The sequence below is a fragment of the Ciconia boyciana genome, chromosome 3 (assembly GCF_034638445.1).
Source record: "Ciconia boyciana chromosome 3, ASM3463844v1, whole genome shotgun sequence".
In the NCBI taxonomy this organism is placed as follows: Eukaryota; Metazoa; Chordata; class Aves; order Ciconiiformes; family Ciconiidae; genus Ciconia; species Ciconia boyciana.
Genome location: NC_132936.1, coordinates 37,809,073 through 38,385,788, shown reverse-complemented (window position 1 = coordinate 38,385,788; position 576,716 = coordinate 37,809,073). Strand labels below are relative to the sequence as shown.

The window sequence follows — 576,716 nt, the reverse complement described above, 5'->3', positions numbered from 1 at the left end:
CGGGAGAAGAGACCGACCCCCACCTCTCTACAACCTCCTACAACTACCTGAAAGGAGGTTGTAGAGAGGTGGGGGTCGGTCTCTTCTCCCGGGTAACAAGTGATAGGACAAGAGGAAATGGCTTCAAGTTGCGCCAGGGGAGGTTTAGATTGGATATTAGGAAATTTTACTTCACTGAAAGGGTTATCAAGCACTGGAACAGGCTGCCCAGGGCAGTGGTTGAGTCGCCATCCCTGGAGGTATTTAAAAGACGTTTGGATGTGGTGCTTAGGGACATGGTGTAGTGGTGGACTTGGTAGTGTTAGGTTTATGGTTGGACTCGATGATCTTAAAGGTCTTTTCCAACCTATACGATTCTGTGATTCTGTGAAAAGTCAATTAAGTAATATTTTTTTCAGTTCAGTCTCACATTCCCAGTTATAAAGCCAGGACAAATAGCCCTGCACACTGGTGTGGAAACCAGAATAGGATTCTTTTGCCAAAAACTGAGAAGAATCACTGAAAACTTTTGTTAAAGTTTATATTTGTTAAAAGACAACTTGGCTGTAAGCCAGAAAAACTAGGAAAGGCAAAGTAAAAAAAGTGCACGTGGAGTATTTTTTCAATATATCTCCACATTCTGTATATACACCTTGCATATAGAATGGCATACTGGATTAGTGATTCTTGCTTTACAAGTTAGGTAGCTTTCACATCTCTGTAAAAGTTACCTGTGGCTCAGATAGCCACATTTAAATGAAAAAAAGACTCTTTTTTTTTTAAAAACAAGTGAATGATCTAAACCAAAACAGGTCAGTTTCATGGGTGGTAGATTATTAATTACTGAATATGTCTTATTAAACAAGATTTTAAATTATAATAACATTGATTTTTTAAGAACACTTTTCTTCTACAAGAATGCAGCATCTTACCCTACTGTTTACCCTACTGAAAACTGTTTAAATCCTTTTTTCCTCATACCTTAGGCAGGAGAAGGGAAGGGAAGGGAAGGGAAGGGAAGGGAAGGGAAGGGAAGGGAAGGGAAGGGAAGGGAAGGGAAGGGAAGGCAAGGCAAGGCAAGGCAAGGCAAGGCAAGGCAAGGCAAGGCAAGGCAAGGCAAGGCAAGGCAAGGCAAGCCGAACGACTTTGTTTATATCATGAAGACAGCTGCAGACAAACATCATATAAAATGAGGAGAGACCTTTAATTAATGTTGATAGTTTGCATGAAGATCACTGGTCTTTTTTTACATAAGCTTTAACAGATTTACTCTCTGCTAAGACAGGCCATCAGAGAATTAATTTGTACTTGTTTAACATTTACATACTTCGTGAAAACTACAGACCAGGAAATTGGAAAATGTGTTTCAAAGCTTAAAATAATCTCTTCCCCTAGCAACTGCTTAGGAAAATGAGACCTTTGACTTTGATTCAGAAATTGTTTATGCTCCTAATTGTAATTACATCAGCATTTGATGAAGGTTCCCCATTATGTAAAGGATAACTATAAAGCATATGAAGTATCAGAACAAGCTCAGAAAAACCACAAAAGGTTCAATTCACAAATGAGATTTACAATGTTTGAGGCACATTCTGTGATTACGTCTAGATTAAAGGTAAACCAGAACTGTATTTTTATATTATGGCGATATGTCACCTGCAAAAAGCCTAGATAGCATGCACCCAACTATGGACTGAATTCAGCCCATAGGAACAATCACCTACCCCACACACCCTTCCTGGTTAGCTTTTCGACAAGGCATCAGTGCACAAGTCTGATCCCTGATACTGTTTCATAAATGTCTAGTACCCCCCTTTCTCTCTCATGTGTAGTACAAAATTCTATGTACTCATTGAGGATGTATTCTGTACAGTTCTTCTTCTTAACCCCATCTTCCCTTCCTGTCTTGTAAGCATTAAATTATATTGTTAGTAAAACTATTATATGTAATGTAACCTGATTTTTCGTAAAGATGTAGTCATTATGACTAACAAGGTAACATACAATCAAAGAATAACGTAGATTGAAAGGGATCTCTGGAGATTATCTGGCCAATCCCTTATTCAAAGCAGGGACAACTTAAAAATTACAGTAAATTGCTCAGAGCTGTGTCCCATTGAGTTCTGAATGCCTGTAGGTATGGAGATGCCCCACATCTCTTCAGGCAACCTGTTACAGTTTGACCACCTTCATGGTGAACAATTTTTTCCTTATACTGAGTCAAAATTTTGCTTGCTTCTACTTGGGTCTGCTGCTGTCCCTTGTCCTTTTGCTTTGCACCTCCAAGAGCAGCCTGGCTCTGACTTCTCTATACCTCCCAATTCAGGCTGTGGAAGACTGCAATGAAATCTCCTCTGAACCTTTTTTGCCAGTCTGAACAAACCAACTTTTCTCAGTGTCTCCTCATGCATCATGTGCTCCAGTGTCCCAACTTCTGGATGGCCCTCCACTGAACTACCTCCAGTATGTCCATGTCTCTCTTGCACTGGGGACCCCAGACCTGGATGCAGCACTCCAGATGTATCTCATCAGTGCTGACCAGAGGGGAAGGATCCCCTCCCTCAACTGGCAGGAATTGGTCTCCCCTCTGCAGCCTGATATGCAGTTGGCTTTCAGCACTTGAAAGGGCACATTGCTGGCTCATGGTCAACTGGTTGTCCACCAGGACTCCCAGGTCCTTTTCTGCCAAACTGCTTTCCAGCTGGTTGGCCCAGAGCCTGTACTGGTGCTTATGGTTATTCCTCCCCAGGGGCAGGATTTTGCACTTCCCTTCATTGATCTTCATGAGGTTCCTGTCAGTTCATTTTTCCAGCGTGATGAAATTCCTCTGAGTTGCAGCCCTGCCATCCAGTTTACTGACAGTTCCATTCATCTGGATTTTGTTTGTGAATTAACTTACTGAGGATGCACTTAAACGTTTATAGGCCCCAGATCATTCCCTGAGGAACACCACCAGTACCCACCTATCACTTGGACTTTGTACCACTGACATCTACCCTTCGAGCTCAGTGGCTCACCTTGTCTGTTTTCAAGTGTCATTGCTGTAACTTTTCCCAGCCCTTAATATTATTTTTTTTATTTTAAAAAAAAGCAAAACTAAGAAGAAACACAAGCATGTCATTCATTACTTAGTTCTGAAAATCCCAACTCCCCATGCTCAACTTTCTCACACATGCTTTTCTGTTTTCCAGAAAACATTAAAAATAATGTTTTCACATTCTAACATCTAGGGAAAAACAAAGAGAGGACAGATAACTTTTCTTTTGAAGTTAGGTCTTAAAAATGGATCTTCCAAAGGGTTATCTGAGTTCATGACGCCTGGATGCAAATTGCAGGAATTTTCTGAGCACTTCTACTCTTTCTTTTTTTTTAAAGGAAATTGGCAAAGCAAAAATGCTCAGAGCTGTTCTTCCTTTCTTCACAAGCTACTCCTGAAAAAGCCCTCTTGAACTAATATGTAAATGTGTATTGCTGCATAATTAAGGATTAGAAAAATGAGGCCAAACTCATCCAGTTTACTTTTTCCAGCCATCCTTGTCAAAATGAGGTGACAATCTAGAAGAAGTTGGTCTTTTCATTTAAACTGGGACTGTTCCAGAAGACCATGTATGAATAGAAATATTTATTGAAGGTGAAATGTTCCAGCCTTAAACAGTGGGTAGGAACAGCAAATTCCTGAATAGAAATTAGTATTTAATTGTATAATATTTGCTTTTTTTCATACCATTTTCCTTAAATCATAAATATAACTATTTCAAAAAACAGAAGCTATGTTGCTGCTTTGGTGGTTTTGGAAAATTTATTTTAGACATTTATTAATCATCAATTAGATAGCTTATAATAAAATTTTCTAATTTATCTTCCCACCATTCTGCATTAAAAAGTAGCACATCTTTTTCTCTGAGAGTAGTTTGGTGCATGGGCACATGCCCATGTTCATGAGTCGAATAACATTCAGAACTGACCTAACATTCAAATATATGTCCTTATTTTGGCTTCCGGTGACTATCAAAGTTCATCTTAGTCCCAGTCCAAAAGCTAACAGCAGAATTCCCTTAATATAGGTCTGCCTCATGACAAAATTCAACAATAAAACCCCTGTTGAAGAAAGGTAGAGGTAAGGACAAGACATGCAAAGAGGCTTAGAGACATTCAAAAAGACATGGTTGCCTCGAGTTCAAATCTTGGTCCTGAGGAACCTTTCTTGATCAAAAAAACCCAGAACTGTTAAAATCCTGGTAAAAAACAGTTTGTCAAAGAATTTCTGACCAGCTACTATTTCAGTATCACAAACAATTTCAAATAACAGCTACCTGACGCAGCAGTGGTGATAATAAATGATTAATTGCATTTCACTTTCCGTCATTCCTGCAGTCCCTTAACTCATGACAATAAACAGGCAAGCAAAATGCCACCTTCCTCTAACCTAGGATAGGCAAGGTCTGAGTATTAGCTTCCTAACGGATTTTTACACAAGGGGACACTTCAAGGTAAGCACTCTGCAGAGGTGTTTGCAAACTGGGTGAATATCAGCAAGTGAGCAAATGCCCTGCTCTAGCAGCGGTGGTCTGCCAAATCTAATCCTGAAGATCCTCTGACATCGTTAACCTCCAGCATCCTTTATATAACTGCTGTGGCTGCTGAGGAGGTCCCAGGGGGACTGGCAACAGACGTTGGTGAGGCTCACATGCTCTCCCTGACTAGCTTCCTCTACTGCCACTGATGGACCTTTGGTAAGGTCAAGGTATCACAGAGATTTTTTTTTCTCTTTTAAATGGAAATATCTTCAGTGCTGCTTGATTTCTCTCTACCTATGTGGCATTTGGTTTGTGTGCCCTTGCTGTGAGCAGAACCTGCTCAGAAATGGTACTTGGCTGGTTGGACTGGTGGGAGGGGGGAAGGTCAATCAATAAAGCTTGGGCATCTGCTTTCAGGGTATAAAACTGCATCAGGTACCAGTGAACCCAGCAGAGCAGACTGCCTGGGTTTGCTGTGGAAGGAGCCCATGTATGAGATTTTTTTGTACCTCGTTGTTAGGCAGGCTGGCTTTGCTGGCAAACTGGATATGGTGTTCAGTTGGAAACACCTGAGCAAGAGTCATAGGTCATTCTCTGGTGAAGGTCGGGGGTACAGCCCTTGTGCAGGGCCTGGAGCCCCTTTCCAGGGTTGTTGAAACAGCAGCAGGTTGGCTGTCATGGCTTGGAGGATACAGTGGTACTGGGGACATGGTGGAGCCAGGCGCAGGGGTAGCGGGGGCCATGCCTTGGAAGAGCCGTGCCCTCCTGGTGGGGCACTCATGGGTGGTGCACACCAGGCAGTGCTGCAAGGGCCACGTGGGCACAAATGTACCAGTGAATACACGAGGTCCAAAGATCCTGGCACCTGCATTTGAGCACCTACACCATCAAATCATTACATCTCTGACATAGCTCCTGGCCCAAACCAACAAGCACTGTCCCAAACTATTTCTAGACATGTTTTCAGAGTTAGCGCAGGCCAGAGGCCATTTCCAATCAGCAGTTTGTGTGTGGCTACCTTATTTTTGTGGATAAGGGTGTTTAATAGTATGGCTGTGGCCAGCTGGCCTCAGGGCTAGGGGCAGTAGTTGATTACTGATATAGATGGAGCCCAGGTTTCCCTAGGGACCTTCTCACAACTCACCCGAGGGCACACTAAGGCTAAACCACGGCAGACGGTGAGGAGTGTTGACCCCAAGATACCACCAATGGACCTGTCCCAGGACAGTTTCCATGATGACGGGGAAGACCGGTTTTTATGGAATGTGAAATACAATGCTCTCATTGCCATAAAAACCAAGCCCTAGCTTTGTCTTTCTGTAGGACACTATGTTACAGTTCTGCTATGAGGATACCCTCCAGCTCCCTTTTCTGGCCAAGGTGGCTACCTGAAACTCATGGTGGTAAATCCTCACACAGGGCTTCCTGAACTACTGCTGCTCAGGGACCACCACAGGTGGCTGCAGATGCACTCCCTGGTGGTGGCACTCCCTGGATCTGTGCTGGGCCATTTTCACATGCAGGGAATGGAGTGAATTTATCCTTTTCTCCCTCACGCGCCACCTCCTCAGGAAAAGATTCCAACCCTAGCCTTCATCACCTTTCCCCTGTTCTTGCACACTAGCAGCTCCCTCGCTGTCCACACTGCAATCAAAACCAGCTTTCTTCCTCTTTGGGAAGTCGCGATTTCAGATGAAATATAGATTGTGCCTGAGGATCTACTATACAATCATGTATTACTGATTTATGGCATTGCTTCGTACTGCTAGCCAGTTACATGCTCCCCCCCCAATTATAGTCAAACTCTGTCAGATTCTTTTCCTGAGACAGACATTAATTCTGGAATATATTTACAAGGTTTGAAATTCTGCTTGTCATTTCATAAAGCAACATAGTGCAAAATGCACACCAAATATCTCCCCTGGCAGCAGACATGAACCCTAGTCCTTGGAATTTGTATGAATTCCAGTTTAAGGAGATAACGAATTTAAACAGTACAGACCCACAGACATTAACAGGATTTACTAGATATGGAGCAGTTATAGTGATGCACATAAGCCGAATTTTATGGTTTCATAAACTGAAAATTGGCAGACTGTGCTAGCTAGCCCTCAGTAATAGTGATCCTGACTTAAGCGTAGAGCTCCTCGTTACGTTTAGTAAACCACACACTTGCCTTTTAATTGGTCCTGTGAAAGTTGCAGGGGTTGGGGGTCACCATGAGAAGGGTACTTAGGGAGTGATAAGAAATTAAGAAAGAAAGAAAATGCTCTGAAATTTGTGACTGTGAAATTAACAGTAATACAGGGGGGAATGGGAAAAGGCCTTCTGCATGTTTATTGTTGTCTTGAGGCTGCAGCAAAAAAGGTCCATCAACTTATATATTGCAGTAATTAGCAATTTCCAGTCTCCACACAGTGATTATCTTCAGACTCGGGCTTAGAGCTCCCCTATTCCTGCATGTGAAAGCGCAGGCGTCTGCCAAGTCTGCACACAGTTCCCTCACTGTAAAAGTGGAGGAACTCCAGATTTTCTATAGTGCAACTGGCAGCTCCTTCTGAATCCCTTTATAATTTCCATAGCTGAGTATATCAGGTTAACCTTATACTTCTAGAAGTCACTATGTGTGCCCCCTTTCTCCTCCAGCATGTCATACAGTGGCACATCTGTGTTCAGTCAATGGTGTGGGTGGCAGGGGGGTTGTCTCCAAGTTGTGGCTAACTGGCTGTGTGCTGTCATTCTCTCTCTCCAGATGAAAAGCAGATGACGCTTTGAGTCTCTGTACCGTTACTGTCAGGTGATGCAAAAAAGAATGAAGTGAAATATTGGGAGGGGAGGATATGTCCTCGTCATCCTGTAAGTCATCTTAACCTTGCATCGTAGTTTCAAAACAAACTGTGCAAAAACCATTTATTTCTTATATAACAGCTTACTAATGTTACTAGTTACTTTACTGATATATAAATAATTGCTGCAGGCAAAGCCCCAGCTCCATTGCACTTAAATTTAAAACTGGAATATCTTTGTACTTCTATCAGATGCCAAACAACTGTTCAGTAGTTTGAAGTTAAAAGAACTCCTTTTTATTATATCTTCTGCTTATGATGTTTTCAAAAGTAAAAATACAGTCAGGCCAATCTCAAGTAGTAGAAAATTTAACTCTTTTTCTGTGTAAGATTAACATGGCTACCCAGTGGGTAACCAGTAATGTGGTATTATCTGGAGTTATCTCGTTGAGTTTCAAAATGCCCTTGCAAACTGGATTCCCTTCCAACAGCCAAGTGCTTTTCAGCCATGCTGAAGAGTTTTGCTGTTATTTTTATATTTGCCCCTAGCTTTGGTAGATAAGCTACTAATACACATTCTTGCATTTTTCTTGCAAAGTTTCTGAATGGCTTGCATGGCAATTTCTCCCATCAGGGACCACTGTTTATCAATACCTTGTCAGATACAGATTTGACAGGTTTAAGCTTCCAGGCTTTGACATCGCTCTTGGACAATGATTCCTCAGCACATCCTTCACAAGAAGCTTTTTCTCACCAAGGAGGATGAGTCCTAAACTTAGAAGCAGGTATGGTACAGACAGATGGAGGAAGACAGTGAAAGAAATGTATGGAGGTTTTATTTTGTTTTACTTTTGTTTTATCTGAAGCCTGTTATGGTTATCATAACAAGACCTTAGTCTTACTTTAGAGGAAGTAAAGATTTTCTGAGGAAAAAGCAGGAATTGGTGGAATAAGCCAAAAAATACAAGTTTCCTGGTCTGTTTGAGCTCTTAAAAATCAGGAGTCCTGTCATGCTCCAGCGTGGGTAAAGGAAGACAGTGGATCAGAGACAAGGAAAGAGATGGGAGAATCTGCTCCAAGAAGTTTATGCATCCACCAAAGCTCCAGGAGTGCATGCACCAGGTCAACCCTTTGGCTGCCTCTTCCCCCTCCCCTTGACCCCCCTCCCAGTCTGGTGACTTAAGGCAAACGAGAGTCATGGGTGCCAGCAGCAAGATGAAGGGAGAGCAGCAGATTTCATGTTGTTCCAGCACTGAGAAAGTTGCTCAGGTTGCTGACATATGTTGTGGAGACAGATTTCCGCAGTATGCAGACTGAAATGCATAATCTGAACAAGGTTATGAGCCAAACATCTACAGTGTTTATTGAAAACATCCCTGATGTTTAAAATTCTGTGGTCTTCTGAAACCCAGAAATCCAGCCCTGCAGTTATTTCTCCCTTTCAGAGAGAATGAGACACATACAGGCTTTGGGAACACGTGGGTCGCTTTTTTCCCCTCCCTCCTAGCAGGAGAGACAGTTTAGCCTGCTTTTCCTGGTTCACATCCTGGGATGAATCACTGCAGACAAACAGCTCCAGCAGAGACGCGGCTGAGGCCCATACAGGAGGAGAAGAGGAGCTGTCTGTCGCTCTGGACAGGGATCACTGCGCAGAGACAGGGAGAGGAGAGGAGAGTGATTTATGTGGGTCCCTTTATGAGGGTGTCTGGCTTTCAGATACTGTGTGGGATTTTTCTTTGCAAAACAAACAAACACTAGTTATATTTCTCTTAATTGTCTGGAAAAACTCACTCCTTCAGCCAGTCACTCTCCTCTTTGCTCATTCTTTTAACTCTTACTCATACTAGCTGCTTTAGAGTTATTTTTGGAGATATTCAGGTTTGGAACGCTGTGTTCCTCCTAGCTGTTTTCAAACTTTCTTGCATGACGTTCCTTTCCACAGCACTGGTCTTTAGACCAGCCAGAAATAAGGATATTGCTGAGCACAAAAAAAGCCTTGTGTGTCTTCCTCAATAACTACTTTAAAGGCTGTAACATATCTGCAGAGGGATTTTAGCATATTTTAAAATGCCAAAGGACATTTAAAGACAGTGTCTGGTGACATTATGCATGACACCTCTTCCCTGCAAAGGTGGGAAGTGAAAAGAAATAAAAGCTAGACAGGATTATTTGTTCAAATGTACCCAGACTTGGCACTGCGTAAAGGGGTACTGTAACCTCTCAGCTCTTGTAAAACTGACCCTTGTGCCTGGGTTTGCATGTGTGCGTATGCATAAGAGAAAAAGATGGAGCAAGTGAGAATATTCTTGTGGCAGTACGCAGAGCTGTTGCCATCCCTGAGGTGTGGGTTTTCTGGAATTAATATCTTGAAAATTCAGAAGTCCTGCAAATACAAGAGAGTAAGGCTTTTGCATAGGAGGAGAGAACTGCTAAATTTCCCCAACTCCAGAGATCTGTGCTCGTTTCTTTAATATTTTAGTGCCAGATATTTTGTTTGTACCTTGCTTTCTGTTAGGTATCATCCCAGCAATCTATCGGCCTGCTTGAGACTGTTTCATGTATTGCAGGCTAGATAAGAACTAGAACGGATTTCATCCTTGTGTGGATAAAATATATGAGATATCGCTTAAGGTAGTTTTTTAGAGCATAACTGCAAATGTAAGCTGGATTCCTGCCACGTGCACGAAGAGTACATATTAGCACCTCTTCCAAAGTTCCCCTGCAGTTTGTGTTCTGAAAAGCACATTTCCTAGCTGCCGCCCTGGACGTTGCTACAAGTGATCTGTGTCACCACTGCTGGTGGTAACACACGGAGGGAGAAAAGCCTGGGATCCCCTGGACTAAAGCATATCATTACTTTCTCAAGTAAAATTTTCTTATTATTTCTCTTTTCACTGTTGCCATGTACCATTATATCAGTCACACTGGTTACATGTCTGTCATCACACTTTTCATTTCTGTGAAACACATTAGATTTTTCATGGAAGGGATTGGAGCACTTAGACTTTTAGACACTTACTTGCACCTGCACGTAATGATTTTTGGTGTATATAAAATATGTGGAATGTGTATACACACACACAAATGTACAAAATCCCATGGTTATTTATTTTATTGACAGCTGTTTGATTGTATTGAGAGCAAAGGTATGCATTAGACTTCATTTGATTTCTACTCAGTTTAAAACTGAGTGCTATAAGCAATCATCCTATAGTTAAAATAAATTAAACCCATACTGTTCCTAAGTCTTCTGTGCTTTAAAAACCCACACAGATTTCACATTAAGCAAGCAGTGAGGAGAACACAGGTTTTCTATCTAAACAGAGCATACCCATTATCATGGATATGCTGAATAGATAGCTATTCTCTCTTCCTTCCAGGTGCCTAGGTAGAATCAGTTGTAATCTTGGCTTCAGTAATTTTGAGGGCAAAATGGCTTTATCCTGAATGTTTCCTAATCCCACAATACTCTCATGGCATGCAACTGAATGTGCAGTTACTCATAGCATGACAATTTCTGCGGTGTGCATTACAAAGAATGGTTTAATTTCTCTAACTAATCTTTTTGTGGAAGGTATTCCCTACTGCGCTTTGGGAAGGGTTTTAATCATAAAGAAAAAATCCCTGAGAAAAATATTCTATGAAAGGTGATTTTCATTGGTAGATGAAAACATTCATTAATGTTTTAGTATACTCTTCTCTGGCTTGTCACAGAGTAGCGTGAGGGTGGACCTAAAAGGACCCCCACTGAGCACTTTGCTTTGACATAACCCAGTGACAGCTGCCTATACCACTGTGCAGAGTGCTTAACGTCTGACTTTCAGAATAATTTATGTCATTCAGCATGCTAATAGGTCCCTCCAAAGGTGCTTTTTCACTACTTCTATAACAAATTTGTTTGAAGTAAGATACTCATGACTATACCACGCAGAGAAAACACACATTGCTACCATGAGGGTTATTTTATTTTCTACCATCAGCATCACAATAGTGCATATATTTTGGGAAGTGGCAAGGCTGAGAGACAGTACTAAGTTTGAGTTTCTACCTATACCCTCATAGACAAGAGCAAAAACTAAAAAAAAAGAAAGCAACACTAAATGGCAACTGCATTTACTTTTGGTGAGGATCAAACAATTTGGTGGCAGTTCTTAAATTTTGGGTGTATTGATTGTGCTATTATCAAGCTGTGCTTTCCCAACTCGTTTCTTATCTTTCTTCTTTTCCACAGGCTTGTGTCCAGAGAAGCTACTCTCCTGACTCAGACAAGACTGCACGTGAATGGTAGCAGCCGCCTTGGAAATGCCTTTGTTATTCATCAGAGACCGTTTGAATGTATGCCAGCTTCTTTGATGCGGCCTCATTCAGAAGCCATCAGAATCAATGGAAAAACTCCAGTTAATAAGGCCTTGATGCCAGTCCAGATCTGATTTCAAAGTTCTCCCAAGAAGGATCTGCGTATGGTAACACAGAGTACAGTACTTGATAATTCTTGTGCATGGGCACATTTTTCATATGAAAGAAAATGTATTTGCTTCCATTCCACTACAGAAAAGCTTGCATGTGTCCTTGGGTTTTTGGCAGATGTTGAAAACAGATCAGGAGCAGATGATGTGAGAGCAACAATATGTCCCTGAGCAACAGCAAAGCAGCAGGTGCAGGAGGAGCATATGCCAGATTCCCATCAGCAGAAGCAGCCGCGTGGAGGGCTCTCTGAGACTGCATGTGAGGTGCATGCTCCACTTTTCTTCTGGCACTGGGGAATATTAAGTCTGCATCAGGCCAAGCAAATAATTTACAAACTTAACTTTCAATTATGTAATAATTCACAAAGCAAACACACAGAGACTGTAGTGCAAGAGAATTTCTCAGGCAAAACAACCTGGGTCTATTAAAAAAGTATCATATTTTACTTTTAAAAATTGAATGTCCAGAAACAATAATGAAGGAAATTAGAAACCTTAACTCTGACCCTGTCCCAAAACCTTTCCCACACATCTAGGAACATGAAAAGTTTCCACTCTATTTTTTAATAAAAGACACTAGTTTCAAAAAATACTCTATAAAGTTAACTCGAAATGTTTTGTTCAGAGCACTTCTGAGACATTCTTAAAAAATAAAAATAAAAAAAAGAAAGAAAAGCAATGCTTCAGTGACTGAAAGCTTTTTTCTGCTGTTCAGCCCTGGTATGCTACATTGCTTTGAATGGACTAAATAGAAATATGTCTATTATGATCAAAATTGAGGCATTCTGGATACAAGTTATCCATTTTCCTCCAGTGTCACATTATGGTCTTCTGAGTAGAGCTGGACAAAAGTCTGGTTTATAAAATATGTATGCATATGTACGCATTTTACCTCAAGACAAAGCCAAGATTTTTCTAAAACAAAAAGAGACACACCCTTCACATAAGAGCCATCAAAAAGCAGCCAGTGCACCAGAGTATAAACTTTCTTGCACTGTGCAGGATCTGTTTCTAAACTCCTGATGTGGTCTTTCTTGCTAGTGACTTGAAATTCAGCTTGGGGAATAGGGGTCCTTTCTCTCTTTCTTTCTGGCTTAGGTGGAAACTTTCTTATTAAAACCTATAGGAAGTTTGGGGGTTGATATTTTTTCTTTTAAGAAAAATTTCCTCAGAAATCTCCAGTCCTTCTCTTGAACCATATGATTACATTTAATGAACCAGTTAGAAATCTACATAAATAGATTTTAAAAACCCAACACCTATTTTATGCATGTTCAGGTAGTATTGAAAGGCCACAGGACAATATCTAAAAGGGAGAAACAAAGCATCTCCACTGACCTAAGTTTTTATCACTTAGTGGTCTCTAAAGCACTAAAAGCATAACAAGGATTTTGTGAATTATGCGTTTTGGAATAACTTGCATTGTCACCAATGAAATCAAATGCAAAAGATCTGGAGCAAGTGTTAACAAGATCAGGAATTCACTTTGAGATGACCAGTAAAAAATTAAGTTCTAAGTAATTCACAGCACTATACTGATAGATTTCCCAGTTATAGCTGATCCCAAGAATCAGGTTATAGCTAACTTTGAATTTTAATCAGAAATTATTGAAGAGGCTGGAATGGGAATTCATGGACTGTCTGACATGCTTAGCTATATCAACTTGTTTGATAAATGACATGTGGATGGAACAAATGTTTGAAGTGGTGATTTAAATCAACCCACCTGACTTTGCACAGAATTCATAACCACCTGTGTGAGGTCCCCCAAACCACATCTGTCTATGCCCTGAGCTCCTAAATACCATAGAGGTACAAGGCTATAAACCTAATCCTCATACAGATATTAGGAAACTGAACCTTGTATGACTGGCAGTGCCACACCGACATTACATTTAGATCTTGGTAAGAACATTGCAGTTATCTTTAAGAGAATTGCCTGTGCAGTAGGAAATGAACAAATCAGTCATTCCAGACAAACTACAGGAATTTCCTGGAGCTAAAGGGGAATTAGAAGGCTTGTGAGGAGCTGAAATATCTCAGCATTTGTTAGGAAATCCTAGAATGCCTATCCAGAAACGTCTGCTGGTTACATACCCATGCAAGACAGGCTGGGTAAAAACAATAACTAGCATGGAAGTCCTCCTCCCGACAGATAAAAGGGGCAAATTTCACTTTGGAGGAACTTTTGAAACTTTTGAAAGGAACTTTTGAAAGTCTTCTGCTTTATATTGGCAAAGAGGTGTTCCTGCTATAGCATTAGCAGGAAGGACAGTATAGGACTTCATGAATAACAAGCTGGAAAATCTACAGAAAGATAAAATGTTGTAGCTTTGAAAGAACAGATTATGAACCCATGTCCTAAAAAAAAGTTCTTCATCTTCTCTTCTTTTTCCCCATTTGAATCCAGAAGGCACACAGGTTGACGTCATTCTGTAATAGTATCTATAATTCAGAAATTATTCACAATCATAATATTTAATTCTTTTTATGTGTGAGTTCACTGAGTTGTCCCAAATAAATTATGCTTTTCCAAAATAAATACATATTTATTTATCCAAATTAATATGAAACATACTTAAAATTAACTTTGTGACAGCTGGCAATAGGTCCATTGGAACCAGATGCCAGCTGGGGATAGGCAAAGAGCATCATTTTCCAGCCACTCTCCTGCCCCCCGGATCTCCTCCTGCATCAGAGACTCTGCACAAACAGGAATAAGAGCCAGTTATGCTAATCCTAGTCACACACCATATCTCTAGAGAAAATCCCTGCAGAGGATCTGCAAGACATAATTGCTTCCATTTACAGAGAGTAGAGCAGAGCAGTGAATCTGACTTGAAATGCTGAGTTTTGTTCCTTTGGGAAAGGGGAGCTGAAGATGAAAAGCTGGACATGACTGAAATAAAAGAAAGTATTTTGGGGCTTTTGCACACATCAAATTAAGACAAGCAGCTTGGCTGCCATTTAAGTTGCCGATCCAGCTAGTTTTTTTGAGAGACTTCTGCCTGCAGAGTCTCAGCCTCTGGCCAATTTGAATCCTCTCACAGTCTCAGGAAAGAGCATTTTGTAGCTTCCTCTGGCTTGTGGTATAGCTACTCTGCTCAGCTAGCCTTCTGGATAACTGAAATAATTTTGTAGATTCTCAGATACGAGGAGAGGTTTTCCACAACATAGATGGGAGCTAGGCACCTTGCTGTCAGATGTGCCCTTGAAAATGTCCCTGCAGATGTGCAAAATAATTCTTCTACTGTCCTGCCCTCGTCCCCTGCCCTTCCACTGCAGCACTGCCAGAGCCTACAAACAGGATAAAGACATTTAAGAGAATCCAGAACCATAACATTTTGTAAAGGTGGTCTAGAAATTCTTATTAATTTCTCTTTCTTTCCAGTTTAGTTTTGTTATCTCTTTTTTTGTTTGTTTTTTTTTTTTTTCCCTCCTGTTGGTCTGATTACAGTATGCAGTTGTTTTCTGTCAGCAGGGCACATATGCAAAAAGGTTTGGAAATTTGTATTCTGAAGCTCTGTAGTCTCTTGCAATCCCAGCAAGGGCTGGATTTTATTCCTTTAAATATCAGGATTTCATTAAAGTTTTTTTCCCCCTTCGAATTCTCAGTATGAATCACAACTGAACTGAGCATTAGGCTGCTTAAACAGTAAAGCATTTACACAGAGGAACTCCAGCTGTAGTGTAAATACTATTTAACAAGAATTTTTAAAAGACATAGTCCTGGAAAAGTCATTATAGCTATTTGTTTGCCAGAAACTATAGGAATAAGAGAAAAATCCTTTGTGTGTCATTTATTATTGTCACTTTATAGGTCAGGGAATTATAAACAGCTTTAAGTATTTTGCAATAACAATTTTTTACCGAAAGCTCTTCTTTTTAAAATGCAATGTCTGGTTTTTAGCTGCTACAGTTCTTCAACGTATAGTTTCAGTCACTTCATCTGAGTTGCCTACATTTTTTTACAATTATGTATGCCAAGAAGATTTTATAGCCACATGTTAATGCTACCAGTTTTGCTTACTATATATATAAATCTTGTACCAGCATTGTGACTGTCAGTCAGAAAATGTCTTTTACAAGTATGGCTGCTAGATGGTTTACTTAATCTAATAGCTTCCAATTCACATAAAGTTAGTTAAGAGTTCCTGCTATAACCTTTCATGGCAAACTTACATAAAACTCACATAAATCCTATAAATATATACTACTTCTCATCAACTTTCATTCCTTCTCTTGACATATAATCCATAGTAAATTTAGTATAACATATTGATAGGCTCCATATGAGTCTAAGGGCTTTTTTTAACAGGATTCAATACCCTGAAACTCCCTAAAACACACACAGAAAAATGTTTTGACTGTCCAGCTGTTTTAAAGCCAAACTTGTCCTTCCCTTTTTATGGGTATAACAAGGGACTCCAAGGACCAAGTAACCTCCTTGCAATGCAACACGAGTTGCTTACTATAATTCTGAGATATTGTATCCACCGGGTTTTAACACACCTAAGAAGCAACTTTATATTCTCACTTACCCAAAAACATTGGTGAAAGACCAGACTTTAAAAGTATATTAAAACTTCATTGGGATTACTTAGGTGGTGAGGTACACCCTTACTGAATTTGCAGGTTCGTCCTCAGTCCTTACATTTTGAAAAGAAAAGAAAACCTTTGCATTTACATAGCACTTGAAAACAGGACCAAGAGACAAATACCCTGTGTTCAAATTATGGTAAAAAAATAAGAATGCAGCTGTACTGGTGCAACTGAAGATGATACATAAAAACATTTTCATCAAAGTAGTACAATCTTTTTGGCAAGGAAAAATTAATAATCCAAGAAAATATATGAAATGACTATTCATTTTAATTTTCCTCACCATTGTATTCTTAGAAGACGGGAATTACCTGTACCAAGGAATGCCAAAGCAGATAAAGAAGTAACTAAGCACAAAAGCCTAAGAAAAACAGCTGCTGTGAAGTAATCATGATCGTCAAAAAGGCCTTATCATACTTTTCTAACATTTCACAGCTTAGGCCAAAAATAAAATATGGTATGTGAATAAAAGCCTGCAGTGGGAGTTCATACAATGTAGGAAATCAGAGAGTACTTAGGAAAAGAGGAAGGTTGATAACAATTTTAAAAAAACCCGAACTCTCCTGAATATACCCAGAGTTTTCCAACCATGATATCTTTACAGATTTATGTAAGGATAGCATGCTAATCCGAGGTTAAAATCAGAACAAAGTCTGCTATGCTTGTGTCATATGTGCTTCCCTTTCAGAATGTTAAATTACCTGGGGCAGTAGCTCAGTATGGGAGCCAGACCAAGGAGATTAGATCCATATTCCACCCCCAGATATTAATGTTTGGCTCTAGCCAAGCAACAGAAGATGCATTCTTCATGTATCTACAATGATAGACAGTTGCAACCTCTTTTCCAAAGTAAGGATACTTTTGACCTAAGCATCAGTCCCCTACGTGTTCTTATCAAAGAAGTCCATACAGTGGACCTCACATTGCCGTGAAAAAAAACAGGATTTACAAGAACATCTTCTTGTTCAGGGTCCTCTTTCTACCATAATTTCCTCCCTGCTTCTCCCACTATGTATTTTTAGTCCTTCCCTTACTCTTTTTCACTCCTTCTCCAATTGCTTGCTTTCCTCCATCTCAGAAGAAGGGTCAGCTCCTGAGCAGTCAGTAAGCTCACTCACACAGATGATAACAAGCTCAGTGCATCATCCCTCTTGGTGATACTATGTTGATGAACTTACAATATAAAAGTGCCAAGAGAAACTGGTTGAAGAGCCAATTGTTTAGGACTGAATGTAAAACCATAATGCAAGCCCAACTCTTAGATGCATTGCTATCCAGCCAAATCCTGAGACATAATCAACCACCAACGATACCTATTTTCCAAGAGACTGGCTGCCCTAGCAACAAGGAATCCTGGGGCAAGCCTTCCTTTTGCTGATTCTGCTTTATCTAGAATAGATCAGAGAGAGGTGTAAACCATGCCTCCCAACAACCTTATACTACATATGGAAGGGATGATCTGCAGCAGTGAACCACAAAAAGGTAGGGCTTGGTACACATGTAGTGGATGCTCTCAGCCTTCAGCTCCAGAAGTGCCCTGTGTGGTTCCTTGATGTGTTTTCTGATATCAGGTATTGTTATTTCAGTATTTAATTTTTAACGGTAAATGCCGTTTGTTCTCAGAAAAAAAGTGAGTATATGACATGGTGCAAACCTGGACTAAATGTGAGTTATATGTAACTGTTACACGTAAGTTGTAGATGTATCTACCTGTTATTAACGCACTTGATTAATTATAAGGAACATTAGAAGTAGGAGGACTATCATTCTTAGAAGCACTGTGAGAGAAAGTTGCAGAGTTTCAAACACACTTTCATGTTCTTACATATATTATTGCTTTACTTTTAAAAACTTTGGAGTGTTTTCCACTCAGTCACCTTCCCTACCTCTCTCCTTAACAACATTTTACATTTTTCAATAATTTATGTATCAAATGTGCTCATCTCAAAAGTCTGCTTCTGCCTCTTCCCAGACCTGCAGTGACTTGCAGTACTCAGGCTACATGCTTTCTTTCTTGTACATCGTTGCTGCTGTTAAGACTTCTCCACGCCAAGTTGTGCCTGCATTAACAGATCTGCGAGCCCAGTGTTTCACATTTCACAGTGATATCGGCTCCTTTATGGAAGTCCAGTCTCTAAAACCAGTTATCCATTTGTCAGGATATGAAAGCACAAATGTCACTGCTGGCAGTGCATAGAATGGAAGGAAACCTATCTATCTCAAGCCCTATTTACACTGCAACTGTTTACTGTCCACTTACAAGGTAAGGATACGATTAGTTAAAAATTTCACAGAGCACCTGGTTCACATTCCATTGTAAGCAAATTAATTACACTGTTGACAAATTTTGTGTCCACTCCTACAGATGTTTTCTTAGCTGTGAAGCTGCTGCCAGTTCCACATATGGAAGGTCAAAAGTACTTGAACATCTACAGTCATTTTGTGTGACAGCTACAGCACTGTCCCGTCAGTAGCTACAGCTTGGCTTAGTCCAGAGCAGTGTCTCTTGGTGTTCACATTGGCAATACAGAAAGATATAAACTTTCATCCTTTCCCATGTAGTATTCACAGTACTCCAAGGAGGTGTTATCATTCGCTTTCATGCTGTCGAGGAGAGACTTCCAGAAACTTACAACACCACTACCTAAAATCCAAGGAAGGCTCCACAGTAAGAGTTGCTGTTATTCTTGATGCTGAGGATTACATGATGCTGACCCTACAGAGATGAGGGAAGAAGCTCCAAAAGAAGCCCTATGGATGGGTGTCAGGACTGCATTGATACAGCACAGATGACCCAGGGGGTAAATCTAAGTTTTGCCCTGTAACTGTGATGGCAGAAAAGATTCCTTCTGGTCAATGGTAAAATGTTCCCAGCACAAGGGCACTGCCAGCTATAATAAGCCTTAAAAGCAGTTAGGTCTCAGCCATAAAAGATGTAGAATACTCGACTTTATAAAGTGGAAAAAAATACTTATTTATAAAAAAATAACAAAATTAACAAGATCAGAAGAGCCTATGACTCCATGTAGTTGGACCTTCTGCATTACTGCAGGCTTGCCCACTTCACCTGAAACCAAGCTCTGTGACCTTAAACAAGGAATATGAATTATTATGGGGCCAAACTGTGAACCACAAACCCAAACCAGGAGACACCAGAATCAGTCTAGGCTCACATCTTTCCCAGGGAACAGGCTGAAATAATCCCAGCCCATGAAATATGTTCTGTGCTTGAAGAAGAGGGTAAAAGGGCCACAGCTTCCCTGAGAACTTGGCCTTCCCTCCTAATTCCAGTTCTAAAGGTCCATATGCTTCTCACCACTTCATCAAAACACAGTTATTAGGACATAAACACAAGGCACAGGGTTCTCTGCAGCACGTCTGAACACCTTCCAGGCTATCTACTTGGCGTCTTCAATCCTTGCCAATAAGGGCTGCAGGAAGCTGTAAAACTAATCTGCATAAAATATATTTGATAAGTTTTTTTAAAGAGAGATAGGAGGGATAGTGGACCAAAAAGGAAGATAAATAATTAAAAATACAATGGGAGAAATCTTATTTAGAAAGATTATTCTGTTTCTACTTATTCTTTTTTTCTGGTGTTTGGAAACCTGCAGAAACCAAGAGCTACATCAAGTCAGTTTTGATCATCCAGCATGCTTAATTTGATTAATGTTATGTGTCTCTGACATTATACACAGCTTAAAAGAATTTGTTTTCAGTACAGCAGCACATTATTAATCCCATTAGCTATGTGAAATTAACGAGTGAAACCAAAAATAATGTGGTTATAGAATTTCTGGTTTGTTGGCCCAGTGACACAGCAGCACAACTTTTATATCACAAAAGAAACAGCACATTGAGTACAGAAATCACTAAACGATGCACACCATTGACTGCCATATCAGGTAAGATTTCAGAAAGACTTGCCCCGCCTGTCAAACCAAAAGAGCTGCAGTGTGCCAAAGAGAGAGGTACCCTGCTTTGCAGTAGGCTAGTAATAACTTCATACCCATGCCATTTCTCCAGGCACAGAACAAACTGGAGCACAGCATTAACAAATGTTTTAGATTGCTAGTCTCCAGACTGATTTGCAGGTTAAATGGACAAAATTGATGGGAACCAAGCAAGATCTGTGGACAGAGCCATAACTTCACTTTGTGCTTTGGTGTTTTGTGTCCTGATGTTCCTTATTTCAGAAGTTCATGTAAGCTTCAGGCATCTGTGAAGAGCTAACAAATTGCAGCTCCCATTTAATGCTGAGAAGGAGATATTTTGGGAAGGAAAAAAAAATCCATATTCAATAAGGTTTGGTCATAAAAACAGAGTCTTCTAACAGTTATGACTTCAGCTGACTGTGTATAAGAAATGAATCTCAGAAGAGTGAAAGTACATCTGTAAGACAGCAAGAATATTTTCCAGAACCATTACTCCCATTTTGTTGCAGGAATAAGAATAAAGCGTTTGTGATAACAAGCCTTCCCTCAGGTTCCCATTGGCTTGTTGCTCAGATATTGCTCCATGAGGTACAAAAACATATTGACTGGTGCTGAGTGAGGGATTCATCTGCCCAAGCATAAACGAAAAGTTAACTCCAAGTCCAAGCTAAACATGCTTTGGGTCTTTTTATAGTCCCTTAATGCAATAGACACCTCCGGATAACAAATCAGATCAATTTATCCTAAAATAAATACCTAATACATGCCAGAATAAAAGTCCTTTGAAGGTGCCTGTTGATCAGTATAAAGGGAGTGACTACCTTAGACTTTAGTGTTAAACTTTAAGACACCTAAAATTAGGTGACATAAATTCCACCCTAAATGCTTCCCTTTGTCATTGTATATTTACAGTTATAAGAGTATTTAAAAAAAAAATTAGTTTTTTTGCAGTGACAATATATAGAGCTTTTCAATTCCAGTTATCAAACTGAATCTAGCCTGAGCCTGAGCTATATTATTCTGCAATAGGCTGCAATGTAGGATCACATACAAGTCATTCTTCCAGGCATAAAGACTAACAAACAGAAAAATGTAAAAGTACTGGTTTTTTTCTAATCTTCAGGGTGATTCATAAAAGTAATGGGAACATTCTAAAAAAGCTGACTGTCATTAACATTCTCTTAAAGGAAAAATAAATCCTATTTTACAACAGAGATATTGCAAGAAGAGAAGTTGCCCTCAAGCATGATAGTTGTCATGTGAAAGAAAGGCTTAAGAAATCCAAATGAATTTCACAGTTCTTAAGTACCTTCTTTCTTCCTTTGCTTTGAAGGAAAGTTAGGTTTTGTGGTTCTCTATGGCACCAGAAACAAAGGACACGAATACTTAACAAATGAACACAACTAAAATCTGAAAAATTTTACCACAGAAGTTTTTTGGCTGAATTACTTCTATCAACTGTCTGTTCAGCCCAAAGTTTAATTTGGCAGCACTCAAGGGTTCTCAGTGAAGTTAGCATGGCTGATTACTTTCACGTCCAGCCATCCACAAATATCTCAACACGTTGAAAGTCACAGAAATTTGCTGAAAACATGAATCCCGTGGAATTCATAGCTCCCAAGACAGCTGTGAGAAAATGCAAGTAGGGGTCCTGACCTTGCAAATGCTCAGTTCATTAGGTTTATTCAGGAGAATAAGTAGTTGAAGTATCAGCCCTTTGGCTAAACTCTCAATACACTAGCAGCTGGTGTGTTGTGACATTCATTAAAAACCTGTTCATCATGATTTTGTTCTTTCTAATGCTATTTTCTTTATCTCTGACTGTTGTTTCTTCCCACATCTTTAGATGGGAACTCTTTGAGACCTGAATTGCCCAATTTCATGTATGTTACCTAAACACAACTATAATGTGCTTGCTGACATGTGTCTTTAAACAACATGGCAACACAAAATGTAAATAATTGTAGGTCATGATGAGTGTGACAGTCATCATAATCTAGACTGTGATGAGGATGGTAATGATATAGAACATGGTATTCCAGCAGAAGCTTCCTTGTCTTAGTATCAACATTTGAGTAAGAGCAATAGCTTTAAAAAGTACATTAAAGAGAAATGTTAAAATCAGGTACACTCTTTACTGTTTTATGATATATTCATTCAGCATGTAAATCAATCCTGAGCAGGGGTACTGGGCTACTCTGTAAAATGGAGATTATATGAGGTGCAATAGTTAAAGCAGGATGCCATGACTCTGTAAATCCAATTCCAGGAGAATGGGTTAAACCTCTGAACAATCCTGTCTAAAACATGATGTGGGGGAGAGAAGTTGTCTGATTTTGCAACTTTATTGGCACATCTGTATCTAATAAGAATGGTCCCTGGCATGGGTATGCCTGGCAATCAAGCATCTCCCAAACTACTCCTAGGCATGACTCATGAGCAAGCATGTGCCAAGGACAATTTCTAATAGGTAGTCTGAACGTGGCCACCCTGTTCTGGAAGACAGGACAATTTAATAGTACAAATGACATCAAGCTGTGCTGCTGGCCTCAGGATCCTTAAAATGTTTAGCTTACCATTATAGCCTGTGTCTCCAATGATGCTAAGGGGTCCAAAGGTATCAGAATTATATATCTATATGTATGTATTATATTGACATTATATTATAATATTATTGTATTATTATTTTCTATACTTTATACAATTATACTTTATATAATTATACCTTTTAGAGTAACTTTTTCATTATTATATTAAATTATAAAACACAATGATCTAAGATATATCATTAAAATACTGTAAAACTATTATAAAATATTATTATGGTATGTTATATTTGTTATATTGTAACCACATGAGCATAAAGTGATATGGTTACTGTTACAGTTTAGTGTAGAAGATCAGCTGTGCATATAAGCTCCATCTTTTATGGATTAATTTTTAGTCAGCTTCTGTTCAGCCAGATGATTATTTTTGCTGGGAAGAGAAGTCCCTCACTTCTGACACAATGAGGATATGGAAATGCATATCACTTGTATGTGGCTATCTCTTAAGTCTCGTTGTTGCAGCTGACTGCTACTGTATTGGGTGTTGAGCACTGAGGAGCAGTTTCCTCAGCATTGGTATTGAAGTTGTGGATGACACCATGACAGAAGAACACACATACTGGTGTAGTATTCAAAAAGGAAATGGGCTGCAGAAAGCACATTGTTCAATATTGTATCTTTAGGCCAGGTGGAAGCTCTCCAGAAAAGAATCTGGGGACTATAGGGAATCATAATCTGAATATGAAATTCATTGTGTGTAAAAAAATAAATGCATGAGCAGACATTCAACCAATCAGATGCATGATTGATCCTTCCTCTTTACTCAGCGCTGTTAAGACTGCAGCTGAACTGTTGTGTCCAGGTATCTACCAGATATTCTAGGTAGACACAAACCAATGAGAAGAAATTCTGCAGGGAGCAACGGGGTTAGTAAAAGTCTGGAAAGCATGACCAATAAGGAAAAATGAAAGAACTGAGGCTGTTTAGTCTAGAGTTTGAGAGGAGAAGTGAAAATAGTGTTTGAGTATCTGAAAGAATACTGCAGAGAGGGGAATAATGTGCATCCATATCTATGATGAATAGCACAAAGAATAATAGTTTTTAAGTTGTAGTAAAGGACATGTAGGTGAGATATTAGGGGGAAAAAAGCCTGTTTAGTGGTAAGGATAATCTAACATAGAACCAGACTATCTGGGGAGTCTGCAGTATCTCCAATACTCCTGGAAGTTTTTAAGAACAGGTTAGACAAACATCTGCAAAATGTTTAGGTATCACTTACCTTGCCTTGGGGCTAAGAAGTTGATTAGATAACTTGAGGTCCTTCCCAGCCCCATTTCTGATGATGCTATAATTGTAGGGTGTTTCCCTTTTCTAAAAGGTGTGCTCCATTCTTAACAGTGATCAAACTCCACTGGATTATGAGAGGGTCTGACTTTGAGAAGAGACTTTAGGCCACTTTTACTACTCTCATTAAACTTGGACGGTGGGACATGAATATGAGTGAGGCTGAAGCTGAGAAAACTGCTGGAGCAGAGGTGAAAATGTCTGAGGATTTAAATCACAACAGACAAACATGAAGGAGAGTCACTTTCAGGTGAGAACAGACCAACAGCTGTGGCATACTGTTATGGGCATATTTATCGGCATGGTATTTGCATAGATGCAGATGTCCCAACAGAGTACTAGAACACAAAATGACAACTTCAAATGAAGCTAGTCATTTTACAAATCAGCATATTTTCTTGAATCATTGGAATACATGCCCTCTTCTTGCCTACTTGTTTGCTTATCTTCTTTCATAAATGCTGTGAACCTTCTCACCCTTCCCAAAGCAGACCGGCTTGTGATAATTATAATCATCTAATAAAACATAATACTTCCACCCTTACTTAAGTCCATCTTGCTCTGTGACAATATTCAATATTCAGTCAACATTCATATTATACTGTTCATACTTTTATGACATTGAATATTTGTCTTCTTTTTTCTGTACAAGGAGAAAGTAGGCAAGAGTGGATTCCAAATAGTCTAAGCTTGGAAAGGGAGGCAGGACAAAACCAAGAAAAATAGTGTCTTCTAGATCTTAAGGTTCATTCTTGCTGCACTTTCTGTAAGGCTGGACAACATCAGAGCCTGAAAGGAAGTAGACTTCTTCATGTATTTTTTTTATTGTTGTAATGTGTCACACAGTTCATTTTTTCAGTTCATATCAGCATTGGTTTTTAATTTTAAAACAGTTAATATTTTTTTCAAAAAGCCATTATTATATAGATAACAGTTTATGGAACAGGTATGTAATAAAAGTCAGCAGGAGGCCATGCTCACCTGAGTTTTACTTTCATTTTACCTTTAAAATTTTACTTCCTGCCCTTGGGATTGTTCACAGGATCCTGCCATCTCATTCATGAAACCTTGATTTGCTTACAGGATTGCTGAATGCGAAAGTGAAATCTGCCCCTTGGTCTGTCGAGATGAGTTTCTGTTTGGGTTTCTGGAGGGTTGCATGACAGCAAACAGGCAAAACCATATTCATCTTTAGAAATCCTGATAGCCTTCAAAGGAAATCTTGCAAATATATTCACTTAGTTACTACACAATTATTATATTACTGTGCCTTGAATTGACTTGTTGTGCAATTATAACTTTTAGGAAAATTGTACCTAAAACAAAATAAATAGATAAAACCCAGTAAAGTAATAATGATGATGGAAAATGATTAGTTGCAAAACAAACTGAAGAAAAATTAGGTCATGACAAAGATAATATTAATACCATCTATTACGTACCCTTTAGTTTACATGTTAATGGTATCATAACACTGACTACTCTGTAAAATATCTGTTGTGTGACTCAGGATGCAAGAGTGCTGAATTCTCTAAGGAGTACGATAATGTAATAATTTCACAATTTTTTTTATTGAAGTTAAACCTGCCACAGGGACTGAGAGATGAAAAGTGGTAAAGAGAATTATAATGTTAAGCATGTTGAAAATGACAAAACTTTGTGAATTTTCTCAACAGATCTCAAGGTACTTACAGATGTGAGTTAATATTTCCTTATTTAGCTGATAGATGGAGAGTTAGGGAAAGTTATAAACAGATAAGTACATCTTTTATGTCCCAGCTGCCACACAGCCACCAGGTTGCTATTGAGACCTGGTCATCAGAACAAAAATCCACACTTAAGACACCTATTACATTCTTATGTGATTGAGCTTATTTCTATGGGAACAAGCAGTACGTCTACAGACTTGCAACACTTTTTAGGGCATTAAAAATATCTCTGTGTCGTCATCTCTTCTTTCCTAAATAGCTGAAGGGAAATAAAAATCAGACCCTTTAGGAACCAATTGTTTTTTAAGGACATATTCCTGCTCACTTACAAACTCTATTAGGTAGTCTTATTTTCATTTAAATCACTACTTTGCTAATATCAAAGAGCCTACTTATGAACGAGATGTTTGTGAACCTGAAATGAAATTAAGAAGAGGGTTTTCAGGAATAATCTTGCTTCCAGCAATGGATAAACCCATAAATGAAGCAGTGCCTGGGAGTGCTCCTGGGCGATGGAAGAGGATTGCGCACACTATGAACCTGCTGGGGCAGTCCTGGGCACATTTCTGGCCCAGGCCTACAAGAAGTTTCCCAAACCTTTCCCACCCCCATTTCAGGTATTAAAACATTCATTAAAACAAGAGACCATTTTCAACAGGTGGCTTAGGTACAGCCTCCTGTTTTGGATGGTAAGAAAAGTCAATAGTATAGGTGTTGGCAACTCTGAGTCGGTTTGCCTAAGTGCCTGGAAAAGTTATAAATTTAATTTATTTCTTTTAATTAGCTACTATAGACTTAGCTGGTGTATACTGGGCTTTATTTCTGAAACAATTGTATATGACTTCTGCCTTTTTTTCCCAGAGTAAGATGCCCTAGACTTTAAAGGCATCATCAGCCCAAATGTTCTGCATGTATTGTTATTGACAAGAACAATGTTATTCTCCATTTCATTTCATTTATTGACCATTTTCATTGTTTATACTCAGAATACTTTTTTTCTAATTTTATATTTGATGGAAAATTCCTTTTCTAGAGTATTGGTTTTTATTATTTTGCCCAGATTATAAATTCAGGTGACAAATAATATTTCAATTTCTTTATTAATCTCTAGAGAAGAGAAATTCTTAAGTAGCAAAATTCCCAGTGATGTTAGGATTAAAAGTATCTTTAGTAATATAATATGTAGCATATAACAAATATTCAGGTAAATCTGTTAATAGCTCATGAACCAGGTAGTGTAGTTTAATATAAGAAAATATGAAATTATGCCTTTTGGATATCTAAGCATTGCCAAATAAAACACTAAAATTAAAAGGCTTGTACAGAGTCAAGGAGACCAAAAGGGCTTGAGTAAATGGCTTATATCCTCAGATCGTAATTTCTTAGAATTTTAAAAAGTTCAGTTTCCTGAAGCAAACAGAAATATAAGCAAAATAAAATGTAAGGGAATATTTATGTATATAAAATGTAAAATAGTAACTGGGAATCTGGAAGTGTTAGAAATACTTGACAAGATAATTAAATCTTCCATAATTCTTCATTCATATTTGAAGACATGGCATTATAAAAGAACCTCAGTTGAGTAGGAAGATAATAACATCAGTGATAAAACAAACAGTGAAATTGAGAGTAACTTATACAAACAGGGAGATAAAGAATTTACAGTTGGTAAAAAAACCTAAAGATATTGATGAAAAATTCCATGACTATGAAGGTTAAATACAAGATGAGGATACTCTTTAGATTCAGCAGAAGGAAACATTCTGAGGAATAGCAAGGATAGTTAAGGAAAGTAAAGTTATCACTTGTATTGTATAAAAGCAAGAGACATTTAATAAATGTTTTCTTCTGTATTACGTATATCCATATCATTCAGTGGCAACACAATGCTTTTGATACTGTCCACGTCTACAGTATATATAAACTTTTTAAAGTTAATCTTGATAACTGGCATCTTACTGTTTAGAAAAAATAGGGAAATTAATTTTTTTCATGACTGTTTATTTAGGGGGTCAGGAAATAATAGCTCAGCACTGGTTTCAAGGAAACATCATCATGCTGGATGAGTTTATAAAGAATTAAAAGATGGAACCATAGTGAATGCCAGTCATCATGGTGAGGTGGAAACAGGGACTATCACATAAACACATCCTTGTCTTTTGATTTCTAAAATTAAAGTTCTTGTGTTGATACAAAACACCTTATTTATACATTCTATTTTTATAAAACAAGACAAAATCTGGAACTATAACTAATCAACGAAAACCATCTAAAAAGTATATAAACCACAAATACATGCAAGAGAAACAGACCTGAATAGTCTGTTTAGTCTGAATAGACCTGACTTTTTAACATATCAAAAAAACATTAGAAGAATAACCAGTGACGGAATGCTGAAGCTAGATAATTCTGAAACAAGAATTACTCATAATAATTTATTGGTACACTTTAGTTTGAAATGGTTGTAGTGGTCTTTTGTAATCTCATCTTGAATCCAAGAACTGAGATTCTTGTGGTTCTTCTGGAATCGCTAAGTTCCTTCCTAATCAGACAGCATTCGCACATATAAAATGGTACTTCTGGCACAGCTCTGACTCTGTTACATTCTCTCTGACCTGCAATCATATTCCCACAGACACATTTTCAAGTCTTTCAAAACAGAAAAGTTTTTCATCCTGAGGAAAAACATGGCCATAAAGATTATGTCCTAGAAGAGGACTGCCGCTCTGCTAAAGTTAAATCTTACCCAGGCTATACTTCAACATTTAAACACAGAAAACCCTGTAAGTAAGAGAAAGTATAATAAAAAATAAAGAGTCAAGCTAAGGTTTGGTGGGCTTTTTTTTTCATTTCACTTTTCTTTTTCACAGAATGAAGGTTAAATTATAAAATCATTTGCCTGTGAAACAATGCAAGTTATAACTAGCATATGCTAGTCTACTCAGCTGCAAAAGTAAAATTAATTAATAAAAGTAATTAGCTGTCTTCAGTCTAATTGCTTGAGTATTAATAACATTTGTTTTCTAAAAGTTTTGGAGAAACTTATTTCTTTGTCTGATAAGTAACACCCTTTGTTAAATTCAGATTTTTTAAGAGCTGTTCACTTACCTTAGTTTTCATTATCATTTATCTGTTGCTAATTTAAGCAAATAAATAATACATAATTGCTTAAGTATGAATCCTGTCAACTCATTTGGCATCCTCACTATATTTGCCATTTATTCAGAGGCAAAAACCTACAAATTGGAACTGTTACTGGAGTTGATGGGTTATGTTTGTTCTGTCAGTTTTAGATTTTAAATATTGCTAAATACAAACATTCAAAATCATGAGGAAGTTGTGCATTTCAAAAACTTAAGGGATAAAACTGGGGAAAATTAATTATATTTGTAAAATAATGCATTCTGCTATCTTTTATCTATCTTCTAGTTTTAGTGTGTAAGCCTTACTTTTTTTAATCCATAGCTATAAAGATTTTATCTTTCCTTGCCTTTCCTTGCCTTCCTTTTCCCAGCCTTGCCTTGTCTTTTCTGCTCTTTGCCTTTCTTCCTCCTTCTTTCTCCTGCATCTTCCCAGTGTAGGTGAGTTTCACAAGTACTGAAGTGCTGGAATAGCTGAGCTGTTCAGAATTCTCACAAGATACTGTGGAAGCTGGCAAGCCATTCCTATACAAGTTCTTTTGGTGGGTGAAATCGCCTGAAAACAACCCAAAATGTAGCACCATGTGTGGTGTTTCTTAGTCAGCCAAATGACAGCAAAGGTTTTGTTTTTCCTAATGAGCCAAGTGACACATCATATCTTCTCTATTCAGTTCCAATGAACTGTGTCATGAGCACTTCAGTAAGCCAGCTTCAACACTTAGGAGATTTTGACCTTATATAATAAAAGTAAAATGTGACTTTGGCAGCATGAATTTGTGAGCACCTGATTTGAAGGATGAAAGGATTTTTTTCCCAGCACTGGCTGAGCTGTTCCTCTCTGAGAACAAAGGCAATTTAAGACCTCCCAGGCTGGACAGACAGGAAAAAAAAAAAAAAAAGAAAAAAAAAGAAAAAAGAAAAAAGGAAAAAGGAAAAAAGAGCCACTCAAAATCTCTCTAGTCACTTTGGAAATTTTAGACCTTTGCCTGCAAATTACACTTCCTGAAACAGAAATGCAGCACTGCCCATCCAGCCTGTCAACTGCTACAGACTTTCCAGAAGCACCACTCTCTAAAGTTGTCAACAGTGTATTTTACAAAGATATACGGTTAGCAAGGAAGCAGGTAACACAGAGATAGCCTTTATTTGGTGCAAAAGGCACGCACAACCCTTCTCCAAATTGTTAGACACTTACAGCCGTTCATCAGCAAACCAAATTGTTAGCAATGAAACCATGGAAGAACAGGGTGTTGCAAATTTCCAGACCAAGCCTGCAAAAGACATTGTGAGACTGCAGCATGGAAAGTAAGGCCTTTGGAGACTTCTATGCATGCAAACAATCACTGGACTACACGAACTTCAGAAGTAAATTATTGGAGTTGGACGAATAAAAAAGACACTCCAATTTCAGGGTTTCCCTACCATAATTCTGGGATTAGAGGTCCAGGCTTTAACATCATCACCATATGTCAGGCTGTCTCACATTTTGCTCATTAAAATATAACCTATTATTTTTATATTTGTTGAATAAACAGTAGCCAGGAAATTCTTCTAAACTTCTATTACTCATGCAGTATTTCCTTCTCCTCAGATATTTAAGAGACTTGCTCTTAAACAAGCAGAGAATGGTTCTTCTGTTCATGTTTTGTCTGTTCCAAGTAGTGCAAGCTTTATTGATTTCTCTTTCTGACATCTGGGACAGAGGAGTTGAATTCTGCATTAAGTGATGAGTGCACTTTGGCCTGGAAGTGTTCAGGCTACTGATTCAGTGAATATATTCAGGCTAGGGAGATTAGTAGATCTCTAGCTTCAAATACTTGGTTTTAAAAATGAAATAAATGAAAAAAATCATATTTTTACAAAACTTATTTACAGCAGAATGGTTTTTATTGGTTTTAAAGACTTCTCTTATTTTTGGAAAGTAGACAAAAGTCTAAACCAGAAGCCTCCTTTAGCACTAGATATGTATTCAGGCGCAATCAAAGACTCTACCCTTCCTGTCTACCTGCCTATCATGTGCTATGATAACCTAATTTTTCAATATTTTCACTCAATAAATAAATTAAATCATACAGATTATTAGCCTGGTCCCAGTCCTAATGTATTAATAAAACTTGTTTTCCCCATGGCACAACAACTACATACCTTTAGCTGTTCACTAGGTTTTCCAAAGTTGATTAAACAACCACTATTCCTCAGAATATATTTTTTGCTACAAGTGCAGATGTTAACTGGCACACAATACAGAGGTGCTAGTGAAGTATTTGTAGAAATCAGGCAGGTTTCTCTTATCACATAGAATATTTTCTGTCTGCATTTTAAAGAAAATGGTTCACAAGGTCATATTGGCCAAGCATTGCAGGAATCAACAAGGAGAGATTCAGGGGCTTGTGTTTCCTCAAATATGTTTTTTTAAAAAAACATGCAGCTTCTGTTTCTCTGCATTTTTCAGTGTTGATATAAGCAGTGAATAGGTATTAATTATTCTGTTTTTTACCTGGAGGATCTTTAAAAAATGACGGTATTTTTCACCAAAAAAACCCCAAAACCAAAACAAAGCAGCCTGGTTAGCTGGTGTAGGAGAACAGTTTCATAAATATCCAAATTTGGCAAAATCATGTCTGTAATTTGCATGCAACCTTGGCTTCTCATGTCTCTAGCACTGCCTTCATCAGTACAAGTCAAAAAGCATACATGTGCATCTATGAAAAACATTCATTTGCCTTTAGAAGCAATCAATCATGTTGAGATTAATGAGTATCCATTGCAGGCCCTTAGTCTCTATTAATTTCCATCGAGAGGAAATGAAGCACAGGTGCATTTCTGCTTTCAAGCTCTACCCTGTACTAAAAGCAGCTCCCCTCCCTTCTTCTCTGTGTAGGTAATTGGGGTTAATTAGTGCCTCTGCTGCCATCCTCAACATCTCAAAAGGGATGGGAAGGAGTTTACTGGTGACTGTTAGAAAAGAGTCACCAGCATCTACTTCTGTTTTCTTCTGTGGCTGCAAACAGATCACTAGAGGAGCTGTCCCTACTGTGAACAGTCTCTTTCCATGGGGCTTTCCTCATTGCATGTTATTCTTCGTATGCAACTTCTTCCTACTTGTTCTAGCACTAGAAAGAAAGGACTTAGTGCAAGGGAAGAGGGAATGTCATTTCCAGGGCTGACACACACACACACACAAAAAAAGGGTGTGGTGGGGTGTGTGCTAAAGGATGAGAGATTAGGAGGTGAATAGAAACCTGCAGAGGTAAAGCTGAAATGTGGTTAGTGAAGGAGTAGGCAGTGACTACAGAGACCATGCAGCTCTGTAGGAGCATCAACAGTTAGCAGAAAGTTAGGCAGCTCTGAAAGATGAGGTAGAAGGAGGTGTGTGTATGAGAAAGGTGCCCACAGCTGGAAGGGCCAGGGTCAAGGAGACAGCTGAGCTCCTAGTGTTGTCTGCAGAACTGGTTGTGAAGATAAGACTGAGGAATCTCCAGAAAATTGATCTGGATCTGGCCCTGAGCAGCCTGGATTACCATTGCATCTGGGCCTAATTTGGAAGTTGGTCCTGCTTTGAATGGGGTTTGGATTGGATGATCTCCAGAGGTCCCTTCTAACCTAAATTATTATGCATTACTGTGATTTTAATAGGCACTGCCATCTAGTTGGGCTATATATCCTAGAGTCAGAATCTAGAAAAAACGTCCATTCCCTCTTAAAAGAGTGAAACAGGGAGCAGCATCTCAAGTTACCTGTCTTCATAGGTGTCTGAGGACCCTTTGCTACTCCTCATTCCTTCCATGCATGACTCATGGCTTTCACATCATTCCCCACCTCCTCCTCATTCCATGATCTAGAAATGTCCTTTCTATCCCTGTCCATCTCCACCCTCTGATGAGAGCTTTAGGAAGCCTCCAAATGGAAAATCTTGGTTTTTGTGTCCGTTGTGGAGTTGAACAACTTGGACTCATGGGGACACTGGGTGCAGTCTTTGACCTATCTGAATTGCGAGTATCAGGAAGGCTTCTAAGCTCCTAGGTTCAGATGTGCTCCCTGGACATGTCCCAGCCTTTCACAAGTTTCCAATTCATTGCTTCTGTGGCTATAGCTTGTGTGGTAGAGAAAATTTGGAAAGCAGCAGCTACATTTGTAAAGAAGTATGTGAATAATTGTTATAGTTTCTTATTCTTCAGTACAGAAATGTTGATTCTTTATCCTCTGCTGGGCTTTGTTTATCTAATTATCTTAATGACACAGAAGAAGTAATACAAAACATCGGGTTTTTTCTCTGGATTTAAAGAAGGGGTAATCCAAGGAGCTTTTTCTGGGTCTCTTCTCCAGGCAACAAAAAGGTCAGCTGGATGGGAACAGTGAGAAATTAGTGCAGCTGCTTCAGATTTTCAGTATGCTATTGTGCATGCAAGTGGTTTTCTGACCCAGAACCTGTCAAATTTAATCAGATTTTAGTATATCTTTGAAAATTTGATGAAGAGCAGTCATGGCTTGGACCTTAAAAAGGCAATAGCAATTGGAGGGGGGAAAAACCAAGCAAATGGGAAACACATTTGATGCTCTGTTGACCTGTCCCAAGATTTCAGCATTCCCTGCTTGTCCTAATAGTGATAGCTCAGATGTTATTAAGGATATTAAAGGTTCTTGGGGACCAACCTGCTCTATGTTACAGTGCCTAATCCTTGTAGCTTGCTGCCTAGGGACTTTTTACCCCCAAATCATGCATCCCCCCTCTTCATAGAGTATCCAGAAAACAATAAGATGAAAAGGAGGCTCCTGAGCAATCCTGGGGGAGAGAAGTAGACCTACATAACCTGAGAGGATTTGGCTGAGAGCTTGAGATAAACACTTTCTTTCTCCCCTACCTGTATTTCAGGGAGATATATCATCTTCTTATAGCTCAGCAGCCGATTTGACTTAGGTGTCGCGTATTCATGTCCTAGCTTCCAAAGCTGCCCCTAGGACTGTCTCACACTTCATGCATGTGTCATGGTCATTTGTGTCCCTGCCATCTTTGGGCAGGTAACCTGCTTTCAGCACTCCTAAAACAACAGGTGGCAAAATTTGTCCCAGTATTGATGAAAAACATTCCTTTTCATCCCCATAGAAGTACTGTAGGGCCTGGGCTCTGAGCAGTTAGATAGCTGTAGGTGAGGGCCAGGATACTACACAAACTTGGGGGAGAGCAGTACCTGAACTAGCCCTAAGCACATTGTCCCTGGATGCATGGTGGGATATAATACCTTACAGGACCTTCAGCTCAGACTCCAGGGTGAGCATGGGTGTGCTAGTAGCGCTACCTAGCATGGAGCATAGGACTACACTCACAGTACTTTATTGCTTCTGGCTTCTTTGCAGCTACGTCAGGGATTTCCACAAGACACTGTGTGGTTCCTAGTACCTGTTTAAATGCTGTAAGAGTGTATGAGCATAGGAGGATAGGGAGGCAGTATATTGCAGATTTGCAAATGTCAGGGGCATTTGGATTTCAGCTTCAAAGCAGATATGCTCTCATATGCCTCCAAGGATTGATCTCACATTCTAGTAAAGCCATTTAGTCAGGTGCCTAGATGCCTCTACAAAATCTGGGTCATTTTACTTCTGTCTTGTATTTAATCTTAACCTTTCAGTGACAATCCAGGACCTTTTTTTCCCTAACTAGCCATAGGATTCTGCAGACATAGCTTTTCACAGAAATGGGATTTTTTTCTCACGTAACCACGCACAAACTTGACAAATTAGGTCAGACTTGTAGACAGATCTTTTCCTCTGTTGGAATGAAGGTGCTTAAAATGAGAGAAAAATATGGTAAGCGATATAAAACATATTGCTTGCTAATGACTAGAGGATATATGCAATCATGGCACACTGCAAGTAGGTGCTACAATAATATTGCTTTCCTCCATGGGAGGAAATGGAGTTCATGAAAGAGTTACAGTAAATTCCCATAGACTAAGACTTCTTCCGTAATCAGTGCATTCATAGGATGGCATGTTTATATATGTTGCCCTTTGCCATGATCTGTGGCAAACGTTCGTAATGTTTTCTGTGTAGTGTCAATATTTCCATGTTCAAACATGACCTGAGGCTGGTAGGAGAACTGAACTAGCAGTATCCAAACTGCAGATTCTCTTTCCCTCTCCTCAGTTGCTTTTGTAGGTAGTGACATTTGAAGACTTTAAGCTCACTTGCCCAGGTTTTGTGTTACAATTGTTCCAAAGGTTAAGGATTATAAATCTGAAGCATGAGCACTATATTTTTGGAATTAATTTCCTGTGTCAGGTGATAGAAGACTACTGAAAAGCTTTGTATTAATTTCTGCTCTGGCAGCTCTAAATATGACTGGAGTATGTTTCTAATTATTGTACATACCTCCCTCCCCTTCTCCCCTTCCCCCTGCCTCCCACTCCCCCCAGAAAAAAAAAAAGTTACTTTGCTTGGATCGCTCACTCAACAACACTGAAAATTTTTCAGGCCACTGCATAGCTATCTAATGAAAATGCAAGTGCTCGATGAACCCAAAGTGAACTTCCTGGTTTTGGAGCTGGATGTTAAACAAAACAACTTCTTACAGGCAAATCAGTAAATTACAAAAATATATATGAAGAAATTCTTACTATGCCTTTGAAAGGCAGGTAAACTGTGTAGAGAAGTGAATTGATGGGGATACTTGTTTCCAAGGAAAAGATGCAGTAACTATTGAGTTGGGAGGGGTGCTGGGGGGGGGTGCCTATATGGGTGTGTGAGCATGTTTCTCCTAACAAAACCAGGAAAAATGTGTACTCTGCTCTTCCCAAGGGAAAGTAACCTCCCAGTTAGATCCAGCAGAAAACTGAAATTAACAAATAAAATAACTATATAGATGACACTATAGCTTCCTCCAATTTCCTCATCTCTTCTCTATTGCTTTTACACAATCATAATTTTACCCAAAAGCAAGTGGTGTTTACTTTCTGCTCCTTCACTTAATGTCTTGCTTTTGTTTTAACAATGTTAAACTTGATAGTTTACTTCACTAGTTTTCCAGTTTTATTCTCTTTATTTTCATACAGTTTAGATTAGCATTCATTTAACTTTTGACTTTGTAACTTATACATTACTTGTGATTAACCTATCAAACATTTCTGATGCCATCTTCAACCTCAGCTGTAGCACTATGCTATAGTATTGCTCTGACATGGTAGCATGCATAAAATACCCTCTATACATTCATACAATATGCTTCAGTGGAAGAGTTTGGTTCTGTTAGGTCTCCTTTGGGTTGGGTGAGGCTGAAGATCATGAAGAGAGAAAAAATCGCCTTGATGAAAAACATGTACAGATTTTAGTGCTTCTTGAACTGGGGAAATATGATGCCATGTTCTTATCTTTCAAAGGTGTGATAGGCCTTCTCCTAAAGCTCCTCACATCTGTGGTCCTATCTGTGCTTACTCCCTGGTTTGAAATGCCATCAGCATTGGCCTACCCTTCACACCCATTCTGCCCCAGCAGCACAAGACCAGAAAAAACCTCGTGTCTCCTTTCCTGCATGGGTGAGCGGGTGTCAAGGCAGGATTTCCTTCTCTGTCTCCTTACTAATTTGCACCTACCACAGTGTCTGGCCCTCAGTAGTTCTGGCTACCTTGATTTGAACAGAACATCTCACTATCCCATTTCATGGTGGTGTGATTGCCAGCAGAAAAGAGGGATTCCTGTGCTCAGGATACTTGGTTTGACCTTCCCTTTCCATTAATGTTAGTGACTTTCCTTCTAACCTTGGGCAGGTCATTCTCTATCTCTGGATTCTTTTTTGCTTGTTTCTGTCTGATGACACCTTCCCAGGACTATTGAGTATGACTGCATAGGTCAAAAGTGTTGTGGAATACAAGTGTGAAAGGCTGTGTAAGTGAAAGGTTTGGGTTTTTTTCTTGAACGATTTTCATTGGGAAGGGTCCTAAATTCCTCCAGTCTCAGAAATTGAACTATTTTCCAAGTTTCTTTTCTATTCTGAAAAATTCTTTTATTTTCAAAAATACTGTAACTGTTTCAAGCTACCTTCCACTAAATAATTAATGTCTTTACATGAACTATATTTCCTCCAAGATAAATACATCAAAGTGTTTTCAGTGAGACTTAGCTCTCTCACTAAGTCCCTACAGTGCTATAAAAGTTCTTTTGCCACCTGTCCTTTTCCAGTGAAATACACCTAGAATGGCTCACAACTCTGGCCACCACTCCAGTTTTTGTTGGAAGTTTTTTCTCTCCTTCTTTCTGTTTTCTTCAGCATCTTAATAAAATAGTGGATAAAGGTGATGAGGGATATATATAGCTTCATTATATTTTTGTTAAGATTTACATTCGAACTCTCAAATCCATTATGGGAAATAAAATTTAAAAAAATTAGGATAAGAACATTTTGAACAATTACTTGATTTGCAGAGAATGTCATTCTCTTCTCACTTACATTGTTTTATTTTGGTGTAAATTTCACTGGAACAAAAAGCATTGCACCATGAATTCAAGTTGTCCTATTAATTCTCAAAAGTAACACTTCTACACACTGTTTTCAAGGAGAGTTATGTAGTGCATCCTAGCAAAAGTTAATTTCTTCACAGCAGAATAGTGAGACAGAGCCACAATAACTAGCTGTGTCTGTAGGACTTGACCTGAAGGCTCAAGTTTTAGTCAGCTACATCTGACCTAGTCATTCTTACTTCTCCTTATAATTAAAAAATAGGCTTGCAGGATTTGTTAGGTTTAATTCATGCCATTTTATAGTAGATATACAAAATAGATCAAAAATACCCGAAAAGCATCTATTTCTCTCTACAGAATAGAGGGAGCTTGGGCTGACCATCCCAATGTAGATGTCTGCAGTGTGGAGTTATGCAAGACATATTTCACCACAAATGTCAAAACACTTGAGGCAAAGTAAGGAATTGTATATTACCTTTAGTTGCCACCAGCAGTTCAGTTCTTCCAAGGCACACAGGAGATATGTACAATTACAGGCAGTAATTGTGACTGCCTCTTGCTCTGTGCTTGGAGGAATTGATGTGGTGCTCAGGGGATTGCATGAAGACATCTGGGAATCCTCTCTCCAAGAGCTTGAGAAACAGAGCTCTAGAGCAGTGAATGGACATTAGTGGAGAAGGTTTGTACAAAATGATAAGAATAATAGTAAACATCAGAGGCAAAAATCACATTTTCAAAATTCTCTAAGGCACCTATTAACCTAATTTGCCTCTCTCAGCAGTAACTTATGCCTACTAGGTTCTTACGGATCTTTGAGAGGCATTGTGCTGTAAATGCCTAAATCTCTCAAGTATATTTAAGAATGTGGTATCCTCTACCAACATATGTAAGATGATCATGCAGCAGAAAAGAGGGAGGTCATGTAAAAAAAGATCAGGACATCAACCAAAAACCTGTGAGATTTTCTTATACATTGGTTTATATTGAGTTAAATTATGCAAGTTATACAAAACATGCTTGTGTGATTTTTTTTTTTTTTTAATGTGTAACACTTCCATCTGTGAGACCACACACCAGTGTATGCAATCTCCCACTTACCCATTGCTGACAAAAGCAGCAGTGGGTAAATCCATACATTTATTCCACAAGAATGGAGTGGCATCAGTCACAAACATACTATAAAAATCTGGGTTTTGAAAATGTCTCTAGCCTTTCATCATTACTATTGCCAGCAGGATGCAACATAAAACCTTCTGAAAAAGAGTGTAATCATAAAAATGCACAGAAGATTATACTAACAATTCAGAATGAATAGGCTCTTGCCATGAAAATCACGCTGGTGCTGAAAGAACATGTTCTTTTACAATAAGTTGGTGATGATTCATTATTTTACAAGAGCAACTGGAATAGGGATTACAATAATGGAATCCATGACAAAAACTGTTCAGTTTACATATTTATGTTTCGGCTTTTTTTAATCAGCAGTGGAACAATATAACCCTGGGGTTAAGTCTGGTGCCAGAGGAGCTCCTGAAGTCTCCAGTTGATCACATTATGTGAGATGACAACAAAGACTGTGAGTGAAGTTTTCAAGAAGCAAGTATGGATACATTTTTGAAAAAGTGGACATTCGGTTAGCTTTGCTGGAAGGTTACAGAAATATAGAAATTACCAGCTCTCCCTCAGGATTCTGGCAGATAGGTCACATACAGATCACATGGATACCTTAAAGGAGCTCCCCAAAAGCACTTGCTGTTATTCCTGTGCACGCTGTACTTTAGAAACATTCATTTGGGTGATGGCAAAGAAGGTAAATGATGTGTGCACAACCTCGCGGTACACCACAGAACTCTTGAGTGGAGTGAGCTGAACAGTTTTAACTTCCTGAGCTTTCAAGTCATCAAAACTCTTTTTAAAAATCTGCTACTTTGTGTGTTTCAAGTTAAGCAACTTGCTCAGATGTGGCTCAGAATTCTTCCAAATAGCATTTTCCTCTTACTTATCTTTCTTTATTTATGCTATTAATAAACATATTCTGATATATTACAATATACAAACAAACCTATTGATTTAATAGAACTTTGTTATAGTGCTAGTGGGGCTACTGAACCATTAGAAATGTGAGGAAAAGGGGTCTATGCATAAAGTCAATGCTGTTTTGCTTAGAAAATAAGGTAAGAATGACTGTACATCATTAGTCTAAAGGCTGACTTCAACAGAGGCCAGTAGTGGATGCTTCTGGGAACACCAAAACCCTGGCAAGTACGGAGTGACCCTTTCACTAGCTCATTGTGCTAAATTCCAGCAATCTGGTTCAGGACCTTTATAAGCCAAAACTTTATCTGGACCATCATGTTTAATATCTACCAATTGATATCTTTCAAGGTTATATCTAATCTTTTTTGAATACATTGGTAGTTTTGACATTCACAGAACCTTTTGGAAATAAGCTGCACAATTTAAAAACTATTTCATTCTCTTAGTGTGCACATCCCAAGGATTTAATGTATTTATAGGGTGCATAAATGTGTTTGTTGCTTGAGGTGCAACAAAGCTTGGGAACAGCTGAATGCAGGTAAAGCAAATATAACTTGTATTAGTGCTAGTAAGGTTAGATCCTTGTAATGTAAACAAAGTGCCTACTGTTTGCTTCTTGTGAGATTGTGACGAGCTTGAGGAAAATCAGCTTGACAAGCAATCTCACTACATAGTTCAAGGTAGGTTTTCAGTTACTGCAGCTTTGGCCTGATGAGGACTAAGTTAAGCTGAGAAAACAATATTTTAAAATGTGCTGTAGATTATTTTTTTATTTAAACAAGAATTCCCACTTTTTAAAAATATTTGTATGTTTTGGAATATGTTTATGGCCAAATTGATTCACAATCCCTTGTTGGCTTTCCACCTCCAGAGTTTCAAAAGCTTTGTGGGGGGAAGCAAAGGTCTAACACTTGGCTACCACAATCTTTCCCTCTGCCACTGACATGTAAGAGGTAATCTGGTTAGCATCATCTCTAGCCTGGTTTGACCACTGAGGACAAAAAACATCTGGGTTACCCTAGGAGGCCTTTGGTCAGAGTCCAGTAATAGATTCATGGCCACATGCCTTAGCTATGTCATAGACCATGACTAATGAATGGCCATATAAATGTTAAGCTTCAGCCTCAGTGGGTTCAACTGTTCCCAATCAGCTGGAGGATGCTACCAAAAACTTTGTTCACACTAAATATTTGATGACACTCAAAGGCTGACTTATTTTTTCCTCACTAGGAAACATGCACAAGAGAAGATCACTGAGTGTACATAAGGGATAAAAGCTGTGATAGCCTTGTTGCACAGTGCTTAGCTGTGGTCATCGGTTCCTAACACAGACAGGCAGAAGGCTCAGACTGAAAACTAGTGCTGTTCTGAATGACCACGCATAGTAGTTCTATCTACGCCAGGAAATTAAAAAGCACGAGGGAGTGCTCCCCATCACTGGATCTCAACTCTGTACTTATTCAGTTGTCCTGGTACAGTTTTGGCTTAGGCCAATTAGCAGCCTCGCACGTAATTCCTGGGCATAGTTTGTCAGCTAGCAATCACCAGAAACCATTCCTAATAGCGGTCTACATGTATCCATTGTATTTGGCAGGGTAGGACTGTTTAATACACAACACACAAGGTCATTCTGTACCTTAGTATCAGAGAGAAATCAAAGGTGAATTCAATTTTCTAATACAGATGGAGCTTTCTCATGGCAGCTTGCAACCTGAACTTATTCAGGGCTCCCCCTCAGACTATTAATGCCTTCAGAAAAAAATTCTGGAGGAATCAGTTATTTTTTGTGAGTGCTGGAGAGTGATTCAGCTCACTATGAAACTGGCACCTGGTGACTGGTTGACTAGCTAGTTAGCACCTGGCTGTATTGACTAGATCTTCACAGACTACAATGGGGGCAGGAAGATCTACATATAGATATGTACATTTAGATATGTCATCTACATTTAGATATGTCAATCAGGATCTGAATCTTGTCTTCCTGTCTACTACAACTTGGTGACACCTTTATGGTGATTTTCCTCTGACCCTTGCTAATCTTAACCTTCAGTTCTGCCTGTTGCTATTATGCTGAGGAGTCCAAATTTCTGTGTGTTTCAACATGACACACTTGCTACCTTTTGAAGAAATTCCTAAACAATTTTAGCTTTTCATCACAGCCACTCTTGTTAACTTTGTAGCTGCATATTTAGCTCAGCAGAGAGATTCCAGGTTGCGCAGTAGCTGTTCAAAATGTCTGGTTTTCCAAATAAATAGAAAATTAAAATGGTTGCCAATATATTTCTGCAAGAGGGATTACTTGAGAGATCAACTGCATTAAAGGCTAATATTCTTAATAGCATTCTCATGTCACAGCTAATTAAATTTAAAAAAATGTTTCATGCTCTAAGGAACACAAGCATTAAAATTTCTGGTTTGTGGTGCAGGTGGAAAGAACTCCTATTTCATACTTTCCACATACAGCACAGACTGTAACGCAAATGGTGCAATATTATCCTGGAACAGTGAAAGGAATTCCATGGGAAATATAACTTCACGAGGCATTTTACCTGAGGCCGAACTAATAATCTCCTCCACTGATACAAACTGTTCTCATTTGTACTGTTTCATCTGAAGCATCTAATCTGAATTTCCAGTGCTTTTCTCAGGGGAAGCCCTGAACTCTGATATACCAAAATGTAAAACAAAACAGAGCTGAAACATATAATCTGTCTGTAGAGCTAATGAAAGTATTTTTCTTGATGTGACTGCCATAAGACATTAAAGCCTCCTCATTTGTCTAACCTTCTATACCAGAAGCTTCCCAGATGTGTTGCTCCCACTAGAAAGAGGGAGTTTAAAGCCTCTAAAGTGCAAATAAAATGTGAATCCAGTGAGTAGATACACATTTCTTTTATTAGGTGAAAATTGGTCCTTCTAGCTATAATATTCTTTGTTTTTTTCTCATTTTAAACCAGCAGTATTTTCATCCTAAGCAATGGTAACTGAAATCTGCAGTTAATCCATATATAATTTAAAATATGATCTTCATAGAACAATTTTCCCTATTACCATCATGTCACCGTGTACCAGTCCTGAGGAAAGGTATCATCGTTACAGGTGAAAAGCATGTTTATTATTACTGGCCAATTTTCACCCAAGTCTCAGCTCCCAAAAGATCATGTTTCTTCTGATTGTTTTCACACTATGATTAGGAGAAAATAAGTAAGTATGTACGAGACCTCTGAGCTGGACACATACAAGGTGGGAGTAGACTGTTTATCTGATGGCTGGTAATTTATCTGATAATTGTGGGTAAATCTAAATCTGAAAGTAGAATTTGTAGATGCATATATGATGAATTTATAAAAATGTAAATGCATAACTGTTAAGGTGGAAAACTATGCACACTTGTGGTGGGTTGACCCTGGCTGGATGCCAGGTGCCCACCAAAGCCGCTCTATCGCTCCCCCTCCTCAGCTGGACAGGGGAGAGAAAATATAACGAAAGGCTCATGGGTCGAGATAAGGACAGGGAGAGATCACTCACCAATTACCCTCATGGGCAAAACAGACTTGACTCGGGGAAATTAATTTCATTTATTACCAATCAAAATAGAGTAGGATAATGACAAATAAAAAACTAAATCTTAAAACACCTTCCCCCCACCCCTCCCTTCTTCCCAGGCTCAGCTTCACTCCTGATTTCTCTGCCTCTTCCCCCCAAGCAGCACAGGGGGATGGGGAATGGGGGTTGTGGTCAGTTCATCACACGTCTCTGCCGCTCCTTCCTCCTCACACTCTTCCCCTGCTCCAGCGTGGGGTCCCTCCCATGGGAGACAGTCCTCCATGAACTTCTCCAACGTGAGTCCTTCCCATGGGCTGCAGTTCTTCATGAACTGCTCCAGCGTGGGTCCTTTCCACGGGGTGCAGTCCTTCAGGAACAGACTGCTCCAGCGTGGGTCCCCCACAGGGTCACAAGTCCTGCCAGCAAACCTGCTCCAGCATGGGCTCCTCTCTCCCCACGGGTCCACAGGCCCTGCCAAGGAGCCTGCTCCAGTGCGGGCTTCCCATGGGGTCATGGCCTCCTTTGGGCATCCACCTGCTTCGGCATGGGGTCCTCCACGGGCTGCAGGTGGATATCTGCTCCACCATGGACCTCCATGGGCTGCAGGGGAACAGCCTGCCTCACCATGGTCTTCACCATGGGCTGCAGGGGAATCTCTGCTCCTGTGCCTGGAGCACCTCATCCCCCTCCTTCTTCACTGACCTTGGTGCCTGCAGAGCTGTTCCTCTCACATATTCTCACTCCTCTCTCTGGCTGCAGTTGCTGTTGCGCAGCAACTTTTTTTCCCTTCTTAAATATGTTATCCCAGAGGTGCTACCACCGTTGCTGATGGGCTCGGCCTTGGCCAGTGGCAGGTTCGTCTTGGAGCCAGCTGGCATTGGCTCTGTTGGACATAGGGGAAGCTTCTAGCAGCTTCTCACAGAAGCCACCCCTGTAGCCATCCCCACTACCAAAACCTGGCCACGCAAACCCAATACAACACTTCAATTTTTCACAAGCTCATCTGGCTCTGTGAATAAAAATTTACATGAGCTTTAGTTTTTATACTCAATCTTTTTTTTGCTTTTCATACTCCTGGAAGCCTTTATAGGATTTTAAACACAATGACAGCAGGCCCATTGGCCACAGCTGCCACAGCTATGGAGGAGATGCATTTCATTACGGAGTGCTGCAGCACCCTAGCAAGTTAACAATATATTTCCAAGAATTATGGACTGAATAGCTGTTTACATAGGACCTGATTCTGACTGCAATCATACAAATATAAGCTTAGAGTAATTCCACTGAAGTAAATGAGCTGAAAGGCATCTTTTCTGATCTGATTTAAAATAGTTATACACTAAAAAAATTTTGGATTTACACCCAGGCAAGAGAATTAGTCCTGTTCAGTCTTTGAAGTGTTTTTAACCTTCGGACATCAATTACCACAGTGCGAGGTGGATGCCGGAGACTTGTGTTCTGACACAATAGGGTGATATGGCTCTCTATCGCTTGGCATTAGAAATGCACTAAAGAATAGATGCTTTTGGGAGCTGTACCTGCCCTGACTGGGTCAATGGCTAGGTTTGCCAGTTGTGCCATGCACACCCTCTCAAAAGACGCAGGGTCAGGTCTTTGGGTCTAACTTTTGACATTTTCTTCTGCCACAGAGCTGTATCAACCAGGTTAAACTCAGCACCTGCAACATAATAAGGTACTTGAGGATGTTCCTGTGTACAGTGGTATGCCAAAGGATCACTGCATCCTCAGTATTCTCCGGTTATCATATGTGTCACTTCTGGAGCGCCAAATAAACTCTCCATGTGAAAAGACCATACCCTTATGTTACAGTTTTGACACATTAATCCATAGTTCATATGGAGAATTAACTATTCATGGGCAGAAAAATGCCTTCTGCAAACCTGTGTGCTTGAAACAGAGCAGTTTTAAAACACAGCTTGGTTTTAGTATTCATTATATGTATATGAAACTAAAGGTTAAAAAAAAACAGTCCCAGATATATGCTGACAAGATTTGTTGTTCTTGGCTTTCACTCACCTGTGATCATGAATTACAGCAGAGCTATTCATGGACTGTACCTCAGCAGTCCCATTATTAATCTCCCACTTTGGAACAGTTTCTAACTTACCTGGTTTTGACCAAAAGACAGAATGGCGGTGTGCTTAATATCATCTCTGTGGACAACTTTTTCAATTGTATTGATCTTATTACAATTCATGTTAAAAATCTGGACAATCAGGTCCTTCTTTATTTTTCTCAGCCACCAGCCTTCAAGAACTAGCAGAGGTGTTACTTCTTACTGCCGTGATGGGGGAGGAGGGGACCAGATGCTGCCACCACTGAGAGGACCTCCTTGGGCCAGGACAAGTGCACTGTGGAGGAGCCAGCCTCCCCAGACGGAGGTTTTTAGCCTCTCCATCCCATTAACTAACTGTGTGGTCTGTGGAAGAACAACAGCGTAGGAAGCCAGCAGGGTGGCCCAAAGACATGGGAGCTAACAGCAGGGAGACTCTCAGTGACACTCCAATGTTTTCTTCAAAGAAAAAAAGGTCTCTGGAAAAAATAACCGTTTTGGTCAAAATCCAATTTCTTTTTTTTAAAAAGCGTTCTAATGATACACTTTCAAACAGCAGGAGCTGAAAGTGATCTCAGCAGGTTCAGCAGCAAGGACTAAAAAGTCCTGATGTGTCATTACAGTGCTGGCTGCAGTTTAAGCTCCCTCGTGCTAACAAGCTGTTTCCTCCATTCTTCCTACTGTTTCTCCCCTCACAGGAGCTTCACAGCGATCTCAGTGCTTTTGCCCTTCTCCCCTCCTTGTGCTTCTGTGCCTGGACACCCTTGACACTGCCTTTTTCAACTGCGCTCCCAGTTAGCTCACTGCTGCCTAAGCATAAGGTCAACAGATAGAAAAAAAAGAAATTGATTCACTGATGTTCTACCCCACAACACATGGCAATAAAATAATAAAAATAAAATAATTGCATCATGTTTTTGCTTTGTGATTTCCCTAAAGTTGTGCAGAATCATCATGCCTGGAGAAAACCCAGGCGGGGCTAACACTGCATTCTTTGCTGGCCACATACTTCACAGGCTAACAGCCCGTAACTACCTGGTTATTAGACCAAGAAGAAACCTTTCAAATATAAATGCTCCTTCACCTGTTATTTCATGTTCTGTGTAAACCATATAAGCTACACAGAGGATTGTGTTTCCACTGCAGGTGTGTAAAGAACTTAACTGAATGGTGTCATAACTCACAAGCAGGCCAGAATCTAAGGAATAGAAATAGGAAGCATAGAGTTGCCTGTAGGCTGTTACAGTAGTCTGTCGAGACATAAATATATTTAACTTGGAAGAGAAGACATTTCATCCTTTTCCATGACTGAGATCACTCAGCACAGCTATGTTATAAATAGCAATGCAGAAAAATATGTGGAAAAGTACATGCTCATGGTTTTGTTCAGGCATACACAAAAATGGTAACACATTTTAAAATTCAAGGACTTTTTAATGCAGTGATAAAAGAAGATATCTAGGGCCAAAAGCTGAAGTCAGTAAACTCTTGTTACGATGACAGCTAGAGTGGATCCTCCAATCCTTTCTAAGCCCATGCTCAGACCATCTGAACTGAAGACACAGCTGCCTTGGCCAGGCAGATCTGCTAACTAAGACAATGCAAACAACCTGATGTCCCAGCCAATTTCTTTCTGTAGTAAGACAGAGGCTGGGCAGGCAAAACTACTGTTGACTTCACATTTGAGATGCTTCCTTGCCTAAGAACTGCAATTTCAGGCCTATGTGAATGAAAACAAAGATAAATTGTTCTGCAAGTTATGAGTTTATCCGAAAAAAATTCCATAGTGCATAAGATTTGCACAGTTTGGATGAAGCCTCTGCAAAATCATTAGGCTATGGCTTGGTTAAAATGGCTGAAGAGACCTTTGCAGATTCTCACACGGCCTATATATCTGTACAAGCCCAACCCCTGTAATTTAAATTTGGTATAAGCTCTGGAAGTATATCACTTTGACAAAATGGACAGCAAATATTTAATAAAGATTACAGAATTTATGTTCTGACTGCTTTTTGTTCTACTTCATATACCTCTCATTGTAACCATGCTATACTGCCCTCTATATCTTACCCAAGAGCCACACTGTTTTCTGCCCTACAATTAGTGGCTTCATTTGTTTCAAGTGTGTTCCCTCCATCTGTTGCTGATTGCTCCACATGTCTGTGGACTGCCACGTCTCTTGAGTTATGTTATTTTTGCGGTCAGTTTTCATTGAGGTAATGGAAAATGACTGTGCTCATAAGCCCTTTCAATCATAGTTGTAAATCATGACTCAAGCTCTCCAGAACACCTGTCTGTACATCTGTGGCTAATCCCTCTCTGGTTTTAGATCTAGCTTCTTAAACCAAAATGTTATATAGTGCCAGCAGAACCTACCTGCAGCCAGAATTGTACACAGAGGATAGACAATTAGAATGACCTGCAAACAAGTGCATCTGTCACTCTTCACAGTGCTACTTGATTTCCTCATTTCAAATAACAGACTTGATCTTTTCCCCAGATTTATGGTCTTCTTGTGTGATATTAGTAGACTTCACAAGAGAGAAAAGCTGGGAAACATATTGCTGTGGATATCTGTCTGTCTACCTATCCATTTACAATGCATCAGGGAGCCATATATTTAGAAGCTAGAAAAGAAAACCAAGATTTTGAGGAAAAACTTCACTTCTAACCGATGACAGTTTAGACACTGGGATAGCATTTGCTAATTTTGGATGAAATTTGCACTTGTCATCTGTGATGATGTGTTGGTTGACCAGGGCATGAATTACAAATACTTTCCAATTGTCCTAGGATTATTGCAATAACCTTCTAAAAAGCCAAATGACTGAGAAAAAGGAAACCAGAAATCAACACAGAAATTTCTTAGAAAGAAACAACAGAAAAAATAACTGCTAACTGTGGAGATGCAACAGAACAAATAAAAGCAAAATTAATAAAAAAGGTACAAGTTTACCTACAAAACTATTGACAGAACTTCATGAAAGAGTAAACTTTTTGATAGAAGTATTGTGTGAATGGATGACATGCAGATTCCAAGACAGAAAGTTATACACAGGGCCTCTGACCTTGCACCTTCAGCAGTGCATTCAGTCAGCAACGTTACTTGGTGCTCCACTGATATCAGTGCAGTTTGTGTAGGCACCACGGTCTTGTCCTTGTGCAGGGAAAAAAAAAGTGAGAGCAAAGTCAGCTACATGAAATAAGAGTTCAGAACGAGTGGAAGACTTGCTGCTCTCATGTCCGTCCATCTCCTCTCCTGACAAGAATGCTTGAGTGCTATGCAAATGCCACTCTGACATATTCTGAAGTATCCATTTGGAAATTATACTGTGAGAGTGACAGAGTAAAAGGTAAAGCTGATTGTAATATGTAACACCTTCTGCTGAATTTCTTTTAAAAAAAAAAAATCTCCTGTGAATATATCAAGAATGTAGGTGTTCTTTTGTCTTCAGCAAAGAAAATGATCTACATTTTCTCTTTCTGTCTAAAAATCCCACTATTTGGTAGTCTTTGGAGATGCAAATGAGGGGATTTTTTTATTATTATTTGTGTAAATTGCAATATTAAATACACAAAAGACTTTTGTGAGCTATGAGGTACTGGGACTCCTAACTACATTCTTGTTTGCAATAAGATAAAATGAGAATAATATCATTGACTTTAATTCAGCTTTACCAGATTGATACAGCATAATTAGCTTTCTGTGGAATCTCTCTCCTTTTATGATGAGCTTTGTCTGTACATCAGGAGAGCTGACCTCCAGTGGTGTGCCTTTCAGTTCTGTCTGCCTGTTGGCCCATGTGTCTGTGTTTTCTCTGTTCGGAAGCCAACCAATCTGTAGCCTTGGGCAGATATGTATGCCCATTTCTCACCTTGACAAAGAGAGAAAATATGGCCGAGACACAAGGAATCAGAAACTGGGAGCATTCCTGAGTCCCACAGTATAGATGTTGCCATGGTGACCCGAGACTCCAATATATAAAGTAGCTTTTTGCAATGTTCATTGTCAAAAAAAAGAAAAAAAAAAAAAGAAGAAAAAAAACACATTGAAAAGCCTTTGCTAATTTCTCTTTTTAGGCCAGAATATCATATACTGTACCCTTCATTAACTGTAGTGAGGAAACTGAGTGCAATGTTCCTTTATTTTTTTTTCCTAAAAATGGAAGCACAGCCATGATTCCTTTATTGTCCTCTACCCTTATCCAAACTTCAACAAAGCTATCTGAAACTCAATGCTTTAACCATTTGAATTGACCTTCTCTTTTCATTTCACCATGTTCCTCTTGAACTACTTTTATTCTTTCATTCTCTGCTGCATATCTCCTTCCATTTTCAGGTTCTTGCCAAATGCCCTTATATGTGAACTATAGTTCTAATTCTATATAGATCTCTGTCAGAGTTGAAGATAAAGTATCAAGGATAGGTTGGATTTATATGAATTAATTTTCACTTCTAAAATGTTTATGTGAAAACTAATCAGTTTTATTAAAAGCAATTTTTTTTTTCAAGCACAGCAGTAATTGCTTCATTACTACTGTTCCTGACATTATCATTACTAAAATCAGTATATACATAGCTGAGGAACACAGAAAAAGAAATGGTTTTTAACATTACTGGGATGGGAAAAACATTACATTACATACAAAATGCAAGGCTTCTGAGGAAACCTAAGTCTAAAACCTGATGCAAATGAAACTTAAGAGAAAAAAGAACTACATTCCTTGGGAATATTGGTTAAAATGTGCAATAAATACAAATCAAATAAATGTACAGACTGTGTCTATGCTAGCAAATTGAACAGCATGAGGGAACCAGGCTGAGCTCTGGCACCTCTGTCTTCCCATACTCCCTGGCATGGTTTTGGTCCAAGAGAGCTAGCAGAACCAGAGACAGTGCCTGGGCATGGGTTGGGAACAAGTATGGGCTAGAGACTGTTAATAAATAAGCAGCTTGGATTCAGCATGTGGTGTTGGGTGCTAAAAGATCTCAGCTGGGTGCACATGTGCCAGGAAACAGTCCCTGTCCTGCTTTATTTACTAGGAGAAATATAACTTGGGTTCACCTGTTGTGGAAATTCCCTTTTGAAATCCTGTAACGACTGTAGCAAATGATTTTACAGATGTGAAAGTTCATTGAGACAAGAAGGTCGAAGAAATATTCTACCACACATACAGAAAGAGGTTGCCAGACACAAAGACATGAGCAGTTGACTCTGAGGATGGTTCCTCTTTAAGAGACAGAATCATGACACATAACCCACACGAACAGTTAATATGCTGAGATCTAGGCTATTTACATTGTTCAGTGAACTACTTTTGTCTATTTTACAGCAGGTAATTATTTGGAGAGAAGTTTCAGGTTTTAAAATAATAAATTCACAAAGGGAGAATTTAACATCAGTTTACAAAGTCAGAAAATTTGGTCTTGTGCATTGCCCTTGGTTCCTTAATACATATTATTCCTTCCCTAGACTGGAAGATGACAGACAGGACAGCATTTAGCACTTCTAAGGATAATCTAGAAAGTTATATTGAACTTATATTGAATAAGGTACTTATACAATAATACAATAAACTTATATTGAATAAGTTATTTCTTCCTAGGAATTGGTGACAGACACCTGATAAAAACAAACTACTGACTTTTACATTGCCTATATCTCAAAAGCAGATGGATAATTTGGTCCAGATGATCTCTTGGTGGGTGTGGTTGCAAGGCCAAAGCAATAGAAGGGAATTCTTCTGGTTTCTCAGTTAGAATAGTTCTAGACCTGTACAATGCTATTTAAAAATTATATCAAGAGTTGCATTAGCACAATCAATTGGAAAAGAAACATTTCTTAGTATGAATATCTCAGCAGAGGTGGAGAAGGCGAAGGAAAGAAAGATGATGTGTCAGTCTACAAGCTTAGCATATGAACTGTTTATCATACTCTACTAAAACGTATACTTCAGCTATGGGGTGCTAGTCCTCCAAGGACTCAGTAACTAGACACTGCAAAAGAATCATCCTTCTAATGCATTGAAAGTTGTCATAGAAATAATAATGAATTTATCCTTTACTTTGGTTGTTAAATGTGAGATGCCTCACCCTTGATCACTATCTTTCTTGCAGCAACTCAAGTTTGAACTTAGCTTGATGAAAAAGAAAAGAAGTTCAGATCTACTTTTAGTTTGTCTGAACTTAATGATGTGGTAAGAGTGATATCTATCCCTCCCACAGGCAGCTGATCTGAAGTCATTGAGTAAACATGAGAATTTGGAAGCAAGGAGGGAAAGGTTCTGCATGCTCCCTTATTATCTGCAGGCATCAGATCTCTAGCAGAGCTGTCTAAGCTGTACTGCTTTCTTTCATTTCTGTCCTGGCAATTTCATTGCAGGATAATTTAGGTGATTGCTTCCCAGGTGGTTTATTGCTAAAACGTTCTTCCCACCAGTGAAAAACTGAACATTTGACTCAGGGTTAAAAAGACTACTAGGCATCAGGCCACTGAGGATTAAGTGTTGCAACACGGAATAATATGAAAGACTTCCAAGGATCTGGGACTAAATAGCATCCAAACTATCACCGCTGGAAATAATAGGGAATGCTGAAACAAAATCTTGGGATAAGTCCAAAAAGCATCAAGTTGCCTCTTGGTTTAATACAGAGAACAAGCAATTTCATTATGTTTCCATTTATTTTCATTTATGGTTTAGAAATGTATTAAAACCTGATTGAATTTGACACATTCTGGTGCAGGAAACTATTTGCACACAGGTTGGTATAGTGAAAATAAGCCATGGCTGCACTGATTTTTCAGAGCAACGAAAAGATTCATTTGATGGGAATGGTAGAATGAGATGGGACTAAGAAAACGTTTTTGAGATTACACTTTATCTGCTTTTAATAAAACTGTATTTTGTATAATTAATTCCTTAGTATTTGTTAACTGGAAATATAATACAGTATTTTCTGACTTGAATAACAAAAAACTGTGATCAGTGATAGAAAAAGTTCTCTAGCATATTTTCTCCCTTTATGATACATATCCATTAAAATGTGTTTTTCTTTTTTTCATAACAATTGAATTGGTTACCTCAGAATTAGGTTGAACTTGATTTTATATTGCTTTTAGTTTTCATATGTTATATTAAATTAATTCTTCAATATTGTCATTAATTTCTTAAAAATGCAAGAAATAAAATAAATTAATACCTTGCTCTTCACTGAATAGGGTTAGCTGCACAGAAGAAAAAAGTCAGTAACAATGTCATCTTCCTCCTTTTCCCCTTTCGTATTTTGATATGTTTCTATCAGTCCCCTATAAGTCAGATCTTCTGGTTTGTATAACAGCCTAGGCAATAGCTCACCATCTGTACTGATTTCTTGTATCTTGGTAATCAGTTTTCTTTCATTGTTTCTTTCCTAACATCATTTCTGAGAAAGTACTTTGGACTACATGAAGCTTATTACATGATGCTATTACCTTCAAACAAAACAACCAAACCTGAGTCAAACATTCAGTGGTTGAATAATGACAGGAGGATTAAAAATTAAATTTCAACCATAGTTTTGGTCTGCCAACTATTGAGAAACCTCCCAATTTCCTCAGAGAGTTCTTTTTATTCACCTCTCAAAGATGTCCTTGCTAACGCTAGACTTTTCTTTTTCTTCTCCTTGAAGCGGGGAACTGAAAGGTGCTAGAGAGGAAGTTCAGGCACTAAGAGGGCTTATTCCACCCCACTAAACCCGTGTGCACACCAAGGACATTCAGACTTGCAAATTTAAAGAGTCAGGGGAAGTTTAGAGATGAGCCTATTGCTCCAGACACAGATGGCTCCAAAAGTGATGGGTAAAGAAATGCAAGTTCCTAGTGACTAAGGCAGTCTGTGAGATAAGTTTTGGATAAACTATTTTTTATATTAATCCTCGGTACCAGCCATAGCTGATACTTTCCCAAATCATCTTGGAATGTCACCTAGTGATCTCCCGCCAGGTTTCCTTTATAGATTCCACTCAGGAGCTAAAGTATACATTTGAAATTGTACTACAATAAATATTTTACTAGTACCTTATTTAGACACTGAAGGAGATGCCAAAGTGGCCAGCTTGCTCTCAGGGATATTGTATCCCCTGATCCTCCTACTGCTTTACAAATCAGTTCAATCACCTTTCTTCTATGAGTACTATGAACAAACCTCTGAAGCATCCTCAGAGGTTACATTTCCTTAACAGTGTTGATAATACCAGCAAAACATTGCTCCAAGAGTCAGTGAACACTGAGAAAACAATATCTGTGAATGTCACAAGAGATCATTTTACATTTTCAAGATGCTGGCAAAAAATTCATTGGGAGACTGTGGATGCTGCAGTGCATTGAAATTACAAGTCAACAGAAGAAAAATATCAGCACAAGTCTTTAGAAAACATATTACTCTGGCCGGTGATAAATGTAAAACAACGCTGCCTCAAATCTATGGTTATTACAAAAGGATACAAAGACAATGTGACGATGATAATGAGAAAACAAGCTAAAACATAATCCTGCAATAATTAGGGAAAGCAACCATATAATCTGATGTTCAGCCACTGCTTAGATGCCAAAATCCTTGCCCATCACCACGACTGTTTACTCTTTAACACCGGCCAAACATTTGATAATTTTAAACTTTTCAAGGTTGCTGTTAAAATTCCACGAATGTCTAAACTTCAATACTGAACAGTTTAAAAGCCCCCAGTATAGGGAGACGATTGCCTCCATCCTCCAAAAGGCTGAGTTCAGTTGTAGCGTCTTGAGGTCAGTGGCAGTGACGTTAATTACAAACTCTCCGTGGCAGGGTACGTGGCAGGGTATGAGCACCTTTTGTCAGAGGTCCTGCCTGAGGCATTTTAACCCTGGGCTCTCGATGCTCTGCCCACCCCAGCACAGGAGGACCAGAGTCCAAATTTGTTTTAACCCTCGTGCAGTCAGGTATTCTGGATAGGCACATTCTCCAGCTTTCTGTTGAAGCAAAGCTTTGTTTTACCTTGATTATTTAAATCACCAGGCTAGAAGGAGAAGAAGCAAAAAAGATACAGATATTTTATTACAGAGAGTACTTGGCTTAAAGTCATTGGGACTCCATTCCTGTTGACTAATCTAAAAAACATAAATTTTCCAAGCATAAATCCTCCCACCTGCATGCCCAAACCATGAGGACAGAGGCCTAGAGCCTTTGGTGACTCTCCTAGCGCCATGACTCAAGTGTCCCTTGCGACACCAATGCCCTTCATTAGGAGGGAACAGAATGCCTCTCGGAGACCGCCTCACTACCCCATCCTGGGGCTCATGGGATTAGGACAACTGAAGCTGCAGTTAGCAAAGGATGCATTTACTCCCTGCCTAGTGAGCACCTGAATGGTTGAAGTTATTTAACAAAAAGAGATTTCCTGAGACATGGGTCCTCAGAAATCAGCTAAACACTCTGGAGCCCAAATGGATGGGCAGGTTTAATTTTTGGTCTGTAACAGGAACTCATGTCCCAGGGAAGGAAGGGAGCTCGTGCTTCTGGACCAGCTTCACACTCTTTTACCTCTCCTCACTAACAGTCTGTGCAACTCAGGCCCTCGACACAGGTCTGACCTCTCTGCTGGGATAAACGCACAGCTTAGGTTTTGCAGTGCCTGGAGACTCTGTGTGTGTGTATATATATGTGCACTGTGCATGACACCGTTTCATACAGAGCCTTTTTGAAAATCTTAAGTGTTGTAAAATCTGTTCTAAAAGTATGGAAAATACTTGAAGTTAATAATTTGTTTTTCATAAGGATCATCTTAGCAGGTCATAGCGAAACAGGCCAATATATAAATCAAAGCAAATACATGGAAAAACAAATTGTTTTTTTTGAAAACCTGCTTTAAATATGTGCATATTTTCAGATGCCTGTATGGAATTAATTCTGCAGTGATTTTACATAAACAAGCAGCAATTGCAGTTAGTGTTAATTCTAGAGTTCTTTTATGCAATATTAGCATGTCCATGGGAAAAATTTGAACAGCAAACAAATATGCTTTCTTGAATGTTTAGCAAATAAAGAAAAAATGCATTTGTTCATGGTTTTCTGTTCTCACAGAAGATAAGTATATCTGCTCAGAATTAAGTAAGAAAGAAAAAGATTAATCACAAATAGAAGCAATATATAAATCACTTCACCTGCTGTTCTCTTTCTGGTTCGCTACAATTCTTGGCTGCTTCCATGTTATTCAGCTTGTTCTGAATGCCAGTTAGTGCATTATAAAATCTCATTCTCCTAAGAGACTGAGCATCCACAGAGCAGATGGAAAGAACAGAGGAAAAGAGGGAAAGAGAAAGTATGTGGGCTCCAATCTGTAATGCACAATCAAAACTACCAAGAGGCAATTGTTGTCTTGGAAAATTATTACAATATTTGTTCAAAAGTTAATAGCTCCTGTCAAAATCAAGTACATTTTTTTCTTTTTTTCTTTTTTTTTTAAATGATACAGTGCATTGTTTCTGCCATCTCAGTTTCAGGATTTTCTTCTGCACTCTGTTGGGATTTTTTACTTTTACATTGATCAGACTTTTAGGTGCAAAGTAACCAGGTGCAAAAACCTTCTATGGTGTAATCCCTTCTATGGGACAGGAAGTTTTTATGAGATAACGTTAGCCATCAGCACACAGTTACAATTTCCTCATACTGTTGTTGCTTATGGACCTTGCTGGGGACTAGTGAGTGCATAGCATAAAAAGTCACTGTGTATCCATGTGAAGTATTTGGAAAGGAGCTTGGAGTTGCTTCATGGGTGACAAGGTAAAACCGTCCAAGCTTTTCAGCTGCTTTCTGCCTTATTAGTGGCTTCTTGAAATAGAATTGGGTACTGTGGAAACAAAAAATCCTTCCTGATTCTAGATCTTTGGGAATTGTGGTTATTCAATGTCTTATGAGCAATTAGCCATTTACATGGATATTGTAAATATTTATTACTTTGAAGTTCCTGGGTTCCTGGTTAGCAGAGTACTGGTATTTCTTCCTTGCTAAGTAGATGGATAAGTTTTGATAAAAGAGAAAGTATCTCTATCTTCAATGTACTAATTTCTATGTGCTTATAGCAATACTCCAAGCTTTATGAAGTCTGCAGATACCTAACATATTCACTTTACTCAGATGTCAGGACTTAAACTCTGCCAATTCAAAGTTCATATCCTAGGGCAGCCATGAAACAGAAGAGAAGTCATTCTTTCACAAAGAAAATTTAGGTTTTTTCATGAAATTTTATAGCTGAAATGTAATGGGGGAGGGAGGGGTGCTGAGGAAAAACAGGAGAAGACTCTGGCCTTCAAAGTTCAGCCCCAGAAGCTACTGGGCAATCTACTACTACTACTACTGGGCAATCCTCAAATTGTTTGCCCTTGTGAATAGTGCTTATAACATAGTATGTAAAATGGTCTAAATTTTTTTGCTTCTTTGTACTGACTAATTTGAAGTTTGTACCCATTGAACTGATATCATTAAAAAGGACAGCTTTTTCAGCTGTTTCTCAGCATGTTTTTCAGTATGTTTTCAGCTTTGGAGAGATGTCACCTTTTACACGTACTTGATCAATTTTGATCTCAATATGCTATCTCTGGAAACAAGAAAGGCCATGAAGAATTCTGTGTGGGTGAAGAGGAAAGAATACTGGACTCAAGATCTGCCATCAGGAATGCAATGTGAAATTTACCTTCAGAATTCCAAGAAGAGAAAAATAGCTAGCCTTGAAAATAGAAAGTAAATCAAAGTGTTTTGCAATGCTTGCTCATATTTTTCCTTCCCTTCTCTCAGAAATGGTAGTTATACTTTAACTTCATCAGTAACAAGAGAACATTGAGGACTGGTTGTTTGGTCTTTTTCATTTTCTTTCCTATTTAAAACAAACACACTTTGTTTACTGTAGCAAGTAAACATCAATAACTGATGTACATACAAATGTAGACTTACTCTATTTCCTCTCCATCTCAAATATCTTTTGGCTCTTTACAGCAGGCTCTGGGCCAACAGTAGAAACCCAAGAGAAAATGTTGGCTGGGAATGGCGAGAGGGTAAGTTTCTACAGGGAAAAAAAATCTTTAATTCAATGCAGTCATGTTTAATTTTTTCCTCAAAAAAATGCTGCTATTACTGTCATGAGTTAACAGAACTCCATGATTACAAGTATATTCTCTGGTTGTAATGGCAGTCATGAAACTCAAGTGAGGAGATATATTATGTCTAGAGACTACTGGTGTACCCTTGAAATAAGCTGTTAGTATCAATGTAGTTTAGTGCTCTTGAAAAGCAGTAGGTTGATAGCCCAAGAAGGTCTTCTAGCTTTTCATAGTTCAGTTTTGCACAAGACTTGACCCGCTGAGTATGATTCGAGGATACATGCCAGGATATGCAAGTCAGGTAGCTGTATGTATCATATCTGTAACACTGACAGAGGTTTATGCACTGAGTTTTAGTTGATTTCTTCTACGCCCAGCATGAAAAGCTTAGACACCAAGACAACTCCAAGGCTGGGATGCTAAAGCAGATTCTGGGATCTTCCAGAGTTCAGCTCCTGGACATTTAAGTACCTTAGGAATCTAAATCTAGTCTGTTTTCCTTTCTCTAATCATGGTTTTATTTTGGTTTGTATTTTCTACTTGTCCTGCTATGATGTGACATGGTAAGTTGCCCTCATAACCCAACACTGCAAGTCAGGTCAAGATTCAAGCAAGTAAAATTCAATGTCTCCTGCTGAGTTCCCACACACTCATACCCCTTCTGAAAATGAATAAATTTATGTTGATAGGTTTGGATGCCTTTTTTTAATTTATTTTCCCCAAACTCAACTTCTATGTGGTGAAATGACAGGAGCATTTCAGTCTGCAAGGGCCCTTTTAAATACATATTTTATTACGACTGCCTGACTGCAGTGAGGGAACAATGACCTTTTCCTTTCTTTCAGCACTGTGAGCAGCAAGCACCTTTCAAATACTCTAGCATCCAAATACTGTGCTGCCTCATTTCAAGTTAAGCATGTGCTTAAATATATTACTGTACTGAGATTCAAATGATTCAAACAGCTATTTTAGCATAGCTGTTCCTGAGCCAAGTTATTTATGAGCCAATAATATCCATGGAACAGCACAAGGCCTAGAATAAAGTCCATGTAATGAAGCGTTTATAAAGTAGACACAAGCAAAGCTAAGAAAAGATACACACACAAAAAAATTATTACCACTGTCAGTCACGGATGACAAGTTCTCTTGAATCACTGGGTAGGACTTGAATGTAGACTAAATTTTAGAAAAGTTAGCTGAAATTATCTATGAGTTTTGTAAATTATTTCTCCTTAGAACGCAGTTCTATCCATGGTACCACAATGCACTATTTTTGGTCACTTCTTGGAAACAAGCAGCTTTCTGAAGTGTTTTGTCTCTATTTGAAATATTTATTTCTTTTTTAATCCTTACTTTCTAGTAACTGCATATGGCTTAGATGCCATTGTGCTTGATATTGTGCTGAAGACAAAGATGACTCGTGTCCCCATGTGCTGATGCTGTCAGGCAGGTTGCATCTGAGCTGCTGACAGGCAGAGGGGAAACATGATGATCTGGGATTCACAGACAGCTACAGCCTCATCACTAAGAAACCCCACAAATGCCTAATCTCAATATCAGGAGAACCATGAATGCTATTTAACCTGTATCATTCAATTTCCCTCTCACCTAAAGTAAAGGTAAACCCTGTCTCCATGTTAGAGTTGATATGGAAAGATTGGAGCGCTGATACGGGAAGGTTCAGGAGGAGCTTATAGCATGTGGACAGTAAACGTGCTGGCTCATGTCCGGCCAGGAGCTTAAGGAACAAATGTTTCCAGGAAATATTCACTGCATTGCCATTTGTGGGTAACAAAGGCTTTTAAAAATGGGAGTTGGGTCCTTATAGTAAGATATGTCCTCCAATTTCTCATTCATTTCCAGCTGCTTGGATCCATATGACACTCTCAAAACACGTCCTGCCCTGATCTAGGTCTGACCATTGCCAGCGATCTCAGCCCCACCATCAGGTTCTTTATTTGTAGACATGGTACAGCACCTAACTGATGAAGTGAAGCACTTGCCGGAATCAGTCAGGTGATTTCTCTGCCAGGGACACAACAAACACAGCCCAGCACAGATAAAACACTGCACTTAACTATGCAAGCGAATGGAGTCTGGGTTGCTATGTTACAGGAAAAGTGATTTGGTGCCATCCCAATAAAGGCTGATTTTCAACTTTTTAAAGGCATGTTTGGCTACTGCAGTAAAACACGCTAGCCTGAATGCTGCAATGTTTCAATCAAATCACTCACTAGGGTGAACCTAGAATTCTGGGTTTTATAGCTTGCCTGAAAGCTGCACTCTCCTCCAGAGATAAAAACATTGACAGTAAAAAACCTGTTTGCAAATTCCCAGGCAAGCACACAGGTGAATGAGGAAGGGAAGATTGTAAGCAGCCAATGGGAAAACTTGCAAACGAGTGTTGTGGCAGTTCTGAGGAAGTCCAAATGTTAGGCAGCCAGGAAATTCAAGGTTAAGGTTACTCTTTCAAACTCCCCCAGGCTTCTGCAAGTATGAAATGCAGAGATGAGGCAGCTTAAGCAGTTCTAACTTTGCCTCAGTTATGAAGCCCAAAGCAAACAACACGTGATACAACACATAGTATTACGGAAGTTGTAACTAACTGACTGGTATGTTTTCAAAACTCTTAACAATAACAGGTAGTGCTTTGTATGCATAGATCAGATATCCCATCATACTGTGAGTGAAGACCCTTTAAGTCTATGCTGTCATTTTGGCTTCAAACTGCTGAAACAGGCTCTGTGTACTCTCCTTTGAGGACCAGATGCTCTAGGGAAAGCACATGGTCCCTGGAGCCTGGAAGGGGACGTGGTGGCACTATCAGTTTGCATTCGTGGGTGGTGGTTGCCTGGCAGTTCCCCTGCTGTCCCATAACAGATACTACCCCCAGGGACCAGAGTCAGGCTGAGTAGGGGTTCACTTAACTTTTCTGTCTGGTACTGCATGCACGTTGCTGCCACCTATCTGAAACTTTTACCAACATTGTTTGTGGTAAGGAAATGTTAATTTTTTAGGAAGTTTTTTTCAACAGATATCTGGGTGGAGAGCTCATCTCTCATTTGAGATAGAGTGAGTGATAGCAACCTCATCTAATGTTAGACATCTACAGCATAGCTGCTGAGACATCTGCGTTGGGATAGTCATCCAGGTTTGATGTATAGGCATTGGGAAGACATGGATGCTTCTGGGGAATGAATCATCCTATCTGGAAGTAAACAGCTAAAGTAGGTCAGATGAGTCACAGACTGGAACGCCTGCTTTCTCCCTGCTGAGCATAAAGAGTCTTCGATGAATAGCTCAGATGTAGACATCTGCACTGCACACATCTAGCCTTAGGTGAGGTGAAACCTACTCCTGTTATTATGAGTCTGCAAACAGTGTCAGGGCTGGATTTTCCAGTCTGTGAGATGTTTTGTGAAGTTCTGTTTTGATCCAAAACACAATCCAGTCCTGAAATTCGCTGGTTATTTCTCTGAACTTTAGAAGAGAGGTTCTGCCAGCCCCAGTATTCAGCATGATACAAAACTCAGGGCATCCTCACCTCGAGCTTCTGCCTGCCTAAAATGGAAGAGCAACAGCCAGGTAAATAAAACATGTTTTGTAAACATTTCTGTTATCATTATTTTCTATTATTTGTACTGTAATAATCTTTAAATACCTTGGCTCTATTTAGCTAGGCAATGCCCAAACATGGCAGAGAAATAGTTCCTACCCTGAAAAATATCCAAGCAAAGTTTACAGCAGCAGAGATATCAGGAGTAATGAGGGAACCCACAGAAATAAGGGGATCAAACACCCAGACAAGCAGGGAGTGTACACCCAGCTGCAAGAAAGTGTACATCTAATGTAGGTTTTCTGCACATGAAAATTTGAATTGTGCATTGTTGTTTAGTTTCAGGGGGACTCTGTAGCTGCATCCAGACGTGTCTATACATCACTGCTTCTACAGAATCAGCACAAGCCCTGTGATTCTGGGATACCAACTATACCTTCCATAGTTATAGTTCAGCAAAACTTTCCATTTAACAAGCCATTTATTACGTATTTGAAAATTCAGTAGAGGCATCTCACTCTATCATGCTGAATTACTAAAATAAGCAATAATGTCATCATAGACTGCTAATACAGCCAGCCTGCTGGGTTCCAGCTGGTTGGTTACTGAGACAAAGAAAGACTGAACATTACCAGACACTTTACTGAGCTGAAGCTTTAGAGAGAGATTTGACTTTGACAAATATCTCCTTTACATCAATAGCCTGGAATATTTTCAAAGACCCAAGGAAAAGTAAGAAATGAACAAGGAGTTACAAAGTACTGGATTGAGTTATGTTTGCTCAGATGCAGCCACATTTCACAATCCCTGATATTTGCTGGGAATGATTTGTGAAAAAAACTTCTCGGCATATTTCTATGCTTTATTTCTCTGCAAGGCCATCTTTTCATCTCCCACCTACACCCCTATCTCAATGTCTTGTTACTTTTCAGCACACCAACAAGATCTGTATGAAGAAGATCTGAAGAAGATAATTTTATTTTACTCATTTACAGTTCATTACACTGTCATGTTTTGGGAGCATATTAATCTTTTTGCCAAGTCCACAACGCAGGAACTTTGTGTTTCTGCTAGGTATATCAGCTTTGTATAAAAAACAAGAGTGGGCACAGGCTATTCTAGTTGATAATTATTTCAGATTTTCTCTGTCAGAAACAGCATCATTAGAGAGAAAAAGAATAGGACAGTCAGTAACAGTAGCCTCTTTTTTTGGCCTGTGTATAGATAGCATAGGGTTCTGCCAACTTTCTATAGAAAAACGTATGGCTTTGCGAATTTTATGAACTTATAGAGAATAATGAACATATACCAGTACTTTTAAAAAAATCTGTAAACCACTAATAAAATCAAAAGTTGTATGAAAATATGAAGGTTGCAAAGTTTACCACGTTGCAGAAAGATACTTCTGACACATTGCTCCTATTAAATTTCTATAATATTTAATTAGAAAGCTCTGTTTCATGCTTTTTATAACAAAGCAGAAGTTACATCACTGAATGTGCAATGCAAAAGTAACAGGAAAAGATCCAGTAAGATAGCCTAAGGAAACTATTAACTGTATTGTTATTTGTAATAATTTGTGACCAACACTGTCTCACAAATAAGTGTAAACTGGAAAGTAATTTAGCAGGACCTATTGCAGTCTTTGCTTTGGTAGTAACTGTGAGCTGGAGCCAACAGGAGCACTGGAGTAGACTCAGTAAAAGCAGTAATCACCTAACACAAAACTAAATCCACTAGTATCCCTCCTTACAGGTACCTCCACCCTGTACATGCTGCCATGGCATTTGGGTTAGATTATCAGATTTACAGAACTTCCAAACCATTCAGAATCCTAGTCCCCAAATTCGCATCCTTACGCTGACATATTACAGAGATGAGCACAAAACTGACACCTGGTTTCCAGCAGTGTTAAATGTCATCATATAAAAAGCGGTCCTGGAAGTAGGAATCAAAATCTTTTCCATCCCTTCCAAGTAACTTCACTGTTAGGCCAAACAACCATGCCATCTCATCAGATAAATCTTATCTGCTGTTGTTTATGTTGAACAACTTGGATAGAGGTGACAGCAGACATGCTCATCTCATAGACCAGACTGGTGATTTGGATACATTCATGAGAAACATGAGTCTGCATCTGAGTCTGCCACTCCTTATTCTCATCAGCAGCCTATTATACCAAAGGACCAGGTTTCATCCAGTACCAGAACCACCACAGATCTGTATTTTTATGCATGACTGCTGGGCTATGTGTCCAGAGTAGATGGAGGAGTCTGTACACCAGATGCACTACTGTCAGTACAGTTTCCAACAAGACAGTTTTAGAAAGTTGGAAAGTAGCTTGAGGCTGCTCATTTAACTGCCTGTTCATGAGTACCTAAGTTTGACCGTGAGCTCCATATGGTAGCCAGATATTTTGTGTAGGATTCTGGATTCTGCTCCAGACACCTGACATCTAAAATGTAGTTATTGGCAGCATGTATCTTCTTGTTTGGATCTTGTTTCTACAGATATTATATATGCATAGAAATAGGGTTACTATACATGAATAAAGATCAAGGATTTGTTCTTGCTAGTCATAGGTAGGAATCCTATTTGTTTCAAGGAGAGAGGGCAGAGATTGAGGAGCACTGCTTGTACTGAAAATAAATGTACTTCTCCAATTTGCTAGAATTCTTCTGGCATGTTGTTAAAATACTTGATATTAAAATAGTAGATCATTGTAATTTGTTCAATAAGTGGCTAAGACCTTTGTAAGAAGCTGTCATGGAAATTAAGAAATACAGGATCAAACAAAGAGAACTAAAGCGAAATACTACAAAACAGATTGGAAAAATATGTTTTCAAGGATCAGTTTCTAATTGCTACATCCTAAAAATTTAATCCTAGAAGACAGAATAGTACTGTGCCTTTTCTGACAATGTGTGAAGACTGTAAAAGCACTGAAAGAGGACGATAGGGCTAATAACAATCTAGTGTGACCTGCCTTGAATTTTATGCCTAATGCTCTGAGAACAGGAACTCTGAGACATTGATTTCCTGAAGAGAGGATTTCCAAAGCTGTGCCTTTATGCTACTCCTCTCTTCACTTTTTTGAAAAGTAAAGCAGAGAGAACAAAATATAGAAGTGGTGGATGCAAAGGTTGAACTTATGATGAAAATATATTTTGGTATATCTTGTCTCTGCTGCTTCCACAGGTGAAGAAATAACCTTACACATGTGCTTTTAAGTTTGTGAATAAAATATCCTTATATTAAAAAAAAAAAAAAAAAAGAGAGAAAAAAAAGATTTGTTAGCTCTGGCTTTATGCAATTCCAGATAGCCAGTCACCTATGTGGTTTCACAAATTCTGGATGTGGAGGAAATTCCTGAATGAACATTTCAAAGACAGAAATTTCTGGGGTGACAGAGGATGCTCTGGGGCTTGTACACTGACTTAAAAGCTGTATTTCCATTAAAAAAAAACCCAAAATAAACATTTTCCTTTATTTTATTTCCATTTACAGGAACAAGTTGTCATTGTAAAGTAAAAGAGTAGAACTTGAAATTCTCTGAAAGTCACTAGAATAAAAAAAAAGCACTCTAATTTTTGAAAAGGTATTTGTCTATCAGCTGGAAATGTCACATTTTATTCAAGACTGACAGTCATCTTGTGAAAACTGTAAGTATCATAGAAGATGATACAAAGCAAACATCCATTTTCTTTATTCTTGTCTCTGTCCAACATAAGACAGGAGAAAGCAAAAACACAGCAGAGGAATCTGACAGTAGACAGAGTGAATCATTACAGAATAATAGAACTCAGAGTTAAAAAGATGTTAAATTATCCAATCTGCTTGTTTGCCAGAATCGGATCATTTTCTAGCATGTATTCCCTGCAGTTATTTCCAGGCTAGTTTTAGATTTCCATTGCAGGGCCACAGGCTTCAAAGTTGTCATTTAGAAAGACTGCACATTTGTCTGAAAAAGAATACTTAGTAACAGTAAGAAATAAAGCACTAAAAATCCAGAAGACATTTGAAATGGTGCAAAACTTTTATGTTTCACTACAGAAAAAAAGCAAAAAGAGGTGGAGGAATCCCTTTCTTTGAAATTCACAATGGCTTAGGGCTGAGATCAGCATAACTTTATCTGCACTTAGGCACTTTAAAAAGCTTATCCAAAGCTCTTCAAATGCCTGAAGAATTTGAACACTGGCCATTCTGAGATATCTCTGTATCTCACATGCACCAATACCTAGGTAGCATTTCATCAGGGCTTTTCAAAGCTTACATCTTGGAAATATGCTGACTACAGTTGCCATTGATGCTTAAATCCTCCCACAGATCTTCCCTCTCAACCATAACTGAAGCAAGAGAGAAACTATATTAGAGGCTGATTATTCCATTATACCCTCTTGTTCAACGTTCCTTTGAAAATGTGGATACTGGCCACCACTGGATACTAAAAGATAGTAGAAAAGTAGTTCCTACCCCCATAACTGCTGCATTTCTCTTCCTAGGCATCCTCCTCTATTGCAATGCTGAGTGTAAGGATGCAAATGCATGAGAAACTGAAGACCCACGGGACCTTATTAACAGACGTCCATCACACTGACGTCACTGGGTATTGAAAGGATGAGTTAGGTGCAACTGTGCAATTCTTTGTTAAAGGAGTAAAAGCATCTTACCTCATACAACCTCTAGATGAAGAATGGAAAAAGCCTCCATGAGATTCTTACCTTCTCTGTCCTTATCTATCACATGTCCATCCACTTGCAACAAAGAAGATGACCTTGAGCATTCATGATGCTCAAGATTCATGATTCATGACTATTGCAACAAAAATAAGGACTGCAATACATTGCAGACTAGACCAATAGGTAAAATCAGGAAGACAGATCTGTCAAATACAACTATTTTGGAAACTCCAAAAGATTAAAAAATACAACAGATTAAAAAATATTTGGACCTATTTTAACACTGTAAACAACAACAAGAAGCTGTAGCATCCTTTTGAGAATTGCAGGCATTTAAACCTTCCAGTGGTGAGGAGAGTTAGACCTTTGCTATTGGTCAGCTCTGTTCAACTGAAATATTTCCAACAATAAAATATATTACCTCTGACTTTATAGAATACATATTAGTTCATCTTGAAATGTGTAATTTGGGAGTGAGAACTAAAAACTGCTGTGTTACCAAGGCAGAATGGTTTGATTAAGATTATTCTCCCCAGGAAAAATGGTGGCCAGCAGGAAGAGTGAGCTGTAACTGTTTGCCAGTGAGGTTAATCTCTCTGTGAGCATGATATATTATCAGGATGTGCTCCAAGAAAAGATGAATCAGAAATTTTATAAAAAATGCATTAAGTAGGCAATGACACCTTTAATAAAAGAAAAGTCTGTTTCTTGGTTAATGGTAACTGGAAAAATCTCCTTTATTTTACAGAACCTGTAATTCCAAATTACCATTTTTTTTCTAAATCTGTATTTTTTATTTTATTTTTCTAAATAAAGTTAACCTGAGACCTGAAAGTTGGTTCTCAGACCTGAAAACAGTCTGGCTGTCTCCTACATAACCCCTTCCTCTTGCTTCCTCTTTCAGATGTTTCTGCCAGATGGATGAAGAGATGCAAGGTTTGGCAGGGGGGTTAGGTCCTGGACTGCTGAGTGTAGCTGGAGAGCAAGCAGCCCAGGCAACAAAACTCCTCCAGACCCCTTGTACTATTCAAGGGATGGCTACAGTCAGGCCCTGGCTACTCAGACAGGTCAGTGTTACTCTCTGTGTCCTGGTCAATCACAGAGCAATATTAGTCATCGTAGAAGTACTTCCTTTATGTTTTGAAAGCAGAAATCCTAAATTAAAGATTATTACAATATTACTCAGGATTAAATAGTAATGCACACACTGTCGAGTTCTTCAGGTGGTGTAAATTAGCACAGCTCACTGGCCTTCAGTATTGCAATAGGGACTCTATCAGATCAGTATTTAAAGCTTCTGCAAGTGCCCTACATTACACCACAAGATCAGCATTTCCACCAACTGTATTAAAGGCTACCTGAAATCATATTTCTTTTATCATTAAGTATTCAGGAAAATAAACTGAGTTCTGAAATAGGAGAAAATTTAATGATGATGAATTTGTTGCAAAGAACATAAGATAAAAGAAATACCTTTGTAACCGCATTTGCTTACATCATCTCTGAGACTAATTGACATATTAAAGATAGCTGTTGAAGCAAGCAAGGCTTGTTAGTACAAAATTATTTCCTTAATGAAAAGGTGCCAGCGTGAACATTTTCCATAAAAGTAACATGTGATAAAAGATAGCTGTGTATAACAACTTCAATACCTTTTATTTTGGGGCTGTAAGAGTACGTATTTCCTGGGGAAGAAAGAATACCTGTATAGAGTAAACCTGGCTACAGCCAGCCTATGCAGAATACAACTGACAAGTGGTGATGAAGATTCACCATGTCTAGGCAATTACATTGAAATGACTTAGGAAGAAGTTATGAATTCTCCATGCGATAACTAAAAATCACTGAGATGTTTTCTTAAATTGCCTAAGATTAATCTCTTTTCTATATTAAACACAAGGCTTACCAGATAGAAACGAACAGAAGAGGTGTTTATTGCTGTGTGGAGTAATAAAAGGGCTATCAGAGGAACTTCCATCCTTGTACAGCTCTCTGTTGTCATGATTTTTTTAATAAAGATTGAGGTATATTTCTTTATCTGAAGAGTTTACAGAAATATTACTATACTTCAGATTTGGCATTTCCTAGGCTAATTTCTCTTCAAGGTTTGAAAAACTTTAAATAAAGAGCGGTAAAAAAAACCCCTATGATTTTGGGCTCTTCTCCTCCCCCAGAATGCTATCACCAAGTGCCTGAAGTATGCCATAGAAGTATCAGCCTTGCACCGAGTCAGATGGAGCCCTGATTCATACCACCAGATCTGCACAGCTAATCATATCACGAGGGGGTGCGCTGTGCTATATGTCAGGTTGGAGGAAGGGAGAACCAGGTGCTCCAAACAACAGAACCCAGAGACTCACATCCTGTGCCCATTTTCCGTCTCATTCTTGCTGGTGGTCATATCCAAAGGGGACATCTGTAACCTCTTCTTGGGTCAGAGAATTTGAAATTTATAGTTTTAAATGTAATTAACCACCTAAAATAAGGACACGAGCTATTTTCAAAAGCACCTAGATATTTGACTTTCACTGAAAGTCAAAAGACTTAGGTTTGTGAAGCCAGAGACCTTATGCGACACTGGTATTCATTTAAATCAAAGGGCATCAAGTGTGGAAATACCCTGAAGCCCTCCTAAAGCTCCACAAGCTTTGTTGACCTCACAGATTTTTTTTCATTTATGCCAGTTGTTAATTTGACCCCTTTGTATGCATGCAACCTCCACGTTACAGGGACAGTTTTTTAATGTGGCATACTACCTACAGCTTAGGATTAGAACAGCAGCTGAAATGCTAGGTGCTATGAAATCAGTGAGAGCTTTGGTTTCAATGGGGCAAGAATATTGCTGCTGCACATTTTCACTGCAGTAATACACACTGCATAATAGAGTGGCCTTTTGTAGCACACTTTTTCTCATGTACTACAGGGACGTTCTCAAAATCATTAAGCTCTGCTTAAGTAGGGACGTTCTCAAAATCATTAAGCTCTGCTTAAGTAGAATCCTACAACAATTACCAGAAAAGCTCCAGGTAACACACTATTAAATGTTCTTCCTTCATAACAGTATCTCTTTTGCTCAACTTACCTTCCTCGCTTTTACTGCCTGAAGATTACACACCTAAATCATCCCCTGTGCTCAAGGGAAAAACACAGGCAGTTCCAGAGGCTAAGTCATCATACCATCTAAAATGCTGAGTTTAGGATTAGCTGAATCACCATCAGGAAGTGCCTGTTTCTCTCCATTAATTCAGTAGTTACTTACACGGCCTGCTTAGACTCAGACATCCATCTTTTAGTCACTTAAGTTAGGGCAGATAAATTCTGTCCTAAGCAAATGTGCCTCCCTCAGTCTGTGCCACATGCTCTTTGTTACCATCCTTCATTGCATTGTGCTGCTAAAGCTTCAGCAGTGGTCTGGATATTGTTTTGACAACACTGACCCCACACACGTGTTTTACATAGCCAGTTCTCATTAGTTTAACTTCTATTCGCTTTGAAACTATGTTACAAACCATCTACAGTTTATTAGAATTGGTCTCCAAATAATTAAGTTTTTCCATACTAAATTCCCCACCAGCGGACAAGGAGAAAATACATAATAAGCAGAGACATTTAACTGTTGGCACCTCCCATAATCCCAGACTCAGACGCCTGAGAAACTTTTCATCACTTTTATTATGTTCCTGTAATTTCTTTTCCTCTAACGTTCTGTAATACAAAACAGCATTAAGACACCCAATAGACTTGAAAATAAGTGAAAATCTATCTTTTGCATGCACAGTTGGAGATAAAGTCCATAGGTCCATCAAAGTCTACAACCCCATACAGATTTATCCTGGACCTGAACTTTGGATCTGAATCTGAACTCAATGCCTGGACCTTTTCTGCTTGAACAGACAAGACCAAGCTCTGAATCTAAATACATTCAGACCTGAATCATACCTGGTCATCTGTTTTGAATGGTCAGTCTAGATAGAAAGAAAACAATTCAGCAACAACAGAAAATCTTGTCTGTTTTTCATAAACTATTCTCTAAGAGATTTCAGCTAACAAGTTATGCATAAGGATATGTCTGGATTGCATACTGGAAAGCAGTATGGAGGTATTGAGCTTGCTTTAAAAAGCTATCTCAGTGTCAAAGCAGAGTGGAGGCAGCACCACAGAGATGAGTGCAAACTAATTTACCCTGCAGTTACTCTAAAAGGTGAATTAGCCCATGCTGAGCTCAGTCTTGTCACAACTTGGATGCTTCTAGCATGGCAGCTTGTTTGGGTTTCTATGCATAACACTGTGGTTGAGTATTAGCAATGCTTGGGTTTCCCGATGGGTGAGGCAGAAAAGAGAAACGAGGCAAGACTGACACCAGACTCAGGCTTGTAGCAGACAGAGGTGGGAAAGCTCAAAGTAGTCATTCAGTTCACATAAGGTAATTTGTAATGATGCAAACACTTCCAGTGGCTCAAATGAGATCTGTACAGTGCTTTGCAAAGGAATATCCAGCTCCTGAATATGCTAAAAGTTATGGTAGCTATAAAAAAAAAAGAGAATTCTACAGTGGAAGGGTACAATAACATAAAAAAGGATAATTGTTAGGTTGAAATAGAACGTGTCAGGGAAAAAATAGTTAAACAGATTCTAAATTGGATGAGTGTCTTCCAGCAGTGCCTCACTTAAATTGCAATTACAAATATGAAAAGATATTTGAACTCAGTTTAATTACTGTAACATAGAAGATCTGGCAAGGCAGGGCCTTTTTCTGGTAGATAATTAAACATGAAATGTGAGAAAGCTTAACAAAAATATAAATATTAAGCTAGCATAATTTTTGTGTTTTGATCTCATTTCTCCCTCTCAGAAGCATTTTTTATGTGTCACCCCCTAAGGCAGGCTATTCAGAGTGCTCAGTGCAAGACTCAGCTTTGTTGTTTTAAAGAGATTTTTTTTTCCCACGATTTGCTATTCTTCTGTTTACACAGAAAAGATAATGCTTTCAATCATGAAAAAAATGTTCTCACTGCCTCGGGATAGATTGTAGTAAGAAATATTTGCACGGGGAAAGGCTTGTTTGCCTTTTTAGAGGGTTGGGTCAGCTCCCTGCGGGGCCATGCTGGGGTGCTGAGCAGGTGCAAGGGAGAAGCTGGCACATTTGCACCTCTTCATCTATCCTTGTTGAGTCCCAGCCTTCTCACTGCTCCTGGTCACCGTTCCCACCACTTTCACCTAGGCACACCACTGTCTGCTGAGTAGTGGCATAGACTTGTGTTAATTTACTTTTCTTTGGTGCTTCTCTTGTCAGTGTCAGGAAAGTGGAGATTTCGCTCCTGTCCCAACCTGTAGAGCATGGCAAATGCTTTATCTTTGTCCAAACAGAGGCTGAATGCTCACGCCACCATCCAACACAACAGTGTGTTCACAGACACGGCGCACAGCACCATGGAAGGTTTACCTTTATTCTTGCTTTTCATTTCTTAACAACATCATACAAATAGGTTCAGCAGCCCACACTCAGCTTCCTTTTAAGCTTCTTATGACTGTAACTGATATTTAGTCTTTCCACATTTGAGAGTGATTAATTTCCTACAGCCCACCTGCAGACCAAGGATTAACACTGTGCACAGTACATATCTGGCATTGCTCCGACGGATTATGAAATAGGGGATAGGACGCAACTGGTTAGACTTGGACATTTTCTTCTTACGTGAGTTTGGGAACAGGGACTTGGTAATGGGTGGTTTGTGCCCCACAGACAGACCAAGGAGTAGGTTGCTTTTGAGGCTGGCACCCTATCTTCACTATCTGCCTAACACAAAAGAGGGGCCTCCAGTCTTCTGGGACAAGATGTTTGAACAGGCTCTCAGATGTAACGCTATGGCTAATGAGGAAAAGCTCACTACAGTTCTCCATGCACCTTTTCAAGGAGCATATAGCCAGTACACAAATGTTTATGAAGGTTGTAGAGCACATACAGATAAGAGAAAAACTTCTGATTGTCCATTTTCATGGCAGGTTTCATTGCACACTTAACACCACCGAGAGAAAGACCTTAGCCAAACTTCCTATATTGTTCCTTAATCAAGCACTTCAGCATATATACCAGCAGGAGTGTAAGCATTATCCAAAATTAACTTAGCTAGCCAATGCCACTTGATGCAGCTATATCAGCTCCGCATCAGGCCTGTGTCCCAGCAAGCAGTACAATTTCTTACTTGTCCACTTAGCCTCTGGGTTTTTCATTGACATTGAATATCTTAGGCTTCATTAGTGTTTCCCTTTCATAACACTTTCTTCAGCTGCAGAAAGGGAAACCCACTAAACAAGGTAATTTAGAAATGTCCAAGGCATTTCTAGGACATTTTAAACAAATTTTTCTGCTCTGTAGGTGACCAGAGCAATCCTAAAAACCAGAAAACCATCAAAGGGCCATTCTGATTTCATATTCAGCAGCCATGCCCAGAGCAGGCTCCGTGAAGGCTTGCTACAATGACTGCCATACGACTGCGTGGTGGGGCGTGCATATCCATTTGTCACTCAATTCTTAACTAATAAGTGTTAATCAACACCCAAATGCCACAGCACACTCCCCATGAAAGTACTGTAATGACTGTGTTTGGTTCCTGACCATGAATAGCTCTCCTTTTGCATGTGAATATGGTTGTTCAACAACACACTACATAATGAGCAGTCCACAGCAGAGATGTAATATGTCCATCCACCTCCAGATGGATGTTGGTGACAACCACCATGTAAAATTAACAGCTTGAGATTTTGCTCTTGCCTATGTAGTGCCCCATCACACCTCTTTAAAGCACCTTGGTGTGCATCTTGTGAAGTTAGTTTTGAGAAGTAAGAAGGGGGTAGGGCCAATTAAAGACTCATGCCAGGTTTATCTATAAACGTAGTTTCACATACAGCAGGTGTTAACACGTAAATAGTAAAAACATTTTCAAATGGACTAGTACTTATTATGGCTCTTTTAAAAATTAGGTCATTTTGTAATATATTGACATTCCAAAGCCAGTAGTCAGAAGTAAAATATCTGTAAAACAAGTCAGCTTTGAATCTGCAGAAAACTAGGCAAGTCACATCAACAATCTCCCTGAAGAGTAACTTTTCACTTCTTTAAACAACAGTCAGTGCCAGAACCAGCTCCCTTTGAAAAGCTGTACAACCTCACCATGAAGGAAAGAAGTGTTAATAAAAATGATTTCTTGATTTGTTGCTAGAGACTATGCTGGGATTGTTGTTATTACTTGGTAACTTAAAAGTTCAGAAATTACACCTTGGAATAAATGACTTTCATATAATAATATATACAACAGAGATTTTAATTTGTAAAGTGAAGCACATCAGAGATCATTGAACCAGCAGCAAAGACGAAGAGGCATTGCAGTAAAGAGTTTGATGCTTCCAGAAGGCCACAAGACGTGACTCCTGTTCCTTTCCTGTACAGCAACAAGGTAAGAAAATTAACAAGGTAAGAAAATGAAGGAAATACCTGTTCCTTTCCTGCACAGCAAGGTAAGAAAAGCAAGGTAAGAAAATGAACTCAACTCATGTTCATCATATTAGATTTATCTTTTGCTAATCATATACAATTGAAAAACCTATGTAAATATCTTTAAAGAAAACTTCAGACTTTATCCAAAAGCCAGTCTGGTTGAGTGTTGAAACAGAGACCTTTCTGACTCTTCTGCATTGGTTACTGGCAGTCCCAGGGCCTGCGCAGAGCGAGAATAGCCTGAAGCAAGCGTGACCACCACCGGCATATTGCAGAGCCCCAGCAGGGCTGGGTGAGTCCCACTGCAGCTCCCCCTTGCGCGCCAGGAGCTCGGCTCAACACCTCTGCTGGGGGGGCTGGCACAGCACCAGCTTCATCCTGCACAGTGTCCTCTTCTCTCATATCCCTTGCCTCTAAGTACCTCTTTGTTTCCCTGGTGGTTGCTTACTCTGTGCAATGACGCTACCTACCATTTCTTCTGGGTCTGAATGGCCAGCTGACTTCAGGGCCCTGCAAGTGTTAATGGAAGCAGTAACCTACTGGCAATACTTTACCATGAATATACGTAGCCTTGTTCCCCCAGACTTTGGAAGACAAAACCAAAAGACAATGTTTTGACTCATAGTTCAAATTCCTTTGCTTCTCCCAGTGCTGAAAGCTGTTTTTCTAACCTTTCTGCATTGGCCATCATTTTCGTAGCTCTTTTCTACACACTCAGTCAGGGGAAACCACTCTGTCTGAAGGAGGTCACAGTTATTTGAAGAGAGACTCCATGATTTATTTGCAAATATTTTGTGTGACTGTCGTGGTTTAGCCCCAGCTGGCAACTAACACAGCCGCTCTCTCACTCCCCCCCGGTGGGATGGGGGAGAGAATCAGAAGAGCAAAAGTAAGAAAACTCGTGGGTTGAGATAAGAACAGTTTAATAATTGGAACAAAATAATAATAATAATAATAATAATAATAATAATAACAACAATAATGAATTATAATGAGAAGGAATACAATGAGAGAGAGAAAGAGGAACAAAACCCAAGGGAGGGGAAAAAAAGGGAAAAAAAATAATTAATAAAATAAAATAAAATTATACAACCGCTCACCACCTGCCGACTGACGCCCAGCCAGTCCCCGAGCAGCGATCGCAACCCCCCGGCCAACTCCCCCAGTTTATATACTGGGCATGACATCATATGGTATGGAATAGCCCTTTGGTCAGTTTGGATCAACTATCCTGGATGTGCCCCCTCCCATTTCTTGGGCACCTGGCAGAGCATGGGAAGCTGGGGAAAAAAAAAAAAAGAAAGGTCCTTGACCAATGTAAATACCGCTTAGCGACAGCCAAAACATCAGCGTGTTATCAATATCATTCTCATACTAAAATCCAAAGCACCGCACTATACCAGCTACTAGGAAGAAAATTAACTCTATCCCAGCCGAAACCAGGACAGTGACAAGCAGTGGGTCCAACTCCTTAGTTCCAATTCTTAGCAGTATTTCTTTTCTATAGGATTTTCCACAAACAAATGAATGCAAGTATTGCATGAAGACCTTGAAAATTAAAACAAAATTAAATCTCCACTCTTGTCAATCCTATTTATATGAGCTAATTTGAGACAGTAAATGAATGAGAAAAAATCCTACCAAAAAAAACCCCTGGCATTTACTTAAGGGGCCTGCATGGAAGTAACCTGGCTTTCTAGCAATAAAGAACTTAAGAAGCAAAGAGTTTTTCAATTCTTTTACATCCTTACAGGACCATTTATTTTTGTTGTCAGCTTGGAATGATGAAAGAGGTCTCATTTCTATTTTCAATGAATTAAAAAAACCATTGAGTTTCTATGTGCAACTATGTAACTGTTGTGCTTTAGTTTTCTGTGCATTGCACCTTTACTTCTGAAAGTTCTCTGCCATCATCAAACACAGGCAGCTAGGAAAAGAACTAGAACAGAGATAAAAACTATCCAAATGCTGTTCACTGCAAACTGTCGGAAAGCAGTGTAACAGAGACATGCTCTCTTGGGGAGCACTGGACTGCCTTTTTCTCTCAGGCTAAAATTAAAGTTAATTCTTACTGAAAGTGGGGTTATTTTTGTGCACAGATAAACATAACAGCCAGCCTCTCATAGGATTTTACCTCAAGCATCTGCAGGGCAGTGTCATGTCATATGGAGGTAGTCCAGGCAGAAGGCTCTCCAGATTATCTGAAAAGGCAGTTATGCTTTTTAAAATTATGTTAATTTGGATGTTGTCAAACATAAAAAAGACAGAAAAGATTAAACCCAAATGATGAAAAGCTAGCAGGAAAAAATCCCCGAGTGTGAGAACTCTCAGGATTTATAACGTTCCTTCAAGAACTGCTGCTACTAGCTAAGGGGTAGAGCTCCAAGCTGTCTGGCTGCAATCTCACTTCCAGACCAGCCCCCACTTTGAAGGCACCCTACTGAAGCTGCATTTCCAGCTAGCTGAGAAGCCCACTCACAACTGCTTACTTTGGGAATTATTGATTTCCAGACTGGACAGAGAATTTAGGAACCCGCAGCCAGAGCTCCTGAAGGTCCAAATCAGGAACGGTATAACAGCATTGTTGTCACTGTGTCAAAGACAGCTCCTTTTTAGCACATCTGTCTTAATCCAGTCCTCATCCAACAGCAGCTTAGCTCCTCCAGGCTGGGTGAGGAAGAAGCAGCTGTACATGCTGGCTGCAGGTGCAAACAGCCACTTCCAGCCCTGGAGGGACAGAGCCCTTACAAGCACTTAAAGGCAGCCTGATTTTCTCTTCCTAACGTGATCCCTTCAACTGCTTCTGATGCCTTCCCTGCTGGAGGGACTGAGCTGCTGACTACTAACAAACACATAGCATCCCTATGCTCACTTTTGAGTCTTCGGGGGCTCATGACACACAGTTCAGTGACCCATTGTGAAAGAGCAATTGTATCAAATTTTTGGATAATTACTTCATTTTAACACCCACCACATTTTAGGGGAGCCAATTTATACATGCATTGTAATAAGTGTCCTTCTGGAGAATATTGTCAGTCATTTAGTCACAGCTGTCTTTCTCACACCTGTGCAGAAAGGTGCACACACAACTTAAACCTTCTACTGATTGATTCTCCAGTACATCCCAAAAACTTGCTGTAGTATTTCTTAGATGCAAAAGTTGTGTGGAATTTTTTTTCAAAACGTATGATAAATACATTTTCCACATTCTACCTTCCACTTGTTTCAGTACTGCTAAAAATTAACGGGAATCTGAGCAAATCAAAACAATTGTCACCATGAGCCACTACTTTGACATGAATCACTACTTTGAGCCTGATTTTCAGTCGCCTTAAGTCTCCCATTACTTCATTTGAAGTTATGAGGTTGGAGGAGTCTTAGAAATAGAGCTGTGAATGACTGGCAGGAGCTCAGAGACACAAGTAACTAGAGATGCTCTTATAAAGGCTCTCTTCAGTAGAGGTTTCTGATATTTCCAAATATTCTGATTCAGAACACAGTCCCAAATTTCTAAGATTTTTGGTGAAACAAGTAATGAAGTTTGCCCCAGTTTTATGGGATAGGCTGTGGGACCACACCAAAACAAGGGGCCCTGGTAAAACTTGGACTCAGAGTAGCCTGCACAAAGCCACCCTCTCGAGTAGTGCTGGGGTCCTGGGGTTGTTGTTTCTTTGACAGCCTGGGAGCTGGGGGAGCAAGGAGAGCAAACAAGAACAGCTCCCTAAAAGCCTTTCCTATATTACTGAAGGATTCATGAACAGTGAGTATAATTTTTCAGGTTTAACAAACTGTCAATTATATTTCCCTGAAATCTTCCTGACCTGATCTAAAAATGATTGTTGCAATGCAAATTTGTTGTAGAAGGCTGGAAGCAATCCTGTAGTTCAACTACCATATTTTTTTAACCACATCTTATCCGATCTCTTATTCAATTCCTATAAATGTTCATATCTGCAGCCAACACATTAGCTGGTAGGGCTCCTTTTTACCACAGAGGTAATCACAGAGACAGGCTAGGGGATGCAAAAAAAAAATTTAAAAATGATTTAACTTATAATTAAAATGAAACCATGTCTACTCACAGAAATGTCTGTGTATAATAGAAACAGCATTTTCTTCTTCTAACAAAACACAAAATGGTACAGGCTACTTGCATAGCAATGCCAGCAACATTGGTTGCAACATGTAACTTGGCCAGTGCCACAGCAGAGAGGAATTTGCTCAATGCGTGTTCAGCCGCTGGGCTCAGACCAGTTGTAGCAATGTGCTCTCGGTCTCACACAAATACCTCACCTGTGAAAGGTGCCAAGATGTTCACCCAGTCATGAGGATCAGTCGGTACCAGGAATGGATTGTGAAATGATTAGTTATACAATACACTTTTCATTCTCCTAAGTGAGAAAACTGTGATATTGATATTTGTAAAGGAGGAAGTATTACAGGCTTGTAGTTTCAACAACTGCAAAGAACATCCCTTCTCTGGAGTTCTTTGTTTCTAGTCTACCTTGTTAAATACTCTGATTTTTTTTCTCCCAGAAATGAATGCCCACTCCCTTAAAGCCCTTAAAATACCTTGAAATTCTGCGCTGCAGGTCTGTTGTTATTTCTTGTTGGTACCAACCTGCCTTGTGTAGTGTGCCTGATCCCACCTCTCAAGTACTCAACCTGCCAAATCCTTATTCTGATTCTTTATTCAATGAATATTTCAGAATGTTACACAAAATGCAATGATTTAAGTGAAGGAACAGAGGGGACACTTAAAAGATGCTTTAAGCTCAAATACATTGTTTTGAGGAGGAATGCACCCAAGATTCCTGCTTTCTTGGGTAAATGTTCTTAGCATGAGGCACTCTACCTGGAACTGGTCCACTTTCTAATGGGGTACTTTGTCTGTAAGAGGCGGGTGACTGCTAGCCTGTGGGCTGGGACATCACCAGGGAGGTGTGATACCTGGCTTCCAATCCCCAGCCCAGAGAACATTTCCTTATCTACACAAAGTGGAGAGTGCAGGTACACGCCTCCGCTCTGGCTTGATACTGAGCCATTCTCCAATGAACTGGGAGTTCAGATCTACTCAGGCAAAAGTATCTACATTATTTTAGATAGCTGTTGCAACAACCGAACTGCTAGAGTAAGAAACAGTAAATTCCTGTTCAGAAGCTCTGCGAGTCTGCACTCCAATCCTCTTCAAAAGTTGTTTGGCAAATTCCTGCTTATATAAGCTAATAGATTTAAAATTACAAAAATTGCATCTCCTATGCAGAAGTTCATTAAAACTCACAGGCCCCATGGAGAGGTATTTTACAGCAACATTATTATCATTAAATAATTATTTTAAAAAATATTCTTTTCTCAAAAAACATCTCGTGTGAAATATGAGTTTTCAAAAGCAGCAACATTTTCATAATGAATGCATTCTTCATTTTTTCATGTTGGTATGTTGCTTATAAAGCCTAGGTGTTGGTATCTTGCTTAGAAAGCTTAGGCGTCCCTAAGCACTTACAGGGGAAAGAATCAAAAGCATACATGCAAGAAGCTAGCTCATTATGAAAAAAAAAGAGGAAAACCCATAAGATTGGGAAGCAGACAATACGACATCACATAAACTACAGTTGAAAAGACTTTATTTAAGTTGCCTTAGAAAATGGTATTTTCCAAAGCAATATTTGTTTTTCCCATTTCTTCCTCCACAGAGAAAAACTTGCTTTCTGAAAAAATAAAACCAAAAAAGCCCACAACTTTTATTCTGAAAAAATATCTTCATCCTATGGGCACTGCCCTAAAGCCAATATATATATATCGATTATAGTTGAAGTCCAGTATTGAAATGACTGAATTTCCAAGATTATATTTTAAAAATGTCAGTTTTAGAAAAAGGCAAACAAAGTACTTCGAAGAGTAAGTCACATCAGTGGAAAGTAGAGTTGCAGCTATTACCAAATGCTTCTTTCTGCTTGCCTTTAACTGCAAGGACATTTAGCCATATTTAAGAAGTTTGCCAAGTAGTTATTTTCCTTTCAGATCAGATGAAAAAATTCTGGTTTTGAACAAAGCCATTTAGGTGAGCTTATGTATTTGTTCAATAGAGATTTTTTGTGAAAGGCTTCTAGCTATAACTGCTTGTATTTAGTTTTAACTACTGAATTATGTTTTCTTTTTTTTTGTTGTTTTCTTAACTTTCTCCCTCCTGCAAAGTGCTGGCATAAGTGACTGGTAGACTGAACTTGGCTGGCAGGTGTTTTTCACATAACTCCAATGCCCAGCATAAGAAACATATATTTTTACTATGAGATCATGGGTGTTCTGTGTACCTTTCGTAACTATGTAACTTACTTGGGCAATGCTATACAGTATTTTTTTGCCTTTACCCTTTCCACGGGGCAGCTTCTTTTTTTACCTTTCTTTTCAGTGGAAGGATCAGTATATTCAGAATTGGACTCATCTAAAGGATATCTGGCATTCATTTGAGTACAAGTCTGCAAATGCTGAACTTTTCTTGTTGTCAAAGGTAATGAGTGTATCAGACTGACTGCAGTGTTTCAGGGATGTTACTGGCCCTCTCAAAGGTCTGATATTCCTTTAATTATTATTTATTTTGCCATTTAAATCTCATTTGCTGGGTCAACATCAAGTGGCTATGTGCCACGTGGTAAGTTATTCTGTCTGCTGTTTCCAACTAAACTTTTATTTTTCCTCTCAGATATTCTTGAACTTGTTGTTCCTGGTGTCTTAAAAGGTATGGCTTAGCAGGCTTCTGGGGTTTCTTTGAGCTTCAGGCTGTTCTTTAATTCTTTGTTAAATTCCTTTTAGATATTTAACATCTCATAGAATCACAGAATTTTGGAAATCCTCTTATCTAACTCCCAGTTTTAAGGAGTTAAGTTATGCTTTCCCTAGAGCTCTCAGAAAACTTACTTTACTTTGTCCCCCCCACCCTTTCCCCTTCTAGCCTTTCTATTCCATTTTAAAAGCTCTATGGACATTCTTCTGGTATATATCTACATCTACCATGCCCAGCATCAGGAATGTGACCTTATGGTGATTAACTTGTTTTATCACTAAAGCATTGCAGGCTCCACGTTTTTGCCTTTCTTTTACCCTAATTTTGCTCTTTGGATTGCTTCTATAGGAACGAGCTTCTCAGAGGCTAGATGGCAAATTCTGGGGAAGACTGCACAAAAATAAATGGCAACATGTGAAAACTAAACTTCAAAGTAACTGCACAATTAAGTGTTTTTGCACTTTTCTACCTAGAGTACCTTAGCCCACATACAAGTCACAGCAACTCTCAACCCATTCCACCCTACAAACATTCAAGAAAAAGTGATCTCTGCTTCAACAATGTGGTACATGCCTTCAGAAAAATATTTTCCGGAGTGTTTCCCTTCCTTTACACAACACAATCCACAGGATATACTAAGGAACTCCCCATGTTGCAGTTTGTATTGTGGGAGGTGTTATGAGTTAGTAGTGCCAACAATTGTCTGTGAATGATTGGTGTAATAAGACCTGAGTAATGTTTAAAGAACATGTGCCAGCTAAGTAAAAATTGTCTTTTGTTCTATTTAGGCAGCCACATACAATGTTGCATAAGCTAAGTGTGATAACTGTATTTGTAAATCATAGGTTTGAAAGGAGCACAAAGGAGCAACTCAGATGACAAAAGAAGTAGAAGGTGAAATGGAATGTGGTCAGTCTAGAGTTAGATAGGAGGCTAGAAAAGCATCTGCAAACTACTGGATATCAGTTCAAATCTCCACTGCAATTTTCTATTCTACTTGCAACATACAATGCATTCACAGTGGCATAAAACCGGCATTACGTGAGACCAGTCAATCTCTGTCATTTTTTCTTCATTTTAGGGGTTGCAAAAAATCAATTTTCTCATAAAGAATCTTCAAAGTTCATCTTGTTAAGAGAAATGAAAAAAAAATAACTTCACGAAATACTGTTGACTTAGTAAATGTTGTCTCATTTATCTGTGAATAACAGCTGGGCAAAGCTTTCATTGCAAAACTCCAAATCATATGAAACATCTGTTTTTTAATTCTATTAAAATCCAAAACTCAGCCCAGGTTCTTCGAAAGTTTTGCTGAACTTCACCAGCATTTTTGTATTATGAAACATAGTTCTGAGGAAAGCTGTCCTGATTTGTGGTTTGAAATGGATACCATGCAAAATCTCTGGATTTTTCACAAGATTAGGTGAAACTTGGTGATTTTGACAGGAGCTTTTATTTGAATTTCTGGGTTTTGACATCAGGAAAGACAGAAAAGGCATCATTTATATGGATTATATGGATTACAATAAAAAGCAAGGTTGAATAGAAAGACAAAAATCCTTTGAACCCTGGTAAAAGAAGATTAGGAAAATATTTGTTATCCACAGATTTTATGAGACAATATCAAGCTAAAGTATATTAACTGTGAACAGTTTTAAATCTGGGGCTGGTTTAGGGTACAGTTTATGAAAAGTAAATAAAAATATCAGAAAGTTCTGGGGTCACAATATCAGATGTACACCTGTGAATGTAAATGTTGATTAACTCTGCCTAAATGAGTCATAAGAACTCATTTCAAGTTTTCTGATTCTGCCTTTTTCCACAGTTTGTCCTGGGAAAAACCCACTGGGAAGAAAGAGAAGAAAAAAAAAATCCCAGCAGTAAAACATTAAGAGCTACTGGGAAAAGGTTTTGCCCAGTTCTTATCCACAGCTTAGGTATTTAAAAATCCCTACAGTAATGATTATCTGCAGATCCGTAAAAGTTAGGTTTTAAAAAGGCTAAAATACCCCCCAGCTCTTACTCTGGTCAAATAAGTATACCCACATTTATTTACATCTAAGTTGAATTAACTTATGTATGTGCGTTATTGATTTACTTTGAACTTCATGTACAGTGTCTATTTCTCACTATATACACCATGTTTGTGTTTACTTATGTTTCTCAGCATTCAAATACCAGCCCAGGAAACTGCTGTACATACAAATCCCATAGTTTCCCAGAGCCATTTCCAAACTCCATGGATACTGCTGTCTACGATAGAACAGGTCACATCAAGACACTACTGTCACCAGAGTGAGACAAAACATCTGCCACCAGTTGAGATCTTATGTATACTTGTTCTTGCGTGATGCCTGGTTTTTAGCAGTCTGTTTGCCAGTCATAGCACAGCACTCCTGTACCAATTTCAACTGCATTTATACAAGTAAGTTTTTTAATTTTTTTTTTTTTTCATCAGCTCAAGAGAAAGTTCGCCATACTAAATGGAATACGAATAATGGCATTGTCTTGCAGAATAAGTATTCTGCCAGGAGGAAACAGAACCAAGACGTGTTTGACAGCAAACATTTCCTTCCACTTTTACCACACCCTAACCCATACAAAAGTACCTTGATCTGGATATCAGAAAATGTCTAATGTGAATATTGCTCTCAGGTTTGACACAAAAATATTTTCCATGTAGTATGATATACTCTGCTGTGCCAAGTTGCTTTTATACTGCAGAAATATTTTTTTTTTTATTAAATCTCTTTTCTGTTTTTTCTCTAAACCTCCTTTTGAATCAAGCCTGTACTGAGGATGGTACTGTAGTCTCAGACACAGTTTGGCTGTATGTCTTTACACAGGAATAACAACACCTTGACCTGACCTTCCTCTGTCTCTCCTTTCTCGCCTTTTGTCAGCCCAGCAACTAGGCAGTGACAGGTACACCTTCCCACAAGTGCAGAGCACATAATTCAGAATTCCAAATTTTAAAAAAGGTGCTGCAAGAGGTTCCAAACAAAGGATGCTGATCGTTTTTCTGATCTCCCTGATGAAAGACAGTGTTCAGGATGCAGCATTTGGTCTGAAACATCAGTTAGTAAGCCAGGAGGAGAGCAGAGAGAAAAACCACAGAATTTGCCTCTTTGGGAATTCTAATATTTTTATGTTTAATTTCACCCCGATTAAAAAAGTTAAATATTTAAAGTCACTGTTTTAGCAGTTAAAAAAAACAGTGTCCCAAGCAAAATTAATCATTTTGACAGTTCAATTTTGTTTGGATCTGACATGAATTTAGCTCTGCCTGAGATGCACAAGTACCTCATAAGGAACCGTTTGGTTTAATAAACAAAACACAAAACTGTTCCACTCCTGGTCACAAAACCTTTACATTCAAACCCCCACTCTTCTTTTCTTTTTTCTTTTCTTTTTTTTTTTTTTTTAAATAAAAAACATTCTGAGAGGAGAAATCCATGCATTCAGCAACAGGAAGCTACTGCCAGATGCAGCTCCCAACCCCAGTAATCCCCAATACTGAGATCATTGCACAGAGTCAGTAGGTTTATTTAACACAGAATCACAGAATTGTATAGGTTGGAAAAGACCTTTACGATCATCAAGTCCAACCATAAACCTAACACTACCGAGTCCATCACTATACCATGTCCCTAAGCACCTCATCCAAACGTCTTTTAAATACCTCCAGAGATGGTGACTCAACCACTTCCCTGGGCAGCCTGTTCCAGTGCTGGACAACCCTTTCAGTGAAGTAAAATTTCCTAATATCCAATCTCAACCTCCCCTGGCGCAACTTGAGGCCATTTCCTCTCGTCCTATCACTTGTTACTTGGGAGAAGAGACCAACACCCACCTCTCTACAACCTCCTTTCAGGTAGCTGTAGAGAGCGATAAGGTCTCCCCTCAGCCTCTGCTTCCCCAGGCTAAACAACCCCAGTTCCCTCAGCCGCTCCTCATCAGACTTGTGCTCTAGACCCTTCACCAGCTTTGTTGCCCTTCTCTGGACACGCTCCAGCACCTCAATGTCTTTCTTGTAGTGAGGGGAACAAAACTGAACACAGTAGTCAAGGTGCAGCCTCACCAGTGCTGAGTACAGGGGTACGATCACTTCCCTACTCCTGCTGGCCACACTATTCCTGATACAAGCCAGGATGCCATTGGCCTTCTTGGCCACCTGGGCACACTGCTGGCTCATATTGCTGTCAACCAACACCCCCAGGTCCTTCTTTGCTGGGGAGCTTTCCAGCCACTCTTCCCCAAGCCTGTAGCGTTGCATGAGGTTGCTGTGGCCCAAGTGCAGGACCTGACACTTGGCCTTGTTGAACCTCATACAGTTGGCCTTAGCCCATCGATCCAGCCTGTCCAGGTCCCTCTGAAGAGCCTTCCTACCCTCAAGCACATCAACACTCCCACACAACTTGGTGTCATCTGCAAACTTACTGAGGGTGCACTCAATCCCCTCGTCCAGATCATTGATAAAGATATTAAACAGAACTGGCCCCAGTACAGAGCCCTGGGGAACACCACTTGTGACCAGCCGCCAACTGGAGTAAACTCCATTCACCACCACTCTTTGGGCCCGGCCATCTAGCCAGTTCTTTACCCAGCGAAGAGTACACCCGTCCAAGCCATGAGCAGCCAGTTTCTCCAGGAGAATGCTGTGGGAAACTATGTCAAAGGCTTTACTGAAATCTAGGTAGACAACATCCACAGCCTTTCCCTCATCAATTAGGCGGGTCACCTTGTCGTAGAAGGGGATCAGGTTGGTCAAGCAGGACCTGCCTTTCCTAAACCCATGATGGCTGGGCTTGATCCCTTGGTTATCCTCTACATGCCATGTGAGGATGATCTGCTCCATCAGCTTCCCCTGTACCGAGGTCAGGCTGACAGGCCTGTAGTTCCCCGCATCCTCCTTCCGGCCCTTCTTGAAGATGGGTGCCACATTAGCTAATCTCCAGTCAGCTGGGACCTCCCCAGTTAGCCAGGACTGCTGGTAAATGATGGAAAGGGGCTTGGTGAGCACATCTGCCAGTTCCTTCAGTACTCTCGGGTGGATCTCATCAGGCCCCATAGACTTGTGTGTCTAAGTGGTGTAGCAGGTCACTAACCATTTCCCCCTGGATTATGGGGGCTCCATTCTGGTCCCCGTTCCTATCTTCCAACTCAGGGGGTTGCATACCCAGAGAACAATTGGTCTTACTATTAAAGACTGAGGCGAAGAAGGTGGTAAGTACCTCAGTCTTTTCCTCATCCTTTGTCACTATGTTCCCTCCCCCATCTAATAGAGGCTGGAGATTCTCCTTAGCTCTCCTTTTGTTGCTAATGTATTTGAAGAAGTATTTTTTATTGTCTTTTACAGCAGTAGCCAGATTGAGCTCTAGCTCAGCTTTTTCTCATTAACCTTTTTTTCTCTCTTAACCTTTTTCTCATTTTGCTGGTAATGTTACAATGATCTTTAGGGTACTTTAATCTGAAGTCCCTTGCAAAGGGAATTTTGAATTCCTTTGCAAGGGACTTCAGATTAATGGAATAATGAATTACAGGAGGATTTCATAACACTGGATGTGAGATGATACAAATGACAAATGAAATTCACTATAAATAAATGTAAAAGAATGGCTGTGGAAAATTTGCTTTATATGTGCACAGTGAGGGATTTTTCTTTATTATTGTTATTCAAGAAGAAAGTTTTGGAGACATAAGATAGTTGTCAGACAGCTCAGAAGTGACAAAAAGACAAAGGAAAAAATCTGAATTACTAGAAAGAAACAAAGAAAAAAAGAAAAAAAGCAGCATTATGCAGGAATCCAACTCTAGCATTCACTAAATACAAAGCTAGGGCTCCAGACTGAGTGAGCCATTTTGAATATCCTGTGCAGACTCACTCTTTCTCTTGGCGATCCAAGAACTGCTGACATCCGTTTAAATTACCAGGCATAATTTTCAAACAAGGAGGTTTGGTTTTTTTTCCACATAGAGTCTACTGGAATTATGAAAGACATCACTGTACGATACTGTGGAGTCCAGCTATATTAATGGTTTAAATATCAGATCTCCCAAACTGATAGAAGATAGGCTATTAGATACAATGGTCAGGATGCAATCTCTGTGGTAGGATATCACTAAATCTTTGATAGATAGAGGAGCTATTTGAAGAGCTATCCTATTTTCACTACTTTTCCCATAAACATCCACTAGTGACCAGTGTTACAGACATGGTACCACATACAAACTACTTGTTTGATCGGTACAAGTTCAGTTAATGTTTCTGCTGGCAGCTAGTGGTTAAAATTCCATTTACTGCAACAGGAGTAGAGCCAAGCCAATGTCAATGCCAAGCATTTCTGAAAACCCACGTGTAAGTGCAATACAAAGTGATTTTTAGTAACCCAGGACCAATTTGGTAGCAGTGACTGTAGACCCTTACTTCATTATTTAAGTGAGCACCAGGTTTTCACTATGTATATGTTAGGCTTTGCTTAAGCACAGCCAGCTGTGGTGCAGCCTGAATTTCACCTTTGCTGACGCTTCTAGTACAAAGAGTCCTGTAACACTACAACCTGTAGATTTGGTGATGTATTTGTTTTGATTATACTGTGATGTTGTTTTCTTTTTCTATTTAATTGTAAGAGTAACTTTGACATGTATTAGAACTGTTTAAATATTTTCTTTAATCTTGTATTTCAGTCTTCCACTTTCTCTGCTTGGCTAATCATGCCAAGAGTTGCTTTAAGAAATTACAATTGTTTTTTCAATTCTTATCTCACTCTGAGTTTTATGTGACCTTTGACAACAACAAAACCTTTACGAGAGATGGAAAGTTTTGTGAGCTTGTTATTTCCCACATTTCTGTCAGGGCTTCTTGAGCCAGAGGGGAAAAAAAGCTCACAATAAAGTGCTAGGTTTATAGGATGATCCTGAAGTGGAAAGATAATCAAGCCTGGCTTGTTTGTTTGTTTGGTTTTTTACAGAGCATCTTCTTTTGCAATGAACTGTGGCAAGAGTTTTGAAAATGAAGTGAAAAAAAAAATAAACAAACCACCTTGGGCTTAGGCATTTTATTCTCTGTCCAAGTCTTCCAATTCAGTGCCACTGACAACTTCAGAACTGCCTTTAGATACCTAAATTCCTGTAGATAAATAAATGCAAATTACAATGACTTTGGGAACAGAAAAGGGTTTCTGAACTGGTGGGAGCCCATATTTGTTCCATGTCCCAAGAGGCTACAAAGCAAAATTACCAGTCTCCAAAAACATTGAAGTTAGCAAACAAGACCCAAAGCTCAGTGTGTGCTCCCTACGAATATGAGGGACACAGGTTCAAACCTGTCCTTCAAGCAGGGAATTAGACCTCACTGTTCACACTGTAGGCCTGTGTAGCATTCAGTATCATGATCCCTTTCCTTTGGCATTGAATTCCAAAGGAAGGTTCAGAGCTGAGGCTTCAGACAGAAGACCAGTGTCAGGTCCCTATCCAGCTCTGCTGTGTCACTCCATGTTAGGTGTCTAAACCTCACCCCTTTCCTCTGCATTTCACCTCAATGTATCTTCGAAGTTTACTGGTGAGAAGGCTTCTGAGGGTCCCTCTGTCAGGTAAAAACTCAGCTCTGGTTCTGCATTGCTCTGGCTGGACACCAAAAGCTGGGAGCTGTGGTGTGGAAATGCCTTTGGTGAACTTTCTCATCTCTTCTCATTTTCATCCATTTTATAATGCCAGGTAACTTCTCAACAAACAGTTCTTGAACAGAAGAGAGTAATACGATAATGACAAAGGTGTAATACTCCACTTTTTAGTAAAGTAACAGATTATTCCTCCACAATGTATTGTTGCGGACAATTCTCTTCCCACACAATATGGCTGAGTGAATCAGTCTAGATTCAGAAAATGTGAATCTTAAGCATTCAGTTTATTAGGAAAGTTGCAACAGTTTAAACATATTGCATCTGTAAAATCCATTTAAACTTCTGTGCATTTAACCTCCACTCAGTGAGTTAACCTTTGCTTGTATCACTTTCATTTGCGTTGCTAAGTTTCAAAGGTAAATCAAGATGATTTAAGGAAAGACTGAAGAGCTTTAAGTATATGTATGTACAAAATTTGTGTTAGTTAACTAACTCTGTGTTAACTAGTCTATTCTTCTACATTATTATCAAAACCAGTGAGGTTTTGGAAGGATGGACAACTATACAATTTTGCCATCAATCTACAGATTTCTGAAGACAAAGTTCAAAGCACTTAAGTATTAGTGAAAAAGCTATTAGTATTCCAGTCCTTCCAGGCTCTGGAAACAAGAAATCTCCTGCAAAAACCTAAACTTAGGAGCAACGAGATTCAAGTAAAGAATGTTTTGCATGTTTTTCAGCTGGATGCCACCAACTGAATTCTGCTTAAATTTTTTTCAGTTCTCAGTAATAGTATAAAGTATACCATAAAGGCCTCTTACTGTTTAATTTGTTTCCTTTAGAAAATCTAGGTGCTAATTAAAACCAGAAAAAAATAAACAAACAGTCATTTGCAGAGAAGACTTCACTCTATAATCATAGCATAACACAGCAATTCAGTATGAAGACCTAAAGGAATGTTCCCAGTCTCCTGGCATCCATGAAAATCTTTCTCTTTGTCTCAGTAAATTCTGCCTAAGGAAAACAATCCATAGATGTCAGGTACAGGAACATCTGCAGAATGTCTATCAAGAACAGTAATAGCACTGAAATCTGGAAGTTGTTTCTGAACACTGTTTGGAAACACAAAGCAAAACTGAGACAGAATTAGAAAATTATATGGCCCAGCCCAGAAAGTCAATGGTACCAGCTACGAACATATGCTTATTATCACTGCTGACAGCAGCTGGCAGGGAACCCAACTTAATAAAGTGACAAAAATGCAGCAAAATGTACACACTTCAATTTTAACACTCTGCATCATTTTTATCTGATAATAAGGCCAATACTGATGAAGGATTTTAATGTAATGACAGCTGTGCAGAGCTGACAACTTTGCATACCCTTTCAGGACAGTAAATCAGAAAGAAAATTTCTTGCACTAAGGAATCTGACTAACAGTAAATGGGAAAGTGGGTAAATTTACTTGTATCTGGTATATATTTGAGGAGAGGGGAAATGCTGTACTGCCCTAATTTGAAGTGACTAAATGGTATCTTCCCAAGTTTATCCTACAGCACTGACTGTTAAGCAATATTGACAATATTCTTGGAGAGTAGAGTGCATCTAAAAATTAATGCCCTATCAAAAAGATTTCTTTGGAGCCAGCACTTCTGAAACCTAATCAGCAAGGAATCCTGTCATGTAGCAGTATTCAATTTGACTATTAGTAACTAATTTTAGTTGTTAAATAATCACCAAAGTTGTTAAATATTCAACAAATTTCACCAGCAAAGCAACCTCTAGTTTAAAAAATAATTGCAAGAAATCTAAGTCAAGCAACTATAACCTCTTCTGCTGAGTTTTGAGAATCCTACCAAAATATTCATGCAGATTTCCTCAAAAAGAATCCAAGAAACTGGTGCCATCCATGTTTCTTAGGAAAAAAAAATCACTTATGATTTGTGCTTGAGAAAATTAACTGCATCTTTGGTCAAATCAATATTATATACAGACACATTTTTTCTCATTTCTGAGAAATTGCTGTTACATAAAAAGGTCATACTTAAATGAAGAGAATCTGGATTCTTTTCCAGTTTAAAATTATGGCTTGTTCCAAAATGGAAGCTACTTATAATTTAAAAAAAAAATTTGAAAGGCAAATGATAAGTTTTTTATAAAACTAAAAATAAACATTCAATTACTTGGAACCTAAAATTTGGCTGGAGACTGAGAAAAGGTCAAGTGCTTTAGATGATTTCCTGAGCTGAAAAAACACTGTCCTCCTTGCTCTATACCTTTAATATTTTACAATCATAGAATCGTTTAGGTTGGAAAAGACCTGTAAGATCAAGTCCACCTGTTAACCTAACACTGCCAAGTCCACAACTAAACCATGTCCCTAAGTGCCACATCTAAATGTCTTTTAAATACCTCCAGGGATGGTGACTCAACCACTTCCCTCGGCAGCCTGTTCCAGTGCTTGATAACACTTTCGGTAAAGAAATTTTTCCTAATATCCAATCTCAACCTCCCCTGGTGCAACTTGAGGCCATTTCCTCTCGTCCTATCACTTGTTACTTGGGAGAAGAGACCAACACCCACCTCTCTACAACCTCCTTTCAGGTAGTTGTAGAGAGCGATAAGGTCTCCCCTCAGCCTCTGCTTCCCCAGGCTAAACAACCCCAGTTCCCTCAGCCGCTCCCCATAAGACTTGTGCTCCAGACCCTTCACCAGCTTTGTTGCCCTTCTTTGGCCACGCTCCAGCACCTCAATGTCTTTCTTGTAGTGAGGGGACCAAAACTGAACACAGTAGTCAAGGTGCAGCCTCACCAGTGCTGAGTATAGGGGTACGATCACTTCCCTACTCCTGCTGGCCACACTATTCCTGATACAAGCCAGGATGCCATAGGCCTTCTTGGCCACCTGGGCACACTGCTGGCTCATATTGCTGTCAACCAACACCCCCAGGTCCTTCTTTGCTGGGGAGCTTTCCAGCCACTCTTCCCCAAGCCTGTAGCGTTGCATGGGATTGTTGTGACCCAAGTGCAGGACCCGACACTTAGCCTTGTTGAACCTCATACAATTGACCTCGGCCCATCGATCCAGCCTTTCCAGATCCCTCTGAAGAGCCTTCCTACCCTCAAGCAGATCAACACTCCCACCCGACTTGGCATCATCTACAAACTTACTGAGGGTGCACTCGATCTCCTCATCCAGATCATTGATAAAGATATTAAACAGAACTGGCCGCAACACAGAGCCCTGGGGAACACTGCTTGTGACTGGCCACCAAATGGATTTAACTCCATTCACCACAACTCTTCAGGCCTGGCCATCTAGCCAGTCTTTTACCCAGTGAACAGTACGCCCATCCAAGCCATGAGCGGCCAGTTTCTCCAGGAGAATGCTGGATAAGTCATCTTGCCTCTGTACATTTCCATCTTTCCAATATCTGTTTTTGCTATTTTCCTTTCCATTTTGCCTGAATTTACCAATTTACCAAACATTAGCCTGAAGTGGTGGCTGCAGATGGGGGTGAAAGGCTTGAACAAACTTAACAAATTAGGGGAGTCCTCCACCTTGTGGCTGAGCACTCAGGACTGATACCCTGTACATTTGTGCAGCCAGGTCATGACTGCATGGGAATTCCATTACTCTTATCCATAAGTACTTCCTGCTGAGATGAGATGGGATTTTACCCCATGTTAGGTCCTTAGGAGCTGCACGAAACTTCTCCGAGCTGGAAATCATTCATTCCAGAGGCCCCTTAAGCATCAGAGGGTATGATGCTCGTTCAGGACCTGACTAATTAATTCTTAGATATTATGCACATCTATTTCTAAAAGCATTTAACATGTACCTGCTTTTCTTTATTTCTAAAAGCATTTAGCGTGTACCTGCTGAAAACTGCCTCATACTCTGACACTAAATGCTGATAAGGCACAGCTAGTAAAGGCCAAGAAAAACTGTGTTAACGGGAAGAAAAAGGGTGATGATTTCATACACAAAAGACTATAAATTTACATGGTTTTCTAATGATGGTTTTGAATGCTGGATCTTTTTAGTATTGCTTTGGTTTTAGTGGTTTCAACATGATGAGGGGGATTTCTCTGGCCAAATATACCCACACCCACATCTGAATAAGTTGTCTGGACTCCTTTTTTCATCAATGAAAGAGAGAGGGTCTTCTAGGAAGACATAACAAAGTCATTTAAAGTGGGTGAGGTGGACTGTGGCCAGTTTTTGCCATTGACTACACAAGGTGCCTGAGGAGACTTGATTGCTGTAGACATCAAAAGTAGGTGAGGTGGCTCCCAGGCACTGTTTTCTGAGTGTCTGCAATGAACTTGAGTTAAATTTTCTTGTTCGCATAGATACTCCCCATGATACTATGACTAGTGGGTGGTACAAGAAGGTGTCAGAATAAGCAGGATCAGGCCCAGAGTTAATCCACAGCCTCTCCATCAACCAGGACTGCCTGTGCAAGGCATCCAGTACCCTCTTCAGGAGAAAACCAAAAGGCACTTTGGAGCTGACCAGCTTCTCCACATAATTCACATCTGAGGTGGTTCAATCTCCTTTTCTTTCTCTCCATTTCCTTCTAAAAGAGACCATAGGCATCTATACTACAGTAACGGTTTCTTTGTTTAAGGGCCTACCATTCAGTGGGATGAATCCAGGCTGTATCTTACACCGTTTTGGAGTCTGCAACAGATACATGGTGGTCATGTGAGATCTTGGCTTCTGTTTACAGTATCCATACAGTAGGACTGCTCTAACATAGGAGGGTTTTCAGTGGAGTGATATTTGTGTTAAGGGCTTCCAATCCCTAGTTTTAAGCAAAGTTTCTCTTAGTAAGGATTTTTCTCCCTTAAAAACAGAAGGGCAAAGTGATTGATTTCTTCAATTGTCTAATTGAGAAATAATGTGGCTGTAACAATATTTTCCTAGCATTAGAGAAACAGTGCAGATATCACTTCATTCTCACTACATGAATTTCAAGTTAACCCTTTGCATATTATCTACTGATGTGTATTCTTAAGGTCAGCTCACATTGTTGTGGTCTCTTTTGTCCCCAGCTATTTTTTGATACAATTCCTTCCTCCCTGTCTTTGGCACTGCGTATTTTTTCTGCTTGTCAGTTGGTCATCATGATGCTTAGTGTTTTTCTTAACCCCTCCAAAGTATTTCAATAATAGCTATCCAACAACCAAAATGTCAGATATAGTGGCGAAACTATGCCTGTGTGTACACATGCACAAATACACACTAGAATGAAAGGTCACTAGTTACCCCGTTGCAACCCAGTGGAGTACAGTGCCAAGAGGGGGGGAGCTGAAACAGCCAAACAGAACAGGCCTGGCTCACTGCGATCATGGGATGAAACACAATCTAAATTATAAAGACAATTCTTATAATTAGTCTCCAGGGAAACTATTAAATATAGCAGCAAATCCTGACCATGGCTACACTACAAGTATGGGGCACTTGAACTGCCTGTACGACCTATAACTCCAGACCCAGAAGCCTGGAGAATATCTGAGCCATGTGATCTTCCCATGGACCTCCTTACCTCCAGGGCAGGGCCAAGAGCTAGTTAGGTTAGCACTAGACTAGTTTGCTTGGTTGCCTCATGCAGTCTCTTATGCTTCCAGCCATCACATTTAAATCAGTGGGAACATCTGCAGAGAACAGAACAAATTAAGGAATTGCTTAATTTAGAGTTTAGCATAGACAGCATTACTATGCAATCCTAAGTATTTTGCATTTAGTTTTCACTTCCTATTAGCATACATTATTGCACATGGAAATAGCTTTAAGAGACTGATAAATGAAAAAATACAAATAGATTCTTCTTCCATCTTGAACTCAAACACAGTTGTTCTATTTCAGCAGAATTTTTAAAAACAGAGTTTTTGTATTAGCAGCAGTCTTATCTTACATTATCATCTGCTGGAATGAGACAAATGTAGACAAAACAACCGGCTTCTGTAAGAGGGCACAACATAAGTAGATTAACAAAAGGTCAGTTATATAATCTTTCTAGTTTTGAGATATGTGAGAAAGGATGGTACTTTCTGTGTTCCACAAATAATTAAATATTGAAAAAATATCATTACCTCTGCTTTTTATTTTGCAATATTTATAAAAATATTTGTTAAAAACTTGGAAACTAGTTTAGATTCTTAGCATTTGTTTTTAATGACTTCAACTGCAGTGAGCTTCAGTTGCAAAGTTGCAGTATCTAAATACCCTGCTAGTCAATACAATGTAATCTGTGTGAGCTTTAGTCATATGAGTTATCTAATTCCAATTTTAATAAAAGGGTCAGGTTTCAAGTATAAACATAAAAAAAATGCCCCACATGGGATTAAAGAGTCATCTGTTGTGCTACTGAATACCTGGAACAACAGCCCCCGATAGCAGTCACATCAAGATCTTTCCATTCCCCCTGCTCAGGTGTTCATTAAACAAATTCACATCCTGCTACAATAACAACAAACTCTTTGAGCATTTTGTTGGTGTTATTACTGATTTTAAAGCATACTTGTTGCCTTTGCCTATGTGAAAGAAATGCAAAGGAAGTTCACTTTAACTTCCTTGCCTTTTTAGTCAGGCTTTGAAAAATTACTTAAATGTCACGGTCATGCAGAAGTGCCCTATAGCTCCAGTCTGGAGTGCTCATATGCACCCTACAAGCTGGAGCTAGCCTGTAAAGAGGGAGGCTCAGCCCAGTCCAGTGTGACAGCACAGCCAGGCCACACACGGGCTCAGGGACCCAGAAGTGAGGGGAGTTGCTGAGAAGTGATTCTGGCTCCCCAGGGAACACATTACTCAAACTTACCTCTGAAGAGGGAGCAAGGAGCTCGGAAGAACTCACAAGTTCTGCATATGTTAGTGGCTTTCTGTGCTGTTTGTTAAATTCTGTAGATCATCTTTGGAGGAAATGATACCTCCCACTGACTATATAAGAAGAGTGGGCAAACAGTACAATTTATTTGTTTCACTTATGCAGAGACAGAAAACTAATTTTATGCTTTGCAAAACCTTAACTGGAGGTGCCTATGTTACTTTTCTGGATCTCACCATAAGCCCCTGATTTGAAACAAATTCAGGTTGATAAATAGTTAATACTGACATCAGGAAGCTGTAGGCTAGACCATAAAATCTCCAGCCTTTGAGAATATTCAAAATCCTTTACCCTTATCTGCAGGAATCACTTAGGTAAGGAAAAGATGTGCTGTTTATCTTTTTGTAAAAAGAAGTCCAAAGGAAACCTTAGGAAACATACAACAGGCCAAAGACTGATCTTCTTCCCCAACAGACTTGGCGTTCTCATCCTGCCATCCCAAACTGGTTTAGAAAAGATCACTCCACCTTTGAAACAGAAGCTCTTGCTAAGAAAATATTCTTGAATAAATTTTTCAATGTTGACTGTACTTTCTGTGCTTCCTATGCTAAAATGAATGTCCTCATACATATTTCAGTGAGTTTTTTTATGGAGTTAGCAGGTCTCTGTGAAAATTTCTTTTTATATATGATTAATGTAACTTTTTAACGTGTGTCTGAGTTCACTGACATAATATAATCCTTGCAAACTCAAAATCCAGAGGAGCTGGCAGAGGAAATTGTGCCTGTAGGAGCATATTTCTATTCTTTTGGTACTAGCCAAAAGTCAAAGATACGTCATTAATTGGCTCAAGTAAAAAAAGAATGGCTTTGAATTCTAAAGTACCTCTGATTTTGAATTTGGTTTGAATAATATGGCATTGTTTTGAACTCACAAACCAATCTTCCCATCCTAAACTACACCCTTTCCAAAGGAAAATCCTTGCAGCATTTCTGCCTTTAGCATAGTACCAGAGAGTTCTAGAAAATGACATTGGGAAGGAAAAGTTTGGAGAAGCAGATGTTTCTCCAACACAGGCAGGATCCACTATCCCCTGTAAGTGCTCATAAATGTTTATCCAAACTGCTTTTAAAAACCTTTGGTGATGAGAACTTCCCCAGACCACATAAGCCAGTGCTTAATCAAACCCTTACATAGCTAAAAAGTTTCCATAATATTCAAGTTGAATTTTCCTACTGTGATTTAATCTCTTCCCATCCTGTCCAAGAGTGATCTGAAGAACAGATCCCATTCTCTCTACGAGTGATTTATAAACCTGTAGACTGCCATTATTTCCCTATTCCATCATCTTTTTTAAACCATCCAGTTGCTTTTAAGCCATGTTCACAGGTCATTATTTCTATGTCTTTATTTCTAGACTTCTCAAGATTGTGATAGACTTTATGATTGGGATGGGATGAAGGTCTTGGGAGAGGAAGGGAGGAAAAAGTGAGAGGTTGGGTTTTCTCTTGTAGTGAACTCAGGATACAACCCAGGACTTCAAGCCAGCCTTGGCAGGAAGGCACAGCATGGAAATCCCAGGTCATTCACAGGGAACAGGATTTAGTCAGGATGAGCTAGGGACAAGGAGTAAGTTCTTGACACTGATTTCTAGGTGTCTTCTTTGGCCTTTCTAGTTCTTTTCTTTCTAAATGTGCAGTGAACAAAACTGGTGACAGTATTCTGGCAGAGACCTCTCAAAAGTTGAAAAGAATGGTAGGATAATTTAATCTTTTGTGTAATTGAAACTTCTTTTTATACATCTCTTGAGTTTTCTTCATATATCCCCGGATGATGGTTGCCTCTTTTTGTAAGAGCATGATGTTGTTGACTTGTGTTCAGCGTGTCATCTTCTATAAGCACTTAGTTTCTCTTTCACAGGTCTGCTGTAGCTCTTTCTACATTTATGTCCTCCTAAACATGGATCCTTTCATTCATCCTTGTAGTATTTAATCCTAATTTTTTTTTCAGATCATTTCTCCAACTGGTCAAAATCATTGTGAATTCTAACTCTGTCCTGCAGCAGTCTTGCAGTTCCTTCCAACTTCATTTTATCACTAGGCCATGTTAATTGTAAATGTAGTGAGTATCCTCTCCAGCCAAGGATATCCTGGGCTGCATTAGGAACAGCACTACCATGTGGTTTATCCTTTCTCTCTACTAAGCCCTGGTGAGACTACATGTGGAGTGCTGGATCCAGTTCTGCATGCCCCAGTACAAGGAAGATATGGACTTACCGGAGCAAGTCCATCACAGGGCCAAAAAGATGATGGACTGGAGCATCTTTCATATGGGTAGAGGCTAATAGCTGCGACTGTTCCAGCCTGGAGGAGAGAAGTCTCCCTTGCTGAGGTCACTTTGTCCTGACGGCCTGCATGGCATCACTGCCAACCCTGGCCACCAATCCATTTACTTTCCCAGACCATGTCATCCGATCCTCCTGTGCTGCCAAAGGTACCCATTGACGCTGCTCTGCCTTCAGGGATATCACAGCCACATGGCATTGGTTTTCCCTGGATTGTGGGGCCATGTTGTTGATCTCCTGTTTCTCCTTACAGACTCCAGCGTGCAGTCAGAGCAGGCCAGCCCCAGCATACCAGACAGGTAGACTTGTCCTACAGCTCCCTGGCTCCTGAGAGCAGCAGCTGATCAGGCCAGACAGCACCAGACTGAAGGCTTGTTGTAACTGCTCATGGTCCCACACCTGTGTGAACTCCCCCCACTCCAAACATGTTAGGGCTGGTTCAGTAGCCTTGTAAAGTGGTGGACCCCAAATTTGCCTTTTATTTTTCTTTAACTACTTCATATTTACGTTTAAACTTTCATTATTTATTTCATTAGGTCTTATTAAAGAACACTTTATACATTATATACCTACACTTCTGTGGATATATATATTCAATTTCTGTATCTTTATATTTGTGTATAAATGTGCATATATAAATATATATAAAATGTATATGTAACAATATATTTATGCATATTTGTACACTCCTTTCTAGAAATAGAGAAAAAATATAAAAATGTATATAAAAGTATATGTTTTTATATAACAGCACTTCCTGGGCCAAAGGAAACAGGCAGCCGATCAGAGGGTGCTTTGAGATCACATGGATATGACAGGTTCAAAAAATGGAATCGCAGCGAATACCAGCGAATCGCAGAGCAGTATGAAAACCTGTGAGGTATGATGTTTTCAAAAATGGTGGCCTTGGTGTATGTGGTAGCCAGGGCCTTCTCGTTCTGCTGTACTTCTGAGTAAACTGGAAGGGGCCACTGGTGCTGCCAGCCAGTCACAGGCTGCCTGCCAACACGTGGGCATGACGTTGTACCCAAAGGGGCAGAAGGAGGTGGAGCAAAGAGACTGCATGACTGGAGGAGGGGTGGGACTTCCAGGGCAAGTGGGACATGTGACAGCCAGGAGGGGTGGGACTTCCCTGGAAGGTGAGGGACACCCACCATTGCTTATGTTGGATCAAAGGTCTCCTTACCCTCCTGCCCAGGATGGTGGAAGAGGATGTCCAAGGGGAACAGCAGCCACTCTTCAGTGTGAGCGGGTAGGACAATGCAAAATTCAGCTGTTGTTTGAGGGGGCCAGTGCAACATGACTGCTCTTACTGTGTCCGGCCCACAGAGATTCACCAGATGCACGCCCTTCAGGGAGGGTTTGTAGAAAAAAAAAGCAAGTCACAGCAGCTCAAGTCTGGAGAAGAAAAAGAAATTAAAATCATTAAAATGAGGCAAGTAGCTTAAAGAGTAGAATTTGTGGGTTTGACTTCTGTAATTGGTACATCAGTAAAATTTATGTATTGAGGAGTCTCTTTAAAACACGGTATTTTATCACTTTCCATTCTTTAGTGAAGCTGATATGACAATATAAAGTTATATTAGCTGAGTTTGGAACATCTGCATTCTCTAAGTACCTTAATTGTAATGTATGTTCTGCATCCTGATGTCTGCTGGCTGTATAAAGTGAACTTTTTGTTGAAGTAAATCAATCCCGAATAAAAGCAGCAAATAGAAGTTTGCAATAGATAAAAGTGATACACAGCAAAGACTCTTTGCATATTTCTTGGCTAAACTTATTTATTAGAGGGTTGCTCAGTTCTCTAAATCTTTTGTAGTAGGAACACATATAAATACACAAATGTTTTGTATGTGTTCATGTTTGCATTTTGTCTCACATTGTTATATCCTAGGATCATTTTTAGACCTCGTTTTTGGGATGTCCAAACTAAGACTCCTGAAAGATTATTAACCACAGAGCTGAGCACTTTAGATAGCATAGGTAATCAACATACAAGTATTAAAAAGACCTAACTTTATGCGTAAAACTTCAAGTGAATAAATGCCAGTTAATCAATTGGTTTTAATATCTCTGTATCATCTATAAAAGTGAATAAAAGAACAATACCAACAAGATACTTTAGTCTGGGGCGGGGGGGGGGCGGGCACTGTACTGTTTTTAAACCTTTGCTTGGCTTCACATCGAATTAGGAACTTGGTAGAACTAGGTTGGATGTACATTGCAAAATTGGATTTTATCTTAGATGCAAAAAGTCAGTTGGAATTGATACACAGAGATATAAAATACCATGTTAAATAGATAGAACAAAGCTAAAGAAAGGTCAGAGCTTCATGATGAGGCTTGTTCATAAACAAGATAGATCTAAAATGAATTGTTGACAATCAGTTGATGTGAAATCTGAACTTCACCTGAATTAGGTACTGAGAGTGTAAATCATCACTGGCTAATCCAAAACTTCTTTGGGATGCTATATGCTTGCAAAACAAGAAAATTCAGTACAGGCAGATACGTAACAGTGCATGACAGGACAGCTTTCTTCATGTGCATATAGTTTTACTGTCTTTCTCTTTCCAGAAAATCTTATCAGTTGCAGCAGCTCAACATGCAAGACTCCTTGAGAAGAGAGAAAGGATTAAACCTTTCTTCCTGTGCAGTATCTTGCCCTTATCAAGACTGACCTGTTTGTTGATCTTGTTTACTCACCTACTGTGGTTAGTTTGCCCTGCAGTTTTTCACTAGTAATTTTCTTGAGTGCTTTCATAGCAGTGTCTCATATGCATCTCTCTCTCTTAATACTCCTCTTTTCAGATCACTAACGTGATGAAAATTGAGCGCTCTAGGATGATAAGGAAGCAATTCATGCTAATTTTCCTACTGCTTCCCACATAGTTTCTGATATTTTCTCGACTGCTTTTTTATTAACCTTTTCTGAGATATTTTCTCAATAGTTTGTTGTAGTTAATCAGCATTTCATTTTTCACTTGACTAATGGTAAACATGATCAGTTCCCAACACAGCTAATTTGAGGTTATAGTTTTTATGCTATCATTGTTTTCACAACTGTGCAATGGTTTTGCTGAGCAGTTTCACATGGGAAAAAAAATTGCTCATCTGAATTTCAGGCAAAGGCCAATTAGTTTTTGAATATTTTAATTGTGGTTCCTAAGAGCTAAGAACTAAACATCAGGAACATTTGCAGCAAAAAACAAAACAGACCCTGTTTCTGTCTCATTAGACAAAAAAAAAAAAAACCAAACTGTATTTTTCCCAGTACCTATAATGGTGGAGTAAAGAGGGTAGTTTGGATATGCATTTTTAATATATGTTCTCGTATTGATTATCTTGCCTTACTGCTTAACAAGTCTTAAGGCTGCTGGAATTTGCAGGCAAATATGCAATATGAATTCTCTTTTTTCCCCTATTTTCTTCAGATTCAGGTTGTTCCCCAAGCTTGTATTATTATTATTATTATTATTATTATTATTATTATTATTATTACGTTTGTTGATTTTCAGATGTTGAATGCAGAATATACTTTCTGCACTGCTTGTGGCTAGAGCAAGTTTTCACACTTTCTAAATACAGAGTTGTTTCTGCGTAGAGGTGCAAGGTCAAATGTCTAGTCAAGGCACATTAGATTAGGGAATATTGGCCTGTAAATCAGGGAAGAAAACTTACTCAGGAGCAGCCATCACTTAGTTTTTACAGCTGTTCATATTCGTATCTAATCAAGTAAGTGCCACCAAGATAGTCTTACCTAATAGAAGGGGTAAGGCCAAAATGCCAAAACGATAAAGACTATTTGCAGAAGATAAGTACTTACTTTCAAATTCCTATCATCTGCAACAATTTATTTTCTACTTCCTATGCTCCAAATACAAAGGCCTCAACCCCTACAGAGGCTTGGTTGTCACCACATCTCTTCCTTCTCTTTGTTTTCTGTACTGCTATCAGCCCAGGTCCTTTTGTGTTATCAACTCTTTCTCCCAGTCTTGCCTTTATGTTCTCTGCCAGGCCACTTGCTAAGAAGTCCTTGAAATAATGTCTGTTCTCATGCCACATCTCAGATCGACAGTCTCCTTCCACATTCAGATGTCTCTTTAAATCCTGCTTCCTTCCTATCTGGCTTCCACTCAGCATCAGTAACCTTGACAGCCAGTCTCATCCAAGGTGTGATGCCATGTCTTGCTTTCCCCATTTCCTGACAGGAAGTAAATCCCAGAATTGAGGCCCCAGCTCTTTCCAGCACTTCCAAGCAATGGACCGGCAGAGTATATCAAGTTCCTATGCCAGAGAGCACACTTCAATGCATAGCAAATGTGGGTGCCATCTTTGCATTCCTGGACACAACCTTCACCTCTTCAAAAGTCCTGGGCTGAAGAAAGCATGACTGGTTGTGCCCAACAGCACAGCCCATTGTGATCCTCTTTTTTCCCAAAGAAGAATGGATTTCTTTGTAGGAGAAATACAACATTAATCTTCTGACACTATAAAAGCACTATTACTGTCAGTGATAACCTTTCCTTAGCTTTTACAGTTATTAATATTCCAATCTTAAAAAGTAAATGCCATAAATCTTCCCCAAAGTATTTTTAACATGGCAGGACTTTTTTATCAGTTCTGAAGCTCTGTCACTAGATTAATCAATCCAGCTTTCCTTTTTTTCCCCTTCCTCCTCTGTCTAGACTTGTATTATGTTTTAACAGTTTTATACACAGATGGATGGATAGGTGGGTGTCAATGTGCCATCACATACATGCAGAAATATTTACAAATACAAGTTCAAACTTACACATTAAATAAGACACAAAATAGCTCCCAGTCCCAGTACTGTTGTGATTTTGACCAGTATCACAGTAGTAATGACACTCACCTTTCTCTACAACATTAATGCAAAAATGCTCAGTCACGTTAGAGGTGCGCACAGCCAAAATCCCAACTTGCATGACTCCACCAGCAGCAATGGATCTTTGTCCTTCAAGGATTTTCTCTGTACTTACCACCCTAATAGTCTGTCTTCTAAATATAATTTTAACAACATAAACATTTTAAATATTAAACATAAACACAACCAATTTTGCATCACTCTTACAAATGTATTGAGTATTGTATTGACTCTGCTGGTGCACCACTCCTTGGATCAAATAGCATTTCTGGATTTTTTTGTTTCTAATTATGCTAAAAAGTTCATGGCATATCAGAGAGGTAATGAGCCTTTGAATTCTTACCTGGGAACTAAATAGTGTGAAGCATGGAAGATATTATAAAATTGTAGAGAGTTTGGGAGTCTACTGTAATCACAGTTTGGCATATCATCTCTGTGTGAAGTGTGTGAACGTGTTTTGATACTTTAAGGGAATAGAAAGCAGTCCTAAAAAAAAACACCCCCCCCAAAAAAAACCCAAACCAGTGAAGGTCTGGGACTTTAGGTAGGGCTAATATCTTGACTTTTATCCAGAAGCAAGTGGAAAGTTAGAGAAAAATAAAAAGAATTCAGAGCTGCTTGTGTTGGTTAAAAACAAACATGCCAACATGTTAACAAAGCTGGAGTTTATGCACAAATCTTGAGTGATGGACATTCAAGGGGATATATAATATGCTAACTTTTAAATGATCCATAGCTGCACAGTCTTTTCTACAAGACATATGTTGCTTGTTGTCAATGGCAAGATGGTAGAAAGTATTTCCTCCTACTCCTATCTAGTTATCAAGGAGTAAAACTGAAACTTGGTCCTTATGGCTTCCCAATATTTTGACAGAGCCAAGGACACAAAATGCTTTTTCTTTTAACATCTTACTTTCACAGAGGCTGTGGTGTTTCATCTTAGTTTCTCTGTGTTCCCAGTAGCATTCACCTACCTTATGGTGTGACAGTATAAGAGCAGTTAAATTAAAAGGCAAACATTTTCCTTCAATGACAAATTCATTTCCCACTTTCAGTGAAGTCACTGGATGAATGACTTTGAACAAGCACCTCTGTGTGCCTCTTGGCTTACATCCCTGACTTTATAGCACTCACTGCAGCCCATCCTATTCATTTATGGGAGCAAGCAGCAACCAGCCCATCAAGGAGAGAAAAGAACAAAGGAAGCTACAGTGTATTTCTAAGAGGAAGTGACTTTCTAGTATAGGTTATAGTGTCCCATAGCTTTTGGCAAGCCATTGGTGGGATGTCAAAACCAAAACAATGTTGGAAGGTTAGATTTAGTTCCTGGACAGGTTTTAATGAGCTATTGGAATGAGAGTGTAATTTAACAACTTTTCTTCTAAAACCATCTATCCCCTGTATTGCTGTAGGAGAGACTAACTTTTATAAGCAGAAAGGAAAAAAGGGCGATCTAGTTCAGATTTAAGATTCTTGATCTTCATTAGTATAGCTGTTTAAAAACACCACTTGAATGAAAACTTTATATGGAAACCTGATTGCAGTGTTTGGTTCCAGAAGAATTAGTTAATAATTTTACATTTGCTTATTTATAAATTACTGTGATGAACTGTGATTTAAAGCAAGCAGGATTCATCAGTCCTTAAATGAAAATACTTCCTCACCTATAAACACTCATCATTATTGACTGTGCTTTTAAAATCCCATTCAACGGTGGGCCTTCAAGAGTTTCTTTCCAAGAAACTCTGCCTAGAAAAATCTGAAAAAATGGGATTGAAAAGACTGTTAAGTGCTCTCTCCTTTTCCTCATATTTTGGTTCATCAATATTAAAATGCTGTGATTTGCTCTTCTAGAGTATGAATTGTTACTTTTTCATATAAGATTAATTCATGCTTTATCCTTTGAATTAGGCAACTGCACAACTTCATAGCTCTTTTTACAACCCTGACAGCCTTCCATTTTCCATAACTCCTGCTTGTCTACAAATGGGGCAAAGAAAGAAATTATGTATCTCAGACAATGACAGGGACACTGGGAATTTCTTCTTTGCAGCAGCTAGCTGAAATAAAGCTTAAGTGAAATTAGGTGATTCAAACACTGAGATCCAGCTTTCTGCCTTGGAAAACTATTAGGCATTGGTGGGCCAGGGTTCCCTCTGTTTTTACACCTTTGCTAAATTGCAGGACAATAGTGAGGATGCAGCCCACATCTTTAAACTGATTTATAAAGGAGCATTTTAAATTACTTTAATGGCAAAGAAAAAAAGAGGCAATTCAAATAATTAAAATATAATTGTTTGTTACTCCTGTGAATTCTCTGTAACTCGTATTAGGGCAAAGCTAGTTGCACTTTGATACTAGCAAGGTCTCAAGCTCATGCTCCATTACATTAGTCTAGGCACTATAATCCAATCTACTTCACTGGAGTTGCAATAGCTTACACTGGAATACAACAAACCCACTGTATCAGAGAGAAGATTCTGTATGTGTATTGTGCTTTTACGTCTATAGAAAAATATGGCAATCAAACGACGAATTTAATGAGTCGGGGGGATCTCCAAGTATAATCCTGACCATGCTTCCTTTTTGTAAGGTACTATTTTACTAAAGTAAATGGGGTCAACAGCTGTTTAAAATAAAAAACACAAGTTCTGAATCAGGCAATCTACCTGGCAATGATATTAAAGTAACAATTACTGTAATTTCAAAATTATTTCAAAATTCAGAACCTCTTTAGATAAGAATCATTGCACACATTCTATTCTGAATTAATGTTGCTTTTGAGAGCTGAAGACTGAATCACCACACAAAGAAGCTTTGGTGTCAGTCCCCAGTATGTACAGACAGTGCTGTCATGCCATGAAAACTGTGTTTTTAAATATAGAAACAGTGCATCTGTATGACTTACTTTAAAGTAGAGCTGTGTTTTCAGTCACTGGCATCTGCCAGATTGTGGGTGATGCTACATCATGGCAATATGGTTAAGTTTGTGAGTTTGTATATAATTACATTACAGGGGAAAAGAATGTGCTTCAGTGCCAGAAAAGGAGGAGAGAATGAAAGAGTGAAAAGAGCTATTCAGTGAAGAGAAATTCTGCAACACAAAGCTGGAGCAACTTCCATATTCACAGTTTGGGTGGTAGGAAGTAGTGAAGACAATGTTTATTGTAGCTTTTCATCTGGACCTCATTCTTCTGGTTTTATGTGATTCAACCAGACATCTTAAAAGTTGCACATTTTCTAGTTTACCATAAGAATGTCTTTAAGCCTTGTTATTAGTCCAAATATTAAATTTCAGCTTCACAAATTTTCAATGCGTTAAAATTCTCTTATATTATGTTGGAACTAATGGTCTTTAAGATGATATAGATACTATTGGTTTATAGTGTTGTTTCATTGCAAAGAGGGAACTGAAAATTTAGCCTAAAAGGAACAATTAGCAGTTTATCCTCTCTTTTTTCCTAGGTGAGTTTTTTCTGCATGCTCCCTTTTCCCTTTCCCCTTTCCCCCATCCTTGCTGCATTCTCTCAGTGCTCCATACACCCCAGTTCTCTTCACACAAAGGAGCAGGAGCCCTCCTTACAAAGTTTCTGCTTTGAAAAAATGCTGGTTACTGTACTGCCTGGGGCTACCTCCCCTATCACACTATTCTTTGAATAGTGTGATGGGGGAGGCTGCAGGAGGTTTCTTTCAGAAGCAGAGAAGACTTCTCACTTTCTTTGCTAAAATGGGGGCCAAAATAAGCTCTTCGTTTCTGTAAAAAGACACGTGGATAGAGGAAAGCTCACATGCCAGTCATAGCACCCAGGACTTGCCTGATAGGCAAGAGCAGTAACAGCAGAACACCTATTTCCTCATCCTATGTTGGCTCCCAATATAGAAACACTGCCAAGTTTTGATAAGTTTGTACAATTTTCCAGAGACGTAGGCATTGTAGATGGTAGGATTGTTTAACCCTGGTTAAAGGTTCCTGTGAAGCTTAAGTTTCATATAACTTCGCTTTCTAATTTTAATGTTTTTAATTTACAGTATTCTCCTGAGACATTTCTCACTGAAGGAATGAAAACAGTATTGGTAACTTTAGCTCTCTGACTCACCCACCAGTGATGAGGGTGAGAACGTAGCCTTCTAACTCATTCACTTTCTGTGGTCTAGTGTTCAGCCACGACGTCTTGGCTTGTGCCTAGTGTATCTGGGACTTCCAGATGGTCTCTTATCCAAGTACAGGACAAGCCCAGGAATGCTTAGCCTGCAAGATCATTTGCATGAGATGCAATGCAATTGGAATTGCCTTTACTCTAGCTCCATCTTCAGTGGAGTTCAGACCATCCAAGCATGTCTGTCCCTTGATGTACAGTAAGCTAAGCTGAAATATTAAAATAGTTTGCTTATTGTGCATTGCATTTACTGGAGAAGACTGGAGCAGGTAATACAAATTTCAGTGTTTTTAATGGAGCACTGGCAATTTACATTAATCAATGATCCTCGTAACTTTTAAAATATATATACAAACCATGTGAAAGCTAATTGCACAGCTAATGAATAATACAGGGAAGGGACAACTCCAGTTTTACTAATGTCCTACTACTAGAAGTCAAAACACTTACCAGTGATGATAATGCAATGTCAGTCTTCAAAGGACCATTCTCACCGTACCAGTAATTCTGTGAAATATAATGTTCAGGCAAATAACAGCTAACAACCTGAAAGAAGGTTAAAAAATATACCAGGTTATACATAGTTCATGAAAAAATATCTCTTGGAGAATCCAGACTGCTTTCACCCTGCTGGTATCAACTATATGAATGCCAGTTAAAGGTCAGACATGGAAGAAATCCAATTCTACCTCAGGATTTGCCTTCACAAAGGAGAGTCTTCCTGTGTTTTATGGCTAAAGAGAACCATGCTGTATACACTTCTGACAGAGAAAAGGAAAACAAATTTTTTTGCTTTCCAGGGAGGCATTTGCAAAATGACCTCTAGAAGGGTTTCTTCCTCATTTTTTTACTTCTTCATTTAGTGATAATTTGATCTTACTCATTTGCAATACGTATCTTGAACCAGCATGAAATCTTCTTGAGAGGTTTAGATGGGAATTGTAGAAACAATACTTGGAAACAAGCTGAGAATTTTTTCAAAGATTTTCAGAGATACAATCTTGTGCTTTTTCTCTCTCTGACAAGAGAGGCTTGTTGTTGCTCTTCAACACCAGAAAGCTCCTAGTTTAATTCATCAGTATCTGCTCTAGTTATGCAGGTGATGAGAGGTGATTTGTCAGACACATTTATGACTTCTCATTTAGAAGCACATCAGACATTGCATCAACCTCCCACACAGATATAAAAATATGAAAATTGGAGGTATAAAGTGAGAAAAAAAAGCAATATAATGGCTCATGTGTCCTTCGACTGGTTGCAGCATAGTTAGGGTAAGGTGACAGACTTCAGTATGTCCAGAAATGTGAAAATAAAATTACAGCTCCCTAAGAACAAGAATTGAGAATTAATCAACCTAGAAATATTCAAGAATATTTCTTCCTGACCTTGTCCTTAGTCTCAAAGCATAAGATCACAACATTAGGAAAAGAGCTGGACAGAGTTCTTGTCTGGAAATTAAAATACTGGAAAAAAAAGCTCACATACTCCAGCGCAAAAACTCTTTGCCACAGGCCACATTCGCTCCTACCTAGCAAAGGGTGATACTGTTGACATCATTAACAAATTTTACGGTCTGTCCAGTGCTAAGGCTGGACAGCGCTGTGTTAAAGAATAGAGCAGCTGTCCACATGTAGGAGGTGATGAGAGAAGCAGCATTGATTTTATCAGTTCTGTGAAAAAGCAAAAGCAAAATAAAATCAACCCTTTATTACTCCTCTTCCTCTGCCTTCCCCCATCTCATTCCCATCCTCAAGAAAGTGGAGAAAAGGTTCTGAAAGTAAAAGACGTGTGAAATAAGTTACTGTGGTGGTCTGGGACTGGCAAGAGACTGAACTAAGGCAGAAAATGGCTTCTTTTAGCTTAAAAAGGATCAATTGATGAGTGCTTTAGGCTTCTGGCAACAGGAGAGTATAGGAATGGATTTGTTTAGTCCTGTCATTTGACTATACCCACTGTAGCTCGTTAGGAAACAGTATCATTTATAATCATTTTCCATTTGCTGAAAACAAACAGAAAATGTGCCATGAAAAGCTCCCAGAATATCTGTTTCTTATTTAAAAGAGAAAAAAGAAAAAGTAACAGTCTCAAAAGTGAGGACTTGTGTGTCAACAGATTCTGTCAGCAGGGAAAAACAGATTTGCCCCATAATAATCATTAGGTACTTCTGAAGGATGTGGAAACTGGTCCTGTGCTGAGAGGAAGAGAAATGCAATATATAAGTGCAATGTGGCCATTATAGATTCAAAACTATATATAGCATCACATGTAGTGTATGTAATTTCAGAGAGATTCCAGAAGGATTTTATATATAAAGAAAAACGTATTTTGCTAGTGTGCTAGGATTTGTATAAAAGAAAAACATTCTTTTTTTCATACTGTTAAGTGGAAAAATAGCTTACTGGAATGAACAACCCTAGAACCTGGAAAAACTTCTTAATGTGCCCAAGTGGTCAGAAGACCACAACGTAAATATGTGCTCTAGATGGGAAAGATGATATTTTAAAATTATACCCTTATACCGGATTTGGTTACATTAAAAATTTTGCATTCTCACTGGTGAAAACATTCTGACCAAGCCTTGTGCTTGATCTCCAGGCTCAGTGTAGCATAGAATGGCCAGGCACGTTCTATTGAATAACTGCAAATTAAAAGATAATTCATGCAATTTAATTACTTACGCAACTGCAAATTAAATCTCTTCATTGATTGTAAAAACATAGCTTAGTAGATAAAAGACATCTATGTCAAAACCGGTGGTACTGCACACTGGGTCTGACACCACACAGATGAGCATTGCCACTGTGAGATTGGTCATAAGTGGCACTCCTCAGGGGTCAATACTGTTTAACGTTTTCATGAATAACCTGCATGATGAAGCAGAATGTTCCCTCAGTAATTTTGCTGACAACAGCAAGATGGGGAAGCAGTTTATACACTGGGATGTCAACTGGCTGTAGAGATCAACTGACAGCAACTCATGAAGTTCAAAGACAACAATCCTCCACCTGAAGTAGAATACCCTATGCATCAGTAGGGTTTGGTGTCTGACTGTCTGGGGAGCTGTACTGTAGAAAAAGAGCTAGGGGTCATGGTGGACAACAAGCTGAGCATAAGCCAGCAGCATGCCCTGGCACACTGAAAAGCCAGCTGCATACTGGGCTGTATTACTATGAGCATAGTCAACAGGTCTAGAAAAGTGTTCCTTCCCCTTCGTTCAGTGCTTGTGAGAAAATCTAGAGTACTGTGTCCAGTGCAAGGAAGACATTGGCATTATGACAAATCCAACAGAGAAGTACGAAGTTCATCAGGGGACTGGAGCTCAGGATGCATGCAGAGAGGCTGAGACTCCTGGATTTGTTATGCCTGGAGAAGGCTTGAGGGATCAACTGACTGTTTTTACTTCATGGGAGAGTGTAGAGAAGATAGAGGTCCACAGCAAAACAGACAATTGCTGTGCCATGCCAGTGCAGGAGAAGCAGTCCAGAGATGGTATCTGACACTTGGATTAACAAGGTACCATGCTGCACTGTGTGTAGAAGTGGGTCAGTGTGCTCACACCTTCTCTTCTTCCCCCACCTTCCACTTTTCATTAATCTGCCCTGTCTAGGGAAAGCAAGGAAAAACAGTCCCCATGCTCCCAGCAGATCCTCACAATATGGCCTGCTAAGGTGTAAGGGAAGCATCTCTTTCCATCTTACAAGAGTAGGATGTCAAAAGATCATGTAGAGAATGGCTGCTGCAATTTCTTCCAGCTTTTAAATTCAGCAGCAAGCAGTTGAAAACTGAAGACTTTGTGAATACTGAAATCTTATCAGAGCAGGATGTTTTTAAACGTTTAAAAGTCTGAAGAACAAATGAAACCATTTGAGACACATACACACACTGAAAGAGCTTTTCTGCTACAGAAGTTATTTTTCTTGCTCCTACTTTCTCTTTAACCCCAAGGGATTTCAGCAGTTCTGAGCTTAAAGGTTTCTCTGGATCAGAAAGAATGGTTTCTTTCTTTTTCCTGGTCATTCACCTTGCTGTAGAAACAGCAATCAAACATTTGAGACTCTTTAAAACAAAGGTTTTATTTATCTAAGCACTAAAAAGGCTCAAACACATAGAAGTCAGTAGAGCAAGGAATAGGTTACCACTGGAAAGCTTTTGGGTGAAAGATGCTTTTCCATCTCTGTGGAAGGTACCAAAGAAGCGGTTGGAATAAAGTAGCCTAAAGTACCAGCCTGCACCAAGATATGAGAGAGAGGCCTTAAATCTATAGGCAGGCACTGGGAAGTGAAGTGTCTCTAGTACTATAGACACTGTAGTACTACAGACACTATAGTATACTATAGTGGTGAAGTGTCTCATATATAACTATTGGAATTTCAAAGGATGTAAAGTGTTGCTGTAACGTTGGAAGCAGTGCTCCACAGTGTCTATTATTTAACTCCTCATTGCTATGGCATGCATGACCATGGTGCTGGTGCTGATTTACAAAGATGAAACAGCAAATTCAAAGGGTTATTCATAAAAGTAATCCTGATCAAGATCAGTGTGCTAAAAAACTATATCTTATGTCATGTCATTAGGACCCTGTACTATTGACCTACCTACTCTAAATTGCAAGAGCAAGAGCTTAGGAATTATTTGTTATCTAGGCAGCAGATACAGCATGCAAGCTAGCACTTCAAAAGGCAATATAACACAGTCCCTTCTCACAAAGCTGGTTTGCAACCCACTGTGGATAAGAAATCAGCTCAGAAATATCTGAATTGTGGTGGACCACTAAGCACTGTGGAAGTCAGATTTTGAGAAGTAGTTTTGAAAGGATGTAAGAGGAAAACTGAACAACAGAAAAAACAGCTAAGATGTGAGTGACTGAGTTCATTGAGCAAAAGTCATAGAAGGAAATGAGATCACTCGGAGGCTGAAGTCTGCATGGACTGAGCACAAAGAATAGCAAGAACTGAAGGATAAGAGGGTGTTGGAGAGGAGTTTCAGAAGGGAAAGCAGCGTGGGCTTTGACAGTGACAGAAGAGGAATATTTCATTATCTTATGAGGTGGAGGAGGGTGAAAAGAGACACAGAAATCAAGAAGGTTATACATTACAGAAATACACAGGGGTTAATTTTACTTCCATAGATTTGTCATCTGAAAGTCTCCTGAATCACTTGAGCCATTTCATTGAATTTAATCTTCCCAAATTTAAGACTGCTGGAAACAAATAAGGAAAGCACCTCAGCCACTTTGAGCCCCATACTGCCACAACTACAGCAGTAGATGGGCCTTGGGGATGTCTTGAGAAGTAGCCATGTAGACATATGAGCTGTCTTAATTTAAGGACATAAAGTTTGCCAAATGTATCTGTTGCTGCCAAAAACACATCCCATATTATGACCATCAGGCAATACCTGAAGCAAGAATTTTGTCCAGTCTATACACAAAAACTGTATTTCAGTCCAATCTAGAGAAATCGTGAACACTTCGAAGGATGAATTCTGAACCAAAGGTCAGAGTAAGTACAAAGCCCGCTGTATTTGTGGTAAACAGCAAACCAGCTCTGATAATACAACATTCTATACTGAACAGGGCAAACAATGTAGCCTTTTATTTGAGCACATGTGCTCAACCAGGAAGTTTATAGCACTCACCCATAAAAACCAGCTTTTTTACTTCAGGTAAATAGAAAAAGCTCTCTCAGTATTCCTTTATCTCCTCTATGGTGTATATGGTGCAAACATTGGGCTAGTGGGCTGGGACTACACCTGCTGGAAATGGGAACCATTCCATTGACGTCAAAGGCGCTAACCCCCAGCAGCACCAAGTGAGAACCTGGCCCAGAGTATCTTTTGACATTTGCTAAATGTTACATTTTTAAAACTTCTCTTCACTTTTTCAAGCAAAACTCTCTCTGCCCCAGTTGCTGCTGAGCTCATATACACATGTGAAATAGTCTGAAATCCAGGGTTGTACTTAAAAAAAGAGAAAAAATAAATTGGTCTTTTTTGCCACCTACTCAGAAGAAGGATCATTTAATAAACAACAAAAACAAAATTCCACTTAGCCTTTCCCTGCCTTTAATTGACTTATTGTCTTTCGATTCTCTTTAATTTTAGTCACTTTTATAATTAACATTCTGCTAATAGTTCAGACTCGGGCTGACAATGGCAACTGTTGAATGATTTATGGTACACTGTTTAAAAGGGCTTCTCAGTTTAAAAAAGCACCTCAGAAATAAGAAAGCACCGAGACAACAAGAATCCCATTCCTATTTTGCAGAGCCTTTTTTAAGGATAGGACATGGACCCTAACTTTCCAAGATCCCCAAAACTACTAACTTCTGCTCAGATACCGGCTACATGGAACTTTTGCACATGCACCCTGTATTGATCTGTCCAAGTGCAAAGTGACTCTGCACAGCCTCAGCGGCAAGATTGAAGTTGCTAGCATGCAGTGAAAATACTGTGCACATATAGACAATGTGCACAGGGTCCCCCAAATCCTCCACATGGCTGTTGTAGTATTCTAACAAGCAATAACTGTCAATTGCCTTGAACTGCCAGAAAGTATTTCCAAAGTGATCTGCATAAAACTATTTTTCTGAAAGTGCTTTCCAAGGTGGGCCTTTCTTATCTGGGCTTTGAAATAAAACCAAGTTTTAGACAAAATCTTTTAAAAGCAAAGGCAATTTAATTTAGTGTACATGTAAACAGAAAAAAAAAGTTAAACCTGTGTTTGTTTAAAGGAAAACCTGTCTATTCCCTTAGTTATATGTTATTATTGAAGGAGATACCTGCTTTTGAGATTATAAAGAAGGAGGAAAAGTATATTTTCATGTAAAATTGCTAACATCTAGAGTAGGAAATTCCAAAGATTAATTTCTCACAACTCACCTTTATAATGCCTACCCAAATACCGTGATAAAAAGATACTATTTACCTAATTAGAGCAAATACGATTTACTTTTTACCAGATGTATTCTGTTCAGGCAATATCTTCTTAATTCATTTTAACTATTACATCAAATTAGTCACTGCAGTGCTTTGATAAGCTTGAAGCTTGTGACCCTGCAATACCTGAACTTCTTATTCATTTTTCCTTTTCTATTAGATTTTCAGCATTTTCAGCATAGCCAAGGAAAGAGGGGCAACAGATAGTTCACACTGCTCTTTTTTCTGGACACGTTTGCACTCAAACCACCATACCTAAAGATTATCTACCCTCCTCAAAAACAAATCAGCCCCCCTGTATCTGATAACTAAGCTTCCGGTAACTTCCTCATCAGATGTAAAACTCCTGCAAGAGTTTTATTTGCTTTTGTCTGTATCACTTTTAAAGTAAAAGATGTGGGAAGAACATGAAGAAAGCACAGACTGGCTGAAGATGTTCAGTTTAGTCCTGAAGGATTTGGGTTTTATTAGCACTGTTCGATATTTCACTGGAAATCACACTCTAAAATGGAATAAAATAAAGCATTCTGGATTTCCCACAATTAAAAAAAAAAGCTTGAATCAAGTGATTATTTTTTCTTGTTTTGATAAAGTTGAGTAATTTTATTCTAATTTTGATCTCTCATGGTATGTGTATAAACATGAAAACCCAAAACGTTAAACTAAAAGTTACTTTGAAAGGTGAAGTTAAAGCATTTCATTCGAACACAAATGATCAGTTCTTTACTTTCATAGCTGATATGTTGACAACTGCCCTTGGAAGGTTACAATTTAAATTAAATGTCATTGTCTGTTACAAATAGGAGCCATTAGAAGATGTTCAGCCCTATTTACTGTCAGCTCCAGGCTCTCCAGTATGTTGTCTAGGATGCAGATACTGACCTGCCATTAGACATCTGCAGGAGGCAAGAGTTTGTGACAGAGCTATTTCTTTAGACTCCCTTTACAGTCAAGGGAGAGAAACAAGGCTGGGATGACTTCTTGGGGCCTGTACCTTTGAAGAGGATTATCTTAAAAGCATGTATTTTCTGCAGCGAACTGCATAACTGGAGTAATTATTTCAGAACAGATATTAACATTAGAGACAATGCAAACTGAGGTGTTTGCAGTAGCACAATTACATCATGCACAACTAAAAATAAAATAAATTTAAAAAAAAAAAGAAAAAAAAGATTCCAGTCAGTGCTGGTCTCAAATGTTTAGAGTAGTAAATAGTAAAACTCTTACAAATTGTTTCTTTTCTGCTTGAATCATTTAGCATTCTTGATATTTGAAATCTCCCTGAACTCTATCAGAGCAGACTGAAATACATGTTTTCAGTGAAATATATTATTTCAGTGAAAGATATGATTTCAGTGATCAGTTGTCATCATCTAGCCCTCTCACAGCTTCTTCATGCAGCCTACTTCCAGTATACAGTGTTTGAAGAAACTGCTTTGGAGCTGTACTGTCACGAAGATGTGAGGATGGCTCTACCAGCTCAGAGGACCATGTGGCAGGAAGCAGTGATGATAGCCAATGCTAAGAAACAGAAACCAGGGTGTGTGCAGAGGGGAGTCTGTCCCCCAATATCTCCCTTATCCCCTCCCTGTCTCCCCAGCCTTGAACACTCTGTAGGCTAGGGGCTTCCTCAGGCAGATGTTGACCAAAGAGTCAACATCAATCACCAATTAATTTCTCAATTTCTTTTTTTTTTTTTATTTTGCACTTATTTTATATACTTTTGGCCTCCACAGCAATATTTAACCATGACTTCTGCAATCTCAATATGCATTTCATTCTTTGAAAGCTCAAGGATTTTTCTTCAGGACAGTAAGTTGGAGTTCTTTGGAAGTGTGTATCTGTTTTGATGGTTTAATTTCAACTCGGAGACCACCTGTGCGCCCTGCAGTTACACGTGGTATACCTAAACATGCGCAGGATTGAGCGTTGTTTCAGCTCAAGGAAATTATTAGGGTAGTGATTTAAAGCTTAGGAATGAGCTTATCTGCAGCTGTAAATCAATATTACTCTGTTTATGTTAGGAAAGGCTTTGACATACCCGTTTATACATTTTTCTTGTCACAGATTTTTGTAAAGCATCCCTCAATTTTGGCTTACTGTAGTCTGAAAACATTCTAAACATTTTTTGTCTTTGGACTTGTTTAGGATGTCAGGTGCCTTTTTAGAGTGTTTGGGGAGATTCCTTTGGGAGTTACAATGATATATGATATAATGTAAACAGCTTTATATATTGGATCTAAAAAATTGTCTTTACTTCAATGCACACGAGATTATGTACCTATTGGGGGGGCTGTAGGGCACTGCACTGTGGAGCAAGACCAGTATATTACAGGTGACTTGAAAGCCATAGTGTTACCAAATTTGCACACATGAGCCACCATTATATTATTTCACCCTTAGCAGCCTGATCTCAGACACGCGCTGGCATTGTGTCAAAGAGCCTTTTGTCTCCAAGGCCTCATTCTGAATGCAACGTAAATTGGTAGCAAGTAAAGTAGGTACCTAGCTGCTGGCACTCACTGGCTTGTATAAAATTAATTGCATGCTGTCACATATTTTTAATGATGTGGTGTGAAAACATCGTGCTGCCTGAATCTGTTCTGTCAGCTCTTGTGCCTGGTTGACCATGAAACCATTTCAAAATACTTTCTTATGGAGTTTAAGGCCAGAAGAGACCAATAGAAGACATACACTGACCTCCTCTTGTCACATGTGATTGCATTGCAGTTAGTTATCCTTGTATTGAGTTCAGTGACCCAGGAGCAACATAAGCATTTTGGTCCCAAAAGCTTAGACAGTTTCAAACCAGTGATGAACGAAAACCAGAAGAACCTCTAATGCTAAAGGCCTTCTGCTGGAAAGGAACTGGCAGGTGGGAATTATTTGCTCCAGCAAAACATATCACACTGTGCACAAGTGGAGAGAGGTGGTGCAGGAGGAAGAGACACTCTTGAAAAATTTCTGGAGAACATGGAGCAGAGGAAAATTTTTTCCCGGTCCCAAACTCCACTTAGGTCTTCAGTCATCAGTAAGATTATTTTTAAGGTTAGCATTAGCTATGCTTATCATAAACTCCTGGCCACAGTCCCTAGCAGTATTTTTCCTGGGCCTTGGAGGCTCCCCTTGTTGCGCGGTCTCAGAGTAGATCCGGCAGCATCTTGCCTCCTACAGTTCTGGGGAGGGACCTGCACAGGCCAGGCCTGGATCACAGGGCAAGCTGACCACAGGACTTCAACAGGCTCCTCATTTTGCCTTTCAGGCCATTCTGCATCGTTTCCTCTACCGTTGAGCAGAAAAGATCAGCATGAAAGTGTATCAGTTGTAGGTGCCCCGGTGCTGGTGACCGGGGCTGCAGGGCAGCCCTGGCCATCCCTCACAGACCCACTGCAGGGCACAGCTGAGCCCTGCAGCCACAACAGTGGCACCTCGGGGAAAGCATGTTTAGGAAAGGGCAAAATGCCGCTTGGCAGAGGAGGGTGAGGAAAAATGTGAGAGAAACAGCCCTGCAGACACCAAGGTCCATGGAGAAGGAGAGGGAGGAGGTCCTCCAGGTGCCAGACCAGATATTCCTGCTATCCCTGGAGAAGACCATAGCGATGCACATTGTTGCCCTGAAGCCCGTGAGGTCCACAGTGGAGCAGGTGTCCACACAGCAACCCGTGGAGGACCCCACGCTTGAGTAGGTGGACGTGCCCTGAAGGAAGTTGCAGCCTGTGGAAGGCCCACACAGGATCAGGCCCCTGGCGGGAACTCCGGCCTGTGGAGAGGAGCCCACGCAGGGGCAGGTTTTCTGGCAGGAATGGTGACCTTGCAAGGGACCCACACTGGAGCAAGGGAAAAGTGTGAGGAGGAAGGAGCAGCAGAGGCAAGTTGTTATGGACTGACCACAACCCTCATTCCCCATCGCCCTGCACTGCTGAGGGAAGGGGGATTATAGGAATCGGGAATGGAGGAATGAAGCTGAGCCTGGGAAAAGGAAAGGAAAAGGGCTACAGGTTGTCTCAGAAAAAAGCAACCACAGCCATTCAGATGCTATTGGTATTAAACCAAATGTTTACAGAGATCGAATTTAGTTTTAAAGAATCCAAACAGTGTCTTTCCACCATCACCCCAGGAAGCCCTTTCAAGGTTTTCCTACCCTTATCAGTAGGAAATTGTACCTTATTATTAGGGTAAACTTGTCAAAAATCAGCTTTCAGACACCAGGTCCTGGATGGTTTTGCAAACTAGACTGAAAAGACGTAAGACTTGTTTTCTACCTGCCAGTGACTACGTACAGTGACTGGTTTGCCTCTCAATATTCTCTTTGATTAATCCAAAAAGAGCCATCTTAAGCCACCTAGGCTTCACAGCAGAAGGGTTTTTCTCCCAGACTCTTGATTACTTTGTAGCCCTTTCCTGAACTCTGAAGTATTCCACATCCTTCAACAAGTCTGGCCATCAGCACAAGACTACAGCGTGTTACTAATGCTATGTTTACAGGCAAGAACATGGTGCTTCAACAGGTATTTTTATTCTCTTTTTCGTACGTCCAGAAAATTGTACCGATTGTATCTGGCCCAGCATTGCATGGAGTCATTTATCTAAAATACAAATCTTTGGTACCCAGGAGAAGGTCTCCAAACTCTTGACTCTACCTGCATATTTGATTCTCATGTGATGCTTGTATCTGCCTGTATTTATTCATATTGTATGGAGTCATTCACTTAAAGTGTTAGAGAAGTGTCTTGTATCTCAGTTTGTAATGATGTGGGGAGAAAATTAGAAGTGTAAGGGGACATTTTTTCTTAATTTCTTTTGCTGAGCTGCATGAACATCTGCTACTATCCTGGAATGAGTCATAACTTTAAAAGCATAATTCTACAGCACATAGTGTAACTTTATTCACAAAATTTAAGTGGGTGCGTGATTCCCGTGCAAAATATTGGAGCTATTTTTATTATACAGAAATGCCTGTTTGCCTCAGTTTGCACAACTTCCTTTCACTACTAAGCTGATCCTAGCAGTGTAGAGAAGCAAGGGAAGGCATCTTTTAAAGAGAAATGAGGGAAGCAGGGCTCCCGCCTTGCTCTCGGGGTGCACCCAGAGCAGGGAGCTGAAGCTGGGGCCGAGTGGCACTCAGTCCCATGTGCTACCACTGTATCTGCAGGTGATGCGTGACTCACTCTCACAGGACCAGCAAGCGACTGCCAGAATTAGCATCCCGCCTGCAGTTTTGAAGAGAGCTGGGCCCTCTTGACAGTGATAATTTGTATTGCATCCTGGGATCCCTTACAAAGTAATATTTTTATTTGCCTCAGTAAATCTCCCATCAACAGTGACTGTTTTTTTCAAGTGCAAAAAAAGCACTTTTTAGCAGAGATTGTTCTCCCTCTCACACTTCTGATAAGAGTTTATAGGTTTCCTGCTCACAAATGAACTTAACTGAAACTGATACAAATGAGGGATGTTTCAGGCTGAAGTTCAAGAAGTACAGCTACTGAAAGAGCTGGATTTGCCTTATTTTTGTTTTTACTCCTGTTGGCTTACAGAATTTAAAACTCATGTTAGGAGGAATAGCCAAATCCTAATTCCATCAAAAAAAGCCACGCTTGTATTAACAGGAAACACTGACCTTCATCTCAGCTGATTTTGATTTTTAGAATATTATTTACTATGCTACAGCAGAGAGCACTCTGGCTTTACAAGCAGATACTTTATGGATTTATTCAGGTGACAAATACCATGGCATGATTTTATCAGGATGATAAAAGAAATATGTGTACCTTACTCTGATGTAATTTCAGGTTTACTTTAAAGCACTATAAAAGCTAATTGAACCAACACAACTATTTGTGCTTCATTTCTGTTTCACTCAGAAAATTATTTTCGTATAAATTATAGGAAAGTACTTCCTAGACAATTTCACCATGTGAGCTGTGGAGACCCGTCTTAGGTGGCTATGATCTCCTGATCCTAGTATTTCTGTATGAAATCACTGGTGTTAAGTGTTGACTTAAGCTATTGAGCACTAACACTTTCTAAAAATAGCCAAAACTACATTCAGACAGAAATTGATGTCTCTAGGCATTTAGAAACATGGCAGTTCACCTGCACAATGCACTCCATGGTAATTCAAAATCCTACTGGATTTTCATGTATAAACTAACTATTCTAGCCAGTTATTACTGTGGTTGAGTATTTTTGCAGGTTTTAGAGCCTTGCAACAGAAACAAGTAGAGTCTAAAGAAACACAGAATATTCCTTACATTTAAACTCTTTTTAGACTTTCCAGTCAGGAGAGCTCATGGTCCAGCTATATCCTGACTTGTGGGTTGCCAAAAATATAAGTTGTCAGGGCAAAAAAAAAAAGAGAGAGAAAGAAAGAGAGAAAGAAGGAAAAGATAAGTCATGTCATAATTAATTTCTTTATATCACAGGTAATTAATAAGCAAAGTGGATCATCTCTACCTTCTGAAGCCACATGTCTGCTATCTAGTTCTTGACTAGCTTGTATGTTTTTAATTAATTACGTGTTTGGATTGGAAGAATCTTACCCCAAATGTCAACTTTTTCCTTTTGCATTAGCAGATTTTTAATGCTCTAGTGCTACTGCCAAGAAAGTTTGACAAAAATGATTATAAGGTAACCTGAAATGGCCCAGTTCATTAGCCCTTCTGGATGTGAAGTATTCTTTTCCACAGGCAACCTCTAACAACATAGACACAGTGCGTATGGAAAGATCTGGAAATATCAATTAGAAATACACTAAACAGATCTCAGCATTTCTAATAAAATACCATATTTGTTCCACTGGCAGAGACTATAGGTTTTGGTCCAAATTACCTTAATGGCATTCAATCAAAAGAGTTTCCCAAAGTCTGGTGTAAAATAGAATGAGTAACCTAGTGCTATGTAGAAATAATATTATTTATTCTCCTTCCTTAAATTCTTTGCAAATACTTGGTAATCTATAAAAGGGAAAGAAAGTTGGCACACTTTCAAGTGTTTCAGGCCACCTTTGTAATATGGTCATGTCTCACCAAGCAAGTAAAAAATGAAACAGTTTACTGTAGCATCCATAAGCTTAACAAAGCTTTTATCTATTCTCAGCAATGCAGCAAAGAAAAGCTATTTTTTATAAAGTGTATGCCCTAGCCATGACAAGATGATTCCAGGCCATGGCTCATAAGCAAAAACTGTGTTTACCAAGGCCATTCTCTACTATGTCCATCTAATAAAACAAAAGAGATGAAAAATATGCTCAACCTTTCCTGAGAAATAATAAAACAATTTTTTTTGTGCAATCGTTTTCCTCAAGAGAAATTTTTCCTTCTACTCATTGAGAAAAAAAAAAAAAAAGAAAAAAAAGAAGATAGAAAAGATGTGAAAAGTATTTAACTTCAAAGTCTTCCACAACAAATCAGGAACTGGGAAGTTTTGGGTGAGACCATTGTCTCATGGAAATCAGGTTGGCTCATGTCTTTTAGGGGCTCTGTGCCAATTTTTACCAAGTATAGTTTTGGCCCATAAATGTATCCAACACATTTTAGGCTTGTGTCAAGCACTGTCTTGTCAGTGGTATATTTTATTGCAAATAAATCTACTATTAATTACCCCACATGGGGACTTAGAAACACAGTTTTATTTAGCTCAGTTGGTTTAAGGATGTTGATTATAACACACATAGCCTTAAATTGCCAGCGTTGGCTTTATCCAGGGGGGAATCCTCTTCCCGTGTCAGATTTCCCAGCAATTGGTCAGCAGGGTGCTTGAGATGGATCCTCTTCTGCACAAAGAAGGAGGTTGTGTCTGGCAGAGCCTTCTCTGTGAGCGCTCCAAGACTTGGAGCTTATTCATTCCCTTAGTCCAAAATAGCCTGAATTTGGGGACCTTCCAGGGCTGCTACAAAAAACATCTGGTTGGGGAGGGGGGTTGGAAAAGGCTGAAGATATATTTGCTACAACAGGGAAGGGGCAGAAATGAGCTTTTGTGAATAGCTGTCTAACTGATACTTTGTTGGACTAGTCCTCTTGTTGCCAAGTCTACATTGCATTGCTAATGCTGTTTTCAGGTTTTTATATCTTGGAAAGAGGACTTTTCAGTTATTCTTAAAATTAAAAGTGCGGTAATTAACTGTAGAAACTTGTGGATATGAAATAAGAAAGTCCAACCTTGCATATTACCCACCATTTCTGTGCCTTATAATGCATGAAAAAAAGTGCTTGAAAACTTTTAAAATTATTATTATGGAAACATTGTCAAACACAAATAACTAAAAAACCTACTGAAAGCAGCATTGAATGTTATTGATTCATTCTCCCTCTTGACTTTATTGTCACTGGATCTGTCTGGACACTTATGTCATCCTAATGCTGCATTGAGATGCATGAGGGCTAATTTTCTTTGCATTACTATTAAACATAATAGTGGTCATAATAAATGTAGAGTGGTTTACAATACAGCATTTCTAAATCTAAATATGGAAGACACTCTGAATGTATTTCTGCCACAAGAGCTAAAAAGCAGTGAAAAAAACATGATCCAAATTCTTTGTTTTGGAATTGGCATCCTAAGCTTGTCATCAATATAAGAACGTTTTACAGTATCTCTATAGAGCATCTCTGCAGACCTCTATATAACAAACATTATACTCAACATACAATTGTCAACCAGATTCAGTACTCTTTGGTTCTTAATGGAGCAAATTCGTTGGAATTATTTTATAAATCTGACAGAAAAAATTTCTTGCTGTGTTTGTCTGCTCTGTTGTGTAAATGTAGGTGTAGTGCCATATGAAAATAATGTCATAAGGAATCCTCCTGAGGTTCCAGATGCTTCTCCTGAAAAGGATTTCCTTTTGGTTGCATTTCTAAGCCTTTTACAGATGCCTCAAATACCATCAGACACCTAAAATAGCACTAGATGCGTAAGCTGAGGTACCTGAATTCCTGCCTCTGACAGCTGGTTAGCTGCAAGTCTCTTGAGAGTCCACTGATAGAACAGAGTTATTGACTTTTATGGGAGCTTAGGCACTTCAGTTGCCAACAGCTATGCTTAGGTGTCTTGACCTGGAGCTGAATCTTACATTTGAGATAATAATCAAGAAATTATTTGGAGAATTTGTCAAAGAAATCCCCAACAAAATAGACACCGGTGGAGTTTTTTCAAGCCTTTCCTATGCCATGCTGCTATAAATTGATGGGGGGTGGGGGTGGGGGTGGCGGGAGGAACGAACAAAATAAACAAAACCAAACCCAAACAACTATTGCTGGAAAAAAGCACTGGATATATCTCATCAAGAAGAGTATGGGATTCAAGGAATGCATTTACTTTTATTTCATGTCTCTCTCATTCCAGAAACATGGATTTTAATCTCCAAAAACGTCTGGGTTTTGTTATCATTTCCATGATTTTGTAATCAGAATTGGAATTTGACTACACCAAGCTGCCAAGATTGCCAAGTATGCCTAGAGATTTCAAGGCTGTATTTTTAAATGTACACTGCTGACACAAGCTGTGTCTGGAACAGGACCCCTGTTTTCTTTATGCTGCTGTTCATACCCATCCCCACTGCAGTAAAATCAGAAGAGTCAGCAATGTCCTTCATGTGCTGGTGCATGTCCAGCCAGTGCACAACTGTCAGCGAATACTAGCATCATTAGGACCAGTGTGTTAAAAATTCTACCCTACCATCTGTGGAAAGTAGATTAGGATTGACTATTGTCATCTTTAGTTGCACCAAACGCTTATTTAAAAAGTGTTATACAAGAGCAGTGTTTGGACAATAGTAAATTCCAATATTCCTTCTCAACTGAAGACTATCGCATAACCTGACGTTTGTGAAATGACTGAATCCTATTCACAAACATGTCCAGACAGCTAAATTTGCAAATAAATTACCAAGGATGGTCATAGATGAGAGTGTTAAACAATATTTGAGTTAGATCAACTACAGATACGTGTACTTCTTCATTATCCTCTCTGCACTTTTCTTAAGTTTGCCTGGTTGCAAAAATTACATCAGCTTTACAATGAGCATGCTGCAAACCAGACTGACTTTTCCAACGGATCTTTTCGGCAGCTTCTTTAGAAAGTCTGGTGAACATTATTCCAGCAAAAAAAACATTGAGAGAAGCAAGATATCATGGTCATTGTCATAACATGTACTATCACTTTTCTGTTTGCAGTGGTGAATTATATTTGCATTCTTGAATCTCCGAAGAGCTGTGTCCTTCTCCTCTCTGAAAGTTAGCAGATGTACATGACTTCTAAGTCAAGACTCTCATGTTTTCACATTCCAGGAGGCATGGTCTGGGCGTGTGCTGCCATGTCCTGTGAAATTGGTTTGACAGCTTTAAGAGTTTCTGCTGTATTTATTAGGAAATCATTGAACAAATCATGGTACAAGAGAAGAAAAATGGAGCTTGTATTTAGCCCCATTGCCTCACTGTGTACTTCCAAATACAAAATACACTGAAAGATGTAGTAATTTTGAAAAAGTGAACATTAAAATTGTTAAATATGCTTCAGCGTGTATTCAGCACAAATAAGAGTTAAGCTGGAGTAAGAGTCAATCAGCCAACATACTAACACTAGGAAGAAACTGTGGTCTACTCAACCTCCTTGGAGCTGGGAAAAATGCTGGTATTTATTACTAATTCTGACACTAGTATTGTAGATGACTTACTCAGCTGTACCCAGGATTATATTTTCATAGTTCACTATTAATTTTGAGTGCTTTACATTTGTGCACACTTTTGTGTGTTGGGTTTAGCTTTCCATAGTACCATCTACCTACAATCCTTACTGATGTTAGTGGATCAGTGGATGCTGAGCATCTATGAAAATCATATCCAAAATATTCCTATTTGGAAGGTGAAAAAGCACTGAAGTTGTTCTCTCTATTATAAAATGTGTATCTTAAATGTTCTTCTTTGATTCAATTTGCAAATCGGGGAGATATAGGTAGAATTATAATGAGGGATCTGTAAGCATTTAGGCAGCATATAGCAGCTATGAAACACTCATTAGCATGGAGGAATCCTAGTACCGCAGTGCTATGAAACAGACAATAGATAACAGTTTATGTAAAGTACTTAGGAAGAGAAAAAGAGATCACGGTAGCATTAAATATCAGGGTTTACCCAGGTATAATTCTGCAGTGAAATATGGATCTATGGGAGATTAGGGGAATTAACAGCTTTCATCAGGGTAGAGCAGATGTATATTACACCATAGATTTTAAATGGGACCAGTAATAAAACCATTCAAACAAAATGCTAAGGGAAAAGATGGATTTACTGTCCCTCAGGCTGGGTTTTCTCTGCCCTAAATTAAGCACCCAAGGTGTAATTACATGCTCTCCCAAACTGCATTATTCAGTTGCCCTGGATCAGCCAGCTAATTCTTTCCTAAGGACAGTGGACGGCACTCTAGAGGCGTAGGACCTACCCCAAGCAGTATATATCCTCTGTAAGCACCTGGACACAAGGCAGGTGGGTTTTGTTGTGGCTGTGATTAGGGTATGCATACTTACTGTGTGGTACGTGGTGCCCCTGCTCCAGCCTCTATTTCTGCACAGACACCCTTCACTTCTGCTGTCAAGGCCCCCTGCAGCAAACAGGCTTTGGAGGAACAGAGGTTTCTCTGCCGTTACAGACCCTGAGTGTAACATCAGGCCAAGGAAAGCTGAGAGGCATTCAGACTCATCTCCTTGTGGACACAGAAAGCAAATTAATTCCCGGCTTTCAAGCATGGTTTCTTTCTACCCCTTTACTCTTTCCCAAACGAATTGCAACCTCTGTCTCCTAGCCAGTTGTCTCTGGCCCCTCACCAACTCTTTAACAGGCTGCTGCAGCCAGGGCTGCCTGTATTTTGGAATACATGAGTCTCTCACTTCTTCCACATCACTGGCTCCAGTGCATGGCCTCTGCTAAACCTAAGATTTGGAATATTGTAGGTTCCTGAGTGAATTAAGCGGGGCAAAAGAAAAAGCAGACTAGTCTCTATTCAAGAGGAAAGGCTTCTCTTCCAAAGTCGAGTTGTGGTCTCCAGCCCACAGTCACACAACAGGAGGGTCCCAGGAGAGCGCTCTTTCGATCATCCAAGGATTCACCCCAAAGTGCAGGACTATCTGCACTTTCCCCAGATGTGGAATTAGCAGAAATAAAGCCCATCAGTTCCTCACAGTTACCAAGCTGAGAAGTAAGAGGTGAAGTTATAACTTAGAGGGAAAAGGTGTTGGGGGAGGGGGGCTGATCCTGCATGATCTTTAACTTCAAAACAATGTGTGGGTAAATACAAAAAAACACTCTCCTCAGATGCTAAAAAATTCAGAAGTATTTAGGAACCTGAATCAAGTTTTGCTCACTTCCGTACAAATGTGATTTTTTAATGAAAGTATGGCACAGTTCTACATACAACATCATTTTGATTGGTTGTTAATCTTTAGGGATGGATGCTTAAGCAGGTATCCCACAAGTGAAAGACATATTTTTTCCACTATAGAAATTGCAACAGAAGTACTGAACACCTCAGCAGCTGGATCAGGACACAATGAGCACTTTGTCTACATTGCAAAAGGAGAGGATATCACCTTTCAATAATATTTACATAAAATCCCTTTACTTCTTCAACTAGAAGCTGGGCAAATAATACCAGATATTTCTACTGACATTTTTTAAGATTGATTTAATTAGCTTTAGTTATGTTCATGCTCCTTTTGGATTTACTTCCTGTGAATATGCAAGTGATTGCATTTCATGTTCAAGGAAAGTGGATTTCAAAGTTACATTCATAAGTAATTTCAAAAACCAAATTTAAATGTAAGGTAAGAAGGCATTGAGATTGGAAGTCTGTGCATGCTCGTCTAATCAGGGAACAGGACAAGTACCATATGTCTTATCAGCACTGTCATGTAATCTAAGCAGTATCACTTCAATTTGTAAAGTTGTGGTCCATCAATAGAGTAACATATTCAGGGATCATTATAGAATAGACTTGAATTACAGATAATTTAGAGAGAAACTGATCTGTTCAGAGATGTTCTCTGAACATAAAACAAAGCTAAATTCTTTAGAAACAATTAATCTTAAGAATTATTCATTCACTTCTCCTTCTGAGTATGGAATATGGTCTATTAAAACCCAGCTATACTTCCCTGTGCAATACAAATATCTAGGAACATCGAGATAAATGTCAGCTAGAAGGAATCCCTCTTGCATTTAACTGAAATAGAAGCTTGATATAAACACTTGTTTAAAACAGTTCATTTTTAATAATAAGACAAAACCTTAAATCTAGACTGACATCTCAAATTTAGGCAGGGGATTTCTGCAAATCCGAATGTTAGTTCAGTGCCATAGTCATTTCTATTTGGCATCAGACCAGGTCTTGTTTCTACTATTTTTGAAATCACAGACAAAACCACAGGCAACTGGATCTCTCCTAGGAAAAAATTGGATAAGAAGCAAAAAGAGTTTAATATTCTTCCATCCTTTAGTCACAAAAGAACATTATTTTTATTTCTGTTCTCCTCATTTTCACTGTGCAATGGTTGTAGTACTTAGAAAGAAAAAGGAAATATATTTTTACTACGCAGATACAGTATTATGCTAAATACTCAACATATTTTAACTATATTGGAACTGTTAATAAAAAAGGCAAGTGAAGCAGCATCCATCCTCTCTTTTCAAGATGAAGAAATGACCGCTTCAAAGAAGGTGAGATTGGGAAGAATCCCTCATTAAACCAGTGACAGAGGCAAATTCTGAGACAGTTGGAGTTGAAATGTAGCTAACGGGGACACACTTGTCATTATCTCCCCAAATATTTTTCCTTGTATTATCTTCCCACATCCCAAACACTGTTTTTAACACAAAATGTCCTAACACTCTTTTTGTGCCTAATTATGGTCATTGTAGTTTTAAGTTCTGCCAAATGAATAAAATACCTTCTATGAGTCTGAATGACTGAGTAAACTGGATTCAGTCTGGAAAAGAGAGAGCTGGGGAGGTGAGGGAGGAGTAGAAGTCTACAAAATTACAGTGGCCTGGGCAGGGTGGATAAGGCTTGACTGCTCATTCTTTCTCCCAATACAAAAAGGTACAGGATAGCAAAGAAAAGAAGTAGTGAGATTCAAAGAAAACAAAATGTCTGACACCAGACACCTGGCCATCAGAACTTCTTGCCAAAGGATGCTGTGAGTGGAAAGTTTATGGACAGCTAAGGACAGGCTGGACAAACAGATGGAAAAGACATTCTCTGATGGTCACTGAATCCCCAAAAACCACATATAACTCAGGAAATTCCCTGAACCGAAAACAGCTGAAGCCTAGGAGAGGACTATTCTGTACTTTTCTTACCCTCTTCTTGCACAGCTGGAGTCTGCTGCTGGAGACATATACTGAGCTACCTGTACAGTTACTGACTCAGTATGGGCCTGCTTATTTTCTCATATGGGTCTATGAATAACGGTACGTCTATTAATAATGAGTGGCTTTACTAATTTTCTTCACAGCATTTTTTTTAATTAATTAATGCAGTTTTTTAAAAATATAGATTTCAAGGTATTCATTTGGGTGTGAAATTATCTTTAAAATGTGTCATGATCTGCAGAACTAGGCTCCAGAAATGTAATATTTGCTGTTGCTGTATTTTATTTTTTGAATGAATGAATGTATGAATGAATAAATGAGTTGACATTAACTACTTCTTTAAATCTAACCAGTATACAGAGCAAATTAAGCAGAATAATTCTGTGCTTTAAACAGATTCGGAAGCTCAGATTTTAAAGAACTTACTTCCATTGATCCTTGGAAACAAGTTCTACAGAAATTTTAATCCATACCACTTAGTGCAAATCATAAATAAACTGCTTGATATTTGAAACTGAAAAACTGACCTCCAAATAATCTTCGATATTCATAACACCTGAACTATTACTGTCAATGAAGATCACCAAATGGAGATGGATAAAAATAATACTTTACATTCTCTAAAGTTCAAATATGAGAGAGGTCGGGCCCAAATATCAGTACCTAACTTTCCATTAATTTTCTGTGTTGGACCACATGGCCCAATCACATATGAAAGCCTGTAGGGCATGTGGATGAGGAATAGTCCTTTCAACCTCTCTCAAGCTGCTACTGTCCACACTGACTCATTAACTTTAAAAGCTGCTGACATCTGCCTGGATGGTTTTTCCATTGCTGGTCCTCAAGCACATCGAAATAAAGTGGCTTTGTTTTGCTTTCTGACTATTAAAGTCTCACTGAGACTATGGACCTGATTAACCTGTCAAGAAATGTCAAGCTGACATGATTATAAATAGCCTCAGACAAATGATGTAAACACTGAAGGCTATTTAGCTCCATCCCCAAAATAGCAAATTTCCCCTGGGTAAATCAGAGCTAAATTTGTCAATTGGTCAGATGCCTTCTTACCAAATCTTGCCTTCCTTTTTTTGCTTTTCAAATGCACAGACTGCTCATACGTATACATCTGCCACAGCACAATTTGCTGCACCTTTATGTCTTGCACTCCAGGTTTGTATTGTAGTTTCTGTAGCCTAGATTGGGTGTCACAGACTCTTGGAAAGAACTGATAATTTCTCTGCTGTTCAGGTGATTCTCGTACCTTTGAATGAATTCATACATTGTACAATAATGATCCCACCTTTCCAATTATACATGATGTGCCTATTACCAGATCTACATGTAGATCGACATGACCCAGATTGGTTCTACTTGTATTCGAAGCTATGCTATAGTCACTGGGCTTGTATCATTACTACAGACTTCTTGCATCTCCAAATAATAAATTAAGGTGTATACAATCCACTGGATATACTCCTTTCTTGATATATATATATTTATAACCTATCGGATTTGACAATTACAACAAAGTGTTGGGTTTTAAAAAGTGCCCAGAAGCAGGACTTGGACAGTATTTAGTGACCTGAATCCCAAACCACTATCCTAAAAACCTCTACTCAGGCAGTAATTCTACTAACTACCCCAACCCTGTAGATGCATACACTTGATAGCTGTCCTTTGACAGTGAGTACTCAGCTCATACCCATGCTCTGATCTGCCTAAGTGTGAGCAGCTTAGCACTTACTCCTTAGCCAGTCAGTATTCAAAGATGAAGCATCCTTTTGCATAAGTAGGGCCTCATCTGATAGGGACAGAACCCTAAAATTCAGTGAGGAACTCTTCTTTGTTTTGCAGTAGAACTTCTGGAAGAGGAAGGTGTAAGATGTGAAACACCTTTTACATTTTAGCTCGGTAGTTAGAGTACTGATACAGGAAAATGCCTTTCTTTGCCTGATGGGATTCAGATCCCCATTTTCTTACGCCTTAAGCCATGATTTGGTAGGCAGAGCACTATCAGGATTGTTCCTGTGAAAGCTGATGCACTCTGAAGACCAGATGTCTGATGAACAGAGAGAATGACTTTAAATCAGTGGTTACAGCAGTTTCTTTTGAGAAGGTATGCAGGTTTCTGGTCTCTCTTCCCATTGTCCTTTTAGCCTTATATTTCAAATCTGCCTAATGTAAAATACATTAAAAGCCTTAAATTCTAAAACCAGAATCTAGCTTACCTTTCCAGCCTCGATGCCCCATGCTGTGTTGTGTCTTTTTCGCCTGATCAGTCTTGAGCTACCTTCTAAATAATTCAACTTGAGGAAGAGGCATCATTTCAAGAGAAAAAAAGAGCAAGTTCTTTCTCACGTTGCTAGCAATGATGCTATTGTCTAGGGTTTGATGTGTCTGAGATCTTTCTGCTTTCCAAGGGTGCTAAATTCAGAGTACCTGTGGGAGATTGTCCTGGATGCACAGATTTTGAATAAAGAGGGTCAGCGTCACTCCTCTTGATGAGTCTCCCAGAGCCTTTCCCATGTCTTCCTTTCTGTCTCCATCTGCTCTTACCTCAGGAATTGGGTTCTCAGAGGGAGGAGGGAGCCCTGCTCTGCCGGGGATGGCAGGCGGTAGCTGTCCACTCCTTCAGCAGACTCCAGCCCCACATTCCCAGCAGGCACCAGCACCTCCCTGCAGTCCTCAGCGAGATACTTGATCCAGATTTCACCATATCACCAATACCTCGGTTTCCCATCAGCTTGTTTCAGAAAGCTCTTTGCCCAAGGTGGTGATGCTTTAGATGTCTCCAGCACTCTGTCTAGAGCTGAGCTTCCTAACTGGGTTTTAAGTTGTGCAGGAGAAGCTAGGGACTTCGAAGCTAGCACATCAATTGGCAGGACACCGGCCATATCGAAGAGATCATTCTTTGTCTGTAGGTGTCTGGAGCAGATCCAGGGTCTGGATATGAACTCAGTATTAGACTGGAGCAGTCAGGGAAATATGCCTGGGACCTGCTGAGCTGACCAGAGTTGTTTGAATTCACTGGGCAAAGTATTTCAGTGAAGACTGACAGTAAGGTCAGCTGAATCTGAGAGCAAAGAAGGGCCTTATTTTGCTCTTGAACTTTTGTTGTATATTCACTGGAGTTGTGCACAGAACCAAAATAGTACTAACCTTATGGGATTGATTTTAGATTTATATCTTATTTTGCTTCTGGCCCTGAGAGGCTTGAAACAGGCTTTTAACCTTGTTGAGTGGTTTACCTCATTGACTAGACAGAGAACCAGCCAAAACTTCAGGTCTGATACTAAGACTAAAGATGCAGTTTAGTCTCAATCTAATCCCAAATGAGTAAGAACTCAGAGGACAGAAACCACCACCATGCAACCAGAGCCATTAGAAAAAGTCTCAGCTGAGAAGCTAGGTACAGTCATAAACCCTATTGCCCAGAAATGGCCTTTCTCAGACCTGCTGCACCGTGGCTGTTTAGCAGCTTATCCACATGGCATATTGTAAAACCTGATAAGAAGGCAAGCTATACAGTCTCTGCACCATAGGCTTATACCATTAGGGTCAGGAATGGCTTGTATGACACCAACAGACCATTCAGTTTAAGCTGATCATTCTGTAATACATAGCTGTAAATACATATTTCACTAAGAAATACCATTCAGAAAGGTATCTTCTCTTAAACACAGCCCAAAGGCAGAAATCCATCTTTCCTTTGGCAATCCCTTCCAATGGTCGGCTGCTCTCCATCTTCAAGTTGAAGTGACAAAGCATAATTGTTCATATAAGCACACCTTCTTATTAATAACTGCAGAATTTAGCAGAAACTACTGTGGTATACTTTCAATAAATTATGAAGAGATATAAAATTAGAGGCCCACATTCCACTTCTGATCTTCACCAGTGAAAACTCATTAAAGTCATTACCTCAATTGAATTCTAAATGACGCACAAAAATAAAAAAAAATCTATCTTTCAGCTGAATGTCGCATGTCGTGTTTGCTAACTTACTGATAGATGTTATTTCTTCATTTTCTACAGGAAGAGTAACTGAGCCTCCAGAGCCTGCTGTAAAACAAGTGAAATATATTAAGATGATATGCCTTATAAGGAGAATATAAGCTGTTATTTAGGCAATTCAGTTTCTTATGCTGAATCATCTTTTATATTCCTGCACAAACAATTAATGACTAAGTGTTGTATAAATATTGAAACAGTCATTTATAGAAATAAATCAATATAGTGTCTGTGTTTTCCCTCTCTTGAGGAGCCTAACTATAACAGCTATGCTAAAATACCTTCAAGACCACATCTTTGGAAGGGCAACATATTATATGAACTGACATCTAGGTCAAAGCCAAAGAACTATTTTACAAAGAAAACAAACCAGTCATTTCAATCACTGAACGAAGAAGCAGCAAGCCTAACTGTCTGGACTGTATGGGGAATTGAAGGAAAATTGTGCTGTATTACATCACAAATTGCAGTGTTAGGAAGAGGAAAGATGCCTACAAAGATTTCTCCCTTTGTGGGCCACCTTGCTTGTGTCTGCACTGGTGGGGCTGGGATGTGTGGCTCATGCTGCACATGCTGCACAAATGAGTCTTATAGAAAGGGAGCTGTATGTAAATCTAGGAAAGGAAACACAGAAGCTTTTTTCCTCCCCTAAATACATTCTGCATGTACCAGGAAAATACCAACTTAGACCATGTGAGAAGTTAAATCTCATAGAGGAAAAGCATAGTATTATTTCTGCTTACCCTAACTGATCACCATGTTCGACACATTAAGTCAGATCCCCAGTTTGCATAATCAGAGAAAGTCAATGAAGCTGTATTGATTCACACAAGCTTTTTTTTTAACCCAGTGGTATTTCAGACTGTATAACTATGATTTAAAATAGAGCACAATCTAGATTCCTAAAAGAAAAAGGTGGCAAAGCAATACAATGAATCAGAGTAAACTGAAATATGTGTAACCACGTACCAACAGTAGCCAAAAGTAACACTTCATTATTGCACTTGGGGTTGCAGTTATTAAGTTTGCTCTTTTTCCTGTTTCTTTTATTACTTTGCAATTATATGAAAATAAGATCCTCTGGGAGAGTCAGGCTTGCAGAGAACACAGGACTTTCCACATGTCCCAGACTAGAACACTACATATTTTGGTACAAAAATCCCAGCTGCAGAATTTAATCTGAGGGAGGTAGAGCTGACACTTCTGAATTTTTTCCCTTTGTGTCTCTTTCTGTCAATACAAATTCAGAAATATAAAAACTCTTAATGCTTTGAAATAACTACAGCTGTGTGTAATTAGTCCATTCTTTTTTAATATATTCTCTCTCCTGAGTTCTAACTCCTTGATATTCAAGTTAAAGCGACATTCAGTTGAGAAATATGAGTTTCACTGAGAAAGCTGGTTAAAATGCACATGTGAAATTATTTGAGCACCAAAATATGGATCAGGCCAGGAGAAGCTGACTGAATAATAGTAAGGGAATTATTTACCAGCTGGAAAGCAAAAGTTGTCAGTTTTCCTCAAGCCATATTGTCTGCTTGTGACTTTTATATGTTTGACTCAAAAATGTAATAATTAAGCTGTTAAAAATGTAGTTCAGCTAAAATGTGCCTGGTTCACAGAAGAAACCTGTGGATATTCAGTAAAATATTCAGTTAGCCTGGGGTAATTTTTATCTGTTATATTGAGCTTGTATAAAAACTCACACTGCAAGCAATTGAATAATTTCATATTGTGAGGGTCTGAATTCATGAAGGCTAAATGGAATAGGGCATACTATACTAAGCAAGAAACTGTATCAGACCAAGGCCCTGCAGGTATCACTGTGAAAGGTGAAGGTAAAGAAGGAGTGATCTAATAAACTTTAAAGCGGAGCAATAAAGTGAATGGTATCAAAGTGAGATACCTTATGGTATTTATCCAAGAACTCAGAAAAAGACCTCATATGTGGAAATGTTGAACTACTAACCACAGCATGTAACCTATAGGTTAAATCACCAGAAGGATCAGAGGACCAACAGTGACAACAATTCTTAAAATAAACTTCAGGTGTGATCCTGGAAACTGTGAGCCAGCCTGAAAGCTAAGCTAGGTAAACTGGTAAAAAAACCCAACCAAACCAATAAATAATAGAAATAGTGGATAAATATGGCCTATTCAGGCTTAACCTTTTGAAGGGAAATAATACCTCATAGGACATCTTTGAAGGAGCCAAGAACATAACTCTGTTGGTAAAACCACTTGGACATTCATAAAACTGTGAGGACCCTCATTAAACTATTAAAGAGATGCAGTTGCCATTGGATAAGGGCTAAAGTGAATCCAAGATGGAAAAAGACAGCGGAAATAAGTCATTTCACAGTGCAGACAGATCTGCAGAGGTATCCCTGAGGACACTATCTGTAGGGATAGTGAGGTGCAAATACTGCTGGTGAGACACACTTAGTTGGGGCAGTTAAACCTGAAGCATTTTGCAAAGCACTGCAAAATGTATAATATTGAGGACCTGAATGATAGATGGTAGATGAAATTCACTGTTAATGTACATGGAGTCATGATCAAGGGGGAAAAGTCCTCTCAGGCTACATGAGGACTCCATACATGTTGTTGGACTCTTATTTAACAGCTGCTAATCAGCAAAAGGATCTATGAGACACCATCGACAGCTCTCTGAACATGTTGCCTGAGCAGTGATGAGAAAGATAAAAAGAAGAGCAGGATTATTGGGGAAGGAATGGAGAATAAAGCAGAGGACCATTTTCCATATGCATGGTCTGGCCACCCTCTGAGTAATGCATGCAGTTATAATCATCCAGTTTCAAAAGGAGTCTAATACAGAAGAAAGATAAGAAGAATGGTGACAAAAATGATCTGAGGAATAAAGCAGCTTCTGTCCAAAGAGATGTAACGCAGATTAGGACTCAGACTGGAAAAGCAACAACTGGGGCGGAGAGGGAGCGTGATGCTATATAAAGTCACAAAGGGAATGAAGAGGGGTGACTGGGAATGATGATTCATTATTTCTCATGGTCACATCTGGCCCAGTGATTGTTCAGTGAATTTATTGTGCAGCAAGAGAAAGGGGGAACAAAAGGGATGGAAAGAATGCTGGGGGGACTATTACTCAGTCTTGTCCCAGATTTTATTCTCTTTCTCTGATGGAGCTAGGCTTTCAGGCTAGATTGATCTTTGGTGTGTTCCAGGCAGGCAGTCCTTATGGCCTTATGTTCAATGTGCCTGAGCAATTCAGAAAAGTAACCGGATATAACAGCAAAGAAGAACATGTAAGTCTGCGTTCAGAAAAGACTGGAAACAAACAGGTTAAATTCTATTGCAGCTTTCATTTTTAAACAAAACCCTTTCCCCATCACAGAGTTATTTATTCAACAGTACAGTTTGTTACATTGCTTTTTTTCCTATATTGTGCATGTGAATGTAATTTTCACCCTCAATGCATTTCTAATGTAATTTTTCTAATGAATATTATTGTGTATTTGATTAATAATGCTTTATCATTTGTCTTAAGAATTGTGTCAAGATCATTAAAATACCAAAATGGAAAACTACAATTGGAGTGTCTTTTTCCTTCTGTGCTGAAAATGAAATATCCATTGCACCACATAATCATTTTGACAAAATAAATTTACTATATTTTATATTCCCACAGTACTACTACTGCAATCTTGAATTCTATTAGTTCAGTTAATATCATGCATTCTTCAAACTGTAAATTATGGTCACCTTTTGCCTTTGTACCACATTGCTCTCTGCCAAAGCACTTTTCTAACACGAGCCAAAACTATTCCTACCACTAAAAAGAATCACTATTGGACTATCTATCTTAAGAATAGTTAATGTTTAAAGTCAACATTTTCAATGATGTGCCAGAAAGGCATTTTTGGATATAACTGTGTGGTTGACAGTGCCTCCAATGGAAAACGTTGGCTTCAATTAGTAAGACCAAGGAGTTCCAAAGGAGTTAATCTGAACTCTGAATGTATAAGAATGACAGGAATTCAGTTGCTTCAGTAGACACAACCATACACGTAATGCTAGGCTGCAGGATCCCACTAACTTCTTTGAAATTTGGAAGATTACTCCCTTTGCATTATTCTTTCAGATACAGCCATAAGCAAATAGAGTAAAACAGAAATATCCCTGGGACTAGCTGTAATCCTGCAACATATTTAAGCACAAGCTCAATTTTAATCATGTAAATAATCCCATTTATACAAAAGACAATGCATATATTTAATACGATGCATGCTTACATGTTTCAATGATTTGGAACATCAGCAAGATAACAGCTCAGTGGAACTATGTATGAACTTAGGTAAAAGGTTTGGATTTAAGGCAGTAATTAAATTAATTGCTGGATGAAAACTTAAACTTTACTGTTTTACCTCCAAACTATATCATACGTTCCAAATAAAAATTGGAAGAGCGAGGAAAACCACGATCGGGTGGCAGAACTGCATTACTTTCATAAACATGTGAGTGGTGCTGCTATTCTGTTAATCCCAAGGAGCCATACAACCTGACTCATGATTTTGCCTTGAGTATGGTAACAGAAATCTTGATGCAACTGAAACTGCAAGTGGAAAATATTTTCCACATTTTTTGAAATGAGGTAGAATAATGCAGCCAACACTTCTCTAAATACCTCAGCAGGACTTCTGCTGTAGGACACTATAATCTGGTCATCTAGTTCATTTTGACCGCTGTCTCTTAATTAAATGCTAATAATAATGGCCAAAGAAAGTGACGGTAGAATTTATTCATTACCAGACAAAAGCATAAGTAGAGGTGTTGTGCCTGATGGCGTGTAATACATGGGCTTAGCTTTTCTCGGTTTTGTTTCCCTCTTTCATTTTCAGTATTAAAGAACAACGAAATCCAATAATGTGTTCTTTCTTCTTAGCACTTTCACTGCAGGAAAAGAACAATTTCTGAATAACTCTTCCAAGTCAACTTGCCTCAGAAAAGAAAGAAAAAAAAGTCTTGAATCAATGAGGTTATAAATGTAAATTTAATCCATTCTTAATGGCCCACGGACTTGGTTCACTGAGGTTCCCTGCCAGCAATTTTCTGCTGTTCCTTTGGAAAAAAAGTAATTAATGAAACAAGTTGAAGCTTGTGTAATCCTCTCCTGAAAGCTGTATTCGTACATTTTTCAATAAGAATCAGCAGCTGATTAAAAATGTACCTGTCTGAATGCTTAGAGCTGTTGGAACAGAACCTGCTGCTTAATATGAGGTTTATTAATACTTCATTGGACTTTTTCTTTTTTTTTTTTTTTTTGCCTCTCGTGGTAGAATGTGATTTGCTTTCAGCAAAGACATCCTTGGATGAACTAAAGTTCATTAGACAGAAAATGTATATCAGCGAAATCTATTAAATGTGATTACAGTCAGAGAGTTTACATCTAGTTTGGATCCAAGTTTTCAGAGAATAAAAATGTCTCTCCTGGGAGACGTGGACATGAATCCTTTTGGCCCGAGGAAATAACAGAAGCCAAAGATACCATGTCACTAGCAGGTGCATTGGTTGAGAAGTCATGGTAGCTGAATGCACACACACCCCACCTCCCCTGCCCATGTGGCTCGCTCTCCCCTCCTGAGTTGCTCACAGCCCTGTGGGAAGTAGAGCCACACTGCTTCCTCCACTCCCGGGGAGGAGGAGACATACCTGGAAATGCAGGCAAGCACTGAGCACAAAGACGAGACCTGTGTTGCTGTTGCCTCTGCTACTCATCCCGCTGCCTGGCTGACCCAGGCCCTGGCATTCCCCGCTGTCCTGCCACAATTAAAAGAAAAGAGCAAGACCTGCTTGGATTTTGTGAAAGAAAAGCGACAGTATCTACCCACAGAGGACTAGCATAGCCCCTCGATTCAAAATGAAGAGACCCATCACCAACATCTCCGAGTCATGTCTTTAAGCCTTGAACTAGGAGAAGAATTTAATATATTTAGGATCTCAGTTCCTGTATGATTGTAATCTAAGATTGTAATTAAGCCCCTCTGGAGCCAGAGCTGTGCTAGTGGTTCTACTGGGAGACTGGGCTATATACATCTTTTTTGCTTGTTAAATTAAAGAAATGCAATGCCAGCGAAAAGAGGGATTATTTTAGTTAAGTTTTCCCTTCACCTCCACTGCCTTGAAAATCCTTAAATGGAGAAGACTACTGCTGGCACAGCTATGACAGTAACATTTTAAAAGGACAGAAATGCCAGTCCAGGTTGAGAATTTATATATATGACAGGTTGGCTTTTTTCCACCTTTGCTGGTGTTAGGAGATATTTCTTTCCAGCACCAGCTGCCTTGTCAAAGACTTCTGCAAGATTCTTCTCTCTGATCCATTTGGCTTCCTTCTTAGAAGGATTCAGTTCTTGATTTCCACTGTGCACTGTTTTATTTTACATGAAAGACCTGATGGGAAAAAAAAAAAGTCAGAAATCCCTTCCAAAGAGCTTGTAGCTGCTGCTGATCTGCGAAGGTTCATATATTCCAGGTCATCATTAAATCTTGTAGTGAGAGTTTCTGGAAACTTGAAAAAGCCAAAAGCTCAGCAGGGTTTTCTTCCCCCTGTCCCCCTGCCCCCTGCTTCCCAGCACCTACTCAGTCTGCACTAGTATTCATTTTCCTCCTCCTTCCCATGACCTAAACATAAGTGCCATGGATACACAAACCTCTCTGTCAATGCTGTAATAAGCAGTAGCACAATACTGACAAGGAGAGATGTAGAGTTGATTTAGGGCTCGGTTTTGCAGCTGCTCAAATTTGGAATTACCATTGCCTTCAACAGGAATTCTCAAAAGGGAGTGGCTGCAAATTCAGGCCCAAAGAAAGCAGTAGCACATCGACAGCTCACCCGTCCAGCCAGCCTCTCCCTCCTCTCCGCGACCTGACCTGACCCGGCTCAGGGGATCCAGGCAGAAAAAACAAACCGTGTCTGGAAGGTGATATACTGGAGATGGAGTTTGTCAGCCATCTTCCTGTGCCACCAGCATCGCCACGGTCTGTAAGAGCAGCACTGAAGATTGGGAAGAGACAGCTGGACAAAATAATCCTGAAATAAACTTTCATTCCAACTTCAGTAATTATGAGGCATTAGAATTTTATTTCATGTCCTTTTTCTCTCCCCCACCTCCAGTCATTTCTCCTGTTTGCCTCTTTCTGCAGCTGTATTTTATAGTTTGGAGCAAACATTAAGATTCTTGAACGTACAAATTTGAAAGGACATCAAATGTAAGACTAGCAAAAATGCAACACATGCACCAAGGATTCATACAGAGAGACCCTCTTAAGTTTTTTATCCATGTAGTGCAAACATGCTGTGCTAATTTCAGGGCTTGGACACATAGGGATTCATGTCAGAAAAATCACTGGATTTTTGCTGTGTTTAGATTCTGTTATGACCTCAGAGCTGATAGTGGTAACTGATAGGACTGTCATAATTCACACAAATCATTGGAAGGGTCATTGTGCACCATTTTTGGTTGACAAAACTGACCTCGTTTCTTCAAAATGGGAATAGAGCTCTGTCTTGAAACTCAGAGCTGTTTCAAACACACCAGGTTAAGGTGTGTTATGAACAGTGGTGCTAAGACTGGGCTTGTTTCAGGAGATCTGGTGCAAAACTTCAGCCCAGAGGTTTGCTCAGTCTTCCACAAAATTCAGAAGTTCCAGGCTTCTGTAATTCTCCAAATTCTGCAACTTAACTACCAGCAAGCACACTCTCTCTAAGGTACATCAAGACACCCTTAAATGTTTCGGTCTTCTTGATTTTCTTCTCTTTGCTGTACCCCTTAGGAGGAATAAAGTTAAAGAACATTGTTTGAAACCCTCTCTAAGGTACATCAAGACACCTTTAAATGTTTCAATCTTCTTAATTTTCTTCTCTTTGTTGTACCCCTTAGGAGGAATAAAGTTAAAGAGTGTTGTTTGAAAGCAGAAAGTCCTCTGTAAACCCAGCAATACTGTCTACTCTAGACCACTTCATGAAGAGATTATGATTCCTGCCAGTGTGACCACTGTTAAGACAACTCTTTGGCACCACCCTGTGACAGGGGAGTTTATATTTAGCAAGACTGTACATGGAATACAGCTACTCAGCTGTGTGGCATAAATCTTCAAGTGCCAGCAGAAGAAAAAAAGTCTTCCAGTGAAAAAATCCTGGGCTATTGCAGCAAGACAGACATAATAATGATAAATTAAATATGCGGTTGGAAAATGTAGCAGATTTAATCTCATTTTCTAACTGTCTGTGCTTTTTACTAGCTGGTTTAGAGTACTTTTTTTGGTATATATTTTTGTGATCAAATTTCAGCCTATCAATTGTGAATAAACTGTCTGTAATTTTTTCGCATCCACCTGAACTGTGCTATTGGTCACTCAAAATCCACAGAGCTTCACAGATTTATGTCTGTTGATAATTGAGCAGATTGTTTAGTTTGAGTTTCCTGACAGATGGCCTAAAATCTCTTTTTTAATAAATAAACTACTTCTGTTTCTGCCCAGAACTAATTTATTTTGCTCATGAACTAAATTTTATTTTCTGATTAGCCAATGCTTGCTCATAGGCTTAACTTCATTTCACAAACATTCATACAAATATTTTTATGAAAGTTCTTCAAAAGCAAAAATGTTTATATCAAAGAATGGTCAAAGTGAAGATTTCCTTAGAAGCCTTTCAACAAACCACAAGTAAAATTCTTATTGTACACAAATTTCAATCCCCTCTGCACTCAGCCGGAGTCTTTCCATGGACTTCAGGGGGAATTAAACTGGATTATGTGATTCTAGTTCCAATGATCACTGTAAAACCTCAGGAGATCATGCACGTTTTTTTGGGGGGCTTTTCTCTAAGCCTTTACCTCCTCGATCTCTAGGTTTTCACGTCCCGTGTACATACCTTAATTGCCAGTGGGTAAGCAGCTCACCTCTGAGGCAGCTGTTGCTCCTTTGCATTGGATACTTCCATATTCAGATATCAGAATCTGTATTTGCCCAGTTGTAGCCACTCTAGCAGAGGTTGCTCATTCACCCCATTCATGGAGGAGGAAAAGTGAGGAGCTCCCAGAGAGGTCTCCACCATTGCCTCCTCAGTGCCCAGCTGAAGCATCCCAGTGCTTTCTTTCTACACTGCCTCCAGGCTTCCCATACCTCCTCTCCTGCTTGCTGATTGACCCCAGCCTTGTGAAATCACCCCAAGCTATTTTTTTTCCTGCTCTAAGCAATGGCACTTCACTACCATCACAGACAGGAGCTGTGTACAAAGCAGGTGCCTGAAGTCTGCATGAGGTTCCTATAGAAAATACCGTGCCTGTCCCCAGGCACAGCGCTATAGCCATACCCCTCTGACACAGGCAGTGGCCAGCATTTTACTGTAAATGCATGTGTCCCTTCCCTTGTGTGGGTGACAGCAGAGGAGCTGGGCTGAACACAGATTATACTTTTTTCTGCCTATTTTTGAGGATTGACTTCTCACCTGAAATTATGATCAGTGCTAGCTGTCATCCTGTGCAATACAGCAAGAATTTCCTCCCATCCAGCCGAATGATGTATGTCAACATGTTTTTAACAACCACCTGCTTCCCAGTAAATATTAAGAAAGGTGTAAAACTGAAATGAATGAAGACAACAAAGCACTGTACTTCTAGGCCTTAATATGTCTGTTTAATTGCACAAAGTATGCGAGATGACACTGTTTTACTGTCACAACTTAATTATTTACACTTATTTAGACAGGCTAACTGTAACTAAGTTATGTCTGTTTTGAAATACATCTTTTTTCCTTAGCGGGCCTTAATTTAATTTAATGCTATGTTTTAATTTACAACTGTTTTAATGTAATAGAAAACAAGTTGGGATGACAAATAAAGGGCTAATGTGCAGATACGATTCATTTGCACATAAATCAGTTAATGTTTTTTAATGGAACTCCTTTAAATAATGCCTTTTTTTTATCAGCTGTATTTCTGCTCTTTATACTCCTGTTGTTAAGGAACCAACATTTTGCCAATGACGCACCAATACTGGCAGGAAGCACATCTTAAGTGTATTTTGTGACTCATTTCAATTTGCTCTTTAGTGCATTTGCAGTTTGCTCATTAACATCAGCATTGGTGGCTAATGGATACTCAGTAGGAAGTCTTTTTTTTTTCCATGAATGTTTCACAGAGCAACAGAAATGAAGGTGAGGAAGGATTTCACTGGTGACAAAGTGGACTTGTGGCTGGATGGTGGGCCATGGTCCAGGGCTCACCAGGACCGGGCAGTGGCTGAGCACCACTGCCTCCCATGCCAGGAGCCCCACCATGGCTGGCGTCTGCTGCAGCACCTATGCTCCCCACCTCTTGCATGCACACAGCTCATATGCATTGGCAGCAGAGAAAGGGGAATGATCTCTAGGCTGAAGGAAAATGATATCTTTATACACCGACATTACTCCACAATTGAGGTTTCTGAATACCATGGTTGTTATAAACCTGAATATAGAACAATATTTTGGGCTGAATAATTTTGCTGTACTTTGCTTGGCTCATTTTTTTCTTAGCTTTTCCTCTTTTTTTTTTTCCTTTCTCTTCTTTTTAAAGACAACGCTGGAAGAGATACTGCTCTTTGTGTTACCCATTCAACACAGAAACCACTAATCATTTTTCACCCAGGTCTTCTGGCTCTGTTGGAGACAAAAAACAGAAAAAAATCATTCCCTTCCCCCGTACACCAAAAAAAAAAAATCTGAAACTGTAGCTCATTTTTTGTCGCAAATTCCCACTATGTGGGTTAGCTGAACTGGTCATAGTGTTCAGCTATGAATGAGTCAGGTTTCTGACAGATACTATCCCCTGGAAATCCTATTAAAGGCAAACATCTTCTCTCTGTGTTTATCTTCAGTTGAAGTTGTGGAGACTTGAGAATGGCAGCCACAATCTGTTTGCATGAATTGGACTGATGTTATGTGTATGATAATTTCCCTCACTCAGAATGCTTCATCGGGGCATTCCAGTGACACAAATACATGTCTGTAGGCTCAGGCTCCTGCAGAGCATGCAATACATGCAAAACACATGTAAAACACATGTAAAGCATGTAACAAAGAGCATATGAGGAAGTCTGAAGGCAGAAGGAGGGGGAGATGCTAAATGCAAGCTCAGGAAACGCCTGAAGTGCTCCACTGTGCACACCAGGAACCATACACAACTGGGTCAGCAAATTTTCAAGCATTTTCAAGAAAAGCAGAGGTTTACATTATAGTTATTACTATTTATTTCATCATACCAGGAACAATAACAAAGTCAGTATGCTCTTTGAGGTGCACAGTGACCTTTATTATGCTCTCATAAGGTTTTCCTAGCCTCAAGTTGTTTCCTCAGCTTTAAAAACAATGGTGTCACCAGATAGAGCAAAAAGGATTGCATTGTATGAGGTGGCAGGAGAAAAAAAAAATTTAAGTCCAAAGGCAGAGGATGGGCTGAGTGCACAAAAGATACATATACAAGAACTCATGTTCTGAATACTCCACAGTTTAATAGGCACGTTTAATATTAGTTCCAAAACAGTTGCATGGTCACTTAAAAACAAAAAGCAGATGCTGAAACAAATGGGAAGAAACACTCGGGTGCCATTGATAAAGTCAAAATGCTCCATATCCTGTTTCATTCATTCCTTACACGCACACATAAACAAAAGGATACTTTTGACCATATGTGTAGTGCAATTGACCTGGTACAGAAATGGAAACACAGGAAGAATAGGGACACAAGAGCTCAAAGAATATTTAGATAAACTAGTATTATGACCTGATAAATTTACCCTGAAGTACTTAAAACTTCAAGAACAAAATGAAGTAATTATTAAACTGTTGGATACTACTGGGAAGTCATGGAGGACAAATGGCATCACAAAGACTGGAGATGAATGAGTGCAATATCTCTTCTTACGGGGAAAAGGCAAATGCAGGGTAATAATGGCAGTTAGGCCAGGCTGGGTAAGGGGAGATGTACTAGAAACTCTTTGAAAGCCCGAAGAGAGTGACAAGATAATGAAATGGTCAACACGGATATCTCAAGAACAAGTTGTACCAACCTGATCCTTCCTTGACAAGATAATGAGCCAGGGTCCCAGCTAGGATAAGCTATAACCGTACTGCAATAAAGGCTGGACATCACCCCACGTGACATATAATAACTTGGGGAGATGCTGGCTGAATAAAATCACTATAAAGAAGTACAGATTGTCATAAGTCAAGCTCAAAGAGCATGTGTCAGTAATGTGTTATGAAATTGGCAGGGCAGATCAAGCAGTGTCCTAGAGGAGTCCATTATAAATCCACTATTAAGCAATCTTTTCAGTTAGATGCTGGAACAGAAGTTGTTTATGCAATTAAACATATAAAATGTGCAGATCAAAGCAACCTGGAAGGGCCTGCATGTATTTTTGTGGACAAGACTGAAATTCAAAGTGCCCCTGACCATCTGGACAAAGCATATGCCCTCTGCGAGGTGGACAATGAAAGTGAGCAAAAGAAAGGTTGAATGCCTGTGTACAAAACAGGGAATAATGGCTACAAGGGAGGTTTAGGTTAGATATTACAGAAGGCAGCCTGGGGAGAAGAAAACAAACATTTTACTGCAAGTATAGAAAGCAACTGGAACTAGGCTGTCTTCAGAGACTGAAAAAATCCCTTGCTTTTGTGTAGTTTTAAGAAAATGCTAAACAAATATCTGTTGGATGATGGTCTAAGTGGATCTGGTTCTGTCTCAGACTGGCGAGGTAGGCTTTACCTCCATCACTGCTATGATTTTGTCAGCCCTCAGGCTGCATCGATAAGGTATTCTTTGTTCCTCATTCACTTTCTCCCCTTGTCTTTTCCAGAGTTGCCTGCGCTGTGGGACAATTTGCTATAAGATTGGCCAGTTACTAGAAGCCAAGCGGGACATTCACAAATTGTTCCTTTTGCCAGATCTGAACACAGAAGAAACTCAGTGAATAAACATAACTTTAGCACACCGTCAGCTATGTTTTTCTCCCTTCTCGCTTCAGTATCACAGGTTATGTTACAACACATTTTCCACAGCTCTTGTTTCCCCCTCAGCTTGCTTTATAATGTTCAGCTTTGTACACATGTGTCGTGGCAGCACGTGTCCAAAGCAGAAGCAGGGGATCCATCTGTGAGGCTTTGGAAAAAGTCCATCCAGGACCAACGTTGTCTCCTAAAAAGTAAGGCGGAGGGGGAGTAATGAAAGGAAGATGTCCCCAACACCGCAAACTTGAGGGATAAGAGAGGGCCATTAGAGTCCCAGCTGCTATGGAGAAGCATGCAGAGGGGTGGAATTATTGCTCTCACTTCCTCTGTCACTAGTACTCTCACTCCCTCTGCATCTCTCTAATCAGCTTGATCTCACACAAAACAAACAGGAAGAAGATAAGTAATTGTTGGAACAAACCATGTAAAATGGAGATTTTTCAACAGAGGGCACTTTGGATGCAGTATCTGCCACCCCATTTCTAATATTTGTAGTACTATAAGCTTCCCAAAAGCTCTCTGGCTTGGTTTCTAAGTCTCATGAAGTTATGACAAAACTAATAGTTACCTGGCAGTAAATTCTTGTATTTGGATAGGAGAAACACCAGGGTCATAGTAATGGTTTTTAAAGGACACTATCTAGATTTGTCTGTGGATCAAAGAGTCAGACACAGCTACATGAAGGACCTGGTTTTGTGGTTGCAGTTCATCCCTATTTCAATTTATTTATGTGGAAAAAAAAATGTGCTTTTATGACATGGATTTTTAATAGGGACATATATTCACATATTTTAAAAATGCAGAATTCTCTTATTTGGTTCATTTTGTTTGATTTCTGCTTTCAATGAAAATATCTTTGGAGCTGGAAGAGGAAATTTAGTTATGAATTTCAATACAGGTTGCATGTAACTTTCTAGGGTTTTCAGTAAGCAGGAGGAAATATAATGGAAGCATTGCACCTCAACAGGCTGGAGAACTGGGCAAAGAGGAATCTCATGAAGTTCAACAAAGGGATATACGAAGTCCTGCGTCTGGGGAGGAATACCCCCAGGCACCAGCACGTGCAAGGTGCCAACTGGCTGGAAAGCAGCTCTACAGAGAAGAACTTTGAAAATTCCATGTGAACACAAGAAAACACTTTTTTTACCATGAGGGTGGTCAAACACTGGAATGGGTTGCCCAGAGAGGTTGTAGAGTCTCCATCTGTGGTGATATTCAAAACTCAACCAAACAGCCCTGAGCAACCTGCTCTATGTGACCCTGCTTTAGCAGGTGGATGGATTACATGATCTCAAGAGGACCTTTCCAACCTCAGCGATTCTGAGATTCTGTTATTGTGTGAACAACAGAGGCAATGGGAAAGAGAAGCAGTCATGCATTAATGATAAGTGAGTACCTCATACCACCTCATCTGCTCTCAATGGAAAAGGCAGATTCCTGACTTAAAAAAATGGATCGTCTGGATCACCTCTTGGAGGTGATTGTGTTTCCATTATATGGAATGTAGAGAAGGAAGCACCACCTCCCTTTCAGTGATTTCATCCCAGTAGAGAAGCAGCAGCTCTACTCACCATGAGGAGAAAGAAAGGATACCAAATAGACATTCTTCCCCAGAAAATCCTTCTGTACCCCTCTTTAGGGAGCCAAATTCAGTTTGGACAGGGGTGTTGAAGAACTTTGATCTGTCAGAGCATGGAAAACAAACAGGTCCTGAGTCAGTGTTGGAATCATCATGCCCCCCAACACCTGGTGCTCTGCAGAGGTAAGGGAAGGATCCAAAACAGGTGTGACACAGTGGCTTTACCTCAGACTCAGGGACTGTTCAATGGTTTATATCAACTGAATACCAGCTCACATGTTTCCCTCCCTCCAATTGTCTTTGTTTGGACTATAAGAGTAAATAAAGGATGAACAAGCAACCCTTACTACATACTAGAAAAAAGTGACATGTGAAAGTACATGGTATGACATATCTACTGTGAAGTGCCCATCTTGCAAGAATTAAATGAGTTAAATATTTTAGGGTTTATTTTAAGGGGATATAATTTTCAGAGGGCACATTTTGCAAGTCATATTTCTAGGTTTGAAGAGCAAATTTAAGTCATTCAAATTCCGGATTTTTAACACACTTCTATGTGACTAGTAGAAAAACTACAGTGGTACAATAGAAAGCTGCTAATATCTCCAGTTAGCATTTCAGAAAGTTTTCTGTTTAACAACAGGGTGAAGAAAGATTAGCTCCTCATGGGGTCAGAGGAGTTAACATCACACAGCTTCAAATCCCCCATGTCCTAAGGACCTCCCATAGCCCAGCTCCTACCTTGTTCTAAGAAACTAATCCCTAGTATCATGCAGTGATGTATTTGTGCCCCAGCCAGACTGCCAGACCATAATTTTCTTCCAGGTGATAGCAACCTGTAAGCTTATCTCTCCCAGGCTGCATTTCCAGAACAGGGCTCCAAACAGATTTCAGCTGCAAGCAAATACCAATGGTCTGGAACAGAATCAACAGCAACAGCAGCATTCTTTAGCTATTGAAAAATGGAAAAATATTTGCTTGGAAAGGGAACCAATTATTAATGTAACAATTTAGTCTGCTCCTTTCCCAGCCTCTGTAGGAATTACTACACTCTCACCCTAATAGCTACAACAGATCCATAGCTAATCATTACAGGCAGCATGGTGCTCTTCCTCATGCAACTTAACCAATCTTCAACAGAGTCCATGTGCCATGTTTCAAGGCCATCATCATCCTTATGTTGTTCCAGCAGGTTATGCTTATCACATAAGAGTGAGACTGGAGGTATTCTGGACTAATTTCATGCCATAAAATCTTCAGAGTGCTCTGTTGGACCCTATTCACACTACTGGAGTCCCATTACCTCATTCTGACAAATCCTTACACACATGAGGAATCATGTACCCAATCAGTGGAAGCACTGAAGTTTGATAGTAAGATGCAGTACTAATTGTTAAAATCCTGAACTTCTAGGTTTTCTCTTCAGAATGTTCATCTTAAATCCCTTTTTAAGTGGTTATTTTAAATTATAAAGTTAAAAAAAGACATGAAAGAATTTAACATTTACTCACCAATTATTTTTTTTTCACTAGTAATGACAACATAATGAAGTGTTCGTTACCCATTTTAATGTATGTATGTGTAATGTATTAATGTGTAAACACCTCCCTCTGAATCTGCCACAGTGAAATGTCATTTCTGGAAGTACTATTTATATGGTATTCAGAGTAAAATTGTCCACTGCAGGTGCAGAAGAAAAAAAAAGTAGTGTTTTTCTTTTTTCCTCTGGGCTGACACATCTCTTTCATCATTCATTTCATTATTAATTTATCACACAATATCATGTTCTTGTGGCATTGACTTGAATCAGGTTTAGCATGGACAGGTGCTGTTTAAACATTCCCTGCCCACACACAACTCTGCCAATAAGAGATGATCCTTATCTGGAGCATTCCTCTGCTTTTGCAGCTCAGGGCAAACTCTGGAGCAGAAATCATCAGTGACACTTAAGTGCCATTACAGAGTTTGGTGATTTTTTTTTTTTTAAAGTAGGGATTCATGGAGATTAGAGTGTCCTATGAAGAATGGTCCATTTTTTCGGGTGTCAGTCAAGGACCGTCATTAAACTCCTTCCTCTGCCACGTGCTTTTCATAGGACCTTGTAAATGTCACATTGACAAAACTATCAGAAGCAGTTTGATACTTAGCACCCACGTAGCTAATCCTTTTCTGTGCTCTTTGCAGCTAATGGATAAATAGACATTTCTAGAATGCAGATGATCTCATCCTAAAGAAGATGTCTAGAATGGACTGACAAATCCCACCCTCAAAATGCCTACTTAGCTCTACTGTCTATCGAGGGATCCCCTAGAGTGTCTCAGACATGTCTACAGCGTGGGTATCTAAAGCCAGGTGAGCTCAGTCCCATCCTTTGTGCCTGACTTCCTCCTCTATTCAAAGGGGTACAAAACATTTACCTTCAGATAATATAGATAAGAGAAAATAATATTTCCCTTGTATAATATGTAAAATTCTGTTCTGATATACATTTACTCCACATACTGTGAAATAAACATGCTCCACACTGTGGAGCGCTGTCCCAGGCGCTGGCAGAGACCTGGTCAGGACTATGAGTCACCCACTGTGGCTCACCCCCTGCAGAACACAGTCGTCCTCTCACCAGGAGGGTCCCTGCACCGGCTATGCTGCATGAAGGGGTCTGCTGCAGATATGACAGCTCACAAGAGTTGTGTGGATCGACCCATTATCACGGATATTTTCCTGACCCAACACGTCAACATGGCTGCTGGCCCGGACCTGGCTGCTGCTTGCCAGCCTGACCATGGGCAGAGCTGACCTGAGAGTCAGCAGCGTGGAAACACTCTCCAACAGGCTCAAACCAAGCTATTTGTAACCTCCACAAACGAGGGGGGCAAGGCAGTATTCTACTGCCTGTCCTCTTAGCAATTGAACTCCTCATTCAGACAAAACTCCCATTCATTTAACCTGCATCACTGCTTAACAGATTTCAACATCAGCTTTTTTCTGCTATTGAAGAGCCCAAACCCCAAACCTTATGTAAATGGAAAATACTTGTGCTGACATAAACAAGCTTTGGATCAGTCCCTGTTTTGTGCATTTTTTATCTGAAAAAGAAATGAGAAAAATATTTCATGGAAGAATACTTTAACATCCTGAATATGTGAAAGGCAGCAGGAGTCCACAAGGGTACATCTTGAAGAACTCTTGATAAAACCGCAGAACAGCCTAAAAAGCTATGAAAAAGAAGTGAAAACAGAACGGAATTAGGAAGACTTAGAGTTCTGTAAAAGGCAATGAGAATTTCGCCACAGATTTCCAGCTTATTTGTATTTCACTGTTGCTGAAATCCAAGTGACATAAGAATACCCTCTCATGCCTTTAATAACCATTCCTTTAAAATTCTGAAGAGGTTTTAGCAGGTTACAAAACTGTTTTCAAGATTTATGTGAACTGCGCTCTCATTTCACTTTGATAATGGTCTTATCCCAGGATGTGTTATAGAGTAGGTCTGTTAAAGATGAATGTACTTTACTTTAAGCTCTCATTCCCCCCATTTTCTCTACTTAGCACTGATCAGGAGCTCTTATTTTTTCAAATGTGAATTCTATGTTTCAGGACCAGATCTAGCCTTCTGGGATGCACAAAATTAAAGCTGTGATTCTTCTACTTTGTATCTTGCAAAGTCGTTGAAAGATTTCCCACAGTTAAAACTTCTTTTGACACCAAAAATCTGAAAAGATTTCTTGAATCTAGTATTTAGAACGTACATTGTGGACTGTGTTAATCAGCTGTCTGTGAGTCTGATAAGGTCAGCTGAGATGTCCCATTGAGCTAAGCTGAGGCAACCTCTGAAATTCAGTGACTGAAATCTCGCTGCTACGTTGGCAGCACAGCCTCCCTCCCTCTTCCAGCACCTGCAGTGCACTTCCAGCACCTGCAGGCCTGACCAAGACAGGGACAGCCCTTTAAAAGCATGGGAATCCACTGCCAGTCTTCTATGCAAATGCGTCAAAATGTAGACATTTACTGTTCGCCCTCGATATTTATGATGTTGACTGAAGAGGTGGACTAGCTTACGGAAATGATAAATAAAAAGTGAGGTAGACTTGTCTTCTGTGGAATTTTTTCCAGTTTAGTCAAATGGAGCTCCCTGCCTCTTCTTGGCATCTGTCAGGAAATTACAAGCCAAGGTAAATTGGGACTCTGTTTTAGCACTTCATTGTGATGCATCATTTAAAAGGTATGACAGCTTTGCAGTTTTCCAGTAATACCAAGAAAATGGGGAAAGGTTATACTTAGGCTTAGTAAACAGGATTTTGTTTCACCATTTGTTCTCCAAACCAAAACAGAAAAAAGAGAAGGAATTTTGAACAGCACTCCAATATAGGAAGCTGTTTAGCTTCCACAGATGACTTTTAGGTGGTACATTGCACAGTATCAGGGGGAGCAGGGGGGAGGAAGTGAAGAGAAAGAAATAATTTACCATTGTGTGAGACCCAGATCACTGAAGAAAACCATAAAACATAGGAAAAATACTAGTGCTCATACACAGAGACACAAGGGACCTCAGCAGAGCCTCTTACAGCAATGGTGCTCATTCGCACTCAGTGGAGCTCACCAACATCCATGTGAGAGGCAGGTAATAGTAACAGCTGAATCACCAAAGCACACTCTTAATGAAGAAACAGAGAGGCAAACCATAAATCCTTCCCTCCACCCATAAGAGAGTTTAGAGTGCTTTCTGGAAGGTAGTGGAGTGGTCAACTTGCTCAGCCAGCCACACACCCCTGTCACATGGCAAATATGCATCCGTCAGGCAGATGTGTCCTCAGAGTGTGGTCCAGCATGAGGCCCATCTCACAATGAGAAACACGAGCCCACAAACACTGGGTTAGGAAAACTTCAAGAGGCTGGCTCTGTCAAGGCTCAGTAGGGCAAGTGAGGCAGACTTGGAACGTATGTCTGAGACTTGCACGAAATATCCCGGTGAACCTTATTTGGCACATGGGCTGAGGTTTGCCACTGTTTCAGGGAACATCACTTTACAATACATAGTGTCACTAATAGGTCTATAGCATATAAAGAACTCAGGGAATCCTTGTCTCAAAAAATCTTTCAATCCCACAGCTGAGCAAATTAAATATTACATTGCCTATATAGAGACATATTTAATAATGACATAGAAAAGCAGATTTAACAGATATGTACAGTCCAATTAAATATTTAATCCTTATCATTAGACTACGAAATAATGCAAGAGAGAGTTCATAGTTTTACTTAATGAACAAAGTATACTTTCATTGTGACACATACCCCCACTTCATTATACTAGGCAAATGGGATGAACCTTTCCTTCAAAGAATGACTTTTTAAGTAGAAGAACATTGGTAATAAATGAAGGTCCTTTGACTCCCACTTCACTGCTGCATTGAATTTGCATTTCTCATCTTCTTACTCAAGTTCCCACACAAGTCCTCCCCTCTCTGTTTATCCAGCTTTGCTCCTTGCCTGATGGTGATGTCTCTACTAAACCAATGTTAGACTTGATGCCCTATTGTCTGCTTTCTACAGCCATGCTGTTCTCCATTAACACCCTTTAACTCGATGGATAGTGTGCTCTTGCTTAGATGGTTTGCCAAGTCAAGGTTCCCTCCTCATTCGTCTCCCCTCTTGAGATATGATTCTATCATGAAGACTATGAGAAATTACTCTGTTTTCACTTATGTAAACATCATTCAAGGACAGAACTAATTACTAGAACTTTTTTATGTTTTAAAAACCCAGCATATAGAAAGAATGACCTAGAGAGATTAATAAATTCCTGAAAAAACTGTAAAATTCACAGCTGCTCACTGAGCAAGAAAGTATACTTCTAAGGTAGATGAGGTCTTCATACAAGTTTGAAATCCTCTCTAGACCCATCTGACCATTTCAGTACTGCATGAGGATGCCAAGACATACTACCTATCCTTCTGCAATACCATTTTCATTTGTCTTCTCTTTGACCCAAGGAAAATGGTTACCATTAATTTGTTTGACAGCTGACAAAGTAAGTCTGAATTGTTTTGGTCACTCGTTACATGAGTAATCCATCAACAAAGACTACATAGCTGTTTCTGTGATCCTAATCTCATTCAGGTCCATAGGTTTCTTCCAGCTCATTTCAGCAAGTAATGGATTCAGACCAATTAGAAATGTACACATTTTTATTTGTTTATGAAGCAACAAAATGCATGGTGTATCCATAACATTTCTTATGTGGTAAAACTGTTATGTATAGAGCATAAGACCTGTAGTGAACTAACGTCTTGTAATTATAGTACTGCATAAATTGGGGTCCTATAATTCGATAAGCTTGAGTGTGATTTTTTAAAATTTAATGCCAACAGTGGTTATATGAGTCTTGTTTTCAAAAACATTGACTCTCTACAGTGCCTATTGACTTTAGCAGTGTTTTAGGGGCAGAACAGTTCTGAGATTAAACTGAGTTAACATCCAATGACATCTTGCTTCCTCTCTTGTTGCCAATAAGAATATAAATAAGGCACATTGTGAGTAGAACAACTGTTTGTTCAATTTCTCAGTGACCAACTTGTAAGTTTTTTTTAAAGTATTGAGTAGGTCAAACATTCATGCTAAACTGGTTATGATGGTCCTCTCACAAAACTGAAGTCTTAATGAGACTCAGTGTTCTCCATTCAGGGAATTATCACACTTGCCTTTCCCCAGTGAACCACTGTGCCCAATTAACCATGGTTGACTGAGAACAGATCTTTTCAGTTTACAGACTCTGCTTTACAACTGATTCATTGTATTTGGGTTGTTCATTTTTATCCCTGAGAACTGTGCATTCACGTTCTATTCTTAATTCATACTCTCCCTCTCTTTTTTTGATAATACATTGCAGCTTATTAAATATAAGATTTTAAAACAAGAGAATGAAGCAAAATTAGCATCATCTTTGTGGCTGGTGAAGAGAGAAATGTGATTTTGTATGTGACTGTCAGGGTATACACAATTTCTATAGCATTCAGATGGGACAGATGAAGAAAAATGGTATTTATTTGCAGTGACATGGGAAAGATTCTGGGATATGTTTGCATAATTTTTATGGTTAGCATTAGCCCATAAGCGGTGGAAAATCAGATCCACAAAGTTGTCATACCTGATGAAGGAGTAGCAGTGCGTTTAAGTGTGTTTTTCAAGGAGAAATAAAACATTACTATTGATGACAGTAGTATTTGTATGGTGTCACAGTTCGAGTGACATGCATGTCTCCTGCTTTTAGCTATCAGAAGTTAGTTTAAGTTAGTCTATGCTTCTGCCCTAATTTCTTGAGACACTCCAAACAGCAGTTCATGCCATGCAAATATACAGGGGAACACGTGTCTACTGGTAGTGGTTATATTTCTGGACTAACTATTGAGGGAACCTGGACAATGAGATTGGCCCAGGATCCAGATTCATCTCACCTAACATCAGTTATCTTACATTTGTGCATTTGGTCTATTCTAGTCATCTACCTCCCCTTATAGTCACTGCAGAGAGATAAAATACATTCAGCAGATTATTCATCCCATGTTAATTTAAGTGCCTGAAACAGATGGGACAAATCCACCTCTGGATTTGCCTGTTTCTCTCAATTGTCAACAGAGGAAATATAGAACACCCCTCTTAGCCCAGATACCTAACTTTTAAATGGCTGAAGTTACATAAATGTAGCCCTACCCTCAGGAACAAACAGTACATTTATATGACAAAGTAATGAGCCTAGACAACGAAATGGAAGAACTTGAACGCCAGGTACAGAATATGAAAGGCGATGGGATGGGGATGATAGAAACTGAGGAGTAACAGTTGCTGTTGTAACACAGCACCAAAGGGCATACAGGAATGCATGAAATACGGGAATGCAGGTCATAAGACAGCAATATATATTGCTGATTTGATAAGACTCTAAAATTATGAAAGAGAGCATGGACAAAACAGAAATGGTTTTGCTCAAAATCTCTTGTTAACAATCTTAAAGAAATCATGCAAGGCCTAACTACTAGACAGCCCCAGGGATGTAACCATCTGATTACATGCACAGAGAACTTCAATGCTACTAGAGAATTGCCCAATAAGGCCTTTGAAAACCATGACACTATGGGAAAAATTATCTTTCAGATATGAAACAGAGAACAAATGTTCATTATCATGATAGGGGTCCAGTTAGTATGACAGCCAGTAGGTTTCTAGGCCAAATACACAGAGAGCAATATTCAGACTACTTACTGTGGCACTTCAACAAACTCTGTGTGTATTGCAGCATCTCAGTTCTAGAGTTAAACAAGTAATTCAGCACACTGCTACCCAGAGCTTCCAAAAACCTGCTGCCCCTCCAAGTCAATGAAAAGAAACAGGTTGTGCAGTCAGACAGTTTGCTGTCAATGCCAAACACATGGTGTGCTCTTACCTGGATTTTGCATCTTCACTGCTTCCAGTTCCCAGTCTAGCTGATTAACCTGATTAACCAGGTTAACCTTCAGGTTAACCTGAAGATCTCTGCACTTCACTGTATTGTGTAGTACGGGTACGTCCTTCTACACGAGAGTGCAGTTTAAGTCCCTTTACATACTGAGACTTCCAAGCCTTTTTCAGCACATCACCGTTGGAACATGCTTTGTATAATCAGTGGGAGGCACCTCTGTCCATACAGCAATGTGGGCCAGAGAGTTGCCACGTGAGGAACTAAGGAAAAAGCTGACGTGTAGCGAAGAATGGATTACTTGCTTGTTAACCCAACTCAATGATAACATATGCTACTTTCAGGTGTTAGAAGACCACAGCAAGTAGGTGAACATGTGAAATTAAGCTCAGCCATCTGTGGTGGACATGATTGTCCCTGAGGAGGTGGAACAGAGCAGTTCTGCATAGCACCTAGGAGCCTTGGAAGGACTGACTGAAAAAGCAGAGCAGAGAAGAAAGCAGGAAGAAGAAAACGTGACTTCACAACATCAAGGAACAGCACAAGGATCTTTGTGTGCCCTGTTCTGGTGGCACATAAGAGCTGACACAATCTTGCTTACCTCTAGCCGTGCTAGTTTATAGCAGTTGCTGAATTAGTGTACTGTATAGTTGTTGATAATAAAGTCGCCCCCCTCCTGACTAGTGGCATAGAGTGCTGCTCTATTTGCCTTTCAGGTGCCATGATAAGTCAGAAGAGGTCTTTTCTCCCACTGTAAGGAACCCCTTGCCAACCTCCTCTAAGAACCAGCTAGTGAATGAATCAAAAGCATTGCCTCAGCCAAGGCTGGTGCACAGTTCCACAGTCCATAAGCAGACTAGGGAGGACATCATCTTTCCCCAGAGGAACAGACAGCAGAGCAGACTGCCAAAGTCAGCACCAGGGCCTTAGTGTCAATGTGCAGGGCAAGGGGATTAGAAATTAAAGGGAACTTTGGTTAACGCACCTTTAAAATCAAAGGAAACTAAAGGACAGAGACTTGAGACTTGACTTGAGACATATTTAATTGTCTGAAATTAGGGTCTACTGCCTACTTTCCCTTCACCCAGAAATAAAAAATTAAAACTTGTGGGTTTTGCAACTGGGATGGAAATGAGAGAAAGCATGTTTCGCTAGGGCAATCAGTATTTGGATATAGGTCTTTTTCATATCTACATTCAAACCTGGTTCAGGCCATCAGGGACTGGAACTCACCACTGCCTGGCACCTCTTTGGCAGTTCATATGGAAAGAAATGGTGATCTCAAGTGGGCTGCTGATGGACAATTGTCCCCACCAGAGGATCCATAACCACAGTTAAAATTAACTGAGGTCATTTTGGACAGTTCCCGGGGGCACACAGCACCCTGAATGGGGGTGAAATGGAAGTCTACTTGTCCTTGTTAGGATAGTCCCTCCATACCTCCTCTGTGTACCTGGACAAGGTAGATCAAACTACTAGTTCTCATTAGGGACATCATCATGATCACCATCAAATTGTAGGGGTACACTGGTGGGGTAATAAAAAGGTTTGTTGCTGATACAACTATTTTCTAAGTAGGCTGAAGTCTGCCTCCAACTAACTGGGACCTGTGACAGGCAATAAACAGAAAAAAACACTAGAAGTCATTCTTGATATCTATATACATATATATTCAACACTGCTGTATGCAGTCAGACCATTGCCTAGAGGTGCCAGTATTAAGTCTAGTTGTTTTTTGTCATTATGAGCGCCTGAAATGCTCTTCTATTTTTAGTCTGCCTAGTGTACCACATATTCTATCACAGCTATTCCAAAAATTTTTTTGGTGTTATTCTGGTTTTGTAGCTTTGAAAGGAAGGAAATCTTCTACTCCTTTAATGGGAAATCTCCTGCAGGAGAAAAAAGCCAGCAGTATCTGTTCCTCTGCATCCCCAGCTGAACTAGGCATTCCAAGGTCATCTAAAAATTCTTCCTTATCCGAAGATGTAGGATCAGACATACAAAAAATTATGGTACAGCCAAAATATAATTTCTTTGCAGGAACACCAAATGAAATGTCTATGAAATGAAAAGGTATCTATCTGAAACTTTCTGAATCTGGCCTTGTTGTTATGCTTATATAAAAGTTATTGACTAAGTACTTCTAGCACAGCAAAATGGATTAAGACACATATTAGAAACTGTATTAGTCAAAAGTAAAAAAGCACTTTGTGCCATTTCCCAGTCTCTTTGTAAATGTAAAGAAATTTGGCACAGTCATCCAAACTCTCCCTGGTTTACATTTTGGTCAGTGATTGTGATAACTGTTCTGACAGTGTCAAAGAGAAACTGGGATCTACACTTAAATGATAAGAACAACTCCCAAAATGCTGTATGACACACTTGTCTACCAACGTAGACATTCCCACCTGAACCTGAAGCCGTAGGCTCCCTTTACAGTTGGTTCTGTGTCTCTGCTTTAGGATTACACTAAATGGTCAAATTGATTCACTTATAAAAAAGGATGCAGAGCTTTCAGCATACTGGGAGAAGAGTTTGGCAACTGGAAAGAACAAACCTTCTTAATTTACAGGAAAAATAACTGGGGTCACTTAAAAAGGTGAAAGAAAAATTGTATATGACCATTGATCATTTAGGTCTACATCCTTTTTTTTTCCCGCAGGCTATTCACAAATTCCTTTAATTCATGTTTAGCACTTCTTCTTTGAACATTGATTCCTGCTTTCTTTAATACCAAACATAACAAATAGGCAGGATTAAAGAGAATAATAATGTTCTTTTTTTAGTATGTCACATGGCCCTTACTCTTTCCAAACCAAACCATATTAAACTTAGCTGTTCTAGAGGAGGTGGCCAAACACTACCTCACATAATCAAGCTATATTATTTTTTCTCTTGCTGTTATCACGTTTCCTCCAAATGTAATTAAAAATGGATATAAGCATGTAATCCAATATGACTTAGTAGACTGCTTCCTCAAACAGAGCTGCAGATAGTCTGAGGGAAGAGCATTCAGATTAATTAATAAAGCAAATGCTTTTAGCTTTACATAGGATGTTTTCATTTCATTATAAATGGCCTGTCTGTTGAGTAGTCAAGAAATACTGTATTTTCCCTCCACCATGAAAGATTTGGTACTAATTGCTCAAAAGTGCATTGGTGGGAATAAAATCCATCATGTTTGAACAAGGAATTTGTACCATTTAACATGCAAAAAGCATAAGATGGTATTAGCTTCTAATATGAAAAATAATTACTCTTACTGATATTATGAAAACAATTTCCCTTTTGCACAGAACATGAAATTTATAGGCTGGTAGCTTGGAAAGCACAATGGTAGTGTGTGGCTGAATTGATTTACTCTAATGTGGATAGGTAGAAGTTATATAGAGAAAAAAGCAAGGTCTTTTTTCCCAAGGATTCTGTGCTCAAAGCTTGTTTAAATAGACCAGTTTCATCCTAGTACTGAGAAGTTCGAGCACCATGGGAAGATCTGGGACAAAATCAGCCGTAGAATAGACAGCCCTGTAAATTGACCTTCATGGATAAGTTAGTTATATGATATCTTCTGGGCAGAATCACATAGTTCCCACATAAATATTAGGTATTTCCTACTTTGCAAGTAGCTCAGAAACCGTCCTAGCCATGGGCCACATACAGTCTGTGATTAGACCACCTGATGAAAGAAGAAAAAGACACATTTGTTAAATTCAGATGTTTGTTGGTCTTAATAGTAAAAGTGGTCATCAGTCTATCTGCTGACAAAGAACAGTGATTTACAGGCATCATGATAAAAGGAGTGTTTAAGGAAATATTTAAATGAGAAAAAGATAAGAAATATGCACATTTTTGATTGAGGGCTCTTCCCAAACATAGGAAACATACTATCACAACACAACTAACCATCTGACAGCACATATTGATGGCACAGGGATTTAAAAGTCATATTTAAAAGTATAAATTACCTGCCATGAGAGAGAAAACAAGGAATGGGGTAAAACAAAAGAAACAACTAATTTTAAAATAGATGGTAGGTACATTGGTTAAATGTTTCCCCTTCTTCCTGTACTACTGTCAACAAGATCAGGGCAAACTACAGTGAAACTATTGAAAGCTTGCTGTTAAAGGTATATCCTAAACCTACTAAACGCGCTCTCTTTAACTGTTTGTTGGCAGACAAAATAGCTGAAAGGCTAAAGAGCTGAAAAGAGGATGCACCACAGAAATCCTGGTGATTCCACAAAGTCAGGAATTTGTTACATTTGTTGAGATTATTTTCTTGCTTTTAAGGATTGCTATTGCACCTGACCAGTTAGTGAAAGAAGATGATCTTAGATCTGCAACTCAGTCAAATCCTCACAAGACCAAAAAGCCTTTCAGCCTTATAATACGAGAAGATGTTATCTGACAGTCTGGGGGGGTCCTAGGAGTTTCTCATCTCATGGGTTTTTTGATCTTTTATGGGAATGACTCCAAAAGTATTTCATCTGGTCTTCTTATTTATTGATTAATCTGCCTAGTGCAATATTGCTCTGCTTCCTTTAATCCATTATTCTTAAACATCTTAGTTCTGGGAGATGCTTTGGACAATGGGCTAAACCCAAATTTTAATTGGTCTTTGAACATAAATGTTTTACTTCACTCAGTAGGCTTAAAAATGGGAGGGGGGGGGGGGATGGGGATGAGGGGGGGCATGGGGGGAGTGTCTGTCTTGCATCATCCTTGTCCTTAGAATGCTCAGTGAAATCATAGAATCATAAAATCGTTAAGGTTGGAAAAGACCTCTAAGACCATCTGGTCCACCCATCAACCCAACACCTCCATACCTACTAAACCATGTCCTGAAGCGCCATGTCTACGTGTTTTTTGAACTCCTCCAGGGATGGTGACTCAACCACTCCCCTGGGCAGCCTGTTCCAATGTTTGACAACACTTTCAGTAAAGAAATTTTTCCTAATGTCCAATCTAAACCTGCCCTGGTGCAACCTGAGGCCATTTCCTTTTGTCCTGTCACTTGTTACTTGGGAGAAGAGACCAACACCCACCTCACTACAACCTCCTTTCAGGTAGTTGTAGAGAGCGATAAGGTCTCCCCTGAGCCTCCACTTCTCCAGATTAATCAATCCCAGTTCCCTCAGCCACTCCCCATAAGACTTGTTTTCCAGACCCTTCACCAGCTTCGTTGCCCTTCTCTGCACACGCTCCAGCACCTCAATGTCTCTCTTGTAGTGAGGGGCCCAAAACCGAACACAGTAGTCGAGGTGCAGCCTCACCAGTGCCGAGTACAGGGGCACGATCACTTCCCTAGTCCTGCTGGCCACACTATTCCTGATACAAGCCAGGATGCTGTTGGCTTTCTTGGCCACCTGGGCACACTGCTGGCTCATGTTCAGCCAGCTGTCAACCAGCACCCCCAGGTCCTTTTCCAACAGGCAGCTTTCCAGCCACTCTTCCCCAAGCCTGTAGCGTTGCATGGGGTTGTTGTGACCCAAGTGCAGGACCTTGCACTTGGCCTTGTTAAACCTCATACAATTGACCTCGGCCCATCAATCCAGCCTGTCCAGGTCCCTCTGCAGAGCCTTCCTACCCTCAAGCAGATCAACACTCCCACCCAGTTTGGTGTCATCTGCAAACTTACTGAGGGTGCACTCGATCCCTTCATCCAGGTCATTGATAAAGATATTAAACAAGACTGGCCCCAAAACTGAGCCCAGTTTTTTACCCAGCAAAGGGTACACCCCCCTAAGCCATGAGCCACCAGCTTCTCCAGGAGAATGCTGTGGGAAACTATGTCAAAGGCTTTACTGAAATCTAGGTAGACAACATCCACAGCCTTTCCCTCATCCACTAGGCGGGTCACCTGGTCGTAGAAGGAGATCAGGTTGGTCAAGCAGGACCTGCCTTTCATGAACCCGTGCTGGCTGGGCCTGATCCCCTGTGTGACCTGCACATGCCTGTTGAGCACACTCAGGGTGATCTGCTCCATAACCTTCCCTGGTACCAAGGTCAGGCTGACAGGCCTGTAGTTCCCCGGATCCTCCTTCTGGCCCTTCTTGTAGATGGGCATCACATTGGCAAGCCTCCAGTCATCTGGGACCTCCCCAGTTAGCCAGGACTGCTGATAAATGATGGAGAGTGGCTTGGCAAGCTCCTCCGCCAGCTCCCTCAGTACTCTTGGGTGGATCCCATCCAGCCCCATAGACTTGTGAGTGTCCAGGTGGTGTAGCAGGTCGTTAACTGCTTCCTCCTGGATTATGGGGGGTTATTCTGCTCTCCATCCCTGTCTTCCAGCTCAGGGGACTGAGCACCCTGGGGATAACTGGTCTGACTATTAAGACTGAGGCAAAGAAGGCATTACATACCTCAGCCTTTGAACTTCCAAGTTTATTAACACCCATAAATTGTCTCCTTTCTGAGCTAACAATAAAGCAAAAATGGAAGACCTGGCAGTGCTGTTTCTCAGGTCCATAGCTCCATAGCAGCCCAAGCTCTAAAGGTTTTCTGAGACATACAATCCAGGGTGGCTCCTGAGGTACATCTAAATCATGCAATTGTAAAATACTCACAGCTCTACACCCCATATTAGATACTGACTTGGTGTCAGGACAAGATCTGAGTGGACCCTCTTCATTCGATGCATTCTGGTTCCTACCAGAAGTAAAACTAGACAGAGAAGCAGTGAGGAGGGTAGCTGTGTACTCAAATGGACCCCTGCATCTGCATGCTCTGAAGACCAAGAGTGCTGGGTTCCTTTTTATTTTACAAAAGCTTTCAAAAATGTAGGAGGTTTAGATTTACCTGATCACATTTTGAAGTACTGAAAAGCAAGTATTTTCCTTTTCTCATTTTCAGTTAGGATAACCATTTAGGATCGCTCTCAGATAGAAAAAGCTCCATGAGAGCTTTCCAAAAAAAAGCCAAACAGCCTATAAGCATAGCTGAGGGATGATTAACTATTTTATGAAATATTCTGTCTTATTTTCCTTTATGAAAAGCCTGTAAGAACAGTGCATCCTTATCCGTGATAACCTGGCATCTGTGGTTACAGTCTCCCATATTACCTCAATAACAATCAGTAGCTGTGTACAAAGCTGTTGTTTACAATTAATATTTCCAACGGGACTTGAAGGAAACCACAAGATCTGACAGTCCTCTGTGCCTTCATGTTATTTACTGGAGCTGGCTGAGAAAACTGGAGGGTGTTGGAGTGTCCAGTAGCTGTATAAATGGTTCCCCGGCTGCTGTGGAGATTAAAAAAATTAAAAACTACAGAACAAACTGTGTTAGAAGAAAACATGTCAAATAAAATCACTAGGATTTTTCCATTTAAAAATCGGAACCATCACGGATTTCTCAGGTTGGAAAATGTGACCGGCTCTATTTCTTAGTCAGGCTTCAATTTCAGCATCATTGTCTCAAAGATCAAGCAAGTAGCTCCAGTGCTTGATACCAATTCATTCTGCTCCAGCTGAAGTGAGCTGTATTGCAACACCACAAGTAAAGAACCCACATAATTCAGGTACTTCCATACTTTTTTAAAATATGCATTCTGGCCTTTCATATCATACCCCCAACACCACCACTGACGTAATTTTCTCAAGATCTTTCTTTCTTAATTAAATATTTTTTTTCCTTGAGTGAGTAATTAGTTAACACATTGGTTTTGGGCAATGTATCATTTCAGTGTAGGGCAGAGAAGTACAGCAGCTGCAGGTATTAGCACAGCATGGCAACAGCAATACCTATCTGCAGCAAAACATCTGCCAGAGCATTTCACAAAGAAAAGAGCAGCCCACATAAATGAGACACCGAGCAAGCATACCAGCTGTACCCTGAGGCACTGTTCACCGAAGTTTGGAAGGAGGGGAGCTGTTAGGTTTGCTGTGGTTTGGTTTTCCAGAAACTAAGCACAATGGGCGAACTTGAGTCCTGTCACAAGCTGAAACATTCTGCAGCTGAGTTTCCTTATGTCTCATTTAGATTTCTCCCAATAAAACAGGAAAGTATAGCTCTGGAATTTGTCCCAGCAGTTAGACCACTATATGATACGGAAAGAGCCCCACTTTTGCTCAGAGCACGTATTTCAATAATACAAGCAGCAACAGGATAAATTTGAGTCTGTTATTATGTCTCTATTGAAAGGGAAAGCTAAGGTAACCAGGTTTATAGGCAGAGAAAAGAGAAATGGAAGGAGCGAGATAATTCCATAGTAAAGAACACAGCAAAGGAGTATCTCATGAAAGATGGGTGTATGTGGGATGGTATCCCTACTTTCACTTAACAGTGATTTCCTGCGAAACTATCTGTTGATGATAGAGGAGGAAATGCCTGTGGAAATTTGAACTAAATACTTCATTGTCACCCAAGCCTGAACTAACCTACAAGTGAAATATCTTGAGTAGTGAAAATAAAGTAAATCAGACTTTGTGTACTTTATCATAATTTAATAACAGAAGTTAAAAATGTGATTACAGAGGTAGATAATGAGAGCCTCAACAAAAATCTGGGCCAAAAACTGAGATCCTTTCTAACAATTTCTGAACCAAAAGGTCCCAATTTTAGGGTCCACTAAAGCCCAGCTTAGTGAAAGACAAAATCAAAATCAACCTTTGTGTTCATTTTAATTGGAGTATTCATTGCCCCAGGGAGGTTTGCAGTCCCAGGAAAAGTGAAAGGCCATGCAGAGCACCCCCAGCTGCAGTTTGCCGTTGTTTGCTGGTCTCTGATCAAATGGGTCTGCGGGCAGACAGGAAGAGGTCCAGCTGTACCCCGCTGCTCTGATAACCCCCACTGGGCACAGGTATACCTGTAATCCCTCTTTCTCATTGCCAGTGGTGAAGCCCTGCAGAGGATTGGGGTGGCTGGAAACAGGGGGCTTTGGGGGACGCAAAGTGTGCTCACAGCTTCTGCCCTCACCCCCTTCCTCTAGCACGGGCACGGGCTGACCGATGGGAGGGGGCTTGAGCTGCTCCTCCCATTTCCCTTTCCATACCCCTGTAGGCCTCTTCTTAAAACCCAAATGTCACCAGTTCCCACCAGAGTAAATAGCAAAGTCTAAATTAACACCTCATTGAGAAAGGCAGTGTTGTTTTTTAATTAAGGAAACACTTTGGCTCTATCACTGGTAGTTTTATCAGCTAGGTATATTCTCCTAAAAGAAGTGTTCAGTGGAGTATCAGTCTGTCCATTTCTTTTCAGTTATCAACAAGGAGAAAAGCTTGTCAGGAGAGGCAATATCTTCTGACATAAAAAGAAGATCAGCTGGTCTGCTAGGAGATATCCTCCCTTGTCTCACTCATGCCTGTGAGCTTCCTCATTTATAAATCCCAACATACTACAACTTTTTGTTTTAAGCAGTTCTGTGATTCCTGGATTTTTAAAACCAGCCACTTCCAGTGGAGGGAGGTGGGAGGAAAGGCATCAGCTGTTACACTGAAAATCCTTACCTCTTTTACTGTATCTTTTTTGCTTTGGACTGTGACGGAGGCATAATTAAAAGTCATAATCAAAAGGATAAAAGCAAGAGCGTTTCCTCACTTTTTCAAAGAAATCTTGCAGGAATCTTTTCCATACAGGAGTCACTTACCTGTTTGAGTGCACAAGGAGAAGAGGGACGAGGAATGGAACACCTCTCCTATGAAGAAAGGCTGAAAGAGTTGGGGTTGTTCAGCCTGGAGAAGAGAAGGCTCCGGGGAGACCTTATTGCGGCCTTTCAGTACGTAAAGGGGGCTTATAAGAAAGATGGGGACAGACTTTTTAGCAGGGCCTGTTGCAATACGACAAGGGGTAACGGTTTTAAACAAAAAGTGGGTAGCTTTAGACTAGATATAAGGAAGACATTTTTTACAATGAGGGTGGTGAGGCACTGGAACAGGTTGCCCAGAGAGGCAGTGGAGGCCCCATCCCTGGAAACATTCAAGGTCAGGTTGGACGGGGCTCTGAGCAACCCGATCTAGTTGAAGATGTCCCTGCTGATTGCAGGGGGGTTGGACTAGATGACCTGTAAATGTCCCTTCCAACCCAAACTATTCTATGATTCTATGATTCTATGATTCTATCATAGCAATAGTTGAAGCGAAGGAAATGGAAAGGAGTGGTCTGGCAGTACCACCATACTTTTTAATATCTTTCAAGTCTTTAATTACCTTTGTCATTTGGCGCCCATCAGTGTAAAATGGAAGTGTTACACTCCCACAGAACAGACTTTATTAACCCAGCCTTCAGCTTGTACATGTGCGTGCAAACATGCTCCTCTCCTTTACCTTTGCAGTTCAGAGCCAAGTGTGCCCGTGTATTAGGTAGCTATCGACTGAATGCTGCAACAGTCTGCTGGACCTTTAGTTATGTATTTATCAAGGACTGTGGTGCTTGAATTTGAATTAGAAGTAATTACTTAGTCACAGACTGAATGAATTTACAAGACAAATTGGTGCTGACAATCCCATGATTCAGACAATATTTTATAATTATTGATTTAAGATAGGTTCTAATTTGTTTTAAAAAGATAATGGCTTGAGTATGAAATAAATGTAATTATATTTATTAACTCCTGAACTCTCTTTGTTAAAATATCATTTCTTCTTTTGGCTTTGGCCAATAAAACACCCTATTCTTTATTTACTTCGTGGCGGTAGGCATAGGTGAGTTTAGAGGAAAACACTTGTGGCTTCCTGCTTCATTTTCTAGATGCTGGGTTCAGGTGAGGTTAATATAGGCTACATTACATCACTCATGTGATGTGAATTGGTGCTCATTCTTTAAGGATTTTTCCCCACACAACACCACTTTGGGTTTTTGAGGCAGTCTCCTTGATAGACAGCATGACACGTCTTCCTCTGCTCCCTGACCTTCATGAAAGAAGAATAAAGGACAGTTTGAGGAAATGAAGGAAAGAGTTTATGGACACAGTTGGCTTCATTTGCACTTTATGACACATTTTGCACTTTTTTTCAGGCCATTTCAACTCCTTAAAATATGTTACCCTATTCGTTTCTATTCTGGTAGAGTTCTTTTCAAACTAGTTGGTATATACAGAGAAAACCTGATACCCTTGAAGAGGGGTTTTATGGGTTTTGTATCAACTTAGATGAGTTTTGTTGACTGGGCTTTGGAAAACACAAGTTGTTTCCTATCTGGAGAAGTTTAGATCTCCAAATCCAGGGCTCAGAGGTAGCTCTCTTGATTTACAACATAGAGGGAAAAACTTGAAATGTAATGTCAGAAGTGAACAAAATAAAAGCATAGTAAGGAGGATAGTAGTAATGCCAGAATTCTTCCCCTGCTGCCCAGTTTCTTAACTTGTGAAATAAATTTAGTCCTGGCATGAGGGAATGTAACACCCACTGAAGTCAATAGCATGTCTGCCATTTACACCAGGACTCTGCTGATAGTTTATGCTTCTTTGTCATTTGCATTTTTCACCTGCAGTAGATTAAAATAGAAGGGGAAGGGGAAGGGGAAGGGGAAGGGGAAGGGGAAGGGAAGGGAAGGGAAGGGAAGGGAAGGGAAGGGAAGGGAAGGGAAGGGAAGGGAAGGGAAGGGAAGGGAAGGGAGAGGATGTAAAATGACAAGTATAGTACAAAGTTATAAAATTTGAATAGACAAATATGCTAAAACTTTTTAGGATTTGAACCCGAGAACTTGGGAAAACACTGAAATGGCCTAGTTATATTAATGATTAAAAAATGCATGTTCCCAAAGCAACTTCAGGCAGGACTCCATGAACTCTACTTACCTGTGTGACTTTTAATTACTACTACTAAATCATCTTTCCATTTGCTAAACCTCACTCGGTTTATACTGGAGTCCTACAGTGCACAAGAATTTCCTGAGCAGTGTGATCAGCTCTTGTTCCCTCATTACACAAGCCTACACTCAGTTTGGCTGAAGTTCTTCATCACATAATGGTCAAATTAAAAGGGAGAAAAATAAGCAGAAAAAATGTAAAAGTTTAATTACAAATTTATCCCTTACCAGAGAAACATAGGAGTTCTGTTACTTTCATTTTATTTCCGTTACCAAAAAATTTGCAATTTGTTTATTACTTTGAGAAAAGATTATGCAAATCAAATTTGGGTTTGGATGTAATTGTGTATGTTTGCCAGCAAATTGGAGTGGGGAATTGCTTAACCTTGAGCACTTCTTGCCACAGGAATTCTCATCTGTTTATAGTTTTGAGTACCAATTTAAAATCCCATTTAAAAAGTACTCCATCAATATTAAAAACCAAGAAAATCTTTAAAAACTTATAAAATTTTAGTGGTATAGTGCATATCCATAGTCAGGCACCACTTCACATCTCAGGAAGGCATTCTGATGAGCAGGATGTGTTATCATCTCAGCAAAGAAACAACATAGAATACCAGTTTGGGCTGGAAGAGGAACATTTCTTTCCTCGCTTTCCCATGGAAAAAGCTCCACCGCAAACTACTTCTCCACTCTGAATGCCTGAAAACAATGAGCAGACCTTGTCCCTCCATCGCCCAATACAACTCTGCTGTTGTTGATTGCATAATTATGAATTACAAAAAGAAAAAAAGAAGTACAGAGAAGGCAAGGGTAGCTTTCTTGCCACTATGAATTCATACCAGAGCACAGGAGCCACCCAAACATCTTCAATCTGCTCCCACCCTTCCAGCCTGGGTCTGTTATGAGGCCAGGGTTGTCTCTGACTACCTACAGTTCCCTCGCACAGTTCATCTGTAATACTCCTCCAGGTGTTAGGATGTTCCCGTCACATAAGGGTAAGAAAAATATGAACAAAACCGAGTCTACAAAAACTAACTTAGCTGGATTTTGTTAGTACGGCAAGATCTGCACGTAATTTTCATAAGGGAAGAACAAATACAAAAGACACATAATTTAACTTTGTTTTTTATATCTGAAAATAAGTCCAAAAAAGCTTCTTTCCTTTGTTTAATAGGTACATGCTATTTACGTCTCTCATGGCGTATTGACACTGTGGCAAATTTAGACCAGTGCTGACTTTATTGGAACTGGAGATTTGGATGCTCCACCTCTGCTAGTTTAATTTGCTTCACTCCGCAACTGCCTTGCAAATACGGCATGAAAGTTTCCGAAGAAGTAAAGCAAATCTGCTAATGGCTGATCCCAGAGGAAAAAAAGGACTCCCTGCTCTTGCTCACTTATAGATTTATCTTCTAAGCTCTGTTATTTTACCAACCAGAAGACACTGCGCTGCTTTGAGTTTCAGTAAAAGTAGATGCAAGTGCATAACATATAGTTCATCCCATGATGTATTATTTTTGGATTGCTCCCAGAGAGGAGGAAGAAGAGGTAGTACAGAAATAAAGTTATTTTTTCTTTCAGGATAAAAATAAAAATATCTTTCCACTGCCACCAGGCTTATAAAAAATATTTTGCAAAAGAAAGCTTAGCCAAAATAACATACAAGAGAAGGTTTTACAACGATGGTATCTAATTAACTCCTAACCCTAAACAGAGCACAAGAATCTCCCGGAGTCAATCGTGTTCCAGTAGAAATCCAGAAATGGTCCAGAAATGCACTCAGGACAACTTCATTCGCTGAGAGGTTAAGAGGTATTTGGTTTTGTGACTTTGAGTTACTGATAAACTTAACATCCCAAGCATGTATTACTTCATTTTTGAAAGTCACCATGCTCAGCCAAGCTCCATGCTCTCCACCCAGGGTGGATCTCCCTGGGTGCAGTTGAGAGCATGCTATGTAATACAGGATAATGCTATATTATTACCGTACTTACTATATACAGCCAGACAAATCAAATTACAAATGTATTTATCCATACCACATTTTCTAGTAAGCCATGTAACCAATTCCTTATACGTCTGAGGTTTGAAGTAAAAGAGTGTGAGAACTTGGTGTACAGTGGACTGCCACTTTATACTACATATTGAGCCAAATTTTTAAGGGGCTTAGCTCTCTTTAAGCCTGATTTTTTCCACCTTTTCAGAGCCTTGCAGGTATGTCTGGATGCCAGATGGGTGGTAGAGATGAAACATAGGCCGGAACATGAGGCTCCTCCTCTGGGGGAGGTTTTCTCATAGTTTTGCCAGAACAACAAATAATAAAACACCCAGATTCAACAGTGTGTGCAACTCACTGTTCCTCCCAAACTTTCTCTGGAGTCGGTAGAGACTGCTAGAGCTGAAAAGCGCAAAATGAGTCTTAAGCTTCATTGCACAAGATGTTAGACATATACAAGAAAGAAATTTGACTAGAGCATGTCTGGGAGGAAAAATGACAGAGAAGGGTGAGCCAGCACAGCACTCTGGCTGTTTTATATTCCCAAAATGTATGCAGTCTCAGGGAATGTACCTTTCAAGCACATTTTCCATTCCTGGTGAAATGACTTTCCCAATACTGAACAGCAGCTAGACTTCTGGATGGGTAATGATCGAGGCTCATATTCATAAAAACTTTTAAATTCCACAAGCAGAATCTCACAGTCCCGGTCCAGGGCTAGTGACAGCACTTTGCTAGCCTCAGCTGTTAGGGTATGGGTCTTGATTCCAGTGTTAGTAGCTACTTATTTGCTAGGTTCAGACATCTAACGTGAATGTCCCATGTTCCCAGTGAAATACTGCAAAGACCAGTACTGCAAAGAACAGTTACCTCATTTGATCTCCCTCTTACATAGACTCCTCAGAATAAGTGTTTGCCTTATTATTGGGTTCAAACTTTGGTTACTCTGGTCATTTTCAGTGTGGATGGATTGTTGGAGGCTTTTTTTTTTTTTAATACATCTTGAAGTGAAGTCAGTCTCTGTGAAGCTATCTTCTAGTTTTGTCAAATTTCCAACCTGGTTTACTGTCTTTTCTGTTCCACAACTTTGTATGTCATAAGCTACTGTCAGATGGGTTAAACGGTAGTCTTTCTGCTGAAAATCTTAGATAGAGGTCATGTTCTTAGTTACCCTTTTTTGTCTCTTAGCAATAATGAGCTTCAAATGGTTCTGTCAAGTTAATGAAGCATAGTCTTCCCTTGCTGAAGTAGCAATTCCCCCTTCAAACACTGTTTTTACAAGCATTTCTCCATTTGACCTCCTTAAAACACTTCCTTACACTTTTCTTATATATCAGTTAGTCTCTATCATATTTCATATATTCCTATGCTTTTTGAAGGTTATCCACTTCTCATGACCCGTCCTCAGGAATGTCTCCTGAACTGAGTGAACTTGTGAAAATATCTGTGAAAACATCTCCTCTTTCTGTTTCCGCTTCCTTGAGATCTCAGTATTATTTTCTCTAGACAGAACGTCATGTCAAATTTACAAGCTTATAACGTTCGTAAGTATTTTTGCTGTTGCCGACACAGTTCTGAATCCCTCATCCCAGGAAAAAAAGCAGACTTACGCAAACAGTCATCATTCTTCCCTGAAAATCGGATGCCAAATGATTCTTGCTACGATTTTGCTACTCCTCTCATGCCAGTCTCTGTTTCTCTGTTGTAATCCTTGAAAGTGCTAGTGCTTGTTTACCAACTGCATATTTTATTTAAAAATTGCATGAGTTATTGAAAATTTTCCTAAAGATACCCAAGACAAGTTTGCACATGTCTTTTTTCATCCCCTTTCTATTTTATTTTAGACTTCTTAATAATCTCATTCACATATGCAAAGCTCTTTGTACCTTTAAATCACATCAGCATTTATGTTTGATACATAATAATAATGGAATGTTGTTTTTCTGTTTCCATTTTCTATTAAAAAGCATTCAGCAGAAAATAACCCGTACTGATGCATGTGAAAGCGGAAGGGTCCTGATTATTCCATCAAGTTCACAAATACTTTCACTGTTGAGAACCAAAAGAAACAATGCAATAATCTCACTTCCCATCTAACAAAGAACAAAGAACCTAACTCAGCTATTTCTGCAAAGGCCTTACTGTTTACCTTTCAACTATATCATACCTTATAAAACAAAGAGAGATTTCTGCCTTTAGACCAAGACAGATAATCTTGATTTAAAGGCAGAGAATCCACCATGTTTCAAGGTACTATTTTTTTCAGAATTTGATCACCTTCACTTCCAAGTTTACCTTCAGTCTCTAGCCTATGGATCATGTTAAGCCTTCTGCTGTGGAAATCAATATTGTCTTATTATCAGAAAAGACTTCCCTGTGTAGCTGTTTCTAAATTGCAATCATATTATTCCTTAAGGCATTTTAGAAGAAACAGACAGCTTCTTAGGAGCTTTAATATACAAGCATCTTTTTCAAACTCAGATAACTCAAGGTCTATCCACTGTACCTTGTCTAATGTCTCTATATATTTTATGAAGGGTGGATGCCAGAATAGCATAGGACATTTACGCCTGTACCTTCATTTTGGTTCACTCCCTGTTTCACTATAGAGCTCTGGTCCCTCGGAGCTTGGCACTGAACACAAGTTAGTTCATTCCTGTGCTATGATCTGCAGAGAACCGCAAACTTCTGTCTTCAGGGAAGCTAGAATAAAGAAAAGGTCATGGTTTTGTCCAGTCTGAGTAGCCTACAAGCAGCACAGTTGCAGACTTTGCTAAATTTTGCTTCTTCTACTTGAGACAGTCCTCCAACACAACTCCAGTAGGATCACACACACTAAAACATCACACTGTGCTGCTGTTTGAGAAGAATGCACCCTCCACAATACAGTATGTCCTGGTTTTGGCTGGGGTAGAGTTAATTTTCTTCATAGTAGCTAGTATGGGGCTATGTTTTGGAGTTGTGCTGAAAACAGTGTTGATAACACAGGGGTGTTTTCATTACTGCTGAGCAGTGCTCACAGAGTCAAGGCTTTTTCTGCTTCTCACCCCACTCCACCAGCGAGTAGGCTGGGGGTGCACAAGAAGCTGGAAGGGGACACAGCTGGGACAGCTGACCCCAACTCACCAAAGGGATATTCCACACCATATGGCGTCATGCTCAACGTATAAAGCTGGGGGAAGAAGAAGGAAGTGGGGGGACTTTTGGACTGATGGCGTTTGTGTTCCCAAGGAACTGTTACACGTAATGGAGCCCTGCTTTCCTGGAGACGGCTGAACACCTGCCTGAAGTAGTGAATTAATTCCACGTTTTCCTTTGCTTGTGCACACAGCTGTTGCTTTCCCTATTAAACTGTCTTGATCTCAACCCACAAGTTTTCTCACTTTTACTCTTCCGATTCTCTCCCCCATCCCACTGGGGGGGAGTGAGCGAGCGGCTGTGTGGTGCTTAGTTGACAGCTGAGGTTAAACCACGACACAGTATCAAAGCAAAAGGCATCTGGGCTATGAAGCAATCTTTTCCTTATTTTGCCACAAATCCAAACTCTGGGGGGAAAAAAATTCTGCAGAGCTGAAAGTGACAGTGTGATGCACAACAGAAATGATCATTCTGGTCAATGTCTGTAGGGAAACCAGCCCACACCCAGCATCCTGCTCCGTGAAAGACGTCATGGAAACAATACCAGGAAGATAAAGGCCTGAGATGCACCTTGATACAGCTGCATTTGCATATACAGCCCATAACATACCACTTGAATGGGTTAAATAGCATGTCACCACTGACAAAATGGCACCAGATACCCAAGGAACACACACTCTTGATGCACTTCCACGGAAACAACAATGGCTCTTCGGGCTTAATTTTTTCTCCTGCCCACCGCTACTCCGTTATGTACACTTTCCCTTCACCCCTGCATTGAAGTACCACCTTCGCTGTCCAGTCCCAGCAAACATCCACCCATGGCCCAGGAGATGCTCTCCCTGCCCACATCAGAGGGTACTGCACAGCAGACACAGTCATGGGGAAAGTGGGAGGAATTAAGTTACACCCCTGAATTTGCTCTTGCAGGGCAGCCTCTAGATACAAGGATCATGGAAGGGGTCTCTTCCACTTACGATCCTCAGAACCCCTTGGGACTTTCACCCTTTCTTGGGTTTCTTCATCCATGGTATGCTGGGTATGGAGGCACTCGGGATATGTGTTGCAGACAGACTTCTGCAGCAGGCACTCCAGACAGCTGTGCATTTGCAGGAGCAAACCACAAAACCAGAGTTTTCCAGTAACATGACATCAGTCTGTTCCTGACTGGGAAACAGCTTAAGGCGTGCAGTAGCAGCATGTCATGCAGGGATGACAGTGTCCTGCAAGGCTACCTCTGCCTTGCAGGAGGACACACAGAGAAGCACACAGCTCGCGATATGCTCACAGCAAGCTGCAAAGACATTGCACAGAAACACTGCTGTCATGGTAGATGCAAGCTGTTTTCTCCCCTCTCCCCAGCTGTTATGCACACTGGCAGGATTTCCCTCCTCCAATAATCTCCACGGAGATTCCCAGAACACTAAGGATGCCACTGTGATGCCATCTCCTTCAATGTTTCAGACATTTACCAGTAGCAGGTGTGCTCTGAGCTACCTTCTGGGAATATAGTCTGCCACAGAATGAGGTCAGCCCAGATGTCTTCACATCAAATCCATGTAGCCTTGGGATACAGTCAAGCAACACTGAAGAATATTACGTTTTCCAAATATCACTGTGCGCTGCTACACTTGCTAAATCAGTCTCCAGACATACCCCTGAGGAATAAGAAACTTTTTAGCACTTGCCAAGAATAACACCCACTGGTCAGCCACGTGGCTACAGCAGATTGCTTGGCACAATACACTGGAGGCAGTTCTGGACTAACAGCCCTGTAGTCATTTACCTGAGAAAAGAACCGAGATGGTATTAAAAGGGCAGCTCCATTGGGTGTTGCAGAGCAGGGAGCTCTTTGCTGTTACTGCTACAATAACGCCACTGCTGCCATCCATCTGCCATCCACTAGTGCTGCTCTGACCTTCACTCTCAGCCATCTGCCTTTGCATGCTTTGGCACTACTAAAATACATATTGTTCACAGGAGCTGATGAGATGCAAACCTGTAAGGAAATAAACACCCCCTTTGCAATTCCTTTTTGAACAGCTTTTAATTCATTTTCTCTGTTGCTAAGCTTTTGGTAAGAATATCATTTGTGGTTAAATTAAACTTCTTACAGGAGTCTCCAGTTAGGTACATGTGCTTGACTCTGACTGAATATGGAAGTTTAAGTTACCAACCATAAGATGAGCTACTATAACTGCTTCATGCTTTCTATCTCCAGTTGTGAGGTACTCTGATATATCCTAAACTTTAAGCCAAACTTTCCCTCAAAACTGGAATGGGCTGAGAGAACATGAATTATTCCAGCAGTGAGACGATCACTTACGTTAATCAAGTTAAAAGATGAGCTTATATTTTAAGCATATTTATCTACTACTGTTTCAATCTAACTTGTAAGCACCTCATTAAAAACTTTATGTCCAAAAAAATCATAGAGATTAATTATCCATGCTGTGACCCTTTAATTTTTTATTTACTTTGTTCTGTAACTGCCTTTCTATAACTCTGTCAAGGGCAAATATCAAGTTACCTGTTTTCTACTTATATGGGTGATACCCTTTGCCCATCTTACGTAAGGACACATCATTGACTTTTTTCTAATTTTCAGAACTCCCACAATATCTCGTGGTATGTTAATGAAAGAGTTTCCAGCCCTATTCTTCCAGAAATTTTAAAAGTAATTTACCTACTCCTAGGCATTCACAAATATGCTAAAATATCTCATACGTTTAACTCATCTACATATTCACATGCAGCTCTCTCATTTCTTTGGAATTGTAAATACTTATATGATATAAATGTACAAACCCACTTGCCACGGCTATTTTGTCACTTGGTGATCCATAATTTAGTCCTTGAATTGCAAATATGGTCAGAAAAATAACCATACAAATTATTCTTTAATAGGATCATAGAATCGTAGAATCATTTACGTTGGAAAGGACCTCTAAGATCATCAAGTTCAACCATAAACCTAACACTGCCAAGTCCACCACTAAACCATGTCCCTAAGCGCCACATCTATGTGTCTTTTAAATACCTCCAGGGATGGTGACTCAACCACTGCCCTGGGCAGCCTGTTCCAATGCTTGATAACCCTTTCAGTGAAGAAATTTTTCCTAATATCCAATCTAACCCTCCCCTGGCACAACTTGAGGCCGTTTCCTCTCGTCCTATGGCTTGTTACTTGGGAGAAGAGACCGACACCCACTTCACTACAACCTCCTTTCAGGTAGTTGTAGAGAGCGATAAGGTCTCCCCTCAGCCTCCGCTTCTCCAGGCTAAACAACCCCAGTTCCCTCAGCTGCTCCTCATCAGACTTGTGCTCTAGACCCTTCACCAGCTTCGTTGCTCTTCTTTGGACACGCCATTGGACTTTACCTCAACATGTTGATTTCCTGGCTCTAATTCCAATTTGATTTATACCAGAGTCACACTAGTGTCAGTGCATTGGCCCTACTGATTTTGACCCTATCTGAACACTTACGCACTAGAGGAAAAATACTGTTTCAAATTCATGTTTGCTTTCACCCAGCCCACCTTATTCTTGCAGATAAAAACAATTTTATCACTTTTAATGATGCGAATCCAATATGCTCAGGAACAAGCAATTGGTATGTTATTCTGCCTCATGTATTATTGAAAAAATTGTCAGTCAAAGTTCTCATTACAGGTTATTTATCATCACCACTGGAGATAATAAGAAGCTCATGTGTTTTGAACCCATTTCCTCAATGGACTTTGTAGTTCCAGTAGTTGGAAAAATATTAAATTTTAACTTGTGAACCCAACACAAGTTATAAATTGATCCTTGACTGCTTTTCACAGGTCAAAATGGATGTAAATTTGGCATTATGATGATCTCTTGGTGTTTTGCATTCTCTTTCCATGCAGATCACTGCTTATATAAGGACAGAGTACTTAATGATTAGAATATATTTGTGTCTATATGTATGTGTATTTTTTTGTATGTATCTACATTCACTTGATTTGAGATGTATGTCAGCACAATGCCAGCTGAAAGTATTAGACGTTTTTCTCTGGATTTTCTTCTCATCCAAGAATCAATGTAGCTCCTTTACAGTAATATATAAACTTCTGTGTGTGGCTCTGGCCAAGTCCTGCTCGAATCATTACAGAGACACTTTCAGTTAAGTCCGCTGAATAAAGATTTCATTCTGTTGCTTGAAGTGGCTGATGTATTGTAATTGCTAAATGACTTCCAGCAAGTGCATGCCTCTGCCTCAGCTAAGGCATATATTATGGAGTGAGGGATTTTTTTTCCCAGAATCTGTGGTCACTCACCTAAAATGAAAGAATTTTTTAAAAACTGCTCATGAGGTTACAAAATGGCATATTCGAGGGGAGCACTTGTTTGCCTAGCACCCTTCTTCTTTAAAGTATCTAATGCTATGGGATCTTACTGCTAACCACAATGAGGAAAAAAATTAACTCTAGTTAGTTCTTTAAAGAAATGTTCTCCAAATTGAGTAAGAGAGACTGATGCTGAAGAATCACTATATCCTTTGTTTTTTCTATATTTCACTGGTTCCCACATGCTGGCCACTGTCAGAAAGAGGACACTGGGCCCTTCACACCAATTCATTAGAGCCACTCTTCTGTTCTTATTTTTTGTTCTGAGTTTTAACCAAACTTTCAAATTCATTCATACTTGCTGTGTCCTCTTACTACAGAATCTGGCAAACAACTATTTCCAGCACACACTGCCCCTTTATTTGACCCCACTTCATGTAAAATGGGATAAATCTGAGGATATGCACCCAGTTCACAGGAATAGACATCAGAAGAGAAACGGGTTTTTCTGGTGCTTTTGATCTAGCTATGATTTAACTTTCTGACTGAACCTCATTTCAGTATAAAATATTACTTGTTCAGCACGTTCAAACAGTGTGGAGACTGAAGAGCCATGGAAAGAAGCCACACATTGGTTAGAGGAAGGCTATTGGTACAAGGCAGGAGGGCGAATGATTATAATGCTAAATTAACATATATTGCCACTGCGTTGGAAAAGGAGAAGCATGCTCCTGTCTCCAAACAAAATTGCAAGCAACAGCTTACATTACAATTACCAGAGAATGCGCTTAGAAAATAGAGGTTAAATGCTACCAGATGACATGAACAGGAAAAACAATATTTCCACTTGAACCTCTTCTGGTGGGTCAGATGGATGTTTCTGGCTCCAGTGAGCCCTGGTGGAGAGGTGCCCCGCAGCAAGCCCCAGAGGCTGCCTACCACAGCCCAAGCTGCCCAGAGGTCCCTGCCGAACAGCTCAGGGTGGTGCAGGCAGAGTGTATAGGGCTTAGAGAGAACGTACACATGATGCTGGGCTTCCCGCTGCTCTTGTACGGACTGTTCTGGTGTTGCTGCAAAGTCTCATAGCTCTGGGTTAATGCAGTCAGATGACAGGCAGCCTGATCACCACCTCACTTTTGTATAGAGGGACTTTCCCACTTTTTTTGAGCTTAAACGACTACCAGAATATGGTTGTGCCTGGAGTTATATGAATGGCTAAGAAAAAATTACACCAGAAGGTTTTACTGATGATCAGAGGAGAAGTATAGATATCTCCAGAGGATCATTCATTTCATCTTAAAAAAGGGAGAGTTTGTCACCCTGCAAAATGCTGTTTTCATCCACTGTGCCATTAGACACTATGCTGAAGTTCTGCCATCTACAGGAGGCCATGATCCATTTCCAGCTACAAGGGGAATAAAATAAACTCTAATAATAAGATTTTATTTTAGAGCAATATGCAAACAACCTTCATGTCTTTGTTTCCAGATTTTTTTCTACAGCGCTCATCTACCTAAAAAGCAGCTTCTACAGTTATTTCTTTGGTTCCCTCCAGCAGCCAAAATGCAACCTGTCCTCCAGAAAATTCTCTTTCAATTTAAACCTGCAATGCAGTTTTACCATATGTTCTGAGAAATTATGAAGTCAGCAATGTTTTCTTTGCTAGCTTCACTTCATTCCATATAAATCAAAATGCTATAGTCAAATAGCTGGTTTTACATTAGTTGTTATTAATCACCCAAATATGTATTGTGCAAAAAGGTTAACATGTCTGCATTAGGTTATTTAAATGGATGTTGCAGCACTGTGCATGGTCTAATTTGCTAGAACTTTACAAATACATGCAAAACTCCTCTTACTCTTGTGGGAACAACAGCTTTAGAAGCCACTATCTTTAAATGCATGTGGCACTAATTCAGGGGTTTGCTGCACATATTTTATAGCTGCTAATTGACAGGTTGTTTAGCTTGAGGGCTCACACGACTCTGTAGATGAAGCAATTTTGCCAGATGTCAAAATTCAAAAGTTATTTTACTATAGCAAACAATTTTATAATTAAGGTAGGGTGAGATGTTGGAGTAGTGCAGTGGACATACATCAGTGCACAACATCAGAAGATGTTGGTTTATGTCTTTTGCAAATATTAAACATCCATGTGTCAAAGAAGTATTTGTTACATTTACTACATCCTGGCTTTAGGAACTTTTCATGTCTACTTACCTTTTCTCTGACCCTTTTGTTCTGTTATTATCAGGTGAACTGAACTGTTTAGGGCTGCCTGAATTAAAACTGAAGTGAAACAAACAGAAAAGTTGCTAAGTGTCCACGAAGGTTATTTCAATGGAAAATTTTCATCTATTTTAAAATACCAAGATCCCTTTCATAGTTGAATAACACTCTGAAATATAACCAACAGCAAATCAACCCTTTGAATGGGGGGCTGTCATTGGATGAAAAGGCAGAGAAAAGGAAAACATTTCTTTTGCTGTGTTTGGCATTTCTTGGGCCAGGCCATGTTTTCATTTAGGGTTGGATATTTTTTTCTTCATCAAGGTAAGATCAAAGAAAACAGAAGCTCCAAAACTCAAATTATTAGAGTCAAGGATGAGGAACAGTCATTATTATGGTAACTTACTTGACTTTTGTTCTTTTTTGTTAAATACCACTATGCTGGGTAGAAAAGAGTGCAGGAGAATGATCTCGCTGTTATCTGCCAAAACAGCTTGCTTTCAGATCAGTAATTGTAGAGGACGGAACTAATCTCTACTACAGAAACCCTCTATCATGAAAGCACATTTTCCTTGCAATAGCATGAGACAAAGTAATATGATTCAGTAACTGTTCATGAACAAGAGGCAAGTCTTATAGTCTCTCCTGCTTATGGAGCTATAAGCCAAAGGAAGAAATCTTACAAGAGCTCAGGCAAAGCTGAAGGCAATACATGACTGAAAACAACCTGTTCAAAGGCACTGCAATGGATGCAGATGCTTTTTCACTAGCTTAATTCTGAAAAACCTTATTTTCTTATTCATTCTTTGACCTTAGTGTTGGTTTTATTTGAGTAAACACTGGTTAGGACTTCCTGTCTTAGGTTTAATAAGTTAGGAACACTAGCCAAAACATGATGGGGCGCAACGAGATCTGAAAGGTCAAATTAAAAATAGAGAGCATAAAGATGTGGGCAATTGAAGCTGAAGTCAGACAGCCCACAAGACATGGATGACCTGGGCGTTGTGCCTGCTTCTCTCCTTTGGCCCCATAAGGGAGCAGGGTCTAGCACCTCTGGCAGGTGGATGGTCTGAGGCACTCATTGCTCAAACCTATTTCTGGGTGCTAAATCTGGCTCCCGCAGATACTTTGCATATGGCCTACTTTTTGGCAGCTCTGCCAAACCAGCTCTTTCACTTATTTGTCACATGGCTAGTTTTTTATGTGACTTCTGCCCATCAGTTCTAATTCAGACAGGAACAAGTTTCAAAGTTCAGACTCTTACATTGTCAAACTCTCAGGGACAGATGGATGAGCCAGAAAATGATCAAAAGAAGTGTAAGAGATGGAAAACAGCATGAGACCCAGACTGTTTTGTAAGTGACCCCATGTGGTTAAGTATATCACATACATGTACCTATGCTGAAAGGAAATTTCTACTTTAAAGAAAACGTTGCAGAAATGCTTTGTTCAGGAGACAGATTTGATAAAACTACTTTACTCTAACACTCTCATCCAGCTCAGTAGACCTGCTTACCATTGCAAACTATTTCTTTAGCATTGAAAGTTATTTTTCTCTTTTATTTGCAGTACAAAAGAGCAGTTCTGTGGTTTTCCTGAACTATATGAATGAGTTGAGTCATCTATGACTCTGATAAAGAATGAAGGTAATATGTGAAGAAGCAGCACACTGAATAGAAATTCCTGCTTGCTCTGAATGATGCATGAAGGTTCTCTTCTAGAAGAAAAATATGAAACTACTGTAAAGTCTCTACTTAATACTAGAGTAAGTTCAAACATTTTTCTAAAGGCATCTTTGTCTTTTCTTTCATTATTAGTAGTCAAGCCATTCATTTTCCCCCTCATAAAAGATATTACATGTCATTATGGATAAAGCAGAATATTTTTATTTCTCTCCAGTGATCTCAGAAAAAATATAATCCAAACCAAAATAAAATCAATTCTTTTTCTTTCCAGCAGAAAGTGGATCGCAACACAAAATCATAGTTCTATGTGGGTCATCAGTGAAGTAATTTTCAACAATAAAAATTGTTTTTCTGCCAGATAACATAAAACTCACACCCAGAAAAAAGTAATACAAGATCCAAAGGCTCCCAGTCCCTGTATTTCTTGACATAATATCCAAAAAAATTTTAATACGATCTCAGATGTCAGTGCAAATAAACACTGGTCTGTTACTTTAGGCCTCTTCGCTCCCTCTCCTTGCCATGCTGATTAATTTTTAAAAAAATGAAAATATTTGGAGCTGGCAGTTGCACAGTAACAAGGACAATTTACAAATGTGATCAGACTTTGTGTTTCCAGACATGGAGCAGTCACCAGCATGTTTCCTTACACACACAACATGAAGATTAATAGTAGGGCAAAATAAATAAGCCAGGATGGGGAGTTTTACAGCCCCCTGCAGCAACAGGTGACAGAAAGTGGGGATTAGAACAACCACTTGAGATGTCCTGGCCGTAAGAAAGGCTGTCCCTGCTCTTAGGCACCCTTAGCAAGCTCTTTTCCATATGCAAACATACATATTCTGCTGGTCCTCACTACTCATGTTAACCATTTACTATCTGTATTCATGACCCAGGAGCCCTCCAGAAACCGTCTTTTTTAAGGCTAACAGTTGCAACAAACCCCTGCTCTAAATATGCCCAATATGAAATTATCAGTAGGACTCTTCTATCAAATAAATCCTTTGTCAAATAGATATTTCTGAATAAGGTGTTCTTCCTGTATTGGTAGGAAACATCTGCTAAGCCATTCCAATTTTGAAATGAAGGTTCAAGCAACAAAAGTGAGGGAAGCCCTGCTGTAAGCCAGTGCAACGGGTAAGGCATTGCTCTGTCCATTCGACAGAACTAACAAGTCCCACCAGCCCTCTAAGGCTCCCTTGCAGCACAGAGAGCCAGAAAACCTGGTGAGTTATGTCACATTAGGCTCAACCTTCTTCCAGGTCACTAAACTCCCATGCCTTTCGTGACGAGGGTGCTAGCACAATTCTGGGCAAACATGTAACTATCCAGAGTGCAGTGGGTGTGACCAGGTCAGAAATACTCTCCCTCTCAGTTCCCTGACCCAAAAAACATTGAGCATTCGGTTTCTGCCAGAAATAAGTCTTCACACCCTCATGGGTTCAGTCTCTATGTCTAGGTCAGCTTCTGCTAGGACAGCCCTGAACCATGCTGCAAGGCAGAGTCGGCAACGCATGGCAATGGCAGCAGGAGGGAGTTGGGGCTTTAGTCCAGGAGATAACCCTGGTAAGCACGGCATTAACATTCACAGCAAATGGCAGTGGGCAAGACAGTCCTCATCTGAGATAATGGGCTTTTTCCAGTGATTGCTCCTTGTCACTTAGGAACACATCAATCCCACCGTCTGCTACCACAGACTGTCATGTCATATATTCCCTTCCCTGGGCTCAATTTTGTAAAAAATAGTTAATGTCTACTTCTTCTACCGGCAGGCTGCTCCAGAGCCTCGCTGCGATGATGAGAAAATTGTTTCTGGCTTCCAGTTTCAATTTATTCATGACCAGTTTATAACCATTTCCTCCTGAGCCAATATTGTCCTTCAGCTTAACCAGCTCTTTTCCCTTCCTGATGTTTATCCTCCTGATATATTTACACAGGACAGACGTATCCCCTGTTAGCCTTTACTGAACAAGGCAAGCTCTGGCAGTTCCACTCATGGGATTAACCAAATGACTTCTCCTCCCACCCAGCACTCAGCTTTCTTAAAGACATGTCTATTTGCTGTTCTGTATTTGCTGTTCTTCAGACAGGTGGTGCCATCCCTGTCTTGATAGAGTTATTGCAATCTGGAGACTAACGACCCTCATCTGATTATATCTCCTTCTAGTTCTCCCAAAACACAGTTTTTCTATGACGGGAATGAATTAGTTTGGGAAATCAGTGCATGGTACAGAACCCTGGAGCCCAGAAGCTCATGTCTCTACATGTGGTACCCCCAGGAAAACCAGAAACCCAGAGACTTTGGATGTGAATTTAGTTGCCTTGAAGCTCCCTTGTTCCTCCTAATTCTCTACAGCTCTGAGCATAGCCTGTAGTATCTGAATCTTTTACCAGTGTGACAAAAAGAATAAATAAAAATGGGTCTTTTCATCCCATGAGGAAATGTAGTGACGTTTTGGATTTAAGAAGACAAATCTTCACCCTCCTTCATGCATATTTCCCTTTCCTTTCTCCCCATACCTCTACCTACACATACATGGATGCTTCAAATTCAGCCTGTTGCTTTGAAACCTAAAAACAGCTGTATTTACTGGGATTCTGGATTCTGGCTGAACTGAGCCAGCAGAGTTCAACAAATATAACAATTTTCAGCTAAATGAAAACTCGTGTCATGCTATAGTTGTGAACTGTTATCTTTGGACTTTTGAAGCTCAACATATCCATCAGAAAGTCCTGAGCTGCTAGGACTGACACATGACTCGGGGAGTTAGTAACCATACACCTGGGGCCAGAGTGAGCCAAGCTGGTTAATGTTTTCACAAGCGGGATAGAGGACCCTTCTCCCTTGCAATTCCTTCCTGCTAGCAGGCACACGTGGGCACGGTCTCTGGGCCCAAAGCAGCCCAGAAGGGACACTGTGACTCTGCTTCTCCCACTCCCAATCACAGTCCATGGGACATACCAGGATTTCAGCACCAAACTTGCTTATTCTGGCTGGTTTGGGAAAATTATGACAGTGAGGAGCTATTGCTTTCCAGGAGGCCCTTGGAAGAGACTACTCCTGCTCTTGGTATCTAGACTTCTTCCCACATTTGCCTCAGAAGAGTTGGTTGGCAGTCAGGGAAGCAGCTGTGCAGGAGGACCAGGCTTTGCCTTCATCATTCGGCATTCAGCTTCTTTGCCACAGCTTCACTGCCACCAGTTGTCCAAAGGAAAGGTAAAGCAATGTTAACATCCTGTCTGGAAGAATAGAAATAGGGAATAAAATGTCTGTTTTGGTTGAGAGATGCTTCAGGAAGCATTTGCCTGTTACTCGTGATGCTTTGCCAGCATACCTTTATAATCTCCACAGCCAAAGCATGTCGGTATCAGAAGCAGGACCCAGAGGAGTGCCAAACTGAGGCACGTCATCCTTCTTTCCTGTTCATTGTGGTTTCAGGAACTTCAGTCCTTTCATTAGCCATTTAATTGTCCTGCAAAGGTCTTGAGTCAATATTTTTATTTCCTGATTTTACCTGCCAGTGGTGAACAATCTGCTCCCCTTTTCAGAGCATCTAACTAAATTTAACAGGCAGGACAAGGAGGAACACTCCCATGCCTGCTGGACTGGAAAATTGTAAGTATATTTAACAATTTAAAGTATGCATGCAGACCTTGAAAACAACCACTTCGTTCTGAATAGGACTACTGTTCTGCTGAGAATTTTTTTTATGTTGTGGAAGTAAAAGGATTTGGATTATACTGAAAATATGTAAAGACAAGAATGCTGCAGCTCCATGGATAGACTAAAAGTCTAAAACTAAATTACTAAAGTATTAAAATGAATATTTGGAGGGTATCTTGTATTTTATAGTTTCTGAAGCATGTTCAGAACCAAATTGGTTCTTAGCTGCTGGCCAATGATAGCTGGAGATAAGTGGGGGGTTTTTAACTCTATCTTTCATTCTCTTTCATATAACCTACAAAAAGTTGATCTGAACTAGCGACTCATCCAAAAAATCCTGACTCATTATAAAAGGCCCATCAATTCTCCTGAGGAGGAGATCTCCATTTAGGAGATGATGATTGTTCCTCAAAAATTCATGATACAAGAAATAACAGTGTAGCAGAGCCATATCGTAACTAACATGCACTCCATGGAAGTACTCACCCTTCTGCATTCAGTCTTTCTGACAGGATCTATGAAAAGGTAAGCTAATACAATGTTGACATCTTGTCTGTAACAATAAATTTGGGGTATAGAGTTAGCTTTGTTGGATGCAAAACAAAAACAAACTAAAGAACTTTTCCTTAAAACTCCTAGTCCAAAACCTAGGTGAGAATGCACTTTAAGGATTCTGGGGGGAGGCACATTGGCATTGTTATTAGTGAAGACTGGGAAAGAAAAGGGCTATGAGCATGCTATAATGCCCTGATTCAACACTTCTATCAACAAAATTGGTCCATTGTTCATTTTTGGTGGAAACTGAGCCTTTTAGAAAGCAGAGCTGCAGAAAACAGCTGGATTTATACTCAAAGAAAAAAGAAAAGGTGATTTACTGTATCTTTGTTTTGGAGGGTTTAGAGGAATTCAACAGGCAGGCTCTGTGGTTCATAACGAGAAGCCAGCCCGGCCAATTCTGAATTAAACCCAACAAAAATGGGGGCTGTACATCTTAGTAAGACAGCCATCATATAAAAATACAGGTCAGATTGTTTTCCCTTGATGTACATCCAATTTTAACAATCCCAACTTTTTATTATTGTTATTTCAAAAATCCCAGCTGCATAGTGTTTTCAGGAAAAGGGGAACAGAGACAGCAGAAGCAGGTATGGCTGAGTCCTTTGCCCTTTTAAATCTTGTATGTCGGCACCTCTTTGCTGTACAGTTACATAGATTATTTTCTGGAGCTGCTGGAAGCTCCCTTGCATAATCCAAGCAAGGCAGAAAGGATGCTGTTGACCTTCAAACATGCTAGTAGCATGTTTCATGCTACTTACATCCTTCAAACAAAATCTGGAGCTTGGATGTTCAGATATGCAAGTGGGATCTAAGGAACCAAGCCTTCCACTGGATCGGTGGCACGGAGTACAAATACCATACGAAGGGTGCTTGTCTGACTGCTGTTTTCCACTGAGCCAAGCAAAACACTATCGGCAAATTACAAAACAGATGAACATGCTCCTATTTTTTAACACATAAAAGGAAACCTGCCTTACCCAGCCACATCTGTTTCTTTGGTTTAACTCCATGCTCATTCCTGTTAGCAGTGGATGAGTGGTTGGCAAGTGCATTGCAGCCCGCTTCACTGAAAAAAGGGCCTCGTGATGAAATAAGCCCCTTTACGAGACTTTGATATGAACATATTTAGCAAATTATTTTATTAACCCCTTCTCCTCATTAGAGACTACATTCTGGGATGGAGCGCAAACCTTATATTAAAGGGCCTGGTTTTTTACAGATAAATTGAAGAGGAGACCTCTCCCTCCAGTCACCCTAGATGCTCTCACAGCAGGACTGTGACTGTTCATAAGGTGCTTGCAGAGAAGTAGCAGATCTATCCTGCTGATTTGTAATGTAATTCCAGTGCAAGAGGTAAGGCTGCAATGTAACGCAATTCATTAATCTCTAAACTGTGAAACTACACAAGTTGCAAGAGAATTATAACTTCTGGAGAGAGCGCTCAGAAAAGGGAAAAGAGAGAAGCAGAGAGAAAATTAGAGTTTCAGAACATAGAGACTACTAACTTGGAGCAGAAAACCATAGCTAAAAGTAGAATAACTGTACACAGGGTGCACATACCACACATGCTTTTTAAGGAGAGATTAAACAGATCATAAGAGATATTTATAAACTTTGCATTTATCTTGTGCTCATGACCTGGAGCTTGTCAGTCAATCAGCTAACGGCTAAAGATATGCAGCATTGCTCACAACATTTTGATGCTAAATGGACCGTCACCAGAGACCAACTAACATGTAAATTGCTGGGTGTGTCTGAAATTATAACAGGCACTTTGAAGAGTCATTATTTGTACACAGGCTTCATTTTCAAGAATACACTTACAGCATCAAGCACGGGGCAGGGGGAGGATTTTTCCATGATTAAAAAAAAGTGACTATGATCACTCTGTCAGTAAATATTCAGCCCAACTCTCTGCCTGAGAGCCAGCGGCCAGGCCCCACCACACTGCACTCGTCCACCAGAACTGCACTGGACTGTGAGAAAATAAAGCATGCCAAGAAACGGCAGGCAATTATCATAAATTCACACTGATCCAGGTTAATGAGAGTACTGCCCCATATGTGCACGGCTGGTGAACACTGGTGGGAATGCAGTTTTAGTAACAGAAACAGAGAATCCCGCAAATATGCCTATAAATATGATATGGGTCAGGGAACTCTTTTAAACATACTTTATGGCTTGAGGTGTCACCCAGTCAGAAGGCACAAACAGCAAATAGCAGGCTCCTGAGCTTGAGGAATTTAAGACTTGCAAATGATTGAAGTCTTAAAAACGGGATTTAAGCAGAATTTCAACAACGTGCAGGCCTTGAGCAAGAGTTCTGCATAAGGTTAAACTCCGTATTTTCCTCAAAAGCTAACACAACCTAAAGCCAATACCTGAGGAACAATCTGTGACAGATGCAAGCTCCATTAGATAGATAGATAGATAGATAGATAGATAGATAGATAGATAGATAGCTGGATAGATAGATAGAAAGGAACAGCCAACTAGTAAACACTGGAGCTGATAGCATCTAAAACATGAGCTTGAAACATCCTTTCCTTGGATTCACATCCACTCCTTAGTCACCCTTTACTTTTAGTCTCTGAATACATTTTTCTGTCCCCTTCCTATCTATCAGCACTCACTGCAGCCAAAATATAGGGGGTTGGACCTTCAGCGTTGCACAGCCCTTCGGCTTTCACTGTTCCTTGAATCCATTCCCTGTCTGCCTTCCCCTTTGCTCTGCCACCAAGGACCGAACCCTGGCATCCCTCTGCTCTTTTGTCTTATTTGAGTCTGGTGGCTTTTTATGCCCTTTTTTCTTTAGAAAGTGCCTTCTCCCACTGGCAACTTCATGCTCTTTTCCTGCTTTCCTATACATTTAAAACACCCTTCCTTTTATTCACCTGACAAATGCTCCCTTTGCCTTCAAATTCCTCTTTAAAACCTAGGAAGGCTGCCTGTATTCAGCTACTCACTGGTGATTATCTTGAGCATACTTAGAGTATAGGCGTTCTGGGGCAGTAGCTTTGCTTATCTGTGTAATTTATAGGCAGCATGTAGATTTACACTGCAGGACAAATAAATAATGTAGAAAAATAAGTCTGATGGAAGGACTTACCTTTCTTTCTGTTTTCATAAGCCAAGGGCTACTTTGAGTCTTCAGTATGCTGCTACTCCTCTACTTTATGTTTTAAATTATCCAAGTGCATTACTGAAAATAAAGAAAGTTGAGATAAGCCTTAAAAATAAAGCAAAATTTTACTTAAAAATATTATTTAATCAGATCACCATTGGAACTAGCATCCTGTTCCACAAGACCTTGTCTTCATGATCTAACAACTTACACTGCAAATGTGCTGATTTTTCAAGCTAACATTAGAAACATATTTTTCCAAGTACCCACCCACTGATACTCTCCACCTTGACATAATGAGATCACTTTTCTCTCCCCTAATATCATGTATAACAAAATATTGACAGCCAGACCCTGGGTCTCTACAGTTGTCAAGGGCTTTGGAAAGGTGTCAGTGAGGATGTTCTGAAAATTTTGTTTTCATTAATGAATTGATGCTATCAGCTTCTTCAAGGATGCTGTGCCATTGAAAAAAAAAAAAATGCACAAAGTCTAGTTTCCCTGAACATAGCAGGAATCAAAAAGGAGGAGGCAATTACTACCTACAGTTACTGGTCTCCCTCCAACTTGCATGTTGCTCTGATTGTTTTCTTTTTCTCTCACACAGATACCTGGTTTTCTGGTTGCTTCCAGCTCTCTCTCTGTTCCCTGTCTGCTTCTGTTGTTAACACTCATGCACACACTTTTTCATTTCCCCCAAACAGAGAAATCCTGAAGTATCTTTGCATTACATTCCCTGCAAATACTCTCTGACCTAATCTCTGACTAGTCTTGGATGGCCCCTGCGTTTCTGAAAGTCTCTCCTCTTGTTTCAGCTACCTGAAGCTCTGAATTTTATTTTTTTCCCCCATTTATCCTAAAGGACAGGTGGCAAATGTGTACTGTTTAGATACTCCAGTGTTCAAAGTGAGCATTTTTCAACTTCTATATTTTTTACCATTGTACTCCCCATTTCCACTCAACTTAGTTTAAGTCAATCTTTCTGTTTCTATTTTGTTTTTTTTTTAATTCAGATTATTTTCTTAGTTCATTTTGTCTGTGGAAATGTGCTGTTCTGCAGCTTCCTCGAAAACAGGGACTGGGAGGGGAAGCTGTGCAAGTGATACCAGTTGCTGTTTTGGAGTTAACTTCTAGATAGACAGAGTACTGGTCTGCTTCAAAGTTTCATCTTGAGTGGTAGTTTTAGTGATATTTCTGTTCAGGATGAAGTCCTTATCCCAGTGGTCAAATTACTGATTAAATTCCGATTGCTAGGAGTACGGGCAAGATTTTGTTTCTAAACCTTTGCAATAATATTTTGATGACTTAAAAATATCATAAACATAAGCAAAATCAAAAAAATTAAGCTAAGTACAAAACAAAAGTTAGGTTTCATTGGTCTCTTTTCTTGCAGAAACGGAGAACTGAGGTACAAGGGGGCAGATGACTGAAATGTTGCAGGAAATCTGCCACAGGTCCAGGAGCTGGATCTTTGAGTCCTTTTCCAGTTCCTTGAAAACAAACTTCCATGATTTATGTACAGAAAAATGTTCTTGGTGTTCAGTTCTAACTTACACAACTAAAATGGCAATAATGACCTCATTTAACTTTGCCATCAGCAGTATTTAAGCAAGTTTTTATTAAAGAGAAAATGCATCTGAGCAATTGCCCAGGCGCTTTCTAGGGGAAAGCTTGCTTTGTAGTTTCATCCAGTATAAAACATTCCCACGTCCTTGCCTATTGGGTCAGAAACTACCAGGAGAAACACTGATCTATGGCATGGTATGGGAGCTCCTCCCTGCCCCTCCAGCTGTGCTCCTTTTTTACCTCTGCCCAGGGACATTGCTGCTGCCCGAGCGAGCAGAGCCCCTCACCAGGTAGCAGTCTGTATTTTCAGAGCTGGCAATGAGCCATGCGTGAAGCTGGCTGACAACCCATGCTGTCTGTATGTATGCAGCCATGGATTGTTACACAGCAATAAAGTACAATATCTGGTTCAAAACCTGTCTCATTTTGTTTGGATCCCAGATAACTTTGCTGGCACTGAGCCATGGCTGGTGTTTACTGACCTTTCAGAGCAGCACTGTTGGCTGTAGGAATAAAAATAGCTTCTTTTCGAGGTTGTGCACAGACACAGAAGCTGTAGGGTGCACATGCAGCCACGTGCACAGCAGCCTTCAGACCTGCCTGTAGGCCATGGGGAAGGATCAGGACAGCCAGCCAGCACCGTTCCTGCTGGAGAGGTTGCCTTGGTTTGAGCAGTCAGCCCACCCCAAACATCTGCGTGCTGATAACACACCTCCTGGTCCCACGTGGCAATGTGTAACGTCTGCTCAGCTTTCAAGGGATAACACTTCCAGGCTGTGCCTGTGCTATGAGGCAGAGGCGATCCCACAGTGCTCCCTGAAGTCCTGGCTCAAAAACATCTGCTGGGGCTGTTAATAGGACCACACTGCATCTCCATGCCCAGGTATGCAGCAGGGCACGCTGGAGAGTGGCACTCACCACGTTCACGGAGCTAGACCATGCCCAGGGTGGCTGGGTGGATGCAGCAAGTGCCCCTACGCACAATACAGCCTCCCAGCATCTTCCCCAGGTGCCTTTGAAGACACATTGGTTGCTGCAATAAAGGCAATGTAAACCACATTTTTGCTGAGCCACCAGGCTGTTACAGCGTCTGCTGGATGAAAAATAGAGAAGCCAGTTAGCCAAAGTCCCATGGCAAGGGGTAATGTGATCTTCCTAATGAGCAGACCTGAAGTTTGGGGTTTTTGAGCCCTTAGGTTAGGAAGGTTTGATTGCACCCCTAAAGGGAGAGGGCTCTGGCCGCACTGGGGATCTTGCTCAAGTTGGCTTAGATGAGACATGCAGAAGTTGAGGGACCCCAACTCAGTCAATATATTGGGACCACTCTTAATTTTCTTTTCATGTGAATGTGGTGTGCTGTTTATACACTCCAGTTTTCAAATAAAGCATTTTTCGAGTACTAGCAAGATTTCTACCTGGACGTGGTGTGCCTGCATGTTGCAGGGGCTTGCCAATAGTCTCTGCAGAGACACACTGACACTACAAAACCACTGGTGAGTGCACATGCAGAGCTAGGTTTAACTAAAACAAAACAAAGGAAGCCCTGTGCTTTTATGTAAGAACACAGCTATTACCTTGGTAGTTTATGATGGTCACTCTGTCTCAGAGAAGGAGTTGCAGTATGTGGGCCACATTTGCTGGTTTGTGCTGAAAGGCCAAGCTAACAGGGGATTAGCAGGAAGATAGTTCCAGGATGGATTATCTCTGCACATGATGGTAAAGAAATTTCATTTATAGCAACACGAACTGACACCACGTTTGGAAGGCTGCCTCTGGCAGTGTATTCTTAGGGTTAGGACGGTGGTGTCCTTCCAGGCCTGCAAAAACTTGCATGTGATTTTGTCCCAGGCATCAAATGCCTTGTCTGACCTGCTTGTGCCCTTGCAGTCTCATCAAAACTTCCCAAACTGTCATTGTTTCAGAAGCTGGTTTTCCCTCTTGAAAATCCACAACAGCTTCAAGGGACACTTCAACTCCATTTCTGTAAGATTTGGTTAGCTCATGGTACCCCCACTCCATGCCACTTCTCATGAGCATCGACCTGATATTGTCAGACAGACAAGCAGATAGATAGCAAGAATAACCAAGATAAATCTAATTGTTTGAGACATCTGAGATGTGTGGTATTTAATTTGTTCATACCATGGAACATGACAAAATAAATTAGCAGCAGAGGAAAATACTACATAGTGCCATTACAGGGTGAACATTTTTGTGTGTTTAGTCAAAGCACTGCCTGAGAAGATATATGAGTGTCAGGGAATATCCACATTAGCTATGCACTTAATTCTGGGTATTCAGTATACCAGTAATTTAGATGCCTTCATTTAAATTCTTCTAACACTTTTATCAAAGTAACAGTTTCTGTTTGTTTCTCTCTTCTTTTAAAGAATACAGCACTTGCTTTTGGCACACTGCTGATGCTTATTTTATTTTTTCTCTTTGGGGATACAAGCTGTATTACAAGCTGTATTAATGTTCCTGTCATAACCAGAATAAAGTCAAGAGACAAGAACCCAGTATTTGTATTCCTTTGTCAGTTAAATACTCCACTATAAAAAGGAGACAGTAAATTACAGCAAGAAACCAACACTATGACCACAGAATTCTAGTATTTATTCCTATATCAAGAGACCTACACACAGTAACTGAAATTCCTCTTTTTTGATTCAAAAGGGAGTTTTGCATGTTTGGTGATCAAATACTGTGAAGGAAGTTACATGTTTTTCAGCTGGTCATAAGCAAGCCACAGGATGAATGAGAAGCAGTTAGAAGAGGAACTGACTGATGTGTAACCTGTTTTCACTGTAATCATGCCGTATGGAGAGAATAAAGCAATGTTTTCCATCTCTCCTTCTGTGAATGAATGAAAATGTTTTTTAATATTTGTGCACTGGATTCAACAGAGGCATCTTCACTCATGTCCCACCGGAGAGTATCCTTGCAGAGGGCAGTCCACCTTTGGCTGCTACGGATGCCTGAAGTCTGGAGGAACTATATTTTTGCCTCTTGAGTGGAGGAACTTTATTTTTGCTCCCTGAGTAGCAGCATAGAAGGCTTTACCCATGAGAGAGCTCCTCCCTCCCCATCGCAGACTGTGCTGCCATATTCACCTTCTGTACGTGACTGGGAAATGTAAATGACAAGATCTTTATGTGCTCAGAGAAAAATGATCCAAGCTCTAAGACACATGAACAGGATGATAAATAGTGCTCATTTTCAACAGTGACATAGCTGTTACAAGTGCTAAGCATCTTTGCTGTACTAATTCCTCTGACAGTAACCTATATAGGTAGCTACAAAAATTATATGGACACCTGTCAATACAGAATGCAGTCCAGCTAATCGGTGGCACTGTGTCAACATTCAGATTTACATGCTTGCCACAAATTATCACCCAGAGATGTGTGAAATACTGTGGTTTCCTACTTAAAAAACACACAGCGTCAAAGTCACCATGGTGGTACAGATAGATAGAATAGCTTGAAAATATTCCTCAAAATCTTTCAAAAAAATTGTAAAAGTCATAGACCTTTCCACTGGCTCTAGTGGCAGCTCTCCCATCCTTTCATTTTCAAAATCATCTGCTGTATTTACTCAAATGTATATTCTGGTTGTCAGTTCTCTCCCACTAACCTTGATACATGCAGTGAGAGGGAGAAAACGGTAAAACAGAAGTATTTTAACCTGAACTCATAGTGTTTACTTAACTGCATTTTGAGGTGAACCTTAAGACCATTTTCAAGAGCATCTTGATAGTCTGTGTGGAGAAGAAATTTACAAATGCAGAGCAGGTATGTGCAAGGCTGCTGTCTGCAGCACACATGTTCCCCAATGCTCAGGCAGACGCAAAAGTTGGCATTTCATTAGGTGAGTTCATACCTGTAAAATGGAAATGTGCACAGAAATTGCAGCAGGTGATCTGAATGCTGGGGGAAAATAGTCCTGTCTTCCCCTTAGGATGGATATAAACATATCCTAGGAGCTTCCTACCTTGATCTTTCTCAGGAGGCCACTTAGGAACTGTTCGAAGGGCACACGGTGAGCTCTGTAGGGACTATAGCTTACTGGGAGATGGTTTCACTAAAAGTGGCTGATGCCCATTCCCCTGCACAGGGAATTCCTAATTCTACCACTCAAAGGTAGGCCTCCACATAGATGCGGACCTAGACAAAGCAGTCTGAGCTCATTGCCTGTTACAGAACCTCTGTGTGCTAGCTAGGAAATTAATTCATCATCACAACACAGCTTCATTAGTTTCCACAAATGGTATAAAAATATCGCTACAGATCAGAGAGAGGTAAGTTTTGAAGAAGTCGTGCAAGCAAAAGGTCCACCTATTGCAGAATCTGCAAGTTACTGCACTAGGAGACATTTAAAGAGGTTGGTCTTGCTAACTGCTATGCCTGCTTCTGTGAAAAGCACCTATACCCAGCAAATACATGGCAGAATTTGCTAGATCTCACTTCAGTGTAAGCATGAGGGGATGGCAGGACCTCTCTGCAGGAGAAAATGCTTTCTCTCAAAACACTAACATAGCACAGAGGCCAGATGCTGGTGCTAATATGAGGAGAAAAGACAAAAAGAAGTTTAGAAACCCAGGGAAAGCAGAGAAAAAAGCAGGCAGGACAAAGAAAACTCCAGTGGCAGAACAGCTCCATCAAGGTCCTGGGCTTCAGGCCATACCCAGCACAGCTGCAGCAATGAAACCAAGATACCACAGAAACAGGAAAGGAGGGTCTACCTCCCCAGAAACAGGGAGAGGAGAAACAAGTCCCTAGGAAGCTGGGGAAGCAGCAGGGGAAACATCTTGAAGCAGAGACTTGCTTTGATCCTGATGATAAATCAGCTTCGCCAAAATGGATGAGCCATTTGGACCCATTCCCTGCTGTTTAAGGATTTGTCCTTGAAGTGATGAGCGCGTGTGAAAACCCACATATGCACTGAGGAAGGGAAGGCAGATGACATCAGGCTTGAATTCAGATGAGAAGAATGTGCATGAAAGAGCAAAAAAACCCCAAAGACAACCTCACATTGCAGCATGGGAAAGTTTGGTGTTCCTTTTCAGTCCTCTTCCGACAGATGGGATCTTCGACTCCAAATGGCGAACACCACATTTTGTTACAGATCAGCTGCCTCTCTGGGTACCCGGGCTGTCTTAGATAACCATCTTGTAGGAAGGTTGAAACTAATTTGTAGGACTGGTACTCCACAGTGCTTCAGCTGTAGGCAGCTGCCCGTCTGTCAGGGCTGTCAGAGGCAGCTGCCCTGCGCTCGGCTGCTGCTCTGGGTCCATCACACAGACCACAGCACTCATTTCCTGGGTGTTCAGGGGAGACGGACAAAACCAGGGCTGCTGGTGCTGTATCATACAGGAAAAAAAGTAAGAAAGACCTCCAAACCATGTAAATGGTCTTGAAAGACCGAGACTCTTCAAAACATTTGCCTTCAGAGGTAAGTGTTCACATTTTGTTTTTGTTTTGTTTCTCTACTAGGGAGAGTGAATTGCAAGGACTGCACACACCAGGGCCATCTTCACCCAAAGAGGAATTTGCAAAATTAATAGCAAAACAGGTACAAAACAAGTAATTTATGACTTCGGCCCCTGACATTTTCCAGCATCTGATGGATGCTACTATTATGTCATATTAATATCTAAAATCGGCATTTTAAAGGTTCACATAGGCTTTTTAAAAATTATTTCATCCATTTTAAAGAACTCATTAAAAATAATTCTCAAGACAAGACCATCTCATTTTTACACTTTTGTGCTAATATCATCACCATTTATGACACACATAACAGGGCATTTTTGTTTCGTCTTCATAGCATGCACAGTTTTCTTCTGATGGTATATAAAAACATAACCTAGGAGTGCTGATTTTGCAGCTTATTTTGGATGGTTTGATGCTTCGAATTATTAAATACATGAGCTGTGATGGCAACACTGCATGTATTTTAACTAGGAAGAAATTAGGAGACAAAATGCCGAGAATACAGCCTGTATGCATCCAAATCACCCTACTCCCAGGGAAATAAAACACATCTGTGTGAAAATTGACAATTATGACAATATCCTTGTCATAATTTTCATTTCCAACAGTCAATGGGGTAATGACATCAGAGTATATACAACTTATTATTTTGAATGTTGCAGGACTATTAAATAAACATAGTACTGTTTTAGGATATTCTGAATGTGTTCAGCATCTCAAACAAATTCATTCTTCTAAAGCTTGAACACACCTGACTACCAAAAATCCGGGTCAGCAAGGATACTTGTGTTCACAGGGTATTTATAGCCTTCATTTGAAGCATCCCCTCTCTAGTCAATCTGGTCGAAGTCCTTTTACTTTGAATTTAAATTAGAGGTAAATGCTGGGGAGTTGCTTGCAGCCTCCAGTCAGTCCTTCCTGTCCTACATTTAAGATAAAGAGAAGTGTAGAGCATGTGTGGACCCAAGAGCTGCCCATGGCCGCTGTACATTAGAGGAGGTCTGAGCGTGCCCTGCGTGACTCCATAGCCTGCTGCACCTCAGCCAGCTCCAGATCTGGATGCAACAAGGATGGTTGACAGCTGCTTCAGGCCCATAGGCTTTCTACAAAATCTGGACACACAAAAAAATGCTTTTGTTGTTGTCGCGGTTTAACCTCAGTCAGCAACTAAGTACCACACAGCTGCTCACTCACCCTCCCCACCCCCTGGTGGGATGGGGGAGAGAATCGGAAAAAAAAGTAAAACCCGTGGGTTGAGATAAAGACAGTTTAATAGGCCAGCAGAGGAAGAGAAAATAATAATAATAATAATAATAGAATGTACAGTACAAGTGATGCATAATGCAATTTCTCACCACCCGCTGACCGATGCCCGGCCAGTCCCTGAGCAGCGATCACTGCCCCCCGGCCAACTCCCCCCAGTTTCTATACTGAGCATGATATCGTATGGTATGGAATAGCCCTTTGGCCAGTTGGGGTCAGCTGTCCTGGCTGTGCCCCCTCCCAGCTTCTTGTGCAGCTGGCAGAGCACAGGAAGCTGAAAAGTCCTTGACCAGTGTAAACACCACTTAGCAACAACTAAAACATCAGTGTGTTATCAACATTATTCTTATACTAAATCTGAAACACAGCACTATACCAGCTAGTAGGGAGAAAATTAACTCTATCCCAGCCAAAACCAGGACAGTTGTTTATTAAACATAATGATTTTTTTTAAAATGAGTGGTCTCTCAATTGGTTTGCATTTCAGTGTTTAGATCTCACAGATTCCTATTGAAAATCTGCCATAAAAATTTGAACCTGAAGCAGGCTAGGTTGTGCACTGTTGAAGATTACAGAAATGTGTGTTGAAACTGATATAAATAATGAGAAGTAACTATTTTTTTCTATTTTATTCTAAGTCTTTGTGTCTATATAATTTAAAACATATGCAGATTTTTTTAAAGATATGTCTATCTAATCCTAACATAATTAATATCCTGTAAAACTCAGCTGTCCTTATAGAGCCTGACATATAATGTTATGTTTTCATTATCTTAATCACTGTGAAGACAAGCTGCCTAGCAAGTGAACAGTGGCCATGGCAAACAAAGATCATAATGAGATCTTGAAGATCTGCACAACAGAGTAAATTAGAGAAGTTCCATGTATGATTTCATTATGCACATCTCAGTAATGGCAGCAAACGAATCTGGCTTATTTAGCACAGACTGTATTAAAGACACATTTTTCAGTTACCCCAGAACACTGCGCAACTAGATAGCCATGTTTTATAAAAACATATATAAAGCAAAACCTCAAACTTAGCCACTATGGACTCCACTGTGGTGACCTACTGCATAGATTTACATTGGCAATACCATAGAAGTCATGCACACTGAAAGAATTTATTTCTGAGTCTAATTTTTCTCTGTGGATTTTGCCATTTGATTAACATTTTTTCTTTATCTTTTTACAGGGTCTTTGAAGGTGGTGTAAATTGCATCCAGCTCTGATTAATGGTAAGATTCACGCTAGAAAATAAAACCTTCACTCTAGCTGGAATGTAAATGAAACCTTTCAAACTAGCATAGAGTTTTTAATAGAAACAGAATGAATTAACTTAACCTGGAATCTTACATATGCACACAAAATATCAGGTACCTAAATAATGTCAGTTTTTCTCTGCCACAAATCTTCATAAAAGGCAAAGGTTATATCAAATACAGTTTGTGGTGCTCCCAAGATAATACTCTTGTTTTTCAAAGTTACTTGTAAAGTAGACAGCACTAGCACTGTGTCACTACTGTGCAATCTAAGGCATGAGCTGTTAGCAATTCCTGCCAGGTGTATGCCACGTAAAGGCAGTTTTCAAACCCGTGAAGAGAAATCAGATGCCCAGCCATCACTGGCTGTCCAGAGGGGCTGGGTGCTCAACAGCCCCTTGCATCGAGTTTTCCCTTACTATGGTAAGGGAAAACCCAATTGCTCCCCCACTTGGAGGTAGCTGACTCCACTTAGAGTCACAGCAGCTACAACGGAGGTTGCAAGCCTGACAAACACAATCATTAATATGATTATTTGGGGTGGCATAGTGAAAGAAGTGGGGGTTATATCTGGAAGTCAAGTCATAATCAGAGAGTTTAAGAATCGCTCTTCCAAGGTATCATTTTGGAGTTGGTACTAAATTGTTTGAGAACAAGGAGACTCCTATCTCTAAAGTTAATCCATCTTTGCAGAAGGGGTAAGGCTAGGAGAGGAAGCTGCGCTTCAGGGCATATTATAAGCAAGTGTCAGGTGAATACTGGATTACCTAGAGCATGAAATTAGTAATTAGCTCCTAAAAATGCCTCTTTCAACAAAAGAGAAACTTGTCCAGAACAAGATAGAAAAAGCGTAAGTTCTCTGTGCAAAGCACAGAATGAATGAATGGGAAGAGAACGGGGATGGAGACCATACCCACCTCTTCCCCGTGCACACCAGGAGAATAAGAACTGTGCCACCCTTGACTCTTCTCAAAGGTCCCTGAAGTCAAAGTTAGGGAGCAAATATGAGAAAACTAACATTTCAGACCCCGTTCCCTGCATAAGGAAGTGACTCCCACCTCCAGGCCTGTCCATCTGGTATCTCTCACTGGTGCCCAAGGGCAGGAATGTTCTTTGCTTTTGTTTCTGAGGAGGATCCCATGGCAACAAAATGAGGCAAGGTCCAAGAGCATGTAGGAGTAACCTACCCATTGAAACACTTGGCTGAAGTGTAAAGGCCCCCACTTCAGCTGAGTTGGTTTGTTTCATGTTAGCTTATTTGTCATGAGAAGTCTGAGACTGCACACAAACCCCCTTTCCTTCATTCCCACTGCCCTCCCTCACTTATACATCCATCTACAGTGCTATTACGCTGAGGAGCAGGCATTTTCTTTGACCACCCTAGCGTTGCACCAAGTGCGGGGCGTGCATGCATTTGCACACCTCAAGATCAGGGTGTGAGGAGCAGTACAGTACGTATGATTTCTCTACCTCACACCTGCCTCCATGCACTGCAAAAGCCCTTCCTTCCAGCACACGCAGGAGGGTATTGTGGAGCCAGACACACCTGAAGGGAAAGTGGACAGCAGAATGGGGATGCTGGATCCTCCCATCCATGTAGCTGATAGATTAAGGCTTGGAGGCATGTTTCCCAGGACATGGGCATGTCTTTACACATCAAAGCTCAAGTTTATTTCATTGCATGGAAAACAGAAATTAATTTTAGCTTTGGGTGTCAAAAAAATTGTTGTGGTAATGGGCCAGATTAATTTCTGGCACAAACAGACACAATTGTCATTTATTTTGATGATTTATGGAAGCAATTTATCCTCAGTGTAACTCCACTGACTTTGCTGCAGTTACATCAAGGCTTAATTTAGCCTGATATTTTTATCAAGGGAAGGAACAGAATTAAAAGAGCGCGTGTCTTGGTTCAGGCATTTGTTTTCTACTTTCCCATTTCACACAAACTGCATTTCTTTAAACTATGTATCCTCCAGCCCTCTGTTTACTGGTATTGCGATAGCCTTAGGGTTTTTTTTTCCTCTGCCTAGTATTTGCATGTGGGCTTATTGACAAATTGTCACCTGTGATGTGTTTGCTGTCTTACAAGATTACAGATGACTGCTTCCTTGCACTGCTTCTCTTCTCCCTATACCTCTTGCATACTGAGTGGGTTGTTTTCTGGCCAGTGAACACCACCAAAGAATTTATATTAAATGCTTTTTATGCATTCCTCAGCCTAGAACTTTTCTTCTTTTAATGACTTCACAGATAATGTCCTGAACAAGTGCAGGGCAAAGATCTTCATGTAAATTGTTAACAACTTCAAAATACATTCATAATACATTCAAAATATATTTCATACATGCTATATAATTGATGATAAAATATCTCTTCTTCTTTTTAAAAACTTCACTCTTTGGTCATCTGCAAAATTATCATTAGAGTGAAGAACAAGCACAATACTCAAAATGGATGCCATGTGCAAGGACAGGAATATCTGTTCCCTTTGTAAGCCAGATTCTTGTAACCGCATAGTTGCCAAATCCAACAGCTTGAACTGTTTTATCACGTCTGATTAATTCATATTCTGGGCATCCGCTGGCATAAGTGTTTGACAAACACTGATATTCTATTTCACAGCAATGGCACTGGTATGGGTACCCCCAGGAAGCTCTCATTTCTGCCAGGTTGGGCATAGAGTCATTAAGAAGAACCCAAAGCTACGAAAAATGTTGGCAAGCTGTATAGCTGGGCTGCTAGAGACAAATGAACAAGTGAAGGCCCCTGAAAGCACTTTAAAGACACTCTGAAATCCTCTCTTCAAGCTTGTCAGAGCAATACTGAACCTGTTAGAACCACCAAGAGAAATCTGCGATAAGGCTGCAGCAGACCTTGGAGCAAAGCACGCAGCCCCACGGGAGGCTGGCAGAGCAACGAGGAAGCTCCGAGGCACTTGCCGGTCATCAGAAATGTGTGAAATCAACCTGCAGCCATACCTGCTCCTCAGGGGTTTGTCTGCCCCCACGTGCTTGAGCGCGTGGGCACTGAGGGCCATTAGCTACAGCGCACAGAAGAAAGTTGTCACTGAGCAAGATGGAAAACTACAAGCAGCACTGAAAGAGTAGGTGTGCATGCACAGCTACCTGTGTTCTGCTCTTTGTCTTCTCTGTGTATTCATACTTAATTTCCACCACAGAGGCCCTATTGCAGTAATTAACTGAGGTGTGACAACATTTTGATGTCTTCATACACAAACGATCCCATTCAGCAAGCGTAATGAGTCATGTGAAATCTTCCTCAAAGCGGCGTGATGAGACCTTGAACAGAGCGTGCGAGGATTTGTATCACCCTGTCTGACAGGAGACCATCGAAGAGGTACACCGTCTGTTCCTCTGGATCTGTTTACTCATTCCCTCTGCTGCTTAGGCTCTACAGTGGAGGAGTTTCAGACCTTTCTAATTATATTTGCATTTAGCAACATTCTGCTGCATTCTACTGTTCAAAAAACAGCCACAACAAATAAATAAACAAACCCAGGGCTGCCAGGTCAGACAGCTGGTGTGCTCGCTCTGAGGACATCTGCCCTTTCCCTAGCATCAAGATCACAGATTGTCGGCAGTGGCCTTTCAACTCATAGTAGCCTTCTTGCATTAGGCTTGTATGTCCTTGGCTCCCGAAAAAACCAAAAGACCGTAGCGACTTCTTTTGGTTTTCTCTTTCTTTTTTTTTCTTCTTTATTGGGCTTTGCACAGCCCTGGAAAAATGTCTGCAATATCTTTCATAAACATCATCATTTATTAATGTACTGCAAGTCTGAAACAGCCCAGTTGTTTGGGTGCTTGGTAACGTCTGAGGTTAGCTCATTTACAAAGAGGAGCAACACTGGAAAGTGTTTCTCTTCAGAGAACCATGCTGATGAAAAGTTGCTTAGAGCTCATCCAAAATTCTGTCTCACACCAGATCTTTAATATAGTTTCTTTTGGATGAACTTACAGCATGTGTAGTTTTTTTCCTCTAATAATCACCAGTATATTTGTATGCATTATTTTAATGCAGAGATTGTATTTTGCTGTTATGTGAGAGATGTGGAAACTGCACCTGGGAAATTTGGCTGGCATTTCTGTAGAAATGTAACAACAGTGTGACACCCCCCTTAAGTGGGTACTGGTATTTAACTTGGTGTGATGGATGCACTCAACTCCTTAACCAAACTAGCGGTAGTTTGGTACAGGCTCCAAAGGAGGTAAAGGCATGAGCTGTAGCTGGGCCAAGAACTCCTCTAGTTTCGATCTGTTCTCTGAAAACCCACAGAAGAACAGAGTGACACAGTAAACATCAATACATATGAATTTGGAACACCGATCATGTGATTAATGCATAAATAACAGGTGGCTTTTCCAAGACTCATTTATCAAGGAACAAAGAAAGTTGTGGGTACAAGGAGTCTCATGCCTACCTTTCTATCGCATGTGATTTGACTACGAGCCAACCACTTTATCTCATAAATATGACAGCCAAAGTGAGCCGTCTTTGAGCTCTCCCTGCTAGGCAGCGTGGCTGCATGGCGGTGATCTCCCCTTGAGCTGGGACACCTCTCAAGGCTGCCTCTCGAGGCAGAGACCTTTTACCAACAGCAGATCTGTGGTAAGCAACTGATATCACGCATAACCTTGTAGTATGGTAACTTTGATTTTGTCTCGGTAACTTTGATTGCATGCTGAATTGATAGATTTTGCATATATAATCCCTTAGACATAAACCGTTGCCCAAGTCTGAGACTAAGATTGGACCTAGCCTCACCTAAGCTCCATCAGGAGTTTAGAAAACAAGGGGGTCTATTCTGAACCTCGTGACTCAACAGGAAGGTCCTCCATACCCTTTTGTATCCCCAGTCTCTCTGTGAATCACTAACTCGAGTGTAACCCAATTTTCCTTTGTATGTTTCTTCCATGCAGTAATTAATAGAGTGAAACTCTATTAATCAAACTTTGTTAAGTCGCACTTTTACAACATCATATTAAAAACACTTTTGCTAATAGCTTTGATGGTGATTTTTTTTTTAAGCAATCTAAATCACTCATCTGCGACACTGGGTTTTCTTTTCATCTAGTAATTTCAAATGTAATTTGAATATTCATAAGATAAAAAGACAGTGATTCATTACAAGATGTATCATGTTCTATAGAGTGAAATGCTGTGGAAATAAGCAGTACGTTTTCAGGCTGAACAGATCAAATACAGCAGAGGCCGGAAGGGAAAGACACACAAAAAACCATCACCTTTCTCTTTTCTGAATGTGTGCATAAAGCAAGGATTAGGATCATCATGTAATATTCAGGAGAGTTGCATGGGAAATATATTTCCCATAGCAACAGCTGTTTTAGACATTAGAGCAAGATTAAAGAGAACCTATTTCATCTATCTTTTGTTTTAAATGAATGGTTATCTGCCAAACCAGGAGGTCAAAACAGGCACTTCTGTTAAGACAAACATCTCTCTGCAAAAATTATACTCTTTCTGTGGATTTGGTTTTCTTATCTGATAATGGGCAATCATGCGCCATACTCCAGGTCTCTGTGTAATTACTAATTCACCATTTCAGTTCTACATGGTTAGCCAAAAAGGCCCTTAAGTATGTAAAAAGAAATGAAAAAATGTTAATAAATTCAAGATGTTAAACTCTGATTTGTACCTAATTCCGTTAATACATACAGTTCAAATTAAAATGTAACATCACACTTTCTGGATTTGTTGGCTTTAAAAAATCCAATAAAAGACAAGACTGTATTATAAAAATGTTATAACCCAGTTTTGCTCTTATCTCTAGCTCTGTTAAAAGAAAACTAGATGGAAGTAATAACTTCTATAAATGAGTCATTATCAGAGATTACTATTTTTAAATAGCATCCAAAAATTTGTCAGGCATTAAAGAGCAAATAGAAAAGATTTGACCTCGCTGCTTCTACAAAGAGATTAGGCACAAATCCTCAAAGGCTTAGATACTCAAGTCCTATTGAGGGCCCAGGCTCATTTCATCTAACCAAAGGATCCTAACTTAGGAGTCAAGTCAACACAGACTCCCTCTAAAAATCCTCAAAGAAAAAGGAGGGTTACCAGATGACGACTCAGCTTCCCTAAAAGCTAAATAGCCTTCTGAGGCAGTCTGCCTCTTGCTCTTGGGGTGCTTGCAGGGGCCAATGCTCCGACTGAAGGCAACTGAAGGCAAAATGCAAGCACCTCGCTGGAAGTGCCGTGGCTTGTTAATAGTTCAGTGCTTCGACACTTTTGACAAGTTAGATGTGTGGGATGTGCCAGGTGCCACTGATAAACAAAGGAAGGGACAGAGAGAAACTGGATAAAATTTATGGCAAACGACTATGTACTCATGAATTTTTTACATAGGCATGTCCTGATGGTACTTGCAAATTTATTAACTGATTGATTTTACTTATGTTAATCAGATCACATACTGCAGGCAGCATGGAAGAAGCATTTGTTTTTGAAGTAACTTAAGTAAAGAGCAGATGGTGGCTTGGTGAGCAGGGCCTGGATTTGTTCTCAGTTCCAGGTTCACAGTCACAACCTATTTGTGAGACTCTAAATCAGAATATATCATATTTGAGCCAATATTCACAAAAATCTGCATGGAAAAGCCTACATTTGATAGTTGAGAGCCAGCATGTTGATTAATTTTTGATAGAAGGAACTTAAATGTTCTGGCTACTTGGGCCATTGCATATATGATTTACATCTGTGAAAAAAACAGTTATGGGGCCACACAGAGGCAGAGTGAAGGCCTTGATTGCCCACCAAAAAAGGCATCTGCTGGGATGTGGGATACTCAGGTTTAACTCCCTGTTTCAAATATTTCACAGTCCACCTCTCCAAGAGAAGACCTTGAAAGCACCAATCTCTCAGAGGAGCTAGCAGCAGGGTGTTTGGGATATCTGCCTGGATTGTAGGATAGCAAAGCTTCCAGTTCTCTGCCAGACTTTCTTCGGCTCCTTTGGTACCCATTAGTCCCTCTGATGGTGCCACAGATGCAGCTGACGCTTGCTCTCCTATGGGACATGTCCAAGACACCCTTCTCTCTCTACCTTTGGTTATGGTGGTACAGGCTGCAGACGCTGATCTCTTTGGAGCACCAAAGAAATGGCACAGCTTCAGTCAGGTACACATTGTCTGAGGGAAAGCATCTGGCACTGCATACCTCTTGAGGTTAGCATGCAATGCCCTCTCTCACTTGCCCCCTCCAACTTTGCTCATCTTCCCAAAAACTGAGTTCAAGACCGGAAGCAGGGCCAGCTTGAAGCACATAGAAAACCAAAAGAGAATTAAAGTCCTTTGGAAAGATCCTCTGCTACAGCACATCCTCATGAACAGGCCGGAACTTCATGTCTGATTATTTTTCGGTGGCACAGGGGTACGTCATGTGCTTGCACCAGTCCAGGGAGGGCATTTATATATTCCCCACTAAAAGGGCTGAATTCCTCAGGCAGAGGAAGAAGCTGTTCAGTCTGTCCCTCAGGCTTGCCAAACCTCTCTCATCTCAAGGGAGAGTCTCATTACAAAGAGGGTTTCTCCCTTCTTTCACAGAGCACTTTCAGTCATTTCAATGTGAGCTCTCTCTTTGGATCTTGTTGTTAGAAATGCATACCTTTCTTGGAGCTAAAATGGCCATTGTTAGAAACAAAACAAAAACATTTCTGTGTGGGGGAAAGTAGGAACTAGCACAAATAGTCACAACTGCAAATGGACACTGCTTTGCTTTCCAAGTGACCATGACCCCAGATGGTAGGACATTACTGTATGCTGGCAGCCCTTAAAGTACTAAAATAAATTCCCATTTCAAGTACATATGCCTCTATAAATAGAAAATTATGTTATATTAGTGGTTGGTTTTGGAAGTTTTGCCTAAAGTTGTCCAGAAATCAAAAAAAAAAAAAAAAAAGTTTTGCATGAATCATCCATGTTACTGTCTTCATAAATCTACATCATTACCAAAGTATGTCCCAAATTGCTGCATGAATACCAGACTTGAAACACTGGTGGAAACAGGAGGGTATAAAATTATGTCAGAGTACAACCAGTACTAATATGATGGCAACGTAATATCATTCTGTTAGTCTACGAAATTTCTGTGGTGATACTCTAACTTTAAGACATATGCCTTTGATACAATAGCAGATGTGGTAATGCTCTGTTTTACATACGATGTTATGCCTCCATCAGTCTGTGGCAATGTAACCTCAAACCATAAGAGCAAAATAAGGCTGAACTTATAACTTTTTTAATACTTATTATACAGTGCAGCATTGCAATGGCAATACTCACTACAGGTCTGATTGAGGGAGCCTCTGAAGAGAAGCTTGCTGACACACTAAGATTCTTCTGATGGCATCTTAAAATTAAGACTAATTTATTGAAGGCGGTTGTACTGATCTTTCACAGCTATCTCATGGAATGGTTTATAATTTTTTTCATGATCTCTTAGTTATAAAAAGAAAGTTTATGAACATTTGCTAGTGGACACATTAAATTGTCACCCACAAAATGACGATGAGCATGTCCATTCCTTCTAACTCTTTTTTCCTTGTTTACTGTTAACCATAAGAAGGTGAGAACAGTCAAGCATGGCAAGAGATTGCCCAGAGAGGCTATGCAGTCTCCACCCTTGGAGGTTTTCAAAACCCGTGTGGACAAAGGCCTGAACAATCTGGTCTGATCTCACAGCTGCCCTTGCTTTGAGATGGAGGTAGTCTTCCTGAGGTCCCTTTGCACCTGAACTATGCTATGATCCTATGATCCTAAGATTTATTATTTAAAATTTTATACCTGAAATAATCTGAACTAGAGTCTCTCTCATCAGTCAGCATTGTATTTCCACCACAGCAGTAATTCAATTGTACAGAAATCTCTGGATCACAGACCTTGGATCTCAAGGGGGACTTCAACCTCCCTGACAGCTGCCGGAAGGATGAGACAGTGGGACACAGAGATTCAAGAGGATTTGAAGAAGGGGATAACTTCTTGTCTCAGGTATAGGATGGGCAACTAAGGGTGATGCACAGTTAGCTCCACTATTTACTAATAAGGAAGAGCTGATCAGAGATGTGATAATCAGTGGCAATGTTGGCTGCAGTGACCATGAAATAGTGGAGTTTGAGATCCAGAGGGGAGCAAGGAAGGAGACAACAGACCATAGGAAAGCAGACTTCACACTATTCAAGGAACTGGTAGGTGGCATCATTGCATCTCTGAAGGGTAAAAGGAGCTCAGGGAAGTTGGCAGGTCTTTAAAGAACAGTTCATCACAATCCTTAGGAAACCAAGAAGACTTATCAGGATATTGGTTTCGCTGAGCAGGAAAGTCATGAAAGCGCTCCAATGCAAAAAGGCAACGTCAAGGGGAGGCAGGGCCAGGCTACAAAGGAGGAATTTGGAAACATTGCCAGGGCACACAGAGATGGTGTCACTGTGCTGGTTTTGGCTGAGATAGAGTTCATTTTCTTCATAGTCGCTAGTATGGGGCTACGGTTTGGATTTGTGCTGAAAACAGTGTTGGTAATACAGGGATGTTTTCGTTATTGCTGAGCAGTGCTTACACAGAGTCAAGGCCTTTGCTGCTTCTCACCCCACCCCACCAGCGAGTAGGCTGGGGGTGCACAAGAAGTTGGGAGGGGACACAGCTGGGACAGCTGACCCCAACTGACCAAAGGGATATCCCATACCATATGACGTCATGCTCAGCATGGAAAGCTGGGGGAAGAAGAAGGAAGGGGGGGACGTTCAGAGTGATGGCGTTTGTCTTCCCAAGTAACCGTTATGTGTGATGGAGCCCTGCTTTCCTGGAGATGGCTGAACACCTACCTGCCAATGGAAAGTAGTGAACAAATTCCTTGTTTTGCTTTGCTTGCGTGCGCGGCTTTTGCTTTACCTATTAAACTGTCTTGATCTCAACCCACGAGTTTTCTCACTTTTACCCTTCTGATTCTCTCCCCCATCCCACCAGGGGGGAGTGAGTGAGTGGCTGTGTGGTGCTTAGTTGCTGGCTGGGGTTAAACCACAACAGTCCTTTTTGGCACCCAACATGGGACTCAAAGGGTTCGAGATAACGACAGGTTTGATTGTAATGTGCTAGATTGAATTTATAGCTGTTTTTGCCAATTAGCTATTACTTGGCAGGCCCCAGTGCTTGCCATGGGGCTTGCTTGCCTTATTGTGTATTAGAATCTAGTGATAGTTAGTAGCTGTTTTTTGCACATGCTGCTTGCCATGCTGCTGTACTGCTGATCATCTTACCCTGCTGTGCCTGGGAACATTTTGATAACGGCAATGGTGATGCGCCTCGGCTGGCAGATGGCCAGGGCATCGCTTGTCTTTCTGTGCTGCTGTACTGGACAGGCTGGAACTCCAATGTGAACTTGAGTCAAAGGGACTGTGACCTGTGGATGAGTCCACACAGGAGCAGGACACCCTGAAGTGTCTGTGGCCCAAGGATAAGTCCACACCAGAGCAGGTATATCTTGAAGCATCTGTGGCTGTGGTTATGTCTGTGCCGCCGCCAGTGTACCTTGAAGCATCAGTGCATGAGGTCATGCTGGAGCACTTCAAAGCATGTGGCCATGGATAAGTCCACGACAGAGCAGGTACACCCTTGGAGAGACTGCAGCCATGGGTAAGGCCATGTTGGAGCAGGTTTACTCCTGAAGGGACTGTGGCTGTGGGTAAGGCCACGCTGGAGCAGGTGTATCTCTGAAGGCATTGTGGCCCATGGAGAAGGCCACGCTGGAACAGGTGCACCTCAAAGCAACTGTGGCTGTGGATAAGTCTATGCCACAGCAGGTATACCCCTGGAAACACTGTGGTACATAGATAGGACTCCACTTGGAGCAGGTACACCCCTAAGGGACTGCAGTCTATGGATAAGTCCAAGCCAGAGCAGGGCCAAGGGGAGGAGTTCATTGCAATGTTAAACCCTACAGTCTGGTCCAAAGGGGCCGGGGGGGTGGAGATTGCAATGGATATACCTTTAAATTGTTGTAACCCGGGATTTGAGTTGCATGTTATAGGAATTACCATAGTAGGAACCACCTGAACCAATGGAGGACAAGTCTTAGAAGAAGCAGCACAAGTGCAGCAGCCACCCAACCTGAGCTGGCTTTGGCGCCCAATAACTCCACGCAACACACCATGTCTCCTGTCCTGAGCGACCACCATAAGAGATGGAGCCCAAAGTCATGGACTAAATTAACTCAATGGACATTTTGTGGACATTTTATGGACATTTCACAGGGGTGGTCCATAGACTAAGGGAATGATATTGGTGTATTATATCAATGGATGGGAAGGGGGTTGGAGGTTAATGAGGTTGTATAGGATAGTGTAGTACCTGAGCATGACGTAAATGCTATGGAATAAGGGGTGGAGAATGTGCTGGTTTGGACTGGGTTAGAGTTAATTTTCTTCATAGTAGCTAGTATGGGGCTACGGTTTGGATTTGTGCTGGAAACAGTGTTGGTAATACAGAGATGTTTTCATTATTGCTGAGCAGTGCTTACACAGAGTCAGGACCTTTTCTGCTTCTCACACCACCCCACCAGCAAGTAGGCTGGGGGTGCACAAGAAGTTGGGAGGGGACACAGCTGGGACAGCTGACCCCAACTGACCAAAGGGATATCCCATACCATATAACGTCATGCTCAGCATAGAAAGCTGGGGGAAGAAGAAGGAAGGGGGGGACGTTCAGAGTGATGGCGTTTGTCTTCCCAAGTAACCGTTATGTGTGATGGAGCCCTGCTTTCCTGGAGATGGCTGAACACCTGCCTGCCCATGGGAAGGAGTGAATGAATTCCTTGCTTTGCTTTGCTTGCGCGCGTGGATTTTGCTTTACCTATTACTGTCTTTATCTCAACCCACGAGTTTTCTCACTTTTACTCTTCTGATTCTCTCCCCCATCCCACCAGGGGGGAGTGAGCGAGTGGCTGTGTGGTGCTTAGTTGCCGGCTGGCTTAAACCACGACAGTCACAAAAGCCAAAGGCCAGCTGGAGTTAAGACTTTCAAGAAATGTCAAGGGCAACAAGAAGAGCTTCTATGACCAAATTAATAGTAAAATGCTGAACAAGGAAAATGTGAGGTGGTTGCTAAATGGAATGGAGCAGTAGTTTAGTGATAGCAGACAAGTTGATGTACTGTATGCCTTCTTTGCCGCTGTTCACCAACGAGGTCTCCCAGGCCTCTCTGCTAAGTGAAAGGGTTCAGAGAGGAGAGCAGCTAACAGCACAGGATGAGGACCAAGTCAGGGATTACAGACAAAAACTTGATCCAGACAAAAAACTTGTCCTGGGCACATGGAGAAGCAAATGCAGATTGCCAGCATGGGTTTACCAGAGGTAAATCATGCTTCACCAACCTGATATCCTTTTATGACAAATTTCCTGGATTTCTAGCTGAGAGGAGAGTATGGGTGTCATTTACCTTGACTTTAATGAGGCTTTCGACATTGTCTCCCACAATAATCTTGTATCCATGTTAAGTCATTAAAGTCTGGATGGGTGGAAAAACAAGGGAGTAAAAAACTGTCTGGACAATTGGAGTCACAGGATAGTAGTTAATGGGTTGTACTCTACCTGGTGGCCAGTGACAAACCAGCATTGCAGGGGTCTATACTGGAACTTGTCTTGTTTAGCATCCTTATCAGTGACCTGAAGGAGGTGATAGAGTGCACCCTCCTCAAGTTTGCAGTTGACATCAAACTGGGGGGACTAGTCAGTATGCTCAAGGGCAGGGCTACCATCCAGCTACCATCTAGGCTACCTAGACAGGCTGGAGGGATGGGCCAATCTTGTGAAATTCAAAGAAGAATTGCTGGACTCCCCAGATGAGAGTGGCTGTGATCAACACCACAGTTGCAGAGCTGCAGATCCTCAGGGCTGGCTCTTTCCCTCGTCAACAGGGAAAAGACCTCTGCTTTGTGCCCTTCCACATGCATGTAATGAGAACCAAGATTAGACTCTCCCCACCATGTAGCAATGCTGCTGAAAATCTACCAATGTGTTCTCACTGCCCAATTGCATTACAAGTCACTCCTTAGTCTTTCCACGAACTATCAGTCTGTGGGCCTGATCCATAGCTCATTGACTTTGCTGCAAATCTTTCAGCAGATTATAACAGACTTTGGATCAAGACCTCTTGAAAGCTATGACTCTCCTTTGTGCCAATATATTAGTAACTAGTTCATTCCTTGCCCTATTTATACCCTTGCATTTTTTCATTTTTTTGAGATTTGATCCTTTTACCTGAATGTCTAAAGTCAACTCAGTTCTTTTATCTCTGATGTTTTTTTCATCACCCTTCAGAACTTTGTAGCTGACCCTGCTTTGATCAGGAAGCTGGACTGGAGACCTCTGAGGTCCCTTCACACCTGCATCATCCTATGATGCTACGGACTGCTCTTCTCTGCTTAGGAGTTTCATTTTCAGGCTGTTTTAAGGAAGAAATTAAATGCAGCTGTAGCACTAACTGGACTCCCTTTCTCTCACCTTCAGCTTTCCCCACACTCTTTGCTAATAGATCATTAGGCATGTTTATGCTGCTTTCAGTTGATGAATTGTTTATGCAACCTTTCATGACATAACTGTAGCAAATGTTTCTAAAACAAACAGACGAAGAGACAAAGAGTTTGGCTCTACTAGTACGGACTAGAATGTGGCTTTGTTCCAAGACCCAAGACCCATACCCAGAGAGGTATTCAGTTGTGCTACGCTCAGCAGTAGCAAAAAAAAAAGAATTATCTTTCTAAAAGATTCACATTCATCATACTGCTGCTGTGGGAGAAAGAGGAAGAAAGGGGAACGGAAGCAGGAGCACGTGAAAATTGTTACTGTCCTATGCCAGCATCAACTGATGTACATGTACACACCCCCTTAGATTCCCAGCCAAGCCCTTTTTCAGTTTTTGTCCACCTGCTGGGGAGGGGGGGGGTGTCACATACAGATGAATTAAATTTATCTTGCTCCTCAGCCAAGGTATTGTAATAGGAATTTCAGTCTTCAGTGCTCTAGCCAAAGACAGCCTAAGAGCTTTCTTAAGCATCCTCAGTCATACACATTCTTCATACCGGGAGCTAAAAATATTAAAGTCATTGGCACAGCAAACTGACATAACAGCTAAAACCTTTGGTCTGCTAAACATATTAAAATGGGAAAAAAACTATTCTACAGACATCGTCAGTACATTTGAGTAGCTCTAGTGGAGTCTAGAGAAGGAAATTTAACACAAGACAGATGCAAAAAATATTTGAGTTCCTCAGATATAAAAGTTGCTTTACCTACCAAAATAAGAGGCAGGAAGGAAGAGAAGAGTGGAGAAATTTGACAAGACTCATAAAAATCTCCAAAATTTAAATATCCATGTGGTAGGAATCTTACAGTTAGGAACTTGCAGGAAATACCCATGGCCAGATTTCCAAGGGTACTAAGAAGTCTGTGAGCCAGGCTTGAGGCCCTTTGGAAAAAAAATCAGCATAGGACCAGAAGGACTTAAGGAGACCTATGACCTGACTTACCATGTTAGGTACTCATGCTAAAATCGTTGACCCACAAAAGCATTGCATAGCTCTTCTCAATTCTGGTAGATACCTATTGTCCTGGTTTCAGCTGGGATAGAGTTAATTCTCTTTCTAGTAGCTGGTAAGGTGCTGTGTTTTGGATTTAGAATGAGAATAATGTTGATAACACACTGATGTTTTCGTTACTGCTGAGCTATGCTTACAGAGTCAAGGCCTTTTCTGTTTCTCACCCCACCCCACCAGCGAGTAGGCTGGGGTTGCACAAGAAGTTGGGAGGGGACACAGCTGGGACAGCTGACCCCAACTGACCAAAGGGATATCCCATACCATATGGCGTCATGCTCAGCATAGAAAGCTGGGGGGGAGGTTGGTGGGGGGGACGCTGCTCGGGAACTGGATGGGCATTGGTCAGTGGATGGTGAGCAATTGCATTGTGCATCACTTGTTTGTATATTCTTTTATCATTATTATTATTTTCCCTTTCTTTTCTGCCCTATTAAATTATCTTTATCTCAACCCACCCTTTTTTTTCCAATTCTCCCCCCATCCCACTGAGGGGGGAGTGAGCTAATGGCTGTGCGGTGTTTAGCTGCCTGCCGGGTTAAACCACAACCGTCTTTTTGGCACCCAACGTGGGGCTCAAAGGGTTGAGATAATGACAGATCTGACCAGAGCGTGTTAAAACGAATTTGTTATAACCATTCACTATTAGTCGCTGGTTGCAATGTTGATTTATTTGCTCTCAGAGTTGTGTTATGTAACACCTTGCTTGCTGTCTGTGTTCCCTGTTGTGCTGTTTATCACCTCTGGGGGCTGGATGAAGGTTATCATTTTGCTGTACTGTGTAACACTGGCTTACGTTATGATACATTTACCGGTCAAGAGACTAATCTGGCATTTGTACTCAGCATTGCCATCATCTCCATACTTCAGGAACCATCTCTTGGAAACTATTAATAATGATACTCTTTACCTTTTCTCCTCGGAGACCCAATCTATGCGGGAGACAAAGGGGGGCACTTTCCCCCACTCCTTCATCTTCCTCTTCTCCTCCAGGCTAGTTACAACAGCTCTTGAGAATTTTGAATATCCTTGGAATGTTCAAACTAGCATGTTCCTATTGCTATGTCTCCTGAATGTGTTTCAAAAGGACCTGGGCGTGTTGGTTGACAGCCGCCTGAATATGAGCCAGTAGTGTGCCCAGGTGGCCAAGAAAGCCAATGGCTTTCTGGCTTGTATCAAAAATAGTGTGGCCAGCAGGAGTAGGGAAGTGATCGTGCCCCTGTACTCGGCACTGGTAAGGCCGCACCTCGACTACTGTGTTCAGTTTTGGGCCCCTCACTACAAGAGAGACATTGAGGTGCTGGAGCGTGTCCAGAGAAGGGCAATGAAGCTGGTGAAGGGTCTAGAGCTCAAGTCTGATGAGGAGCAGCTGAAGGAACTGGGGTTTAGCCTGGAAAAAAGGAGACTGAGGGGAGACCTTATCACTCTCTACAACTACCTGAAAGGAGGTTGTAGAGAGGTGGGGGTCGGTCTCTTCTCCCAGGTAACAAGTGATAGGACAAGAGGAAATGGCCTCAAGTTGCACCAGGGGAGGTTTAGACTGGATATTAGGAAGTTTTACTTCACTGAAAGGGTTGTCAAGCACTGGAACAGGCTGCCCAGGGCAGTGGTTGAGTCGCCATCCCTGGAGGTATTTAAAAGACGTTTGGATGAGGTGCTTAGGGACATGGTATAGTGGTGGTCTTGGTAGTGTTAGGTTTACAGTTGGACTCGATGATCTTAAAGGTCTTTTCCAACCTATACGATTCTGTGATTCTGTGATTCTGTAACTGATATCACTAATGCGTTTTTCTCAATCCCTTTGGCAGCAGGGTGCAGGCCACAGTTTGCTTTCACCTGGAGCGGTGTTCAGTAGCCCTGGAATCAACTGCCCCAGGGGTGGAAACACAGCCCGACCATTTGCCATGGACTGATCCAGACTGCACTGGAACAGGGTGCAGCTCCAGAACATCTGCAATATACTGATGACATCATCGTGTGGGGCAATACAGCAAAAGAAGTTTTTGAGAAAGGGAGGAAAATAGTCCAAATCCTCCTGAAAGCTGGTTTTGCCATAAAACAAAGTAAGGTCAAGGGACCTGCACAGGATGTTCAGTTTTTAGGAATAAAATGGCAAGATGGACATAATCAGATCCCAATGGATGTGATTAACAAAATAACAGCCATGTCTCCACCAACTAGCAAAAAGGAAACAGCAGCTTTCTTAGGCATTGTGGGTTTTCGGAGAATGCCTATTCCAAATTACAGTCTGATCGTAAGCCCTCTCTGTCAAGTGACCCAGAAGAACGATGTCAAATGGGGCCCTGAGCAACAACAAGCCTTTGAACAAATTAAACGGGAGATGATTCATGCAGTAGCCCTTGGGCCAGTCTGGGCAGGGCAAGATGTAAAGAACGTGCTCTACACCGCAGCCGGGGAGAATGGCCCTACCTGGAGTCTCTGGCAGAAAGGACCAGGGGAGACTCAAGGTCGACCCTTAGGGTTTTGGAGTCGGGGATACAGAGGATCTGAGGCCCGCTATGTTCCAACTGAAAAAGAGATATTGGCAGCATATGAAGGGGTTCAAGCTGCTTCAGAAATGGTTGGTACTGAAGCACAGCTCCTCCTGGCACCCCAGCTGGCGGTGCTGGGCTGGATGTTCAAAGGGAGGGTCCCCTCTACACATCATGCAACTGATGCTACACGGAGTAAGTGGGTTGCACTGATCACACAACCCACTTCTATATTTTCAAATAGGAAACCCCAGTCGCCCAGGAATCTTGGAATTAATTATGGACTGGCCAGAAGGCAAAGATTTCAGAATATCACCAGAGGAGGAGGCGCTGTGTGCTGAGGAGGCCCCGCTGTATAATAAACTACCAGAAGATGAGAAGCAATATGCCCTGTTCACTGGTGGGTCCTGTCGTATTGTAGGAAAGCATTGGAGGTGGAAAGCTGCTGTATGGAGTCCTATACGACAAGTCGCAGAAACTGTGGAAGGAGAAGGTGAATTGAGTCAGTTTGCAGAGGTGAAAGCCATCCAGTTGGCTTTGGATATTGCTGAATGAATGAGAAAAGTGGCCAGTACTTTATGCTGACTCATGGATGGTGGCAAATGCCCTGTGGGGGTGGTTACAGCAATGGAAGCAGGGCAACTGGCAGTGCAGAGGTAAACTCATCTGGGCTGCCATGTTGTGGCAAGATATTGCTGCCCGGGTAGAGAACCTCTTTGTAAAAGTACGTCATGTAGATGCTCACGTTCCCAAGGGTCAGGCCAATGAAGAACATCAAAACAACCAGCAGGTGGATCAGGCTGCTAAGATTGAAGTGGCTCAGGTGGATCTGGACTGGCAACATAAGGGTCAATTATTTATAGCTCAGTGGGCCCATGACACCTCAGGCCATCAAGGAAGAGATGCAACATATAGATGGGCTCGTGATCAAGGGGTGGAGTTGACTATGGACACTATTGCAGAGGTTATCCATAAATGTGAAATATGCGCTGCAATCAAGCAAGCCAAGCAGTTAAAGCCTCTGTGGTATGGAAGGCGATGGCTGAAATATAACTATGGGGAAGCCTGGCAGATCGATTGCATCACACTCCCACAAACCCGCCAAGGCAAGTACCATGTGCTCACCGTGGTGGAAGCAACCACTGGATGGCTGGGGCACATATCCCGTGCCCCATGCCACCACCCAGAACACTATCTTGGGCCTTGAAAAGCAAGTCCTATGGGGACATGGCACCCCAGAGAGAACTGAGTCAGACAACAGGACTCATTTCCGAAACAACCTCATAGACACCTGGGCCAAAGAGCATGGCACTGAGTGGGTATATCACACCCCTTGTCATGCACCAGCCTCTGGGAAAATCAAACGGTGCAATGGACTGTTAAAGACTACACTGAGAGCAATGGGTGCTGGGACCCTCAAACATTGGGATACACATTTAGGAACAGCCACCTGGTTAGTCAGCATTAGGGGATCTGCTGATTGAGCTGGCCCTGCCCAGTCAAAACTTTTATGTACTGTAGAAGGGGATAAAGTCCTTGTACTGCACATAAAAAACATGCTGGGGAAGACAGTCTGGGTTACTCCTGCTTTGGGCAAAGGCAAACCCATCTGTGGGACTGCTTTTGCTCAAGGACCTGGGTGCACTTGGTGGGTAATGTGAAAGGATGGGGAATTCCGATGTCTACCTCAAGGGGATTTGATTTTGGGTGAGAATAGCCAATGATTGGCATTGTATGATGTTAATTGCTATATAATACTGTATGTCATCACTACTATGGTCACTATATGCCATATCAACGGTATTATAGTAAGAATCACCCAGATTAATGAAGAATGAACTTTGACGAAACGAGCAAAGTGGAGTGATGATAGAACTGGACAAGCGCAGCAATAATGGAACCAGAACTGGCTTCAGCATGCAACAATCCAACATCACACACCATCTCTCCTGCCCTGAAGGACTGTTATGATAGATATCATAGTCATGGGCTAAATGAACTCAACGGACATTTTAGAGGGATGGCCCATAGACTAAGGAAATGATATCTCTGTGTATATATTGAAATACAGGAAAGGTGGTGGTGATTGATTAGAATGTATTGGAAAGTGTAGGACCTGGGCATGACATAGATGGGATAGAATAATATAGAATGGGACATTGTCCTGGTTTTGGCTGGGGTAGAGTTAATTTTCTTCCTAGTAGCTGGTATATTGCTGTGTTTTGGATTTAGAATGAGAATAATGTTGATAACACACTGATGTTTTCGTTACTGCTGAGCAGTGTTTACACAGAGTCGAGGCCTTTCCTGCTTCTCACACCACCCCACCCGCGAGTAGGCTGGGGGTGCACAAGAAGTTGGGAGGGGACACAGCTGGGACAGCTGACCCCAACTGACCAAGGGGATATCCCATTCCATATGACGTCATGCTCAGCATAGAAAGCTGAGGGAAGGTTGGTGGGGGGGATGCTGCTCGGGAACTGGCTGGGTATTGGTCAGCGGATGGTGAGCAATTGCATTGTGATCACTTGTTTTATTTATTCTTTTATCATTATTATTATTTTCCCTTTTTTCTCTGTCCTATTAAATTGCCTTTATCTCAACCCATGTGTTTTACCTTTTTTTTCCGATTGTCTACCCCATCCCACTGAGGGGGAGTGAGCAAATGGCTGTGTGGTGTTTAGCTGCCTGCTGGGTTAAACCACAACACCTATTTATCTATTTCTTTGGTACCAGAATATATTGGGCATTTCAAGTTCTGTCCTGGAGTGTCTCCAGAAGTGTCTCAATCCTGGCAATGCCAATCATTGCTTCGGGACGAGGCAATGCAAGGCAGCATCGCAAACCGGTGTTCCTCCTGCCGGCCTCATGCCAAGCTAGGTCCCAGAGCTCAACACAAAAGAGGGAGGAGGGAGGCTTCATATTTAATCTTCAATTGAAGCTGTGAGATATCTGGATCTAGCATCTAAACCCACACCTCATGAGCACATTAATTACAGAGCCAGAGGGCATGCTACCAAGGTGGAGGAGAGCAGGGAGCTGGGAGGAGGTGCTACCATTCCTGTCAGTTGAAGCTGTTTAACTTTTCATTAAATTAATTAATTTACCACTCCCTCCAGCTAATGCCGCAACTTGTGGGATAGGGACCTGCACAGCTACCTGCTCTGCTTCATCGACACTGGCCTAGTTCCATAAAGAGGGGTGCTCTGGAAGAGAAGAGGTGAGAACATCCTCACAGCTCTGGGTGTGCCAGAGAGGGGTTGGGATCTGGATTTGGGACTGGGGCACTGTCTTGAGTGTCACCATCTCTTTGAATCCTCACGGTCTCCTACCTGCCAAGAGAGTGCTTCACCTGCTTAGCAACTGCACAAAGATAGACAGCCTCTTCTGTCAGTCATGTCCCAAAAGTGACTGCCTCACTTTTGGGAAGTACCCTGCATGTAGGAGAGCAATTTTCTGACATCTTGGATAAGGTGCCAAACACAGGGGCAGAGTATAAACATTATTTCTTCTCTTGAGTGTTTCCCGTTGTATTCCTACCCAGCCAGAACTCTGTGTGGGCTCAGGTCACAGCTGGGTTCTCAAAATCCCCCTGAAGCGCTCCAGATGGAGCTAGCATACCCAGCTTACACTGTATGAATCCTTGCAGATGAATAGATGCCTAAACACCCACCTTGCAAATCCAGCCTGAAGAGTGATTGGGACCCTGGAAACTTTTTGTAACACTGTTATTTTCACGTACCACAATAAAGAGAGCCCTGAAAATAGACAGAATCATCTCTTGGTACTGAAGGCTTTAGACCCCTCAAGAAAATATGTGGGCACAACCTATTTTCAATGCAAATAGGGACAAAATTCCAATCTTGGTTTTATTTTAAAGAAGAAAGCTGAATTCAGTTACAGTGAAGGTCAGACAGATGTTCCACCCAAGGAGCCAAAGCATTACTAAGTATTATATTTGTGTTCTCTTACAAAGCCTCAGAACCATAGTCGTGGGCCAGGACCCCACTGTAATGGATGCTATATAAAAACAGAACTAATATCCTTCCTGACATAAGTCTGAGAAACCCACTGGCTTCAGTGTGATTACTCACACTGCAAAGAAGCAGTTAATCTGCCCTAACGAATAAACCATCTATACATTTTTACACACACAAAAAAAAAAACAAAACAAAACAGGAAAGTATCCAATATCAGGCTGTAAAACTTAGGTTCACCATGAAAATGAATATATGCATTTGTAACAAACAACAATGTGCCTTCCTTCTTGGAAACAAAGAACATCAGGAGAGCCCTCTTTTTTTTTTGCTTTGGCATTTTTTTGTGTTGGTGATTTCCAAAGAGCCAGGCTGGCCCTATACCTAGAATAGCAAATTTAGGCAATGTAAAAGTTGATTATAAAACTACTTGAATGCAACATTGCATCTCTTGTTTGCAGATATAATTAAATAGTACATAAAAACCTGCTAGTAAGTAACTCTTAAAATATGACTATGCTCAGACCAAAGTGTTTTAGCCTGTAGACAAGTTCTATTAGCCACACACACTAACTTATTTTGCTGATGACCATGACTGGGCTTTACCTGGCCAAAACATTTTACTGGCCAAACCATTTACTGGCCAAAACATGCCACAAAATTGGAGATGTCCTAGAAGTTGCATGAGAAAACTACTTTCCTGCCTTCTTTCAATCTTAAATAAATAGCAGGGTACTGTGTGTGCTGAAAGGGAATCATTTATGTTGGACTAAAACAGAGAAGGAAAAAAAGATGCAAAGGCCAGAATAAAAGTAGGCTGGATGCCTGGAAATAAATATGAATATATTAGAAAAATATTTCAAACTAAGGATGTGAAAAATGGAAAGCCCAAACCAAAACTAGGGAAGGAACTTAATAGAATTTGGTTTTACAACTAAGTGGCATAATACCAATCCAAAGCAGGGCAAGATTGTTTCTGAGATCTGGAAAAACAGGGGAAATTTCTACTCCTTAGCTGCTCTGATGTGAACCTCGAACAACTCTTTTGGTTTCTGCAGATTTGCTCCACAATTAGTCCCAAATATTTTGCCTAAAACTCCTGCAAACACAGGGTGATCATAATGCAACCTCCTTGTGGAAGCACAGATTACCTTTCAATTGACTTGCAGGATCACAGGTTTTATCTGTCTGAAATGAGAGTAGAATCTAGGCCCACAGAAATACGCCTTCACCATCATCAAGGACTTTCATTGGCAACAGCACAAACTTCTCATGCTTTAGCCAGAGGAATACTCTTACCTGTCTGGGTATGCCAGACAAACACCACCACCCTCTGTGGCAAAGGCACAGAGAGCGAGGCAACAGCATGCATCAGATGGCAATTAATTAAAACTCTCCTTATTTGCTTCCTACCACAGAATCTGGGAAGACTTTTTCTTCTCGCACTTGCCATATCTTTACCATTGAGAAAATGAAGAAATATCAGACTAAAGCTATTAGGTGGTACATGGCCAGATGGTGATAAAAGGCTAAACACTGCTATGAAACCATGACTGAAATTAGGATCTTTCTGATATTCTGCCTCTGTTTTGCAATATATACTATAAGATAATTTTTTGCTGCTTTTGCTGTTTCATGATGAGCAATGTCTCTTTTGTGGCTGCAAAATAAAGAACAACTAGGTCATTGTGTTTATTATAATGCACCAGAAAAATAGTGGTCTCTTAAATACAATGGAGTCTGAAAAGGTTAATGACAGAAGGACCAAGAGGCTTTATTGAGAAATTATCTGTAAAGGCAAAAATAGAATGACTGCAGAAATAGATCAAAAGTAAGAGCATGGACAAGAGGAACACAGGAAGGCCCAGGGAACAGAAAACGTACTGAAATGTAAATACTCAACCAAGGAAAATAAAATTATCTACAAATGGAAAAGGTAAGAGTGGAGGAGAGCTGACACGTAAAATATTATAAATAAAATATATTCAAAATATGATATTTTAAAATAGCACATAATAAAGAGGCTTTTGAGAAAAGATGCATTAAAAAAAAACAAACACTGAATGAGCAAGAAAACCCATCAAACTGGAGGCCAGAGAAAGACAGAGAAATAGGCATGTCTGAAGCAATGAATAGTGAGAAAAGATATAAGATAGGTTAATAGAGAGAGTGAAAACAGGATTTTAGACAAATACTGGAGGACTTGTACTGTATATAGGGCAAATTACATGACAGGCAAAGGAGCAATTAGTAGAAAATAAGCCTGTCATTTAATCCTAGGAGCTGGTTAGAACCCAAGCGGATGAGAAATGTGGTTTAAGTGGTTTCTCTAAGATCAGCGTCCCAGCAGCCCAACTAAAGAACATAAACAGAAAGATGGTGTCAATCATGCTTGTTGGAAACGAAATGGCACAGAAATGGTTTAACTTCATCCCTGAGGGTTAAATGTTGATTCCAACTTTGTTTTCAGGTTTCAGCCTATATTTAAGAAAATCCCTCTGTTCCATTTGCTGCCCAGAGCCTTTGACATACCACTTCTTAACTTTCTTCCTTTTTTTCATAACTAAAAGGATCACCGATCAAACCAAATTCAACAAATGTCAAAGGCATTCTTTCAAAGCCAGTATGCGGTCTCAAAACATCTCACTTCTTGGCAATGACTGAGAGCAAGAAGATTGGGCCTCAGACAAGATGATCATTATTATTTTTAAGGGAAGGTATTCATATTTAGTCATACATTCCATCTAAAACATCCTATTCGAAGGTTGTTTGTAATTCCAGTCGTCTCTGCATCATTAGCTCCCATGGGAACCCCAGAGTTTAAGTGTCATGTTTAGTCACTGGAAAACTCTCTTCCACACAGGCATCTGGTGGCCCATGCAACTAAACAAAGGCATAGCTTTTTACTTTTAGGGGAGATATTGCCCCAGAGCTTCAGGCTACAGAACATGTCAGGATACTGTGGGCTCTCATTGGTAAGGATCACCACAGATACAGGGCACAAATGCCTTGATGCCATCTACTGCTCTGTGAAGTCCAACTGTGTTTCATAAAAGCAATTAAAAGCATTTAGTTATAAATTAAAAATAAACAGGAAGACCCTTATCTGAAAAGACAATCACAAATAAGTGTGCATGTACGTAAGAGCACATATACACATATATACATGCACAGTTGTATGTACATCTAGATGTCTTAGATACGCTACGGCATCAGTCAGCACAGTTGTGTCACCACATAGAATTAGCAATTTTGTAGTGCTCAGAGCTGTTTATAACCAGTGGTAATCTTCAGGATCAAGAAAAGCAGGAGAAAAAGTTTCTTCTCTTTGGAGGGACACTTTCTTAGAGGTGGGGTTAGCTTAATGTAGCTGCATACTGCACTTTATGCCGATTTAGGAGCATATGCAAGACTAGACCAAAACCAATTTTAACAGGATACATGTAAACTATCAATGTGACCTTTCCTCTCAGCACTTAAGAAAACACTTTGTGGGAGTGACGAAGACAGAATAACCCTCCAAAGTCATTTTGGGTCAGGTGTGTTGAAGAACCTTTTGTGTCCCTGTGTTACTGCAGGGACCTGGGCCATCTGGCCCTAACTGCTTCATTACAGAGCTTTGGCCAGCACTGTTCCCTGTAGTGACTGCCTTTTTCATATCACTAAGGACGGCAAGAAAATTAGCTGTACACTCCTTATACACATCAATCTTTCCATGCCCAGACAAGGTCCAAAAGCCTGACTGCCTGCTGCACCGCAGTGCCACACGCTGTTTCCCACATGTGCAACAGTGCACCCCGGGTAGTTCAGACCCACCGCATGAACGCCCAAGCTTTGCCTGCAGTGAGCACCAAGAGCCTGAAACACCCCGACTCCCGGTCCTGGACCTCCACACATCCGGATGGGTAGGTGGGCTGGCGTCTGCTCCCAAAATCAAAAGAATGAGGAGGCCTGGTCCTGCAGGTAGACTCCTATCTGCATCTCAACTAATACAAGGGAGTGATTTTGAGATGTTGGTATATTGTAAACAAGTCAGTGCAATTAAAACTGAGACACATTTTTTTCACCTTTTCTTATTTCCAGATTTCTGTCTCCCACTGCCAGTGTTGCAGTTGTGAACAGTGTCTGCTTTCCTGTACATGGATAGTACCACAAAATCCCTTTGTCTGTACATTTGTTTCTGTAGGCTCACAGAGCTATTTTTTTGTACGCATCAGTGACAAATGTAATTTACAAAATGTTTTCCTTTTTTTTTGCTTTATTTATTTCCTAAGTCATTAGTGGATCTTACTTAACTCCACCACCTTAGTAACAACACAACTGAAGTTGACATAGGAAGAGATGGGCAGAAATACTGCTCTTACCACACAACTTTATTGATATTTCTGCACCAACTGTGATTCTTGGCAATCCAGACCAGCCTTTCCCAGCCTTGGTCGATGAAGTCATAGCCACGACATCAACAAAGATATTCAACTTCTCACTCACATTAGGTGGGCTCTTCAATGTGCTCTTAAGAGAAGGTGATGCCTCCAGATACCCTGTGAGAAACAGCTCGAGTTTATTTCCCCTGTCATTGCTAGCATCCGTGTGCCATGAGAAGTGTCCCTGAAGAGAAGGCAAAGCACTGCTTGGGAACTTGGGATCCCAAGGGTAGATGTGTTTTGCATTTCTCGAGTTCACTGAATACCGCATGACTAGTGCCGATGGTTAGGTTTCCTGGGTAAGTGTGGGAAGCAGGGCTCAGTGCCTTTGTCACCTCCATCTGCTTTCCCAGAAAAGCAAGGGGGAAGATGGCTGGGATTTCCATGTTGCAAGTTTATATCTTAAGACTTTTAACACCTCAGTAAGTTTACTATGACAGTTGACAGGCATTGCAACACATAGCAAAGAAAAAAAGTAATCACAAAATGTTCTTCTCTGTGTTTATTTTACAGCCAACTTGCATGCACTGTGTGCATGTATGTTTGTCTGTCTGGTCAGGGACCCACCAGGCAATTCTCCCCCAGTCCAGCAGATTTGAAGCTGTTGGATGATCTCAGTTAAATTTGACAGAAGACTGGAGCTCCCAGATCTCTCTTGAGTGTTTCCACAACACATAGGCGAAGCCCTGGTCCCTGGACCAAGTGGTACAGGATAACTCACATCTGCTCTTACTATAGGGCATGGTCCTCAACGCCACTTCCTCCCTTCTACATCTCAATTTCTCCTGACCTCTTTGTCCTGAACTGGAGCCTGGTAGTGGATAGAGCACTTTAATGTACAGGTGGGTGCCCAGTTACTCAGTTCCTACCAGCTTCCCAGGAGGTGGGTGGAGAGACGTGGTTGGTGTCCCCAGGGAGAGAAAGGCTGCAGGCAATCGCACTTCTTCCTGCACCGGGGCACTCAGCTCTCCTAGCTGCAGGCCATCTGCTTCAGAGTCTATTCCTGTTGCCAGCTTCCCCTCACTTTCACCAATGGCCTCTGTCACTGTAAAATATTAATATGTATTCATTTCCCCTTCCTTTCTAAGATGCACAGAAAAAAAGTGAGTCCTGCCTTAATATTTTTTTAATGCTGCTGGGATTTTCACAGACCACAGCAGATCAACATTATGCTGTTGTAGGTACAAACTTTCAGTGGTATTCAAAAAAATGTTCATTCTTCCAGCAAAACCTGTATTTTTATCAAGTATGAAACATTTGGGAGTTGTGTTAACTTTGACAGCTTACAATGGGAGACAATAAAAATTAATAGTACCCACTCTTCTTTTCTTTTCAGGTGTCAACAAAATTTATCTTATTATGGCAAAATTTTGCCTTTCAACAGTTTTTCCATTATTTCATTTTAACTTCTAGGTCATAATTTTAGTATTATATTCCTATACATATTTCATTTCTTATATTGCAGTTTTGACGTTATCCAAGTGAAATATTTCAATGGCTCTAAACATAATTTTTTTCTGGAACAACAGACCTATAACTCACTTAGATTCTCTTTATAAACTACATTCTGTAGAGCTCAGCAAATAATAGAGTTTGTAGTCTGGGACTGAACCAAAAAAAAATTTAAAAAGAAATTTCATTCAAGCCAAATCAAAACAGAAATTGACATTACAAAAATAAATGAAAAATGGGGTAGGTTATTAGCAGAAATGAAGTTTTTCTTTTTCTTTTAAGGATGTTAATGTCTCTGCCCTTAGATATCTTATTAGCCATTGATTTGACATGTTCACCCCAGCATCATAAATGATTTCTGTCCATGTGAAACCTCATTTTTGGTGGACATAATGGGAAAAGACCTTCCTGGCTCAGACTCTCTTCTCCAGGAGAGGATTTGTCCTGTGCCTCCCTTGCCAAGCAAGACTTCTGGTCTTCGGAGGCATTCAAGCATGGGCTAGGATGCTCCTGCTTCCTTTTTTTTTCTCATGTTTAAAATTACCTGGGAACACTGAGCAGCACTGGTTTCATCTAAGCTTCTGGCCTGCCACTACCTTCATTGCTGTCACCATCCTTGGCCAGAAAAGCCACATCTGCTTAACTCAAAATGACAGATTTTGTGAGTGGGGACACAAGGGGTAGTTATCAGCCATCAGATCCTGTAAAAAAAAGGTTTAGGAGCTCCCCAGGTCCTAAAGTGACTTGCCCACCACCAGAAATCCTTTTGGTCTCTGCAGAGATCAACATGGCAGCTTGCTTCAGTTACTAACATTGCTCGGACCAGCTGAAGAGTGGGACTTGCACGAAAATGAAGTTCTCAAGGGAAAAATAAAAAACAGAGGCAAAAATTAAAATGTAAGAGATTTGCCCTCACAGGACAATGTTGCCAATACAACAAAAACAAGTAATTCCCTAGGCACCGGTGCTAACAAACCCCCGTTTCCCATGTTCTTTTGTCTCAGGACTGAATTCTCTGTTGTCCCCCAAATTCTAAATGCCCCATTAAAATACTGTCCAGTTTGGAAGAGCTGTAATGTTGCTTTCTTGTGTGGGCCTCTGGTGTCTAATAAACACAGGTCAACAGGAAGGTCGAGGGGTCTTGCTTTCTCCTCCACCCGGCTGCTTATCTTTCGGAAGGTCACAGGAATGTTTTGGAGTTTCCATTACGTTTTGTGAAACTAGCTAGGGAACTGGGCTAAAACCAGCAGCAGATGCCAGAAGCCCTAATTCTGTCCTTTCCTCTGTTTCCTTTGTTGGTTAGGCTGCAACATAATACTGAGCATTAAACAAGAGCTTGAACAACATCTGTTTGATTCAGGCAGTCCTTTTCTTGGTGGATATGAAGTCTAATCCTCTTTACTTTGATGTTCTCCATTTCTGGCTTTTCTGGTTCAGATTCTCTGCCTTATACAAGATAAATTATCTTTCTTCCATTGACCTGCTGGCTGAACTCCTCATAACTGAAATTCAGGCTTTCACATTTGCCATTATCTTATGTGAGAACTTTACTAAAACTAGGAAGAATTTGGTCTTTCCTGGGATGCTGAAATCAAGGGTTGCGGTCTATCTTCTGCAAGACATTCAGATTCAATTCAGATTTTCTTGAATGCTCTCCTTTCTCCTGAGACCCATCTGAACATTGCTCTGAAAAACACCTGCTTCGAATGGTCCTTAAAGTGAAAAAACAAGTTCACCATTGTGCTCCTCTAGCAACCAGGTTCTGTTCCCACCAACATTATTGTAACTTTTTATTGCTTATTTGACAATGCCCAGGAGGGAGCAAGGTGCTTTAAAATATGGATAAGAAAAGCCAGATTACTGCCTGCAGCAGTTTGCAAATGTGATGTGGTGGTGGGGATGACAACAGAATAGGGAAACTCAGTGGGAAGGAAAAATCAAGTATGAACAGTGAGACTGCACTGCTGTTCCCTGAGACTTACTGTGCAGCATGAAGGGGTAGAAAATCAAGCATTTCTAAACAATTATGAAATATAGTATCCCGTTTTCTTGGAAGCATCATCATAAAATCTTGATTTTTAAAGAAGTCTAATTAAAAAGAGAGCAGAGCTCTTGTCACCAGCTCAGAGAAGTATTTTGATTTAGCATTGACTTCAATGGCAGCTTGATCACATTAACTCTTATTTTTTTGCCAGAATGGTAATAGGTATGGAATAAAGTCTGAGCCAATGACTACTCTGGAAATACTGGCATCAGATACATTTTATTTCTCAAACATTTTGCCATTTTGAAATTTAATGACAGCATTGCATTTCTAGAATATGAATTAATTACTGAAGTTTTTTGCCCCAATTAATTTTTCTAAAGATACAATTTTCAAATGGAGCTGTTGTTGCTGCTTAGCACACTGTGGACAGAGCAAAATAAGAGCACCTTTTTGAAGAAAAATGTTGTGGTTTCAATAGATTTTAACATTATTCTACTAACAAAAGAAGTGTTTGACTGCAGAAACTACTTTAGGCTGGTCATGCCCCTAGCCTGACTTGGGAAAACAAATCTAGGAAGCTCTTTATTTTCATCTATTTTTCTAAGCGAAAACTGCACCATTGACTCCATAAGATTTAAAACTTCTGTGGTGTGAGCCACAAGACTTTCTGCAGCTAGTTATAGTGTTATTTCAGTCTGAAACATCACCAAAAATAACTAGTATAAACTCATTATTTTTAAAGAAAACAAACTTATTTTTGTAGAAATTCAGAATACATACATTTTTGCATGGACTTGTAATATCAGCTGAAGCCAGTGCTAAAAATTAAACATCCTTTAAAAATATATGCTTTGTTCCTGTAAAGAATTTGATGAGTCCATGAAGCAAGCCAGCTTGGATTTCTCCAAAGAATAGTATTCTAATTGTTATTATTCATATAGCAATAGCATCTAAATGCGTCAGTGATTTTCAAGCCTCAGGGTGTTAAGTAATGTGCAAGGGAGACAGACACTGCTCCAAAGCATTCATGTTTGAGATGAACAAGCAGCACAAAGGATAGGTGATGGGGAAAACAAAAGACACAGAGGGAGGAGTGACCTACACAAGACATGCAACTGAGACAAGATGAAATTAAAGTCTTAACCCTCACTGCAATGCCTTGCCCAAGCAGATGTATTGTCTGTATCGTGATGGCACAATAGCAAGGCTGAAATCCTAGCCCAGTAAAATCAATGGCAGAATTTCTCACCAGTTTCAGACTAAGAATTAAAATATCTTGTGAGACCCCACCTGGAGTACTGTGTTCAGCTCTGGGGCCCCCCCAGCATAAGAGACATGGACCTGCTTGAGCAGGTCCAGAAGAGGACCACAAAGATGATCAGGGAGAACCTCCCTTGTGAGGACAAGCTGAGAGTTGACGTTGTTTAACCTAGAGAAGCCTATCAGGCCTTCCAGGACCACTACCTACCGGAAAGATGGGGAGGGACTCTTTATCAGGGAGTGTAGTGATAGGAAAAGGGGTAATGGTTTTAAACTGAAAGAGGGTAGATTTAATTAGATATTAGGAAGAAATTCTTCACTGTGAGGGTGATAAGATACTGGAACAGGTTGCCCAGAGAAGTTGTGGATGCCCCATCCCTGGAAGTGTTCAAGGTCAGGTTGGATGGGGCTTTGTGCAACCTGATCTAGTGGAAGGTGTCCCTGACCATGGCAGTGGGGGTTGGAACTAGATGATCTTTAAGGTCCTTTCCAGGCCAAACCATTCTATGATTCTAAAAGGAATTTTACGACTATGACACTTCATCCAAAGTCATCATCAAAGTTCCTATTGACTGAGTGACCGAAGTCTTGTATTTCAACTGTATGCAGCATGTGCCTGCTCCCAGCACTTCCTTAATAACTCTTTTTGCAGTTTTCTTCAACAGAGTTACTGAAGAACTTTTATCAATACTCAGTGAGTCTCTCTAATCTCTCAAGTTCTCTGCATTTGGAGTTATTGAAAGTCGTGAATACACAGAAGGAAATCTTGTAAGAAGTATGCCTAGTCAGGCTTTCCTAAATATTCAATTCCTGTGAATTCAACTTCTTCTTAAATTTATTACACACTTTAACATGTGTACAATTATTTTTCACTATCCTAAACTGTTTGTTTTATTCTGAAGTCTGTGAGATGTATTCTAAACACACCAACACAAATTTTCTAATTCTTTTTTAGTGATGCACTGTTTGTGAATACAATATATAACAAAATCTAAACACAGGTTTAAAATCTCTTGCCAGAGACTGCCTTCAGATTCCAGCTTCAGAGAGATGGAGATTCCAGCAGAGCGAAAAGCTTGTTATAACCAGAAGTATGTTAAATTTGAACTGATTCAATTATTCATTTGAAATAATATTGATTGCATATGTAATTATTTCTTTTCACTGTGAACAGCTTATGGACTAATGGACTAGCTCATTTTTAAATTGTTTTTTACTCATAAATATTCATAGAATAATCAGGATAATCTCCAGATTCAGAATGCTCACCAGATGTTCACTCTGACCACTTTTCATTGTTATTTGTGCTGTGTGACTGGCCACTTGAACCATATGGCATTGTTCTAATCCCTGAATCTGTGACAAATGCTTAAATCTGGATACTGATGAAAAACAAAAGTTCACTTCCATTATGAATCTTCAAATGAAAAAATCACATCCCAAAAATCTTTCCTTTTTCATGAATTGTGAATATTTCCATTCATTCCATGTGGACATCCAAATAATGATGAATAACATAATACATACCTAAATCCTATGGCATTGCTTTTTCTCACAGTTTGCACAGAACAGTCTTTTCTCATTTGACAAGCTCTAACTTTTCCCCAGGGTCTAAATTTGAATGACAGCTACATTGTTTGGACTTTTGTTGCCATCATCATCATCATCATTGTTATTAGCCTTTGGACTTTACATTTCTTCAATTAATTCAATGTATTGATTCAATCAGCATATTTACTTTTCAAAACATGCTTTCAAATAAATATTTCTGGGCAAGGCAGACATATTGGCTCTTTTCTTTAAGAAAATAAATACCATTTTAGGAATATTAGGCGAAAAGACATATAAATTGGCACTTTTCTTAAAGATTTCTGCACATAGCAGCACATTTTTTCACAGTTATATAAAAGTCAACTTTACTTGAACATTTCTGAGAAAACTAACACTTTTCTTCAATATCTGGAAATGATTCCTACATAAAACAGCATGTCTTAAACTTCCAAAGTTTAAGACTATTAAAAACATTGTCCACACGGCATATTTCATAATACTAGGCTGTTCTATTCATACCCTTACATCAGTCATCACCTTGGTATCTCAATGCACAAAGTTAAAAAAAAAAATGTTTTTCCTATTAAAAAAATTAAAAACTGGCTTCTCAGAGGTCACAGAAAGTTATTCCAGATAATAAGCAAGAATTTGCTCTAGTCTCAGCTTTAATCTGTATCCTTAAACATGAACTGAGAGAAAACAGAAAAATAAGGCTACTGTTTAAATTTATAATTTTGCTATCTGCAAAATGACAAATAATTTGGGGGGCACAACAGCTAGATCAGTTTGAATCAAAACACACTTTAACCCAGACAAATGAAGGTGATATGCACAGGAAGAATGACACAATTCACAGCAATCAAATGAGAGCTGTTTCCCTGAAAATCAGTGACGGGTAGGGTCTTAGGGTATATGATGTGGAAGAGCTGATTGATGGTCATGGTTGTCCCTTGCTTATGTAAAATTCTGTGAAGCTGCAAAATGCAGAAGATCCAATCTGGGCAGCAAACAGCAACAAAATCTGGAGTTTGATCAGCCCTTCCACAGGCAGTAGATTTCTGACATTATTCATTCATGAAAAGCTCAGCCTTTTTCTTCCATCATTCCAGTGTTTCATAACCAAGATGACATTTCATCATGAGAAACATTTCTGAACAGAAATAGTATAAGGGAGTCCTGCTCTTCAGCAGTATTTTTGCTTCTTGAATTAGGACCTTGATGTTACGCTGTAGTCACATATTTAGAAGGGTTGCAGTAGCTACAGTAACTGAGGACTACTTCGGGAATTATCTGCTGTGATTGACAAATCTCAGACCATGCTTTGCATGCATGGCTTCTGGAAAATAAAGCAAAGAGTTTCACATCCTTCTGTTCTGTGTTTTCCAGGATTATGAAGAACATCTTGCCACTTAACAAGGTTTCCATTATATCACCAAGTGGTGCATTTGTGTAACACATACGCACAGACAGCCTGTCATATCCCACCAGAACTAGATTTACTGGGCATGAACAATACATGCTGATCCATGCATGCATTATGAACTTAACTATGGTTTCTACATATACAGCAGCTGGGCTAGAGCTACTTTACCTGCACAGTAGCATCCAACCTGCTAGAAGCTACCAAACATCCGGAGGATCCTAGGCAAGAGTAAAGTATCTCCAAAATTGACTTAGACCGAACTTCTGAGTGGAAAAAAAGGATTCAACTAGGAAAACCAGACATATACTACCTCTAATGTAGAGTGCATATTTTGCTGAATTAAGGTCTTCATGCCTTTAAGAGAAGTGATTAATTCCTAAAAGAAGAAGGAGAATACAGCTCCCCTTCTTCCCTGCTTGTGGGAACAACACTTTAACCAGGCATTAGTTTGAGTGTGGAAACAACAATTGCAAGGGTAATGTAGAGATGCCCCCTGGTCCAGGATGTCCAGGAAACACTTCAGGCAAGAAAGGAAATTACTGAGTTCTGGTCAAGTTATTCTCTGCTAACTCTTGTAAAGAAGAGGTATAGAAGAGGATCTGGGTTGGGGCTCCGAGGCAGTTGGAGGTACTTCCTTAGAGCATTGTTTTGGAAGCCCAGTTCTTTCATTAGCTTCAGCCAGCTCTTCACTGGTTATGAACAGTCCTACATTCAACCATGGTCATTTTAGATCATGTTTTCTCTTCTCTATGGTTTTTCCCAAACATTGGATAGCGAGTCTTGATTCCTCACTGGCAGTTCTGAATTGGGCTCCAAGGATCAGCTGCCCATGAGTAAGGCAAAGCTAATACATCTGCATTCTTCCCTGCTCCCCCCCACCCCCCCAAAAAAAATATTGCAAAATTGTAGGATTGGACACTTTAATGTATAAGAGACACTGATTACTCTGAGCTTTCAGAAAACTTTCTAGTCTGCCAATGATAAGGACAGAGAAAAAAAGAAAAGAAAAGAAAAAAAATACTAGTCCTGCACCATAAAACAGATCTTTTCAGGATGGGTGAAAATGGATGATGACATTGTTCATCTGGAAGAACTGTTTCTCATTAGATCCCAGAGCATTTCTCCTACCACTTCCAATGCTGATTCAACTTGGTCACTTCACTCTGGAGAGAACCATATGTTTCGGATAAAAAGTCCACAGTGTTCTTACTGTGCTTTTCACCACTTCTGCAGTACACCAATCATTTGTTTGTGTTCTCATTTAACTGGCTTCATTCTTCTAGGCCCACTCAGTGCTGTCATAAACCTTTGTTGCATTTAAAATGTATTTTGAATACTTCAAATAGATGAAGAGACTGAGATGAGGCAGTCCAACCTATCTGTCAATAGCACGAAACAAACTTCTTGGTCCCACTGCTGGATCTCTCCTTGTCTTCCAACTCTTCCAGCCTTTGAGCAGGATATTAATCATACACCTCCTGACTGATCATCATCCAGCTTCAGCCCTTGTGGAAGCTCAAGTTTTTATGAAATTGCACCAGAGGATGAAGTTGGCCTGCTGTGCAGAGAACATAGAACGAATGAAGCCAAGAAAAAAACTGGTAAAGAAATGTAATGTGATGTAAGAAAAAACTCCTTAGTGTATACAGTAACATCTATAACTTCATTGCCTATTAGAGTTATGGACATATATAGTACAGAAGGATGGTTATTCGTCACTTCTATTGACAGCAATTTTCGTGCTACTACATCTGCAGTGGCACCAGCCATACTCAGACAGGAGAATATTCAGGTCTCGCAGCATCAGGCAGGAGGAAGAGCCAGGGAATGTGCATACATATGAATCTGTAAAATTAAACTAAAGGAGGCAATGGTGCAGGAGCCTATTGCCTAGATGCATTATTAGGAATACTAGATATGAATACTCTGCTGAAAATGAAAGGTGATATTTTTTTCTTCCAAACCTTGAAGATTCCTAACAACATCTTATTCTTCAGATTAAACTGGAGGGCTTCTGCTTAGGAGCTGAATTTCACCCACAAGATCTGCTTTAAACTAAGGGAGTGGAAGGGATATATTTTTCTGATTTTATGTGTGCCTCTAAACTCAGCTTTAGATGGAAACAGAAAATACTCATAAATAAATAACTGTAATTTATTTGAATTTGTGTTGCATCATAGAATTTTTTTAGGAATCACTATCTCATCACTATCTAGTTATATAGATTTCTAAGACAGGAAACTTCCTAGACCAAGGCAACCTAGATTCCAGGTTTGGGGGGTGGGGGAGTTGGCATCCTCATCCATTAGAAAATTATTTAATTTGCAGAAAGACCTCTAAACAATATTTTATGAAATATTATTGTTTTTTAAAAGGGTCTTTTTATTTTAATGGAAATCCATTTATTAATTGTTTTTATTTTCTGCAGGGCACCATGTCAATGACTTGACACCACAAGACAAATCTACCAACATAGCCACACAAATTTCAAGTGCTTAGCTAGAAACGCCTTAAAACCATTTCAGAGTTTTGATTTCAATTATATCCTTTGGGATTGTCAGCTATCATTGTACATTTTAATAAATGAAACTAGGAACTGGAACCCAGCCCTTCCATCTCTGTTTACACAATTCAAAAAACAAGAGCAACAAAATTTTTCCAAAAATTTCATCCTTTTCAGGATGGAAAGGGAAAAGGAAAATGACATAAATGAGGCTGAAGAGAATAACAAAACAAAATCTAACATATCAGAAAAAAGAAGAGCAGGAAGCCAAGTTTATATCTTCAGCTTTGCAAAGGATTATTTCCTGATGCATAGTTTCCCACAGAAGTGATTCTGAAAAGTGAGAATACCCAGGGCAGTCATTCAGTTCTATAAAGTAAAATCAAAAAGCCACCATGTGTTTCTATCTTTACAAGATAAAGAATTTTCTATTTGTTGAAGGTGCAAACCAAAAAATTTGAAACTCTGAAAAGTTTCAAATAAAAATAATTATTTCTGGTATCCTGTTTTAAAACAGATGTCAGCCTAAAACAAGGTTCAGTTTACTTGTCTTTTCTTCAAGGGTCTCACTGTTTTGCTGCCAGAAAACATCTTCTCATTTCTATTCTGTGGCCATTCTATTCTGTGGCCATTCATGATGAAGCATTCCACCCTAACACACTTCGATGGCATATCATAGAAAAGGTGTTAGCTGGTCCATACCAACAACCAACAACAGTGCAACAGCAGCAAAACTCCTGGCTGGCAGTAACAAGGAACGTGAAGACAACATGAAGACATTGGGACAGATGTTGTCCCAATGGGGCAGGCTCAGACAGACTCAGACAACAGCAATGAGACCTCCAATGTCTGTCAGTCAGGATGCAAGCCAACCCTGAGCATAAGGAGACAGGACTGCTAATCCAGATTATAAAATTTCTTGTGATCAAAGGGAGAAGGTATGTTCCTCCCATCTACTTATATTATGCAGGACAAAGCTGTACTGACTCTGCTCTGGAGTGGTTTCACTTCAGAAAGAAAGCTCGTGTTGCATCCAAACCAAGGCAATCACCAAAGTTTCACAACGCATGATTTCTTAAAAAACAATATCCCCTTAATATTTGCAACAGTTAAAAATAAAGTTTTCCTTCTTAAAAATGAACTCATGGAATAGCTGTATTCAGCAAGTGCACAAATGCCCCAGACATGGACCACGCAGTCTCATATCTGCAACACTGTGCTTGGTACACAACAGGGTTTGCTGCAGGGCACTGTTATTGTTTCCACTAAATTACCAAGGCACAATTAGTTTTGTGACAGTTTGGTAAACTTGGTGATGTGGGATATTTAGGCAGGATTTGGAGTTTTCTGTTGGACATTTCATACTGTACTGCTATTATTGGCATATTTGGTGTTTAGACATTTTTTACTGCCTTCTGTACACCAGTAAGTCTAAATAATTTAATTTTCTGCTGGAATTTTATTTCCAGTGAAACCGACCCATGTGCACTCCATCTGATTAAAAAAAACCCCAAGCTTTTAACAAAAATAAAGCACCAGACTTAAAAGGGGGAAAAAAATTGCTGGCAATTTTCCTGCTTTGAGGTCTTGTCTGTCTCATGCAAACCCCTTTTCTTCCCCAAGACTTTTGCCTTCCCCACCAAAGAAAGATTTGGACTTTTTTTTTTCTTTTGAATTGGAAAACTATCCTAAGAAATGGACTGCCTTATCTTCCCACTTACCTCTTACACTTTTCACAGCATGTAATTCCTGAGAACAGACTCAGTGCCTTGGGAAACAGAGCAGAGCTCAGGGTCTAACCCCAGTCCATTGCAGTCAATGGGCTTTGAGGCTGGTCAAAACCCAGAATCAGTCATCAACCGCTGCATAAGCGAAAGACAGACCAGTTTTCATCACAAAGCAGCCCTCTCATGTCAGGAATCCCTCTGTTGAAACACCGATTGCTAACCACGTTGTCTGGAACACAGTCTCTGATTTTAGGAAAGCTCCGGACAAAACAAAGACATTTATCTTCCAGACGCTGGACAACCCAAACCACTAGAAGGAAGCAGTACTGTGGTTTCATGTTGCATGCTTGTAATTAGAGTGCAGATTGATAGTTACTTCATTATCATCCTTCAAATCCTTCCTTAAGCTGTCTTTTGCCAACACAAAAAAAAAAAAGTGGCAACGCTATTATAACTGCTTATAAAGCTAAGGCATATCTTTTCATTCCTGCTCAGACTGTATCCATCTATTGCCTCATACTTAGAAGCTCTTTATTCTATATTTGTAAAGTGCTTATTAAAATTGGATCCAGACCCATGACTGGCTGTCCTGAGCATCACAACAAGATGAAGACAAGTCAGCATCAGGCTTCCCAGGCTCAAGAGGATTATAACCTGAATGCATCTTTTAAGTTCATCTTGAGAAGTAACCCAACCAAGTCTATAAAATAAGTGGGTTTATGTTCTCATGGAACAAAAAGAGTGCATGATCCACTGTACTGTTTTTGATGCATTCAGCAAACCAAATTCATTATCCCAAATGCGTGATACGTCATCATCCATGTCAGGGCTGTCTGTGTTAGCGGATTCTACCATACATAGGTTCCCCCTCTTTTCTACTACCACCACACCCACGATGAAAGGAGGTAGTCAGAGTACCTCAGGTGGCCATCCGCTGGGACAAGACAACAGCAGAGTCAGTGGAACAAGACCTACATCCTCAGGGCTGCAACACAAGTTGCCCCCAAAACCTCCAGACAGAACATCACCATTTTCCCTGTCAGGTGCATTTTACCCACATCAAGAGAAGGAAGAAGAGCTTGAGCACAGGTTTTGCCCATATAATTAGCAAAAATTGAGAAGAACTTGTGAAGCAAAGGATTTAGCACTCAAGCAACACTAAGGAGGATCACAGGATGATTTTCTATGATGTTTGTTAACAGGAAAAAGCTCATCAATAACCCTATTAGGAGTAGGAAAGCCTACCCTACACTGCTGGTAGTCATCCTGAGTTTGTCCTTCACACCCACTGAAGGAAAAATACGATGCTGTGGACCTGGTGCTGCTGATACATCATTATCAGCCCTTCCCAATAGAAAGCACTGTTAGCAGCGGCTGACGATGGGAATGCTTTGCTTTATTATATTGTGCTTCCCTAACAAACATACTGCTCTCAGAAATGAATTTTCTTCAGTCTCCACAGATTTCTTCTCCCTGGGAGGTGTGGATTTGTGACTAGCCACAGGAGGAGCTATCGCAGTCGGTAGAACGCCATGTTCTCAAGGTCTAAACCAGTGTAACCCAGTGAAAAACAACTCAGCATCTGGGAAAGGTCTTTCTCTTCCAGTGCTGGCTTTTCGTTCCATTTGATTCTTTTCTGGAAACCACGGTCTCTCGTATATTTTTAAATCCCAGGGAAAAGCAATCCAGATTGTTCCTGAAATAACTCCAACTCTATTATGGCAAGGCAAGAAGTCAGGGATTTGTTTTTCTTTCTCTCCTGGTTTGGTGTTTAGTGCTTTTTATGAGACATGCAGGTGGCAAACATCAAATTAAAATACAATCAGTCTCGACACTATATTGACAGCGAAGACAATGCTTTCCTTCATACTCATTTGAAAAGTGCTTATGTCTGTAACAATATATGTCTGTCACCTCACTGCATGCAGAACTGCATGCACTGCCTTTTAAAGTGTATAGGGAAAGGGAATAAAACACTTGTAATCAAGTTTAGTTTCCTCCAAAACGTAAAAATAACATTGGATCAGATGTAACTATGTGTATTCAGATGTAGATGTATACAATTAAGCACTAAAAGAATCTTTTAATGAAAAAAGTTGTGGTCGAATACAACAACAGAGGTTTGGAAAACACTGGAGGTCACACATAATAGACGAATTAGAAATGGTATCTATACCTGAGTTACTCTGTGAAAATTTAGTCCTTTGTTGAAAAGTTCTAGCTTTGCCTCCCATTCTTGTATCAAAGGCTTGAAATTTGGCAGAAAGGCTGCACTAACACTGGGCACAAATGATATGCCCAAGAAAAGCTGCCCAAATCTGGCTAAGGTTCTGAATGAAAAAAAAAAAAATGCAAATACTTGTTAGTGTTTGGCAGCAAAACTATCCCAAAATGTATTTCAATGAACATACTCCATTGTGGATTGATGGGGCTTGGCCAGGACTTTACATGCAACTGCTCTTACCTCTTGCTGGAGGCCACTGTGGGAACAGACACAAGGAATGACCAGAGGGAGTTGCTCCCTCCTGTTTTGACTCTGGACACTTATTTTTGCCCTTATCATGCCATTCAGATTTGTTAAAGAAATTAAAACAACCAAATAACCTGAGCCCTGTTCCATCCTACTAAAGCCTCAGTTTTCCAGCAAACAAAAGAAATTGCTGTCTGACTATATTCTGGTAAGAACATGGTTTCAAGTAATCTAACCCCAAATTACAAAGGTATTACCTCCACAACCCATTCTTCTAACAGAAATTGTATTTGGCTAATGACTCACAGTAAAACCCTCCTTATTTTAACGCATTTACAAAATATGTTCCTGAAGTAAGAATATCATTTTGCACTCCTTGAAACACGAAACATGGCTCCTAGGGAGGTTTTGTCCGTGACATAAAAGATTAAAAAATGTTATGTTGTTTTGAATCCTTCAAAATTTGACTTTAGCATAGAAAGACTGAGAAGATAACTTGCACAAATGTATTTGTTTTTAATTTAAGTACTCTTTTTCTGATGGGAAGGTGGTGTTGTCTTTTTTTTTCTCTTTTTTTTTTTTATGCTAGCTAAGTGTACGTTTGCACTGTGCCAACAGTAAGGATACATATTTGCTTTACTTCTTGAAATAGCAGGGGAATTTTTTATTTCTTGAAGATGGCAGTTGAGCTGAGAAATGGCGTTTCCTAAGAGCTGAGCTGTAGCTGAACACCAGAACTCTGCTCTGTTCCGGTTCAAGGCAGGCTGCAATTGGAATCAGAGCAAATGTATTAGAAAGAGTTTTTTCAGACTTTCTTAGTGAGAACAAGTACCTGGCAAGATTATTCGTTGTATTGCAATTTATTATTAAAATTTTTCTTTAACTTTTCAAGATTCTATGGCAACTTCAACTCATCCAGGACAGATGGAATATGATTGATAAAGGGGATGAAGGGGAACGTATGCCAAGATACTCCACATAAGCTGGTCCCCAGTTATTTTTCCCAGTAAAGATGACTCAGTTATTTTATATTAAAGGCAGAGCGAAGTATGCACAGGTGCTATAGAGCAGATGACATGCACTGAAAGCCCATATTGTCATACCCCAGGGTAATGCACCCGTGTTCCCAAAACTCACATACACGTGCTGCCTCTTGAGCTGTGTGGATTGCTGCAGTTCAGGGAAAGCCCTCAGAAGAGCAATAATTGACTAGAGACAAATCTCTGTCTCTTCCTCTTCCTTCACTGTTGCAGCAGGTAGGAACCTGTTTGTTTTCCTTGCCCCAGGCACCTACATTTCCTTAGACCAGCTCCCCTGGATGACAGACAGTACTCCAAATGGCAACACTGAAGAATAAACATTCCCCTTACTGACTGATGAAAATGCCTGCATATGAAGTTAATAATTAAACCAGAATAATAGAAGCACACTGTATTAAATCTGAAGTGCCCCCATCCTTGGATTTCTTAAGACACTGCCAAACACAGCTGGCCAGTACTTATTAGCTGATGAGAGATTAGCCAGTGCAGCTTCAGATGGTTTCCAAAGTGAAATTGATTGTCCTAATTATTTATTTAGCCAAATAGTACCTATCAATATTTATGAGTGACAGGAAAGTAATGCAGACTTACTTTTAAATAAATTAGAGATGCACTAATCTAGAGTAGTCACATAATACAGAAATAACCTGCTTAACCTTTACTTAGGGTTCCTAAACCACTTCCCCAGAGTGAGTAGTCTGTACAGAGAGAGAAAGGAAAATAGGCAGACCTGTAGAACAGTGTACTTTTCCATTATATGTAAGTAATATAATATAAAATACCCGTTTAAACTGAACAAAATAGTGTAGTCCATATGAGCTCATGGTCATTTCATTTAATAAATTAATTTCAGTCCAAAATGCAACCTAAATTGCTGTGTCTTATATCCCCTTTGCACACAGTGCATTTCAGCAGGAGATGTGATGAAGCAGGGGGAAAGGATCAAACAGCCGCCAAGTTTGCTGCCTGCAGACCCGCAGCCTGTGGGCACATTGAGGCTCAACAGGCACTGACTGTAAACAGAATAACCAAGATGTGTGTGTGTGGTGGAAGTCATCTCAATGACTTCTTGAAATCTGAACATTCTTAAGATGCGTTCATGCTTCTGGGAATGTTGCTGAAACTGATATTGTTATCAAAAATTTAGTAGAACAGAATGTTAACGACTCTTTTATGTTTAAACCTTCTCAATAGCTGCTGATTATTCTCTCCACACTTGATAAATTTTTTGCATCTCTTCCAATAGATGAACTGAGGAGCATCAGCTGAGAGGAGAAAGGGGCAGGCTGAAGCTAAATAAAAGAAAATGTTTCTTTGTACAACAGGTCATTCAGCTGCAGAAGTCCCTTCTGCAATATGTTGAGCGTGCTGAAGCACAAGTGAGCTTGGCCATGCTGGGCCAGGCCAAGGGTCTATATGGTACAGTACCCTGTCTCCAGCAGGGTCTCCAGCCTGAGAAAGCAGTCAGATCCTATATGGCTGTTCTTACCTTCTTACACAACCCTTCCCCATGGCCTGAGTCCTTTTATGTGGACGCTTTCATTGAAAATATCTCCAAAGGAGACTTTAGTATGATCTCCTGTATACCTGTCATGGTTTAGCTTCAGTCGGCGACTAAGCACCACACAGCCACTCACTCACCCTCCCTGCCCGGTGGGATGGGGGAGAGAATCGGAAAGGGCCAAAGTAAGAAAACTTGTGGGTTGAGATAAGAACAGTTTAATAATTGAGAAAATAATAATAATAAATTGTGATGAAAAGGAAAACAATAAGAGAGAGAGAGAGACAAACGAAACCCAGGGAAAAAAAACAGTGATGCAACTGCTCACCACCCACCGACCGATGCCCAGCCTGTCCCGAGCAGCGATCGCTGCGCCCTGGCCAACTCCCCCCAGTTTCTATACTGAGCATGATGTCGTATGGTATGGAATAGCCCTTTGTCAAGTTTGGATCAACTATCTTGGCTGTGTCCCCTCCCAGCTTCCTGTGCAGCTGGCAGAGCATGGGAAGCTGAAAAGTCCGTGACCAGTGTAAATACCTCTTAGCAACAACTAAAACATCAGCGTGTTATCATCAACGTTATTCTCATCCTAAACCCAAAACACAGCACTATACCAGCTACTAGGAAGAAAATTAACTCTATCCCAGCCAAAACCAGGACAATATCCAAGTCATCACAAATCACCCAGATGTCTTTATTAAATCCAGCAACTGCAACTAAGTCATTTCCTTCTTCAAGAAATTAAAAGTAAGATGCATGCAGAAAGTGGGAAAGAGCTTGGAGCCACTGATACACAAGCCCTCTACAAAGACAAAAAAACTGATCACAGAAAAGAACAGATCATAATACAAGCTATGTTATACCTTTAGCTACTAAAGAGGTGGAAAATCACATCAAGATCCCTGCCAATGTGCTGAAGAGAAGGCCAGGAGGTAAAATGGCCTGTCAGCTTTGGGTGATGAGAAGATGGAGGTGCATCAGTCAGACAGCAAAGCCAAGAGGATTTGCTGCACAGTCTCAGAGGCTTCATGAATCCTGTGCGGCAGCCAGACCTCGGTACTCTGGAGAAACATAAAATAGAAAAATAAAACAAAAAAGTCAACAAAGAGAGAACATGTCAACACAACTAGGGCTTCTTGGAGAACAGCTCTTCCTTAATCTGCTTAAGAAGACCTGAAACTGCTACTTTGCTTCTCTGCACGATTAAAGTCTGCCCTGTGAAACTGTTATTGCTTGACCACCTGCGATAAACGGTTGCAAACATTATGACCACAGGCATGTCAGATTTCTGAAACCAAGGACAAACCCTCTCTCACGCTGGATTTAATAGCCAAGACTTGTTATCATTCTCCAGCAACAGCCAACACAACAGATTTTTTTAATAATATTTGTCTGATTTAAACTTTGCACAACATATGCTCAATCCTTCAGTCCTGAGAGAGGGTGGAAGAGGAATATTCCAGATGCTATGGTTTAGCCCCCATTGAACTGAGAAAAAAATCATCTCTTATTTATTTTTTGGGACCTGGCTTGAAACCTTGGCTATGTTAAATCAATGAAAACACTGCCGTTGGCTTGAGAGAGGTTAGCGTCTATGAATATACTATTCAAAGCTGGGGTTGGGGAAAAAGGCTGTAAAATACAGACAGCGAGGAGCTCTGCAGTATAACTGGACCTGGCCCTCCTAGAAAAAAGAAGTGCGTGTTTGCCAGCCTCATAGGGTCCATGAGACCAGGGTTCGCCAAGGTGCTTAGACCTCGCTCCATACAGCAGCCCAGAGCTGGATCTCAGCCCTCCTCCTCCCAGCCCCTGGCTCTCTCTTGCCCCTCCTGCACCATCTCTCACCCAGCCTGTAGCACTGCGACCATCCCAAATGTATGGCCCTCATTCAAGGGAAAGGGCACAAGATTTCACCCCCCACATCCCTCTGGTAAATCAGTATATTTTCCTCTAGCCTCCTTCCTGGAAATTATTGCCCAGGAATCACGTCAAATTGCTGAAATTTCCAGTTCTTCCTTCACCCTCCTATGAAAACAGACAAAAAAACAAACCAAAAAGCTTGAGGCCAATGCCCAGGATGGAAAATGTCAGACCAAATGGTTAGAATTTAACAAAATTATTGGTGCCTAACAACAGGACCTCGTAAGAGAGAGTACTAAGGAGCCTCACACACCACTAAAGTGTGCCCAGGTTTGAGCTGCACTGGAAAAGTCATTTTGAATTGCCAGCACTATGCAATGGCTTGCAAAGCAAAGGAAGAAGGACTGTCATTTCTGCACGTGAAAATGGTCTATCGGGATAACCTTCATTTGGCAGGGGGCAGCCATGAAACGCCTGACCTTGCCAGAAATTTGGTGACATAACTGGAGCCAAGTTCAAAGACTCTTCCAGGAGAGAAGGGGAATATAATCTGCATCAGGTACCTTGGCTTGGATCAAGCCCTTATTGACCACACATCAAAATCTCCTGCTGAGATTTACAGAGGCTGCTGAATTGATTCATTGCCGGCTGACGGGAGTATGACACCCTTCAGTCCCGCAAACTCCTTCAGCACTCCTGACTTGTGTGCTTGGTGGTATTTTGGCATAATCTGGGAGGCAACTGGGATCTGGGCAAAGATCTGAGCAGTTTTCACACCTGCTGAGTGTGGTGAATGATGGCATTTCTCCATTTCTCTTTTGCCTTCACACACACACGCAGAGAAAGAGTTTGCTCTTGCACACACGCATTTCAGTTTCATCTGAATGTCTTTTATACCGTTATCTGCACTTTAAAACACATTCAGGTGAAACAAAGAATGCAAAGCCTACATAAGAGACTATAGAATACATCTCCTGTGTAATGGATGCATCCAGATTGCATAAAATATATCCTGCCATCAAGTCTTTTCAGCATTCTTAGAAATTTTAAAGAGGCATCTGTGCAACAAAAGAATAACAAATACAGCCTATTTTATTACATAGCAGAAAACAACAAACTTCTAGACACACATAAGTCAGTAGCAGAGAGGATTTTTTTTTTTTTAAAGAAGCAGCTTTTCACTTTTAAAATTCAGGATAAAAAAGTTCTTTAGAGTATCAACATGCTTTGTGATCTCAGACTAAGAAAAATGTTCTCTTCTGGGCAATTATTGATAAATATCCATTTTGGCACTCACTTCTGCAGCTACCCAGCCTACCTAGTCAGCTTCACCCATTTTGATGGTGGAAAGGGCTTGTTTCTACATGGAAATGTCTCTTCTCACTCCAGACCTGAGTCAGAGGTTGACCTCTGAGCCAGTGTGAACACCCCAATTCCTGGCAGCCCAGAAAGAAGTGAGGATGTAAAGGACTCAGAGACACACCATGATCCTCTCTTGGTCATGATTTGCCCAGATCAGTCAGGCATGAAACCAAGTTCAGTGCACAAATGACTCCCCCAACGCAACCAGTCGTGCCCTCTGAGGTCTCAGATGCCCCGACACCCAGCTTTGCTTGCAGCACTTTGCTTTCCAGAGCTGTCCTCCTCCTCCTCCCCAGCTCTGGGATGCCATAACTTACCTCCTCAGAAGGGGGGAGCAAGGATGGAGAGGGAGAGGAGTGGTGGTGTGCCACAACCAAAGCCCATGCTGGAAGGACACCTTTGGTGAGCATTGCACCCAAAGGGAAAAGCCCAGGCTGCGAGGGGCAGGGAAGCTCTGTTTGCTGGTGCTGTTAGCCCCTGCCCCTGCCGGAGCCAGAGCCGGGGTAGGGGGAGAGGCAGCGAACGCTGCCTGGAAGTGTTTTAATTTGCTGTCGGAGAGCAACAGGCCGGCTGCTGCCGAGGATAGAACATCATCCGCCACTTGGAAAGAATTAATGTGCAGTAAGATGCAAGCTCTGGATGCAAACCTGTGGTGCCTGACCTCGCGCCAAGGCAGAGCCTGGGCTCCATGGGTTATAGGCACGTCTGTGTGGACAGAACGACGATAGGTGAGCTGCTGGCTGCAGTCGGTGTGGCAGTCCCTATGGCCCTGTGTTTTCCTAGCTAATATTTAGTTGAGAGGCCTCCAAGGAAAACCCATGGGACGCTGGTGCTGGTGATTCAATAAGTGTCATTCTTCCCTCTGACTCAGTGCGCAACCATTTCCCATAAATGGGGTTAACAAGTACTCGATGGCGGGAGAGATTTGTCTTTTAGGCCAGACATAAAAAACAGAAGTCCTGAACAGTAGTGTGAAAAACATTTGTAACTACAGCAAAGTAAAGGGATTTTCCTAGCTCAGTATAAACAAATGGGTTCACTTCTGCACATTTTGTTAAAGCAGTATCAGGCCCATTTTCCATTGAGACCATGCCAGCTTTAGAGCAAAACTAGTCCTGGTTTAGGGTGAAAATGACTTTTTTATTATGTACGAACAAGGTGATATTTTCGTCTGGGTTTTGTCCTGCTGTGAGGGATGTGAGGTTAGGCAGCAAAGAGGAGCCGTCGCACCCAGTGCACGAAGGAAGCGATGGTGAGGGGGAAGGACCACCACGATGGGGCTCCATCCAGTGGCTGCCTTAGCCTGGGGTTGTTTTAAACCATGGCAGATGTTTTAAACCATGCCCCGGCAAATGCCACCAGTGCCTCCAGCTGCCACCAAGCTGAGCAGTGGTCTGGAGCCAGCATGCCGAGCCAGCGTGCCGAGGTCCCCGGCAGCCGGGGACGTGCACAGCCGCACTGGGCTGTCCCAGCAGAGCTGTGCTTCGCTGGCAATAAGCAGAGGTAACATGCAGCCCTGGAGTTTCACTATTGTTAAGGATGCAGATTCTTCCTGCTGGCAAAAAAATACATAGTTATAAGGCAGGGTTTAGTGTAAAAAAAGTAATTTGGGGTCTATCTAAATCAGAAAGTTATAGTGAAGACATCTCATAAAAACCAAGTTAAAGGCGAGTACAAGCCGCACTGTGCAGTGCTGGCCAGGACTCAGGCACTCACTCACCGCACCGCGCACGGGGGAACAGTCATTTACATCGGTTCCACTACTCAGGTCAGGTAGGTGAAATAGATACCTCGTATGGCACAAAACTACAGAGCCAGAGAGGTGTGGAAGTTTCTGAAGGTGGTACAAGGTGCCGTGGGGAGGTGGGCTGTCGGCCACGAGCAGCAGAGGAGCTCTCCATTGAGGGAGTTAATCACAGCAGCAGTCACTGCTGTCAGGAGAGGAGGGACAAGGACACTCCCTGCACCTGCCCAAACCAAGTAACTGCAGGAACTTATTGCTGTAACCCTGATGTTCCATACCCTTTCCTCCCGTTTCTCTGCTCTTGCTGTGTCCCATGTACAGTATAATTTCAGTATAAGCTCGTCAGAAGCACAGCTCATCATTTCACTTTTATTGCCATGTGTGGCTATGGCTATTACTGTTTGTTTAAGGATCCTTAAACATGCAATGATAAGAAAATGGACAGCTAATGCGTATCTATCAGAAGCCAGAACCTGTCCCAGTCCCATATGACAGATGAAGGACCTGGTGCTCTGACTGAAGAGATGCTGTGACATTACTCAACTCACTCTGCACCACAGCATTGGTAATACTCTGTGCTGGTTTTGGCTGGGATAGAGTTAATTTTCTTCACAGAAGCTAGTATGGGGCTACGTTTCGGATTTGTGCTGAAAACAGTGTTGATAATACAGGGATGTTTTCATTATTGCTGAGCAGTGCTTACACAGAGTCAAGGCCTTTTCTGCTTCTCACCCCACCTCACCAGCGAGTAGGCTGGGGGTGCACAAGAAGTTGGGAGGGGACACAGCTGGGACAGCTGACCCCAACTGACCAAAGGGATATCCCATACCATATGGCGGCATGCTCAGCATAGAAAGCTGGGGAAGAAGAAGAAAGGGGGGGACATTCGGAGTGATGGCGTTTGTCTTCCCAAGTAACCGTTATGTGTGATGGAGCCCTGCTTTCCTGAAGATGGCTGAACACCTGCCTGCCAGTGGGAAATAGTGAACGAATTCCTTGTTTAGCTTTGCTTGCATGCGCAGCTTTTGCTTTACCTATTAAACTGTTCTTATCTGAACCCTTGAGTTTTCTCACTTTTACTCTTCCGATTCTCTCCCCCATCCCACCAGGAGGAGTGAGCGGGTGGCTGTGTGGTGCTTAGTTGCCAGCTGGGGTTAAACCATGACATACTCACTTCTAGTAATGTGCTAGCAGGCTACACAAAAACATGACTGTTACCCACTATCCACTGGACTTCACGTGGCATAGAAACAACAGCCCTGGTGAGATGCAAACTCTCCAGCCACGTGTGGTACCAGTCAAAATCAGTGCAGGTGCTCAGTGCCTCTGGAAAGCCGGTTCTTTGTTTTCTCCTTGCAATCTGAAAACCACCAATCCCTTCTTCTAATCTCACATTGTACAGCAGCTTAGAAACCCTCATTGGTTTTTTTTGAAACGTTTAGAGGTTCCTTTATTTCTGTTCTCACTTCTTGTGAAGGGAGCCTTGGACAGCCGCACTGGAGAGTTTGAAAGGAACTGGTCCGCTCAGAGAGGCTAAATTATTTGGTTACAGGCAGTCATTAGAAGTCATTGTTCATCACAATTATTTCTTCCTGTTGGGCTTTATTTAATTTCTATTTGATTTCACCCTTGGGTGAGCTCAAAGGCATTTTAAAGAGACTGGGAAAAAAAATCTCACTTGCAAGAAGCTGTTGTTTCTCCCACAGGGAATCTTTAGGCTGGGGTGCAGTTCAAGGTTAAGACACCTAAATTTAAGTGCCTTCTTGTGAAGTAGGTGCCTGAAATCCCATTAGAGATGGAGCTTGGAGGGTGACTCAGCTTACTGTAAACATCCTGCAGGAGCTCATTGCCTAGTTTAACCAGTGCTGTACAGAGTGGGGTTGTTGATCGTAGCGCAATTGGGAGGTTAAGTTTAATCAGAGCGCTACAGCCTTTTCCATGTATTTCACAGATGATACCTAAACACCTCTTCTGTTCTCTCCCATTTCTGCCTGTGCTGACGGCCGCTGCCCCTCAGGTAGATCTGCACCATGCACACACATGAATGGTGTTGCAGTCCCCACAGAACAGTGTTGCAATCCCCACACGTTTTTAGGAAAGGCAGTTTTTGCTGAAGGCGTGAATGCTTCACCAGGTAATGCAGATTGTTTCTGTACAAAGACGTACTAATGAGGAGCTGCTGATAGGTCTCCCCATTCTGTGCCTGGTGTTTCTCTTCCAACAAAACTGTGAGAGCCATCGAAGGTGAATGTCTAATTTCCCTGTGAAGTATTAAACAAGGACCACATCCAAACATTTACACTAATGAGCACGTTCTCAGAATTTCCTGATTAAAACTTTATTTTTTTTCTAATTACATGCTCAAAATGCTCCAGGATGCACTTGAAAATATAGCAGGGATTCAAATGAGAGAGATGGGGGGCTATGGAGACACTTTGGAAATAAACAGCTTGAGAGAGAGTGATGCCGAGAGCCGTCCTCCCTCCCGTTTTGCTGAACTCCACCTTTCCCATTACGCCGTGTGGCAGCGGGGCTCTGAGGAGCAATGGCAGCTCTGGGCTGAGCCCCGTGAGACTGCTCCACCGTGGAGCCGCAGGCAGGGATGCTGGGCAGGTGCCCCTGCATCCTTTGGCACTGGCAAATGCTGTAGGAGCCCTTTGTCCCAGCTGGGCTTCAAACTCGTCCCTCCACCCCTCCACAAAGTGCAGCCCCAGGGACAGGGGTGCAGTCGGCACTTCCTCGGATGGAGATTTTTGATATCAGGTGACTGTCTGGACTGTGTTCATAAATGTACATTCATACATCCAAAACCATTTCATTAGATTTCAGGCTCATCAGACCCAGAATTAAAGCTTCGTTTTATAGGAATGTTTGGTTGTTACACATTTAACTAAGCAGTAGTGATATCTTTGGGTAGATTTACAAGCAAACACATGAAGCACTTCTATAGTTGAAGACATTAATGAAATCCGAGATGCTGGCAAGAAGCATAAACACAATGAAATCATTGGGGAAAGAAAAGACATTTCTGGAGTATCGCTCTGACAGCAGTAAAATGCCCATAAATGTAATCAAAGTTTAGTAGCCTGTTGTTTCCCAGATCGCACATGCAAATGCCACTGAAGCTCGCAGTCTGCAGGTAGGCTTTGTACCCATTCCTCCCAGCTGTGGCAAGGCAGAGCCCCAGAAACTGGGACCCCATAAAGTAACCCCACGTGCATTGCATGCAGAGGGTCCAGTTTCAACCAGCCTCATAAACAACAGGCAGAGGAACGTATTTACGAGCAAGAGAAACATACAAAAAGTGCTGCAGCAGCTGAGTGCATGTAGATAAAACAGTGACAACCAGGCAAATAGTCATTACCTTTGACATTTGGCTCCATAAAGACCTTCCTAAATAGCCAAGAGCTCTGCTTTAACTAAAAACTGCAAACAAGGCTGTGTGCTGACGAAATCTGCCTGTAAAGGATATTTATTTAGTTTATGCCTCAGGTAAATTGCGCAACATCCCTCATTGTATTCTAGTAATTAAGCCAGCATGGTTATGACATTTCCATTTTGCAACACCGAAGTCATGATTGTTTAATAGGAAGTAATGGGATATTTTACTTTGCAACACAATGTTGCCAGCGCTGATTTTATAACACACTTACTTCAGGTATTATTTTCTTGTTTAGCAAAGGGGAAAAAATGGACTGAATTTGGCTTGAAATCTGCATTGGCTCCTTAATTTTGAAAAACGCCTAGGAGAGACTCAGCAGAGATTCCCAGTCCGTTTCTGCTTGTGACACTATACAAACATGGATCTCAATCCAGAACTGACAACCTCACAGTTATCACTAAAACACTGACTGTCTCCCCTGGGACCAGGCGTTCAGCCCAGGGTGACAATGCTACCGTGGTAATCGCAGTGACGCATACATACAATACTTTGCCATGCCCTCTATCATTTCTTTTCATCCTGAAAAACAATCAGCCTTGCAGCAGCTCCTCAGAACACCAGCCCAGCCAGATGTTTTGATTTAACCCTCGGTACCCAAAACAGTGCCAACTTCACAAAACGTCTACTGACACCAACAAGCCCCTTTCACTTAAAAACAGAAATGAAACAAAAGTTAATGGGTTTGTTACCTACACAATCCCTTATCAAAATTAAACACAATAAATAGCCCCCCAGTTGCAGAAAGCCCACTAGGGTAGTGAGTCTATGTCCTAACTCATGAAGACCAGGTGTGTACATGTGCAACGAATTTGGCTGTGATAAACACCTCCCAAAAAGCAGCTCTGGAGGTGACACTCGCAGCATCCCTCCCACTGACAGGCAGGCTCCAAATCCTGGCTCCTCCTTTGGAACCCAGAACAAGGGATGGGGGATGAAGGACAGGGAATGGGGACAGGGGACGAAACATGCTCCACTTCCATCATACCGGCAGCATTTAAACCCACAGGGACATCTCCCACAGCAAACCTACCTTTTATTGACTATATTCACTTAGGGTAGGATTAGAAAAATCAGTGAGTAAGTTAGTAAGATGACAGATTTCCCTGATGGCAACAACAGCACTAAGGCATCACTGGAGCTGGTCTGACTCTGTGACTGTTCAGCACATACTGAAACCACAGTAAGCTTCCTTAAACCATCAAGCACCCAAGCTCTGCTGCTGTTGACTTTCCTGTTGATGCAGAATTATAGATCTCTCTTGCTGCCTACAGTTATTGTAACTTTCTCTTTTAAACATGCAGAAAAGAAAGTCATAACTCTTTTTGCGAAAATCTAAGTTACAATGCTTACAATGCCACTACAACCTTTAGCATAATTTTTGTAACATCATCATGAAGTCTGATGGATAGATAGGGATGACTTCGGAAAGGAAAAGGTAATCAGGATACTGATCATAACATTTTTAAAACATATACTTGATATTTCTTCAACAAATTGAACCTGGAGCTGAAAATCATAAATGTGTCATGAGAGTCCCCAGCTCAGTATTATTTTCTGATGATATCTGTAAATGAAAGATAAAGTATGTTTTATTACCATGTGAGTACAATCTTCTAAAATGCCCCAGCTCAATAATAAATTACAGATTATTTTTGTAGGTAAGGAATTGCATGAACATGTAGAAATCTCAGGAAAAAAATGTTTCCAGAATAAATAATGTTTTGCAACTATTCATTTAGCTATACAATGTTTTCCTTTTTAAATTAAAATCCTGTCTAAACTACATTTTTAGACAAAACCAGTTATACGCTGCTGTTCCTACAGAGTTAATTCTAAAGTGCAGATTTTAATGATTTGAAAAAATATACACCTTTCTTTTAGTTAAACCTGCAAGAAATAAAATACAGACCAGAATTTTTTATTTTATAGGCTTTGGGGGGAGGGGGGAGCTTCAGCAGGAGAAACTGTACTTACATTTTGAATAAAGTGATTTGGTGATTTTTTCTATTGGGAAAACAATTGGGAAAAAGCCAATTAGTGCATCATTAAAACTTCATGGAGGAAATCATGCTATGTCACAAGTTACTTTGCAAAAGAAAAACTGACTAAGAAATGCAGCGTAAGCTGTGTGAGCCATATGGCTACACCCGGTGCGATGCAGCATGACCCCAGTTCATTAGAGAACAGAAGCAGCTGGTAAAGTCCTTCCACATACAAAAGAATTTAGCGCATGTGTAACACCCCTTAAATCATAAGGGTCATAGTATATGGGTCATATCAAACATGCTTATGTCATGCTTATGACCTCAGCACGTTTCACAGAATAGGACTTTTCAGCAGCTTCACGTCCAGCGGGGGTAGGTAGGTGCTGGCAGTGCATGAGAAATGTGGGTGGCCATGGAGAGGTTAAGGCCTGGGAACAGCTTTTTTTTTGTTTTCAGCAGAGCTATTTGGGCCTCGTGACTCACTTAAGGACTATTTTATGGCTTGATGGTCTTCCACATTTCTTAAGTATATTCTACATTAAACATGAACTAAAATAGACAGAGAAGCAACTTACCATAGAAATGGTGAGGGCTGCAAGCTGAAAGTAGAAGAAAAGTTATTTTTAATCATGCCAAATCCTGCCTACAGCTCTGGAGTTTACCTGAGTTCAAGCTAAATGAGGCTCACAAACCATTGCTGAGGAATAAAAAACCCTGCAGAAAAAAAGCCTTCCACATGGGCTTTTTTAACATTTCCACAGGGACCAGTTTCTCAGGTGTGAATTCAGGGCCTGGGAAGGGGCCATAGCAATAGCCCCTTACAAATGAAATTGTGGGAAGGGTATAGATAGGCACCACAAGTTCTGGGGAGAGAGATGAGAAGGCAGAGGCAGGAACCTCAGGTAAGAAGATGCCCATGAGGACAGGAACATGTTGGGCAACCAAGAGCTGGAGAGGGTGGGGATGCGCTCAGAAATCTTCAGCTGGGCTGGTTTCACGGTGAGGGCACTGTGGACTGTCATGTCAGACTGAGATTAAATGAGACTTAATTAACAGTTGCTTGTGGCTGAACAGAACACAACTGCCCTACAAAGCCATAGTTTCATTCAAACATACATCAAGAGGTGAGATTAATGTTTCCTATAGCTAAAATCAGTGCTGTTGTTTGCCTTGATTATTTTCACACAGCTTAGGAAAAGCAAGATAGCATGATGTCCAGAAATGAGACTGGGGACAATCACTGAAGAACTAGGTCTTTAAACATGTTGCTATATTTTGTTGCATTTTTACACGTTCTTTAAGCACTTCTTCACCACACTGATCAATGTGTTACAGTAATGTCCTTATTGGTTACAAAAATCATATCCACCAACATGACAATGACACGATAACCAAGACAACAAGATATAGTTACAGTTAGCCTTGGGTCTCATAACTAATTAAAAATAATTAATCAGGCACTACAGACATTCTGACTTGAAAAAAAAAAACCAACTTTGTTATTCTTGCCATCCAGTTCAGAGGGTCCCAGAAGCTGATGAAAGGAATGAAGTACAACCTACTAGCTGTCTCCTCCAAATATTAGTCCAAAGTGTCCTCAAAAGGAAGAAAAATGGTCTTGTGCTGTTGAATGGCCTGGGAGGGAAAGAAGCCAGAGCTGCCTGAGAGCATCTTGTATCTTCTGCAGGATGTTCGTTGCAGCCCCAGGTATTCATAAACTGCTCATTTTATGGAGTTCTATTGAAATATGAGCCTGCAGCTCCTTCAGGGAACCCATTGTTCTGCTGTTTCTGAGGCTCTATCAGGAATGAAATCTGACCACTGGTCTCCTCACACCAGACTGTGTGTCCATGTTACATCCAATGCAACTGCAACGAAAGAGCGCAGCAGAGTTGTGGGGTCTGAGTTAAGGCTTTGGGAGAGGTGTGTGTCATTGTGGGGGAGTGAGGGGGGCTCTCGTATTTCCCAGCAGATAACTGGGGTCCATGGGGCAAAAGAGCAATTTGTTCTTGCATTTGAAAGCCTTCAGCAGGGAGTAATGGCATGTGTGTGCAAATAAATACATACTTCATGTTGCTGTTGTGATCCCAGGAAAGAGGGAAAGGTGAGTTCTGCAGCTGATGCATTCTTTGTTCACGTCCAAGACAAAGTGAATGGGAATTTAATCTCCAGGTACTTCTCTCAGAAGTGATCAAAGAAGTAATTGAATTAAGCAGACAAACAGCAACGACAACCCTCTAAGCCCAAACTTGATCAAAGAGCAAGTGCTGATAATGCATGACCTGTGATAAAACTGATTAGGCTGTTGAATGGGAGGAAATTGGTCTTTTTGTTGTTGTTGTTATATTGACCAGATCCTCTAAATCTATTAATTTCTTAGAGCTGTGCTTTGGTAACACTTAGAGCACCACAGGACCTATTCTTTGAGAAATAACCTCAGTAAAGCCACAGATGCAACACATGCAGAGATAAACGAAACAGGAATCAGAGCCACACAAGCAGGCTGTGTTTCTTCTGTCAAAAGTGAGGTGAAAATCATTAACTAGTTCTGAGAGCGAAACTTAAGCAGAAAGCCCAAGGGGGCGGGTAGGGAAAGAGGAGTTCTTTCTAGGCTTGTTCCCCTCACACCGCAGAGATAGGAGAGCAGCAGTGTAGTGCTGCCTTTTTCAGCTAGCTGAAGACCTGTCCCAGCTAGTTTGCTCTGTTTTTCATTTGGGAATGATTTAGTTTTGATCCTTTGCTTTCCTTTCCTCGTACCTCCTAATTACCACCAAATATGAGCTGTGATCAGTGTAATCTCCACATAGGTGTTTGACAGAAACACGCAGGTGACATCCTGAAGACAGTCACCAGATTGAAGCAATCGTCATTCCACTCCTGCTTGCCCGTGGTTCTTTAGTAGCCCTCAGGAGTCCTGCAAACAATATCCAAACTACACAAACGCCGTGTCACTTTTCTTTCCTGTTTACATGAAAGTATACATTTGTACGGATAAACTTAGATCAGCTGATTACTGTGGGACTGACCTCCAGCCAGAGGGAGGGAACATCTGGAGGATAATAATTTTAGCTTCAGCTGCCTTCACTGGGAATGGGAAGAGGCTTTAATGCACTCTTCCAAAAGGCAGAGGACAGAAATTAGCTTTGTTTTGCAGGCATCGGCTTTCTAAGCAGCATGTGCTGCAAGCAGCTCTGCAAGACCACAGACAAACAAAAATCTGAGCAGAAGTAGTTGGATGCTGAAGGGCAGAGCGAGGGAATGGAGTGTACAGCAGAGCAATATAGAAATGCAAGAGAACTGCTCAGTGCGCGCTAACCACCGGCCGGGTAGTGCATCCGCTCTCTCTTCTTCCCACTAAACTTTCAGAGGAGCGGTTGCAAATAAATGGCGTTTCTTTGCCGTCAGAGCAAAGGATTTTCAAAAGTTCCCCAGGGAGACAGGAATAAAGGTGTCACTGGCTTTCAGCAGAGTTTCCTCTAAGTTTTTGAAATCCCAGCCTGCTTGCCTCCTGTACTCACTTGACCTTTATGACTGCAGCATCTGAGCACTTCACCATCTTTCACGCATTAATCTTCCCAGCACCTCTGCTAAGCAGCCCAGCTGTAACAGCTCTGGTTTATAGCAAGTGGTGAGCGGCAGTACAGGGACCAAAGGCTAGAGCCACAAAAAGACTCAGGCATTGTGTTGCCCAGCACTACGAAATGTAACATGGGTCTGGCAGCACATGCAGCCCGAGGCCAGGTGCTGTTACAATATATGAGGAGGCTCAGGGGTGTGCAGGGACAAGCAACCCTCCTTCCAGTGCCGCACAGGGACTGCAATACACGGGGCAGCAGGAGGCATGTCACCACACTGGGAGGGTTCAAGGACATCTGAGGGATGTGAAGGCTCATCCCCAGTGTCACACAAACTTTTCCGTACACATAGCGAAGTCCTTCTGAAGCCATCTCAACTCCTCATGGCTCCATTTTGTTAGAAAACTCCTTCCAGATGCCATTCTTTGGGCGACCAGACAATTTCTCACTTCTGACCTAATTTGCTTCATCACTGATTGTCTTCTACTATCAGCACTGCCATTTAACCTAAATAGTTCTTTACTCTCCCTATGATTTCACATCATTATGTTTTCACGAAGGTCCTGCTTTCTTTGTATCATTAAGCCAAACAAGTCACTCTCAGTCTCCATGTGGAAGATAGAGTTCCCACTGCCTTGATCACCCTTAGAGCCTTTCACCACATCTGTTCCAGTTTATCTTTTATTAAAACACATCTGATCAGAGCTGGAAATAGTTTTCTAAACAAAATCATACATAAAGCCTTGCACAGTTGTGCTAATGCTCCCCATCTCTACTAGGAAGATGTTGTCTGTCTCATCCTAAGACATGACTACATCTTTTTAGCCCACATTTAGTCTGCAGCTGGTAGCTCTCCTGCAGCTGGGCTCAGAGGCTGTGACTGCTCAAGAGGTGCAAGGAGTCTGGCCTGCCTCACGCCTCGCTTCGTGTTGTATGTTTAGCAGTCCCATGATCAGCATCTACTTCATACTTAACTTTTGGGGCTTTACCCACTGGGGTCTTTTGTGAAAAGTGTCCATGGGCACCATGGGAAGGAACGGGAGGGAAAGCCACCCCCTCTCTTTTGACTATCTTGCCTATCACCAGGAGCCCAAAATAGTGAAGAGGCTCAAACCTGACTCCCCCAAGTCTGAGGCTTTTGCTTACAGGTGCCCTTCCTTTCTAAAGGCACAAAAGATTTTCTGAAGGCTTGGGGACATCAGAGCTACTTTGCTGCTCCGTGAGACCCCATCCCCTCTTCTCTGTCCTCACTTGCTAAGGAACGTGCTGGGAGGGACTATATGCTTGGCCTTGCTGATTCACTGGACCATGGTGCTGAAACCAGTGTCTCTCCATATTTTCGGCAGGTTGCACTGAAGGAGACAAGACAGCCAAGACAGACAGCCCTACTTGCTTTTTTTTTTTCTTAACCAGTGTTATCAGAGCTTTCTGACTAATTAGCAGATAGCAAAGGACAGTCTTGTGCTTTTGAAGTGCATATGGTCTGACACTCAGAGCAATTTCTAGGGCGTAGAGGCAATTACTCCAAGGAATACGCCCAAGTGCGGTAAGAAACAGCTCCCTGGAGCTCCCCATCGCCTGCTGCATCCACCTGGCTGGGCACTTAGTCTCTTGTTTCATTAATATAACTCTCTATGGGAGCCCAGAATCCAGTTTTAAATACCTGTCATAACCTTATGGAATATGTACCCAAGCACTTTATGAAACTTAAAAAAAACTAAGAAAAGGGCTGTATTACAACAGGAATACCGAAGGTACTGCGGTGTCTGGCACCAGCCTTCCTGTGCTTCTGAGGTTAAAAGAAAACAAACAAAAAGTAAACACAGCAGAGAGAGCACAAAGTAAAAAGTAATGAACACACAAAAGGTACCGTTTGATAGAGGTATCAAGTAAGCACACTGTAATTGTTTGGCTTAGTTCTTAATGTAAGAAACTTCTAACACTGAGAAGTGTCTTTGATCTGAACAAGGGAACAAGCATCTTTGATATGGAGAAAAATAAGTGTGCTTGGAGAGAGACATATCCCGTGCCTCTTGCATAATTACAAAAATGTAAGCAAAATTGAGCTCTTTGGTGAGCTACGGGCATCTTTGATGGGATTTGCGCAAGGAAGTGACTGGACAGACTCTGGGAAGTTGCAGGCCGGGAGCTTACTGCACTTGTAAAGAGATGTACTGTGGTCTCTGAACTGCCATCAGCGTTTTGGAAAAAAAAGGTCTAGGTCTAAGCAGAGATAATTATGCAGAAAACACATTTAGAACTTATTTTGAAGTCGGTCCAAGTCATAGCATTTCTCGACCACATTCCTAGCATTGCTTTGGAATGACAATTGAAAAGGACCTTTTCTAGTGAAAAGCCAAACTTCTGTTCAGCTGAACTATTTGAAATGACCTGTGAAGGAACCATGTGCCTTGTATTTCTGGGACTGCAGTCACCAGGAACATCCCATGACTGACTGTGTCAAAGTGTCATTCAGGATAAAAATAGATCTGACCTCTTCCTATAGGTAAAAGATGTTTTGACAAGACTTTCTCTTCTGTCTGCTGGGGGAAATCATGAATTTGTCAACTAGAGCTGTAGAAACTGAGCCCAGGTAGATCACCGTTACTGTTTCTTCTTCCACTGGTCTTCCTATGTGTACCGTAGGCTTACCGTGGTTGGTGCTGTTATTAGAAATGACAATCACAAGATGTGATATGCCACTATCTACACAAACAGGAGGAAAACACTAGCACGTCAGAGACCTCCCCCTTTAAGTCAATGAGCATCAGGAGCGATGGAAAACACCAGATCCATCAGTCATGCTGGCGTCCCCATCCGCCAGGCACCATGAAGCTATTAGTGACTGAGAAACAGTCAGTATCACATACTTAAACTACTGTGTCATGGTGGCCTTCAGTAACACCCTGTAAAAGGCCCTCAGAAATCTCTCCCCAAACTCTCAGGAATGTGACAGAAAAGGCTTGTCCTCAGCCAGGCTCCAAGCAAGCCCAGCACATCGTAAAAAACGCAGTTCATAACTTGCTGCATCCCATTCTGTTACAGATACAGATGCAGCCACGCGCACACATCTGGCCATGAGTGCATGAGAGCTGTCGCCTCTCCAGCTATTGTCCTGGGACAGAAAGCTCTGCACCGCAGCGTGCAGGAGTCCACGGCTTCATGGGAAAGGAAAGCAGTTGGAGCTGCAATGCAGTGGGATCCAGAAAAAGCAACCTGGTGTTGCAATGCTCATCACCACTTCCAGTGTCTCACCATAAGCATAGTAAATAGATGAAATGAAAGCAAGGGAACAGCCCAAGGTTCCCACGTACACTTAAAATTGCTGGCCACCAGATTCACAGAAGCGGCGATACAAGTGGTATGAATTAAGCTCACAAGCATTACTCATTTTTCTGGGTGTAAAAAGCCCTATTTTTAAATTAAAATATGGAGGGAATGAGCAATACAGTACATGCAAAATAGATTAGTGGTTCATCCCCAGACCCAGCAGGCTGTAACTGTGACTGCCCAGTTCTTGTTCCTATCTGGTTTTGGTCTCCGTGACTCATAAACCCAGCAGATGATTTCTCCAAAACCGCAGCCATTGGCCCTTTCATCTACTTCTTCCCAGCTGATCTTCAGCTAATTTAGGTCTTTGTTAACGTTTTCTTGACACAATGCTCTTGGTCATCCATGGCCTCTCTTCCCAAACATTTTCTGGACCCGTGTTGGCCACAGGACCCTGTGAGCTTTCCACTTCGCTTTGTGCTTGACCTAAACCAGCTTTCCTACCATAGCTTACTGGCTGTGGTCCAGCTCTCTCAGACATTTCCAGACCCGTAACCCAGCGTGTTCTCTCAGCTCTTATTCTCTGTCAATATTATGAGACAAAGTGAACGGTTTTAACTCTTACCATCCATATTTATTTCCACCAGAAAGCACAGTGTTGGTACTTCGCTGCTTCAATGTTTTACCTGTTGAAGGGTTTTCACCAGCTTCTCTCCTCGACCTTTCCTCTGGCCTTTCCATTGTTGCCGTACCAGTGCTGGCTCACCAAGGAAACGAAATTCCTCCGCACCACTGACCTTTATTGCCTTTTGTTGAGCTGCATCTGCTGTTCTCCTCCAGTGAAAAGCAAACAAGACTTATCCAGGCCTCCTTCCTGTGTTGGACGCTGCTTGGTACCTTTGCCTGCATGCCGAGAGCAGGTGCTGCAAGGCGTCTGCTCATCCGCACAGCCAGGGCTCCTGCCATCAGCCAACACCACCCCAGCGCTGCTGCCTGAGGCATCCCTTAGCCCACCCAAAAAAGAAGAGGCATTTGCCATCACCTTTGCTCAATTCCCGTCCTTACCTTAAACCAACCTGCTGGGTTTGGGATGGGGTTTTACACCACATTCACTGTTGGCGTAGAGTTGCAGTATTGTTTGTCTGTTTCTTCTGGCATCTCCCAGGTGCTATAACCTTCCCTGGGCTCTCTCCAAACCACCACAACTATGAGGAGACCATTGCCAAGGCCGTACGGCTCGTGGTTGGCCCTGGCTCTCCAGTGCGTTTTCTGGAGTCTCTGCCAGCATCCGTGTTTGCTCCATATGCAACCTCCCATCTCTGAAGCCTTCTCATCTACCCCCATCGACAGCCACTGTCCCTTCCTATAGAGCCAAGCTTGTCTTGCTGCTTGGAGATCTCACTGGAATTAAGCATGTAACCAAGACATTCCCAATTATTATTATTGCAGTTAGCATTTGTGCCTCTGGCCTGGCCCAGAGTGCTCTCCACTGCAGAAGACACCCCTCTGGGACCGACTGTTGTTCTCTTGTTAACTTGCACCACGTTTCCACGAACATGATTTTGCCCAAAGGAGGTCTCAAGAGCAAAAGCTGATATGTTTTGTATAGGACAGCTCACCTCAGCAAACATTTGCGGTGAGGATCATGCCCAGAGCACCAGTGGGATTGTGGGAGAACACAGTGAAAAATAATACTTAAAAAAAATTTCAGTGTGAAAAGGTTGCTACATGTTTCTGGCACAGGGATCTGAATTAGAAAACTTCAAATATGTAAACAACCCCAAAATGCTACAAAAGATCAGCCCAATCATATCTGCCACATGACTGACTTTATTATAACTGGAAGACATACAGGTACGGAACTTGGATTTTTTTAATACTTTGATATTTTGTGAGCTTCAGGAGGGAATGCTTGGCATAAATACTTCTTGCAAAAGGACTTTTCAGCAAATGTATTAATCTTATGAGATCTGCCAAAATGAAAAATCCATCTATCTTTCCATGGATTTCCTGTATCTTTTGGCATGTTCATGCAATAGGAGAAATTTTGGGGTTTTTAATTATGATTATTATTTTGGAAGTTCAGTAGACTTTAGTCTCGACGCTCTCGAGACTTTAATCCTGGTAGCTGAATTGTGCAGTGTAACCACTGACCTGTGTACTAGTTGCAAACTAGAAAACTTACAAAGGGCTTGATAGAAGTTATTTCTCCCTGCAAAGCCCTGAAGGTGCCAGTAGGTTTGGGTCCAGGTGCTGGCTCACGGCTTCCCCTTGGGGACACGGAAAACAAGGAACCGGCTCTGATTTTCACACTGGGACCCTTCCCGCACCGGGAGCTGCAGCCGGGGCAGGGGGAGGCTGAGGCTCCCTCGGGCCAAGCAAGGAGCAAGCTCCTCTGGGTCAAGCATCCCCGTCGGATCCTGTCCCATCCCCACCACCACCTCCAGAGCCGACACACTGCAAACCCCCTTGGCTGGGCTCGTGGCACTGGTTTCCTCCGGTGTGCAAGAGGCGATGCCTGAAGTTTCGTTTCTCAGCAGGCCCCGCTCAGTTCAGTGGTAATAACATGTTTGCTGCAGGATGTAAAAATAGAAATGTATGGATATGGTAATCCTGCCCTGAAAGCCCGGCCAGTGTTGCTTAGGGAATGGCTAAACATGCAAGCTAACCCCCATCACACTTTCTTGCATGTTTTTCATCGTCTTTAGCTGTACCTATGCTGCAAGCTGAGGGCAGCCAAGTCTGAGAGGCAGGGGTGAGAAAAAAATAAATCAAGGGCTTTGTTTAAACATTTTTTCCTGTTAAAGAAATTGTGTCAATTTGGAAATCTTACATCTGCATGAAAGTATTTTTAGCTGCCATTGCTACAAGCCCTGCCTTAAGTCTCTGGAGCTAAAACCAGATCCCAGCAAACAAACCAAAGCATAATCCTTCTCTTCCAATGCATTTACCTGGGTGAATCTCTGGCATCGGGCACACTGGCAGAACTTGGCACTTTTCTCTCAGGTGTATTTTTTCACACAAGTAAAAGGAAGAGAACAAAAAAACATTTACAAAAGCAAAAAAACATGATGGTGAAAAAAATGATTAGGGGTGTTCAGCCTGATATAGCAGAACTTAAACCCACTTCATTCTTTTAAACACAGGTTTAGGTGTCAAGTCCACATCAAAGTATTAATTTAGTTCATTGCTGGCCAGATTTTTAGCTGTTCTCCACATAAATCACTGGAGAAGCCTCTTGGCCATTTTTTCCCTTCCAACAATGACATTATAAGCAAGGAAAGGGGAAGCAAAGGAATGAAGTTGAATGTTGGTAATATGTGCAGACTCCATCCCAGTAAAAAATATCATCAGTCTGATAGTATATACCAGGCCGAGTATACATAATGCAGACATATATCAGTATACATCTACTGACAATACCATGGTAAGCTTGAAGTAGAAATGCAAGTGGTGAAGTACTTTTTAAGGTGATCATGCAGACAGCGCTGGGGAGAAGCTCCTCAGCTGTTCCCTGGGGTACCCGTGCCTCCCCCCATGACGGAGCGCTGGCTGTGGGGGTAGGTGAGGATCTCATCCTGCTCATTGCATGTCCCGCGACATTTCCAGTGGCATTGCACCAGCAACAGCAAGTAACCCGGAGACCGTGGTTTGGGCTGGATAACGGCCTTTTGTGCCCAGCCCCGAGGCAGAACAGGGCTGCTGCCTGCTCTTGGCTCCGCAGCACGGCGTTGCCTGCCTGCTCAGCACCAGCCCCTGCCCGTCGGCCGCGCAAACAAGAGCTACTGCAGGCACCAGCACGTCCGTGTCACCCCTCCCGAAACACATTCCCCGTGTGCCAGCAATGCTCTGGGCGAGCTGATAGTGCCCCAGTCACAGCCCTCCGTACCCCTGAGCCCCCCCCACCGCCTTCAGGGAGGTTTCACTCTTTCACGGGCTGGCAGCTCTTCCCGGGTGCGTGCCAGAACCGGGGCCCCTGTGCCCCCCCATGGCCAGTTTATTTCCATGTTTAACATCTCAGCCCTGTGAGGTCCCGCACCAAACCCTGACGTTCTCCGATCCAGGAGAAGCCAGACATACAGCCCCATGGTCCATCTGTCCATCTCACAGCTGCCATCACTGGGCTCTCCCTGGTTTGAAGATAACAGGACAAAAAAGGTTTCCAGGACTTTCTCCCGTTTATACTGCCTGAAACACCGTTTTTCTCATAGAAACGTGACATCCCCAGACCTCAGCAGTCAAAAGGCAGAGCTGCAGTTACGCTGGGGACAAGAGGAGCCGAACAAGGAGGAAAACAGAGCAGTCTTGAAAACAGGAGTCCAGAAGGAAGCCGGGGCACCGGGTGGGCGGCAGCTTGCTCGGGGATCTGTCCGCACACGCCTGCATCCGCTGCGCTGCAAACGCCTCTCTGCCTGGGGCTGGCTCTGCCGGCACTCAGACGGGCAACGGAGGGAACCGTGGCTGGCACTTTGGAGAAGGATAATTACAATCTGGGCTCTGCAAGTGTGGGTTAGCTTTCACTGAAATAAACTGCTCGAATCTATGATGAATATCAACATTGTAGGCACAAGGGGCAAGGAAGTAAATTGTAGTAGGATGAAATACCTACATTTAATTATGTGAAATTATATAGAATTTGAGAGAGTTTTTCTGATGCGTGCTATTTAAAGTTACGCCTAAGTGCACTTCCTTGCCCGAATAAAGCAGCTTTTCTTGCAAAATGTGGGCTCGCTTTGTAGTTTATGATTTATAGTCTTCACCACATTTTGTCACTTTCTTGTTTCTTGACTGAGATCTCTCTGAACATCTCATTTCAGATAATGGGATGCAGCTAGACTGCCGTACTATATACAGCCTCTTAAAAATGTATGAGCAGTGGTTTTTTTTTTTCTCCAAGATACTCAAGTATCTTGAGTATACTCTTCACCAAAGTGTCTATATAACACACACACACGCAGCCAGTAGTCATTGCTCCACCAGCCTAAAATTCATGCACTTCTACACCAGCTGGATGGGGCCAACCCCACCGATCTCCATTGCCGATAATTTTTGATCAAACCAATCAGGAGCGTATAAATAGCCCCGGACCGGCCCAGCTGAGCTCACCCTTCGGCTCCATGTCATTAGCAGCCTCCAGGGTCGAGCACCGGTTTGGGACGCTGCCTCGGGAGCCCTGTGCCGCACGGCCAGGCCTGGCCCGCTCCCGTCGTGGTGGGGCTGGCAAATTACAAAGCGAGGAGCCTCTGTCTCAGGGCAGAGGGACACCTAATTGTTTCCACTGTGGCCAGAGGAAACGACCGGCTGGTGAAGCCGAAAGGGTTGCCACCCACACAGTTCAATGGCCCTGGAAAGAAAAGAGGGTTTACGTGCAAATGAGAGCCTGAAATCTTCCTGCCCGATGGGCTCAGTGCACGGGGACCGTGCAGAGAGCACGCCTACAGCCGGTAAGGATGCACAGCATGCGGGCAGAGCAGCTGAAATTTTGTTCAGCCTCGGTAAGCACATTTAGCTGGTGGTGGTGGCCCGGACCTGAACCACTTATTTGCACGCAAACGCACATGGGAACATTTCTGATCTGGTGCTCCTGCCAGCGCACAGCCCTCGGCACCTTCCCCGCGCTGGAGGGATGCGTTGAGGGGTGGCCGGTCCTGCACAAGCCCTCTCGTCATCTCAGCTCGCACGGCCGGGGCCTGGTGATGGGGCAGCAAGCGGTGATGTTCTCCAGGTGTACAGGACACAGGACAATATAGTCGTGGCTTTATTTCTCAGATACAGCATCAGGTCTCTACGTACCCTGGCAGTGAATGGGGAGTGTTCACAGCCATAACTCACCTGGTTGCAAGGGACTGCGGCGAGGCTTGCTTAGCAGATTTCTCAGCATAGCATCAGAGTTAATGAAAGGATTAAAGAGCTTCATAAATAAGTAATAAAAGAACAAAGCCCACTTGAATTTAACTATTCCCCCTGGTTGAAAAATAAGCAAATAAATCCAAAGAACCCGCTTAGAAAATGGCCCCATATTTCATACCAAGATGAAGGATCATAAGGTTTCATCTATGGATAAGGACAGATGTTACCAACACAGCGGAAGAAAATGACTGGAACCCAAGGACTGTTTGTCCTTAAAAATAATCAAACTAATTCGGAAATATACTTTAAACATCAGTCTCAGGGAGCCAGATACATTCAAGAGCAGCCTCACTCATTTCAGTGAGCATGTATAGATACAGACACACACAAATATCAGTTTGCTTTTGCAGCTATGCTCCACCGACATGATTTTAACCATATCAATAACGTGAACATCCTCCTCCCCAAAACAGCAGGCTGAACACAGGCAGTTTCTGCACTGCCGCAAAACGGCTTTGCAAGAGCGGAGGTAGCATCAACCTGAGGAGCGTGAGCTGGTGCGGCAACAACAGAAACACAGACAAATTTGTGCCAGGCTTCACTTAACCCACAGCACTATGGCAGCTAAGGGCTCGGTTAGCGAAGCCGACAGCAAAACTCTCAGCGATGTCACTGCTCGTCGTAACACAAGATGAATCACAGGTTCTCTGCTGAAAGCTAATTAGATAAAGCACCATCTCCCGAAGGCTCACGCTGTGCCGATGACAACACCCCTATCGCTGCCTGAGTGGGCGTCACAGCCTCTTAATGGTCCTGAGCAGCGAGTAGCTGCAAGTCACCAAAACTGCCTCCACCGGGGGGGGGGAGTAACAAGACCGAAGGACGAGGGGTGACACGGGGTGGCTGCAGGCAGGGCACTGCTGGAAGGTAACGGCTGCACAGCCCATGATGGCCAGGCTGGCTCCCTCTCCCGAGAGGCCAGGGCTGGGACTGGCAGTGGAGGGGAAGCCCAGGGAAGCTGGGATCACTGGTTGAGAGCGGACAGGGCTATGACCCTGCTGCGAAACGCTAGTGCCCACCTCCCACGTCTTCGCCGTCTCACCCTCATCGCCCAGCAGCGGCAGCAGCCACCGCTGGTACCCGCTCCGCTGCCTCCGCCGGCTCAGCCCTGGCCCCTGCCTGGGGGCAGCGAAGTCTCCCCCCACAGCCGGGGAAGCCGTGGGTTGGTTGTGGCATGGGGCAAAGCCGGGAAGGAAAGGGCCGAGGGAGAAGGCAAGGGATTCAGACCGCCTCTGCTCTGCAAGGCAGTTCAACACCCACTTGCCTTTGCTTCAGCCACCTCTAACTGAAGTGTAACAAACACCAACTGAGGAACAGCTCAATAACCTCTACTTTGGTTTTATTACAAGCAAGTGAGACAAAAGTCACTTTAAAAGTTTAAAAGTGTTGTAGCTGAAAAAGTAGCTAGGTTGTTGGCAAAAAGGGAGGGGGAAAACTTTACTGAAGAGATGGGTGGGAGGGTGACAAGAAAAAATCATTGGAAATGACTAAGTTGTGGTTACTCTAACCTTGTCCTTAGTCCTTTTTGTTCTCCATGTATTAACATTTGAATAGCAACCTGCTCACACTTTCCTTCCCAAGTTCAATTCTGTTTTTGTGAATAAAACACAGGACCAGTGGGGTTACAACATGAGATGCCATGAAGCCATTGGAGCTGCACTTGAACAAGGCTGCGCTTCGTTCCTCCGCTGCCTCGCTGCTCTCTCAAGAGGCATCTTTGAAAATCTCTGAGGTCAAGCCAGTAGGCATTAGAGCTTTACTGTCACTGCAGAGACAATCTTCCTGGTTTTTATGAGATAAATAATTACCCAAAACCACTCTAATATGTGACACATACCTCTCAAGCCTCTTCTGCTTTGACTTGAGGCACTGCCCTGCACCAGGCTGGGTGGTAGAGGAAAGCCTACAGCACTACGTTGCAGCCGTGGGTCCTGCTGGAGGCACCCTCCCCCCATCTTCTGCACAAACCAGCCCAAAATTTTAAACATATCTAGGTTGACCCCTTCCTGCAAAATGCTGGATTAGCAAATAAAGAGTGTGAGAGAGCTGGGCTACCCGAGCACGTGGAAAGCCGAGGTGCTGCACTGCAAATGCTGCAGGCTTGGAGTCACACACTGCCTGTCAGGACCCAGGTCACCACTGAACAACCGTCTCTCTCTGATGTCTCCTCTGGGCAGCCGCCACCGAGACCGACCGCCTGGATGTGCTGCTCCAGGCCAGGCAGACCCTGTCCCCCAGCTCGCAGGGGTGAGCCAGCCCCTCCATTTGTGTCCCGTCATGGCTCGTGTCCTGCCTGTCAGGTACCAAACCGCTCCGGCTCAGCTGCCGGAGGGAGGCACCACCGGTTCTGCACACCGACTGCTGCCTGCGCTGCCATCGCCTGCCCTCGTGCAGGTCGTTTCTGCAGCCCCTTGAAGGTCACAGTCCCCACGTTGCCTACACGGTCCCGCTGCCGCAGCTCGGGCAGAGGCAGGGTTCGTGTGAGCGCTCCTGCCCTCGCCCCAGGCCAAACCAAAGGTACTCAGGATCCTGGCATTGCTACACACACCCATGGTGTCCTCCACCTGTCATACCCTTGGCAAGGGCTGCTTCGAGGTCCTCAGCACAGCCTAAACTGGCAGGGCAGCACAGGGGAAAGGGGGTGCATCAGCTTTACTACCCATGCGACTTATGCCAGAGCCCTGGGAAGCCAAGCAAACAGCGTTTGTACGCAGGGGGCTCCCACTGACCTGCAGGTTTGCGGGTGGAGGTGGCAGCGGGGACTGCTCTCCCTGTGAGCCCCCGTCAGCAACCGGAGCAGCCCTGCACCTCCACCACCTCCCCTGTCCTCCAGGTTTCCCCCTGGGAAAGGTGGGAGAAGTCCAAGTCAGGCGTGAGCGGCCCGAATTCATAGGGAGAGCTAACCAGAAAGGCTTTGCCCACAGGGGGAACAACTGTGCTCATCTGCGCTGCTCCATGGCCTGGGCTAAGGGGTGTGCTGGCAAGGGCTGTGGTGGAAAGACTGGAAAGAAACCATCTGCCTGCAGCCCGGGTTGCTTACCTCAAAACTGCCCGAGATTGCACAAAACTGGAACTAGCAGTGGCTCAGGCGTGGCAGAGCTCGCAAACACTGCAAGAAGAGTGCAACCACAAGCGTCATAAATTCAGACAATTTCTGTTTTCAGCAAGTACTCAGCTGCAAGCAAACAGAGTGCAAGTAAACAGGAATGATTTAATTAGCATATAAAACTAATTAATTAGAGGCAGGAATCGACAGGGAATCCTTCTCGAATACTGGTGGTACATTACTGTCAGTTGTAGAACAGTTATCCACAGACCTACATGAGCAAGAACAGACACTAGTTTCTACTCTTAATGTAGCACAATCATTTTGGCTTATCTTTGTTCCTCCAAGACAGACAAAAATGGGTTTTAAAAATGTAACCAAAGGCCATAAAACAATTTCAAAGCAAGTAACATAAACCCAAAGCTGGGGTTAATTCGATTCAGTGTTGCGCTTGTAATATGAAATAGGCTAATGATCAAATTAATCAGTATTGTTAATCAGAAGGCTTAGTTCTTTCTGTTAGAGGGCTGGGGACAACTAACATGATGTTAAGCACAGGTTAGGCCATCGCTCCTTGCAGCAGTTGGACTGAGGGACAGACCATCTTCTCCCAGCTTCTTGCACCAGTTAGTGCATGGCCCCAGCATCCACCTAACACTTTGTGTGCTGCTTCTCTGCTCTCTTTCCCTTCTGTCAAAAGCATGGAATGGGCAATTTCATCTGAAGTTAAGCATCTCGTGTCCACATTTGGGCTGTGATCCCATGACAGCCACAGCCACTGGAGAATTAGATGCTGTTGCCCACGCAAGCATCTAGCAGATGCCCGGGATGACTTAGGGCATGAAAGATATACCTGAGCTAGCAGGTATGACTGAGGACCGATGGGAGATCTGAACCCTTCTAGACTAGCAGTCGAAGGCCAGGCAGGATACCTTACAGCATCTCATGTGGCACTATGCATAGACAACTTAACTGAGGCAGTCAGTAGAGCCAGTTCAGCCTACAGAATGAGTCAGCTTACCCTAAAGGCACTTACTAGCTAGCTCAACTGCTCTGCTCAGCCATACGCACCTATATCTCAACACTTAAATTTAGGTGGCTTAATCCTGAGCTGAATCCCACACACAGCTCCTGCAGGAAGCAAGGGGACTGCAGCTCCCTCATCTCCCATTAACTCACCACTGTTGCTCACGGCTTTGCTGAACTTGAACCAGGTCCTGCCCACATGTTATCTTCAGATATTCATCAGAAGCCTTGTGAGTTACAGCAACCAACTCCAGCCAGGGGACATTTATAAGGCTGGGGGTTGCTCTAAATTATTCGCCTCAAGGAACTAACTGCCCAGTTCGGCATCAGCCCATCACCCAGGAGACAATCCTTTCTTCCACACGCACAACGTGTCATGTATCCCACCTTATGTACTTATTGGGGATTTGAGCAACTTATTTTGAAAACTGAGGCGTGCACCAATCTCAGCGCTAGCATTTTATGCAAGGTCACAGAAAAATAGTCAGACATCAGCTACCCAAGTCCCAGAAAACAAAGGGCTCCATTTAGATGCCTGAACACAGGCAGCTAGTGCCATCTGAGATGCCCTAAGGCACCCAAGACACACACGGGGTTGGCAGATATCACGTAGGACCTATGGAAGCAGCAGCTGGAGACATGGAGACCATGCAGGATACCCCAGGGTGTCTCAAATGATACTCGATGCCAAAGCATAAGCAACCAAATTAAGTTCTAAAAATCTTGTTTATACTGAAATCAGATGTACATCTCCCATATCTAAGAAACATATATCTTGCAGAGCAGCTAAGCAGCAAAAGAGCTACAAAAGAATTGCATCCTTATTTCAGGTCTACTGAAATCTGGCAGAGCTTACAGACTGTGTCAGCTTATTTTGTTATGAGCAAATAATGCTCACTGAACCCCATGAGCTGCTGTGATAACAATCTCTGCCAGCTTGCTGAATGGATTCCTTTCAGTTGCTGCCTCTGAAGTTATGTGGCTAGAACAGAGCTTCTGCAATATACCAGTGCACTGGGAACACTGTTTTTTAGCTACAAGAGCAAGAGAGCTGTCTGAAAAGATTCATGAGCTCAGAATTGATTATCAGACCGTAGGAGCAGAAGGTCATTGTGTCAAGGCTCCTGGCTACTGCAGTGAGAACGTACTCCTGGCTAATCCTCTTATAAACACGTGCACTTCCACGAGGGAGAATACCTCTAATGATTTAAATCCAATTTTTATTAATTGGTGCACTGTTTATTACGACGAGGTTGTTACGGCACTACAGTCTTAACTGAGCTAGATGACAGAAGAAGAGTATACAAGTCTTTCATCTGCAGTTAATAAATCTGGGATCCCATGAAGGCTGTGTATGTCTTTCTTGAATTCCAGTCTCAGGATCCAGTATTAAACTACATACCATAAGTATTCCAGCAATTAGTGTTAAATGAGCATGACTAGATAGATTACTAATTTTCTGGACTACCAGCAAGGAGTATGGACATGATTTTTGCTTTAGAAGGAGTTACTTACAGTGAAACAATCCCTGCCCAGGTTAAATCTGAGAATATTCCTCCACACATTTTTTGCATAATCTAATTAATCTAATTAAGAGACCTAAGTGGTTAAAAACCAGAAAATATGACTTGTCTTTGGATTTTATTATTAAGGAATTTAATGAGAAACAGTTATTTGTATGTAACAGCATAGACCCTCCTGTCCAATTTAGAACTATATGCCATTTTTCCATAACACGCACTTTAAACAGCTGCCATCCTTGAGCACAGGTTATGTGAGTGGATACTGCCATCTAGGCAGACTTTTGGAAGCAGCACCTATTTTAGAACATTAATTGTCTTTGCCAGGGAAAAATATTCTATTATCCAAAACAGAGGAGAAAGGAACATTTTTTATACTATTAAAAAATGACACATCACCACTCACTGAAAATACAAAACCTGCCCCTCAACCCGGCTGTAGAAGTCCACATTAACAGCAAATATTTTCTACACATTTATTACGAAATATATTATTCTGTATTTCCATACATGCAACTTAAAGTTAAGCTCTGCACTATATTACAAACTGCTTTTATCTATGAAAACCACAAATACAAATATGTAGTATTAAGGATATTAATTACCAAAGCACATTTTACTATGGCAGTACTATAATTGTATCTATTTTATATGCTTTGAAATACAGTAACCGTACATTTTTAGAAGACAGTTATTAAAATATCTATTGATTTTCTACAAAGAGAGAAATATTTTTAAAAACCTTTTTTCTTCATAAAACCAAAATAGTTTCCATCCAGCACAAAAAACATAAAATACATAATGCATCTATTTTATTTAAAACAATAAACAAATTCTACACATGGCATATACAGGAGACTTACACACAGTAGACTTGACTGATCATGTCATTTTGATTAGAAACATTAAAAAATAGCTTCATTAGCAGTTGTGAGATTCTGCAGGGAGTGTATGAACTACGAATGCAGAATCTTACACAAAATGGTAGTAAGACCTGAAAAGATAATAATTTGGCACCTTCCATCTGTACAAGCCCTTTGAACATGGCTTTTTGAGTTGAGTTCTGCTGGAGAACCCAGCAGAAATCGCCCCACGTTACAAACAACGAACCACGCTACAAGGATTGCTCCTGGGGTGTGGGACAGTGAGATGAGAGTTGCCTAGGAGCCCTGAGAAGCACACCACTTTGAGATGCGGGCGCGTGCACTCTGGCACCCATAATCAAGGACATTGTCCAAAGGCCAGATTTCCCCTGGATTTCAGTGGATCTGCTCGACTAACAACCTCCCAGATCATTAGAATGGGTGACAGAGGGGCATGGGGGGGGCAATATCCACTGACATGCAGAGTGAAGTTATCCCCCTTGAGCTTCCTCCCTGGCATGTTTCAGCCATCACCTTGAGGTCTGCCCTGAGCAGGTTTGTGTACAAAGGTATTCTTCTTTCTCCCTGAAAGACCCCCCTGAATAGTAATGGAAATGTGGTTATCTGGCTACTGGCATACATCTTCCCAACCCCTCCCCTCCCTCCCCCATATAATAAGAAGCAACACAGCATGAGATGGATTTGTACAGAGAGCAAAGCAACCAAAAAGACTAGGAACTGCTGAATTCACACTTAATTTAGGTGGTGGAAAAATGAGCAGAGCTGGTACCAAAGGAATTCAGTAATAAGCTTTGAAACTACTGTGCTGGAAGAAGATCTGCTGCCCTTTGAGCAGTCCTGGAATGTGGGACAAGAGAGGATAATTTTCACAACATCCTTGCTGTGTCCTTGGCTTGGCATATGGAAAAGAAGGGCATTATTAAAAATTAAGCAAACCTCCACTGAGCTCAGAAGCTCTCAGTCTGAAAGGCTGGACTCCTTTTTGCACTTAGGGATGTTCAGTGCCCTTTATATTAGCACAGGAAAAATAAACATTCAGGTTTAATTTTATACTATTTTTGGTAATTTTGTATTCCTGTGTCCTCACCAGCAGAAAATGGTATGTGCTGCCTCTTCTCCCACCACTAGCATGAATATGTCAGGGTACTGTTACCTTTTCTCGACAAATTGGCACATTTTGCACAACTGCTTAGCAGCAGACACATTCCCTATCTAGAGGAAAAATAATTAAACAAAGATATTGGAGCAAAGATGTACCAATGGAGCCTCTCACCTATAGCAACAAAGCAAAAAAAAATGCCTCCTCCCTTCTCAAGAAAAATGTAGTTTTCATTTCCCTTGCAGAAAGGAAAACCAGTATTTGGGACTGTTTTATATGAAGCCACTCAACTGAAAGACAGCTAATGACACTAGTTAAAGGAGGTCTCCATCAGACCAGACGCACAAGCTGGTCTGGCTGTCTAAGGTTTATTTTGTTGAAAATACAGTCACATTCAAATAAACTCTTTGGGTTTTCCCAAAACAATAACAAAACCAAGAGACAACATGTGCATAATATGCTTTATTGAATAAAATCCTGCTTCTAATATTTACACAGTGAAGTTTAGAGACGTAACCTAGTGAAGCATGGCAATGTGTAACATTCATATGACATCTGGAATATTTTTAAATGCACCTGAAACTACTTATTACAGCAATCACCTGCGCATCACTGATTTCATAATTACGGAAGATTTGAACTTTCTGAAGAATAGCCAATATGAATATTAACGATAGTTCAGTTCAGAGAAAACAGTCTGCTATGTGAATTCCAAACCCAAAAGATCTGAGTAAAGTGTCAAGAGTTTTGAAGGCAGTTTCTGTATTTCCCTGTTGTTCTTCTCATCTCTGCAGAAGAAGCTGACAAAATAAATTACAAATCTTAAGGTTGAAAGTAATATCCACAACTTAAACACATAGCACTCTCCATGGTAATCTTACTTTTTAAATTTATGTCGTCTTAACCTCAGGGTCTGTGAACTATAACAAAATACTTATTATGTATTAAAAACTATATTAAATTTTTAAAGCTGCCAAGGTAGACACGCAGAAATTAGAAATGCTGCAACTGATATCTAGTGTCAAGACAACGCTAATTACCACCATTTAGTCAAAAGCTTTACGATGAAATGTCTTCCATCCCACTCTAGCACGTTAAGCAAAGTGTTATGTGTTGATTTTTTAAAGCTTTACTAGATATACTATTGATCTACTATTACAGTGAAGAAGGGTCTTGTAAAAAAACTATAGTCAATACCTTTACAGGTTTTTTTAAAGATAATTTCATTATTCCTGATCTTGCATGAATTCTCAGCAAGGTTTGAATGCAAGTATAGACTTGCAACAGCCACCCTAACAGACTAACTCATAGCGCTAATAGACTGTTATCTTATATTTGGACTACTCACTGGTTGTGAATAAGACATGATTCACTGGCCATTTGTATGATTTTTGCCATCCAGCAGGAAAACATTATGAACCAAGAATGTTGCGTCCTGCTCAAGCCTCTGGAGGTTGTTTATTCTAGTGAGTTACAGACAGCGCATTATAAAAGGCAGGCAGCCTAGCCTGCCACATTTGGGATTCTGTGTTGAAAAAAACCTGGTTGTTAGTCTCAGGTTAAAAAGAAATGATCTTGCACAGTCTCTCATATTTTATTTACCAAACAGGGAGAGGAATTATATTTTTCCTGTGCCTCAAGTTAACCTGTACGAAGCCCTGCCTAATAACCAGGAGTGCAAAGAACAGACAATTGCTAACTGAAGTATCTACCAGGTCCCCTCCTGTTTCCCAGCACAACTTACTGGTTGAGAAAGGCAAAGCATTGCTGTCATTTGCAAGTCTCTCCCAACTGGAGGACTGGTTCTGAGCAAACTGTATTCGATGTTGAAATACAACTTCAAATACATGCTTGGAAAGAAAAATAAATTTAAATCAACCCCCCATCATCCCTTAACATCGCCTAACTTTAAGCACCAAGATTAAACTTTCCATAAAATAGTTCCATAATGAAGTTCAGTGTGATTAACTTTGTATTTTTAGAGACTAAATTTGTAATAGTAATGGTGTCTCTACATACACACACACACTCTCTCATGGAGGTAAGCTGTCACCCGGCAGGGACAGCTTTAAAATTCAGAATTTGACAAGAAAACAGAACATGCAAATGTGGCAGAAAAAGCTGCAAAAGGTAACAGAAAAGCAATTGGCTATTTGCCATTTCTATGCTACAGCCACCCCTCAATATATTTGTGTATCACAAGAGTATATTTTATAAAATTTGTGGCTGTTTTCTTCTATTTCTTCTTTCTTTTATCCCCCCCTCTTCCCCCCCGCAATGAACAGCCAGGCACCGTTCCATTTATCCAGAAAATGTATATCCATCCTAATCTCACTGCTTCTTTTCTCTTTATCTTTTTTTTCCAACTACAAAGAGTTATCTAGAACACAGCTGCCTACCTGGAAGCTATTTCTCTTATAGCTAACATAGCTATAAATTTTAATAACTAAGAAGCTGCTGAAAGATAACAGATTTTGCTCTTGCCTGTCTCATCAGTGAGGTATACAGAATGCATTGTCAAACGCTGTCTTTGAGCAGGGAAACCACCTGTACTGTCAATCTCGAGATAAGCAACTATGCGTGTGTGAGACACTGTCAACACAGGTTGAATAAAACCAAATGTACATTAAGATAATACAGCTAAGTTTAGAAATGACTGACTGTAGCATCCACCTTGCGACCCTGCATTAGCCTCAGACACAAAGTAGTAAGTTAATTCAGGTGCCTGAGAGGAACCTGTCTGGGTATGAGGTACATTTGTACACACAGCTAAACATATTTCAGGGAGGGGTTTGTTTGTTTGTTTTTTAAAAGAAGATGAAGATTTATTCTTTGTTAAGTGAGAAATACTCACTTGCATGAATAAGGACAGAAAGATTTCAACACGCCAGTAACTTAAAGAAAAGCATACTGTAACTAGTAAAAATAAGTTTGGAGTTAGCATCCCCACGCTTTAATATCGAACCTGTTTCCAGGCCTGAAGAGGACTTTCAAACAGTGGTAGACCATGAAACATTATACAACTTGGTGTTATCCAGTAACAAGGGGAGGGAATCATATTGCTGCAGACTTCATGAAATGAAGTTGCAGGTAACTTCTCACTCAAACTACAGAGATTTCAGGCCATGTTAGAAAGGAAAATCTGATATATACCATTGATGTATTTGACAATTCCCACTTGTGCCTGCCTGAAAGCAATAGATGAAGCAATTTTGAGTAAGTTGTCAATTAAGAGGGGAAAAGAAGAAGGTAGCCAGCCATGCCACCAGGTTGTATCTAACAGAAATGACTTGAAACATAAGCCAAGCAACAACTTAGCCAGCTTGGCCATTTCTGTAACTCAAAAGCCAACCCTACATCCCTCTTCACTACGGGGAGCTGCTAGCTCCTCTGTCTTTCCAGCAGTAGGACAAGAAGGGCCCCAACTTTTCTAACATCCAGAAGACTATGGCTGTGCTCAAATCCACACAAACACCATTTCTTAGAAAAGATATCCCTGTCTCCCTATGCGTGAGGTGGTTTGGAACACATTAACCTCATCGGTCCGGACCGATGGCAAATAACGTCACTAATAAATGTTACAGTGAGTACAAAAAGAGCAAATATAAAGCAATCCTTCCATTTTGCAGAAACATAAGCGCACTACCTTATATGCAGACTCTGTGGAGTAGATGGAAGGATGGAGATCTACTACAACTGCTGTGTCAAACACTTAAGATCAATTACCTACTATAGCACATAGAAAAAAAAGGGAATACTCCCCTGAAATGTGCCTTACAACAAGGCACATTAAGGTTCTCTCTTAGAAAAACCTTTGAGCAGCTCATTCTATAAGACTGATATCTAGCCACACCAACCAAAAGACATGGTGTTATGGGCCCCACCATCCAGATGTTTTCTTAGACAAACCAAAAAGCAGAGTTTTCTGTGTCTTTACACTGTTTTCCAGACAGCCCCTAATAAACCTGCTCCTTCATATGCTAAATCCATGTTTCCAGCTGGCCAACAACCTCCTCTGGTATTTGTGTGTGGTGCAGCCCACAGAAGAAATGTAAATATGAATACAGATGACTTTTCCACATTGTAGTCCATATTACCTTCACAGCAAGGTTTAGTGTGGACTTCCAGTGTGGAAACTGGTTTGTGTGTGAATTCAATGCAATCTCAGAACCCCCTTTTTTCTCCTCATACCTCCCTCACTTTACCATCCTATGGAGGAATGGGGGTTAAGTCTCTGAACCACCAAATGTCCTTGGTTTGTCTCCCTTTCCGTACACAGAGGTAAGATTATTTGGTCCTTTGGTTTCCTTTGGAAAGGAACAGATTAGAGGTTACCTAGCATGGCCCAGTAACTCGCCTCAAAGAGCAGATACAACCCATTCTCTTTAGGAAAGCTTCACTGACTTTATTACAGAGGTGCCAAACAAAAAAGAAAGTAGGTCTTTAATAAATTCACTTCAACTCAGAGAAAAGGCAAGGACAACTGTCATGAAAAAGAGAGCGTTTACCACATACTCTACAAAAAAGATCACAACATTCTTCAGTTTTAATCCTAAGGAAATGTGCTGATATGTCAATAACAGGTGATTTTGGAGAAATATTGTAAGCAGAACTACATTATTTTTCGGAGACACTGCCTCACTAGTAGCGTTCCCATTTCACATACAGGCACTCCATTATCAGCTATCAAGGGAAACAAAGAAGGTGAAATGCAAAAAGTCATCCTGAAAGTAAGTATGCATATAAACGAGATTAACATCAAGGTATTAACAACCTTCTGTCCCTGGCCCTAAATTTAATTCCCAGCTTACCGTACAGGTAAAATGGACACAAGAGGGCGCCCCAAATATAGGGCCCACCTTGGCCCTCCTGCCTTCGGGAGCTAAAAATCCCCTAGATCTCCTTATTCCAAAGGAAAACAGGCCTGCTGTTTTCTTCTTTTCCTTTTAGTTCAGATGTACAAGGCCCGTCAAGACTCACTACCGAAAACTAGGCTACTTGTTTCACTTAATTAAAGGACGTGGAGAATACAACGCGTTGACACATTTCCTAACTATTAAACTTAGGTCATTAAACACCAGAATTTCTCCCACAGCAACACACGATACTAAGTCCTGGCTGGCCACTGCACAGTCTAATGCTCCTTAGTATTATATTACAATGAAACAAAGACAAACGATGTTACAGACTGTGATTAATAGACATGTAATAGAAATATACATTACTTCACAGACTTGGTGCCTGAAGGGCTCTGCAAACAGAAATCTTCAAGCATGACCAAATTACATAAAAGATTATGAAGAAAAATTATTTTTAGAATAAATATTAAATGTAAGCCTATATAATTATATTGGAACAGAACTGTAAGATACTACAGATACTTCATGTATTTTCAATGCTCTGTGTATGTTTGCAATGCAGTGCCTATATTTGGTGTAAATTGGGCCTTATTAGTACCTCACAGGATGACAATCCACCCTGAAGAGTGAAAAATTATAAAATTTAACACTATGGTTTGCCTATGAAATAATGGTAAGCCTTCTAATATAGGATAAAATATATTCTGTGTGTTACTATTCCTTTCACCTTTCACTTTACGTTCTTTTCACTTCTTCAGGATACAAGACATTTAATTTTCAGATTGATTAAGCACGGCAATTAATTTTAAACACTGATTTCAATGGCACTACTTAAAAATATTCAGATGCCTTTAAGACTGAAGGCCCAAAGCCGTAAGAGGCAATTCTTGTCATAAATAAATAACTAAATAAAAGAGTAGTACTTTAGCCCCAAATCTTGCAATCACTCTGTCAGAATCCTTACAGGCAAACTGTCAGTATAAGACATTGTTTCTCACCTGTACTACTGCTCAGTAGTTAATCATTTTTCGAAGAGCATCATAGCATTTCCACTTGTCTGGGATGTAGAAAGGCTCAAAGATGTGAGGGAAAGGAGTGTCATAGCCACATACTCTTGAAATAGGAGCTTCTAAATTCAAAAAGCATTCCTCCTATTAACAGAAATACAGAATAAATGTTAGCGAGGCCATTATTTTCAGGAGTCTTGCATCACAAATTGAGGTCGAATGAACTCTGCCAGGCTGACAGTCCTGGAAACTCAAACCTTCTATTTATATCACAGCATAAGTAGTCCAGACCAGAACAGTGCTTCCTTTTGCCCAAAGGTCCATATTAAAATAACAACTTGTATTAATGTTATTTTCATTTTCTACATGTGTGCTGCATTAAATCATAGGCAGGTTTGATTTAGTACATCTGCTATACATCCAGACAAGTGCTGCCAAGAAACAAATATTTTAGGAACAAAGGAGTAAGAGTTTCTTTCCTGTGCACTTTTAAACATATAGAAAAATTACATAATCTAAGAGTGTGTATTATTTGTTGGATACATGAACATCATATTCAAAGTTCTTTGAACCCTTAGATTAACAACTCTGTCTGAGAAGCATTGAGCAGTTATGGAAATTATTAATTTGAACTCAAGTGGATTTGCATATCTCCAACCCTTGAGTCAAATCCATGCTCTACACAAAACCCTACAACTTGCGTTCTATTCGGAGATCAGATTTGGCAATGACTGTGAGAGTTTCATTGCTCGACCTAGTAGGGCACAAAATATTACAAATACACCATATTAATCTGAAAGCAACCTGTGGAAACATGTGTAACGTTACCAGCTTTAATAACCAAATAAATAGTGGGGTTTCAATCTTCCTACTCTCAAGTACCAGAGTGATGGCATGGACCATGGAAATCTGCAAGAAGTAGATGCAGAAAAAATTTGGCAGATCAAACTGATGTTGATGCTAATTATCAGCTCCCTTTCTCCCCACATCTTTAGCCTATGTATTTGCTTTCCAGAGCAGACAAATGAAGAGACAAAACATGTCTTCTCCTGGCCTCTCCTTTATGGACTGCAGCAACTGAGACATCCTGGCCAACTCCCCCTGTACTTGGCTCAGCAAAAGGGAAGGTGAAGGATTACCTACCAGTCCTTTTCCAACAGGTCCACAAGGAAAACAGTCAAAGAGCTATGCTGTTCTGCAGCGAAGTGCTAAGTATTTTCTCAGACTGATGAACTGTTTTGAATGCACGTTGCCTTGCAGTCCATGGCAGCCTAACTCTAACTTACTGTGCTTTCTGTACATCACGATATTTGGCAGCATAGAAGGTACTCACAACACACTGAGATTATAACCTTTTGCTCCAGCTACCACTTTGTTGCATTGTGAAGTGGCATATTTCTGGAAGATAGATGGAAGTAAAAAGTCAAAGAGGTTGTGTGATTCCATACAGAGTCATTATATTTAATAGCGAACCAATTCACCTAGAAAACTTCAGAGTCTGAACAGGTCTGAGGTAAAAATATATGCAAACAATATAAAGATTTTCTGAGCTCCGTTTTCAGGCACTCCTTGGCTTTTCTTTGTAAAGTGAAAGATTTACATTAGTACAAAATGCGGGGAAGGAGAGTGTATTGAATCCTTTACCTGTCCATGAGGTAGATCATGATGTCCTACCCCAACCTGCTGGCAAGGATTTTTTTGATACTAATTAGTCCTTGGTTCCCATGTAGTGACTGCCCAAAAAGACAAAGCAATAGCTTTTGGACCATCCCAAAACTGACTGCCCAGACCACCTGTGAAACTGCATGACACTAAAACATACAAGTATATTCTAGACCCACAGCCTTCCAGTCGTGCATTGCTGTTTCAGGACCACAGGACCACTACCTAGGAGAGACCTCTGGTTTACGTCATAACCAGCTCTGTGATAACGGCTCATCCCAAACGAAGCTTGGAGAGAAAGTTCAATAGTTTCACTGAAAATATTTACTGCAATATTCCCCATACATTGGGCATCCGTGCAGCAGACAGAGATGTTAGCTGCGATTGGCAGGCAGGGTGCTATCCTCCCCTGAATGAGCCCCCAGGCTTGGCTGTAAATATAAATAAATCCAAGCCATATAGAATAGTTGCAAGCATGCATATTTATTAATGCTATTGCTATTATATTTAACTCAGAATAAAAATTAAGTCATAAGACTTTCCAAAACTCCACTTTTTTTTTTTTCCCCTCAGGAAGAACCCAAAACAGCTGTTACAAGCACCCCTTCTGGGGTTTTAAAAAACTCAGCAATTGCTTTCAGTTTGAGCATACACCTATTGCTTTGAAACTTGTACAGCTTCCAAAAAGTCATGTGGACTCCCTTGCCTCAGTGAGGAATTCAGAGAGTGAAGCTGAGATGAGCAGTGTTGTACTGCCAGATACAATCCAAGAATGACAACCCAAGAAAGGTGAAGAAGTCTTTATTCTGAGCTACTCTCTGTGTGTATGTGTATATACAAAATTACTCTTACTATTATTTTTCTGGAGGTAAGGGTGTGTGCAGATTTTTAACTAAGTTATTGCACTGTATGAGTAAAATACTTCAGAGGCAGAAAAAACAGACCCAAGCCACCAGTCAAATCCATGAGGGAAACTCTCTACTTAACACGTTATCTGACTGAAGTCAACACAGTTTCACAAAGGTTCACACCCAGGTGGCTCTGACTGTAGTAGTGTCACACACATAGAATTTCACATTGTAACAGTTTATCACGGAAAAAGTAATTTCCCTAGCAAACCGATACAATTTGTATAAAGATACACTGAATATACTGCTTATAGTTTTTAGAGTATGGTTTGGGTTGGAAGGGACTGCCAAAGACCATCTAGTCCACCTCCTCATTGTAAGATCATCTTACAATGTATTTTTTACCTTACCAGCCATACCTAAGGTCATAGGTAAATCCTATACGCATGTATATGTTATTATGCAGAGGATTGTTAGATTATTGACGCGTATATTTTACAGGTGCCGGTTTGGATCAAGTGATGTGTTGGTTATGGAACTCACTGGAGTAAGTCTCTCAATGCCAATGACCACAGTAACAACAGAAATGCTGCAGACCTAGCAAAACGAAGATGATTCAGTTGATGTTACTTAATTTACAGATTTACTGAAAATATTTGCAAGAATATTGATAAGAGCAAATTGCAAAGAAGAAAAGCTTTTAAGATTTTTTTTTTTTAATAGAGTGGAAATAAAATCATAATCCAGAAGGTGGAGTATAAAGTTATCATCAGAATAAGGTATTTGAAAACAATCAAGAAAATGCAGTTTTATTTTACAATGTAGAAGTATTGCAGGGACAAGAGTCTTGATCTTGCTAAGAGCTAGGCAAACACTTGACCTTGGCATCAGGGTTCTCATTCAAAATGTAATACAGCTAATGTTTTTATGAAATTCACCATGCTCACAGTAGGATAGCTAGATTTACTCACAGAATCACCGTAATACTGCTGACATATGCTAAGTATTTGGTCCTAAAAAAAAAAATAATTCACAAATCCACACGTTTTACACATAAGCAGTCATAGAAAACAAGCTTAAGGAAATATCTTAATATGATGATTTAGAGGGAAATTGTACCTTTCCTTACAAACATGTAAAGTGGTTTGATAGAAGATACTACTACTTTACCAGCTGTGCTTTGGATACATCTAGGTACGCAGCAAGTCTTTTGTAGGACTGAGGTCTTTGAGTATAACGATCTATAATTAGGTTTGGAGCCAGTTTTGTTTAAAATACAACTAATAAAGTTATCAGTTCATGGGGTTTTGATTTATCTCTGGAATCAGTTCTAATTTATGGGATAATATATTCACTTGTGTCCTTTAAATCCAAATCAAACCAAACTTTTTCACAAAGTTATAGAATATGAAACCATCTGCTTGATGGCATTAACTTAGTAACTGTAATGTGAGCAAATGAGATTTGACATTCTTCATTAGATGGCATTACACTTTGAAAAATCATAGTGTTAGTAAGATTTATATCCTAATACAAAAAAAATTATATAGTCTATGGACGTATTTCTAACTCATCTTCCCTTTTGAGCATGCAGAGCACTTAAATCAAGTGATCAGCCCATCAAATAGCCTGTCTTATATGGATTCTTGTTCACACCTGCTGCTAAAAGTTAGCCTGTAGGAGAAACAAGAGTCCACCTCATCCCGAAAATGATACTGTCACATCTGCTGTACATATTGCTGTGCCACATTTTTTGCACCTGTGCAGCCACATTGTAGAGCAACACGACTGAGAATATTAAATACACAACACCCAGCTCTTTTTAAGACTAATTAGCAGACATCCATTTTACACGCCTATCAGAACAAGTCTACCACAGTACTTAAAAAAGCAACAGAAGATCAAAATTTTAAATTAAGTTTATTTACTCCATACTACTTGGGCATATAAGGGCTGGTACTGGCCCAAAACGCTCTTGCACAATAGGGGAATGCAAGCTTACAGTCTTCAATAAGTCCCTGCGTATTTCAAGAGACTGTTTAAACAATCTGACATCTTTCAAGGAAAGACCTTAGGAAAAAACTTAAAAATTAAATGGGTTTGGTAGTAAAGTAGTAGGCATGAGATTTTTGATTCAGTGTAAAATGTTCTAAATTCAGTTTTGAAGATCAGTATGAAAAAGTCATACTTAGTTAGCAGAATATCCACTAACTTCCAAATGGAACTGAAGTAAAAAATTATTGGTTTTAGAAAAAAAATGCTTATAAGGGAACAGATATAGTTATTAGTCTAATATATCCAAATTGTCTTAATTTAAAAAAAATCAGACAAAACATTAAATCATTGTTCTTCCTGCTTCCTAACTGCAGAGGTCAAATTCTGGCCTCAGTTATTCAATATGACCTTTGCCCATTACCTTCATTTGGCTGAATTTCACTCAAAGCCTCCTGGAAAATACATTATTATATTCTACAAAGGCACTTTAACTGGTCGCATTATTTCATCTCGACATTTGATGTTTAATACACATTTAGGAAGACTTTTCAAAACAACTTAAGAGCACAGGTCCCACTAAAAATCTGTTCTTGAAATTCATAGCAATCAGTCGAATGTATCACACACACCGCTTTAAAACAATCTTATGCCGTGACTTTTAGAATAGATGCTAAACCTAAGGACTTGCTAGATGTTGCATGATCGTATTTGAAATGCATCCTCTAGTACTGGGTACACCCCCTCTATTTCCCCAAATTATAACATTCTAGTATACCAATATGGAAAACTTTATCCAAGTTTATTTTAGCTTTATTTAAGTGTATATTTTACTCTTATCAGAGATTCAGGTACTCATTGCTAAATCAGGGTTCTGAGTGTAAAACTCTTAATTGCAGGCATTTATAGAGATCTACAATTGTACACAAAAGATAAAATAAGAAAACAAATCCATTACTGGGCATTACTGAAAGAAAACATTACTCATCCTTCTGCAACGTATAGAAAAATAAAGCAATCTGGTCCGCAGTTTAGGGGAAGTGCTTTTAGGCATCTGGCCAATAAGAAAATAGTTACAGAGTTTATTGCTCCAAACCTTCCTTCCTCTGAAGGGAATCTCTATCATTCTATACTCATAGTAAACAAACCTCCATATGCAAACACTTTGGTAAGTACCAGTAAATGAGGCTATTTCGTGTGTAGCTAGCAAGACAGACAATTCTAAACTGATACTTTTCCCTTTAATTATCCTGTTTTGGTCTTATTCTCTTTACTTCCATATCTTTTGGATCTATTTCATTTTTCCCCTCTGACTGACATGGATTAAATCAGTAAAAAGAAAATATTTTCTTATTTTTAAATTCTACTACTCTGTAGAATATTCTCTAAGGTGAGAAAACTTTCCTTTAAAAATCAATTATTTCTGCAACATTTTATGTCCCAGTGGTCTCTCCCATGCTATTCTTACTTTGCAAACTACAGGTACTCAAAAAAATTAAGAGCCACAAGAATATCACATGACTACAGAGTTGTTATATGAGAACACTGATTTTACAACTCCTTTTTTCAGTACAGGAATTTACTTTCTGCAGGACAACAAACAAAAAGTTGATTTTGAAGACTAATATGAAAAGGCAGAGTTTGATAGAAATTTTAATATTTCTTTTGGTATTATAGCTATTATAATAGAAAGAAGACTAAACATAAGGTTGAAGTCCATTATGCAACGCAAACTGTAGGAACATTTTTCATGCAAGACTACTTATTTTTCTGCTAACAATAACTACAAAATTCAGACCCAGGAACTCAGTGACTAGTTGCAAAGGTTTAATTCAATTGTGGTTTCTGGCAATTAGAACTCTGAATTTTGCCATCTCATCTATAGATTATAAAATTTTAAAAACCACATATATATTCAAAGAACTTTTCAGAGAGAAAACTCTTATCACATTAGAGTTTCACTTCCTGTTCTGATATTTTTATTCTGATTTATTTATGCTGTTGTCATAAATTAAAGTGTGGGGCTCAGTTGAGAAAACTTATTCCGTATCACTTCATAGATGATTGTTACATTTATATTATCTATTACTTCCCCATATGGATTTTGAACTGTAAATTACCTACTATTGTAAGAATGAGATTAATCTGACTATAGGTTAAATATTGAGCATGATGAGCTCATTTACCACAAAAACTATTTTTTACCTCAAAGCTTAGATAAAGATTTTCAAAAGAAGCTTTCCAAAGAGGTATTCGATCAAACCCCATTTTATAAGAGGAGCATTTCATGTAATAAAGCTGACACTAAATATAGATTAAAGGTCTTTTTCTTTGGTTTCTGCTTAAAAAAAAAAAGTCCAATTTGAACAGCTAACTTTCAATAACAGAAAAACAAAGCATCTGCGTTTTTCCTATGTCTCACAATTATAGCACAGTACTTTCCTTGACAGCTGCAAGCACCAAATGCTACAAATTTTAAACAGAATTTGTTTTGACAACATATATATGTTCCATTCTTATGAACAGTCACTTCTATGGGCTACATGAGTACTATACACCCATGAGATGTTTTCAAGTTGAGAGACATATGTATGTATATGTATATGAGTGTGTATATATATATATATCTATATGTATTTTTTTTAGAGGGAGCATTTTTTCTAACAGCTTAGCCATATTTGTCTTAAAATACTTTTATAAATCTCTTCCTGATAGTTACAATAGCAGTACAATTTTTCCTCAGAGAACTCTGCAGTTATATGTTGTAAACGTTTAACTTCTATCAAAGAGAGAAGTTAATCAAAGTTTTCTCCTTTTTGAGACCACTTTAAAACAATCCTTTTATAACTTAGCTTGTAATGATTCATGTTATTTGTTACCAATTCTTTGAATTTACGTAATTAATACCTTGTCAAATACAGAGAAATAGTTCCCTGGTAAAATTATTTATCTTATGATTGCCAAACATAATATTTTTACTTACAAAATACACAAGCAATTAAAAAATAAAGAAGCACTTAGGGGAAAAAACGTCCCCTGTGTAATCCATTGGCTTGTTACCATTAAAAAGCAATGAATGTCAAATATTGTCTTTATAGAACTTAATCACATAAACAAATATTTATACATGAAGTCAGATTTACTACAGAAAAGATAAAGTATTGTAACATAAAATGAACAAAATTATTTCCAAATACTTCACATCCCTCTTAAATCCATCATGCTAAAATAAGAATTTACTTCAGCTATTTTTAATCACGAGCATTGAATCTATTAGCAGTGAATAAATTTCTGACCACAGCACTTTTAGAATCCGGACATATACAACATAATGCAACATTTTAAGAGTAATAATTAATCCTGTTTTAATATTTAAATACTTTATTACTTAAACCTTTTTAAAATTTTCTATGAGATGTTGCATTATGATACTCATCTCAAACAAAAAAAGTTTGATACATGAATCCTCTGTATTAATATCTTTATTAGAAAAGAAAGGGAGTACATGTGTGCTTTAAATGTTGTCTTCATCAAAAGAAACACATAGGATCAGCTGGGGAAGATGGCGACAGTTAATATAAATTCCTTCTATATGACACACACACTTTTAGAAAACATATTTCTACTATATACCATATATTAAAAGGTTTCTCAATAAATATTCAAGGAATTTGAACAAAAAGATATTTAAATTGCAAGCAATGTAAAATGAAAATAATGCAAGTGGAAGTAACCCAGACTTTTAAGAATACAACCATTCCTACGCACTGAATAAAGTATTTTTGAAACTGGTTTCTTCAGGCAGGATAGAAGTTTTGGTGCTATGGCCATAACTGCAATCCTATAAGATGATGTTAGGTCACTATAGCAACTATGGGGTGGCTACACACCAGCAGCAGTCTGCGAGCCAATGCTGTTAATACGGGCTCTTTTTCTGTCATGTGGAAGTAAAGAATCCACAAGTTGACCGAAATATTAAATGCACTTTTTTCTGAAAAATCAGTATCTAGAGCATCCCATATGCTATTTTTCTGTAATCCTGGATACTCTGTTGACTTTCATTGCAGATATATATGTGCGTGTTTTGTTCCTGGCACATCATTAGCTGATGAAACCAATGACACTGAAAGGATGTTTTAATTCAAGTCACTGGAAAATGTTTATGTTGCATATTTTTCCAGACCACTTGCAATTTCTTTATATTAAAAAATAACCAATTTACTCTGTTAAGCTCATTACTTCCATTTCACAGAAAAGAATGGGCATAATTAGACAAGTAAAACGAATGAGGATAATGTTGTCTTCGTTGTCACTTGTACCTCGGGGAGTTGTAAACACTCTGAAAGAGGATTTAACCAGAAATTCAGAACAGACTCCTTGCTATGAGCTGGATTTCATTTTTAAAATCCATATGCATTATTTTTGGGGAGTCATACCTTTTGTATCTCATTTACACTGCAAAGAACTGCTTACAGGTAGAACAACATTACTGCTTATGAAATACTCACTGTGAATTTAAAAGGTTCTGCAATTTGCAAGAGGGAGAACTGAAACTAACTTCTCTAGCTTCAATGTTTTGTTGCTGACAGGAGACACCAAGTGACGTATTTATCTATATTAGATTTTACAGAGGGTCTCATCGCTATTCATTTATATAACATAACCCTGTAACACACAGAAGACTTTACACAGACTCAAGAGTATTTTATTTCTTACTTATTTTACATCTCTCTTGAGCTTCATTATTCGCATTGCTTAAGACAACACCAGTGATCTCAGCAACAGCTGCCTGATGCAGTTAAGTTCTCATTCATACACTGGTTTGAAGATTGCCTTCAAATTTCATTTCAGCTAGCTTCACAAATGAACAGTAACCATCTTTAATAACCCAATGCAAGACTGGTATTTTTCGTTATATCAAGTTCACAACACAACCACTCCAAAAAACATTCATGGCAACAGCATTAACTTGAAACTGTTGGGATTAGAGCCTTGGTCAGTGGCTTAGTTGTCTTGGTGGTAGAAACTGCACAAAAAAATCAGCACTGCATTCCCAAGGTATTTACAAAACAAAAAACCCCCACAAAACAAACACCCCCCCCTTCTGTTTATGTCAAACAGCTTATCCTTCCCACAAGAGGCGGCAAATGAATAAAAAGTAATTTTCATTTCTTCCCATCCCATTCTATGTTTTATGCAAAAAAGGCTAAGACTTCCCATGAAAATTTTACACAATTTAAATCCAACCTGGTGGAGTCTAGGACTAGAATTGCAATATATTCAATTCCTAATGACACACTGACAGAAATTATGTTCTTCTCAGTAAATGTATGATGTGCGTTGTTTAGGGCATGAGGTGCAGCAGCCAGCATGATTCTTCTCCACAAAATAAATGGCACAAGACAGATGCACTCGAGAGGATGTAACAGGACTTCCAGATTGCTGGAATATGCTACTGCCTTAAATGAACCATAAGAATGCTCTTTGGCAAGTAGATTTTTTTGATATTTAATTGTAGTCCACCAGATGATCACTTCCCATCTTTTTGCTGCAAGTACTAGAAATACTACTTTTTCCTAGGCAATTATTGCTACACCATATCTGATACAATCTAAGGTCTTTCCTGCAAATTACATATGCTATACAGTAAATAACCAAAATATGACAAAATTCTTCAAATAGAAGTTACTTATTCTGTAGAGTAGCAAACAACCTTACAGTGTCTTCACTACAAATTATGTTATTCTATAGGATATTCCAAGTTTACTGTGCACTTTCTTGAAGTGGCAATTATGAAAATTTGCACCGGGACCCACATAAAAGCAAGCCCTAAGCCCCACAGACAGTTAGAATGACTTCCCAGGCCCATGAATATCTGAAGATACTTGCTTTATTTAGTTACTTGGCATTACTAATTCAGCTGTTCAGTCAATGATCCTGCAAACTGTTACACATAAGTTAACACAGGTGAATAATCCAAGTGAAATCAATGGAGCTGAAGTGCCCGTGTAAAATTATTCATATGTGAAAATGTGTGCAGATCACAAGTAATTTTTCTGCATGAATGAGCAAAATAATAAACATTTGTTAAACTTTTAAAGTGAGGATCATTCTCCTTCTAATTACACCCTACACCTTTTAATCACAAAGCTAGAAATATCCCACCAATATAATCAGATTTTATACTTTTAGATCATCATTTATCACCTACCATTCTAATTACTTATTTAACTATTTTGCAAAAACATCTCCTGGTTAATTTCAGCATGCCAGAAGTGACTGGAAGGATTTGCTGCTAAGAGTTTTAATAGCCAGCGAGTGGTATTTTTATTTTTACAGCTGTTTAGGCAGCGGAGAGATTCTTGCAAAGACAGCCTTGTCAATCTGCATATCTGGCACAGTAAAATCCTCATGGAAGTACTTCACTCAACACACACTAATGAAATTCAAAGGAAATGCAATTTCAACTGCTGTTATTAAATAATTTAAAACAGCAGATTTCCCATTTTATGCTTCCCAAAGCATTTGCATTTTGGGACAGCACAATGAGAGCGATGCTGTCACTCTGACTGTCACCGAACCCTTCTCCAGGGCAAACCCAGCGCTTGGCCAGGCAGCCAGGGAGGAAGAAGTACAAAGGAAATCTCTCGTCCACCCGTGAAAAGGTTGGGGCTTACCTAGTATTTTTCCACAGCGTTTTTTAACATATGTAAAATGTCTTTGTAAAAAGGACTCGGAGCAGGGGGGAAATATCAGATTACTTAAAACAGATGTATGCAGAATTTTATAGCGTATTCTCTAAACCTAGCTGCCATTTTACTTACGTATTTAATTTACAAGAAGCTGCTTGATGATTCAAACCCACAGGTAGAAGTATTATAGTACAAACTTCAACTCATGTATTAAATATCCTTTCATATAATGGCAAAAGTAATGTTAGGAAAGCTGACTGGTAAGTATAGAGAGCTAATTTTTATTCTACAGAAGATGTGTAAAAAATTGAATGGAGAGAAATTCAATGAGGTCTTACAGAAAATATAAAGGATTAGGCAGAAAAATACTCAGAAACGCTGAATGAACCATACTGGCGACTCAGCTGTTGGTTACAGGCTGACTTAAAAAGCATGAAAGAATTATTTTATCATAAAGACTTCGAATTTGTATACCAAGTTATGCCCAACATTCTTACAATAATTAGCTTTTCTTCTTTCCTAGAGAGATGGGGGTTTTTTTCATAGTTTTGATCATTTTTCACTACATTTCCTAAATTACTCTTCACATGAACAGGCTACATTGCTGTTCCACTGTAAAGAAAAATTGGTATTACTATCCTTGGTCCAGATAACAAAACAAAACAAACAAACAAACAAACAAAAAAACCAAAAAAAACCCCCTAAAACCAAAAATAAACCAAAACCTCTAAGAAAATAAAAAATTAATACTTTATTAATTTTTCCAGCTATAAAAAGTTAACGCAACTCTGTTACAAAAGACCAAGAACTGTGCTGCAAATTAAACACTTTCATTTTAAAATGTTGAATAAAACTATTAAAACAGTCAGCATCACATCTCTTCATTTAAAAACTGGTCTAAAACTGAAGACCAGGAATAAAATATTTCAGATTGAATTTTAGTTTACCTTTATCCCAGAATTAGCAGTTCAAAATTATTGACCTGATTTTGAAGTGTCAATGAACTGCATGTATAAAAACAAATGCATGGGACCTGTGAAATATCCAGCAACATTTAAGAACAGAAATACAGATAACATAATTATTTTTATACAATAGAGAAACATAATGGTAGAGGTTAACTGTATATTCTAGGAGTCTCGCTGAAGTTTTCATTGGATTAAGCCCAAGTATTTAACTTGGTCTATGTTTTAGAACTGACTGTTTAAATAAATTTCATACTTAAAATTACTATGCAAACTTTACTTTTACAATAAATCAATTATGAAATTTGAATTTTCACTCCACTAATGAACTCTCTGCTTTACAGCCAAAACTATAAATCTTTTACGTAACCTAATCTATCTCTTCCACCAACAATGTTACCAATTGCATAGCGAATTTCTTAATGAAGAAACAGAGTAAAAAGTAAAATACCTACACAGCTGCTTCAGTTACCATGAAGCACCTGGCATAATTTTCTTCTTTTCAGTTACACACAGTTAGTACTCAAAGTACAGTTGCCATGAATGAAATGCAAAACTATGCTATTGATAATATTGCAAAAAGGAAATTGCAACCCCATTCAAGCTGAGATTTTCTTTTCCCTCTATATGACTGCTAAACAGTAAAAATCAAAATGTTTCCCTCATGTAAGTATGTTATGAAGTTCTTTCTCAGTTTATTCAGTAACTAAAATTTTGCTGAGATTAATCTATCAACACAAGCTGCATTCTACAGGAGTGCAGATCACTAAAAATGGCATTCAAGATCACAAATATAAAATAGAACTACAGTACGAATGGAGATTATTTTACTATTTACAAGGTCTGATTCTGTGAAGCTAATTAGTAAACAGCAAACCTAATCTCCCTCCCCTGGGAAAAAAAATCCACAGCTATTACATTAAAGCAGGATCATTTAAGAATTAAAGGTCTCTATGTTAACTGATTTTTTCAATATTTAACATATTTTTTGAAGCACATTGGGCTTCTTGTTTCACCCTGTATCCAGAACTGTAATTATACAGTAGCATAAACTCTAGCCACTTGCAATCACAGAGACTGCAATATATGATATACAAGACGACACATAAAGAGAGAAACCAAAAAGCAGAATTCTGTGGAAGTCTGAGCTTTAATTTAGGTCCGTTTCCTTTGCTGGTGGCCAAACCCACTGTTGTTCAGATCAGATTTCCCATCACATAAAGTCACTACTGATGGCAGAAGTCAGGGATTAGGTGCACTGACACCGATGTGCTCTTCCAGCTGTGCAAGCACAAAAGCAAAAGTCATTTTTAAACAACAGTTATCCGGTCAGGGAAATTCCTGCACCCACCAGCCCATGTGTTTGATCTCCTCTCAAGCTAAAGTTTTTCTTTCCCGAACTTCTGAGAAAGCATAAGGACACAAGACTTCACGAGGTCTCAGAATCGAAGTCCAGCCTCTGCCATCACAGAAGGCCATAGTTTCTATCATAAATTGATCATATTTGACTGTATTGTACTGTACTGTGGTGATACTGCAGCTACTGGGGTTTTTTTATTCCCACTCCTTCTGTATGACAGATGAGCTTAAAACCTTTTTCTAATTTCTAGCCATTCATTTCAAATTCATTCATATATTATTTTTCCGCAGCATTACTTTAGTAAAATAGGTCCTTTTCTGCTGGTTACCTTTCCTCATTTTCCCAGTAAATTTATAAACAGGACTTACATTCCTGTAGCCTTCATTTTGATAGTGGGAAGAAGGCAGGCACTGTTAAGCTACTTTCATAGAGCAGGCTCTCCACAGCTTCCCATTACCCTAGCAGCTCCTCACTCACATTGTCTCGTTTCAGTGCTTTTTTCTTAAAACTAGTTGACCACACTTACATACAATATTCCACATGAGTTCCTACCACTATCTTCTACAACAAAAGAAGTACTTACTATTTCTACTGTAAGGGCCTTTCCAAACACACTTGCCTTTTTATCCAACTGCATGATGTTGGTGGTACACAACTGAGCAGAAGGTAACTAGCTCTTCCTCTTTTGCCCAACTAATAAGCTAAAAGCTTAGGTTAAAAAAAAGGTTATTAGTTCCTAGCTATGTAACCTTGTACTTTACTCAATTAGACTGTACTCTGTTTCTGCTTCTGAGACCCTCAACATCATCCAGGTTCATTACAGGACTCTAATTTTTACTGTATTAACATTAGACCGACTTTATGACTCAAAAAATCTATTTTTTGTAACTAAGAAACTAAAGAGAGTCTTAAGTTCTAGCCAAGTCTTAAGAAATGCTACTAGTAGCCTCTCACAACTTGGTAACATTTTTGAGAGCCCAACATACTACAATCTCCTCATCATCTACCTTGCAGTTCTTGTACCGTCAAGATTTGGTAATGTCAGGATCTAATCTGTCAGCTTGATCTGGCACAACATGCACTTGCTACATAAAGCCCAGAAAATTCAGTAACAAATTAAGTTTCAGAAAACATCAGCCTGACAAAAATTTTTATCAGAATACAATAACTGAAGAAAATTAGTACTTTATGCTTTTAGAAGGGAATTCAGAGCTATGAAGATGGAAAACCAGTGTTGAGAAAAATGCAGCTGGTACAGAAGTTGTTAAGGGGCTTTTCTCCCTGTATTTGGTGACTACATTAATTCTGGATTTTTCACGTGTCAGCTGGTAGAAATACAGTCAACCAGTTCTGCTAACAACTATAAGAAAGAATCCTGCAGACACTGCAGGCATGGGTTTATATCACTGAAGATCCACCTTTAAGTGTTTGACATTGTACTTTGTCTTGATCAAGACAAGAAACATGCTCTCAAATGTCTTCTTTTGTGGTTGGTAAAAAAAAAAAGCCACAGAAATAAAGCTCACATGTAACACATTATTTTCATGGTTTGTATCTGCTATGAATTCAGGGATACTCCAGAAATTATGGGGTTTGTTGGCTGCATAGTTTCCTATCCATCGTAAAATCAATATTATTTTGAATGCTCTACAAAAATAGAGGTTTAAGCAGCTTTCTCTGAACAGTATATAATTTTTCAAGATATTTCTACTTATTTTAGTGGTCACCACAAATTATATAGAGAAAGAAAAGCTTAGCTTTTAGTGGTTAATAAACAACTTCAGCCTAGAAGACCCTCTGATCAAACAAAGCAAGGGCTGAGGTTTACTGTAGCATGGTGACCAAAGCATGCTGACCAAAGCATGCTGAAACTCAAGTTGCTGCTTTGCAGTTTTCTTACTGTGTACAATGGTTTCCAATAGTGAAACATCTTTTGAAGGATTTCTTCCTTATTTGATACAACTTTTCTAAATGACTACCATTTGCATCTTGAAACAGCTGTTTTCAAGACCTCTTTCCTTCTGCTTTATTTCCCCCCAAATTGGGAATATGAAATACATATCTGAATTTTTCAGCTCTAATCAACCAGTGTTTAGATACTTTTCTCTGTGCTGTTACATGTCATGTTAAGTTTCTCAGCTTCTTTAAGAACAGAAACAAAACTATTAAGACAGGGGGTTTTTTCCTTTACTCTGGGATTTTCCTTTGGGATGGGTCACTTCAGAGCGTGTGAGGGGTTTTAATTAAGTAAACTGCAGAATATTACTATAGTAATGGACAATTAATAAATCTGAACAACAGAAAAAAGCTATAAGCTGTTTAAAATTAAAAAGTAATTACTTTGGGGGGTGAAGAGACTTAACTGACAAAACCTCAAAATATTTCATACTAAAAACAAAAGCAAATCAAAACTTTAATACTGTTCTTAAAAAATACATAAAACCTATGGTGGTTTAGAATACAGTTTGCAAGACAACTGCAATCTACCTTGCAGATAACACTGCAAAGCAGCTGACCAGCTTTAAGGTGGATATTCTCAATTACCATATATCTGCATTGACAGATCAGAGGCTGGATGTCCAGTGCTATTTATGTTCTTGTAAGGGAGATAGTTACTTTAGGAGACTTTCAACAGGATCTTTAATTCTCAGTTGCTGTTAAAACATTTCAAATCTTTCCATAGGGAGATTTACTCTACAATGAAATGTGCCACCCTTTGAAGACGTTTACTTTTATTGACTAGGAAGGAGGCCTGGAGTGAATGGGTTAGAGATGCAACTTTTGTATTAGTCCTGAGTAATTATGAAGAAAAATTCAAATCCATGCCATCTCACTGCAGTGGCTGTCTTTACACAGATAGCTGCAGAGATGAGACAAATGTCCACAGTTAAAAGGAATTTTTGTGGAAGCCATTTAATACCAAACTGGACCAATACAAAGTCTGTAGTACCTAGTGAGAGTGTCCATCGATAACAGTAAAAGAGACAATATCACTTTAAAAATCCATCTATATTTCTCTCTCTTTTTCAGTCCTTATCAACTGCCAAAGGTGATAAAATCTTTATGGACATAAAATACAGGACTACATTTTTGTATGTTGTCAGTGCACAGATAGTGAAAGGTCTTCAGATCTTTCAAGTTTCTTGGCTACCTGCTGGAATTCAAAGTTGGCGTAATATTCAGCTTTAAAGGTGATTGAAGATTGCAGGTAATCAAACTGCAGGTAAACAATTATAGAAGACAAAAAAATGCCATTCATTAGGTGACTTGATAACTTCTGAAGTAGTTCCTATAAATTCATTTCAGCATGTTTTAGGTTAACCCATTGGCTTCTCAAATGAGGCTGCTAATGGAAATTACCATTTCCTAAGAACAGAATCCAGTTAGGCAGTATTTCTTAACCTTATACAAGTAATGAATGCATTCAAATATATAAACTGATAAGGAAGGATGTCTAACAGAATACACTGATCCACACACATTACACTGTGCACTTCTAAACCTGTAGGTAATGTTACACGTAGTATTTAGAAACAGATGTTCCCCTCTAGTAGCTCAAAACTCCATATGAAAATGGGAGAAGTTCAGATCTTCCTACACAAAGTTAAATCAGAGAACTTCTATCATATAAAGAATTGTAGGAGATTCTTTATAATTTTTGCAAAGATGATAACATCCACATTTAGTCACTTAATCCTGTCACGCTTTTTTATATGAGAAATCCTTTTCTTAGCATTCTGAATTAGACAGTGATTAAATACATAAAGATTAGAAGATTTTGCTTCAAAGGAAATTAGATTTCTCAATTTTGGTTTAGCCAAGGAGGATTCCTCTGACGGGAATTTGTTGAAATGGTCTTGGAAATGCAACACTGATGATGTAGTTTCAGTTTTGAATAACATTGGATTGCTTCTTCTGTATTACTTACCAACTTCCTTGCTCATCTGAAGCATTCTCAATACATTCTGAAGATAAATTGCTTATCTGAAGCATTCTGAATAAATGGGAAGAACTTGCTGACTCAAGGCATAGCAATGCATGATGTTACAACTGCTATTTCCAAAGACATTTTCTCTCCTTTCATTTCTGCCCTTTGAGACTGAATACAGCATAACCCCATCAATATATTTATTAGCATATAATCACATGAATTCCCTCAACATCAATATATATTGCAGTTGACTCATACACATGCGTATACTGCGGAGCTGATCTTGTATATCTACAGTATACACAAGAATATTCAATGTTAGGTTTTTATATTCAATATTTCTTACTCTCAGCCAAATAGCATTCATAAATGCAAGGTTCACTCATATGATCACAGCAGAACAGAGGAATAAATTGGGTCATAACAAGATGTAGCAGTCGCACAGGACATATCCAGGCAGGATTCTTGCTAAGATGACACTGAAGTCTTGCATTACTGTGCTAGTGAAAGGAGTATCCTTCTGCAACGTATCCTTTGCAAAGATTTTTGGTTACTTTTAACTTCCCATTGGTAGTAACACACAGACTTGGTCACTTGTATTACTGAATGTTTTGTTTGTCAATCTGTTGCAGGGAAAAATCCATGATCAATATAGTTTTGTAGACAACAATTCTGTTTTGCTGTGAATGGGATACTTCTCTCATAACAAAAAAAAGAAACACAACTCATGGTTTTCCTAGCCTACATAAAGACTTGAATACAGTACCATGAAGTTTTATACATAACGTTAGAAATGCTCATAACTCCAAGGCATGACAGAGATGAATGGCAGGCACACCTGGGGACCGTGGCCGCTAGCACCAAAGTCCAGCAACTGCGAGTGGTGGGACAGCAGAAGCAAGCCTGACTTTTGGCCTGAGGGTCCTGGGCCAGCAGAGATCTCCCTGCTAGGGAGGGGAATTGAGAGCAAGTGAATGCAGCACTGCGGGGGGACAAGCAACTGATGTGTGAGATATTCGAGTAGGGGAAAAGCTCGGAACTCCTTCGTTCTTATACAAGCCCCAGTACCCAGATCCACTACGGGTGGTTGTTTACTCTGGCCACCCCCTTACGGATTTTTCCTTTCCTCCCTGAAGCAGAAGCACAGTGAGTCAGAGAAACAGCATGAGTGAGGGACCTCCTGAAAGTTAACCTCATCCTCATACTTCCACAGTGAGTTTAAAACCAGCATTATAATGGTAGACAATGTAAAATTAAACACACATTTAAGCTACACTCAGTTTTACTATCAGAGTGCTCCAAAGACGCTTTCTTCAATCTGTAAGGTGACAAGCCTATTAATTTCTGATCCAGAAACACAAGCCTCAGGTACAAACAGAAGAACAAACCAGACCAAGAGTAAAATCAAAAGGTCCTGAATTCTGGAAACCCAGGTTCAAAAAGGTCTCAGGGACCTTAGAGAAATATTACACAGATTCCCCATCTCTAGAGCACCCGGCATGTCTGAGATGCCTGCATGTTGCCTGCGTTACAGGTGGTGCAGTGACTGAAAGCTCTGCTTCTCTGCACTCAAAGAGCCATTCCCATTTTAGCAGCGCTCTCCCTGTCCCCTGCCTGATCCTGCTCAGAACCCACAACCTAAACGCTCTGCAGCCCAGATCTCTCAAGGAGTTGTGCTCTGGGCAAGGCCAGTGAATGGCCCTGCATGAACACCAGAAAGTAGCTCGCAGACACCTTTGTTCAAGGTTGCTTGGTGGTGGCCAGGCCAGTGAGAATCCGACGTTCGGAACCTAATCCCCAGGTAGGGTAGGTGCAGCTGTTCTGCAACAAACAAAAAATAAACAAACAAGAAAGACCACCCTGTTCACTACAGAAAGACTAATTTTTTAGGTACTCACATTAATATGGAACTCCCCTAATAACTAGCTACAGAGAGAGGTAAAATTGGAAAGAGGAGCGTTCTCCTTGTGGCACCCCAAAAGCTGCCGGGCCACCGAACAGCAAAGAAGGGAGCACACGTGTGACACTCCTGCCCCGTGGCCAGGGTGCTCAGGGGTGGCAGCTCCTGAATTCCTGTTCCTCCTCATATGTACATTTTATCCAATGGCTGCGAACGCAAAACAGAGGAACAGCCCAGGGAAGAAACTCAAACTTTCAATCAAGAACATCAAGTTTGTCAGAAATTCCACCTGGAAAGACAGAACTACTCCCTGACAAACTGCCTGGTAAAACTGCAAAAACGTTTGACACTGGCATTTCCTGACAGGACAATATTTTGTCAAAAAATCCACAGCCATTCCTAAAATAGAGGCACTTTCTCTTTTTCGCTAAAGGATGAAAGTGTTGCATGTCATTAGCTTCCTGCCTGATTGAAATAATAGGTTTGCAGGGACTAAATCCTAGCAGCCCCAAAACAGTGGAATTGGACGGTCCTTCCAGGTCCTCGGCGACTTTTGTCTGTCTTCTTCTTTCCCTACCGTTATTGCCTTGGATCTAGCCATGACTTACAGACACATTCAAATGTAAGAGTCTGCACACCCTTTACAGTTCATCTTAAAAGAAAAATATTGAAACTATGTTAGGCAAAGGGACAGATACATTATATTTCTACTCGAGTATTTCATAAATGAAATGCGATGCTTGTTTCTCTTGAATAACACCAGTCAATGCTAGCCACCCAAGGGTCCTTCCAGGATTTAATTACCGAAACTTGGGCTTGCAGATAACTTCTTTTCTGTGACAATGCTGAACACTAAGTTTGACTGTATTCAGAGCAGCAGCCAATCTTAAAATACTTTAGGATTCATCCATCTCAGCTGTCCAACAAAAGCATGGAGCTTTCACATTATAATGCGGGATTTAAGGAGTGGGTTTTTCTGCTCGTTTTTTTTTTTCCCCTTAAGTTTTTGCAGGAACACCATGTGAGTTGTCTTTGGACTCATAAACCCAAAAGCTGTTTCTTGTATGCTTTTTGGATTTCACTGTTACCAGTATTTCTGCCTCCCTGACGGAACATCTTAGATCTGAGGTTTCATGATTCAAGGCAATTATATTATAAAAATTGAATGTTAAAACAATTCATTTACACATATGTTTATATTGCTCCAAAGATTTTATACACTGAGATCAGATTATAAAGCACATGGAACTAGACTTGCGTTGCAGTTTCAGCTAACAGACGATTCACAGTCAGTAAATTGTTTCAAAATAAGATGATTGCACTTCACTTTACAGTTTGTGTATTTTTATAATTATAATATTATACCCTAACGTATTTTTTGCACTGAATTAATTACATTATTTGGCAAAAGTACAAATGTAGCCCCATGAAGTTTCCATTGTATTATTCAAAACTGTTCTTGACTGTAAAACCTATGAACAGCTGTAGAAAGGAAAATTTTTACTTTAGGTGTAAAAACTTTAGGTTTATAAAAAAATTAAACATACAGCATTCCAGATAAAATATCATAATTAGCATCATAATTTTTACATATGGAAAACTTAGGTTTCAGGTTTACAATGTACTGATCAGTGGTTTTTTAAAATAAAAAATTATGGGTTTTTTCTGAACAGCTAATACTAATAATATGTTCAACATTTTTCTGATCTTTATAATTAAATTTAATAATGTGTTAAAAAGCAATAAATGATAAACAGATCAATTTAGTGTAGAAAGAATATATTTAAAATTACAGTCCTGTATTTAAGTTCTGTATTTATGTTCCATAATCTACCATAAAATCTCATGCTATGAAATAGGCATGAGAATGGCTTTCAGATTTTAAAGCTGTAGTGCTACTACAAACCAGAGCACACGGAAGCAATTAACTCTAATTGCAATCATCTTATGCTATGTTTATAGAAAATAAAGCTTTAAAAATACTAATTTGAAATGGTCATACTTTGCAAATATCCTTGTTGTATACATAAAGAGAATTAGATGTAATTTATTATCTTTTAGTGTCAAGCTATGCAAAGAAATACACTATCTGAGGTGATAACAAAAACATACATTTTTCTCTGGAATATATTTCGTAATTGTTACTAATATTTATATAGAAAGACACCCTAAATTCTTTCATTTTTACTTTCACTAATTACCATTCTGAATTCTTTCTACTATGTAAACAAAAGGGCTGGCTCAAAATTGTCAACAAAAGGTTAACGCTGCACAGAGATTAACAACTCCAGTCCTGTGAGCTGTGAAATGCTTCCAGTGGTTACTTAAAACTCTCACACCTCAGTGACAGATGACAGCAACAAACAACACAAGGGTTAGGTCTGAACTTTTTTGTGAAGGAAACAGTACAAAACATGTTAATGCACTAAACTGTCTTATTTTTATTTATTTTACTGATCGAACATGTTACAGCCCACTAAACTGTGGATTTAAAGCAAGAAACGTTTCATTTGTAAAACAACTCTCCGGTTTGGTTTTTGTGTCATCGGGCAGGACTCCAGTTCAACTCCATGGGTATTTTGTCTATACAGGACAATAGGCATCCACACTGTCAAATGCTCCAATTTCTGTGATATCTGGTCAAAAACTGTAAAAGCTAAGACAACTGATTTTGCTTTATACTTATTGTAATTCAATTGATTCAAATATTATAGCGACCAGTCTGCTTCGACCGCTGGCCTGCAAGTAAGCCCCTGAGAAAAGCGATGGTAGCGCGTTCCATTCATCACAAGTTTGCTTCAATAGAATCAATTTTGTGTGTCCTCTTCCACATTTATTTCTGAATTCCACTGACAAACACCTTCTACGAATTCTCTAGGCAAGCGACTTCCCAACCCAAAACTTCCAGCTCGCTCAGGACACGTTTCAAGAACAAAGCGCCCACCGCGGTGACTGGCCCAGCTCCCAGCGCGGAGCGCCCCGGCCGAGGGGGCATCTCCCACCTCTCCGAGGGGACAGTCCCCTCCTCTCCTCCCAGCAGGCAAGAGTGGCACAACGACCACCCTCCAGCCTCCGGCAGCACAATTCAGCCCCTGAAGTCACAAAGCAAGCGCTGCACCCCCAGTTTGGCAGGTTTAAGACACCTAAAAGCAGGTTTTGTTACTCAGAAGCCACTGAATAAATTTGTGTTACCGTATTACCCAGAGGGAAACCGCAGCAACCGCAGCTGAGTACTACCTGAAAGAATTTCAAAATGCATTTTGGACAGTAAAATATTTAATTTAAAACTGTTTTGTCAACAAAATGTCTGAAAGTGGTCCATTAGAGTGGGCAGTTTCTAACCTCAGTTGGCTATTTTAGAGCCAGATCTGGTTTAAGCCAGTTGTCTGAAACCTCCTCACAATTTGAGGGAGAAGACGGCCTCCCTCCGGGGCAAGGCAGTCCCCGGGAGCTCTGCGTCACCCAGACTTCGGCTTTGCGACTGCAGCGGGAGCTTATGGCAGCAAAACTTCCCAGCCCCTTCAGTTAATCTGGCCCAGGTAATTGTCCAGTCAACCAACAATTAAATCAAAAATTAAGTCCTATTTTTATAAAAAAATTATCAACACCAAGTTTAAGTTATTCAAGCCATAAAGAACATACAGAACTACATACAGAATGTACACAACTACCATGAGCCCTGGTCATCCCGATGGTTGCTTACATAGTGAAGTGATATCTTTATTTTTCATACAGTGCAATAAATCAATACATGCTGGTAGATGTCACCATAGAGCATGTCTTAAATCAAGAGAGCCACTGAGGAATAGCTAAAAACTGTCCAGCCAAAGAACTGCAAAGAACCAGAACTAAAAACTCCCACATGCCAAAAAGCGCTACAGCGTAAAAGGAAAGTATAAAAATACTTTTGTGGTATTGAAATGTTCAGCAGTTTATCCACTGTAACACACTTGACTATCAGCATGCTTATCTGCACGGCAGTGTCTTTAACTAATTTGTTTTATATCAAAGATCAAATCTTTTCCCACTTCTCTAGTGTCAGACGCTGGCTGCAGCACTTCACCATTTTATGGCATCGCTCAGTGCTTAGATGAAATAAGTCAGCCTATCTTGGATTAATGGCTCTGGCCTCGCTCAGTTTAAAACATAAAGACCCACGTTTTGCAGCTGAAAATCCTAGTTGTCGACTCTCTTTCTATAAATATTTAGCACTCCTGAGCTGAGAAGAAATTTCCTCTCCTTAATATTAAAGGGTGAAGACTTGCAGGAGAAACATGAGTAATGGGTCGCTCATCATTTCCCAGCTACGGAATCAAAACCGCCAGCGGTTCCAACCGGCTCGAACGTTTTGCTCTGCTAAGTCTGCATCAGCTTTTCCAGCGAACTGAGTAGTTACAGAGGCTACAGTACATGGTCAAATCAAAGCACCAACAGCATTCGCAGAGCAAATTATTGCACATATCTTGATTTTCAAAAATTCAGATACAAAAGATCATTCTTAAGTCTGTTGAATACTGCTCACTTCTAAAATATGGCACACACGTAGCAATTTGGATCGCGTGAACCTGAGCAAAAAATTAAGAACAGCCTTTACAGTTTTAATCAAGTATGTTTTATTCTTATTCTCCAGAGACTGTGTTTCTTAATGAAGAAAAAAAAATTTGAAAGTCCAGAAAAGTATCAACATAATTAAATAATTATAAGCATGTGAAACAATTCTCAATAACAGAATATTTGTGAAAAAGCCTGACTGACATGAAAGAATACCTCTCAACAATAGAATATATTTTCCTGATATAGTCCTCTTCCATTTTTAAATACAATCTGTGAATATTTTTATGTATGTAATCCTCTCAGTCTACACAATTACCAAAGCTAGTAAGTCAAGGGAAGAGCCAGTTTTATATCACAGCTTCAATCACACTTATTTTGTTGTGCTTCATATGCTTGTCCTCCAGAATTAATGTAATCTGTTCTTTTCAAGACTATCATCTTGATTGTGTGTCCCCTCCTTTTCTCCTTATGAATTCTGAACTTTGCAAACATTCCTGAGTTCCCCTGAACTCAGTTCTCCTTTTGCACTCCACTCTCAACTCCAATACTATTTCTTTCCAGTAATATTAGTGAAAGAACTAGAATTAGAGTAATTGCTTTGCACAGAAATTCAGATTTCTAAGTCATTGTTTCAGGATATCTGAAAACTCAGGCATCCGGAAAAGCTCATGTTGTTAATGTATTTCTTACTAATATTTAAAGATTTCAAGCAGTAGCTGCTTACTTTCATTTAGTAAAGTGTCATTTTGTCTATAACATTACAGTAAATTAGTGTATTGACAGACTTATTGCAACTTCTTGTATTATCATTTCTGAGCGAATTATTATTTAATTCATTTTCAAAAACCTTTAATCCCCACATTTCTCAGCTGCATTGTGTAAAACGCTACTGCTTATTCTTCATGAATGACTTCTAAACTGTCATTCATCAAGTGAGTAATGTTTGAAAGGGTAGGCTATCCCTTCTGTGAGAATAATTTAAGGTTGGGATTTGAAAATTTAGTTTTATTTTGCTTACAAACTTCTCACTGAATATTTGCTATTATAGGGTAAGGGGCTAATTTGCAGTCATCTTCAGAAAATAAGTTTATCTTTAGCCTCTAATTCCTCCTTTTCAGAGACACCATTGCAAGGTGCTCCTACAAGCCAGTGAGCTGTAAGCATATAAAACTAAAGCTTCTAGATACTTAGGAAACTGTATCTTGCTAGATCATGCAGGATGTAACATTGTTGAAGATGCTATGGTAGACTAAACAGTAATTTTGATTGGGTTTTGGTCCCATAAATACCTATTCACACACTAATCATATGTGAGAGCATTTTCCCTCGCTGAGATTTATAACTGTAAGTCCTTATTTTATAGCAATCTAGAGGTAAATAGATAAATTCAAAGGTATATATAGTTAAAGGGTAGCTGCTCCTTGTGCTTCATTTGCATTTTATTAAGAGGTTCCTCATGTTACAGCTCATGTCATACTACTATTAGATATTGCCCTCAGTGCAAAATTCTTAATCGTCTCCATATTTTAAAGGTAATCTCCTCCTCCGAAAATAGCACAATAGTCCTCCTTTGTTTGGCAACGAATGTCTACTCTGGAGATAAATTGTTTGACTCTAAATTGACAAACCTGAGTGTCTCCAAGTGCTAATTACAAATAATTTACTATTACCATGTCTCCTTTCAACAATAAAACTGAGCAAAATACTTCTGAAGACAATGTGTTGTCTTTTAAATGCTTATGAATTGTCTGAATAGGTGCCATTAGCACTTCTTACTCAAAATTAGAGATTTTCAGCGTGTAATTCTTACCAGACATGGATTTCGTAAATCATCTTTTGTGAATGATGTGGTTTGTTCTGTGCTGTTTGTTTACTTCAGCTGTCTGTTATTTCTCCCCTCTAAAGGTGGAACTTCTCCCTAACTTCAGGTTAAGTCAGACATCTTAACTAACCTAGCATCAAAGATCTTTAGATAGGAAATATAAGACACAACAGAGATTATACATCCTCTGCATATGTCCGTCTATTTTAGAAAAGGATCAGCTATTCTCCGTAAAAGTCTGTTTCATCTGCTATAAAAAAAAAATTAGACGAGACAAATCTGATCTTAATCGATAAAAACTCTGACAAAGTAGTTTGTATTAAGAAATGGAATATCCACAATACAACTTTAAACTATTGGCTAATATTCAATTACAGAAGCAGCACATTTGCCGTTGGAGAACATTCACATTCAAGCATAGATATATGTAGTGTATGAATATAAAATATTCACAAATGTAATCAATTCAACATTTGCTTTGAATGTTATTAAACAATTTTATTTCCATTTTAAGTAATGCAACATGAGCAAATATACTAATCACATCAACACGTCTCTGAGCTGAACTATAAAGATCATATGTTGTTATCATTTGTAAGGGAAGCTAGCAGGCTTTGTACAACAGCTGAAAGTTTAAATAACTTATTTTCAATTGTTGAAATTTTTACTGATTACATCGATGAGGAGTGGAGGTAAATTACATGAGCAGTGGAGCTCAGCTATACAGTAATTCAATACAAGTACACAATAACTGTTGATGAGCACCCACCTCAATTAGCTGCTTGCCGATACTGCCAAGGTTTAGGGGACATATCCTCCATTCTAAGCCACAGCCCCTCTGTGACTTCCAGAAACATTTTGTGCTGCATTCTGCAAAATCCCTTATGGAGTGCACTTGCTTACTCTGCAATTCATCTTAAGACAATAACAAGTTTACCTGCAACTTCAAAACGCTTCTCTAATTATTTTTTATGGCCTGAGTTAAAAACAAATTAGTTTACCATTATAAGTTTTCCTTAGATCATTTTAAAGTATTTTCTTCTAAGTGAGACCATATGATTGCTTCCCTTCCAAGAACATTTGAAAGAGCTGCTAACGTAAGTGAATAGTGCTGAATTTGAGAAAAGGCAAAAATGAAAATAAGAAAGGTACATTAAAAACAAAGAGTAAGAAAACAAAATAAAAGCAAATTTTTAATTATGTAACATGCCCATATAACTTGATAGTGTGGAGATCTGAAGCATTCTTCAGAACATCTAGTCCATTGCCCCATAAAGAACAAGCAATTATGTTTCACCCAGATAGCTTCCAGTAATCCCAAATATAAAATGGATTCAAACACTAAAACTCCACAGAAACTATTTGACACCAAAAAGCAAGAGACAAAGTGAAAGCTGTTTGTCAACAGCAGCCAAGGCTCATCCAGCATCAAGGAACTGCTCAGGAGAAATATGTACAAGTAATCCCAGATAACAGATGAACACCCAGGCTGCAACACTGTGGTTTTGATGCTAATTATTCCCATGCAAACACATCACAGACTTCCATACTTTCCAAACTAAAGTTCAGTTTTATCTAAATCAGCCAGCAGTATACAAAACAGGAATCTAGGAGAGAAAATTTTCCAAAGTTTCTTCAGAGAACTGTTCCATTTGTCCACTTTCTGAGGCCAGTTCCAGCTGTTGCAAAGGAATGCAACACAAAAAACCTTCAGAGTAATCTGATGCTGTAGACTATGCATCCCTTCAGGATACGAAGCTCACTGGACTTCCAAAATAAATACCTTCCTTCTCTCAAAAACAATAAAATATTCATTTAGCTTATCTGTTCCAAATATCTCAAGGTGTCACTGCTTGAGCCTTAAAGATAAGTATGTCAGGAGAATGTTCAAACAAAACCCAAATTGACCTGTTTGATGACAACTGGGCTTGACAGACCAGATGAGAGGTAATTTAGGCAGTGAGAGATGTTAACACAGTATATAGCAAAAGCATTGCGGTCTCACACGGTCACTGCAGCTTTTCATATTGACACAATAGCTGCTAGGCACTAGCAGGGTTTTTTTTCAGAAATGCTACCATTACTTTTCCTTTCTTTCCACCATAATATTCTAAATTAATTAGGAAAATTAGTTATGTAAGAACAGACTAGCCAATGCACTTCTGCCAATCCATTCCATTCAGGCCACTGGGTACTGCATAAACAAAACCCAGCACGACCTTTAAACTAAATCAGGTGGCTGACACAAGGTTAATTTTTTTGCTTAGAGGTACTCTCTGGTACCAGATAAAGCTTTATAATAGCTGATTTCTTCCTCAAATCCAGTATAATTGCAGGAACAAGACACAGCAGGGACATGATCTGCATAGTAACATAATTAATTCACATTTTTAGGCAGGGCAAGAAGGAGGATCTACAGAAATGTGATTCTGCAGCTGTAAGCCAGTCAGCCTAACATCAAGTTCCTAGAAAGATGGAGCAAGCCATCCTCAATGCCATGTCCAAGAACGCCAAGGACCACAAGTTGTTTGGGAACGGCCAACATACACTTAACAAGGGCAAATCTTGCCTGATCAACCTGATTGCCTTCTAAGAAGAGATGTCACAATGGACAACGGGAGAACAGCAGATAGTGTTTTACCAGGACTTTAGCAAGGCTATCAACAGCCTCCCATAGTCTCCCTTTAGCCAAGCTGGTGAAACACAGGTTGAAAAAGCAAGCATGGGTGGAAAACTGGCTGGATTAGTCAGGCTCAAAGGGTGGTTATCAGCAGGACAAAATCCAATTGGCAGCTGGTGACTAGACACGTTCCTCATGATCAACATTCATCAACATCTTTCTTAACAATCTTGACAATGGGATGGAGCAGAGTCTCAGGAAGATTGCAGGTGACACCAAACTAGGGGGAAACGACTGATAAGCTGGAACCTGGAGCAGCTATTCAGTGGTACCTCGGCAGCCAGAGAAACAGACTGACAAGCACCTCACGAAGCACAACAAGTCCTGCACGCAGGCTCCAAGCACCCTGTGCATGAGTGCAAGCTGGGTGCAGCTGGCTGGAAAGCAGCTCTGCAGAAAAGAAGCCGGGAATCCTGCTGGGCAATGAGCCGCACGTCAGGCAGCAGCAGGCACTTCCAGCAAAGGCAGCGAATGGCATACTGAGCTGTGTTAGTAAGTCCAAGATCAGCCTGGTTTTAAAGACTTTGCTTTCAATGTCTGTCTTTTGTGGTTTTCTAAATCATATTCCTTACATGACTCAAATGTAATCCTTGTGAGTTAATACTGCAACTGGTAGTAGTTTTCAGCTAATGACTTTTTCCTCAGCTCTCACTGACAACTATAAGTTCATACATTTAAACTTTTCATGGATTTTCATTTAAAAAAATAAGTAAAAAAGGTCAGGAAAGAAAATGGATACGACAAAGTCAGACAGATATTTGTCTGATTTTTGTTTCTGAAGGAACACTCTTGTGCTAAAGAATCATAACACATAACCCCTGTTCATACTATATTAGTTCAAAAGAATAAAAGCCAGAAATAATTGGCATGGGCAAGGATTTCATATTTTAAAAGAGTGAGCACAATACATTCCTTGTGTTATTCCACTGTACTGTACTAGGAACTCTGTAATATTCCATCATTACAAAATGTGCTTGTGAAAGAATATAAAAATAGGCAAACAAAATAAAGACCAAAACACTCAAGCTCAGAACACACAGTGCACAAAGTACATTCCCATTGTATTTACTCAGTCATTAGCTATCTGTTTGCATTGTATATGGGGAAGTGCAAAGTAAACTAGAAAGCCTGCTTGCGTAGTCACTGACATCAGTATTGTAGGGTTATTAGACACTGAACAACCTTTTGCAAAAAGCTTTTACGATTTGAAATCTTTCTAAAATAATAGATATGGATTTACTGTGAGAACTGAGATAGTTCTAAGCCCTCGTTACCCTGCTTTCCCTAATTAATACTCTTCGCTATGGTGGGCACGCTCCCTGGCGTTGCATGACAGAGGTAGCAAATGTTCACGCCTTCTGCTAACATAACACCCTTGAATTTCAATGTATGATAATTTAAAACCCATAAACACAGAATACAAGAAGAGGCATTTCTCTGTTAATAAAGAGCCATTATTTGCCTCCCATGTCCATCCCTCTCAAGGCATGCAAAAATGGAAGGAAGAGTGGCCATGGCTGTGCAAATGTCCCTAAGATCTGTTAATGACCTTCTAGAGAGCTGCAGCTCACGTTGCCCAGTGCGGATGAGAAAGTGGAGCAAATGGTTCAATGGGCCATTTGTTTCTTCAGTAGCCTGAAGAAACAGTAGCATGAAAAAATCCTTTTCAGCCCCAAAGAAACTCTATAGGAATAATTCAATATGATCTAGGGATAATTCAATATGATCTTTAGCACCAAACACGGACATGAATCTGTAGCAGAACGGCTACACTAAACCTGTGTTTTTTGCAAGCATGATAATAAGAGAACAGGATGAAGGCAGCATGCTTCTTCCAAAAAAATTAGTTTTTCCTATTATTTCTTGTTATCTAAAAAAAGTTTTGTCAAAATGTACAGGGAAAAAAATCACCTATATGCAGCTTAATGCAATGACTGTCATGATTTTCCATGATCAACGGATACCAGCAGTTCAGCACCACGCATATGACTTAATCCAGCTTGAAATCTTGGGAAGAACAAAACCTTCTCAAAAAGAATGAGGATTCTTTTTACAGTTAAAAAAAAAAATTAAGAGGAGTTCTTCCATTTTGGAAACACATCAAAACAATATTTATTTTACTGTTTATTTTCAAACTTGAAAATTGCCAGTAAAATCTGCAGCCATACTTCTCCATTCTTTTTCCTTCCGATTTATATACCCTAAGGTTCCAGAAAGCACAAACATTGCCACTTCATTCAGAGCAGAAAAAAGGCATGTTGCAATATGATTGATTTTAATTGCTTCAGCTGTAAAGCCAAAATTAATAGTAATTTGAAAACTCTTTATATCAGCTATCTTCCTCAACTGCTTTGTGTTTTTAATATACTTACTGCTAATAAATTGTGGCAAAATTAAAAGTGAACGCAGATTAGAAAATTTTGCAACTGACTGGGGAAAGCAATGATGAATGTGTAAGGCTCCTAAGCAGTGGGGCTGCCTGGAATACAGCCAGGAATTTGCCTTTATGCCTTTACATAAATTGTCAGTTACAAGGAACAAAACTATTGCACAATGCAGCCATTTCCAATAAAATTATTAAGGCTCCAGCATTTGAAGTGGGTGTAAATGACAGTTCTTATAGAAAACCAAGGGATTTCCTTCTAGCCCTCAACAGATATCAAAGGGGCAGAGGGAGAAGATACCACCTTTGGTTTTTGTTCAAAATGATGCTGTTACGCTCTATTCAAGTTAACACATTTGTAAGCTTAATATCCAGAGTGACTCCATTCTAGCCAATGGATTTGTACGGGAGGAGATTTTACTTCTGACAGAAGAAAAGTTTGGGGTGTTTTGATACTTTGAACAACCTTTTTTGTCCTGTCATTTGCAGCTGTTCAGGTTGTACTTTCTCTCTCAGGAAGCAGATCCTTGGTATCATTCCCTATGGATATATTACACATGGATTGAATAAACTTACAGCTATTTGAAGAGGCTTTCCTCCCTTTGCTTGTGATGACAGGGAAAGTAAAGGAAATGCATGTGTGTTTAACTCGACCACCACAACTCAATAGCTTGCCACCAGCAAAAAGAGCTGTACATCCATTAAACCATGAAACGCCATTAGCCTTTCCTAATGTTATCCCACGCTTTCAGAGCTTTTCAGTCATTCTTCCTGATAGTTTCAGAGCGGTGTTTTAAGAGCTTGCTTTCACTGCGACCCTGGCTGTGGTATTAGCGTTGTCACATTCAGTCAAGAATAGAAGTAACCCATACATTGGTCCTCACATATTTCACAATTTACTTCAGTCTTGTTTTGAAACACTGCAATCACCGGCACTATTTATACGTCTCTCAGTGCTACTCAACTTAACTGCTGCAGAAGCAGGACTGGATTAAGATCCCCATTAGGCAAAGTCTGATAATTAGCACTCATTCCACTGACTTTTTAAAGTGCCAGACAACTCATAACGCAGCAAGTGCTGGGCTCCCGACCGAAGCCGGCACAATACCTGTTAGCTTGCAAATAGAGGACTGGGACTGCAGACTTGAAATACATTTTTAATACTGCAAAGGGCTTTTCAAGTCAGATAAAGCTGAACTACTTCCACAGGTGTAAGTGATCTTCTCATATTTTTAGCAGAACTCCCAGCTAATGACTTACAGCAGGACTAACAGTACACAGAACCACATCCCACAGTAACACACTGGAACATAAGCAACCAAACAGGGTTTTTTCCCAAAAATATTTTAAAATGTCAGTGAGGACTTATTTTTAGTAGTATAAAATATACACATAATTAATATTTTAAGGGCTGATTAAAGAAAAACTACCTATTAATTATAAAACTATGTAGTCTGTAAACTTCAATAACAAACCAAAACTCCATTTTATTTAACACTGTAAAACTGTTGTATTTAAGATATTCTGCAATTTTATTTAACTACTGGGCTGCAGTCAGATTAGTGAAGAGATTTGCTTTTGCAATACATGTTTGTATATTTAGAAATACTTTTTGTTCTGATCATAGTGTCAGTTACTAGCACTGGAACACAAGTTTCAATAGCAGATTTTTCTTTCTTCTTTAATTCAAATAGTAGCACATACTACCACAACTCAGACCAGAAATTCACTTTTGCAATATGAATTTGCTTGGCTGCAAGAGTTTCAACAGTTTTCATAGTACAACTCTAGTATGTATCACTATAATTCTGTATTCCACTTTAAAACCAGTATGTGGTATTTTCCTTGAAATTACTAGCAGCTAATTTTATTATGCCATGTAGAGTGTATTTAGCTGTGGTGTTCAGAAGAAGCAATAATGAGTAATAGCCTCACCATGGGATCAGAGTGGAGCTTTAATTATTTCTGCTTACTTTTTATAAGACTTTTCCAACACATTAAATAGGAAATATATGATCAGTTTAACAGAAAAAGCATTATTTTACCATAGTGGATATTCCACTGTCCAACAAATGTTATGTGCCTGGTAGGGATTATTATATCTGCATCTTTTAACTAAATCAATTCCTGAAAAAGCAATGTTTTTAATCATAGGAGGCCAAAATTACATACTCACATAATCACAGAAGTCAGACAACTTTCTTTAAGTTTAGTCATTAAAAGGTGCACATTGCTGACATATGAAAACTCAATTTCATACAGAAAGATGCCTGAAACAGGCATAATTCTCAGCTAGCCTTTTTCGCAAGCCATCCCACCTATTAATAATGATTGCTCTGGGGCAAGTTCAGCCCATGGATGTGGAAATAAGTCAGAGAGAAGGAAATTAAAAGTAATTTTTATTCCAAATGTTAATTTTATTCTTATTTCAAAAGAAAATCTCAATATATTAGCATAATTGATTTCTGTACATATTAGCATAATACATGTGCAAGCCAAGTATCAACCTCTGTCCCTGGGAAGCCTAATTTGATCATTTAATTTGTAAACCATGAAACACTGTTAACCATGAAAGTGCTGCTGTCTCAGAAGAAATAAGATACTCCCCAAACTACAATCCATATTAAGAGAATCTTTTAAACAACACAATTTCTTATTTTCAAAGCACTCTAAATTTAAAAGATGTTCTCAAACCAGTAAATAAATGGGCATATATGCACACAAAACCTAACACCTCTTCAGTCACACAGCTATGAGTGCAAAGCTGCTGCATAAAAACCTGATCTCTCCCAATAGGTACCAGTTAGTCTAGAAAAGCTTCTTCATACAGTTTTGAAATGTTGTCTCTGCCAAAGTTAATTAATGACGTGTTGGTCTCAGTGGTTCAATTACCCCTCAACAGAAAACTTCAATACAGATAAATTAATACCAGTTACTAATGTCACTGGCATTAAGTCATGATGCTTCTTTCCTTTTTCTTTCAGCACCTTCCTATGAAAAATTATCACTGTGATTATGTCCTTTTTATTTTATTTCTTAAGCAGATGATTTATGGAATATCAACTTTAAAAGTAAGAACCAGGAGATACTTAGATTACCTTTTTCATATACCCAGTACTCACTCTGTTTTTCATGAATGACAAGCTCCTACTAAGAGAAAGAAGCCAGCAGGAATGTTTCAGTAAGCTTCAGGACAGATGTGGGGTTTTTAAGTCAGGCCATATATTTAGGTAACCAAATACAGACTTCTCAGTCTAACTACATGTACCATATAAATTAAAAAACAGACCCCTTTAAAAAGAAAGCTATGTAGGAGAAGGACTGAAAAAAGGAAAACTGCATAGTCTCACAAATGACTTAAGATCAAAGGTTAAAAAAAAATAAAATTACCTTTTCTGATTCTCCACAACAGACCCACCGTAACTGTGGCCTATTTTTCAGAGGGTTGTGTGATGTCCTTAAATGCATTGCAGTGCCTTGCATAACTTCCAGCAAGGCAAGACACACTTGTAATAGTTAACTTGCATTTTTGAAGGACTAATGGATAATGCGTATCCTACTTTCTGCATGTAATGCAAAACCAGGATTCCTTCTTTACCGCTGCTTTTACCTTTTGATAGGGCATGGGTGCAATTTTGAACTGAATCATTGTGTTGAGGAAATGGAGCCCTGAAAAAATGCACAACATTTTGACTGATACAGCTTAAGATTTATCTCTCCTAATATACAATAAACTCTGGTTATTCATGTAATATAAAGAACAAAGCCATATAAGATTCTGATGCAATATTGCTGAAATCAACAAAACTAGAGAGAGCAAAACCATGAGACATTTCCTTTCTAGAAGACCTGGTGACATTCATTTTTTTATAATATATCAATAATATTATTCATAACACTGTAATATTAGAGTACTTTCTTGGCATTTTCTTTGCTCAAAGCCACTGCACTTTTCAGAGATTTACTTATTGCAAGATTATTCATCAGTGTGCAGTACAACTAATGTTATTGGTTAAACAAAAGAAGGTACAAAAAGGCAAAGCACTGTAGTTTTTGCTGTAAAGAAGTCGAGCTTTCCAATTCTACACATGTGCAATCAGTTAAAGAAAAAAATTAACAGGTGACATTTAGGGCCAACCATCCCTTCCACACACTGACTTGTAAAAGAAATGGAATACTAAAAAAAAAAAAAAAGGCATAAAGGCATTCAGAATGAAATCTTAATTCCACTGACTTCATCGCCTGGGCCTAGGTTTTCACGCTTGGTGACTTAGAGCCAAGCCCATAGTGCCAGACACACATGGGGAGGGGAGAGGATACAGTATCCAGACAATGGCTCTGAAATCTCAGCAGCCTGCATTTCCTACTACCCCCCTGCCTAAGAGTCAAGTATTTTTTAATGCTACCTTTACTAGAAAGCCACATTTTATCTATATTCCCTCCTAGTCTGCAATACCCTAAACCTAGGAAAGCACCTTCTTTAAAATGTACAGGAGAAATGGTACTTCTTCACCAAGTGATGGGAGAGAGCGAAACGCTTCTGTCCCCAGCTTCTGACTTCCATCCAAGAGGATACTTACATTCCTCGGACGTCAAACTTACTGCACTGCTAGTCATTTGTTCATGCTTAGTGCTTCAGCAAAACGCAGTTGAGTGATCAGAACTTCACTTGCCATAACACAGACAAAAGGCACTTATTCAGTGATGACAGGGAGCAAAATATTATTTCCAAGCCAATGTATCTTAGGAACAATTCCAGCTACACGGATCAACTTTTCCAGAGTCAGAAACTTCCATATATAGATTAAAAAAAGATGGTTTTGGCTCTTTGTAGAGAAACTTATTCAGTTTTGAAGGGTGTTTTATAAAATGACCGCTTCAACGTTTGGTACAGTAGAAGCAGACCTTCCTTCCTCACTCAGTCACGTCTAACATTAAATCCTCATTGATTTTTCCTCCTTGTGAGATAAACTGTCAGTAGCATGATCTGCACTATGTGTGCCTATAACTTCATTTCCTGCTTAGATGTTCACTGTTAAGCGTGGTAACAGTAACAAACATTTCCAGTGGGATGTAGACAGATGCCTGTATTGCTCTTTCAATAAAGCTGTCTTTCAAAATCCCACTGTGATAGCAAACACAGCACAACTACATAAAGCATCACAGGCACTGCCTATATACAGCATATGAATCATATCTACAAGCAGGACTGTAACTCATGTTCATTCTCTTATGCTGGTGTTAGAGTATATAGTAGAACTTTCTCTAGAGGTCTAAAGCATCGTCGCAGATAAGGCCATAGAACAGAGGGACATGCAGGGCTCTCCCTCCCACTGTTGTTATTCTGCTCATGTAACTGACTGAAATTAGCAATTTTCTTTTTCTCAGGAACTAATTCTGGGTTTACATCTGCTACTCAGGAATTCTTAATTGATTTTAATGGCTTTTGTAGCTTTTTAATTGTAGCTTTTTAACTGTTACAACCCTACATGATAGCGATGAACATGTGCCCACTGACATTCCAAAGGACTACTGGTCAAAAGACAACTATTCCAAAATTTCTTCCTCTGTGCCTATCTAAACTATCACATGGAAACTCAGCAGTGTCATAACTTATCCTTCAATCATATGTTCAGATTTAAGACTTTAAACCAGGGTGACACTTGGGCACTGACAAGCTGTGTCTGTCCCCAGGGAGAGCAGGCAGTTCCCTTTCTCAAGGACGCAGCAGAAGCTGCTAGACTAGTTTTTTCAGGCAGTAAAACAGCAGATTCCATTTTCTCTTCTGTATTAAAGATCTTAACATAGCCAACAGCAACAGTATAAAATTCACGGCACTCTGGAAGGACACAGAAATGCAGAAGAGTTCAAGAGGCTCTTTTTACATCCTCTCCTATGAATACATTCAGCACGGAACTGAAATAATTTGATCTTGTGTGTGTACATAAAACATCAATAAATACACAGTTTTACAAGCCTTTTATGTATTAAAGTAAACCTGTAAGAAAAGAAAAAAGCAATGTTCCTTATATACAGTATTTTAAAAACTTCAGTGAGCCATTATTAACATGCAAGCACAGATTTTTCTGGTTTGTACTACATTTTTTTCCTCTATTCTGCATAGATTTTTATATGCCACAGACCACTCTTCTCCAGTCATGCTACCCTGAACTATGTCTGTTGCTCTAAACTGATGGTCTAGCCAGACCATTTCTAGTGGCCACATCAAAATATGAAAGGCCAGGAAGAAAACAGAACAATATGCTTTGTGAATCAACACTTTACAACCCCAAACCAACCCACTAAAGTACATTTTTAAGTAAATAAGACAAGCTACTGAGTGTCTGCTCCAAAGAAGTAAACCTGACATACAGTGCAACTAAAAAAATCCACATTATTCTTTACCCTGGCTTGCCAGGGTGCCTTAGTAGGTACTAAGTTGCTATACCTGTGGCTAATAAAGGATTCTAGCATCCCATTGATGTGTTTTGAGAAATGATGCCAAAGGCTGAGTGACTTCAACCACCCAAGAAGTTTTTTATAGCTCTAAAGCACTGGAAATTGGAAGAACGGTCATTACCACACTTTTACGGGGGACTCCTGGGCATGCCATCGTAAATTGCGGTTCAAAGCTCCACTGACTTGGAGTTCTAAAGCAACTCATAACTCATTCGGAAGAAAAGATAATGCCAAACAAAATAAAGCAAGTTAAACACAGTATTGTTAGGTTTTCAAGCAGAAGATAAGTTAAATATCCTTGAATTAGTAATTACTTTGCTGAGTTGCCTTGTTCTAGAGTCCTGAGACAGATCATCTTTATCAGACTAGAGTCAGAGTTTCAAAGCACTGTAAAGCCTATTAAAATGGAAAGGATTTTTTTAATATTAATTTGAATTAAGCAACAAGTTGACAATTTGACATGGTGTAATATAAAGGCCTGTTCTCAGCAACAGCTTTAACATTTACTCAAAATTGCTGTAGGAAAGTTCATAGTTTTGATGTCCTCCTAAATCATTATTAGTTCTGTTTACATACCAGTTAAAATGCTGATGTTACTGAACTCTAATATTGTATTAGAGATAAAAATTGAAAAATATCACCACATCACAAAGCAGAAAATGAAAACATAGGATATACAGTCCATGGAAGGTTTTTTGCCCTCCTCACTATTTAGAGCAAAACCTTCTCACTTCTATCAGCTCCATGGGCTATCAGAAATGTAATGTCAGAATCACAACATGGTTCTACTCAAAGAAGTTTGAATTAAAATTGTTATTTCTGAAAATGCAAACTGTAGCTTAGATTAAGTATAAACACAAATTATTTCCTTCCCCTAGGAGAATGTCCTGGTTTTGACTGGGATAGATTTAATTTTTTTTTTTCCTAGTAGCTGGTATAGTGCTGTGTTTTGGATTTAGGATGAGAATAACGTTGATAACACAGGGGTGTTTTCGTTATTGCTGAGCAGTGCTTACACAGAGTCAAGGCCTTTGCTGCTTCTCACCCCACCCCACCAGCGAGTAGGCTGGGGGTGCACAAGAAGTTGGGAGGGGACACAGCTGGGACAGCTGACCCCAACTGACCAAAGGGATATCCCATACCATACGACAGCACGCTCAGCACAGAAAGCTGGGGGAAGAAGGAGGAAGGGGGGGATGTTTGGCGTGATGGCGTTTGTCTTCCCAAGTAACCGTTATGTGTGATGGAGCCCTGCTTTCCTGGAGATGGCTGAACACCTGCCTGCCCATGGGAAGTAGTGAATGGATTCCTTGTTTTGCTTTGCTTGCGTGCGTGGATTTTGCTTTACCTATTAAACTGTCTTGATCTCAACCCACGAGTTTTCTCACTTTTACCCTTCCAATTCTCTCCCCCATCCCACCAGGAGGAGTGAGCGAGCGGCTGTGTGGGGCTTAGTTGCCAGCTGGGGTTAAACCATGACAGAGAAGGATTTCTAACAGCTAGACATATGCACATGCAAACAGGAGGGGAGTGCACAGCAAAGAAAATTTTAATTCCGTCTCAGTGCCCATATTTTTGATCTTTTTCAGAATTAGTGTATGGAAGGCCAAACACATTGTTCAAAGTTATAAATCACAATGAACGAACACAGACACATTAGCAGGACAATGATGCTGGAGTTCAGGCTCAGGCATATGAACATTTGCATGCCAAATTAAATATCAGAATGTGGAAAAAATGTCCTCTGTAAACACTAAGAGCATACCTAACACTATACACTCAACTGATTAAGGTGAATCCAACACTGAACTTGTTCAGTAGCCAAAACTTTTGATTTCACTGAACCACAATGACTCTCAGTGTGTTCTGCCCCTTTCCCACTTTTTATTGTCCTGGGATAAACTCCTTGTGCCTTTTCAAGAATTTGCATAAGAAACAAAAAAGTACTCGGCTGCACACTTGCCTCCCCCACCAATACAGGAAAACCAGTTCAGACAGGAGAAGACAAATGGGTTTGATGCATCTGGAAGAAATGCTGTCCCCTGCCTAACAGACAGCACAGCTGACGATGGACAGGAGAGGGCTATTTTGCTTCAGTGGCAAAAGCAGTTATTCAATATATAACTTGAAAATAAGTAACTCTATAGAAAGCACACAAGTTAATGCCAAGCTTTAAAAATATTCTTTTCTCAGTTGAATGCTTTCCTAAAAAGTGCCTGATCTTGCCAGGTACTGCCTGCCACAAATGTCTGGAGAAGCAGGCAGTCTCAAGCTGCCCGCTATCTTGAGCTTTCTTTCCCTGCTCCATCCACCGCGAGCTGTTTATTGATGCACGCCTGTCGTCCTACCCACCGTCTCCATCTGTGAACCACGATCCCATAGCAGCAAAGCTGGCCATGTGTAGCATACTGCAAGAGGGCAGGCATTTATTCTCATTCACTGGGAACGGCCCCTCAAAACCTTACTGGTGGCCTTGTGTTCTCACTTATTAAAGACTCCTAATGAGGCAGGGCTTACTGTCCCTCTCCTTTCAGTGCCTATGGAAACTGCCAAGCTCCTGTCTCATTCTTGCCTCTACATCTCTAGAGAAAAAAAAAAGAAACCACTTTAGCTCCTGCCAGCAGTGAGGATACTCCCACGGTGCGTGGGAAAAGCTTACTCCAACTCATAATTTTTAGGCAGGACAGATCCAAAGCCGAGTAGGCAAGGCACACTCTCACTGTGTAGAAACCCAAGTCCAGCTCAGCTCCAGTGGGATTCAAGCTTGGGTTAATCATTGCCATCAGAAGGATGTGCCCCAAGTGGCTGGCTGAAACACTGCCTGCAGGCAGGGCAGCCAGGGCAACGGCTTGTGTTCCCTCTCATGCAGGGAGTGAGACTGTCCCCAAAAACAAGAGGAGCGAGTGTGCATGAGCAACCTCATGGCTGGGACATCTCTTAGCACGCGTGCCCACTCCTGCATGGACCTTTTCATGAAGTGTTTCACAGAAGCTGTACGGACTTCAAGCTGAGCTGCAGATGAATAAGACATTTGGATTTTTGTTGCGTCTAGACACTGGACTAATTGCACATGTAAACACTCTGTGTTTACAACTTTAGGGAGTGCGTTTTGGGGAGGATTTTATAAAAATCCACCACAATCTTTGAGCACTTCATTTTCCAACTTGAATGTTATTTTAGGATTTGGGGGTTGTTTGCTTATTTTAAGAAATGTAGCTAGGAGTTTTACACAGTACAGACAGATTACTGTGTGTCATATTTAATATTTGGCTATATTCAATTCATTAAACCATTTTTCTCTCCTCAGTACTGAATTTATTCCAACCTAGAGGAGCACAACACTCCCTTGTAGCCTGAACTGATAACACAGGCTGCTATTATAATGATTTTTCTGGTTGCATTTTAGAGAGATTTGTTCCTCCCTATGCCTACCAAAAATAAAATAAGCATGCATAAAGTCTCATGAGTAAATTGGACTTTATGACATGATAACACCAAAGAAAGCTTCTTAGAAGTCCACTCATCTTTTGCTGCATTTCTTATAGTTACGAAACAAGACTTCTGTACAGGTCATAGGCATCAGAACATGAAACAAGATGAAAATTAAAATACTTCCACACAGCAAGTCAAACTGTATAATAAGAGACTTCAGTGTAACATCCAGAACAATTTTGGCCTCAGAGTTAGCGTGGAGAAAATACAGGCACTACGCTGAGAACATTCATTGCTTGTTGGATTTTGGTCCCCTTTTGAAAGTGATACAGGTTCAGAAAAATATCATCTCTGCCAGACAAACACAACCACCAAATCCCTACAGCTGGGCTCGCAAGCCCCAGGTACTGTGCAGGCACTGTAGCAGAGAATCTCACAAGCCATGAGGGGCAAAGGTCTAGAAGAGGGCACGCAGTGGAGTACAAGGCACAAAGCTTGGTCTTCTATTTACAAAAGAAAACAGAAAATCTCAAATGTTTATTGCTGTATCCAATCTCTTTAGAAAGCTCTTCAAGATACAGAATAACTCTTAGTTTGATAAATAGTATAAAAGATTCACATTAAATTCATAAGTCAAATTCTTAATATGAAAGAGCATCTTTTTATATTGATTTTACTGAACTTTTCAGTATCACTGGTGAATCTTACTTTTCAAACATTTTTTGTAGTATATAAAGTTCAGGTTTTGTTGATGAAATAATACAGCTTTATTTCCTTTGAAAAATCTTGGTTTTGTAACATTTTGTCTATTCACTTTTATTTTCTACATTGCTTATCAAAATATGCTGATGACATTCAATGCTATGCAAGTCTGAAGTCTTGCATAGCAAAAATTGCTTCTAGTTCATGCTGCATCATAAATTGGGGGTTTACTGAACTGCCTATATTCATATTTTATAAACACAAGGAACATCTTCATGCACCTTTCACATACACCTTTGACTCCAGTCACTGAATGGCAACTTTATGTTGATGATATTTCCCTTACTACTCCCTACTCCTTACTTAGGAAATAACATTATTCTTCTCCATTATTCTGGCATATTTCTATATGTTTTGATTTTCTTTTCCTTCAAATCACTGCCCTTTTTCTATGACATTATTATACATTTTATACCCAACTTGAATTTACTTCCCTGTGTTTATTCCAGCCTTTCTTTATACTCTATACCAGCATTTCCTAGATCATACTCCTAGTGACAGAAACTGGCGTTGTGGTCTATAAAACCAGGCTTTTATAGCTCGTGATTCCTGCTAGATGGGCTAAAAGAGCGAAAGTGTCAAAGTTAAATAGGATAGTAAATGAAGGACTACATTGTGTCAATATTTCATCTCTTCCAATTTTACTGCCTATTGTGACTGTGTCAAAGCAAAGTTAAAGAACATGAATTCAGATTTAATAATTTTCTTATGTCAGCTGAACGACCATACTCCTGTGCCTGCATCTTTTAGCATGCCTTTTTCTTAGGTATCCATGTTACATTTAGTCCAGAGCCTCTTTGTTTAGCCATTCCATGAAATGGTACTCAACAGTGAAAAAAGTCTATGTCCTACAAAAAGCTGTCCAGGCTGGCCTGTGCTCAATTATCTTTCTAATGAACTTGGAAAAACATGTTTGAGTCTTCTTTTATTATTTCTCCAACTGAATAGAGAATCATTTCAAATGCCCTTCGTTTCTATAATTAAGTAGTTCTAACAATTTGTACCTCAAGCTTCTCCAACTTCTTAAGATGTATACATTCCATTATATCTCAATGGTCAGTTCAAAAGGCAATTTGCTTGAACACATACCGTGAGAATGAAATTGTTTAAATATAAATGAATAACAATTACACTGGAAGCATTGCTTTCAATAAAGACAGACTTTAATACAGGTTTACAGCCTGTTCATTACAATTAGATTTTAAGTGGCACCAGCACAAGATTTGATGTTACTCACCATAATTTCAAAATAAACCCCACAACAGACCACTTCAAGTTACTCAAGTCACTCCTATTACACTAAGTACAGACACACAGATGCGTAATCTGAAACTCAAACCTGGTCTCGCAAATATTTTGGATTACTTCATTGCAATAGCTTCCTCAAAGCACCACAAAGAGCATTGGAGGACTGTCACAGCTTCAGTGGGAATAACTACAATAACTTCAGCTCATGAGATGAATAAGACTGTTAAATGATAAGACTGTTTGGAATATCTCAACATCTCAAATTCTAAAGACACATAACGCAATAGTATGAGAAATTATTCAGTTCAAACATTCTGAAAGCATTTTGTCGGAAAGGTGAAATTTTTTTGTTAGGACTCTGTAAAATAATAGTTATTTAAGACAGTTCCTGTCCAATATCAGACTTAGGGCTATTTTACTTTAAATCTCCATGCTGCTGAAATTATTGACATTTTTTGTTGTTGTTGTTCAAGCTTTTTTTTTGTTTTGGCAAATTCTTTCTATAGTAACCCGCTTTAGAATAAAATTGCTCTGAAACTCTTATGTCTTTGAAAAGCATTCCTAGACATATCCACTTTTCCTTTTCCTGAAATGCTTCTCACAAAAATCGCTTGTCTAATAGTTTCTCCTAATGTCACATACAAGCAGGAAATTACACCACTTACTGGAGATTAGGCCTTATTTTGCAGCAGCAGGAGGAAATCTAAAGCACCACCAGTCCAAACAGACAAAGATTATTATAACCAATTTTTAGATACAGAACTGAAGAATTGAAAAAATAAGATCATGTAACTCGATCCTCAGAAACAGGTTATTTCATTGAATTTGCTGGGACCTATCCCCTGATTAATGTCAATCTTTTGTAAGACGAAACTCCTGTGCAACTCTGAGAAACACAGCGAGTCCTCTGGAAGGACTCCTGAGGACTGAGCTCTGTTCACCCGTACATTTCTTTGGTAGCTGACCCAACATCCCCTGTTCCCCAGATCCTCACAAGGCGTAGCCAGATGCCCAGGGACAAATTAGTCACCGCGCAGTAAGAAAATAAACTGTGCTACTAAAGACAGAAAACCACAATTAAACCAGAATTGCTCTGTTCTTGTAAGAATGAAGAAAATACATTCCTTTTTACATATGTGCAACCCTCTATAAAAAAACACTGTGCCAACTTGCTATTTTATAGACAGCAATGATCTTTACCAGACAGCTAACACTTTCTTCAGTCACGTGCATTTCTTGTATCTTAATAACAGTATATATTTTCATGGTGTATGCTGCTGTAACATTGACATACACAAAGATCAAAATTTCTAAATGAAATTTTAAATTCCTTAAACAAAAACATGCAAATTCAGTAAGCATTTTCTGTTTTTCAGTAACTTAACCATTATTTGTAGACAATAGGTAGAAACCAGCAAGACCTTCCTATGACATACATTTTCTGTATTTGCCAGAACAATGTCAGATGGTATGTGCTAATTCCCTACATTTATTTCAGTCCTATCAGAAAATAGGAACCACCATATTATGGTAACCATAATACAACCTTCCCACATCTAGTCCCATAGAAAGCGGGAAAGGTACAATACATTTGATGTACAAGCCCTAAAAACCAGGAAATGAAAAGTCAAGCCACTAATCAGTACACACATCTTAATCCTTTCCCAACAGGCACATATCTTCAACAACAACCTATAAATTTCCCCAGCGATCTTAATTCTGTTCTCCTCAATTTCCAATTTCTAAGTATATTCTCCACCAAATTGCCTTCACTTCTCAGAACAGTAATATAGGCTTTGTGAAAGAGTTTGGATAAAGAACGACAAGAAAGGTGACTTGAATAACAAGAAAGAACATTACATATTGTACTATGCCAATTCAGTGCTGACAAAGTCTTGCAGTCAAGCAGTTGCTATTTATTGGACCCAGATGTGCCAGAAATTAAGCAGAACAGCCTCTATTGTTCACAATATGTGCACATTCTATCATACACAGTAGCTACGTAAAACCAGCAAAAGGCAAGAACTGCATATTATATTAGTGACTATTAGAAATTCAATTTTAAAAGCAAAAGCTGTTTGTTTCAGGCTTACATGAAATTTCTCTCAAAACTGTATAATTCAAAATGTTTTTAATGAAAGGCCAGACAGTATTCTTCAGATTGTCATGAAATTTTCAGCCATACCCAAATTTCATAAATTCTCTTCTAATACAGTATGTCCAAATAAAATATAAGTGTTTGAGATTTCATATTGAAAAACCACCCACTTTTAGAGGAAAGAAAAAAGTTTCATTTAAGTCCTTCCTAAAACAGAATCTGAAAATTCTCTTCAAATCTGGTATGTTGCTTAGACTACAATAAGATTCAGAAGACGTTCAGTGTAAGTTTAGCTTTCTAATATATTACATCCCAGAGTAAAAGATAAGTAATTTTGAAATAATACGAAAAGATGATAGTAATAACTTAAAGAAAAAAAGATCACCTTTGAGTTAGTTCTAGATGAGCCTTTCAATAACTACTCATTGTTGAAACCAAAACCTTTATTATCTAAAGCACTCTTTCAAATGATGATGGTCAGTTACTGCAGGATTACAGCTTTGTGTTTGGATTCCTTACCTTCTTTACACTGCAAGCTCAACAGGAGTGCTCTATTCAGAAGGAACTCATCTTTCTACAAAGAGATCAATACATCTATGCTCAAAAGCTCATCCCAGTAAAAGCAACCTAGAATAATAATCCCTTCATTTGCAATAAAAAAGCAACACATCGCAACTTAAATTGGAACACGGATGACACAGCAGCAGCTACAAATAAAGAGATCTGATAAAATGGTTATCAACCCTTGCAAGCATGAAAGACTTCTAAAATTAAGGATTAGTTCTTCACAAAACTGAGTTCATTTTCCCTTGTAGAACCTATTGTTTCATAGTCCCCTACTAAGTCTTGCACTTCTTTCTGAAATTGTGTCACACCATCACCTTCATTTTGTTGCTAAAACAAGAATGATAAGGAGGAAGTGGGATTGCAAGCTGCTGCTCTGTAAGGTAGCTTTTTACCACAGGGGCACTACTGAAAGATAGCCATGGATTAGACCTTAACCTAATTTCAGAAACATTGCTTTAATTATAAAAACTACACACATAGGTTGGTCAACCTCACCTATAAGTAGCTCTGGAACAGTAGACACTTAAAAGGTGAAACATTACAAATTAATTAAAATAAAGCAATTACAAGATTAACAAAAGTGAAAGGCAGAATAATACAACATGCACTTGCATTACCCTGATATAAATTCCTAAGACCAAGATCCTCAGTGTCTCAAGTTGCTGGCACCTGCACACACAAGCCCCTGCTCACAGTCCCACTCCAGCTGCTGGGACAGACATCCACCCCAACTGACACACCACCACACAGACACACACACACTGCAGATCCCTGCAGTAACTGGGCTTCAACACCACAGTCCGTCCAGTAGCTTGCCCTGGATCCTCCATCTCCCTTGTTGTCTCACTCATTGCCAGACACACACCAATGGGTGTCTCAGTTGACCCCAGACCCCATGGTCTCTCCAGTTGGCTTGGACATCCTGGTTCCTTCAATAGCCAACTTCTCCAGCTGACTCACTCTGAGACACACACATATATATACACACACATCTGGCTCACTTAACCTACCCCCAGCTAGTCCAGGTTGATACTTGCTAGTGATAGACACCACACTCACTGCCAGTGCAGCACCCTGGGCCCACTGGCACCCATGACCCATGCTCTGACTCCAGTGTCTGGCACTTAGACCTCCATACACACACATGCACACAGAATAGAATCATAGAATGGTTTGGGTTGGAAGGGACCTTTACAGGTCATCTAGTCCAACCCCCCTGCAATCAGCAGGGACATCATCTACTAGATGAGGTTGCCCAGAGCCCCGACCAACCTGACCTTGAATGTTTCCAGGGATGGGGCCTCTCTGGGCAACCTGTTCCAGTGTTTCACCACCCTCGTTGTAAAAAATTTCTTCCTTAAATCTAGTCTAAATCTACCCTCTTTTAGTTTAAAACCATTACCCCTTGTCATATCGCAACAGGCCCTGCTAAAAAGTCTGTCCCCGTCTTTCTTATAAGCCCCCTTTAAGTACTGAAAGGCTGCTATAAGGTCTCCCCACAGCCTTCTCTTCTCCAGGCTGAACCACCCCATTTCTCTCAGCCTTTCTTCAGAGGAGAGGTGTTCCAGCCCTCTGATCATGTTTGTGGCCCTCCTCTGGACCCGCTCCAACCAGTCCATGTCCTTCTTATACTGAGGACCCCAGAGCTGGACGCAGTACTGCAGGTGGGGTCTCACCAGAGCAGAGCAGAGGGGCAGAATCACCTCCCTCGACCTGCTGGCCATGCTTCTTTTGATGCAGCCCAGGATACGGGTGGCCTTCTGGGCTGCGAGCACACATTGCCAGCTCACATCCAGCTTTTCATTCACCAGTACCCCCAAGCCCTTCTCCACAGAGCTGCTTTCATTCCCTTCATCCCCCAGCCTGTATTGATACTGGGGGTTGCCCCGACCCAGGTGCAGGACCTTGCACTTGGCCTTGTTGAACCTCATGAGGTTCACATAGGCCCACTTCTTGAGCTTGTCCAGGTCCCTCTGGATGGCATCCCATCCTTCTGGTGTGTCAACCACGACACAGCTTGGTGTCATCTGCAAACTTGCTGAGGGTGCACTTGATCCCATGGTTTAGATGAAGATATTAAACAGCACTGGTCCCAGTACGGACCCCTGAGGGACACCACTTGTCACCGATCTCCATCTGGACATTGAGCCGTTGACCACTACCCTCTGGATGCGACCATTGGGGGGGGAGGGGTGTACCTGTAGAAGCCGCCCTTATTATTCTGTGCATTCCTTGCCAAGTTCAGCTCCAGCTGCACCTTGGCCTTCCTGATCCCATCCCTAAACAACCAGGCAGCGTCCCTATACTCTTCCCAGGAAGAGCAGAAAGAGTCTCACCCAGGAAAATAGTTAGAAATGAAGTTTAATGAGAAGACAGGACACATCAGGCACAGGGCATGGCCAGTCATACCAACCAGCCTGTTTATACGCAGCCAGTCCTTTTTATCCCCTTATCTCTCATTTTTCCCATATCTATTCCTCCCCAAACCACCTTGGTCCCCACCTCTCCCCACCTTTGGTTCCTCCTCTAAACATCCCATAAGTCTTGTATGATTCCAAAATGCTCCTCCCTGCATCCCATACTAAGTCCCAAATGCTGGCAGGCAGCAATCCCCCTCAGTCTGCAGAGTGGTCCAGAGTGTCCCTGACTCTGGGTGCTGGGCGTCCCCATCCTGGCCCATGGGGTTGAGGCTGGGGACAGCCCTGGCAGGAGCTGAGCTGGGGGCTCCGTTGCCCGGACTGCGTTATTGGGGTTCCCCTGCCTGCCGCTGTGCCTCTGGGCTCCCTCCTTTGCATGTATGTGTGTGTGTGCGCACGGAGATGAGCCTTTTATCACACAACATAATCTACTCCTGTTTCCCTTTTTCCTCCCTCTCATCCCTCTTTGAAAACATCCTGTTTGTCTCTTTTTCCTTTTTCTTTTTTCCTTTTCTCTTTTTTTTTTCTTAAACAGGGACACAAATACTGGATTTACATTCTTTTATATTACAAGTGATTAATGTTCTGATGATTTCCACACCCAATGCCTCATTATTTTGGAGTGACATCTCAGCAGGCCCTTCTCCAAGGCTTCTCAAACTGTGCTCCAACCATATGCCTTAAGCAAAAGTTTAGTGCCCTCTCTGCTGAACATGACAGTTTTGCAAGCTTTTATACAGAATATAATCAATATGAAGTATTAACTGTAGCTGTATTGAATTTATCCTATCGTCTGTTGTTCACTTCAGAATACTCGTTGAGATCACATATGGAAGATCAGTACAAAGGGCAAAGTCATACCATGTAGAGTTTTAAATACACCGCTTCATCCTGTTCTTAGTTTTATGTGTTTGAGACATCAGAGTAAATGACTACTTAATGCAATAATGTGCCCCTTTAAATATCCTGTATTTGACACAGAACAAATCTTATTTAATATGCTCTCCAAATGCTGCTTTTAATCTCTTATATGCAAAAAGAAAACTGTTCAATACAGTTTTCTCCTATAGTTCGTGAGTGAAAGCCATCATTTCCATTTGTACTCTTTTCCTTGAAGTGTACATCACCATGAAGGGTTTGTGACAGTTAACTTTTAAAATAACCTATGTACTTTTATTCACCTTATTTCTATGATGAGAGACCTCACAGCAAGGATGGAATAACAATATGGAAACTAACCATCTAATCCAACTGGACACACTTTATCGAAGTCTTATTATTTCCATGTGTAAGAGGAAACTAAAGCCAACTGCAATACCCAATTTTTGGCATTCTCAGTATGCATTGTATCCAGCAAAAGAGAATTTCACTTTTCATTTTTATTTTTACAGCACAGTGATATTAGACATATGGACTTAACTTGATCATTTAAAGATCAAGTGTTTTAACTGAATAAAAAAGCAAGGTCTTTATTGTGCCTAAAGCAACACTGTTCTTTAAAAACTTGTAATGCTTTGTAAATATTATTCTAATCTCTTTTGCAGTATGAATATTCTTAAAAATAACTGGTATCAAAATTTTAGTACAGATGATAGAATCTTCAAGAATGGATATAAAGAGTAATGACAATACGGTTATAACACAGATTCAAGTCAACGAATTTATATGAAAGAAACTCGCCATGGATAAATTCAATGCCAAAGAGTTATATTCCAATTTATTCTGAGGTAGCATGTGTGATAAATTAACTAATATTTCTCAAGATACAAATAGTAGTTTCCTAAAAAATATGAATGTAAAATTATGAGCTATCATGAAACAAAGATTTGCTTTCAATATTGACAGAAATAAGTAGCCCTTTATTAAAGCATTTTAAACTTTGTTTTCTAAATAAGTTATATTTGTCAAGATACATCTCTGATGTGAAAAACAACCCCAAGGTGGATCAATCAGGTAAGTACCTTTCTCAGTGGAGGTCTGAGGAGAATAAAAACTCATTTTGTAGTTTCAGCAATATACTGAGCATCCCATGCTCTTCCAATAATATTTACTGATAAGCTTTTTTTCTTTATAACTCATTTTTTTCTCCAACACATATGCTTTCCTTTGTTATGACAGTAAATTATGAGATTGCTGCACAGCTTAGAATAGTTTCCTCCTCAAGTGTTAATAATAACACAAGACACTAAAAGACAGGCTCTTTTGGTTGAGTTACTTCACATTTTTGTAAGAATTTAAGAAAAATCATCACTTTCATCACTCACAGTTGACAGTACCTTATGACTTTACTAGATCTATTTTAATCAAAGAGGCTACCTGTAAAAGAAGGGAGGTCAAATACTAATTACTTAGAAGGATGATAAATATTTGATTCTCAAAGACGAAATTTTGGTAGAAAAAAAAATGAATGACCTTCATATAATTATATTAAAATGAATACAATTACTCTTTAAAATAAATTGTATCACAAAGATCAAGAAACCTAGTTTTCTGAGTCCTTATTGCATATTTAATTCAAAATTACATTCCTAGAACAATTAACTCTATTCCTTCCTACAAAAAGGCTAATTGCCAAGCTCTAACTACTGCCTGTGTGGTTTATATTTTGTGAATTTTAGAATCCCATTTCTCTCTAGTCCTATAATTTAACTACTCTAAGAACAGAATAACCGTAAAATAGTAGTCAGGAGCTGATGGACACAATTAGTGTAGATGTTTCTATAAACCAGTATCACTGATGTGCATAGGAAAGAAATCAAGTTAAGGGGAAAATCTGTATGCAAGTACAGATATAAAACATGTCAGAAAACTCAAAAGGACTTCCAAAAAAGTTAAAGCCTAATGCTCCAGATAACTGATACTGATGTACATCTCAACCTTTCAAAGCTGTTCTGTGCACACAAGCTCTACACATGTGTGAGCATCACCACTACTACACATGAACCACTTTCGCAGACTGCTTTCCTAATGAGGCCTCTGAACACTATGTCTAACACTGCATTATACTGTACTGGACCTGGCTGTTGCTCCTGTGTCTGAACATTCCTAGAATGTATTTTTAAGAAGCTTTGGGGATAAAACTATAAGAAAGGTAAAAAATTACATTAAAAACAGGCTATACGTAAAGATTTTTCCTTTGCCTCTGACAACATATCCTCCCTGCTTTTCAGTGAAAATTAAATTTTCTACCTTAGCAGATGCTATGCACAGTGCCTGGTAGGTACATGGTTTCTCAGCTGTTGAGTTAAAGTAATGCAAGCATCCACAAAACTGAAATTTAATAAAAATGTAAAAGAGAGTAACTTAAAAAAAAAAATGAAAAACTCAACTTTTAATGTAGTAATAAATATTCTTTCTATATGTAAACATATTCAGCCATGCAGAACACTTAAATACAAATAACCTGTGTACCTGAACTGTGGAACTGATTTCAGATGCAAATCCTCCTGTCAAGGGAGCCTCATGGCTAATCAGCAATCGCCCAGTCTTCACCACTGACTGAAAAGGAAAAACAAATCCCAAAAATGTAATCAAATTACAGCTCTTGTGATTTCTTACTTGCACTACTTGTGGAATATATGAGATACATGACATTATTAGCAGTGTTAGAATGTAGCTACTTTTCCCCTCTTGCATTTTCACTGAAAGATAAATCATCCTAAAAGTCTAAATTGAGTAATTAATAGGATGTTTTTATATTTACTATAAAAGTGTTTACATCTTCCACTCCATTTTAAGTAAATATCAAGAATAAAAATTGATTCTATTGAATATGAATTTACCCTATCAATGCAAACTGTAACATTTCTGAAGGAGAATAAGGATTTTAACACGAAGTCAGTAAAAATTTGGATCCTGAAAATACTAAAAGGCACACATGTAAAGAAATCCTTCACTGATACATATCTCTGCACAACCAGATCCTAGGTAAAGTCATGAATCATAGCTATTCAGAATGTAAAACTGTTAAAAAAATTTTAGCAAGAAAACAGTCATGTGGATTAATGCTGCTTATTTAAGTTTTACACAGCAATTAGAAGTAACATTTTCTGATTTTAAATGTCAATGTTTGTGCAGTTTTTATGTGATCTACTTTATAAATAATTACATAGCACAATATATACAGAAGGTGATCTAAGCATCTTTTAATCAGAAAACAAACTGGGTTCACTGTGAAACATAACAATGAAAGCAAAATATTTTTAATCTGATGGGAGTATAAAGCTTCACCACACCCAAATATTTTGAAGTTTATTGGAACTACATGCTAAATTGCCTAGAATCGAACAATATCAGATACCTTTGGTCAGAAATATGGCAGCAAAGTCTCACTTTTCATAATACACATTTTATAATTTCATAGTGTGTATAAAAAAGTGTCATGAACTTCTGGAGATGCACATCAGAAAAAAAATCAGAATAATGTGTATGTTAATCCTCCAAGAACAGTTACAGTCAGATTTTTAAGATAAGTATATAGCATACTGCTGGTGTACCATTAGTCATCAAGTGGAAAAGCCCAAGACAGTGCTAGCTATCAGGTCAAACTTTCTTAATGCTGTGATCTTCAATTTAACGTCTACACCAGCACATTCTCCAGTTGGGCAGCTCTGTGTTGTCCACATAATAGAATACATAAAGGCAATGCCTTAATTATACAGTTTTCCTTGTGATTCAAGTACTTTTTGAATTCTTTTGCTTTTCTAGCAATGACTCAATCGATGGCTCTAAGTAGCTCATCCACAGATGTACTGGCAAGTCACAGGCCTATAAACAAGATGATCCACATACTGTACTATGAAGTGGTTTGACAACATTCAGAGCTAAACAAGACAGGAAAAGGCACTTCAACAGTTGGAAAGTAATCCACAGTTACGTAGGCTGATTTCTTGACTTTCTTTTGCCAGCACTGGAAACTCATATCTAAGGAGCAGAGGCATTAACTGCACTATAAATCTGTCTAATACATCAAAACGACAGTTCGACAAACAAAATGGACACTCCAGTTTCAAGTTGCTATGATAAAACTGATACAACCAGTTTTAAGTTGCTACGGTAAAACTGATACAATTAATCAATTTTAAGGGTCTTGAGAAGCCTCTTATTTTAAACAAAGATTCTTTTGCATATATTTGTTCTGAGAGGTTCACACTTTGAAACATTGTAAGGTATCATTAAAGTTACAGATTTGGTTTCTCAGAATTTAATAATATGAAACGGACACTGTTAGAACGCATATAAGAAAATCCACATAGGATCAGACCAGTAATCCCGCAGGCCAGTATCCTGTCTCCACAGTGGAGATAATTTGATGCTTAGGAAAGAGTAAGAATAGGGCCTTTAATGTGTTCCTTCACCATTTCTCAGCCTCCAACTATTTTCACATCACAGGTTTCCTGAGTCCAATATGGTTTCTTGCTCTAAGTAACTGATAACTTTTCTTGCATGAATTTATCTGTTCTCAAATTGAATCCATGTAAACAATAAAGAAAAAAAAAAGGAAAAAATCTGATTTTGGAAACCTGCTTCTCCTATATGAAAATCCTTATTTTTACTTATGATTCCCAAGGGCTTCAAGGATTCCTTGCCTGTAGGAGCTTGTTAAGAGCGAGCAAGCAGCTGTGATCCCCAAGCATTGCATACAAGCATCTCAGCCCTGCTAAAAAGCACTATATATCACTCCTGGTAGGAAACCATGCTAGCATAGCTTTGGTGCTTTTGGTACCCATCCTAGCTTGTTCAGGGTCGGCGTGGGTACCTGCACCACATCGTGCCATGTAGAAATACCGTACAAATTCTTCTAATGGTTAAACCAGAATCAAAATGAGCAGAAATTAACTACTATACTGCACTGCAAATAGAGTCCTGGACTTTAAGGAAGAACATGAGTACTGCGATTCCTGAACATTACAGGCTCCCCTGCATCAATTTCTACTTCACATTTAACACTTGTTTCTAAGCTACAGTGAGTCTTTCAGAAAGACATGCAATCTTAATTATGGCATTTCCAGTGTTTGCAAACACATCACAGCTATTGGTGAGTTGTTCCAGTGTTTAACTGCCTTCCCTGCTGAAATTTTGCACCGTATTTCCAAACTGATTTGGCTGACCTCAACTTCAAGCTGTTGGTTCTTATTTTACTTCTGTTTGCTAGATGGAGAAGCTATCTATTATCACATTTCTGCTCCCCACATGAATATGTTAAGATTGTGATCAAATGATCTCTTAACCACACTTTTGCTAAACTAAGCAGGCTGAGCTCTAAATCTTTCACCATACAGCACACTTCCAATTCCTTCATCATTCTTACAACCCTGCCCAGAATCATCTCCAGTTTTCAATGTCCTTCTTGAAGAACACCCATCTGGAACCAGCATTCCAGCCTTTTTCAGAACAATGCCAAATACAGAGATAATGTAACCTCGATACTGCAGCTCGTGGATGTATGAGGCCTTTTGGCCAAAGCATAACAACATGAGTCCAGTTGCAACTGATGACTGCAATTCCCTGTTCTTGGGAAAGAGGGTTTTGCCATTAAAGGACAACTGCTTCTTGGAATAAAGATGGAAATAGTGTGCTTTTATTATTTCAAGATACCCAAATATAATTTTGTATGTTGAAAAATATACTGTGTGTCTGAACCCAGCTCAGTTGACGAACCTATCTTCTCTTTATCAGTGAGGAAGTGTCTATTTTATCTGTTTCTCCAGCTGTTTGTCACCTCTAACTTATCAGTAACAGTTTTAAATGTTTTCCATGTCTTTGATAGCATTTTAAAAAACAGATTAAAAATCAGACTCTGCAGTCTGAGAAACCTCAGTGACTTTATTTCCATTCACTAGCACTGCCTTTACATGACATAGTTAAGTCAATGCAGCACTAATGCCTTACTTCTCAACTATGATAATTTGTTTTGTGAGCATCTAATTATGAATTGTTGATCATATATTTCTAAGTTGTTTCTCCCCACTTGCTTCTTCCTTGCTAATTTTTCATAGTTTTATAGACTATTCCTTCTCACTGATTTGGGACACAGTTTTGGGGGTTTTTTTGTTTGTGGAAAAATTGCTCCATAAGGTATCAGATTAATAAATTACTGGTAGAAAGATACTTTGGTTCATCAAACATACTGGGTCTCTGTATGCCCTCTTCATTTTAATTATTATATTGTTTTCTTTACCTTACAGATGACAGTACTATACAGTAATAACAGCAGCCAATAGCAACCAATGTGATTTTCTTAAACAAATTTTTAAAATATATATTACCATGTAAAAATGTTTCAGACCATATAGCTTAGAAGAAAGTCGTAGCCCATGATGAAAAAGCCCAACCTTTTCCTTCATTGGTATTCTAGAATGGCTAACTTATTTAATTTCTATATCTTCATATGGATATTTCATCTTATTTCCTGTTTAATTAGTTAAAAGGGAAAATTTCAAAAGTAACTGCTTTACAATCCATAGGGCACAGTGGACATTGTTAATGATTATTTTCAGATATCAATGCTCTTCTGTAAAACATTAACTTCATTTTTAAAATATACTATAAAACATTAGTCCTTGTCAAATCAAATGAGGCAAGAAATCAATCTCCGGCATAACCAAAGCCCAACATTCAGAAGAGCATTTACAGTCCAAATAAATGCAGGACAGTAATATGCCGTAATGAGGTCCTCACCCTTCAAATTTAATAGGAAATACCACTGGTATAAAACTGGAGAAGACAGTGGTTAAATCAGCACAGTGTAACAAATTGGCCAGCATAGAATCCAACCATTTTATCACCTTTTAAAAAGGCAGATAGTTGAAGTGTTTGGGTTTTTTTTAATTTGCATTAGCTAGAGAAAAGGATAACCTTTCAATGAACAATCTATTTTGTCTCCTCAACCAGAGACTTCCTGTATTTTTATAAGGGCTTGATTCTCCTCCATTTCCCCAACATCCCCGCTCTATCTTCCAAAACCCCAGTCTTTACATTTCTTCTTCCCTCAGTAAGAGATTAAAATTTTGAAACCCATGCACATTCTGCAGCTCCTGTAGAGGACTTTTAAAAACGCATCTTCAAAAAAAAAAAAAAAAGGTGTGGCTTAGGAGATTGGCACTGATAAAAATGTTCCTTCTTTATGTCCACAACCAGAGGGTGTTGTTTGCTGATCTTTAAAGTCCAGAGAGACTTCTGAAGGCGCTAAGAGATTCTGTAGGTATCTCCTATCTCAAATTAAATGAAAATGGAAACTTTTTTTTACCATCCTTAGTAACAAACCGTAGAGGAAAGTCAGAAGCAACACCCAGGAATTTAGAGAGCATGGCTCCTCTTTGTGTCACAGGCACTCTGCACTTTCACACTGAGTTCAGCTGATGCAACCTTGGCTGCTCCCAAAAAGGAGAGGTCCTACCCTACCCAGAACCTCCTGTTCCCAGCCCATCCCTGGCATCTCCTCAAGCACTGAAGGGGCCAGGGGGTAAGCCAGTTGAAGGAGATAATTTGATTTATCCTGCAGCAGTGTACAATTAGCACAAAGCCACCCCAGAGACAGATTTCAGAGATCAGAGGCAGATCAGGATTCGCTCACAGAAAGCTTCAGCAGTGTCCCCTCCCTCTGGAGGGCAGCTGAGACCCAGGTCACAGCACACCACTGTCACCTGTGCTTTATCCCGTCATCAGAGAAAAGACTCTAGGGCTTTCAGCTACTAAATTAACCCTAAAACAAAACCAGAAACCAGTATTGGCTATACTTTTCCACCTCAATTTCATTGTCAGGACTGTTTTACATCTATGTCATCCACAAGGATGACAATTGACATTGCGTCAGAGCAAAAGGCTAGCAGCATGATCACCCTGATAATGAAATGTAAAAAAAAAAACCCTAATGCCTTTGCAAGACTAATGCTTTCAGATTGCACTCTGAAGGTTTTCTGAACTGCAGCTGAGTGCTTTTGCAGTGAAGCAGCTGAGCAAATTATTTTCAACCTCCCTGACCACAGTCTTTATCCAAGAGTTTCTGTAATCACTTTTCTGTTCAACTCTCAATTCGTCATGTTGGCCGCTTTCTACTCTCCTACAGGCACTGATGATAGAAGAAAACAACACAAGTCTGGCACTTCCAAGCAATTTGAAATCTCAGTGCTGACAGGACCAATAACATACTATGCCCTTACTTAGGAGAAAGCAGACTTAAGCCAAAATGAGTTTGATGGTCAACTGCATTTTACAATATTACTCTATACATATAGCAACAGCACTACTTCCAGTGTAACCAGCTGCTTCACTAACACAGCAACTGTCTTTAAAGAAATGATCGAAGTCAGAATTAGATTATAAATGGCTGTTATTGTGTCACAATAGCAAGTTGCTTATTTTCTTTAAAAAGAAAATCTTGTTCTCAGAATAAAAAGATTTTCCATCTCTTACAGAAAAGGAATTATTTTTATGCTCGCTTTCACATTTGAAGTTTTGCATACTTTTGGTCATGTTCTTTAGAGACTACAAAAAATTCCTGCATAATTGAAAAAAATAGCTTTCTGAAATCACTTTAAAGAAGCTGGCAAAAGTACTGAAATTGTATTTGTATTATATCTCATTTCACACTAAACATGTATGCAAACAATTATAAAGTTATATAAAAATTATCATTAATAGATACATGCCTTTACTCAAAGCCAATCAGAATATGGAAGCTTAAAAAAACCCTACAACCTGGTAAATTTTCAATAAATGCCTTGGAAAACGTTTTTTCTTTTTTATTTTTAGAACAGCTTTAATGAATTTGTGCTTGGAAATTGTAAAACCTGAGGGAGGCTACTTTCCCCAGCCCATTAGTTCTACTTTCCTTTTAATGTTTCAATAACAAATGAAATTGCATAGCAGCATTCTTGGTACTGAATATCATAAGCATAGGGATAGAAATAAGATCCCAGATTTTTATTCAGCATTTCCCACAGAGAAATGTATAACATAACCTGCCAGATGAATCACTGAGGATTACATTTACCAAGCACGTGCAGATCCGTAGCATGACACATTAGGTCCAATGTACCCCAGATACAATGAACTGTTTGTGCATGTGATATACTGACAACCTTAACAAATGCAGTTACTATGTCCCCAATTTCCAGACATCCTAGAGCCACGTTGGAGTTGTGGAATCTGTGGAAAACCAAACAGACCCTCAAGCATATTTTTTTTTTTTTTTTTTACCAGGGTGCAAAGAGAAGGAATAGAAGGGAAGAGGAATAGGATGTGTCCTAAGAGCCTAGAGATGCAAAAGTCCTGTAACTGCCTAATGATCATGATCTAGTTTGCAAATTATAACTATCAGTTGCACAGAAGAACTACCTTCTCCTAGAAGCAGTAAAAGCTAGGAATAGTTTGCACTCTTTAAAGCTCCAACACAGCAGAAAAAATAATTCTTAACATTAAAGAAAAAATATTAAATAATTAACCTGAATTAAAAGAAAATAAAATAACAACATTTGGTGTGGTTTTCAACAGTACTAAATTCACAGAGAAGGAAAATAAGAGCGAGCTTCAAATCTACTATATCATGTCTACGCTACACTCCCAAGTTAACTGAAACTCATTTATCAGTAAAATCAAGATGCAAAGACAAACAAATGACATGACAAACCCTTATTTCATCACAAACAGCTCAACAGCCCAAAGTATGAATAAGGTTTCTCAGTCACTGGTAATGAGACAGTCAGCCTTACACTCATTCTGTTAAGATTCATAAGGCTAGAGTAAGTATAATAACATAGAGTATTACAATATCATCACAGAGAATCCTAGCTGAACACTGGCAACAGTGTATGTAGATCAAAGATAAAACTACTTAGAAAGGGAAAAACATAATTCTTATTCCATCACTTACGAAGGCCATGGGAGAAAAATCTTAAACAAAACTTTTCAAACAATAAAATAAAAAAGCATAGGCAGTTCTGTAATAGACGAGTATGCTGATTAACAGCAGGGAATGAAAAAGAAAATTCACGTTTTTTAACTTGACACAAATAGCTAAAATGTTGCCAATCATTTTAACTGATCCACATTAGCAGAGCACAAATAATCTTTGCCTTCCTGCTAGTAGTTAACCAAAACAGAGGCTTTTAATCCGTTACTGCCTACTCATCAGCTGATGCAACCAAGGTTTGTGCTTTCTGATCTACAAGCCTGGAATTCATTGACTGCAGATGCATGGCCCGAGGCTGCTGCAACAGGCTGTGGCCTGGACGGAGCTTCCCCAAAGCAAAAGGATCTGCAATAAGTAATTTACATGGTGAGGACGAGCAGATCCATTAGGGCTCCCAGACTGCAAAGAGCACAAAGATGAACAGGCATGGACTCTAGTTTCTCACAAAGAGACCCAAAACACGGTCCTTGGAAGGAGACAACAGTAACAGGAAACAGGGACTACTGACAGAGCAGAGAACAGCCCTCCACTAGAGCCCGACACAGCAGGAGACCTTAGCACATGAGGGCAAAGAGGCTGTCCCTGCTGCACAACCCTCCTAAGACACTGTGACTATACCCTTACCTGCCTGCTCTGGAGCAAAAGACAAAAACAAACAAAAAAAACAAAAACTACAACCCAAAACTTGTTAGTCTACCTCCTTTCCAATTAATTTCAAATCAGAGTAAAAGACCAGCTATTAGAGAAAACAAAGTTCTAAAAGCATAGTGCATTACAACTCCAAGTATCATAATAATGAAGAAAAAAAGGTAGAAAAGAGAAGTATTAAAAATGTATTTGCTGCCTAATGAGCTATCTACCTGAAACCAAACGATTAATGCTTCATGAAATAAATCATCAAAACATGTACTAAGGTGTAGCATACTGTAGACAACTCTCATACTCAACTCCCATTGAGCGCTCTCAAAGTCATTATTATGCATTCAAATATTGATTTCTAATAAGAAGTAAAGCTCCCAGAAAAGAGTTCAAGTTAATTTTACATGACCACTTTCAATCTGTTCTCCCTAAAACCTCAGTCTTGCTGTACTTCTACCTGGTTACTACTTCCACCAACTCCATAGTATTAGCCCAACATAGTCGGATTAAAATCCTAATGACAGCTCGAAGGAAGGGGAAGGAACAATCTGGAACACAGGAAACGGTTGGACTGCATATTTGACAGCAGCAAAGGCAGAAGCAGGAGGGGATGCTAACAGCAGGATGTGGAAAGAAAGAAAAAAAACCCATACTTTTATATATAGCCAGCTGTCCATCATAAATCTGACCTTTGACTTCTTTGCCTGCAGAGGTGCTCCCCAGCCAGGCACTCCGGGTCTCTACCATCACAAGCTCTTCCCTTCCAGGTGAACAACCTGCCATTTGACCTTGCTGAAATTCATAAAGCCACAGGCAGCCCATTCCTCCAGCTTGTCTATGTCCCTCCAGAGGGCAGCCCTGCTCTCAAGCGTGTCACTCATTTCCCCCTCCCCAGAGTTTGGTCTCATCTGTTAAGCTTGATGAGGGTGCACTCCGTCACCTCCTCCATATCACTGATAGTGAAGTTTGAACAGGACAAGTCCCAGTACAGAGCCCTGCGGTACTCGCTTGTCACTGGCCTCCAGGTAGAATACCGTACTCTACCCATTAACCGTGACCCTCTAGGCCCAGTCACGCAGACAGCATTTTACATATCCAGCTGTCCATCTGATCAGAGCATAACATCCTAACTTGGATATAGCAGTATTCTGGGAGATAGCATCAAAAGCCTTGCTGAAGTCAAGGTAAGTGTCATCCTTTGCTCACCCCTCGTCCACAGATCCAGACACTTTTATCACAGAAGGCAATCACGCTGGGCGAGCATGAGTTAGCCCTAGCAAGACCATGCTTATTTTTCCTCATCTGCTCCTTAATATGTTCAGAAATTATGGGAAACTTTCAGTCTGGGTGAAGAACACTAGTTTTAGTGATTAAAAATGGCAAAGCATTTACTGATAATTCTTTTATGAAATATACAAGATTTTCCTAAATTTGATCACAAAAAGGCAAGCAAGTGCTCACTGAAGCAGGAGACATGCATCTGTAAGCAGTCTGAGTGCTGTCAGCAAGATGAACCACAGTAGGGAGCACCCCGGCAATCTCAGTACACATTTGCAGAACTGTATTCTAAATCATTATTTAGAAAATATTATTACAGTTTTCTTTTCAGGCAACTCTTCAGTCAGTTCTGGATGATGGGGCACAGTGTACTCTCAGCAAAGCTGCAGATGACAAAACTGGGAGGAGTAGCTGATATGCAAGATGTTTGTGCTGCCATTTGGAGGAACCTGGACAGGCTGGAGAAATGGGCTGACAGGAACCTCATGAAGTTCAAAAAGGGAAGTGCAAAATCTTGCACATGGGAAGGAACAACCCCATGCACCAGTATATACTGAGGGCCACACAGCTGGAAAGCAGCTTGGCAGGAAAGGGACATGGGCATCCTGGTGGACGCCACGTTGACCACGAGCCAGAAAATGTGCCCCTGCAGCAAAGAAGGCTAATGGTGTCTTGGGTTGCATTAGCAGGAGTGTTGCCAGCCAGTCAAGGGAGGTGATCCATCCCCTCTACTCAGCATCAGTAAGGTCACACCTGGAGTGCTGTGTCCTGTTCTGGGCTCCTCGGTACAAGAAACATGGACATGCTGGAGAGAGTCCAACGAAGGGCCACAAAGATGATTAAGGGACTGGGATTAAGGGATCTCATCAATGTATTATACATACCTGAAGGGAGGGTGCAAACAAGACAGAGCCAGGCTCTTTTCAGTGGCGCCCAGTGACAGGACTGCATAGTTTATGCTATTATGCTGATGTTGCATAATGCACTGGTTAAACCTCTCCACTTTGAAATCCACATCAGGACAGATCTTTTCCCCAGTTTAAAATGTATGCATGGCAGGAAAAGTTCATAAAGAACTAATGTGACCACAGCTGGGATGCACATATGAAACATCTTGCAGAGAAATGTTAGCGCAACCATAAAACTTACTGCCTCAACACACTAGGATTTTATTATTCCAATATGTATCATTTTACACTATAAATGCCAAAAATAATTCTGAAAGACTAACGTGGCTTCTTCCTGCATAGCACCGAAAACATAATGCTGTAGTGTGAAGAAAGTGGTGCAGAGATAATGAGAAATGAAAACAAGCACAGGAGTACTGCAAAGTAACGTGGAAAATTTAAAAAATTACAATCAAATCCAAAAGGGTTGGCTACACAGCTAGGCAGAACATCCTAAGAAGCAATGAAGAGAGTGGATAATAAAACAGTTATGGCCTTTACATCCTACATAACATTGTCAGGGTATGGCTGAGATGTTCAATGGAGAGATTTATAAGCTTCCTGCAAAGCCAAGAACCAAGGACAGATTCCCAATGTGTAGGCACCATAAAAACACAGAGCAGCAGAGAATTCCTCTCCAAAACAACTTTCAATTTAAATAGCTGAGACTGTGAAAAGAGAAAAGAGATACGACACACAGCAGGGTGCATCTCAACACAGTTTGGGCTGCTTGATATAGTTTTTAATAGAAGAGTGCTAAACTAGATTAAAAGGACTGATATTCTATCAACCAGTGACTAACTTTCTAATGCCTTTCAGTAAACTTACCCTTGTAAGACAACGCTGCTACAAACCCTCTTGTAATACTTTCATAACACCATTCTACATACCCTAAAGCAGTTAATTGCTAAGAAAACAGTAGCTACTAATAATTGTCATAGGAAGCGGAGACAACGGAGAAAAATTATGTTTTGTGCAGATGGATACTCCTGCTTAAACTGAAAATATTTAGGAAAATACAAACCAACTTCAGTAAGAGATAGGCAAAGAAAAATTACTTCTGGAATTCCACAGCATGACCTCTTGATAGCCTCAAGATAAATTGCTACATACACACTGGAATCAATTGTTTAGGAAAGAAAACTGATTCAGAAGTCAAAAGCAGATTTGAAAATAAAACCCACCTGGCTCATTCTTATCACTTCATACACACTATATTGATTTTATTGCATTCTTGTCCTCCACCTCTTTACATCTCATTTGTTCTCTGATACTGGAAGCTCTCTTTAACAGTAACAATGTTTTTAATATACATTTGGTACAAGGAGTCCCTGTTTACTTCTGAGGACTCCACATACAACCTGGATAACACTACTGAAATAAGCAACATGAATATACAAAAAGCTTATTTTGACCAAATGCCTCTAAATCTCCCAATCATTGTCTTCTGGTAATAACTATGAACAGATTCCTTAAATAGTCTTTTTAAGTATAAAGGCAACTGAAGTAATGGAAAATATTCATGAACCTGCTGGACTGGTAACTCGTAATTCCTCAATACTTTGAACTGTATTTGCCTACTTAACCACAATAAAATACATCTATTCAAACAACCTTTCTGAGCGTGTAGCCTAAAACATAAAATTTAATAGTAAAGGTTTTTTCAGAAAACAAGAACTTCAGCGGCAGCCTCCAAACTTCACCAGTCCGACCAGTAGTTAATAACGCACCATGGACAAATTTGTCCTTCCTTCCCCCACTAGGCTACGTTTTAATTCCCTGTTTATGGAAGCAAAATTAGGAAGTTTTGGCAAACACAGCAAATACAGATGGACAATGCTGCACCAAAGAGATCCTTTTCACTAAAGAGGTCCTTTTCATCCCAGAAATCTTCATGGACACATTATAAGACCCCCTTCAAGTTTCTATGGCATCACCACATTCAGTTGACATTCCATGGAGAGAAGTCCTTTTCTGAGGCTTTTTATTCCCTTATTTTAATTACACTGTTAAACATACAAAACAGTCTTCATAAATTAACTTGCTTCTTCAGTTTTTCTATACTCATGCTCAAAACTAACATTTATTTTAGGTGTCAGAAGTTATAAGTCTATTAATAAGTTAATATTTACATCTGAGATTAGTTAGCCCTCATTTCACCTTTCAGAAATTATGTGCATATTGTTTATTAATAATCGCAGGTTTTGAAAATTCCAGCTGTCCCACAAACTCCTGGAATAATCAGGCTGTAATAGCACATATCCTTTTCACTATAATACTTTTTTATTAAAAAAAAAAAAAAACAACCAAACCAACAACAACAAAACCCACCAAGGTTTAAGTTTGAGTGGTTTTTTGAGGTTCCCCCAAGCCAACTTTTAAGGAAAGACTGCAGTCTTCTACAGCCAAAAAGGCAGGGAAAACACCCACATTGCATGAGATGCAAGTCCCAAACTTAGAGGCACCTACCTCAGGACTACCAAGGTACCTAAACTCCTGAGACACTGAGGATCTAGCTAGCTTTATTTATCCCCTTCCTCGTAACCATCACCTTTCCCTTTTCAGCACCCTAGCTCTTCCAGGTGCTTTAACTCTCATTTAGACTCATATGGAAAACTAAGACAGCAAAGCTGTTAATTCTACTGCTAAGTCATGAAACATTATGAGGATGAACAGTGGATCAGCTAGATTCCTATGTGCAATTTATTCTTTTATTCTTGAAAAAGAGATGGGATCTTGGCCAGTTCTGAAAGAGCTCCCATGGACAATCCAGTTATTTGTAAGATTCATAAATCTTCTGTTAGTCCAAGTGTGGTACTACACTTTCTGTGCAGAACACCAGATAAACAACCTCTCCAGGTATTTTGGAGGATCCAAGAATGGGACAACTAATTCACTGCCATACTCACACCGCAATACACACACAAAAACACTGTCTGGAACAAATTTTAGCAGTATTCATCCACAAGCAAAACACTGTGCTGTCAGATATGACCCACGTAACAGGCCTCCTCAGAATAATTTTATTGAAGCTAACTATAGGTTTGGAGAACTTGAAAAAAGCAAACAATTATTCTTAAAAAAAAAAAGAGCATCAGGTCACCAAGAAAACAAGTAAAACAGTCTGAAATTTTATTGCTGAACTCACCATAATAATTTCATTTTCCCCCATAAAATTACACAGTAGCTTCTAACGCAATTCAAATAACCATGTAGGACAGACAATAGTTAGAGTGTCCCAGCAAAAAGCCTGCTTTGATCAACCCATGACACAACAATAAAAGATGTACAGAAACAATATGAACCACCCTCTTTCATCTTTACAATTACATTAAAACTGTAATGAAAAACCTAACAAAATATGTGGCAAGTTACACACACCTCCTAATACAAAGGCTATCAGTCAATAAGAAGGTGCAGCATGTGTCTGAAAGCCAGTAGGCAGAACAACAAGAGACAGATGCAAGATAGCCTGCAATTGTCATTTACTACCTGGGCACCCTTTCTATTTTCCAAATAGAAAGATTAAAATGAAACTGATGTTTCCTAAAGCTGTAGATGAAGAGAAAGACTGTGAGAAGAATAATATAAGACCTTGAAGGCAGAACAGACAGAAGAAAAACATGAATTCTGGAAAATGAGAAGTGCAGAAATGTAGATTAAGAAAAGAACAGCAAGAAAAAAGAAAAGGCCAAGGCAAGAGAGATGACAAGTTGCAGAAAGAAGAGACCTGGATTTTGGAAGGTATGGAACTGAGAAAAGTGTTGGCAATATCAGTTGTGGCATACCACTTGTCTGTTTTTCTCTGTAGTTCATATTGGAGTTCTAGCATGACCAGAACAGCACCAAGACTTTGTTCTGGCCACGACAGTCCACTATTAGCCTGATCTATGGAATTCGCTCTTTATCCCTATACAGTGGCTTCAAAGATTCCCTTCCATCTGCTTCTGCTCCATTCTAAGGCTTAAGCCCCCTGACAGTCTTCCAATGTACTAATGTAATTGTTTACCTTTCTCATTCAGGAGAAAAAAAAAACAAAAACACAAACCACACACCCACAATGCTCACAGAATCCCTTCTAAGACGTAAAGCATCCTCACACTACTATGTTGAGCTGATCTGACCAAGCACCTCACCAACCTTTCAACAGAAAAAGGAGATTGAAAGTAAAGTTGTAAGACTAGTGTGAATAGCACATGAAATCTAATAAAACATCAACTATCTGTAAGCTAATCATACCAGCCAGAACAACTGATAACACAACTAATCAAGTGTAAAGTTTCAGAACTGGGCAAAGGGGTTTGTTTTTTTGACCAAAAACAAGAACAGGGAAATTCTGTTCTACTCCTTACCAAGAAGTTGGCATCACATGAAAATAAGCCTCCTTGATCAAGGAAGACATTCTATGCTTGAAAACACTTTTGTCCTGAGTCAGAAATCATCTAAATCTCTCAGCAGGGAAAAATATTGCTAAGTTGATTCCCATTCCCTGCATCTATTTATCTAACCCACAGATGGTCCGTGCTCTTGAGGTTCTCACGAACAACCCAAACAGCTTATCAATTACCCTTACGATGTACACAAATAGCAAGTGAAAGTTAAAAGGAGATTTCTCAATCCAAGACTAATACGCAGCCTTCTAAAGAGAGACAGATGTTTAAAGAGGTTGTTCTAGATCTTCAAACTTTCATAGATCCAGAGTTTGGCTAACATAACGAACTCAGCCCTAACTCAGTGCTCTCTAGTTGCCAGATGTTCACAAAACATTTTAGACACAGAAGAAGGGAACATCAATAAGTTTCTAACCACCAGTAAAAGACCTGTGAAGATGTCTTTCAAGTGTGTGGGGGGGAGAACCACTTTGTTGACATTCTTCTTAACAACTGTCTTTTTCAAGTTGATGTGATTCTTTGTTTTCCTGAAAGAATCACATCAAGGAAGACCAGAGTATGTATGCTAAATCTGAAAGCTAGTGCATTTCATAATCTGAATAGCCATTCTGAAGAGCTACACTTCACTTCCAAAAAAAAATTTCACTAAAAGTCCATAAGAAGCGGGAGCTTCAGCATCTATGCATCAGCATCTGCTTCATTTCTATTTCCTGAACTTAACTCCAATTCTGATAGCACAAATTCATACAGCTCATCACAAGACAGATGAATCCATTTCACTGCAGCTGTTGAACACACTTATGCCTAGAATTCATTGGATTTAGCATGTGAATTACACGGATTATATGGGAAAGCATGAGGCAATACAATGGAAAGATCTGAGAAAAATAATCACTAAATTTAAGAAAAATATGAACTAGACCAAGATGGTCAAGTAGGTGTCTGAAAATGAGACCTGTGCCATCTTTGACCCCTTTCAAAAATAAGCATTAGCAGGTGTCTAATGGATGTGATAACTATTTGAATGATACCGATTGTTTACAGAATTTTGTGCCAAATATCTTGCAAACCTATGTTTTAAAAGTTACTGTCCCTTGTTTATGTTCTTCTGAATACATTTTTTTCCTGTATTACTTCCCATTTAAATTAATTTTTCTAAAGCAACAACCAATTCCTCTTCTCTCTTCATTCAGTTCTATATTTTGTCCTATTCTCCTTTCTATTTTTTGTGCCCTCTTCATCAAAACCATCTAAGCATCCTCATCTCATTTCTTCTTCAATCTCCATTCTTTTCTATCAGTTACACATTCTCTGTATCTGACCTACCTCAACTTACAGAGGAACGAATAGTCATTTTCAAGCTATATATTCATTTTCAGCCTGTTAGCCAAGGAAATGAGGGTTCTGTGACCTGATCTTATTTTTCTGGTTATTTGTCAGTCTCCTGATAGCCATTTTGCAGCCAAATGCAAGTCTTAAAGATATTAAGTTCGTGCAAGCTTGGTAAAAATCAGTCTCTCTGGGTGAGGGAGATTAGTACTCCTAACTTAGTAACCCAATAAAAGAAAAGCTGCACTTAACACTATCTTTCCCACAGCTCTTTCAGCAATCAGCAAGCACCGATAAGCTGTCTTTATTGCTACTTTTTGTCTAGCCAGCCATTTAGAAAGGAGCTGAGCATCCTAATGGAGGTAAATGGAGAACATGGAATGATGGAAGGTAGGAAATATTGAACATAAATCCATAGAAAAACAGGCTTCATTACTCATGCAGTAATTATTTTTCATCCTTTATCATAATGTTGTTACGACTTTGTCACATACAACTGGTCCAGAAAACAGGAAAAGTAAAAACTACAAATTTATACAGACTGAGTCATCAAGTAAACAGAGGTTGAGATTCAGCAATCTTTCCTTTATAGATAAACTTGAGTTTTATAATCTATTACTCCATTTTCTGGCAAATGCCACTATTAAAATCTTCCAGCATGTTCCATCAACATCTGTCTTACATAGCCAAGCTAAAACTAATAAAAATATTAGGTCACACTAAAGTAAGAACTTTTCCCAGTGCTCAAAGACATTAAAAAGGTTAATCATGTGCCTTTTAGTTCTATTTGTACTCAACCAAATTCATCCTGCACTTCCATTAAGTTCAATAGTCTTTGTGCACAAGTGACATGCTACTTAGAGCTATAGTAAGCCAATGACATTTGATGGGTTAGCACAGGACAATAAAGCAGTAACATACAAAGTGGCCTAGAAACTGTCACAAAATATATGCATTTTTCACTGACGTCAATGGAAGTCTCTTCAATGACAAACACCAAATCAAGCCTCATATTTGACACAGACATTTCTTGCCACACAACAGAGCTACATTTAATTGCTACACTGAATCTTTTAACAGAAGTGTTAGCCCAAGAATCACTACTTCTAGTGAGTTTAAAATGTACACAAAAGAAAGTCTATCTATAGACCAAGAAATTGGTCTATATTTTACTTTTAAATAGCCTCTCCTGATGAGCTGAAAAAGTCATGAAACTGACCGGGGAAAAACAGCCTGCTTCCATTAACTGACATGATTTTTTCCATTGTACTGATCACCATAGCATCAAAATGAGTCAGCAGCATGAACAAATTATCAGCATTATAAATATTCCATATCTATTTAGTGTATGCTCCACAAAGAACCAACTCTTTGGTTTCTTGTATTCAACATGATACACAGACATTAGCATTTTTCACTTAGATCAACAGCTTAAAAGATGTGTTGAATCCTTTACATACTTATCAACTAAAAGACAGCAGTCATCTTTGTACATGACAGAATAAATACTCAAAGCCTGTAAATCATTCACTCCAGAGTTCTGAATATTGCTGAATAATAAAGTCTTTGTTCCCTCTTTTCTGCTTATTGTGTATTAACATATCTGAGACATGGTGTTTACTCTAGACACTTTGAAATGTGATAGTCTGAGACTAAGTGTCACATGAAGATTTTTTCCCCAAAATCACTAAGGCAGTTTTTATGTTCAACGGCAGATATGATGCAGACAGAAAACCATGAAGTCGGCGTAAGAACCGTACAAGGCGCAAATGAGCCCTTCTTGTCTGAAGCTTTGATTTTGTAATGTACTGCTATTGAATAACACTCATTCCAAGTCAGAAATTAATTCTGCATCACTGTAATCACTGAAATGCCTGTAGAGATCTCCTCATTTACATCCTCTATATATGCAAGGACCAGAGACAGAAGACATTAAATACGGCTCCCTAGAAATACCAAGGAGCTTTGTATGTCTCAGAGCATGACAATGAAAGAAGCGTAACCAAACTTGTCAACTAAGCAAAACTATATTGACCAGAATGTCAATTCATTCTTGGAGAGCAATAATTAGCAGAGCTGTAGATCTGTTACGCATCTTTATAAAACTTGGTTTGGTAGTGGAAGGGCCAGAGGGAAGACCAATTACCCAGCATTCTAAGGGGTAACCAAAGTGTGGTTGTTTACTAGTTCTCCCCATTTTCCTACTCTGAGCAACATTTGCATTTGCTTACAGAAAACCACTGTACACTCCTTTTCACAGAAGCTCATCAACTTACTGCTCAATAAGAAAATCTGCGTTCTCCGATATTCTTTGGAGCCCTGTTTTTGCAGAAAGCTTTCAATGAGCAGGTTTATCAGGGTTTCTAGATTTCTCAGGTAAAATTTTCTGGAGTAGAATGTAATCATTTTAGAGACTGTTGCTTAGCCTTTGTTGTCACTTATTTTCCTCTAAGGGGAATTGGTAAAGCAGATATTAAACAGCTAGTATGCAGAATTCAGAAAATTGGAAAAGGGATTAAGTGGTTGTGTTGTAGTGCCTTGAAAAAAAAAAAAGACAAAAAGATCTAAATCTTTAAAAGATCTTTTGACAAAAGATCTAAATCTTTAAAAGCGACTGGAAGCCCAAAACTATGAATATATTTACATAAGACAACACAGGAAAAAAGGAGAGATTAATACATATTTTATAAATGGTAAGGCCATGGCACCAAGAAATTAAGTAGTATGTGGCAGAAAGGACTTGTAAGTAAGGCACTTGACTAATGCAAATCACAATCTCTTCCTCTATACTCCCGCATTTCTAATGATGTTTAGTTATAAAAGCATTGGGCCTCTCAATTATATAATTTTAGATTGTTCAAAGTCTTTTATTTAAAGATCAGCATTTCTGTATTACCACTAAATATTTTATTTCTTTAGAAGTTTGCCAATGTATACAAGATTCACAATATTTTAAGAACGCATATGGTGAAAGCTTAAAACTTCATCACAACAGCAATTTCCTCAGTACTTTGCTGAATCAGCAGCTTGCTCAGTCGTGTTCATTCCGACATTAACTTAGGTGATAATGAAATAAAGATGAAATTAATAAAGAATACAGGAGGGAGGGGGAATATGAGTCTTGACTTCTACTTTACAGTGACCTTTATTTTGATCTTTTCCCAATACTGAAAAAATATTGGTATTTTATTGTAGTGTATTACAGGTCAGAAAACTACTTAACACTACGATGCTTTAAATAAAACAAGTTACAATCTTATTAAATATTTGACAACTATTGAAGTCACAGAAAAAAGTACATAGCTAAATTTATCTTTTGTAATAAGCAAATTTCAACACAATACTAAGTCATTTATGAAATAAGAAAGGTTCCATATATTAGCTTTTCAATTACTCCAAGTAATTGCCCCAAGAAAATATCATTATTTTGCAACATTTTATTAGTGCAAGCAAATGTAATTAGGTAAAACAGCCAAGATCTTTAAGGTTTAACTTCAAAACAGCTACATCAATCATGATGATACTTTTTAAATCTAGACACATACATGTCCAGTAACATATGCATTAACTACTTTATATATATTTAGATTGTCCAGTAGAAGGGACAATTTACACGTGACTAGGTAGACAGATTACTTTTATAGTTTTATTTTCCTGTGAAAGAAAATAAATCTATCAAACTATATTAACACAAACTGCTGACAGTATTTTTAAGATCTAAAAATCACATTTTCCTCTAGACGATCCATCATTTGAAACATCATTAAACTCTAAGCCAAAAAAAAGATAGCACAAAGATTTCTCTAATATCAACAAAACACTGCAGCTGGTAATTATAAATTAATTGTTTCCACAGGCTTTCTAAAGTGCAACATTTGTTGCCATAATATTGCAAATAGTTCAACACTAACAAATGGAAAACTAAAAGTCACATTGCTGTGCTTAGTAATCCAAATTTATTTTTTTCTCCTCAGCTCTAACTCCATTTTCCCTGTAGGGAGAAGCAGACAGAAAAGAATGACACCTTCTAAATTTATTGAAGAAATTGAAGTTTCTAAGATAAATCTTTCAAAACTTTGAAAAAAATTAATAATTCATCTTTTGCTTTTCGTGCTAAAATAATGAACCAGTTTACTGGCAAATGATAAGTAGATGCCACTAACGCTTTGAATTTAAAATAGATTCCCTTTTTGCAGTAAAGCCATTTAAGCCCTTTTTCCTTAAGAAATTTGTAATCTTCCAAACACAGCACTATTGTGAACTTCAAAGTCTAGGTAACAAGTCAGTAAATGCACCACAAATGCCAGAGATGATAATATAGTATAGGTTAGTACTTAGTGGTAATGTTTGACCACATGCCAAAAGAGTGGTTTCACAGTTTTGTCATTTGCAGACCAAGTAACTTAATAAAACTGGCAATATGGTTTTTTTAGCTGGATGGAGAAATTATAATGTATGCTTACAGCACGGGCATTATACCGTAACCGAGTGGTTATAAATTACTACTTACTGTTTTTCTCATCTGGAAAGTTTGATTAGCATTCTCTGTAAACAACTGCAAGTCTTAAGCTACAAGACATAAACCAAAGTACAGTTCCAACGTGCAGCACACTGCACTGCTGATCTAAGTAATGTGACTACAGTTTAAACAGAATATTGCTCAGGCAAGTGGGTAAATACCTCACATACAGTTCAAATGGAACAAAGAATGAATTGCATGATCTTCAAATGATACCATTGTAAGCATTTATAATGGTGGCAGCCTCTTCTCTTCATGAAATTTAGGCCAAATGAACAATTCCCCTCACATCACCTGATTTTAAAAAGTGATAGAGATTATTTGAATATTTAACATAGTTATTTTAGATTGTTTCACATTAAGACCTTCCAGTACTTTACTAATTCCATTTCTGGTTGCTTTTAATCTCATATGTTATCTTTTATATTTTATCTTCAAAGAGAAGAGAAAACAGCCTGAACTAATTCCTCCTAAAGACTTATTTGTTGCAATTAAATTTTAGAAATAAAAAAAAAATGTAAGATTTTTAAGTCAAATAAACTTGCAAAACCACCATATAACACCAGCACCTCTAGTTCACAAGCTACAATGTTGATTAATGGCAAAAACACCTGCAGGGTAATCACGCTGGTAGAAAACTAGGGGAGGAAGAACAGCATGAATGAGAGAATGCAGGAAACACATTTTGTACTAACATTTACCAAAAGCAAAGAGTACCTGATTGTCCTGAATGCTTAGCACTGTAGTGAGATTCATTATGCAATAAGTAAAATCACAACTCTTCCAGAACTATACAGATGGGTAGTTCTTGGCCAAGTCATAGGCAGAAGAGGAGGACAAGAATCAAGATTATGACAACATTCTAGCACTGCCAACTGAATCTCCTGCTTTTTCTCAGATGCCACTGGTCCATCCTGCTTATCCTACCACTATGGCCCAGCTTCTTCCATTCTTCTCAAAGTAATGACGACATATGCCATAGCTCAGAATACTTCCCTTAATTTGTCTCCTTCTTGTCCAGCATTTATGGCTTTAACTAGATTGTACTTCAAGTACAAGAGCTAGAAATTAATATAACACATCCCTGAAAATGGATACCTGAAAGAAGAGAACAGCAAGAGCAGTAGCAAATGTTGCAACAGTAATTTATCCTGCTCTTTGTGTTTGGAAGAGAAAGACTGGAATCAAATAATATTATTCCTTTTTTTCTTTCTTTTTTTCCCCTCAGTGTCTAGGAGAAGAATGAAGTTGAACAGCAGCAAAGCTTTCCTCTTTTTCAGCACACAAAACAGAAGACACTCAGGTGCCAATAATGAACAGGTACATAGATCTCCAGAGATATTAAAGGGCTGATATTAAAGGTAAATTAGCTGAGCATCTTTCAAAAGATGAAGCCACATGGGTGCCACAGCATCACTAATGAGCTGCTCTATCCATTTTCTTCAATTTAAAGCAACTGCAACTTGAAACTTATCCCAGAATATTTTAAAACATTACATAGAAAAAGAAAATATATCAGTTATTTGAAAAAATATTATTTTCAAGTACTCTTTAATACAATAATAAAATACTATCTTATGACTTTCCCACCTTAAGTTACAATTAACAATAAAGTAAATTATACAAAATCCTGTTGTTTCCAACAAGATCACAGAAACTCACGGTCCCTTTCAGATAAGATTTCTCTGTAACCCGCCCAGGAAACTGAAACCTAAAAACTAAAATTAAACACTCTAGTTGATCATAAAATTTGCAAAGGAATATGAAGAGCAGTCCTAAGACATTCCATACTTTCAGCCATTGTAGAGAACTATTAAAACACTAAGTTTAAGCTGAATGTGAGAGCCGTAACAGATGAGTACAGGTGTTATACAGCAATGACACCTATTAAAGCTACACTGACACCTAGGACAAGTTGAGGTGGGCTTAATGAAAGTCGCTAGGTAAAACATTCAAAGTGAAAAGGGGAGCAAGGTGACTGATATGCTGTGAAATGTGCTGCTATATATGAAAATGCTAGTGCAATAGTTGTCTTGCTGTAGTTACTGAAAAGTCTATTAAACCATTTAAATAATACAAGCCTACATTTCCTATACAATGTTATACACTTCTGTTACGCAGATGTCTGCATAAATTGAAGTAGTAGTGTAAACCTCAACTATAATTTCATTACATGAGGAAATGTAGCACAAGCCTGTAACACACATTCTTCTCTGGTTTAGAACCATTTTTTTTCCATATCCCTAAATTCCTTCCACAAGAGATTTTCCTCCAGGTGTTGGATAACATCTTTTTCTTTCATCTCCATCCTTAATTTCTCTTTTTACACAGCTTTGCTTCAATACACTCCCAACCTTGCTTTAGCTTCACTTTTTTCAGTGTAGGTACAAATGCCCTAAATAAATGCAGAGGACTATAAATTATAATTTTATTATAATTGCAGGTTCCAGCAATGCAGGTCACAGTCATTACACCCCACCAAAAAATAATATAATGCAATCAGAGGCTTCCCAACCATGAAGCTAACAATTATCCACCTAGTAAATCAAACTTGTACAAGTGGTATCCATAACCCATGAGCACCCGCTAATGTAGTTAAGCGAACCAATTCAGTCTTGCTGTTCTATCACAACTCATTATGATATGGGCAAGATAACAAACAGCTCAGCCAGCAGATTAGACCATCCTTTGAGATATGGATTAATCATTTTAGCAAGTGTAAACCTCCAAGCAAAATCCCCACAAAGAACAAAAAAAAAACAAAAAAAAAAACAGCTTTAGGTTGACACCCAATATGGGAAAGCCTGAGCAACTAAAGTCTGGCAAATTTATATGGAACTAAATTTTTCACAGGTCTTTTAGACAGTCTTAAGTACAGACAGAGCTACTACATTCCCTTGTAATTAAGAAAAACTCTACGCAATTGATCTGGGAACAAAAATTTCAAGAACAGGCTAAGAGCAAAAGGTAAGATCTGTCCCTTGAAGTTCTGTTCTGTATTATCTGCAAAAGGATATTCTGCACAACAGGCAGCTTCTTGGTTCTGTAGGGTTAGTTCTATATAACAGTTGAAATTAAATCAGAGACAAGGCGGTGGAAACTGCTAAAATACTCTGCTGGAATGTAGTACTATAGACAAATGTGTAATTAATTTTTTTGAATTTTATTATTTGCTTTTATGTTAAAAAAGTCTTCATGAATTTCTGAAATATATGCATCAGTTTAAGATTCTCAAAAATGCACATCAAATGAAACAATTTCTGAATACTAGTAGAAAACAGTTTTAAATATCAAAAGCATATTTTGCAAACATAAAGAGCTAGAAAAAAAAATTAGTCTGATTTGTTTGGGGGGGGGAGTTTCCAGACCTGTTTTTTGCATGTGTTAAACCACTATACAGTCATGCAATAATTAAAGTCCATGCATCTTATCCTAGGACATTTTTCATTACATTACAGGACAGTAATTTTTTTGTTTTCCTATATCCACATGCAAAAGTAAAATGTCCACCAAGCCCATGCAAATTCTGTCCTAGTCTATCATATTAAGTGAAATATTATCATAGATTTCAGGACAGTGCAAGTTACATACAAAAACAAATAAGCAAATTGCAAGGTTTTCAGATTAGTTCAATCTCCATCTGATAAAAATAGTAATAAAGAACTTATTAACATATATCCAGAAAAATCAAACATTTCAACATGGTAAAGGTCTTAATGTGTGTCAGAGCCTTCAAAAGGTGCATAACAAGAAAATTAACACAGGATAATACACAAGAAAATAATTGTTTTCTATCATAATGGGTCAATTAGGTAACCAAACATTCAGGATTTCATGCATTAATTCAGCTCACCAGATTTGCAGGGGGAAATAGTCAAACAGGCTAAAAAATTTCAAGATACTTGGGAGATTTTAGGGGATTTTAGGAGTACTCCATAGTAGCATAACAGAAAAAGTTACCGTAGAATATACTGAGTTTATTTAGAAGAAACCCTTCGATTTTTGTAAGCATTGCTGTGTGGCAGACCAAAAATGAAAGCAGTTCATAAGTACAGGCTCTTTAGCACAAAACAAAGATAGGAGGGAAGGTAAATGGTTTGCCCAGTCCCACATTAGTAGCATTGGAAAAGGGAACAGCATAATGAAAACTAAGTCTAATCAATATATCTATCAGGTCAGCGTTTAGCCTGTCATCCTACTACGTACAGCTCTAAGACCTTTGGTAAATATCTTAATGAGTAAATATCTTAATGAAAAACAAAGATCTTATTATAAAGAAATAAATTTTAAAAAATTCAGACAACATCTACATCTGGAAATCTCTGCAGTCTACATAGTCTATGCCATCTCCGTTTGTATTACAAGCATTTCAGACTGCCTTCACAGAAAGCTCACTGTGAAAAGAAAAATAGTTACAATAAGCCAAACATAATGCATTACGCTATTAATAAATGCACATGCTATTACACAGTAATTCAGTAAAACACAGATTAAATCTTAGCATCACAAATGTCAACATTATCTTAAAAATTACAAAATTATTGCAGAAATACTTAAAACTACATCCTCTCGGGGTAAAGGTTAATAACGCACAAATAATAAGAATATATAGCATCTGAATCCTAAAAAAATAGTTTTAAAAAGTAGCTGGCTCAACTAAGTGATAATAGCAGGATAAATAGCTACAGACATTTAAAGAAAGGCAATACTGTAGAGAAGTAGTAATTATCTCTATGGAAGAATGATTCATATATGATTACCATCGTGGAACTTCATCCCAACTTCCATCAGAATTCAATCAGCACCAGTTGCAATGGAAAAAAAAATAAAAACACATATTGGAGCTATAAAATAGCTTCTAACTATAGACTACGTGCCACTACTCATTTATTTGCATAAGTGCCTTTAAATTTGAAGCTTGTAATATGGAATGTAGGCAAGAGGGAAAAGGTTTTATGAGGAATTCATGGACCATATCATCAGCACTATACTCATCAATGTTAACAGAAACTACACACAAATGCCTTTTCTCTATTTAATCAAGGTTTTCAATAATCGGACTCTTTCTCCAGTACCACTTATCAATACATACATGAAAGCCAGACACAGGAATTTAAAGATCAAGAACTATTTTTATGTGGGGACAGAGAAAGGAGAAAACAGAACTATATATACACAAACACCTCAGCGCTGAGGTAATTCCCTGAAACAAGATGCATAGGAACAAACAACAAGGCTTCCATTCAAAGCTTTCTTGAAATATAGAAGAGAAAAATGAGAATAACTGGTTTCTAAAATGGTTATATATGTTCTCATAATTTTAAAATGACTGCCTGCAAGCATGGTTCCAGTGTTCTGCTTCTGGAAGCAAAGCAACAGCCCACAGCATGCTCTAGCAACCTGAAACTACAAGACCAAAAGACACAAGTTTCTTATGGAAACAGTGACAAAGTTAACTGTCATCATGCAAGCAGTACAACTTTAATCACATTTTATAGGTACGAGATCCATTCAGTAAGAAATCCAAGGAGCAACATGTAAAATGGCAAAAGATCAAGAACAGATAGCCAAGAAACATAAATCTGATGCCAGGATACCTGCGCTACAATTGTACAGTTTGATTCCTGGCAAGCATAGTTAATGCATAAAAAAAACCACATCAGGCTCTCTGATCTTGATTTTCCTTTATTCACGGTCCAATTAGATGAAGTAAACTTAAAGGAATGGGAACAACAAGCTGGTAGACCAAGAGGTCTGCTAGGACATGCTGCCTATTAAGTACAGGATATCAAGGATCTACTACTGACAATTATTCAATCACTTTGATAGCAACGGATGACAAAAATGCCACCTGTGCATTAAGGAGAAAGCTCTAATACACACTGTAGAAATGGCTCCCATCAAATAGCCTCGATGGAAAACAGGCACAGAGTTTGTCCTAATCTCTCCCCAGTGCTGTATTACCCACTGGTTCCCACTGTGGCTGCTTTCCCTTTTGCTCAGATTTGCTCTTTCCAATGAGAGGGCAGATGTTTTCTCAGCCTGCCGAGCATTTATGCTGACCTCCGTGGGGAAGTCTGCAGAACCTTTCCCATAGAAGAGCAAAGCAACACCAAGTGCCTGGAAGAACATACACCCCTTCACTTGTCTGTAGTACAGTGTCCTGAAGAAGCAACTTCAGAATTACTATAATTGATAATGTCAATCCATAAACTATGTTTCTGCAAAGACACCACTATTTTTTTGCAAAATTCACTGTTATCCAGGCTCACAGTAACCCAAAAGCCCTTAATACTGCAGTTCAGTTTACAGTGCTTTTATTACTAAGTCATGAAGGAATAACTCTTAGCATTTCTTTGCACTACAGTAGCAACAGTTCAGAGAAAGTTAGGATGACTAATTAGGTAATAAAAGCAAATCATCATTATGCATGGCATACTTGCCTTCTAAATAATACAAGAGCACAAAAACGTGCATTTTCAAATTTTCACTTGCAAAAGTGAAAACGGCAGATTGATACTAATCAATTTAAAGTTTAAATAACATGCTCGGCTCAATTCAGGGTGAATAAAATACAGTAATTTGCACAATCCCTTAAGAGTACTTAATCCTGGGATAGATTTCCCACTTCCAGTAACACATGCATTTCAATATAAAAAACACTACAACCACAGAATTTTACCCTGAATGTGACCAGTGAAGCACTGGGAAGTGTGCCATTGGCTTTTTAATCAATACCACACCACCCAATAGTTCATAGACAGAAAAATCCACACAGCCTAATCTCTCCAAAGCTTCCAAGAAAATCTGTTAAGTATAATGAAAGGAAAAAAAGTTTTGTCTGAAAACTGAATTTCTGAAAGGGAGAACAAGTATCTTTAAGCAGTTTTGTAGGTTATAAAGTAACAAATTTTATAGATATTTCATATACATCTCATGTTTCAGTTTCTTGAGCAGCACCCTTCGTGGTAGCTTAGCCTTCCAATAATAACCCAGCTGATCAATCAAGTAGTAGGAAAGTGTTACCTGCCTGGATAGGAGCTGCCATCTTTGCTGTGGCTGCACTAAATGCAGACGTCTGGATGCACATGCCCCAGCTGGGGAGTCAGCAGAACGTGGTCAAGGCAGAGGTTTCGTTATCAGCAGTGTATGTTGAGAAGCACATAAATTTCATGTGTTCGTGTTTACAGTTGAAGGTATAAAGGGGAGAAATCACTCCTGATCCCAGCTCCCTCATACATGAATAAAACACACAGATGTAGGATGCTGATGTTAGAATAAGCACAGGGAATGCATTCTCTCCCTCATAAAAAAAAAGTAATCCACTCTATGGACAGCTAACTCCTCTCTTTGAATCATAACCACTGTATCACTCATATTCCAGCCCTAGGGAACAAAGCAAGAGCTTTAGTCAGAAATCAGTGAAGACTCTTTGGTAAGACTCTTGTTTACTTTGATTTTTCACTGGCCCATGAAATGACATAGTGCTTTGAGAATGTATACATAGACAAGAGGCTCAGTAATCTAAAGACAGCCTTCACTGTTACATTTCCTTTAGGCAGCAACAAAGGCAGCACATACTCTTTAAACAAGTTTGTGTCACTTTTCTAACACATAACACCACAACTTTTTATGCTGATCTATTCAGCTACACATTGGGAGTTGATGTTGGGTTCACTTTCAATCCTCTAGAGGTAAAGCACAAAGAATTGCATCATGTCGCATTCAGAAACACTATATCAGAGCTCTATGCACGTACAACCTGTACAATCTATGCTATTTTTCTTGTGAAAGGCTTTAGAAACATTACTGGTCAGTGTGTGTTTTAATGTATATAAAATTCTTTCTATGCTCAATAAAAGTAAACTGCTGATGGACTTGCCTTGCAAAAGGCTTGCTTCCACCTCCATAAGGGAAATCTCCAACTTCTACCATGAAAAAGGAATTATAAATAAAACCATTTTTCTTCCTTTTAGGAACAGATCTATAAATAAGGACAGCTGTATGACACTACTGAGATTGCATTTCTTCCATATGGCTGAACTAAGTGGCTATGGTGACTGAGCAAAAGTGTCCTAAAAAAAGTTTAAAAAACTTGCCCAAGTCCACAACCTAAAATAACGATATGTAACCACCCAGGTATCTCACAGTACATCACATCACACTGCAATGTTATGTAGAGAGAGCAAAAAGCAACCTGATGTGGGCACAAAAGCAGATGACAAACACAGGAGGTTAGGACACTCATTGCATCAAGCCTGCAGTGGATCCAGGCTTCTCAACTAAGGCATGATGAAAGGCTTCCTTAAGAACCTAAACACACAGTTCATACATACAGCCCTTTAGGATTCAATGCCTAAGCAACCACAACAAATTATATCCTTCAGAGACTGAAGTGTGCTTTGAGCACGCTGATAATCTGCTAACACTGAACTGACAGCAAAGTATCATGGCCCTGCAGACAAAAGCTTATGAGCTGCTCAGCTCTTCAATTAGAGATGGTGGTAAGGGCACACGTTCAAGAGGACCAACACCTATATTCAATGCCTTGTCAGCACATGCGTTCTCCAGTCCAATCTTTTATCTCCCTGGGGTGTGACCCTGTTATCAAATTATAGGATAAACTGGGAGATCAGCCTGCTCATATTCTATTGCTGTTATTACCCTGAATCACACAGAATAAGCACCAGACAACAGTAAGAGAGAAAACAAAAGGGAATGTGATCATTCTTGTAAGGAGGGCACTCTCCAAAAGGAAAAGGTTCTGGGTTCCCATCTTCGTCTTCAGAATGCTGTGTTTTATTAAAAGGCTCTACAGCACAAAAGGCATCAAAAACTGGCAGATTCAACTAGTGACACTTTCAGTGTGATCTGAATCTTTTGAGAACAGTCCAAGTTTAAGTGATCATGACATACAAGCATGCTAGCTCAAACCTAAGCATATAATCAGAAAATAAGCAATATATTAAAAACAGTCCTTGCCATCAAAAGAAAACAAAAAGTCAAGTCTTTTAAAAAAATTTATCTGGTACAAACATTTCATAAAATTCAGAAAAATAATCACTTCAGAAGTTAGTTTTCTAAGCACATGAAAACTCAGATAAAGTTCAGAAGAGACATCACATCACGCTTTCACAGCATTGAGCCTATCAAACAACATAAGCACAGAAGTCACAATTTCAGCAGTTTCAAACATGTTCAAAATGACAAATTCTGATTGAATATAGACAACTAAGGAATATACTACATTTTATGTAGTTTAAATTTTTTACCTGTCCAGATTTCTGTGAAAAGCAACAAGTATAAGATACAGGTCTAAACTAACTTAAGTGACTTAAAATATTTCCTGTATGTCTTTTTAAGCTGTCACCCTGTAAAATCAATGATTTCTCTCGATCCAGAGCAAGAATGCTTTTTTTTTTTTTTAAGAATACTAAATAATCTTGAAACAGGTTAGATCAATTTTCAGGGGCAAGGGACTGCTTGTATCTATTGCCTTTAAGTAAGGAAGGATGTCTTTCTTTCACAAAGAAGCTTTCCCAAGTTAAATAGTAATGAAGCCTTATGTAAAAATATATATATATTTATATAAATATACACACACACACACAGATTCTTTGCTTTTATTCTAGCAAAGAGTTGTCAGATATAAAGAGGCTAACTACTTATGTCCTTCCTGTCAGCAGCAGGTGTCATCTCTCAGCTATACAATGAGGGTGTGATTTATCTCATCTGACTTTACACTACACTCAATCAGGGCTCCCTTAACTTTTTTTTTTTAATTTTAAACCAAGACATTTCCAGAGGTCAATTTATCTCACCCCAGAACAGGCTGTTGAAACAGCTCGGATAAATGACCCTCAGGAGATATCCTTTCTCTAGAATAGCTCTATGACCTACTGTAACTAGCTCAAACTTCAATACGCATTCTTAAGACATCTGAAGATTGGCAAAAGAAAAACGTAGCCCCTGTTTGCACATTTACCTATCCCAGGAATTGTACCGAAGAGAAGGTTTCAGTTACTGCTGGGATCCATTCAAAGCCCATGGCAGTCTGCTCCAGGCAGGTGCACCCTCATCTCCTTCTCATGCAGATGACAAATGCTAGCCTATTTCAAAACTGAACATAACCTTAAAATCTTAAAAATGCAGAGAAAAGATCAGTAAAACTAGGCAGCAATTTTAATTTATGTTCATTATATTTATTATTCATGTTTCAGTCAGAGCTATATATGCATAAACATGCTCACAGGAGCGATGCAAAGTCAAAGCAGCTGCTTAACTTGGCTAAAAAGAGGCCTCTGGTGGCAGTTGTGAAGTATAACCTCTCATAGTTTTCTGAAATATGTATTTTGATGACATAATTTTTTATATAGAAACTGCTACAGAAAGCAGACTAAGCAGTTAGATTTGCAGTGAAAATTTTGACATATTACTGCTCATCTCCAAAGCACTAACCATTTCAGCCCATCCTTCTTCATGCCTACACCACAGTTCTCAAATTAGTCTTAAAGTTGCATATATTTCCAGTTAAGTAAAGCATCTCATTTTTAAATAACTGCGTTGAAAACTTCAGTGTTAAAGTTATTTCTAAAGATAGTAACAATTAAGTTAAGGTTATGAGGCCTGCTTATTCCCCAACACCAACCATGAAGGCTCCTTGATTTTGTTGAAAAATTACATCAACTGACAAGGAAAATTCACAGAAATATTTCTATATAAAAATGCAGCATTTCTTGGGTAAGCATAAGAATAAAATAAGCCTGCAGAGTAAAACATATTAGACTGGCAAACGCATATGAGTTCTGTAAAATTCATTTCCTTTATTAAAGCTTCATGACACTGACCCATATGGAACATAGGGAACCCAAACGTTAGGCACATGATTAGGAACAATCACACAGCCTACAAGAAGCTAGGTAAGGCTCCCTGCCTTCTAGAAAGAGCCAGCAGACAGGAGAATCATAACAATGTGGAGAATTGTAACAAGTATGTTAAGGCTGGTATGAAAGACGTGAACGGAGATGTACGTGTGCAGGGACTGAAAGAAGCAGCAGGCCAAGGACTAAAATAACAGCCTGTACTGATCGCAAAGGACACCACTCCCAGCAGTAAAACTGAGGGATGTATTTTTATGTCAAAATCCAAAGTCCTGCTATCCCGTAAGATCACAGCACAGACTCCCATCAGCAGAGGACCATGCATCTCAGCACCAGCAGAATGGCAATAAGGTTTCAGCGTATCACATGCACCAACCTCTTCCTCTGCATCCAACAAGACAAGGAGATGATAAACGTATTTCAAACATATATATAAGACAAGGAAAAACATAAAACTTGGCCTAAGATCTATGGCAGCTGACCTAAGTAATAGTCTGAGGCAAGAGGCAGCCTGTAACAGCTGATGATTTGCTTATTGGTTGGACTGGAGTAAAAGTAATCCCGTTATCATTTAAGAGCCCGCAAACAGGACTCAAGCAGACTCAACTGAGGACTTTCTCTGGCATGGCCAACTTTTCTACTGCTCTCTTGGTCCTTGATACTGGCATCTCAGGAAGGGAATAACAAATCCCATCACCAGAACTGACCCTGTAAGCCACTGTTATCTGCAACAGCTACACCAAGCAGTTCCTCTTGGGATGAAGCTACAGCAAGCAGCTACAACTATCGTTTCCATCCTTCTATTTATGTTGGCGATTACCTTAAAAGCTGTTCAGGATGCAAATTAAGTTTAATAGTTTTAGTGTTGTATATTACCAAATGCAAACCACTAATTATTTTCAGCTGAGCAAAACAGACAAGATCTACAGAAGAAGATAATTTAACATTTCTCCCATCAGACTGGCCAGCCTGCAGCCATACTAACATAAGAGCAATGCTAAAAACATTTACTATTTGGTATTTATTATAAAAAATAGCTGAACTGCCTAGCCAATGTGCACTATATTTCTCTTGAAATAACAGTCTTTTAATTCTTAGTAGTAAACTCATTAACAGATTTTAAGCAACAGGTCTATCTGTTCCATCTTTTTATTTATGCCACAGTTACCTTAAGAGATGTTCAGGATGGAACATAAGCTGAAAAATCTTCATGGAATATCTATTTTTAAAGTACAGATTTGCAAAACACTGTACAACTAAAGCTCTGCACTTCCTATGTACAGCTGCATTTTTTCCTGACAGGGTTTCAGTGCAGGTCCAATCCAACGAAACAAACTTAACTGCTCTTTCAAAGAGATACTTCATTTTCATAGAATGACAGCTCAAATCTTTGAAGGAGGAAAAAAGTCTAGCTAAAAGAAAATGTAATAATTTTCCTTGTCCAGAAGGGATTGTAAAGGATTTATTACTGCCAAAGTTTCTCTTCATATTGATGACAACAACTCAACACATTTCATTTTTTACAGATAGAAAGTACATCCAAGTAACAAAATGCACTTGCAAACAAACATTGAAAACACTTCAACTGAGAAGATCAAATTTACATGAAGCAACACATAGCTATGCATGTAAGTACACAACTTGTTACACAACCACAACTGGACAATAGGACACTGCCAACAGCGGACGCCCACCATGGATCTTTCCTCCCATAATCTGCTCCATCCAGTCCTACTGGCAGTCCCTCAGGATACATAACAGTGAAATTCATACTGTGGAGAAATATAAGCTTTGCCATAGAGTAGCAGACCAATGGCTCATCTTCCCCTTTATCACACTTAATCTGTTTATACTTTACCTGACCAAGGGCAAGCCCCTTACTGAGCAACTACAGAATGACAAAACACTTGTCTACACAATTAAGATACTCTTTATATTTAGAGAGAGTCAGATAAGGAGGTGTGCCTGATCTGCCCTATTTAAACATCTCTACAATCTGACCTAGCTGTAGATATGATACCATATTGCCTTAAATTAGAAACTGCAGACAGAGAAGGTACTTGGTGGAATCACACACCTTTTTCAAGCCCATGGCTCTTCTCATCCCTATGGTTATCTAACTCAGTATACTGCAGTTACTAGGCCTGAGTTAACTAAGCTGCAGACATCTCTCAAGTTTCAGAGTGATTTGATCAGCAGCATAAAATGAGCTAGTGTACAGAGATTGAATTAGGACCCAACGAGTTGTTAGCCACGGTCCTGCAGGACTGTGGATTTGCCAGCTTAAGGAAACTCGCAGCTCTAGTAGAAGCAGCAAGTATTCTGCTAACCCAATTTAAGCTTGGACAAGTTGTTTAAGGGAGCCATGACCGTAAAGTGAGGGGTAAACCTTTGGCTATGCTCTAATTGTTAATGCTATAAATAATGCAAAGACAAAAACACCTGCAGAACCTTTCTGAGCACTGCAGTCCAAAAGCACGTTCACCAGCATTTGTACTGTTGGATGGCAGTCAGGTAGCCGTTCTTCTCTCATAGTTCTCAAGTAGCTTGACAAAAAACGGTTTAATGGAAGAGACTTCCGACTAATTTTCACAAGAAGGTCATGGAAAAGACCTGTCTATAGGAGTGCTCCCAAAGCAGCAATACTAACATTTATTTTTCAGAATCTAAGTTTATTCATGTATTTATAATATGAAAGTACCTCATCAAACAGGTAAGTTAAAAATGAAGGGAGACAAATATTACAGGCACTGTAAATAATGCACATAAAAAATTGCTAATTCAGGACAACAGGGAAGAAAAGTTAGGTAATAATCAGGAAGGGGGAAAATCAAGTTTTCCAGATACAAGGTTTTGCTTTAATGACCTCCAGTTTGTTCAGTGGTTTTGGTTTTTTTGGGTTTGTTTGTTTGTTTTTGGTTTTTGTTTTTGTTTGTTTGTTTGTGTTTTTTTTTACTTTCCCAAATGGCACTTAAAAGTGTACCTTGGGATTCTTCCCTACATTTACAAAGACTTTTGGGAAATACTCCCCCTTCCACTTCCTTTAAGGTCTTTCCTCCCAATAGCTCTTTGCTGCTGAAGAGAAAGCAGTACGGGGCGGGGGGGGGAGGGGAGGTAAGCAGACCAAGGTATATGCAAGTACAATAACCACTTCCCATAGTTTCTCAGTATACGGAAATTCAAATTCCAGTTTCAGCTGCCCAGTGCTTTGAAAGAAATTCTTTGCAAAATCAGACTCCCATAGAGCAGACAAGGACTTCACAGTATCCATGAATTTCAAACCAGATAGTCTGAGAATAGTAAATGCTACCTTTTCTCCCCAGCCCAAGAATTCACATAAACTTAAATCAAGACATTTATTTCTAGAAATATGGACAAACAAAACTAAGGCATATTATTGCAGACCTAAAACTAGATAAAGGTCTTGGTGTAAAACAGCTGGGAAAAAAAAAAATAAAGATTTCACCTGATCTTTTCAGACCCAAAGACAGCAAAGATGATAGAAAGAGCCAGAAAGCACAGAAAAGCAGTTTTCAAGCACAAGTCTGATTAAATCCTGCCCTCTGCTTCAATGCAAAGAACATGTATTCCAATATTATTTTGAACTCTGAAACATAATTCTCTTTCAATGATGAAACAAATGTTTGGTCCATGTAATATGCATTTACTCTTCATAAATGATACAAAATAAAAAATACAGAACAATATATACAATACAGAGCAAAAATGTTGGCCTTCAAAAAAAACTTAAAGAACAAAGTCATCATTATTTGCATTTAAATTGTTGTTATTAGTGTGGTTTTTTGGGTTGTTGTGGTTTTAAATTAAGAAGCATCATTTCTTTACCTTGCAAACAGTCTCTGTGTCCCAGGGTAAGATGGTCCTCAGATCAATAACTTCACAGGACACACCAAGCTTTTCTTGCGCCATTGCTGCCACCTCTTTGATCACATGTACCTGAAAAAGCAATGTACTATCACCAAGTAAACATTTAATTTCTGTTTAAGATGTTCTAAATTACACATACTGAACATAAGCAGTGATTTAACATATTACCTGCATCTTTAGCAGAAACCTTTTTATTCAGTAATCTAATAAGCACTTATTACTCAGTTCATTTTTCTTATTTACTACTTACATTATTCCTAGTATTTTAGCTCCACTTCAAAAACTAACTTCAGTGAAGAATCACTGAAAACAAAACTCTTGCTTTCTAAAAAAGTATCTTTCAGTGAACATTATCAGGCCTCACTATTTTATATTTGTAGTCAGTTTGGGGTTTAGGATAAGGGGTTTTTTAGGACTGTAACTAAGCTAAGACCCAAATATATGAGAGTAATGTATTTTGATGTAGCAGTCACATGAAATTCTGCAAGCAGCATTATGTCCATTCAAAAATAGTCCTAGTGACTACACTTACTACAATTTACTGAAAGTGCAATAGATTACCAAGTGATCATCCAAAGCATTATTTTATGAACAGTTAGGAGAGATAGTACCACGTAAAAAATTACCTGTAAACATCCAGTCCTGACCCCCACCGCCAAAGCCTATTGGCACTAATATGACAATATGACTATTCACTGGTCTTCCAACACAGTTTAATACCAACATTACAAATGTTGCATTATCTGATTATTATAATTAACATTTTACTAAAACAAAAAAGTATTCCCCTCTAGCAAGAGGCTTGTACTGAATTAGAATACACGTTATTCACTATCCATGAGTCAAGGAATGTATTTAGCAGCATATGTAAATGCGTCAAAGTAGATGTAAAACAATCCACATCTATTAGCATCCTTTTCATAAGGTATGTTATGATAAGAACAGAAAAGAAAGCAATACTACACACGTTCAAAACTGTATCTTCACAGTATGTTATACAACACTTTTAAGCAAAACGTATTGTAAGCATTGGCTTCCCTAAAACAAACATTAGCAAGCAAATACTCCAACACAGAAGATAACAACCGTTATGACAACAACTCAGATTATCCTCCACAAATATCTCTGCAAAAAGTATTTGCTCATGAGATATGAGAGTAAAAAAGAATTTCTCAATATGATGTTGTCAGTAAATTGATGTTTTCCTTATTGTTAGAACATATCATAATACAGGTTTGGACTGAGGCAGATGAGCAACTTCTAGGCATAGGTAAGGGGTTGGAGGCCAAGGACCATCCCCAATAAGCAATTTGGATGAGGTCATCTTGGTCTGGAAGGCAACAGAATTTAACAATATGGACATGGTCAGGCTGTGTCAGTTGCCTGAGGGTCAGAAAGCAGTATTAAATTCTACACAGAACAAAAATATGTGCTGAAACAAGATTATTAAGGTTTTAAATATGCATCTACATAATGCAAATACGAATAGCTAAACACCAAAGGACTATTTTAAAATGTAAATCAATACAAGTATTGTAATAATAAAAAGAAAATACAGTTTGCACTATTTTTGTTTAAACTTCTAATACATCTGTGGCTGTAATAAGAGGTTTGAGAATTTTCAACATGACACATGGCATGGATGTTTTAGCCATTCCTCTGATGTATGAGTGAGAACGTTTACCTAGTTCACAGGGGATAAGGATTAGTTAATGATCATAAAACACTGAGTACAACCAGAGAGGAAGTAAAAGCCTTTACTGCCCCTCATTAGTACCATCCAGGAAAGCAAGCATCAGGCAACCCCACCAGAGCAGCAGCTGCCAAGCAACTTCCTAACGTCCAAAATCATACGAGAAGTAACCAGTGAGTACGTGCAAACACTCTGCCTTATTGACAATAAACTCTGGATTGGTTGCACATTTAGCAATCAAGTTCCAAGTTTATGTACACAGCCTGCAAACACCCTCAGCACAAACTCACTGAACATATTTGATCTGCAGAAGCCTGACACATCCAGAACACGTTTTTACTGGATTTACTGCATATGCACTATGTCCCCACACTGTATTATAAAGCCACGCCCATGGTTTGGTCGTCTCCTAAATTTGGATTAGGGCTGCACATCTGTCCTGTTACTATTCACATCAAAAGAACCGCCTGTCCTAACACTTGGCCTACATTTTCCAAGCTCCAAAGCACATAGGTTTTTTGAAGGATGTCACTCCAAGTCCTCTCTGCACTACTGCCTACTGGGTAAACTCAGGATATTATTAAATCTCCATAGCCAGCTTTCAAGACATTACTTTATCAATTCAATTTTTGGGAATATGATGAACAATAAGATTTCATCCAAATGGAGAAAAAATTTGCACTTTCAAAAGGGAATACGGAGAACTACAGAAACTGTTTTCTGCTGGAGAAACGAGTACAAGTAAAGATATTGAAGAAGTCCATAATTTAATACCAGTGCAAAGTATCAAAGACAAGTAGGAATAACCATAGATATAAAGGAGATCAAGTAGTCTGAGAACAAGGAAACTATAACAGAAAAGCACTGAAGATTACAGATTTCAAACAAAAAGAAAAGAAACAAACAAAAAACCACAAAAGGCACAACCGCAGAGATCAATTCAATACTCTTGTGATGAAAGTTATAACACTCTCTCCTGTAAAAGCTCCTCAGGTATAATTAGGCCAGGAAAATAGCAATTTCTTAATTATAGGTTAAAGGCAATAAAAAGATTTTTTTTCTGGTAATTCTAAACTAGACTCAAATTTCTTTTCTATAATTCTTGAAAACAAACATGTATTTTCTTACCAGATTTTTCAATATTTGCGCATCTTAATTTGGGGGGGAGGTGGAGGGGTTTCCAATCACATTCTTGAACAGCTTTGAAATATAACTGTTAGAATCAAAACTATATCAATTCCCTATTTGTATTAAATGTTCAGTGGTTTTAAACTTTCTGTATAAAGGGAACACCAGACTGCACTTTTTTAAATCATGCAGTAAAAATCCATACTTTTCTTTCAGCATACTACTTTGAACTCTCCTTTTCCAATGCCTTCTTCAGAGTCACATCTCACTGCCCCATTCTTAAACAATCACTTTCATAATCACAGATAAATCATTAGCCTCCTGCACAGGTACCTCTTCCACATTTCCTGAGTCAGCTTCAACCAAAAATGAGTAAAATCTTACACAATAAAAAGCAGGTTTCATATAAACACTGGCAGTGATTTATTCAAGCATATAGTGATGGAAGATGCATGCAGTTTATTGTCTGGCACTTGAGCCTGAATGCAACACTATTCAAACATCACCCAACCCTTAGCCTAGGCTTTGCTGGATGACAAATAGCTTGTAAGAGCCTTACTGACCTGAGTGCCCCAAGCAACCAGTGTCACATCACTGCCCGTCTGCAGCACCTCAGCTTGAGACAGTGGAATGTTGTAGGGCTCCACAGGAACTTGTTCCACTGAATAAATAAAAACAAAGGGAAAAATAAGCGTTAGATTCCTTTACTATTCAATGTTATCTCGAAAATATACACTAGAAGTTTTCTTCAATGTTAATGCCATCTAAAACAATAGACCAAAAATAACATTATTAGCCTTTATTTCAAAGGTTTAGCTGTAATTAAGATATTTTTAATTATACTGTTAAAAATACATTCAGTGTAGTGCTTAATTTATGTTATATACCACAGCAATAAGATACACACATACACAACAATGATAGTAGTAAGTCCTTGTGTACCCCAAGTCAAAATATCAGCATCAGATTTGGAGATGGACACTGCTACAACTGTTAAAAAAAATCTCAAGTAAACGCTGCAGTTAATTCTAATAAGCATCAAGAGAGCCTTGAAATTATACTTTAATACTCGGACAAGAAGGAAAAGCTATGCCAGCGCCCTCCTGATATCTGCCAAGAATGATGCTCCACAGTTTTATGTCTAAATAGAGGGAAAAGGTTTTCAGAACCCACACAGAAAGTGTCAGCAAGAACTTGTGACTATAGCAGTTTTAAATTAGGCTAAATATTTTTGCTTTGAAAAAAAGTGTTATCTATTCACCAAAAATACATCACAATTAGAGAGAGTAAACAAAAATTAAGCATCTTGTCTTCTCTAAGACATTTAAGACCCATTTACTAGTTTTCAGATGGAAACACATTAGGTCAGTTGTGCTCATTTTGAATCAATGCTCCAATGCACGATACGTTCACTGGTTTAATGATTAAAACTGTGATAAATGATATCCATATATCGTATTTTAAAATAAATATTGTTTTGATCTAAAGGTGAACTTACCTATGCACCAGCAAGTCAAATAATACTACTTAAAATAAATTCTAGTAATAAGTGGGGGGGGGGGGAATCTTACTCAACTCTTTCTAAATACACAAAACCAGTTTATAAAGAAGGTGCTCTACTTTTTTTGCTAATTATTTCATAGTTCATAAAATAGTTTGAGTTCCTGCTGAACAAAATTGCTTCTTGACGTTACGATAAAGAATCCTACTGAGTGATACCAGCAGCAGAAATTAAGTATTTTTCCTTCATTGGTATAGCAGATCCAATACAAGTAGAATGACCTAGGTTTTTTCCTGGCTTACAACTTAAACATAACTTTTCAATAAATCAAGCGGTGAATATTTTTTTTAAATTACAGCAGGATTTTTTTGTTTTGTTTTGGGGTTTTTTTGGTCAGTAATGATGTATAAATACTCCAAATTTCACAGAATCACAGAATGGCTGAGGTAGGAAGCGACCTCTGGAGATCACCTAGTCCAAGCCCCCTTCTCAGAGCAAGGTCACTTACAGCCAGTCGTTCAGGGCCACGTCCAGTCGGGTTTTGAGTATTTCCATGGTCAGAGACTCCACAACCTCTCTGGGCAATCTGTTCCTGTGTTTGACCACCCTTACAGTAAAAAAGTTTTTGCCTATGCTTACGTTAGAGATATCTCACTTCATCTGAATAGCCACAGAGGAGACATACATATTAACTAAATCATTCTTCCCAAAAAACAGAACAGGAACTTTTTTTCAGCATAATTCAAGAACACATGTCCATTCAAACAAAGAAAAAAGAAAAAAATTTGAATTTTTAACACAAGGTGCTTTTAAACATAGCACAAAGTCAGATCTCTTTGCCAACTATTATTTTTAATGTATTAAAATATCAGTGTCTTCCTGCAATAATTTCTTTGAATAACAAGTGGCTAAAGGAATATAGGGTGGGGAAAGAAAGAGGGGAAAGGCACATCCAGCCCTTGCTCACTGCACATTACTGGTTGTCAGTAACACAGATCAGGCTTCTATGAATTTTGCACACTGTAAAACTCAGGCAAAAGAAAGCAGAGATCCTGAAGGAATGAAACCCACAACTATAGCAATTGGCATTGCATGTCTTTTTCATGGGATTGTCATCTACACGAAACCTGGAAAACAAGAACCATATAAAGATGCCACCGGACCTTCGAGTGGACACCCAGGCAACTGACATGGTTTTGAAGTGACAGTGGGATGCATCAGAAGAAAAGCTGGAAGGTGTACCTCATACAAAAAGAGCTCCTTCTCTGTGTAACGGTTTTATCCACTTGGGGAAATTAAATATACAGTTACACAAATTCACTGATTTCTTATTATAGCTAAACTATTCTGCAACAAGATGTCCATTGGATGAGCTCACCTCGAATTCCTGACACTTTTAAATGCAAAATTCAGCTTGTCAAAAATTTATAGGGAATTCCAGATTTGGCAAGATTTTATTCAAATGCCTTTGCAAAAATGCCTCCCTCCACTAACAATGATGAAAAGTAGCATATGAAGTTATTCTATGCATATTCTTCCATCATAATTAACCAAGCCAGGACAACAATGTTTATATAAAGCAGTCCATTCACCTATTACTGAAGATATAAATAAAATATTTTAAATCAAATATTTCAAATACAGATTTCAAATAAAGCAATTAACAAAAAGTTGTAATTATCAGAGAAAAAGGGCCACCACAAGTTAATTTTAAGAGGCTGCACCATCTGTTGCTTTTTCTAAAAGAGCAATCTGAACAAGAGAAAAGAAAACATGTGTTTTCTCATCTTACCTGTCTTGTCTCTATAACAACCACTGATGCAAGTCGTATTTATTTCTACACCACCAATGTCATATATAGTACAATTAAACGAAACTGAAAAGGTCAAAAAACATCAGAGTAGGTTCTCCACAAGATGTCTAAACCTGATAATGTCAAGGTGACTCATCTTCTCCTTTGATTCATACTCATTACGTGCTCTTGACACTGCACAGGCTGTTAACTACTTTTTGTAAATTAAAGCCTCCTTTTTCAATTCAGGTATTTTCTTAGTATCTCTGACATTTAGGGGGACGTCACCACAGCACTTTCAATAACATTATAATCTCATAAGTTAACCAGCAACAGAATTCTCTCTATATATGCGTACTTGTATATTTAACTCTGGACTTTTGCCCAGAAAGGCTTACATTTCTTTGCTCCTTTCTAATTTTATACAAGGCAAATTAACATACACAAAACTTCTGATGACCACTGTAAGGTTATGTGGAAGGAGAGAGCATCTGCTCCCTTAAGGGTGCCTGGACAAGGATCTTTTCAATGCAAAAAGGGTAATAGGAAGAGGGAGAAGTCATAAGGAAGAACACACAAGGACACAACCCTAACCAACAAGCGATGAGGGAGGCAGTAACAAGAACCAAACCTGCTCAGTCCCACTTATCGATAAGGGTATGGGGAATGTGCGAGTGTTTCTTTCAGTAAGATTATCTGATGGAGGACCTTGTCAAATGAGGCGATAAAGAAAAAGAAGCTATAAACAAAATATACAGAGACACAAACCTGAAGACAAATGTAACAGACACAAAGACAAGGAACAAACCTGGTCAAGGCACACTGAGTGAAGGACTACCAAGAAACTATGGGCAAAACAGGACTTTGCAACCGATAAGCACACGAGCCTGAGGGCCCAGAGTGTTGGGGGGATGCATGGAACTACACCAGCTGATGAGGGCATGTGAAGGTGGAGGGCGTTGGGGAGGAACAAAGTGGGGAACAAACAGAAAGGGTTATAGAAGGGGCCAGCTGCACATAAAACAGGGCTGGTCAGCATGTTTGTCTGACTGAGCCCTGTGCCCCATCATGGTGGTCAGTCCCAGCTTCTTTTGAAAACCCATCCTGTGCAGGGGTATGTGCTGCAAGGACTAAGTGCCAGCTGCCAGTGAGATCAGCATGAGAAAACAAGACACTGGGCCAGCAACAGGAGTCAAATCAGGGTGCAGATGCCCTGGGCCTGTGGTCTAAGCTACCAGAGCAAGTGGGGATCTGGGCCACCAGCTGCTGGGGTGGGAAAAGCTTGTGTCCCAAACATCAGCTACCCGGAAGGACTGGAGTGAGCCAAGTAAAAGGCTGTTCTGTCTCCTGTGGGAACCATGCAGGGCTGCTAGACTGGCTAACATCCTCCACTCAAGAGTTTTGAAAGGAAAAGAGCTGTCCAGGGGGAGAAACACTGTCATTCCCCACATGTACAACCAAGGTGGTGGTGGCACTGCCATAACTGTCCAAGCAAGTAAACAAAGAGTAAGGGTGACTACTCCAAAGAGCCCAGGCACACTGAGGAACAGCAAGTTCTCTGCTAAACAGACTGCTAGTAAAGGGGGTGACTGTGCAAGAGAAATAGGCAGTCCTGCCTGCGGACTTAGCCACAGATACAGCACTGTACTGCTTCAGAGTATGGGAAAAAGAAATCTGCAATTACTAGCTACAAATACGCATGCTAAGTATACTACTTTTTCTTTTCTGATCTAGTTACTGCTTTATGATACATGTCTTACATACATATATATCTATATAAACATATATACACACATAGATAACATTTTACATATACCTATACATAAACACATATATCTGTATATAGGGACTATTTCAAATTGGTTGCACATCAGAGCTAATGCAGAATATGAAACATATCAGCTGTATTTCATTCAAACAAAATAGATGTTGCTTTTAAGACTTACTATTAACAGACACTCAGGCAAAGTTTAAGATCTTAGCTTTAAGTCCACCCCCTCCTTTCCATGTTACCAGGGCTCTTGGATATGTAAGGTGTGAGTTACTTTTTGAATGAACTGGAAAATGTTTTCAAAGTGCTCTTGCAAACTTCACTTTGGAAGTTGCCTTTTCTCGTTGGTTCATCACAGAGTGAGTGTGGTGAACTTAAGGCAATGCTACTTCAACATCCACCTTTCTCCCAGGGATGACCAAGGTGAAGATTTAAGGCCTAATTTTATTCTTGTATCTTGTGTGGGTAAAGGCATGTTTGGATAGCAAATAGTCATATAGAAATGAGTGTTCATTTAATAACATGGTTAGTTTTACCTCATGTCTGATAAGCATACAACATATTTGAATAAGCAAATCTGTGTTTCATTTGGGAAGACATCCAGCTAAATTAGTTATTCCAAAAAAAAAAAATAGCAAGCAATCACAATATCCATGTGATAGTCACACTGAAATACTTTGTGCTACAGCTCTGATTTACCTTGGAGACCAGACTTACGTTTCAAAACACTTATAAAGATTCTTCTTTTTTTTGTACAATGTCTTTACTGTTATGAAGAAATCTATGCCTGAATCTTGAAAAAACTGCCCTGTCATCAACAAGCCAAACTGTCCATCCCATCCCATTCCCCCCCCACCTTTAAAAAAAAACAAACTTGAAAGCAATTGGTGAGTCTATATAGCTCCTTGGAGGTATACATCAGATGCAAAATCACAAGGTTGGTTTTGCACAACAGCTTCCATAAAACAGCAATGACCTGGGACCCTGCTTAACATTCTCAAAAAGCAACTTCAGGTTATACATCGTAAGCTAGATATATATTATCTTCCATCATTAGCATTCAACAGTTGATTTCAGCAATAGCAGCAACACTTGGGGGCAGAAGCAGAGGACAGTTTTTTTGTTTGGTTGAGGTGTAGTGGGTGTGGGGCTTTTGTTGTTTTTTGTTTGGTTTGGGGTTTTGTTTTGTTTGTTTTAAACAAAGCATTAGTAGCTTCAACCCACATGAACAAGGACAGATATCCTGTGTTTTAAAGACTATGCCATCTACAGCCTATTTTCAGCTGAAATTTCAAAGATATTAACAACTCTGAACAAAATATCATGTATAGCTATCTAGAGGCCTCATAGGGAGAAAGAAAATTCCATTAGAGGAAAATGATGAAGCCTAGATGCCTACATTAATTTTACAGATAGAAAATACTACTTCCCATTATCATCTCTGACACCTTAATTTTTCAATTAATTCCCTACACACCCACAGTAACATCAGTCATGAAGTTGTCTGCAACAAATATGTCTATTCACATGAAGCTAGAACAAAAAATTTTATGATAGGGGCAATATAATTTCATTATTTGATGCCTTAGCCATCATCATGGAAATAAAGAACAGTATTTTTTGTCTGCAACAATGAGGTCCCAAATCTTGGGTGGGGTTTTATACCTTATTATACTATTAATATCCTGTCTTTCTCCTAAAAATGTATCAATGTTAAAGTGGAAGTTTCTGCTAGAAATCAATAACTCCCCCCACCCCACCCCCCAAAAAAGAAAAAAAAAATAGAGATAAATTAAGCAACAGAGGACATCTGATACCATTTTGTCTTCTTGTTTTGGAAAGCCTGCATGTTCCCAGCCTTGGGAAGACCCTGTAGTATTTTGAGACACTAATGGAAATAGACAAGAAATACATATATAGTTCAAGCTTACTGTGTAAGTGAATATCTGAATCTGTACTATCTTCTTTCTCCTGCTAGAATCACACTCATATGGGATATTATAAAAATTTGCTCTACTCAAAACACAAGACAGTTGCATTTTTAAAATCCTTCTTTCCACCATTTATCCTGTTATTGTTTTATCAGGCTTGTGTCTTATTGCTGTTGCCTCTGAACCAACCAAACAATCAAACAAACCAACCACCTCTGAACCAACCAACCAAACAATCTATTTTAAACTAAAGGAGGACAGATTTAGACTGGATTTAAGAAAGAAGTTTTTTTACAATGAGGGTGGTGAGGCACTGGAACAGGTTGCCCAGAGAGGTAGTGGAGGCCCCATCCCTGGAAACATTCAAGGTCAGGTTGGACGGGGCTCTGAGCAACCTGATCTAGTTGAAGGTGTCCCTGCTCTTGCAGGGGGATTGGACTAGATGACCTTTAAAGGTCCCTTCCAATACAAAGCATTCTATGATTCTATGATCATGACGACCCTGGTCCATTTCTGAATTCACCAGGCCACTTCGTTTCAATGGGGGAATTACAAGAAACCCTGACTACGGCCAGCAGCATAAGAAGGAACTCTAAGAGATTAATTTTCTAGGAGAAACTCCCAGACACCACTCTTCTTCCAGTTCAAGCTGACCCAACCCACAAAGGACAGATAAACAGTTAAGGAGATAAACTAACGATGCCAGAGGGAAAGGTTTGCAATGAAAACAAAAGGGACATCAAAACCCTTCCACATAATAAAATATTCCTGCTTTATATTGTAGAAATAACAAGAAGTCCACTCAAAATTGTCTCAAAACAAAAGAAGTTACCTGTCACAATCATCCCTGTCACATGTTTACACAAATGGACTATCAGTTTCAGCCTAGATCACTAAACTGATGTTCTCAGAAATTTTAAGACAAAAATGTAGGTAACATCTATGAAAAGTCAGGCCATCAGAATATAGGAGGAAATCACAGTCTTTCAGAAACTACCAACACCATCTTGCAGCAACGCTACAGTTGGTTATTGACCAGCATGTAAACCACAGTAACCACTATTTCAGCACGTCTTTACTCAAGATTTCAATCACAAGGCTGATTTATGTTCACTAGCTGATCCACCAATTGCTTTACAAGTCATTTCCTCAAACACAAAAACCTCCCTATATTCTCAAAAGCTGTGTGATATTGATGTGCAGCCATTCATTCCACTATGAAAGCAAGTATTTTATTAACTCTACAGTCTGTACTTGTGACTTGTAAATATTGGGGGGGGGGGGAAGAAAGAAAGGGTTGTTTTAAAATTTTAAACTTCCATTGTTTTCTTTGTTTAACAGGACTCTAAGACTCAAGTTCATTTTCCAAACCACTTCATCTAAATGAAGGGTCAGAGGTCTTTATTGCTAAATCTCGGTAAGCTCTCAAAAACACACTGAACTTAAGGAATGCAATACCCTTTGGGTACATCACACCACACCAAAAATATTTGTCCTTTTAAAAATACATTGCTAATGGGAATTTTGGGTCTTTTTTGAAAATATAAAAGCATATAAGCAGTTTCCCCAGTAAATATCTTATTTGTTCCTGAGTTATTCTGCTGGTTTTTTGTAGCTTTGATATCTGCTTTCTAAATCTTTCCCTTGTTATTCTTTGGTTCTCTTCTCTAGGAAGAGGATAAATTTCCTAACAAAATGCATGCACTCATGGAGAAGTGCTGTTAAAAGGTCCAAAGTAAAATACAAACATTTTGTCCTTCGCTCAACTTCAGTCCACACACAGAGTCAACTTGTAAATTGGATTGACAGATTCAAGCATAGTTGGTATATAAAGCTATATGACGTAGAAACGCTGAAGGTAAGTGATGGCTTGAGTTCTATTGTATCCATTGCTCACCCAATTGCTCTGCCTATCTCCACATGCAAAATTTGTCTTCATCCATTATCTGTTCTTAGTCCAGTTTCTCTAGTCCAAAGAAGTAACAAGCTAATTTTTACAACCAACTCAAGCACTATCATCTTCAAAGTACTCTGTTCTTATATATTAAGCATACATAATGATAGCTGTTAAAACTTCTTTGAACCAAAAAGTTCACTATGACTAAAACAAATGAAAAAAGTAATGGCAATCACACTTTGTTCCACATAAGATTAAAATCTAAGGGGGCAGATTTTCAAGATTTTTAGAAATTAAGCACTTCAAAATTTTAACTTTGGGAAAATGGTGATGGTGATATACAGTTCTTTTAGAAAAATAAAAACTGATCTGGAAACTTATTTTAGTATCTAGAGTTATCAGAAAGAAAGCAGTTTAACTTCTGTCAAATTTATATTGCAATTTGATAAAAGATAATGCCTCTTAGTTCTTTTTTTTTTTTTAAACCCAAGACTGTACAAAGCATTCCACCTCTTAAGTTAACTGAGCATGAATCAGGCTGTAAATGTTCATTTATCTTTGCAGTCAAGTTTAGAGATCTTATTCAGTTTTCACAGTTCCTCTAAAAACACAACCCCCAAACACAGCTGGAGACAAAACATGTCAAGACTTCTGCTACAGTATTGTTTTAGCTGTGACTATCAACATAAATGTGAAAAAAAAAAAGTGTTGCTTTATTGGAAAATACAGCATATAAATCTTTACCTGCAGCTCTGTAAAGTATTTTAGGTTCAAAGAATATGCATGGATTTTTGTCCTCTATGCATGACAGCAGCAGTCCTTTGGCCTGAAGAGGACTCCTTGGAATAACAATCTGTAAAAATATTTTTAAATAGTTTATTTAGACTGCAATTCTGCTACAAGCTTCCTCAATTAAGATTAAAAACCAAACAATTATTTGCTTTAAATAAACCTATGTTCAGATTGAGCAGTTCTTACAGAGTGAATTAACATTAGTGCTACATTACTAACACACATGCCAAATTTTTAATTTTATTGTTCATGGATGAGGCTTGAATAGTTCCCCTCTACACCATGATTTAAATACTAATGGACTCCTCTCCAATAAGGTAGAGCTAACATCTTAACAATAACATTTTGAGGTAGAAGGAACAGAAGAAAGTTAGTCAGATTAAAAAAAAATTATAGGTCAGTTTAGTAAAATTAATGTAGATGTATGACAAAAAAAATTCAGCTGAGCGATCCTCAGTTGCTTGGGTAAAGATTCATCAGAGCAGGCCTGGAAGGTATTCAGACTTAGTCCAGTAAGTTTTGAAGACTAAAAAAGGAAATAGCTATTTAAAGTTGACTTCCTTCGCTTATGGTGGAAGCCTGAAATTTGTTCATTTTGGAAATGAACAAATACCAAAAAGTACCTGAAACTGTTATCAAGCAAAGAGAAAACTAAGCAAGGCCTCCAGATGTAATCTGCATACTTGGAAGGAAAAAGTATAATTGATTTGACAACAGAAGAGTTAATTTTGGATGGTCTAAGAGAATGTTGATTACAAACGGAAAATTACCAAATTATCACAGTTTAAATGAAAAGAGAACCCAAGAGTTCAATTCCCTCAAATCAGAAGGACAAGCTAATTTACATCCCAAAGATCTTGAAGAGTTGGCACGTGCAGTGTGAACTCTACTAGCAAATATTTTTATAGCTGTGAAGTTAGAAGTGGCCCGCTCTGACTGAAAACATTAGTTATAGCACTTGTTTAAAGAAAAAAAAAAATCCACATAACTACAGACCTGTTAACTTACTGCCTCCAGGAGTTTCCAAGGCTTCAAAATATTTTTTTGAGAGTAAGAACATTTAATTATACAAAAGTAATTGAAAAGAGCCAAAACACAACCTAAAGCTGCTATCACATCAAATTAACTTGACAAGTGATTTTTCTAAACAAGGGAGAAGTAGTCTATTAATATTTCACCAAAGCATTTGGTAACAGACACATGGGAAATTATCCAACTGATGGATGTTACTAGTGCAGCTCCTTAGGAATCATTTTTAGGACAGACTTTATTTACCTTATTCACTAAGTCAGAACATGGTAATGAAAACTATTCAAAAGCTGAGAGTCACTACCACTACAGAGGATGATACCAAAAAGACCTAGTTCACATTGAGGACATGACTGAAAAAAGCAAACTGAAGAATACATACTGAAAATTCACACATTTAAGGACTACATTTCTGTTATAAATTTAGAATTCAGCAGTAGAAATTCAGATCTGAATTTATTATCTGCTCAAAGGATGACTAGGACACTATGCAATACAGCCCTAAAAAAAAAAAGCATAATATAGCAAAGGAAGTGTTAGTACTATTGCAAAAACCACTGCTAGAAACTCAGCTGGAATACTTCATGACTATATCAACTGTTTTGAAAGAAAATTAATGAAACAGGTGCCAAAAGAGCTTCAGAAATTGTTAACATCTCTTTGATGGTTTGATTTGTTTAGTCTAAATAAAACAAAGACTAAATTGTTCTCTTAGTATATGAAAGGGAAGATGAAGGACAGATAAGTTAAATATACAAGTTAGTCAGGAACAGATTTAGGCTGGAAATGAAAAGAAAGCTTCTAGCCGTGACAGCAAATATTCTGGAGCAATCTTACAATGGAACGGAGAGAGTCAATACAGTAATTTTGGAAGACAGTCTGATCCATTAAGACATACATCCTCACAACAGCAGACAAAAGATACAACCATCTAACAATGTCCTCATCACCCCAAGCCTTGTCTTAAGTAGCAATGATTACAGTCCTTCTCCTGAACAGCCAAAGTTGTACAAACTCCCTTTTCCTTGGGAAATTCAAACCTCACCTTTCACTTGAGAAAAAACACAAAATAGAAATTTTAAGTCAGGGTCCTGCTGCAGAGTTTAATAAGAGGGCAGTTTTGAAAACCACTCTCCCCAAAGATCAATCCTACCCTTCCCAGCTTGTAATACATGGCCTTTCCCCCTGTGATTTGGAGAAAATATGCATGGATATGGGACTTTTGCAAATACATCTGAACCTCAAGTTCATTTGCATTTCTGGATTCATACGTTAAGGGCTGGGTTTGGGTTCATTCAAAAAGAGACCTGCAACCTTGAAGATAAAGCCTTAAACATTATTAATGGCATTAATGAACAGCTTTGCAAAAAATATTAAAGGTACAACATTGTTTTCACAAAGACACAAAATTCAGAAGATAGAGTCTAAAATACTTCTCTGTGCATCAAAAACTAGTATATTGTTCCATCAGTTCCACAGAATTTAATGTGCCCTTTACCTTTAACTGAGATGACAGCTGTTAGCGGTAGCAACCTATTTTAGCACTTTACCCAAAGAAAAGTGAAAGAAAGTGAAAAAACAGCAAGAAGAAAGATCAGAGATGAGAGAAAAGAAATTAAATTACCTGGAGTAATTAAATTATTTAAATTCTGACTTACTAACTTATTCAGAAGTCTAAGCACAGTAGTACTAGGTTGCTATGAATTAGAAAGAGTTTTAATCCCAAGAGTGGACCACTAAATCTCAGCACTTGGTTCAATATATAAAGATTTGAGATTGACCAACAAGATCAGCATAAATTAGCTAGACCTGGCATCAGTATCTTAATCATATAAGTTATCTTGTGCTTCCATGTGATAATAAACTACACTAGTTTTTAAACAAGCTCAAGAAACCATTTGATTCCATTACCTGGCAAAAGACTTTGTAGATTACTTTTGTCTATATCGGGAAATATTTTCAAGTTCAGAATAGGAACACCTCAAAGATGATAAAGAACACCCAAAGACAAAAATGCATTCTGTTTCTCAAATATCATGAAATAAAATGTGAATAATACAAGATTTTTTTATTTAAGTAAAGAGAAACAAGTAGGAGAAATGGCTATGGCCTCCCTGAAAATTAGTAACATCTGAAACTTTAGAACACCAAGATCATATATAGGCAATAGTTTAAGGAACAGATAAACAATTAACATGTGTCTTCAGCATACAAATACTGGTTTTACTTAAGTCTTCCACATTAGTCAAGCTATAAGTCATTTCTCAATGGACTGGATGCCAGTTAACCCAGAAGTACAAGTCCATAGACAAAAATTTACTCAGAAAAAAATGGAGAGCTGGCAAACAGTGCTCTCAATCTGAGACAACTAAATCCTGCCCCTCCTTCCTGTCCAGGAAAGTTACTCATCTGAGCGCTTGGAATCTTAGCTTCAAGGGATTCCACCATCTCACACAGAAAGCTTGCCTAAAGTTATCATTCAGAGAATCACAGAACAGTTGAGGTTGGCAGGGACCTCCAGAGGTAATCTGGTCCAGCACCCCTGCTCAAGCAAAGCTACCTAGAGCTGGTTGCCCAGGACCATGTGCAGACAACTTCTGAGTACCTCCAAGGATGGAGACTCCACAACCTCTCTCAGAAACCTGTGCCAAGTGCTTCCTTATGTTCAGATGGAACCTCTTGTGTTTCAGTTTGTGCCCATTGCCTGTCACTGTCATTCATATAAATGAATTTGATAATGCACTTAAGACAACAGATGCAGAAAGAAAAAAAAGTAAAGTACTATTTATTAGTGTTAGTTTTTAGTTTCTGTACTATACTGGACACAGAACAAATGTAAAATGTATGCTTTTAGAGCAAAAAGCACACAAAGACAAAATGCTATGTCTATTAAAGATTGCTTCAATGATGGCTATAAATTCTCAAACTCTTAACAGTTTTATAACTTTAGTTTTATAACTTGAAAACTTCTAAAAGTTTTGAATTAACACATTCAGGTTTTTTGTTGTGGACTTTGACTTCCATTCTTCTTCCTCTGTTTGCACCCAAACTCATTGTTAGTCAGGTTCATTAAAAAAACAAATTAAAAAAGCCAAAACAAAAATAAATTAATCTCCATAAAATAAGAGTTACTGTACCTTTATTCCTGGACAGTGAGCGAAAAAGGCTTCTGGACTTTGAGAGTGATATAGTGCACCATGACCCACACAGCCCCAGGGGGCTCTGATAGTGAGGCTTCCACAATTAAACAGATCTCCAGAGCGGTAACGATATTTTGCTGCTTCATTAACAATCTGGGAAGATTTATATATAAAAGTAACATTCAGTCCAATACCTTTAGTTATGCATCATTAGCCTCTACAATGCATGAAGTGTATCTACATCATCTGCTCTATGCATGGAATTCAGAGGACCAAATTAGAAGCAAAGGAATCCTGTAAGTCAGTGGAAAGGCAAACATTTTCCAGGGCAAATAAGGCAATAATTTAGCGTGTTCAAGTTAGATGCCTAGGCCTCAGGAGCAGCCATATAGCCCAGTTGTCTCCCCATTCCCATAGTGTCAATCAGCCCAGTTCAAATCTGTAGTTTCTCCTGTGGACACATGGCTGGCTGCAGAAGCACAGAGAAGTGAGAGATGGTGTTGGGAAGACACAGCTGAGGAATTTAAGGCTGCTGAAGCCAACACAGCCACAAAACTAAACATAAAAACAGACATTTGCTTCAAACCACATCTTTAATTCCCATTATTTAATCAGCCTTCAAACTGGCCTTGGTACCTTCCTGTTTACTTAAAGCATGCATAAATATTAGTAATACAGCTGTGGATATATTTGCAAAAATTACTATTCAAACCAAGAATTAATGCTAACAGAAGAGTAATTTAAACAGTCATAAGATTTCTTTTTACTTCTCTCCAATGTATTAGTACTAACCTGATCAAATGCTGGAAAAATGTAATCTGCAAACTGAATTTCTGCAATGGCTGTAGCACCTGCAACAGCAACTCCAATACCAAAGCCAACAATTCCTTGTTCACACAAGGGGGTGTTGAAAACTCTGTCTTTACCTATTTTAAAAAAAAAAAAAAAAAGAAACCACACAATTCCTTTAACACACCAGCTCAAAGTGGAAAACTCAGCCCCAGAAATATTCAAGTTATAAACAAGCCACCTGCAATTAAGCATATGGCTCTTTAGATGGGCTTTTTTAGGCGTAACAACAATAAACATCCATTACAGGTAAAGATACTTTCACTTTAATTTCTAACAGCTCGAAGGAAGACAAGGAGAAACAAAATGAAAGATAAGAACAGTTTCTGTAACTTACGATGTTCTTAACACTTCAAGGAAAATAATTTGTTCTGATGTATATACAGATAAACATGCTTACCCCTCACGCTTACATGGGAGGAGTAAATACTTACAAACATTAAAAAAAGCTTACAATAAAAAAAAAAGTATTGTTACTTCAATTTTTTTCAGGCAAAACTAACTGTCCATACTCAAAGGCAGATGGATCTATGAGAGCATCTGTATGAAAATATACCATCTCTTGCCCACACTCACCATAAGCAGTACCCAGTCTTACCAGTCTTTTTCATAAGGTAAGGCTGCACTTACTAAAGTATTTGGTTTGTCTCCAATGCAAGAGAAAAAAAGCTGTTCCTGCTGTTGGGGACACAAGACTAGAAATCAAATATTTTGGGTTTTGTATCTTCCCTGTGGGAGTGCAAAAGATCATTTTAGACCTGACATATTTCTGTGCCACATTAATTTCAGATCCCAAATATGCATCAGTCTAATAGATGGCTGAAGACAAAATTGTTCCCTTCATGAAATTAAAAACAAGAAGGAGGGGGGAAGGAGAAGAAACACCACTACAATATCCTCTATAAGACCTATTTACAATATTTGTCAGCAGTACTGTACTCCCTTGGCAGATCAACAGGAGAACCTAGTTATGCTATTAAATTTTCCCTTTAGAACACTGGGAAATAGTACGTTTCTATAGGAGTCCATCGTGCATGAATATGCCAAGACTTCAAACTGGATGGAAAAAAAAGTGAGCACAGTGCACACCAGTGGCTATGAAATAAATTAAACAATAACTAGATAACCACCAAATAAATAACTAAAAAGAAAGACTCATCAATTAACAATTAGGAAAGTTGTTACTATGAAGGCTCCTGATTTCAATAGCTGCAAGTTAACAAACTAGATAAAGGGAAGCTAACAAAAAGTTTTAGAAAAAGATGATAAGAGGAACAACCACTGCCCACAGCTGTATTTACAATATACTAAAGGGAGACATGTTTTACAAATCTCTCAAGTACACATCTTTCATCTTCACACATCATCCAGCACAGCATTGTCACTGCTTGTACCCTGTCCACGTGCTTCACCTGGTGTTTTGAGTTTCATACTTCAAGGGTTACTTTGTTTTGGGTTGGGTTTTGTTGTTGTTGTTGTTTGTTTTGGGGGGATTTTTTTGATATATCAGTAATTAGTTTTTGGCTCTCCCTCTGCCTTCCTCTCTTTTCCTTCCATCAGGAACATGACTAAGACACCATTCATTTAAGGCAAGTAAAAAAATGCCATCAAATGATACTAAAATGTTGGTGTTGTCAGTGAGGCTACACAGGCCAACACAAGTCCAAAGGGCTACCACAATTCCAGGACACTCCACGATTTTGCATGCAAGACAGAGGAAACATTTTCAAGCACCTTAAAGATTGTCTTTTTGAGGGGAAACATCATTTTCTCAAATTAGTCATTCCAAACTTTTATGACTTCTACTCATTTCTTATAAATCAGTGTTTGAAACAAAAGTACTGTAAGTCACAAGGGTTTAAGATACATGCACACTGGGCTGCTTCTTGTTTAGAAATAAATTTCCAAGAAACTTTTAAAATTCTTATGACTTAGAAGTCCTGCTGTTGGGGCTGGAGATAAAAACATTACCACAGCTAGCTCAGTAATTAAAACTGAATTCCAGATTAAGAAAATTATCGCATAGCTTTTGAAAGAAAGTAGGGCTTTGTTGTCTGGATGTCAAACACACCCGATATTACCCTGACCAACCCTGCATCACAGCAAAGTACCTTGCAGATCAGAGAACATTTTACAAGTAGAAAAACCTGCTAGCTCTCATTTCCAAGGTATGTGAGCAAGATGATCTCAGTAATTTCCAGATGTTCGTCTTCTGTACTTTGTTTCATATCTCCTGGAAGAAAAATAATAAACTCTGCAGGTATTGTGCTCAAAAGTAATTCAGGCTAAAAATGGCATAGAAAGTGAGAGTGGCAGTAACCACCCTCACAATAAATGGCAAGTGCTGCCATTTATTCTTGCTGGGCATTTATTTTACCAGTGTGCTGCAGTAATGCTACTAGTCTGCATATTTCTATTATTCCTTTACTAGTATTACCAAGATATCTGGCAATGTCACTATATAAAAACAGCCCCAGCCCTGAAAGATTTTCATTCCAAGTAACACAAAGACAGAATGCTCTGGGAAACCCAGAACTGGGGAAGATATTTATAGAAGATGTAACTTAGCTTTTATTGTCCTCATAATTAAGTTATACTCACTTCTGACAAACATCAATTGTGTCTTGGCTTTACTGCCAAGAATTAACAAAAATCAGTTCAAAAAGCTTCACGCAGGAATCCTCTCTTAAGAGCTGACAAAAGGGGAAGATTTCAGTCGTATCAGTACCATGCTTCTCCCACAAAGAATAAGAAACTTTGGCTTTCAGGTCTATTTAGTCCCATTTCTAGAGAGTAAGTAGATCAATAAACTAATCCATAGGATGGAGAAGGAAAATAATGCCATGGAAAGATGAAAGAATGTCTATAACAAGGAGAACACAAGATTATGTTTGAACCCAGAGAGAGTGCATACTGTGTAAATTGTTCTCATTCCTGGACGATGGCTGTAATCTCAGTTCAAGCTACACAGCATCCTCTGGTGCGCTCCCTCCGCTGACAGGCGTCATGGTCAAGGAAATAGGAACACAAACCACCTATGCAAATGTGTAGTTGCCCCAGGCCTTACCACCACCTGTGAAGGTGGGGAAGCCCTGCTTCAGATGCAATCACAAGAGCTGTCCCTGTACTTGTATCCATCTGTAAAACTATAAAGAGTTGGCAAACTTCTGCTTCCCTCTTTTTATTTAATCTACGGTGCTGTGAACTAGCATCTTATTTCCCTTCTCTGTCACTGATGATTTAAAATTTTAAACAGCTCATATTTTAATAAACTAAAAATGCATTAACCTTACCAAGACATAATACACTTTCCTACTTCTTAAAAGTCTATTGGCAGATCAATATATTTCATTTCATTTGCTTACATGATCATTTGATATAGGACACGACCAGCAAAGAAAACACAGGAAAAATACGAGTATAGAAGAGACTGGGGGGGGGGAGGCAGGGAGGGAGGTGAAATTCACAGTAAATTTAATAACATAGCATTATTATATTGAAATAAAAATATTCAATTGGCCTTCTTTTCTTCATGTGAATTTCTATTTTAACATATACCTATTTACTGAAATGCAGTTAAATCTGGTTTAAAACTCTACCACATAGCTTACATAAATAGACTAATGTCTGAGCAGAATAAAAAACCAGATCAGAGAAGTGCCCAGAAGTCAGATCAACCTTATTCTTTATTAACAGATTTTTCAAAGTACACTGAAATTGCCTTATACATTAGTTCTATAAATAATTTTATAATCATCACACAAAAATTGATATGTATTTGAACAACCCTGTAAAATGAGCTTTCAACTTCTAAAAAAGTTCAGATTTAATCATTTAATATCAATTTGTGATAGGCAAATGAATTCAAAAGCATGTTAAATCCACCACACTAGCTTGCCCCTTTATGATTTGGAATATAAAAGACATCCTAACAAACTGCTAAAATACTATTGAGATATTAAATTAGAGTCAGCATGCTGCTATCAGTGGAGTATGATGAAATAAATGAAGTGAGAATCAATAAAAGCAAATGTGAACTACAACATGACAGTTGTAACATGGTCAGCTTGAAGCACCTAATTTGGACTTTGAGAATTAAAGGCATAATCCTGAAGTACTATGGCTTAAAACAGGGAAGAAGCCAGGTAATTGTAATTGAATGAGATTCATTACTCAGGAATGGTTTTGATGTTGTAGATGTACAACAATAATACTGATCCCTTCTTAAAAGCAAAACCTAAAGCACTTTATTATTCATTAGGTGGAAAAACAAGCCTTGAAGAGAGTTTCAAGAGTTGGGTTGTTCGAGGTTTTTTTTAGTAAAAGCTAGCCTTTTAAGACAAAAAGATACACACATCACTAGGATAAAACAAATTTATTCACTTCCCCAAACATTAAAAATTGTATGTCATGGCTTTAACTGCCTATCTTTATTTATACAATATGAAAATCATTACTAAAACAAATATAAATTATTTAAACATGTAAATATTTATGTATATGCCTATTTTTTATTTTTTTACACTTTTTCAAAATGTGAAAAGGAAGTTGTCGCAAATGAGTGATTTAGATTGCTTGAAAAAAATCACCAAAGCTATTAGCAAAAGTGTTTTTAATATGATGTTGTAAAAGTGGGACTTAAAGTTTGATGGCAAGGTTCACTCTACTAATTACTGCATGGAAGAAACATACAAAGGAAAATTGGGTTACACTCGAGTTAGTGATTCACAGAGAGACTGGGGATACAAAAGGGTAAGGAGGACCCTCCCATTGAGTCACGAGGTTCAGAATAGACCCCCTTGCTTTCTAAACTCCTGATGGAGCTTAGGTGCGGCTAGGTCCATCTTAGTCTCAGACTTGGGCAATGGTTTATGTCTAAGGGATTATATATGCAAAATCTATCAATTCAGCATGCAATCAAAGTTACCAAGACAAAAATCAGAGTTACCATACTACAAGGTTATGCATGATATCAGTTGCTTCCCACAGATCTGCTGTTGGTAAAAGGTCTCTGCCTCGAGAGGCAACCTTGAGAGGTGTCCCAGCTCAAGGGGAGATCACCGCCATGCAGCCACGCTGCCTAGCAGGGAGAGCTCAAAGACGGCTCACTTTGGCTGTCATATTTATGAGATAAAGTGGTTGGTTCGTAGTCAAATCACATGCGATAGGAAAGATATGCATGAGGCTCCTTGTACCCACAACTTTGTTCCTTGATAAATGAGTCTTGGAAAAGCCACCCGCTATTCGTGCACGATCAGTGTTCTAAGCTCATATGCATCAGTGTTCTCTGTGCCACTTGGCTTCTTTGTGGGTTCTCAGAGAACAGATTGGAACCAGGAATTCTTGGCCTGGCCATGGCTCAGGCCTTTACCTCCTTTGGAGCCTGTGCCAAACTACCGCTAGTTTGGTTAAAGGGTCGAGTGCATCCGTCACACTCCACCCCGTGACTACAGTCAATCCACTGACTCACAGAGTGGTAGTACGATTTTGATAAACAGCCATTCACATCATCCTTTGCAAACCATTCACTCCACTGAAATCTGACTCAAGCAGACAAATAACCCAGAGATACTTTGTCTTTCCACATTTCATTTCCGTACCAATGAAGAAACATTTCTTAAAACGTACTCTTCTCCTACTACTTGCGTCAGCCACGCAGCTCAAAGTGAGCTAACACAAACTCTGCAGGCTGACTTGTCACTCCAGGTGAAAGTAGTACCTCTACGTTACCCGAAACTTGATGCGTCAGCGTCTGAAGAAAGACATTATGCTGGTGTCCATTTCAATTAACCTGCCCAGCTTTATAAACATCCCTAGTTTCAGCCATCTGAACAGGTTGGTGCCCTTTTCCAAGTAGTGAGGGAAGCTATATGGCAAACAGGGCTATGTGAAAAAAGGATTATTCTTCTCATCTCTCCATCCCAATAACTCAGGAAGAAGATTAGATGCATGTTAAGCAAGTTAATAAATACACTAGAAGTGTTGCTTAATAAGGTAAATCTGAAAAGATTAAAAACGTTAAGGAAAAAGCAGTATTTGATTAAAAGCAATTTTAAAACAATTACTTCATCCTCCCCTGATTTATTTTTACTTAAATGAAAAAAGATTGATCTTTGTCATTTTCGGAACAAAGAGTGAAGTACCCCACAAACGTCCAAATTACCATGGACCCTCTGTCTAAGGGCCAACAGCTTTAAGGCAGTCTTACAGTCATCTTCTCATCCTCCAAGAATAAAAAGTTTCATAGCAACCTAACAGAGCATGTTTACAGACATATGTAGTCTATTATTGTGCATTAATGTTTTGGCCTGCTTCATCTGTATTTGTTCTAAGCCGTCAGGAAAAAAGTATTTCAGATTTCAGTATCTGCAATGAAACATGTTCCTGTCAATCTAACTTCAAAAATGAGATATTCAAACAATATCAAATCTCCTATAATGTTAGCACATCACCCAAGGCTCCAACTCTGAGTAATTTCACATTGCACTGTAAGAGCCTACATTGAACGATTTGAGTGGTTTAAGGAGTACTGCTGGTGATTTAGTCAAAGGAGGGTGTTTTGGTTTGTTTTTTAAATACTTCTACATCACTTAGGTTAAAAAGGCATCTTAAAAGATGTCAGTACTGAGTAGTATTAACAATATACTTGGGCAGCATTTTATTTGTCCCCATGATCTCATTAAATTCCATTTAAAACATCCACTAGAAGTAAAATAAAAGAGTCCAACAAGCTAAACATATTGTGCCCTCAGCTGCAACAATCATGGATGCATGTGGAGGAACAGAGGACCAGAAAGAAAAGGAAGTGCCAGCAGATTAGCTTCTTTGCTACTCATTGGGGACTTTGTGTAGAAAATTCAAATAGAAATTAGAGATTTCAAATCAGTCCTGCCTTTAAAGACCTGTTCTAATCCTAGAATATCTAGGATTTTTCATAGATGTACATCTACATAAGTCTACTAATTCTATTCCTTAACATAATTTAAACACAATCTATGCAGCATTCAGACTTTCCTGGTCTCACAATCCCTCTTAAGCCCTCTTTTACAATTGGTGACACTTGCCTTCCATTTCTCCGATACTAAGTGAGAGGGCAGGCATCACAGCAAGTAGTTTGGTAAATTCATACTCAGCTCTTTTGGAGCTCCTGGTTGAACACAAAACAGTTCTAGTAATTTCTTACTAATTTTAACCAATTTGTTCTACCACTTCTTCTACTGATATCCTAGGCAAAGTTCTTCAGCTTTAAAGAAGGGTATGCAATGGGCACTGTTCCTCTATAGTGAATACCAGTAAAAACACGTTAGCTTTCCAGCTGAATATGCAAGCTTCAAATCTACTTGTCCAAAGCAGGGCTTCAGTTTCAGACTCAAGGATGGCTTACCTCTCAATCTTGAATCCTTGCACACTAACATACCATGCCATTTAAAAAACTGCTTTTTCCAGAGCTGCCCATGTTAAAATAGATCATTTCACCTACCTAACAGATGAAAAGTAATTATATAAAATGAAAAGGATTTCATACACAAGTAACTTAACTTCTTATGATGAATTTCACCTACTGTGTGTAGAATAACACAATTTACAGAATTGAGCTTTACTCCTCTCCTGTTCTTCCCCAATTCTGTATCCTACAAGAGTTGCACTGACTGAGCGAAGAACATTTGTGTGTGCCCAGACATCCCCAGCAGGCTTCCAAGGACTCAGCCATACCTCTGGTGTAGCTCAGCCAACTATACAGCTGAGCAGCCACGTCTCAGCCCTCATTTAAGCCAATGTAAAGTCTTAAGTCAAGTGCAATGAGTTGGGTCTGTCGTAGGAGCAACATATATCCACATACACAAAAATCACTGTGTATACACAGCCTATGCTTTCAAAGGAAGTTCAACATTTAGTTACTTTGAACAAAAAAATTCATTCAAATTTCGATTAATTAGCAACTAATTCCATGACAGATTGCCATCACTTTTTCCTTAAATGTTCCAGAAAGTCACATTATGGCAATAAGATACATGAATTAGTCAAAAAGAGGTACTTCATTAATCTGTGAGCAACTGAGAACAGGGTCAGAATGGAGATTTGCATGCACTAAACTAAATTAGCTGCTTCCTCTTCTGCTGCTGCAAAATCCACTATCATACTCTATTCTGCAAAGGACCCAACTTCTTATTCTAGACAGAAGTTTTAAAGGCCAAATGACAGATAAGTCTTTCTTACTTGGTTTCACCTGTTTACAGGAGTCTTAATTAAGCTTCATGGGGGGGATCACTTGCACAGAAAAACTTGTGCTTCTGAAGCACTAATCACCACAGTATTGCCCAAAGAAAAGGACAACTGTTCTGACAGGTAACTGGTAAGAACAGGAATTCCTCACAGGTTTACCATTTATTCCACTGACATAACCAACACTTCTGAAGACTACTTCAGGTAAATTGGAAATTAAGAACAGCTGAAGGGTAAGTTTTCCTTTTAAGTCTCCGCCAGTTACTAATTCCAAGACATTCATACATTTGAATAGACATGAATATCTGAACTAGTAGTTCTAGCCCAAAGCATTCTCAACATGTCGTTCTCTTACTCAAGACAGTGCATTTTTCATCCAAGAGCTCCACAGATCCAAACTGCACTTTAATCTCCTCTCTCCCAAGATTCCCTTAGGAGAAAAGCACGTTTATTGCATTTTCATTTAATCCTCACTCTCAAAGACCCTAACAATATCAGAGTCAGGAGAACCACTGAAGTACAGAGAAAATGTTACCATGGATGGGGAGCAACCTCCTCAATTATCCACAAATTCTTATAATCTGCGCAGTTACTGAATCACGGGTTTGGAAGGAAAGGAAAGCTGCTTTCTAGTAAAACTAAGTAATTTCTTAAAGTTGTTCACAGCATGAACATAACATTAAGCATTTACTCAATTGTCAGACTTATAGCCCTCTGGATGAGGGAGGACCCAGGAAAATTTATTTATAAACAGCTCTACCTTCCTAAAGCAAATAGGGAAAACTTGCTTTTCTGGCCCTCTCCCCCACTTCAGATTTCCTGTCATCGGTGACAAACTAGCATCCCACAAAAAGCTAAAGAATAAACCAGAAATATTAAAATATATTATCTAACTATCTCCCTTTCTCAGGGAAGAAGTGGGAACAGGAGGGATCAGGGGAGGTTAATACAAAGCTTTGGCATAGCTTTGAATGCCGGTAAACTTGCATGTCATTTAATCCTTCCATGGTGAAAAAGCAGCCAAGCCGTAGTATAAGCAGGGGGAGGATCAGATTCTTTTCAGGCACACAGTGATAGGTGAAACAATGATGGAAAAAGGGAAACTGATTATACGAGGAAAAAACCTCACTATGACAGTAGTCAAATGTTGGAATAAGCTGCCCAGAAAGGTTGTACAAGCTCCTTCCTTGGACATATTCAAAACTCACCTGGACAAGTCCACAAACAACCTAAACTGGCTCTACACTGAGTACTGATTTGGACCAGATGACCTTCAAGGTCTTTTCCTTCCAACCTTTATTATTCTATGATTCATTAACAGTCCCAAGCAGGGTTACATGCTGACTGCCCAAACTTTTTATGTCTGTACCCGTCATGCTGATGGAAGCATTTTATGACATTGATAAAATAGTACTGATTCAGCTCCACATTGTTAGAAAAATATTCAATAAGCAGTTTGCATCAAAAGTGGCAGATTTGCTCACCAGAATTTCTTTTTACTGATGACTATGCAGGTAGCCCATTCCAGACTGAGTTCCTTCTGATCATCTGGCTCATATACCCAGTTGTATCAGCCTAAAGAAAAAAGCGCAATGCCTAACTGCACCAAGGCATTCAAGTGTTCTTCCAGCTATGATTAATAACATTCCTTGCTCAACCACAAAAAATTTTGCTGTGTGAGAAGCACACTTGCAGAAAAGCATATAAAGACTATAAAGTTAGATGTGCAAAGCTATACCAGATGACAGAATGCTCACTGGCAAAAATACACTCTAAAATTGACAGCTACCAAACACTTTTATGTGGGTATAACCAAGGGATAACGTATCAGCTTTATTTAAGCAGCTTAGGTCAGTTCCATGCATTTTCAGACTATCTGCAACATGACATGACAAAAGATCCAACAGGAAAATACACACAGGTACCAAAGCTAAGTATTACAACACGTTAATGAAAATTCTGCTTTAATAGGCTGGGTACACTATCTGGATTACAAACTGCGGAATAAGCAAAACTGTGTCAAATACAAGGCACTGTATCTCACACTCCTCAGTATCAGTAGTGCAGAAAGATGTTATAGTAAATTTGAAAGCATGCTGGATCTACCCTAAATTGTGAAGCAACTATCCTCAACACAACAGCAAGGATTTAATGGTGCTAAAGAAGTACACAGGAACAAAGTGCTGAATGACCAGTAATCTGCAGTAATAAAAAAAAAAAATCTTACAAATCTCACTTGTAACCATGCCTGTCCCTTCATAATGCAAAGCATGGGCATGAGAAAAATAATCAATAAATTGATCTGTACTTGGTGCTTCCATACAAGCATGACAATTCCTTGCCAGGTTTTGAGGATTTAATGTTTGTACAAATTAAAAAGAAAGGAGATCTTTTATAATAAATGACTAGCATGTTGTCAGCCTGGTCACTGCAAGATGGTTCCGAATCAAGTTAAATTAAGATTAACCTGCTCCTCAAAGTGCTTCTGTTGCAAAGCTGCTTAGACAATTTACTGGACTGGGGTGGTAGTCTTGACCTTTTTGACCCTTCTAGACTTCTAGCAAGTTACTTCTAAGAAAACTATGAGTGTTTTACTCCCTGTAATAAAGCCTGCAGCACCTTCTTAAACTGAAGTGGTGATAATTACCACACACTTATCACCAACCTCAGAGGCTGAAAAAACAGTGGACATACTAAATTAGCCCCACTTGACAAGTACAAATGAAACAGAGGGTCTACTGAACACAGGACTAACCAAGGAAATTGAGAGTCACTAAATTCCACCTAAGGAATAGTTATATTTATATAGCATAAAGACTGACATCTAAAACAATGTACACGAACTATGCTTGCAGACCTGGTATTAATACAGACTGCAAATACTAATTATGCTTATCAATTCCATCTTGTGTCTTTAATACATAAAGTTTCATCCTCCTTGACACTATATTACTAAAATACTACTTTTAAATGTTTCACTGCAAGTATTTTCTGAAGTGGAAAATTCCATTTTTATGAAGTTCAGCAGCACATACTTTTTTACCCAGCAATGTATGCTGAGATATCTTAAAAATGTGTTAGAATAGCTTTCTTAAGCTCCGTACTGAGTATCAAGTTCTATATTAAAAATTATATCCCTTATCTTTCCCTCAAACAGGTTTACAACATACTAATATTGATTATGTTTCTTTTTATAAGTCCCAAACAAATTAAACATTGTTTTTACACCACGCATGCTATGAGAACAATTAAAAAATAAAAACTAAACTAAATTAAAATCTATTTAGCTCTGACAGACTGATTTATATCAATATCCCACAGATACAAACAGTGTAAAAGGACATACTACATTGTATCAAGTTGTCAGATAACTTTTCTTTTTTTCTAACTGTAAATCTTAAGAAAATAATTGGCTATTTAAGATGAAAATGAACAAACTGTACTATTGTGTAATGAATCTGGAACACATTCTCCAGATGTTACTGTTCAAAGACATTTTTATAAATTGGAACAAAATCCCGATCTTGTCAAACTGCTCTGGAAGAACCAGGCAAGCAAGCTGCAGAATTATCTGCTTAAATCCATCCACAAAGAAACAAGGATAACCAAAGTCCACAACAACTAGTCATTTTTAACTCTGAATAAAATGTTCCACCGTCAGCTTAAGTCCACTATGTCACAAATTCTGAACTACTTCATTCTACCACGTGCAGTATGTTAGGAAGGAACAGCACCTACATACAAGAGGAAGCACAGTGCTTCTCCAACAAGCTTGCAGTCTGCTTCTGCAGGTCCTGTTAGCTTCACTGAGATAACATTTTCTATCTATCTGGTTATACAATAAACCCCTAACACTTATTTCTTATGCTACTTTAGGCTGAGTTTTTCTCCTACCTATAATAGCATATTGTTATGTTCTCAAAGCATGCAAAAGACCCCATGATTATTGATAAAAAAACTCACAGAAAAACACCAGCTTGTCTCCCCACCTGTTGAAGTAATACCCAACCACTAGTAGCTTCTGAGAGGCAGAACACACAACCCTAATACACTCCATTACACACTCCAACCAGCCCATCCAAATTGTGTTCTTGTACTTCTTACCCTTGCACTGTAAAGCTTGGGAGAGAACAGACCCAGAACCTCCATTGACAGATCTCTGCTCCCTCACCAGTAACATGCTGTAAAGTCTCCACAATAAACAATTTCCTGAAATCACTAACAAAAAAGCTTTACAATATAAACATTTTAAAGTATTTTATGGATTTTGGAGACAGATGATTAGAATTAAAAAAAACCAACCACACTATATCTACCTCTATTAGCTCAGCTTCAGAAGGTTCTCCCATTATTTCATGATACTAAAAGCCATCAGGACATTCAGCAATTTTTGTAAGCATATCCAATCCTTAGCCAAGAAACTTCACCAAACACTGTAACAGCCTGGGGACAACCTAATCTTCTCACCCATGTTTTCCCCCATAGGCATTTCACTTAAAACACAGAACTTGCCTTCAGGAGTTCTCTACAGCTTAAGCTCATAAAATAATATTATAATAATAAACAAAATAAACAATAAACAAAAACTTCTGAATTATTTTACTAGATTATAAACGAATGACTCTTTTACTGAGAATGACATGTTCCCTGAAAACTCTCACAGGTGTTTACACCTTAGATACAAGGTGTACAGAATAACAACCAGGGATTACAGTGGATCAGACACTGGAAATAAACATTATTGCTGCAAGACAAGCTAGCATTATCATGAGATTTATCAACAGAAAGCTGTAAGTAACCAGGTTTTACTCAGTAAGACCCAGAGTAATGTATCCAGTTTTGGATGGCCCATATCCTTCAGTTGCAGCAACCAGAATCCAGAGAAAACTGATCAGTAAGAAAAGGCTTCAAACCATCAGAATAATTCTGCACTGGGACCACGTGCATAGGGACGCCAGGGAATCTCCATCACTGAAGGTTAAGAACAGCCTTTGCCAGCTGATCTGTCCCAAAACATACCCTGTGCTTCAGAGATCTAACTCTAAGGCAGGCAGAAAGTAGAGGAAAACAAATATGGAAGTGATAAAAAAAATCATTTTTAAAGCATCCAGCTGATTGCTAATGTGGCTAGGTCATCCTGACATAAGGATGTTATTTTCTTGCTATAACTGTAGTTTCATATGCAGTTCAGTCACTTTCTTTTTGATGTTTCAAATTTTCCACAAGGGAAATCTTTGATTCAACTCCCCCCACCCTCACAAGATTCAATACAAGTGTTATTTCTTCTCCTGATTTTCCTTTTCTTCTGTGATTTTCCAATTTGCAAGAAAATATCTTGGACTGATTGAACATACACTAATTACTGTTTACAATCTGTTCCTCATCTATTTCACACTTCTTTTTTAATATGGTTTGAAAGAAAAAAGAATTCTACCAACTTTATCTACGCTTCTAGCTGCATCAAAATCATAAAATGTAGGAAGGATTATTTATAAAACAAGCCTATATGAACAGAATAGGGCAAGAAAAGAATTAAATTTCAAGTTACATGTGTGTACTTAATTGCACCATTTTTACTCCACCTGAGGAAATCTATTTTAGCTATGAAAAATGAGTAAGGAGGAAAAAAGTTGAAGCTGCTTATTGCTCGTTTACCACTGCCTGCATGTATGAATGTCTCTAGCCATGTATGTAATTCAGAATTACCTGAAAGGAAATGATCTGAGATTGATTCTGTTTTGTCCTACATACAGGAGTGACATACAGTTGTTCTTACTGAGTTTCATTTTATCAAGTTGTCCATCAAGAAGCAATTACTGGATGCACAGCAGTACAATAGAAAGGACTTAGGGACTAAAGCATGCCACAAACCAACAGTCAACACCACGCTGCTAATAAAGGCAGCAAACATCACTCCACACTAGCAACGTTACACAGAGACCTTATGAAAAGCATTTTGTTCTAATTGACTTTGTATGAGAGTACCATAAGCTGCTGTGGGCAATACATCTCTGTAAGCACTGACAGACAAAACAAGGAGGAGAGCAGTAACAGAGACCAAACAGAACAGCTAAAAGAAACCAGAACAGGCAAAAATGAAAGCCATGAGTGAAAGACCCTCCAACTGGTGATGGGACATTAATCCAGAAAGAAGGAAGTCTATGTTCCTCTTGTTCACCCTGCTATCACACAGAGGATCCCAAACAGTGACAAATTAATCACATGAGCAGAAGACAAATTCATTCCAAAACATTTCAAAAGAACACCTGGTGACAAAGCTGCTTCTGCTGAATCTTCAGAGATCAGCTTTGATATGTCAGTCAATTATTTTGAGAGTAAGTTCAGAACTCCTGAGGGACAGAACTGAGGCCAATTCTCTTCTACCCTGGGCAAACACTCATTTCTGGTGGGAGACACCACAGTGGCATCCTCCAGGAACAGAGAATCTTTGAAAAAAATTTCCATTCAAAGTATTCACATTCTACCCATATTTCCAAATAGTTGCAAGTGAACTAAAATGGTATTATCCAAGAATTCCCTAATGAAAAGTAGGAAAACAAACAAACAAATCTCATTTACACTACTCTCTCAGTCCAAAAATAATTGACAATAGCGCAAAAACTTCAGAGGTAATCTAATCAGGCATCCAAATATTAGGAATCTAACTTAAGCAGTCACCTAGACTCCCTTGGCGGCAAATAGAAAGACATGCCATGAAAGAGAAATGCAGTCTGCTGTGTGATAGAAGATCGAGTGCACCCTCAGTAAGTTTGCAGACAACACCAAGTTGGACGGGAGTGTTGATCTGCTTGAGGGGAGGAAGACTCTGCAGAGGGATCTGGACAGGCTGGATCGATGGGCCAAGGACAACTGTATGAGGTTCAACAAGGCCAAGTGCAAGGTCCTGCACTTGGGCCACAACAACCCCATGCAACACTACAGGCTTGGGGAAGAGTGGCTGGAAAGCTGCCCAGCAGAGAAGGACCCGAGAGTGTTGGTCGACAGCCGGCTGAATATGAGCCAGCAATGTGCCCAGGTGGCCAAGAAAACCAATAGCATCCTGGCTTGTATCAGGAATAGTGTGGCCAGCAGGAGTAGGGAAGTGATCATGCCCCTGTACTCAGCACTGGTAAGGCCACACCTCAACTACTGTGTTCAGTTTTGGGCCCCTCACTACAAGAAGGACATTGAGGTGCTGGAGCATGTCCAAAGGGCAATGAAGCTGGTAAAGGGTCTAGAGCACAAGTCTTATGAGGAGCGGCTGAGGGAACTGGGATTTTTTTAGCCTGGAGAAGAGGATGCTCAGGGGAGACCTTATTGCTCTCTACAACTACCTGAAAGGAGGTTGTAACAAGGTGGGTGTCGGTCTCTTCTCCCAAGTAAGAAGCGACAGGACAAGAGGAAATGGTCTCAAGTTGTGCCAGGGGAGGGTTAGATTGGATATTAGGAAAAATTTCTTTACTGAAAGGATTGTCGAGCATTGGAACAGGCTGCCCAGGGAAGTGGTTGAGTCACCATCCCTGGAGGTATTTAAAAGACCTGTAGACATGGCGCTTCGGAACATGGTTTAGTGGTGGACTTGGCAGTGATATGTTAACAGTTGGACTTGATAATCTTAAGGGTCTTTTCCAACCTAAATGATTCTGTGATTCTATGATCATAGTCAGTCTTGAATACTCTTGAATAGGCAACACAAACTGCCTACTAGAATTGATATGGAACCTGGAGGAAGCTTGAACTACTTGCTTATATCAGATCCAGCTTTTAAATGGTGCATTTGCCAAGATGAATCCTACACACCTAATATTTAGACTAAAACTTCCCTTACTAAGGATCACATTTCATATTAAAAATGAAAATGTGATGAAAATGACCCAATTTCATATTAAAAATCTATTTATGTTGGGTAGCAACACATGGATTCACTGCATTCATACCCAATTCACAGCTGGCTTTGCAGAAGACTGACAAAACTACCAGACACGTTTCTAATTTCTTTAAAGACTTCTTCCAAAAATATCAGAGTCACAGAAGTGATTCTTTGAACTTTTAAAATCTTCCAGCACCCTTTGCCTCGTGCAACTTCTGGAGCTGTAAAACCTTTAGCAACAGTGACTATCACTTCTGTAATTCACCATTAACTTGCTTAACACTGAATTTATTTATATGTGAATGTGTTTTACATTATTTGTTTCAGAATTCCACTAGCTACCTGTTTTCAGGCCATCACATTGGAATTACCTTATTCTCTAGAGGTCAGCGATAACCAGTACTTCCATTTTTATTCTAATGTACAAGAGCACTCCCTATAAGCAAGCTCTCATTCCTTTAATTAAATAGAACCTCTTTCCAGTCCAATAACTATCTCTTTCTCCTACCCAAATTCACCATTGACAAAAAGTTCCATCTTACAGGCACCGGTCTAATGCTCCTTCGTTGCCTCACACAACTCCAGAAATACATTTTCTCTTCCCAACATCCTTCTTTCATTCAAGCGTTGATCAAACGTGATTGCACTTAACCTGCTAGCTCCCGAAGCTGCTTCAACCCTCTGCGAGTTGGTCATCAGGAGAAAGGGATTTTTCACATTTTCACCTGCTGACCATCTTTCTTCCAACTCCCTTAACCTCTGCTAGGTGGATAATTCAAGACTACTTTCAGAGGACTACACTTAAAATTATTTTTTTACTCCAGTTTTTCAGATAGATTAACAGGAACATGAAAAGCTCTAATGAGCTCTAATTAGACATCACATATAGCAAGGAAAGCAGTCCCTAAAATGAACTGCAATCTGCTTAAAGAGACATAAGGCTCAAACACTACTCTTGTTCTAAAGGGAAACTGCTAGTTCCCTGGCTATCCAAACTTGCATGTAATCTTAGCAACAAGAAAAAGTAAATTCTGGTCTTTCACATTTCCTTACTAGGTCAACTTTCCTCTCTATAGTACAAACTTTTTGGCAAGCATAATAACTTCCCAGCTTTTGAGTAAAACATAACTTCACTGAAATATATTATCCAAACACATACATACAAATGCATTCACCTGTGTGAGACATCTGCATGTTACTGATAAGACCTACAAACAGCTGTAGCATTGGAAAGCCTGTACATAAATATTTAGCCTGTAGATAAATATTAGCACAGAGACATGAATTACTAAAGATGTATATTATTTTTTGAAATGACAAACAAACATGGGCAATAACTCGATCTAAGATTCCAATTTTTTAAATGTATTCAATTCTTTCAATTCTTTTTTTGGTTTCTACCACCTACCCAAATCTCACCTATAAAAGTGAACACAAACCAGAAAAACTCAGTCTCCCCAAAGCACTGCAATGGGGAAAGACCTGCCAAGCCAATCTTACTTCTGTTGGATTCTCAGAGTTCTGAGCAAGGACTGATCCTATTCCACATTCTCAGAATACCAAGCTTAGTCAGAAGGCTCTTGATCCTTACCCTCGTTAAGGATAGGGTTTTGACGTGGCAGTAAGTGCACATTACAGCCTCCCTTCAAGCGTAGACCAGAATGGTATTAAAGACAAATCTCTACTGAGGCAGATGACTACACAGAGGCACTTCTAGGTAAGGAAGCCCTCAAGCTGTAAGTGTTTGGAGGACAGCAGAGAGAGTATTCAAGAACAGTATTATATATAGTTCACTTGCCCTGTTTATATAACCTCAGAATCTTCATTTTTGGCTATAGTAGGCTAGATGGGTCTTTTTTTGGAGTTACCAAAAAAAAAACCCACCCTGCTCTGGCATTCTTCTGAGTAGCCCTCCTTGTCAATCACTAGTCTTTACTTCTGTCTGTTTTCTCCATTTTTACCTTATCCTCTGTTTTTTCCTCCTGTTTCTTTACCTCCTGTCATCTAATCCCTACCTCTGATCTCCTCTGTATTTTTGTCATGTTGATGATACTGATTTTTACATGCTGCAACTTTATTTCACACTTCAGGCAGAGCAATAGAACACGTATTCACACTCCAAGATCATTGTTTCAAATCCATCTGCAGACTCAAAGAAAAATGTACAGCTATTTCATTCAGATGGCATTTTCTTCAAAAGACCAAAGTAATCGTGTACTTCCCTTTTTTAATAAATAAATGTTTGCACACATTACCTAGGCTACAAAAATACAGTAGTCAAGGAAGCAGACTATCAATCATGCAGTTTACATCTTTGCTTTAGAGACAGGAAACATCTCCAGACAGCAGGACTATGGAACAGCAGACACTCATTACTTCAATAATGATACTCTACAGGTTAGAGTATGCAACCTCTGCAAAATGGTGACAATCAAAAACTTGGCAGAGGGTAATGGGGAAGGAGACAAGAAATAAAACAAGAATATGCCTTCCTGTGTGCAAGATGAGAGGGAGGGGACAAAGGAAAAAAACTGTACAAGACTTATTTCCCTTCACTTATCTGAAAGAAACTCTCCACATTTTTCAGGGAGTTTCAAAATTTCAGGGAGTCTACTAATTTTCAGGGCAGAGGTTTATACAGCAACTGATTTCTAAGCACTCAGTTCAAGCAAAACATACTAACACCAATAGAAGGATCATGAGCAGCAAAGCGATGCCAGAAAACTGGAATCGCCTATTTCACATGTTGACATAAGATGTATAGGAACAAACATACTATCCTAAGTCATAGCTCTTGTGGAAAAGAAACTTCCACATACTGCCTTGTTTACATACGATTCCTCAATTAAACATTTTCAAACAAAATTCTTTGTAGCATGTCAAAAATTCATCCAATCAAAAATTAGGATTTATTTCCTTACAAAGCAAATGAGCTTGACTTCTTTCACTTACTAGTATAGGCCTCTAGCTGTGTTTATATTACAACATTACTCTACACTCAGGCTCAAATGGCTTTCCTGGCAAAAAAAGGTTTTAGATTTGATGACAGATTTATTCTAAAAGCAAATTTCTTCTCTATCTCTCCAGAGAGACTTCAGTAACAGTCTGGATAGCAACCAACACCTGTATAGTACTACTACTGAGTATTAATATACTAAATTCACCCTTCCATAATACTAGGTGATATTTAGACTTTGACCTCTATAAAAGTACTTAAAAAGGAACTATCAATTTGTATCAAAATAACTACTTATAGGCATAGACTGCCACCTAGTGATTTTTATTATCCACAGCAAAAAAAAAACCAAACAAGAAACCACAGCCACAACCTAGAGAAGTTTCCTATTTAAAACTTACTTAAAAAATAAGTTTTCAACAAAAATTAAAAAGTTCCTGCAAGTAACTATTTTTCCTTTTCCACTGAACTCACCTCAACTGTCTGAGGTATGAGATGATTAAGTACCATCTTATTTTTCATATACTTTTGCAAACTTGTTTTTCCTATCTAGTGATAAAGGCTACTTCTAAGATTCTTTGAGACAAAGGTTGTACCATTTCTCTGAATACCTTCACATAAGTCTCCCAAACAAGTAAACCAATCACATTCTAGATGAAGCACAAGCATAGCTATAGCATAGAATTTCTATATTGGCTTTCTAGGCCATGCTAAAAAATACTATATTTAACAAAGAGTTTAAATCCATTTTAATGTAATTCCTTCACGGTTCGTGACAGATAGGACCAAAAAGCATCACCATTTATTGTTGCTAAGAGGCTTTAATTTGATAACAGTAATTAAATGGGGCCACAATTATGAATATCTGGTCCAACTGTAGTTTAAAAAAACCAAATGTATATTGATAAAGTTAGTTGAAGAAACAGAAGACTCCTGAAATTACATCAGCAAGTTTCAAGAGCTTTGAAAGCTTACAGAAATGGTAATACGTTCAAAACTTTTTCTATTTCCAAGGACAGAAAGGAAAACAGAAGTCCATTTACAAGGCTTCTCTCCCACATGTTCTTCTTCTCCCAGAAACCATAGAGGGCTACGAAAGAACAGAGATGCTAATATGAAAATAATGTCAGATTTAAAAGTTAACTTACCATATTTGTCTCGCAAGCCAACTGTACACCTGAAGACTCCACCAAAGGCCACATCTTCACCAAATATTACTGAAAAATAAGAACAATAGAGGAGACTAATGTTACTCCAATGCATCTTATTTTTAATGAACATGTTTCAAAGGTTTTTTTATGAGACACTAACGTAAGTAGCACCTAACATTTCATCTTACTTCAAGATTTATCTAGACCTAAGCATTTCTCATGCACAGCCTAACTATAACAAAGGAAGAACCAAGGTTAACAAGGAATCAGTACAGCAACACAACTATGTCTCAAAACAGAATTCATGAAACTGATTCAGCTATGCTTTCATTAAACCATCTATTTATTTTTCTGAAATATTCTATAATACCACAATATCTAAATGTAAATGAATAAAAGCAATTCCAAGAAACAATTACATTCAATCACAAGAGTCATTGAGCTTTTGCATTCTGCTACAACTGGTAACCATCTGCATTCTTCATCCACAGATTTCAGTAAATGTAGTGTTTTGAAAAACGACAAGTTGAAGTTTTCTTCAAAATATCAATCCAACATGAAATTTAAAACCTTCTCCAAACATACTTGCCAGATCCCTGAAGAGTGTCTTCAGAGGAACTCCTCTACAGAAAAGATGCATATCTAATAACCAGGACAATTCTCAGTATTCAACACTACTATCCTTATAGTGCGGGTTGATGTAGCCAATAAAGTTTTCTCACTAAAAGTAATTGCCTTTAAAATTTAGATTCATGTCAACTAATCTGGGGGTTTTTTTCTTTGAATTTATGGAATTATGATGTCTAATTTTTCTTAAAACAGTTTTGTTATTTAATTCACAGAAATAAGTATTGCCTATTTCAATTTTTTTAAGCATATAAGAGATGTGCAGCAGTATCACCACTATCAGTTTGCATGAATTTAGGTCAGTTCTGATAATTCCTAAATTCCTCAATACTCTCAGTACTCTAAAGGACACAAAATAATGAGTTAGCCTCTTTGTCTTTCAAATATGATTTTTATTTAAGTAAAATAAATTTCTGAATGGAAGCACTAAAAGGGATTAACACACTTCCAACAATTATATTAATGACACCACTTAAAGAAAAATAACTTTTATAATGATGTAAAACCAATGCAGTCATGGTGTATATGATTGAAGTATGTCCCCAGATCATCTCTCTAATTCATTTTTAATATTGTTTGCTTTTTTATGTACTTAAAAATCTTTGTAGCCTTTCCAATACCATATGGCTACTCACTTTTGAGCCAAATTGGCATAAAAAAATCCTATTAATGCCAGTATCAGCAAACTTGCATGGATTTACTCATTCTGTTCAGCCACTGAAAATATTTTACTGACAGATCCTAATTCTCTTCAACACAAGTATGAGGATTTCCACTACTTAAACAACAGTTGCTCAATTCCCATACAACTAAAAACATATGAAAGACATGCTTTCTATTGCAAGAAGTACTAATTAGTTCAGTAAGTAGGGTGATACTGACAACTCACATGTCTGGACTGTAGAACTCCAACATGGTCTTGCAAAGGGCTTTGCAAATCCAGCCCTGCAAAGCTGAGGAGCAAGACTGGAACCTTAGAGCGACTGAAAGGCTGAAGATTATATATGAGTTTACGTTCCTGCTGGACTAACATTCTACTTACTTTTATATGTCTGATTCTACAGAAATGGTACTAAAATCCATTCTTGGCACTAATTTACCCTCAGTTGTCTAATTTTAATTTAATAAAGGTGATTATAACACAGCTGTAGATTGTGAGGGAATGTATACAGGCATCGTACTGGACAGACAACATGGAATTTTTCCTAACAGATTAGACAATTAGTCAGACTTCAAGTTGAGCAGTGGTTCAAGCAGTGCCAAAAAGAGTTACTAACACACCAAAAAGAAAAACCAAAATTACACAAGATCATATAGCTTTTGCAGCTGTGTTCGTGACATTAAGCACTTCTATCAGACATCTGGCCATCATGATGCCTTTCTTATAACAACAGAAGCAACAGACCTTCTGTTATGTATAAGAATTAAAAGTGGAATAAATAGTTTTGTGCAAAAGAGTTTAGGATAACCCTTTTAAATCAAGTTATGATGAACTAGCTTCTTCACAGTTATAGGTTATCCAGACTGCAAAAGCCTAGAAAAATCTTACATTGCCTATGCACAATGATGAACAGAAATCAGTAAAGCTGGAAAGGAATTTTGGAGGGCAGGGAAGGAGAGAAGGGAGAATGGACAGAGTGAGGAATATATAGTCTCTACAAAATACCACTTTTTGAGCACAGAGTTGAAGTAATTAAAAACTAAGATTTAAATTTTAAAAATTCCTTGACTTATTGGTGGGACTCAAGCTGCCCTTAAGTATAGTTCACACCAGTAATACCAGAAGCATGTTAAGCAATGTATCTTTCTGTGCCAACTTTCAAGCAAAATACACCCAGCTAACACAGAAGACACAACTGCATCTTAGATCACATAATCTGTTAATAATCTGTTAATACAAAACATTTTTAAGTTTTGTTTGCGATCAAAGTGTAGAAGTAACTTATTAGAAAACTTTAAAGGCAACAAGAAATGCATTTAATATTGTACACAAATAGGCAAAACAAAATGCAATTTATACAAAGTAAAACGCACTAACAAGTATAGTATACCTGCAGTCGGATCTTTGGCTAAAGTATTGTCCAAGGCACTTGTTATGGATTGGAAGAGATTCATCTTCTGAGTTTGCCCTGTGTGAAAGTGATTATTTAGCCATTTAATTTGGTTCAAAACACAAAGTATGTTAGAAAACACTGGTGCAAAACATGACTAAAAACGTATTTAACAGTCATAAACAAGATCCCTGTTAGGAGTACCCAAGACTCATTTACTGAGTAAACTTAAATTATGTGATAGATGGGATTGAGCATGGAATACTTTGCAATGCCAAGGACTATAATTCTACTACCCTGCATTCAACCTTTTTTCAAAAACTATGCTCTCAGCTAAAAGCAAATGCTGCTTTGCAATGCTCAGTCAAACACTAGGAACAGTGACTAATACAACAGTTTTTCAAAGGAAGAAACCATAATAAAGCATTATTGTTTTGAGGATTGGGATCCTTTCTGCTAAGATTCACTGGATCTCATTAAGCTTACTTCATCACTCTTTAATTATTTTTTTTAAAGCTCCAGCCTTTCCTGTTTACAGACACCTATTATTATCAGAAGTTTTATAGAGCACCAGCCTGCTCCCAGGACTGCAGTTACAAAGTGTCAGAAGCATCAAATCCACACTCCAAAGAAAGAAAACTTGATGCTGAACCGCTATACTTAAAATGGGCAAAGCAAATGCACCAGACTGCTGTACTAAAATCTTATGCAGCGCTGATTGAAAGAAAACCTTCAAAACCAAGAAAGGCTACCTGAGTGCCCTTCTTCACTCCAGCACTGCAAGGAAAAACAAACAGGCCTGAAAGCAAAGATGGAACAAAACAGTAGCCCAGTCCCCACTACTGTGACCAACTCAGATTCTCCAAGCAAATAAAATAATGCCTTATCAGAAACTGAGTAAATAAGAAATTGCCTGGCTGACATTTGGTAGCTCTTTAACGGGCAAAACCGCTAATTAAGTCATGATTAGGAGCCATAGCCCAGGAGAATACTACCTACCAGCACACACAGCATGTGGGAAAAAAAAAAGTGATGGTTAAGTGACGATCCCAGACAAACATGAGAAAAAGTGTTAGAAATCAGAAAGGAGAACTACATTCTGTTTCCAGTAGCTACAGTATCTCTCAACAACCATTCAGCTTCCCTTCCTCCTAAATTGTTAATTAACATTAGCATTTTTTTGTTAAAGACTCATGTCATGCCACATCAGAGCTGAGTAGCTGCATTCCTACAGGTTCCTGTGCTTGGTAGCTTCGCTTGTTACACTTCACAGGGCCCTTTAAGAAGAGGAAACCGTGAAAAAAAATTGCTGCTCTTGCTTATAATAAAGGTCCTTATATCAGCCCTTGCAGGAAAGGAGAAACTAATTGTCCCCTTCAGATTTGAACTGTGGAGTTGGAGAAGCATTATCTTAACAGTCTCAGGATCAGTATTGGCATAACTTTATTTTACTTTCACTGTTTTTCACAGAATTTCAAAGTGTATTTTAAACCAAAGGGAAGTAGTTTTCTTTAATAAATGGCAACAAAAACTGGCCTGCCCCACTAGAGCTTCTTCACTGTGGTCTCAAGCAGGGACCTGCAGCACACAGGCTTTACTCCGCAACACCTTGGGTGCCTGTACCTCCCACTGACTAACAGAAATGGCCCAGAGTTATCTTGGACTTAATGACCGAGCTGGAACACCAAGGTATCCAACTGAGTAACACCTTTCTGGAAGACAGTACAGTTCATGTGAGAGAAACAGCTATTCTGCAGCTGGCAGGCTTCTTCCAGAACTCAGCAGTAGTCATTTGTGGGGGTGCATCTCAGAAATAAAGTCAAAACACCAACTTTCATCCTGAGCTGTTAGTTTCAACTGATCCGTGTCTGCTCTCACTCGTGTGATCATGAGGATTACCTCAAGCCTTTCACTAGACAGCAGCCTGTTAGTCACAGGTTTATTACCACATTTGTGACTTAAGCATGCAATAAAAAAATCGGGATGGATAGAAGTCATTATGTTACTGCTAGAAGCTTTACCACTGAAACAGGAGAGGGGCAGGGGAAGGGCTTGCAGGTCTGAGCAAATGACGGGTGGGCCTATTGCAGCTATGGCCTCGACTGCCCAAAAACACTTCATCAACCCCCCCGAGCGGTACCGGTGAGGCGCCCAAGAGGCCTGAAGCACCACCGCCCCCGCCAGCGGCCCACGGCGGCCTTCCCGCCCACAGCCACAGTTGTTGGCGGAAAACCCGCGGGTGGAAGCGCCGCGGACACAGCGGGGCAAACGCACCCAGGCGGAGGCCGCCGCCGCCCGCGGTCTCGCCCCCAGCGCTGGGGCTGATGGCGGCTGCCCCGGCGGGACAGGGCGGCCCGAGGGGGCGGAGGCGGGGAAGCGCCCACCCTTCTCCCTCCCTCTCCGCCCCACCCCGGCCGGCCGGGGGCCTCCCCCAAGAAGGCGGCGGCGGGGCGGACCCGGCAGCAGAGCGAGGGTGAGCCCGGCCCGCGGGGTGGACCCCGGCCCCGCTCTCACCGTACGCGCTGGGCGCCGGGTCCGGCTGGAAAGCGAAGTGCGCCGCAGACCGCCGTGGGGCGGCCGGCAGCGCGGGCAGGCGGCTCCAGAGCCCGCTGCGGCAGCGCACCGCTACGGCCGCCCCGGAGGCGAGCGCCCCGCGCAGCGCCAGCGCCAGCCCCGCCGCCGCCATCGCCGCCGCTGCCAGGGGCCGCCGCGGCCGCCGCGCGTTCTAAAGAGGCGGGGTCCCGGGCGGGCTTCCTGACTGGCCAGCAGCGGGTGGAGGACGGGCCAATCAGAAGCCGCTCTGCGGTGGGTGGAGGGGTGGGATGGGAGGGAGGGGAGAGGCAGGGCTTACTGCGCGTGCGCGGGGGCCGCGCAGTGAGGGAGCGGGGCCGGGGGGCGCGGGGCTACGTGCTCGGCACGCGGGGACGGCACGCGGGTGAGTGAAGCACGCCCTGAGGGCGGGAGCGGGCCGTGCGCGTGCGCGGTAATGGCAATGGCTGCGGCCGTTAGGGCTCGCTGCCGGGCGCGTGGGGAGGGTGGCGGTTCCCTGGGGGCGGCTGCGGCAGTGGCAGTGCTCGGGTGGCTCTGCGGCTGTGTGCCTGGGCCGGGTGAGCGGGTGCTTTCCCCCTCTCGTCGGCGCTGCTGACTACGGTGTGCCGGGCACTGGGCGCATCGGGGAGTGCCGAACTGGGCCTCGCCTCTCCCTCGGTGCTGGCACAATCGTGGCTGAAACAGAAGTGTTCACCTTTCCCCTTAAACGTTTTGCTTTTCTTCCACCTGGATCTTCATATTGCCATCCCAGCATCGAGGGATACTGAACAAATGTCTGAAATCCTCAAATTCTACCCCAGCAGATGGCCCGGAAGGATAAAAATAATTATTAGAGAGACGTACAGGTATTACCTGTTCCTTGTGTCTCTCAAGCCCCCTCAACTGTGCATCCAACCTCTCTCTCAGTCGTGTCATATTTTTAATTCTTCTTGTCCAAAGTCTTTTTTCCTAAACACTCTTGCTCATACCTTCATTGCATTTTTTTTTAGCAGTTGAAATTATGGTCTTTCATACGTACGTATTTTCCTTGTCAGGTTTTATAAAACATTCTTTCTAATGTCCTCCTTACTAAAGTGACCACCTCGCATTCCTTCCTCAGATGCTCCTATCACCCCGGTGAATCTTCTTGCTTTACTTTTGCAACCTTTCTTCCTCCTTTCAGTTGCCACTGCATCAATCCTTTCCCTTTTACCACTGCTTCACATCTTGTCCATACATGTGCTTCTCCATCAACCCCTTTCATGCAGCCTCCCAACACATGTGACAAGCCCCTTTGAGTTGTTCTTCCTTGTCTGTGTTGATATTATCTATAAGACTGACCATACTGGATAGCATTTTTACTCTGCTCCAAGAAATCTAACTTCAAAACCTTGCCTCAGAGGAAAAGACTAGAAACTAGAATGATGTATATATGGCATAATCTCTTTCAAATGAGAGGGCTCATGTATAACCCCATCTGAATAGGGCCCTGTTTTAAACACTGGAATATGAGATTTCATATCTAATATGAAATATGTATCACTGTTATGATTAGATATTATTTTTTTCTATCTGAGTTCCAAGCCACTGCTGAATATCCTTGTTAATGACCACAGGACCATTTCAGTGAAGACCATTGTTTCATCATGTATTGTGTGAAAAAAAAAATTTTCGTGTTGATTTTGAATTTCTTAATCATTGGGATTTATGCAAGATAAAAGACTTAATGCTACTACTCACTGGGGAGACCAGTCGCTTGCTCTTTAACATGCCCTTTATCATTAGAGACTGCTGACAAAGCACTCAAGATCATGGGATCAGACAAGTTCTTCTAACATATCCCAGTATATCCCATAGAAGCAAAATACCGATGAGTATCTAAAGGGGGCGAGAATTTTAATAAACAATAGAAAAGCAATCTCTCCAATGAAAGAGAAGTATAAATGTCGAATGCTGAGATTGCTTCCAACTCCACTGGAAGGCAAAATGTAAATATTTGAAAAAGTTTAGTACATAGCAAGCATTATAACCATCAAACGATATATAACCATTTATTTGTATGGCTAATAGTATAAGAGATTACAAATATCCAAGTTTTTTATTCAAATAGTTGTATGTCTTTCAGTAAGCAATGTATTTGAGTTGGAGGAATTTAGCTATATTGCACATTGGTGTGGCCAGATCTGCAAAACTTACAAACGGAGAACAGATAGTATAGGAAGGCTTTAGTTTACTTGTAAGTTTGTCATCTATTATTAATATGTCAGTTGTTGGACCTGTGAATTGCTAAACTCAAACTATAAACTATGAGATATATTAGGTTTATGTACACTTAGTATTTGTCATGCTGTATTATTTATAAAAAGTGGCAATAACCTTGGTCAGATATTCCAGGAGATGCATCAGTTTTCAACACAGGCAGATAAAGGATACTCCTTGCTGTCTTAGTTCAGTGGCTGTTGTCTCTTACATCTGGTGATATATGGAACTTGAAAAGGAAAAGAATGGTTGTGCAGCCCAGTATCTTACAGAGGGAGTTATGGAATTTATGATAGAAAGGTAGAAAGAAGAAATACCTTCAGTAAGACCTGTTCACCTGCTATTCAGACCTAGGTGAAAGAGAAAAAAGTGTCTGGAGATGAGGCTTCCCACCTAAATTGTTACTGCCTTTTGAGTACAAAAGGTAGTTTGTCCACATGGCCTTGGGAATTTGCACTGGTACTAAAGAGGGAAATGGGCAATCAAAGAGGTTTATCCAAAAGTGCTTTGGCTTACCAATATGTTAGCGGAGATGAGTCCTAGCATTCATGTCTTTCCAGCTCTGATGGGGTAATAATTATATCCACGTTGTTCCTGGTATGTGTTATGATATTCCAGCAACTTCAATTACATTTTGGAGACCGCTTTCTCATTTGGAAGCTGTTAGTCACTTAGGGCCACTTCTGTTAAACCTATACACCAGACTTTTAGGGGCTGAAATCAGCTATATTCCCCATCTGTGTGTATTAGTCATTATGTGCATCCTTAGTGTTGTTGACAACCATTAAAAAACTCTGGCAGTCATTACTATTATTTCTGAATAATCATGCAGAGCAATTAATGAGGATCTGATGATGACTGCAGACCCTACTGACATGGACCAGATTATGCCCATGTTTATGCCAGCATTAATCAGATGTAACTCCTTTGAAGTGCATGTTGTTAACTTTGATTGACACAGATCTAATTGTGAGCAAATTGCGAGTATTGGACTCTGACATGAGCATGTGGCTCCGTGTCTACTTTTCTACTCCAAAATCTCTCAAAATTTGGACATAGCTTGCAGCTGAACCTTAGACTCCTTCTGAGCTTGTCACGTTTCTCAGTAGGTGTTGCTTTATTTAAATTATATTTCTGTAGATAATGAGGCATCCAGGTGATTTCTGTTGCATTCCTTCGAGCATAGTTTCACTGTTTTCTTGTCAATTCTGTCTGTCACGCTATAGTGTTGCTGTAAGTTTTTCTTGCTGCTCTGTGGTTCATTGAAGGAATTTTGTAGCATGTTCTCCACCCCGGCAGTTGATTAGCTGATTCCACCCCACTTATAGGAGCACTTACTTATAGTAAGACTCGTCACACTATGTCTTAGCACTACAGCTGTTTTCTTGCTTCTTTTGCTCTCTTCTGTCTTCCTCCTACCCTAATTATGATCAGCTCCATCCTTCTTTTTCTGTAATTTATTGGTACTTTGGAGCTATTTTCTCCCCTGTCCCTACTTCCTCACTCACATGAATGGGTTATTTTGCTGGTTAGGGACAGTCTCTCTTTCTTGGGTACATGTGACTGAGGAACTGTTTTCTAAAGTGTACTGTGGAAAGGAGAAGATATAGCTTTTGGCCTGGCTGTTTTTATTATCAGTCCTGTACAGATTAGACTTGTGAACAGAAAGGGTAGTCTTACCCCTAGGAACAAGTAGGACAAACTGAACAAGACCAGAGCAGCAATGGTTTTGAGCAAAGGGACTTAGAAGTGAATGGTTTCATCTTAGGTAGCATAAATGCCAGGGACCATTTGGCAGTTTAGCAGAGAAATTATTATTTTAGACTTTGATAAAAAGCAGACCAGGGGCACTGCATCCGGAGCCAGCCAAGTTGTAGTCTGGCAGAGAGCAGGGAAAAAAGGAAAAGAAGCTTTAATGGAGTAGGTTTGTACTCATTTGCACATAGGGTCAGAAATCATCCAATTACTTCTGCCATATCACCTATGTTAAGACAGTGCTTCCCACTCAGTCTAGAATAGTAACTGTGGCTTTCATCCCCGATTGCTTTTTAGATTTTTAAACACTTCACCAGAATGATCACACTCGAGTTAAAGACAATCCTATTCTTAAATGATACAAGTAATTCCTAACATTAAGTGAAGCAATGCTAGAAACAGCAGTGTCTATCCACAGAGACATTATTCAGCTTTTTTAATAAATTTCAGTTTTTCATAATTACAGGAAGAGAATCCCACTCTCCTCTGTTTAATTCAATCAGTTTTAATTGCTTTGAAACCGCAGAGCATATTTAACTCTACTTTCTACTGTGACTCAATCTAGAAATACCTGTACAGAGAAATTATTTCTAATAGTTGACAGCTCATAATTCTAATGCAAAAAACCTCACAATGAAATCCAATTTGTACAAGGAATAAGGACCACATTTTAATCTTGAGGATAATTAAATGTAGGAACAATTTACCTGAGAACATGCTGGATTCTCATCACTTCCATTCTTCAAATAATAACTAGATTTCATTGTAGAAGATGTACTGTAGCTCAAACAAAAGTTATGATCTTGATACCAAAACTACTGGGTGAGGTCGTACTGAAATAATCATATTAATACCTTCCTGTTCTAAAATATCTGTTGTTGCTCACTAATAAGCGAGAATTGCTATTTGACCGATCAGGAAAGTATGCCAAAAAATCTCAGTCAGTCAGATTCAGAAATGAGTGGAGAGATGGATTCTTCATATATATACACAACTGGCATTATAAGCAGTGTTCAAAAAGCAAATATACAGAAGTCCAGTATTCAGGATTCTTGGGATAAAACATATCTATCCAGCAGATCATATATAAAACATGCTGGAATGCCTCTCTGTTATTTTGATAAAATACTACAGTACACTAGTCAATTTTGATGTCTGCTTATAGTATAGTCATGTTCAGTAGAAGTTAAAAAAGGGAGAATAAAAAGGTATGATGGATCAACCCGTGCCAGGAACCCACTGAACCAAAGCCTTGCTGTTTCCCCACAGTTAGTCATTCCTCTAGAACACAGTGCAGTTCCCATGTCTGTTTAAAGGAGCTACCTTTATGAAGCATTTTGTCCTCTATAGGTAAGTCTGAAGCATAATTCTGTATTTTTGCTGCTATTATTTTTATTAGAGGACTATCTGCTAATTTTATTCAGACCCATAGCATTAGCTCTGATTTAAATAATACTAAACTGTAAACCTTATCTCATCACATGTACAGGTAGAAGTGTGTTACAAAAGGAGATAGAAAGGAAAATCCACTGTCCCTGAATTATCTCTTGTCAGAAGATACAGTTTTATTCAGTTTAGTTGGCTTTAACTAACGGTCATGTGATCTCAAGAAGTCACCTTCGGATCACGAGTTCCCTACAGGTTTCCACAGTGTTCTGCCTGCCGCTGGCAGGTACTACTCTAGAGATAACCATGTACCAAGAAACGTGTTCCACAGGGTTAAATAAGTGTTTGAGATTCCAGTCACCTTGCCACAGACTGACCTTACGCTGCTGATCAGACTGGGAGCTGTGATCAGTTAAAAAAATAGTAAATCTCACCCCATAATGTTAATAGTAATTTCTGTAAATTAAACATACAGAATTTGTACTCTACCAGCAAATGAACAAGTCAAAGTCATACTCCTGCCATACAATTGCAAAATTTAGACTTTTAAGTATGGAGACATCAATTTCTATGCATCAGTTATCCATTTGTTGAACTAGTATCAATAGCCAGAGAGGCAATATTGCACAAGTCAGTGCAGTGTCCAGGCCCACATTTTATTGCTCTCAAACATGAGAAGATTGAAAAGAACTGTATTCAGGGTGTGAATAACCAAAGGTACAAAAAAATAGATCATGCTCTTGGGACACTTATGCTACTAATTTTATAAAAGCAAAACCCTATACTCAGCTGTCAGTTCTCCTAAATGTAATCCAAATGGCATATTTTTTCCTTCTACATAGCTCTCTCTTTTAGTTTGACCATCTTTGCAGTTAGGGGTTGTTCTAGGTATTTTTTTCCTAGGCTAGTTTACAAGGGTGTCAGGTATTGGATCGTATTCAGACTCCAATGCTGCAGTCAGTGTGGCACTGGTGTCTGCACCAATGCAGTTACCCACCTGCAGCCATTTTTAAATAAGGTAGCTGATTGTGGTATTTATTATTTATTATTCTTTTTTCCTTCACCCAATCCATTTTCTTCATCCCAGCAAAAAATGTGTAGATGCATTTTTAATTTTAACATAAAAAGAGTGTATCTTTCTATATGCTCCTTTGACTAAAGGTTTGCATCACCACAGAGTACCTGCAAATTCTGTTCATTACCACTCAAAGCAGGAATGCTTAACACTGGTGCAATTCATATGGCTCTGGGGAAATCTAAGATTGGTTCATCATTTTTGTGGCTCATTCAGAAAAACAACTAGGTTGTGGCAATGCTGTACATTGATTCTTTCTAATTTTTATATAAAGGATTGTTTCAAGTGAGTATATGACAAACTTCTGCTTAAGTTTAATTTAGATGAATCTTGTAGCAGGTTTTCAGAAGCACCCATAGGCAGCACAGGCATTTAATGTAGAAATACAGCTTCACTAACACCCAGAATTTAGACTAAATTAGGCAGCCTGGATCTCACCAGTAGTGGTAGTAGTAATTCACATTTTTATCCATAACCTTGATCTTTCTTTATATTTAAATAAATATATCAAAGTATATTAGAAATAGCATAACTTGAGAATTGTCTTACTGATTTGTAATTTTTCACGTACACCATTAGGTGGCAGGGAGCAATAAAGATTTACTTGATGAAATGTCATACATATGTTGAAATACAGATCTGTCAGATTGTTCTCTCCACCCTTTTTGAATCAGAATTATTTCCTATTGTGAACTGTCAAGAGCTTTGTCTAGTTAATTGTTAAGTGACTTACCAACAGGGCTCACTGCTTTCATCAAGACTGTTTCAGATTTCATTTCTGTGCAATTCTTTTGTCAAATGAGAAAAAAACAAGGCATATTCATCCTACTGGGAGTTCTCTAAAAATTAAATCTCACCACAGTTGTATCTCTACTTCTGACCTCTACTTCTGCTTCTGGTCAGGCTAAATCTGACTGCTGGAAGTAGCCCCTAGGCCAGGCTAATTCCAGCAGGCATTGGTGGGAGGCAAGAAACTTTATTATTCTTTTGGGAGCCCTGATTCTAAACTGGTTGTGAAGGCTAAGCTTTTGTCTGGGTCTAGCTATAAGTAAGGACTTTTTACATAGCATAGGTACAAGAAGATTGAAGTGATGGGGTTTAGATACCCAGGCTGACAGATGGGTGCATGTAAAAAGATAGGGAATTTATACTGCCAGCAACATTTGTTTCTCTAAATCTAGATGGCTGCTGATTATAGAATTGCAGTGGATGTCACAGGTGAGAGGGTAGGTGACAGGAATCACAGAGCAAGACTTGTCTACTTGATAACTGACTCGATGATTGATGTATGGGAAGTTAATTCCACTACTAGTGACTCTGTAGGAGTCAAGGATGCCTATGCTCAGCATTTCCCAGAGACGCAGAATTAAGTCCCTGACAGGAGTAACCCCAAAGAGATTTATTCTTATTGCCTTGAGCTCTTCTAGTGCTGTTGGTAGGAACTGCGCCACACGTATTGTCACATGTGCTTAATTGGAAAGTCCCAGTGCAGATTTTTCCATATGTTTATGTAATAAGCTCATGCCAAAGAAAGAAGTAACAATTCCAGAAAATATGGTACAGCTGCAGTTTGCCATACCCGTTTGTTAAGCTAATACTTGAAAGGAGGAAAAGCACAAGAGGGACATTTTGTTGATTTGTTATTGACTAGTCTGATATGCAGAGAAATTCGGCTCAATGCAGTTTTAACGTGACTGAGTGAGTAACAATAGAGAGACTGAAATCCATTACTCACAGAAAAGTATATGGTAGCAACTCACAGGACTTCTACAGCATGTCTCTTTTGTCCCAGGCAATCGGGTCTGGAAGCAAGGAGTCCTTCGTTCCCCCAGTTCAGCCCCAGCGTAGCCTGAGGACACTGACAGTTAGCACACAAGCTGTAATTTCAGTATTTGTGAGGTCTACATGTCTGCTCGGATTTGGATTCAGTATTTTTCATCTTAATCCCTGAGTTTCAATCACTGTGTTGTATCCGCCCAGTCCAGACATAGGCAATCCTGTGGGAAACTGTGTATCTGAACAGGAATCTTCAATAGTTAAAAATCCCAAACTCAATAATAATGATGGTACTACAAGATGACTTAAGCAATAGATTCTATTAACTTGGATTGCAGAAAGTCACATTCCTTCTAAATAGAAATACTTACTGCCTGTGCACATCACAGTCCCATGGCCACTATGGCTGTGGCATAAAAGGTGGGTCATCTTCAACAGCCATTTGTTTCCTTCACAAATAACTCACAGATACAGATTTCAGAAAGTTGTCAAACAGGATGGAAGCTAATTCAGCATGCTGTCAGCCTTAGCATCTGACAGCAGTCTTGGTACTCCAAATGGATTAGTCTTGCAGTCAATCCATAGATCATCCTACCCTATTTCTGCCTTGTAACTCTGTAGATTATGGATATCCCAGGAAAGATGCAGCATAGCCCTGGAGGTCATGGGAGAGGAGCTGCAGTGTGTAAGGAGACTGAACCTGGACCCTGTGTGAAACCAAACAAGCGATATTTTTTCTGGTGCATTGTGAGCTCTTCAATAGTCAAAGTCTTCGAAAGACTTGATGAAAAACGGGAGTCGCTAAGCAAGTGTGTTTCTCTGAGGGGATTGTGTTCAGTGGGGCTGTCCAGGCTCTCTGAAGCGCAGGGAACAGGTAGGTGTTATGCAATGCAATATGCAATGCAAGCTGTGTGCACATTATAATTTGCCCCCGGAGTCTGCAGCACACTGTGACCCCTGGCTTGGATTTCACATGAAGTGATCTCTGCTTGTAAATACTAATGATGCTGCTATGTTCTCGCTAGCTTGGTGCCCCACAGAACATTGGTTAATGCTGTTGACTGGGGCTGGGGCAGAGGTGATTTACTTATCTTTGTGGAAAAGGGAGGAACAACCATAAAGATCACTTATTGTGCCTTATGTTTTTAAAACCACAGATAAGTAGTATGAAATATTTGGATCTCCAGAAAGGAAAGGTCTTTTCAGTCTGCATGATTCACATGTGGGTTACCATATGCCTGAAGCTAGGGAAGACTGTTTATCTGTTATCAGACTGTTTTCCATATGGTGTTCTTCACAGTTGTATCAGAAATGTCAGGAGCTGCTTACTCAGCTGGGCCCAAATCCTGAAGATTTCCATTTGTGCCTTTGGTCCTTTCATTATTTTACAATCAGATGTGAAAGTCTGCCCCAAAAGAGGATAAACATGTTCTGAGATATTGTCATATTTTGAGAATGCAAGGACCTAAACAAGATTCAGTCTAACTGGATCCTCCTTAGAAGTTATAGTTGTTGCAAGAGTGGTCACAAACACTTTTTTGATTTCTCCTGAGCTGTGTCCAAGAGGACAAAGTTCAGTCCCCTTTGCAGGATTTTGTATCTGCCATCTACTTTCTGAGGTGGATGTAATAAAGACAAGAATGTGACAAATTATCTGCTTCAGCACCAAAAAAAATCATTGATTTTTATTTGTATTCTGCCTCATCTCCTTTTACAGAGAGCATCAAACAGTTTGGTTTTGTTTTTCTTGAACTGTCTAGGTAATAAACTGTAAATTTGTACTTTCCAGTACTTTATTTTGAGGAGCCCCCAGTAAACTAAAACACATTTCAGAATGCAAAGAAGGGATAACATTTCACTAAGATAGGAGGAAAACCCTTGGTCTGTACTAACTCAAATTAATGAATTAAAGAGTTTCCTTTGAAAGGGGGATCTCAGGCAGGACAGTAGAAGCAGGTTAGCTGGAGAAGTAAAAAAATTCAGGAGAGCAGCAGGACAAAGTGTATTTCCTAGGCATATGATGACTCTGTGAAGACTCATGCTCTATACCATCTTGCTCTGTCTTCTCTGCTAGGCTTCTCACATCACCCAGAAATGAGATTAGTGGAAAGAAAGAAGTATGCTTTCTTAGTACACTTTTCTTAGCATGCTGAGAAGATGATAAGAAGTGGGATGAGATAGAAAACAGGAGTGGTTTTGTTCGGGTCTCCAAGATACTGGGATGATTTACATTGCAGTAGATGAATGCCTGGGGTTGTTTTCCTTCAAATGTGCCAGGAGGTGGTACAAGACCTACTGATGTTTCATATGTACTGTCAAAGCTACTGCCTACAACTGCACACATTCAGCTTCTTGTGAAAGACTGTTACAGACAAGACCAAAGGAAAAACTACTCTTGCAAGCAATGCTCTGCCTGCCCAAAACAAACAACATCAAGGATGGTTTGTGTAGCGATTTGTAGGAGGAGGTCTGAGGATTTTCATCCTTTCTTTAAGGCTTGGATCTAGGAAAAGAACCTGAAGGGTGAGAGAGGAAGAAGGATGCAGTTGCAAAACAAAAAATAAAAAATATAGAGAAGAATAAGTTGAGAAATTACTTTGCAGTAATGGAAAGGGACATGAAAAAGCAGGCAGATGATGGAATGGCAAAAGAGAAAATTAGGGAAGCCAGTTGCAACAGAGGAGAGGAACATATGATTGAGATAGCTAAGAGGTGGAACCTCAGACAGAGCAATGAGGCCGTACATGAGACTATGACATAGAACAGGAAACAAAATGACCTCCAGGTGAAGGAGAGAACAGATGGGAGCAAATCTGAGATTCACCTCTGTACCAGAGGGATTCATCCTCTGACTCAAGCAGATGAAGTGAACATAATGTTAGGCCATCAGTCAAAAACAAGAGAATGATATATGCACTAAGTTGAAAACTATCAGAGTAGGGATGGCAGGAGGGACTGACAGAGGCAGATGGATAGGGGATACAACTGTTGTCTATAAATGTCTTGGATTAACACCTTGGAGTGAGAAAAGTTATTTGAATTGAATGACAATATTGGTACAAGAAAGAATGCACATATATTAGTCGTTAATAATCTAGAATTGGAATTAGAAAGTTCCTAACCATCAGATCAGGAGGCTCTGGGTGCTGTCCCATTAAGAATAGAGCATACAAACACATCCTAGATTATCTTCAGGTGGAGCTTGATAAGTTTGGGGATGTAATCATATACAAGATTGATATCCACGATGAGAGAGACCAGATTGGATGTTGTAGGAGGACCTTCCTAGTCCCTGCCCTGATCTTATTTTCCTAATAATCATGCTGTTGACTCATATATATTGACCAGGACAGGTGCAGACAGACATATATTTGCCTCACTCGCTTTCCAAGCCAATTGGATGCCACCCACTTCTGGAATCTGTGTAGCTGGAGTCGCCTAGGGCTGTGCCCAAGTTGTTAAATCTGTGCAAATACATGACTTTCAGATCTGAACTGGCTTGCTTTTGCCTAACTTGGAGTGTGGGCGAGGGAGTCCACACCTATCCATACACCCTCAGAGGGCTGTGCAGGGCTCACATGTTTGGTGCCTCAGAGGAGTGTGAAAACTACTTAGATTAGGGTTGCAGGGACTGGACAAGCTGATGTAGCAGGGCTGAGGGGACTTGAGATCCCAGAATAAATGTAGTAGCAACATCTACTAATCCAAGGTACCACAGCAGCACACTCGGGAGCCACGTGCAACATCTCTCAGGTCACTTCTGTATGACAGTGTGATGTTTGGTGGCAGACTAGAAGTCTGATTCACTGACATCGTGTGTGACATGGCACCAGTAACAACTTACTCTTACATCTTTGATTGCCCTCCTAGTTGTGCTGAGTTCCTAGACACCACTGCACAGTGGAGATGATGCCACTGTTCCTCCTAGTTAGAGCATCCCTTCCTTGTCTGTCATAATTCATGTCACGCTCCCAGAAGTTCAATTGCTCCTCAACAAATGTGCAACCCCCCCGCTCATGCTGCAGTGGCCACAGCCATCTACTGCATCAAGTTATGTTCCAGTGCACTGACTGATACATGTGTATTTGGAAGCAAGTGTATTATAGGCATATGACAGATTATTTTTAATTGCTAATAAGATCCTGGTGGGGAAAGATTGTTAGACCCTTCACTGCATTGTCATCTGCGTAAACAAGACCTTTATTTTGCAAATTTCTCTCCTGCCATCCTGACTGCTGTCTCAATGACACTAAATTTCCATTTTGCCCTCCTAGTAAACATCTATGCTTATGTGAGTGTGCGTGGCTCGCACTGTTTCCGCTGTGACTGAAATGGGACCATTCCCACGCTACTTGAAGCTTTGCATTCTTGGCTCCTGAGATTACCTGCAAGCCAATAGCTGTGGCCGTGTCTTCCTTTGATGAAGAAGTTCTTATCTTAGGTGACATGTGGAGTGCTTCATCTTGCAACATTTCTGCTACCTCCCCAGGCAGAGAGAGAGAGAGAGAGTGCACAGGAAGAATGACAACTTGTATTTTCAAAATCACAACCTCACCTAGGACAACAGTTGATAACAAGCCCAAGCAAAACTGAACTACTGACCCACCCTCCCCTCTCCTGGCCCACTGGAAAAGATTGAGGATTTCTGTACAATTAGTAACACTGGCTTCAGCAAGATCGTTTTTTGTCATTAAAAGAATTTGAGCTTCTTTAGCCTACACCTGTATTATAGAAGCTTGTCTCCATTTTTTTTCTCCCTGAGTGAGGCTGCTTTTATCAGTGGACCTGTGATGGAAATAAGTGGCATATGTTTCCTTGTGTGACTATATAAATATGAAGTACAGCACTGCATTTTTCACATATCTGTACCCTATAATAGTTGGCTCAGCTGCAAATAAAATTATATCTAAGACTGAGATTATGACTTGCAAGTGCTTTCTAGCAAAACTGAAATTTTAGTTTTCGAATGAAATACCTTCGTTTCTACAAAAGAGGTAATAAAGGCCTTCCACAGGAAGAAAAACATAGAAATCTTGATATAGATAAGGACAGAGATATATGAATGTGATGTCCCATGTGAATTTGAAATCTGGTATTACTTAAACAAAATAGATGAATGTTTTCTCAGAGAATAGTGTGTCTTCTTAGTCCTTTCTGGGCAGGTGAATAAAATCACTGAATTATCTTTGTTTCCAAGCCTATATCAGATGTCAGTTGTTTATTAGAAATACACATTTAGCTGGAAGCATAAGTCTAAAACCTACTGTTTAAAGATCAGGACTGCAAAGCCAAGCATGCTAACATTAGAAGATGTTAAAGTTAACAACAATAGCATGTGCAAACCAGGTCCAGACCACTTCTGTATATGTTGTAGAGGTGGGACTGATCTCACTTTTACCATCTGAAAGTTAGGCAATGAATCTCAAATGGTCAGGTAGGCTCCTTAGCTGTATCAGTAGGCAGAGGTAAAGCACTTCATAGTGTGATTCATCCAAACCTAAGACAGGAGTCTAGGAGAAGGGAGGCATACCTCCCTTGGAGCATGCTCATCCCTCTGTGCTCTAGAGAGAGTGCAAGTGACTCACTCGCAAGGTGGATCCCACCATAGCAAATGGCATGTTATTTTTGCGACAGGATCACTGCCTTACTCAGTGCTTACTAAATCTTACTTTTCAGTATCTTCTCTTTATATCCTTTCCCTGTAATGCGTGGACCTCTGCATTGTTTTACTGTGTGCTATTGAATATAGCATAGAACACAGAATTTTTCTTTTTCAGTGGGACTTTTCAGGTATAGTATTTGTTAGTTCTTTACAAACACTGATTAATATCTTCAAAGATCCGTCACGAAAAGAGGCAATATTATTATGACTTCTTTTTACAAAGGAGGAAGAAAAGCAGGAAGATTAGAGCCATTGAAAGCTTCCCTGCACTTTGGGTGTGCACAGACTGATTTTTCAGTGCTTATAGCACTATGTATCATTTTGGAAGTGTGAGACGCAGTTTGTTGTGACCTGGATTGCAGCTGTGAGACCCTACTGACTTCTGCAAACCATGCTTCCCCAGGCCCTGTGTTTGCCACTATGAAAACTGAAAAACTTTTACTCCAGTTAACAATGTTAGTAGCAGCTTTATTCTGGGGCACATACCACTCTGGAGTGCCTGGAATAATGCCACTTGAGTTTACGTGGTTGCCCCACAGTCTGTAAGATGTCATTTGTCCAATTTAACTGTAAGAGAATTGGTTTTGTCACTGCAGACCCATTTTAATCCAGGTTCTGCAATGTTGGTGCTGCAACAAAAGCAGCTGAGCCTTAGCAGACAGCAGCCTCCTCCATTGCACAGTTATCACAAATTCCCACAGTACAGCCCATTCTTTGCTCTATGTAAGGTAGGGAGTCCTGAGGGGGAACCACAGGAGTTTGTAATCAGGTCATTAAAAGAGCTTATGATAATATTCAGAAGGAGGCTGGAGTAAGGTTTCACATGCAAATTGAATTTACTTTCTCATTCTTGATTTTGCAAATGTAGGTTTATTCTAACAATTTAAAAATATTAAAAATATTAAAAACACAGTATTTTGAAAAAGTCAGCAACTGAGAAAGGAGAGGTGTCTCGAGTGAAAGCTCTGCCTGGGTCATCAGCAGCGCTATGTACTTTATTTGGCAGGTCTCCATCAGCTAAGCTCACACTCTAGGTGATGGCAATACTGTCGTCTCCTGGGCACTAGAGGGGGATGGATACACGTACTTTGCTGGTGGATTTCACAGCCGGAGAAATGGTGAAACCAGAAGTTTCAGTTCCAGAAGCTAAAGTAAGTGGTAACAAACTTTCTCTCCTCGTTGTTTTTTTCTCTTTTTTTTTTTTTTTTTTTTCGGGGGGGGGGGGAATTTTCCTTATCTTCCTCTTGCCTTCTGTTCATTTCTGCCTCTGCTTCTCCATTCCAATGCGTTATTTCCCTTGACTTCTAAGGCTGTCTTGTGCTGTGCCTTTCATCCTTCCAGAGAGAGCTCCTGCTTTTGCTTGTAACCTCTGCTCATGATCCCTCATCTCTCTGGTTCCTGCCTGCCTCTTGTACCTTCACAGCCTCCACCTTCCTATGCAGCTTAATTACATTAGATACAGATTCTTACTCTGTCCTCAGCAAGACAATAGTATCTCAGCCCCTTTGAACAAGATATCAAGCAAATGATTATTACCATTCATGCTCTCTCTGTGATCAGGTCTGTGAGATGAGGAATGTTTGGTTACACAGAGCTTTAGCTCAAGGTTGTTGAGTTTTTTAATTGCATACGTACTAAAGAAGATGTGTTTTGTTAAAGACCTGTTGAAGGATTGAATCTTGTATTCAGAGCACAATGAGGTGAGGTCCATGAGTATCAGATTTTGCGGGAGTTCCCTTTGAAGCCTAGTATTTGCCTTTATGGTAGAAGGTAACACAGTCTTGAAAACCCAAGATGTTGACCATGATCTTCACTGTGGAGCGCTAGGCATTCTTTTCAGACAGCTGGTTACATAGACACCCATCAGGCTAAAAGAATAGCCAGGAAATATAGCACTGTCTTCCAGGTGAGCCAAGCCATGGGAACGTGTTGGCATTGTGCCCTCCCGTTCAAAGAAAGTTGAAGTGAAGCCATTGTATATCTTGAACATAAAGTCAAAGACCTTGAAGCAGATTTCAATAAGTAAAGCTGCTAGCAGAGACTGTCTGATGTGCTCTCAGTAGCCTGAAATTCAGGCTACTGAATCATGAACCCTGTCCTGCGTTCAGGTTGTTGGTGAGTCACTGAGCAGGCCTTTGGCTTATGAAGGTAAACTGGACACTACACAGAAATTAGCTCTATTAATAAGCTGCTTCTGTCCCCCTCTCCAGCTTTTTTTGACCTCCCTTTTTGCTCCTGTCTCTAACCACCCATGACTATTTCTCATTTTACATGTTTTCCGTACTTTCTACCTCTATTCAAAATTCCTTACTGTTCCCACTGAGCTGAGAGTGTTTCTTGCCCTCTCTGCTCTCTTCACACCAGCAGTGGGAGCACTCAGATCAGAGCAGGAATCTTCTTCCCATTCTCACTGCAGAAGCTGCTGCGTGTGCAAGGCCAGCTGAGTCCCACTCTTGCAGCCCTAGTCTGCGCTGCACTGTCACCTGTGCAAGTGGAGCATTTGTAGTAGCCAGAAGGTAGAAGCTGTTAGGACTTGGAAGGTGTTTGAGAAAGAGAAACTCCTGTGTCTACTACCATATGATATTGTTGATACCAAATGTACAAATACAATTTTGGGATGTATACTGCTTGGGTGAATCTTAAAAATAACAGACAAAAAGCAAATCTCTGGAACTAATGTTTCCATTCACTAACACAATTAACCATGGAATATGCTGTTGCCACGCAGCACTTGATCTGTGGCAGTACTATTGAACCATTTTAACAAAAACCTACTGAAAACTGCTAGCCTGAAGGCTTTCCATAGAAAACATAAGTCCCAAAAGCTTAATTTCTGAAAGCTTTGGTTAGCTTGTAACATAGGAAGGTGAGTTGTGTTTACTGTAGAGGTTGTTACTTCCATGATCACGAGTACCCAGGGGCTTAGTTGGTTTGTCTTGTTTGGGTTTTGCTTTTTTCCCTTTATTTTTACAATTTATTCCTCAGTTACCAAAGTGGGGGAAAATGTGTGGTATTTAGTCAAAACTGGTAGGTAGTAAACTCTTCTTATTAATTAAATTTCTTTTTTCCTTGACGGACTTTCTTTTAAAGTCCTTTGAATATCCATCTCTGTATGTAAATATGTGTAGATGTGTGCGTGTATATTTGTGTGAGTTCTTTTTCTTATGATTTTAGCTTGCCTTTATAAGGGAGCATGGATTAAGCTATCATACTCTTTGTCCTCCTGTCTGTCTACCTGCCTGTCAGTCCCCATTTGGTGAATTTGAGCCCACTTGCCAAACAAAACTAGATTGGACCCTCTACTGAAAAAACTCAGAAATTGATTCCTCTACGTTTCATGGAAACCACTGGGAGAGGGATGGGACAGGAAAGAGATACCAATAGCTTCCCTTAGTGCAGCTAAAGTGTAAGATCAATGTTTTTTTTATCTTGACAGATGACCAGTCAGCACATACATAGCTTGGCGCCAACCCCAACACATGCTGCCTCTTCTCCAGCCAGACAGATAGGAGACAGCAAGATGTTGTGGGGCATGCCATAGCACACTTGGAGGTGGAGACATGGAACTCTTGCAGTGAGAGATGGAGGAACAGATTGTACACATCTGTAGCAAACCATATTTAAGCATTTCTGCTGTTCAAGGAACATCTGCCATCTGTTTGGAGGGAAGTGAGGGTAATTATAAAAGGGTGCAGGGAAGGCTAAAGGGGAAAGATCTTAAATATGTAGGAAACTGGTCTACATTAGTTCTGCTGCTTATGGCATAACACAGTAGCTTTCAGCCTTTGTTATTCCCATCCTGAAAACAATCCTGAACAACGGCTTTTGTCTAGTCAACAAATTTTTGAATCATATTGTTCAGTTTCTTAGTCAGGGAAGGACTTTGTGAATAATGGGAGAGGGATTTAATGCCCACAGTTTACTGCAAGACTTAGAAAAGGAACCTATAAGAAAGCAGTTAGTAAGGGGGAGCTCCATCAAGCAACTACAGCCAAGGACTAGAGTTCTCAGTGGAACAGAAAAGGGGTTGGGATTAGGGAATGACATCCCAGGAAAAGGAAGGATTTATACTGATTTTACCATTGAACAGCCTTTTATGTATCTATTCATCTTCAATTGGTGATGCACTGCATAAAATTTACCACTGCCCCTTTTCCTGAAAGAAAAAAATTCTGGAAAGACAAAAGCATATAGTATAGTTTTAAACAGCTATAAAAATGCTCACTAGAAATAATACGGTTGAACCTAGTACAACTGGAAAGTATGCTGGTGCCCCTAGACAGTCTTTGAATAGGTTAGACTAAAGGTTTTTGAAAGCACACAGAATCATGAAATGCTTAGATTTCTCTGCTTTTAATTCTAAAATGTTACAAAATTACTTCATCATACAAAAAATATATATGGCTTACAAAAATGCATCAATGATTTGTTTGAAATGTGTTTAGCTCATAAAATCATCTCTTCAGAAGTAGGTATTTAAGAGCACAGATGTCATCTGTTTTCAAAGCTAGTCTGGCTTGATATATAGGGCTTCTTAGAAGTAATACATTTAGGGTGGCCTCTCCTAGGATGGGCCTGAAGAAGAGCTCTTCAATAGCATCTGCATCAATGTCTCGAAGAGAGGCGATTAGCTGAAGAATCCAAGCAAACCTGCCTAGGTTTCTATGGAACATCATTGAGATAAACTCCATCAAGGCTTGCTGAGCTTCCTGCTGCAGTGTTTGTACATAGGGGAGACATTTTAGGACATGGCATCCTGTCAAAACAAAAAGTAAAATAATAAATCCTGAGTAAATACTTTCATTCTGTGCCCTTCATAACAATGGGTGTCTGGCTTTCTAGCTTATAATACTACTTTCTCTAGAAAACAATAAAAACTTTCTAAACATACTTTTTGGAAAAAGAAGAAATGCGTAGTTCAATAATTTGAAAGAACATTGAGCAGCATTGTAAGCATATTGGAATCTAGCCCGTTACATTAAATTCAGCTTTGAAATGGTAACAGGAGGTAACTGACTCAGTACAGATGGAGAAGAAGCTTTAGAGTGTTGTCTACCCACCAAATGATGCTGAGACTGTAGCCTAAGTAGGTGGAAACATTCCAGCCCTAATCTAAAATAGGTAGGTAACATCAGGAAGATGGAGGCGGTGGTTTGGAGCAGTGAGCAGGCTGGCAGTCTGAAGACATAGGTTTCCAGCCTACCCGGTCCCATCTCCCTCCTATTGTTTCCTCTGCTTGCTAGACTAAGCTGGGGCACTATGGTTCACCATGCTATCTAGATATATTCATTTACAGTCTAAAAAGAGCATGAAGGTTCTCTGTGAGATGTATCATCACCCACAGGAGTAGGATAGATAATTCTATTTCCTGCTTTTGTACTCCCTTTCCTCAGCCATTTTTGAAGAGGGAGAGATCTCTGCCCTATGGAGTCATGGTCTTGAGCCTCAATCACATACCTCCCGTAGTGCATGACTTCAAACCTGTCGGCTCACTGAGGGTCTTTGCAGGTGCCGGGGCTCAGTTCAAAGGACACCCTGTGTTTATCTTTTGCCTCTGGTGGGATTGCCTTGTCATGTAGCTCTCAGCAACCTGTTGCCTTCTGTCCTCGCCGCCTGAGGATAACACCATCTTTTCTTTCCCAGAACTGCTGCAGCCTGGACAAGGGTAGCACAAATCCCCCAAGTTTTGACTTCTGCCTCTCCTGCCTCCCATGTCTTATTTTAACCTGTCTCTCAGCAACACACTCCAGGCCTATTTAGCATCTTTTACAGTGACTGACTCCATACCTCCCTGGGATGGGATCGGCATAGCTTAGACCGGGGAGTGTTTCACACAGGATCATTCGTTTAACTGTGGGAGGTCCTGCCTTCTTGCCTAGTGCCCTGTACTAGGGCAAAACCAACCTGGCTGGGTTTTTTCAGTCTGTGGCTGGCTGCCCTTTGTCAGTCTTCAGCAGCTCTCTTCTCCCTAGACATCACTGCCAGAGGAGAAGAAGCCTCAGGAAAGCCTGCAATCAGGCTAGCCAGAAATGAAAGGTTTGGAAAAGTCATCTTCTCCCCCAGGATTACCACCAGCTGCAAGCTGTGAGGATGGTTCCAAGTGTTGAATTTTTCATGGAAAGGAAGTTGTCAGGATTTTGTATATTCAGGATGAAATTGCAATTGCCTATATCCCTTCAAATTTGTTTAATTTCCCTATTTGGTCTTCTTTTGTATGTAATCAAACACTGGTTTTAATTTACAAATAATGAGAAACTTCTTGTTCTGAGATCTGTTGTAATAATATTCAGTCAAACACATGTTTCCAGCTGAACTGTAAACCTAGGAGCGTCTTTTTTAACAGAAGTCCTGTCACAGCCTTAATGGAGTGTTATATATGTATATATAACTCCATAAATATATATATATGGCACTGATACAATAACAACACTGTTTTTCCTGATTCCCACCTCTTCACTGTGCAGTTCCCATTGCTTTTCAGACAGCTGTCAAAAGCAGCAAGAGCAGTTTCAGCTCACTCTGTGCTGTTCATGCGTGGTGGGACAGTCCTACCTGCTTCCTTTGACTTACCGCCTTGGTCCTAGAGAAGGCCTTGCAGCTGGACCCTTCACCCATACACACTTTCACCTCTCCGAAGCCACCTAGCCAAAGCACCCCTGCGAAGAGCAGGGATGGCAGTATGTTCTGGAGAGCCTGGATTGGGTTGATGCAAGGCTGCCTATTTCCCCTCAGGGGTTGGGCGCACGCTTTCTCCTTCGCAGGTTCTTGCTGGCCCAGATGTGGTCAATCAGTAACCCAGCCAGAGCCTCCTGCACAGAAGTACTGGGCAGATTGTGCTTTAGTGGGAGGACCTACACTCCATGCTGCCTGCCACCCTGTCCCCAAAGGGATTTTTTAATGATAGTAAGCACAATCTCTATGCCACAAGAGATCACTTAGGGCACAAGCAAAGCTCTGCCATACTTGCTTTGTCATGCTTCTTGCCCAAGCACTGGCCTAGCTGTGCTGCTACAGCTGCATTTCTGGGTGCCCCGTTGAACTCCAACCCATAACCCAGCTCTGGACTGCTCTGTGCCTGGTCCTTCCCCTTTGCCTCAGCCAGTTTTGGTGGTCCTAGCAGGAATAAAACATTCAGGGTGGGAGCCCACACGAGGTACTCCATGATCCAGGAGAGGGTTTAGTGTTGTCGGTGCTGATGGCTGCCTGAAATCCTCTTGGAACTGAGGCCTGCAAAATACTAAGATTTGACCAAACATCAAGCCAAAACTAAGAGGGCAGCTGAAAATGTGCTGCGTGTATGTAGAAAACATTTTCTGAGTTTGGTGGAAAGTGTTCAAAAACTATTAAAAATAGTAATTGTGAAACGACAGCTGTACGGATTTGTTTGCAACAAACAAAGGTAGAGAAAGGGCAGTTTGGGCTGTGTATAAGCCCTGGGTACCTGTTTCAGCCCAGAGTTAGACTGAAACTCTTTGTTTCATCTGGAGTCAACCTAGGCTTAACTGAAGTCTTCCCAGGTGCCTTCTGCAGCCCATGGAGAAAGGCGCCTGCAGAGAGTAGGGTCATCCCACCTAAGAACTAGGGAGTCCCCCTGAAACTCTGGACAGTGTCTGCAGACAGCATGAAGGGCTGCGGGGTCTCTCGTATGGCACCCCAGGGAAGCAGCAGGCATTAGAAGGCACAAATCCGGAACATAACACTGCTTCTGCTGCTTTCTCCTTAAGTGAAAAATCACATTTAATCCACAGAGATAATAAAAATGCCTGCTAGTTAAACTGTGTAAGCTGCTGCAGATGAGGAATTTCTCTCTTATCATCACCCTGGATATAACCGGTGGTTTCTTTCGGCCTGATTTTATTGTGAAAAACTGAGAAAAGAAGTTGCACTGAAACAAACTCCACTGGTTTGATGCTGCAGCATAGACACACAAGACAATACCAAACATCTGGATGACATTACATCTCAAGAATCAGAATTTGAATCCTATTGGAAACAAATACAAAGTCACTACAGCCTTTGAGCAGCCTATAAACCATTCACCACAAGAAATATAATGGAATAACTGAAGCATTCAAGTATCCTTTTGGTGCAGTCCCAAGTATAGCACACTGCTGACAGTGCAGCCAACAAGTGATTGCTGTGGAAGGAGTCAGGGATCTGAGCCAGAGCAGGCTGGAGTCAATAAGTCTTTCCATTTACTTTAGTGGACTTAAAGCTCAGCTTTTAATGACTCACGCATTCCGTGGCGCTGACCTAGGCAACCTTCCTTCCTAAAGAGGCTGAACTTGGCACCAGAAGTGAGAGGATGCAATCGCTAGCCTGAGTTCGCTCTGTGACTGCTGCCCCAGGCTTTGAATGTATAAATACTAAAGGATAAATAAATAATTAAAAAAAGCTGTGTAACCTGAACACAGTATCCTTTTGCCTCATTGATGAAAATCAGATGATACAGATTGTCTTCTCCAGTGTTCTTGCTACAGAGGAAGTCTTTGTTAAAATACTTCTAATACTCACATCACGTACCCATGTACCATCTCTCCTTTGCTGTACTATGGGTGAGGCTGCTGTATTACCTTTGAACTGGAAATCAGTTTGAAGTGACATGGTTAATTCTTTAAGACTTAAAATTTGTCTAATAGAAGCTGTTTTGGCTTACAGTGGGTGACCTACTGCACACATCCAAGGAACCTAAATAAACTACTTCAGGCAGAAAATCATTAAATTGTGGAATACAGGTTTTTGAGAACATTTAGCTATATTCATAGAAAAGCATAAAACTAAACATTTGTCTATATGCAAATGAAAATGCCAAATGTCCTTCTAGGCACATAATCATCTGTGTGATTTCCAGGAGGACTTACCAGAATTAAAAAGAATAATTCCTTTAAGATAGGCATATTCTTTTGCACTTATGTCCAGGTCCCAGCATTTCCACAATAAATTCTTCATCTTCTGAACTTCTGCTAAAGATGCTCCCAGTGACAAGCTGCCCAGTTCATTGCTAGCTGTCAAAGACTGATTGAGGAGGATTTTTTTCAATAAACTAGGGGCTGAAATCTCTCTCAGGTCAAAATTCACCCCTTCTTGTGCCATGCCCAGGACAAAAAGAGGGGCCCAGTTCTGCTGTATGAGGACAAGCTGATCCTCCCAAGGCACGTGATAAAAAGAAGGTAAGTTTCTAATAAAAGTTAAAGTCTTCAAGAGCACTTCAGAAGCTCTTCTGCATGTGGCTTCTGGTGTTTCCAGGACAGCTCTTCTCCTGTCCATACAAGAGCAGCCCTTGCTTCCCGTGGAGCAGTGGGGACTGCGATACTGCTGGTGCCACTTGGGCTCACTTCCATGCTCTTTGTTAAGGAGCTGGTACAGGATGCTCTTAGCATGGTGTGTCTCACACTGACATTTCCCAAATTTCTCAGCTGGGATCTTGGTAGCCATAGAGCCAGAGTTGCCCGTGGGAGGAAACAGTGCACATGGAGCTATGCAACAACAGCAGGGGAGAGCATTTCTGCCACACGGCGAGGCATTGTGTGCTTTTTATATGCACAGGCGGTTGAAAAGTGATATGACCCTGATCTGTAAAGTTACCTTGAACTTTATTTGCACCAGTCTGTTTCGAACGAGGCGGGGCGGCAAGCTGCCGGTGTTGCGCAGGGCTGCCGCAGCCCCAGGGGAGCGGGAGGCTCACGACTGTGCCCCGGTGCAGGCAGGCTGTGTCTGGCCTTCTGCCACCATGCCAGCGGCTCTCTGCTGATGCCACCAGCAGTGGCATTTTTGCAAAGGCCAGCTATATAACATGTACAACCTGCCCCTGAGGGGAAACGCAGTGAAAACTATGACACCAGAAGTGAAGAAGGAACAAGTTGTCTATATTTTTATTGATACACTGACTTTGCCCACTAGCTAATGCTCTGGAGTGCACAGAAATACATGTATACTTATGAACAGTGCTGTGGTAGCAGTCCCTTGAGTAGATGCTTTTATTTCTTGTTAAAAGGAGCCACCTGAAGACACCGTGGATGTCTACCCTTACTTTTCACAGAGCACTTAACAGTGTTCATACTTTACACTGTAGATAATTGGATGTGACACCTATGTCAAGGAGCTCACAGGTGAAATTCCTGGGGATAGAAATCCCATGTATAGGAATTATTTCACATTCCTGGGAGATTTGAGAGAAACTTTAGAGAAAGTCAGCTGCTATAGCTCATGACAATGTTATCATCTCCTGCACTTCACATATGATAATTTCAAACACAGAACATGTGGACTTCTCCCAGACTTGCTGTATAATTAAATATTCTTCATGCAAGCTGTGGAAATAAAACTGATTAAGAAAGAGAGCAAAACAGCAATTTGTACTGTTGTACGTGTGAACTTTTGTAGAAGAGCAAGAGCTGAATGATAGAATTGTCAGGACTCTTCAGTCGACATCAGGGAACATTAAGTAGCAGGAATGCAAGGAACTCAGCCTTAATAAGAAGAAATTGATACTTCAAGTTTTGTTACTTCACACTCTCTTGCTTGGTCTTATATAGGGGAAGAATTACTAAGTTTTTTCACCAAGCATAATGTTTATGCATTCCTACCATCTGGGCTCTTAGCATGTCTTAACAAAAAATGAGCATTAAAAACAACAACTCCAAGAGCTACTTCTGTTAGATGTCCAAGCCTTAGGTGTGTAAAGACCATTCCATCAGATGCATAGCCGCAAATTTGGCCTTTGCTAGATACAATTGTTTGGTTTTTCCGTGCTGGGCCATTTTAAAATTTACATTTATTTACCTCTCCATGATACTTATGTTGCAAAATTTTCCCCTTCTGAGGAGATAAAAAGTGCAGGAAGAGATGACTGCTCCAAAGTTGAGCAATCTAGAAGTGTAGTGCTGCTGAGGTGCAAATACCACTAACTGCAGTGAAGGTCAAGGGGGCCCAGAGCACTGAACACCTGATGGGGTTTGCCTGTCCACCTCTCCATCCATTCAGCAGCTCTCTACTGTTGTCCATTGCTGGGTTATCAAAGAGCTTTTTAGGTTAAAGGACACAGCAACGGAGAAGTCCCCAGAAAGTCCCATTCTTCATATTCTCACTGTAAAATTCTAGCTGGGCTGAGGTTCAGTGGAATGAACTCCAGTTGCAAGGCTAACGCCATCTGAGGTTCTGCAAGAGTTACGTAGATTGGCTAATGGCTGTACTGGAAAGAGAGAGACCGAGCTTGCGAAAATCATTTTTACGCAGAGTTTGCTTGTGAAAAGAAGTTCTGTCTCCTAATTGCTGGTGAGCATGGTGGTGTTTCAGTAACCTAGGTAGAAGAGTGAGCTCTGATAAACCCAACTCCTCTACTCCAAGGAAAAAAATCTTTGACTTCAGCTGAAATCAGCACCATTTCACAGATCACCAGCATTTCACCCTCATGGTTCATGTCATCATTTCACAGTTCGTATTAAGTGTGCTTTTTAAAGTTCTACTCCAGATTAAATTGGTTCCTTTCCTACCTTTTTTTTTTCTGAGATCTGCATCAGTCATATGCAGAGAGTCCTGATGTCAGTAACATATGGTATTGGATACCATTTCTATTTATCATAATTGATTTCCTTTGATTGTGTGTAGTTCTAAGAGGCAGAAGCAAATGATATTTTTCTAACAGGCATTCCTGGTATAGTCACCCTATTTACCCTCTCTATAGCTTGCTTTATTTTATAAATCTCGGTAAGACTCCCACAGTCATCCTTTGTTCAAACTAAAGACATGTAGCTACCAAAATTGTTCTTTCTTTAAAGGGGTACTATGCCTTTGATCATCTTGTTACCCTTCTTTGAACCTCTCTTAGTCCTGTATCTTTCCTAAGATATTCTTTAAGGGGACGCGGGGAAAGTATCAGGACACGGTATCTAGGACTTAGGAGAGCACAGATTTATACAGGCACAGAGCAAAGTTCTCTGTTTTGCCTTTCCCAGAAGTCACTCCTGACCACTGAGCTGTTGTTGCCATGAAACCGTCACAGCCCCCAAGTTTTACTCCTGAGTGATAGTCATCAATTCAGAGGCTCTCATCTTAGTCAGGAGTGGAGTCAGGAGTGTTTTATCTTATGCGCATCTTTTGCCATATATATACACACTGAGTTATCATTTGACACCTAGTTGACGATTTTCCTAAGGCGCTTCTGCAATTCTTCTGACAACCCTAGACTTTCTCTGAATAATTTTGTATCATCAGCAAGCATTCATATTCTGAAACTTTGAAGGCACTGCTCTTCAGAATAGTTCACTCAATGCTGTGAGTTGTTTAAAAGACTATCATAACTTAACAATGGGGCAGAAAATCTGACGTTGTCCTTGCAGTAGAGTGTCTATATATACAAGTATATATATGTTGGACTATATGTATTGGTGCACAATGTATGTAGTAACTAATCTATTACTAAGCAGCAATGCGAGCTCTCCTACTTTCCTAAAAGGTGAGACTGGAGGCAGATGCATTTCTGGAGAAGCATCTTCTGCTATTATTTCATATGGGCTATGAGAAGGAAACGCCTTCCTAGGAAGCTGACAGCAGCCTTTTTGAGGTCATCCTGTCACACCAGTCTGATACATGCACATATTCCTTGATTCAGTGATCTCTTATCTCTCTGGTCTCCCGTACAAACATTTAATTGGCCTATAAACATCTATATGACTTGAGAACAGGATTTTCTCTACAACTTTTATACATTTTGTTTTCCAGGAGGAGTTGGATGACTCTCATGTCACTGGTACTTTTGAGGACACCTGACTTCACTAGCAGCCTTAATGATGACAAAAGGAGCCAGTAATAAAACCAGTATCTTTCTAGAAGGGTTCCATCTCCTCCTTGTCCCATGGTGCACACCATCTGCCTTGAGCAATAAAGGTATTCGTTTCTCAACTAGAGGAACCAAGAGCTACCATTCAGACTGCCTGCTTTGGCTAGGCAGATAGTGGGAAGTATCATCCCCAAGTTAAAGCCTGCTCAGCTTTGAAACAAGCTCTGAAACAGCGTCTTTAGCTTATGCTCCCACAGGTAATGCGATGGCAAACTAGGATTTGGCCCTTACATCTGAAGCAAGGGTACGTAAATTATAAATCCAGTTACTTTAAACATGTTTAGCTTATCTTGAAGATCAGTAGGTGAACTTCTCAAGTGATTGAAGTTAAGCATGTGCTTAAAATACTTTGCTTGATTAGGTCTGCTAAAATCAGCATCTTTTTGACAATAGCCATTTGAATAGAAGTAGCAAATTAATAGAGAGGCAGCTGCCCCAGGAGGCCCTGCAGTGAAATGTTGTCTATCACTGAAACTAGGCCTGTTTTAAACTTGGCTCTGGTGACCGAGTTAGCAAAAAGGCAAATGTCCCTGAACTTCTGCCCCACATCTTGACATGAAGTAGGAGCTCTGAGAAGCCCCCTTCCTAAAAACATACCCCAGGCATCTATGTTTAGCTCAGGTTCTGCTGTTCTTTGTTTCCAAACACACCGGAGTAGCATTTGAAGTGACTTTTTGACAGGTGCTGGTCACTAGCTGAAGAAGGGAGAGTGTTTGTCTTCATTTTAGACCGAGAACATTTTGTTAGAGACTTTATGCTGCCTGGCCATACTTCAGCTGTTGCAAATGTGAATGCAAACACGTGCCATCTGGAGCTATAACCAAATATGAGACTAAAATATTAGTACAGAAAGTAAATAATCAGCTCAGTGGTGCTCCTTGGGCAGAAGATGGGGTGACAGAGGAACATATTTCTTAACTCTTCAGCTTCTTATGAATCTAAAGCAGCAATGGATTTCCATGTATGCAAATGCATAAATAAACCCAAAAGGGCTTTCATGGTTGTGTCAAACAAACAAACAAAAAAAACCCCAGCTGGACAAGTAAACTCTTTCCATGATTTTTGAACAGCTTTATCCTGCCTCTCGGTAACATGGGGTCAGAGCCTTCTTCATCTAAAAACCTGAGCAGTCACCACTTTGCAGCTGCAGCAGAGCTGCACACGCCATAGCAGACGTGCTGCTACGGGGCCATTTCTCCCTTGGTTAAAGGTAAGGGTTTTAAGCAGTGTGTGGAAAGAGGCGTGAATCTGGAGACATGAGTAGGTTTTAAGCTACCCAACATCAATCGTTTGCTTTCTTCATACTGGAAAAATTGGTGAATTTTTATAAGGGTAAATTGGCAAATTTTTATAAGGGCACACCTTGGGGGGATGGGGTGTAGAGATTATAAAATAAACCAGAAAGGATCTCATACCAGATTGTGCCATTTTTCTACAGCTCCCCCACCAAGGAGCCAGTGTTTGCACAGTCACCCTTATCAGCACTGGGAGAGGCACCATCTGTCATTTTAAATATAGATAGATATACCACTTATTGTTGCTCGGCAAGTGGAAAATGCTGGAAAGCAAGGTAGAAAATGGGCACAGTTTTGGAAAAAGCAAAGTTAGAAAATGCTCCTGGCCAGCAGTGCCATCTCCAGAGTGGCACTGAAAAGGTGACTCCTCCCTTCAGCCCCCTCCCCTGCTGAGAAGAGTGGTTGAGATGATAAACATTTTAACGGAGTATGGAGCCCACTATCATATTAAACTCAAGTCTGTCTTATATCATTGAAGATAAATGCCTAATCTAGTGATTAGCACTCTATAAATACCACAGATTAGCAAGTGAAGGTTAGATGGCAGATTAGATATGTGGTGTATGTCTTCAACTTGCCTTTACACATTTTTTTTATGATAAAATGAGCAAGGTCTTAACAAGTAATTTGTGGTCCAAAAAAACTAAATCCCAAACACTTCCATTTTATTTTGAAATGTATGAGGGGCGACTAACTTCTGCCAGGGGTATAGGACTAACGCATTGAGTTTTCCCGGTGACAAAATTAACATTCCCAAACTTCCCTCACTGTTTGCCATAGTATAACTTCTCTGTCAATAACTCAAATTAAATATCTATCTAAGCAGATTGGGGGGGGGGGGAGAAGGGAAGAAAGCAATCTCAAAATTTGGATTTTCTTCCAGCTCAGACTACTTAAAAACTGATCGAAAAATCTACATCATTTGGGTTTGATTCTTCATAATCAGTAACTGATTATGACTCATGGAGCCTGTATGTACAAATCTCCAAGTGTTCACCCAACCCCAGAGAGATTCTTCATCAGATATTTCCTCACCACAGTTTACCCAGAAAAGCCACATTTCTTCTATTTGTCTTTGACCATCTCCCCACCTTGACTGCTGTGACTTTCTTCTACCACACCCCTGCCAAGGAGATACCTGCTCCATTCTCTTGCAGGTGGTTTCCCATCTGATTTGAAGTAAGTCTGGGAAGAGTTCAGACAGAGCTGTGGTGGGATATTATTGCAGATCTATTTCCTTACTATTTTCCTACTATTTCCCAAAGGGACAGGGACAGAGCAGCTCACAAACCCACCACCTCTGGGGACATCAGGGGATCCCTGGAACTGAGCGGAGTAACAAAACCCTGTCCACTTTTGGAGCCTAAACTTCTTTGCAAAAGCTGTACATCCAAGTCTGAGCACATCTTCGATTGCATGAGCTTGAATTACTTCAGATTTCAGAGATTCTTTGGTATTACATTGTGGCGGTGTGCTCCCCCTCCCTGGGCAAGCAGTAACCACCACTGGGAGTCATCCTGATAGCTGCATCCAGCTTATGCTGGACCTTGAGGATGGATGGCAACAAAGTAGCCAAGGGCTGCCCAAAGCAGTGATCTAAACTTCTTGCTGACATGCAAATATGACCATAAGTCAATCATCTTACTCCTTAAATAGTGGACAGCCCAGGGCCCTTTGAGCTCTCCTGCACGGCAGCGGGCTGCACGCCAGGATCTCCCCTTGGGCAGGGACGCCTCTCAAGGTTACTCCTCAAGGCTGAGAGATTCCTTGCCACAACAGATCCTCGGTAAGTGACTAATAGCATGCTACACTTTGAAATCTTAGCCAAGTGATATAAAGGATTGATTGCGCACATATAATCCTTTAGACATAAACCGTTGACCAAGTCTGGGACTAGGACTGGATCCAGCCGCACCTAGACTGCACTCTGAGAAGGAGTTTAGAAAGCAAGGGGATCCTTTTCCAAACCTCATAACTCAACGGGAGGATCTCCCTGACAGTTCTGTCTGACCCTGTCCTCTATGCAGTAAATAATCAAGTATACCTTGCCATCGAATCTTGTTAAAACACTGTCGCATTGAACTTTGTTAACTCCCTATTCTGTATCAATAAAGTGTATTTTTACTTCTCTCTTACAAGTGAAGTGCACTCTCACTCCATCCGCGACATACGTACCACTGATAGTCAATCTGTTAAACATTTACCTAACTGGCACCACGGAAGACCAATAAGGGCAAGAGTCTGCCAACCTTTAGGCAATCATTCCTTTAGCAATAGGTTGGTCTGACAAAACTGGGGAGGAAGAAAAGATGTCGAGTCATATACATGTTGGAAATTGTAAAGAAAATCTTTCTATCTCCATGTGTGAAGCTCTATTGTCAAGATACTTTGGGGAAAGAGCCAGCTTTCTGATAACCATGCAGTCCAGCAGGAGTGAAGAAGAAAGGCTGTGAAAACCTTGCCAAAGAGCAGTATGGTTTTGAGCAAACAGGATTAGGAAACCAGGGCTAAGAAAATGAATTTCGAGTGCTCAAACCCAGAGTAAGATAGTTGCGGTGTCTCTGTGTAGAAAGAACCAGGATGTTGAGAGAGTAGAAGATCCTGAAACTTTTAAATAGTACAGGTTAAAAACTGAAGGGGGGGGAAGGGAGGAAAAGATAAACCTAAGCACATTTAATAAGAGAAGATTATGACAGGATAAATGTTATTTGCAAATATTCATATGAAGATGTGAGTTGCTCACAGAGTCAAAGGTGGCCACAAGACACAAGCACTTCCATGCTGTTCACTGGTAGTTTGAAGGACATTCAGACCTTCTTCTGGACCTATTTCTGTATGCAGTAAATGAATGCTTTGCTCATTCAGTATTGAGATTTCAGCATTGTGAGATCAACTGCTGCTTACTCTGGCATTTATGTTATTCCTGTCACTCTGAAAAACAGCTCTGAGATATTTAGAAGCAAGCACATTTGCAAAAATCATATTTTTGAAAGAGAAGTCTGGCTCTGTTTGTCTCATAAAAGTCTGCACTTAACCACTTTTTAAAAAAATACTATGATTTTAAGGTCAGTGGAAAACTCCATTAAAGTGTTTCAGGAAATCATCAGATCATTAGAGCAATGGAAATTGAAATGTATGCAATGTACTTATTTCAAACACATTATAAAACAGTGGGCAAGAAATCAAGTGTCTTAGTGTAACGTTCTCCTTCGGGACCCACACAATTCAGGAGTGATTTTATCATGCTGTATGCCAGTGACTGCTCCTAGCTTGCAGTGGCTACCCAAAGGTATTTTTCCTTCAGAGATGCCTGCATTGTCACCTCTCAAACTGGCCTTTGAAACAAAGTGGAGATATACCTTTTTCTCCTTTAGCTACCCTGGGAAACACATGTATGAGGAGCATTGTCCTCGAGAGAGTGTCTCATACCTAGAACTACCACCCTGAAGGGACCAGACACCTCAGAGTTCAGCCATGTACTTGAAATCGTTTTCAGAAAGGCAAGATTCATCTGAAAGCAACTGAGAGTGCTGGAGAATCCAGATCAGTCAGTAGAGCTGCAAGGCTTGTGTGAACGTGTAAAAACAAACAAAAGACCAAGAGAAGCACGTGTCTGCAAAGTGTTTAGGTTAGTGCTCAACAATCCTTTCAGCCTCCCTGATTGCTGTGACAAGATGGTAAGAGCTTCGCGGAAGTCCTGTAGGAGGGTGCATCCAAACTCAGATGGACTGGAAGCGATTATACCTTCAGGACCTGCTCACCCTTTATAGCTCAGATCCAACAGTATGGGTCATTCTGGTCCAAACCTCTCTCCCTTTTCCTCCCTCCTCCTGCCCTATATACTTCTTCTTCATTAGGTCAAGCAGGAAGGCTCTAGCACTTCCTTCCATTAAGCCAGTACTTGAGACCGTCTGTTCTGGAGATGTGAATCTCCTTTGGACAGGGCTGGAGGGTTTGCCCTCGCTCGGACAGGTCACAGCTATTCCCATAACTGGCCAAGACCCTTAACAAACTCTCAGCTCATTGTGAAGTAGAGCTGAGGTGAGCTGAGAAATGCCCAGATCCCAGGATCTAAATGTTTCCTATGAAACCTCCTATTCTGTACCCACACCATGTAACCTGCTAATCGTGTTTTATACAGTCTCATAAGTGTCAACAAATGACACAGCTCATTACTTGATCTCATTTGAGACTAGAGTTGATGGTAACCACACACACGGAGGTGACAGTATTTTGGAGGGTATCTCAACCCAGTTCCCAGGTCAGTGTTTGGAGAGGCTGATGGGACAGGATTGACTAAGCTGACCCAACAGGTCCCGTCCTGTGGTAGGAGGCCACCCCCTCAGAGTTCTGTGCTCCTGCTGGGTCCCGCACACTTCTGCACCCACCAGACTCTTCAGAGTGTCTTATCTGCTTTGGAAAGCAGGAGAAAAGTCATCTGCAGAGAGAAGAAAATGACCTTGAGCTGGTTCATTGGTGGAAAAGGACAGCAGAGCTGGTCCGAGGGATGGGCAAAAACCTTGTCTCTGGTTCAGCAGAAGGAGAGCCTCACCAGCTCCAGTGAGACTCTTATGAGGACCTTTGGGGTAGGGCTCCCCCCAACACTTCAGGTTATGCAGGACATGGAAATGATGACTGTGCCCAGCACGGGTATTTCAGCAAAGACAGATAACTCCTCTTACTGCGTTTTTCCAGAAATGAAAAATTATGATCCACAGCAAAAGTCATGGCAGTAATAATGATTTTTGTTGCATGTTAACCTGACTAATAAGGTCCTGCAGACCTTCACATGTGTCAGGACCTACAGGAGCTGGCTGGGAGGGAGGATCCTGCTGCAGCTTCCCCACCTGCTCTGTCTCACTCACAGGCAGCAGCAGCATTTCCCATCCTGGGGCATCCACCAGTGATTTTGTTTTCCTTGCCGTTGTGTTGAGCATGGGAGCCAGGGTCTGCAACCCGTTCAGTAACAAAAGCAGTGTTTGGAAGGACAGCGTTCACGTTTGCTCTCTTTGCTATCATGCATGCTAACATTGCTTTACTAATAAACTATGAACTCTGGCAAAGAATACATTTGTTTTACAGATCAAATATAAGAATGCAGCACCCAGTAGAAAATTTTAATTTCACACACATTTTCCCTTCAGCAACTATCAACATGAGATGTTCAATTCATTGTGACTTCAAGTGCCACCTTTAAACCCCCAAAATCTGGAGCAAAAATGAAGTCAAAACAAATGGGGAAAAAAGTAATTCTGTTTTTATTTTAAATGTCAAAACAAGATGTCACTTTAAACATTTTTAAAGTTAAAACAAATATTATAGAATATATTAAAAGTGCTATGCAGATTAGCTAAAAATATTTATTTTTGGAATAACTTTTTTTTCTCCCCTAAATGCATGTGTCCACAGCAAGCTGTATGGTTTGAAAAAACACCAAGCAGAGGTTTAGCTGTTTCATTAGCTAGCCTTCCTTACCCCTTCTGTTTGTGTTTTACTGTGCACGGAGGATTAGCATCAAATACAGCAATGTGTTTGCAATATAGCATCAAAAAACACATGTCTAGACCCAAAACGTCATTTCAGGCAGCAAGAGAACAGAAAAAATGAGTAGAACATGGAACATCCCACTCCACTAAATAATCGTAATAACAGGAGAGGAAGAGGTCTCTGGAAGATCAAACTTTCTTCTGAAAAATATTCCTGAGGACATTTTGACAAAAGAGTAGGTTCACAAGTATTGCTGTCATCAAAGTGAATGACTTCACCGGTGCAGTAGCACTGAAGTGCTCCAGTTCCCGTTTTATTACACCTCTGCCGTTTACAGTAAACCCATGAAAATTATTCAGATGCCACATGGTCACACAACCCCTTCGGTGCTGAAAAGGATAAGGGCGAGACTAAGAGTGAGGTCTTCGTACATTCTGTTACGTATTAAATCCCAACACCAACATCTCAACAGATGGAGGCATTTAGAAGAAGAGAACAACTGAGGAAGCAAACTAAGCAAGCAAGTAAATGAAAATTATTGGAAAAAATATTATTACTGGTTATTAAGAAATTAACACTTCACTGTCTGAGCTAGAAGTTTACTGTGAAAGTTTTAATCTCAAAGAAGATAAAAAACAGGAATGGGGGCAGATTTTTTTTTCCCTTTAATTTTCTTTTCTAACAGCAAAATAATTTTTCCCTGCAAATAAAGCATTTCTAGCACTGATGTCCACAAGAAACCACACGAGTGGTTGGGTTTGGATGTGCCTTAGCTGCACGTAACTGATATGATTCAAAAATGCCAGAAGAAACAATGGCATGTGAAGATACATCAAAATGTGCATTAACTTCCTTTATAATCAAATATTCTCTGCTAGCCCTTTCTTTCCTGCCTTCTGTTTTGTGTGCTTGTTTGTCACTGAGTGTTTGTAGAGCAGGTACAAAAACTGGACCTTGACCTTCTTTGGAGTCATCACAAAACAAATTAATATAAGAAGTAAACATGCTGTAGCAACTTACAGGTGCATCCTAGCTCATTTCTCTCAAAAAAACCAGAACATTTCTAAACGTGAAAGTAAAAATGGAAGGCAGATTAACCCCGATTACTATATATCATTATTTCTAAGACTCTTGCTGGGATATACCCTCAGGTATGTGTATCACATGTAACAGGTGCTATTCATGGTAATACAAATAGCAAGAGCAGAAGTGATGGAAAAATACTTCCCTGTTTATACAGTATTATGAAGCTTTGCTCTGTCATTCTATTTCCAAGACTTCCTTTTTCTCACTCCACCATTTGACAAATCCAGGTACACTTCTGAGTCCCTGAAGGATGAGCTACGAACAGCATGATGACCACACACCTGGTACTTCTATGCATGAACCCAATGACTTTTGATCTGACAATGATCTCCACGAGTCTGTTATTTATTTTCACTCTAACCGTCTTAAAGGTAAACCAAACTACCTAGATGTAATTGCAAAATCCAAGGACAGAGAATTATATGCAGGTTGACTTCACAGATAGAAAACAACTGATAAGAGACCAATATGACAGCTGACTGTAGTTAACCTTTAATTGGGGTCCAGCAGCAGCATGTGCTTGCTAAATACGCTGTTTCAAAAGCAAAAATACACATAATCCCATCTTGTTTATGCAACAAGTACAATTAATAGGAAACATTAATCTCTGGTCTGACGTGACCACGTTTACGTTATAAAGCCACAATGCAGTGAGCACCGTTTGACACCAAGCTTCAAGTAGGATTGCTTTGATTTTGTCTTTACTTTACACTGCGAAACCAGTGCCTTAATGTTGACTTTGCAAAGACACCAAAGTTTGTTGTTTTCTTATAAATAAAATAATCATTTACACATACGTGTATTTAAGCACAAGCAGGCCTCTTTAATCAGGTTTTTGCATACGCTTTGCTATGTTTTAGAGCAGTCCAAGAGAAAGCCCAGGGGCAGCTTTCCCCAGCTCACATCAGCTATGACTGATCCCTTCTTGCTGCACCTCTCTTCAGTGATGTAATTCTAATACTAATTTCCCAGTTTATATTCACAAGAGACATAGAGCAGGAAAAAAAAAAAGGCAAGCTGTGTATCCCCACCTAAATTTATTTACAAAGTCCTTCACACCTTCATCCCTATGTTCCACTGCCTGTAGATATTTCAGTCAGTTTGAATGAATAGGATTTCCATGTGAAATGAAAACAGGGGGACAAAGGTTATTTTGGGCAGTGCTGCTGTACAAGATAGAACTAGAAATACAAAACAGGTTTGCAATGACCGCTCTGCGGCAACACTGGTGGGATCTGTATCCCACCGCATGAGAGATGGTGGCCAGGAGGACCACTTGCCATACAGAACTTAAATGAAAAATGCGCACTAGAAAAGATGAGGCGTAAAGGTACTAGAGGCTGCCAAGCTAATGGATTTATGCAAAAGAAAACAAGCAGTGAGAGGGATTTGCAGCTAACCACTCCTCGTGGCATGGATGGAGCAATTGGGCAGGAAGGGAAAGGAGCTGAAGACTGAGAAGCACGGCTGAGCTACCCAGCGCCTCAAAGGGAGAGCGCAGAGTTCATAGACAACCGGGGGAGAGCCCCAGGCCTCTGAAGGTGGTAAAAACACCCCACAAAAGCATACAGTCAAGCCTATTTCTCAATGCCTTTTTGAACTGTGCAGGTGCCTGTTAAACAGTCATCTCTTAGACACTGGTGAATAGGAACCATTTTCTTCTGACACGTATCCCAAACTGCTTCAAAAGGGTGACTCAGAAGTGTTCCTGGAGTCAGCGTTCATAGTTCTGACCTCTTTACAGAAAATCGGTTGGTTAGCTGGCCCGACAGAGGAAGGGGATAACACACACAATTTGTGGAGTGGATCCCTGGGCTTTCAAACCACAAGTTGACTCGGAGTATGCGAGCAAGAGACAGTCCAGGTACCACGGGCTGACCGGGATGGCAGGAGACCCTCATGCAGCTCTCCCACTGTGATAGCTCTGCCAGGGGGAGACATCTGGGTTCTTGCCATGGAAAGAATTATTTCTATCGACATTCCTGCTCCAAACAGCTCATAAAACTCAGCCATCATCTGATCTGCAGCCCCTGTGGAGAGCACAGGCTGCGCCTCAGCCCCAGCTGGCACAAGCGTAGCAGAATGACTGGTGGTCCCAAATCTCACAGCCTAATCACCAACCTCATTCAAAAAAGCTAAAATCTCAGAGAGATAAATATTTGGAGAGCAAGCAGCTGAACAGTGACAAGAGGCATCTGTCTTTCCCACCCCTTAGACTGATGCCAGGCTGCCTGAAGCCTTTTATGCAGGTGAAATTTCATCTGTTGCAGAGGAGCTCTGGAACGGATGAGTCACTGAGAAAGATAAGGCCATGAATGAGGCCATAAATAATAAAAGCAAATCTAGATGGCAATGTCACCCTTACATTTTAGGCCATTGAAGTTGAGCATAATTAAGTGCAGCGTGCAGCTAGTGGAGCTGAGGCTCAGAGAGGCCACGCAGTTTGTCACACAACCTGGTGGTAGATTTGAGACTCAAAACCATTTTTCCTGATTCTTCACCTGGTGCCCTACCAGCCAGGGCCCTTGGGAGTACTGGGCCAAGCCCCAAATTAAATCTATTCATGCTCGTTCTTGCTTTGTAGGGCAGACCTCTCCTACTGGAGCTTTACGCATTTGGGAGCCTGTTCTTGTGCTGACAAGCCTGGAGTGGCACAGCCTCTGAAACAGAAACACTTCTGGGGAACAACTCCAAGGCCCACAGCGCTTGCCAGAGAAGCACACACCTCCTTCTTTTTTATTCCTCTGAGGTAATAAGCTTAAATTCAATGTACCCCTTGGGAAGTTTCCCTGAGCAGCTCTCTGCAGTGCTTCAAAGCACTCCTGCGTGGTTAGCAATCGTCCCTAGCAGGAGCAGACCACCCTTTTGTCCTTCCCAGTTTAGTCATACCTTCTGTCAACCCTCTCTGCCAAAATTTAGAACCCACCTAAAACCAGCAAGTTACCATCCATCTGCATCGCCCTCCCTTGAGCGACAAAGCCAAGACACCCATCTCTGGGCAGACGCAGGGCGACTCAAGGCTGTTTGGGTCCTGGGGCTTGCTCAGCCTCTGCTGCTCCCGGGAGCTGTGCGATACCGGGCGGACCCGCTCAGCCACATGAAGGTGACCTTCTTGTTTAAGGGACTCTTTGCTGAGTGACTACAGCTGCACCCAAATCTGGACTTGCCTCTGCCTGCAGGGGATGGAGCAGAACGTAATAAAAAACATGACTGCATTAGCCTTGTTGCGGCTGGAAACATCGGAGGTTGAGATTAAAGCAGTGCGTGAAGGGAGAGGACGGATGGGAAGCGGGCACAGGAGGTAGAAGGGGAGGAAGCAGCAGTTTGGCACCTCAGTGGAGGAGGCTTTGCCTGCTGGAGCAGTGGTGCAGGGGGCTGCATGCCCGGCCCACCTGTGATGCTGGGCACAGCAGCTGCCTTCAGCTTTCAGGCCCTTCTCAAATAAAGGAGTTGTCACTGCCCTGGCTCTCCAAGCAAAGGTCATATCTCACAAGAGCTCCGAGCTAAATTACGCCTTATTTTCTCTCCGTTTGAGTCTGTTCACCCACAAGGCTCATCTCCCTGTTCAGAGTTACTGAAAGGGTTGGTACAAAATGTGTACTGCAATAGAGGGTCTTGTGTGCTAGGACAAGATGCCCGTAATCTGGGGGAAGATAGAAAAGATCAGAAATAGGTGTTCTTACAAGATGGTGGTGATTTTAAATAAATTAAGCAACTGTTTTTCACTAAAAAGATTCCTTCAAAATGCAGGGAACAGTCCACCAGGCAGCTAGCAAAAACTCTGCTATCAACAATACTGTGGTGCCCTCAAGTGGATGCAGAACACTCAGAAACATGCTACACTCTGCGTCCTCCTCGCGAGCGTGGTCCATGCTCTCTGGTTTGCAACCCCAGCCTGCAAACACAGCGCACGCCCACCCTAAGAGCCCTGTGCAATGCCAGAGGAATAAATGCGCTTCAACATCAAGAGAGTGCCAGACCAAAAGTTTCTCACTTAGTTAAGAGAAATTTCTTTTTCAAGAAATTATTTGATTTGGGAGGAAAAAAAGCCTTAGTTACAGCATTACCCTCCTGATGGTTCCAAGGGGTAAGCAGAAAATCGAGGGGCTTTTGGGCCCAACCACAGACCAAATGCCGTTGATCTTGATCCCCTTCCCCGATGCAGTATTGTTTGCCTTCCTCTGGAAATCAGCAGTTGATGCCAACTTGCCTGACGCCAGCCCTTGCCGATGTGCCATGCAGTCACCTCGCCGTGCCAGCAGCTGTGAAATACTGGGTTTTGCCCCTTACTGCATCACCAGTGGCAAAATACCCACCAGAAGTTTGCCTGAGCCAACTACTCCCTTCCCAGAAAATCCAAGGGACAGCGCAAGCTCAGCAGAGGCAGTTTGGGTGAGACGACCCCAGCCTAGGACAGAAGCGGGTTCAGGTGTGTGGATGTGAGCCACACAGTGCCCCAGCCCTCAGGAACAGGGAAGGGGCCCAGGTCTGCTCTACCTGCCAGAGCAGACACGGCCACCGAGGCAGAAGGAAGGATGCCCCGCGGCGAGGTCTGTGTCACATAATAAGGGTGAAGGTGCGACCTGGGCACTGCACGAAGCAGATCTGTGAAACCAGCATGAGTTCCGAGCCAGGCGTGCTGCAAGTCGTCAAGAAATACTGTAACTTTTAACTGGAAACCGATGCCAGAATCACTGCTCTTCAGAGTAATGTCATTGTCACAGGAGAAGATGGACAGAAAGCAGCGATAAAGATATTACCATAAAGATAATCAGCAGTGAACTGGACATACAGGTTAACAGCACATTAGAAAAGACACAGGCCCCATTTATGGCTTCCTCCTTCCCATGCTTATGTTACAAATGTACCATGCTCTTTGTCATATCAGAAAGGTATAGGGGCAGCACGGCCTCCAACAGACACCCTTAAAGAAGGCAGGGAAGATCTTGAGAGGCTGGAGGGGAAATAAAAAGACCCTGACATCTAGTTCACATAATTTTTAAAAATCCCTCATTTTTAAGACTACACAATGAGCCTGGCTGAGCTTACTGCTCAGAGGTCACAGGGCAAGTCATGCTGCTACTAGAGAGGACTTAAATCATGGTGGGTGAGTGTTGTGGTTTAACCCCAGTCGGCAACTGAGCCCCACACAGCCGCTCGCTTACTCCCCGCGGTGGGATGGGGGAGAGAATGGGAAGAGCAAAAGTAACAAAACTTGTGGGTTGAGGTAAAGACAGTTAAATAATTGGAACAAAAAATAATAATAATAATAAGTTGTAATGAGAAGGAAAACAACAAAAGACAGACAGGAACAAAACCCAAGGGAAAAATAAAACCATTGATGCAACCGCTCACCACCCGCCAACCGATGCCCAGCCCGTCCCTGAGCAGCGATCACTGCCCCCCAGCCAACTCCCCCCAGTTTATATACTGGGCGTGACGCCATATGGTATGGAATAGCCCTTTGGCCAGTTGGGGTCAGCTGTCCTGGCTGTGCCCCCTCCCAGCTTCTTGTGCACCTGGCAGAGCAGGGGAAGCTGAAAAGTCCTTGACCAGTGTAAGCACTACTTAGCAACAACTAAAACATCAGTGTGTTATCAACATTATTCTCATACTAAAATCCAAAACACAGCACTATACCAGCTACTAGGAAGAAAATTAACTCTATCCCAGCCAAAACCAGGACAGTGATGTAAAACTTAATTTAACAGTTATGCTTAGCTAATTTACCTCAGCTAAACACTCTATGGGCAGAGGTCTGTTAAAGGAGTAATGCAAGTGCTGAGACACATTCACGCAGTGCTCAGCTCCCTGCCTGTCCTGGCATTTTCTGCAGAGCTGCTCCCGGGCCAGGCAGCCCCAGCCTGTCCTGGTGCCTGGGGTTCTTCCTCCCCGGGGCAGGGCTTGGCATTTGTCCCCACCAAATTTTACGGAGTGCCTGTTGATCTGTTCCTTCAGCCTGCCCAGGAAAAGCAGCCCTGCCCTCAAGCTTTTATTGTCTGCAGATTTGATGAGGGTGCATTGCATCACCTCCTCCAGGCCATTGATGAAGGTGTTGAATAGGACACACCCCAGCAACAAGTAGAGAACTGCAGGGGGCTGTAAAGTACAGCCCAGTAGCCACTGCCCTCTGGGCCCAGTCATCCAACCAGTGTTTTCACCCGTCTTGTAGCTGTCCATTCATCCACCCAGTCCCCTGTATCCTGCCTTGGATACAAGAGTATTGTGGGAGGCAGTGTCAAAAACCTTGCTAAAGTCAAGGTAAATGGCATCCCTTGCTCTCCCCTCATCCCCAGATCCAGTCATTTCATCATAGAAGGCAATCAGGTTGGTCGAGCATGACTTGATCTTCTGAGCAGCTGTGGAAAGAACTGGCAATATAAAACTAGAGCTACAGCAAACTGTATTTATTAGAAGGAGCATTCCTAGGTATATAGAGAAATCATGGTCAATAGGAGTCAATCAGAAACAGCTGTCTGGCAGAGCAGGAAGGAATACAAACTTCCTTAAAACAATAAACTAAGTTCAGAAACAGGTACCTAATTTAGCTCTCTGAAACAGCTGCTTTAGAGCATTCCCATGCAAAAGTATCCAACACACTGATACAAATCCTAGTAAAGATTTAACTCTTGAAGGAGTTAAAGAGAACCTGATTACGGGAGGCACTGAAGGAGTGCATGGGCACTGTACTCTTAAAACACCAGCAGGACATGGTTCAGCCCAAGGGGCCGGTAGTATGTGGACCAGGCACCAACAGACACCAGTAACCAGCGTGTTTGAGCAGAAATAGCAGGTTTGGTCACAGTGTATGGTCATAACAAATTTTAGACCTGTTCATTGGCAGACCAGCATTGTCTGACTGTGGACAAAAAACACTTGCGATCAATGGCCTCAGGAAACATGCCTTTTGGACATCACAAAAAGGCTCTGTGTGTTTGAAGTCAACACATGTAATTTGCAAATCAAATGCCAACCTGGGAGAAATTTGGTGAGTGCAGAAATTTTTCCCTGAGGATCCATCAGAAGTGAGCTAAAATATAGTCCAGAGCCAGTGGTGTGTCAGTAAAGTATTGCACAGCTCAGACAATTACAAGAGCTCTAACTCAAAACAAAACCAGACCAAAAAAAGAGGTAGAGCTATGAATACAAAAGATTATGAACAACCTCTTACTGGCACATGAGAAAACTGTCAGTACAGGTAGAAACCTGTTTAAGGGCACCTAGACTCTGACAAATTATTTTTTAGATATAGAGATCTAAGAAGGCTAAGAGACATTTTGTATTAGCTTGAAATGAACAGGTGGATTGAAGACATTGTCAAGACCTGCCAGTTTTATGCCAAAAGCACAGGCCCATGCAAAGAAGAGAAGGGACTGGTGACACTGGCATACCAGCTCTTATACCAATGCCAGTATCAATTTGACATTGACTGGACAATGACATATTGCTCTAGAACATAATCACTGATCATAACATACCCCAGGACAGTACCTGACAACAGTACGAAGAGAAAACCACCCCACACGCCGGCACCACTTTGTTCCGACCGTGACACGGTGGGACAGTTGAATAACCACAAAGGAAGCAAACCTGCACTCTGGCTGCTGTGGGTACAGATCTGATTTTGATACAGTCACAACACATTAAAAGCTGGCAGTCATTAATGTAACTACAACCAGGAAGCAGTACTTACAGCAGAAATGCAACATTAAGCAATTAAAAGACAATATTACGATCAGGGAAAGTAGTTGAGCTCGGGACGCAGAAGATGCAACAGAACATCCTTCTGCTGAGGAAGTCTCTTCTACTCAATTCCTCAGTGCTCACCAAGCACCAGTCCTGACCCCAGCTGGAACGATCTTCCCAGGGCAGATCTGGCCACGCCATACCAGCAGCGTGAGGGCGGCACTGATTTACAGTCTTGCCTCAGACCGACCTCCTCAGGCTTCCCATTCCTTTCTGACCAGCAAGTGACATCCATGTCTGTCACCCTGGGTAGCAGCACTGCCTACAGGAAAGGACTGCTGTCCAGAGACCGTAAGGGCTAAACCAGAGACTAAATATTACCAGATGCTATATCCTTATGGGAGGTTGGCATCCTCAAAAAATAGGAGAAAAACATGTTGTAGAGACAACCTGGAGAGCAACATTTCTCTTTACCAAATAGCCCCTAGACCTGTAAGAGCAAAAGCCAGTCGTTTTCCTTTTGTTAAGTAAAGAGGATAGAAGGGTTCCAGGATTTTCTTTTAGAAATAACAAGGGATCACAGATTAAAATAAAGTGGCAGGACAAACAAACAAAGATAGGTCTAAGAATAAGGCTTTTGATTTTTAAAATTGAAAAGAGCATGAATAAAAAATTTGCAAAACTTAAAAAAAAGGAAAAAACTTCTCAAAAAATTATTTCTCATCCATAAAAGGCAACAAGGAAAAATAAGGACAATATACAGCTAACTGAATTCACATATAACCCCAAAAGAAACCAATTCTCTGCCCCAGTTTTCAGTGAGGACCATGATGTCCTCATGGAGGAACTTGACACTGAGCACATTCCTAAGTGAATCCATCACTTAGGAATTGGAAGGGCAACTTCATTTGCGCTCAAGGGAAGGTGCTGATCACCATCTCAGAAGCATCACTGCGCACTTGCCCCAGGCCCTTCTTTCCTTAGCATCCAGTATGGGTCAGAGATAAGATATTAGGCTATGTGGACCTTAATTCTGACCCCACCAGCTGCTCTTCTGTAATTCTGAAAGGATTGGCATATGAAATTGCAAGTGAGGTAGACTCATTTTAGAGTGAGGGTAACATGCTTGAAGATCACCAAGATTTTTTTAAAAAGGCAAAAAGATGCTGATCTATGCAAGCCTGGTTAGCCTGATCTCAAAAGTATGCCTAGATTTAAGAAGAAAAGTGTGTAACAATAATGTAGAAAGTGACACAAAGTACAGCTTGGGTTTATTAATGGTAGCTCAAACTACACTAAACAATTTATTTCCTCCTGACAGTCAGGAGGTCAGGATGCATTGCATATACCTTGACATACAGCCTTTGGCACAACAGCCTCTTACTGGTTGAAACAGGGAAAAAGTCAACCATTAAGACAGATGACAACATACATACAGTACTAATGCTGGTCTTGCTTATGTCAGTTTGGATGTCATCCTGCTGGTCAGAAAGAAATCAGAAGCCTGAGGAGCTCAGTGCAAAGGAAGATGAGTTTCAGTAGGCTGGAAAGAGGCTTTTAGAGCTCCCTCAAAGCTTAAGGATCACAGCTAATATTTTCATTAATGACAAAAGCAGCATTCTAATAAAATTTATCGTTAGCTCTGCTTTTATCGTCCTCAGTTCAAGAGCAGTAATTCAGGTCTAGGTGGTTATCTTCTTGGGTAGGGGTGAAAATAAGTTGCAGTAAACTCAACCATACAAAGAGCAGGTCAAGCGCCTAGAACCAAAGCAAAAGCATTTCAGCTGCACGCTGTGAGCTTTGCAGTTGGAGGTGAAAGAGGGTGAGGGGAGAGAGAGAGTGTGCTGTATTAGTCATTTTTTATTAGTTATCAATCACAACTGCTTAAGCCAACAAAAAGGATACAGCCTTGGGATTGTACTCAGAAAAGCATTCCCTGAAAAGACAAAATAGTGTTAAGTATTTCCCTCTAAAAGGCACCTGGTAAGACTTCTGAAATAGTTTCATTTTCAATTCGTCCTCTCTGAATATGGCTAACCAGGATGTGCAAAAGGGTAGACAGGTTACTAGGTGGGTCAGGAACACACTCTACAGAAAAGCCTGACTCACTTCGCCAAGCAGAAGGAAGGCTGGGAGAAAGCAGGAGGGCACCAGGCAGTTTCTCACCCTCCCAGAGAAGCTCTTGGAGTACCTCCCTGTTTCTGGTTGGGAATTTGTTTGTTTTGTTATGTGCCTTTTTTTATTGGATTCATTCACACCAGGAACTACAGTATGTTTTTGCTGCAGAGGGAAGTGGATGCTTCATCTAGTCCTGTGTTAATATCTTCATCTTTCTTTTATGCTTGGCCTGTCTTAAGGAAAGGAAATTCTTCATTATTAGGCTGTGATGTTCTAAGAGATGCTTAAGATGAAAATCCATTAACCTCTGTGATACCTTATCTCAACATAGACTTCAAGTTACTATTGTAATTGCAAAATTAAGAAAGATATGATATTTTGGTTAATAAGAATAAGCAAGTCTCCACTTGTAATGACTCCTGTTTACCGTGAGCAGGTAAGATGAGCAAGTTGTTATGGAAAATGTGCTTGGATGCACTAGCTTTGGATGCATAACTCATGCATTAGCAATGTTTGTGGATTAACTGATTACACAACCAGCCTTTATGCACATCCCTTCTGGGAAGATATAGGTTTCCAGACATAGTCAAAAGCAGGGTGCCCAATGTCCAGGAAAGTTCATTTTTCACTAGTCTTCCATGAACCAGAACCTCCCTGAACTCAAAAACATCCGTGGCCAGCAGCTGAAGGGGCAAGATTTAATTCTCCAATATAATGACAGACCACAAAGTGAACTGCAAATGCTGTGGGGCTCCTTATTTTGCAGCAGGCTTACTCCAGATCCTGAAAGGAGCTAAACTCTAAGACACAGAGGCCTTATGCTAGGAACTATGGCAGGAGTGTACCCAAATGATACCAGGCACCTGTCAAAAGTGAAACCCAGAAGAATTTGAAAGGAACACTGAACTCCTTGAACTGGCATTTCCCCACGAAACCACCACTGGAAAGCTTCCAGCTATTGCCCTAGAACAGGGAATGAGGACATGCATATAGCAAAGTGTGAGGCAAGGCGCTGTGGGAAGTCTGAGCACATGGGGAACTGTGCAAAGCAAGGGCTAGTTAAACAAGTTTTGCAGGACTGGTTATAGACCCACCCATGTAGAAAAAACTTGCCAGTGTGCCAGAGTGGTTATTGGAGCATCACCACCTGCACCGACCTAAGCTGCCGGCAGGAATTGCTGCCGGTACCATCAGCAGGCTATGTGCAAAATGTGACCTAGTGCCAACTGTGTCAGTATGTGGTTACAAGCCAAGTCAATAAAGTTATAGCCCATATGCAGGACCTAAAGGTGAACCTGTAAGACCAAACACCTAACAAGCAGACCTGAACCATGCTCCCACCACAAAGTGCCTGTAGTTGACTACTCTGCTACTTGCTTTCCTGTAGCCTTGCTCCCAGTTTGCATCCAGACAAAAGCCTTTGCCATGATCCTAGCTTCCAGGTGCCCTTCTGAGGTACGGTGTATTATCTCAGCAGGGAAGTTACAGTGAAGTTACAAAATCTGCATGACTACTTGAGGCAGTGGCTCAGGTAGAAGGCAAACGTGGGATGCCAGATAACGTTGTACAGATACAGTCAAGCCGTTGCCAGTACACAAAATGCCTGCTAAAGCATGACTGCTTTTCACTTGACACTGATGTATCTAATCAAATACATTTGAATGCTGTTTGCAAAAATTGTCATGTTGACAGGCATGGAGATTGAAATCAAGTATCTAGTACCCAAAGAAACCCAAGCATCGGGCTCCAGTTAAGGAATCTAACTGTTGCCACAGTAGGTCAGAGCAAGAGGCCATGTGGTCTGATATCCTTTTCCAACATGAACCCTTTCAGCAAGGTAAGCGATTCCATCTCTAGCAAAACATCCCAGACACTTGGGATCAGAGGTTTAAAGGGAATTCCCAAGCCAGAGATTACATCCACCACTTATATTCAGTGCCAAGGATCATCCTAATGTCCTTGAATGTATCTAATCTCTTCTTGAACATGCTTATGCCTTTGGCTTCCACAACATCCCCCACTAGCCTCATCCCAAATGTAATTACATTTTGCATACTAAACCCCAGTATCTTCCTTTCATCTGTTTGAAAATTCTGATTGATCATTTCATCAGCTCCTAGCCCTATGCAATGCTGATTTCTCCCCTCCAGCACCCTGCCAGAGTGATAGTTTCCGAAGTGAATCATACAGCTTGCAGTCATGTATGGAAGTCGTTCCACCTCTTTAGACACCTTCACTGGTTCTCTCCATATTCTCTAGTTTTACTACATCCTTTTCAAGGACTGCAGACAGCATTCAAACCAAAGACATTTATATAGCAGCACATCAGTATTTTTTGTTCTCTTCCCTTCCCAATTAATATTCTAATCAGCTCCTTCAGTACAAGGGTTGGGCTGATGTATTCAGAGAACTATGCATAATGCAGAACCTTCCCCAAATACCACTCCGAAGCCCCATCTGTTATATTAGGATACTTTCCTCCCATGTGAATTCCTTTGTGTTCTGTCAATGCAGGCTTTCTTCTGCCATTTCATCAATAATATGAGATTCTTCTACCTGTTTTGCCACAGGAAGCTCTAAGTTTTATTTTTCTGAATACTCCTATATCAACAATCCATCTGCTGTTTAACCCTAAGATGACTTGGGAATGTGCATTACCACAGCTCCTTGACCCACCTTACTGGTAATCTTCTTCAGGTGGGAATGACTGACTACTTACTCCATAGCTTTCTCCCACCCGCTTACCCTTGAGATTTTTCTCCTTTGCCTTGGCATATTAGCTTCTCTTAAGAGCTGTTGAAGGACCTTGCATTAGTAGCTTTTAGAAAATCCAAATGTGCCATATGAGTATCATGCTCATGGACTCACTGGAAAGAACTAAGCAGATCTGAAAGCATTATTTCTCTGCAAAAGATTCTCTCTTTATAGTTTATATTCATTCATATATCCCCCTCATTCTACTCTTTAATGCATTTTCTCCCTTTAATTTATTATGGAAGTCATACTTGGTAGTCTAATTTACAAGCCCCAACATTCTTGAAGACCAGTATCACATTTACTACCTTCCATTTCTGTGTTCCGAAGGCTAATTTAAAAATCACACAGTACAATGTCTAGCACAGCTATAGCAAACTCCTTTAGATTCCCTCAGTTAATAGCGCCTGGGCCTGGAGAGCTGTTAGTGCTCATTTTATCAGCTGTCCTACAAAGCTGCTACTGGCACATCAATTTCAAATAGTTCCTTGGACTAATCTCTTACCAAGCAAGGCTCTGACATGACAACTTCCGAGTTTCTCTGCTCTGAACACCAATGCAGGTAACTTACTTCGCTTTTCTGTCAGTCTTCTCTTCCTAGAGAAGACAAGCAAGAGCAGCAATGGGAGCATTCTCTAACTCAAGGCAAACAATGTGCCAAAAGCCAGGATTTCTTTGAGTCTTCATCTGCTCTCCCTAAAACCAATTCTTTGTTCATATTTGCATTGCCCAGCATATGTCACAGCAGTTCGGAAATGTCTTTACCTTTGCAGTGCTGGACTTCTGCTAAGTCCCAAGATCAGACTGAAAGATTTAGGCTCTTTGGGTCAGGTACCCAAGTCCTGCCCAAGACTCAAAACTCCTGCTTGTCTCATTACTGAGGTTCCTTATTGTCTGTGGGTACTTTCACCTGTAAAACACTGAAGCACTACAGTGCCACCACTGCCCATGCCAACAGGCATCACCAGCTTGTCGGAAAGGAGCACCTGGCTGCCTTTTACCTAAACCATCATGAATTTGGAAACCCTGCCTCAGCAGCTAGATATGTCCTAATCACATGTAGCAGAGGCAGCCATGGAAGTTTTGTTTTGCATTACAGCGCAACAGCTAGCACATTCACCAGTGAAGTGAAACGCATAGGCTGCGGGCCTTCCTCTGCCTACGGCACAGGTTTTGGTCAGTGCTTCCTGGTGGATGGCTCAGGAGTCCCTCCACCGCACAGCAGCTGCTGCGGTGCCCAGCGCTCCTCAGCCACCATGGAGGGGACATCGCTGCCTTCTGCTGCACGGAACTGTGCATCCATAAGTCAGACCCCCATTGTATGAACATCCAAACACCCTGTGGATGACAAATTTTACCCTCATTAAGAATATTTCGAAGTATGATGCCACTCTGCAATAGCAGCATCAAGAGCTCTATCGCCCACAGAGTCACCAAACACAGCAAGCATTGTACAGACTCGTGGTACGAAACAGCTTTCTGCCAAACTGTAAGCAGACAAGACAAGGAATGTAAAGAGCAAAGACTCACAGAAATATTTTATCCAAGACCACAGAGGAAGCAAGTATCAATGCCAAGAATCTAATTCATATTTCTTTAAGTGTAATTACTTAATTTATTTTTAATTGGTTTTCAACAGCTATATAAAATAGGGAACAAACTTGAGACTGATAGAGAAAGCATGTAAGAAGCAGGTATTCAAAGTTTACTTGCACTTACCACATAACATGCACATTAAATAGATACAGAGACAAGCCAGAGATCTTTACAATACTGTAAGAGTCAAGACCAATGGGCTGATGCTGTTTAATCATTGACCTTTTCCTTGTGTTTATTAAGGGTTCAAAACAGTGGCACCCCTATTCCTCATTAAATTAGTCATCTCTTTCATTGCAAAAGCTACATGGATTTTAGCAATTCATCTGATTAGAGCTGGCATCTTGGAATTGCATCACTGTTTAGCTGTGGATATTCCACCTGCCAAGGGGAGGAATTGAGGTGAGGAGTCAGATTTTTATCTTGGGTTTCATTTCAGCAACTCCCATGAAAGTGTATGGGCAGGCTGTACAAAGACTCCTTCTGTTCCATACAGGTGAACACCTCTACATCCTACAAGTAATCACACTACAGTGCCTGCTCCATTCTTTATAGCCTTTATCTTGCAAAGAGATTTCTCTCAATTACTTTATGTGGAGCAGTGAGCAAACAAGGGCATACTCTGCAAGCTCACTGACAGACAGACAGGCTTTGTGCTCTTGGCAAGTGGGCATGGATAAATGAGTTGGGAGGAGATACATGCATTGAGCAGGAAGGGAATACTTTTGTATTAGGAATTTATACCTAGCTGAAACAGGACGCAACTTAGCCATGAGACTGTCCAAGATACAAATATGATAAAAAGTAGTATTTGTTTTATCCTTGCTGCTGAGAACTCATGCAAACTAAGGGAGCAGCAAGGCAATATGAGAGTGCAGACAGCTGGAAGGAAGCAGCAAATAGTTTTCCGCTCGTAAGAAGCTTGCCATAACTGGCACCTGCAAGGATTAGCCTGTGATCCTTGCTGAGGAGCTCAGGAGTAAGCTAGGATTCAGAGGTGGACTGGAACTCAAGTTTACTTCAATTGCTTAATTTTTAATTTGATACATATCACCACTCCCAGAATTAGTTATCTGTTTAGCATGAAACCACTATCAGGTGCTTAAAGAAAAGAAACCCATAGGAGGGACCAAAATAGAGTGGCAATTTGACCACTTACCTTCAGACTAACTCACACCCTGCTCTGCACTCTCCACTGTTAGGGATTTAACCATTCCCTTCCTGCCCAGCTACACGTTCAGCAGCAGGAGCTGAGAGTCTGACTCATCCAGGTCCATGGGGATAGACTTGTCTTGCTCCTTGGACAAGTGTCCCAAGCGCAGGGAGTTACCCAAGAGAACAGCCTCCTTTCCTCATATTTGTCAAGGACTCAATTCCGGGTGTTGGCATACCGAGACAGACTGTAGGAGCAGAGCCTTCAAAACTTAAACTCCATTTAGTGTTTGAATTCGAACCATACATACAGCTGTTCAGGCTGAGTAATGCCATACCCATCCATAAATAAAAAAAGGAAGTCACCCTTCTGCAGTTAGGCTTTTCTTAGTGTTAGCTGCTGAGTAAAGGCTTTTTGGACTGCAATATTAGATTCAAAGGTTGTAAGTTTCCAAACCCATTTTTCAAACAAGGGAACTTACTGAAGTGTTCTCATTTACCTTTCTACTGTTCATGTAGTTGTGGTATCTCAATATTAGCTAATATAGCATTATACAATACATGTAGCCAGTAACAGTGATTACAAACATACTCTGGTTTAGTCACCCATCTTCTCTCCCCATTTTATACATACACAACATCCTGAACTGTGGCCTTGAGGGTGACAGTAACGCATGACGGGCGTTTTGTAATCTTGAGAAAGCTTCAGGCAGCAACCTCTGTTACCCAATATTTAAGACTGGTATTTTCTGTCCTTTAAAGCTACTCATGCATAGCTATTCTGTACTTCACACACACTTTTAAGATCCCAGCAGAATCCGAAAAGGGAGATGGTTGTCTGTAAGGCAAAAAAACAATAGGAATAAACTGAGGGCCAGTAAAGTAGGCAGACATCTTGTAGTATGTCACTGGGGCAGGGAAGGAGTATAAATCAATTACCCATTTACCATGGAAAATTATTTAAAAAGGATGACTGATAACAACCCAGTGCCTCTCATCAGCCCCAGTCCTCTTTCATAAGCTCCCTCTCATGCCAGCTATATTCCCTGTGGGTTCTTTAGCAGTCATGGAATGAGAGAAAGGATTGATAAACCATACACTATGACAGAAAAAAATAAGGCACGTAGCATTGCTTCTCTGCATATTCAACACTAACCAGAGAAGCAAAACAGCGAAAGTTAACAGTTATAACAGAATAATTATGCAGAAATATTTCAAGATGTGTAATCTAGACAAGTAGTTGGGAGAAATTTTAATAACTCTCTGTGAAAAGATGTTTCTGCAGAGTAGAGACTTTCTTCAGAAGTTTTCTTCTGAAGAGGCTGATACTTCTTTTCCCCCCCTTTCCAGAGAAAGCCAGAGATAGTGTTTCAGTTCCCACACCATAAGTAGCCTCCCAAATTGTCTAGAATATGAAAGGTGCAGAACATTAACATTTTTTCTTTAGTAGCTTCAAGCTTTATAACTTCAACATTTATGTAACAGACAAGCAGAGTACAAATAATATATGTACTCATTATGCTTGAAATACTACTGAACTTCCACAGGAGTACTAAAGTCTGGGATTAAAAAAAATCAGAAAGAACATGACCATTACAGGGAACAAGTCTTTTTTTTTTTTCCCCCTAGAAATATGCAATAGCTCCCCCCTGTCCCCACAGATAACTGAGACTCCACAATCTGTTTCATATAATAACAATTAGATCAACAACAAAGTTAAGTTTATAATTCCAAGTTTGCCCTTAGAAGGGCGATGTGCTGTTCTGGTGTGTGCCCCACCACTGGGGTGAGCACACGTTCTCTGCCCCCTGCTTCAGCGCTCCTCCCAGACCAGGCTGAGGGGAAAAAGGGCTGGTATCAGGAGTAGTTCCCACTCCTAATCGCTCTCCCTGTGTAACCCAGAGAATCACCGCTAACCTGAAACAAAGGAGGGCAGGTGTTGAACACACACAGGAACACCACACTCCAGAATAATTAATGCTTTTTTACACACGCTTGCTCTGTCACAGCAGGATAGTCCTAACTGGCATATGAAGGTGGTGAGGGCTTACAGTTTTGAAACAAACATTAAGCAGAGGCCTGATAAAATTACAGAAATACTATTCTTCATTAAAGAACTTTAAAAATTATTTGAAGAAATGTTTTGCTGCTTTAAATATGAGAGAATTAAGAACAGTCTCCCACCCATCAAGGGGTGCTTTTATTGTATTAGCAAGCTCTGAAAACCTCATTTAAATCAAAGCTACTAAAGTCTGGGAAAAACTACTTCTGAGTTGCATGTATCATTTGAGATCAAAGTGTGTGCTATTCTTCTCATTCCTCAGTTCTTATAGGGCTATCAAGTCATCAAAAAATGATAAATCAATGGCAGGAAAAATAGCAAGAACAGATTGAAATAAGGTCTTTTCTCCAATATTGCTGTTGAGATAGGTATTTACAACTTGCTATCTGTTTTCTTTGCTATTAACTTCAGATCAAGACATTATGACAGCGCTATGAGTGATACCAATAAAGCTACTACTGCTCAGTGTGCAAGCATGGAAAAAGGTTATGTTGTGAGCTGAAGAATCATGCAAAGTACAGCTGCCACTCTGCATCTGGATCACTGCAGAAATAGCTGCATCTTCCAGGGACAAAAGGTAACACATTTTCTTTAACTGAAGTTGTCAGTAAAGAGTGATCCCCCATAAACACTAAGGGAAAGCAGAATAGAGCATGCAGTACAATATGCCTACTCCTGTAGGTATAAGATAAGCTTACCTAGAGAAAGAGAAAAAATAAAGGTATGTCAGCCCTGCTAATACAGCAAAAGCAGTGGGAATTCCCCTTTTACGGGGTCAAACTGAAAGTTCAAGAACAATATCCACATCCTCAGAACGTCAAACACAACTAGCCAGTATTGTGCGATGCTTTAAGTAATTTGTAAGAATTCTCTGGACTCCAACCGCATCTTCCCAAGGCAGCAAGATGCATTGGCTTAAGTAAGCCTCCAGCAGCAAGAATGACCAGTTTCCCCTCCCCAACAGACAGCTGACCTAGTCGACCTGCCGGATGGCATACTGATGACAGAAGTGCTATGAACATGCACTTCCACCACAGAGGCAGAAAGAATTTCCAGGCACTTGATTTGCACTCCAGTACTTGGACACATAAATCATACTTCTGTCAGGTAGTAAAACCTGACAGTAGTTTAAACTAGACTACCTCCCTTCTTCAGAGGCTTTATGGAGATTGCACAGTACTGTTACAGGTTCAGGTTAACATGTAACCAGTAGCACCATTTTTGATCCTCTAAATCTTTCAAGAGTCATGAAAATGAAAGCTACAGAAATTAACTGGTAGCAAGACATCAGTGAAACCTAATGTTCCAAGATCAAAAAGAAAACAACTAAGTCCTGTGAATCCAGGCACCTGAAGAAAAAAATACTCAGGAAAAGTGACTATTTAAATATATGCTTACAATGAAAGACAAGCCTCCCTCAACTTAGGCTTTTGTGAAGCATTACATTACGACATCTTTTCCCAATGAGAGTTATCCAAACTTAAACACTAAATACAAAAGCTATCACAAAGACTTTAAAATATTTAAAAGCTCTTCCGAAGCTAACAAAACATGAACTCAATCTAACACAGAGAAATTGTCAAGGAAAGCTTCCCTAGTGCTGACCTTCAACTTTTTCCATCGCTGATCAAAGAGTATGGCATACTCTTAATTCATGCAGATAAACAAGGAAAGAGCCACTTTAATAATGAAGTTGGGATCTTTATATGCAGGGCTATTATGAAGGAAAGGCAAAACAGACTAATTCAAAATGCTTGATCAAGAGAGAGAGCTGACAAGCTCCATGTTTTAGAAGGTATCCAAGGACAGCACAGCAGCTGTCATGAAACTGAAGGTAAGATTTTTTTTCAGTTTAAAACTATTAGATATTGTTTTAACATCTTTCAATGATTTAAGTAAATTTAAAATTTATACACTGGCACCAGAAATGTAATTCAGTTAAAACCTGATCAATACACTAATAATCATGTAACAAACAGTTCTGCTACATTCAGTGCATTTTAATGAGTGCTTAGTATTAATACTTTTAAAAATCCAAATTAGTGGTTTCTGACCATCATGAATCTTGGTGGGTTTTCCATTATTTTGAAATTTGAAAAGCATATTGGATTTATAGTAGCATTTTTAATAGAAGAAAAGCCATTTTATTCATATAACTCTTCAGAACAGTACTGATGGTTCCACCATGTCACTTAACCACAGGAACAGCTCAAACTGGGTGACATTTACATCTATCTACCAGTATTGTAACTGATCACTTATATAAACAGAGTGCTTATTTCCTTAGTTATGATCAAAACTGGGCACAAGAGGTATTTGTTGGCAAAGGAGAGAACAGCATAACACTCTGTATTCATGTCATAGGAGATATTTCAAGAGATATTTGCATGTTTTTCATGTACACCAACTGGCATTTTAGGAACTTTTTTTTGTTTTAGCTTCAGGGGGATAAGAGAGCTTGAAGATTCTCATACAAGTTTTTGTACTCCAAACACTGTTGTTCTTTAAGTAACAAAGACCATAATCACCAACTAGCAATTTTCATTGTTCAATCCAAGTGGCATGCAAAGAGTGAAACAGACCACAGTGAAAAGCATTCAATTAAATTCTTTTTAATGATCTGCAAGCATTATCAGAAGACACAAAGAACATTTAAAAATGTGAACTTTATGCTGAGTGTCCTTTTAAAAGCTAGCAGCACAAAATATTTTTTGAACAGACCAGCCATCTGTTGCATCCTGAACAGTAGTACATCATTTTGTTGTCCATGATTTTTGACTCCCAAGTTTTGCAAATGCTGATACGTCAAGACTTTTACCACTGTTGCACTGTTCATATAAAGTCTGAAAGTTAATAAAACAGGTATTCAGGTGAACACAGTTGTATTGCACACGAATTCAAACTGTATCTTCATAACAAACATTACCACTTGAAATAATTCATAACATACTGAAGTATTCCAAACTCCATACTAAAATTTCTCTCAAATCAGAAAATAAAGATACACTTAAGACAGCATAGTTGTACCAGTTGTAATGCAATGTAGTGCCTAAAAGAAAACACATACACTGACTTAGCAGCATGAGCAAAGGTATAGAGCTTCAAAAGTTGGCAGAGAACAAACTAGTTACCAAGATTTAAAAAGCGATTTTATTCCATTAATTGTTTCTGATGTGGAAACACCAGGATTGGAGAGGTATTTGCATACGCAGAGTGAGCAAGCTTTATATGAGATAGGAAAAACAGCGGCCACAAATGTAGCCACATCACAATATTGTTAAAAGGATAATCTCTTGTTCACCCCTATATTTAAAAAAAGAAAAAAATCAGGTATGACTAGCAGTGTAAGTGTAAATAACTTCTTTATATTTACTTTATGCATACTGAATTTGCTTTCCTCCCCATGAAAACAGCTTTGGATTCCATCTAAACTTATTACATATTTTACCACCAATACCTCTTCTGAGAGGCAGGTAGAAAGAACTGAGTTAGTGAAGAGTTACCAAGCTTCTCTTTCAGGCACTAACCAAGAGGCTGGAATCATAATACCTCAAAATATAGGGACTAATTTACACATAGCAATGCATTAACAGTTCAGCAGCTTCCAGGAAGTAAGAACAATTGCAGTCCAAAAGCTTGCACACTTGACAGATCAATTTAGATCATTTCCTCATAATGATCGTTCTTAAATTAGAAGACCTGCTACACATTTTGGGCAGCTTAAAAGCAAAGCAGCACAGTAAGGACTGCTTTAGAGAGGAGATGGGGGGGCAGTGGGGGATTTGGAAATAAAGCAATACAGATACACTGGGAAGTGGAAAGGAAAGGAAAAGCTAAAAATCAAGATTACCATCATCCTTTCAACCCTTCCCATTCAGAACGATGCGGAGAGATTCTGCATGCTTGCAAACAAAAGCACTACAATGTATAATGTTTTTCCAGCTGTGGTTAGAACTTTGATATATGTATCCTTTCAGCTTTCACTACCAAACATTCTAACCTTTGTTTGCATGAACAGGTACTACCATACAAAATAGAAAATAAAATGTACTTACCCTAGCAGCTCTAGAAATAGAGTTGGGAGAATTCAAGCCAACAAGCTGGCCAAGGATACGTTTCATTTCCTCTGTTGTTCCTTTTGCATTTGGAACACCTGCAGTTAATTTATAATTATGCTAAAGTTGTATACAACTGTGTATAAGTTACCAGTGCAGTTTGTACGAGGTATACAAAAAGTCAGTTTTGAAATGAAGAGTTTAAGAATTAAAATACAGGAGTCTTTTCTGAAACATCCATAGGCACCAAACAAAATAGACTATTACACCAGCAAGTAGAAAGTACATATAAGAGTAAAGCATTTTGTTTTCTTAAACAGAATTATAAATACTATTTAATAAAAATGTATTTTAAAATAAATGTACCTGTTTGACAATGACTTTGAATTTGAACATAGGGATGTATCAGCAACTCCGAAACAGATATTCTTTGTTTAGGATTTCTTATTAAACAATGCTGCAAACGAAAAAAGAAGAGGAGGAATGCTTTGCCTATGAAATAGGAATTTTCCTAAGAATTAACAGTGAGGATATTTAAGAGACCTTATAGATGCATGTCAGAACTTCTTACTGCCAAACTACATACTCAGACTCAACTCAAAATACAATAACAGATTAACCTAATTGCCTTCCTTAGCAATTATCTTCAGAGTAAAGTTTGGTATCCTGTTTTACTCAAGCAACAATGTCAGAAGAGGTGAAGACCAGAACCTACAATATGCTTTTATTCTGAATGACACAAAATGACACTGAGATTTGAAAGTTAAGGGGATAAGTGTTTCTGTATTTCAGTTTGTTACCTGCTGAGCAACACAATTAGGGCTTGATTAAAAGCATAGGCCAAGTTGCAAAAGCAGGCAAATACACAGGGTGAGGGAAAGGGTTGGCGAGTGCAAAAGCTACTGTATTTACTTTGGGTTGTTCAGCCAAAGGAGTTAAGCCAGACTGCTTTAACTATTTACTTGTTTATTTGCTACTGAGCTGAAAATAGACTTTTACTATGGAAACTGTATGAAGTAGCTCTAGCTTCATTGAGTCTTTTGGAATAAGGCCTATTACTACAAGCAGCCGTGAGCATTTATTTGTGAAAAAAAGTTTCTCAAGCACAACTCGTTCAGTTTAAGAAAATATGCTTTAAATAAAGAAGTTGCCATTATTTGAAGCAAAATTAATCTTAAGGGACAGTTACCTTTAGCACATCTTGAAGATCCTTCTCAGCAATATCTGGAAATTCTATTTCGTAAGTAGGATCAACGATAGCATGCAGTTTATTAATTGGATTTGTTATATGTTGAAATGGAGTCCTTCCATATGTCATACAGTACAAAATGCATCCCAATGACCACACATCACTTTTAGGACTTATCTAATATAAGGACAAAAAAATTAAGATTACTCCTCACTTACAGAACTGTCCCTTCAATCAATTTATCATATAATTGTACATCATTTCACTTAACAGTACATCTATTTTACATTGGATAACAGATCTTGGTAACTATCACACAAAATCACCAAGACAGCATGCCATTATCTGCTAAGACAGTGATGTGGCTTCATTCAGTAATATTCCATAAGAAAGCTATTTTTATTAATTATCTTTGAAAATCAACTTACTTGAACAACTAAAAATAAAATTAAAGGCAGTCCTTAACAAGTTGAACAGCAGGATTCTAATTTTGGATGAGTAAATACAAATAAAAGCATACTAAATTAATTCAATCCAGAAACCAGTGAGACATCACAGCTATGTCCCCAAAGTGGGAAGCCCTAGTTCAGTTCCTCTGGGTTTAAAGGATTCAGATCCACATTTCAAACATGACACCTGGCCTGTTCCTTACAGGTGGAGTTTCCACTTCTCCTGTTAAAGCTGAAGCACTTTAAGAAAAGCACATAAGTTTGGGGGAGTGTGGAAGAGGAGGGAGGTGCGGAAAGAGGCACACAGAGAGCCTGACTCCCAGCACAATGGTTAGATTTTTGCTTAGATGAGCTGAGCTCCAGAACAAGTCTGCACTTCACGTGCAATTTTTAAAAATGTAGAGGTAAAACTTTAAAGGTAAAAAGCATCATCCTTAATAAGATAAACCTATCTGTAAAAATTTCTGTTCTGTGTTTAGAAAGACATGTTTCACTACATAGTAATACTTCCATTCAACTGCTAAAAAGTCACAATCTGAGTGTGTATATGCACATACATATTAATATGGATTTTTTTTTTAATACCTTTCCACAAAAACTATGTACCCCTTAACTGAAGTGTGACTACCAATGTGAAGTTGCTTTCCTTCAGTACTTTCCTCATCATTCACATTCCGTTGCCCTGGTGAAGTTATAAAGTTCTACAATACACCGTACTCTGTAGCACAGAAAAATAGGATACACAGAACTCATCCATGTGTTCCCTAAAATACTAGATTTCATTGTATCATCTTTGAAAATACTTTATTAGGTATCACTCATTTCTTGCAAAGCTTGCCTCTCAAAATAATTCAAAAATACAACAAAGACACAAGCATCATATCTTGTTGCTAACAATGGTTTTTAATCAGAAAGCAAATTTTCTTCCTTTCAGAAAAATATTTCTAAGCCAGAGTTATTTATGCAGAATGCTAAAATGTAGCTGTGTAGCAGCTAGCAGTACCATAACAGCTCCACCAATTTTTGGCAGAACGAAGCTAAAGCAAAAGGGCATAAGCAAAACAATAGGCAACCAAGAAGTGACTGAGGAAAGATTCTCTCACAACTCCATGGAATATCCTCCCAGAAACACCCCCTGAAAGCTCTAGCCTGGAGTCATTTCAGTACAAAGAAGAACTTGTCAGAGATGCACAGCATGGTGGACCCTTAACATGTTCAAAGACTTTTTTAACATTAGTCATCAGTACAGCCTCTGATATGTGAAAGACTGCATGCATTTCACTGTCTTCTGTATTGCTGTTCAATGCCATTCACACTGATAACATAGTGGAAGACTTTTATATTGCTCCATAAAAATGGATTTTAAAATATTTTTACATTTATTAGCAGTTTAGACATTATCATTATATTATCAGCTCCTCCAAAACCCAAGCCTGCACATCTGTTTTGCTTTCAATTTTACTCATTAATTCACTTACATTTTTCTAAACACCATCTGCAAAATGCTTTTAGGTAGTTGAGAGGAATAAACTTAACCTTCAATCTCTGCCCACCATCATCGTGGCACAATGGATTTCCTTGCGTTCTAGTTTCAGTGGAAGACTTTGAGAAAACTAAGTCTTAAGATATATGCCTGAATTACTTTCTTCTTAACATGAAGGGAATAGAAGAAAAAAGATCATGTTACCTTAGATCGAGATTTCCCATTTTCTCCATAGGAAGACATATCTTTTATTGCTTCGGGTGGCATATAATTCATTGTGCCAACCTAGCCATAAAAATGTAAAAATATTCCTTTAAGTGAAGCATGCACTTAATTTAACTCACTTGATAAAAAGTTAGATTTTCATCTCCAAGCACTGAAAAGCATCTTGAAAATTTGTTTCCATTAAGGCTGAAGACCATTGTTATTCTGTTCAATAAAAACATCTAAAAATTCATATATGCAAATATTTATATATACTCATAAAACGATTCAGCATAAAATTTCAGTATTCAGTGAAGTTACTACATTACTATAGTACTTGCTGATTATGTTGATTACTTTACAGAAAAGTGTACATCAATTTTCCAGAAGTATTTCACCTGAGAATCTTTAATGATGCTTGTCACATCTGGCTGCATTTGGTTTGCAATGCCAAAATCAATTAGTTTTAACATTCCATCAACTATAAGAAAGTTTGCTGGTTTGAGATCGCTGTGAATAATGCCTGTAAAACAGAGTTTCAAGTCAATTCAGGTTTAGTCAATCCAAGCTACTACTGAAGTATGGGCTTTTTATTGTTCAATTCCCATAACCCTTGCACGGAGAGAAGGCGCAGATCAGCTTTACCTGGCCATAACCAAATTACTCTTTGCAGATTTCATAAAAGTGTTTCTATTTCTTTTTAAACAGTTAAGACTTGCATTAATTTATAGTTTTAATTATTACTTATTCAAATCTGCAGGCACCCCAAAATAGCTCCAAGAGACTTGAGTTGCATATTTTCCTCTCAGTTAGGGATAGGCCCTCTAGTGTGTGTGCACACTGCCATACTGAACTGCTGTTCTGGATCATTTCAATGGCCTGTCCGCTCCTGTAGCTTTCTCTTAAATAATTAGCTAAGCAGGTACTTAAAATAATTATATTGCTTAGTCTGATGTTTTCTGCTTCTTAATCTCAAAGGTACCATTCACTAAGGATTACACAACTGACTCTCACAAACCCACCTTACATGATTTATTATGAATTTTGGTTATTATCTATATAATCAACCAATCCATCTTTATATTTTGCAAAATTATTTGTTTCAAGGACGCATCACATAGAAAGACAGCAAGATCTACTAAAACATAGGCTACATACTATGTTATTGAATGTTCTAATGTTCTTGTGCTGTGAAAAGGTGATACACTCTGCTATATGTACAGGTCTCCACTTTTTTTTCTTAAATAGGAAAAGGATCCAAATCTGCTCTCTCCTTTATGTTATACAGCCAAACAGAATACAGATGCATGCACTTCAATTGCATAGCTAAAGATGAAAGGAAGGCCTGAAGAACTGTGAGAAAAAGCTGAAACTGTCGAAGTAAAGACGACAGAACTGTGTAAAAGCTGTCATTAATGTCAAAGCTTCTTTAGAGAGGGCAAGTGGCTGAAATCTGAGTCTAATGGAGAACAAACAGTATTGGGAGCACAGAAAAGATTATTTTCCGGCTGTTGCAAGGAAATAGAAAGCGTTATACAACAGTGATACTTGGAGATCAGTACGTACCCATCTTCAATACAACATGCTCCTCAGGGTACGTACCCCTACACAATACAGTAAATACCCATCTTTGACGATCACTAGGCTTACACCAAAACCAAGAGCAGTACCACCTCCAGAATTTAAACACATTATCTCTGCCATATAACCTGTACAAATACCTAGAATTATTTAAGAATACCATATTCATGGATTGTGTGGACAGCTTCCAGCATATTTTTCCAATAGCTCTTTCGTTCCAATGGATCAATGTTTTTTTTCTTTTTGAGCCAGCTATTGAGATCAATATTTCCGCACTCCATTACCATGTAGATATGATGATCAGTAATTTCACTAAAAATAAATAAATATACTTACATTAAATTTTAAGGCAACTTCTTTATATCAAAAGATAGTGGTTTAATAAAATCAGTGTTTACTCACTAGCCATAAAGGCGGATGATCTTATCACTATGTTGCTGCAGTTTGCTCAAATGAGCAATTTCATTCTTATAGCTCTCAACAGTCTGTTGATCAGCTTCCTCTAGATTCACATATTTGACAGCATACAGCTGCTTCTTTTCATCCAGTACTTGAAAAACCTGCAAAACAGTATCAGTCAGTAACTTCATTCAATCCTAATTCTGATTTACTATGTTCCTTCATCTCACTACGGCCAGAATTTCAAAGAAAGTGTACCTTTTCAAAAGGAAGAAGCAACACTAAATTTACAAAGAAGTTCATACAAGTCAGCATGAAGAAAAATCAAGAATCCACCAGTTACAACAGAAACAACCCTCTATCAGAAACCATCTTGGTACCACATTATATTTCACCAGATGTATTTGATCACAAGTCTGAACTGTTCCTAAAATAAAGAATGCTGACCTGCCACTGCACATCCATTTCATCAAGATGATTTGGAGGTTAGACCACATGACACGTGAGAAGAGGCTGAGAGCACTGAGTCTCTTCAGTCTTAAGAAGAGAAGGCTACAGGGAATCTAAATAGCTGAAGACAGCAATAAAAGGGAAGGTATGAAAAAGATAGACTCCTCTTGAACCATCAAAGTATGAGAGGCAACAGGCATAGCTAACAACAAGGAAATTCCAGTTAGATATCAGGAAACTTTTTTCATCATCATGTAGTCAAACAGGGGAACAGGCTGTCCAGAAAGGCTGCGAAATCTCCATCCTTGGTGATACTCAAAACTTCACTGCAAGAGACCATGAGCAGCCTGCTCTATTTTGGACTTGTTTTAAGCAGACCATTGGACCAAGTGGCATGCAGAGGCCCCTTCCATCCTACCTCATTCTATGATTGTATGCTGCCAACAGGAAGCTTTTCTTCCTGGAGGTCCCTGCTGACTGGAAGCTAGCCAATATTATTCAAATTTACAAGAAGGGTGTGAGGGAAGACCCAGGAAACTATAGACCTGTTAGTCTAACCTCAGTTCCTGGAAAAATTACGGAGATCATACTGGGTACTATTGAAAGGCATTTAAAGGACAATGCAATCATCAGGCACAGTCAACATGGGTTCACAAAGGGAAAGTCCTGTTTAACCAATTTGACATCTTTCTATAAGGTCACCTGCCTAGTGGATGAAGGGAAGGCAGTGGATGTAGTTTTTCTGGATTTTAGTAAGGCTTTTGATATTGTCCCTCAGCATCCTTCTGGACAGGGTGTCCAACTGAGATAAGCAGGTTCATTGTGCACTGAGTGAAGAACTGGCCGAAGGGCAGAGCTCAAAGGGTTGTAGTGAATGGGGCTACATCTGGCTGGCAGCCAGTCACCAGCGGTGTTCCTCAGGGTTCAATTCTAGGCCCAGTCCTGTTCAATATGTTTATCAATGATCTGGATGCAGGAGTTGAATGTACCACAAGCAAGTTTGCTGATGACACCAAACTGGGAGGTGCTGTTGACTCTCTTGAGGGAGAAGAGGCCTTTGCAGAGGGAGGATCTAGATAGATTGGAACATCAGACAATAATCAATGGCATGAAATTTAACAAGTCAAATGCTGGATTCTGCACCTGGGACAGAGTAACACCAGGTGCAAGTACAAATTGGAAGAAGAGTAGCTAAAGAGCAGCCCTGCAGAAAGGGATCTGGGGGTGCTGGTCAACAGCAGGCTCAATATGAGTCAGCAGTGTGCCCTGGCAGCCAAGAGGGCAAACCACATCCTGGGGTGCATCAAACACAGCATAACCAGCTGGTCAAAAGAGGTGATCATCCTGCTGTATTCAGAGTTGGCGCAGCCTCACCTTGAGTACTGTGTGCAGTTCTGGGCCCCATAGTTTAAGAAGGATGTGAAGGCACTCGAATGCGAGGAGGGCAACAAAGCTGGCAAAAGGGCTGGAAGGAATGTCCTATGAGGAGCAACTAAGGACTTTGGCTTTCTCTAGTTTGGAGAAAAGGAGGCTGAGGGGCAACCTCATTGCTCTCTACAGCTTCCTGAGGATGGGAAGTGAAAGGAAGGTGCTGAGCTCTTCTCCCTGGTATCCAGTGATAGGATGCATGGGAGTGGTTCAAAGCTGCACCAGGAGGAGGCTTAGACTGGTCGTTAGGAAGAGTTTCTTTACAGAGAGGGTGGTCAAACATTGGAACAGGCTTCCTAGAGAGGTGGTCAATGCCCCAAGCCTGTCAGTGTTCAAGAGGCATTTGGACGATACCCTTAACATGCTTTAACTTTGTCAGCCCTGAAGTGGTCAAGCAACTGGACTAGATAATCATTGTAGGTTCCTTCCAACTGAAATATTCTGTTCTTATTCTATTCTGTTATTCTTGTCAATTTATTACTCTCTGGATTAATAGAATCATGTAAGATATGCAACATTTAAAACCAATTTCCCATCTCTTATGACACACCCCAGACTGTTTTTCTATCACTAGAAAACACAGAGCTTGACTGCTCAGTACGACTTTGGTTCTGTCAGTTCCTGCATATGCAAAGACAAAACCAAAATAAAAAGTAGGCACAAAGGGTCATAAATATAAGCCAAGTCTAAATAAATACAATTAAATAAGTGTGTTTAAAATTTTGAAACCTAGACATACAAGGATTTTTGAACAAAGTTCTAGACCTATTTTCTGTGACTATTTACTGGATTGTAAGATACCTGAAAACCAATAAAATACATGCTGTTGACAATACTTGCCACTTTAAGATTACACCTCTGCACCCCTCAGTTTTGCGGAAGAGGAAGCCTATTTTAAGTAAGCATGGTAATTGCAACATGAGAGCTTGAGCATATTCCATTCAATTAAGCTACTGATGAAATTACAATCAAATATTTTTAATTAAAAGAATTGAAAAGCTACAAAACAAGGTCAATCTTAAGATTGACTTAAGGTCAATCTTAAGTACCATCCCAGGCTCTTGAAGTCAGTTTGGGAAAATCCATGCATTTAAAACAAAACACCAGAGGATTTAATGGACTGAACTTAAGGATAAGATTAGAGAATTTCCCTTACACAAATTCTTAGGCTGTCCCTGTGACTAGTAATATGTCTTCACAGACAGAAACATATAGGTGAAGCAGAGGTGTGGGAGACAGAAGAAAGCAGACAGAAGAGGTATCTAACTCACGCAAAACTGCTTATGTTGTTTTTGTTATAACTCTATCTTCTGAACAAGAGGTTTTGCCAAAACTGTTTCTCAAGCTCCTATGACCCCAATTTTCCTTATAACAAGCAGCTCACTCACCACTTCAGTCATACCTACACTCCACTTCTCACACAAGTTACAGAAGACTTCAGTAATAAGGGATGGTCTGTCCACTTCAGGAACTTTCAATCAACCTTACAAGCCACACATTTCCCAACAATGTAAATCACACTGCCCTAAACAATAGCCTCTCAAATTAAGATGTACAGTAATATTGCAGCACATCTCTTATAACAGAAGAGCTGATTTTATTAGGAATTTTAATACTCACTCCACCACAGAAATTGTTATCTTCAAGAGCATACACAATCTACCTTCAGGCCTTCATGCAGAAACCAAAATAAAGTGGGGTCTCACCATTGTTTACTGATTTAAGTGATATTTTTAGATGCTCATGACAGTTGGGTGATCACTTTTTCCTATTTCTGTAACTTCTGTTCAGTGTTCTAACCACATCTGTTCAGAATTTCTGTTCACTGTTTATTCTTTACTTCAATACACCCCCTTTATCTACCCACTGTTTTTACTTTATTTCTCCACTAAAATGAACATTACTGTGCTTAACATCCTGTAATAAATGAAGCATCATTTTCACAATAAGACATTAATTCAGTTATTATTGCTGGCTGAAGACTCAGATAAGACAGCATTGTACCAAATCTAATCTGTGCACTATGTGTCTTCTACATCCATAATGGATAAAGTCTAAGCATAGCATTAAAACAACAAATTTCTAGATTCTCTGGGTGTCTCAAACACTTTGCACATGTTCATCTAATAAGGAGTGCCTAGTACTACTTCAACACGTATGTTTACAATACAACTACTATTGTGTAAGTGAGTGATTGCCTAAAAGGACAAAAGAGCATCTTACCTTACTTGAACCTCCACTACCTATTTGCTTTAATATTGTATAAACTCTTCCTTTGATGGCAAGACATTCATGTGAAGGTATAGAAGCTGGAACCTGTGTACATACAGAAAAAGTTAAGAAAATAACTATTGGTATACATGCAGCAGAACATGGTAGAGCTCTACTTTTTATTAAGTTAATATGTTTTAAGTTGTCTTGGTCTTTCTGAACAAGATAAAGTGTGGTAAAGCTAAACTTTAAATATGTTTATCTTGAAAGGTAAAGATTCCCATAGCAAAAGCATTTGTATAATGAACATCACTTCACATGTAACATCATTGAACTCTTATAAAAGATACCAATACTCTTCACATTGGAAATCAAGAACAAGGTGTTCTTTAATAAGGCTTCTCAGATCATTAGAAACACCTCCTTCTTTACAGATAATGCTGGAAATTAGACTAAGAGACTTCCAGTGATGGCATGCAACTAACTTAGAGCCGTACTCAAATCACCTACTATTCTATTTGAAGCTAACTACTAGCTAGCAGACTTCAGTGCTGTGAAACTGAAACAGCCTGTATTTCCCATACCTACTAGACCAAGCTGTAGAACAGCCACAAGTTTTAAATATTAATCCTCTAGTAGGAAGCTTAAACCTATCCCCCAATTCTATCTACAGTTGGGAAGATTCCTACCTGAATGTGCAACCCATCTAAGGTAATCCATTTTCACATTATTTCAGGCCACTACTAATGCATCAAAATTTGTGAAGTCTAACAAAATGGAGAAGGAATGCAATTCTCCATTCTTTTACCTCCCTCAGACTCTTACGGTTTCTAATACACACTGCTTCTCTTTCTGGGGACTCCACTGTAGTGGGTAGTACCACTATAAAAGCATAGCAGAACAAAAATAGTGACTGTAGTTCTTGCCTCTGTCATGAAGTAGGATCTGAAAAGGCTTAGATTTCAGACAAAGGCTTCAGGATTTTGACACAACTGAAATGATTTTTCAAGAGCTGACTTACTTTACCTAAATTCAGACATACATAAGAAGAAACAGTTATTTTGAGAATAAGCAATACAGACTACTTTCCATTACTCATCCAGAAAGATGAATAGCAACTTTAGATTAAAAAAATATATACATACATGCATATATTTAACCTAAAGTAACCTCCAATGAAAATATGTACTAAAGATGGCAGAAGACAGCCTAAAATTGTTACCTGCAAGCCAACTTGATTTTGAAATGGAGTTGCTGGAGTATGTGGTAGGAAATACGGGAGCTGGCTGTAGGGAGTAGAAATCTGACATCCTGGTAGAAAGTTGTTCTTTACAACTGGCGTTCTGAAACTAAAGGAAATTATGAACAATATCTGCATTTAGTTGTTTGGGTTTTTTTAAGATTATTCTAACAACAAAGTTGAAATCTTCAGTGCTTCTTGAAAGTTAAACCCTATTGACTAGCAAAAGCCCGAGCCTCTGCTACATTCAATAATTAGCATTAAGATCACTGACTTCTTGACTTAGAAGTACATTTAAACTATAACATACTTAGGAATATTTCTTAAAACAGTAACTAATTAAATCCCCATCCTCAGATACTCTCTGGCACTCCCCAAACTGGAAAATGAAAGCACCATACAACTAGAAGAGCTGACCATAAGACAGCAAGATAGTCTGAGTCACAGTTAGTTTTCTTTAGCTTACTGTTCTTTATTCAAAACTTTTTTAGATGGAGAGACTTTTTTTTTTTTAAAGTGAGCATATTGAGACAAACAACTTCAAGGCATTCATAAGAGGGGTTTTTTGAGAGCTTTAGCTATGCTGTATGAGTGGAAAGATCATGTATTTAAGAAAATGAAAGATTGCAAGAAATCCTTTATGTTTTTTGATTTGTTCCCTTGATGTGTCTACCATATATTTAGTTATATTACCAAATATACTTTTTTTCCACAGTATTTACAGAAATTGATGCTAGGATCAGAACTGGAAAAGGATTTATATACCTAGGACTTTTTTGTAGAGAGTAAAATGACAAAAGTTTGGAAAAACAGTCAAAACTAGTCAAAAGCACTAAATTCTGCCTATTTACTACGTGCCATACATACTGTTAATTTTTTTAAATTTCCATATTATCAAAGTTTGAAAGAAGCAAGAACAGAATCTATTCAAGGACCACTTTTATCAAGTTCCATCATGAGATGATGTGCTTCATTCACTACATATATTCTAAATTCTACAGCTACAGAGACAGAGGTCCTACCAACAGGAATAGTGCTTACTAATCATACATGATTCATCCTAACCATACTAATCATACACAATTCATCCTAGAGACTTATGAAAATAGTAAGTAATCATATAATTAGAAAGATTTATCAACATATGCACAGGGGTTTATGCCTAATTTAAGATTGCATGGATAAACAAATGCTAGCATTTCCTAACTTGAGTGCTTGATTCTGCAAGCCTCAATTCCTTACACTTTTTTTTTTAAACCCACAGACACTTGTATCATGGGAACCAGACTGATATAGATTGACATACAGTTATCAATCTAAGCCTGTCAGCCACAAAAAACAAGGCATCCAAAAGTGTCATGTAGCAGGGATCAGAGAAAGAGGTAAACACTGTAATAAGGACTTACTGATTTGATGGTGTACCTCCAAATGCTGAAAAGCTGACAGGGAAGACAAAGTTCCCTAAATGCAATCTGAATCTTCAAGTCAGGCACTTAACATCAAATGTCAGAAACACTCAGAAATCTTGTTTGCTATCTGAACAGAAAAGCTTAAGAAACCCTGTTAAAAACTGCTGAAGTTTCTCCAGAGATTGACTACTGTTAACGAGGTGCAGCTCAAGGAAGTGGCTTACCAGTCCATATAGTCATTATATGTGGTGCTTGGTGTTCCACAAACATGTGATGGATCACTTTTCTTAGAAACAGCATCTGGTGGTGATAAACCTCTTGAAACAGGATGACCAGATTGTTCAAGGCTCGATTGTTTTCCCTACAGAGGGCAAAGAAAGATATTATTCCACACAAGGAGCCACAATTAAGAACACAGAAATCACTTTTTCACATGTGAAAGCTGCAGCTAGAGAACCACTACATATTCCTGTTACTTTACCTCTCTATAGCAGCTTTTCTGTGTCACTTCTTGACCTGGCCATTTTTTTCTGGCATTAACACAGTTTAATTTAATCTGATCCAATTGCTTTCTATAGCTTTCACCAGAACTAGATTGTTGCTGTTGGCTTTCCAGACTCCTTGGCTCTGGTATCTTCAGCTTTTGATGCTGAACTTTTTCTGAAGAAAAAAAAAAAGAAAGACTTGATATTTAGTATGTGAAACAGTTAACAGTTTCTGGCAGATTTATCCCACAGTTTCTAGAAGAATTTTACCTCATTTTCTGTATCAGAATAAATGAACACAGTTGACTTACTGGAATCAGGTATTAAAAAGCATTAATGTAATCCTCAGGATTCATATTCAGTTCAGTGTAGTAACATGGCAACTTTCTTCAAAATCTTAGGATACTACTATAACAGTAACAGAAATACAACTGTTTCCTTCACCAACACACAGAACAAGATCATATTCATCATTTGTACTACAACATACTGGGACACTGAGCAGGTTTATAGAGCATTTAAGATAAGCTTACTGCAATACTTCAAATTAGAAGTCTGTGGTCTGTGACAATAGGCAACCTATAATCCAGTGTAATGACTGAAGCCAGAGTCATAAAGGCACATGGTTTCTTTTGCAGAGGTCTCTCACGGTTCCTTTTCCAGAGGTAATAGGACATTGAATTGGTGGAAGATTGCAAGGCAGGCTGCAAACAGCACAGCCTAAGAGTGTTCCTTCATGGGCTCGTTTTCTTTTAAAATTACTAGAAAGCAGTATCCCATGTTAAGCAGAAGTTGAGTGCAATTCAGCTACCAAAGGACTGAGCTACTACAACCAGCACCTCATCTGGAAGCTTGAATGAAGCACAAACAGGGAAAGCGTGACCTGAAACCTAAACTGTTCCCAATGCAAGTCAATGGGAAAGGTTTCACTAGGGGGTTGAGGGGACCTTGAAGTTGAAAAGTCACCATTTTTCAAATTAAATCTTTTTCTTTCCTACATTAGGTAGGTATGTATGTAATCCTAAATCCAACTCTTGCAATATTATTAGACATTTTCACCTAATTTCTTCAGCAGGATCAGAAATCAGAAAGCAGTCTAGGGAACTAGATTTCTGATGAAACACAGAAGTGGCAAGTAACTGTAAAAGGTTCGTACACGTATTCCATATTCCACAGTGTTGGTGCTGTCACTAGTAGTAACCTTTAATTTTTACCAGCCCCAAAATACTTGCTATAAATCTGAGTTGCTTATAACATTTCCCAGAAAGCCCACAATGTAAGGTGGGTTCATGTCACCCCTATTTCTATGTCATGAGGTGACTTCACACAATAGTCAAACTGCATGCATTAAACACTTAAGTAGAGCATAAGTTACTTCTAGAATACACTAAATATATCTGTTTCTAAAATAAGTTAAAAATCATCCCCCAAAAGTATGTTAATAATGCAGTAAGAATGTCAGCCATTCTAATGATAGCAAAACTTAGATTTCTTTAAAACATAAAATTTCTAAAAATTAGACAGAAGCATCATCATGTGTTATCTTTACAGATAATTAAGGAGCACAAGAAACAATACAGTTAAGGCTGAAACACCACGTTGTTTAAAGCAAGAGCATTTACAGTAATCAAAAGTGTAACAGTTCATTTGATTGACACTGAAATTTAATAAGCCTCTAAAAAGTACACATTTATTTAGTGTGTCATTCACATGAACAAAGGATCCCTGCAGTACAAGTTCATAAATTGGATTACACTGAGTATATGGAAAGAACAGTGAAAATAATTCAGGTTTTTTTGCAGGACATAGGATAAAAGGGGCAAACAATTTGCCTTTTGACAAGGTGTTTTCATACTTTTGGGACACCTCGTAAGAAAATAACTATGACATAAAAGAAACTTATATATATTATACTTTGCCCAAAGATTAAGATGCATGCATATGCTGTGGTAAAACTTGGGTGATGAAAACACTATATTACAAGTTAAGAAATGCCCAAAGTGACAAATTTAGAAGTAAATGTGCATGGGGCAGTGAAGCTGACCAAAGACAACAGATACCTAACAGATGAAACCAAGACAAAGACAAGAGAAGCCTGACCTAAGCAGAAGCAAATAATTCAGACAGGTGAACAATCCTAATGAGAAATAGTCTCTGATATGTAAACAGCAGCAGAAAAAGCTACCTAGAGTTTCATGTACTAATGGGTAAACAGGACAGAGAGCACTGAAAGCAACAGATGACATGGATGTTCTGCATTCAGAGAGAATTGCAGGAGCTTTGCACTTTTTTCAAGTGAAAGACAATGTCATGGTCTCACCTTTTTAAGCTTACTTCAGCCAAAACAATCTCAGATTAAACTTCAGCAAAAGAAATTAGAGCCATGGCATCTACAGGGTAAACTAGGAGCATATACAAGGAAAGTCACAGGAAAAGCAAACTACTATAAGTTGAGTGTCTCAAAAAAAATCTACAGACTACCCCTCAAGAACATTATAATCCTTAGTCTGAATTTCTCTCAGCCAACATCCACCTTTCTTTTTTGGTATGAACCAGCACTGTTATCTGATAATCTGGCAACATTTTTCTATACTCAGGCTGGCACATCTTAATCTGAAACCTTGCACTGTTGCCATTTCAGTGCCTATTTATGTTATGTGTATTGTATGGGCTAAGGACATAGAGTTAGCACTATACATTGGCATTTTACTTCAAGCCCAGCACTCCACACTTTTGGACAGTGTTGCAGTGGGAATTTCCATGGGTTTTGGTTTGGGGGCGGGGGGCAGGCAGGTTTACTAGTTTCACAGGTACCACTCAAAAGCCAAATTTTAATTAAATGCTCTTCAATTCCAAGCAGAGCAGCTTTTTCACTTTTTGAAAAATATTTTATTTAGCGATGCATTTTTTTAAAAATATAGAACAGCAAATTTTCAATCCTTATTCTATTTCAAACTACTAAAACACCACATATTAATAGTTACCTTCTCTTTTCATTGCAAGACTTGTATCCGTTTTGATTTTGAGAGTTACAGTTGAATTGGTAGCCATTTCTAAGCTGTTCTCATTTGGCATCTGCAACTGTAAAGAATTTTTTTCTTGTAAGGACTAAAGAAAACAAAAAGCATCTTAAAAAGAATCAAAGGAGATCCCAAGCATAGTGTCTGAAAGACATTTCCTTATGATAATTAGTGACAGACACACCACAAAGCAAATATGCTTCAGAAAACAGTGCAGGGTACACAGACGAGTATTACTGATATTATTTTTAAATCCATCACCACTTTAATTTCCATCATACTGTTTCTATAACGAAGACCTAAATGCTTTCTATTCTTGAATTTTCTTTTGGGGGACAGGGACACAGCTCAAAATTAATGCCTATCAAAAGCCATAATTTACAGCTCGATAGAGCACTTATGAACTAAATTAAATGGACTTCATTGAATAGAGTACTTCCCAGGATAAAACTCATGATACAGCTGAAAGAGCTCCTGTAGTCATGATGAAATCTGTTTATACCCTCTTCATAAGTCATATGATTTTTAACACCCCCTCCATTTCTCCCATCAGATGTATTGTTCAGAGAAAGCTCTTAGTGCCTGATTATGCATAAGAATTTTCAAATTTAAAAGCCACAACGAACATTTCTATTCACAACTGATTACTTAACATAAAGGAAAATTCTACCTTATTTCTTTCTTGAATTGAAAAAAGTGTTGTTATTTTCCTTTCTAATACCATAGGACAGTCAGGTAGAGTTCCTTATATCTATTTTAAAAAGATTTAAGTTACCTGTAAGTCTCCCAGATCGTATGAATCACCCCCACTAGATTTTGGTTCTGATGGTGGAAAAGGTGCAATGAAGGCTGTACATCTGGAGCCAGATATCTGCCTATTGAAATAACACTGTTAATTACATCACATGCCAACATATAATGTAATGATTGCCTTTTGTGAACCAGATGAAAGAGGTAGTTGTGTGAAGAATTTTGGCTACAAGTTTCAAATATACACAAAAGCAGGTCCATTCTGACAGCCAAGTGAGAAACAATACAAAAAAAAATCTGTAACAATGCCACCATCATCCTATGAAATGACAGATGACTTAATTGGTTGTCTTCCATAGAAAACAGTAATAAGCTACAGCTAGGATCCCAAACCCCAATGGTGTGTTCCAAAGTAAATTCTGACATACTTACAGAACAATAGTATTATATGAAATACCTTATCCCACTACTTCAGAATATTGAGCTTTAACTAACTTCTGAGAGGCTAAGTATGCAGTTTTTACTCTTGGTTACATATTTCTCCCCAAAGTTACCATTTCTGCATGAATTTAATTACACAGCAATAAGAGGAAGAAAGTTAGCATAACAGACTTGGCAGGTGTGGGGCTTTCTCCTCTCTACCTTCAAGCTATGCTACAGTCAGGTAACATGTAGCAAAGTGCTGTTTTAGCTGGCAGATTCTTCCACTGCTGAACAGTTATTCACAATAAAATGAGCATAACCACTTTCTTAATATAGTCATTATCATATGGATTATGTTAAAAATGAGGATTTAAAAATCTTTTGGAAGTTACAAGACTGCCTTATATCTAATTTTAGAAACTAGAATGCACAAATGTAAAGTTATTTTGAACACAATTTATTTTTGCCTTAGTCTCCATTTCTTTTGAGCCTACTGATTAGCCCGAACAAGAAATTGATCTTCGCATGCTCTCAAAGAATATGAGTAGTAAGATAGGACGTAGGCTATTGCAATACCTATTGTAATTATAACAACTATTTGTCAATCTAGATCAATTTTAACATCCTTAACATCTGACATTTCTGCTATCCAATAAAAACAGGAGTTGAAAAAGTTGAAAAAGGAGTATTAAAATCTGTCATGCTGTAGTAAACCCAATAACCATACCTCTTCATAACACTAGCTGTAAGTGGGACATCTGTCTTCTTCACATCATCACCAGCATCAGTTACTAGTTTAACAGGAACCCTCCCAAATGGGCAGGCCTAAAAGCAAATTGAAAGTTATCTGATGTGTAAAGCAGAATGAAAAGTTTAATATTTTGAAGCAAAATGTTATATATTCTACCTGGTTAGATTTGTTTAGTGGTCTTAATGGATTGTGGTAGTTAACTAAAGCATCAAGTTCCTGTGACTTCTCCTCCCTGAAGGCAAGGAAAAAAAAAAAATCACAACACTGTAGTATATGTTTGGTTTTGGCTTAAATTATGTTTTAAGAAATTAAATAAGAAATCAAGCCATTACCCAAGCAAAAGTCTGGTAACAGTAGAAGAATTTTCACCAGAATCATTCCTTTTTATGCTTCTGTGATTTCCAATTACGCTCTGAAGCCCAGACTCTTGTGTACTTGATACTGTAGGTAAATTAGTTAGAATTATTCAGATAATACTGCAGATTGTATTTGTTTCAAAAGAAAAAAATGTTCTTTCATAATAACTGAAATTTAAAGATATATACAGTTGCAGTAATCTAATATCAATAACATATATCACTGTTTTCTACTGATCTAGACATTTTATGTAATTATATCAGATATGATAATTCAGATGAAAAAAGAAAAAACCCAAACACAGAGTTACAACCAGAAGGAGCTTTCCAGGATAAGCATAAAATGGCCTGTAACAATTGTTAAATACATTAGCTACTTGTTTTCTACACAGCTATAGTTGTAAACTATGTTTAAACACATAAAAGGGAGAATCAAGATGTCCAAAGACTATCCAAGCAATTTAACTTGTAACTGAAAAACCTCACTGTTAATCTTATTCTACATGCAGAAAGAAGAATACAAGGAGCAAAAACATTGGTTTAAGTACCTTGGGGGAGTAAGGAAGAAACCCACACTTTCAGAGTAAGATGATTTTCCAAATCTACATTCTGATATTAAACCTCCCCTCCAAAACAGTATCATCCGAAGGATCCGAGGATGCTCCACAAGGACGCTTCAGGAGATTTAAAACTGCTTACATTTAGATCCTTTAATTGTTCATTCCAATTATCTATCAGCACATGTGATGAGGACACCCACACCTAAATAACTATAATAAATCCTAAATTAACCATGAAACCCCAGCTTGTTTCAGAGGTAGTATCTCAAAGGTACAACCATCTAGACAATCCTTACAAACTCCCTGCTACTGCAGATACCCAAGATATTGATAATATCCCTGACCTGTCCTGTTCTCCTGTTGAACACTTGCTTTTAGGCTCTGACTTCATTTATGTGGTATTTCATTTTGATACATTTTTGTGCTACCTCAGTTATGTTTCTGTAGATCCATCTGGATTTAAAGCATTTAACAGGTGCCTGCATTGCAAAAGCATGCAGCCTTTTCAGTTCTAGTAAAAATTATAAAAAGGTAGCAATCACAACATAAATATACATAACAAAATAAACATAAATCTTTCACTGGCATATATTCTCCTTTAGGTTTTTCAGTACAATTTCTGGAAGGCTGCAAACTAAATCCCTAGAACTACCTACTGTGTCAGAGGTAGAAGACAGGAATCAGGACATCAGAATTACCAATCATCAATTAAACACTTGGTTTTTCTCCCTCAGATTCTCCTTCCCCCTCTTAGAAAGAGAGGCACTTTAAATACAGTTTTAGTCATTAAAACCTTAAGATGCTTGCCAATTTCAGTTACAGAACACAGTTTTCATACTGACAAATCCTAGGCTGAAAAAATTTCAAAGTCACCTCCAAACCTCCTGACAGAGTTAGGCCACAGGCACATTCCCTTCTAGAGCCAACTCTACTAACCAGTTGAAGAATTTACGAGCTCAGTGACTTGTTAAAGACCTTTTGCTGGTCCCTCCACCTCACTGACCTGCCAACACAGCATTTATGAGAGTAATCCCTAATTCATACCAGGTAAATTCAGCTGAATTAGTCTAAGCAATTAGTTGGGTTAAATTAAACCAGTTGATTTCACTGATATCAAATCTGAAAGTGGTCTTAAAAGCTGTGCTCTACTGCCAGGTCAGGGAAGATCAAGGCAGGCAATAGCAAACAGCTCATTCACCAGCCCCATCCTAATCCAGTAGAGAATCTTGCTCCATTATTAAAGATCTGGCAAAAAAGTTACATGAAGTTGTACATTAATCTTAAAATGAAAAGTCAAGTCAACTCCTAGTCACATTATTAATGAGCTTTGTGAAAATAAAGTATGTATTTCAGCTGTACTTTACAGTAAGCAAAACCAGAAATCAAGTCATTCTAGAACCTCAAAACCACAAATAAACAGCTCAGAACAACATGGTCATCAGCCAAACTATTTTTGCCTAGAGGTAAAGATGACAAGGTCATTTCTCAGAGATGAACAAATGACCATGAGAAGTCAGAACACACTAACGCAAATACATCAACACTTTAGTAACTGCCCATGAACACGTGTTCATGTGTTACGATATAGAAAAGGTAGCTTAATTCTTCATTTAGGGAACACTGTGGAGTATGAGCTATTTAAGAGCCTTCAGATATGCACTAACCTCTTAAATTCAGTTATCTTCCTGACAAACCCTTTTAAAAATTGAAAATAATATCTGATTATTCCGATAGAAAGATCTCTTCCACAATACAAGATTTTATTTATTTTTTTTTAAAGACAACCAGACACCAAGGAACATGTATTTAAGAAAAATCAAAGACAACTAAGATACTATATAATATGATCTTCTACATCACATAGGCCTTGTTTTCTATCAGTATAGGAAATTATTTGCTTGACTAGTAAACAGAAGAATTCATGGCTGTCCACAGCCTCTCAAGAAATCACAGTTTAAGGACTTTCTTATATACCATTTCTCTTAACATTTTAAAATTCTGGATCAGTTTGTTAATTTGATTTTTATTTTGAATCCTCGCATGTCCCCCCCTTCTACCTTCAGCCAGCAGAAGCCACACTTCTGGCAAATGAACACTGCAGTATTAGCTATTTCTAGTCCTTATTTTTTTATAAACTACTTATGCCAATAGACCAAACTACTCCGTTAAATAAAAAAAGACAAGTGCCTCAATGTATAATGTAGTTCTAAGTATTTGTTTACATAACACTGAACATAGTTTTGAATTAGCAGTTTAACAATTCAGTACCATCACCACCTCACACACATCCCAAACTTTTTTCTATATACACAGAAAGATTTTTTTTGTCCAGTCTTACCACTGGACTCTCACATTCAGCTGGTGATCTACAATACTTTCATTCCTTCACAGTCTGAGACAGCCTATCTGCCTCATACTACTCACAACTACAGTTGGACTCCCTGATCTTAAGGGTCTTTTCCAACCTAAATGATTTAAAAATGTAGGTCATGACCTACATTTTTAAGTACTAGATTATTTTTGCCCAACTAAACATGTTTGATTGCACCTGGTATGTCAAATTCATTCATCTCCACAGCAATCTAAAGTAAGAGGGGAAAAAGGAATTAAATCAAAGGCTTCTAGACTTGCTGCACAGTTTTTATATTTGCATCATTACACTATAACTGCATATAACTCTTGTCAAAAGCTTTCTGAACAATCTTTTGAAGCTGTGAAGAAATGCATTTACATATACAACATTCCTGTTTTCCAATAAAAAGCTTTCAAAAGCAGCTCTTTAAATGGAAACAGAAAACAGACAAAACAAATGCCTATACATTAAAACAGTCTCTATTGCTCCAGAAGGACCATACAAACTCACTTAAGCCAAGTTCAGTGATTTAGGCCACGTACATACCCGAGTTTGAGATATTTCAAGTCTAGTGTTATTTCCCTTTTAAACTTTTATCTGCAAATAGCTGAATTAATACTTAACATTTTTCAAATACCTAATGTTACAAGTTCATATAAATGCAAAACTAAATGAGCCTACTCTTCCCCATAAGTTCACTGCTTCCGAAGTGGCAGACAAGCTTTTACCATGTATTCTCTCATAGGTATTCCCTTAGCTTTGCAGCAAGTAAAGCCAATAATATCAGATAGAAATTGTACAATCCATGAAGGATATTCCACAGGATATTCTCCTGTGGCAGAGTACATCAGCTGTGGCACTTATGATGTCTATATCTGATTAATGGTAAACAGAATAGGACCAAAAATAAAGTTTATTAAAAAATTAATACCATAACTGAATATTATCACAAGTGTTGCCAAATGTTTGGGCTTTCCCCCCTCCCACAACTAGTGTTTCACACAAAGGTTGATTCAATGGGAGCCTTGAAATCTCAAGCCATGTTCCTGAAGAAATATCCCTAAGGAAATGAAATCAGACCTATTTTGCACTAATTGTGTCCTTATACAAAGCAAAAATATAGAAGTGTTAGACATCACTCTTGGAAGAGTCAGTTACAAGCACTTCAATATTTAAATCAAACCATGTTTTTTGCTTAATTCCACTCCTAACAAATTTATGTCTTGAAAACTTCATGAGGTAACAGTTCCCTTACTGAAGTTATATACCCAGCAACCAGTATCAGTTATGTTTTATGATATAGCGAAGCACTTCAATTTTGTACTAATACATGGGTTTTGTCCATTTGTAAAATAAAGGTGAAATGGATTATTTATCCTAGATTTGACTTCACTGAAATGACTGCCAGAACTTCACCAGCCTGTCACAAGACACATCTCAAAGTAAGCTATCTGTATAGCTTAGTCTGTATGTTTCAGTTCTAATTCTTATCTACCACCAGTAGCTCTTATTTCACACTTTCAGGTGTAAGTCTGTATTACAAAGTACAAATACCTAATGACAGTCAGAGGAACACTCTGCAGAATTAGAGAATCTGACATCCCATGGCTCCTGCAAACTACAGTCACTGCATTGAAGATGGAACCAAATATTGAAGGAATAAGATTGATAATATAGATAAATACGACTGTTTATTAGACAATAGCGGATTATGAGTTCATATCTAGAAGGGACAAACATTAGAAAGATTTTTTTTCAATCTAGAATTACAACATGCATTATCTCAACCAACATTTTAAGAAATTGCCATTACCTGCTAAGTTCTCCTTCTCCTCATCTGAAAGCAACTGATTTTTTTGTGAATGAAAGTTTTGTAGAGCAGTTTCCAACATTTCTAGGGGAACAGCAGAACACTCCACAGCTTTCTGAAGGAGCTGCTTACACTTCTTCACATTTCCTAAGTAGTAAGGAACACAGACTTAGAAATCAAGGAAATAGAAAATAATTACACCGGGGCAACGTGGTCTTTTTTTTAAAAACGCAATTACGTTCTTACTATCTTATATTCATTTTGCACCATTCTCTGAAACCATCGTTCATTAGGCACTTCCCCCCTTGGACATCCCTTAGATATTCTCAGTATTTGTTTAGTGTATTTCCTTACAGTTCCTATAACAACACAAATTGTAAAATCAATTTTTTTCTGTAGTACCAGCAAGGACAGACAACCTTCATAGACTTTCATTTAGATCTGACCAGATACAAATTTTATTACATATGCATTATAAAACACCTTTAATGCACTTAATAGAAATCAAAGTTTAAAGCAGCTACTGTTAAATTGAACATCACTACTCCAGAAAGCACTACAGTTAAGAAAAGAGGAGTGAAAAGGAAGGATATTGTTCCATTACAGATTTACACATTACTAAATGCCATAAACAGAGCTTGAACTGTGGGGGAAGAAGGGTTGTTTTAACAAAACGTATTAAATCAGTTTACATATATAATCACATACAGTTATTAAAAAAAAGTAAGAGCCAAAATAAGGAAAGAAGTGTACTGCAACCAAAGTATTTTCCTTGGTTTAGAGAGCATTAGGGCAAAATGATACAATGTTTTGCTACAGCTGTTAATGCCCTTGAAGTCCCAAATGCCCTTCTTCCTCAGTTCCAAAGCAGCAAAGTGTAAGCCACTTTGTTCTTACAGGTGACACATACATATATAATTAAGTATTTCTTATACTATATAATAGCATATTTCAGAGCTCTGTGATGTCTCCAGCACTCAAAACTCCACTGATAACTGAAGTTAGATGTCAATGTCGCCTGCAGTTCAGACTGGGGGGGATTGGGGTGTATATATTAGGAACTTATGCTTAGAGTAACCTATTCTAAGAATATTAAATGGGTAATGTTGGACATTGAAGCAAGGAAACACCAAAATAAGACTGGCTATGATTTCATTTAAATCTGTTTTGTGCATATTTGTTATGACTTGTTTTTTAACCATATAATCAAATACTATTTTTCTCCTAAATCCTTAGCAAGAGGATAGGCTTAGTATTGCTTTTCAAGAATTCTTAACCAGCATTTTATCTTTGGCTATATTTAGTAACCACACATTGCTTCAACAAGACCTGCTACTCAAAATTAAAAGTAATTCCTCCTATTATGTGCTTCATTGAATAAGAAATAACATGGTACCAAAACATCTATGTGAAAAATGAACTGCTCCATGCCCCTTAACAGATGAGGGACCAAGTCACAAAACTAAAGCCAGAAGTATCTGTGAGTTTCAATCAGTCCACTTCACTCCATACAAAAAGCCTGAATGATCCACCTAGGCATAACATTTTATATAGCCAAAAGTAGAGTTTTATTTATGGTCACAAGTTCCAAGCAATTCACAGCAAATCTTGCTTCAAGCACACTACCCAAGGCACACCAAAAGTAAGGGAGACAGCTCTTCATCTGACCTATTTAAATAAAGTTGTATTCAGCATTTAAATAAAAACAAAACAGAATGCCACCTTTATTGTGTCACTCCATTTTCAGGTCATGAATATTAATTTATAAAGGAAATCAATATCAATTTGCCAACCACAATTTCAGAATTTTGACTTGAGCTTTATCTCACAATTTTGCTCAAAACAGGGAAGTGAATGTATAATTAACTTTTTCTTCTTAGTACCAAGGGAAATACAGATTAATCCAGAAGCAATTGGCAGGTGTGCCAAAGCACTGCTGAAATGACAGGGATGAGGTGGTAACAAAGCAAAACCCTCCTCCTTTCCCTCTGGCCTAAACTGGACACACTCAATGAAAAAGTAACAGCGCATTTCAGGTAACAATATGCAATTCATGTTACATTAACCCTCTTCAAAGCACCCATCAGGGACACTATAGCTCCATACACATTAGCACATGTCAAACAGACCAGCTCAAGGGTAACAGATACAAATCAGAGCACACTGGAGATAAAACAAAGCCAATCAGAAATGGCTTATTCCTTTGGGATTAGGATTTTATTTCAGGTTGACTATTTGCTATCGAAGTAAAAGAAACTATTGCATTAACACATCCCATAGCGACAGGGTATTTAAATTCACAAGTGATTGTGATAGAAGGATGAATTTAGTCATTGGTAACCACTAGTAACAATTCTACACTTCACTTAAATTACACAATAGGTTTTCTTTATTACACTTCTTTGACAATATCTTTATTACTGAAGTATTACTGTTATTATCTTTTTTTAATAAGCATACAGCGCTCACTAAACATTTTTGGGTAGGCAGCATAACCCTGCTACCAGGTACCAGGGCCACCTCCCCTACACACAACAGGAAAGAAGTGACCATCAACCAAGGTAAACTTGGTGGACTACTGGCCCAAAGTATGGAGGACCTATTGTTCTAAATATATTAGAGCATAACTTAGTCTAGAATAGTCTAGAGAACTTGAAGAGCAAAAGCAAGAAAAAACTCATAAAGAGTTTAATAAGTGAAGGAAAAAGAAAAAACCCACAAGTGATGCGAAGGCAATAATTCATCACCTCCTACCAGCAGACCGATGCCCAGCCAGTCTCTAAGCAACTGCTACTGTGGAAAGACTATCCTCCAGTTTTTTATTGCTGAGCATGATGCTTTATAGCATGGAATATCCCTTTGGTCAATTCAGGTCAGCTGTCCCAGCTACATCCCCTACCAACCTCTTGCCCACTCCCAGCCTTTGGGCAGGGGAGAAGCCACGCAAGAAACAGAAACCCTTGACACTGTGCAAAGCACTGTTCAGCAACAGCTAAAACATCAGTGTGTTATCAACACTGTTGTAGTCACAGATCAAAACACAGCATCATATGAGCTGCTAAGAAAATTAACCCTACCCAAGCCAGATCCAGTACACCAAGAAACAGGATAAATTAATTTAGAAAGTTTGCTCTCAGTGCAACTATCCCTACCAGGGACAGACAGTTCAGCCATCCCTAAAGAAGGGAACCAGAATTTTTAAGACAGTATCACTCTCATATCAGAATGGCTTGCTTAAAACACTGCTGTATGGCACCATATGACAAAGATTACCATTCTATTTTGAATACTGACAACCTCCCCCCTCCCCCCCCCAACTGACTGGAACATGGCAGCTATGATACTGTCAAAAGTCAGTACATGCCATTTATGAAGCAACAGAAGATATCAACCATCTCCACTGTCCCAAAGTGAATGTTCAACAATGGAACAGGAGACAGAAGAATCAATTAAAATCCAGTTGTGAGCTACTTAAGAACCTGAGTGACAGAGGGGAAAATTTAAATTTTACCAAATTGCAAATTTACAGTGTATTTCGGTTTAATTAAGAAAAAACACACACCACACAGAGAATCTACAGTTGCTTTTTGGAAGAAGCCAGAATTTCTTCCACAAGCAAGCTGAAAGTATCTAAAGGGAAATTACCACCCATCATCTTTCAATGCAGCAAGAGCCTTACTCATACCTCTCACTAAGATCTAAGCTTAAAAAAACAAACAGAAATCACTGCCAATTTTCATCTGGTTTGCAAGTTATTTCTAAAGAGGAAAAATCCTATTAAGAACTGTGCACATATTTTCATTAAAATGACACATATGTTCTTGTTAAATTTCAAACAAAAAAGAAAAATCCAAATTTTTCTTTTTCTGATGTAATACCTATCAGTTTCCTTGCAAATTATGTAACAGAGCAGAAGCAGAAGAACAACAAAACCTAGAACAACACAGAACAGCAACACCAAACGAGTTTCTCCTACACACCTTGTGATAGTTCAAACTGTGCAAAAGCCACATGCACAAAAGCAAATTTCTTGCAGTTCAGTCTGGCCAGATGAAATTGGTCCCGTGCCTCCTCTGGATCTTGAAGACTGTAAAGACAGCATATCAATAGTTACACAAGGTGAAGAGCCTGAGTAACAAGGATGAAGTTCCATGTGCTGGGTGATGGCTTTAGTTAATTCTGGAAAAGCAGTCCATCTATAGCTGAATTTTTTCCTCTTCCTTAGAGCCATTGGTGAAGTACAAATAAGCAAAGTGTCTTTAAAAGTTAGTAATTGAAAGATATCAAGCTGACCCTTTCCAAAAACCAGAATGTGCTCAAACCTGAAGAGAAAGATTAAGAACTCATTCTTTGTCACTGCTTATATTATTCCTCAAAATATGTAGATATTTTCCCTCAGAACACCCACTAACCTGTACAGAACACCCACCTGTAGCCCTTCCAGGCTACATGCTGACACTATCCAGAGAAAAATCTCCATTCTTCTAGATGCATCCACTCCTATACGAAGGAGGTTGCAAGGCAGGGGGACAGGGAGGAGATTGCTTTAGAAACACCAAGTATGGAAAAAATGCATTGTATTAGTCAAGCCAAGAAAAATATTATATACACTATTAGTTATATTCTGCAGCAATATGGTCACAAAGTTTCTAATCCATTACATTAAAGCAATACTGAACTCCAAAATTTTGCTAGTTATGAGCTTTTCTAAATTGAAGAGCTTCTGCAACTGCACCCAAATTGTCAGGTTGCCTTAGCAGAGATGTAGGTCACTGAAGGAAGTTGTTTCTGTTGGCACATCTATAATACCATACCTATAGAAAACTAGGACACAACAAGAGCATTTATCCAATAGCTACCTCTATAAAGGGTTCTGTGGGAGCATCGACTCCTTAACAAGATGTAAGGAATTCATTCTGTTTCCCCATACTCCTAGGCAACACAGTCTTATCAGTTAAATTTAGTAGCACAAGGTGGATTTAAGTCAGTTTTCTGCAGACACACTGGAAACAGCAATGGCAAACACGGTATACTTCAAACATGTAGAGATTGTGCCACAAAATCCAGACAAGATACTTCACATTTAATAGTTTCTTTACTTTTACTAAATTTTAATCCTAGCAATCTATGGCTGAATGTAAAACTAAGTAGGACAACTGAGATGCTTGCACACAGTACACCGTTTAAGTATTCCAGAGGATCTACAGCTTAAGTAAATACTTGTTAAGCTAGAAAAGGCCTAAATCTATATCACTATGAAATAAAGTAACATCACATTTCAATGGACTCGCTCCTGCTTTTTCATATTATTAAAAAGAGTTCTTTTAACACTTATTAGCAAAATCTACAATCAAGAAATAAAGGAATTTCTTCCAAAATTCCACCCTGGTTCAACAGGTAAGCAAAGGTAGCACTTAGAAGTGGGGATGGTGAAAAATTTGTGACAACAGCTTAAAAAAATAAGTACAGAAAAATACAACATGGAAAGATAAAGAGAACATGATTTCCAGTAGACTTCTGTGGAATTAAGAATTATAAGAGTCTCTATCATAGTTTAGGGATGTTACTGGACTTCAGTAAGTTTAATAAACTCAGCTCTGATAATCCAAAGCAATAGGACAGACACAAAATAACCCATCTGCAGGCAAAGTCAGAGTAACACAAATTAAGCTGTAACATGTAAATTACATTCACTTTCAAAAAGCATGTTAAAATTTAAGCTCCTGTAGAAAGCAGCAATGGCTTGGATAGCAATATGCAGAACAAGACCCAATGTTAGCAACAGGCATCAAGTGCCACACACTTGGTGGCACTGTGCTACAGCCAGAAGCATTACATGAAAGCAGGCCTGGCATGTTTAATGTACAATACAGGTAACCGATCACAGATGCAGCTGGCTGTTCACCTTTGCCTGTTTCAGAGGACATTCAAGGGCTCTTCAAACAACCTCTACCATAATAGGTCAACAGGTTTGGGCATAGTCAGACTCCTGCTAGAGAAGATACCAAGACAAGACAGGTCCAATGCCAAGAATGGAATAATCCAGCTTTGATCAGAAGAAAACTGTGTTGATGCCAATAGACACTAAAGTCTCAAGCCGTTGTCACTGCTTCTGAAGTTTGTGATGCTCTGACTTGCTTTTCCTGTTAGAGCGAGCATTTGGGAGAACAGCAAACAGAACTCTACTGAAGAGCACCTTTCTTCTCCCACCAAAGGCAGTATCATCAGAGCACTTATGTATCAGTGTTACTTTACTTGCAATAGCTAAAAAAAATAAATCAGAAGCACTCTAGGAAGTCAGGAGATGAGAGGATTTTCTTTAACAAAAGCTAAAACTGAGCAGAGACAAAATAGATAGTACTAGACAAACTGACAGCCAGGAACAGAGAAGGTGAGTCTGAAACATCAGGGAAATCTCCAACACCAAGAAAATTGAGCAATGAGTCAACATGCCAAACAAAAAAGATCCAAATAACCACTCACTGATTAACTTAACATTAATCTCCAAAAACTACAGACAAGCAACATTGTTGTTTTTTCTTAGATCTGATCAGTCAAAAGCAATATTATGTTCTGGTGAGGTTACACATGTAGTTCATAAATGTAGTTTCATGTAAATAATTGACTTTATGTTATACGCCACAATGCATGAGAAAGCATTAGCTTATAATAAATTATTAAGAACTGGCTAATCTCCAAAAGTAATTTTCAGATGGGGGACCATTTAGGGAGATACTTACAGCAAAACTCCATTGGGATTGATGCTATGTCAGATTTTGGTGGGTACATTTCTTAAGAGGGGTTTGGGAGTGGGTTGTTCTTTTTTTAAAAAGAATTTTCATTAGCAAGTCAAAAAACATATGACTGATGGTATTTGCCAATTAAAAATACAAAGCAGAAGACAAAAAGACCAGATCTGAACTATCCAATGAGCTAGGTAGATTCTACAGTAATGCTGGTTACCAAAGCAGAAGGTATTTTAGTATAGCTATAGAGAGTGCATTTTAAAGGTGAAACAAGATAGACTACACTCCCAAGAGGATCCCTAAAGTCTATAGCAGTGAAGCAACTACAGACATTTCAGTGGGACACCGCAACTAAAACTGTTAATAATATTCATGCATTCTAAGCATTAACAGGCTACTGACAGTGCCTTCAGTTTTGCTTTCTGCAATACGATACACAGAATACTGAATACAGTTCTAGTATCCATTTAAGAAGTATCCACCTTTAAAACCATGTTTTAAGATGAAGTGGAAAGAGCTCCAAGAATTTTAAAGTTATTAGGGAGGTAGAAAATAATCTTTCTGAACTTAAACTCCTACTATATGTAATAACAGATGTGACTTGATAATAGCATCCAATCACCATTCTGGAAAAGAAGTTCCAGAAAGTATTAGCTGGAAGCCTATGTCACACAATTTCTGTTCTGAGGAAAAGCAACTAACCTTTGAACAATAATGCTCTCTCTCAGTATCTTTAACGACAGGAGGTCTTTCTGGAAGATATGCTTTACTCCACTTACACAAAAACACCTTACCTCTTCAAGATACTAAGGATTCACAGCAGGTCATTATTCACTCCTGCTTGTTTCTCAACAGTAGATTCAACAGATTACTTCCATTGTATGCTTTTAGTAAACACTGATGCAGCAAGATCCATGCAAATGACAGTACAGACAAAGAAGTAGACCACGCCATACTGCAAGATCAAGCCACCTGCCAAAAAGCCAATGGGAGGACATACAAGAAACAGGAAAAGACTAGCTATATTCACTGGAAGATCATCTGCTCAACTCTAATCCTTAAGGATTGCTGCAATGTTCAAATGCAGCTCTTGCAAATATTTGTGTCACAGTATTTCAAGTGACAAAAAACTCCTTACAAAAAAATCAAATTATAACCCTGTCCCAAATTATGTCTGAAAACATCTGAACAACCACACTGTTCAATTTTGGACAGAATAAAGCAATAAATGGCCACAGTCAAAACTAATTTCATAAGTATGAAAGTATAGAATGATGTTCTGAGACATTCTTCCTACCCTAAACAGCTATTTAATGTAGCTGGGATGCGTCTTTCCTAGCAAGGGAGAAAGCAGACTAGACAAGGATAGACCACTATGGTTTGACTAGATGGATTAGATAATAGCAAACTGTCTACCTCACAGCCAAATCAGTTATGGAAGTCCACAAGGAAATTAATCCTAACTTACAACATACAGTTTAATAATACACAGATTACAGTTACCCAAAGTTACATCCTATTTCACCCATGCAGCTTCTTTTGAGCTGAAGTATAAAGCTGAAGAAAAAAAGCATCTCGTGCTATTTCCCCACATACCTTACACACAGAACCCAGAAAAAAGTGTGTTAACATCTCTAAATCAAATAGCTCTGAACAATCATGTTTATTAGCATATACAAAAAAATGCAAGTACTATGGAGACAACAGATAAGCTGCCTAGCCAAAGCTGCTCAGAGTTAAGGAGTTGCTATGAAAACATTCCTACTCAAAATAATTTGTTGCAGAAACTACTAATGAAAACAAACTTTTTATCATCATTCAAATTCAGAATTCTGAATGAGTTCTTATACTGAAAATTTATACTTACGCTTTCAACTCAGCAAATCTCACAAGGATGCGAGCATAGCTCTCATCTTGACTATGCTTTTCTGCAGGTAATGCAGTCACCGCTTGACTGTAACGACCAATGAGTCTATTCAGTAGGCCAACATCCATCTGAGGAATACCCTTTTTCTCTAGCCTAAGCAAAAAACACAGCCAGTCTTCTGGGTTATTTGTTGTCATCATTATTTGATTAACAGTTCCAGAGTTATCTGACAGAAAAACAACAAAGGAGATTGATTAAAACTGCAGCAAACATGAACAGAAGAAAACACTTTATAAGCTTTCATGTAAGAAGACTAGTGAGATTTTTTTTCTTCTCACAAGATTGAAGCAAAACAGTTAACTAAAGAAACAAGGAGGGATGGAATGTATTTTGTGGTCATTAATACTGAAGAAATGCTAAACCTTAAATCCTTGCAGTTAACCTAGACTAAGAGTGAAAGAGCCATTAAGATCAGTTGCATAAGTGACAAGAGTAACGAGAACACATACCTGTTGTATCAGCTGAGATTTTAGTACAGTTAAGTTCATCTGTGATATTGTCTTCATTTCTGTATTTGTTCTTCAAGTCTCTAACTCTATTCATGATTGAAGCAATTTTTGGCAATCCTCTTTCACTTAGGTCGTCCTCCTCCATCTGCAGACACAAGGTTAAAAACCAGTGAAGTTACTCAAGAACCCTGTTGTAGCTCACCTTAATTGGAATTACCATGGGAAAGCCTCTCATGTATATCTTGCAGATTAATTGAGACTCAACCACATTATGTAACATAAATACTCTATTAAGCCTTTGTCAATGTAGTTACACAAGTAAACTTCTTAGCAGAAGGCAACGCAGATGAGCAAAAGGAATCAGTGCTTAACTGATCTGCCCAAATACTAGTCCATGCTTCACAGTAGCCCTCTCCAATAAGGTATATCCAGTGTTTGAATAAAATGGGGGGTGGGATATGTTGCCTGAATATCTGAGTCCATTGTATTAAATCACATCCTGAATCCATAGATTAGGATGGCTAAGAGGCAGTCTTCCTCCTAGCTGTACACTCCTGCCACTTCTCTTGAGTAAACAGCAATGGAACAAGCATTTGTCAGACTTCATGGTGACATGGCTCAGGGACAAATGCCAACAGAAAACTACATAAAAAGGGGGAGAGCTTTTATCTTTTTGCTTGATGTTTTTTCTGCTCTCTCAACTGTGTCACCATATGGACAAGAGAAAGGAAAGGCAGGAAGGAGAGACTTTCATTTGTCATTTGATGACACCTGTAAGGATGACTTAGACTACCTTAGATGTGTCACCCCACACCTATACCTCCCTTAAACATTTTTCACATGGAAAGAAAACTTGATGCTATAAACTTGAAGTTTTAACAATATTAATATTTTCCATCACAGGTATAACTTACAGTAGAAATAATAAGTTTCAAGACATAAGAGATACTTACAACCTGTCTTTAGCATTACTTCCTCTCTGTAATGGGCATGATATTTATTTAACATAATACATGTATAGTTGGACAGTGAGATGTGCTCTGAAAAAATATCAGTTTATTCTTGTTATGCCTCAGTTTTAACATTATCTTTCTCTAAAGCAGCACTTAATTGAAATGTGGTACACTTATTTATACCACTGAGATTCTAAATCAAACACTTTGAAATAATTCCTTGTCCTAGTTTGCTGTTGCAAAATTTTACTGCCTAGATATCTATCCAAAAGGATTCATTCTAAGAGATTACACAAACCACTGAATACAGATGAACCAGTAAGGGATATGTAACAAATTACTATACTACATTGCTTGTAATAAATAATATTCAACTTTTGTATTAATTCCTGGGTACAATGTCTGCTTTATAAGGAATACAATCCAACCCTGAAACTAAAAACTGATGGTGAAGTGGAGGGCTAGCCAGGAGACATTAATTAGAAGATGCAGAAAGTTCACACATGAAACACCAAAGACATATCTGGACAGAGTTCCACAGCCTATGTGCAGGCTGGGAGAACCCTAAAAAAAATTTGTGTACTTTGTCAGCTACTAAGCATGATCTCCACATAACTGGAGTAATTTGAGACTTACAAAAGTAAATATTAGGAACATTAAGACAAAACTATGCATGTTCAACCTTTCTATAGTCTCTCTGGTCAGGAAGGGCAAACTCTTGCACATATTTCCAAAGAACAAGCCATATTACTTTTTCAAAGAATGTGACAGCATCACTGACACAGGTGGCAGCTTACTAACAAAAGACACACAGTTTTCCTTACTCAGAGGTATGCTATATAAACCTGTCTCTGTATGCCTACATTTGACTAACACCTTGCAAAATCATTCACTATAATTCAATCTGAAAGCTAAATTATAAAGCTTCATTGCAACTAACATTGTGTTGGAGAAGCATGAACAAAATTGGATAGAAGTGGGCAAAGTTATAGATAAATAACTCCAAACCTCTGCTCTCATGGTTAGCAGTGAAGACAGGAAAATATGTGAAAATTACCACTGCTTTTACATATAAACTGAACAAAACAATGAATAATTCCGGGTAAGCCTTCGCAGAATTAAGGCTGTGATGGTACAGGGATGAACTATGCATCTCTGCCTGAAAGGAGTTCAAGAGAAATAAATTATATCTGTAAGAAAACAAACTTATACCTTAAAAGATACACTACACATCTACAGCACTATTTTGCACAGTTTGTGACAGTAAGAGGACCCAGGGATCTTCTCACCACAAGGAGAGATAGTCATGATCTTGCAAGTTTAATAGACACATAGAAGTATGAAAAGGTATTATGGGTGAAAAGGAAAGTCCAGCACAAGTAAGATTCTTTCTAAAGAACAAGCTAACTAGGTAAGAGCTTACAAGTTCCTACCTAAGTACAAATCAGGGCAGAGTGCACACAGGTTTGTTAGAGTGCATTGAAAGAGAAGAAAGAAAGAATGTAGGGAAAAATGTAAAAACAAAGTTAAGGTAAAAGTGAATGTCACTGAACTTGGTATTTTGAAAAACTTAAAAGATTCTTTTGAATCCTTCATAACAGTAGCTTAGCTATTAAATGCTATATATAAGTGTTTGCAATCATTTATTAAGCTGGTAATTTAAATCTAGGTTTGCAGTTGAGAACACGTCTAAATAAATGTAAGAAATGTTATGCCCCTCGCCCTTAAGTCTCACCTCAGTCTTGGTACTCAAGATCTGTTTACTATAAGGGTCTAACTTTCAGATCAGAGACTAGCAAAGATGCAGCACATTAAACTATACTGAAATTATAACCGTCCAACACTTCATTAGAAGACTTAAGAGGTCCACCAATCAATACATGCTGAAACACTGCTACAGTAAAATGTCTGTTGGGGATACACAGAAAACTTGAAGTTTTTTTCCAGCAGAGCTAGTGAACACACAAACACACTCAGCAATTTCAACAGATGCAGCACAGGCAAGTGCTTATAAGAAAAATGGCATTTTTTTTCCTCTTGATACTTTCACATTTCAGCCACCTTCCCAGCTCACATCCCCTTCCCATCACAGTAATCAATTAATATTTAATAACCATAAACACAAGTTTCCATATTCCTTATTGTATATGCATATCCAGCAATCTATTACAGAGATGTAGTTACTTCCTACATTATGTGGCCAAAACTGTACACCAAAAGCAAAAAAACTTCTATATCCTCTCTGTTTAGCACAAGCTTATCCCATCCTGATGATCCCCTTCCTCCAGGAGATTCCCCTACTGCTTTAACAAGTGGTACATGCCCAATATACAGCAAATAGCCAAAGTTCAGACTACAACAAAAGGCAGGGGCTCAAATTCTAACAGCTCCAGAACAAAAAGCCTCACAAAAAGAGAGATCCTCACAGGGCTTTATCTCCCACAAAATTAGTCTTCTCTTCCTCTTCACAGCCCATGTTCCTCCACAGGAGTTGCTATAGGCAACTCACAAAAAGGGGAAAGACCTAAAACCAGAAGTATTCTGCATGTATATATCCATAAAGCCAACACGAGCTATGATCCTGTTAGCATCTGTCATGGTTTAGCCCCAGCCAGCAACTAAGCACCACACAGCCGCTCGCTCACTCCCCCCCAGTAGGATGGGGGAGAGAATCCGACAACTAAAAGTGAGAAAACTCGTGGGTTGAGATCAAGGGAGTTTAACAGGTAAAGCAAAAGCTGCACACACAAGCAAAGCAAAACAAGGAATTCATTCACTCCTTCCCATGGGCAGGCAGGTGTTCAGCCATCTCCAGGAAAGCAGGGCTCCATCACGTGTAATGGTTACTTGGGAAGACAAACACCATCACTCCAAATGTCCCCCCTTCCTTCTTCTTCCCCAGCTTTATATACTGAGCATGATATCATATGGTATGGAATAGCCCTTTGGTCAGTTTGGATCAACTATCCTGGCTGTGTGCCCTCCCAGCTTCTTCTGCACCTGGCAGAGCAGGGGAAGCTGAAAAAGTCCTTGACTACTGTAACCACCACTTAGCAAGAGCCAAAACATCAGCATGTTATCAATATTATTCTCATACTAAAATCCAAAACACAGCACTATACCAGCTACTAGGAAGAAAATTAACTCTATCCCAGCCGAAGCCAGGACACCATCCTTCCTTTATTTTGTCTAAAAGTTTAGCACACAATGTTAATCTAAGCTCCTTGCCACAGGTTACAGCAATTAGTTTTCACAGTGGGTAACCAGAAAAGAATTCACATGCTCCTTTGTTCAAAGGGGTATTGCCAAAGACAAGTGACACCTATTTAAATTTCTAAAAGGATGTGGATTTAGAGGTTTAAAGACCCTTTTTTTAAGGAACTTATGCCAAATCCTCAATGCTATATCAGTTTATTATCAACTGAAATACAATACATGGATATAGCTGAGAGATAAGAACCTAGACAATCTGAGCAGAGCAAGTGTGCTAAAACAAATTGAAGAAAAATTGATGATTTCTTCTTTTTTGCCTACAACATTTTCATGAAACACACTAATCACAGCTTTTCCCATGTTAATCAATGTTCCACGTATCTAAGGAAGAGGAGAATTTTGATATTCAAAACTGGTGAATTAAGTGCATATCCAGGGGATTTGACTTCCCAATTATTGTGAAGTTGGGCCCAGAAACAGGGAAGGTAACGCACTCTGGACAGATTAAATAGGTTCAAAGAAAGACTAAGTTTATTTTTACATTGAATTGTTGGTCTTTGTTCCTTTTGCACTGAGGTATAAAAAGTCAATGAAAAGTTGCTGGAAGACCCAGTGAGATTCATCTCTTCATAAAGAAGATTTTGGTACATATTGCAGTTTTGCCTTTGATAAATACAGTAGAGGGGGCTACAGGAACTCAATACTCCAAATCTCCTCTTTACAGGTGAGAATATCCTTAAAGATCTGTCCTTGAACTGTACCCATTCCCTGAAAGCATAGATGAAGTCAGCTACTCCAAAACCTGAAGTACCAAGAAGATAAAAGAAATTTACCTCAGGTTCAGTAATACCGCAATCTCTCATTACAACTGTAATTCCTAAAAAAAAATCCATCTGGGAATTGTTAACACAGTATTTCTATTTTCCTCACCAATGTAAAAGGTTCATTATTCTTTTTACAGTGAGAGCTTGCCAAATGTAGCAGACCAAAAAACCCAATAATTTTCTGCATAGATTTGATCTTAACTCTCATCAATACATGTCAAACTTACATTTCTGGTGTACTGCTTAACTGTTCAAGGTTCAACTTGTACTATATGGAGAAAGCCTCTCCTGAAGAAAGGATATGCCTTGTCAAAAAGATAACGTAGATGAGGATCAGACTATCTCAGATGATCCCAAGAATCCAGCAGAGGCGAGAAATGTAGCTCTCCATCCTGAAAGAGTTCCTGTGTATCAAAATGGAATGGTTAGACATTGAAAAGTAAATAAGTACCAGTATACCCTGTAAGCTTGCCTCATCTTCGTGACATCCCAGAAATATAGTTTTCATTAAATCAATAAAACTATTCCTAGTTAGTAATAAAACAGTACAAAAAAGCTCAAAGATTGCTTCTGGACTAAGGGCAAGCACTTCCAAATGTGTCAGCTTGTTATGACCTTTACAGATTAAAAAATACACTAAGGGCATAATCACCTGTGTATTGTCACAATTTGCAACCAATCTTTCTACTCATGCCAAAGTTCAACCATAAGCAAGTATTCAGAGTCTCATTTTGGCTTAATCTGCTGCATGATCTACTTTTAAAGAAAGCATTTCCCATTTATTTCTGTGTGAAGTGCATTCAAAATCTGACAAGACAGCAAAGACCTAAAATAGCAACATGCTGTTGTATATGCGCTCAATAGGAACTGAGCTTTTAACTACAATGGCTACATGGAAGTACATTTGAGATATAGAAAAGCCATACAGGAGAGGAGGTTAGAGGCAGGGAAGCAAAGAACAGGGATAAAATGTATGCAGAGATCAGGAAGATACAGAACAGCCTTTTAAAAAAGCATAGTAAACTAACTTCAACCTCTCATACAGACCCACTAAAAGAGCCAAGGGACAGAGCCTAAAAGAGCAGTATATGTGGTAAATGGATGAAGTGGCAGTACCGGTTATCCACTGGATTTCACATGTAATACACCCAACAATATTTATTGATACTAAAGAGAAATAATAGCATCCAGTCTTGAAATACTGGATTTGCTGTGTTACACTATTTGTTCAGTTTCTGAATGGAGCCAGATGCAGTTTTTCCTCAAATGCAAACTTTGAGAAAGTATGAAAATACTTTTTAATTATTGAACAAAAAGGAACACTCTTCCTACCCCTGGTATCTACTGAAATATTGCATCTGTTTGTCTAAGGAGGTCTAGAGGGCAGCAAAAAATTTAAGCAAGTGCCCAAGAGCTTGCCTGGCTTTTTTTCCTCCAAGTGAAATGATCAGCCTAGTAAAATATATTTATGTTATCCTGTTACCTATATTTTCCTTATACTCCCAGACCACTGTGGCTACAACTGTTATGTTAAATACTTGTTTAGCTCTGTTCCTATGGTCTGATTAAAATGTCTACTAGTGTCAAAAGACTACATGTTGAAGAACTTAGAGTTAAAAGTCCTCTACTCTGTGTAGAAGAGGTAAAAATACCACCTCTAAATCAGGAAATTTACCCATTCGTATGTTTTCTGGTGCCTTCCTTTCCTATGCAGAAAGATCACATACAAACAAGAGCAGAAAACTAACTGTAGCCTTCATCTTCCACAGTATTTGCATTATTCTGCTGATGTATTCAGTTCATTATTTAATAGTGCTCAGCATTTAAGCAAAGATGCACATGCTTGCTGGTAGTACAGCAAATGCTGTCAGTTACAGGAAACAGAATTATCTCCAAGTCCAGTTACATCAACATTGCCAAAACACACAATACTACCAAAGACCTTCCTGAACATTGGGATCTATTACACAGACATTTAAGTGTTTAAAAGTTCCTGCCTTTGAGATCTTGCCACCTTGGTTCAAGGCAAGTAAGAACAGAAACATGTGATAACACCACACAACCATCTTCAGAAACACATGGCATAATCTGCCATTCATCCAGTTATCAATTATCTTTCTGTAGATATTACAGAAGCTAGTCTTTGCTACTCCTTTGAAGGAACAGATACCAGCTTTCATAGAATCATTTAGATTGGAAAAGACCTTTAAGATCATCTAGTCCAACCATAAAAGTTACACTGCCACGTCCACCACTAAACCATGTCCCAAGTAAATAAAACCCTTGGGAAAGCAAAAAGCAGATCTGCTTGCTAAACGATACAAGCTTTTAAGTTAAATTCTAAAGAGCAAATTGCAGCGGTAGGAACACGAAAGAAATCCTGCGACTTCTGCTTGCTCCAGACAGATGTTAAAAAAACCTGTTACTAGAAAGCATCAAGATAAATTGTTCCACAAGCAGTCACCAAAGCCTGAATTCAGACAAGTGGCAAAGCCCTCCAAATACTCTCCAACGTCAGCTCCCTTCATGTCCTATATGACACCCTGATTACAAGACTGGGTTAAAAGATTATTAATTAGCTATCCAACTAGACAGACTTGTTAACTCACTTCTAACCTGTTCCATAGTGCAGCCACTAGTAGAAGTCTCTCCTTTACCCAGACACTATTTCCCAAAATACAGAGAAACATGGTGTTTTTGAAGCCTCTACCCAGGCTTTAAAAAAAACTATACATGTGCATAATCTTTGTTTGGTTTTGTTTACAAGTCCTAAAGCCTAAATCAGGATTTTCTTAATGGTAAACAAAAATGTCCAACATTAAAAAAAAAAATCATAATTTTAAACAGTTAGCAACATTAACTATGAATATAAATAGGAAAAACAGAAATTCTCGTGCCAGCTACAAAAAAGACTCAAAGACAAAATAGAGCTAATCAGAAAAAAAGCTCAACAGCAAAGAAGCAGGTGAGCTACTGTAGCATAAACAAAGCAGGGGCTAAAAGTTACCAAGAAGCAGCAGAGAACAGAGCAGCACACAAAACCACTGAGACACAATTTTAAGTTCTGAAGGCTTAAGGATATAGCCAAGCAGTAACAAGGGATGTAACTGAGAGCAGTTTTAATTTAGGGTGTCATTTCAGGAATAGCTATTGCTTTATCACCTGTGCTAGCCAGAGCTGAATGGATACACATTCCCAGATCTTTCCTTTTCCCTCTCCTTGCCCACATACACCTTCCTGTTTCCAAAGCAATTTGAGTAAATTAGTTATCAAGCACAGGTCTGCTTTGTGTCTACTTCTAGAAAGTGCTACTCCTCAGCCTAATTGAAGATAACTTACACGCTGGATTGATATATCCTCACGCTGGATTGATATATCCTCACGCTGGATTGATATATCCTCACCCAATTACATCTTATTACATGTTGCCAAGTCTGCAGCAAGCTGTATTATCGAGAATTTCTTTTTGCTTTAATTTCATAATATACCAAACTTAAATAAGAAAAGAAAAAAACCTACAACACTACTCTCGAAATCTCTTATCAAATTCAGGTTAAAAAACAAGACCACGAAAGAGGAGGGCAGTGAGAAAAGGTGGTGAGGGAGATGAGGAGAGAGACACGCCAGGTTTCCTCACCCGCAGGGGCGGCAGCCCAGCGGAGCCGCAGGCCCGCTCCTCACCGAGCGCCCCGCTGCAGCCCACCCCGCAGGGCCGGGGGAGCCGAGCAGCCCGCCCCACGCACTACCGTTTCCCACCCCGCAGGCGCGGGCCGGGGCGCGGGACAGCGCTGGCCTCCCGGCCGCGGCGGGGAGGGGAGGGCGGGGCCGGCGGGAGGCGAGCCCCACGGGCACCGCCGCCACACGCAGTCCGGGGCGGGAGAGCTCCGCCGCCACCACCGCTCAGCAGCTTCACCGCTAGACGCGCACCCCGCTATCCCCCGCCCGGCCCCGCGGCCCGGCCCAGCCGCACTCACCCTCGCCGCCCGCTTCTGCTTCAGGGCCGGGAGGAGGCCCCAGCCAGGCAAAGGCGCCCGCGCCGCTCTCGGTTTGAATATCACTGACGCCCAAAGAGTCTCCTTCCCATTGGCCAGAACGGCTCACGGGGCAGTGGAGGAAGCGAGCGCTGATTGGCCAGGGGAAGAAAAAAACAGCCGAGCCCGCCTCCCTATTGGAGGAGAGTCGCGGCGGCAGCGCTACCCATAACAGCCATGGCTCCTTCCCGCCCCGCCCAGCGCGTAGTGGGGGCGCCAATACTCGTGCCACGCCCTGCTGTTCCGAAGTGGGAGGGGGAGTTGTGCGCAGGCGCGCTGTGGAGGGAGGGCGGGCGGGTGGTGGGGCCGTTAGCCGCCCAGCCGTTGGTGGCGGTGGGGGGACTGTGGTGTGGCTGGGTAGTTCCTTCCTCCTAGAGCTGAGGGGAGAGTGCCGCCGCGCTGCTCTTCAGCGAGATATCAGCCCCTCGCTGTCCGGCTGGAGTGACGGGAGCGCGGGAAGGCCTTCCCTCAGCGGCGGTGGCGGGTTTTTCCCGGCGGGCTGGCGCGCCGCATGCCTCTCTTCCCTGACGGGCTTTGGGGAGCGGTGAGGGGACGCTCCCGCCGGAGCGCTGGTCAGGGGTGGTCGAAGTAGGTTTCTCGCTGCCCGGAGCGCTGGCATGGTTCCAGTCGTTATTCCCGATTCCCACAGAGAGGGAAAGGGAAGCGTGAGCTGCCCGGATTCAGTTCTTGATTACAAAGTGCAAAGCACAGGAACGAGATAATGGAAATTTACTTAAAATATATCTGAAAATACTTTTATCTTTAAGCGGTAACTTTTTTTTTCTGAAGCTTCATTTAGCTGTAACAGAACTGTGGGACTGTGTCCTGAACAGCTCCTTAAGATTACATCTTTCCTCTACCTTTTTCTCATACGCATTCTTCATAAGCTGATCCCATATCTGCAGCATGCCTATGGCTGCTAAAAGCAGCTTTTTTCTCTGAGCTGTCCCTTTCTTCTTGGATTATAGTAATGCAAATGCACTAAGTAGAACAGTTCAGCCTCTCTCAGTTTATATTCTGGCTGTACATATTAATTAGTGTTCTTTATAGCAGGTATGGTTCTTCTGTTGCTTATAATATTTTCAAGACTGTTAACACTATAAAAAAACAGTGAGACATGTACATACATGCCTTGTTAATTTGGTAAGTTACTAAATCATTAGCTTGCTATAGACACCATGCATGATATCTTAATAATACAATACCTAAAGTGACCTATCATTGACATTTATCTTACTCATCTTTATTCATCTAGAATTTAAGTATTTTGTCTAATTTAGTGATACAAACTCACTCTACAGTCAAGGGAAAGAGGCATTTCAAGAGAGAAATTCAGTCTAAATACCTAATTTAGAATGTAATGGATCATCCCATGGAGGGAGGTCTCATTCTTCTCCAATAGAGCAATTCTAACTTTCAGGTATCTTAAGATTAAGTGAGATTTTTTTCTATATTGCCCTACTCCTCCTTGCATATACACATTTTGGTGGTTTTGATGATTTTGTGGTTGTGTTGGAGCTCTCGTGTTCCACTAGAATCCAGATCTAATGAAAAATTAAAGATGCAGCACAAGTTGCGTGAATCCGCTCTGCATCTGTCTTCACTTGAGGTACATAGTCATAGAATATTTTATTAGGAGGAGTTTTGATTGCGTCAAAGGAGGTGAGAATTGGATTGTTGGAGTGAGTGAATAATGCTGTAAGGGGTTGTCATTTGATTTTTGTAGCTGTGACAGACCAGCATACCATGTAGAATCCTGGCAAAACCAAAATGAACGGGAGAAAGAAGACAGGGTAGACCTCTGAAAAAAGCAGCAAACAGAGGAAAGGGTCAGAGAAAGAAAGGCTGTAATACCCTTAGAAAAAATAAAGGAGCCTCCATTTAGTATTCTTCAACAAAATATAAAATATGTGTGATGTTTGGATTGTTGGTAGAACCATCATCTATTTGCTTATGCTTGTTATTCATTATAAAGTCATAGATCTATAGAGAATTTAAGAAGTATACCAACTGAAGTCTCCAGCTAAAGGTGAGTCCAGTTTGAAAGACGAAAGTGACATGTGAATCACAAAAACCAAGGACAAGATTGGATAACAAACGGAAGAGGTCAATCTTTTGTAATGAGTTACCATCAGGAGAATCCTGTTTATTATTTTAAATATCTGATCATATGGTAAGATTTTGTACCAGTTTGGATGATGGTATTGCAAATCCGAGTGTAGCAAAGGCACAGGTGAGTCATGAAGGATTTTTCAGACGTTGATAAAATCTTTATACCACACTGTGGTGTTTTCTGTAAATTGATATAAGAGAAAGGCCTTCCTCTTCAAGTTGGTATTTGAGGTTTAATGTCTCTGATGTGAAGGGTTGATCTAAAAGAAAAGAGATGGTAGCTCATTGGTTACAACTAACGGCACATATTTGGTGTAGCTGATTCAGTGGAAAGTGCATTTGGAGAAAGCTCTGGGGAGTGTTTCATGGACTCCATTTACTGAGAGTATCTGGACTGTTTCTGACTGCTGATGCATTGCTGCAACCTACAGATGTCAATGAGAAGAAACAAACGTTCTAGATGGCAGAGTCACCTCAACGACTGAGAAGTTGTTCTGAAAATAATAAGTGGGTAATTAACAAACTATTAACATTTTCAGCAGCAAGAATAATCACCAGATATCTCGTATTCCCACTCCTTCTAGCTGTTATGTTTCCATGACATACTACTTGTTTGTCGCTACTGACTACTTTGCGACTTAGGTGTATTTCTTTTGGGTTTTTTTAAATTAAGAGAAAGAGAGAACGACAGTTATTTATATCAGTGGATCTTGTCCCATGGTGTTTCTTCATTTACGGATCTGATGCATGCTTTGTGAGTGGACTTAGAAAACAAACTTTTTTCCCATATTGATGGATGCATTTGATCACAAAAATAATGAGAACCATTGTACCTGGGCTTCTTTGTGTTGTCCGATACCATTTTTTGCTGAAAGTCTATAAAATGCACAGATGTGCACACACACAGGATACTGATTTATAAACTGGCTAATCAACAGATCCCAAAACCAAAGTGTCAGTAAGAAGTGTTCAGGCTGTTCATTACAGAAGCATACCTCACAGATTGGCTCTAACCACGATGTATTTTGAGTATTGTACTGGCGATATAGAGGTTAATATAAAATGGCTACCAATAAACTTGATAGAAAAGTGGTGTTAAGGCTGCAGGCAAATGACTGGGCTGTTGATTAGGTCCTGGCCTGAGGTTAAGCCAACTGCGGGGACATGGAAATCTAGTGACATGAGAACTTGCTAAACATGAATAACTTTGTGAGAAGCTGATGAAAGCTACAGGTCATGCTGTGAAAGGTGGCTGGATCTCACATGTGGTTATGGGGGAGTTATGTGAGGAATAGCCAAACTTCCCAGGTATTTGAAGGGGAATATTTTGGAAAGGGCATCTTTGTGGAGTACAATCTTACAACACCAAGAGCACCTATGTAACCACATCATGAGTATGAGATCACTTAGGTAATGGTACTGGACATAACAGATTTGAATACAAATTTATCAAGACTGGGACCAATGGAGAAAAAGGAATTAGAGGCTGGTCCTGTATTTGGGAGGAGACTGGGGCAGAGAAAGGGAGGCACAAGGTTGGTGAAAAAGCTGACAAATGGGAAAAGAGGTGATAAGCTCTGGAAAGAAATGCATACATTTTCCTGCTTTTGGCAGTTAAGGCTTGTAGTAAAATACGTTTAAGCGTAACTCACTCTGATCAATAGTAGGGCTACTACATGAAAATTTCTAAACTGTGCTAAGAAGAGATCAGGCTGGATAATCCCATGGTCCTTTCCACCTTGAACTCCGTGAATCCACAAGACTCGTGAGAGACGTATCCTTGGTGTTCAAGAATTGATCACCATTCTTTATCTCTTGGAAAGTATAGGTCTCATCTTACAAAGTTTCTTTCCTTCAGATTTGTTTCTTCACAGCATCTGCTTGCTGGGGAATCAGAGAAATAATTTCTGATGAATCTTCTTACCCCTTATATAAATCTATATGTTTCTTGTTCTCCCACTTTCTGCTTTTCTTTCTTTGTTCTTCTCTTTCTGCTTTGCTGCTTAAGGAATACTGGTCTCAAATAATATTCAAAATCTATCAAAAAAGAATTGCTTAATCTGGATACAAACCCCTGCTACTTGCCAAAAAACAGGTAGCAGTTGCACAAGAGCGAGCTATGGAGAAGATAGTGTTAATTATACTCCTTTTATAATAAGGACATATCTTTACTCATGTGGTGGTGCAATGTCTGTTCATTATTACAATTTGAGATCACTGCTAGGATTAAGCTTTTGGCTACTATTGAAAAAAATCAAAAGAGGAGGGTAGGGTTAATTTTACTTCTTCTGAGCTATCTGAAAGGTAGATAGTCATTCAGAACTAGTGATCCATGGTCCTTCTGCAGCCAGCACAGGGCAGACTGTCTAATCCTGCGTCCTTCCAGCCTGCAGATGAGATGAGGGACTCTCTGGAGGTATCTTTCTTCCTCTCAGCTGACTGTTGAGGGAATGTCTGCAGCTATATTAGTCTAAATGCGTAACTCGCAGTCAATTAAATAAAGTTAATTCTTTCTAAACTGCTTCCTTTCACAAGCAATGCCATTTCTCCTCATCCTGTCCTGTGCCGTATCCCCTAACCTAATTTGTTACTAGCTTCCTGCTTTCATGGATATACTTTTTGACTGGAGAATCTGCATTTTGGTTTTAAGTTAAAACTGGATGGCTTTAATTCAGCTGATCACCCACTTTCCAGATTTTAATTTACTCCCCTTGGAACTAACAAGGCAGCCTGTGTATCTCAATGATGAATTGCTGCAGTTCAAATATCTGTTTTCATCCTGCCAATGCCTTTTCATTTTCAGATGCTTTTCTGTGCATTGCCATCTCATCAGAATACCTTGAAAATATCTGAGAATTTTGTTTTCAGTACCTATGTAAGACTGAGAAATATTATTCACATCTTGTATTAGAAAACTAAGGCATGGGAAAGTGAATGGCATACCTTAAGTCATACAGGATGTTCAAAACAGGTCTAGAGATCAACCCCAGAGATCCCGATATCAATTCCAGCATATTACAAACTTTCTCATTTGAGGATTTCTTTGGCACTCGCTAGCTGCACTAATCTTTGAGGAAAAGTATATTATTACATATACCCACTTCAAATGGTGATAATTGTAGACCTGTTATAGTGTCAGCCTCTACAGGTCAACACTGGGTACAACAAATAGTAGGTGATTGCTAATCTGCATACTGGATAATTACTACTCAGCTGTGGATTACTTTTCAGCTGGAGTTCTCCTGTGTTTTGTTCTGTTATCTGGCCAGTACAATGTATATATGAGGCCACACAGGAAATCCATGATGATATGAGAGTTGTGGTACCTTCAGTAGGAGGATAATACCGCAGTGTACATATCGATTGCATCAGATCCAGCTGGTGCTGTTCAGCAGCTTACTTCATATATGGCCAAACTGAGTTACAGATTCACGTGGGCTGGAAATAACTAGAAAAGAACAGGGTTGAGAAATCATGTGAACAGTCTGTTGTGCAGGTTCACAACTTTAGGTCATGCTGGATCCATAGGTTCCCTTGAATGTCCATGTAAAAAGAACAGAAGAAAACATATTTTGTATATATATCTGTCAGAAATTTCTTTTTGAGTGTCCCTCTTATAGCAGCTAAGCATGGCACAGTTGCCATGTTTACTGCAGTACATTTTATATAAGTGCATTCTTGAATATTTCTAAAAATGTCAGGTAATATATATTAACTGCAATAAAACCTATCCAACTTGTAACACTGGCTGCTAATCAGTTCCTTAGTGAAATCTGAAATCTGGGTTTTGACCTGTAAAACTGTAGATAATACTTCTATGATTAAAGCTTTGGCAGAAGTGGTCAGTTAAGGGCAATTAGTCGGATAGCTGCAAGCTACAACCTTTTCTGCCCATGTTCTGATCCAGGTGGACATGGACTGGGCCCAGTTCAGAAAAGACACAGTTGTACAGGAATGGTCCTCTGAAACCTGCCTGAGAAGCAGCACATGATAGTTTGTGCATAGCGTTCCCCTGTACAGCCCTTAGACTGCATGTGGTTTCTATGTGACTAGCTTAAGCTTGGCCAGAGAAACTTGAATCTATTTTCACCTCTCCCTTAGAAAGCCCTGAAAGACTGCAATTTAGTTTTTAATGAAAATAAGGGGTGTGGGCAGAGGGACATAATCTGTGAATGCCGTCCAGTTTAAGAAATCTGAGACTTGAGTTTGCTCAACATCTATTATTGACATCTTTCCTCATAAATGGCTGACTTGAAACTTGCTATTGTTAGGTTTTGGAGAAAATGCTTAGACTATCAGAAAGAACCGAGTAAACATAGTTTTACTTGGGCAGCTCAAAGTAGTAAATTTAAGAATGTGCGTGGGTGAAAGATGCACTTCTTCACAATGCTAGGCCAAAGCCTAAAGTTATTACAACATGTTACCATTGTTCACTGCATTATTAGAGTATTTCAAAGAGTAGGTGGCCATAACGCAATAATGTGCATCAGTCATTTTAACATCTACCTTTCAAAAGAGGTGTCGACAGACATCTAAACAGCAATCACCACGATAGCTGTAATATAGCATACAGCTATGGTATCAGATAATTCTTGTTTCAGTGTCTAAAAAAAAAAGATAAATACTGAACCACATTTGTTTATTGCCAGATTGTAGGACCCTGCAGAGAAAATACGATACAGATTTATTTCTCCTAATTCACCAGTCCATGTAACTGTGTGGGGTTTTTAGAAGGTTAGGAGATCTATAAAATGTTGGGCATGCTGCTCCATAGACTGTATAACTGTTGAGACTATTGCAATTGTTAAAAGTCTCCTTTGATGACTCCTTTACCACAACCAGTGAAAGCAAGAAAAGATACCGCATATAATTGTGAATTCAGTCCTGAAAAAGTGATGGCAAGATGTAGATTTGGGTAATCTAAATGATACTCTTAACCAGAAGAACATGAAGTGACTTCTAAATATTTAACCAAGAAGTCAGTTCTTATCAGCCTGGTTTCATATGCAGCTTCTATAAGCCCATGTAACTATGATATTTAGTAACACGAAAAAAATCAACAGATGGGTTGATTTTCTGAGAAATCATCTGCTGGGGAAAAGAGTAGACCTAGAGAGACAGAAGGTCTTTGAGGATGACTACATCCAAGAAGGCACAATCAAGGTCCAACAAGCCTAGACAGGGTCAGGCCTTCAGACACTAAATCCAACAGATGGGAACACTTCCTCTGCCCCTCAGGAGTAAGTACAAACCCATATCTACACCACGTCTTACTTGCCAGCTACTTCTTTTGCCAGCATCCCATTTCAAAAATTTTATAAAAACGGAGCTGACAAAAAGCTAATAGGGAAAGACTTGTGTTTTCTTTAGGAGTCTTCCGCCATCTGACATTCATAGAATCATAGAATCATACAATCGTTGAGGTTGGAAAGGACCTTTAAGATCATCAAGTCCAGCAATTAACCTATCACTGCCAAGTCCACCACTAAACCCTAAGTACCATGTCTACAGGTCTTTTAAACACCTCCAGGGATGGTGACTCAACCACTTCCCTGGGCAGCCTGTTCCAGTACTTGGCAACCCTTTCAGTGAAGAAGGTTTTCCTAATATCCAATGTAAACCTCCCCTGGTGCAACTTGAGGCCATTTTCTCTTGTCCTATGGCTTGTTACTTGGGAGAAGAGACCGACCCCCACCTCGCTACAGCCTCCTTTCAGGTAGTTGCAGAGAGCGGTAAGGTCTCCCCTCAGCCTCTGCTTCTCCAGGCTAAACAACGCCAGTTCCCTCAGCCGCTCCTCATCAGACTTGTGCTCCAGACCCTTCACCAGCTTTGTTGCCCTTCTCTGGACATGCTCCAGCACCTCAATGTCTCTCTTGTAGTGCGAGGCCCAAAACCGAACACAGTAGTCGAGGTGCAGCCTCACCAGGGTACAGGGGGATGATCACTTCCCTACTCCTGCTGGCCACACTAGTCCTGATACAAGCCAGGATGCTGTTGGCCTTCTTGGCCACCTGGGCACACTGCTGGCTCATATTCAGCCGGCTGTTGACCAACACTCCCAGGTCCTTTTCCACCAGGCAGCTTTCCAGCCACTCTTCCCCAAGCCTGTAGCATTGTAAGGGGTTGTTGTGCAGGACCTGGCACTTGGCCTTGTTGAATCTCATACAGTTGGCCTCAGCCCATCGATCCAGCCTGTCCAGATCCCTCTGCAGAGCCTTCCTACCCTCAAGCAGATCAACACTCCTGCCCAACTTGGTGTTGTCTGCAAACTTACTGAGGGTGCACTCAATCCCCTCGTCCAGATCATTGATGAAGATAGTAAACAGAACTGGCCCCAATACTGAGCCCTGGGGAACACCACTTGTGACCAGCCACCAACTGGGTTTGCCTCCATTCACCACCACTCTTTGGGCCCGGCCACACAGCCAGTTTTTCACCCAGCAAAGAGTACGCCCGTCCAAGCCATGACCAGCCAGTTTCTCCAGGAGAAGGCTGTGGGAAATGGTGTCAAAGGCTTTACTAAAGTCTAGGTAGACAACATCCACAGCCTTTCCCTCATCCACTAAGCAGGTCACCTGGTCATCAAAGGAGATCAGGTTAGTTGAGCAGGACCTGCCTTTCATAAACCCATGCTGACTGGGCCAGTCACCTGGTTGTCCTGTATGTGCCACGTGATGGCACTCAAGGTGATCTGCTCCATAACCTTCCCCAGCACCGAGGTCAGACTGACAAGCCTGTAGTTCCCTGGATCCTCCTTGTGGCCCTTCTTGTAGATGGGCGTCACATTAGCTAATCTCCAGTCAACTGGGACCTCCCCGGTTAGCCAGGACTGCTGATAAAGGATGGAAAGTGGCTTGGTGAGCACTTCCACCAGCTCCCTCAGTACCTTTGGGTGGATCCCATCCAGTCCCATAGACTTGTGAGTGTCCAGGTGGAGTAGCAGGTCGCTAACCATTTCCCCTTGGATTATGGGGGTTTCCTTCTGCTCCCCGTCCCTGTCTTCCAGCTCAGGGGGCTGGGTACCCAGAGAACAACTGGTTTTACTATTAAAAACTGAGGCAAAGAAGACATTAAGTACATCAGCCTTTTTCTCATCCTTTGTCACTATGTTTCCCCCCTCATCCAATAAAGGATGGAGATTCTCCTCAGCCTTCCTTTTGCTGCTAATGTATTTATAGAAACACTTTTTGTTGTATTTTACAGCAGTAGCCAGATTAAGTTGGGCTTTGGCCTTTCTAATTTTCTCCCTGCATAACCTCACAACATCTTTGTAGTCCTCCTGAGTTGCCTGCCCCTTCTTCCAAAGGTCATAAACACTCCTTTTTTTACTTCAGCTAAGGCTTAGGGCTTTGCTTTTTTTCTTCTTCCTTATCTATGAAAAGTGATGATAATAACGGATTTGTTATCATTGCAGTTCCTCATGTGGAGGATACTATTATAAGTATGTAAATGCAGTTATTGTTACTATTGCATGAATAATAATATATTTGTACTGGAATGAAGTGTCCCCTCATGGGAACTTCATGTCCCCTCATAGGAGAAGTAGGGTTCAAAATTTATTTAAGTAGCCAATCATTAATACTCCAACCTCTGAATTATCAATGCATCCAAACAATGTTTTATTATGCCACAGAGATTGCACTTCTGACCCATCTTCATTAATGACCTTAAGAAGGAAGTAAATAAAATAGAAGTGAAATTGATAATTGAATCAGAGGAGTTGGAATAGAAGTGAGTAACATATAACAACCTTAGGAGAATACAGAATAGAACCAGAACAGAAAACAAAGTTATTAAAAAAACCCCGCAAGCATTCAAAAAGAATGACTAAGTGGGCAATCAGTAATGCTGCAAGGGAAGTATAGATGATGTTACACAAAGACATAACTATGTCATAACTGCCCCCAAAAGCAATTGCCATTTTAAGCAATTAAGGACTCTGACAGAGTTCTCATGAACCTTGCTTTTCACCCCTTACCTGTTTTCTCCCTCTTTTGTTGGAGGTCACTACTTCCATGCAGATAAAGAATGCAGTGTACTTTAATCCCAGTGAAAGTGAGATGCTCGACTGAAATGATGCAGCTCAAATACACATTTCTTTTGACGCACTCTGCTACAGAGAAAGTGGGCAGTGGGATGAAGGGAGTCTCTCAAACTGGTTCACCTCTTTTCTCAGCAGTATGATCAAAACATTCAGGCCAATTACCCTCAAAATCATCTCCTACCCCTGGAAATGGATCAATTCATTTCTATGTTGAAAGTTCTCACTGTTTTTGCAGATAATAATGAGAAAACAACTCACATGTTAACAACATACAACATTTGACATTCATCTCACACTTGGCATTCGTGGAAGACTCCAGCAACACTAAGCATTCATCTGCTCATTTTAACAGGAGATTTTGATGCGGTAGATGAACTGTGAGCATGCACAAATCACAACTATACAACAAATTAATGATCTGCTAACAAAGAAGCCTGTCATTTCAGCCAGGATGGCAAGGACATGATTTCAAATACCTTTGCTCCCAGAATTAGCAGACGGATCAGATTCAGACTTTTCTATCTTCTTTTTCTTAACAGCCCTGGACAGACTGCATCAAAAGCATCACTGTGGCTCCTGATTACCACATTATCACAAAGTTACGATGTTATCCCAAAGTTATTTACAAATTGGAAAGAGTTCAGAAAAGCATGAAAAAATTCAGGCAGTTGGTTAAAAATGACATGGGGACAAAATTGAATGAATTTTATTTGTGAAGCCAGACAAGAAGTAACAATGTATCATGCTACAATATTCAGTTGGACTGATAATTAAAATTATACACAGAAGCAACAGACTCTAGTACCATACAGATAGGTCAGCTTTGTGTTGCATCATCTTGATGTTAGTGTCTTAAGCACTCTTTGGAGGTATGTTGTAATTAACTATTCATCAGTATTGTTGAGAAAGTGGACCCTGTTTATTTCTAATCATATAGGAAATAGGGATTAATCAGACCTTGCCAGAGAGGAAGATAGAACCTGAGATACAAACTTTTTGTTGCAGTCTCAGAAAAATACCTGCTTGTGGATACTGCTTAAGCTGAAGTTACATAGATTGGGTTTTAATTACCAATGCAGCCAAATAATCTCATCAACGCACTCCACAAAATGCAGAGTGTAGAAACTGTTTTATTTCATTTTCTCTGCTGTGAAATTATTTTTCTCAAGTTACTTTCTTCAAAATAGTCAGTAGTTCCCTTGAGATGAAGTTTGTGGTTTGGTTTTTAATGCATCAAGAAAATTAATAAATATTTTCTCTGCAAGTTTTTAAAGTGTGATAGATTTTAAATTAGGGCTTCTTTTCCTACATGTTTTTAATGAAGAAGAAAACTTTGGTCAACTGAAGAATAAGCATTTAAAGGAACGGAATGTTTCTTTGGCTATTTTTGGGATACCTCCCAGTAAATGGAAATAAAGAGCTTTTTTGTTTTCATAATAAGAGACCATGTAAACAGTGAAGAATGGTAAGATTTGAAATATCAGGGACTGTTACCATTGCTGGAATTAAAAAATAGATTTTAAACTTCAGCAAAAGAGAAGCAAACTGAAATTTTAGAAGAGACACAAAATTGATTGAAATGTTCTTTCTGTAAAGCATGAAGGAAATTAAAATTGAAGCTGAAGGAAAATCTGGTCCCCAATACTAAGTTATTAAAAAGAGCTAAAATAATGGTACTGGATGACATTTTCCCACAAAAAGAACTGACTTTTCAAGCCAAAAATGCGATTCAAGATGACACAATGAAGCACAGCTAGTGGAAGCTGTTATTAGGCAGATTGCCCAGAATGGAGCCTCAGGAGATACTTAGAAGAAAAAAATTGATCTAAGCCTGCCAAACATGAGGTGCATTTTAAGATCTTATTACTAGGAATAAATATGTAACTGATTTTTATCACAGCTGTAAATAGCAGCACGAGAGCCAAAAGATCCAGCTCTTAATTTTAGCTCATCTTAAATGAGCTAACCTGGTTATTGAAAGCAGTCCAAGGACAGCAACAGAGAGCAATGTGGGCTCCCATATGCTGCTGAGAACTGTCGAGCTGAGAAGCCGTGCTCTGTCCTACGTGGTTCTCCTTGCAGTCGCTGTTGCTTCTGGTACCCAAATAGCATTTTTTAAGGAATACCTATAATATATAGCATGGTACAGACTACTGCCTGATAGAAAGTATTGCTTGCTCCACAAGAATCTGACTGTAACTTAAGAGACAATCGTGATTTTGTACAGAGCCAGTTCCTCTATTCTGTCCTGACAGGTCTGCAAGAAGGTTGATAATGAAAAATCAGGTTACTTCCTTGGGAATCAGATCTTGCATGCCAAGCTGCACACTTCTCTAATTGATGGGGTATGAAAGCAGCAGAAAATTAGGAAAGGAACCATGGCTTGGGTAGGAAACTGTACTTGTGTTAACTCACTGCAGCAACACCTCCTCCCAAGGTTTCTCAAGGAAGGAGGTTACTCAAGAAGGAACCCATAGATTAATGGCATGAAGGAACCAACCACCAAGAGTGATTTAATCAAAGGTATGAGAGTTAAAATTAGCAATTAGCAAATGTCCAGACACACGGTACTGATAAGAGATTAGAAGGCTTTGTCCACCCTGCTTTCCATTGGGTGTGTGAGCAGCATGCACAAGTCAGCTTTAATGCGGTAAGCAGAGGTAACATAGCAGTGAAGACATGGCAGCACGGTGTGGGCCAGTAACCAATGTATTTTGTATTCATTGTATAGCCCCGGCTACTGTTGCTGTTGCTGTTACCAATGCTGTGGTTAACTGAGCTAGCCAGATTACAGCCCACCTAATGGTACTTACCAGTGCTGCTGCTGTGCATCCCATTTGTAGGTGAACGTCTGGAGAGGCCAGTGGAGACAGTGAGGTACGCTCCCAGAGGGCTAAACTTGCCAAGGCAACTCCAGGCGTATTAGAAGGGCTGATCTACTTGCTGTAGTCTTGCAGTAACAATTGTTTTCGCTGTGCGTGAAATAGGTACCCAGAGGTAAGACAAAACAGAACTTCTTTTTAAAAGCAAAGACATGAGAATAGCCAGTTATTCGATACTTAGAGTGCATCACAAGAGGACTTGTCCCCAGGGAGAAAAATACAAGAACAAAGGAAGGGGAGTCATCATGGCAGTGCACATTTCTGATGCTGTCCAGGGGAGAAACCACTCCAGTTGTCCTGTTTGTTACCTTATGCCCTGGGAAAGTTGAAATTCAGATTATGACACCTTAGAGGACCTTAAGACCATTGTCTTAAGTGAGCAAATGATCTTAAAACTGCTGATATTAAATCCTTCACAACTGAAGTACAGTCACAGGTAGGTAAAGTTGTTGACATTTTGACCTTACCTGTGCCGGCCAGTTCATACATACTAGGAGAACTTGATTATTGGCTACAGTAATCACTTAGTAGGACATTGGCACTTAGCCTCATTTTCAGTGAATGGTTCCTTATGCTGATGTAGCCAAAGGGTGCTCCAGTGTATGCTTTCTGCATGAAAACTAGTTTGAAAAGCTTGTGCCTGTCTGCAGTAGCGAGAAGAAAATTTACTTATGACCAAATGAAATATCTTGATTGTCAAAAAGGAAGATCTCTACGACCAAGAAGGCACTGCAAGGACTGCCTTCCAAATAGAGAAACCTGTCAGGAACCCTTCAAGCTTAACACTGTTTGAAGAACTATGTTGGAAACTTTAAGCCATTAATATCTGAAATCCCAGTGGATGTTTAGAAAGTACTGAACCCATTGAAGATGGCCTGAGTGTTGAACAAGGTAGCAGCAAAGATCAAGGACTGAGCTAGCATAGAGGAAAAATGTGCAGAGGAGATGACTGGGATATGTTTGAATTACTAATTAATCTGACCTATCAATGACTGATGTAAAGGAAAACTACCCTACAGATGTTGAAAGTGGTTTCGGCAGATGATCTCTGTCATTTCTGTAAAGAGAACAGCAATACATCCCGAGTGTTTACAGGTACTCCTACTTACGCAGCCACTGACCAATACAGGCATGTCTCATGCCTCAATACCAACTCTTTCATAAAAAAACTGTAAACTAATCCTTTCAAGATGCCTTAGAAAAGCAGATTGCAAATAAAAGTTGTCTGATTCACCAGTGCTATTCCTTCCAAAAATAAATTATAACTTAAGATAATAGAAGTTAATTTTTTAAAACTTATCAGAGCAGGAATAGTGAATTATTCACTGGAGCGTGCAAATCCAACAAAATCTAAGTGGATAAGGAGGAAGATTTTTGTTCTCCATGTTAAACTGAAAGAATCAAGCTTTCATGGTTGAACAAATCCAATGCCTTATAGCTTATATTATTCTGTGAGTGCTCTATGAAATATTGAGTCCCGTTTTGTCCAAAAAAATTGCCTGCTGTCTTTCTGAAGTGCATGGCAGCTGAGTGCCCAATTTATTGCATTTCTTCACAAAAATGGCAAAGCACCTTAAAAAAATCTGCTGAGTTCTCACCCAACATTAGACAGACGTAGCAAAATTTTCTTGCATACCAAACCGTTACCTTCAATGTTGACTGCTTCATTGGAATCTGAATTCCTGTGTCTAAAAATTCCACAATGTTTTAAACTAGCTGGCCAGATGACTGCCAGAGCAACCAATAACATTACATCTGGTTTTGCCCTAATCTTTATCTTACATGTCTTCTGAGAAGAAACCATGTGTGGTCTCATATTAATACCAGGAATGTAAATCGTAGAGGTGAACTTATCAGCCAGCTACTGTGGGCTAAGGTAGGGTATGAATTTACAATGCATCAGCTGTCCCTTAATTGCCCGTGTTACCATGCATTACTGTCTGGTTTAATCTCTGAAGAATGTGGCAAATAGATCACCCCTCAGTGAACTCACTTTTACCACAAGGTGAGAGTAGGCACATAGGCAGATACTGATGAGTAGTTGACATGTGGGGACTTCAGATCCCTAGAGTACCGCCTGGCAGTCTGTCCACTTGCTGTTCTCCTAAGTTTGATTGCTTATGGGTCAGGGACAGTAATTGCATTTGAGGAGTAATTATTTTCACTCAGAAAACCTGCAGAATCTAGCTTGAAGCCGGAAGGTGTATTTCAAGACTCCTCCATGAAACAAAATCCTTCCCTGTTTATTTACAGAGATAGCATATTAACCTGTGATTTTGTGAATCCCGCTACATGTTAAAGATTGCAGGATCAGATGACTTCAAATTAAATACTTTCTAATGCTACCTACAGAAATATTTTCAGGTTGATTTTTCATATAAAGTACACCTTTTCTGAGAAAATGTGTTACAAAATACCCTGGAAAAGCCAGCAAAGACATTTTCTTGGAGTGCTTGGATGTTTGTTTGAAGAGATAACCATTCCATTTTCTCTTTTTTTGGCAATGCAAAACTTCTTTAACCCATCAAATCTACCAGACAGCCTATTCTATAAGTAGTTTTGCAACCTGGAAGCAGTATCAAGATTTTGCCAATTTTTTTCACTGCCAAGCCAGGGACATAAATGTAAAAACCAAGAGAATACAGGAGTCTTTCTTAAGATTTCTGCCCTGACATGACCAAGCTGTTGGTTTGATCTGGATAAAAATGGAAAACCAAGCCAAGAAATTAAATGACAGTATATGGAGAAAATCCAAAAGCAAGTATTGAAAGCTACTGAAGGTAGCAGCATACCTAAGAACAGAGAAAATAATTAGATTCATGAGATACTTGCTTCACTAGACCCCAGGGAGCACTGCTTTATTGCACTGTAGAGAGGCACCCATGCTAACTTGGAGCTGTACTAGCAAACACGGTAGAAGCAGAACCACTTGGCCCTGGCACCATTCGTATCCCCTTTACAACCCAGTTACAGTGCATCACTTTAGTCATTTGCCCACAGCTTCCCACTGCCAAGTCAGGCAAGTCTGAAATAGGTAGAATCTTTTACATTTTTATTTTAAAAACTGGTTGTCTGCAAATTTTAAATATAACCAATGTGTGCAGTTTATAAATAAGGTAGCTAATGCCTCACAGCATTATCGTGAAGCTGCAGTGTCTTACTGAAATGTCAACAATAATCTGCTGTCCTCAACAGGGCGAAGGACAAGAAGAATGGCTGAAACAGTCTTTACTGGATACGTTTTGTTTCCTAAGTGATTCAAATGGGCAATTTTCTTCAATTACAAATAAGATTAAAAGTACAGTTTCGAAGACTCCACCTGTAAATGGAGCTACAGGATTGTCATCTATTTTTATATGGAAGTTCACCACATTCTCCCATCACCATGTCATTTTTAAAGCCATAAAATCTTAATGGAAGGCCTATTAATATTAAACAAAGTAATGGCAACAAGAAAAAGAAATTTACACACTGACATCAGAATCTCCTCTGCATAATGCATGAAGAGTACAGTTGCAGGGCTGGGTGACATTGGGGTGGGTGTCTGCTACAGGCTGCTTGGTGAGAAGAAGTAGATGAGGACTGCTTTGGACAACTGGAAGAAGCTTCACATTCACAAGCCCCGATCCTCATGCGGGATTTGAACCACCACCATACCTGCTGGAGGAGCAACACGGCAGGGCGCAAGCAATCCGGGAATTTTCTGGAGTGCACTGATGTCAACTTCCTGGCACAGGTGGTTGAAGAGCCAACGAAGGGAGATGCTCTGCTGGATCTGATAGTTACAAACAAGGAAGAACTGTTTGGGCATCTGAAGGTCGAGGGCAGTCTTGGCTGCAGTGACCATGAGATGGTGGAGTTCAGGAACTTATGAGGGGGGAACAAGGCAAAAAGCAGGATCACAACCCTGGAGGCAGACTTTGGCCTGTTCGAGAACCTGCTTGGAGGAATCCTATGGGATACAGTCCTGGAAAGAAAAGGGGTCCAGGAGACCTGTTTGAAATTCAAGGATCACTTCCTACAAGCTCAAGAATGGTCGATCCTGACAGGCAGGCAGTCAAGCAAAGGTGGCAGGAGGTCTGCATGCATGAACAGGGAGCTCCTGACAAAACTCAAACACAAAAGGAAGTGTACAAGACATGGAAACAAAGACAGGTGACTCAGGAGGACTATAGAGACATGACCTGAGCATGCAGGCATGGAATTAGGACTGGCCAAAGCCAGTCAGGAGCTGCATCTGCGGTCCTTCATCAACTTCTCCAATGTGGCTCCTTCCCACAGGGTACAGTCCTTCAGGAACAGACTGCTCCAGCGTGGGTCCCCCACAGGCCACAGTTCCTGGCAGAAAACCTGCTCCTGTGGGCTCCTTTCCATAGGCCGCAGCTCCTGCCAGGAGCCTGAGCCTTCTCTTCTCAAGGCTAAGCAATTCCAGCTCTCTTAGCCTTGTAACAGGGATGCTCCAATCCCTTAATCATCTTTGCAGCCCTCCTCTGGACTTGCTCCAGTATGTTCATATCTCTTTTGTACTGGGAGTCCAGAACTGGATCCAGCACTCCAGATATGTCTCACCATAGGACTGAGTAGAGGATAAGAATCACCTTCCTTGACCTGCAGGCAACACTTCTCCTCATGCAGGCCAGGATGCTGTTGGCCTTTGTTGCAGGGGCATATTGCTGGCTATGGTCAGGTTGGCCACCAGGCCCCCCTGGTCCTTTCCTGTAAAGGTGCTTTCCAGCTGGTTGGTCCTCAGTATGTACATGGGGTTATTCCTTCCCAGGGCAGGACTCTGCATTTCCTGTTGTTGCATTTCAAGAGATTCCTGTTGGCCGATTTTTCTAGCTTGTTAAGGTCCCTCTGAATGGCAGCGGAACCATCTGGTGTATCAATCACTCCTCCCAGTTTTGCACTGTCTGCAGACTTGCTGAGAATACACTCTGTCCCATCATCCAGATCATTAATGGAGATGTTAAACAGTATTGACCACAGTATCGACCCCTGGGGTACAATTAGTGACTGGCCTCAGCTGGATTTCATGCCACTGATCACAACCCTCTGAGCCCAGTAGTTCAGATCACTTTCAATCCACCTCACTTCATTGGTTGGTCAATGAGGATATTATGCAAGATGGTGTTGAAAGCCTTACTAAAGTCAAGGTAAACAATGTCCACTGCTCTCCCCTCATCCACTAAGCCACTCGTGTTATTGTAGAAGGCTATCAGGTTGGTCAGGCATGATTTCTTTGTAATATACATGCTAATGGCTCCCAGCACCTTCTTATCCTTCCTATGCTTTGAAATAGAATCAGGAATAGTGTGGCCAGCAGGACTAGGGAAGTGATCGTGCCCCTGTACTCCGCACTGGTGAGGCCGCACCTTGACTACTGTGTTCAGTTTTGGGCCCCTCACTACAAGAGAGACATTGAGGTGCTGGAGCGTGTCCAAAGAAGGACAACGAAGCTGGTGACGGGTCTACAGCAGAAGTCTTATAAGGAGCAGCTGAGGGAACTGGGGTTGTTTAGCCTGGAGAAGCGGAGGCTGAGGGGAAACCTTACTGCTCTCTACAACTACCTGAAAGGAGGTTGTAGGGAGGTTGGTGTCGGTCTCTTCTCCCAAGTAACAAGCCATAGGACAAGAGGAAATGGCCTCAAGTTGCACCAGGGGAGGTTTACATTGGATATTAGGAAAAATGTCTTCACCGAAAGGTTGTCGAGCATTGGAACAGGCTGCCCAGGGAAGTGGTTGAGTCACCATCCCTGGAGGTATTTAAAAGACATGCAGACACGGTGCGTAGGGTTTAGTGGTTTAGTGGTGGACTTGGCAGTGTTAGGTTAACAGTTGGACTTGATGATCTTAAAGGTCTTTTCTGACCTAAACGTTTCTATTATTCTATGAAATAGTACCAAGGAGGATTTGCCCCACCACATTCCCAGGAATCAAGGTGAGGCTGACCAGCCTGTATTTCCCTGAATCCTCCTTCTTGTCCTTTTTGAAGACAGGACTGTCATTTGCTTTCTTACAGTTCTCAGTTACCTGCCCCAGTTGCCACGACTTTCCAAAGATAACTGAGAGTGTCCTTGCAATGACATTGGCCGGTACCCTCAGCACTTGTGGGTGCATCCCATCAGGTCCAGTGTGTATGTCCAGTTTATTTAAATAGTCCCTAACGTGATCCTCCTCCACCAAGGGAAAGTCTTCCTTGCTCCAGAACCTTGATGTATCTTGGAAAACTCTGAGATTTATATGGACTTTAAGAACAGCAAACTTAAGACTATGATGGCATTGCAAAAGCAAATTACTCAATCCTCATGTATAAAAATCGGGGTTAGTGAGTAGGAGCTGAGAGGTGATTTTATTTTCATATATGGTGCTGGTGAGTCTCAGACAACAGCAAAGAATCCTCATTTCAAAAAATGAGTCATTAAAATGCACAAAAGAGCCACAAAAATACCTCAGAGCTGATGTGCTGGTTTTGGCTGGGATAGAGTCAATTTTCTTTATAGTAGCTAGTATGGGGCTATGTTTTGGATTTGTGCTGAAAACAGTGTTGATAACACAGGGATGTTTTAGTTGTTGCTGCACTAGTCAAGGACTCTTCAGCTTCCCATGCTCTGCCAGGTGCAGAAGAAGCTGGGAGGGGGCACAGCCAGGATAGTTGATCCAAACTGGCCAAAGGGCTATTCCATACCATATGATATCATGCTCAGTATATAAAGCTGGGGAAGAAGAAGGAAGGGGATGTTCGGAATGATGGTGTTTGTTTTCCCAAGTAACCATTACACGTGATGGAGCCCTGCTTTCCTGGAGATGGCTGAACACCTGCCTGCCCATGGGAAGGAGTGAATGAATTCCTTGCTTTGCTTTGCTTGTGTGTGCAGCTTTTGCTTTACCTATTAAACTGTCTTTATCTCAACCCACGAGTTTTCTCACTTTTAGTCTTCTGATTCTCTCCCCCGTCCTACTGAGGGGGAGTGAGCGAGCGGCTGTGTGGGGCTTAGTTGCTAGCTGGGGCTGAACCACAACAGTCAAAGAAGATGCCTTCTTAGTTATTTTAAGAGGAAAAAAAAGAGATTTGAGAGATAACTTGATTACCGTGTTTATCTTTGCTGGGAGCAAAAAGTAGGGATTACAGTGATCTCTAATTTAATGGAGAAAAAGTTCAAAGGAACTAATGTCTGGAAGAAGAAACTGGACACATCTGAACTGGAGACAAAGCACAGCACTGAGCATAACCACTGAAATAAAGCTTGCAAGGAGATTTGTGAATAATCATTGAATCAAATTTACTTTTTCTGAAAGAATGTTTTGGTCAGAAATGTATTTAGCTCAATACAAAGGTAATACAATGAAATGCCCTGAGTCATGATATATCAGCACACATACTCATTTCACAGTCCTGTCTGACTTAAAACTCTGTGAAATAATTAATTCAGAGGTCCTGTCAGTGAGTTTGAAGGCCAAAACCAATGTGGGACTTCAAAAAGTACTGCCTGTGCTGATCGGCATGGTTGATGTTGTACACCTGAAGAATACCAATCAGGCTGAGGTATCTCTGGTCACTCTTGAGGCATGAACACCAAAATTAGATGGGAATTAAAAACATGTAGTGCATGAAAGTGTATCAGAAAAAACAATCTATTTAAACATGAGTCCATTTTACCAGAAGGAGAAGAGATCCCACTAAACACTGAACATTTTGAAACTCCTACTCAACAGTGTTTCAATCTAATTTTTGTACTAATTAAGTCACCATGGAATTATGACCATTTTTTGTCATTGTTGGCTAGTAATTTGTGTATGTACCTTACTCTGCATTCTTAGCAATGCAGCATTGACTATGGGGCCAATTTTGTTCTAAACAAATTGTCCAGAACTATAAAATGCATTTTCATGTTTATTTTATAACTTTTTGTTTCCTAAATGACTTGCCATATGCTGAGTGACTGGGTTGCGTAGTTGCATAGGAGGTGTAATTCGTATGACATGAATATTGTGGGGAACTCTTTTGCATCACAGTCCTGTTTCCACCACTATGCACCTTAGTCCTGTCGCTTCTCTAGCCCATCTGTTGAAATGGTGAATTTTAAAGATAACTTTAAAATGAGACTTCTGAGAGGTAGTTTTCTCAGAAGTGTCCATTCTGTTGAACAGTGAGTCTATAACTGTTGCAACACTTATGTAATGTTTTCATTGAATAAGGTATTTGATTTATCAAAATTTTGTATCATAGGGAGCAAAAAGAAAGGAGAAAGTAAGCTACAGTACAGACTAACTCTAAGAGCTTGAAGAACTCCAGAACAATTCCAAAGGAATAAATTGTATATTCAGTTACAGCCCCTTTTTAACATACTTCTAAGAAAGGTGGCTGTGTTGCACTCATAAGAGAAGCTACAGTTAGATTTACCTGTGCCCTACCTCTTTGATGACAGAACTGCTCAAAAGGACACAGCTCTGGTGACAGGTGAATAATACTGAAGAGACTCAACATCAATGAGATCCCCATATGCAAACATTTTTGATTGTTTAACAAAATTCTGAAAGTCATCAGAAGGGAAGTGTAATAGCATACTTTTCCCTTCTTTCAGGAAAACAACATGTACATGTCTATAATAACACTTGCTAGAGCCTGGTCCAATAACTTCACTACTAGTTCACCTTTTTTCCTTTTCCCACACTGAATTCTCATCAGCTTTCCATGCACACTCATATCTAATGCCCCTATCACTTGGCATTACTTTGGCGATACTATATTCACATGTCTTCTCAAATAATCCCATCTTCTTTGGGAGAATCCCTTCCCAATTCCACATCATAAAATTATACTCTTATTCTCTCTGTCTTCACACCATTTTTCCCAAACATAAAGGTCTATCTATTTCCTCATCTACATCTGTCTTCTTATTTGCATCAAGATCCAGCTCTACTGCCACATGCTTCACTCCTATTCCCTTTTCTAATTCACTTGTTAGAGTAGCACCACACAAAGTCGGGCATTGAAATGACACCTCTGTGTTATAGGACAATTCTTCAAATATCCCTGAAATAGCAGCTGTCTGGAATAGGACTTACCAAGTGTCAGTAAGGTCATCAGTGGTACTCACATGTACATCATTTACCCATCAAATGAACATGTAGAAAGTGAACTGCTGAGGCTGCTATTCCATCATTCTGAAGTGGTACACAACATGTGTATATGTATATATAAGAAGTATCAGCAAAGGTATATATTGTCACATTGTTGAAGAGATCCGATGTTTGCCTTTTGGGACAATAGAGACTTTACTCACTGACAAAGTAATCAATAAAGCGTGTGATTTCACTGTTGCTGCAAGGAATCCCATTGACCTGCTCCTACCATGATGCCTAGTGATTGCAGGACGATGGGAGAATGTGCAGGCTGCAGTGAAAATGTCACTGTGTAGGGAAACACCTGGATATGGTCCTGGCCATGCTGCAGCTTACATAGTTGTCCTGGTTTCAGCTGAGATAGAGTTAATTCTCTTTATAGTGGCTGCTATGGGGCTATGTTTTGGATTTGTGCTGAAAACAGTGTTGATAATACAGAGATGTTTTAGTTGTTGCTGCACTAGTCAAGGACTTTTCAGCTTCCCATGCTCTGCCAGGTGCAGAAGAAGCTGGGAGGGGACACAGCCAGGATAGTTGATCCAAACCGACCAAAGGGCTATTCCATACCACATGACGTCATGCTCAGCATAGAAAGCTGGGGAAGAAGAAGGAAGGGGGGAATGTTTGGAGTGATGGCATTTGCCTTCCCAAGTAACCGTTACACGTGAGGGAGCCCTGCTTTCCTGGAGATGGCTGAACACCTGCCTGCCCATGGGAAGGAGTGAATGAATTCCTTGCTTTGCTTTGCTTGCGTGCACGGCTTTTGCTTTACCTATTAAACTGTCTTTATCTCAACCCACGAGTTTTCTTACTTTTGCTCTTCCGATTCTCTCCCCCATCCCACCGGGGGGGGAGTGAGCGAGCGGCTGCGTGGTGTTCAGTTGCCGGCTGGGGCTAAACCACGACAATAGTGAACATTTACATACTTCTTACATTATCTTCTCATTATCTGAGAAGATAATGGCAGGCTGTGGTCACGTATGTTATCCCAGAACACACTCAGCTTATAGATCTGGCACGCACAGACAGAAATCCTGTCTCCTCCTTCTGAGGCTAAGGGGAGGCAACAAGGGAAAATGAGGGATGCCTCCTGCTCCCACATCCCTTACTGCAGGGGACATGGCTGAGGACTGAAGGAATGCCAGGCAACTGTGGGTCGTGTTGTGTGTTGTGCGCTGCTGTGGTATGCGTATCCACTCTCCTGTTATGGAATGATTTGATGTTGTGCATCAGAGACTGTTGGTTTTACAGAATTTTAAGAGGCTCTACTTACAATAAAAGTTTTGGGTGAAACAACATACTTCTCCTGCATTTTCCAAGCACATAACCCCATTTTTAGGGTTCCTAGCCACTATATCAACAAAATCAAAAGTATGCGCAAAACCAAAAGTATGTGCAGAACAACTGAAAATATCTTTAATACAAGAGGGAAAAAATGTCTTCCTCTTATCTAGGCAAAACCAAAAGCCCTGTTAGTATTTGTTATCAACGTCCCATGCATTTATTCCCATTTGAAATAGTGTGCATTTGGAAGTTTTTAAAGCCAAAGCAGTCTGGGCCAAAACAAACAAATAAACAGAAACTATGTTAAGAAGTTCTTTTTCTTTATTAACTAGTAAAAACTTTTAATAACTGGGAAAATGAAAAAAGGATTTGCTAGAGAAAATAATAATATAACATAGTATGGCATCATGATCTTGTTACCAGAAATGGTTTCACTATTGCTTCATACTCAGTAGGTCCTGGAATACATTAGTATTGGAGACTGAAAAAAAGGCAAACTGTGGAAAGATAAGCATAATTCCACCTGTTAATGCACAGGAGATTTCTTCATTACCTGGTGACTCAACAGTGTATTATAGACTGTAATATGAGTTAGTTACGGAGGTTGCCATTGAAAACATGCACTCACTAGCATCTCATTGACAACCTGCAATTCCACCCCTATGAAGTGTTCTAAGGTGTCACTTGCCAGCTAAAGGGAAAATTTAGGCAAGCATGAAAAGAAGCCAAACTATGAGGGGAATTCCAAAAATCAAATTGTTTCATGTGCGTTTCCCCATCCCTCTCAAGCAGAAAAAGCTTGCTAAGAAATTACACCAGCCAAAGACTGTAACTGTACTGGGATCCACAGTCCATCCGTTTGAACAATTTTTCAGTGTTAGTTAATCTCTCAGTCTACTGCTGGGATAGATCTACAAAAGTATCGGAAGAGATGGGTACTCTTCCTTACTATACCTATATCCCTTATATTTCTTAGAATCGCAAAGACAGTTTAGGAGACCCTAGTTGTATGTTTAAATAACTTCCCTTCCATCCTCCATAGATTACCACATACAGGGAAAAAAAGAAATGGTGCAAGAGAAATGCTATTTCTCCCATCTTTACACAAAGCCAAATACAATCCATAGCTGTAAACCAGTAATAAACCCACTGCGTAAAGCTGGATACTGCAGTGGAATTCAGGAGTCTTTTTCAGTTCTGTTACAACTCACCCATGAAAACAGTAAAAAGGATCAGTGGACCTTTTTCTGGCCATAGACCATTCTCTAAGACTTTTAGTTAGTCCAGTGCTTGTAGCATTCAGCAGAGCACCTTCCAGTGCACCCACTTCCAGAGGCTGACCTTGAGGCCCATGGTCATCATGGTCTCTTCTGCTTCCTCTTTTCCATTAAGATGCAACCTCTCAGTTACTTTCACCTGTATCCTCCAGGAAAAGGATGAGAGAGCCTCTGTTCAAAGTTATGTCATAGCAGATGGTGGTGGCTGAAGGAGTTGGCTGTTGGTTGCTCACACCAGCAGTTAACCCAAACCATACCATGACCCAGATAGCAGCAGCAAAGGTGACTTGGCATTTTGTTGGCTGGCATAACTGAGATGAACTGTGTAGCAAATGGAGAGGGCCATATGGAAATGGAGACTGAAACATTGTACAAATATCAACATATCAGGAAGTTATCCAGTACATGGAAGAGTGACAAGGAAAAAAGTAGGGAGAATAAAACCACAAAGACAATAGTGTGAATAATACTTCGAGACTACTTTAACAGCATTTGAAGTACCCATGTGTTTGCTGCTTCCATATGGCAAAGCAGGGAGTTAACCTCACCACGCAATTTGTCCTGCAGCTCTGGAGATGCACAGACTGATAATGGTATGTTTAGACATGTGAATAAGAGGTGTTGGGCAAGAATGGCAGTAAGGGGGTGAAGCCAGGAGGGGAGAGGGGTGGTGTGGGGAAAAATATGCAGCAAATCCATATTGAAGATAACCTCAGAAGGCACGACGTGAAACCTACTGAAGGTGTGAACAAAGCCTGGCATCAGTAGTGTCTATGTCCTCACTAATACATTGGTGTCAGGGAGTGTTCCACGATCCTGAACTGAAATCATCTACACTAGCAAGCTCCTAAAACACTCCCTGTCCCACTTTTCAGCTTTTCCAGTCCAGCTAGCCTTCTCCCCAGCTGTTCCTAAGCCTTGTCCAGGGGGTGCGACCCCAACATCATCAGCCTTTCTTCATAGGAGAGGTATTCCAGCACTCTGATCATTTTTGTGGCCCTCCTCTGGACCCACTCCAACAGGTCCATGTCTTTCCTGTGCTGATGACCCCAGAGCTGGACGCAGTACTGCAGGTGAGGTCTCACCAGAGCAGAGCAGAGGGGCAGAATCTCCTCCCTCGACCTGCTGGCCACGCTTCTTCTGATGCAGCCCAGGATATGAGTGGCCTTCTGGGCTGCGAGTGCACATTGCTGGCTCATGTCTGGCTTTTCATCCACCGGTACCCCCAAGTCCTTCTCCACAGGGCTGCCCTCAAATTGTGTTTCTTTGCTGAAAGGTTGGATTCTGCAGAATTGTACGGACACACAAATGTCTCAAGTATGTGGAAGAGGTATTTGACCCTTGCCCTGTCCTTCTGTCCTTAGTCTGGCTACATCTGTACCAAGTTTAATGTATGACTGATGTGAACACATCAGGAGTTACCCTGTGCAAACCACACCTTAACCTATTTACTTTGAATAGGGTGGAAGCAAGCACCATGTTACACTGTTTGTATTGATTTGGGAGCCACATCTTATTATCACCTTATCTTTGGGCTATGATTGTGAGGCATCATCTGGTATTTACATTTATGCCACTGGTTTTCTGTGAAACCTGGGACAACTTACTTAAGCATGCTACGGCTGCATTTCTTCATCTCTAAATTTGGGGCAATTCTTTCCTCATGAGATTGTTATGAAGCCACATTAATTAATGTTTATAAAGCACACAGAGGATATCCTGGGGTGAATGAGATAGATACATGAAAAGTATTCTTATTATTCATAATAGGACAGCACATTCTGCTTGTATGTACATAGAGAATATATACATTGGCTCAGAATGGGTGAAGTTTACCTAAACTCTATATAAGGGTGGGATTCATTTTCTTTAGCCATCTAACACTTAGGTATCTCACCTTAGTCACCACCCTAGGCTCTTTATATTAATGATAGAGACAGAAAACCTCAGGCTTGTTTTATCTAAGGGTGGCAGGATGCATCTTCCTCTGCAAGTGTCTATTTCTCCCCATTGGCTATGAAACCTAGAGTAGTTCATACAAGATTCGGAGGCACACAAAGTAAAGTGAGATTAATCACAGACTTACCATTTTGCTCGATCAACTGCTGCTATGTATTATTTATTCATAAGAATGATATGGCTAAAATATCACCTATATAGGATGATAATATGCGTTGTACCCACCATATCCTTCAAGTCAAGTTGGACAGCCACATAACAAAAATTATACAAGCATGTACCCAGCTCTATTATTGCACATGTGGGTTGTTATTACACTGTGCTATTAGTGTACAGACACAACACAGGAGAATCACCTAGAAACTCCCAAGTCCTGCAAGCATGAGCTCAGGTTTCTTCGTTGAACGCATGGCAAGCCCTAACCACAGAAATCGAATACGCAGCAAGAATCTATTTAAATTTAACATCAAAGCTGAGCTCATGTTTGGAAAAAGGAAAGAAGGAGTAGGAAGAGGTGAAGGAGGTGGAATCACCTCAGGTACCTATTTAAACAGCAGTGAGATAAGTGAATCATTATTATAGGTCACTATACCTACATAGGAATATTTTCTTGGCAGTATCTACCCATGACATGGACCAGATGCCATTTTCCCTAGCCTCCCCTCCCATGGCCAAAGCATTTTTCATGCAACCATGTCAGAGTGTTTTGAAACTGCCAATATCCAACTTGTCTATAAGGTATTTTTATCCAAGCCTATGTTGCAAGGTCTTTATGGTAAGGGCTGTGTCCTTGCTGTAGGTGTAAGTGATTTCTAGCATACAAGTTCCAGAGTTTCTCGTTGCTATGGCATTACAGATAAACTATTATTATTTGCAATTAATAGAATATTTTTTAAACCTCCTATAATCCATAGTTGTTATACACTGGATGTATTCCACTCATGGATGAAATTCCATTCACACATGTACTAGACATACAGAATATTCAGATTTTAGGATATGCTGGAAGCTATTCTGACATGTTTAATATTGTCATGCAAGAAAAAACCCTGTACATTCATAGGGAATCTGAACCCAAGTGGCAATAAAAGTTGCTATATATGCTATATATGGTTTAGTGTTTGATTGTCTAAATAAAGCAGTCTTGCAAACACTCTTGTGATGACCATGAGGGATATTCGGGCTGTATTGTTACTACTGTTATTATTATTAATCACAGTATTGCAATTCCTATACAGTAGCATATCTGTGATTATCACACCTGTTCATTTACAAATATTCCTTTACAGTATGTCTTATCTGTATCATTCATGAATGTGAGCAAATTTGGTATTATTAACATTAACAGCTCATAAATCCTGTATGACGTACTGTGAGATAGCATATACTGGAAGTATAGCTCAGGACACGTCACATTGTAACCTGTGTTCTAGGATACTTTTGAACATATCAGAAAAAAAGACAAAATACAGCTAGGAATAGATGTCATCTTTAGTTGCCATACAAAAACTTTTCTGTCATTTCTGACACATTAAATGCAATATGCATGGAACAGAATACAGTTTGCATCCCACCTAGCCACACTTCACAAGTCACTAAGTAAAGCTATCATACTTGAAACACTGGAAGTAATATTATAATTAACTGGACACAGTTCTGTAATTATATTGGTAATATTTAAAAAAAACATAGGAGTGGAGAACTCACTCTCCAAGAGTATTAACATATTAAAATAGTTGGTCAGAGAACTCTCTGAAAGATTAAAGCTGATTTTTTCTAATCTTGAACCACTCATGAATTTCAGGTGCATTAGGGAAAACATGTCCAAATGTTAAACTGATTGATTTCAGAAACTTGTAGCTCATTAACATGACAGGGATTCAGGACTCAATTAAAAAGGTAGAAATAGGATGCCATGAGAAAGAAAATTAGCAATTAATGTCCATCAGCCTGGTATGATGAAATACAGATTTTGTCAGATAGGTTTTGCTATTTGAAGATCAAAAGTCTGACTGATAAGGGTAACGGTACTAGTATATAAGATAAAGCTTCTGTAGGCACCTGAATTGCATGAGTTTATAAAAAAAATAGAGATGCAAAAATTAGTTAATTTAAATTATATGGATTAACAAGTTGTTAAGTGACAGAACAAAAAGGGTAACTGCAAATGGAGAGCCATTCAGCTGTAAGACCATTTCTGAGATACCGTGAACAGATCTGGCATTCACACTTCTAAAAAAATACTGAAAACTTGCAGAAGCTTTGGAGAATGATATAACATCTGGAATATATGCCTAACAATAACAGTTAAAATAAGACTAATCTGGTTTGCAATCCAATAAAAAAGCAAGAGGTTACTAAATGAAGACATATGAATACCTACATAGAGAAGATATTACTGGCAGTAGACTGATCTATACAACAGGGCAGAGGAAGTATAACAAGTAGTTAAAAGCTGCAATGGGACATTCAGACAAGAAAAAAATGATGATAAACAACAACTCATAAGTACTTAATTCAAAATAGAAGAGAAATGGAAACTCTTGTATGCCATACAGTGTTAAAACATACGACTTTCCTTTTGCTTTGCTGCAGAAAGTTAAATGGAGGTTATTTGATAGGCAGCCAGTCTGGGCTGAAAAGAGAGTGGGGAGATGGTGGCAGCAACCAAGACAGATGTTTCAGCTGCTTCTTGACACGATAGCCAGCAGGTCTGAGGGCCATGTCCTCTGTGCTGCAGCCGCACTGGGCCGGCACTGGGTTATGCCTGGACCTGCACCTTGGCAGAATTATCTGGTGTGCTCCCTTACCCCTGCATCAGTAAAAGAGAGGAGACAGATCCCCTTATAATAAGATAGTGTCCTACGGGGCATTGTTCTTTAGGTACCAATATTATACTGTGTAAAATTGTAAAAAATCTAGAAGTATGGTTTCCTTTCTGTAGCTAAATAGCCTCTGTGGACTTTGGTTACATCCCTGGGGCTAGCCCTGTACCTACAGATACCCTTTCTAGAGCATGCTGGTATAATGAATGCTACTATATACCATATGTACATCTTTTAACTTGTGGCTGTATGATAGCCATTGTGATGTTCAAAGTTAACTGATCATTATTACTTTTTTTTTTCTTACCCAGTGTCTGATGTATGTTGTTATATTGCATTACAGCAACTTTTTTTTTCTTTAACACACTTTAACTGATCTCTTTAAAGGATTTTGGAAAATACAGATAAATTGAGTCATCCATAGTTTCTTGGACATGCTAAAAAATTTCTTAGAATAGCAAAGAAACTATTTTCCTTCCCCAGAAGGTTATGCTACCAAGTAGCTACAGTCTTAACATATTCCATGTTTTTTTTAATTCCCTTTTTAATGTTTCAGAGAGGGTTCTTTCATGCTGAAATAAGGCTGATTGTTCTGTTGTTTAAGGATGCCCATAAAAGTAATTTCAAAGATAGATCAAATAAGTCACAGATTGCTAGCAGCTAGGGAAGTCTATTGGAGAATTACCGTTCATTGGCTTCTCCTGCTGTTACTTTCTGTTCTGCCGTTGGTTTCTACCAGACACACTCTACCTTTGCTTGGACGTTTTTACATTCTTACAATAAGTACAATGTTTACTCTTGTTTCAGGAGCTACAGATTCCAGTCCCTTTCATTAGTTGTCAACTTAAATGGGATGTACACACAGCTTATTCTCAATAGAAAAGAACAGAATAGAATATTTCAGTTGGAAGGGACCTACAGCAATCATCTAGTCCAACTGCCAGATTCCTGTCCAGCATGAACAGCCTCGTGGTTGTGATCATTTCAGCTGCTGCCACATCAAGTGTGGAAACTCAGAAGTTTAAAGTGAAATCAATGAGGCACAGACAAAAAGAATAAAATGAAGGTGCTACATGCTGGCAAGGGTGTACTTAGATTTACTTCATAGTAATATCATCATGCATTACCTAGCACTTCCTCAGGCTATCTTCTTAAGAACAAGTTTAAAAGTATTAACAATATATACAGAAAGTTGTACAAGTCTATGCAAGGGATGATGTGAGAAATAGTACCAACCCCAGCTCACCATCGGTCTGCTCAGATTGGAGTGTTGAAGTTTATTGAAAGCGATGAAAATTAACATCTGGAGTTAAGGGAGGGAAGATTTAACTTCTGGAGCTGAAGGCGAATCACAGAAGAATTTAGGCTGGAAGGGATCTCAAGATCATTTAGTCCAGTCCTCTGCTCAAACCTTGGACAACTTTGAAGTCAGAGCAGATTGCTCAGGCCCTTTGGTTGAGTTCTGAATATCTTTTTCCCAGCAGCAACTTCTGCCCATTGCTTCTAATCCTTCCTCTGTGCACCTCTGAGGAGCGTCTGGCTCTGTCCTCTCTGCACCTTCCCAGGAGGTAGCTGTAGACAGCAATATGTTCTTCCTGAAGCCATCTCTTCTGTGGGCTGAGCAAACCCAGCTCCCTCAGTCTTTCCTTCTACATCATGTGCTCCAGCCCCTGACCATCTTAGTGGTCCTCCAATGGGCTCAGTCTGTCCAAGTCTTTCTTGTAATGAGGAGCCCAAAACTGCACACATCATTGCAGATGCTGTTTCACAAGTGACAAGTAGAGGGAAGAAGCACCTCCCTTGTCCTGCTGGCTACACTCTTGCTACTGCAGCCCAGTATGTGTTTGATCACCTTTGCTACAAAGACACACTGCTGACTCATGGTCAGCTTGTCGTCCAGAAGGACCCCCAGCTCTTTTTTTTCAAAGTTGCTTTCTGGCTCAGTCCCCACCCTGCACTGTTGCATGGTGTAATTCCATCCCAGATGCAGGACTGCATTTTCCCTTGTTGAATTTCATAAAATGTTTGTCAGCCCATTTCTCCAGATTGTCAAGGTACCTCCAATGGCAGCCATATCATCCAACACAAGGACTGCTCCCCTCAGTTGCATAGCATTTGTGCACTTGTGGAGGGCACACACCGTTCCACTGTCAAAGCCATGAATGGAGATGTTAAACAATATTGGTCCCAATGTGAATGCCCAAGGAATACCACTTATAAAGAGCCACCACGACACTTTCAGCCTGTTGCTCCAGCCTGGTTTTTACTCACTTTGTAATTCACTCACCTAGTCCATATCTCTCTAGTTTAGCTCTAAAGATGCTGCAAGACACTAAGTCAAAAGCTTGCCAAAGTGAAGGTAAATGATGTCCACTGCTCTGCCCTCATTTTCAAATCCAGTCATTAATTGGAGAAGGCAATTTAGGTTGGTCAAGCACAATTTGCACTCGGTAAATCCATGCTGTTTTTTCCCAATCACTTTCTTCTCTCCTGTGTGCCTGGACATGGCTTACAGAAGGATTTGCTCCATAACCTTTGCAAGGACTGAAGTAAAGCCAACTGGCCTGTATTTCCCCAGCTCTTCCTCCTTGGCCTTCTGGAAGATGAGTGTGCCATTTGCTTCTGCAGTCATTGGGAACTTCGGATCACTGCAGCCTTTTGAAGAGATAGAGAACAGCCTTGCAGTGATATCAGCCATGCATCCTGCTTGGCTCTGTCTTCAGGTTGCTTAAGTAATCCCTAACTCAGTCTTCCTCTAAGATTGCTTGTATTCCACCAAACACATGAGAAGCCTGAGAACAGACCTTGCCAGTAAAGACTCAAGCATAGAAACTTCAGCCTTTCCATCTCCTTCATCACTAGATCAGCTGTCCACTTGGCCTTAGTCTTCCTCTTGCTGCTTTTGTTCCTATAGAAGCCCTTCTTGTTCTTCATGTCCTTCAACAGTTTTTACTCTGGCTAAGCTTTGGCTTTCCTAATTCAATCTCTGCACGCTTGGGCATTTCTTCTTTATTCCTCCTGAGCAGCCTATCCCTGCTTCCATCTCCCATGGGCTTCCTTGGTCCATCTAAGCCCAGTCAGGAGTTCCCCTTTCAGCTAGTCTGGCCTCCTCACATCTGCATCATGTCCTGCAGACAGAGGTGGATGCTTCCCGTGTTTTGAGGAGGTTGTCCCTGAATATTAACCCACTCTCCTGGGCTCCTTTGTCCTTCAAAGCAGCAGCCCCTGGGAGCCAGTGCACCAGGAATCTCCCTGGAGTCCTCTCTATTGAAGTTCAGAGTCGTTATTGCTACTTGCCTCTTTTGCTTTCCATCTTTAAATCTTATGCCTTACTAGGAGTAGAACAAACAAGCACAGTTCTTTTGTTATTAGAATCAGCTAGGAAGAAATAAAAACAAATTTTATTATTCAACAACTTTATTTTAAAAAAATAAAGATTTTTTTCATGTTGACATGTATTAATAAATTGATCCTCAGAGTATGTTAATATAATTATGAACATTTTATTGTGCTCTTTTAGTGCAGCATTTTTGGCCTTCCTCACATTTTCAGTTGCCACTTTCTCAATGAAAAGGCAAGTATTATATTTCTGTTGGTGCTTCTGCCTGTAAATGACATGATATAGGTGTCCATAAAGACTCTACTGAAGTCCATAGAGTCTTGTTCATTTATACAAGCTGAGGATCTGTTCCAGCTGTTGCTTTGTGAATTCTTGAGGTAATTCAGGTACAGAGCTATTATTCTGTGTCCATGAGTGCTTCTGTTCCTATGATTTTTGGGCAGGTATTACAGTATCTGGTTGGTCTTTGTCATTTGGGCATACTTTAATATTGCCTCTAACAGATAGATCCTCTTCCAGTGTCAGGCTTCCCAGGTTTTGGTTTTAAGCATCCTGTTCCATTACACAGGTAAGACCTAAAATTTTGAGACGAGCTGAGGCAAAATAAAGATTTGTGGCTAGATCCGAGGTTGATAAAATGTGCACGGCAGATAAAATGTGCATATTTTGTGCACCTACTCATATGCAATAGCTGCCTTTTAAAAAGCACAATAGTTTAGGGTGTCACCTTCCCTTCTGGGAGTCCATTTAGCTGCCATGTAGAGTTGTGACTCTTCCCTTGGGGACAGGTGACTTCATTCCCACCAGAGCTTTGTAATCCTGGTAAAATCTTCCTGAGTATTAATTGCCTCTTGCGCTAAGAATGGATGGCTCACAGGATAACACCAAGCCCAGCATCACAACACCCTGCAACCAGCAGTGCAAACCCCAGCAGGAAGCACAGTGCGCTTGCACAGCAGCCCTCCCAGGGGATTTCCCTGCCTGTCCCCATGCCGGAGAGATGGGCGTATGGCAACTTGGGCTGAGTGTGGACAGGAGCTTGTAAAAGACAGTTTCAAGGTCCTTTACAAGGTAATGGCTGTTTTTCTGTTTTCAACAACTAAATATTATCTTGTATTATCTTTTTCTGCTCTTGTTTTGTTCTCTTAAAACACCATTGTGTTATACATACACACACACAACTGCTACAAATATTTCTGTTGAGAACCCTGCCAACTAAAAAGCTTTAGAGCAGCCACTGCATGCAAATGTACAAGAAAACTCTTCTGTATTTTGTGAGAAACTTGGAATTTCACTATACAGTGTACGAAATGGTCTGTCTTACATGTGTCTGGCTTGCCTACAACTACCTAGTGGGTCTTCAGGTTCTTTCAAAGCAGGGTCCTAGGGCTTATGCCCTAACTGATCATGCCTGAATATGGTGCTGGAAAGAGCAGTGAACCACAGGTTTATACTAGTGAGTGGACAAGACTTAGCTAACTTAAGGGAGATCCCAACATTTTTGCTCTATTCCATTCCAAAGAGCTGGAACTGTCATTGCTTTTCTCTAGGCTTGATTTCACCATACATAAAAGGAAGTTAATAATACCCACTTACCTCAGTAGGGTGTTATATGGCTAACCTGCTGTTTATAAAATGTATAACCCTGTGGCAAATACTTCCACATGATCTTCTGGGGATAGGACAAGACAAGCCTCTAATGAGGACTGGCATTTGGGCTGTCCATCAAGAGCATACAGATCTACAGAATATTCCCCTGGCGGAGTGAAAGGCGGAGTGTGTGCCAGGTCACACGGGTTCAGAGGCCCAGAGGCTGACACAGCCTTCTGTAACTCCTTTACCACAATTTTGTCCTCCACACATCACACAGATAAAGGGTATGCCCAGCACCATCGTTACCACCCATACTGAGACAGTTACAGCAGCAGCAGCCGGAAACAGTGGAATAGCACACAGCTTGTGTGCCCAGCACCCTTCCACAGAACTATTTTGCTATAAGCGGCTTCTGCAGGGGACTAGGCCCTACATTTCAGGCCATTACTAGCACAGAAGCAAAGGTGCAAAATTATCCCTACAAACAGCTACACGCCTTCAGGAGGCTGACACACCCAGTGAAGTGGGTGCAGTAGCAGTGACACACACCTATGGAAAAGGTTGGATTTGGTAGTTAGCAAGGTGCTACAGATCTGACTATACATGTTGCTGTCATTTCAACATAGTGCCCTCAAAACATCAGCTGATAGCTTGGCATAGCTGTTCTCCAGCATGTACACATATGAAGCCCTCATTGCAAAAGTGTGCTTGCCACACCTCACAAATGATAGATGCTGTGACAGATATCACTGCAGATGAAAACCTTAGCTGTGTAAAAGTATGAGAAACCATGTAAGAACAGTATCAGTAAGGCAGAATGATATAGTATGCATACAGGTTTTTATCATGCTTGTGTCCGTGAAACACTCATTTTTAAAAGGAAGCTGAAACACAGGTAAAGCTATGAACGTGTACCTGCTGAGTATACAACATATCTGATATACTGTGTATTACAGATTAGCTTCTTGGTTAGGGTGAAATCTCCCACAGAGGAATTAATTATAAATTAATCTCTCAGAATGGGACTGGGAAGCACTGGATTAATGGCTCCTCTTTTGGACCAGTACAGAACAGCAGCAGTTTAAGTTGGATGCAGCCCAGCACTGCAGGCCAACAATTCCAGTTGCTGTCCAGATTTGCAGTAAATGGGGTAAGTTCTACAGTTTAAAACCTGTAAACATAATGATCTGGAGTCAAACCATAGTGATATTTACTTGGGAATAAAACCTGATGTAGCCTGGGAGAAAGCTGTCCACCACTTCCCTGGTCTTCTTCTCGGGACCAAATTTTTGGGTAGAAAGATGGAGAAGAAATGTCAATAGGTACATAGAGTCCTGTGGAAACAAAAGTTGTATTTACTTCACTAGGAATTCTCTCTGTTGGATCCCTTGAGCATTTAAGCCAGGATATTAAACATATTTTAATTCTGATATTTCAGATAGAGCCACAGCAAAAATTTGGCTGATGTTCAAAACATGAAGTTGGTACACATACAGAAATCAAATTCAGTGCTGGTGCTGGCAGATGCAAGTGAGGTGGAACCTAGTGGGAACTTACATCAAAGGTAAGTTTTGGCCAAAGCCTGCACTGAGTATTAACATCTCTTGATACTTTCCGATGCATCATTCCAATATATTTGGTTTGGAAAAAAACTCTTCTGATGCAGTTAAATGTATGAAAGGACAGATGGCATCTAGCAGATGGTTTAGAAGACAAAAGAGATGGGTCTGTTTCAGATCCTATGGAAGACTCCTTGTGCAAAAGCTGTGTAATCCCTGTGTGCCTGAGTTACCCCACCTCAAATTATGGAGTTAACAACATGTTACGTAATAAACAAAGAAAATTAATTAGTGCTGAAAGACACATTGTTGGTTTTGATGTTATTATTTTTTAAAAATTATGGTTGTTTGAAAGTAGCTTCTTTTAACCATGTATATAGTATAAAGCTTAAACCAGCCTCTGTACTGAAGCAGATAGATAGCAGTTCTACTATTGCATATGCATACACTTAAGCCTGTACTTGTTGATTCAAAGATCAGACAAGCTTTTTCGGCACAGCTAGCAGTCTTTATAAGGCATATCAGCTAGAAAGCTTCAATGCAAAGAGCATATAAATTTGAGAGGCTGTGCAAGCAAATCCCATACACTGCAAATTGATGTGCTGATTTATCATTTTCCCTCTTAAAACATTGATGGAATCAAATGAAAAAATATGATAGTTCAATAGTTAAAGTAATCAAAACATATACATTTCTAAAGTTAAGGTCTCTTGAACAATTTTAATTTGTTCATGCTTAGCGCATATAATACTTTGTATGCCTTCTTTACTGCTAAGTGAATAGGTTGTCCCTTACCACACGGTGTAACATTTAGATCTTCTGTCAAATGTATTGATTCAAGCACTTTTATGGTTTCCCACCAGAATAGTTCCTGGTTGTTGTGATTGTCTTTGTAGCTAAGCACAGTTCTTTTACTGCTGGTTTTATCTTGTGGTGAGCTGCCTGGAGGGATCAGTGGCGGCAACATACAAAGCTCTGACTGCTTTCTTCCTACTACACTTCACAAATATTATCGAGCATACCTGTATTTCACTTTCCCCTTACAACAATCTAATGGCTAACCTGAAGCAAAACCCAAGTGGGAATACTTTCAATTAGTGCAGAAGCATCTGCTCATTCATCAAACATTACAGTAGAATATGCTTCACTGAAATTAATGAATAAATGCTCTATCACATGCAGTACTAAATGCATTGATCATCTGGACTTTGTAACATTTCTACTGCTATTTATTTGTGTCATGAAGAAGCAGAAAATGGCTTGAAATAGTTCTGAAACGACATAGCTAATTGTTTTTTTACAAAAAGGTCTGGAAGGAATACAAACAGTTTGTATCATCTCAGAATATAAGCAAACCTTGAATGGGATCTGGGAGGAGACCTTCCTTGGGGCAGGCTGTCCCACAACTTCCTGTTACCTTCTGCACCTTTCCTGAAGCACGCAGACTTGCCTGCTGCCAGCACAAGCACCCTGCAGCACTGGACAAATGGCTGGAGCACAGCTAGGAATTCGTGTGCTCCTCTGGGGTCAGGTGCCGCGGGGCTGCCTTTTCCGAGATTAAATTTGCCCATCTGAGATGTCCAGTTTTTAGGAACGTGTAGATTACCAAGTAGAAGATAGCAACACTGGCTGATTAATGATATTAAAAATTCATCTTTTTCTGACTACCATGCTGTAGATTTCCTTGGGGGCTGCTTCGATGCTATGCCTTTGGATACCTTCCTCCTTCTGCTCTCTTTTAAGTAGAAGACACGGGTCTCAGCTTTCTTAGAACCAGCACATCCTGCTGGGTGCGCGAACATAGGAAACTAGCTGGGATGTGTTTGGAAGCCCTCAGACATAGACCTAATTTTAAAAACATCTCCGCATGCTTGCAGGCTGAAAGTTAAACAAATGACAATAGTTTGTCATAAACTTAATCACATTTTCTAAAGCCAGTGTCAATTCTTGAAGCACAGAAGTTACTCTGGTTAGATTCTTCATCTTCTCCCTGTTCTCCATGCTCTGCAGCTCTGTTGTGGCTCTTCTTAAGACTTAATTGCTCTGTAAAATTATTGATGTACGATCATATTGCCAATATAAAGGAATTAATTGCAATCAAGGAAAAATCATCTAATCTGAAATAGATGAAACAGTAAACTGGATTGTATAAATATTTTATAAACAATAATTATCAGTGTTGATTGTGCAAAAAAGACTTATGTGGAATAAATAAATAATCATTTTAATAAAGAAGTAAGAATATCTAGGGTATAAAATAAATAATAATTATTATGAATATGTATTAATATTGCTAATATGTCTTATTCCTTTTTGTCCTTGGGTAGGCTGTGATCTTTACTCCTTGTGTTGGTGGCACTCTGCTTAGTCCACATCTTGCCTGACATCAAGGACAGCAGGGGAGTGTAATCCTTTGTCATGTTGATTCATTCAGTAGCCTGTTCTGTTTCAAACATGTGGCCAAGGCAAATGGCCATATACCAATCTGAGGATTATGACTCATTCTTCTGGTTTCCTTTTGATTTAAATGATAATGTTAAAAAAAAGTTCTGAAGCTGTGCTTTAGACAATGCCAAACACGCATCGAGTTTCTAACTGCCCAGTGACCCGCTGCAGTGGTTTCACCTGAAGGAAGCACAGGAACCACAGCTAACACTACACTGTCTGCCTGCAACTTGGGAGGCAGGCTGGTGCTCGCCATGCCCTACCCAGTGACAAATCCATTTCAGAGCTCCCACCGGACCTCCTGCCATGATCAGTGCCATCAAAATAAAATGTAATTCAAGTCAGTGCAATTCATGCAGAGTTTTGATTGACTCTTCTCACGTGAGAGAAGTAACAGATGTCCATACATCAGCATGTGGTAACCTTGCTTCGGCTCCAACTTTCAGGCAGCATTAGGATAAACTGGACTTCCCTGTCCATCCAGGCCTCCAGGGGTTGACATAGTCCTTTTCCTTTCCTCTTCCTTTTCCCAGTGCAGGTGATCCCTACTCCCAAACACCTGCTGGTTTCCAAGCTCCAGGTGCAGCGGCTTTGCTCGCGGTGGAGTAACTAGCGATGGCCAGCGTGCCTCTCCTGTCCATAGGGCTGGGATCGCAGCAGCCAGTGTGGTCCAGGAGCTGAGCAGAGAGTGACTCACCCAGAAGTGCGAGCTGTGCTCACCAAGACCAAGTGACAACGAGTGACACAGGTGCTGGTGCATTGGGAGAGGGAGAAGTAGATACCATCTGATCTGCTGTCTGCGAGGAAGAAAGCTCACAACTCGGGTGGAGCAGCTCCCCTCCTGACCCTCAGTGGGGAAACCGATCCTGAGGGTGTCATGCAGCCATCCACACTATGCGGATCATGGGAGAGGGAGGGAGAGAGACAAGATGGCAGGAGATAAGAGGCAAAGGGTGTGAGGAGCAGCTGGTGCACCCACCACCAGGCAGAGGGTTTGTTGGGGTTGAAACGTAGGGTGCAGAATGGATGAACTAGGACTGCACCTGCAGCCCTGCTGGCCTTTGCCACAAGGGCTCCTTCTCCTGCAGCACCCAGCAACGGTACAGGTGGGCGAACCTCTCTGTGCCCTGAAGTGACCACAAAGGCTGTGGTCCAGGAGATGGAGGGGAGGGCGTGCAAAAGGCACCTCGGTGGCGCCTGGAGGAGGCTGGGCAAGTTGCTGGTCAGGGAAATGCCACTAACCACTGTCGGTGGAACAGGGAGATAGCGAGATCCCGTTGCGATTGCTGGTTTTATCAGTGCTGGGAGGGGAAGGGATTTTAGCGGAGGCTTCTTGGTGCGGTCGGCTGGAAAGCCAACACCTCAGTATGAACGGCTTGAGGTAAAGTGGGCGCTCCTCACGCGGGTGCCTCGGCCTGTCTGTCAAGAGGGAGCAAGAAGGGAAGGAGAGAGGAAGAAAAACACAAACTGCTAAAAAGAGAAAAGGAAGAAAGGAAATAAAAGTCGACTGAAATATTTATTCCCCTGTCTGGTAAAAACATACCTATTTTTTTAAAAAGGCAAATTAAGATAATAAGCACCTCTTTTCCACCCCGGACGCCTACTGAGGTAAGAGGGGGCTTCCCAAGCCAGCGCCAGGGGCCGCCGAGCCGCCCCGCACCTGCTCCCGCCGCGCGGCCCTGAGCCGGCCGCCGGTTGGGCGCCCGCAGTGCGTCTGCGCGGCCGGGCCGGGCCGCCGCGCACCCCGCGGGCAGCCGCCGGCGGGCAGCGAGCCGGCGGTCACGTGACGCGAGCGCACCGCACCGCACCGCACCGCGCACGGTGCTGCGGAGCCGCGGCCGCCGCGCCGCCCCCCCCCCCCTGCGGCCGCCTCCTCGCCCTCCTCCCTGCCCGCGGGGCACGGGAGCCGGTGACGGGAGCGAGGCGGAGTCTGGAGGGAAGATACCGAGAGATAGAGATTTAAATCACATCCCCGGCTGTAGAAGGGCAGCAGCAGCAGCAGCCCCGGCGCAGAGGCACGGACGCACGCGCCGAGACAGGTCTGCCGGCTCCGCCGCTGCTGCTGCTGCTCACCATGGGTGCCGCCGCCGCCGAGCCCCCCCGTGCCATGGGCCTGGTGTCCAGCGTGGTGAACGACACCCTCGAGTTCTACCGCTGGACCTGGAGCATCCGAGGTAACGCGCCAGGGCGGCCCCCGGCCCTGCCGGCAGCTGCAGCCCCGCCATCGCCATCGCCATCGCCGTGCCCGGCGCCCCCCGCCCGCTGTCACTGAGGCGCATCGGTTCAAAATGGCTCCGTCTCCCGGGAGACGCGGCGCGCGCCGAGGGGGCTGAGGCGGCGGGCGGGCCTGGGCCTGGGTCCGCGGGCCTGGGACTGCGGCGGGGGGCCGGGCCCCTCCGCACCCGCTGCTGCTCCTCGTCCTTCTGGGTGTGCTTGGGTGCTTTGTTTGTCTCTCTTAATCCCGTGTAACGGCCCGGGGTGCGCAGGGCATCTCTTCGTGGCAAGGTGAGGGTGTCCCCCGGGCGCCTGCGGGCTGGATGTAGCAAAATCCGCTTCCCAGAGCACTTGTTCCTCTGGTTCCCTCTCACCGCAGCGTGCCTTGGGGTGGTCATATGTGGGGGAATCTGATGTCGGAGGTAAGCGAGGCCCTTCGGTAATTCGTGCCAGAGCTCAGACGGCCTTTGGCTTCTGCGGCAGGTGGGAGTCCTGTGACAGCATTACGTGGAGTTCAGCAAACTAAATGAGGAAATGATTGTTACTGGCCACACGGAAGCTTGTTGTTTTATATTAAATGCGTTTGGGTTGGTTCTGCTGTTTTCCGTTTTCAATATGCTCCATTTTTGTATTGACACCCATGACTGCAATGTGGAAGATGCTGAAGGAAGAGAAAATGTCTTGGAATATGGATAAACGTGAAAAAGCAGCTTTCAAGTGCTGGGACAGCAAATGAGATGGTAACTTGCTACAATGACCGGTAGCTCTGGACGTATTGGTCAGCGTGAATGTCTCTCTCTCGTTGGTCAAATGAAATCAGCAGGGTAGAGTCGCAGCTTTCATAGTTGCTATTGTGAGCAGCCTTGGGCAGTTGGCAGAAGAATCACTTCTCTGGATGTTTTCTTCATTTTTTAGTTGTCCACACAGTGATGAGGTCAAGGCTGTTTTGATTTAAACCTAGAAATACATGGAGCAAAACTCTGGAGTGAATGTGACTATGGACATATTTTGTGTCAGTATGATAAGTGGGAATGTAGGGCCTTTATTGCCGACGGGAAACTCACTACTGCATCAGCAGTCTTTTCCGCCCCCCTCCCTTCTGCCATCTGTCAGATAATAAATTAATCTTATGTTATAGATGGAGGGAGCTCACTTTTTTTCACAGTTTGCCTTCCCAGACTATCTTCTGGTTTTTGCCATATTTTAAAAATTAGGCCTGCGTGCATATTTTTTTCTTCTGTATTTAAAACCTGCCAGAATATGAGATCAAATAAAAATGCTTGCAGCAGCACTGCATTGTAATCTACCAGTGTTTGCTCTCTTTCTCTGCCTCTTGCAACACACAATTGTTCGTAGACTGACAGGTAATGCATGAAAGAGATGCTGTTCTAGCCAGTCAATAGCATTTTCGGATGGATATAAAAACGGATGTGGGTACAGAGTTGATATCCTTATGGATTACTTGATTTGTTTGGAAAAAGATTTCAAGTTCTGATACGTTTCCTGAACTTCAAACATGTTATTTAAGTCTATATATGGACCGTGTTTGTTATAAGCAAAAAAGATTGGGGGGAAAAAAAGAGGGATGAAAAGGGAAGTTTATGTAATGAATGTAAAGATAAGTAACTTACATTAATACTACATGTAGGGCAAACTTTTCTTTCCTCCTCCTGCTGCTTTGGAGAATCTTAAGCATATTTTAGATGCCATCACAATGTCATCCTACTACTGCTTAAGTCTTTTACTAATTTACTAATGCAAATTTTAAATTATTGCTCTAAGTTCAGTAGTGTGGGTGGAGAGTTTCTGGTTCAGATTCTGGATTTCAGCAGCTTTCTGCAAGGATAGTTTTGGACAGAGCCTAAGTCACATCAAAAGCATGTTACTGTTCTTACTTATACCCAGTAGTATGTAAAACAAGGTCCTCCTGTAGTTTTTACAGTCAGGTATGGATATGTGAAACATGTAATATCACCTAATGTAGTTACAAGGTAGCTCTGAATAAGAAAGTGTCTTTTAGGAGGCAACGCTGCATTGCTGTTTAATGAAATCATATCTTAATGCCCCAAGCTCTGTTTAAATACCTGCTCAGTTTGCTGCTTTTCTGCATGTGTCTTCATTCAGAAAAAAATAATAGCCTCCATTTGCCATCTCTAAGTGAATATACGTTAAAATCATGAATTCAGCACTGTTGTGTGAATTCATGCAATTCACCTTTGTGTCAAGAGCTATGGCAGTGATGTTGCTCAACAGAAAACACAAATTATGGCATGCAAGACCATTGCCTAACGTTCAATATCATTAAATAAAAAACTATACCACGCAGCAAAGTTGCTCAACAAATGATGCCATGCAATAGCGTTACACAATAAATCATACTGAAACACTACTACACAGCAAAATTACACAATAAAATGTGAAGAAGTTTTATTCCCACTACTACTCCTACACAAAAACTTCTCATTCATATGAAACCAAATTTCCTTAGTCTCTCCAGGTTTTGCTTCCATTTTTTATTGGACACCCAAGACTGTCTTTAGCCCTGTTCTCAGTATTCAGCGGGATTGTCCTGCCAGCTGGTGTTTTCTAATGTTGCCCCAGACTCCTGTGATGAAACTTGTGTAGAACTGTGCCAGAATGTCCCACTGAGTCTTGTACTGCTTTATTTTTGTGCTGTAAAGATTTGGTCTTTTTCCTCCCCTGCTTTGTGCTATTTAAAAAGCAACCGACCTTTTCTGAGACCAAAAAGAACCCCAAAAGATCGAGTATATGATGAGCCTAACTGGATTTTTTTTTTAATGATGTCACAATTTTTTTTATCATTAAGCGTGCTATCTAAAGCCAGTTTGTTTGTGGATTTGTTTTTCTTTATTATTTTTTTTAAATCTTGCATTTGGAATAATAACAGTATTCTGTGACTTTTTCCACATATATATTATCAAATACATTTTCAGCCTTAGCTTAATATGTTTTTCCTTGTAAATCTGTTGAAATACTTTTTTTCTTTCCTCTCCTTCCTTGACTATCATTTTAGACCCCTTTCATGAAGGCCTAAAATCCATTGTAACCGTATATTCACCTGAAAGGGCTGAAGGAGATCATTTAGGAAGCCATAAATTTCAAGGAGAGGTAGAAAGGACAAAAACATGAAAGATGATCTAGGAATTCCATGCCATTTTTTCTGTAAGGGCATGGGACCAGTAACATATCGGTAACAGGTAGGGCAGGGCTTCCTTCTTTCTCTCAGCTCAGGTAGCTGGTTGGGGTTAGATCTGCCAAGAAGGATTAAGGGTATGATTAGATGACTGAGCAAGTGACTTAAAGGGAGGTTCCAGGCTGAGTCCAGGGGAACTATTTAAGATTAGTAACTCAGGACACAATCCAGGAAAGAAGAATGTGGAAATCTCAAGACATGGGTGAAGAGACCATTGGCTGTTGGGGAGTAGGAGACTATGGCTCAAAAAGGAGATTTGTGAAACCCTATATCAAAAAGATTTATTTTAGAGGAACTAGTTAATTTGAATGTATTGAGCTAAAGAACAGAAGGATTTACCGACTTTGGGTAAGAGTGATTGTTCTTGCACCTCAAAGTTAAAAGAAGGCAGGGCCATGCCAGGCCATGTGGGACTGCTTTGGAACAGCAACTATTTACAGCTGTTGCAGTTAATAAGATTACAGACTTTTTCCATCGGGAGGAAAGGAGAGAGGAGAAAGATGCAAACTTTCACTTTAGTGGTAGTCTTCTAAGTAACATCTTGTTCAGGAGCAATATCAATTGTAGCTTTTATCAGTTGGGTCAGAAGTGTAAGGCAATGAGGATGGGAAACACAAGAAACTTAGAGCTGCTTGCCTTAAAAGTGATCAAGTGGAGCAGCTTCTGTGGGAACTCAAATTGTCATAAAAACTTATGCCAGGAAGACCTTGGGACTAAGTTAAGAATGCTCAGGAAGTTCAGGTTCAGTTTCTTTTTCAGTCCAGTGAACAGAACTAGAAGCAAATGCTTTTTTTCTTATTATTCCCTCCTTTTTTCCCCCATACAGAAACCAAGTGTGGCCAAAGGATCCCGAATGTTTATGCTTGAGGAAAGTTCATTGGGGTGGTTACCAGAACAGTCTGAGTGTAAGTAGTACGTTGTTGTATTTGAGGATTTGTGCCAAAACTGGAGGCAAGTAGAATCCCAATGAAAGTTCGTCAGGGGGTGACAATGGGGAGAGAGAACGAAGGGCGACATGAAGGTTCATGAAGCCTGTTTCACAGAAACAAAGCAGAATGTGTTCCTAAGCTTTCAGAGGGTTGGCTGAGCATCAGACTCAGTGATTTGGCATGATACTTGTCTTGCAGATACAATTTTCTTCTCCGGGGAACGGTTTTTTCGATCTGTGACCATGACGGTGTAGAACACAAGGATTAGACAGGAGGAAACACACCAGAAACTGGAGAAACTAGTGTAATCAGGTTTGGCTATCTTGTGGTAGAAACACAAAGAAAAAACCTGTGGCAGAAGCAGCACTTGGAGGAATTGATTACAGAAGTAAAGAATGTTAAAGGCTACATTATGTGAGTCTACTGTCAACCAAACTGAGCAATAGGAGCATCCCAGTTTACTTGATTCGTTTCATTAAGCATCACATTTAACTGCCTGTCAGTGGAGGAAGGGACTTTATTAGTGAAGAAAAAACAGCTGTCAGTATTGAAGGCAGTTTGCTGGGTGTTTGAGGGAAATTCCACCCACATTTCATCACCAGGAGATTTTATCAGATTGCAGAACTCAAAAGACAGATAATCAGAACAAACCAGATACCAAGCACCTTTTAAAATGGAAGCATAATTCAGAAAAGTACATTACTGAAGTTGAAACGTCTGCTTAGAGATTTTGGATCACCAGGCTTCAAGAACTCAAGCCTGAGGGAGTAGTGTGAAGCAAAGCTGACGCTATGGATGAGGAGCTGAGTTGAGTGGAAGACTTCTAAAATGAAGGAGGAGGAGTTGTAGGTGATCACCTGCAACTCCCAGCTCCAGCAAAGAGATGAAACAGAAAAAAGCCTTCAAAGGGCACCAGCAAGAATGTGATACAAACTTCTGTTTGAGCACTCATCAGCGTATTCCAGAAGCAAAAGGAAATGTTTGGACAAAATGGCAAGAACATAACTGAACTTCTGGGAATTCCTTTTAAGGCTGTGTAGATAGCATGTCTTGAAATCTCTGGAGGAAATAAGATGTCCCAAATACTCGTAAAGCAGATTCCATGGAAAAAGGTTGGGAAACTGCTTTATACAAAACTTAACCAAGCTGATTCCATGACCTTAGTACCTACTGCAGAAGGCCAAATGACTGGATGTTTAAAATTGCAGCACACAGTAAATTACTGCTGTAGAGCCACATACTGCAATGAGAGGTGAAGAATTCTTGAGCAGTTAAAACACCTGTGGCATGAAGCAGATGCATTCATCCTGGAGACTGCACTGGTTACATAAATTGATTGAGCATAGTGGTTGAACTGTTGTTCGTAGGTAGCTGTTTCCAGTTGGAGAAACTTGACAGAAAGTTGATCGTGGTAGTCATTCTGTATTTATGCGGTGCTCAGGGTGAAGGGGCGCGTAGCAGGGCTATGGTTATAGCTATGGAAGACCAGAAGAGGTTGCATTCAAGGCAGCTATAGTATACTATCCTGTGTAACCAGGAAAGATTGTCAAAGGCTGCATAAGGAGAGAGGACAGAGGAAGGTGTAGGAAACATAGGTTGTAGTTCCTTTTAAGGTCTTGTAGATCAGGAGCAATGAGGATTGGGTGAGGCAAGACTCCACTTTTTCCTCTGCCAGTCCAGACAGGTTTTTGGTTACTTGATTCACATGGAAAGGATTAAGGGAGCACTTAGATGAAAGGTGAATGAATGAAAAGGCTCCAAGTGGACATGGAGAGAACTTCGGGAGGAAGAATTTGCTAGGATGCAAGACTAGGTGTGGGGAAAGGCTGTGGTGTGTAAAGAGTTTTTTGAGGTAAGGCAAATGGGGCTAAACATGAATGGCCTAAAAAACTGAGCGTTCATTTAGCTAAGAAGAATTGGCCATAAAAAGAATGAGAGCTATGGCTTTTAAAGAGTGTTGGTATGAGTGGAGTGTGCCTGGAGCACAGAAGTTGGGATAATGTGCTTTTAAGGGCAGATCTGATCCGTGAGGTTGCACTTCTCTGGCTAGTAAACTGTTACATGACAGGGCTTTCCTTTCTCAGGCTGTATTTGAAAACAAAGTTGAAGCTACCATTGCATTTCATAAGGAACTCGTGTGTGTGGGACTAGCTGACTGGCATCTCCTTTAGGAAGATGTAGATGGGGGATACATAGTTTCTGGATCTTGTTTAGGTGGCAGGTGGCTACAACCGTGCTCAACTTTGTCAAGACTCAAGTGCTTCTGAGCATATGGACTTCAAGGTCTTGTGGCATTTCAAGGAGGCAGCTCCTTAAATGAAGGCAGCTCTGAAATTCAGGCCTGCTGAGACTTAGGTGTCAGCTCTGTGGGGATTCTCAAGACTACACCCTAGACTGTAGGTAAAGCAATAAGTAGCTCCAAGGCAAGCCTAGAGATGAGTTGAGTGCAATGTGTTTTGTATTAACTCCCATTGTGTGTGCTTGGATCTCAAGATAAACATGAGCTAGTTTACCTTTCTGTCATGGAAGGTGAGGGGGAATAAGCTACCTCAATTTGGCTTGCAAGATAATGGCATGCCTGTGGGCATTAACTGCTCTTGGTTGTGTCAGGTTAATTCACTTATGTGCCTGCAACTCAACTCCTTTCTTTACGTACTGGAATAATTTCAGTGGTTTGATCCTTAACTCCTGCCCCGGAGTGTTCTCTCTCTCCATGGCATTGCGTCTGCTTGTACCATGAGATTCCTCACTGGTTTCACTCCATCCATCTGCCTCCCACATGTACTCCTCTGTTTCAGCATAATCGTGGACTCTTGACTGTTTGGTTTGTTTCCATCATATTTTCCTGTTCCTCTTATCTCTTTCTGCAGTATCTCAAAAGTGTCTTCTTCCAGCTCTTGTATACATTATGCTTTGGTTTGCATGCTTGACCATGGTGTTTTTCTATTATTTTTTTTTCTTTTTTGTCTGCTTATACATATCATCTCCTTGTTTCCCTCTCCCAGTTATAGCAAATATGAGAGATGGTTTTATTGCTTTCTAAATGTTCACAGAATGTTGCTGGAAGAAGGGAATTTATAACCCATGTCTTTTACTTCTTCTGTTGAGCCAGTAAATCTTATCTCTCTGGTCAAGAATTTATGTCCTTCTATTCCTAGAGCATCATGGTAACATCTTGTTTTTAAATGGTTTAAGATACTTTAAAGGGAAAAAAAAAAGGGAAATATAGGTGCTAAATTGAATAGCTGGGCTGTAAATAAGAGACTTCATAACCATATTTTCTGAATTTGTGTTTAACATTTAGTGGTTTACCAGGAATAGATGTGCCCAATAGAAACACTTACACATAGATTAGCCCAAAATGCTTTCATATTTAGGTCAGGTTTTCTTCTACTCTGTCTAATCTCAGTTTCAGTGATCCATGAATTTTTGATCAAGAGTGAGAAACTGTGTTGTAGAAGCCATTAGTGAAGCTTCTATTTGAGGGCCATATGTTACCATGAAAGGTAACACGACTGTAGAAGCGAAGAGACGTAGTTGTAGCAGTCGTTTGTGTATGGCATTATCTAGCTACCAAACTGATGATTTTGCTACTGTGTACTTGGTGAGTGAAAGATTCAGACACTGATCATTCTTTTGGTCATCTTTGGGTATAAGAACATTTTCTCATTAAGTTCATGTTTTGCAAATCAATATGTCAAAATTAGTCTCTTTTTTGGGGTGGGTTTTTTTCCCCCTCCCCCTAGATTTGTCATTTTTGCTGATGTCAAAGGCATGTTTGAGGAAATAAGTTCTAAATGTTTTGCAGTCTTATTTTTCATTGGAGGCTTTGACTGATGTACTTGTGTTAGGCTAACAGAAGACCTAATGTACCTCACAACTGTAAATTTTACTTCTGCCCCTGAACTTTGAAGATAAGAGCTAATATATTTCAATAACTCCTTTTGTAGTTTTTACTCAAAACAGAATTCCTACCTCATTCATCCTTCTGTAAAACCAAATTGATGACCAGCATCCTCCTGCTGATGCAAACAGAAAAAAATGAGTAGTTTACGAGAGAGATTTCTGTGCAGCTCCTTGTAAATGTTCTCCTGTAGTTTTCTGGTATTATTTTTAGGTAGATTTCACTTGCCATTGCTGGTTTTCATACACATTCAATCACTGCATCTAGGAGTCTTTAAATGTTCATTTGCAACCCCAAATGATTCTGTGTTACGAGAGCAGCAACATAAGTTGTTTACATTTGCTGTGTAGTTAAGCATCAGTATCTTTCCACTATGTTAGCATATTAGCAAGACACATATCAGTGCTGAACTTGCTGTCCCGTGTATGCTGAGTATGTAACACATGTCTCTCTACAGTGGATAAGGCCTTGCAGAATTACTATTAAACTGTTACTAATAATCCTTCATATTTTTCAAGGATGTTAGCTTCTAACTGAGGGAATCCAATAAAAAAATCTGTCTATGGGGAAGATTTATTCTATGATCATTCCCTTCGGCATTATAAAACCCTGAATCATACTAGATGAGCCAATAGTCTAATCTGTTATTGCAACATTGAATTCGCATAAATCCTGTGTTTGTATTACTGCTTACTGATACCCCTACAACTATTTTCATAGTACCAAAACCCACCACTTCTGTGTGAAGTAATGACATCTCCAGTCTGAGCTGTCAGAAATAGAGTTTTGGCTAAGACCAGAGAAATTTCAATAAAGAAAACACTGTAGAAGGAAAGCTTGTTGAATTGTATTCTATGTAGCACTTTTATTTCTTTAGAAATACAGAGACATGGGCTGGATCGTAGGATTCTGCAACTAGTTCATAAAATTGCATCCTGTGAGTTGGTTGGGGTTTTTTTGTTGTGTTTTTGTTGGGGTTTTTTTTCCCCAATGTTTACTCCGTAACTTGTAACATTTAAGAAAAGGCATGCAGGTATCACTGTACTGGGAATGCATCTTGCTTTTTTGATGTTTGGAAAAGTAAGATTTGACAAATGGAAGAATGATACGTGCCTCAAGGGCTTACTATCTTGCAAATCTTGTGTAAGCTTCAATGAGGATTATATTTTTATTATTCCTTGAAGCAGAGTGTTTGCACTGTCCTCCCAAATAATCATAATCAACAGAGGAGGTAAATCAAACATAATTTGAACAAGGCAATCTCTTAGACTTGAAAATCCTGAGTCTTGATGAATTGATATGGCTCCTGAACTTCATCATAATTCCATTATTATCTTTGTCTTGAAACAAGCGTATCCTGTAATTGCTGTGTACAGGCACAAATACAATATGGTATTAGTGATTGAATGATGGCAGTCCCAAGAATACTAGAATGCTAGTTAGAATAACGGGAGTATTAGTTAAAATACATCTCACCTTTTAACAACAAGTTGGCATTAGGCATTCCTGTTACTTTAATGGGAGTTTATGAAACACATGCATATTACACAGGTGTTCATTAGCTGCAGGAAATGCTCTTCTTAGCTGTGTGGTATTTTGATTTTATGTTGCTGTATATAGCTTTAAAGAAGACTAAACAGTCAATTACAAAGCCCTGAAATTTAAAACAAAGCCACAGCTGGTTATAGGCAGTATGTGTTATAGTCTTGTCTGTGGTCCTTTTGGTTTTGGGGCACACATCTCTCTCTTCTCAGTGCAACAGGATTTGTACAGCTTCGTCTGCAAACTTTTGTTTGCAAAAATCTGTGGGTTTTGCTGTTTTGTTTTTCAGGGTGTATGCTTTCATCATTCATTGTGATTGAGACTGAATATTTTTATTCTTGTATCTTAGCTTGATGTTTCATAGGTTGTTAAAACAACAATGCTTTGCCCTAGAGTTTTGATGTCTCTTGTTCTCGGCCCGAATAAATTAGTTTGTTCTTGGCTAGTTAAAGCTTGAGGATAGACAAAATACTTAACTCAGATATTTCCATTCATTCTTGAAGATCAAAGTAAACATATTTTCTCTGTACTGTTCTGTATTTTAAAAATTACTTAAATCAGGCCAGCTGTTGTGCTTTTTTGTGCCAGGTTTTGGGAACTTTTGTCCACATAGCACCATATGCATGTCATCCTTAGCTTTACCAGTAACATACTCACCTCTTTGTTTTCTTGCCAATCATAATGACCACTGACGTTATGATGTTATTGTGATAGTACAGAATTCTTCTGTGAGGGAAAGCAGCAGGGACTTGATTGGTATAGTTAATTTTCCCTGTCAAACAAGTGCAAGGCTAATTTAAATGTTTGTAGAGTATCCAGAGAAGAGCCATGAAAATGATTGAAGGATTGGAAAATACGCCTTCAGGTGAATGAAATAAGGTGTTTCTTTAAATATTTTTTTTTAAAAAAAAAGCAGCTAGGGAGTGACCTCATAGCTGCATATAACTACCCAAATGAGGAGGGGAAAAAAAAAATTGATAAAAGATGGGTCTTCAGTGTAGCAGAGAAAAGTATCATGAATTGGTTAAAGTTTAATCCTAATTCCTTTGGATTTAGGAAGCGAATTTATGCACTGGGTCTAGTTAACATTTTACAGCAAGCTATTATATGTTCTGCTGGGTTCTCTGCCTGTGAAAAGACATATCCTATAGTGAAATGGGGAATTCTTCTAAGGAAGATCTCTTAGCTAAAACGTGCATTAAGGGAAGTTTCATGGCCTTTGTTTTGTAGATTATACTAGATTGCAAAATTCCTGAGTTAGGTACCGGTATCTTAGACTCTGTCAGACTCCTTAGAACTACCCATAGTGCCAGAAGACTGCAGACATTGCCAAGTATGGTAGGTGAGATAAAGGTGAGAAAGAAGTGTAAACTGGACATTCCTTGTGTCCCAGTCCTTTTGCGTTCCTGCAGCAATCTGTCTGCACAATCCCTCCTAGGAGGACATAGACTTTTTTCTGATTGAAACAGGAGTGAGGCAATAGGCATGTTAATTTAGTTCATGCACTAGCTTCAATCCTTTGTCATAGGATTTATCATAAAGAAACTTGATAAACTGAGATAATTGAGGATTAGAGTGCAATATGTGCAATGAATAATCAATATCAAAGCAGAGAAGTTAATTCAAGCACTGGAGACCTTTAAAAGAATCATTCATTTTGGGCCATACAAACTGCTGTATTAAAATTGTAGTAAATAAGTGAATGGAAAATTTTAACTTCTTGTAGGTATTCAATCCAAAGGTATACGGCGTCTCAGTTTTGACTCTGCAATGGTACTTCTCTAACAGTCTTAAGTCGTGCAGCCCATGTAGTTAGTTGTGTACTGTTTTAAAGGCTAAGTTTGTAGCTTCAGCTGTGGTTGTTCTGAGGTTTTAGTTAGTCAAACACTGAGCTTTTTTCTTGGAATGTCTACAAATTGGTAGCAGTAGATGTACTTTTAAGTGATTCTGATGCATTACTCCATGTAGTTTAAAAGCCTAGGGTCTAATCATGTAGATGCTTATTCGAGTTTACTTTCAACTAAGCCAGTCTGCAGTGGTTGTATAGCCACAGTGAACCTTATAGTCACTTGTAAATATTTACAGGACTGAGCCAGTATTTCTAATACAAATGCAGAAAGAGAAGTATGCTGTATAGAATATTAATCCATAACCATAAAAAAAAAGGCGGGGGGGAGGGGGCACTAAATTACAGCAAAGGAATTTAATGTGAAAGCTTTGTAAATGTTTTAAGGTGCGTGAAGTTCTTTCTCATGTTTTCTTATATGATAAGTGCTTTTCATTTTGTAATATACTTCAATTATAGTGCTAGTGGAGCTAAAAAGATGTTTGAAATTCTTAAATAATTAAAACAGCGTAGTTCATAGAACAATACTCCAATTATGTAATACTGGTTTGCCTTCCTTATATTGTGGAATTAAAATTTCACTCGTTTAAGGAAATCTTTCTTAAACTTGAGATTGGGCTTTGAGAGGACTTCTTGTTAAAATAAACGGCATGATCTGCAGAGAGCTTTCACTGTTAAGAACCGCTTTGAAACAGTCACTATCATTTCTGCAGTGTCTTTAGAAATGTAATTGGACAGATGGATGTGCTGGATTGGCTCTGTAAGTGTCTTTGTGCTGAGAATAGTATCAATAGCTATTAATAACTTTGAAAGGCTCTCCAGATAAATTAGTGAGTAGTGACCTGATAGCTAAGCAATACATATGTTGTTAAAGTGCAAATAAAGACTTAACTAAGTATTGATTTTCAATCGAATATGAATGCAGGGAATTTCAAAAGTCACATATTTTAGTTATGTAATATTTTCTCTAATATTAAAAGCAGAGATAGTCACCATTGTATTGTTTCAGGATTTCTCCTGATTAATGTAAGAGCGATTGTGCTATGCTTTTGTTTGCTTATTTTTAAAGTTTGTACTTCTTGAGGAAAGAAAAAAAAAAATGATCATAGGCTCAGTAATATGCAGGAAACGTAACCATCTAAAATCCTCTCTGTTGGAAAGGAAATACTGAACCACATCTAACAGAAGCATTTGCGTATTAAAACACCTATAGTATGTTTCACAGAAGTTTCTTGTGATTTTTAACTCTAGATCACCATCGGTGCAGCCTTACTGATTGAAATTCATCTTCATTTGCCTTCCATATTTCAATATAGGTTAATTATGTCCTCTTTGGACATTACTGGGTAGGATATTCAGTCCTTTTCACTGGTCCTGCTCTTGTTTTTGCTTTGGAGGAAGAAATCAGAGGGTTTTATGTGTGTATTTCCTCTTAATTGCCCCACGTAAAGAATTAAATCCTGCAAAGGTAGGTGCTTCAGGGCAATTTCCATTATTTTTTATGTATATACATACATAAAAAATATATATATAATGTTCTTCTATTTTGTGTCTTGTCTTTGCAGTGTGAAACTTTAAAATGTATATACACGAAATGACAGGAAAAACTTGTGTATATAAATATTTCATACTCTTTCCTTACATAGCAGTAATTTTCTATCAGGAACGCGTTAGCAGATGCCTTATTCTGCCCTGGATTCACTTTTACGATTGAGTGCAACTTTAAATGTTTGTTCTGAAACTTCTCCCACCTTACAAAAAAAGTACTGTACTACAGGCTGTGCCATCACAACAGACATTTTATTTGTGATCGAATTAGAATCTGGGTCTTAGGATTTGAAAGACAAACACATTAATCCCCTGAAAGATTCAGTCAGTCTCTGTCAATTCTAATCAGGTAAAGGCATTGGTCATTTTGCTTCAAAGCAGTTGGAGGGATTTTTTAATTCAGGGAGCTGGCCTTTTTATTTCAAGCTTATTTCATCTTTCAGGTAATAATGTACCTATTGCGTGTGATGTACTGCAGGATTTAATACACTCATATGCCCCCTTAAGCTATCACAGTTCTCTGTAATTTGCAGAAATCATTTGTGGTCATCAGCACCAGCTAGTAAGTAGGACACAAAATTATGCTGGTTTTGATAAAAAAAGGTGGGGGAGTGGGAGGGAGGAAGGTGTTGGAGTAGCTTGGGAGGTTTGTCACTTAAGCAGATGACTTAAGAGAGTGAATTTATCTTGGTTTGAAAGAGGGTATCTGAAAAGAAGTTTGGAACAAGGATCTGCATGTAACTATGTTTTCTGTGTAGAACATGGACAAGCAGGCTTGCCTGGTAAACTGAAATGAAATTGATTTTGTAATACCTTCTGTGCAACAAGAATGGTATGCAGAGCTGATTTAAAACTGAACAAGTTACTTTGCATTATCCAGGTGAGATCTTGTGATAACAAGTTTCTAAATTTAGCAAGTTCTGGGGTGAATAGTAGCATGTTTTCTGATGCCACACTATTAGTAAAAAATAATCATATGCAGAGTCTCCTAAATGCTCTCAAAATAAATGAAAGGTGTTGTTCTTAGCACAGTAGGAATTAGAATAAACTTTTTGACCATTGGTATGCTTCTGTTTTGGCCAGGATGTACTGCAGAACTGAATTGCTTACTGTATTCCCTTTCCTACAGGCATTTTCTGTTCAAGGTGTAATTAATTGTCCTTGGAGAGGTCAGGCTTCCAAAATCCAAATCAGATAGATTCCCTGGGCAGTGTATTATGCAGTCTGTATCAGTAAGCTATGCTTTTCTTGCAAGTACTTTAAGATTTGTCTCAGATGTGGTGTCTCACTGTCCAGAAACCGTATGCAGAGGGAAAGTAACAGGCTGAAACCATGATACAGGTATGGAAGTGTAATGGCAGCTGCCCAGGTACTCTTATGTTCTTGTCAGAGTTAATTAAATATATCTCTTGGTTTTCACCAGTTAAGTTCTTCACTTTGTAGTATTTGTGGAAAGTAGGTGAAAGAATTGTTTACAGTGCTGATGAAGCGTGAGGCAAAGCTCACTTGCAGCTGGGCTTTCATAAGTTGTCCCTTTGCCTTTCCTTTCACCCTCTAGTGAATCCTCATTCTTCCCTCTAGAAATCTTTGTCTCCTGCCACAAAAAGGAATCTGGAATAGGTCATGGTTTCCTATTTTCAGCAGTGGGTGGTAACATTCAGCTCCTGGGTAAAATTCAACTCGTCTTCCTTTTTCACGTTTTTTGTATTGTCACTTTAGCATTCAGGATGCCATGAAACACTGGGTTAGAGAATAGAGGACAGATTCTCCAATATGTTCTTGCCTCTTTATATTGCTTGGTGCAAGAAGGCTGGGAAAGCAACGGGGTCTCTTGCCTCACCTGCTCTTAACTCTTTGCGCACTGCAGTGTCTGAAGTGAGACGCGGATTTGATTAAAGCATGTCACGCATTGGCTATTCCCAGAGCTGTCTCTTAATGAAGAAGTGACACCTTTCTTCTTGCTTGGTGGAGATGAGCCTTTGTCCATTACTTTGTATCAGGTGGATGATGAGGTTCTCCATTTCTCTTGTCTTTTAAATGGTGTTATCTTTTAAAATTTTTAAATTCAGCTTGGTAGAGCGATTGCTAAAAGCAAGCAGGAACTAAAGCGTAAGGGAGATAGCAGTGTAATAATTGCAATGCAGCGGTGTGATTTCAGCTTCAATAGGTAGCATTCTGTGAGGTCTGGAAAATGGGGCTGTTCCTTTACATCCCAAGACACTATACTGTACTGTAAAGCAATCGTTCTCATGTTTTACAGAGTACACTATATTGTAATAGAAGTGTCTGTTCCAGGGATTTGCTGAAAAGTAAGGGGTAACTAACTGTCTTTCACTTTCTTCAGTTCTGTTTCACTGCCTGTGTTTCTACAGCCAATCTACCTGAATTGTTTGCCACCCCTCCCTGTACTCCTTGCCCTATCTTGCCCTTGGCTTCTGTTGGTGGCTGCGTTCACAAGGCTGACTCCCATCATTCTGGCAGCGTCAGCCTTGCTGGAGGTTTCCATGCATTAGGATGACTTCTCTCTTCTGGTATTAACAGCCATAATGGAAGCAGCTAGGCTGGTTTCTCTTTCTTCTTTTCCACTTCTTTATAGGCCTCCTAGCATCTTACTTGCAATGTGCAGATCAAGTATTGTTAAATCAACTGGAAGCAAGAAAAGTCAGTGTGATGCACACTGTCTTTCTGTAGATCACAATATGTGTTGTTTATTAGAAATAGAGGGGCTCATGAAATCTGCTCCTAAAATGAGGTTCTAATTTATGATCTTAAGGGCAACGAAGGAAACGAGAAAGAAGTGGAGGAGGAGTAATGGCAGTGCTGTTCTGTACTTTCCTCATTGCATCAGAGTTCCTAATTTTGTAGATAAGAAGGGTTTTCTAACTTACCTGTTCGTATGCCTGGGATCAGGAATTAATTGATGGTATAGGGTTTTTTTCACTGTCTTTGGGTTACCATGAAGAAAAACAGTTCTCCAAAAGAAACTTGTCCTCTAGGTAAGTCTGTGGGCAACTGCATTGCTATTTGGGGGTTTGCCACAAATGACTGAAGGCAGTTATTTTAGATGTCTGAGCTTCCCAAGGAGTCCTGTGGTGTGATTTCCATTTGAACTCCAACTGGCCTAAGCATCCGGAAAATAATCCAGTTAGTATCGTAGCGCTGTGCAGTCTCTGAAGTATTGATAGTTATGGAATAGTTACCTTTTATCTCTTGTTATAACTAGAGATTAGCCTTCTTATGGAGGAGGAAGGAAACACTGAGTAAGGAGGTGTCACTGTAGTCTCTCCCTTCCCTCCTCTGTAGCAGAGCCATCTTCTAATCCTAGATGTCACTGGTTCATCAGGCTAAGAGTGCTTTTTTGATACAGATCCAGAACTTAATATAGCATATTCTGGGCCCTAGAGTATGTGTAACTCTGGATCCCATGAGTGACTGAAGGAGACTGTAAATAAAATCTTTGTCTCCCATATGGCAGCACGGGTTACTCTAACTAGAACCATCCCTTTAAACTCTTTATTTAGTTGTTTTCCAGTAACGTTGTTAGTATTCTGTCTGAAACGTATGAGACTGACCTATATCAAACAGCAAAGGTGCTTGGTTAGCGTCATACAACCTGTATAAAATTAATTGGAGGCTTTTTAGTGCCTAATTTTAAACTAATAAAAGCTATTAATTTTATCCATTTTTTGCCAAATTTTTGTATCTTTCATTTGCAGTGGTGTTGAATATTTGGTTATGTTGCTGCTGCAGTCACTGTTCATCATAAGCAAAATTGTTTTTTGGGGGATTAGTGGGTTGGGTTTGGGCTCATGTGATTCTGTTTGCTTTATTGTTTTGGATTGTAGAACTGGACAATAGAACTTGCGTGACATAATGAATCTCTGTGTGAGGTAATGTGATATAGTGTGTTTTGGGGTTTTTTTAACTATTTTCTTTAACCTTCCTAGAAAGAATGAGTGTATTGTGTCTCTACTATCTCTATTCTCCTATATTGCAGGAGAGAATAACACTTAACAAATGCAATGCTTAAAATGATGATGAAATATATTTTGTTCAGACTTTGTTGACTCCTTCTGTTTGCTTCACCCCCCCAGACAAACGAGTTGATGATTGGCCCTTGATGCAGTCTCCATTTCCAACACTGACTATAAGCACTATTTATCTCCTCACTGTCTGGCTGGGCCCCAAATGGATGAAGACAAGAGAGCCCTTCCAGCTACGTTTCCTGTTGGTTGTTTACAACTTTGGAATGGTTCTACTCAACTTCTTCATTTTCAAAGAGGTGTGTATGCCTTTTCGCAGGAGGGAATTCCTATTTAAGTCAGAGGGTGTCTACAGATTGCAAAATGAAAATAATCTTACATATTCATGATGTCTATTGAGGGTGAATGTTTTGCACAGACTTTTAAAGCTGAGTTTGCCTTTGATGTGAGTATTTCTGTAGCTAGGTACATTGTGTTTGAGAACAAATGCACTAAATGAGTCTATAGAGAGACTTTGTGTACTAGCTATCCCAAGTTCTTCTTAGATTTATTTTAGTGTAGATACTGGACAGATTAACTAAAATTCATAGAGACTTAACACTTGTAACTGATTTTTTTTTTTCTTTTTAATAGTCCTTAAGGGTGTCAGAATGTATCTTGTTAGAAATTGAGCTGTTTGTTGGCACCTTCAATGTGTTTATCATTTTTAGAAATTCAGATGTCCATTGTCTGTAGACAAGTATCTCGTCTGTAAGTTATCTTTTAGAATAAGAATAAAAGTGAAGTGAACTGTATCCTTAAATAAAAATAAAAGGATACAGTCTTCTGATATTTGGTTTGCAACATTCTGAGTGTGTTAATTTTAATAAAGTTCAGTGTTGCTGCATTTGTCCTTTGTCAGGTTTTCTGTACAGAGGAAATGACTAGTAACAATGCAGTGGATCAGCTCTTTAGCAGTAGCTAAGTGAGATTACTTGAACAGTTTGATAATCATTATTCAAGGATAGCTGTCCAGAATATAGCTGATGCTAAGGAGTAGTTTATGCTGCTGTAACTTTGCTCACGTGGATTGAGAGTCTTCTTCCTGGAAGTGCTTGGATCACAAATTTGCAAAATCTGTTCCCAGAAGTAGGCAAATGAACAGAGCAGTTAAAATTACAGCATTGCAGAACTCTTTTTCTGGCTGGTCTGTTCCGTACTTTTGCCAGGAAAGCATGGCATATCTGATGATGATCTGCATACTGACCCTTCCCCAGACCTTCTATAAGAAAATCATTAACTGATTTCAGCCTTTTTTTTAAGACATGGTTCAGTAAAATTTGAGCCAACACACCTCAGTCATCATTTTGTCTAAATTGTTTCCTTGCACTGTTCAACTAAGTAATAAAATACTACAGGTACAACAGAATTTAATGCTGACACCCAAGGATAGTTGTGGGAATGGATTAAATCCAATCATCTTGGCAGATTAATACTGAAACTCCTCTGAAATGAATTCTGCAGTGTTTTTGCCATGTCTGTCTTTTTCACTTATTCTTTTAAATTGGTTTGTTTTATGCATAAGCTGAATTATACCAGACTTGTGGTCAATTAATTTTCAAACCTATGTTGCTAATAGGTTAAGACATGTTAACACATGGCATTTCCAAATCACTGAATTAACATAAAAATGAATGGGACTGCAAATACGCATTTACTGCTGAAAACTCATAATTTTAGACACAGACAGAGGTTCTAGTTTCCTAGTATTTCAAATGGTAGGTTGTTATTCAATGGATGTTAAGGCTATGGATACATTTACAGGAGCTGTCTTTTCTTGATCTTAGAGACTGATAGGAGGAAGGTGTTCAAGTTTCAATTGTTCCCTTTAACCAGGCAACTTCTGCTTGAATCTACGTGAGGTTTACACTACCAGTGTGCCACTGTTGTAACTCGCATGAGTAATGTAGTTGTTATGGGTAAAATGATACACAGTTTGTATTTGTGAATGACTGTAAAGTTTCCAGGTATTGCTGAGAACAGAATTTGAATGCGAAATGCCTTTAAATGTTATTTAAATAATCATCCTGATAGCAAGCTGTATTGTTCATCTGTGATGACTTACATTAAAATGGTAAGTCCATGAAGCACTGCTAGGTTGTGTAGTCCAAGTCCCATATATTGGACTCAAGTTCAGATTCAAATTAGGAGCAGATTTTGCTTAGAACATGCAGAAGTCCCAGATGCGTAGCCCCTATTTTGCCACAAGATCTTGAATTTCTTATTCTACTTTGAGGCAGTCTGGTGAAGTCAATTTACTGCCTTTTGCCAAGTGAACCTTGGTCAAATTATCCAGTAGGTTGCAGTAGAGATTGGTTAGTTTCTGTAACAGTGTGGACTAAACTGTTCCCTGCTCTTCTCTGATATTATCAAATGTGCTTGTGCCTGTGTGGGACCACACTGGAGAGCAGTGATGTTACCACAGTTTGTAAATGGACTTGGATGATGCAGAAGTAGTTCAGTTTCTTTCTTAGCATAATTTCTGTGGACAGTTCTTTCACTTTCCTCCTTAACAGACATGTGCAGCAAATAAGTCCAGAGTTTCACAAGGTTTTGTACATTGGTTTTATCTGGATAACACTTGTCTCTGCATCTGTCTGCACTCCTAGTGCTGTGTGCAACTTGAGATACCAAAGTAAACTCGAGTTCAGTCTAAATCAGATGGAAGTCAGGTTAGCAGAAAGAATAGTCAGTGCCTACCCGTGTTTATTTTGGAGATCTTTTTGTATCACCCTTCTTTACTTTTACAGCTCACAATTTACAGGTTATGTCTGCTCCACTGCTGTCTTTTTTGATCCTTAACAGGGTGGGATTACCTGGCTTTAAACGATATTGGATCATAACATTTATGAATGTCAAGATTAGAAGTATTACTTGAACCTTGTACAGCTCTAGGCAAGTGTTCTTTCCAATGGGAACTTCCTCAAATGTCAAGTTTATCTTCTCCTGTTTAGATTATTGCAACACGCTTTATTTGGCATAGCCCTACAGGAGCACTTCATGTGCTTTAGGCTGTTTCTGTTGGCACAAAATGGGGAACTTTTTTTTATCCAGTTTCTCTCAATATGTTTTATGGGTGCTCAGCATTGGCTGTTCAGGGTTTTTTTTCTGGATTTTGATTGGTATACTGTTTTAAGAATAGTAGATCCAAATTACCTAATCCCTGTCCATTGGAGAGAGTTCTCTCTAATCCATCATGGGAATAACGTTTCTATCATTCATAGTGCAAGCAATTAGGTATTTTCTGTCTCTGAACGTAGAGCCGTCAGAAGAAATACTTGTGTTTGAATAGCTTAAGGTCGTACTGGAATTCTTACTAGTTTGTACGGGGCTCTAATTATCTGGGCAGATACATGCAGGGAAAAATGAGGACTTACTTTTTAATTTACAAGAAAAAAATAGGTACTGTGTAACAACAGGTTGCTAGAACTAAATATTGGCTTTCTTCAATAGTATTCTCAGGACTGATAAGGATATTTTAAATATTTCTGTCCAGGTAAGTTTGATGTAGCAAGAAATTTGCTGATAATTGTTATGAGCATGTTTTATGTAGCATTTTTCCCCTCATGTATGACTTTAATATTTTCAGCTGTTTTTGTCATCAAGAGCTCGAGGGTACAGCTATGTCTGCCAGACTGTGGATTATTCAGATAATGTTTATGAAGTTAGGGTGAGTATTTCTTTTTTGTATTTGTATATGAATGTGTGTAATATATACCACTACATGATGGTTTAAGTCTTGTCTGAAAATAGTGTTTCCAAAGTTCTGCTGTGAGCCATGACTGTATCCCGTTATATTCTCACAGATCGCTTCAGGTTTGACTACATTGCACATAGCAGGTTTAATCAAAGTGCATCAGTGTATTTGCATTAACTTTCATCTGACTGCTAAAAGTAAGGGTAGTCTTAAAGATACCATCCTTGGCTTCATCCACAGTTGTACAATCCAAGATAAACTTTGTATACATACTTTGGTTCCTAGACCTTGCTGAAGTTTATACCAGGGTAACCACAGTAAAGGTGTAGTGTTCTAGCTGGATCAAAGCAAGTAAGATTTGTCAGCATATGCTGTGGTTGCATACTGGTGAGGCAACTTTTTGTCTCCTTTACCCATGTTTGGCTTCATGAGGTCTTGCTGGCTTCTGGCAAATGTATTTCAGTACATTTCATTGCAGAAGCTTAGATTGCAAATGTGTATTTTTTGGAAAGCATTCAAATTAAAATCAAAGTGCAGATGCTTGTTAATTTCTGTAACACTGTTGATTAGCTCATGTACTAAACCTTATCTTCTGGCAGAGCTGACACCTGAGAATCTCTCAGCTGTTCTTGCAAGTTTCATCTACAGATTAGAACATGTTCCTGAAAATGTAATGCAAGTGTGTTATAGTCTAAATATATTTAATATTTATAACACATTTTGAAAAATGTCTGTCTAGAAGGTGACTGTTCATGGGTAGTATTATTCAAAAGCTTGTGCATGTGGCAGGGGTGGTAGTGAGAAGGATAGGTTTGAGTCTTCCACCTTGTGTATAATGGCTGATATTGCAGAACAACTCCGTGTAGGTTTTTATTGGCCTTACAGTAGTTGTGGCTCTTTCACCTTTGCCAATACTGTGCACTCACTATTTCAGCCACTAGAATACTTTTTTTTGTTTAAAAACAAAATCTAGCCAAGTATAACAAATGTTTGACAGGGGCTTTTTTCCGATAGATAAGCAAAATAGAATACCCTTGTACTCAGCTGGATGACATTGGGGACTGGTATGGCATATATTGAAGGAATTTTTATAATAGCTAAGTACAAGAGGTAATGACTTTCAGTATGCAAAAATTCTGTTTCATAACCTCACTTTTAGGTGCACTTGTTTGTGGGAGGCTGTGCAGGGGTCAGACCTGCTGAAAAGAATTATCTTCTGTTTTAGTCATTATGACAAACAAAGCATGTTATACAATGAAATAAAGGCAAAATGACCTGCACAGTGTATTTATTGCATATGATATATCCAGAAAAGAAGGGTTGCTCTAGCAATATCTACTCTTTGGATTTTCTGACTTTTTAAGTTTTTTTGCAAACTTGTGGATTTGCATAAACTTTATTTCTAAGGTTTTAAGTTGTAACATGTTCAGTTAGCAACTGAGAGAGTTGAGGAAGCAGGGAAATTTGAGTTCTTTCAAGTTGTTGCAGCAACTGTATAGTATGTTATCAGTCAAGACCCTTATCTTGATCATTAACTGGTAGTTCTTGTGATGCATGTTCAATTTAGGTAAATAAGTCGCAAGTAGAAAACGACACTTTCCACAAGTGTACTTTGTCTAACTAAAGAATCTAGGATATGTTTCTGGCCTGCTTTACAGTGTATCATGCTCTGCATTTAGAAGGTATGTTGTTGGTTTTTGACACTGTAGGACAAACACCACCACTGCCCCACCCCCTGCCCCCAAACCTCCTCAAGATTCCTTTCACCATCATTTTTCTTAATATAAACCTGAAAAAGCAATTTTAAAGTGTAAGTAAATGTGGGCTTCTTTTTGCAGTTTTGCGTTGAGAGTTGATAAACCTTGTATCACATCTCTCACACCCTTTTGATAGATCTTGATACTAAATGCCTAGTATCTATTGGCACTGTGTTTTCTCTGAAGAGGAATGCTGCACTGCAACAGTAGAATTAATTACAAATGCAATAACTTTATTTGTAAGAGAATAAGTAAGTGAGTCCTATATTAGATAAAGGAGACTGGGACTAACTCAAATGGAAACAGCACTGAGCCCAGAAAGCATTATGGAACATGCTCTGGAAAGCAACAGCTTCATATATGACTTTATTGTAGGGCTTAGAAAGCTGGAACAAATATTGAGAAATGTGAAACTAATTGCATGTGGTGGTCTAAATGGAAACTTAGAAGCCCTGGTATGACCTCTGTTTCTATCTTTTTGGGAATGTGCCACTATGATGTTGCTATGTAGCGGCCCCTTTTGTCCAAAGCTCCTGCTCAAATTGAGGGGTCAAGAAACCATCCTTTGTTCCTCAAGGGAGTGCAGAGAGCTGGTAAATGGTTCCCCCCCAAAAAAAAAGTTTGGCTATCCTGGGTGCCAGAGAATGTCTTTCCTCTCCTCTCCAACCCACATCCTGTCTCAAGACAGTAAGCCAATGGTGATTTCAAGGGAACAGTGTAAGGGCATGTGGTGGTACTTCCCCTGTAGAGTCTAGCAATGCCAGTGATCTGCAGCTCACAGACCTCTTAAGTCAGACATAGCCTCTTTGTTTTGCCAGTTTTTAAGGGGATATTCTTCCATGAATTTGTCTGTACATTTTCTTCAACTTTAGCAAGCTTCTGGCTTTCACTGGCAATTAATTCTGTAGTTAGTTTATACATAGTATGAAGAAGTTGGTCCTCCTACTTACTGTTTTGAACCTACCTACACCTGTTAATCTCATCCAGGCTCCCTTGGCTGTTGTTCTACAAGAGGCAGTGGACGACTGGAGCAAGCAGTGGAAATTAGATTCCACAGTTGCAGGGAATGGAAATTAGATTCCACAGTTGCAGAAATAAACTCCTTTCTAAAGGACTTATCTTCTGGGTGTAGTAGATAGCCACCTTACTGACTGCTGGCAGGAAGTTGAGGAGTGTGTTTTGTAATTCGTTATATATAAAAAAATGTTGATAGTAGAGAAGAAAGAAAAGGGGGAAGAAATGCCCAAGAATAGATTTTGAAGGATCTGCAGCTGCATCTTGGAAGAACTTTTTTTGGTTATAGCTTAGGAGTCAAAATAATAAATGCAAAGGGCCGAGGTGTTAAATCCATGGTTTGTAGTACTCCTTTGGAAGCTCCAGTATTTGGAGTGAACAATTTCCTGATACTGTCTAGCTTAAGGCATGTTAGTGTCTGTGAGTAGTCACTTTCCCCTTCTGCTTACATTTGTATGTCCTTGTTTCCCAGGTCAAGGTTCACCTATTTTATTAGCATTTCTGGAGAGCTGAGAATTAGGAATCTGGGGCTGTGTGAATTAGTTAGCTCCTAGTTTTAAGTGTGCTGATCATAATCATAAAGCTGAGCTATAGTTGTCTTCTGTATTGTAATTGTAATCTGCATTGTTTGTATTTATGTCTAGAGCTTGTGTAGTTTCCTGTTACAAAATAAATATAATAATTTACTTTAAACTTCTGTGAAAAGGGAACTTGACTTGACAAAATAGACTTCATGGTCATGTAAACAGAATTCTATAACTGAAGCAAGGAAAAGAGTTCTCTTTAAAAGCCACTTTAATTTTTCCTGTTACTGTTACTTTCTAAGAAGTACCTGTCTCTTCAAATCCCTTAATGGGTAACTGTCTCCAACCTGAAATGAGGAAGGAGGGTGCAGGAACAGAGTCCCATGTTGAAACAGCCCTCTGTTCAAAAACCCTGCAGCAGGCAGAGGTCATGGGATTGGACCTCTTGTTGACCCCCTTAATCCTAGGCTGTAATGTAATCTTTCTGTGCCATCTGGTGTTTTAACAGACTTAGATTGACGCATATGAAAATGGCCAGAAAAGGTATGGTTGTGACTAGTAATATTCATATAAGGAATATGCCTTTTTAATGCCTATTTTCTTGTAAGCTAAATCTTTCTTTCATGCTGTGTCCGAAGAAAGGCTACAGGTTAGGTCCTAACTTCTGATGCTTTGCAAAATATGTTTAATAGTAGCCATCTGCTCCTGACATAGCTTATGTATCAGTGTATTGTTCTACTTTATTTCTGCCTTCTGTCACTGATTGCATGCATGGCCTTGGGTAAATGACTTAACATCTGTTTCATTTTTTTCTGCATCTATAAGCTACTGATCAAAACATCTGCGTAAGTCATTGACAGCACTGAAATAGATCATCAGTACATGAAACCTATCAGGTTTGAGAATAAATGGTAGTAAAATTTGATGATCAGAAGAGAGCAAAAGAGCTGTCAGGCAAAAAAATCTACAGGAACACAAAAATCAGCAGTTATAATCCTGCAAAGGAATGGAGGCTATTTTTGTTCTGAAGTGATAGGAAGCATTTTGATCAAAAGTTCAGCTGATTTTGATCCATGGGCTGTAATTGCTTTCTGTGCAAGGCAGGCGAATTCAAAAGAGGAATGAGGTGTGTGAAATGACTTGTCCGGGAGCATATAGTGAACCTGTGGCATCTTGGGCATAAAACATAAGGTTTTTTGTTGGATTTTTCTCCACTTACATTTTGCTCTATGTCATTCAGTAAATTGGCTATTTGCTTATTGGCTATTTGGCTTATTGTTCCACTCTTTCTTTAACAAAATGAACATCAGCTTTATAAGAGATTTTATGGCAGTTTGCTTGTAACTGACCTATTGATTCTTTAAAAGTTTCATGGAAGGAAGGACTTCCAAAGAGCTTAAGTATTGTAGTGCTTGCTTGTCATTTTATGGGTACAGTCCAAAGTGTTTATTGTTAACTCATGAGATGAAAAGATGCTTATCTTAATTTATTTAAGAGATGCAGCTTTAGCAAAGATCTGTAAAAGATGCTGGACTGTTATGCTAATCCATGGGTGTGAGACAAAGCCTTGATATGAGTGGTATTAAACACCTGACTACCTGTCCCAGAGGCAGAACTGTACTGGATATTGAGCAACATAGATAGATAGATAGATAGATGGTTCTTGCAGCTTGCCTGTGTGTCTGGGAACTCCAAGATCTGTGGGAGTCACTTTTCTGTCATTAAGCCTCTCTCCCAACTTTGACAGTATTAGTATGTTTTTATATAAAATTGACAAAATCTGCCTCCTCTCCCTGAGACCTGAAGTAGGCTAGATCGCATCCGGAGAGCCAGAAGGGTATTCATTAATGGATACATAGTAGTCTGCAGTTTGGCAACAGTAAGTTGTGCAGTCCCTTTGGGAAACTGCGGAGTCTGCAATGCAGATCTGCGGCACTCTTCTGCTGCTGTGCTGCTTTTTTGCTTCTGCTGTAATCTCTCCTAAAATGTTCACCAGTCCAATTATGGCTGTGACAAGCTTAGTCTGAGGAGAGATGTGTTCCTTCCCTACTAGTTTGGAGAGGTGGAGGAAAACACCATGCAGGGCTGTAGCATTGCTCTGTACTGCTCATTCATCTGATTCCCCTTTCTCTCACTTGCTTAACAGTGTGTGTGTATTTAGGAAGGGAAGCTACTGCTGTCTTAACTTTTTCTCTTCTGTCTCCCCTGGGGACTGAGGCAGTGGTGAGGTTATTTCACACCATGTTAAGGTAAGAAAGTCTGATTTGCCATCAGATGAGTCCTGAAAGACCAGGTGAACTTCTTACAAATAGGTGTGTTGTGACATTGCCTGCTCTCCTTGCTGGTGGTGCCATTTCAAACTCTTTTTTTTTTTTTTTTTTTTTTTTTTTCATTCTTTATGTGAGTCACCATCCGGGATATGTTCTGGTCCCACCCTTGCATAACGAGCTAGATGACTCACAATGCCAGGAACTAAACTTGTTGCTATGCTTTGGGATCTGGAAGGGAGTCCCCACCACCACCATACCCCCGTATCATAGGATTAGCAAATTGCTACGCAGAGCTTCTGGGCTTTACCTGGTACAACAATATCCTGGTTTCAGCAGGAAGCCATATTCATGTTGCATCTTGAGCAAGATCCACTGTAATGGGTGGATTAGAAAAAGAATTTGGGGTGTGTAGAGCGGCCCTGTTGGGTAGCTGGGTTGTGGCTCTGCAGCTTGTGTTGCTCCTGTGGTCTCATTTCTTCTGTTCCCTGAATGGCACAGAGCCACTGGAGGAATGCTGGTTTCCAAAGGCAGGGGTACTGAGCAGGCCAGAAGCAGCTGAGGGGAATATGCCCTAAGGGATGTGAAATCTGTACCGTACCTAGCTTGTAAGAGTGATTTGGTATCTTCCCACCCATACGCCTGTGGTACCGAAAGAATTTTATCTAAGGTTTCAACCTTTGCAGCTTCATTTTATCATAACGTTTCTGCCTCGTTGTTCTGACTGCATCAAAGTGTTGCCTCATTGATATGGGAAGCCCTGTAGTAGTCTTCTCCCGCAAAACTTACGATAGAGAATGAGGACACAAACTCCCTATGTTTAACTGGTAAACTATTTAGAGATGACAAAGCTTTTAATTACGTTAGCTCTTTTTTATGGTTGTGATTTGTAAGCAGTGGACTTAGAATAATACTTCCATGTCCAGCATAGATCAATGGAGTATGGGTTTTGTTGTTGTTTTCATACTGTCAGATGTTTGATGACTTCACCTCAACATTTATCAGGATTTGGAGAAGGAAGAGGTATCCTTCTCTTGCAGCAGGTAGGTGGAGAGAACTTTATTCCATTCAACTTAAAATCACTAAAACTTCTGTGTTGTCTTTTTTTCATTGCAGATAGCTGCTGCTTTATGGTGGTATTATGTCTCTAAAGGAATTGAATATTTGGATACAGTATTCTTCATCCTGAGGAAGAAATTTAACCAAATTAGTTTCCTTCATGTCTATCACCATTTCACCATGTTCACTTTGTGGTGGATTGGTATTAAATGGGTTGCAGGTGGACAAGGTGAGTTCCCTTCTTCCCATACCCTTTTTACTGGACATAAGGAAGAATTATTATTGTTTGGGATCAATGGAAAAAAGTTTTTGTAGACTTAACATTATAATATACAAGAATGTTTAAATAGCACTGAAGCAGTGCAGTAGCTTTAATGTGTACAGTCTTCCTCTGTGGGAAATGTGGGGGAGGAAAAGATAACAGGGAAATAATCTAATGAATTGCAAAACTTGTTGGTTTTGTTTTCCTCATGGGCATCAATTGCAAGCCTGAAGTTCTATCTTCAAAATTTTCCTTGTTCTATATGAAATAGAAAGATGAACGTGTCTTGCCTAACTTCAATTTTTGCAGATACAGAGAACTGCAAAATCTAATTATGGGCCACAGTCTGTGTGCAAATGTAATGAAGTTAATGGAGATATTATTTTGGCATTATATCTGAGTTTGGGGTTTGCTTTCTTTTTTGTAAAGAGGCATGTATAAAATTCTGAAACCTTCCCTTGAAGGTGAGCCAATAAATCTGTCAATTAACTTTTAAAACCTATTCCTAATGACACAAATCTATAATTCATTATTAGCCTTTTTTTTTCCTTGCTTCCTTTCTAAAGCCCCCATCAAAGAATTTTATTCCATTGTACTTGCCACATCCTCCCTTGCTTGCATTGCACCCTTGTTCCTGTTGTTTTGCCTTGTCTCTTTCAAATTATAAGCTCTACAGAGTTGAGGGTTCCGGGAAAATACCCTGTTTTGTTTGTAATGTGCTTTGTAGGCTTAAGACACGGAAAATAACATATAGTAAACACCACACCAAACTAAGATTTCGGCATTTTTTTTGTCAAACCACACTAATACTTAATGCATGGGGGGTTTATGCTCTCATTTACTATAGATCTCTTGTACTGAGTGGTTACTTATATTCAAAAGAAGAAATAGTTAAAATGAGTATCTGTGACTATCCTTGAATTTCTCCCAAGTAATCTGCAGGATGCAGGTACTCGACCAGACATTTAATGATCTTTATTGGCTACTGCACTAATAAAATAAGTTTATTGGAGACTGGATGCTTACTTGTCATCTTAGAAATTCCCTGGATATCTCAAAATGCCCTCTTCCTTGTTGCCTTTTCAGACTTTTCATGTTAAATATCTGCAGTTTTCAATACAACAGTTGCAACTATTTCAGAATTTACTTCAAGTTTTGGTGTTCTTCCACTGCCTCTTAGTTTCGAGCCCCTGCAAAAAGAAAAGCAACAGTTGCTCTTCTGCATTTATGTAGTGCTATTGCATAAAGGTGGATAGATCTATGTTCTTCTGTTTTCTAGTTGATAGCACATCGCTTACATGGACAGATCCATTATAAACTAGACCCTATTATAACCAACTGGGTCTAGACCACATGGGCATCTGAGCTGTTTGATGTCAGCAGCTATTGTCTGTATTGCCCTAATCTTATACACCAGAGCCTTTTTGAGCCTCTCTGGCAGTGTAAGAATATCTAACAAGATAGAATTTGTTTCTGTTAAATGGCTGTTAATCTTGACAGAGCAAAGAGATCTTAATGCAAATGAGAACTGTTGTCTTTGTTTCCATCATGGATCATTCTGGTAAAAGTTATACTGTACATTTATATATTTAAGAATGCTGGATGTTTTACCTCATAAATAAGGAAACTAAAGATGAGCAATTTAGGGAAACTCACTGGCAATGCCCGTAAACATGTTACAACCACAAGTGAAGTTTTGCTTTGTATTATTTTTTTGGCCTCTTTAGTCAGACTTCCACATGAGTTTCTTGACTTCTTGCTGAGAAGTGAACCTGTGTATTTAAATATAGTTTAAAATATTTAAGTTGAGAACCTGATACTTTATCCTTTATATTGGATATTACCGCTTTGAATAATCCTTTAGCAAAACAATTGCACTTATACAACAATAACTAATGTGGAATCCATGTGATTTATGTCTGTTCAACAAAAATCTTATGAAAAGCTTTTGCATAAGTAGTTCCATGAAAGATGTTGTATACTATTTGCATGAACAGCTGTTTGTGTCAGCACATGTTGGCAGTCAGGTCTATACTATACTATTGAATATTTTGAAGATGGAAGCCTGGCATGTCCTGTGCTTTATAATTTTTACCATCACATGAAAAATACTAGAAAAGACTTCTTTCTTTTTTCAAAATTACATGACAATCTTCCCTTCTGTTCCTGGACAGCTTTTTTTGGAGCTCAGATGAATGCGTTTATTCATGTCATTATGTACATGTATTATGGATTAGCTGCCTGTGGCCCTAAATTTCAGAAATACCTGTGGTGGAAACGATACTTGACCATATTGCAACTGGTAAGTAAAATTTCTCCCATTATCTCAGAAGGTAATGCCTCTGAGTGGATTTGCATTTGCAGAGCTTTGGAACAGATGCTGCTCTTCCCAAAAGTTCTTAGCTGTCTGATACTCACAGCTCAAGTTAGCATACTTCCTGGAGATGGAATTATTTATTTCATTTCTCAAAAAATACGCAGCATAGGTAAGAGTTGTGTGAGTAAAGTCTAATGCTATTTTACTGGTTGTTTCAACTGAATTGCAAAAACCTGTTCAAAAGGTAGAGAAAATCCAGATCTCTTAATGTCTTCTCATTTTCCTATTTCTGAAAACTGGTGCCAGGTACTGCAATAAATTTGATGTCCCTGGTCAAGCATATGTGCACGTGCATGATGTGACAGTCAAATACAGCTTCCCTACCACCTCCCAGTTTAGCAGTTTTCATAACTTAATGCATCAGTATACATTGGTGCAGTCAGACCTACAGAATATATCCAGACCTTTTTGATTCTATATTTTCTGTCTTTCAGGTGCAGTTCCATGTGACTATTGGCCACACAGCCTTGTCTATTTATATTGATTGTCCTTTCCCTAAATGGATGCACTGGGGTGTAATTTTCTATGCTGTCACCTTCATTTTGCTGTTTGGTAACTTCTACTATCGGACATATAAGCTGCCCAAGGAACCTGTAAAGAATGGCAAAATAGCAAATGGTGCTGTTGCAAATGGAGTAAGCAAACCAGAAAATAATGCAGTGGTGGAAAATGGAAAAAAGCAGAAAAAGGGAAAAGCAAAAGGAGAGTAACTTGATCCAGGCCTTAACCATTGTTGGCAGTAAGGAACCTCCAGTTTGGTTTATAAAAGGAAGAAAAAAACCACTATCTGTACCAATTAACCTTAGGTTACTGAAGAGCTAGAACACAGATATTTTCATTATTTATGAAGATTGTTTTAAGAACAACACTAAAGTTGAATTTCTATTGTAATTATGTAATTATCATGCATATGATCTCTGTGTAAACTTGTAGACTGCTGGTGCTGGTGAATGTAAGGAAGAATTGCAGTTGATTCCATGTTTAGCAGTCCAAAAGTTAATACTACCATTGATACAGGCAGTTTTGTTGGCACCCACATTTCTTTGGGGGAGGGAGGGGAAGGAAGTAGCGTTTGGATACTTGTGTTTTCTTTCCAGAAAATTATTAAATTTCAAATTATGATATATTATCTAATCAGAATGTGCAACTTTTCTTGTCCTCCTTGGGAGAGTATCTTCAGACACATTATGTGCTGTCAGAACAGTGTTTGACTTTTCAGACATTACTTGATTTAACCGAGTGTCTGTTACAGTTGTTTTTTATTTTCTTGTGTGGAAATATACCTACCTCTTCATCTGCTGAAAAGAATATTGAGCATTAAATAACTGGTTTCTGAAATATGGAGTCCTCTAATATAAATATCTGTTAACACTAATTCAGGAGAAAATATTATTTCCTGTGGGAGTAAAAGGGATTTTGGGGGCTATTTTTTGGTCAGGTCATCAATAACCTTTTTCAATGTAAACTTACATTTTGGAGTGGTACTTTTAGTATGGCTAAGTGAAGAAAACATTTTAATAATGTATAAATGTATAAATATGAAACAATATATTGTTTGAAGCAAGCAGTAAAAGTAGGCCTGCTGCTTGTTGTCCATGACCTGCATTAAACCTGTGGTGCTGACTGATACTGAAAATGGTGAGATAATATTATGGTGGAGGGAAAACAACAACGTGCAGTTCCATTTAGAAATGCTGTGTATAGGTAGCTATGACAAGACAGTCACTTTATTGGGAGAGAGAATTCGGTTAAAAAGTACTAGATACAGCAAACATAAAATATTGAAGATGCTGCTACTGCTTGATACCCATCAATACTCTATTTGTTTAGACACTTGCAGAGAAAGTATTGCTAGTAGTCAGGCCACCATTTTAATGTGAATGTCAGAGATGGGCTTCTGAAACTGTTCCCAAAACATTCTCGGCTCTTTTCAGCCTAATTGACAAAGTGATTCTGCTAATCATTTTTTAGTCAAAACTGCTAAAATAAGTAGAAGCCTTTTAGATGGCTTTCCATCTTATATGATACATTAATGGACTTCTTACTGCTCCTTTTATGAAGAAAATATGGAAAGTTATTCTCCTTCCAAATAATGTGATTACTAAGAGAGATGTTTTGAGCTGCTCGGCATGCAATGAGTATAAGACAGGGCTGGAGTTAGGAACCATATCTGAACTCCCATGTTCCTTGCTCATCACTGCAGGAGCTGCGTTGTTGCTGTCTAAATGCATTCCTCCCAGCTCCGGTCAAAACCATATTCATAGTTAGTGACAAACTTGCATCTGGCAAGTGACACCACTGTTACAAGAAGAAAGTACATGGAGCTGTAGGTGCAAAGTGTATGACATGTTTAATAGTTTTTGTATCTTGATTATCCATTTGTCTGTTTATAATATGCAAATGGGTCACATCTTCTGTGTCTCAGGTTTGTCTCTTGTCTCTGTACTAAAAACTGTCTAAACCCAAAAAACAGGTCCTAGGAAAAAAAGGGTTGCATATAGTCTGTTGTATTCAGAAATAATTCCTAATGCTGGAATTGATTCAGCTGGAAGGTAGTTCATCCATAATCTCCACCACTGTGGATTTTAAGGCAGAATATAGGATTGTAAAAGAATGCTTCTGCTGAACTGTAATGCGTGTGACCATTAAGTTTCCTATCTGCTGTGTCTTGTGATTCTTCCAGCCTTTGTACTGATGCTTTTTGCATTTCCATAACTCGATATATTTATGTAGTGTGGCATGGGGAAGAGGGACAGTGGTCTACCTTTCATTCTTGGACAAATGCCACTACCCTTAACCAGCCAAAATGCTGGCTGACTGGGTAACTTTGGAATGGCTAAAGGAGCAAATAACTACAAAGCAAGCTAGCAGATTTACAGCACATCTGCTACTCCAAGGTAATGGCTGGTGTGAATACAGTTACCCTACTGTAAATTCAAGGTAGCTTACCCCACTGATTAAAGGGTAGCTTCTTTCTATTTGCCGTGGGATGTGGGCGGCTAACTTGTAAATCTGTATCATTCCTTGTGTTGTGTTAAATTGGTTGTTTGCTCTGTCTTTCTTTTGGTAAGCCAGATCAGATAAACTGATACTCTTAATATGATCCAGCTCTGAAAGAGCATGCTAAGAATTATTCCAGTACAGGTTCAGTTATGTCTTTGCTACACTTTGTAAAGTAAGAATTACGTCTTGTATGTTGGCAAATATTTAAATAACTGAAAGTCAGATCTTCTCTCCCTTCATCATGCATCGAAGCTGCTTAAAGTCGATAACTTGACCCTTACTGGCAGAACTTGAGTAGAATCCTACCCTCAAACTCTGGAGCACTTGGTAACTTTTAAGAAAAAAGGAAACAACATATCGTGAGAATGCATGCATACATACACATCATGTTGTCTGGCCCTGTGGGTAAAACCAGTTTGAGAGATTGGCATTTCATGGGAAAAAAGTCAGTTATTAAATTGCTGGAACACTGCTGGTTTGAGTCCATCTTCTGCAGTATGGCTTTTCTAGGTCTATTTATGATATATTTGATTGTTCATGTGACTTGAGTCCCATTATGATCTTGAATATAATGGCCTTATTAAATGTGCATTTTTGTAGGCGTGGTCTTGAGTGCAATACTTCTGTTTCTGACTATGCAGCCAGACTCACAGAATACAGGGCTGAACTTGTACAGCTTTTTCTTTTCCAAAATTTGAGGCAATGATGCACGTGTGAGATACTGCCAGATTCATTAAAGTCGTCATTGAGTCCAAGGCACCTCAGAATTTTGCCATGAATGTAATAGAATATATATATAAATGTGTGTGTTTGCTATACACAGAACTGAAATTTAAATTTTGAAATCTACTTTGCATGGTATTTTTTAATTTTTTTTTTCTGAATGCTTCCAATTTATTTAAAAGTGAAAATCATACCATTTGGAACTCTTATTTTTTGACAATGAAAGATCCCTTTTTGCTAACAGTTCTGAAGCTCTTGGACCAGAGTCTCATAATTATTTGATGCCATATAAGTGATAGCATTTCATTTAGCCTCATCTCTAGCAGTGACAGTTGTTGGATTGTTTTAGCACTTTGTTAGTGTAAAATAAATACAAATTATCTATATATGTGTGTATATATATATATGTGTGCACATACATTGTGTGTGTGTGTATGTGTATATATATATATATATATGGGTTCTTAGCAGATTCTTTCAATATGTGAAGTAAATTCTATTTCTTTAATGTGAAGTTGGCAGGAGCTAATAGAACAGTTCCTACAGCTCAAGCAGTAAAATGAAGCAGTTTTCATTGATCCATAGATCCAGTATCAGTCTTGCAGACATAAATAGTATTTGTCAGTCATTTTAGACATAGGATGGGAGACAAGCAAGAGCCATTTCTCCCAGTGTAATAAATATTTTGTGGCATCTGTTGTAGATTCTGAGAGGAGGGGCTTCAACTCAGAGGAGCTAAGGAATTATGCTGTTTTATAGTAGGGATCATTTTAGGAAACAGTATGAGTAATTTGCTCCAGGTAAGTCTTTGAAGTCATTGCAATCAAATTCTCTTTTTAACAGAACACTTTTTCAATAAATAAATAAATGTTTCTCTGTAGGTTCAAAAGCATGACCTATTTGATTATATGACCATTAACTACTTCCAGCTCCAGATCAGGAGGAAAAGATGAAGGCAAAATAAAAATGCTGCACATTTTTTTTCAGGTTAACCTTAGGGCACGTTTCTTCAGCATAAGCGTGTGACCTCCATGTGCTGGGGAGGCAGGTAAGAAAGGAGTAAATAGCTATTGTGCTGAAAGGTCTCACTGCTGAAATAGCTTATAAGCACACTTGCTATCTCTTAAACTTGA

The 576,716-nt window shown here is 39.8% G+C and overlaps 4 protein-coding genes and 2 long non-coding RNA genes across 20 annotated transcripts; 3 read left to right on the top strand and 3 right to left on the bottom strand.

Annotated features, from left to right (window-relative positions):
* Positions 1-8,862: 8,862 nt before the first annotated feature.
* Positions 8,863-12,107, top strand: LOC140650012 (uncharacterized). The gene is made up of 3 exons (XR_012041820.1): positions 8,863-8,965; positions 11,514-11,745; positions 11,867-12,107. It is a non-coding gene; the product is annotated as an uncharacterized lncRNA (long non-coding RNA).
* A 227,083-nt stretch (positions 12,108-239,190) lies between these two features.
* On the bottom strand, positions 239,191-404,715 carry BCKDHB (branched chain keto acid dehydrogenase E1 subunit beta). Of its 8 annotated transcripts, none has more exons than XM_072855351.1 (11): positions 404,489-404,714; positions 401,975-402,052; positions 399,294-399,362; positions 379,040-379,173; positions 378,245-378,400; positions 374,031-374,139; positions 364,958-365,055; positions 361,532-361,642; positions 326,202-326,288; positions 275,010-275,162; positions 239,192-239,490 (listed from the first exon to the last, which is right to left on the bottom strand). In XM_072855351.1, the coding sequence occupies exons 1-10, from the start codon at positions 404,658-404,660 to the stop codon at positions 275,022-275,024; spliced, it is 1,155 nt and encodes a 384-aa protein (XP_072711452.1). In that variant the 5' UTR covers positions 404,661-404,714; the 3' UTR covers positions 239,192-239,490; positions 275,010-275,021. The 8 variants fall into 8 exon arrangements, with proteins under 8 accessions (XP_072711454.1, XP_072711452.1, XP_072711453.1 ...); XM_072855352.1 differs by lacking the exon at positions 239,192-239,490 and adding an exon at positions 264,669-264,686; XM_072855355.1 differs by lacking the exons at positions 239,192-239,490; positions 404,489-404,714 and adding exons at positions 269,434-269,952; positions 404,249-404,297.
* LOC140648897 (uncharacterized) lies at positions 404,637-433,354 on the top strand. 3 transcript variants are annotated; one of them, XR_012041380.1, is made up of 5 exons: positions 404,637-404,779; positions 405,276-405,369; positions 419,423-419,567; positions 431,137-431,498; positions 432,325-433,354. It is a non-coding gene; the product is annotated as an uncharacterized lncRNA (long non-coding RNA). The 3 variants fall into 3 exon arrangements; XR_012041381.1 differs by having other exon boundaries at positions 431,137-432,464; positions 432,693-433,354; XR_012041379.1 differs by having other exon boundaries at positions 431,137-433,354.
* LOC140648912 (nuclear receptor subfamily 0 group B member 2-like) lies at positions 422,871-427,851 on the bottom strand. Its single transcript, XM_072855392.1, has 2 exons — positions 427,278-427,851; positions 422,871-423,172 (listed from the first exon to the last, which is right to left on the bottom strand). The coding sequence occupies exons 1-2, from the start codon at positions 427,849-427,851 to the stop codon at positions 422,871-422,873; spliced, it is 876 nt and encodes a 291-aa protein (XP_072711493.1).
* Positions 433,355-453,314: 19,960 nt separating the features above from the next.
* Positions 453,315-501,396, bottom strand: TTK (TTK protein kinase). 5 transcript variants are annotated; one of them, XM_072855345.1, is made up of 24 exons: positions 501,183-501,396; positions 497,436-497,612; positions 492,219-492,363; positions 491,710-491,935; positions 487,077-487,183; positions 483,100-483,243; positions 478,350-478,458; positions 478,174-478,249; positions 477,994-478,091; positions 476,869-476,968; positions 476,058-476,181; positions 473,070-473,248; positions 472,813-472,949; positions 471,162-471,288; positions 469,952-470,044; positions 465,854-466,011; positions 465,612-465,763; positions 464,269-464,393; positions 463,871-463,951; positions 461,735-461,911; positions 460,912-461,002; positions 460,546-460,643; positions 459,212-459,333; positions 453,315-455,266 (listed from the first exon to the last, which is right to left on the bottom strand). In XM_072855345.1, exons 3-23 carry the CDS (start codon positions 492,361-492,363, stop codon positions 459,244-459,246), a joined length of 2,637 nt encoding a protein of 878 aa, XP_072711446.1. In that variant the 5' UTR covers positions 497,436-497,612; positions 501,183-501,396; the 3' UTR covers positions 453,315-455,266; positions 459,212-459,243. The 5 variants fall into 5 exon arrangements, with proteins under 5 accessions (XP_072711446.1, XP_072711445.1, XP_072711449.1 ...); XM_072855344.1 differs by lacking the exon at positions 453,315-455,266 and having other exon boundaries at positions 459,087-459,333; XM_072855348.1 differs by lacking the exon at positions 453,315-455,266 and having other exon boundaries at positions 459,087-459,333; positions 476,058-476,154; positions 501,183-501,394.
* A 40,014-nt stretch (positions 501,397-541,410) lies between these two features.
* Positions 541,411-573,152, top strand: ELOVL4 (ELOVL fatty acid elongase 4). 2 transcript variants are annotated; one of them, XM_072857839.1, is made up of 7 exons: positions 541,801-541,855; positions 545,936-546,014; positions 558,973-559,160; positions 562,490-562,570; positions 569,276-569,447; positions 571,655-571,782; positions 572,292-573,152. In XM_072857839.1, the coding sequence occupies exons 2-7, from the start codon at positions 545,963-545,965 to the stop codon at positions 572,565-572,567; spliced, it is 897 nt and encodes a 298-aa protein (XP_072713940.1). In that variant the 5' UTR covers positions 541,801-541,855; positions 545,936-545,962; the 3' UTR covers positions 572,568-573,152. The 2 variants fall into 2 exon arrangements, with proteins under 2 accessions (XP_072713939.1, XP_072713940.1); XM_072857838.1 differs by lacking the exon at positions 545,936-546,014 and having other exon boundaries at positions 541,411-541,855.
* The last annotated feature ends 3,564 nt before the right edge of the window (positions 573,153-576,716 follow it).

Bases quoted from the DNA above. Each gene is read 5' to 3' on its own strand.
- BCKDHB (XM_072855351.1), bottom strand. From the start codon at position 404,660: ATGGCGGCGGCGGGGCTGGCGCTGGCGCTGCGCGGGGCGCTCGCCTCC. The intron at 365,056-374,030 runs GTAAAGATTTAT...TTATTTATTCAG, and splicing joins AATACTTTACAGAGCTGCAG to TGGAACAAGTTCCTGTGGAG. The intron at 361,643-364,957 runs GTCAGTAAGGCT...TTGCTTTTTCAG, and splicing joins TGGTTGCTTGGGGCACTCAG to GTACATGTGATCAAAGAGGT.
- LOC140648912 (XM_072855392.1), bottom strand. From the start codon at position 427,851: ATGGCTACCAAGATCCCAGCTGAGAAATTTGGGAAATGTCAGTGTGAG. The intron at 423,173-427,277 runs GTAAGTCCTCCT...TTGTTTTGACAG, and splicing joins AATTATTCTTTTTAATTCTG to GATGCCATGTCCTAAAATGT.
- TTK (XM_072855345.1), bottom strand. From the start codon at position 492,363: ATGGAGGAGGACGACCTAAGTGAAAGAGGATTGCCAAAAATTGCTTCA. The intron at 491,936-492,218 runs GTATGTGTTCTC...TTTTTCTGTCAG, and splicing joins AATCTCAGCTGATACAACAG to ATAACTCTGGAACTGTTAAT. The intron at 464,394-465,611 runs GTATTCTTAAAT...TCTGTTTTACAG, and splicing joins CCACACAATCCATGAATATG to GCATTATTCACAGCGATCTC.
- ELOVL4 (XM_072857838.1), top strand. From the start codon at position 541,756: ATGGGTGCCGCCGCCGCCGAGCCCCCCCGTGCCATGGGCCTGGTGTCC. The intron at 541,856-558,972 runs GTAACGCGCCAG...TCACCCCCCCAG, and splicing joins CTGGACCTGGAGCATCCGAG to ACAAACGAGTTGATGATTGG. The intron at 569,448-571,654 runs GTGAGTTCCCTT...GTTCCTGGACAG, and splicing joins ATGGGTTGCAGGTGGACAAG to CTTTTTTTGGAGCTCAGATG.